The 576,716-nt window shown below is 38.7% G+C and overlaps 2 protein-coding genes across 7 annotated transcripts; one reads left to right on the top strand and one right to left on the bottom strand.

The window, feature by feature from the left end:
* Positions 1 to 265,687: 265,687 nt before the first annotated feature.
* LOC101276773 (AN1-type zinc finger protein 6-like) lies at positions 265,688 to 268,663 on the top strand. The gene is given in 3 exon segments (XM_033437384.1): positions 265,688 to 265,769; positions 267,019 to 267,450; positions 267,453 to 268,663. Coding segments are annotated over 3 exon segments (963 nt in total). The 3' UTR covers positions 267,902 to 268,663.
* A 4,983-nt stretch (positions 268,664 to 273,646) lies between these two features.
* On the bottom strand, positions 273,647 to 513,249 carry CNTN3 (contactin 3). 6 transcript variants are annotated; one of them, XM_004274764.4, is made up of 22 exons: positions 513,094 to 513,248; positions 481,504 to 481,630; positions 468,295 to 468,470; positions 423,194 to 423,289; positions 376,529 to 376,732; positions 374,961 to 375,063; positions 374,249 to 374,433; positions 370,208 to 370,344; positions 368,949 to 369,078; positions 366,289 to 366,439; positions 339,056 to 339,183; positions 337,067 to 337,242; positions 314,033 to 314,150; positions 313,042 to 313,200; positions 312,793 to 312,942; positions 310,593 to 310,663; positions 309,409 to 309,643; positions 306,352 to 306,467; positions 293,690 to 293,873; positions 276,633 to 276,745; positions 275,839 to 276,007; positions 273,647 to 274,104 (listed from the first exon to the last, which is right to left on the bottom strand). In XM_004274764.4, exons 1-22 carry the CDS (start codon positions 513,146 to 513,148, stop codon positions 274,004 to 274,006), a joined length of 3,084 nt encoding a protein of 1,027 aa, XP_004274812.2. In that variant the 5' UTR covers positions 513,149 to 513,248; the 3' UTR covers positions 273,647 to 274,003. The 6 variants fall into 6 exon arrangements, 5 of the variants coding, with proteins under 5 accessions (XP_004274812.2, XP_033293064.1, XP_049571517.1 ...); XR_007479545.1 differs by lacking the exon at positions 273,647 to 274,104 and adding an exon at positions 282,306 to 282,447 and having other exon boundaries at positions 275,867 to 276,007; positions 513,094 to 513,249; XM_033437173.2 differs by lacking the exon at positions 376,529 to 376,732.
* Between the last annotated feature and the right edge of the window lie 63,467 nt (positions 513,250 to 576,716).

Raw genomic sequence — 576,716 nt, 5'->3', positions numbered from 1 at the left:
GATTTTTCTTTCTAGATGTTTGACTTTGAAGGGAGAAGGGTAGCACAACTGGATGGAGCCCCTATATCCCAGCTGAATTTATGGTTCAAAGAAAACAAAATCCATGCTTCTGAAATTCTATTATTTTAAAGAACCATTTCACTATGATTATACGCTATTTTAACACTTGCAATTATAGAACCAAAATAAATGCCTTAAAATAAGAATCAAGAGAAACTGGATTATATATCTATCAGTTTTCAAATCATATTGGTATATCTCCCACTTGGGAAGATATTTCTCCTCTTTTTTCTCTTTGTGGAATGGCAGCTTGTTACATTTCTACTGCTGCTACAAGAGAACACAAGGATATAAATTAAATGGTTTATTTTGGAATGACTGTCCTTGTAAATCTTTGTCCTTTGAAATTAAAAGGTCAATGATATGTTCTGTATGCAAATTTAGTTGTTAAGTGTATTGCACATTACTAGCCCTGGCAGACAGGGAAAACTACAAATTTATCATGGCCATGGCTTCAGGAACATGCCAGGTCATTATGCACACAGTGTGACAACTAATGACAGTCTTTTTAATTCTCTCTTTTCAGTGGCCTCTTCCACACACACACAAAGCTAAAATATACTTTGCCCATATGTCAAAACCAAATTCAATATCTTTTTAGACACCGTAATTGATTGCAATCCTTCATTCTGCTAAAGATTAAGCTGAACTTCTGCCCTTTAATAAAAACTTTAATAAAAACTCTCCAGGAAAATTTCATGTGGTCAAGTCTTATTTTTAGTTTTGATTTGGATGCTTTATATTGAAACTAAAAATTAGAAATGATGGGAACCACTGTTATTATAATATCTTGAATTTTATACGACTCTTTTCTTTAAGGAGCTTAAAATGCTTTCACATACAGTGTTTCATTCTTCAAAACGTCAGTCAAAAAAGGAGATGTTGATTTTCATTTTACATTCTTTCATGCTCAAAAAACGTTTGAATTGCTCACACACGTGTTAATTTGTAAAAATTTAAAGAGAGGGGCAGGGGAGGGAGATGGAGAGATGGTCGTATCATGGACCACTGGAATTTAGGCATAAAAGAGACAGAATCCATTATCCTGGGTTACATAATGAAGTGGATGTGGAACTTTGTTTTAAGTCACTTGGGTTTGGGGGCTCTTTGTTACTGCACCATCACCTCACCTATCTTGACCATATAGTATGAATAGTTACCTACATTAAAAAAATTCTTTGTATCATCTATGAAAATTACAACATTGAACAAAAATTCTAGGCTCCAATCCTATATCTAATACCTACCCACTGTGTAGCTAGAGCAAAGGATAGAAACTTTCTGAATCCCAATTTCCAGTTCTATATAATGAAATCCAAACTGCATCTCTCACATGGTTGTTATAAGAATTAATAAAAAACTTTGCCCAGTGACTGACATCTATTAAAAATGTATTAAATGGAATATCCATAAACACAGAATCCACAATTCCAGTGTAATAAGCTAGTGACCATCATTAAAAGAGGTCAGATTGGCAAGTCATAATTCCCGCTACCTTCCCCAATTTTGCTTCTTTAGAAATTCTAAGCCATCAACTGTAGCAGCTTCTCCTAAGCTGCTGTTTCTTTAGTCATGTTGGTATTCATAATTTGTTAACTATAGTGAGTAGTAACTAGGAACTGTACTATTCCTTTATCTTGATCTGGGCCTTCCCAGTCTTAAATATCTGGTTCTCTTTCTGGAGACAGCAGGCAAAGCTCCCTCCTTAACACATCTCTAGGTGAGTACCTAATTTCAAGTCTGCAAAACTCTCATTCTATCCCACCGACGGTTTAGTCCTTCTCATCCCCTTAGGAAAGATGTCTGTGGTTATCTCTCTACAGACCTGTGCATCTTACTCTAGCTTTCCTTTCCATGTTGATCTGTCATCTTCTACTACAGAAAACTAAGAGGTCAATGGAAGCTTTGTATTTTAAGAACTTCTAAAATAGATTTTTCTCTACATTTTTATTAGTTGCCTAAAATAATCATGTGCTTTTCTATGTTTAAAAATAATACGTTGTTTCAATAGTGAAACACTGAAAGCTTTTACCCTAACATCAAGGACCAGAAAGGGAAGCCCACTTCACCACTGGTATTCAACTCTCCACTAGAAGTTCTAGTCAGAGCAATTAGGCAGTAAAATAAGACAAAAGGCATCCACACTGGAAAGGAAAAAGTAAGACCATCTTTTTTCACAAGTGACATGATTCTATATAGGGAAAATCCTAAAAACTTCACACATACACACAAAACCTATTAGAGATAATAAATTCAGCAAAGTTGATGGGTACAAGATCAGTATGTAAAAATCAGTTATATCTCTACACGCTAGCAATGAACAATCTGAAAAGGAAATTAAGAAAATTCCATTACAACAGCATCAGAAAGAATAAAATGCTTGAGAATAAATTTAACCAAGGGGGTGTAAGACTTGTACACTGAAAACTAAAAAAAATTGCTGAAAGAAATTGAAGAGGACACAAATAAATAGAAATTTCCCTGAAATTCTACTCAACACATAGTTTCACTGTTAAAAGTTTGGTATATATTATTTTAGACCTTTTTCTATTTAGTGTCAATTATGGTTCTTGGTTGGAAGCAATAGAAAATGTCATACTGTGTGATATATGGCTTTTTTACTTTACGTCTCTGAGTTTTACCTTACATATCCGGTAAATGAAAATAATATCATGACATACTGCACTGGTTACTGTGAGAAGTAAAGGAGCTACAGCATACAAAATATATAAAACAGTATCTATTACAAAGAAAGAGGTTAATACCTATTTGTTACTATTATTATTTTCATATTTTAATTATTGTTGTTATAAGTGGTTTTCAAAATCAAGTGTAGCTTATTATGCAAAACTCTCTATTATAGATGGCCTCACATTACATCCTAACTTACCACTCCCAAGTCAAAAAATTATTTTCCTCTCTTTTAAGAATACTTTCCTTACTTTTATTCAATCTGACTTGTTAATTTTCTTCATCTGTACTTTAACTTACAAAGAAAATATTTTTCTTCAATGCCATTTCCTTCTATCAGCAAATCCAACTCAAAAATTTATATAAAACCTATTTAAGTCTCAACACTTCTACCATACATGCTCTGATCACAATGGCCCCTGATAGCCATCTAGTGGTGATAATATGTGTGTTAGATTGCATTATTCTTCAAAGTGTTTACCTTTCAGTAAGAGACCCCACTCTACAGGAGGCTTTCTTACACAAGGCTATATGACTTGCTCGAGCCAATGGAAAGCAAGTGGAAGTGACATGTATTACTGATTCTGGTGATGGTTGCACAACTTTAAGAACATACTAAAAACTGTGAATTATATGTGTTAAATGAGTAAATTCTATGGTATGTGGATTATATCTCAACAAATCTGTTACAAAAATACAGTACAATAGATATACAATACTAAAACACAATAAAATTTAATATACTTAAAGTAGAATTAATGAGAAGAGATGATAAAATAAATATTTTAGATTGTAAAAAAGTATGTGAAATATTTCTATGAAGAAGAGCCACATGGAAGACATAATTAATGTTTGTGAAGTTTCTGAGGTACTCGTTCTAATTTCTGTAAGTTATATAGAAAACATTATCAACATAATAGTTGGTATTAAACATGTCATATCAATATAATAGCATTGGTTTGGATTAAGTTCATCTATGAGTGACAGAAACCCCTAAATAATGGTGGCATAAACATTACTGAAATATACACTTCTCTGATATAAATGCAGGTAATCTATGACAGGTAAGTTGGCACAAAGAGCACCAGGAATCCAGGTGCCCTTTAATTTGTTGTTTCATCATCCTCAACTCTTGCCTTCTACCTCATACTACAAGATGGCTGCTCCAACTCCATCATACCCACAGTTTGGCCCCAAGAAGACAAGAAAGGGCAGGAGAGGGGCACGCCTCTTTCTTTAGTGATGTTACCCAAAAGCTACACAAACGTCTTCCATTTATTCAAATTACCATACCAAACTGAAAGAGATACTTGGAGTTTTTATTTTGTTCAGCAAAGAGCCCAGATCACATTAGGGGTTTTATGCTAGAGAAACAAGGCAGAATTCCTGTTTGATGACAACCTGTGGTCTCTTCTCAAACAACCAAAAGGCAGAATGCCCAGAAATGCTCCACGAATAATTTCACTATGCTCCAGGGCAAAAGCCATTTACAGAAATCCTGTTCTTTACATCAGCCTCTATTCTAAATACTTTGTGAACATTAGTGCATCTCATTTAGGGAGAACAAGCAGTCTCATGCAGGTCACAAATAAAACAAGGAACAAGAAGAAAAATGAGGAGTCCCTGTGCTGGGTGACACTCAACTCGGTATGGGGAAGGTAAGTGGGAAGGAGGGGTCCTGGCACATTGACACGCATTGCCCTGCTGAATGTGACAACTGGCTCACAGTTACCACTTATTAAAACATGTGGAATCATGAGTCTACGATTAAAAGATATTCCAACTATTTAAGAGAGGCCAGATATCTGAATTTTTATTGAAATCTGAATTTTACAGGAAATCACCTTTTTCTTAATTTTGTTTAAAAACAACATGCAGCTTGCCTGTCGACCACCAATTTGAGATATCTGGCTGAGAACAGTGAGATAATGTATCAGCTGCTGAAAAAAGGATGGCCCATCAGACTCTGAAAGTAACCCTTGTGCTGAGAATTATTATAAAGGGTGGTGACAATGAGGCGGGACTTATCATCATTACCAACTTATTGAGTATGAGAATGTTTATTGAGCATTTCCATTGGCAGGTATTGTACTCAACCCTTTTCACGTTCATTATCTTGCTTACACAAAAGTCTTGTGTTGGGCTTCCCTGGTGGCACAGTGGTTGAGAGTCTACCTGCCGATGCAGGGGACACAGGTTCGTGCCCCGGTACAGGAAGATCCCACATGCCACGGAGCGGCTGGGCCCGTGAGCCATGGCTGCTGAGCCTGCGCGTCAGAGCCTGTGCTTTGCAATGGGAGAGGCCACAACAGTGAGAGGCCCGCGTACTGCCAAAAAAAAAAAAAAAAAAAGTCTTGTGTTATTTCTTTCTTTTTAAAGGGGAGTGGATGGAAATTGTGGGCTATATATCTTTAGTAACAGACCCAGGGTCACACAGCTGGTAAGGGAAATAGTTGGGACTTCAATCTGGCCCTGTCAGATATCCAAACCCATGTCCTTAATCCTCATTTAATATCACATGAAGGGACTTCCCTGGTGGCACAGTGGTTAGGAATCCACCTGCCAATGCAGGGGACACGGGTTCAATCCCTGGTCTGGGAAGATCCCATGTTCCATGTAGCAACTAAGCCTGTGCACAGCAACTACGGACCCTGTGCTCTAGAGCCCGCGAGCCACAACTACTGAGCCCACGTGCCACAACTACTGAAGTCCGCATGCCTAGACCCTGGCTCCGCAACAAAGGAAGCCACCACAAGGAGAAGCCCATACACTGCAACAAAGAGTAGCCCCCGCTCGCCACAACTAGACAAAGCCCACACGCAGCAACGAAGACCCAACACAGCCCAAAAAAAAGATATAAAAATATCAAAAAATATATATATCATATGCAATTTCTCTGCCTTTCCTGGAACAACATAGGGCAGGTTTGCCACAATATAAAAATAGAAATTTAAGTAGTGATGCAGAATCTCAGCATTTAAGCACAGAGCCATCCTGTCAGAGAAACAGCACAGAAGATATAAGAGGAGGATAAGCCAAAGTCTGAAAAGCCTCCAGAGGACCTCCCTGCTCAAAATATCATACATTATCTTTAAACAACACCTGGAGGGCCCTCACACCATTTATCCCATTAAATGAAAGAAATTTTGACAGTTACCATTTCGTGGCTTGAAACCCACAGTGGAGATATGCAACTTATTTAGCACAGGTGTTTAACTGTGATAAATTGGAGGAAGTCCCAGGATTCAGTGTCCTCAAACTAACACTACCTTCTAGGTAGAGCAGGGTACTGGCTTTCTGTCAACAAACTTGCTCGTAAAATTTCAAGGGTGGTGGCCTATAGGAGATCCACAGGGGTAGATCAGAAGGTTGGGCATGTGTGGAGGGGACAGAATACTTAAACCTTCCCCACGATGACAAAATACTATGGAGGATAAACAGGAAGACTTTGTGCTTATTATGTTTCTGAAAATCTACTTTTTTTTAATGCAACATTAAATACTAAAAACACGTGGGTATCTTAGTGAGAGACAGATTACATTGCCATTTTGCATGTTAAGGGAAATTTATGTTGACTGCTTTGGGCAAATCTATCTGCTCATGAAGAGTGCACAAATGTTTCTATGATCTGCCACAAGAAATCAGTGCATGTTTTAGTTAATCAAACATGGAGTAACAGAGGGACTTCTGTTTCCAACTGATGTGAAGTAACTGGGACTAGAATTATCTTCCCACCTGAAACAATGGAAAAACCAAATAAAATATATGAACCAATGCTTTTCAAAGACACTGAACATCAGGCGATGAAGGAAAGTGATTCTGGAAAGATAGAAAAAAATGAGGCTAGCCCTACAATTGAACTAGCTAACTGACTTGAGAGTTTCCAAGCCACAATACAAGGAAGAACTGAGGCAGAACCTGGTGGACTCCACAGGTGAAGAGACAGAGCTGAGAGTCTGGGGGGACCAAAGCTGCTAGAGTTGGTAGAGTACCAGGGAGGAGGGGTCTACACAGAGAGAGTATTCAGAGAACTGCAGTGAATCACTCTCAAGTATCCAGTAGCGGACTTATTTATGCGATGTGTGAGGAAACTATCAGAAACCCAGCAAAGATCACTTGAAAGGTGCATAGCACCTTTATAGTGCATAGAACCCAGGCAGAGCCAAAAATAGTCTATTCTCTCGAGCCAGATTGGGAAAACTCAAAATTCACAGGGCATTGGGTAGAGCAAATCAGAAGAGTCTTGCCCCAGTAGTGGGTAATAATTAACCCTGTTAAAAAAGGAAACTGAAAAAAAAATTAAATGCTTTCCAAACAAGTGAATTGCATATCAAAAAATGCTTAAGGGAGGAGCCTCAAGATGGCGGAAGAGTAACACGCGATCACCTTCCTCCCCACAAATACATCAGAAATACATCTACATGTGGAACAACTCCTACAGAACACCTACTGAACGCTGGCAGAAGACCTCAGACCTCCCAAAAGGCAAGAAACCCCCCAAGTACCTGGGTAGGGCAAAAGAAAAAAGAATAAACAGAGACAAAAGGATAGGGACGGGACCTGCACCAGTGGGAGGGAGCGGTGAAGGAGGAAAGGTTTCCACACACTAGGAGCCCCTTCGCGGGCAGAGACTGTGGGTGGCGGAGGGGGAAGCTTCGGAGCCGCGGAGGAGAGCACAGCAACAGGGGTGCGGAGGGCAAAGCAGGGAGATTCCCGCACAGAGGATCGGTGCCGACCAGCACTCACCAGCGCGAGAGGCTCGTCAGCTCACCTGCCAGGGTGGGCGGGGGCTGTGAGCTGAGGCTCAGGCTTCGGAGGTCGGATTGCAGGGAGAGGACTGGGGTTGGCAGCGTGAACACAGCCTGAAGGGGGCTAGTGAGCCACAGCTGGCTGGGAGGAAGTCCAGGAAAAAGTCTGGACCTGCCAAAGAAACAAGAGACTTTTTCTTGCCTCTTTGTTTCCTGGTGCGCGAGGAGAAAGGATTCAGAGCGCCGCTTAAAGGAGCTCCAGAGACGGGCGTGAGCCGCGGCTATCAGCGCAGACACCAGAGATGGGCATGAGATGCTAAGGCTGCTGCTGCAGCCACCAGGAAGCCTGTGAGGAAGGCCAGGTCACTCTCCACACCTCCCTTACGGGGAGCCTGTGCAGCCCGCCACTGCCAGGGTACCGTGATCCAGGGACAACTTCCCAGGGAGAACGCACAGCGCTCCCCAGGCTGGTGCAACGTCATGCCGGCCTCTGCCGCCGCAGGCTTGGCCCGCACTCCGTACCCCTCCCTCCCCCAGCCTGAGTGAGCCAGAGCCCCTGAATCAGTGGCTCCTTTAACCCTGTCCTGTCTGAGCGAAGAACAGATGCCCTCCGGCGACCTACACGCAGAGGCGGGGCCAAATCCAAAGCTGAAGGCCGGGAGCTGTGCGAACAAAGAAGAGAAAGGGAAATCTCTCCCAGCAGCTTCAGGAGCAGCGGATTAAATCTCCACAATCAACTTGATGTACCCTGCATCTGTGGAATACCTGAATAGACAACGAATCATCCCAAATTGAGGAGGTGGACTTTGGGAGCAACGATATATATATTCTGTTCCCTTTTTCTCTTTTTGTGAGTGTGTATGTGTATGCTTCTGTGTGTGATTTTGTCTGTATAGCTTTGCTTTTACCATTTGTCCTAGGGTTCTGTCTGTCCATTTGTTTTGTTTATTTTCCTTAAAAATATTTTTTTGTTAATAATTATTTTTTGTTTTAATAACTTTATTTTACTTTATTTTATTTAATCTTCTTCTTTCTTTCTTTCTTTTTTTTCCTCCCTTTTATTCTGAGCCATGTGGATGAAAGGCTCTTGGTGCTGAAGCCAGGAGTCAGTGCTGTGCCTCTGAGGTGGGAGAGCCAAGTTCAAGACACTGGTCCACAAGAGACATCCCAGATCCACAAAATATCAAACGGTGAAAATCTCCCAGAGATCTCCATCTCAACACCAAGACCCAGCTTCACTCAACAACCAGCAAGCTACAGTGCTGGGCACCGTATGCCAAACAACTAGCAAGACAGGAACACAACCCCACCCATTAGCAGAGAGGCTGCCTAAAATCATAATAAGGCCAAAGACACCCCAAAACACACCACCAGACGTGGACCTGCCCACCAGAAAGACAAGATCCAGCCTCATCCACCAGAACACAGGCACTACTCCCCTCCACCAGGAAGGCTACACAACCCACTGAACCGACCTTAGCCACTGGGGACAGATGCTAAAAACAATGGAAACTACAAACCTGCAGCCTGCGTAAAGGAGACCTCAAACACAGTAAGTTAAGCAAAATGAGAGGACAGAAAAACACAGCAGATGAAGGAGCAAGATAAAAACCCACCAGACCTAACAAATGAAGAGGAAATAGGCAGTCTACCTGAAAAAGAATTCAGAATAATGATAGTAAAGATGATCCAAAATCTTGGAAATATAATGGAGAAAATACAAGAAACTTTTAACAAGGACCTAGAAGAACTAAAGAGCAAACAGTGATGAACAACACAATAAATGAAATTAAAAATTCTCCAGAAGGGATCAATAACAGAAGAACGGATAAGTGACCTGGAAGATAAAATAGTGGAAATAACTACTGCAGAGGAGAATAAAGACAAAACAATGAAAAGAATTGAAGACAGTCTCAGAGACTTCTTGGACAACATTGAACACGCCAACATTCGAATTATAGGGGTCACAGAAAAAGAGAAAAAGAAAGGGACTGAGAAAATATTTGAAGAGATTATAGTTGAAAACTTCCCTAAATTGGGAAGGAAATAGTTAATCAAGTCCAGGAAGCACAGAGAGCCCCGTACAGGATAAATCCAAGGAGAAACATGCCAAGACACATATTAATCAAACTGTCAAAAATTAAATAAAAAGAACAAATATTAAAAGCAGCAAGGGAAAAAGAACAAATAACACATAAAGGAATCCCCATAAAGTTAAGAGCTGATCTTTCAGCAGAAACTCTTCAAGCCAGAAGGGAGTGGCAAGACATATTTAAGGTGATAAAGGAGAAAAACCTACAACCAAGATTACCCAGCAAGGATCTCCTTCAGATTTGACGGAGAAATTAAAAGCTTTACAGACAAGCAAAAGCTAAGAGAATTCACCAACACCAAACCAGCTTTACAACAAATGCTAAAGGAACTTCTCTAGGCAGGAAACACAAGAGAAGGAAAAGACATACAATAATAAACCGAAAACAATTAAGAAAATGGTAATAGGAACATACATATCGATAATCACCTTAAATGTAAATGGATTAAATGCTCCAACCAGAAGACATAGACTGGCTGAATGGATACAACAACAAGACCCATATATATGCTGTCTACAAGAGACCCACTTCAGACCTAGGGACACATATAGACTGAAAGTGAGGGGATGGAAAAAGATATTCCATGCAAATGGAAATCAAAAGAAAGTTGGAGTAGCAATTCTCATATCAGACAAAATAGACTTTAAAATAAAGTCTATTACAAGAGACAAAGAAGGACACTACATAATGATCAAGGGATCAATCCAGGAAAAAGATATAACAATTGTAAATATTTATGCACCCAACATAGGAGCACCTCAATACATAAGACAAATACTAACAGCCATAAAAGGGGAAATCGACAGTAACACAATCATAGTAGGTGACTTTAACACCCCAATTTCACCAATGGACAGATCATCCAAAATGAAAATAAATAAGGAAACACAAGCTTTAAATGAAACATTAAACAAGATGGACTTAATTGATATTTATAGGACATTCCATCCAAAAACAACAGAATACACATTCTTCTCAAGTGCTCATGGAACGTTCTCCAGGATAGATCATATCTTGGGTCACAAATCAAGCCTTGGTAAATTTAAGAAAACTGAAACTGTATCAAGTATCTTTTCTGACCACAATGCTATGAGACTAGATATCAATTACAGGAAAAAATCTGAAAGAAATACAAATACATGGAGGCTAAACAATACACTACTTAATAACCAAGAGATCACTGAAGAAATCAAAGAGGAAATCACAAAATACCTAGGAACAAATGACAATGGAGACACGACGACCCAAAACCTATGGGATGCAGCAAAAGCAGTTCTAAGAGACAGTTTTATAGCTATGCAAGCCTACCCTAAGAAACAAGAAACATCTCAAATAAACAACCTAACCTTACACCTAAAGCAATTAGAGAAAGAAGAGCAAAAAACCCCCAAAATTAGCAGAAGGAAAGACATCATAAAGGTCAGATCAAAAATAAATGAAAAAGAAATGAAGGAAACGATAGCAAAGATCAATAAAACTAAAAGCTGGGTCTTTGAGAAGATAAACAAAATTGATAAACCCTTAGCCAGACACATCAAGAAAAAAAGGGAGAGGACTCAAATCAAAAGAATTAGAAATGAAAACGGAGAAGTAACAACTGACACTGCAGAAATACAAAGGATCATGAGAGATTACTACAAGCAACTATATGCCAATAAAATGGACAACCTGGAAGAAATGGACAAATTCTTGGAAAAGCACAACCTTCCGAAAATGAACCAGGAAGAAATAGAAGATATAAACAGACCAGTCACAAGCACTGAAATTGAAACTGTGATTAAAAATCTTCCAACAAACAAAAGCCCAGGACCAGATGGCTTCACAGGCGAATTCTATCAAACATTTAGAGAAGAGCTAACACCTATCCTTCTCAAACTCTTCCAAAATATAACAGAGGAAGGAACACTCCCAAACTCACTCTATGAGGCCACCATCACCCTGATACCAAAACCAGACAAAGATGTCACAACGAAAGAAAACTACAGGCCAATATTACTGATGAACATAGATGCAAAAATCCTCAACAAAATACTAGCAAACAGAATCCAACAGCACACTAAAAGGACGGTACACTAAGGTCAGGTGGGGTTTATCCCAGGAAAGCAAGGATTCTTCAATATACACAAATCAATCAACGTGATACACCATGTTAACAAATTGAAGGAGAAAAACCATATGATCATCTCAAGAGATGCAGAGAAAGCTTTTGACAAAATTCAACACCCATTTATGAAAAAAAACCCTCCAGAAAGTAGGCATAGAGGGAACTTTCCTCAACATAATAAAGGCCATATAGGACAAACCCACAGCCAACATCATACTCAATGGTGAAAAACTGAAACCATTTCCACTAAGATCAGGAACAAGACAAGGTTGCCCACTCTCACCACTATTATTCAACATAGTTTTGGAAGTTTTAGCCACAGAAATCAGAGAAGAAAAAGAAATAAAAGGAATCCAAATCAGAAGAGAAGAAGTAAAACTGTCACTGTTTGCAGATGACATGATACTATAAATAGAGAATCCTAAAGATGCTACCAGATAACTACTAGAGCTAATCAATGAATTTGGTAAAGTAGCAGGATACAAAATTAATGCACAGAAATCTCTTGCATTCCTATACACTAATGATGAATAATCTGAAAGTGAAATTAAGGAAACACTCCCATTTACCATTGCAACAAAAAGAATAAAATATCTAGGAATATACCTACCTAAGGAGACAAAAGATCTCTATGCATAAAATTATAAGACACTGATGAAAGGAATTAAAGATGATACAAATAGATGGAGAGATATACCATGTTCTTGGATTGGAAGAATCAACATTGTGAAAATGACTCTACTACACAAAGTAACCTACAGATTTAATGCAATCCCTATCAAACTACCAATGGCATTTTTCACAGAACTAGAAAAAAAAATTCACAATTTGTATGGAAACACAAAAGATCCTGAATAGCCAAAGCAATCTTGAGAATGAAAAACGGAGCTGGAGGAATCAGATTCCCTGACTTCAGACTCTATTAAAAAGCTACAGTAATCAAGACAGTATGGTACTGGCACAAAAACAGAAATATAAATCAATGGAACAGGATAGAAAGCCCAGAGATAAACCCACTCCCATATGGTCACCCTATCTTTGATAAAGGAGGCAAAAATATACAGTGGAGAAAAGACAGCCTCTTCAATAAGTGGTGCTGGGAAAACTGGACAGCTACATGTAAAAGAATGAAATTAGAACACTCCCTAACACCACACATGAAAATAAAGTCAAAATGGATTAAAGACCTAAATATAAGGCCAGACAGTATAAAACTCTTAGAGGAAAACATAGGCAGAACACTCTATGACATGAATCATAGCAAGATCCTTTTTGACCCACCTCCTAGAGAAATGGAAATAAAAACAAAAATAAACAAATGGGACCTAATGAAACTTAAAAGCTTTTGCACAGCAAAGGAAACCATAAACAAGATGAATAGACAACCCTCAGAATGGGAGAAAATATTTGCAAATTAAACAACTGACAAAGGATTAGTCTCCAAAATTTACAAGCAGCTCATGAAGCTCAATATTAAAAACACAAAAAACCCAATCCAAAAATGGGCATAAGACCTAAATAGACATTTCTCCAAAGAAGATATACAGATTGCCAACAAACACATGAAAGAATGCTCAACATCATTAATCATTAGATAAATGCAAATCAAGACTACAATGAGATATCATGTCACACCGGTCAGAATGGCCATCATCAAAAAATCTACAAACAATAAATGCTGGAGAGGGTGTGGAGAAAAGGGAACCCTCTTGCACTGTTGATGGGAATGTAAATTGATACAGCCACTATGGAGAACAGTATTGAGGTTCCTTAAAAAAGTAAAAATAGAACTACCATATGACCCAGCAATCCCACTACTGGGCATATACCATGAGAAAACCATAATTCAAAAAGAGTCATGTACCAAAATGATCATTGCAGCTCTATTTACAATTGCCAGGACATAGAAGCTACCTAAGTGTCCATCAACAGATGAATGGATAAAGAAGATGTGGCTCACATATACAATGGAATATTACTCAGCCATAAAAAGGAACAAAACTGAGTTATTTGTAGTGAGGTGGATGGGCCTAGAGACTGTCATACAGAGTGAAGTAAGTCAGAAGGAGAAAAACAAATACTGTATGCTAACACATGTATACGGAATCTAAAAGAAGAAAAAAAATTGGTCAGAAGAACGTAGGGGCAAGATGGGAATAAAGATGCAGACCTACTAGAGAATGGAGTTGAAGATATGGGGATGGGGATGGGGAAGGGTAAGCTGGGACAAAGTGACAGAGTGGCATGGACATATATACACTACGAAACGTAAAATAGATAGCTAGTGGGAAGCAGCCGCATAGCACAGGGAGATCACCTGTGTGCTTTGTGACCACCTGGAGGGGTGGGATAGGGAGGGTGGGAGGGAGGAAGACGCAAGAGGGAATAGATATGGGGACATATGTATATGTATAACTGATTCACTTTGTTATAAAGCAGAAACTAACACACCATTGTAAAGCAATTATACTCTAATAAAAGTGTTTAAAAAAAAAGCTTAAGAATATTTATAGGAATATAAAATATCCGACAGCCCACAAGATAAAATTAACAATGCCTATCTTTCAAAAATTATCAGGAATGCAAAGATGTAGAAAAATGACACAATCATGAGGAGAAAAATCAAAGGACCAAAATTGTATCAGAACTGACACTGTTGTTGGGATTAGCAGATAAAAATATTAAAACAGTTAGTATAACTGTATTTCCTATATTTGAAAAGTTGGGTAATACATGGAAGACTTAAAAACTCAAATCTAACTTCTCGAAGTGAAAACTATAATCCTGAGATGACAAATACACTGAATGGTATTAGTGGATGGTTCATCATTGCTGGGGGAAAAAGGTAAGTGTACTTGAAGATACAGCAATATAAAGTATCTGAAATGGAATACACAAAGAAAGATGATTTTTAAAAATGAACAGAGCATTATTGAGCTGTGGGACAAATTTAAGCAGCCTAATATACGTGTAGTTGGAGTCTGTAAAAAGAGAAGGGTGACAGAGAAAAAATATTTGAATAAATAATGGCTAGAAGTTTCCAAATTTGTTGAAAATGATAAAACCATGGATCCAAGAACCTCAACAAACCCCCAAAGCAAGGAACATGGAGAAAATCACACCAAGGCACATCATAATCAAGTTGCTTAAAAGTAGGAGTTAAAAAGAAATATTTGAAAAGCAGCCAGAGAAAAGAGATGTACTACATCTACAAATAAAATGAGGAAATGGCATATTTCGCATTGAAAATAATACAAAACAGTAGAGTAACATTTGCAAAGTACTGAAAGAAAAGAAAAAAACTATCAACCCAGAAAGTAGAACTATATCCAGTAAAAATATCTTTTAAAAGTGAAAGTGCAATAGAGACGTTTCAGGCATACAGAGCTGAAACAATTCCCTGTTGTCAGAGTTGCGGTACAAGTAATGTTAAAGGAAGTCCATTAGGCCAGAGGAAAATGATACCCAATGGATATCTGAATGTACAAAAAGGAATAAAGAGTGCTGGAAATGCTAACTATATGGGTCAATATACAGATTTTTCTTCTTATTTAAACCTCTTTAAATGATAATTAAGTGTTTAAACAAAAGTAATCACAATGAGTGTGAGGTTTATAACATTTGTAAAAGAAAAGTACATGACAGCAGTAACACAAAGGCAAAGAGGAGAGAAACTGAAGTATTTAATTATAAGGTTTTTAATATGTGAAATGCAGCACCGTTACTTGAAGTTAAACAGTGGCAAGTTAAAAGTACATACTATCAATCCTAAAGCAACCAGTAAAATATCCACCCCAAACTTTAAGCTAATAAGCTGATAAAAGAGGCAGAGTACAATGTAAAAAATAAACATGTGATCCAAAAGAAGGAAAAAAATGTGGGAGAGGAAACAAAAACCTGACGTTTCAAATAGAAAATTAACGGCAAGATGCAAAATGAAAATTTAATCACATCAAGTGTTAAAATGCCTTTAATCTCCACTTAAAATGCAGAGACTGTCAAATTGGTGAGAAAAGCAAGAGCCAACTATAAGATGCTCAGAAGAAATGCACCTTCAATATATAAACACACATAAATTAAAATTAAAAGATGGTCAAATACGTACTATGCTAACATTAATCAATGGGAAGCAAAGGGGGCTGTTACTAATCTCAGACAAATTAGATTTCAGAGCAAAGAATCTTTCCAGGGATAAAGGTCATTTCATAATGATTAAGGGATCAATTTATCAAGCAAGCAAAATAATCCAAAGTGTTTATGCACCTAATAACAGAGCTTCAAAGCAACTGAAGCAAAAACGATAGAACTGCGAGGAAAAACAAATCCACAAATATAATGGGAGATTTTAATACCACTCTCGATAATTGAAAATCCTAATCAAAATCCCAGGAGGCTTTTTTTTTGGAAATTGACAAAATTATTCTAAAATGTGTATGGAAATGCAAAGGACCTAGAATAGCCAAAACAACTTGGAAAAAGAAGAACAGATTTGGGGAACTAACATTACCTGATTTAAACACTTATTAAAAACTACAGTAATTGAGACACTGTAGTATCAGCATCACGTTAGACAAATAGATCAATGGCATAGAGTAGAGATTTCAGAAATACACCCATGCATATAAGGACAATTTATTTCCGACAAAGAGGCATGGCAAATTCAGGGGAGGAAGAAGAGTTTTTCAACAAATAATACTGAAACATTTGGATATCTGGATGGAAAATGCCTTATCTTCAACCATATACAAATATTAAGTCAAAAAATAAATGCTCAACCTAAAACTATAAAGTTTCTAGAAGAAAACATGGAGGAAAATCTTTGTGTCCTTAGGTTAGGCAAACATTTCTTAGATATTACACCGAAAGCATGATTCACAAAGAACAAATTGATCAAATGGCCACCTTCAGAATTAAAAAGTGTTTTCAAAAAACACTGTTTAGGGAATGAAAAGACAAAGCCGCAGACTGGGAGAAAATATTTGCAAAGCACATATTTAATAAAGGATGTATATCCCAAATATATAAACAATTCTCAGAAAAAGAAAACCTGATTTAAAATACGGGCAAAAATTATGAACAGACGCTTCACGGAAGAAAATATACGAATGGTAAATAAGAACATGAAATGATATGACACATCATCAGTCACTAGTGAAATGCAAATTAAAGGCACAATGATATATATACCTTTCAGAATGACTAAAATTAAAAGGTCTTACCATCGCACATGGCTGTAAGGCAACTGGAATTCTCATCCACTGCTGGTGAGAATGTAAACTTAACAACAAAAAGTTAAACATACAGCTACCACGTGATCTAGCCATTCTACTCCTAGGTCTTTACCCAGGAGATTTCAAAGCGTATATTCATACATCTATGTTCACAGCAGCTTTCTTTGTAATAGCCCCAAACTGGAAACATTCCAAACCCCCATCAATAGGTGAATGAATAAACAAATTGCTACGTATCCATACAATGGAATAATAAGAAATGAACTATTGATAAATGCAATAAATTTATCATGGATGGATACCAAATAGTTATGCTGAGTGAAAAAAAAGTACATACTCTTTTCAATAAATGATGTGTGGCAAACAACATCCCCATGTGAAAGAATGAAACTGTTATCTTACACCATATACAAAAATTAACTCAACCTGCATCAGAGACCTAAACGTAAGAGTGAAAATTATAAAAGTCACAAGAACATGTGGGGGACAGTTTCACAATACTGAATTTGGAAATAATTTCTTGGATATGACACCAAATGCACAGCCAATAAAAGAAAAATAATAAATGGGACTTCATCAACATTAGAAACTTTTGTGCATTGAAAGATACTCTCAACAGAGTGAAAAACAACCCATGAATGGGAGAAAAATATTGGCAAATCATATATCTGACAAAGGATTAACAGCCCAAATACATAAAAAATTTTAACTAAAAACAACCTGATTTAAAAATGAGCAAAGGACTTGAATAGACATTTATCCGAGAAGATATACAAATGGACAATTAGCACATGAAAAGATCCTCAACGTCTCTAATCATTATGAAAATGAGCATCAAAAATGCAATGAGATACCACTTCACACCGATTAGGATGGCTATTATAAAAACAAACAGAAATAGAAAACAACTGTTGGTGAGGATGTGAAGAAATTGGAACTTTTGTGTATTGCTGATGGGAAGGTAAAATGATGCAGCCACTATGGAAAACAATATAAAGCTTCCTCAAAAAATTAAACATAGAATTATTGTATGATCCAGCAATTCCACTTCTGAGTATATCATCAAAAGAACTGAAAGCAGAGACATGAACAGATATCAGTACACTTAAGTTCATAATAGCATTATTCACAACAGCCAAAAGTTGGGATCAACCCAAGTGTCCATTAACAGATGAATAAATGAACAAAATGTGATATATGCATGCAATGGAATATTATTTAGTCTTAAAAAGAAATGTAATTGGAAACATGCTGCAACATAGATGAACCTAGAAGACATATGAAAAAAGCCAGTCACAAAAGGACACATGCTATACAATTCCACTTATATGAAATATCTAGTGTGGTCAAATTCATAAAAAACAAAGTAGAATGGTGGCTAGGGACTGAGGGGAAAGAGAAATCAGGAGTTATTGTTCAATGGGTACAGAGCTTCAGTTAGGAAAGAGGTAAATAACTCCAGAGATGGATGGTGGTGATGGCTACACACTAATTTGAATGTACTTAATGCCACAAAACTGTACACTTCAAATTGGTTAAAATGGTAATTTAATGTTATCTATATTTTATCCCAATTTTTAAAAGAAAAAAAGTACATATTGTGTGATTCTTTTGCATAGGAAAAATTTTTTGCATAAAAATTTAAACCAATCTGTATTGAGAGAAAGCAGAGCAGTGGTGGCTTGGGGATGTAGGATGGGGAAATATGGAAGAGAAGGATTACGAAAGGGTATGAGGAGTCTTTTGGGTGTGATGGATATATTCCTTATCGTGAAGTGGTAATGGTTTCATGGATGTATACATATGTATGCATATGTCCAAATTTATACAATTGTACACATTAAATACATAAAGCTTACTATGTATCAATTATATCCTACAAGACCTTTTAAAACTTGATTAAGCATAAACAAATAGACCTTGAATCAATGACCTAAATGTAAGAGCTAAAACTGTAAAACTGTTAAAAGAAAACAGAGCGGTAATTCTTCATGGCTTTGCCTTTGGTGAAGCATTCTTAGATATGACACCAAAACATGAACAATAAAAGAAAAAATGTAGATAATTGAACATCATCAAAATTAAAAACTTTTTTTGCTTCAAAGGAGACCATCAAGAAAATGAAAAGATTAAATGTGAGAATATATTTGCAAATCGTATAATCAATAGGGAGTCATATCCAGTATCTATACAGAATCCTCACAACTCAATAATAAAAACATAAATAACCCAGTTAAAAATGGGCAAAGGATCTGAGTTGATATTTCTCCAAGATATACAAATGGCTTATGAGCAAATGAAATGCCACCCCATACCCTGTAGGAAGGCTGGAATCAAAAAGTCAGATAGCAACAAACGTTGGAAAAAATGTGAAGTGGTGGTGGGAGTGTAAAATGGTGCAGCCACTTTGGAAAATAGTCTGGGAGCTCCTCAAATGATGAGACACAGAATTATCTTTTGACCCAGCAATTCCTCTCCTAGGTATAGACTCAAGAGATACGGAAACATACATCCACACAAAAACTTGTACACAAAGGTTCATATTAGCATTATTCCTAATAGCCAAAATGTTGAAACAACACAAATGCCCATCAATGGACCAAAAGATAAATAAAATGTGGTACATCTATATGGTATAATATTATTCCACCATAAAAAGTAATGAAGCGTTGATACATGCTGCAAGGAATGAATCTTGAAAACATCATACCAAATGAAAGAAGCTAGCAACAAAAGACTGCATACTACATGATTCCATCCATATAAAATGTCCAGAATATGGAAATCTATAGAAAGTTGATTAGTGGTTTCTCACGGCAACCTACGTTGGGGTGGGGGGAATTAGATGGTGATAGCTAAAGGGTACAGGGTTTCATGGTGATGTGATGAAAATGTTCTAAATTTGACTGTGGTAGTGATTGCACACAACTGTGAATATACTAAAAGCCATTGAAATGTACACTTTAAATGGGTGAATTGTATAGTATGTGAATTACATCTCAATAAAGTCATTTTTTCAAAAAGTAATAAGTAGATTTGTACGTTAACACAATTATGATAAAATTTGGTTCTCTCCCTTTCTATCTCATTAATAAGAAGATGATCAGAGTTATAGTTTCATCAGTCAGGATGTGCTCATTTATGCTGTGGTAACAAACAACCCTCAAATCTCAGCGGCATAAAATAGTAAAGGTCTGTTTTTCACTCACGTGTCCACCACTAGCTGGCTGGGAGCTCAGCTCTTGCGTCCTCATTCCAGGATCCAGGCTGCTGAAGCTGCCACAAAACAGAACATCACCTGGAAGAAAGAAAAAGAGAACACTGGAGGGTCTCACTCTAGTAAACAAATGCTTTGCCAGAAAGTTAGTTCTATTACTTCTCATTGGCTCACACTCATTGGCTGAAAATAGTTACATGGCATCTTCCAACCACAGGGGACCGTGGTATTCAACTGGACTTCTTCCGAAAGGCAGAGAGTAGGAACTATTTGACAAAGAGCCCTAATATCGACCACACAGCTAATATTCATTCAGGGTTTATTATGTATCAGGAGCTGTTCTAAACCCTTGCATGTATCATCTCACTTAATACTCGCCAAAAAAACTAAATAACACTTTTGAGGCTGGTGCTCTTATTATCATCAACACCAATATTTTATGCAGGAGAGAATTAAAACATAGAGGATGTTCCTAAGGTTAGTAAAGTATTAAATGACGACAGGTTAGAAATTCAGGTCTCCTAGCTCCCATCTGGTACCCTTCTAGCCACCATTGTCTTCCCCACTTTCCTGGGCAGCACTGTTATTTCTCAGGCTCATCTCAGGCCTGCTGAGGCTTCTGGAAGCTTCAGACAGAGCAGCTTTGCTTTACCCCCTGTGCTTTCACTTATTCCATTTGTTTCTTGGCTGATGAAAAGAAAGTTGGGACAACTGTATTGTTCTATTCACTAATCTCCATCCCCATTGAGACAAACCGTAAGGAAGAACAAATTCAAGCAAATGGATAAATCAGGCTCCTTTTCTATCTCTACGGTTAAAAATGCTTACTTCTATGTGAGTTAGGGCAAATGTTTTGATAAACACTGTCATTTATGTGAAGCATTGACTACAGCAGATTCTAGCTTGGAAAAAATAAAAATACATAATTCATACAAAGGCATCACTAAGTAGAGGAGTTAGCAGTGAATGATACTAACAAGGACCTAGTTCAAGAATACCAGGGCTTAGGGTTAAGAAATAGTGTCTTTGATCTTTCAATAGAGCCTGTTATTCAGATTCAGCGTTCGTTGCATTAGTGCTGACTGATCGCCTGTGAGGCCTAGCATGGTACCAGTCTCATGGAAGATGTTTAATGATACCAGTTGAATTATTTGAGGGAATTGGTAAAAACTGAGGGGTAATTGGAAGGAAGGATTCCGGGGCCACCAGGAATAGGAATACACTGGGTGGATAGGACACCAATCAAGTATAATGCTAAAGACATTACACAATCCTTCTGTTCTTCTGTTGTTTCTAACAATACAGATGCTGTTAAGTTTTATGACTAAAGCAGACATTTGAACAGGTTAATATCAAACAAAACATCTGGACTGCATCATTGGCATCAACGGGTAGAGTGACAGCCCAGTGGGAGAAAAAAATGGGGAGTCTTCCCAAAATGACATGCAAGAAAGAAGCATCTTTTTCAAGTTGATGCTCTAAGTGTTCCGTTAGCAGTAGGAACTAGTCTAATGTGATAATAACCTCTCTCTGGGATGGCATCTTAAAAGGAAACAACTTCCCAGTTCTGTGACCCTTTGGAAGAAGAATCGCAGCAGGGAAAGGGAGTCTTGGCAAACACCCTCCAGCACTATGAAATCTTTGAAGTGACCCAACTTTGAAGACTGCCTACCATATTGCGAGCATGCATGCACAGTCAGGGAGAAAACCACCCAACTCTGATTTTCCAAAAACCCATTTGAACTTTCCCCTAGATCTCCTTTTCGATAGAAGGCGACCAAACCCCCTCGGAGATTGCTCAGAGGCAGTGAGGAACCACAGAGAAAGCACATTTTCATCAGGCTGTTATTATGGGAATGCTGCCAACAGGAAAAATAATGGGCGAAGAAAGAAAATTCTGATTATCCCACTAAGAGGCCTGAAGCATCAGCATCTGTGGCTTAAGGCCAAGAGATGGAAGGGAAATTAAATGACAAAATAAATCAAAGTTGTCTTCTCCCTGCAATGTGTTTGAAAGGGCAGAATGCTGTCTGTTTGTGCTGCCCAGGGTTTTCCCCAAGTAACATATTTAGTGTTGATTTTTAGCTCATTATTGCAATTTTCTTTCAAGAGTTTTAACAGTCACAATTCAACTTCTGTCTCCTTTTTTTTTTTCGGCCAGTAGTAAATCAAACATTCTGTATGGGTCCTATCTGTGGTTTTCAGTTATCCTGGAGACTTTTCCCTTGACAGAGATAAAAAAGGAAGGCTTCAAAAGATTTCAGAATCAAGGGGATGTCACTTTTCATATAGGGAAGGAGGAGGGTTCAAAGATGGACTAGTACAGGGCTGTCCATGGGAATGACTAATAACAAAGTCACCAGTGCTGAGCACACGGGAAAATCATAATAATTTCATTAATAACTACAAATATTTCTCAAATATTACTCTGTCCCAGGCACTCTGCAATGACTTTTATACTCATAGTCTCTCTTAATTTGGATGAGAAACATGGTGGTGCTTTCTAAAGGATTTTGTTCAATTCAAAGGCTCGGTGCTTTGTGACCACCTAGAGGGGTGGGATAGGGAGGGTGGGAGGGAGATGCAAGAGGGAAGAGATATGGGGATATATGTATATGTATAGCTGTTTCACCTTGTTATAAAGCAGAAACTAACACACCATTGTAAAGCCATTTTACTCCAATAAAGACGTTAACAAAAAAATGGCTTTTAAATAGGAAGTAATTTGGAAATTATCTTATGGTTTACAGATGTTAGTTATTAATGTGATGTGCACACCATGGGGTCATATTTTAATATATCAACCAATGTGTTTTTCATTTCTAATAACTCCTTTTCATCCTCTGGCCATTCTCCATGGAAGCAAGATTAGAGAGTACTCATTGTCTGAAAGAATCGTTAGTGTAACACAAAGGGAGAGAAATGAATTTTTGAGCTTCAAAAGCCCTGCAGAGCTGATCCCATAAACAATAGTTCTGGGAGAATAATGATGGTAAGAGGCACCTTTTCTATGTCCAGGCCAGAAGCTGGACAGCTTTCTTCCCAGTGACCCTGAGAAGTGGGCCTGGATTTTAACCCCCTGGTAGGGTGCAGGAGAAACCTCAGGTCAATTTGGAAGAATCTGAGAATTTAGAAGACCTATGCTTCCTTCCTCTGATCCGCCCTGGGGAAGTGACATGTCACCCACCACCCCCTCACCCTCAGAACCACTGGGGAGTTTTAAGGAGAGGTGGCCACAGAGGGTCTCCAAGAAGATGAGACTGAGGCCTCATCAGAGATTTTCTCTGGGTTTCGTTTGGCTCCAAGAGAAGCCAAATGTTTCTCTCATCTCTGGGTGGTCATGAAAATAGCTGGAAGGCAGCCAACCTGGAAGGCACCAGGGTTAGGCTGGGAGAGGAAGAACAGCAATGAACTGACATCTATAAGGCTTCACAGTCATGCAGACCCTTTAGCACATACCAACGTGGATGGCGGACAACACCTTGACTTCATTCCCTGGCACATCATACCCCTCCTCTCCCGGAATAGAGGCACAACTCAGGGAGATCAATTGATTGAAATGACCCTCAACAGACTGGAAAGAATTCTATGCTTCTTGGAAGAGTGAGCGCTTGAAACAACAATGAAGCTGAGATGTACAAAAATAAGGAAAGCTGTACTTCCGCACACTGTTACCCACACCTGCACATATTCCTGGTTCCCACACCATCTCAGTGGATGATGTGTGAGAAGGGAATTAGATACCACATCCATTAGCTCCTGGGGAGATCTGGGCAAATCACGCTACCTTTCTGAATTTCAGTACCCTCATCTGTTGAGCAGAACTGGGCTGAAAACAAAAATGTTCTGTAGAAATACCTCAAGGGCTGCCCAGAAGAGTAAGGGAGGTCATTTCATGCGACCTGGTTCAAGATTCCCCTGCACCAGCTCTCAACTGGGGCAGCGCGATTCTAGTCTTATTTTTTTCCTTATGTATTGGAACCAAAGTACTGAGAGCAGAGTTTATGATGCTCCTTCTTCGATGGTATATTTTCATCGTGTTATCGTTCCTGACCTTTCCTTATTTCACTTTTTCTCTTTCTCCCCAGTCTCCATTCCTGTTTTTGACAGTAATTCTGGCAACCTCACATATTTCCCAAAGCTCCCATCTTACTTTGTTTACATTTAGGATACATGTAAGATTTATTTTTGAAAAAAAAAAAAGATTAACTCCAGTTCTATATAGAGAAGTTTAAAAACCATTTCGTTAGTTAATAACTTCTAAGGTCCTCTCTAATTTCTATATTCTAGGAAGATATTTCGGGGTGAATTGTGATCTTCCTCTCAAAAGACACATTGAAGCCCTAACCCCCAGAACCAAATCCCAAACTTATTTGGAATTAGGGTCATTTCAGGGTCATTAATTAGTCAAGTGGTGGTAGGGTGTTCTCCTACCCTACGGGAACTGGTGCCCTTGTAAGAAGATGGCCATGTGAAGCCAGGGACACACAAGGAGAAAGCCATGTGGTGACAAGGGCAGAGATTGGAGTGATGCACCAGTAAGCCAGTGAATACCAGCAAACTCCTAGAAGATGGGAAGAGTCATGGAGGGATTTCATTACAGGTTTCAGAGGGAGTCTGGGCCTGCTGACACCGCGATACCTTGATTTCAGACTTCTAGCCTCCAGAACTATGAAACAATAAATTTCTACTGTTTTAAACCACCCAGGATGTGGCACTATGTATGGCAGCCCTAGGAAGCTCAGACAGAAGAGAAACGGGAAATAGTCATTTACACACATAATAATTCTGCTTCTCTGTTCCCAGTTGAATAGGAAGTATTCCCATATGTTCCTCACTCCTTTCTTCCATTTGTTACATATACTTTGTCATTCTCCCCTCTCTTCCTTTTGTTTTTTTTTTTTTTTTTTACAGCCCACACTGTAAGATGGATTGCCAGAAAACAGAAGAAGCCATTTCAGGGTTTTTTTTTTTTTTTTTTTGAACTTTTCTCCTAGCACAAGACAACCCCACTAGGGAATGGCATCTATAAATGTGTACACTCCCACCCACAACAAGAGGTTGTCTCATTCTCAAGGCGTGTTTTGCAGTCAGCCCCCAGAGCAGGTTTCCAGGATTTGATCAACTCCTGCTATCTTAGCAACTGTTTCTTGATAGTTTCTGCTTTGGTGACATCACATGTTTGATTGCTGCCGTGTAGAGATACAACAAGTATAATTCTGTGTTGGAAGCCTTCAGTTTGGAAAGCCCAAGTCCTACGTGGCACTGGAACAAAAGCATCATGGTGCTGGGATGTTGCCATGGCCTGTTCTCTTGCATTGATTATTTATGTGGCAGGGCAGATGGAGGACCTGTATTCAGAATGTGCGTCACTCCCCGCTGGGTTTGCTCAATGAAAGTTTGTCTAGTCCCAGCATGCAAGTGGCTTAAGATTTTTTATTTAGATGATTCACTTATGCATGTATACATCCATCCATACAGTCAAAAATATTTATTGAACACCTGAGATGTGTGGGACTCTATGTGCCAGAGATACAGTAGTAAATAAGACAGGAAAATCCCTGTTCTCATGGATTACATACTGATGGATAGGGTGGGACAAGACACAGAATTAATATATATGATTTTAGAAAATGACAGCTATGAGCAAAAAATGAGAGTAAAAGGAATGACTAGTGTCTCAAGGAAGTGGGGCGGGGTTGTAATTTTAAACAAGGTACTCAGGGAAGACCTCGCTGAGAAGGTAACATGTTTAGGGCAATAAGCCTTGCTGTTTTCTGCAGGGAAATAGTAATGAACTTGGAATTGGAAAACCTGCATTCAACTCTTGTTATGAACTGAATTATGCAACACCCACCCCCCTTCATATGTTGAGGTCGTAACCTTCAGGAACTCAGAATATGACTGTATTTGGAGATAAGGCCTTTAAGGAGGTAATTAAGTTAAAATGAGGTCGTTCGGGTGGACGCGAACCCAACATAAATGATGTCAGAGGAAGGAGACAAGAGTCCAGGGACATGTCTATACAGGGGAGAAACCTCGTGATTTCACAGCGAGAAGGCGGCATCTGCAAGCCAAGAAGAGGCCTTAGAGGAAACCACACCAGCTGACACTTTGAAACTCCAGCCTCCAGAACTATGAGAAATAAAGTTCTGTTGTTTATGCCACCCAGTCTATGGAGTTTTGTTACGTCAGTTCCAGCTGACTAATTCAACTCTGAACTCTGACACTTGCCAAACTGCCCTCTTGACCTCTACATTTGACCTCTACACTTGGACCTCTTCAAACCTAACGTGTCCAAAAATGAGCTCTTCGTCTCCACCCTCATCCATCTGGCTCCACTCACGGGCCTTCCCAATCCTCTGTTGATTTCAGCTCCAACCTTCTAGTTTCTCAGATCAAAAACAGTCATGCATGGTCCCACTCTTTCTGTCAAAGCCTAAATCCAGCATGCCAGCAAATCCTGTTGGCCCTACCTTGAAAGAATATCCAGATCTAGTTGCAACTCACCACCTCTGCTGCTCCCACTCTGTTCAAGCCACCGACATTGCTGACCTGAATTTCCGCAGGAGAATGGGTCTCCAAGCTCCCGTCCTTGCCGTCTTATGGTCTACTTTCACAGCAGCCAGAACGCTTTAGCTCACGCTCACCTTCCCCGTGCTGACAGCCTCCAATCAGGACACACCTGAAGCCTTCCCTTTTTTCCACTGTAGAGCTTTCCCACTCCTCTTCCTGCCTCTGAGTTTTTTGTCAAATGCAAGTGACCGGGACTAACTCCCTTGCTATAGCAAACTCTGAATATAAAAAGAGCCTTTGGGGCTTCCTTGGTAGCGCAGTGGTTGAGAGTCCGCCTGCCGATGCAAGGGACACGGGTTCGTGCCCCGGTCCGGGAAGATCCCACATGCCGCGGAGCGGCTGGGCCCATGAGCCATGGCCGCTGAGCCTGCGCGTCCGGAGCCTATTGCTCCGCAAAAAAAAAAAAAAAAAGAGCCTTTGCTTTATCCCATATGGGTGGCCTTCATTTATTTCCACAAACATCATGTTTAAAATATTTGATAATGATGCAGACTGGTTTTATGGACCACACTGATTTTTTTTTAACTTTGTGCTCAATAAAGTGCTTATTTTGAAGATTGCATCTGGATCGAAATAGGAAGAACATTAAGTACAGATAACTAAGCAATTATCGGACTAGATGGACTTGTATGAGCCTCTCTGGTGTAGTGCCCCAGCAGAGGATCATATTTAAGCCTTCTCTGGCATTCTCTAAAAATCTGAGTTGTACCAAAGTGCTTTAACCATCTCAATGTTTCATTCTGCCGACCTTCTTTTCTTTCTTTTCTATGCATAACAATTGCCATTTTGTTGCAGTTTGAGTTTATGTATACTTGCTCTCTCCTCAGTAGGGATGGAAATCAGCAGATTCTACGTTATCAGCCCTTTGGACACCTGATACACTCTGTTAACTTGGACTCTGTGTTATTTTCTCAAAATTGGAAAAGATTTGTCTCCTTCATTTTTTCCATATAATTATTGTTTCCTGATACACGTTCCCAAGAAACCCGTTTTGGGACCATTGCTGCATATGATTTTCTCTAATTACCCACAGGAAGCATCCTATGGTTAAACAAGTATAAGCATAATTACAGGACATCTTAGAGCCTAATATGCTCACATGCAGAGTGAATTTTTGAGAAGTGGAGATTTTCACATGGTACTGAAGAATTCTTTTTCTTGTAGAGCATTTTCATGTTTGTGTTTCATGTGTTCTAATTCTCATGTATTTTCATGACTCTGGTAACCTTTTCCAGGTTCTTCCCACTCAACGAGCCTTATCCTAGGATGGTATTTGGCTTGTTTGTTAGAATACTTGGAGTGAGAAGCTGCCCATTCTCTCGTAAAAGAGCAGATGTTCAGATGTTTTAGGTAGTGTCGGGGATGAGGTCTTAACCACCATGACATAAGAAGCACAAATGTAACCTCTAATTTGAAAGTAGGAGCATTGATGCCCAGGTGGGTTAAGTGAGTTACTCAAGGCCATAGAGCTAATTAATGTAAGAGTCAGGCCTGGTAATTGACGTCAGTAAGTCTAGTTTAATGTTTCTTAAACCTCAACAGAGTAGTGGAATATTTATAAAATACATACAAATATATTTTTGATACCTCATATCATACCCTCTCACATTATCGTCCTCAACCCATGTTCCAAGGACTTTGATCAACATTTGGAAAAATTAGTTGCTTATAAGATAGATGATAGAAAGATTTGAAAGGTGTTCCTTCACCAAAATATCTGGGGCCGCTGCAGCTGCTACCTGTGTGTGCTCATCAACTACGTCCTCTTCTGAAAGTAGTGCCATGTCTTCTATTTAGGATCTAGAGCTCCCCTGCATATTACTATTACATCGTCCTGCCCTCCAGGGGAGCGGAAGAGTGTCTGTGTGACTGTATCTGGCCACACTCTGTCTCTCTGAATCTTGAAAATGATCCAAATAATGACATTAGCTGGCTCGTATTCATCCTGAATTTGGTGCTTTATAGAGACGCATATAGAAACTTTATAGATTCACCGAGAGCCCTGTAGCTGCTCTTTTTTTTTGGTGTGGGGGGGGGGGGCGGACCTGGTTCTTTATCCTTGATTCTCAGGCTATGACTTATTCCTCTTTTACACTTAAAAAAAAAAAAAAATTTTAACCAGAGTCAGTTTCTTGTAGGAAGAACTTCAACTCATAGTAGTAAGATATAATAAGAAAAGTTAGATGAAATGAAACATTTCCTTGAAGAGGACCAACTATCAAATTTATCCAATATGAAAACAGATACTCTGAATAGTTCCATACTTATCAAATAAAACAATATGTAACAAAAAGTATCCAGAAAATCTCCAGGCTCAAATGGTTCACTGGAGGATGTTATGAAATATTAAAACAACAATTAAAAACAATTACACAGTCTTCCTAAAAAACAGAACTTGGGAAGCCACTATCACCTTGACACCAAAACCAGACAATGACAGTAGTTAAAAACAAGCAAACAAAGAATGACAATGACATATTATCAATCAAGAGATTATAGGAAAACCTGCTCTAATAAATATAATCAAATGGAATGCTTTAATATATATTAAAAAATTTATACTCCACAACCATGTGGGGTTTATTCCAAGGATGCAAGGCTGGTTCAATATTCAAAACTCAATGTAATACACTGTATCAATAGGCTAAAGAAGAAAAACCAGATGATCACATTAACTGATGGAGCTAAAAATGTTGCAAAACAACTCCAAAACTCAGTGCCACACAACACGATTTGTTTCTTATTCACACAACTGTAGGTCACCTGGGGCTTGACCGATGTAGGCTGGAATCTGCCTCAAGCTGTAGGTTGGTCCCAGGTCAGCTCCATACGGCTCTTATCCTCCTTGGACCAATGGCCTGTTCTCCTGGCAAAAGGCAGGAGCTCAAGAGGGCAAGCCCAATCATGTTGCCACATTTCAAGCCTCTGCTCCCACCTTGTCTGCTCATGTTCCATTGGCTAGGGCAGGTGAAATGAAGAAGTTCAAATTCAAAGGGTGAAAAGATCACTCTAAACAGAGATAGTGAGCACAGCTGTGGATAGTTGCTGAGTAATGATCTTATCTACTGCAGATAGACTGATTTGCATTAGAAACTCTTCCCTTTCTGCCAAGGAATTACCTTTTAACATGCAAATGCTGTTGGAAAAGAAAAAACATAAAGTCTCTCCTTTAACACAACCTGCCTTAACTTTGTTCAGTTGGCTGATATGCAGTGTCCAGCGATAGCTAAGAAGAATCTCTAGAGGGAACACAGATGCATCCACGTTACCACGAGGCCTTGGGATTCAGAAGAAATAGAAGACTACGTTCATATCACAGTATGAAGGGCACGTGTAAATCCAGGTGAGTGGGATGCTCAGGGACTAAGGGAAAAGGTAAATTTCACTGGACATGTAGGTGCCCCTCGTATATAAGAGGTGAGAGGGTAATAAAAGGAGTCTACAGGTCCCTAAGGTTTATAGCCTGTATCTATTTTGGGCTTACACAGAATGTCTCAAATACCATTTTTATTGCCCTGTGCTCTGCAACAGCTACACTGTCAGTTTGGAGTTAATTGTTATAAAAAAGTTAGCATAATGTCTTTTTCCATGGGAGAGCTGAGTAAATAGGTTTTTGATTCTGATTCTGGGAAAGCATTTTCCTTTCAGTCACTTCTGGCTTTTCATTTATCAATTGTATTTGAGATGAGGTCATCAGAGCCGCCAGGCAGTGTCATGTCATGAAATACATATACATTATAAGGCTCTGAGGCCTACGGAAGCTTCCAAGGAGTGTTAATTATTGTACCAGTTGGGCTTCAAAGGAATGGGAGAAGTAGAGAGGCAATGCCCAGATCTGAAGTTTCAACTTGTCTCCAAGTGTTAAAACATCAACGTGTGTGAGAGTTTGCTTAGTGTGAGTGTGACAGCAGGGGAGTGGTTCCTGTATAATCCTGTTTGGATGTTTAGAAGGTTATAACTGGAATATAAAATAGCCACATTTGGACAGAGCACAATTCCACTCCCAAATGTATCAGCCTCCTCTAACTACACTGTCATGCAAATTAGGTCAAAATATGGCTTAAAAACCAACTGCTCTTGGAATGAAGGGTATTTTCCCCAAGCCCATTTTAAACAAAATGAATGCCATATACTCCCATAAAGAGAGATGATTGACATTACATATGCCATGAAATTTTCCTTTTCAAAATCATGACATTTTATAACATAAAGAGATAGCAATTATAGTATACATTCCTCAAAGTTAAAAATTTAAAAAAAAATGCTACTGGGAAAACAGAAATAATATGTCCTACAACTAATGTAATTAGGTAGAGCTAGATTAGAGAATGCACAGAGAAAAGCCACAGGGATGATTATCTGGAATTTAATTTGCTGCTTTTAATATTTTCCCCCTGCATTTTAGTGATTCCAGAGAGATCAGCCTGTAACAGCTTCATTTTTCAATTTGGTTTTCGGTTTTTTTGCATCAGGCATAGTAAAATATAACCGCCCAGACCTATGATCAGTCTTCCAGCTGCCTTGTCATTTCCAGCAGGAAAGTGACAATAAGACACTTGACATCTAAATCTTCTCCCATGATGTAGGTTCAGTCCAAATTTCTTTTAAATGGGGGTACTTGAAGTTAACTTTTATAAATACTGGGATGTGTTGAGAATGGACCCAAAGCTCGTTGGTGGAAGAAAACATCTCTGGCTGCCTTTTCTGTCTCCTGAAATACCAGAGTTTCAGATAAACTGCCAAGAAGCTATAAATAATCAACAGATGTCATTTTTTCACAAAATGGCCAGGAATTTTTATAATTATAAAAATTTTTATAATTATTTATAAAGTAAATTTGTAACTTTTTGATTCTATGTATGTAACTCATAAACCCCACTGCCCCTGCATCTCGGTGTATTGACTGTCTGCACCATGCCCAATGGCATGCAGATTTTAACTTCTTTTATATTTTCTTCAAGAAATTTTATCACATTAAACGCATCATGGATATTTTGCTGCCTTTACTACAAATTTAGCAAGAAGATGGAGGAATTCTTTCTATATATAGACGCCACTCTTGCAGGCAACTTCCTATATTCTCAAGAGTTTGAGTTTCTCCCAAGTTCAAGTGGTTTTCCCCTCCCCTTTTTTTTTTTTTTTTTTTTTTTTTTTTTTTTTTTTTTTTTGCGGTACGCGGGCCCCTCACCGTTGTGGCCTCTCCCGTTGCGGAGCACAGGCTCCGGACGCGCAGGCTCAGCGGCCATGGCTCACGGGCCCAGCCGCTCCGCGGCATGTGGAATCTTCCCGGACCGGGGCACGAACCCGCGTTCCCTGCATCGGCAGGTGGACTCCCAACCACTGCACCACCATGGAAGCCCCCCTCCCCTCTTTTTCTGCATCATTCAGACTTGCTTCTCTTTGTTTAAACAACTGAGCTCTGAACGCTACAAGTTGCAGTGTTCGGTATAACAGAAATGCACCATATTGAGCTTGCCAACTGACTCTTGTCACTTGAGAAAGCCCCTTTAGGTTTGTCCACCCTACCACATCCAATTTCACAAGTTTTTCCTCTAATTCCACATAGTTATGCCCCAAGAAGTGAATTGGTAATACAGTACCAACTAACTTTTATGAAGCACTTTTTTCTTCTGAATTTTTGGCTTGGAAAAGAGATTGTAACAATGATATTATTTGGGGGGCGGGGGTGGCTTGGAGTTTCATGAGTGGAATTCGAATTAAGATGCTAGTAGACAGTGTATTTTCTCTTCCTTTAGATATCAAACAATGTAGAACTTTAAGGAAGTAGTTCGTAAAATAGTCAAGAAAATCTGGTTTTAATCATCCTACTGGAAAGCTTTTTCTTACAATATTGTATCCTGTGTGTAAAGTGACTTAAGACTCCTACTGGAAAGTCTTAAGGCTAATGCAACACCATCAATTCTTGAATCTGAAGGAAATAAACTATATATATTTTGATTACGGTCACTTCTTCTAGCCCAAAGGTAAACTAGAAGGGTAATCTAGAAAACAATTCGACTCTGTTATAGCTAGATACTACATGTAAGGCCATTCTCAGCATAAAGTGAATTTGCTTTTTCCAATAAGTTTATTTTTAAAAATTTTGAGCTATTTGTCGACTTATGATTTTTAAATTACTACCTTATGCATACTTAACTTGCTTCTATAATATATATGTTAATTTTAAACTATTGCTTTCATACTCTCACATTTTATAAAACACATTTTTTCAAGCTCTTCCTAATGATCTTTAGCACTAGTGTCTTTGTCATGACTGGAGCTACTGTTTGAGTCATCTAAGGCAGTTTCATGACGTTATTTCTCTGAGTTGTTCAATACTTTTCAAATCTATGTATGAGGCTGTCTCTAGAGATTTGTACCCTAAGCCGTAAGTATTCATTCGTATAACCTGAGAAGAGTTGGTTCCTCGTTCGTCCTGTAGGTGTAAAGTCATGCTTTCCAATTTCTGGGTGGCCTTGTAAGTGATCTGAAAAAGCTTGTTTACAATAGGCATCCAATGCTTGCAAATTCTGAGGTCACACGTGCCAGGATAATTACCAAACCTATGTTAAATGTCCACGTCTTGACTCACTTGTTAACAATTCCACCTTCTGACCCCTGTGACCTTTTCCAACCAGCATTGATTGAGGTCATCTCTGGCTAATGTGTATCTTCAAACAGTTCTTTATTTGATCAAAAAAAAAAGGTAATTGAGAGATATGGTAAACAGAGTACCACACCCTCCCTCAGAGAGGTCCATGTCCTCAGCCCCAGAATCTGTGAATATGTTAGTTTATACAGCAAGCGAGAATTAAGTTTGCAGATGAATTAAAATTGCTAATCAACCTTAAAATAGAGAGATGATCCTGGATGATGCCAGCCAGCCCAAAATAATCACAAGGGTCCTTCAAAGTGAGGGAGTGAGGATGAAGAATTAGTCAAAGAAAGGAAATAACGAAAGAGGCTGAAAAGATTTGAAACACGAGAAGTGCTCTCAACTGCCCTCGTTGTCTTTGAAGACGGAGGAAGGTGGCATGAGGGCAGCTTCTAGAAGCTGGGGACAGTGCTCAGCTGACAGCTAGCAAGGAAACAGGGACCTCAGTCTCATAACCACAGGGAACTGATACTTCCAACAGCCTGAATGAGCCAAGGAATTGATTCTCCCCAGAAAGGAAATTCTAGAGAGGAATACAGCCTCCTGACACTGTGATTTTAGCCCCATGAGATCCATACGGGATTTTTGACCCTACAGGACTGTGAGATTATAAATTTGCTTTGTGTTAGGCCACTGAATTTGCGATAGGAGACGAATATTAGACAATACCTATGTTAGGGAACCGTAGACCGAAACTGCCCGCCTTGACAAGGCACGATAATAACCACTTGCCTGAGTTGTCTCACAACAGGAGGTCGCAATAAAGAACGTGGTCCTGCTGCCGATAAATAAGCGGGAGAATTCGGGAGGGGCCAAAAGGAGGGAGGAGACACCAGCCTATAATATATCCTGCCAACCTCCCAGAGTCCTTCACGCTGGAATCCATCTTGGCTGAGAGATGCGCACGCCACCAGGAAGGACCCTGAGTCAGACCAAACATGGGCCAAGCAAGATGATTGGCCAGAGACAATCTAGAAACCCTCCCCATTACCATAAAACCCGAGACTGCGAGCCCCGTGGCAGAGCAGTTCTGGCTTCCCTTACCCGTCTGCTTCCCACCCGGGAGCCCCTTCCCAATAGTCTTTTGCTTTGTTAGCACATGTGTCTCCTCGGACAGTTCATTTCCAAGTGTTAGACAAGAGTCCACTCTCGGACACTGGAAGGGGTCCTCCTTCCTGCAACACCTTTAATTTGAGAGACTTTGTGAGGACTTGAGTACCAGGTAACACTTGCTCTTTAAAGGAACAATTTAGGCAGAGACATTATGCCTTATTTTTAGCATATATAGTATATCATGGTAGTGAGTTATTCCATCACACAATTATCACATCGCCAATATATAGACCAAATGATTAGAAAGCAGAGCCCATTTCCTTCCTCTTAAAACGAATAACAGTCGGATCCTTAAATGCCAAAAAAGAGGAATTTTTTTTTAAGTTACAAGTAGATATTCCTAGAGTTAACCAAAGGTGATTATTTGCAACAACAAAAAAGTTTTGAGAGAAAGGGGGATATATTCATTTTTCTAGTTTCTCATTGTTCAAAGTTTTTGTCAAAATGCTGCTTTTACATAAGAATAGCATAATTTCATATCAGTTTAAAACATGAAAGTGAAGAAAATGCCAGGTATGTGGAGGAGAGGCCCATGGTTGTGCAGCCCGAGTGTGGGATGCAGTGTGGGGAGCTGTGTGGGGAGCAGTGTGGGACACAGTGTGGGATGCTGTATGGGATGCAGTATGGGACGCAGTGTGGGATGCTGTGTGGGATGCTGTGTGGGACGCAGTGTGGGGAGCTGTGTGGGATGCAGTGTGGGATGCTGTGTGGGACGCAGTGTGGGATGCTGTGTGGGATGCTTTGTGAAGAGCAGTGCAGGACGCAGTGTGGGGAGCTATGTGGGACGCAGTAGGAGGGGAGGGATGGAGGATCGGGTGGGGGGGTCTGGGTCATGGCGAACCCTGGCCGTCATTCTGGGGGTGCAGAACTTTCTCTGAAGGGATCCATTCAGGGGTTTATGCAAGGGAAGGGCATGATCAGATCTGAGTTTAGAAAGATCATTCTGGAGGACATAACAAGGTTAAAGCTACTGCTATAGTCTAGCTCCCACTCTTCCCAGGAAATCATAGATCTGGTGGGAGTTGAGATAGAGGCACAATAACAACAGCATTTGTAAACGTAAACATCTTTTCTTATCACATTCAACCCTCACAGTGATGCCCAGCTTATCGCTGAGTTAGCTGAGACTCTGAGTGGTAATCTGACCTCCCCCAGGTTCATGAAGTCAAGGGTCAAAATGCTGTGGCACCAGCCCTTTTGAAATAAATTAATGCTCTTTCTGCATTCATGGGAGCGACCTTTGTGCTTCCATCAGCAACCTATCTATAAAAGAGTCAATGATTATGTCTAGCTCCACAGGTCACAAGAGATCAGAACCGTGTATGAGCTCTGAGTTCCATTTATTAATACAAGCAAGGTGCTTTAGAATTCAGAGTAGAAAAAACTGCTCACTACAAGTGCTCTGATCATGTTAATTAAAATTCACGAAAACAAAAATGATTTGATTTTATAAGTAACAGTAAAAAGTAATCAAATCCTTTTTATGTTTTGGAAATTATGAAATGAGCTCCTCTCTATTGAGCGCTAAGGCTGTGCTAGGATAAACACATCTTAACATTGACAGAACGAGATGACATTGTGATCCCATTTTACTGGAGGAAAACAGAGGCCTAGAGAGGTTAAGTAATGTGCCCAAGGTCACTCAGGAAGTGAGGACAGGGTCAGGGCTTGAGTCTAGGAAGTTCTAACTCAAAGCTCTTAACCTCCATGTCAAATTGCCTAAAATCTGAGAAGGACGTAGGTAAAGGGAACATGAAAGAAAGTCAATATAAAATTAACTTTTTGGTGATTTACAGGATCACATATGACAGCTTCTATACTTCTAGCATAAACTCAAGTTCATTGATTTCTTTGAATATACTCAAGGGAGTACATGAATCTAAAATATTGTGCATTTGTCTGGAGAAACTTTTTAAAATTTTTATCAGATTCTGAAAGAAGTGTGTGACCCTAAACATATAAAAGCCATCGCGTCAAAAGAAGGGATTCATTCCTGAGCCTGCTTCCCCTGTCATCCTCAGGGTCTCGGTGCCGGGAACCTCACCCCGTAGTAATAATTGCTTGTGGACCAGCATCAAGATGGCTGTACCCTACCTCCAGGCAGACATCCTCCAAGCAATGCTCCTGTGGCATATGCCTTGGATCTTCCTTCCCCCAGAAATTTCTCGCCTGTTCATTTCTTCCTGATCGGAGGGATTCCCTGGTAAAACAGGAAAAAAATAGAATAACGCTGTTTGCATACAAACGAAAGTTATATAATACAATTAATATCTGTAGAAGTGTCATTACAGTTGTAGCTGCTTCACTATAAAATAGCTGAAAGACTTAACTCTGCTGGGTGATAGACAATAAAAAACACCAGGAAACCTGAAGGGGTAGAAAGGAGATGGAAGACAGAAGAGGAAAGGAGGGCAACTTCATAAAGGACTCCCATGGGTGTCCTTTATGATGAGTGTTGAGGGAAACAAATGGTGCCTTGAAGAGAAAGTGCAAAATATCTGCCTTATTCTCCTGCGGACCCTTGTTTGTGACCTAGGAAGTAAGACAGCTTCTTTTCTGGCATGGATTGCACCTGACAATATTGCACAAGAAGAATGAGTATTTAAGATTACAGAAATCAATGAATTCATTCTAGAGCTCAGCTTCATTGGTTCAAAGACACACGAAGTTCAAAAACACAAAAAGTTTCTCTCTGCCACTGGAAACTCCTAATAAAGCCAATTTAAGACCTTGTTAAGGTACAACCGTTTTTTTTTCCTTTCCCCTTGTTTTGATTACTTCCAAAGGCCACCAACTTTACAGACAGCCCTTAAACTTGATCTATTAACTTTCCCTGAGAGCATAACGGCCGAGTAAACAGTGCCTCAGACAGCCTGCTGTCCTCTGTGAGAACTGTATGGCTGGTCAAAAGGGACCCTCGGGGCTGGGGATCTATACAGGAAGAAAGAAGTATAGGCTGCCATCAGGCCACTTTGAAAAGACAACAGGGAAGATGTCAGGTGCTGAATTTTATTTGTGTATCAATCATTTCATAAACAGATTCCACTATTCCTGTTCACTCGCCAACTCTTGCTTGAATGGTTGCTCCTTTTTTTTTTACACCGTATACACAATTTCTTTTGCCTCCAGTGGAGAGGCATTTTAATTTTTTAACTTCATTTCGCTCCCAATTTACCAAGTATGGCTTCAAGATCTGACAAATAAAATTATAGTAGTTTTATGACGTTAACTTCAGAGCTAGCATGCCTAGGTCAGGAAGGTTGACAAAGAAAGGAAAGCTCTCCTGGAATGCATTTGTAAGATTTCCTTTACACATCTGGAATAAAGAATTATTCACCAGTTGCTTATTGCCTATTTTCAAGAGTCCAACTGAGATATTTAGTTTTAGAAAGAGAATGAGTCTTAGGGATTATCTTGTCCATAAGGGTCAAATATGTTTCCATATCTCCAGGGTCAACCCTCACTGATTGGGCGTTGTCACTGGAAATATTGTGTTAAGTAGGATTCTGATGCTCAGTCTGGTTTCGTAGAAAATGAGCCATGATTAACTTCTACTATGTCCACCATGACTGCAGAAATGGGGTAGAGCTGATGGAGACAGTTGTCATTGTGGCTCTAGCCTAACCCATTAATTTACAGAAGACAAAACTAAGTCCCAGGCTTCCCTGGTGGCACAGTGGTTGAGAGTCCGCCTGCCGATGCAGGAGACACGGGTTCGTGCCCCAGTCCGGGAAGATCCCACATGCCGTGGAATGGCTGGGCCCATGAGCCATGGCCGCTGAGCCTGTGCATCCGGAGCCTGTGCTCCGCAACGGGAGAGACCACAACAGTGAGAGGCCTGCGTACCGCAAAAAAAAAACAAAAAAAACACACTAAGTCCCAGTAAGGTAAAAAGATTTAAACCTCAGTCACTCCAGGACATAATACAGAACCAGAGAGAGAATTTAAATTTAGACCTGAGTTCCTCACACCAGCTACAATGAGCACTTAGGATAAGACAAACCTGTGAATATTTTTTGATTAACCTATTGTAGTTTCCTGCCTTTGCTAATGTCAGCTTTCCATGATTAGATACTTCTTCTTTTGGTGTATAACTCTTGTTAAAATATTCTGAGAGTGGAAACACTTCACACTTTCTTTATATTTTTATATGAGTTACTCCCTCAGATAATTTGCTATAACAACATAAAAGAGAATGAGAGCAAAGTGTTCTCTATCTGGGTGAAGGAGGTGAAGAGGATGTACACTGGTGACTTAACAATTTTACCTCCAGTAGAATATAGAAGGGAGATAGAGAAAGGTATGGCTTGGGAAGTAGCGGGATGTGGTGTTATATTATTTGCTGTCTTCATCCCCCTTGAACACCCCCAGAGTTCTTCAGTGTCCTGGCTTAGCACTTCTTCTGCCTAGAGAACTGTGTCCCTAAATATTGCCAGGCTGCACGCCTTTACTTCCTTCACATCTATGTTTAAATTTCACCTTATAAGAATGATTCTCTCCCTCTCTTTTTTAAAAGTAGCACATCCCATCCTGTCCCTCCGTCCCTTTACTCTAACATGTTTATTCAGAGCATGTTATCACCTGACCATTGTAAATTGTTTACGGCTATATTTGTACAACATACCATCTGACGCAGAATGTCTTTTACCTTTGTAATAAATGATGTGCTTGCTTTTCTCCCCTGCTAGAGTGTAAGCTTCACGATAAGCACAGTCTGTTTTGTTCCTGGCTTGTTTGTCAGCCCATGTAACAGTCTCTGGCACACTGTAGGTCTGCAAAGGAAACTGTACAGTATGTGAAGCCTAAACTAGTTCCTATCCGACCCTTTATAAAAAGGTTTGCTGATTCCTACTACAAAGCATGACCAGGGATGAAACTAGTCAGTGGTGGCCGTAACTATCTTTCTGTAATTGACCAAGATGATCTGCCAAAGAGACTGAAAGAAGGAGGGGAAGTAAGTTATTGCTCAGGGTCAACGCCCCACACCTTGAGCAGGCCTCAAGCTCCGAACTGCTGAGCAAATTCTGGATCCGTTCCACAAAAATTTCTTGTGTACCTACTATGGGTCAGTCTCATTCCAAGACCCTGTGGACCAAAACAAAAGTCCTTGTCCATTGAAAATGTACATCCTAGCGGCACGGACAGACACTAACCAATGAAAACGAAATAAGTGAAGTACAGAGTACATCGCTATGGAAGATGAAAGGGGGGCAGGATAAGGGGTGCTGAGAATGTTTGGGGGAGGAAGGGGAAGATCATTTTATATAATATGTGGGATGCACTGAGAGGATACCATTTAAGCCAACACGTGAAAAGGATGATGAAATAGCCACGGAGATCACTTGAGGGGAAAAGATGAAGGCAGATATTGAATAGAATAGCCAATGCAAAAAGCAGAAGTGGGCCTGCTGGTCTCGAGGAACAGCCAGGAAGCCCCTGGGAATGAAGGGAAGGAAATGCATGGCCTGGGGGGTGTCCACAGTGAGAGTATTCTGCTGCAATCAGAAACTCAAATGGGGAGGGAAATCCATTTCAACATGTTATGGAGAAACTTCCCTGCGATATTCAAATTGGTCAAGTAACATACAGTAGAATTTTGTGAAATGGAGGACATTTTATTGGCTCCAATGAATTGGCTCTCCCCACATTTCCAAATGCCAGACTTTGCCCCACTTATCTGGAGTCTCTAAGTTGAGGAATCCTTTGACCTTTGACTTCTATGCCCCTGATTCTTGAATTCCCTCAAGAAGGTTTCTGCTCAAAAAAGAAACATTCATCCTGAGGATAAAACAATCAGCAGTCAGACTGCCAAAATCCCCCACCAGTTCCCCCAAGTCACTGAACCTTTTCTTCTGAGCCTCGGTTTCCTCCTCAATGATATGGACAGAATAACAGTGCCTGTCCCACAAGGTGAACACTGAATGACACAATGTAAGCCAGCACTTAGCACAGTCTTGTAAGCATTTTTATACATGCTAGCGATTATGATTACATACCCTGTCCTCTGTTCAAACCCTTCTGCTCATGAGCTGATGACCACAGAGAACTTCTGTCCTCCTGAGGCAGCTCATTGCTTCTTTGGGTGATTCTGGCTGTTAGGATATACAGCCCAAATCCACGTGCCTGCAGTTTGCATCTACTGGCCCTAGTTCTATCCCTTAAGGTCAAACAGAATTCATCCACCTCCCACCTGAAAGCCCTTCAGTGACTAAAGGTAATCACTACATCCCTCTCAGGTCTGTTCTTTCAGCCAAGTCTCACTTCACTCCATTTTCTCTTCCCTCGCTGTAGCTTTGTCCTTTGACCTTACTCCCTTGCCTTTCACCCATCTTCAATTACATTTAAGCTTCTTCCCAACTTCTCTCTCCTTGCTCACCTTCCAATTTAATTGAGTAAACTGTTATTTCTACCTGTCCAGGTTTATAACACGGGCATTCTATCCTATAACCCTAATTCCTACAGTTGGTTAGCTTTACTGCATATTTTTTTAAACTATAAATACCTGAGCTCTGGTTTGACCAACATGTGGGTTGGGGGTGGGAATCAGGCTTCCCCTCTCTTGATCCTAACACATCAATAGCTCAGTTTTTTTGTTGTACTCATAACTCATCTTGAACTGAAGGTCCACATATTTCCCAAAGTTCACTTTACACAATACTGCTTCTGAACTGCATGTGCCTGATTTTTCGATTGGACAGTAAGATGGTCTTTTTTTTTGCGGTACGCGGGCCTCTCACTGTTGTGGCCTCTCCCGTTGCAGAGCACAGGCTCCGCACGCGCAGCCTCAGCGGCCATGGCTCACGGGCCCAGCCGCTCCGCGGCATGTGGGATCTTCCCGGACTGGGGCACAAACCCGTGTCCCCTGCATTGGCAGGCGGACTCTCAACCACTGCACCCCCAGGGAAGCCCAGTAAGATGGTCTTTTGACCCCCAAACCAGATCTTATTATTATCTTCCCTGCTAAAAGAGACTACATCAGCTTTTGTTTGTCTTTCCTCAATTTATCATGATCTTTTGGTATCACTGCTACCTTAGATCAATATGAAACTTTCAATGGCATGGTTTCTAAACCCTTATTCAAGTTATTGATTAAAATGGTGAGCATCACAGGACTAAAGACAGAGCCTTTTGATACACCCCTAGAAAGCTCCCCAAGCTTTAATAAGATCCCATATGTAAGAGAATTCCACCGATTGTAACTCACACAGATTGCATGATACAGTCTTGACTTGCCCTTCTGACTATGAAGTTATTATGAGGATTTTTTTTCAAATTCTTTGCTCTACTCTAGATGCACATCGGTAGCATCCTGTGATTTCTTAGTCATATATTAACTAACATATATATAACGTATATACTGTATAAAAGGAAAATGTCATCGTTCTAATTAGCTTGTGGTTTTCATGCACCCATTTACAAAACCAGACGATGACTGTCCTTTGCTTAAAACCATCCAATGCCTTCTCTGACATATATACTAATGACCATCAAATATTCCATGTGCTCCTTTACATTTTGGAGACCTCTTACCATTAGGCAAGGGCTGGTAACTAGATCTTGCAAGGAAATATGAAGAGAACTGACAGGTGTCACTCTCTGGCTGAAAGACTGACAATCCCATATGTGATTCTGCAGTATCTTTTTTGCCTCCCTTGGTGTCTAGGGATGACTGGTGCTCTAGATGATGTAGCTACCAGATGGCAGAGCCTCCATTGCCTGGGTCCCTGAATTACTGTGTGGAGCAGAGCTGCCTGCTTACCCACACACATGGTGTGCCACCTCCGTCTCGCTTCTTCTGTAGCTACACTGACCTTGTCGTCAGTCCTGGAAGATGCCACACCCTTTTTAGACTCGAAGACTTCATGCATGTTTAGCCCTGGGAATCCAAGTTTCCTCTGCCTCAACTGCTATTCTCTCCTCTCTGGACTTCCTGTGACTACTTTTCCTTCATATCCTAACTGAAATACCACTTCCTCAGGAAACATTTCTTGACTCACCCAAGCTATGTGGAAACCCCCATTACTATATGCTTACGTGGCATCTTGTATCTCTCCTTCAAATCACTCTGCAAACTTGTAATTATAAAATGTGCAGCATTTTAATTTAATTCTATTTTCTTTCGTTGAATACAGGCTCCTCAAAGTAGGGGCTTTGTTGAATTCACCACTGTAACCCCAAAGTCTCGCATAACGCTTGTGCAAAACCCTCCAAATATCAACAACTACTGGATATTCCCATGAAGTTGGAAAAAAGACAAACCCAACAGAGTTTACACTTGTCCTTGAATTCCTCTAGTCCAGTTATCTGATTTCTTTTGAGCTCTGAAGGTCAAGGCCCTTAATATTATGCTTGAAATAGAATTACCTTCTCCTTTAAATTTAGCTTATCAGCTCTCCACATGATGTGTCAAACAGAGGCAGAAAATGGGTGAAAAGAGCAAAGATGATGAATTTGGCGCCCAGCTGTGCCACACAGTCACGAGAAGAGTGAAAACTGGAGTAGCGGATGCACTATGAAGTTTATGGATACTGGGGATGGGCGGTTCCATCTGACCCAGGGAGCTGGAAGGAAAGGCGATATTTAAAGGCAGTTGCAGGTGCCTAGAGCAGTTACTGCCTTTCCTGGGGCTGGGCACAAACTACAGATTAACCTCTTATCTGCAGCCATGAACAGACTACTCCCAGTTCAACTATATCACCTACGAAAACCAACAGCTGCTCCTACGGCGCCTAGGTTGGTGCTGGGGGCATGAGGGCTTGTAGCAAATTATGGCTGAATCACCGATTCTGCTCTTTAGAGTCAATGATCCAGTTTTTTAAGTCATTTTGTACAGTTATTACCCTAATTTGAAATCTCTCAGTCAAATCTAACTTAAGCATCTCCAGGGAGGGAAAGTTTCAAGGCTAATAGTGGATTTTGAGTACAATATTAAACTCAGCTGGTGTCTGAACATGTGTTTCTGCCTCTGTCAGGAGTGGGGATATCTGCATGTGTTCTAGTGCCACATACTGAAAGACACATGACATTGTACTTAATGCAGTTTTACATATATTTTGAGTATCTGGGTACATATATGTACATATGTATAAGTATGTATGTATGTATATATGTGTACTTTTTAATAAATGTATACATATATATATATGTATGTGTATATATATATATATTTTAAGCACTTTTAGAGCCAGGAAATATTCTAAGCACTAACTTTCAAAATGAAAACAACAAAAGCTAATTTGTATCCATACTGCACTATGAATGGAATGTTCTGGCATAAAATCTATCAGTTGCTGCTCTTCTGTCTCAACCTGAGGGAGCACACTTTAGTCAAGACCATCAGTGTTTCAAAGACTTGGAGACAGGACAGCAGTTGAGGATTTTGTAAGCAGGATGAAGCCAGAAGTCAATGGGGATTAGGTGTGCCCATCTTTTCTCCAACCACGGGCCCTTCATCTAATTTTATAGGGGGCAAGGGCCTCTATTGTTTTTCATTTCACTTATTTATTCCTCAGCATTTCTCAAGTGCCTATTATATACATAACACTTGTTTGGTACAAAGGAAGTTGTGGTAAGTAAAATTCTAAAAATACCCCCTATGACCCTCATCACTCTATAACCCCTCTCATTAAGTGTGGTGGACCTGTGGCTGTGATGAGATATCACTCCAGGAACTAATTTTCTGTATTTTAAATTCAATTCCATATTCCTCTTTCTTGTGAATTGCATATTGCCCTTCAATTTTATGATACTTTTAGAATAATACAGCAAGGTCAAGAATATGAAAAGGGGGACTTCCCTGGTGGTGCAATGGTTAAGAATCTGCCTGCCAATGCAGGGGACACATGTTCGAGCCCCGGTCTGGGAAGATCCCACATGCCACAAAGCAACTAAGCCCACGTGCCATGACTACTGAGCCTGTGCTCTAGAGCCTGCGAGCCACAACTACTGAGCCCACGCACCTAGAGCCCGTCTTCCGCAACAAGAGAAGCCACCGCAATGAGAAGCCCGTACACCACAATGAAGAGTAGCTCCCTCTCACCGCAACTAGAAAAAGCCCACATGCAGCAACGAAGACCCAATGCAGCCAAAAACAAATAAATAAATTTATTTTTTTTAAAAAAAGAATATGAAAGGGAATGTTCATACAAAGATCATTTCTGTGCAAAATGTATGTATATACACATGCACATGCATGTCTTCTCATTTATAGTGACTGACTTATGTCAATGATAATTTAGAATTGAACAAACTGGAATCTTGACAGATGATGTCTTTCCAGATTTCTTATGTCTAAGACCCAAGAATAATGACTGTTGATCTTTGGTCCACATTGTAAAAAGAAATGCACTTTATTCATTGCTTCATGATTAATAGCTCTCAAGTAACAATAGGCAGTATAATTCAAAGTGCAAATTGTATTGAACGGGCAGGAATAAAACACCATAAAATGTAATTACAACAATAGAAATGAAAGAAAGCACACCTACTGGGTGAGAGGCAGAGAGAAAGAAGGGAGAAGGAAAGTGCGTGTTAGGTGTGAGGCTTTATGATAAATGCAGCAAGAAAAGCTTTATTGAAGACCTGGGGGACTTCAGTAGAGCTAGGAAGGAAGGGGGAAATTCAAAGGTCGAGCTACTTGCAGTTACTTAGCTACTCTTCATAAGACAGTTCAGCTAGTTGGGGACCACAGACTGATAGTAGTCAAATGACCACACACACACACCATACACACACACGACCCTGCTCTGCGTCCCTATTTGAAATTCTCGCCACTAGCACTGCTCTTCAGGTAGTCTTCTTGATGTCAATTACTGTGAAAACCCGCTTAAGGATTAAGGTATAACGTTTCTTGAGGAGCACACAATTTAACTAGGTAACACATTAACAAAGGTAAATTTATTTAAATCACTTTAGCACTTTGAAGCATCTAGCAGACAAAACAGCTCCGAGGAAATGCGACATGAAACAGGTTAGTTTCGTTGGGGGTCAAAAGATCCGATAGGGTTAGACTAACCGTGTGATATCCAATAGTGGTGGATTGGATGCCAGGCGGAGGAACCTGAAGCCCCTGAGCTGCTGAGAGCAGAGCGGAGAACAGGGGTGATGCAAAGCAGCAGGAGCAAGAGAACTATTTGCCACGTATTCTTCTAAGCACCTCACATCTATCAGCTCATTTAGTCCTCAAACAAACCTGTGCGGAAGGAACACTTATCTCCACTTTAACTACAAAGAAGATGTGGCACATGTATACAATGGAATATTACTCAACCATAAAAAGAAACGAAATTGAGCTATTTGTAGTGAGGTGGATGGACCCAGAGACTGTCATACAGAGTGAAGTAAGTCAGAAAGAGAAAAACACATACCATATGCTCACACATATATATGGAATCTAAAAAAAAAAAAAAAAGGTCATGAAGAACCTAGGGGTAAGACGGGAATAAAGACACAGACCTACTAGAGAATGGACTTGAGGATATGGGGAGGGGGAAGTGTAAGCTGTGACAAAGTGAGAGAGTGCCATGGACATATATACACTACCAAACGTAAAATAGATAGCTAGTGGGAAGCAGCCGCATAGCACAGGGAGATCAGCTCGGTGCTTTGTGACCACCTAGAGGGGTGGGATAGGGAGGGTGGGAGGGAGGGAGATGCAAGAGGGAAGAGATATGGAAACATATGTATATGTATAACTGATTCACTTTGTTATACAGCAGAAACTAACACGCCATTGTAAAGCAATTATACTCCAATAAAGATGTTTAAAGAAAAAAGACACCAAAAGTCACCTCCAAGAAGTGGCGCCACTGGTGCCTAAAAGTGCCAACAACGTGTCTCTGGTGCCACTGGGACTGACCCCAAGAGTCTGGCTCGTGCTCTTGTCCTCAGGATCTCTGGGTTGAGGTGCTGTAGGCAGTGGCTGAGAATAGACACTCCTGGATTCAATCCCAGACTTGCTACTACTTAACTCTATGACCTTGGTCACTTACTGACCTTTTTCAACCTCAATTTTCTTATCAGTAAATTGGGAATAACAAGAGTGCCTACTTCCTCATGGTTTACTTAAGAAGATTAAATGAGATGTTACATGTAAGGTGCTACCTGGCATGGGGACTTCTACATAGGACATGCTCAGTAATCCTCTACTAATATGAACAACACAAAGAGCAGAGAGGTTGGGTATCAGTGATGGTCTGATCAAAGAACTGCAGCTTCTGTAAATGCTGTCAAACAAGGGATTCATTATGGAATTGGTCCTTGCACGATTGTGCAAGCTGATGGGGACATTTACACGGGCTATGGTCTCCAAGCCTAGTGTTGAGATTAGCATCACTGGAGGTGAAGCAGATGGGCAGTCAGGAAGGAAAGCTGGACATGGTTGAGCAAAAGGATGACATGGAACCTATGTGGACAAGTAGAACCTGTGTTCGTCTCAGTGCTTCCCTCCTTGATCTGGTGTTGAGTTGTGTAAGATGCTGGCTCCCTCTATACTTGGCCCAGAGCTCGGGGAAACTGGCAGAGGACCTGTGGTCCACGTGCTGCCCCAGGCCAACAGCACGCACCAGCAACAATGTATGCAAACTTCACGGCATCTTGTACCCTACAACCTTCAGAGTATAAAGATATGGCCGTTGCATCACATCTGCCTTCCAAATAATGTGCAAAATTTCTCTTGTAGCTAACACTAAGGTTCACAACACAGAGAAGGGAATTCTGGGAAAAGTAGGTCCATTTTAGCCAAAATGACACAGTACAAAGCCAACACATTCAGAGACACAGGTTAAAGTGTCAATATTGGCTAATTCCTTTATATTTTAAAATATAAATAGAGATTCTATCTCTAAACAACAGTCTGACTCTCACTGGGAACCACGTTCTGATGGGCAACAATAAATTTGGACCTATACCTGTCCTCATCTGGATTTCTCTGAATCCAAGGCCACGGTTCTCACCAGCTTTGGAGCAGTAGCTGCTGCCCGTGTGCCATATTTGCAGTGCCAGGCACATTATACTTCTAACATAGCAGGTTTGCTGAGCTTCCCTGGTGGCGCAGTGGTTGAGAGTCCACCTGCCTATGCAGGGGACACGGGTTCGTGCCCCGGTCTGGGAAGATCCCACATGCGGTGGAGCGGCTGGGCCCGTGAGCCATGGCCGCTGAGCCTGTGCGTCCGGAGCCTGTGCTCCGCAACGGGAGAGGCCACAACAGTGAGAGGCTCGCGTACCACAAAAAAAAAAAAAAGCTCCGTGGACTCCTATTACAAGATGATCAAAACCAAACTCCCTAAGTTGTCCTCCCTATCTGGTCTCCTGCAGCTTTTCATTTTACTAGCTTTGTGCCCCTACATGATTCTGATCTACTTTTAATGCAGCCCCTCCAGACCATAGTATAATTGGCAGTGGGGATGTCATCCACTAGACGGTAAGCTACTCATGGGCAGAGGCTGGCTCAGTAAACGGCCGAATGTATGAATACATAAAAGAACAAAAATTGTCTATGTCTCCTTTTCATTCATATTCATTCAGATATTTTACAAGTTTATACGGATGGGCTTCTATAAGCCAGGTACTCTAACCAACATATATAAAAGGGACCAAAACAGCCATGATCCTAGCCCTTGTGGAGCTAACATTCTACACAGGAGTCAGATATTAAATAAAAGGACGTGGGAAATCACGTGTCATAAGGGCTGGGAGTGAAAATAAAATGATTGCAATTTTTGTTAAATACATTTATTTTCAGAATGACTGATTGAGTCAAGTAACTTGATTTGTGGACATCAAAGGGCAACATAAATTAGCTCAACAGAGAACGGACAAGTAAATTTGTCTTGTCAGTGCAATGCTCCAAATAATTGGAAGAGCCCATTCAATTCATCATTTATTAGTTGCAAAGCATTCTGCTAGGCACAGAGTGAGTAGGAACTCGAACACTGCCCAAAGAACTTTGAGAAAATATAACCACAGGCTCTGAATGGCTGTGTTATCTGCCTGAAGTAGGTTAGCCTCAGAGAGTGTTAATCTTTGATGAGAAAATCAGCTCTCGGAGATCAGAGCCATGTTATAAGATTTTGAACACTTCTTATCAGACTAAAGACTCTCGATAAGTACATAAGATATCAACCTCCTCAGACAACAATTTGGCAAAATCACAGTTGAGTTTAGGGCATTGAATTTTAATAATGGAACATTAATCATTTATTTTGTATCCAGCACATAAAATTCCCAGCTGCCAACTCCAGTGCCAAAAATGGACATGTGGAGAACAGCAGGTCTGAAATGATAAATCTTGTGATTTATATGCCTTGCTTGCTGAAGGTCTCTAATGATTCATTTCATCACCGTGGAGCAATTTCCCCAACAAAATGTGTCCTTCCCATCCCTGAATCCAAGCTACTCATTTACTGTTCACTTTGTTTGTCTTTTGGTTCGGTCTTTGTCAAAACACTTCCCTCTTAAGAATTTCCTCTTTATAAACACTGCCTTTGATCACCTCCAAAACATGTAAAGGATTATGCGAGGTAAGAACAAAGAGAAGCTATTTAAAACCTTCCCAACCATCTGATTTCTTTGTTGATTACACTGTTTGGGAATTTTTTTCATGTTGTATTTTTGTTTCATCTTGTCACAGGTGAGACGAGATATTAAAAATGCATGTAAACATTCACTAAACAGAAGTTTTGATATACTGTGCCATGTTTAGTAACATAAATAGGTTTCAATTAATTTAATGGAAAATACCGTTTGAGTTCGAAGGAGTCTTTGTTTATTCATCTATTCCTTCATTCTTTCATCCATACATTTATTCTATAAAGATATATCCAATATATTTCAGGTACCAAATATTAGCGAGCTAGTGGTAAGAGAGACATGCTACCTGCTATCAGAGTGATACAAAGGTTACAAAGAAATTAATACAATTTAATACAACACACTCTATGCCTCTGTGTATGTGTGTGTACATCTTAATACAATACACTATGTGCCTCTGTGTATGTGTGTGTGCATGCACGTGTGTGCACACATGCATATGTGTGTTGGGTGGTACAATAGCATCACAATACATGCTTAATGTCCTGCCTCTGAGAGTGTGACGTAACATCAGAACTATAATTTAAGTGAAGAGAAGAACCCAGCCTGCAAAAACTGGGGGGAAAGATTGTTCCAGTTTGGAGAAGGAACAAGTTAAAAGGCCACGGACAAGACTGAATTTGGCATGCTTGAGGAACCGAAAGAAATCCAAAGTGGATGAGGTAGAGAGAGGGTTGCAAAATGTGGTACAAGATGAAAGTGGAAACACAGGAAGGGGCTAGGTTACGGAGGGTTTATTTCTATCAGGACCTCTTCGTTTCAGGTATTACAGGTCTAAGGATTCCAAAAACTCACAAAACCCTTAACTCTGGAGTGAATTTTTTCTTGTTATACATTTTTACTGTGCATTTTTACAGTAGTTGACTCAAGGAAGGCTAAAGATCAAGATACGATCTATTGTACTTTTAATCAAGTCTAAGAACTGGTGCCACGTGGTTTTCATTAAAATGTTGGGTAGGTACATCATAAATTCAGGATTAGCTTCTTTCAAAGTCTCATGACCCCTTCTATCACATGACCCCTTCTATCAGTGATTGTAAAATCTTGGTACTTACACATTCTAATCCTAAATGGTTCAACTAGCTGCTGTTTGAGGTTTTGCTCTTTTCAGGTAGGAAAATGGAAGTGTTTCATTAAATCCTGCCAAGGGTCATAGGGTTAAACTTGTTGGAGAAGAAGGATAAAATTGGATTAGGGGATGTTTTATTCTTTTTGAACTCTACACCAACACTTCCTAAAATTGATACGATAGGTAATTTTTAGCCCTTGATGATAACTAAAAAATGTAAACCTCTTCCATCATCATTTTTCACCAGTGTTTGATAACTATTGTGTGAGAACAATGGAAGCAGATATATGATACTATATTCAATATCCCAAAGAGATGATGAATGATAACACTTACAGTTTAAAAGAAAAATGGCTCAATTTCAAGTGTCCTTTCCGGAAGTTCTGTGACTGTTTTGGGAAAACTTGCTAAAAATACTAAGGCAGTAGAGACAAGAATGAAAAGAGTGAAATATAGTCTCCATTCTTTACGTTCCTAAGGATACTGTTTAACATACATCATTTTGACAAAGCCGACTTATTTATTAGATAAAACTTATGATCATTAAATAGCTTTCCAGATGCTGTGTCCATGAATAGTGAATTCTGAGAAGGTTCATTATATGAATCAAAACATTGAAAAATACCATTTTTAACGTGATAAGTGTCCTTGTCTACTTTACCTCATAACTTCGACGGAAACGACCTGACACATGAATAAATCTTTATATCAGCTTTTACCCTAAAAAAGAAAAGGCTGCTTGAAAGTGTTATGTTGCAACTACTCATGCGTATTTGCCTGATGATGATCTATCTGTCTCTAGTTTAGGGAATGTTCTACAATCAGCAGAATCTGGCACAGAACCATCAAAAAATACATTGACACAGTATCCAATTCACAACTGATTGTAAGTGGACAAGTCAGACAAGCCTCTGTTAGTCAGCACAGCTCTGAATACTTGGTGTGGTTTTCCCACCGAAGTGACTAGCTTTAATTTTGTAAACTGTCATGGCTGTGGGGTTACAGTGAAAGGTATCTTTCTCTATGTGGTACGTTGGAAAGTTATCCTAAATCTTTTCTCTAGTTTGTAGACTCAGGGACAAGTCGGGAGTATTTAGGGAGATAGAGGACGACCACCTGGAAAGAAGAAGAAAGACTGTAAAGTAGTAGTGATAAGGTCAGGACGTATCATAAAAGACTAAATATCGGGCTTCCCCGGTGGCGCAGTGGTTGAGAGTCCGCCTGCCGATACAAGGGACGCGGGTTCGTGCCCCGGTCCGGGAAGATCCCACATGCCGTGGAGCGGCTGGGCCCGTGAGCCATGGCCGCCGAGCCTGCGCGTCCGGAGCCTGTGCTCCGCAACAGGAGAGGCCACAACAGTGAGAGGCCCGCGTACCACAAAAAAAAAAAAAAAAAAGACTAAATATCAGAGGATGGAGTTAGAACTTCATCTGTGTGCATGGAGGAGCCACTGAGAATTTTTAATCAGAAGGATAACTAGTGACATTGACTTTTCAAAATGATTTATTTGAGCAGAGACTGCAAGACAGGCCTGAAGGAAGTGCTTTTCCGTTTACAGTGCAAATATGACCTCCAGCCATTCCTTCTAGCAAGAGGTAGGGTCTGTTTCCTCTCCCCTTAACTCTGGGTTGGCTGTGACTCGCTTTGACCAAAAGGCCATTGCAGAAGCGCTGCTACATGAGAAGCCTAGCAGTTTCCTCTTATGTTGTTTGGAGCTCAGCTGCCATGCTGTAAGGTAATAAATGAAATCCTCCAGCATATGTAGAGGCTCTGGAGAAAGAGGTACCAGTGCAAAGGGAGTCTAAGTAGTAGACTGAGATATGAAGTAGAGCTAAGGTACCCCAGGTAACAAGCAACCCTGAGGCCCAAAACATGTGAGAGAAACTTTTGGGCCCCCAGCGCAGCCCACTTGCCAACTAAATGCAGCTGATCAAGAAGAGACAAGCAGATGGATCGTTCAGTCTACTGACAAAATCTTGAGAAATAGCAAATCACTGCTGTTTTGAGCCATTAAGTTTAGAGGGGGGTTTAACTGCATAGCAATAGAAAACCAAAATAGCATCTCGCAAAGTGTTTTTCTCATAATCAAACTCAGGAAAGATTCATTGAGTCAGAAGCATGGAAGCTGGTTTCGGATATTTTAGTAAGGTTAGCCTGGGCTCGTGAGAACATGACCTGGGTGGAAAGACTGGGGTTTAATTAGGCTCACATTATCTCCTCTCACTGGGAAAGAAGCTGTATAACAGGTTAAAATGTTGAGTTTAGAAGTCACACAAAACTGGGCTTCTAGCCTGGTGTCAGCACTTAAACGTTTCTTTCCCCAACACTAGCTCGCCTAAAACACAGAGCTAATAATAGTCCCCCCGTAAGGAACTCATTATAAAGATTAACTGAGGGAATATGTGAAATTACTTAGCACAGGGATTTGCTTAGACTAAGTTCACGATGAGGAGATAAGATAGTATTTGGAAATATGACCAGTGGCTCCCCCATTTCCAAAGTTTCCTCTTTACCTCCCTGAGTGTCTTAAGTATCTCCAAAAGGGGGTCAAAGAAGAAATGCATAGAGAATAGAAAACAATTCTTTTTTTTAAGCAGATTCGATTTGCAATATTATATTAGTTTCAGGTGTACAACATAGTGATTCAATATTTTTATAGCTTATACTTCATTTAAAGTTATTATAAAATATTGGCTGTATTCCCTGTGCTGTACATTATGTCCCTGTATCTTATTTATTTTATATGTAATAATTTGTACCTCTTAATCCCTTACCCTTGTCTTGCCCCTAACCTCACCCGTCTCCCCACTGGTAACCACTGGTTTGTTCTTTATATCTGTGAGTCTGTTTCTGTTCTGTTCTATTCATTCCTTTGTTTTATTCTTCAGATTCCATATATAACTGAAAACATACAGCATAGAAAAAAACAGTTCTGGACGGTTGAGTTTCAGAGGGTTAGAGAGCTTGTGTTTCAAATGGCTCTGCCCTGAGGTCAGTCTCTGGATGTTGAGAGAGTGTCTGCAGCCTTCCCCTTGCTTCCTCCACTCCATCAGCCAGACTGGGGAGAAGGAAGAGAGCTTCAACATGAGATTCTGGTGTACAGCCCCTAAGACGGGTCTGTTCTCTTTCTTTAGCACCTCCTTCACCAGCCTGGCAATTCAAATCCCAAGATAGGAAGAAGTATGGAAGATGCTGGATGAATCTGAGATATCAGAGACTTGTGTCCCCTTTATATTTTAAGGGGAAACAGACCTTAAGTTTCCTCTGTGCCCAGAAGCCCTGATTCCATGAGGAGATGTTGGGAGATTTGAGTGGGTAAAAAAAAGATTTCTAGATATCTTGTCTAGCATATCCTTCTGGGTTACCTCTGCCTTGTACTGTCTTTGAGCTATTTTACGGTCTACAAGTTACAGAATATTGATAGTAATACAAATACATCTTATCCATAGAAATGCAAGTGGTATCCAGTTAAATGAGTTGACTATTACCCTGTGTATATTGCCCAGTTTACTATACATTTGTAAATTCATTTCATCAATCCTGATGTCCCATAAGTGGGTCTCTCCTTTTGGATTTTCAGTGGAACCAGCCATGACTTTTGTTCTTTTTAAATTTCAATGAGATTATACCTCTGTATTAGTTGGCCAGGGCTGCCATAATAAAGTACCACAGACTGGATGACTCAAACAGCAGAAATGTATTTTCTCATGATTCCAGAAGCCGGAAGTCCTAGACCAAGGTGTCTGCAGGATTGGTTTCTCCTAAGACCTCTCTCCTTGGCTTCCACATCTTTTCCTCTTGTCAGCACATTGCCTTCTGTTTGTGCCTGTTTGTGTCCTAATCTCTTCTTATAAGAACACCACTTATATTGGATTATTGCCCACTCATATAACCTCATTTTACCTTAATTCCCTCTTTTAAAGACCTATTTTCAAATACAGTCACATTCTGAGGTATTGAGGATTAGGACTTGAACCTATGAATTTGGGGAGAATACAGTTCAGCTCATAACAATATCTTAAAAAAAATAGTTCTTTAATACTTCTCAAGTGATGAGTTCCCCCAAATGGACATGTAAAGGAATATTTAAAATGTCCTAAGTGGGCTGACGTTATGACTAGAGATTATGGGCTCCCTTTCCACCACATGCACCAGAACACATACTCTCTATTATTCCTGGGTCCTTTAGGATGAAAGTCTTCTTTTTATTAATAGTACACTTTTATTGGGCTTCCCTGGTGGTGCAGTGGTTGAGAGTCCGCCTGCTGATGCAGGCGACACGGGTTCGAGCCCCGGTCCGGGAGGATCCCACATGCCGCGGAGCGGCTGGGCCCGTGAGCCATGGCCGCTGAGCCTGCGCGTCCGGAGCCTGTGCTCCGCAATGGGAGAGGCCACAACAGTGAGAGCCCCGCGTACCGCAGGAAGAAAAAAAAAAAAAGTACACTTTTATTGTTCTATTGTCCAATTTAATCAAATCACTAACATTCTACCAAGCGAGAGGTATGACTCTCTTCACTGCCCCTCATCCTTGAGCTGTTATGTATATATACATTTTCAAGGCTGTGCAGAATTAAGAAAATGGTGCTGAATAAAATTTGAGATAAGGTAAACTGAGGATTTCAAAGAATGTTAATGAAGTAACAAAAGTTTAAACTTCCAGAAACACAATATCTAACTTTACCCAGAGTAAGTCACACCTTGACTTCCACTGTCTAGTTCACCCATCGTTGTGCTATGGATAAAATGAAGTTGAAAGCAACGTCAAGGGCAATGTCAAAGGATGTGAAAAGTGAAAACCCAAGGCACCAACAAATTCTTCTAAATTCCTTCGGTAAACTCTTCTGGCATACTGGAATGAGTCTGGCTTTGGAGTCTAAGAAATTTCTGGCAGTGTGGCAAACAGATATGGGAAATCTGGGGGTGAAATTACAGCTTTCGTTCACATGAACACAAACGACTCTCATTTATTGACATTTTTTTTAGTCATATGTACTGCCTGATGCCCCAAGTGACCTAAGAATGTGAGCTCTTAGGAGTCAGAGACCTGATCCCTCTCGCTCATGGCTACATCCCTAGACCAAAGAAAAAGGCTGCAACATGGTGGGTGTTCAGTACATATTGTTGAACGTAATGAGGGAAAATCATTGAAGCTTTTTGGATTTCACTTTTTGTGTAACTGAAACAAGCTGGTGGGTGTTAGTATTCACTGAACAGTGTTAGTGTAAGGAATAAATGTGAGAGTGTGCACGAAGTTCTTAGATACAGCAGGACTTTGGCAGGAGTTTTCTGCCAGGATACTCTCCAGTTCCTCTGCAAATGGACTTTGGACACTAGTCCGTAAAACATGCCTGTATGTTTGGTTCCCAGTTTAGAGTCTAGCTCAGGCCCCAATACAGCTACTTATAATGTACAATGAGTTTACATTCCCTTCCCAATGAAGAGCACAACAAAGTGACTTCAAAGTGTCCCTTATTCAAAGACAGCTTTTCTCGTGCTTCTCATGGTATCTACCTTTAATTTCTACTCAATAAATATTTATTGAATGAACCAATGGCTTTCACTCACAAAGCCTTTACGCTCTTCCCCTCTCCCCTCTCCTCTTTCCATTTCAGAAATGTCCCTTTCATGGATTTCTGCCATGATCACAGGTATTTATTCTATTTTGAACCTGGCTAAGGGATGATGCTAGATTTTGAAAAAGGCTTAGTGGCCACATAGGACTTTTAGATGTATGAGAATTTACCAAAAGTCTAACAGCTCCAGGAAAATTCTCCTAAATCAGACTTCAGGGTGACCTCTAGAAAGTGACGGCATTAGTCCTGATAGCAGCTGGCAGGTTCATTTTGGTGTCGGTGTCTAGAGGGAAAGGTGAGGACCTACCTATCACTCATCTGAAGTGTTTAGCAAGTTTTCACCTGAAAATTTTAGCTGCAGAAGAATTCGGCAGATGGGTACAACAAAGAACACAAAATGGAAAACCACTAAAAACAGTTAATAACGCTTTGAGGGGTATAAACCTCTTTCTCTCTCTTTTAAGTGTCTGGGTGGTAGAAGGACTCAGAGTCCAGCAGCGTTGATGCTGAGTATCCGTAATGCTTTATATTTTTATCATTTTTGTAACATTTATTGCTGGTCCTCTGCCTCCTTCCATCACATTCACAAAAATAAGGAATTGGGATACAGGCATGCTAGCACCCAAACTGGAAACTGAGAGAGAGAAAGAGACAGAGACAGAGAGAGCATTTGAAAATCTCCACACAACTCCCATCAGAAACACCTTCACAAAATTCAAGGTCCTTTTTGTTTTAATTAACTATTTCTTCTGCTTCAGAATCACCCTCAGGAGGAACTTAAAAACCTCAAACTTCAGAACGTACAGATTCCCCTCAAGGCCCTTATGCCATTTTCCATAGGGCACCAAACATGATCACACTCTAAAACGTTTAGCAGGAACGTTTTAAAGTAAAAACATCCCTAAAAGACAGCCGTTGCACACACATACACAGCTTTTGTCTCTTTAAAAAGGATTAGAAATTGCACTGATTGACAGAAGGGACTATTATTGTCTTCACCTCTCCCTGGGAACAGGCTGAAGACCTTTGGAAACTGCATTAACTCTTTCAGCTGAGGCCTGGACACGGACCCTCACACTGCTGTGTTAGCTACATCAGATGTCAGTATTCATAGTTAGCACTGAGATTTCAAAAGGTCACAAGGACATTTAACGTTTCTGTTTGTGTTACTCTCAGTGACATTTAAGATGCAGCTCATTATTTTTCTTCTAAAATTATTTCTTTAGTTTGTAAGGAAGTCCTTTTCCTCAAAACACTGACAGGAAAGGTTTTTGCTTTTGGATTGGAGGCAGTTCCAGATAATAAAGTGAAAAAAGGTAAGAAGCGTATTTTGAAATCATGTGAGGTATACAGGTCCTATCCTATGACAGGGGCAAGTCATCAAGTCAGCAGGTGAAACCCAGATAGGGTCCAGTCAAAATTACACTTGAAGAATCCTCGGAAAGGTGCCGTAATAGAGACCCACCTACCATCTCTCAGACTGTTCAGGTTAGCTGTTGAGCAAACATATATATTTTTTAAGGGTACCCTGGATTTGTTTTAATCAGATATGGGAAGACATGCAGACACAGAAATGACTGTGATGAAAGAAAGGATTTCCCCACAGTTCCCTAGAAACAGGAGGCACGACCCACCACACGTGGCCACGTGGAGAAGCACCAGGGTCAGAGAGGAGGCAGACAGAGCGAGGAGGAAACGTGGGCCAAATCCCTTATTGTGGTTTCTGTAGAAAACAAGGGGTGAGGCGGGGTGAGTGTGCTTAGGATTGTCTACTCTGAATAATTTCAGTGGGCCCTGGGGCGCAGGAGCCTTTCCTTGTTGTCTGGCATCTGGTCCTGGGATGAGTAAGGCAGTTGGACAATGGCCCAGAATAAGAGCGCAGTAAGGGAAGTAGTTGGAACTGTGAGCTCTGGATCGCTTTGTTTGCTTAGGAAGGATGCATCTCAGGCAAGTCCCTCACTATCTCTAGGAATTAGCTAACCCTGGGAGGCTCAATGCCTGCAGGATTAGCGAGACCCCAAGATGTCAAAGCAGCAAAACCTCAAAATAAAAGGTCAAAAATACAAAATAAAAGGACATGAGATATCTCTATCCCTATCTGTCTACCTATCTATCTCTCTATCTATCTCGGGATATAGCATCTACCTGTCTATCCTCTTATTTTGATTCCATGCCCATCAGGCATCGTTTGGATTTTCCTCTCAGTGCATTTGCCTTTTCAGTCTATCCAGAATCGAATACCCACCTATAACGCATGCTGTTTGGGGTGGGGCAGGTAGGGATCAAGGTTCTTCACCCTGACCAAGGGGTGGGAAGCTATGGCACAAGCTATGGCAAACTTTCTCGGTCAGGAAGTTGAATCTTGCATATATGCTTTCCTCAAACTCATTTTTGTGATAAGCTAGTCAGTGTTGGTTTCTGTTGCTTACAGCCAAAGAAACTGCAGTGAAGCCTATAAATATAGAAAGTGCTGGATTTAGACTTTTTCCCATTGCTTATCTCTTTCCAGTGATTGGACTAAGTTTTATTCTGATTCTGATTTGCTCCCTCTATCGTAGAAAAAGAGTGAAATAATCATTTAAATACATGGACTTCCGTTTCATGGGACAGTTATCTATTCCATTGTGTGCTAATAAGTCAGCATCATGTTTCCTACCTCAGTCTTCTGCATTATAGTTAGCAGGATGACTCACGGTCACTGACAAGGGCTAGACTCTGAAACCTCAAAGTGGAAGGTCAGGACAAGTCACCTTCTTCGAGACCCCATCACTCACTGAGGACCAATACCAGGTATAAGCTCTTATCATCCTCTACTGATTTTCAGAGGTCTCAGTGACACCTCAGGGACTGAGGTGGAAAGGTTAACACAAAATTACTTTCTGGAGCCTGTGGTCATAGCAACTAGAAAAAACCTGCATCAGCGCCTGCTCTGGCAGCTTCCAGGACAATCTGCTTACTGTTGCCTGGCACTAGAGCAGTTCAGGCCTCCTTAATTAGCCCCATCTTGCCTGCAAGCCCTTGTGAATTTCTGCTCATTGATCTGTGACTAGCTGTGTTCACTCTGTACGTTCACACGAGGACCATATCATTTGGTCAGACAATGGCTCAGTTGGGTCTCAAGGAAGAGGGCCTTTGACAGCTTGAAATACCCTAAGTAATGTCAGGGCAGCTAAGGGCACTGGAAGCTACATTCAGTTGTGTTGTCCTCTGCTCTTTTATCACTTCTAGGAAAATAGAGTATTTTCTCACACAGAGGGTAATTCAAGGAGGAGTGGGTGGAATCATGCCTCCTGAAGACATAACAGGTAACTGTAAAGTCAAGTTTAGAGATGGTCTTTTTTAAAACACAGTATCGTTGAAAGATGAATGGCAATCAATGTGTTGGAAACAGATATTGTTAGAAGGCCTCTGGTCTCGGGAAAGGAGAGAAGGATTTGATATATATTTTCCTTAATCCCCAAGGTAGCAAATACCATTTCCAAAGAAAACGTTTATCAAAGGACATATCACAGAAGCAAGAACATGAATCTTGAAATCTCATATTTCAGGGAAGTTAAGCAAGGAATCTCGGGCCATGGCAACACAGCAGTAGCATTAGTCAGTGCTGACTGTGCGCCGCTGGCTGGCTGCCTGGAAGGCAGACTTCGGGGTATTTTTTAAAGCAATCAAGAAAGTTTCACTGAAGGATAATTAGTATCAGGCAACAGTGGGAAAGCGTTTCATCTGATTCATCAAGCTCATGAACAAGATAGTCCCAGCATGTCGTGGTTCCATGAAATGAAAAGACATTTGTTATCCTGAATTACAGTCAACAGCTATCCAGCTTAAGCCTCTGTGGGCTAAAGAGTCCGGAATTCTTGGTTGTTCTTTGCCAAGGTCCGCTTGGTTTAATTTTTTGTTCTGTTTTCCTTCACATAGCAGACAGAGGGATGGCTCCTGCCTAAACAATAGAGGCCAAACCTTTCTTATCTACTAGATATTGATTAGCTTTGAATATACTAGTTAATATATTCCAGAGACCACTGAACATTTTACATGCATTACCTCTTTTAACCTTCCACCACCACCAATCCCATCCCATTCTGTAGGTGGGGAAACTGAGGTCATGTGGTCTGCCTTCTGAAAACGGCAATAGCCCCCCAGTACGTTTACAATGAAAACCTCAGCTTCTCGCAGTGGTTGGTAAAGTCCTGCAGAATCTAGCCCCTTCCCACTCTTCTGACGTTATCTCATGATATGCTCTTCCAAACAGACTTCCCTTATTCTATTCCTTGAACTCACCGGATATATCCTTGCTTCACAGCCTTTTCTCTGGTTGTTCCCTTTACCTGCAATGCTCTTTGGCCAGCTGTTCATATTTCTCTTCTTATTATTTAGGTCTCAGCTGTGATGTCACCCACATGGAGAGTCCTTTCCTGACCACCTTTCTAAAAGACTTCTCCCTATCTATTCCTTTCTTTTACCTTTTACTTAATAGCATGTATCACCATGGGAAACTATATTATTAAGTCATTTATTTTTATATCATACTTGCCTGATTAGAATGTAATCTCCATGTCAGATACCCAAGTGTTGTTCATCACCCTCCATTCACTTACTTGTGACATTTAGTTTACGTGTACAATACTTATCTGTTGATTAAACGCACGTATAAGTGAACAAATGAATGAGCTTTGGGAAGTATAGGTGATTCACCAAACGTCATATTAACTATTGAGTAACAGAGGTCGGACTCAGATCCAGGTCACGCTAATTCCAGAACTCAAATTCTTAATCCCTATCCTACATTGTTTCTCTCTGGAGCCTTAAGTATACCAAGTTTCATCATTTGAATCTGTGCTGAGATAAATGGGGTTCCAGTGAACTGGGGGACTGAGACCATAACCAACCATGTGAAAACATGGAGGGCTGACATTCAACTGGTACGTCGGAGCACGGCCAAATTGATGTGAAAGTATTAAAATGCTTCTGTATTGATTCCTATGTAGCCATTACTACAAACTCTCCAAGTGAGAAGATTCTCTCCAGTGCCCTCCCATGAGACCTCCTCAAGACTTGGAATCTTCTCCAGAGTCTCTACCTGATCCATCAACTAAAACATTTACAGTGGGTAAATGTATAGCAGTGGGTTCCAGGATCATTTTCATCCACTCTGATTGGTCAAACCCACTGATCGTGGCTTCCATCACTTCTGGAAAAACACGAAGACAGCCATTGGGCAAAAGTCCAATTCTTTTTTTTGTTTGTTTTTTTTTTTTGCGGTACGTGGGCCTCTCACTGTTGTGGCCTCTCCCGTTGCGGAGCACAGGCCCCGGATGCGCAGCACAGGCTCCGGATGCGCAGGTTCAGCGGCCATGGCTCACGGGCCCAGCCGCTCCGCGGCATGTGAGAACTTCCCGGACCGGGTCACGAGCCCGTGCAGGCGGACTCTCAACCACTGCGCCACCAGGGAAGCCCAAAAGCCCAATTCTTAACTCGGTCTACCCTTTCTCAAGATATAAAACCTAAGTCATATCTTTTCAGCTGCTGCATGATAAGGGAGAAAGTCCTTTTCCCTTTTATCTCATCAAATGCTTATTATAAATTTCAACTTAATAAAAAAAAAAGGACAGGCAATAGTGGAGGGTAATTGCGAACTGCTAATTGAACTGGCAAACCTAAAATGTCCTGAAAAAGATGTAGGGGCCTATAAGGGACCATAATAATCTTTTTCCCTCCAACTTTAGCCTTTAATTCTCTTTTTGTCCCAGGCCTCCCATATGTATTGAGCGCTTAAGAGTAACCTGATGAATAAGAAACAGTGTGAAAACTATCTTCTGGAAACAGGAATGGCCAACATTTACTGGATATTTACCCTATGTTGGGAATTATGCTAGATATATTATATATGCATCACGCATTTATTCAAATTCCAAGCTATCAGATATCACCCTCACAACACAATTTTGTAAGGTAGACAATATCATTCTTCTTTTACAGATGAGAGAACTGAGCACTACAGACATCTGTAACTTGGCCTGGGTTGTTTACTAAGTGTTGGCGTCCATATTTGAACCATGGTCTCCCTGGTGCAGAATAAGATCCTTAAACCACTTAGTAGAACTGTCTCCCCAAAAAAGTCAAGCTTGACTGGTTTTCCAAGTTTCTAGCTAACATCTCAGCCAAGAGAACCAAAAGAATGTAGTCAGTTTGTCTGGAAGTTCCTGTTAAAATGAAATGATTAACTCTTTTGAACTTAAGCAGGCTATGCAGCAATGGTTAACTGGTTTTGCTTTAAAACTTTTCCATATGTTTCCCTTCCACTGGCATACGGTAATGGTGAATTTAAGAATACCCTCCAATTTGCAGTGAAAAGAAAGTAAGCCTCTGGATGAATCTAAACCCTAACACAGGCCTGCAAGTCCATTTCACTAAGATGCTGTTCCTGGCACATTTGTCCGTCTAACAGCTAAAAGGCTATATTAATTGCCTCTGGGGTTGTGAGTTAATCCCTTTGCTTTCTCATTAAGTATGAACATACTTAATGCGGTAGTGGCACAGGCAGAAGAATTCCTACCTAATAAAAAACACCAAATGAAGTCATAGGAGGGGCTCTGGTGGGGAAAGTAAGCCCCTTAAGTATTACTGATTGACTAATTAGTCAATGTTTATAAAGAGTCTTAACAATTAGTCTCTATGTATATTTTAAGGATCATTATATTGATAGGTGGGCAGTATGGAAAGTACTGCTTCTCTTTTTCATAAGAGAGGGGAGTGTGGGTAGAATGGAAATAGGCATTAGATAGCAAAAGCCTGGTGTTAAAAGTACAGTATGACCTGGTTATCCATCCATCTAACTATGTTTAAAACACTTAAAGTACTCAATCCGAATATCAAGAAAAACAATCAGACTACATCCATTTTCAATTATTCAGAGACTAATCATCCGGGCTGAGGATGACCCAGCTCTTCAATCATCTTGCCTAGGTTTAATTGGCTATTACTTTTTTTTAACCATTCATTGGCACTTGATGAGAATGTAGATAGAATAATTGGGGATGGGATGAAACTCTACCTCTTTCCCTTCAAAGCCAATCCCTTTGCCTTTCCACTTGATCACACAATTTTTGTTTGTCCTCTCTGTGCTAGGTTCTTGGCTTGGTAACGTTTCAGAAGTCAGCTAGGAAGCCAAGGTAAACTGTGGGTCTTGCCTCAGATACACACACACACATAATGATAACGCAAAGCAAACGGATAAGGACTATAACATAGTGGCACTCACACAAAAACAGCAACTGTAGGAAAAGAAAGGAGATGGGCGTGGCATGGGGAAGCAGGAAACTAACGATTTCTGAACGCTGTTTTAGACGTTTAATTCATGAAATTTTATCTAATCTTTGGCATAATCGTATGTGATGGATATTACCGGGTACTAGTTTACGGCCGAGGGATGAACTGGCTTGCTCAAAACCCCATGGTTTGTAAGTGAAAACACTACAGTAAGAGCCCACATCATTGACCTGCAAGTCTATCACCTTTCCACTCCAGAAGATCTGCTCCTTTTCTGGTCCTGAGGAGACCTCAGGGACAAGGCGAAAATTGTGCAAGTCCTTGAAAGGTAGGTTGAACTTCAATAGGTAGAGGAAGAGTGTGTTTCAAGATAAATAATTTGTTCAGAAGATAAGGGTATAAGGGGGTCGTGGCATAGAGCTGAAAGGGTAGACTGGGGTCAGACCTTGAAAGGCCTCAAATATTTGTTTCTGAAATATCTATGTGATACGTTTTATATGGCCTTAAAGAGGATAAAGTTTATATACTAGTGGCAATGTTGAAAATGAATTTCAAGGGGGAGAAGACTTGCTATCTAGGGGTTTGATATGAGAGCTGTTACAGACTGAAATGCTGCCTCCAAAAATTCATATGTTAAAGTCCCAACCTTAGAATGTGACTGTATTTGCAGATAGAAACTTTAAAGAAGTAACTAAGTCAAAATAAGATGATATCCATCAACAGAGGAGTGGATAAAGAAGATGTGGTACATACATACAATGGAATATTACTCAGCCATAAAAAAGAGCAAACTAATGCCAGTTGCAGCAACATGGATGGACCTAGAGATTGTCATACTGAGTGAAGTAAGTCAGACACAGAAAGACAAATACCATGTGATACTGCTTATATGTGGAATCTTAAAAAAAAAGGCTACAGATGAACTTATCTAGAAAACAGAAGTAGAGTCACAGATATAGAAAACAAATTTATGGTTGCCAGGGGATAAGGGGAGAGGAGAGGGATAAACTGGAAGAATGGGATTGACATATACACACTACAATATATAAAATAAATAACTAATAAGAACCTGCTGTATAGCACAGGGAACTCTACTCAATACCCTGTAATAGCCTATATGGGAAAAGAATCTAAACAGAAAAAAAGAGTGGATATATGTATATGTATTACTGATTCACTGTGCTGTACCCCTGAAACTAACGCACCATTGTAAATCAATTATACTCCAATTCAAGAAATATATAAAAGAAATTTTTATAAAAAGGTGATGCGGGTGAGACCAATCCAATAAGACTGGCATCCTTATAAGAAGAGGAAATTTGGACACTGACATGGACAGGGGGAAGATGACGTGAAGACACAGGGAGAAGATGACCTTCTACAAGCCAAGGAGAAAGACATAGAACAGATCCTTCCCTCACAGCCCTCGGAAGAAAACAATTCTGCTAACGACTTGATCTTAGACTTCTAGCCTCCAGAACTGTGAGAAGAAAAATTTCTGTAGTTTAAGCCATGTACTCTGAGATACCTTGTTAGGGCAGTCCTGGCAAACTAACACAAAGGACAATATGGGTCTCAATATTAGCAAAGCAGTACCTTTCCACTTGAGCTGAATTAGTTCCTGCGGTATGCTAGCTACCTAGTCTCACCATGCATACTTAGTACTTTAAAACTCTTTCCTACAGCCCTCATATCAAAACCCTCATTCTATCAAAAATGGAATGAATCAAGACACCTTACTGGATCCCTTCAATGTTTTATGTAAAATCAATCACTTTCCTTTTTTCACTTTCTTTCTTCCTTATTTTCTCCTTCCTTTCCTTTCAAACTCCAGCACTCTGCTTTAACCTGCCCTTCTCCAAATTAGGATATTTGTAGGACAATTAACTCCATGATTCAAATACACAAATATGACTCACACATAGCCTATGAGCTTATGAGGAAGAGTTCAAAAATATTTTTGGCAAGTGCAGAGTCAAAGTGATTTCTCTCTGTCCTTAATATCACTGAGATGACAATACTACTATGTGAAATAACTGTAGGTCTGCAGAACTGTGCAATTTTTAAAAAAATCAATTTGTGTCTTCTTAAAGGTTCTGAGCTCAATGAAACTCCCAGGACTACAAATTGGCGTCAGCTCTACATAGTTCGAGAATTAAGAGTAATTTTTCGGTAATGCGTGTCAAGAAATTAAGCTCACCTTGTTTTATTTTTATATTGCTCTATTGAAAATGAAATGTTTAGTGCCTGTCTTCCTCCACGACACTGGAAGCTGCAAAAGTGTTGGGATCTTGTCACTGTTGTTCACTGTGGTATTTCCTGAACTTTAAGTCGTTCTCTGCGTATAGAAAATATCCCATAAATTTCTGTTGAATGAAAAAAAAATTTCCTATCACTTCAAATAATGGAAATCTAATGATACTGCTTCATAGACACAGATTAATTGGATGGAATTTGGGGTTACATTTAGGGATGTATCTATAAGTGCTTGTAATTTGTCTAGATTAAAACCACTTGAATCATTGGACTTGGGAGTAAATACTAGCACCTCAGATCATCAAAATATGTAGAAATATTGGCCGAAGCCTCAAGGGACAACAATTTTGACTCCATAAAAAAAATGAATTTTACTGATTTAAATCTTATTAAAAACAAAACAACTGGCCCGAAATGGAGTCATTTATGCTAGGCTCCACGATACCAAGCTGAGACATAATTACAGTCTTAGCTCTCCCAAAGCAGAATCTCAAACCAGTCCATCAGGAACTACCTCATCAGCACTATTGAGGTAATCTGCCTGAAAGCCCACCTAAAAGAAAGTAACTTTGCAATAACTAACTTGCTTTTTTGCCTAGTATAACTTCCTTGTTGTTGCTCCCTTCTGCCTATAAAGGTCTTTCATTTTGTACAGTTTCTCAGAGCTCCTTTCTAGCTGCTAGATGTAAATAAAAATGCAGTAGCTTGTCCTCCTAGAAAGCCAGTGTAAGTCAATATAGTGAGTATCTACACATTAATAATTTGGTCCCTATTACACTGGGACATTAAAACAAATGGTTGTCACTGAATCACTGAACGATACACATTTAACATGTTTCTTACAAAAGCAATGGGTATAGTCAAAATGCATGTCCGGGGAACACTCGTGAGGTTCTTATATGTATCCAAAGAGATGGGTGGGTTGTGTACTGAAGCTATCAAAGACGTGACCAGCTGGATACACACTTAAAGGGACACTGACAAGCCTATATCCCCAGCTGCTGAAATGGCCATAGTTTGAAGCATGTTCACAACTTGCCATGGTTCATGGGGCCAAGGGCAAAAACAGAGCCAAAGGTAACCTCCTTTTAGTTTTGCTCATGACACGGCATGAGAGAGACATGAACCAATGTGTTCCCCTCTTCTGAGCAGCTAATCTAGGAAATATCAAGCCAATGAGGCAGATAACAGTGAGATCAAGGCCAACGGTTCTCGCCTGAGATATTGCCATAAAAGACCAGGTATGAACTGAAAGTACTCAGGAGCAGATAAGATCAGACAGCAAAAATGCTCAGATGGAATAAAGATATTTGCAGACTTTCAGGTCAAAACTGGCCTTTCTTGAGACTTCAACCTATGGTGTCTACATATTTTGATTTTCTAAATTTTTGGCACTTACCCCCACCTCTAATAAGCATAAACTGGGCTGCTAGGAGAGAACACTGAGTTCTCTGGGTTGCTGACACCTTACAGCTCCAGGTTCTACCTAAGTCTAAGCGCACAATAAACCCCATCATCTCTGGAGGAACACAAAGGAGTCTTTCCCAGCAATCAAATGAGCCTAAGCAGAGCAGACTGTGAGGTCCTAGTGGCTGCCTGCTCTAACGCACTCATACATATATCTGAACAGTTACTATAAGATAACAAAATCTATTGTGAGCTGAGTGTCTCAGATCTTTTCCTTAGACCTACTTTGGAAGGGTTGTTTGTTTTGGACACACTGTGCAGCATGCAGGACCTTAGTTCCCTGACCAGGTATCAAACCCATGCCCCCTGCAGTGGAAGCACAGAGTCCTAACCACTGGACCACTAGGGAAGTCCCCTCCTTAGACCTACTTCGATAAACACCCCCACTGTGTCCTCTTGTAACTATTCTCTTTTCCTATGTACAGCCTAACTTTTATTCAATCTCTTGACTGGTAAGCTGTTACTTTCTTTCCTGTCTGAAGCAGGTAGGACACAGACCCCAGACACAAAAAGCCCTAACCTAAGAATTTATAGCCAGGCAAAAAAATGCTACAGGGTTGCCAAAATAAATAACAGCAAGAGAACTCACTTGACTGTTTTGGAAATTCAACGCTTTATTTATTCTCAATAGTTTCTTTGTTTGAGTAGATAAGGCGCTTTCTGTCTTTTCCAGAGTCTCCTCAATAAACAGCCCTATGAACACAGTGTACGGGCTGGGGATGGAATAAACAGATGAGAGAAAGAGAAAGTAAAAGTCTCCTCTGCTCTTATATCTGTTCCTGTTTGTTGTCTATCATTGCTGAATTGCTGGTGAATTACTCCGTGGATATTTGCCTCATGGCAAAAGGAAAGGAAATATAATAGATCCTTTTAAAAGGGGGAACTAATAGACTTTTCCTATTAATTCAGATATAGTGTTAATGGTTGCATTCTAATTTTATATTAGACAGGAAGTGGGGAGGGAGTGCTGCCGTTTCATGGCAAACAGTATTGATCTTGTTGCTTATTTAGGCTTTATTATTATTTGTAAAGTTAGCAATTTGAAATAACAAAATCCTTTATATGTGTAATTCCTGGAGAAAGAAAACCAGACAACTTAAATTACATTCCTATTTGAGAGAGGAAATCTACATGAGTATTTGGATATTCTCTGCAGTTATATCAGTGATTTTCTGTGCTTGGAGGCAAAGTTAAATTAGAGCATCTTAAAATTATTACTCCGGCTGTGAAAAACTGAAGAGAAGAGACTTCACGGACAATGCCACGGTCACGTTTGTCACACGGCTCATCCTGACTTGGCCAGACCCTGATTCAACACATGCCTGGATTTTGGATTTAATCAATGCCTCACACCCAACACCACCTGCCCCCAAGTACTTACTGTATTTCAGGGAGGGGCTAGGGGAAGGTAAGGCTAGCTTTGTTGTTTTTGTCAGGTATTTTAGTGTAAGCAGGAGAAAAAATATTTTTGATATTTGTCTTGTTGGTTTGGATTATGTTTAAGTTTCTCTGTGCAGGGGCTCCTGGGGAAGATGGAAATGGCGATAAGAATAATGTGACAAACTGGTTGTCTCTTGTCCCCTGGCCCCTCCAGATGGACATATTTTGAGCCCTGGTGAGAAAAGAGATTATGGGCAGAGACTCCAAGGGGCAAGCTCATGAAAGTCTGTAAGATTCTAGGCACCAGCAGGGTTACTTCAGGATCCAGGTCATCAAGGTCCATGAAGAGTGGGAAGAAGGGCATTTCACCCATTTCCCTGTGCGTGCCCAGCAGCAGCCCCAGTGGCACCATGGAGCAGCAGGAGAGCGGCCTCAGTGCCCACGGAGCCAGGCAGAGTGGCCCGGTAGTAGTGTGTGTTCAGCTCACCAGTACCAGTGGTCTCCAAACATGGAGAGTCAGCCAGCTTGTGCTGGATGGAAGCGCATGCGTGGATTTCCTGAGTATAACAGACAACCCCAAGGACCTTCCTGAGTAAGGTTTATGGAGACACGGCCCAGAGGGGAATTGCACAGGAAGCCTGAGGTCATCCGACCAAAAGGGAAGAAGCTCAAATCTGGTGACATTCAGGATGGATGTTGATGTGACCACAGTTGTACTTAACAGGCTGTTCTTGCCTTGTGCCTACATAAAAATCCCAACCTGGGAATTCTCTGGCAGTCCAGTGGTTAGAACTCCGCAATTATACTGCAGGGGGCATGGGCTCGATCCCTGGTCAGGGAACCAAGATCTCACATGCCATGTGGCATGACCGAAAAAAAAAAAGAAAAAAGAAAAAAAAACCCAACCTGAGAAAACCCTACAACTTGCAACTCACCTTGGGGAAAACTGTGTGGTAGACAAGATTGTTTGCAGACCATCCCGTCCCCTGACCCCCAGTTGCCATTTTGGTGTCTTTTTCTCTTTTTTCAGTAGTTCACCACCCTTTGGGTATCAGTAATCTCATTGAATAATACCCAGACCCTTGACTCTGGTAATCCACTGAGCTCCGCTGCAAGTTTTCATTGACTTTTCCAGCTCCTTCTCACTCCTTCCCTCAAAACATGCTGTCCTAAGTCAGTGGAACAAAAGCCAGAGTCTAGAATTAGACCCAAATGTATACGGTAAATTGGTTGCAGTGTTTAATAAAGTATGTGCAGCACGTCAGTGAGGGGAGATGGAGAGGTTTGGAAATAATAGTTGCATCTCTCACTTACTGGCTTTAACTAGATAACTTCCAGAAGTATCAGCATTTAGACAGAAAAAGACAGAATCATTTTCTAGAATAAAGCATGGAGGAATATTTAATACAAAAAAAATGGTTATATCTGGTTTCAAAATGATAATATTTTATGTAGGAAAAACTGTGAATGAAGCCCAATGGCAACTTTTGGTAAATGATATTTGCAATAGAAATCACTGAACAAGGGTTCAATTTTTCTTCACATAAACATAAATACTGCAAATCAAAAATTAAAAGGTTAACAACCCCATAGAAAAAAAGTTGCCTGAGACATGAAGTGAAAACTCACAGATGAGGAAAAAGTGGCATTTAAACATATTTTTTAAAAAAGCTCATACTACCCAAGGCAATCTACAGATTCAATATAATCCCTATCAAATTAGCAATATTTTTCACAGAATTAGAACAAAAAAATTTTTTAATTTTGATGGAAACACAAAAGACGCTGAATAGCCAAAGTAATCCTGAGAAAGAAAAATGGAGTTGCAGGAATCAGGTTCCCTGACTTCAGACTATACTACAAAGCTATAGTCATCAAAACAGTATGGTACTGGTGCAGAAACAAATATAGATGGATGGAACAAGATAAAAAGCCCAGAAATAAACCCATGCACCTATGGTCAATTAATCTATGACAAAGGAGGCAAGAATATACAATGGAGAAAAGACAGTCTCTTCATTAAGTGGTGCTGGGAAAACTGGACAGCTACATGTAAAAGAATAAAATTAGAACATTCTCTAACACTATATAAAAAATAAACTTAAAATGGATTAAAGACCTAAATGTAAGGCCAGACACTTTAAAACTCTTAGGAAAAAACAGAGGCAGAACACTCTATGACATAAATCGCAGAAATATCTTTTTGGATCCACCTCCTAGAGTAATGAAAATAAAACCAAAAATAAACAAAACGGGACCTAACTAAACTTAAAAGTTTGCACAGCAAAGGGAACCATAAACAAAATGAAAAGACAACCCACAGAATGGGACAAAATATGTGCAAACAACGTGACCAACAAGGGTTTAATCTCCAAAATGTGTAAATAGCTCATGAAGATCTATGTCAAAAAAACAGAAAACCCAGTCAAAAAATGCACAGAAGATCTAAATAGACATTTCTCCAAAGACATACAGATGGCCAAAAAACACATGAAAAGACACTCAACATCACTAATTATCAGAGAAATGCAAATCAAAACTACAGTGAGGTATCACCTCACACTGGCCAGAAGGGCCATCATCAGAAAGTCTACAAACAACAAATGCTGGAGAGGGTGTGGAGAAAAGGGAACCCTCTTGCACTGTTGGTGGGAATGTAAATTGGTGCAGCCACTATGGAGAACAGTATGGAGGTTCCTTAAAAAACTAAAAATAGAGCTACCATATGATCCAGCAATCCCACTCCTGGGCTTATATCCAGAGAAAACTTGAATTCCAAAAGATACATGCACCCCAATGTTCACTGCAGCACTATTTACAATAGCCAAGACATGGAAGCAAACTAAATGTCCACCACCAGAGGAATGGATAAAGAAGATGTGGTACATATGTACAAGGGAATATTACTCAGCCATAAAAAAGAACAAAATAATGCCATTTTCAGCAACATGGATGGACCTAGAGATGATCATACTAAGTGAAGTAAGTCAGACAGAGAAAGACAAATATCACATGATATCACTCATATGTGGAATCTAATTTTTTTTTAAAAAAAAACAATACAAATGAACTTACTTACAAAACAGAAACAGATTTCGAAAATAAACTTACGGTTACCAAAGGGGAAATGTGGTGGGGAGGGATAAATTAGGAGCTTGGGATTAACATACACACACTACTATATGTAAAATAGATAACCAACAAGGACCTGCTGTGTACAACAGGGAACTCTACTCAATATTCCGTAGTAACCTATGTGAGTAAGGAATCTGAAAAAGAATGATTATATGTATATGTATACCCGAATCACTTTCCTGTACACCTGAAACTAACACAATATTGTAAATCAACTATACTCCAATAAAATTTTAAAAAATATATAAAATCTCAACCACACTCATAAGAAAAATAAAAATCAAATAATTGTCACATTCACCTACTAGGTCGACAAAGAGACAGTAGCCAAATAACTCTGCTGGTGAGTTGTGTCAACAAAGATAATCTCATGAAGGTTTGGTGGGAACATAAATTGGCACAATCTGCACTGAGGACAATTTAGGAATATCGTTTAAGAACAAAAATGTTTATATCCTTTGACCCAACAATTCCACTTCAAAGAAGCTATTTTCCAGATAGTCTCAGATGTGTTAAAAGATGAGTAGATAAGAAAATTCTCTGTAAAAGTTATCATAGCAAAAGATTGGAAACAACCTATCCATGGGCCTCATGAAATAAGTTACAGTACAACCATATAAAATATTATTATGCATATATGATGTGGGAAAATGTCCAATACATATTACTAAGCTAAAAGAAAGCCAGCTTTAATACAGCATGTACAGGATGTCACTATTTGTGTAAATACCTCCTCCCTCCCCCCAAAACACACATTCACCTGGATATGCCTTTAGTATCTCCTGAAGAAGCCTCAAGAAACAGATAATTCGTTAGTTTTACAAGAGGGAATTGGCTTGCTGGGGGACAGGGGAAAGAGATTTTTCTTTTCACTATTGATCTGTTGTACCTTTTGAATATTGTACCTTGTGCCCTTTTAACCTATTTAAAGGGAATAAGTTATTTTAAACACTATCATATTAGTTCTATTTCTATACTCAGAAGGCCCTGTGTCTTGTACAAGGGAGCTGACTTCACCATGTCCCATCCAGCACTCTGGTAGGTCATCACTATTTGCTGAATGGATGAGTGAACAGTTAGCCTTTTCCCAACAGTTTTTTGGATGGCTAGCTCACCCAAAGGAAGCATGCACTCTCAGGGCCGAGCAGTGCATAGGACTTCACTCACCTTAATCCAGGCACTGTCAGTGACACCACCTCCATGACCATATTTACGTCCATCATGCCACTTAATGCTCTGCAACTACCTAATCATACGTTTACTTATCATTGTCTTCCTCTGCCATTACACTACAAATTCCATAAGGGTAGGGACCTCTTCTGTCTTTGTCCTCTGCCTTCTGTATTCAGAAAGTATCTGTTTCCATTTTTCTGGCAAATGGTAGACATCAAAAAATAATTATAGGAAGAATGACTGAATAGAGGCATACATAAGTTGTTAGCTGTTTTTCCTCATACTATGGTTAACTTAACATAGAATCCACAAGACTCATTTTTTCCAGTGAATTATTTCCTCTCTATATGCTCTGGGTCTATTAAAACTATCAGTGAAATTCATGTACAAAAACAGGGGCTCTGAGGCTTCCCTGGTGGCGCAGTGGTTGAGAGTCCACCTGCCGATGCAGGGGACACGGGTTCGTGCCCCGGTCTGGGAAGATCCCACATGCCACAGAGCGGCTGGGCCCGTGAGCCATGGCCGCTGAGCCTGTGTGTCCAGAGCCTGTGCTCCACGACGGGAGAGGCCACAACAGTGAGAGGCCCGCGTACCGCAACAAAAAAAACAGGGGCTCTAAATCGTGATGGTACATCAGACTTGCATACGATCCAGAATTTTGATGCCCAAGCCCCACCTCGGACCTACTGAAGAATCCTTAGCAGTAAGGACTCCATATCTCTGTATCTTTCTAAAGCATCTAGATGCCTTGGCCTATATCACCAGATTTGAGTACAATCTGTGAGCACACAATCACATAACACATCCTTACCCATCATTCAAGAGGGAAATAAGGTGCCCACAAAACCAAGGGCTAATGAGGAAAAGGCAAATAGCTGGGAAATACAGAAGGGACTTAAATTTGAACTGCATCAAGAGTCCTCCCTTAGTGGCAGTAATGTTTGTGTGATACCTAGAGTCATTTAGAAAGAAAACTGTGAAAAGCAGAATGGACAGATGCCTCATTGACAAATCTTTGGGTTGCAAGTAACAGTGAGTCCTATTAAACTGGCTCAAACAGTGAAGGATGTTTATTTACTTAAAATTAAAAGGCAGTCCTGCTTTCAGGCAAGATTTGATCCAGTCACTCAGATAATGTTACTAAGGGTGAACTTTTCTGTTCCTCTTCCTTCCTCCCTGGTAGCAATTCAACCCTCAGGCTTTACACAGTGAATGTCCCTGCAGAAGCATCCAGGCTCTCCCCTCATGGTAGCAAACGGCTGCCACTGTTCCAGATATCACATTCATACTCCTATATTACCTAATGGAACCAAAAGAAGATGCTTTCTTTTGGTTGCTTTTGTGGAATAAATCTTTTTTCCATGGGCTCCACTAAACATAAACATCTCCATGAATCTCTTCACCTGCATTGGGTCACTTTCCTATGTCCCAAACCAATAAAAATCTTCCAGGTTTCTGAATATACTGCTGAAGCCTATTAGCCTCAGTCATTAAGAGACCACACCTCAAGCAGGGGTCGATTCAGCAGTGAGCTGGAACCGGTTTGTACTGGTTCACAAGGGCAACTTGTGAAATTAGGAGGAATTTTGCAAACTGGTGGTCCAACACAGACATTATTCGATATTAAAATGTATAAACTTACAATTAAACAAATAATATGAAAAACAAAGGTAATAAATACTCAAAACCCATCACTTAATTGTTTTACTGCATTTGACCATTATCTATGCCAGAGATCAGCAAATTACAGCCCTCAGGTCAAATCCAGCCTGTTGCTGATTTTTGTAAACAGTTTTCTTGGAACACATTCATTTACATATTATCTATGGCAGCTTTCACACTACACTGACACAGTAGAATAGTTGTGACTGAGACCTTATGGCTGGCAAACCTAAAGTATTGGCCGTCCGGCTTTTTACAGAAAAAGTTTGTTTACTCCTGATGGATACTCTTGAGTTTATTTATGTTGAGTGTGTCTTTATGACAAAAATATTATGAAACGGTGTGCTACTGCACGTTTCTCCCCAACACTACATTCAGTGGCTTCTAGCTTGAGAGATTGGCCATGGGAACATTTACACCATGGCCATCAGCAAGCATTACACATTGGGGCTTTTCTTCTTTCCCTACACCCAAAAGCATTGGTTCAGGGTTTACCGGTACATGACTGCATGTAGTTCACCTCATCTAAAACGTATGTCTGTGAATGGGGCAAGAATGGCTTCCTGGAGGCGGAATGGATGTGGGGTGATGGAGGATAAAGAAATGCCCTCTGCAGTTAGTATCTCCAGCCTTACGGTTTATTGCATTTAGTCAAATGATCCGACAAGGTACCAAGGGCAGATACGCTAGTTTTACTCAGGCTGAAGGAAGTTAAAGGAGCGTGGGTATAGAAAATAGAAATTATAAGCAGGAAACGTCAATTCTAAAAATGGGTTCTGTGGCCAGGTGACAAAATCTGTAAGAGTCTAAAATGAGAAGAAGGAAAAGGAATACAACAAAACAGAAAACAAAGGGATGTGCTGTATGCGGCGAACAGTCTCATAACAAAATCTATTTAGAAGGTGAACATGAGTAAAAATTGAAAGAGCTTAAGACAAGATTGTGTCAGGAAACAGAGGAACAGACAGCATCCTAAATGAAGAAGCTCAAATGTGTGCATGGTCAGACTGTGGGTGGCAGTCAGTCAGCTGCTGAGTAGGGTTTCTATTACCCAGAGTCGAAATACATTTGGGGGATTGTTTCATTTCCTGGTCCGTCAACATCTGATTGGATTTTCTGCTTTCAAAGTTGAAGGGCAGAGTGGTGCCTGGGGAAAAACTCCTACTTACCGAGCACAGGTAATACACAAAGTTCTTCTCAAGAGCACTGGGCTGAAGGCCTAGTTACCCCAGGATGACTCTAACGCAGACAGGAGTCCAGCGCAGCCAGAGAGAGGGCATGGAGGCAGTATCTGCACCTGCCGGCCACTGCAATAAAAAAAAGCGAACAAAAACATATGTCACATGGATTTTCTCATGTGGCCAGCAAGCAGCTCTTGTCAAAATCACAGGAGGCTTTGTACCTGGAGAAAAAAAACCAAACCTGTTGGCAGTAGAGTATCCACAGTGGGGAACCTAGGGGAGACAGACACCAACACATCAAAGGACTGGTCTTAAGGATCTTTTCAAATAGAACAGAGCTGCACTTAATGGCTTCCTGGGATACTTACGTTCTTTAGAACAAAGACATGGAAATAATGTTTTCCGCAAGTGAACTGGGATATAATTTAGTAGAGTGAAATGAAAGAAATAATTCTAACATACATATGGGAGGATCCATATTATCTCTATAACCTACAGAATATTGATATTACTGATAAGCAATTAAAAAGATAAGAAAATTATCCTTTTAAAGTTCTCTTTTGTATCACAGAGTTTGTTATAAGGCAAAATCAGCAATTATCCTGAGCGAGGGTTACTACTTCCACTTTGGGCCAAGGTTCTTTGTTTGACCGAACTTTAATCAAACTCCCGAACATTCCCTTAGGCCCATCCATGTACTTCCTTATGAAATCCAGTTTCATCAAGAACCCAGCCAAGTCGGTTTAACCAGACCTCCCACCCTTGATATCCCTTCTCTCTCCCTATCTGATCAGGTTCCTCACCCCCCACCAACTGCCGGGTGATGTCTGATCACTCTGGCCTGTCTTCAGCAAGAATCCTGTTAGGTTGGCTTAGCCAGAATTCCCCCTCATCCCCAATGCGCCCACACAGTAATTTTTCATCCACTGACCTCCACCGTGCTCTGTGGCTATAAATTCGCATTTGTCCATGCCATATATGGAATTGAGCCCAGTTTTACACTGAGGTATTTTGCCCCCTACTGCAAGAGTCCCGAAGAAAATATGTTTTTACCACTTCAATTGCTGTTCTACTCTGGCATTTCTTTGATACTTTTCACACTCTGCTTTATCCCCTTACATCTAAATGACCATGAATTTTGAAGTATGCATCGTTTTTGTGGATCTAGGGAGTCTCCTCTGGTTTACAGCAGCATCCTTTACAGTTAGTAGCCCAACGTTCTGATATCACGATCAAACTCAGGAACCCACAGACTGAATTTGTTTCATCCTCCAGCTACTTAGTCAGTTTGTCAGGGAATGGATGAATGCATTACAAAAAATATATACCAGATTGGAAGTTGGTACACAGATTTCTTTCTATCAGATGAATTCAATCAACCAATATTTCCTGAGATTTCGCTTTGTGACTTGCTGGGCTTGGAGATAAAATTGAGAATTTACTGTCTAGTGTGGGAGAGAGGCAAGAAGAAAATTTAACTAATAATTAAAATTTGTGATACAAGTTATCATAAAATAAACAGGGTGCTAGAGAATAATAAAAAGAGAACTTGTAAATTCATTTAGTTGATAAATGACTGGCAATGGGAATAATAATTGTTCTCACTGATGTTTCCTTTGCAATTGGGCTAAAAGACTTAATGTGAAGAAATGATATTTTTATAGTTTAGTGGTTCCTAAAGTTGTTCATGTGTTAGACCACCTGGAAGATGTAGTGTTCCCTTCAGAGCTTAATGAAATATCACTACATGTAATGATATCATTAGCACAAACGTATGTCATTTGGTTAAGTTCATGGTACTTAGGGATGTTCAATTTAATTAAATATCCACGCTATAAAACAATGTCTAAAAAAATCACAATGATAAACACTGCCCTAAAAACAACCCCTGCTGTGCATTATGCCTACAAATTTCAAATTCTTCCGCCAACGTTCATTTGCTACAGTTAACTCATAGACAGATGCACAAGATTTAAGAAAATTTATGGGAGGAAAAAAAACACCTTTAGAGTCTACCCATTTGTCTTAATCTTACTGCTCTCTTCTGTATGCCCACAGGTTGAGCATACTTCCTGCTCAACACTAATTTTTAGAACAATGACTTTTGGGAGAATTTCAGTTATGAAACATGGATTTTTCTATGCCTGAAATCATAGAAAAAACCCAGTTATATCAATAGCTAAATTCTGCTGGTGAGGAATAAAATATTTGCCTGCCATATAAGTAAACAAAGGATGCTGCAACCATCAAGCCATCACATTACATCTACCCAGACAGTGAGCCCTGAGGGAACTCAGGATGGAGACAAAGGGGCTGCCCACTGGCAAGCCCATCTAGCAATCAGCCACTGCAGCCACCTCTGCAGTGCACCCTGCAGAAACTCAGGATGAAAAAACACAGGAGACTGGCCCCAGATAGCTGAGGTACCTATCAAAGGAATGATTTCAGCGAGCCCAGATTATTGCATCTTCCCCTACATAGAAAAGCGCTGAAATCCTTAACTTGAGATATCTGGTTTTCTTCTATTAACAGTAATCTTTTGACGTTCTGACTACCTGATCTTTTGTTGCAAAAACTCCTGTATATCCTGGCTACCCCCCTTGCCTCTTCAGAAGAGTTTTCTCAGTGTTATCTGTGATGCTGTGTCCTGGGTTTCAAGTCCTCAGAAAGTTCACCAAATAAAACATAACTCTCAATTTTTCGGTTGTGCATTTTTTTCTTCAGTTGACACTGGTGTGTAAGCAGTTCTGTAGCATTGCTTTTCCTATGTGTATACATTTTAAGTGTAGAGAGTTAAGAAGGGCAATCATCAGAATGTGAATTCAGACATGTTTTAAGAAAGATAGCAATTTTTGAGTTTGAAATCTAAAATAGCAAAAACATTTTGACATGTATGTAAACGTCTCAGAGGTTGATTATTATAGAATATCATGCAGAACAAAGCTAGGTTCTTTGAACCTACATTGCTTGTTTACTTCCTTTGACACTCATCGAGATGCTTTTAATAAGCTGCTTCTTTTAATGAGTACCCTTATTCAGCCTAGAAATGCTGCCTAAATGTAGTAGCATCTTTTAGCCATACGTGGACAGCCAACCTCCACTAACTTGCTATCATTATAAATATATATAAGGAATTCACATTGGTTCTTTTCTTTGGGCACGTGTTATATGCTAATAAAGCTTTACAAAGACCTTTCCAACTTTTCTGGAGTGTCAGGTCTCAAGAATTCTAATGAAAAGAAAAATCAATTATCATGAGGCTACACAGAAAGCTTTCAGTTTGCAAATGGTAATCTCCCTCTTAACATCTAACAGTAACAGATAGGAGCTGATAATGAAATTCTCATAGGTCAGAACTGCTTGGAAACAGAAGCACGTTTTCCAGCTCATTCTGCCAATTTTCCTCATGTATCTGCCCTGGAATCTGATGGCTTTTGCAGTCTCTGGTTTCTTGGTGATTAGGTCCAGATAACAGAAAGCCCTGCATACAAATTTCTGAAGCAGCTCATTTTTACGTCAGTGTTCAGTAAATCAGCTCTTCATATGCTCACACCTAATTATCTTGGCTAGAGGTTCTTCACCATCTTTAGAAAACCACCTTCATTCTTTATAGAAATGTTTATGATTTCTGTCAAACGAACAAGGAGGACCTTTGCACACTAAAACACAATATTTTGGTTATTATCAATCATAATACTATGTAAGCAGGCTAATCAAATCTATTTATAAACATCTACATTGCCAGGTAATTAGTAAGAATGATTAATTCTTTATATTTGTTCATTCACGGTTAGCCCTTCAAAGTTAGATACTTCAGGATTATGAGTTTCCAAAGAGTGAAACACTCTAATTCTGGAAAATAATAAGTTCATCAGAATCCTAGAGCCATATATGTAAATTATACTCTATGCAGTACCATGAATTTCAAGATTAGACATAATCTATTACTTGTCAAACATGTATTCGTAAAGTCTATGCCTATATAAAATAAATACCAAGAGGAGATATATTTCATAAAGTTTATAATACTGCTTTCTTGGTTATGTTTTTAATTTCCCATCATTTTATGAAAAGAAAAATCTTTTGCTGCATTTTATTTATTTAAGTACTCCATACTATGTATTAAAAACAAAGTGTTTCTGTTTCCAAACTTAGAGCCCTGGCCTTATTTCACAAGTAAATATAAAAATATTTTTAAATTGAATATTAATTAATTCATTTATTCAGGAATTTTTTGGACAACATAATCTAAGCCAAGTAACTTCCTAGGCGCTATCAGTATAACACTGGTAAAAAAGGGAAAAAGAAAGAAAACCAAAGATACAAAATAAGGAAAATAATGAAGAATATTGTGCCTACTATTCTTGTAAATACACAAACAAATTAAAAAAATATAAAAAGTAAAATGAAGAATGCCATTAGATTGAACAAATGAAAATTAGTGGGGGGAAAAAACCTTCTGAAAGCAAATCCAAGTAGCACTTACTGAGAACCTACTAAGCAACATGGTCTGAACTCATTATTTCCCAAAAGCCTTGAAAGTAGGTATTAACTCCACTTACAGAATGTATTTTGTTGCAATCTTCTTTTCCAGTTTTTCCATGTTTATGTATTTATTTTTTATTAAAACAGTTTTCTAAAGTTTTAGTAGTTTTTCAGGAGGATGTAAAATGATTGCCTATTTTCATATACACCTTCTCACTCTAGTAGGTAATAATAGCTTCTTTTTAATACATGTTCTACGTGCAAAGAACTTTGCAAGGTGAGGCAATCAGTACTGAAATGTGTAAGGCGTTGTCTTAGTCTGCTTGGGCTGGTATAACAAAATACCATTGACCTGGTGGCTTTAAATGACAGAAATTTATTTTTCACAGTTATGGAGGCCGGGAAGTCCAAATCAAGGTGTCAGCCAGTTCAGTTTCTGGTGAGAGTTCTCTTCCTGGCTTGCAGATGGCCATCTTCCTGTTACGTCCTCACATAGTGGTGAGATAGAGCATGTGTCTCTTCCTCTTCTTATAAGAGCACCAGTCCTATTGTATTACACCCCCTCACCACCTCTTATGACCTCATTAAAACCTCTACACAGGCCCTGTCTCCAAATACAGTCACACTGGGGGGTTAGGGCTTCAAAATATGAATTTCGGGGAGACACAATTCAATTCATAGCGTCGGCACAGTCTGTATTCTGAAGGGATTTATCACAGAGTTAACGAAGGAAAGCCTTAGCACACACAATGAATCCACGGCATGGTATTTCGTGAAGGTGTTGTGTAAGGAAGATCCTAATTCATGATTTATTTAGTTTGGAATACGCCATGAGGTCAAGAGAGTCAAGGAAGTGTGGCCTATGTTGATATGGAGCAAATGTACAGCCAAGTTGGGTCAGATGCAAATCTCAGCTCTGCCAAAGTGACTTGGGTAAGTTACCTAAATCCTGAGCCTGCTCCATGATTTACAGATGGAGATGATATAACACCCCTTGGATTTGTCACAGGCCAATAATGAAGAAAATGTTTTTAAAGGGCCTGGGTATAGTACTTGGCTCAACAAGTGTTAGCCACCAACTGGATTACTATTGATGCCCAGGAAAGGAAGGTAGACAGGAGGAGTGTGGAAAGGAGAGAAGAAAAAGATGGGGAGAAAGAAAGAGGAGTTTATATCAGCCTACATATGATTTTCTGTAATAAAACTTCCATTTAAAAGCCATCCCTTATCATTGTCTGATAGAAGCAAAGGACCAATATAGCATGTTAATGGCCCATTACTGAAAAAAGGAAATCAAGTCCTAAGTATGACCTTCTTTTGGCCCAAGATCCTGGGATTGCAAAGAGATGTAAGTGAACATTTAAGAGCTGGGATAAAATTGGAAACATTCTGACCCTTGGGGCAAGGCGGTCATGTGCTAATACTAATTAATCCTTGTTTACCCTGGTAGAGCAACAGAGATTCACATGCAAAGGAGAAAAGAGAGGTTTTAAAAACACCACTTTCTTTCACTTGAACTTCAGCACTTTATCCATTAACCTGGTCTCTTGTAATATTATTTTGAAAAGTAATTCGCTCTGAAAGAACTCTTCCTATGAATGAGAGTGAACACCAGTGAATCTAAATCATGAGCATTCTCGCCTTGAAATACTTCTACAGGAAATGACTTCCTAGGTAATTTTTTTTCACAGTAATTATTGTTTCAGGCAGCAGCGGTGTGGAAGTTTTCCCTGTGGACAGTGGGTAAGATTGCTTCTAAATAATTCTTAGTGCTTGAAATGGCTGGTTGTTCCCTTTTGGGCAGGGGAGGGATGGGGAGAAATACATATTGGTTGAGGGTTGGACCTGAACGGTAGTTTTAACATCATACACATACACAAAAACACAGGCTACCCTGCTCTTCCTTGAAGTGGAAGCTTTGCCCAAGCAAAGGAAAACTAAATTAGTCTCACAATCTCTACCAACTGGCTGAAGGAAATTAACGAATGACTCTTTGACATGGTTCCAAGTCTCATATATGAATGTGTGAATTTCTCATTAAGGTTCCTTGCTTTGTATTACATGGTTCTTCCTGAATAAATAGGAAATGGCTATTTTCAGCTAACAGGTTGGCTTGACATTTTGTGGCTTGAGCTGACTTCATTGCACTTCCTCTTCCTTTTTCCCATAGGATGTGTCTCTTTCTCTGTTATATCTCATCTTTAAACGTTTAAACGTGAAAGAAGATCTCCTTTTCCAATTATGGGTTTCCTGAATTTCTCAATGAAGAGAAGTGGGTGAACGAATCAAACTGCAGAGGTCCCACATCACAGCCACCAGCAAGTGACGCGCCAGGCCACAGGGACCCACGGAGAAGCCTGGTCTAAGCCATGATGTGGGGGGAGCAAAAGAGGGAAATGAACCTAGGGGTCTGCCAGGGGAGTATCTCATTTCTCTGGAAATATCTATACAGAACAAATTCAGGGGATAAGGTTAGAGGAACAGTCCTGTGACCTATAAAACGGCTTTTGAAAACCTTGAAATTTCACTCTAAAGAGGACAGGAAGATTGAGCAATTTGATTTGCAAATGTTTTCTCCCATTCTGTGAGTTATTTTTCACTTTCTTGATGGTATACTTTAAAATCCTACAAAGCAGTAAAAGAAATCAAAATATACACTGAAGGAAATGGAAGGGAAAAAAAGAAACACATCCTATTAGAAAATATTAACTCAAGTCTCAGACCCCATGACAGATAAAACATACTAAACCTACCATAGGTTTCAGAGGATTTGAGTAACATCATTAATAAATTTGAACTAATTAACATATACTTAATATGTTAATATTTTCATATGAACTAACTGGCACATATTTAATATATATTTAAACCCTCTTGACAGAGCACACATCTTCACTTAATGCCTATATCATATGACCACCAAAAAAAAATCTCAAATTCTGGAAGCGGAAAAAACATAAATAATAAAATAATAATAACAATAAAATAGTAGAAGAAAAGTAAGCCAAAAAAAAATTAGTCCTTGTATTTCAAAAGAACTCTCCTTTAAGCAATTCTTTTTTTTTTTTTTTTTTTTTTTTTTCCGGTACGCGGGGCTCTCACTGTTGTGGCCTCTCCCGTTGCGGGGCACAGGCTCCGGACACGCAGGCTCAGCGGCCATGGCTCACGGGCCCAGCCGCTCCGCGGCATGTGGGATCCTCCCGGACCGGGGCACGAACCCATATCACCTGCATCGGCAGGTGGACTCCCAACCACTGCCACCAGGGAAGCCCAGGGAAGCCCTTTAAGCAATTCTTAAACTAAAGCAGCAATTCTTAAACTAAAGAAGAATACAAATTTGAAAATACCAAGTCTCTAAAAAGATTATAATAAAAATACATCATATCAAACTTAGGACATATGGCTAATGCTGTATTCAGAAGAAAATGTATAGCATCAAACATGTAAATATGCAAGGAAATATAAAAATAAGTGAATTAAATATTTAACTTAAGAGAAAAAGAGGATGTATAAGTCTTTTTAAAAGATGGCAAGAAAAATAGATGAAAGCAGAAAATATTGAAATAAAAAGCAATAAAATAAACTGATTAAAAACATCAGTAGCTTGTTATTTCCATACACAAATAAAATAGTCAAATCAATCTCTAGTTATACTAATCAGGAATAAAAAAGGACAATTCCAAAAAATGTGGAAATGATCACAGATAAAGATGAATTATAGCAGTAATTTTTCAAAACTCTAAGAAAGTACGCTTGAAAACCTGAATGAAGTTAGTCGTTTTTTTGCTCCGGACGCACAGGCTCAGCGGCCATGGCTCACGGGCCTAGCCGCTCCGCGGCACATGGGATCTTCCCAGACCGGGGCACGAACCCGTGTTCCCTGCCTCGGCAGGCGGACTCTCAACCACTGCGCCACCAGGGAAGTCCAGTTAGTCGCTTTTGTAAACATGAGCTAACAATATGGATCCTCATATAGAAAAGAGAAAAATAAATCTGAAAACACTAGGAGCTCATTTCAGAGAGTCCTACACAAAGTGCTAGCACCTTTTGAGACATTTTCACATAACCTACATCTGACGCTTTTTAAACTGTTGCAAAAAATGATAAAAGAAGATAAACTTCCAAATTCTTTTTATAACACCCGATGTGTTTCAAAATCTAACAAAGATCGTTTCCTGTGTTAGTATATGTTAGTTCGTTAGTTCTAATTTATTAATGACATTACTCAAATCCTCTGCTAGATTTAGTATGTTCTTCCTGTCATGGGCTCTCAGAATTGAGTTGCTACCATATCAAATCACCACCATTTAGTGGCTTAAAACAATACACATTTACTATCTCACAGTTCTACAGCTCAGAAGTCTGACATGGGTCTCATGAGACCAAGATCAAGATGTCGGTAGGGCTTTGTTCCTTTCTGGAGGCTTTAGGAAGCGATTTGTTCCCTTGTTCCCTGGGGTGTTGGCAGAATCACTGCTTTGTCCTTATGGTCCCTGTTTCCTTGCTGGCTGTCAGCAGAGGGCTTTCCTAGCTTCTAGAAACTGCTTGCAACCTTTGGCTTGTCGCTCTGTCCCTCCATATGCAAAGCTGGTAACTAGGTCAAGTTTCTCTCACTTCACTTCAAATCTCTCCCCCCTTTTAGTCCATCACTTCTCTCAATTAAGTTTCTCTGCTTTTAAGGACGTGTGCAATTAGATCAGACTCACACAGACAATCCAGCATAATTCTGGATTCTTCTCCATCTCAAGCCAAATAACCTTAACTACATATGCAAAGTCCCTTCTGCCATGAAAAGTAGCATATTCACAGGTTCTGAAATTTGGGCATCTCTGTGGGAAGTCATTCTTTGGCCCACCTCACCACCAAAAAAACACAAAACAAAAACAAAGAAAAAAGTTACAGGTTGATCTCATTTTTGTATATTGATACAATATAGGTAACAAAACAGTAGCAAATAAACTATAACAGCATGTTAAAAATAAAAGAATTACACCTTTGGCTAAGTGTGATTCATCCCGAAAATTCGAGTGTGATTTAAAAATGCAACTTATACTAATACATCACTTTATTCAATTCATGACAAATAAACCAACACATGTTTTTGCTCAACGTTTAAAAAAATTTCTTTTCCACCCCATGAAAATATTAAGGAAAAGGAGAAGAAAGTGGGATGGAAGAGGTAGCTCTCTAAAGCCTGGAAACTTGATCTTGGGACCTTTTCACTTCAGTGGCTCATGATACCAAATAACTCAGAGCACTAACACTTGACCTAACACATCAGTGAGGTAGGTAGTAGTACTGCACCATTTTATACAAGAACCCAGGCTTCATCCATGAGGTAACTTGCCCAAGAACCCTTAGCCAGAGGCTTTCCCTCCATCATTTTTTCTGCCCCACTCCTTTCAGGGTCCAAGCAGCCACTACAACCACCATCACAGTTGGACCTGCAAACTGGCACTCTACTTCCAAAAGCCTTTCAGATCCTTGATGGAGATGGAAGAATAAATAAATAATTCAATTTCCTAGAGCTAAAAAGAGCCTTTAATAGTCTCTCCTCCAACCCCATGTTTCTGTAAAGTAGAAAAAGAGTTAAGACACAGAAAGGACTTAAATCTTGCATTTATTTTGAAACCGTATCTAGATTAGCATCCAGCTATCCAGGTTTCTTCTTCCCTTATGCTGCTTTTACTCTCCTGGCTGAGGCAAAAGAAAGAGACACAGAAAACTTGCTTATCTCCAAAATTAACTATGTCCTAAGCAAAGTGACATTCTGACATCTTTTGTGGTGGCTTTGGCGTTTGGGGGGCTTGGGATGTTTGAATGGGCCTTCTTCCTTTCCTTCAGTCACTGGCTAACCCAATCTTGCTTGATGCCTCTCTACTTTCTGTTCTGCTCCTTGTCTTTCGGTCATTGTGCTGTGAGTAAGACAATGGTTAGAACTTGGGAAAGAAGATAAAACTAAATTTGTGACTCTGGCAATCGTTTTAATCATTGAGAGGTTTAATCTCCACAGAAGAGCCGTCTTCTGCCTGGGTCTTCACATTGTCTTCCCACAGTACCTAAACATATAATCCAAGATTCACCCTCAAATTTGAGTTTACATCTTGACTTTCCAGCATACAGTGACATATTCTGCCTCTAAATCCTGTTTGCTGAACATCTATTATGTGCCACATATCGAGTCAAAGGCTTCCAAATATCCTCATTTGTTTAATCTCAGAACAACCTGCCAAAGAAGACTTATTAGTTTTAAGATGAGGAGACAAGAAAATAAGGAAGGATCATAATATTAAGAGGATCACAATCATAGTCATTACCATTTATTGAGAATATAACATGGACCAAAGGCTGTGCTACAGGCTTTTTATGTATTAACTTGTGAAATTCTCAGATAATTCCATAACGTACTACTGCCATTGCCCCCATTTCACAGATAAGAAAACTGAGGCATAGGGGGCTCAAGAAACATCCCCAGGAATGGACACTTAGTAAGTAGCAGCATCAAATTTTGAAGCCAGGCAGTTGAATACAGAGCCTGGTTCTTAATCACTACGATGATTTATACACCTTCACAGATCAGATAGAAATAGTCTTAGAGAAACAACCCAAATGTCCATCAACTGAGAATGGATAAACAAAATATGATATATCTATACAAGAATATTATTTGCAATAAAAAGAAATGACATCTAATTGATAGCAACCAGTCACAAAAGAATACATCTTAACTGAATCCACTCATATGAAATGTCCAGAATAGGCAAATATATAAATATAGAAACTAAAATAGTGGTTACCTTAGGCTGAGAAGGGAGGCTGCAGAGTTGAAGGAAAATGGGGAGTGACTGCTGATGAGTATGGGGTGTTTTTTGGGGGAGGGGTGAAAATGCTCAGAATTGATTGGGGCTATAGTTGCACACCTCTGTGAATATACTAAAAACCATTTTAAATGGGCAAATTTTATGGTGTGTGAATTACATCTCAATAAATTTATTTTTTTAATAGGGTTAGAATGTCAACCCGAGAATTTTGGATTTGAATCCTGTGCTTTTTCGGGCTGTACCTCGCTGGCCATCACTTCTTCAGCCTCTCCTTATATCACTAGTTAGCTTTCCTTATTGGTTCATCTTCTCCTCCTAATTAGTCTAATAGACCACTGCAAGGCATGAACTGTGTAGTAATTATCTTTGTTGCATCAGATCCCCAAAGGCCAATTGTGGTATTGCTTTTCCCAAAGTCAGCTCAATACATCTTCTCTTTGTTAAACGATTAAAATAAAATACTTGCAGCTGAGGTGATACTAGGCTTACAGAATAGGACTGTTCCTGAAAAGCTGAATAAGACTTTAATTTTACCTTGAATGTCTAAATATTCTTGTGTGCTCAATATTTAGAATTCATCACCATGTCACTAGCTCTGTCTTAGTGTGAATGGCCATCTGTCTCATTGTTATTTTTGGAAATCTGATTTTTGGGGGGCATATACTCATTGAGAGTTCCTTAAAGCAGGTACGTTTTAAATCTTCTTGTCTATTCCAAGTTGATTTGGTTCACTGGTGCAACACTGGAGACTCTACGCAGGAAAATTCAAACATGTTAAAAGTGTTTTTGACATTCAGTGGCATAATATTCTAAGTGGGTTTCATTTCAACATTTCCATTAGCTGGTGGTAATAACTTGTAATAAAAAGTAACAAATGATTGGAACAAGGTGGGTAAACAGCTGTAAAGATGCTGTGTGTGTGATTCTGCAGCAGTTTCCATGGATTTGTGCTATCAAAGAATCGCATATATTCGAAGGTAGTAAAATACTAATTTTAAGTATTCGTATTTGGTCGTACCCCACTTCCCCACTCACTGCTAAATCTCTCAATCATACAATAAGGGCTTTCCTTGCCTTTCTCTTTCTCTCTCCTCCCTAACCTCCTCCAACTACACACAAATTCTCCCAAGAGGATGATGGGAATCACTTAACTGTGACACAAAACATTCTTAGGTATACTTGGAAGCAACAGATAAAAGAAAGATGGCTGAAGAAGAGGGAATGGAGAGAGGAAGAGACCATTCTGACTGTAGAAGGATAAAAGAACTTCCACTGAGAGCACAAGGATGCCATCCCTCCTGTTCCCGTCCAGATGACACCTCCCATCAGCTCACTAGTGTGAGCTGGTGTGAATACTGAGTTTGACAAAATGGGTCAAGTCCCTGTCCCCAGAGATTCTTCTCCATGCATCTATCCCCCACCCCTCCAGGGCAGGTGGACCTACAGAAAATGGTAATAAATATCAGAACCCTTTCTTTGTTTGTAGGCAGCATTTTCTAGAGTACAAACCACTCTCACACAGCCTTACATTTTATGGAGAATTTAACTTCTGTAAATTTGAATATCTGCGTTCAATGATAAGGAGAGAGAGAGTTAGTGAATGGAGTATTTCAGAGGTAGATCACGGGAACCTCATGGTCTTTCTAAAAGTCCCAATTCCCTTGCTTTTTTGGCACAAATATCATACCACATAAGTTATAAATTTTGGTACAAAATGGCCTTCAAACGGAATTCAACTTCATCTGGTACTCAATCAAGGAAAGAAAGATGGCTCCAATGCTGCTGGGAAAATCTGGCTGGATTGAATTTACTGGGAGACAATATATATTATTTGTTAAAGGTTTGTTCAAGAATATTATTTATTAGTGATGGTTGCATTCTACACTGGCTATAGAATGAATACTTAAATACTTTCATCATAGTCTACTTCATTTTATTGAGTTAGCCAAAATGTGTTTTCTGTTTGCTTTTTTAGTGGGTTTATGGTATTTATATTAATTATATAACTAAAATATACTTTTAAAACATTAGCAAATAGTATATCTGATAAAGAACTTGCATGCAAATACATAAATAATACTGATAACTCATTAAGGATTTTTTTTAAAAAACAGCTTAAAAGTAATACTTCATTTCTGTGACATTCTTTCCCAAAACTCATAACTCTAGTCTAATCATGGGAAAAAACATCAGACAAACCCAGACTGGGAGACATTCTGCAGGATATCTGGTCAGTATTCTGTAAGACTGTCAAAGTCATGAAAAAAAACAAAAGACTGTGAAGCTGTCATAGACCACAAGAGAGGCATGACAATTAATGCAGTGTAGTATCCTAGGCTGAATGCTGAATAGAAAGGAGAAATTATGGGGAAGTTGGTGAAGCACACATAAAATCTAGAGTTCAGTTAATAGTAATGTATCAATGTCAGTTTCTAAATTGTAACCAAATACCATGTTAACATAAGGTGTTAAGAGGTATACAAGAAATCTCTGTACTGTCTTTGTAACTTTTTTGTAAATCTAAATTATTCCAAAATGAAAAGCTTATTTTTAAACAATGGGGAAAATATGTGAATAAACACTTCACCAGAGAAGATATACCTGCAGAAAACTGTTTAAAGGCTTCCTGTAATATTAAGCACAAATTTACAATATGACTTAGCAATTCCACTCCTAATTATCCATCCTAGAGAAATGAAAATATATGTTCATGGCAGCATTATTTGTCACAACCAAAAAATGGAAACAAGACAAATGTCCATCAACTGATGAAATGATACACACACACACACATACACACACACAAAATATATATATATATATATATATATATATATATATATATATATACACACCTTAAAAACATTGTGATGAATGAAAGACAGACACAGAGATGGACCACGTATTGTGTGATTCCATTCCTATGAATTGCCCCCAAAAGGCAAATATACAGAGACAGAAAGTAAATCATTGGTTCCCAGGGCTTAGGGGTAGAAGTGGGAGTAACTACAAATATGAACAAGGTTTTTTTTTGCGGGGGGTTGGTGACAGAAGCTCTAAATAGGATTGAGGAGAGGATGGTATAAAATTTGTGGATTTATTTTAAAACATTGAATTGTCTTCTTAAAATAAGTGGATTTTGTTTTATACAATTTATACATCAATAAAACTGAAAAACATGTTTTCTGTATAAAAGTTAGATTATGAAAGTATAAAAGCAAAGTACTCATTACGGATAATTCCATCACTTAAAATATACATTTTGGTATGTATCCTTGCCGTTTCGTTGTTTCCTATTGATTTTAATTTTAAAATCAGGGCAAGTCTTAAAGAAATTTACTTTTTTCAGTTGATGTATATTAACTTAGAGCGTTAACTAATTAGGGTTTATATCTTGGGAATTTTATTGACAGAACATGATCATCCCTTTCTATCATCTGGTTTCGTCCTCAGTGATGTAACTGCCAGGTAGCCCTCACTGCTGGTCAAACCAGCCTGGAAAATCTCACTGTATCTTTGCTCTCAAGGAAAGCAGAGTCCATAGCTTATGGCTTCACTTCTAATCCAATAGAAATACAAAAGCTCTGCCTCTAAGAAAACAACTCAGGAGATCAGGAAGGTTATACACTTAATTTTGGTTTTTCAGACCAGAATGTAGAGGGCACTTTTCTTGTCATTTGAACAGATGAGGATGGCAGACCCTGTCTGTGACCTTTGGTGGCCATGCTGTGCAGTGAGCTGCCTGCAGTTCTAAGAAGAAGAATGCTCAAAAGGAAAAGTATAAGGTGGTTTGGAAGGGTTTTTTTTCTCCGTTTCATTTTCTTATTTTATTGCTGTTGGTTTTGGTTTTCCAAGCGGAAAGCAGCTCAGACATTTCTGAAATGAATAACAACATCCCTTACCCCAGACTAAATAACCACCCAGAACATTTTTTACCTGATCCTGAATGAGATTTTTAGCATATGCCGGAGATGCAACTCGCCTTAGCCTGCGTCTAGAAAATATAGGCAAGGACAAGTTTCCAGAACAAATGACCTTGCAGGACACACACACACGCATGCACGCACACTCACACTCACACACACACACACACACACACACACGTGGCTTAAATTATTTCATTCAAATCACCTGCTGTCCTACACGTAATTTCTTCTCAGACAGCTGAAAACTATAGACAAATCTTTCCTGCCATAATGGATAAAGTGACTGAAAGTAGAATATCTCAACAAATCTATATATTTTGGGCTTCCCTGGTGGCACAGTGGTTGAGAATCTGCCTGCCAATGCAGGGGACACGGGTTCGAGCCCTGGTCTGGGAATATCCCACATGCCGCGGAGCAACTAGGCCTGTGAGCCACAACTACTGAGCCTGCGCGTCTGGAGCCTGTGCTCCACAACAGGAGAGGCAGCAATAGTGAGAGGCCCGCGCACCGCGATGAAGAGTGGACCCCGCTCGCCGCAACTAGAGAAAGCCTTCGCACAGAAATGAAGACCCAACACAGCCATAAATAAATAAATAAAATTTAAAAAAAAATTAAAAATTAAAAAATTAAATCTATATATTTTTACACTTTGTCAAGTCAGAAGCACTCATAAAATTTCTCATGTTGTCTGGGTGTTGATTTTTTTCTCTGCCAGCTGTGAAACAATGGGGAGGCATCTTTCTCTAAGGAACTTAATTCCGAACACCCTAATTAGAAGATGCAAAGCACCTTAGAGAGATACACGCACAAGCGCTAGAGGACAATGCTGGACAAATGCTACTGAGATCCAAGGGTACCCTAGTGAATATGACTGGATCCTCAACTGTTTTCACATGAACCATACTTCGGATGCGACTTTGAATATTCTACCTCTGTGAGCAGGCTGCAGTTTCCAGCTCTTTCCTTCCAACCTGATTACAGGAACGGACAAAGCGGACAAGGTTTTCCTGGTAGCAATCAAATCTGCTTCCTGGCTTCATCAGGACAGGGCATTTTGCCCAGACTGAAGCTGGGCCAATTAAAGAGGAGGTTGGCAGAGTGAGGAGATAATGGCCAATGTCAAGCCCAGAAAGTTTCTGGAACCAGAAATCGAATCAAAGCCTGGAATCTGCAGTAGAAATGAAAAAAGGCTGTTCACTCAACTGTCTCTCATGATCTCATAGGACACAGTTGTGCCCAAGGAGTTACACGAGGGTGAGAACTATTTATACAGGCTTAAAAAATTAATCTGATTAAAGTCTAGATCACAATTCACAAGACTGTAAGATGATATTTTGTGACAAGTGTCATGTGGTGATTGCAATAACAATACAGGATTAAACTCTCCGTTTAATTTTTCTCCTTCTCTCTTCTGCAGTCTCCTTGGGCTGTGGAATCACGGGAATGCTGAATACTTGGATAAAATCCCCTAGTACATATTCGGCGGCATTCAGGAACTTGCTATAAATTAAGATACTTAGACATGACCCCAGTCCTCCCAAGTCAGAATCTCTGGCAGTGAGGCCCAGAAATCTGTATTTTAATAAGACACATATGAAAGTTTGACAACCACTGGACCGGAGTGAGGGCAGAACAGGTTGTATTTAGGAAATAATGACTATTATATAATATCATATACATTACAATCATGCAGTATGTCAACTATCTCTTATACACTTGCTTTTTATCATATACACACAAAAAAATCTCTACCTGGTAAAGCCTACTTTCCAGAATACATCAATTACTGTTATGCAACTGAAGTTGTATTTTATACATAGAACTGATTTAAATATTGATGGCTAGATTCTAAAACTAGACCAGGGGTTCTCATTAAATTTCTGATAATAGTACTGATGGTAAAGCATACAAATGTGTAAAACTTTAGTTTACAAAATAGCCTTCAGATAGAAGATAAAATAAAATCAAGTAACTTCCTGAAGGGCATACAATTAGCATTGAGTAGGGAGCCATGATTCGAATCCAGAACTTGCAACACGAAGACCAATGCTCTTCCCATGACATCAGAGATACTTATACTATAAATGAAGCACTTTAAATATTCACCAAAAACACAAGTAACATTGTCACCATAATATGATTAGGCAAAATGGTATTTTCTTAAAATATGCTGGTGTTTGATGAAAACCAGGTTTAATTAGAGAAAGAAAGAAGCAGATGGAGTTTTCGGGAAGTGGCAGGAAATTTGGGGACATTTTGCAAGAATTAAAGAGGGTAGCCAGGTATGGAACAGAGATTATGTAGGTGAATCTCACTGACCTCTAAACTGTGAAAAATTGAACCCTGGGGACATGTAGTGAGTGTCCAATGCCCCTGCAGGGGAAGAAAGGAAAGAGAAAGACATGTTTGGGTCATAGAGCTAGTTGCTATGAAAGCAGAAGGGTTTGGCATCTCTTAGACTGAGCAACACAGGGGAAAGTGTGACTTGCTTATAACAAATCAGTCAACATTTATTGAGGTGCCACTATGTGCCAGGCGGAGTCCCAGGGCCAGGACGAAGGTGAGGGGAGTGAGGCAACTGCCTCCTGTGCAAAATCAAAGGGGACAACAAAACCACTCAGCACTCAAGACAAATAGTGCTTTAATGTAATATCTTAAAAATTACAAATGCGTAGAGAACAGACTTATGGGTGCCAAGGGGGAGGAGGGGTGGCGGAGGGATGGAGTGGGAATTTGGGACTAGAAAACGCAAACTATTATGTAACGAATGGAAAAAAAACAACGTCCTACTGTATAGCACAGGGAACTATATTCAATATCCTGTAATAAATCATAATGGAAAAGAATATGAAAAAGTATATATATATGTATAACTGAATCACTTTGCTGTACACCAAAAACTAATACAACATTGTAAATCAACTATACTTCAATAAAAAATTATACTATTTGCAAGAAATCCATGATGAAGAAAAATAGGAAAATCCCAAATAAAGATGGGATCCATTTTATTTTTTCTTTTGTTTCAGGCTCCAATATACCACTATTACTGATATTGTCTTTATTTACAATTTTGATATATTACTCACCTTGGGCTTTTCTTTGCATTGATTTTGAAAAATATAGCAGGAAAATAATATCAATATTTACATTGATTATTGACTACCTTGATTATGATTGAGTTAAAAACTCAATAATCACTTAACTTTTACACCAGGTGCCTCACACACTGCACTCTAGCCTTGGCCCTACACTGTGCGAAAAGCTTTACGTTAATTATCTGAAGGCATCATCACAGCCCATCAAGTACACAAATTGTTAGGTATGCATATTCCATGGTTATTTGATGAAGGAAACAACTTTGTGTTTGAAAATATACACAAGCACATAAAAATACACAGACATGTAAATATCCCATCATATTTGAGAGATACCATATATCAGTTACATCTCACATGCCAGTTTCTTTTTATAGAAGCAATAGTACACAAGGCACGATTCCATGTGTTTGACTCCCTTGTTACGCTTTTTGTACTGCTTTCCTAATTTCGTATGTGAAACATGCTAAGATTTTTATTAGTCCTGTAAATTGTGGGAATCATTGGACCACCACTGAAAGAAATGCTTCTCAAAATCAATACCTCAGAATTCTAGTGGAGAATTTATTCTGGCTGCATCCTGATATGGAGAGATCATAACAGTGAAGGGACAGGGGTAGTAGGACCCGGTGAAAGGAACAAGAGAAAGAAGATGGGGCAGAAGCACTAAAAAGAAACACAGTCCCCACTAAGGTAGTTCTTGACTTCCTTCCCTTTGTCTCAGAATTAGCGGAAGCTTGGGACCTTCTCCCCTGAAGTTTAGATTTGGCTTGTCTGGGTTGGAGCCCCAGTATCCCAGACGGTGCGACTACACTTGAGAACCACTATGCTAGGGGACCCAGGAAGTCAGCCTGGATTAAGTCAGGGTAAATGGAACTCTCCAAGGTCCTGATCAAGCAACGGTGGATACTCAGTATTGGGCTGTGAGTGGGTTCATAAACAGAGGGAAATAGGAACTATTCCAGGGAATACAGGGACTTTTTAAAGGAGGTTTGTGGTTGTAGAAGGAGAAGGAAAGCTGAGAGAGCTGAGGATGGGGTTTCTACTATTGCTAGCATGCGTAGTGCGGTATATCAGTCCTTTTCTCTATGTACCCGTGTCATCTTCAGTAAAACACTCATGTCTCATGGTGGCCTTTGGCAAAGGCTATCCGTGGGAGCTGATGTCAAATTGTAGAGGGCTTTGCAAGAACAGAGAGACAGAAGAATAGGAACTGCCCACAGGAGATCCTTTACTCTTCAGTTGGACGTTTTAATAAGAAAGGGACCCTGGCAAATATAGGACAGAGGATCCCAGCTTCTGAATGGAGAGGGGGCCCTGTGCTGCTGCCATTCTCTATGAATGAATTGGATTTTCACAGGAATGGTGACTGGAAAGCATTTCATTTTTCTAGAATCACAGTCTGGATGGGACCTGTACTCAGTGTTATTGGGTATTGGGCTATTACTACTTATTACACCCTTTTTATAACCTCTTGTTGAGGTGTTTCACCAGTGTGAGAGTGGTGATGTGTCAGTGTGTTATATTTTTCAAGTTGAGCTAAATGGTATGAGTCATCATGACCCTGAACAGTTCACGTAAAGTACCTGTGAGGGTTACAAAAATTCACTCTTGATCATTTTCTCTCATAAGCAGAGTTAAATAGAATACATTATAAAAGAATTTCATGAAATGCCAGCATCATGAAAGTGTTAAGGGTAACAGCAGTAATTACTACTTGAAGACGGTATAGCCCAGACATTTGGAGGCAGAGCTGACACCTCGTAGCTGTATCAGCTTCACTTCTGACCTTGGATAAGAGATCTAGACTTCTGGGCTCAATTAACACCATCTTCCCAATTTCCCATATTAAATTAAAAAAGAGATTTCATGGCATTCTTTTTTTTAAAAAAAAGGCCACAGCAATATCTCTGTTTCGTATGCTTTTTGCCAGAACCTTCATACATTGTTTATTCTCCCCTCGAACATGGACACACTTGTGACTGTGTAGACAAAAGAGTTCAGTAGAGCTGATGCTTTGAGACTTGCCATTCTAGGTCACAACATCTCCCCGGCTGACACGTGAGATATTCCGTTGCACTCAAGATATCGTGATAAAGAGATCATATCATACAAAGAGACCCCATAAAGACAGAGAGAGATGCCTTAGGAGCCCCAGGTGTTCCAGAGTCTGCCCAGCTCAGGCAACAGGAACATGAATGAATGAGTGAGCTTTGGAGGATCCCAGCCTGAACCTACCAGCTGCCCCAGATGACACGAAATGGAGCAAAGAGGAGCCGTCCTGCAGGACACTCTGCACAAATTGCAGATTCAGGAGCAAAATAAATACTGTCATCGTTTTAAGACATCTAGGTTTAGGACGGTTTGTTACACAGCATTAGATAACCAGCACACAGGCAGAAAATCTATCAGTGACAATAAATACCACCAAGGAAAGGAACATTTCCTGACCATCTAAAATAAAACAGCAACCCTCACCTGCCACTCTCTCTACTCTTACATAGTTTATTTTCTCTGTAGTAATTACCACCACCTAGTGTTATATATTTACCTGATAGCTTATTTATTTCTCTTTCTCTGCGCTAATAAAGTTCTACCAGAAATCAACATTGGTTGTTCACTTTTAGCATCTAGAATGTACTGTAGTTAGAGTGAGTGAAAGACACTTTATGCGGGGCCCATTACTATCAGAAAGTTCAGAAAATAAGTTTTTAGTCTATATTTATTTCATACTACTTATGAGATTCGGGTCAAACATTTGACTTGAATAAAAATATATTCTTCAACAAACTTACTTTCATTTTAGCAGAAATGGCTGAATTAAGTTTTTGTTTCATAAGTATTTTCCCAGAACTTCAACACTGGGAGAGAGAAACCCAACATTTCAAAAGATTTTTTTCCCCTTAAAGAAGCTTGATGAGTTATGAAATGTAGGTGTGCCCAACCTTCCCAAGAACTTAATCAATGAAATCTACATGAAATGATTAAAGAAATTAAACTTAAGATCAGATTTATAAAATCCTTGTAAGGTTTCTATGACATGACAGTTGATACTTCCAGAATATTAATCACAACAAATGGTTCAGGACATTATTTAAGTCTCAAACGCGTGGAAACAAATCAGCATAATGTATCATTGTCGAAAGACTGAAAAGAGTCTCGAAATAGCATACGATCTTAAATGTGGCCGCAAAGCCAATCCTGCTTAATTTTTTTGGTTCTAATTTCAAATTTCTCAATTTTAAACTCCACATCTGAAAAGAATCTTCTAAGCAAGGCCATTAAACACGAATGGAAAGGTTATTTTGTGTGTTTGTGTGATCCAAATGAATTGTTTTTTAAGCTCCACCCAGAGAGAATCAATGAAGGGGTCAGAGCTTGACATAGAGGGTCAGATTTTATAAACCAATGACTCTAAAAAACATGAAAAGTTTGGGGACATTTCAATAGGAACAGTTCAGACATTAGACTAGTCTCTGAAAGTCCACTTGTGCATTTGTGTGTTACTGTAAAACTTTCCTTTCTTAATTTTTATCTAGTATTACTAAGTAAAACAGTTATAGGAACTGTGTTAAAGAATACTGACCATCTCTAACCCCATCCATGTAAACCTTGAGGAAACCAGAATCTTTTAGACGCCATAATTTTGATAGCAGAAAACAAACGGAATCAACTCTATTTTCCGACCCTATGACCAAGACCCATTCCTGCTTCCCATTAGGAGGTTTGAGCAGCACAAAATATCCATTTCCTTAAATGCTGATACAGTACACCCAGCTACTTCGTGTGGGACATTAACAATGACACAATAAATAACAACAAAAGTTTCAGTGAACAATTAATACATAAATAGCTGTCTTTACTCACATTATTTCTTAATGGAAATGACATTTTTGAATCAATAATTAACACTCTTAAATTCTTATGACGTGTGTTGCCATATTTCTTTCCAGAAAGGCAATGTGCATTTACATTCCATTAGCAGTGTGTGGACTGTCTAACCGACTCTGCTTTCATCAGTACTGAGCATTATAATTTATAAATCTCTGTCTGCTTACTAATTAAATAATTTCAATTTCTTTACTTAATAGTAAGGTTCAGCGTTTTTAATCTACTGACCCATAATTATTTTTTATTGTGGTAAAATATATATAACATAAAATTTACCACTTTACTCATTGGTCAGTGGTATTAAGTAGGTTCACAAGGTAGGGAAGAAAAAATAATTTCCCTCTACCCTTCTGAGCTCTTGGCTGAGATTCCTGTCATAAAAGACAAACTAATAAGAGAAAAACATATAGCATTTATGACCATGTATACCTCATGTATACATGAGAGATACCCAGGGAAAAATGAGTAACTCGCCAAAGTGGCTTAGAATGCAGGCTTAAACACCATCCTAATAGGGAAAGGGGAGGGTGGAGAAGGGGGACATGTAGACCTTTTAGAGGAGGACAAATGATTTTTAAGAAAGATGAATGTGCGCTTAGAAGAACAGGTGGGAGATACGATAGTTTGTGACAAAATTCGTCTGGGTATAATGTCAACCTCTTGTCTCCTCTCCTGTGATAAAAGGCAAAGTTCCCTGGTTGATGAAACTGCCAGGAAGGGGATTAATAACTGAAGTCCTTTTGAAGGATCTGTCTTTAGAGAAGATAAGGGAAATTCAAAGATAGCCTCTCCTTGCATTTGCTGTGTGCCTGCAGCTCAACAAAAAAGTCAATATGCTAAATTGGCCTATTCTAGGGTGACGTATTCTGCTGCTACCCTCCAACAATGCTGTGCAACCATCACTACTATCCAACCAGAGAACTTTTTCACCATCTCCAACAGAAACTCTGTACCTGTTAAATAATAACTCTCTATTCCTCCCTCCTCACTCTACTCCCAGCAGGTTTATTACAGGGCCATGTCCCACAGTATGCTCATCAGTTGCTCCTTTGGAATCACTGATTCAGGCTGACGTCAGTCCTGCCCACTCAGGCATATCTCTGAATTATGAGAAAGATAAACAGACCTGATAAAGTAACCAAATTCTTTGTCCAGTGCAATTACTTGAACTCATTTTATAGGTATCCTTGTTCGTATAACCCTGTTTAATTCCCAGTACACAACTTGACGTTCACCCTTTCATGACATGCACACTGAAGAATTCCAGCACAGTGACCAGGGACTCATGCACTCTGCGTGACACTGTGCCTTCTCACTTTCTGCTCTGCCTTCTGATACCGTGTGGATAAATCTGAGACAAAAGAAGGCAAGTTTAGGAAGCCTCTGATCTAGATGCTGTACACAAAAGTCAAAAAGTGAAATTAATAAACAACTGTCAATGGGATGGTGTAATTCTTCTTTCCCTTGTTCAACCAACAAATCAGCCATTCTAAAAAAATACCCAACACATTCCCTGCCCTTGAATACACTTTCCAGGAAAGACTGACGTTTAAATGAAGCCTACGATACAATATGTTTGGATAAACGCTATGACCAAAGGCCTACATGAAATGCTTCCAGGGCTAGGAGTTCAAGCTGAGCCAAAAGGAAAAATTCTCAAGTATGTAAGGTCATCTTGGGTACCTCTCTATGTGTCATTCCTATTCACCTTTTTCTTGTGTAGTTCTTTATATGTAATGTAGTCATGACGATGAATATGATTTGAACAAGAAGGACATGGTTTCTCCCTTCATGGAATTTATGATCCAAAGATTACAGTACTTTGTCTTAGAAGCACTTTGTATTTATTAGTAATTTCACCACCAAATTAGCAACCCTACATAATGTTGATAGCTAATATTTCTTAGGCAATGGGTATGGGCCCTGGCACTGTTCCAAGTGTCATGAAACATATTTAATTCTCACAGCAATTCTGTTGTGAGTATTCTTATTATCCCTCCTTTTTACACATGAGAGCACCGAGGAGCAACGACATTAAATAATGTGCCCATGGTCACATAAGTAGTCAAAGGGAGAGTCACCCTGTGAATTGAGATGTCTTACATCAGACAGTGTTCTGTACTAACTCTCTTGTGAATGTTGGGCGCTAGCGTTCCCCTTGAACCTGACTTTTCTCCAAGTTCTCTTCTGATGGAAGGAGAAGAGAAGGGCAAGTGAAGCCAGTAATAAATCTATACGTTGAGAGAACAGAGGGGCCCAGGAAGACCAGGAATGCTCAGTAGATAAAACAATGGAAGAGGGAGAGGGTGAAGAAGTGCTAATTAGGAGAGATTTGAATTAAGATGAAAATTTGAAGATATTCTGTTGTATCTTTAAGTAGTTAATGAAGAACATACACATCCTAAGTGTTTCTCAATAAATCAATTTAATAATCTTAGTTAAGTAATGGTTGGAAGCCCTTCACTTCCTATAACAGACAAGTTGAGGTCTCGAATCCATTCAAAGCACTTTCTATCACTTCCTTGGACATGAGGCTCCCTGTTATGTTTGTGCGCCTTGTAGGAGAACTTCCTTTAGCATTTCCCAACATCTAAACTTTGGTAAACTGGTAACCAAATTTTTAGAATTATATCTAAAATTCAGTGCTTGGATAGAATTAGAGGCTTTTCTCTAATGAGAACATTCTACTTTGGTCATCACTGACAACTGTATGGCCAGAGGGTGCAACTGATGATCAAGATGAATGAATGGCTATCATTGGAAGAAGCAATGAACAAACCCTAAAATATTTAGAAAAATTAATGATTTAATTTTGCCTATGAATGTTTTAAAGTAGAAAGTTGACACTTTTTAAAATATGGGCCATTCTCTTCTACTTCTAGTGTGGCAAATTGGTTTCTTTTTACTTGCCAACTTTGAGGCAAAGTTCAAAGCTTTGTGGAGAGTGGGCTGAAAAGAAATATAACTCAAGAATGCATAGAGACCGATTTGTAATGTCTGCAATAGCTTCTGGAATGGGCAGTGATTATGTGTATATACTATATTATATATACACACACATACAGTATTTGCTAAGCCTATCCTAGATCACCATTTTAAAAGATATGCCCAGCCAAAAGATGCTTCTTTATAGAAATGGGAAATAATATATATTCTGTACTGCTTCTGTGCTGTAGATGTGAGGGCAGATGAAAACAATCATTTCTCAGGATGTTTGAGGAGCTAGAAAATTTCAAAATGGCTTCTTTGTGCCCTAATTTCTTACCACTGAGGCTGAGTAAGCCTGTGGTTTCTTGGTTCCTTACGCAGTCTCCACGGAAGTGAAATGTAACCTCTGTCTGCAAGGGTCAGCCTCATCGAGAACTGGTATCCATGAGTATTATGATTATTTTGTTTCTAGAGCCTTAAAATCAAATGCACATAACAAGTTATTTCAGGTCCCTAAGGAGGCACGGAAAACACAATTAAAGCATTGAAACAACTAAAATTTTCATAAGGAAGCCCGTATAATAAGCCCTTTAAAAAGCCAGATGGCAATACCGAAGCAATGAGGAAATAGATCTGAATTCTGTTTTGGCCTGTTGGAGCATTAATACAGAGAAATAAAGACCAACTTGATTTGAACTGTGTGATTTGAACTGTTTCCCTTTTATATCACTTCTTTTTACCCACCGAAGACTTTTCTCTTGAAAACCCAAAAGGCTTAAAATATGCTGACTTAATGCCGAAGCAAAGACGGACTGTGGGTGTAATTGTAACATTTCTCCACATCTTTGGCATTTTGTTCACTTATATATCATCACCATGGCTAGCGATAACGTTTAAAAGAACGTCGATGTAAATCTGACAGCACCTCATTAGATTTTCTTAGAATCATGTAATTAGGTAAGAAAAGACCACTGATGAGAAGGTTACAGCTGCCTGGGACCGGATTACATTTCCCGATTAACAATCACAACATTCCTCTTAAAAGTGCTCCCCAATTTAGCGGACGCTCCTTTCAACTGGGAATCAGGACACAGGAGTTTTAAAACTTAAAGGTTTAACAGGGAAAGAAAAGAACAACCTTGGAAGACCATTTCTTGTCTTGGAGGTGTGGCTAGCCAGAAAGAGAGGTTGCTGCGTTTCTGCTTCCTTTTCAAAGGACTCAGACATGCTTTGATGCTGGCTTCAGAAACGCTTAGCACCTTATGAAGGTTAAGTCCCTGGATCTTAATATTTGTAATTTACCATCTTTATTTTTCTTAATAAATTGAATATAATTAAGGAATATAAATGTGCCATGAAATCAAGGATGAAAAGCCACCTACCAACAGAAAAGGCACACATCTGATTCATTTCCTTAATAATCTTTAAATCTATGGCTTATTCCTGGGCCCAGAGGTGAAGTTGAAGTTAATCATAATTTTTAAACAAACACACTGTATTCTGTAGAGGGAGTGGCACGAAAGCTATTTAAGCTTCCACCATAGCTGCCGTGTTTGCAAAAAGGCATCATAAATGCTCAGTTTGACATTCTTTGGGGTTTTAACTGGGGGAGAATGTTTACACTCTTGAAATCTTCTACAGTGAGGAAGAATTTAGACTACTTGGCAAATCTAACAGGAGAGCTGATTAGTTCGTACAAAGAGCTCAGCTCCATTATTAGACACAGATTGCACAACTGTGGCCTTTCTTAAGAGAGCTCTCTTCAGTTTTATAACAGAGTGGGGGGGAAAATGCAGACAAAGTCAATTTGTTATTGTTTTCAAAAGTGTTGCTGTCCACCATGGAACTGACTTATAAAATTTGTGCTTAGAATCAAATGATCCAATCTAAGAGAGGAATCTATGTAGTCGCACCTATCATACCAGGTAAGCAAATAGAGACAGTGGTCCCAAAGGGAACTGCAGAGCAGAGCTCCTGCACAATATTTGTTGTCATGGGGTGCTGGTATAAAATTGACATTAAAACAGAATGGAGTTCTCACTGATGATATTATGTTTTACTCTCTGCTTTTCCTCAAAATGGTGCGTTCTCAACTATTCACCAATCATATTTAGAGAAGTAAAGGTTGACAAGTTGAGCTCTTTACCACTCCACCTGACTTTAAATCACTGATGATCAACTGGGAGGGAGGACATTTGAATTACTGAAGACACATTTGGTTGTCACAACGTAGGTGGTCACAGCTGAGGGTTATGCTACCGGCACCTAGTGGGTAGAGGCCAGGGATGCTGCTAAACATCTTACAATGCACCAGATGGACCAAAGCATAAACAGTGCAAAATGTCAATTATGCTAAGGTGGAGAAAACTCATTACATAGAGGCATTGATTTTTTTCTTAATCTAGTAAATAACTAAATGTTTCTTTAAAAATCATTCAATGCCTAGCCTTCCAAATTTGTTCCTTCTGTCTCTTTATGAAAGAGAAGATACTGATGGGGCCGCAATATGTAAAGAGCTCTAAGTCTTTCAAAGTGGTTATAACTCCTTTAACTTTCCCTCGGAAACAGAGGAGCTGATATTTTCCACTGAAATCACCGGATAGAATCCCTCCACTTTGCTCTTTAGAACACATGCCCCAAGGTGGCCTTCCAACCTGAAATCCTGGGAGGAAACAGCCATCTTCCAGGCAAGGATGCTCCTTAAAGCAATTTGTACCATGGTCAACTGTACTGCTGTCTCAAAAGAGGGCATGAGCAAAGGCCAATTCTGGGCTAAAAGCCAGATCAGGTGAAAATTCCTTAGAGTGACAAACAATGGGCCTTTGGGTAAGCTCTAATATGCCCCCAATGATGAGTGGAATGGCAAAACAAATCAGAAAAAGTCCTTGTTTTTAGACCAAACGAAAACATTGCTGCAAAAAGCACATAAGCTGTCTGCACATCATTCCTTCACTAAGACAGAGAGGACTCTGATTTAAACAAAAACACTGAGGGAAACTGATGGTATACATTTCACAACAAACATTAAGTCAGAACAAATTTATTCTTTACATAGCCACTTCTGTACTGGTGATTGAATATGACTGTTGCCACAGGTCTCATCATTTGAATTAACACAAATATGCAAGTATTACGTTATTTCAAACAACAAGGCAAAAGCTGTTCTAAAAATGGGTTCCTAGATCATATATCTACCTATTCCACCTAACTCCGTGAAAAAATGGTTTGGAGTCCGTAGGAATTATTGCGCCATAAAGAGAAAGCTTATGAAGTAGGTATTTTAAATTCAAGACTGCAATTAAATTAGCTCAAGTTAATGTTTCAGGATTTATACCAACACAGAATTCTGCAAAAAGCTGAGATCAGACTGCAAGCTGCATGTATTATTCCGCTATTTGGGGACCGCAATCCTGAAAAGACAAAGCATTCCTCTTCCAGCTGTAATCCAAGGGGGATGAATGACATGAATCTAGTTGAATTTTGGCAAGATGATGAGATGACATGTTGCTGTAAGTTCTGCAAAGATCAAGTGACTGTTACACTAAAAATGAAACCAGCAGTTTCTGCTTACTATTTTAAAATTAATGGAAAGCCAAAGCTTAGAGATTAGCAAAAGTTTCAAAGCTATGCTTCCCACAAGTAGTACTCTACCTTCTCAGCTTCTCTACTTGCTTCTCTTGCCACGGCGTCTACAAGCTATGACCTTTTCCTCTGAGGAAAAGAAAAGGCTTGAATCTTACTGGAAAGATTTTGTTTGGTGAAGAGAATTAGCTTCCTTAAGATACATGCAGTCTTGGATTTTTATGCATTCCAGATCACTACTCTTTTTAACACAGTGTGATTAACAACTGTATTTTCTTTACTCATTTATCTGACAATTTCTGGAAATATAAGGCAGGTACCAGTCTGTAGATGTAGATGACAAAGGAGGAAAAAGAAAGGGCTTAAAAAAGGATGGAAAAGGAGGTTTAAATAGCTCTTATAGGGCTTCCCTGGTGGCGCAGTGGTTGAGAGTCCGCCTGCCGATGCAGGGGACATGGGTTCGTGCCCCGGTCCGGGAGGATCCCACATGCCGCGGAGCGGCTGGGCCCGTGAGCCATGGCCGTTGAGCCTGCGCGTCCGGAGCCTGTGCTCCGCGATGGGAGAGGCCACAGCAGTGAGAGGCCCGCGTACCGAAAAAAAAACAAAAAACAAAAAAAAACCACAGCTCTTATACACCGTACAACCATCACCAGGTTAAAGGTTTACTCGCTCTTTCTCACCTTATGCCAGAGATACAGAGGAGATTGGATGTCCAAACCCATTTCAGATAGCTTATATTTGTGCTGTACAGTGGTTATTATTCTATTTTTCGACTGATTTCATCACTTTAGGGGAAAAAGGGAAAATACTTAGAAATTGACCAAAAACATTACAGCTTCCCCCCACCCCAACAGAATACTAGGTATTGCCTTACCTTACCTAGTAGGTAGCTTACAGAGCTGTAAGATACTGATGACAACACAAATGATTCTTGTCCAGAGAAATGCAAAGTGTTCCCAGGAGAGATACAGTCCTTGATTATTATTGCCCTATGATATTTATCAAATTTACACGAAGTAAGCAAGTTCATTTCAGCAATCCTGATTGCCTATATATATGTGCCTGGATGCCCCTTTGAACTAGCTGTAACATCTTATTGTTTCCCTTATAAATTAATTAGTTAAGTAAAATATTTGATATGTATTCATTTTATATTTGAATGAAAGTCATTTATACTCTTTTTAAAATTGTACTTCAAGATAACCAATGTTTTAAAATTGGAAGATAATACACAAAAGTCAAGCTCGACATCTTCTCTTCAAATAAAAAATGCTGCCAATCAAAGTTGTGTCTTACTGCAATCAGTTAGTTCTAACAGAGCAGTGGGTGCTCATTTAGAGGAAGACTGCACACACCTGTTTTCCATAGCTCCCATTAGCAATTACGTTTGCAAACCCACGTTTTACAAATAGTCAGGACATTCCATTCTGCTTTTTAAATACTATTTAGTTTTTAAAAGAAATCCTTTGACCTGAAGCTGCACAGAATTAACTTGCTTATATTTATCAAATCTATCAAATCATGGCATAACAATGACCATTACTCTGTCTTCTCTTTTGTTTTATCTAACGTGTGTATGTGTTTCCATTCCCAGTTCCCTCCCCTTACCATTGGTGGCCAATCTAATGTATTTTTAAAATGTTCTCCCAATCCATATTTTATAGATTTATTTAGATATATGGCTCCTCAGAAACATTTATTTAAATCTGTGTATTCTTGAAAATATACCCTGTTGTTCTGTATGTTAAGTTACACGAATGGTAGTATAACACGTATCTCATTCTATGTCTTCTTTTTTTACACAATATTGTTTTTGAGATTTATACAGCCATGGGTAAGTAAAGTTCATTACTTTGGCTGGTTACAGAGCATTCTATTATATGTATGTAAGACCAGGCTTCATCCTTTCTCCTGATAATGGAACCCAAGTGATCTCCAAGTATCTGCTATCAACAGCACAGCAATGACCATCCTAGCATGTTTCTCCTGTGGATCTGGGAGCTACACGTGAACTTCTGGGTCTGACAACATTCATATGCTAGGTTGGACTCAGCACTGCCACATGGAACACTGTTAAATAGGGACTCCACTCCCACCAGCACTGTGTGAGCGTCCCAGGTCCCACAGTATTCTCAATATTAACACAACGTTTACATTTTTGCCAAATGTATAGACTGTGCAATGGTGTCTTTTATCTGTCTTAATTTGCGTTTTCTTCCTTATGACATATTTTCTTCTTGAAGGTGTCCTTAATGTTAAGAGAATAGCAGCTACAGAAGAAGAGAGCTAATGAATGAAGAGATATAAAAGGATTGTATTCAATAAATTCCTTTTCATCCAGTCCACAAGGAAAGAAAGAATCACTGGTTTAATCTTTTTAAAATCACATCCTGAAAGACATGGGCTGATGCACACATTAAAACAAACGAAAAACACATGCAAAATCTAAAAAAGAGAAACAAATTGGTCAAATATTTAACTAAATTTTCTACAACTAGCAATTACAATTTAGATATTGTTTCATTTTATTTATTTATTTGAATTTTATTTTATTTATTTTTTATACAGCAGGTTTCTATGAGTTATCTATTTCATACATGTTAGTATACATATGTCAACCCCAATCTCCCAGTTCATCCTACCACCACCCCGCCAGCCAGTTCCCCCCTAGCTGTCCTTACGTTTGTTCTCTACATCTGTGTCTCTATTTCTGCCCTGCAAACCAGTTCAGCTGTACCATTTTTCTAGGTTCCACATATATGCGTTAATATACGATATTTGTTTTTCTCTTTCTGACTTACTTCACTCTGTATGACAGCCTCTAGATCCATCCACGTCTCTACAAATGACCCAATTTCATTCCTTTTTATGGCGGAGTAATATTCCATTGTATATATGTACCACATCTTCTTTATCCATTCGTCTGTTGATGGGCATTTAGGTTGATTTCATGTCCTGGCTATTGTAAATAGAGCTGCAATGAACATTGTGGTACATGACTCTTTGTGAATTATGGTTCTCTCTGGGTATATGCCCAGGAGTGGGATTGCTGGGTCATATGGTAATTCTATTTTTACTTTTCTAAGGAACCTCCATACTGTTCTCCATAGTGGCTATATCAATTTACATTCCCACCAAGAGTGCAAGAGGGTTCCCTTTTCTCCACACCCTCTCCAGCATTTGTTGTTTGTAGATTTTCTGATGATGTTCATTCTAACTAGTGTGAGGTGATACCTCATTGTAGTTTTGATTTGCATTTCTCTAATAATTAGTGATGTTGAGCAGCTTTTCATGTGCTTCTTGGCCATCTGTATGTCTTCTTTGGAGAAATGTCTATTTAGGTCTTCTGCCCATTTTTGGATTGGGTTGTTTGTGTTTTTCATATTGAGCTGCATGACCTGTTTACATATTTTGGAGATTAATCCTTTGCCCGTTGATTCGTTTGCAAATATTTTCTCCCATTTTGAGGGTTGTCTTTTCATCTCATAAGCTTTTAAGTTTCATTAGGTCCCATTTGTTAATTTTTGTTTTAATTTCCATTACTCTAGGAGGTGGATCAAAAAAGATCCTGCTGTGATTTACGTCAAAGAGTGTTCTTCCTATGTTTTCCTCTAAGAGTTTTATAGTGGCCGGTCTTACATTTAGGTCTCTAATCCATTTTGAGTTTATTTTTGTGTATGGTGTTAGGGAGGGTCCTAATTTCATTCTTTTACATTTAACTGTCCAGTTTTCCCAGCACCACTTATTGAAGAGACTGTCTTTTCTCTATTGTATGTTCTTGCCTCCTTTGTCATAGATTAGTTGACCATAGGTGCATGGGTTTATCTCTAGGCATTCTATCCTGTTCCAGCGATCTATATTTGTTTTTGTGCCAGTACCATATTGTCATGATTACTGTAGCTTTGTAGTATAGTCTGAAGTCAGGGAGTCTGATTCCTCCAGCTCTGTTTTTTCCATCAAGACCGCTTTGGCTATTTGGGGTCTTTTGTGTCTCAATGCAAATTTTAAGATTTTTTTGTTCTTGACCTGTAAAAAATGCCACTGGTAGTTTGACAGGGATTGCATTGAATCTGTGGATTGCTTTGGGTAGTATAGTCATTTTCACAGTATTGATTCTTCCAATCCAAGAACATGGTATATCTCTCCATCTGTTTTTTCCTAGGTATTTTATTCTTTTTGTTGCAATCGTGAATTGGATTGTTTCCTTAATTTCTCTTTCTGATCTTTTGTTGTTAATGTATAGGAATGCAAGAGATTTCTGTGCATTAACTTTGCATCCTGCAACTTTACCAAATTCATTGATTAGCTCTAGTAGTTTTCTGGTGGCATCTTTACAATTCTCTATGTATAGTATCATGTCATCTCCAAACAGTGACAGTTTTACTTGTTCTTTTCCAATTTGAATTCCTTTTATTTCTTTTTCTTCTCTGATTGCCGTGGCTAGGACTTCCAAAACTGTGTCGAATAATAGTGGCGAGAGTAGACATCCTTTTCTTGTTCCTGATCTTAGAGGAAATGCTTTCAGTTTTTCACCACTGAAAATGATGTTTGCTGTGGGTTTGTCATATATGGCCTTTATTATGTTGAGGTAGGTTCCCTCTATGCCCGCTCTCTGGACAGTTTTTATCATAAATGGGTGTTGAATTTTGTCATAAGTTTTACTGCATGTACTGAGATGATCATATGGTTTTTATTCTTAAGTTTGTTAATATGATGTATCACATTGATTTATTTGCATATTTGAAGAAACCTTGCATTCCTGGGATAAATCCCACTTGATCATGGTGTATGATCCTTTTAATGTGTTGTTGAATTCTGTTTGCTAGTATTTTGGTGAGGATTTTTGCATCTATATTCATCAGTGATATTCATCTACATATTTTTTTTTTGTAGTATCTTTTTCTGGTTGTGGTATCAGGGTGATGGTGGCCTCATAGAATGAGTTTGGAAGTGTTCCTTCCTCTGCAATTTTTTGGAAGAGTTTGAGAAGAATGGGTGTTAGCTCGTCTCTAAATGTTAGATAGAATTCACCTATGAAGCCATCTGGTCCTGGGCTTTCATTTGTTGGAAGATTTTTAATCACAGTTTCAATTTCATTACTTTTGATATAGTCTGTTCATATTTTCTCTTTCTTCCTGGTTCAGTCTTGGAATGTTCTACCTTTCTAAGAATTTGTCCATTTCTTCCAGGTTGTCCATTTTATTGGCATAGAGTTGCTTGCAGTAGTCTCTTATGATGTTTTGTATTTCTGCAGTGTCCGTTGTAACGTCACCTTTTTCATTTCTAATTTTGTTGATTTGAGTCCTTTCCCTCTTTTTCTTGATGAGGCTGGCTAAAGGTTTATCAACTTTGTTTATCTTCTCAAAGAACCAACTTTTAGTTTTATTGATCTTTGCTATTGTTTTCTTTGTTTCTATTTCATTTATTTCTGCTGTGATCTTTATGATTTCTTTCCTTCTACTAATTTTGAGTTTTGTTTGTTCTTCTTTCTCTAGTTCTTTTAGGTGTAAGGTTAGATTGTTTATTTGAGATTTTTCTTGTTTCTTGAGGTAGGCTTGTATTGCTATAAACTTCCCTCTTAGAACTGCTTTTGCTGCATTCCATAGGCTTTGGATCGTCGTGTTTTTTGTTGTAATTTATCTCTAGGTATTTTTTCACTTCCTCTTTGATTTCTTCAGTGATCTCTTGGTTATTTAGTAATGTGTTGTTTAGCCTCTGTGTGCTTGACTTTTTTTACATTTTTTCCCCTGTAATTGATTTCTAATCTCATAGTGTTGTGGTTGGAAAAGATGCTTGATATGATTTCAATTTTCTTAAATTTACCAAGGGTTCATTTGTGACCCAAGATGTGATATATCCAGGAGAGTGTTCCGTGTGCACTTGAGAAGAAAGAGTAATCTGCTGTTTTGGGATGGAATGTCCTATAAATATTAATTAAATCTATCTGGTCTATTGTGTCATTTAAAGCTTGTGTTTCTTTTCTAATTTTCTGTCTGGATGATATGTCCATTGGTGTGAGGTGTTAAAGTCCCCCACTGTTATTGTGTTACTTTCAATTTCCTCTTTTATAACTGTTAGCTGTTGCCCTATGTAGCAAGGTACTCCTACGTTGGGTGCATAAATATTTACAATTGCTATATCTTCTTCTTGGACTGATCCCTTGATCATTATGTAGTGTTCTTCCTTGTCTCTTGTAACATTCTTTATTTTGAAGTCTATTTTATCTGATATGAGTATAGCTACTCCAGCTTTCATTTGATTTCCATTTGCATAGAATATCTTTTTCCATCCCCTCACTTTCAGTCTGTATGTGTCCCTAGGTCTGAAGTGGGTCTCTTATAGACAGCATATAGACGGGTCTTGTTTTTGTATCCATTCAGCGAGCTTGTGTCTTTTGGTTGGAGCATTTAATCCATTCACGTTTAAGGTAATTATCAACATGTATGTTCCTATTCCCACTTTCTTAATTGTTTTGGATTTGTTTTTGTAGGTCCTTTTCTTCTCTTGTTTTTCCCACTTAGAGAAGTTCCTTTAGCATTTGTTGTAGAGCTGGTTTGGTGATGCTGAATTCTCTTAGCTTTTCCTTGTCTGTAAAGCTTTTGATTTCTCCATCAAATCTGAATGAGATCCTTACTGAGTAGAGTAATCTTGGTTAGGTTCTTCCCTTTCATCACTTTAAATATATCATGCCACTCCCTTCTGGCTTGTAGAGTTTCTGCTGAGAAATCATCTGTTCACCTTATGGGAGTTCCCTTGTATGTTATTTGTCATTTTTCCCTTGCTGCTTTCAATAATTTTTCTTTGTCTTTAATTATTGTCAATTTGATTACTATGTGTCTCAGTGTGTTTCTCCTCGGGTTTATCCTGCCTGGGACTCTCTGTGCTTCCTGGACTTGGGTGGCTATTTCCTTTCCCATGTTAGGGAAGGTTTTGACTATAATCTCTTCAAATATTTTCTCGGGTCTTTTCTTTCTCTCTTCTCCTTCTGAGACCCCTATAAAGGGAATGTTGTTTCATTTTATATGCTGTGTATACTTACATAGGACATGGATTACTTATGCTCATTTCACACAGGACTAACTTCATCAGTCACAGTGGGCATGGTACTGAGTACCCACAGTGGTTTAAGGGACCCAGAGAACTTTTATTATTATTATCATTATTATTATTATATATTATTCTGACATCATGTGACACGATTGTGTTACATGATTGTGCTCTGTAGTCATGAATGTGCTAAAAATAACAGGTTTACACCTTGAAACCTTAAAGAAAGAACACAGATAATCTCTTCTTTTTCGTTTCCTTTTTTGGGCTATTGTTGCAAAAATAAATGATATAGGAGCTCTGTGCAGTCCAATGACAGAATAAGGACATTTATAAAGCATAGCTGGTGAATGAACACTGTCATGATGGAGCATAAGGGGCCCCTTGGTATAATACTAAATCTAGTCTAAGTGTCATCTTGGGGTGCAGGTGAGGTGGGGGAGAATGCTTCAGCATGTTCTTTATCTTTTACTTCCTTGTTTCCCTTCCTCAGTCTATACAATGATCAAACCTCTTCCATCTCAAATAAGATCCTATGTCCTCATCTCATTACTGCTCTTTCCCTAGCCTTTCTGCTTATATCTCTGGAAAGAATTGTCTGCACATGCTGTCTCCACTACCCCACTCTCTTCTCCCCTTCTTAGGCCACTTCTATCTGGATTTCCCCCCATTACCACTAATACTCTGCAAAAGAAGTACAACAAATAGTTTAAGAATTCCTTTACTTTCAGACATTTAGATTATTTTCCATTTGGGGCCATAAAAAAAAACAAAAGATGCTGCTACAAAGATGTTTATCAATTGTCTGTGACCTTGCAGGGGGTTATTTTCTAAGATGAATTCCTGGAAAAGGAATTGATGGGTCCAAAGAACAAAAGGTTTAACAGATACTGCCAAAGTTTCTTCCAAAAGGACTGAACAAGTTGATATCCCTCTAATGGATTTCTCTGTAGCAAATGGCATTAGATTCTTCTTTTTTTTTTTTTTTTTTTTTTGCATGAAACTCCCAACCCTACAGATTTTCAACTTCTACTGGAGATGAGCAGAATTTGAGGAGTTAGTTAAAATGTGGAGTCCTGGACCTCACCCTTGATTGGAACTTTCAGCAAGCTTCCCGGATAATTCTGATGCACTAGATAAGAGGTTAAAGAAGCTCTTCCTGCCCCTTGGCCTTCCTCCTGTCTCCCTGTCTTTCCCATGGAGGTTTTCTTCTTATGCTCAGCCCTTCAACAGTGGTGATCCCAAGTTTACCTCCTCTCACTCCACACAAGGTCCTGGAGTGATGTTACTCACTCACATGGTTTCAGTTTCAGTTACCACTGATACGCTGACGAATCCCAAAAATATATCTCCAACTCTGACCTCTCCTGAGAACATCACACCATTGTCTATGGGCTACAGCCACATGGATATTTCCACAAATTAAAGTGACCAAATTCAGAGTGTATCACCTTTCCCCACCAATCTACTCTTTCTGTATTCTGTTGGTGATGACCACGTTAGAAACATCTTTCTCTGCTGCTTCTCATTCATTTCTCATTTCTCATCTATTATCAAATCCTGTTGATTACACCACCTAGATAATTCTTCAGTTCTTTTGCTACCTTCTACACTTATAACTACTTATAACTACTGCCCTCATTCTTGTCATCATATCTCTCATCTACACTCTTACTGCAGCTTTCTAAATGGTCTCCAGATCTCTCTCCTTCCATCTTTTTCTTTCTGATCTCCTCCTCTCTGAGCCAGAATGAGCTGCCACAAAGGCAATGGGACCAAGTAACTCCCTTCCCTAAAACCTCTCCATGGTGCCACCATAAAGCAAGGTATGCCAGGGCATCTCTAGCCCCTCCACTCTCACCAGCTTTCCCCTCCCCACTCTTTTCATCCTGCACATCATTCCACCATAATATGAAACTGGGTCTATTTTCCCAACACAGTATGCTGCTCATGACTCCATGCTTATGCCTCTGCCTAGAAAGCCTGTCCCCCTGTTGTTTTATTTTGTCCAGTGAATTTTTATTCATAGTTTACAACTTAATTTAGGTATGATCTCTTCTAGGGGCAGTCTTGGAATTCAGCTCAAATAAAAGGCGCACACTTTGTGATCCATAATCACACGTTCATATTTTCATCCACCCTTTCTGCAACAAATACTAACAGAGTAATTCTTATACATGGGGGTCATAATAAGCATTGGGAACACAGTAGGGAATAAAATGGAAGGGCCCACTGAAACACCATAGGACTTCGCTATATTACAGTAAGGAGTGGTTTTGCATCAGTCTCCCCTAATAGACTGTCACCTCCTTAAAGTTAATGACAGTTTCTTACTAATCATCTTTGTATCCTGTTTCTTTGTAATAGGTCCTCAATTAATACTTTGGACAAAAATAGACAGCTTTCACCCAAATGAGATAATCATGACTTACAAATTATGTGAAACTTTTAATTAGTATTTGAGATGAGTCTTAAGGTCAGTTTTCTAGAATATCATTTTAATCTGAGATTGGAAAAAGTTACTTTCCACAAAATAATCTCAGATAAAAACATTCTAATGTGTTCTAGGGAATCCAGAAACACCCAAATATGAATGTCTTCAGGGTCTGGGGAGAACTTCCACAACTATAAAAATCTACTTTCAAAAGGGATGTTTCACCTCATGCTTTACCATGTGGTTCAACAGACACTTGGACTAAAAAATTTCCTTGTAGAAAAGAAAGCAGTTAATTAAGATTGACCGAAGGATATCTGTAGTCTCTATCTGCTTTACTCGTTTGTAAAATACGGTGGCTTATCAGAGATATCCACAAACATCTCGGATGAAACTGAAAGGCCACAAACTAACAATATTTGAGTGTCAGCAACTCCCTGGGCAATGGAAAGGCCTGGTACTTTCAGAGGATTCCATTTACAGGCTTGAGAAGGGTTTGTAAAGCCAGCACACTTGTTTATCAGAAATACCAGATGCTCCCTGACTGTGACAGTGTTCAGCACCTGTAAAAGAATGTTTTGCTGAATTAGGCTTCTATACCATGAGATTTCAGGACTATGACTTTGGGTTCAGGAAAGCAGTATTCGGCTCTCTTTAGGTTTAATTTTTTTTAAGCATAGGTGTCCCCTAAAGGGTAAGGCCTACACGATGTTTTAAAAGTGCCTTCATTCCATTTCAGAGTGATGGCAGAATATATATCATGTCCGTGAATCACAACACTGCCTCACGCCTTTTCAGAGAGGCAGTTTTCCAGAGTCCTCTAGATAGTGAGAGTGATGTAGCAGATGTTAGCACAAAGGAAAGAGCAAATAAGGTGTGAATTACAGGGTGGCGAGGCTTGTATGAATCTCATTTGTTTAACCATCTGAACGGTACACTCCAGGTACTAAATGACCTAGACAGTATGGAATGCAATTGTCTGAATAGCCAGGAAGGTGGCTTAATGAACTCTGCCCACTTGAATGTTCTCATATCATCTTGCCTTTTCAACCAGCCATAGCTTACTTAGCCTTTCTCTCTAAATCTTTTGAAGAAATGCTTTGGATGATTATGACCTTGTCATTCCATTTTCTAGGTAATGTAACATCAGGGATTATTACATGATTAGTAATTTAATTAGCAGGTGTATTAGCAGAGATTCATTTACAGATTAAGAACTTACTCTTAATAACCACTCAACTTCAAAGGAGTTGGCAGTTTGAGGTGTGCACATTTAATCGCTTTACTTCCTCATTCCCACCCTGGCTGCTGAGAGCTGCGATATCCACAACTTTCCAAGGTGTTACTTGTCTAAAAACAACCTTGCAGTTTTCCTGATGATTTCAGGCTAAAGGATGTGATCGGATTAGTAATGCAAAGGTGTTGGCCCAGGATAACTTCTCTCTTCTGTCACTTCTGAAACCTGGTGAAACCACTTATTCTTGAGTAAAGAGCAGAGACTATAATTTAATTTGCCAACAAAAATGGATAGTTCTGTCATTCATTTCTCATTTTCTGGATGTGTTTCACTGTTCACAGATGAGAATTTCAATGACCTGGGAGGATAAGTTAATTTTAAAGCTCACCTACATGGACAACCTGGAAGAAATGGACAAATTCTTAGAAAGGTATAACCTTCCAAGACTGAACCAAGAAGAAAGAGAAAATATGAACAGAATAATCACAAGTAATGAAATTGAAACTGTGATTTAAAATCTTCCAACAAATGAAAGCCCAGGACCAGATGGCTTCACAGGTGAATTCTATAAAACATTTAGAGAAGAGCTAACACCCACCCTTCTCAAACTCTTCCAAAAAATTGCAGAGGAAGGAACACTCCCAAACTCAAATATACTACAAGAAAAGAAAATTACAGACCAATATCACTGGTGAATACAGATGCAAAAATCCTCAACAAAATACTAGCAAACAGAAATAAACAACACATTAAAAGGATCATACACCATGATCAAGTGGGATTTATCCCAGGTGTATCAATGTGATAAACCATTTTAACAAATTGAAGAATAAAAACCATATGATCATCTCAATACATGCAGAAAAGGCTTTTGACAAAATTCAACACCAATTTATGATAAAAACTCTCCAGAAAGTGGGCATAGAGGGAACCTACCTCAACATAATAAAGGCCATATACGACAAACCCATAGCAAACATCATTTTCAGTGGTGAAAAACTGAAAGCATTTCCTCTAAGATCAGAAGGAAGACAAGGATGTCTACTCTCGTCACTATTATTCAACACAGTTTTGGAAGTCCTAGCCACGCAATCAGAGAAGAAAAAGAAATAAAAGGAATCCAAATTGGAAAAGAAGAAGTAAAACTGTCACTGTTTACAGATGACATGATACTATACATAGAGAATTGTAAAGATGCCACCAGAAAACTACTAGAGCTAATCAATGAATTTGGTAAAGTTGCAGGATACAAAATTAATGCACAGAAATCTCTTGTATTCCTATACATTAACAACGAAAGATCAGAAAGAGAAATTAAAGAAACAATCCCATTCACCACTGCAACAAAAAGAATAAAATACCTAGGAATAAACCTACCTAAGGAGGTAAAAGATCTGTACTCAGAAAACTATAAGACACTGATGAACAGAGTCAAAGATGACACAAACAGATGGAGAGATATACCATGTTCTTGGATTGGAAGAATCAATATTGTGAAAATGACTATACTACCCAAAGCAATCCACAGATTCAATGCAATCCCTGTCAAACTACCAGTGGCAATTTTTACAGAACTAGGACAAAAAAATCTTAAAATTTATATGGAGACACAAAAGGCCTTGAATAGCCAAAGCAGTCTTGAGGGGAAAAAATGGAGCTGGAGGAATCAGACTCCCTGACTTCAGACTATACTACAAAGCTACAGTAATCAAGACAATATGGTACTGGCACAAAAACAGAAATATAGATCAATGGAACAGGATAGAAAGCCCAGAGATAAACCCATGCACCTATGGTCAACTAATCTATGACAAAGGAGGCAAGAACATACACTGGAGAAAAGACAGTCTCTTCAATAAATGGTGCTGGGAAAACTGTACAGTTACATGTAAAAAATGAAATTAGGACGCTCCCTAACACCACACAAAAAAATAAATTCATAATGGATTAGAGACCTAAATGTAAGACTGGACACTATAAAACTCTCAGAGGAAAACATAGGAAGAACACTCTTTGACATAAATCACAGCAAGATCTTTTTTGATCCACCTCCTAGAGTAATAGAAATAAAAACAAAAAATAAACAAATGGGACCAATGAAACTTAAAATCTTTTGCGAAGCAAAGGAAACTACAATCAAGACGAAAAGACAACCCTCAGAATGGGAGAAAATATTTGCTAAGAAGTCAACAGACAAAGGATTACTCTCCAAAATATATAAACAGCTCATGCAGCTCAATATTAAAAACACAAAAAACCCAATCCAAAAATGGGCAGAAGATCTAAAGAGACATTTCTCCAAAGAAGACATACAGATGGCCAAGAAGCACATAAAAAGCTGCTCAACATCACTAATTATTAGAGAAATGCAAATCAAAACTACAATGAGGTATCACCTCACACCAGTCAGAATGGCCATCATCAAAAAATCTAGAAACAATAATTGTCTGAGAGGTTGTGGAGAAAAGGGAACTCTCTTTCACTGTTGGTGGGATGCAGCCCACCAACAGGCTGTAAATTGATGCAGCCACTATGGAAAACAGTATGGAGGCTCCTTAGAAAACTAAAAGTAGAACTACCATATGACCCAGCAATCCCACTCCTGGGCATATACCCAGAGAGAACCATAATTCACAAAGAGTCATGTACCACAATGTTCATTGCAGCTCTATTTACAATAGCCAGGACATGAAATCAACCTAAATGCCCATCAACAGACGAATGGATAAAGAAGATGTGGTACATATATACAATGGAATATTACTCCGCCATAAAAAGGAATGAAATTGGGTCATTTGTAGAGACGTGGATGGATCTAGAGGCTGTCATACAGAGTGAAGTAAGTCAGAAAGAGAAAAACAAATATCGTATATTAACGCATATATGTGGAACCTAGAAAAATGGTACAGCTGAACTGGTTTGCAGGGCAGAAATAGAGACACAGATGTAGAGAACGTATGGATACCAAGGGGGTAAAGCGGTGGGGGGCGTGGGGGGGCTGGTGGGATGAACTGGAAGATTGGGGTTGACATGTATATACTGATGTGTATAAAATAGCTAACTAATAGGAACCTGCTATTTAAAAAAATACATAAAATTCAAAAATTCAAAGAAAAAAGAGAAGAGGGTCTAAGTCTTCCCTGAGGACACACCCTGAGCTCTATTGGGTTCCAGCCTGCTTCTAACCATTCTTTCCTTACTGCCTGTCACGAAAACCTTTGGCCCTTGCCTGTGGGTGCCAGCCTGCTTGTGATGTTCCCTTCCTGACTTTCTGACCTATGGGATATCAGATTTGCTTAAGCAGTCCTCACAATTTGCAAACCAAATCCTTGGAAGAAAACAATAAACAAATAAATAACTAAATAATTTTAAAAAATAAACTCACCCACAGATGTGCTATCCTCTACCCACTTCTGGGAAATAATTAGATAGGGAATACTATTTAAAACAGATAACAGTTTTGTGGCTGGAAAGTCAATATTTCCAGGAAACTTTTCTGACTTGTAGACAATGTAGGTAGGTTTTTTTTTAAACGTTCTAATTAAAAGCAATTTGACTTGCACCATATGTGTCAGTGTAGTAAACAGAATTTCATTTTTCCATTTTGTTAACAACTAGATCAGTTTAGGAATACATAAGCCTAGTAGAACTGATGTGACAAATATAAAACTGATGATTTTTTTTTTTAAAGATTAACACTAAAATATGGGTAAATCCACATGCTATACTTTAAGTGTTATATCCTGGGATTTAAGGATATCCTCTGTAGGTGTCTTATATTTCTGATAACTCAGAAGCAGGGAAAGGCCAGAAAGATAGAGGAAATTCTTTAAAGGGAACTTGAAGGGTCATAAGAGGTGAAACGGGAATTTGATTATCCAGCATCCGAGGTTAAAATAGACACCCACTCAAAGAAGCTAATAACGTAGTGAATTCACTGGAAGCATTCATGCTTATCTCGTGCACCTGTGGTGTGCTGGAGCCAGCTCACGAGAGACCGCAGCAAGGGGGAAGTTATGCCCGTCACTTTCCAACTCTGATTCAGTGGCATCTGTTGGTAGCTTGAAATTGGCCAAGATGGAATTATTTACACCATGGAAATCAGCAAAGACTATGGATCTACTTTTTGTTTTTCTGGGCACACCACTATACTCTGACCAACGGCATCTCATGAGGGATGCAAGCTGGAACAGAAAGGAGTAAACCGAGGTGATTCTTTCTGTAACTCTAGGGCTTCAGAGCCTCTCCCGCCTACTCCTGCTGCTTCTGTTCTCCTTCTGTTGAACTATTTTGTGGATTGGCATGGTTTCCAAGTTAATATCGTCTAGGGAGAAACAGAGTAAAACCAGAGTCCCTTGTATCATCAGAGTACTTAGTGTCAGAAAAGAGACAAAGACCGGTCTGTAATGAGAATCTTGAGTCTGTCCTGGGGATGTGGGTTCCACCCTTGCCCGCATATAGTCTAGTCTATACACACTCAAAAAATCAATTTTTTTTACGTGATAGTCAGTACACATCATTATCTGCTCAAATCTTCGAATGGATTCCATCACATTTAAAACAAACTCAGTGTTCTCCCCATGACCTAAAGGACCCATTGTCTGAGTCTCACCCCCTCCAGGATCCAAATGACCACTAATCTCTCCACTTGGTTCCCCTTCTTCTGGCCACACCTTCCCTTGCTGTTTCTCAGACATGCCAGGTATCCTACCAACTGAGGCTTTTATAAATATGGCCAAAGTAATATTGACTACAGGGGAATGAGTGCACGAGGACAGGTGTCAACCAAGTTTAGTAGTATTATGAAACATATACCCTGAACAGGAGGCACAAGCAATATCTAGACAGTAAATGAGATTCATAAAGAGATGAGATTAAAGGAAACTAAGGAAATGGAGAAATGCTAAGGAGCAAGACAACAATACCGGGGTAGCAAGCCTACAACAAGGCTTTCAAGTGACCATGGGAAACATAATAACACACTATCAACGACACTTCTTTTCTTTTAAACAATGCATGGTACTTTGGAGAGAATCCAATGGTTGTGAGATAAATCAAGCACAGTATTTAACATAGACAAGGTTGGCAAGTGTTAAAAAATGCTAAAGTCAATGGAAGAATATACTGTAGTTTTCCCCTGATAAATAAGGATTCCCACTTTTTCATACCTCACTACAAATCATTATGTAAATCAAGAAAAATACTTTTCAAAAGCTGGCAGTAGGAATGATTGTCAGTGAGATACTATATTAATCTCTGTAGTAAGCAAACAATAACCATTAGCTATGTGCCAACTCTAGAGTACTAAACTATGTAGAGAGAATTTAGATAGATATAATTATATACATAATTTACGTAGGTATAATTATACATATATAATTTAGATAGAGGTACATATAGATCAATCTATCTATCTACAGTCTTTCTTATATCCCAACAACTCAGTGAGAGGGGATGGTATCAGGAGTTCCATATTATTGATGAAAAAAACCAAGGTAGGGAGTGGTTAAATAACTAGGCTGTGGTTTGATTAGTTAGTAACTAGAGTTGCTTACCCATAGGCAATTTGCAGCCAAACTCCACTCTCTTAGTCACCTACATTCTGATTTTTTATAATTATTTCTTAAACATTTACAATTTCTTGAGCTTTTAAGGCAAGACTGCCTTCAGTGAGAAACGTCAACACGAATTGTTTTCTCAGTCTTTACATCTAAGCCACACGCTCTCCTGCTCTCTGCCTGTCCTCACCACCTGCCTCTTGTATCACCTAGCTCCAGCCTTTCCCATTTCAATCTGCTGTTCTCACCCTCACCTTTCCTTCTCAGACTGTACAATCAGCCCCTCATTCCTGTGTGGTGTGTGTTCCAGGGCCCATCTCCCAATGGTTTCTAACTGGTCCACAGCAACGTAAGTGCAGACATTGAGAGTACGCATTCAGTCACTTTCACAGCTACGTGTCAGAGTCATTTATATCTTTTGAACTTAATAACAAAAGTTTGAGTTTGGATTTTGTCTGTCCCTTTTAATTTCATTTTTCCAGTAATTTATATTATCACATTTTATACAAGGATGGATATGTGATAGATTAGAAACAAAAAAAGGGTTTTCACCACAGATAACTGTAGCAACACTTCTCTACTGTAAGGTGGCCAACCATCCACTTTCCCAAGACTGAGGGAGTTCCCAGGACCTAGGCCTTTATCTTTCACAACTGAGAGAGTCCCAGCTACACCTGGATGTGTTGGCCAACCTAGTCTCCGGTTCCTCATCCACATTCCAAATGCCTCTGCGTGTCTAACAGTCAGTTTCTGACCTGCTCTCACCTTATCAGCCACCCTTGCTTTTTCCTTTTCCCCAACATACACCATTTTATTTTCTGACATTGAGAATTATCAGTGAAAAGGCCCTGGGCTAGAGGACATGATTCATCCTGAATGCCAACTCTGGTCACATACAGTTACTACCCAAAGCACTGTGCCGAGGCCTTGTCTGAGAAGGAAGATGATGCAGTGCACAGGGGAGAACAGGGCTTTCAGAGTAAGATGGCAGCATGCAGGGCCTGTTCTTCCATTCTCCCATGCCTGTCCCACGACAATTACCTTCCTCTTTTATCCAGTTTACTCAACATGATGGTTAGTTTTACATGTCAACTTGACTGGGCCACAGCGTGCCCAGATAATTTGTTAAACATTATTCTGGGTGTGCCTGTGTGATGGTATTTCTGGATGAGATTAACGTTTGAATCAGTAGACTGAGTGAAGTAGACTGCCCTCCCCTTTGTGTATAGGCCTCCTCCTGTCTACTGGATGCCCGAATAGAACAAAAAGAAGTTAGGGAGAATTAGCTCTCTCTGTTAAATCTGTTTTTGAGCTGAGACATTGGTCTTCTGAACTCAGACTAGAATTTACCATTGGCTGGACCATCAGCTGTCCTGGTTCTCAGGCCTTTAGAGTGGGACAGGAATCAAACCACTGGCTCACCTGGACCTCCAGTTTGCTGATGGCAGACTGTGGGACTTCGCAGCCTCCATAATCATGTATCATGTGAGTCAATTCCTTATAATAAATAGAGAGATGATATAGATGTAGATATAGACATAAAGACAGACACAGATAGAGGTAGAGATATATCCTATTGGTTCTGTTTCTCGGAAGAATTGTGGTTAACACACTCATCTATAAACTAGTGTGGGCGTCACGAGACTCTTGGGCAGATTATAGGACACAACATATATAAAGCAGGTTAGCAAGGCACTGAGCATGTTACTTGGTACAATTAAGTTATTACTACTATTTCAAGTGAGTAATGATATCGGCCATGGATTGGAGGATACCTGGAGGTAAGTGAGAAGGGAATGTGTATTTGGCATGTGTTTGTCTTCCTTTATTCAATTTGACATAAACACATGTTGATCATTGTTTGAAAGTTCTTCAATTTACTATTCTGAACCAGATCCATATTAATTTGGAGTCTCAAAAATCCATACTGTTGGAAAGTTGTAGATGATGTCTGACCATATCTGTACTGTATGTATTGTACTGTAATACATCATATGGAACATGCAAAAATGATAAACATATTTTAAAATAAATAACTGAGGCCTCTCATATCATTGTTGTCCTAAAACAATATTGCTTACTTTCTGCACACCAGATGTCACATTATTTTTTCATGACTTTGTCTTTTGTTGATTTAGTTCATCTTGGTTTCAGGTTTGTTGTTCTTAAACCTATACACCCTAATTTACAATAGAGTATTTGCTAACACTGTGTAAATATTTTCGGAAGGGCAAAAATTATTTTAACCAAACTGTGAAACTTTGCACTGTATATAAATCTCACTTTCAAAACCGAACTTTTGAATAAGGTTTTAAAGCCACAATTTTCCTCTTCTTGTTCTGTATTCGCATATCCTGTTGGTTGTTAGGATGGTAGCCGCAACTGTCACCAATCTAGTCAAGTGTGAATCTTACATGTGGCACTTTGTACTGTTGGATGTAAAAATGCCGTAAGAAGGTGAAGGTCATTCTTACCATCTGTTCATTTCTAACTGCAGGAAAATCCTAGCATTCATTTGAAAACAGTGCTTGTGTTATTTGGAAATTAAGTACTGACAGGCTGGCAATCAACTAGCTTAGAAGAGATGTATCTGAATTCTAACAAGTTCAATGCTTAATATTATCAATTACAATATTCATTTTAGAAATAATCAAACTTGTATAGGATTTTGACCAATTTGCTTAGACTTCATATTTTTGTTCAAATCAACACTGAACCTGGTCATTTTCACTGAGTTCTGCCAGCTTTCTGTGGCACAAGTAAGATCTTTGGTCACAGGTAGACTTGAATTTAAATCTTAATTTGTGCCACTATGTGATTATTTACCTTTTTTTTTTAACATCTTTATTGGAGTATAATTGCTTTACACTGTTGTGTTAGTTGCTGCTGTATAACAAAGTGAATCAGCTATACGTATACATACATCCCCATATCCCCTCCTACCCTCCCTGTCCCACCCCTCTAGGTAGTCACAAAGCACCAAGCTGATCTCCCTGTGCTATGCAGCGGCTTCCCGCTAGCTATCTATTTTACATTTGGTAGTGTATATACGTCTATGCCACTCTCTCACTTCATCCCAGCTTACCCTTACCCTTCCCGGTGTCCTCAAGTCCATTCTCTACATATCCGTCTTTATTCCTGTCCTGCCCCTAGGTAGAACAATTTTTTTGTTGTTGTTTTAGATTCCATGTATATGTGTTAGCATACAGTATTTGTTTTTCCCTTTCTTATTTACTTCACTCTGTATGACAGACTCTAGCTCCATCCATCTCACTACAAATAACTCAGTTTTGTTTCTTTTTATGGCTGAGTAATATTCCATTGTATATATGTGTCACATCGTCTTTATCCATTCATCTGCTGATGGATACTTAGGTTGCTTCCATGTCCTAGCTATTGTAAATAGTGCTGCAATGAACATTGGGGTACATGACTCTTTTTGAATTATGGTTTTCTCAGGGTATATGCCCAGTAGTGGGATTGCTGGGTTGTATGGTAGTTCTATTTTTAGTTTTTTAAGGAACCTCCATACTGTTCTCCATAGTGGCTGTATCAATTTATATTCCCACCAACAGTGCAAGAGGGTTCCGTTTTCTCCACACCCACTCCAGCATTTATTGTTTGTAGATTTTTTGATAATGGCCATTCTGACCATTTCAAGTTCTCAGTTTTAACATCTGTAAAATGGGAAACTAATATTTCCTGCAAAGGGACTGTGTAAGGCTTGAATGAGAGAATTATTCCTTCTTTTACTCAACAAATATTTAAGTATCCACTAATCTAAGGCACTCTTCTAGACGCTGAGGGTACAGCGGTAAAGAACAGTCCCTTTTCAAGTAAGAAACACGGTACATGGTGCTTTGCATAAAGTGGATCATCAGTGTTGGCTTCCTTCCCTTGTAAAGTCCAAATTATTTGATTTTATATGCCCTTATGCACACTAAATTATATATAATGCCTTATTTTATTAGCTTTCCTTTTCAAGTGTTTATGTCCCATGTAACCACCTAGGCTATTTAGGACAGGGAGAATATCTTACAATTCTTTCTGTTTTATATAATACCTGGCAGTACTATGCACCTAGGTGGTAATCAGGAAATTGTTTTTATGCAATCATTAATGAATGACTACCATTTCGTCTGGAGAAGATGGAGGGGAGAGAAGGTTTGAAGACCAAGAGCATCAATCTAGCTCTTAACTTCAAGGGCACACTCTTTGATGACCAGACTCAACTCCCACATTCTACTGGATACCCTAAAGGGTGATTGCTGAAAGAGTATTATTATTTTTCAGGCAGGACTGGTAGAAAAATATCTCCTTGTCATTGTCATTTCTTTGCACACTCTAGAATCAAATACTAATGTTTGATTTCAGAAAAAAATTAAAAACCTTGAGCAACACAATTATTTTTAAATGTCAGTTTTGTGCATCTCAACATATTTCATTGCCACAGAACTAATTTTTTATAAATATTTAATTATAAAATTAATTTCCCTTAGATAAGAACAGGAGTTTTACAATATTCCTCCCACGCTTTCATATGTACACATGCATGCACATGCACGTACACACACACACACACACAAATACACACACACACACACACATGTATGAGCGCTTTCCCTGGACCTGAAAATTGACTTATCCTTAATTTATTTTATTTTATTTTACTCCAAGAGAAATAGAAATGACCTTTGCTCAGTGTTGTGTGAAGTTTTGTTTCTAGGATTTTTTTGAGTAGGCAGATGGGTTTTTAATATATTATGACTGAATCAGCCTTTTGGTATATCTGTAAGAATGTCCTCAAGAATGTACTTAACTATTCCCATAAATGCAAAATAAGTAATACTCTATTTCTAAATGTCCTAAAAGTAAGTCCAGGACAGAATAAAAATGGTTTGAAGGAGAGAATATAGGGTCTTCAAAAGAATGTACTTTCACTTAAACAAAAATGTGACATGCATTTAATGTAAACTCTGTCTATTGTGATTACAGAAATCTAATTCCCTGTAATGAAAATATTACAGGACACAGGGATTTTACTCATTTCTACAGGTTGAGATGAACATGTTTTTTCCTGAATGATTTAAATTTTGAGGGAGGAAAGCACTGTTCAATTATAGGACCAGCAAGAAGAACTATAAAATACCTATATAATCATATCCAAAATTACTCATTTTGAATTGCCACAGTTTGGATTTTCTTTTGTGTGATAATCACAAGACACTAAATTGTATGTAGTTACAACTTGGGTCTTGTAAAGCCACACTTGTTCCTGGATGATGTCCTCTATTGTTGATTGACAGCTGCCAAAGAGACCCTGACACTTGGAACTTGATTTATCATCAATTGTTAACCATTGCACCCCTGTCAGTTTTTTTCTTCAAGTCACTCTTATTGCATAAACTACAGAAGTCATTTCTGAATCTTTACTCTTTTTCCCTATTGCATCTCACTACCCAACTATTGATTTTTCCTTCATGGAATCCTGTCTTTTCCTTGCCATTGTCTGATTCAGAACCATGGTACCCTATGCCGGAGTGATGGCCAAAATCTTGTAATTGGTCTCACTGTCTATATCCTTTTGTTTAAATTCTTCACTGATTTACACCCTCTGTTTATACCCTTACTGGTTTATACCCTTCATTCCAATCCATTCTACACACTGTCACGAAGACCAAACTTCCTAAACAACACTGTGAAAATATCTTCATCTTTCTTGTCCTTCCTTGACCTCACAAGGCATAGAGACCCTCTACAACTGCTGCAATGTTCTGCTAAAACCTTACTCTAGTATCTCACTGCCTTGAGTACATTGAAACAATTAACATTAAATGAATGCTTACTACCTATGCCAGCACTGTTACAAACATTAGCTGCTTTTACCAAAAAAAAAAAAAAATCATTTTACTGACATTTAATATATGCAGAGAAAAGAGTGCATAACTGTATAGCTTGATGAATTTTCACGCACAAAATACCTCTCTAAAACCTGCTCCCAAACAGCATTGCTTTTTTAATCATCACATTTATTCTATGTGATGTTGTGATCTGTCTAAAAGAGGTCAGTTATAAAAGGATGAGCTTGAATTTAAACCGATCTGTCAAACTCCAGAGCCTATGCTCTTAATGACATTTGTAAGCATCATCTACATTTGATCCAGACATATCCATATAAGCATTAGCCACCGAACACATTTTATACTTTTGTTGCCTCCATTCTCATGTTATTTTTATAACCCCTAAATATTCACTTTTCTTCTTTCTCCCTTCTTAACTCTCTCTCTCTCCTTCTATCTCCTACTTGTGTTTTAATAATCAAATCAAGTCTTACTTCTCATCGCCTAGCATATTTTGGCAGCGTGGGGTAGCAAGCAGAATCCAAGTTTCAGAGCCAGATCATTCTGGGTTCAAATTTCACCTGGTCCCCTTGTTAGCATTTATCAAAAGTCTCTGTGCATTGTCTTCCTGTAAAAAGTAGATTTAAAAATAACCAGATTTTAGAGTTTTTCTAAAATGTAAAACATCCAACATAGACTGCCTAGCACAATGCCTGGTAGGTAATAGACAGTCTTTAAAAGATAATCTTTATCCTTAATAAGCCTTCAGCATCTCTCTCCCTCCAATAACCCTTTTAGTCTCCACCCATTATGTGATTCTTATTCACGCACAGCTGGTGATATTCTTTATCTTTGTCCTAGATTATTACTGATTCCTTTTCTTCTAATTCAACTTCCATTTGTATACATTCCTTGTGTTTCCCAATAGTTCATAAGCTTCTTGCAGGTAGAGAAAGCATTTCGTACTTAAGGGTACCGTTCATTAAAGGCATGTTCTGAAGCCACCCTATATGATTTGTTGATTCATAAACAACCCTGTTCATGGTGACCAATGGATGAGAAATTCCTACATGACAGATAAAAATAGTATCTACAAGCAACCTGCACCAAATCTAATATTTTCAATAAAATTATTTCCCCAGTTGCACAGATATATTTATAGGGAGGAAAACAGCTGACATGAATTGTGCTCCTTAGTTTAATTTAATTACCTATGTAATCGTAGTTCTGGGAAGAACAAAAAGTGTAATGTAATTCTAGCTCACTAACTCCATTAAAGGAAAGAAGAATTCAACTCTCTGTGAAAGGAAACTTCTGCTTTGAAAAATCCACAGGATTTGGTACCGTTGTCTTTAAATTAATGATCTAACCCCTGGCTATAAGAAGTCATTTTTGTACAGGTGTAAAAGGAACAAAATCAGCCATGTAGAGAAGAAATAACTGCACTCTGGGAATGGAAAGTAATCGGGCTGTAAATGTAAGAAATCGAGTGGGAAATGAATGAGAATCTTAACAAACCATCAATATACCAATTCTTGCCAATGGTTCAGCCCCTTGAGGCAGGTAGTGGTTGTTATAATTTGGAAAATAATTTCCTTTGAGATTTTTAAAGGAGGAGTAGTTTGAAAGTTGTTTATGTCACAAAGTCAGGGTTTCTACAAGCTGTCCCACTATTTATTGCTAATATTTTATGTGTCAGTGATTGAATGAAAAGATACTAAATTATAAGTATTTGAAATATCACTCACTGTTTCTGAGAAGGAATCATTCTTACTCACTTGGTCAGATCCTGAACACTTCTGAATGGATACAGTCCAATTAGGGGGGAATGAAAATGAGAAGGGAATTAGCAAGGATACGTGGGTCTACATAATAAAGAGTTTATCTAGAGAGAACAGGCTGCAAGGGAAACTAAGAAGGAGAGGCTGGGGGCTGTGGAATGAAGGAAACATTTCAGAGCAGCTTATTCAAGTTTGAGAGATCATGAAAACAAGAGGGATGGGAAAAATACTAATGGCTAAAAGATATGAACATATGTCCCCTCTTTGTCATCTTTGTGAGAGGCAGATATTACACCAGGGCAACGGTCAGTGCAAATTTCATAAGCTGAGAGCCACACGCTACTTCAAGAAAGTTAAGAAACAAAATGCCTTCCCTCTCTCAATATTCCCCTAATGCTTCTAAGGAGATGCAGCTTCGGTATCTGTTTGGAGGTAACTTAGTATAATAGCAGCAGCAGCCACACCAGCTGTTAATACTTATTAAACACTTACTACGTGACAATGGGAATCAAATGAGAATGAGTCTCTGGGTCACTGTATTTTATTATCACACAAATACTTTATAGTGTCTTTATTATCCCCAAATGACAAATAAGGAAACTGAGGATCATAGTAACCCAGTAATTTTCCATAGCACATACACTAATTTAGTGGTAGGACCACCCCAGACTTCAAATCCAGAGTCTTTACTACAATGTCTTATAAAACAAACAAACAAACAAAAACTGTGACAAACATTTACTGAGCGCTTACTCAGTGCATCAGAAAGTACATTTGGCACTTTACATGTTTTTTCTCTTTTAATTTTTCCCAGGAAAAAATTTTTAAATAATATTCCATAAATTATCTACAAGCCCCAATCATTAATGCAATTTGACACCTAAAATCCACAGTATTGATTAAACGTTCATCAAAGTCTAAACTGTTTAGTAACAAAAATGCTACTAATTTAAAGTAAATAGATTAGAAGTTTGGAATTGACATATACACACTGCTATATTTAAAACAGAAAACCAACAAGGACCTACTGTATAGCACAGGGAATTCTGCTCAATATTCTGTACTAACCTAAATGGGAAAAGAACTTGAAAAAGAATAGATACATGTATATGTATAAGTGAATCACTTTGCTCTACACCTGAAACTAACACAACATTGTTAGTCAACTATACTCTCCAATATAAAATTAAAGTTAAAAAAATAAAGTAAATAGAGGTCTAATTACAACAAAAACAGAGCAGAGTACTCCCACTTTTAGGAAGATGGAGTAGAGGTGCTTTCACCACAAAGTACATCTCAAAACCCTAGAAATTATATATAAAGTGAATATAACAAGACTGAAAGTTTGTTGGGAAACTCAGGGCCCAACGAATTACAGGGTGATTGGTTCCCTGGGTTTTCCATGTATCCCAGATAGAGTACTACTATGCCAAAGGGCACAGGCAAAATGTCCCAACAAAAGCCTGATGTCTCCAACCAAAGGACCAGGAAAGGACATCCTACCAAGACAAAAAAACTTTTAGACAATAACACTCTACCCTAGCCAACCATCACAGAAAAAACTGTGTCACCTCCTCCACCCATGCCAACACGTGTTAAACAGGAGTCTCAACTCCTACCGTTTCCAGGCTGTGATAGGGTACTCCAACCCCCCCTCACCAGCCTGGTGTCAGAGAAGGCTGAGTAGGGAGTTAGGACTTTTATTCCTAGGGACAGTAATGAACCCACCACATTTCCCCTTCCTGTGATGTCAATGAAGACCATGTAAGAGGCTTGGACTTCCACCTCCACCTGGCAGTAATGAGGATACACTCCTACTCTCCATTGGGGTGATGTCAGAAGAGACCTGGCGGAGAGTCAGGAATTTCACCACCACCCCACGGTGGTAATGAGACCCCTGACCCCACTCATGATGTCAGTAGAAGACACATGGGAGTAGTAAGGAAACATTCTTACCCCTTTCAACCAGGTAACTATCTTATCAGTGAAGCCTACTTGAGATCTAGAATCCCCACCCCTACCTAGCAATATGGAGTTCACCCACTAAAATGCGTGTTAATGGAGAAAGAGTGGAGAATCTAGACTTCTCCCTCTACCTGGCAATAACATAAGAGCAAACATTCTTACTGCCATAGCAGTGTGAAAAAACGCCATCTAAAAATATAAAGATCCAGAGTCTGAAAACACAATACGTAAAATGTCCAAGTTTTAATCAAAAACCCACTTATTGTACAATGAACCAGGAAGATCTCAAACTTAATGAAAAAAGACAATACCTGCCAACCCCATGATGACACAGGTATCAGAATTATCTGAGATTGTTTTAAAGCAACCATCATGAAAAAAAAAAAAAAAACGCTTCAATGAGCAATAAAGTACATATTTGAAACAAACGAGAAATAGAAAGTCTCAGGAAAGAAATAGACTGTTTCAGCAAAGAAATGGAACATATAAAGAAAACCAACTGGAAATTTCAGAACTAAAAAATACACTAATGGGGAAAATTTTTCAACTCAATGCATGAGCTTATGAACAGAAAGGAGCGGACAGAGCAAAAAATTAGTAAACTAGAAGCTAGAATAGAAATTACCCAAGCTCTACAACAAAGAAAGTATAATTACACAGAAAAATGAACAAAGTTTCTAGATCCTGTGGGACTATAACAAAAGAGCTAACAATATTGTCAAGGGAGTCCCTGAAGGAGAGAAAAAAGAAAGCAGAAATGAAAAAAGAGTAGACGAAGTAATGGCTGAAAAGTTCCCAAATTTGGCAAAAACACAAACCTAAAAATTCTAGAAGCTGAGCAAATTCCAAACAGGATAAAATGAAAGAAGTTTACACAAGCACATATAATTATACTTCTGAAAACTAAAAACAAAGAAAAAATAAATGAAAGGAGCTAGAGAGAAATAAATGCATTATCTATAGAAAAAACAATTTGAATGACAGAAGATTTCTCACCTGAACCCACAGAGATCAGAAGGAAGTGGCACATTTTTAAGTGCAGAGACAAAAGAACGATCAACCCAGCATGCTATATACCTTCAGGAATGGAGAAGAAATCAAGATGTTCTCAGATGAAGGAAAATTCAGAGAATTTGTTGCCTTCAGATCTACTCTAAAAGAACGGCTATAAGAAATTCTCTAAACAGAAACTAAAAGGAAACTAAGAGAGAAGGAAGCTTAGAACCTAAGGTAGAAATAACATGATAATCAAAAAGATGGATAAATACAATAGACTTCCGTTCTTTCTTGAGTTTTCTAAATTATGCTTTATGTTACAACAACAAAAAATTATAACACCATCTGATGTTGTCTGAAACACATTTACAAGGAATATTCAAAACTATTATGTTATCAATGTGGGAGATTAAAGAGCATAAAGGGAAATAAAATGTCTTTGATTTATTCTAAATAATAAATTGAGGGCACAAGTAGACTGCCATGGTATGTAATGTACTACCTAGAGTAATCACTATAAACTATGCAAATAAATACACTGAAAAATACTACAGATAAATTAAAATATAATTATAAAAATATTCATATAACTAACAGGAAGACATGAAAAAGAAATCTGGACAAAAAAGTGACATGTTTAAGCTCCAATATATCAATAATTACGTTAAATGTAAATATAACTAGTTTAAATTCACCAATTAAAAGGCAGAGATTGCCAGACTGAATTTATAATCATGACCCAATAATCTATAAGAAACTCACTTCAAAAATAGTAACACAGGTAGTTAAAAGTAAGAAGATGCAAAAGATTAATCAAATGAATGGTGGAGTGTCTATATTAATATCAGATAAGGTACACTTCAGAACAATGAATATTACCAGAGTCAGAGAAGAACATCGTATAATGTTAGTAGGGTCCCCAAAGACATACCAACCCTAAATATGTATGCAGCAAACAACAGAGATGCAAAATATGTGAAGCAAACACTAGTAGAACTGAAAGGAGAAACAGGAAAATCTGTAATTATAGTGGGAGACTTCAGTGACCATCCTCAGTGACTGATAAAATAGCAAGTCAAAATATGAGCAAGAATATAGAAGAACTCAACATCACCAACCAGTAGGACCTAACTGACCAATACAGACCATTCTGCAGAAGAACCGCAGAATGCATGTGTTTGTCATGTGCCCATGGACATATATGACGACACACTATATCCTGGGCTATAAAACAAATCTCAAAAAATTTAAAGAACTGAAAACTTACAGAGTATGTTCTTGACTATGATGGAATCACAAAATAAGAGAAAGATAAGAGAAAAAAAACCTCCAGATATTTGGAAACTAAACAACACACTTCTAATAATAGATCAGCCAAAGAGAAAGTCTCAAATGAGAAAAAAAAATTGAACTGAATGAAACTGAAAATATAATATTTCAACATATGTGGGATACAGACAAACAAGTGTTGAGAAGAACATTTACAGCAGTAACTGCATATGCTGGAAAAGAAGAAAGTCTCTAATAGTTTAAGATCCTATCATAGGAACCTTGAAAAAAATAGCAAAATAAATCCAAGTCAAGAATAAGGAGGAAAATAATAAAAAGAAATGCAAAAATCAATGTAATTGAGAACAGGAAAATAATAGAGGAAAAAAATCAATGAAACAAACAACTGGTTCATTTCAAAGATCAATAAAACTGGCAAAACTAACAAGCTTGACAATGAAAAAATTAAGAAGAGACAAAGATCCAATATCATAAAAAAACAAGAGTTATCACTACAGATACTTCAAAAATCAAAAGAATAAAAAGTAAATAGTACAAAAACTCTGCACACATAAATTTGATAATTTACATGAGACAGACCAATTCCTCCAAAAACATCAATGTAGCACATCACACCAAATATGAAACAGATAATTTTAATAACCCTACACCTATTAAGTAAATTGAATTCTTTCACAATTAAAAACTTCCAAAGAAAACTCCATGGCTAGGTGCTTTAAGTGGATAATTCTACAAAATGTTTAAGGAAGAATTAACACCAGTTCTAAACAATCTCTCCCAGAAAATGCAAAAGAAAACACTTCCAGTTCATTTTATAAAACTAGAATTACCCTGATACCAAAATCAGACAGACAGTACAATAAAGGAAAAGGACATATCAATAGTCTTCATAAATATAGACAAAAATTATTCTTTAAAAAGTTAGCAAATAGATTTCAGCAATGTATAAAGAGGATTATATACCGTGACTAAGTAGCATTGATTCCCCAAATGCGAGGCTGTTCCCAAAACTAGGAAAATAATCAGTATAATCCACCATATTACTAAGCTAAAGAAGAATAATGAACAGATCATACGAATCTACAGAGAGAAAGGATTTCACGTAATGCAGTACACATTCATGATACAAACTCTCAGAAAAATAGGAACAGAAGGGAACTACAACAACTTGAAAAAATTACCTGCAAAAACCTTCAACTAACATATTTAATGGTCAAAGAATAAATTCTTTCCCTCTAAGATTGGGAACAAGGCAATTCTGCCTGCTCTCACCACTCTGATTCAACATAGTGTTGCAAGTTCTAGCCAACATGACAGGGCAAGAAAAGGAAATAAAAGTATACAAATTAGAAAGGAGAAGTGAAACTCTTCTTTTACATTTATTTACAGTTGATATAATTGTCTATGTAGAAAATCACAAAAAAAAAAATCTCCAAAAAAGGTAGAACTAATAAGGGAATTAATCAAGGTCACAAGATATAGAATAAACATACAAAAGCCAATTACAGGGCTTCCCCGGTGGTGCAGTGGTTAATTCCCCGGTGGTGCAGTGGTTAAGAATCCACCTGCCAATGCAGGGTACACGGGTTCAAGCCCTGGTCCGGGAAGATCCAACATGCCGCAGAGCAACTAAGCCCGTGTGCCACAACTACTGAGCCCATGTGTAACAACTACTGAAGCCTGCGCGTCACAACTACTGAAGCCCGCGTGCCTAGAGCCCGTGCTCCGCAACAAGAGAAGCCACTGCAACGAGAAGCTTGCGTACCACAACGAAGAGCAGCCCCCGCTCGCCACAACTAGAGAAAGCCCGCACGCAGCAACGAAGACCCAACGCAGCCAAAATTAAAATAAATAAATAAATTTATTAAGAAAAGAAAAAAATCCAATTACATTTTGATGTATTAACAATGAACACCCAGGAACCAAAATTTTTTTAATATAATACCCTTTACAACGGCTCAAAGAAATGAAATACTTAGGTGTAAATCTAACAAAACTTGTATGCTGAAAACTAACACTAATGAAGGAAATCAAAGAAGATTTAAATAAATTGAGAGATATAACATTTCTTGGATCAGAAAATTCAACGTTCAATGTAGCAAAGATGCTAATTCTCCCCAAGTTTACATACATTGATGCAATTCCTATAAAAAAAGTAGCACTTTTTTTGTAGATAAATATTGCCTTATTCTAAAATTTATACTTAAAGACGAGGGCACTAAAGTAGTTAAAAATATATAGAGAAAAAGAATAAAGTGGAAGGAAATATTCTTTCCAATTTCAGGATTTATTATACATGTACAGTAACCAAGACCAAGTGATATTGGTGGCAGGATAAACATAAATCAATGGAACAAAACAGAGAATTCAGGAGCAGACTCATTCAAATATACAAACTGATTTTTGAGAAAGGTGCAAAGTAATTCAATGGAAAAAAAATAGCCTCTTCAGTAAAAGGTGCTTGAGCAGGTGGACAACCATAGGGGATGGAAAAAGAACCTCAATTTAAGTCTCACACACTATACAAAAATTAACTCAAGGTGGACAACAGACTTAAACATAAAATGTAAAACATAAAACTTTTAGAAAAACGTAATAGAAAATCTTCAGGGTATTAGGCTTATCAAAGAGTTTTTAGACTTGACACTAAATGTATGATCCATAAAAGGGAAAAAATAATAAAGTGGACTTCATCAAAATTAAAACTTTTGCTTTGTAAACAACCCTGCAAAGAGGATGAAATATAACACTGCCAGGAAGGGGAAAAGGCAAGAGAATTCTGAAGGTCAATGCTGCAATGCGATATTTTGGAAATTTTTCAATTTAAGAAAAGAAGAAAAGAGATACTTCATCTCAGTCTCTCAGTTGTCTCAAAACCTAGAAATTAGTATATTTGTCTTGAAAGAAAAACTGGTTTCACTCTGTTCAGCTTATCTGCTAAACTTAGAATCATAGAAAAGTAGAATAGTAGAGAATTTTACGTGCTTATTCCTTTCTTACAAATAATGAAACTGAGGCCCAGAGAAGCCAAGTGACTCCCATTAACTGACTGAGCCAGGACTAGAATCAAGGTCTTTAGCTTCTAATTTGGGATTAATTCCACAATAGCACATTCATGTGATTAGTATAGTACCTATAGTATTTCATTTCAACCCTGCTAGAGACTTTCAAATTGAAGGTAGCCCTTTTTAATCTAGACACAGAAAATTCCTACAACTGACTCCAGAGATTTAAAAAGGTGACTCAAAAAGTTATCTGACACACAGAATGGGAGAAAATATTAGCAAACCACATATCTTATCAGGGACTAAGAACTAGAATATATTAAAAAAAAAATCTCAAAAACCGAATACTAAAAGGACACAAAATTCAAAAATGGGCAAAAGGGGGCTTCCCTGGTGGCGCAGTGGTTGAGAGTCCGCCTGCCGATGCAGGGGACGCGGGTTCGTGCCCCGGTCCGGGAAGATCCCACATGCCGCAGAGTGGCTGGGCCCGTGGGCCATGGTCGCTGAGCCTGCGCGTCCGGAGCCTGTGCTCCGCAAGAGAGAGGCCACAACAGTGAGAGGCCCGCGTACCGAAAAAAAAAAAAAAAATGGGCGAAAGGTATGAAGAGATGTTTCACCAAAAAGGACTTAGGGATGGCAGACAAGCCCATGAAAAGATGTTTAGTATCATTAGGGAAATGAAAATTAAAACCACAATGAGATATAACCATACTCCCATCAGAAAGACTAAAATGGTAGTGACAGCCCCAAAGCCTGCTGAGGATGACGAAAAATGGAGTCACTAAAAAATTGGTGATGGCCACATAGAGTGGTGAGGCCACTATGGAAAACTGTGTGGAAGTTTCTTAAAAAACTAAATATGCAACTGCTCTATGACTCAGTAATTGTACCCTTGAGCATTTACCCCAGGGAAATTAAAACTTATGCTTACACAAATTCTGTACAAGAATGTTTACAGCAGCTTCATTCATGATAGCCAAAAGCTGGAAAATTCCAGATGTCCTTCAGTGGTGAATGGTTAAACCAACAGTGGTACATCTACACCTTGCAATTCTACTCAGCAGTAAAAAGTAATGAAGAACGGATACATGTAGCAACCCGGATAAATTTCCAGAGAATTATGCTGAGTGAAAAAAGCCAAGCCACCCAAATTATACATTGTATGATTCCATTTAACATTCTTGAGATGAAAAAAAAAAACAAAATCGTGGAAATGAAGAAAAGATTTGTGGCCACCAGGGATTAAGAAGGGAATGGGCATGGGAGGAAAGCGGTGTTGTTATAAAAGTCTCCATGAGGAATGCTGTTTTAATCACTTCCTCTTTGCTCCATTAGTGAAGGACAGATTCCTGCCCTAGGATTATGGGGATGGCCAAACACCTAACATCCAACCCTGGACAAATGACATCAAATGCAGCTTATTAGTCACATGTACTCACAGCCCAGGGAAGGAGGACACAGCACCACACTGGACCACATAGGGGTTGCACTGGAGAACAGAGTGAACAACCAAAGGCTGTTGGAAGGAGGCTTTGTAGTCTCAAGAAGACGAGGTGATCCTTGGTTCCAAAGGACAGATGTGGTTGGTTTATTTGAATAAATCCATGGGCTGCCAGGGAACGAAAGCCTACTGCTCGAGGATAAGTAGGACCTGTGCTCGTCCCCACGACAGGGAGGGCTGTTTCGCTAAGGGATCTTATTTGCTGGAGCAGAATAGGGAGGGACCTTATGATTAGGTTACTCAAGGACCTCTCTATTCTTCCTGATAGGAAAGCAACACAACACAGGGCCTTAAATTGAGGACTTATACCATAAATCCTCTGGCAAAGAAAATGTTCTGTATCTCAACTGCGTCAGTGCTAATAACCTTGTTGTATTGATATGCTATGGTTTTGCTAGTCATTTAGTGGAAGAAAGAGTGCAAACAGCAGAATGGTGGCCTAAGGAGCTGAGGAAGCATGTGCTACAACCTGGACTTACTCCAGAAAGAGAAGAGTTGCTTCTGACTGATAGGACTTGAATAGACACCCTCCAGAACAATGCAAGACTGCAAATCTCAAAAGATCATTACAGAATTCAACAATTATTCTCTCTATGCATTTGCATGCTGTCTATAGTCCATTGTTTTCTCGGCACAATTTAGGATGTGGGAATAAAGGTAGAAGACATGGCCTTCACTCCAGGGGAAGACCCTGCTTAGCAGTTTTTAAACATATGAATGGATCAGAGAAAATAAAAGGTAACACACTCCAGTGTGGTTCTGGTCAGTACAATACAAAAGTGCTCAGTGAATGTGAGAGTTTAGGTTTGGGTGTACTTATAAAGCAGGAAATGGAAAACGCACACGTCATAATAACGTAATTTGAAGATGCAGAGAGAAAGAGAAAACGATAGGCTTGGAGGAGTGAATAAACACAACAAAAGGTGCATAAATGTATATAGTATGTTCAGTGACAACAGTTAGTCAGCCCAGGCAAATGAGAAATTTCTTTGCAGAGTATTTCTCAGTGGCTAAGACATCGCATTCTGTTATGGAACTGTCTAGTTCCAGCCATTTAAAGGTGGGCAAGTTATCTAACCTCTCTCAGCCTCATTTCCTCATCCATAAAAAGACATGAACATGGCACTTTTTTATAAGAGGGTTGTGATGTCTAAATGTGAAAATGGGTACTAATTTGTCACAGTGCCTAACATATAATATGCATTTGATAATTGTTAATGATGATTTAAAAGTTGCAGTCGTACCTAGACTGGGCCAGATAATCAAGGGTTTAAAATTTCAGGATCCGGAATCTCAACTTGGTAGGTCCAGGAGGCAATGAGGAACCGTGGAAAGTTTTTTCAAAGGGTTTACAATCATTAAATAATATATATTGATTGGAATATTGATTGATACGCTAGAACTCTTCCACTTGCTGCTCTTCACAATCACTCCGTGATACTGGAGTTGTTATACCTGTTTCACAGATAAGGAAAGTGAGGCTGAAAGAAAGTGAGTTACTTAAGTACATACAGCAAAAAAAGATAAGGGCCAGGCTTTCTAACTCCTGGTCCAAAGCTCCTTCTGTCAGGCAGTGGTTTCCATGGGGAGTCATTGACCCTCCTGTAGAAGGGGTAAGTTCTACCTCAGCGGAGAGAATGAGGGGTGCACGTGTGAAGTAAGGAAGTACGGTATGTAAAAGTTCATTGTTGCGTAGAATGAAAGTAATCACTTAGAAGAATTGATCTTTTAGTAGGATAAAAGCTGGATGGGGAGAGGTTGGATTGAGTGACCACATTATCACAATAATCCAAGAATATGAGGAAAACCTCTCCCTTAGTCTTGGTAATTGGGATGGACACAACAGCTGGAACACCTAAAGGAGGAGTCTACTGGGAAATCAACGTATATTTTGAGACAGATGTTTTAAATCTTACAACAGTGACCTCTATCCTTTGATATCTTTTATACTCATTAATTAACATGTCTTTTTCCAAAATGTCCCCCCAAATCAAAAACCATCTTCAATATAGTTACAAGGGGCAAAGATCCTTAGGTCTTTTTAAAATTATAATTACGGTGAAATGCTACTATTATTTCCTCTTTGGACAGAGGTCCTTGACACATACAATTTTTTTTAAGAGTTTCTTTGTCTTATTTTCTTTCTCTCTAACCACAAATTTACTAGAAGAATGGTAATTATATGGTAAACATTTGGTTTTGCCATTGTTCTTAACCGTATTATAATTTTCTAACAATAAACCTGAAATTTTCCATGAATTATAAACACAGTCAGCTGTCAAAGCCCCTTTTTAATTCACAAAGAATTAGAGAAAAAGTATTCTTAGATTTTTCTCAAGAACAAGAATTAGCACTGTGATAGCTTTGTTCTTCTTTTCAGTCTTTTAATGAACACTGTCTTTAATTCCCAACTCTGAATATTATTGAGTGATAACATGTTTCTTGCGTTTTAATTTATAGGTGAATTCCTTTGTTTGACAATTAGAAACATAATTAACTGTAATTTCAAAGCTTAGCTTTGATTTCTAAGAAAAGGAGCTATGCTAAGATTTAGAATAGCATACGAAGTGAAAGTAAAAACAGTGTGATAAGATCTAAAGCAGACTAGAAAACAATTTAAGCCCAAAGACCTAATTTAGTTGTCTAACAATCATAGAACTAGTTTCTCATTTTGACAAAACTTATTTCATTTTAAAATTTCACTGACATATGTACAAAAAATGTGGTTGGTATCTTAGAAATGAAAAATCTGGTCCCACGGACAGGTATTAGAATTTCTCTATATGCAGTGGGACACAAATTAACTGGGGAATATTGACAGTCTTTCCACCCTCTCCCATCCTTCTCAGAGGGTCTCATAATTAGCACAACTGTCTTCTCCCTTCTTTTCCTTTCTAAAGAACAAATTGCTAGAGAGAAGCTGGGTCAATCTACAGGATGCAAAAACGGATTGAGAGGGAGCGTAGGAAAGTACTAGAAAGCACTAGATGTTATAGAAATGGGGGAAATTCTGAAAACTTGTGGAAAAAGACACTTTGCAGCTCATGTGACAGAAGTGGGTAGAAGAGAAAAGAAAATGTTAGATTCTCCATGGAAAATATTCCTAGATCCCCTTTTCGTATGGTTATCAAAAAATATACAGGGTGTTGTGAGGTAACAGAAAAAATATATATTGGTCTGTGCCCACATCCTGGCACAAAACTGAAATTCTTGTCAATTCCTAAGTGATTAGAGCACTAGGAACATCTCTTCTTCTAATATGTGGTCTCTGACCCCATCCCTAACACAAGGCCCCTGGAAACCTTGTGGCTTCCCAAGTGATAAGACCGCTAGGAGCATCTTTTGTTGTAATGAGGCAACTCTGGGTGTGCTTCCGGACGGCCCCTCAAAAGTTCACAAGATGTAATAATATAATCTGTTCCAATACATTTTTTATTTGTTTCCTAGGGATTTTTTACTCCATAATTAAAGCAATCATGGAAAGAACCAGATGTACACCACAAGGTCAGCTTTACTCTAATTATTCACTCTCATATTTTTGGCTGGAATTTTTAAACACTAAATTCATTCCCATAGCAGAAGAGAGAAGAGCTGTGCTATTGCAATTTCACTTGCTAATTTTAAAATTTAAATATGGGGAAGAAATTATGTACACAAAGCTGTTATTTGCCTGTCTCATTGAGTATGCAGAAGAGAGCTAGAACTCTTCATGCGATATGGGCATGACTGCATTCAAATAAGCACTATAATTAGTCACAATAACTTTTCTTCATGGTGCTGGAAAATATAGAATATCCATACTATTAGCTCTCAGGCTCAGCTGGCTGTATTTTATGATTCTAGAAGAGTAAACGGACATCTGATTAAAATAAAAGTTGAAGGGCTTTCTCTTTTTCTTTTTAAGTTTTGCTAACGAATTTCTGCCCTATCTCCCACCCTTAAAGTTTCTACTGTTCCAACGTTTTGCTTACAAGCTTTCAACAGTCCCTCACTAAACCTTGCACAACGTTCCATAGGCTTTTGACATCTGACAGTGCTCTTTGTCATGGGGCCCCAGGTACTCTCTTGCTCCAAATTCCATGATTTGACATTATGGGCAATTTTTCTGAGACAATCCCATGCTCCCTCTCAGGTAAGGAACTTTGCCCATGGTGGGCCTTTTGGTGGAAAACCCTCTTCTCTACACCCCCACTTACTTCTACCTGACTAACTCCTACTTATTTTCCTTTTATCAGTCAGCTTAGACACGACTTCCTCTGAGAAGTCCTCCTTAACCAAGATTGATTGGGTGACCCTGTAATCAACTCCCATACATCTTGACCTTTATATTAACCATAGCAATCATTACACTCAGTTTTAAACGTTCACTTATTTATATGTCATACTACACAGAAAGTCCCTTTAGAATTGAGTCTTATTTATAATTTTATCCCCAGTACCTACCACAGTCTTCTCATGAAATGGGTCCTCAATAATTGTCGTTGAATGAATGAACAAATAAATGTTTGTGCTGCTAGGAGTTTAATCTGCTATGGCAGATTTTCCAATGGCAAACTGGATGCATCAGCAATGCAAACAACAGCCATTCCAATGAGAAACCACTGCAAGTGGTTGCAAGTAGCAAAATCAGGTGGAACAGAGGCATCTGCCTTTAATATAATCCGTTCCCTTTGAAAAATACTCACAGAAAAGCAGTTCACTTTAGATGCAGCCCACTGCGTTCCAATCCTGTGTCACACATCACACATCACAACTTTGAAACTGTACTAGTCTCTAGCGTTAGTAAACATGAGTGATACTATTCTCTCTTAAATCCTCCCCTTCGGGAAGCCATGTGAATGGCTCGGATCTCCATGTAATCCATCAGTCAGTGAATGATCCAGTCCATTTTTAATTTCAAGTCCTGCTCTAACAAAGGCCATGGCTACACAGTCAATATCTGACCACTTGAAGCTTTCATTGTTTTCCAGGTTGATAACTGTTCAGTTGGTCGATTGTGCAGAAGATAATCCCACTGACTGGCTAAATAACCGAAATAGTTGAAGTTATATTCTAGAACTTTTTTAAGTCTTTTGAAGGGTAAATGAAATAAGCCCATTAAAATCTGCTCATTTTCTCAGCAATCAACCCACCAACATCTGCCTTAAGTAACCACACAGATTCAGGCCATGGTGGTGAGCTAAGATGAAAAATTTGATGATTTATGTGTATTTCTAAATAGGGGAAGACAGCAGAACAGGAAATGAGAAGTCCCCAGTGTTTGAATCTGATTTTGAGGAGAACAAAATAGGAAAATCCAAAACATAATTTCAAAATCGCTTTTTAAACTAAACAAGTATTATTCCCACCCTCACCCCCTATTATTAATAGCTTCGCCTACCAGGATAAGCTCAAGTATTATACATACGGGTTAAAGTACTCCAAAAGGCAAGCGTTAGCCTATAATGCTCTAGTTTAGTAACAGGCATTACAACCATAACCATGAGCTATAGTTCATGGACAGTTTAGACAATATTGAGCAATTTCAGCAGTTTTCATAATTTACTATAATTTGGGGGAGGGGTGGCAAGATGAAATAGCTTAGTGATTACATTGTATTATTGCTTCTTGAGTGATCTGGGATATAACGGCAGAGTGAGTTTAAATACCAGCTAGCTACCTTAAAAGTGTCTGGGGAGTTGAAGTAGCTGCATCTCCAAGCAAAGAGGATCAACCTACTAGATATGATACAAGTTTTCCAATTTATCCATTTTGTTCTGAGTGCTACCCATTTGAAAACTCTGCAGTATAATTTTAAAGCCAGTTATGAGAAATTTATTAGACACTGATGGAATATTTTGGGCCAGATATAATGGGAAAAAAATACCTAAGCTCCACCTGGGCTATTTTCTTGGGCTTTATAAAAGAAATATAGAATAGTTAATTTTGCCTTGGGATTTAGTGTCTCAGTCTGGGGAACCTTGGTCGTAATCAATCCTTACATCTTCATTTGATTTATACTGTCTGCTTATAGAGGGATGGGTCTGTTGAGAAAATACCAAGTACTAATTATAAATAATCTCAATGAATTTATAAATATGGCCTCTGAGACTTCACATTTTCAGCCATTTCACTTCCATGAAACAAAAAGCTTTCAACTTGCACTCAGTCACAGTGTCATGTTTTTAAACAGTTAAACTGTCTCAGAATCTGACTGATGTGTAACACAGAGCATTTAAAAGAGAATGTTTTACTTAAGTAAGTTACAAGGCTACAAAACACTGTCGAAACCCTGCAAAACACTTCACTTCAAATAATTGACTCAAGAAAATGCTAGGATACGTGACTTCCTAAAACATCAACCAAACTTTATTTGGGGTTTGTTGGTAATTGACTAGGACATGGTTTTCTTTGGGAGTGATAAAGTCCAAAAGAAAACGACCAAAAACTGGCTGGAGATGATCCACTAACATCCACTTTTATTGTTAGTGTTAGTGCAACACTGGACGGAGGTATCTGGATTGCGAATCTCTCTTGGATACGCCAGCTGGAGAACAGCCTTATCCTCAAGAACTCCGCTCCGGACATCTTACTTAACTCTGCTCACTTCCATGATCTTGATTTGAAACAAAGCGATCAAGTGTAAATAAATGTCTCCAAATGGTCAGGGGGCTTCCTTTCTCAACTGTGAGCGTTACTTGTGTTCAGAAACCTCGACAATTACCGTTTATAAACCTGAGGATTAGAGACCCAAAGTCTCCACTTCCTTTCAGCTCTAAAATGTAGAACTAACCCAAATGTATCCCCAACCACTGTCCTTAAGAATGTAACCCTCTAAACCCATCTCTCTCTTGCTACATTTAATTTTCTCCATAGCATGAAGGACCATCCTCTTTATTAATATTTCACTTATTTATCTGTCTCCCTAAACTAGAATGCAAGCTCTAACAGAAAAGGGACTACGTTTGTTTTGTTCACTGCTTTATCCCCAGGAATGTACACAGAGGACAGATCAAATAAATAGCTGTTGAATATAAATGAACGAATACATAAACAGACAATAATAAGCTACTAATTAATAAAGGTTGTCAAGTGGCAAACAAATCTGGACTTAGATAAGGAGAGAATTGATTCAAAAATACTAATGCCATGTGGGGAAGGAGAGTATTGCAAATGGGGAATAGGGACTATTTGTAGGGGAGTGGGATAAAGAGGGGGTGATCTTGGATAGCTCATCAGGAATGTGTTTCCCTGAGGGCAGCCTGTTCTCAGTAGGAACCATTAAGGAGGTGCTGTTCTGGGACTTCCCTGGTGGTCCAGTCGTTAGGACTTCACCTTCCAATTCAGGGGGTGAGGGTTTGATCCCTGGTCAGGGAACTAAGATCCCACATACCTCGCAACCAAAAAATCAAAACATAACACAGAAGCCATATTATAACAAATTCAATAAAGACTTTAAAAATGGTCCACATTAAAAAAAAAAAAAAAAAAGAAAGACGGATGTGTTGTTCTGCTTCCCAAGGCTTGCTGAAAGTTGAGTCAATGTCCTGGGGTCTGTAGAAGGGGAGGTCTGATTAGTTTCGCTAGGTCAAGTTAGTGCGTATTTTGTCCAGATTGGATAGTGGGGGCAAAAAGTCAGCTAATCATTAATAAGACAAAGAATGAGGATTTGGAGGATCTGGCCTTGTAAACAAGGAAGGGGGAGGGGGGAAAACATCTAAAAATCTTATCTAAGTCACATGAGGCTTGTAGTTCTTTGCGGTAAGCCATTTCCCAGAACACAAAAGTGTGGAGAGATTTCTTGACCACTGCTATTTTCCAGGAGTACAGGGCTCAGGGAGATTTCAACATTGTGAAGGGGTTTATGTCGAGGCACTACCTAATGAAAAACATTGTAATATAAAATGTAATCAAATAAGAAATGATAGTTAGAAATTGCAGTGGACACCCTATACATCAAGTACATCTTTTTATATTTTTTCCTACATCTAGCTCTGCCATTCTAGTAAGGTGTTACTTCGTTCACACATTTATCACACATAACAACTACAAAGAGAGCAAGGATGGAAACAGTGTGTGCAATTCTGCCTGCCATTCCTCTCTAGGAACGTGTACCCCAAGTGAGCGGGAGATAGAAAATGTGGTCGGATTCTTTCCTCCTTTGTTTCGCAGTACTAATTGTGTTGCTACTATTTAGAGATTCTTTTTTTCATTTTTTTAACGGTAATGAACCTCACGAACAAACCGACTACTTTTATGTGGTTTCTCTATCTCAGTAAACGACGGATTCACACCTTCAGTTGTTTAGGTCTCAAATCTGGAGTCATTCTTATTCCTCTCTGGCCTTCACAGCACATATTCAACTGACCCACAAATGTCATCAAAATACATGTATCATCTGACCCCTTCCCACAGCTCCACTACACCCCAGTCCAAGGGCATCAGCTGGAATTTTACAATCATCTCCATCAGGCCAGGCACACTCCCACTTCAGGGGTTCTGCTTCCCTGTTCCCTCTGCCCAGAATGCTCTTCTCCCATCATGGCTCTCTCTCTACATCTTTGGTTCTTGGCTCAAATGTCACCATATCAGAGAGGGCTTTCACATCCACCCTAAATAAAATTGCCACCTGGGCTTCCCTGGTGGCGCAGTGGTTGAGAGTCCACCTGCCGATGCAGGGGACACGGGTTCGTGCCCCGGTCCGGGAAGATCTCACATGCCGCGGAGCGGCTGGGCCCGTGAGCCATGGCCGCTGGGCCTGCGCGTCGCAACGGGAGAGGCCACAACAGTGAGAGGCCGCGTACCGAAAAAAAAGAAAAAAAAAATTTACAGAATATTCATGAACTAAATGGTCTGTTATTTTTAAAATACTGTGTAGGACAAACCTTGAGTGGGTCAATCAAAGAATAAACTGACCATGCCTGGGCTGGGAAGTGTCCATTTAAAATATTTTAAACTCGGTGTAAACAGAGAGGCCTCCCTGCTTTTGTCCCTTCTGTTTTTTCAGCCCAGAACTAATTGAATTGTCCTCTTTTTTCAAATCTATTCTCAATCTTTTTTGCTTTAAATATATTAATATTTTAAGTCATTTCCAAATCCAACACATTTGTAAAGTTTCATATACAAATCAAGATTTCCCATGCTTCTTCTAAATCAGAAGATCTAACAGTGTGAGGCCAGCATTGTCAGGTGGAGAGAATGGGTTGGAGCCAGGTGGAGACTCAGAATGTTGAACAAACAGGAGTGCTCAAGCAGCCACCAGGCAGGACTTACTCTAGCTGCAGTGCTGGAGCACAGCCCTGGTCTTTACCTTCTAGCGACTGAATCACTGAATTATCCCGAGGGTCCTGGGACAGGATCCAGGACAACATGGGAACACTTAGGGAATGGAGCGCTTGGGAGCTCAGGGCTGCCTATTTTGTCCTTATAATCTTTTTCAAAAAAAAAAAAAAAATCGGGCAGGTGTATGACATAATAAAAATATATATTGGACTCTGTCCCGAGTCCTGGCCCACAGCTCCTAAAAGCCTTGTAATTTCCCTGGTGATAGGAGTATCTTTTGTTCTAATGAGTTGACTCTGGGTGGCTCCTGGATGAGGGCTGCTCACCAGAAAGACAAGCCACGATGAGAAGCGTGGCATTTTCAGCCCTGCTGGCCATTCTCTTGAGTAGCGAAAAGGGCTGGAAATGGAGATAATGACCCATCATGCCGACATGAGGAAGCCCCCGTAAAATCCCAGAAGTACAGGGTCTGGTGAGTTTCCAGGTGGGTGAATACATGGGGGTGCTGGGAGACGGCATGGAAGCACCACACCCCGCTCCCCCGGCCTCATACCTGGTCCTATGTTTCTCTGCCATCTGGATGCCCATCTGTATCCTTTATCCTATCCTTTAACAAACTGGTAAACATTAAGTATTTCCCTGAGCTGTGTGAACCGTGCTTGCAAATTAATAAAACACTAGGAGGAGGTCATTGGAACCTCCAACCTAGAGCTCATTAGTCAGGAGTGCTTTTGACTGGTGTCTGAGGTGTGTGTTGGTGGGGCTGGGGGAGGCTTGAGGCGGGGAGGGAGTCTTGTGGGACCGAGCCATTAACCTGTGGGATCTGATGCTGTCTCCAGGTAGACAGTGTCAGAAGTGAGTTGCACCATAAGACACCCAGCTGGTGTCACAGAGGACTGCTTGGCGTGGAGAAAAACCTCCACACATCTGGTCACCAGAAGTGAAGTGAATATTTTGTGTGAGTAGAAAAGGAGACTCGCAAGGAAGAAACACACAGCTTGGGAAGAACTGGGGTTTCTCTACGCAAGTAGGAAAAAACTAGTTTTTCATGCCCTAAGTGTAATAAGAAACTTGCTAAAGTCCCCCAGAGGTGATTCTGGATCTAGTAAACTTTCCACTCCTTCATTCAATCCAGAGGAAGAAGGTCTGAACATTGCTAAGGCATTTGAATGCTAGAAAGATATTAAAGGATGACGTGTAGATAGGAAGCAAAACGACTGGGTGTCCAATCAATGAAGGAGCCTGGGGAAACCAACAATGGCCAAACGCTGCAAAAAAGGGGTGAGTGTCTCAGTTTCTGCTCATCGAAAGCTTCTAGAGATGAGGGGAGGCAACTACATGATTTTTTTCGTCGATGAGTCTCGAACTTCGAAAGGCAAACATCCTTTTGCAGATTAGCATTCAAGGAAATTCTGCTTCTTCCTTTTCCTGGTCTACTGACCTTAACAGGTTTTCATTTATTTTGTGCTCTCTTGATTTCATCTTTAAATACTGTTTGATCTCTCCACAATATAGTATCACAATGGTAGAAACTGAATTTCAAAAGAGCTTCTAAGCACAACATTTGAACAGTTACAATTTCTCCTCTAAACATAACATATCCTACTCTCCTATTAATTCCCATAACATTCAATTATTGTTTGAAATGCCAACACTTTATTCAAACTGCAGTCATCTTGGAAAGGGAAAAATGCTCAAAAGCCTTTCCAGAATCAGACTTTAACTAGACACTTTTAATCTATAATTCAGTTTAATTCTGGCACTCTGACTGCAGTGAGTGGTTCAGAAATGGATGCAGAACCTTCACTGGTTACTGGGATGTAGCTGGGAAACTTCTACTAGAACTGGATAGAAAGAGAAACTTTCCCCATGGCCTTTCTGAGATTTCTTTCCCATATAATACATAAGAAAGCCTGACAGACTCACCAGCCCTTTCTATCACCAATCTGTCTTTTCAGTCAAGAAAGAGAGACGGAGTCCTGATATGATTTGATCGTCTGGATGCAGCCATGCCTGAGGCTGTTGTACTCCCATTAACCTTACTTTTGGACTATGGCCAGCATGAACTTAAGGTTTTGGCAACTGACTAATACATTTGACATTTAAACTTCATGAAGATGTGTACTGTTATCAACTCCTCAGTATGGATACGGACACATGGCCCATCTACCTAACGTACAATTTCAAAATGCTGAAAAGAGTGAACAGAAATTGCCACACACACACACACACACACACACACACACACAAAAGGTGGGGTAGATTTTTACATTAGGAATTCTTATAAGAAAGGGCATCTATCCATAAACATCAAAAGAACTGATCTTCTCTGAAGACCTTCCCATTATGACAGGAAAATGAAGATATTTCATTCATATTTTCTTGCACCTAACATTTGCAGTAGTCACGTTTCTCTACTTGCCATTTCATTTTCTATGCCCATACTTAATATGAGCATTTCAAGTTTGCTGTTGATGTACAGAGGTCACTGAATTGTGTATTTTCTTTTATGAGCCTTCACAGACTTTCTTTTTTTTTTTCTTTTTCCCATTTTTTTTTTGCCTGCATCATAAGGGAGAGGAATTACTTCCTGCTTGCTCATTAACAGTCACACAATTTACATATATCATGTCACTTTGTACTTCATACACTTGCATAAAAAGCCTGAAAGGTAGATTTACCCTCTTTTTAAAGCTTGTATAAATGGAGCTTTTGTCAAATTTAAGTAATTTATTCAAGGTCAAAGCTCATAAATATCAAAATGACAATTGAAGCCCAGGTTTCCTGTGTTAGTGACTCGTATTCATTCAATAATAATAATAATAGAAATAACAATTATTAAAAACACTGAAATGTACTATGTTTTAAGCACTTTATATAACCTAACACACCTATGAAGTAGATACTTTTTTTTTTTTTTGCGGTACGCGGGCCTCTCACTGTTGTGGCCTCTCCCATTGCGGACCACAGGCTCTGGACGCGCAGGCCCAGCGGCCATGGCTCACGGGCCCAGCCGCTCCGCGGCATGTGGGATCCTCCCAGACCGGGGCACGAACCCGTGTCCCCTGCATCGGCAGGCGGACTCTCAACCACTGCGCCACCAGGGAAGCCTGAAGTAGATACTATTTTTATCTCCATTTTAAGGATGAAGAAACTGAAACACAGAGAAGCTAAGGCTCCTGTTCAAGATCACACAGTAAGTGATGAAGTATGGAGTCCATCCTGGTCAGATGTCAGGAATCTTTGTTTTAAAATACTATGTTCTACTGCATCTGATTCAATGATTTTCTCATTCTTTAGGCCAGGACAGTGTTTCTCAAGAATATTTTTAGTATTATCTCCCTAAGTTGCCCTTGGGGGTAAAATCCCTCCATTGAGAATGCAAGCCGTAGGATAGAGGTTCCTTAGGAGAATGAGCTGTGGCTCCTTCGTCTGTATCATTTCTGCTCACCAACATGAACCCCTATTTTTTGTGATCTTTGTCTTTGTTCTGTGGGTCACTTGGCTATATTCATTGCCTTGAATGAGCAGTATTCACCCCAAAGCAGAATAAATTTCACAATACATTGGTCAACAGTACATTTTCAGCAAAAACTGGAAAAAAACAACCCTGCCCAGCTTCCCTCAGCCACCCACCCAGCTTTCCTAAAGGTGTAAGAAGTTGGCATTTTTAATTTAAAGCTGTGATCTACAAAAAGATTTTCCAACGGAGAGCTCTAAAAATTCCTTTTTGGGAACACTTAATTCAAGCCTATTTTCTGAAGAAAAAAATATATTTCTCTTTGTAATGTTGGAGTACAATCTAAAGATTTTCCAAAGGACTTGATTTTGGGCTTTCCCAGATTTTGAGAGTGTTTTTCCCCCAGACTCTAGAAAATTGCCTCCCATTTCTCTAAGTAAAAGGAAACTGTTTAGAAGAAGAAGAGTAATTTTTTTCTATTCAAATTTTTCTCTGCGGTGATGTTACTTAGTACCCCTGTGAGAAAACCGCTGTTACTATTTTATTTCTACATTTGTCATGTTTCTAAATTCATTTATGACCAATGCAACCTCTGTTTTATTTGATGACTATCACTAAAAGATGAATTATGAATTAATAGGGAATTATTCATTTCGGTACAATCAATAACAACTTTAATAAGTGAGGACTGCCAATAAAGGACCAATAGATCATTATGGCAAGCATTCATAACCTACACTAAACTCAATGTGACCAATATATTAAAAAATATTGGAAATTTATTACACATATCTAGGAATAAAGTTCTGCTCACCTTAGATTTGAGTTATACTTGTGGACTCGAATCGATATGATAATGAGAGCTATTTTCAAGGCCTTGGGAACAGGTTTTTATGCCAGAGACCAGAGGGTAAATTTAATTGACACTTCCCTGGTCATCTGTGTAGCCTTCACATGAAATTTCGATTCAATTTTGACTTCAAATGGGAACTCCCACCAATCTAAACACCTTGTTGAAGCAGCAGAAAATGAATTATGTGGATAACAATATTTCATCAGGCTCGAAACTCAGCTGTGTTATGTCCAAAGCAGCAAAACTGTGTAAATAAATTGCTAAGTCACAGTGAAACTGAGACTTGTAGCTCATGCTTTAAAGCCAGGATGGCTAGTTAAAAAGAGAGAGAGAGAGAAGAAAAATCATTCCTTTGACTTGGCACATTTTATTGTGATTTTCAAGTTCAAGTGAATGTTGGAGCAAAAAGCTATCCTATTAGACCTAAATACCTTCAAATTAATATTAACTTCTGTGACTCTGTGTGTGTGTGTCTGTCTGTCTGTCTGTATGCGCGTGTGCGTGTGAGCATTTGGGCTTGTTTTTTTCACTAAGATTTTCCTACTCAAAGATTTTTAAGAAAAACATGGTGTGATTGCAGCATCACTGTGGAGGGGAGCAAAACGTGCCACCCCAAAATGTGTCTCTTCGGCATGAGGCTTAATTTAGGCTGATGACTTTTAAGAAACAGAAGACTCATGAAGTCCTCCATGCTAACCACCCCTTAACTGCCTAAAAGAATGTACATAGAGGGCCTGTTCCCAGAATAGAGCTACAACTAGAGAAATACGCCAAGAATATGGGCTACATGTGGTGAGGAAACTTCTCGGGGCCTGGAGATCGGAACCACTCTGTGTCCCAGTGTTTCTGCCTAGCCCAGGAAACATTTGTTTACCATGTGCTTTTGCATCTGCATGTGAGCTGCCTTCCTCTGTTTTGAAGTCTCCACCCCCTACCCCCAACACCCTCTTCTGTCTTTAGCTGAAGATGGTATTTAAGCTGTTTCAGCCATTTTGGCGAGTTACTAAGTTTTTTGGTTCACTCCTATGTATACATGTTACTAATTGTTTAATTTCCCCCTGTTACTCTTTCTCACGTCAGTTTGATTCTTAGACCAACCAGAGGAACCTAAAAGGATAGAGAAAAATTTCTTCCACCCTAACAATCGTACTGTAACAAGGATGTAATTTTCAGCTGTAGGGATGGAAAAGGTTTTCCTCACCCGTCTAAGGGTCCCTGACTGGGTCTGAAAATTAAAGTGACAAAGACAGATGAACAGGAGAAAAGCGTATAAATGTTATGAATTTTTACACGTACATGGGAACTTTCACAAGAGAATGAAAGCCTGAAGAAGTGACCAGGACAGAAAGTTTTTATACCATTTAGACAGAGAAGCAATAAACTTCTGAAGAGTTGATGACAAATTTCACATGGCAATTTTATGACTTGTCTCAGTGTAGAAGGGCTTAGGGTGGGTGATCAGAGTGACATTCCTGCTTCTGCCATTTTCTTATACTCCTACACTGTTGGTGGGAATGTCAATTGGTGCAGCCACTATGGAGAATAGTATGGAGGTTCCTTAAAAACTAAAAATAGGGGCTTCCCTGGTGGCACAGTGGTTGAGAGTCTGCCTGCCGATGCAGGGGACACGGGTTCGTGCCCCGGCCCGGGAGGATCCCACATGCCGCGGAGCGGCTGGGCCCATGAGCCATGGCCGCTGAGCCTGCGTGTCCGGAGCATATCACAAAAAAAAAAAAAAAATTAAAAATAGAATCCTGGGCATATATCCAGAGCAAACCATAATTCAGAAACACACATGCACCCTAATATTCATTGCAGCACTATTTACAATAGCCAAGACTTGGAAGCAACCTAAATGCCCATCAACAGACAATGGATAAAGAAGATTTGTTACATATATACAATGGAATATTACTCATCCATAAAAAAGAACAAAATAATGCCATTTGCAGCAACATGGATGGACCTAGAGATTGTCATACTGAGTGAAGTCAGACAAAGATAAATATCATATGATACAGCTTATATGTGGAATTTAAAAGCAAGGTTACAAATGAACTTAACTACAAAACAGAGTTACAGATGTAGAAAATAAACTTAAGGGGGGGATGATAAATTGGGAGATTGGATTGACATATCCACACTACTACATATAAAATAGATAACTAATAAGGACCTACTGTACAGCACAGGGAACTCTACACAATACTCTGTAATGAGTTATATGGGAAAAGAATCTGATAAAGGGTGGATATATGTATAACTGATTCACTTTTCTGTACACCTGAAACTAACACAACATTGTAAATCAACTGTACCCCAATAAAAAGCATTTTTTTAAGATATTTAATATGCCAAGGTCCCAAGTTGTGTGGCAGACTTCCCTGAACCCCGTCACAGCTAACTGTCAATAAAACTTTAAAAAATGTATATGGCTAGAATATCAATTCTGGTACAAAGGATAACCCAGGCAAGTCAAGCTCTCTACCACTTGTCACCCATTTTAAGCACCACCACCCCAGTCAAACTCAAAAACCATTATGAGGAATTTTTTAAAGGCCCCAAGCCAGAGACCCACCAATAGCTGCTGATGAAGAAACAACAATATTAAACAAGAGATAACAGCAGCACCATCTCCTTCTCACAGAATTATTTGAAAATATTTCTGAACCCTCATCTGAGTCAGAAGGAGCAATGGGGAGAGCCACCACTGAAGAAATCGTCTCAGAAAAAAACAACCATTCCTTATATAGATGGGAGTAGAAAAGAAGGAAAATGAACAGCTCGAAAAACAGCATAGAATTAAGGAGAAACATAGCAGTTGCTCATTTATTTAGAATCATCACTAAAAGTTCAGCTAGAGTGTTTGGGTCTGCACGAGTTCTCCTGCATCCAGAAACCAGGGCGGGTGTATTACATACTAGAAGTCTCATTCAGTTGGCTAAAGTACTGTATTTCAAAAGCTCCCCTACCAGATTTGAGCATTTCCAGAGAGAGAGTTGATCAGTTTATTGACCACTTTCCCTTGAGGGCTACAAGGAGAGTTGGCCTGAGTGGGGAAGAGCTCTCAGAAGGATGGAGAGATCTCAAAGGTGAGGGAGAGTACCTTCTACTGGAGATAAGAGAAGGAAAAGCAGGTCTAGTCAGAAATAGCACGGGAAATAGTTGCCATTTCCTAACAGGAGGCAAAGACAGCAACAGTGGCAAAGCTCCTTCTCTGGACTGGAGGGAGTGGTTTTCCATGTTGTTTTAGCAAATTCCATGGAGAGCAACATAGCTGTTGCTTAGCGCTGTGTTTGCACATACATCCTTATTTAGGGTGGATCAGCCCTTTCTTGGAAGCTTTAACTTTTAGACATGCCATAAAATTGGGGGGATGGGCTGAAACTCAACTTTCTATCATTCTTTGTCTATTCTTTTAGTTATTTCAATGAGAACTAGGGATGCTGCAGACAGAGAACGTGTGGGTAGGAAAGGGTTTAATCTGCTGTGTTCATTTTACCATCTTTACCCAGAAAAGTGGTTGCTTTTGATTGTTTGAAATTGATTCTATACTATTACAGAATTGATTCCTCTTTCAACTTTTAGAGAAAAATTAGAGGGCAAGATAGATGATGTTTTCAGAGACTGTGAGCTGCTTCTATTTTATTTGGGGATGTAGTAATAATAGGTCACATTTATTGAGTGTTGAATATGTGTCAGACATTGTTCTAAACTTTAAATATGTATGAACGTAACTTTACAATAGCCTTGTAAGGTAGGTATTATTATTATCCCAAGTTTATAGCTGGGCCACCCACCTAAGAAATTTGGTTCATTGGGACATGCTTTTTATCTCTAAAATGCACTGCCTCCTTTTATGCCAGGGGAAGCTGTGAGCAGATCCTTCATGCTTAAAAATAAATTTATACCTAATTCTTTGTTGTCAACATTCGGTCCATTTGAATATTGAGTTAAAATAAAGACAAAAGAAAACCCAAACCTCCATACCAGTCTTCTATCCTACATTGCAGTTACAGAGACTTCATGTTTTCTGGATCACGACCATTGAGTGCCTTTTGCCTTGCACATCAAAGAAAGAAACTTGCAATTTCCATGTACTGCGTATCAAGGGCAGAGAAGGCAAGACCCAAGACCTCTATCAGAGCGTATACAAAATTTCTACTCTAAAAATCAAATTTCTCATTTGCAATGATTTCCCTTTCTTTAACCTCTCACCGGGTTAGAATCCAATAGTTTTTCTCCTTCAGGAAATCACACCTTGACATCCTGATGGAGGGAAACTGTCCGTCCTCATGTCAAAGTTCTTTTAACAATTATGTGCACTTAGTTTATATTTTAATTATATCTTTGCCATGTGCATATGCCTGGATCCTTTTCCCTGCCATATGCTCACTGTCAAAGTACTGAGTTCAAATGGAAGAGAAAAGTACTTCCTGTGATTAGCTCAGTCAGTATTCAGATAACAGAGACAAATCTCCTTTTGTTATTCCTGATTGGTTCAATGCAAAGTGTCTCTCTACAGATTTATTTTCCCTGGTTTCTAGAATGCTTGCAAAATGCTATCACTCTCACAGGGATAACCGTTCTACGGCACGTTGGCAACTCCTGGCTGCCACGAGGTTGATATTATTGCTGTATTGCTTTGCCATCAATTGCTCACGATTGAACATCTTCATCTTATGTCAGCTTCTGATGTCTTACTGATACTTTGTGGGACATTTTGTTGCTGTCATAAATCCCACATGTTAGGGGCTCTTTAGGTGATGATAGGATTGATAATCACATATTGGGAGACTCACAACTTTTTTTGCAGAGGATATATTCTAAAGTCCTTGCACAATTCAAAACGTGCAAAATCCAGCTCTCACTCTGGCGAATGACGTGCCACTCCTACATGGCAGAGAGCTTGGCCTAATCAAGAGGTTTCTTAACATGGACATTCTGCAAGTCCGAGAAATTTAAAAATTTCAGGCTCACTTTCTTCAATTTTTAAAATACAGTCAGACTTTGTTCGTATTTTCATGCTGCATGCTTTTGAATTTCATGATTCAAATTAGAACAAATAAAACCATACTGTATTTTGGTTTTTTGTCTAAGTTTATGGAGAAGAATAAATCTAAAAATAACTGAATTTAGTTATTGGTTGGACTTACCACTACCAAAAATGCAATAGTGAGGGAAGTGAGGAAAGATACTCCTTCCTAGCACAGTGAATAGAATATAGCTGCGACTCAATAAATATTCACTGAAAAAGTGAACAAATGAATGAATGAACTCTTACTGTCTCACTACCGTATTTTCTTAACATGGGATCTCCCTAGTCGTAGAACAATTTTTTTATATGTGAAGTCGTTTAAATTTTGTAGAGGTTTCTCTATTTCTTGGCATTTGTAATGCTTCATTAGGAACATATTACTTATATCTTTAGCATTATTTATTCCAAATGGAATAAGTGTGAGCTGACTGATACAGGTGCCAACAAAACCCCGGTCTAATACCACACGGGTAAAAACTACAGTTTCCAGAACAAAGGGGGACAGCGCCGATCTAGCTTTGCCCCCCAGGCTGCACCTGACAGGCGAGGCTCCCCAGCTACCCACCCCCAACTCCAGAGCATGAGCCACGCACCAGGCACTGTGCTAAGTGTGTTGAATGCATCCTCGTCTTTATTCCCCCAACCACCTGCATGGAAGACCTTCCATTAATAATATACATTTTACACAGGAAGACACAGACCCCAGGTTCTCAGCTAATAAATGAGGGTCAGATTGAAACGTGAGCTCAGACTGAAAAGGCTCAAACCCCAGCTGTGTCTTTAACCACTTCGTTCTACTGCCTCACGAGACAGACTTTCTCAAAGAAATAATTGGGATGGGAGGGAAATCAAAAGACCATTTTCTGAGTGATCAATGTTACTCTGGGAAATTAGTCTGGATGATTAAAACATTGGAAAGACAAGATAACTACTCTCAAAAATCTGCAAGGCTACCGTGCAGTAAAAAATTAGTTTAGATTTGTCTATAGAACACACAATGTTAGATGTTAGGGTTAAGAATGGAAGTTTCAGGGTGAGCAATTCAATCTCAATATATGAGAGACATTAGCAATATCTACATCAAATAAATTACAGGCTGTTTTTGCAGGAAATAAAAGCTTCAATCAGGGGCATGATAATGACTTGCAAAGATGATAAAAGAATGGATTTATAGATAAATAGCTGCACCAAATGGCCTTAATGTCCCTTTCAAACTAAAGACTTTATGATCCAACGGAAGCTAATAAAAGGAAAGGGTAGAAAGGGGGAAGAAATATTTATTGGCCACCTGGTTAAGAACACTATTTATGCAGCATCTCAATACTCACCATGAGGCCAAGATTGTCCATAAGGTTAAAATCATCATTTCCATCTTACACACAAGGAAAAAAAAAACACTGATATAATATGCCCATCTCACAGACATGAAAACTGAGGCTTAGAGTATATAAATAATATGTGCAACACCACAGAGCTGTATAATAACAAACCCTGGATTGAACTTCCAATCTTTTTGACTCTAAGCAAAGGTCCTGAGCAGAAGATAAAACTGTGGATATAGAAGAGAGAAGAGAGACAGGGAGGCTGTCAAAGAAAAAATAATATTCAATGACACTTGTTACAGATGGTAGGGCAGACTTCATTCAGGACCATCACGGTAGGTATACGGACCACTACAAAGGGATTTAACAGTGAGGGAGAGAGATTGGGCTCAACGCTGAATACAGATGGGCCAGTGGGGATTGACAGCCAAGGAATAAGTGTGGAGGTCAGTGGATGGGAAGTTATTAAGCGGAAAGACCAAGGGTAGGAGGGATTCTGGCTAAACCAACCTAAAAGGAACCTTGCTGAAGACCAGGGTGATCAGACACCACTGGTAGAGGATGAGGAACCCAATCAGATATCAAGGGTGGGGGTGGTTCTGATTAAACTGACTCAGCACATTCTTGCTAAAGCTTGATTTTATAAGGAAACACACAGATGGACCTAAGAGAAGGTTCAGGAAACTGACTCAAGTTAGGTCAAGCAAAGAATCTTTGTCAAAGCCAAATATAAGATGAATTCAACGAGATAAACAGAAGTCAGAACCTAGTCCTTGGCCAAGGAGGCAAGAGCTGCAGAATCTGCCTTTGAGGGGAGAGAGGTGAACAGTGGGAGTCAGGGGGGCAGGAGGGAAAAGGTATGGGCACAGCATAGACCCTTGTCAGGGGAGCCTCACGTTTACTCTAAGGACTTAATGTTACTGCTCCAAGTACATCCAGTTTTAAACTGGTAGAGAAATTAGGTGTCTCAAGAGAGATTAGCGCTGCGGTGGGAGGGCTGTGGAGGAATAGTTCACGTATTTCCAACTAGTCAATTTACTAGCCGCTGGCCAGAAACCCCATGATGAGAAGTGGCCCAGTAAATCGGTTGAGACTGACTTGTTATGGTCATCTTGGAAGTCTTAATGGGCATTTCTCTACATTCCTTTCTTCAATGAGGATGTTCTACATACTGACTCTCCATCATCGGAAAAAAGACATGAACTCTTCTCCTCATGGAGCTTACATCTGGGAGCGGGGAGACAATAATGAATAAATAAATTTTCTAACACACCAAGAGAAGTGCTGTGAAAGAAAGAAACACAGCATGACAAATGGGTTAGGAGGGGGCTTTCCATTTTAAATCCAGCTGCTGAGAAAGAGGCATTTGAGGAAAGGCTGGCAGCAGGGGGAGAAATGAGCTGTGTAAATATTTCAGGACCCACCATTCTAGAGGGAGGCACAGCTAAGGCAAAGGCCCCAAGGAAGGAAACATGGCCACGTGTTCCAAGAACAGCACGGTGTGGAAGGGGGGAAAATGAGGCGAGATGAGGGAGGGGCAGATGAGCTCATGTCAGACCTTCTGCATCACTGCTAAGCCATCAGCTTGCATTCTGCATACAATGAGAGCTACTAGAAAGTTCTGAGTGCAGGCATGGCATGATCTAACTTATATTTTTAAGTTGTAAAATAGATACCAAAACCTCCCAGCGTGCTCATGAGTATAGCCCACGAGAGATGCCATAAGGAGACAGGAAGGGGATTCCTACTGCCTGTCATGTGGAAGAAATGTAGTAAAATTCCCTTCCATGAGCGGATCCCCAGTTGACCTAAAAAATCATTCTCTCTGCTAATAACACCATCTCCCTCCCTTCTTCCTGTCTAAGCTGCCAAAACTCTTGCCTACTGTTCTCAACTCTTGTTTTCAACCTCGATAACTCACTTGGCCAAACAAATGCTCTCTAACTCTAAAGAAGCGAACTTCTTTTTTTTTTTTTTTTTTCTCCAGCATGCTCCTGGAAAGACTCCACTCCTTATTCTACCTGAACTTATCAAAATGTCCACCCGAGAAAACCAGGTCCTTCCTTTGGAACAGTTTTACTGCTAAGAAAATAAAAATCTCTCTATATCGTTACTGTTAGGCTGACTATTTTTAAAATACACTGAATAGAATTTGAAATTAGGGGTTTTGAGATTGAGCGATTAGGGTCTTTCTTGAAATTAGTTCCTTAGCCTATGGACTGAGTTGTGTTTGCTCTCACACCTTATTTCAGAAGAGGAGGCCATTGTGGGGAGTGGTGAAATACCAGTAGAACACTGAACAGAAGGTTAGGAAAAGGAGGTGTCATTGCCTCTTGCAAACTGAAGACTATTCAGACTTTCTGAATTATCCACAAACAGGCCTGCCAACCAGGGACTAGTTAAGAGGCTCATGCTGTGTGACTGGAAGAAGCAGCTCTTGAGAGCCAATTTATTCAAAACTGTGTTCTCCGCTAGTTAAAGCCAAAACCCCAGAAGCAGAGACAGCCTGCGGGGGGAGGATGCCTGGGCCACGACACGGAGGAGAAAGGGAAGCGCTGACAGAGTGGGTGCAGGTGTTAACGTCAAGCTTCGCCGCTGCGCCCAAGGCTTCACCAAAACGGACACCAGAGGCTGTGAAAATCAGCAGACTCAAGTACACCCACTTCTTTCTCCCACTCTTTGCGAAGGTGGTACCCCCCTCAAGAATAACAACTCTCCACGAGTCTTCATTATAATAATAGAATGTCCTCCACAGATCAAATCGGATTAGCACAAACATTCACAGTACAAGAGACTTCCAAGCTTCATTCGCAATGGGTAGTGGGTGACACCAGAAAATTCCCTTCTTCACAGTCGCTCCGAAAATACAATCCATGCCTTAGAGCCCTGCTACTCAGTGGGAAATTCACACCAGCAACATCTGCGTTATCTGAAAAGTTCCAAGGGCAGAATCTTGAACTGCACCTCAGGCCTACTGAATCAGAAGCTGATGTTAACAACGTGTTCAAGTGACTTACATGACCATTAAGATTATAGCGGTAGTGTCTTACAGTAATTATTCTCAAACTTTGCACATTAGATTCACCTGGAGAGGTTTTTAAACATACTTATGTGAAAGTGGTACCTCAATACCATATACTTCCGTTATTAGTATTTGTTTTAATCCCCAAGTGATTCCAATTTTGCAGACAAATTTGAGGATCAGAGCCTTAAAGAATAATAACCACATGTGCATTCATATGGAAACACGCCCCCAAACTTTGCATTACTGATTACCACTTAGGTTTTCCCGGTAACTTAGATATTGAAAATGGCGATAAATCCCATCACATAAAATGCAGGTGTAAATTTCCAAATTCTGATGATATTAAACCATTTCTAAAATTTCAATGATATTCATTTTATTTGCAACAGATCTATAACCGACACATGGTCAGAGAAATCCAGAAAGACTGATGAGTCTTGCCACCCAGAAATGTCAACAATTCTTTGTTTTTAAATACTGTTTATAGTTCAAGGTTGCTTTTTAGATTTCCTCTTTCTTATTTCTCAAATCATCACTCAATAAAAGAGATAAAGAATCTTAACTATGCTCCATATTTCTAGGCATGATGATTACAAATGTTTTGCAAGTTAGCTTCAGGAGCTGAAAAGACTTCTTGGTGTCACGTGATACGTTGTTGAATCAACAAGATTGACTGGTCTCCTGGTTGGTGTTTAGTGAATCAATCATTCTCACTGCACGATGGATAAGATTGAAAGAAATTTTTCTTTTATTCATTGGAAGGCTATTTTGTGATATTAAGAACAAAGAAAATCAACTCTCCAGGGAACCAGAGTCAATCTTCCAAAATGTAACACATCCCTTAGCAGGAAAAAAAAAAGTGTCAGATGAGAAGCAAATTGGCTAAATTGGTTGAAACATCTCTTTAAAATTAAGTTTACATACTAAAGGGAAGATAAAAGGAATAAGTGCATCATTTTCTAACACACAAGTATCTTCTGATTTTCAACTAGTTCACATTTCATTATGTTCCCTTCTTACATTTTTAGCAATTTTGGTTATGAGCAGCAGAAAATGAAATCAAACTGACTTGAGAAGAAGATGAATTTATTGGTGTATATAACTAAAATATTCAGGGGTGTCTGGCTTCAGGCACTGTTGTATACAGATGCTCAGATTACGCCAGAGTTGGTCTTCCTCCATCACCAGGCCAAGTTTTTCTCTGTGCTGCCTTAAGTTTTAGTTAAATTTTCACTTCATAATGGGTCATTGTATTCAATAAATTCCCAGTATATACTTCACTGACTTGGCCTGTTTCAGTTGCCCATCCCTGAATCAGATTCCTTGGTGTAGGAGACGTTCATTGGAAATATCTGGGTTCTAGCTGAAGATGGGGCCAACTTTGTTTAAACCACATACAGTGAGAAGAGGGGAATGGAATTTCCCCAAAGAATAAACAAAGGTTTGAGGTCAGAAAAGGGAATATAAATTCTAGAGAGGCAAAACAATACTCCACAAAGGCCCCTATATTATTTGCCTTTAAAACAAATGCATGATACAACAATTATCTTTGAAAAGTCAGGAGAAATAGGCTTGGAGAATAATCAATTTCTGCATCTTTATTTGTCTCCTGTGGCATGCGCATTCAACACGTATATGTTGTATCAACCCCATTTGAGGAAAGAGAAAGTGTCTGATGTTCCCAACCACAAATCCCAGGAGTACCACAGTCCATAAAGAGGAAACCAGGGACAAGGGAGGATGAGACATTCAGGCACGCTGTGGTAAGCCTTACTCACTAAGTGTTTCTTTGTTTTGTAGGATGTGTTGTTGCATTGTGAAATCCATCTCTTTTGAGCATGGCCAAGTGCTAAATTTTATGTGTACTACCTCCTTTATACACCTATTGTTGATATGAAGATGCTTACACTTTTTTTTTTTTTTTTGCCATCTCCATGTGAATTCCCTTCCTCCCCTTGGAAGTCCCAAGCCCCTACCCGTCCCCTTCTTTCAGATGACGTATAAGCCTCAACTGTCTAACTTGTCCTTGGATCTCATTTTTCTTACGGGGGCCCTATAGGCATGTGATTAAACATGCTTCCTTCTGTTAATCTGTCTCATATCAATTTAATTCTTAGACCAGCCAGAAGTCACTAGAAAGGGTAGAGGAAAATGTTTTCCTTCCCCAACATCAGATTATAAATATCTTGTCTCGACTTATCCCTTAAATTCTGGTATTGTTACAATAACCTCTCTGGAATTAACCACACACCTATTTTTTAAAAGTTCTGAGAATAAAATCTCAAACTGCAAAATAGGGCTCCCCTGGCCACATTAACCTTCAAAGGTAAAGAGAACTGCTGCTTAAAGCGGCACCAGAGACATACTTGTTTAAATGAAGATTCCTCTTTCCCACTTCCCTTCTGCTTTCTGCTGGTCACTATAGCAACGAGAACAGGGGAGATTCAGAACCAGGACACATGCACTCCAGCATGACAAGTTCAATTTAAATCTAGATCAGCAACGTAACCAAAAAAAAAAAAACACCAAAAAACTCTGGGAAACAAAATGAGTGCACATACACCATCAGAAGATCACCGCACTTTGCTGTGGCATTCCAAGAGTGACACTGTTTCAAGAAAACCTTTGGGATTAAGAGTGGGAAGAGCTCAAACATTTTCATTAAGGCATCACTTTGTCAAATCCCTCCTGGGCATTCTGGATCCCTTGAATCTCAGGCAGGCTTAACACAGTGTCCTTTCTTAGCACTTGGAGATTTTTTTGCCCTTAAGGTAGAGTGATGATGTTGCCAATAACACTGAGTGAACAGAATTTTGAATATTTAGCTATAGGGTGGAATACTCATATATTCCAAGTAAGGAACCAGCACGACATCACCAAAGGAAAAAAGAATGGGATTTTTTTCTTTTTTTGTCCTATCAAAGTTTTAAAAATATAGTTAGAATAATATTTAGAGCCAGAGATATATTTCAAGATTGAAATCACAAAGCGCAAAAGAGAAACAATGAGCTGTTTCCTAGTGGGATTAAAAGTCATTATTTGGGATAGATTATTTCCTGATTTTTATCATTGCAAACTGTTAAAGAAAATGATGTTTAGAGCTTTCTTTTCTTAGACTTTGCTATAGCTATACCTCAGTTTAAGGAGCTTGGGAATTGAATTTCTTACTCTCATAAACTCAAAGTTCTAAAGGTGACTTCAATATAGCTAACCGTGGATTAGTTTTTGTGTAGGACCAAATTTAAGATATTTTAGGCAACTGATGCCATAATTTTTTAAATTCTTCTAGGAAAAATAAGACAAAATTTATAACTCCCCATTCCTTTCAAGAAGGCAGTTTATTCTTTTTTTTTTTTTTTTTTTTGCGGTACGCGGGCCTCTCATTGTTGTGGCCTCTCCCGCTGCGGAGCACAGGCTCTGGACGCGCAGGCTCAGCGGCCATGGCTCACGGGCCCAGCCGCTCCGCGGCATGTGGGATCTTCCCGGACTGGGGCACGAACCCGTGTCCCCTGCATCAGCAGGCGGACTCTCAACCACTGTGCCACCAGGGAAGCCCGCAGTTTATTCTTATACCCAATTTAATTTCTCATTTGCATATGAAGGCCATTCTTTCCCAGCAAATGACAAGACTTTATAACTGTGCCTGTCCTGCTATGTGCTTACATTTCAAACATTCCTGAGAGGTCCTGGAGTTATATTTCTGTTTATTTTTCTCCAGGAAAGCTTTTCTAATTCTAAAAGTGTTTCTTAAAATTGATTTTATGCTTTACTTTTTTAACCAATTTGGGGTCTCTCTTTTGGTTCAGTGTAACTTTGTAAATTAGGAGGTACCAAAAAGGAATACAGAGTTTAATAAAATGCAAAGCAAATAGAACCTTTTAAATCCCTATTCATGTAAGCTTGGTATTATATTACTTAAAGGCATATGTATATACATATATATATACACACACATACATAACATATCATACATATATTAAAATATATGTATATTAAAATATATTAAAGAAGTAGCCAGGGTTTAAGTAATAAAAGACTCTGGCTAGCTTTTTAATGAGCTTAGATTCTTTGGAATTTAACCCATAGTTTTTCCTTAAATTGTCTTCATCTACACTCATATAAATGGCAAGTTACTTATCCTTTATATGTGACAAAAATGACAAAGCCCTCTAGGCCCAAGACCAACAACGATGTAGGGAATTCTCTAGAGTTCAGATTCTTAAGGTGTAAGTGTGATGATGGATAATCATAATGAACCATAAGATATTAAAGAAAGGTCTTTGACTAAGAATAACATAAGCATGTGGTGTTTACCACAGGACATCCATCTGACGTGGATTTGAAAAGTTTTTACCATGAGGGCTTTGTAAAGATAAATTTATAGAAATTTCAAGTTAATGTCTCCCTTCATGTACAGAATGAAAAAAAAATGAGAAAAATAGAAGAGTACCTGAGCTTTCTAATGTCTCCCCTTTTATATACAATTCAGGCATGTATACAATAAAACTTCTGAACATTAAGTTACATGGAAAATGATACTTCCGTGTCCAATTCCAAGACATATATTTAGATGAATTTTTTTAAAGCCGAATATATATTTTACGTATATTTGGCTCCCCTATTAACTTCAGGTTAATTTTGGAAACTGCTATAAATCTAAAAGGTAACCATTGGCTTAGATACATATGTTTTGAAGATTTAAGCTGTTTCAACAGCTTAAAATGAAAATATCAATAAATAATGAAACAAACAAACAAAGCTCCAGGGTCCTACAAAGCACACAACGTCAAAACAACTTATTTTGAAAACAACTGAAATTAGTGTTATAGAATATGCAGGCCCACACTTATTTCATAGAGAAAACAACAAGCCAGCCCAAATAACCTGTCTGTAAAATCCCTAAGAGAACACCCCTGCATCATTTGTGGAAAAGATAACTTTTAACCAGAGATCAGTTGATTTATTTTATCTGATAAAATAAAGAACCAATTTGATATTGATGTACAGGGTCAGGCATGAGGCCCAGGTTGAAACTATTAGGTGAAATGACATTTGGTGTTTATCGGTGGTTAAATGACTGTCCTTCACAGGTAAGTCAGGAATAGGCATCTCTTCTACCACCCAGAGTGAGGCAAGTGAGGTACCTGCCTTGAGCAGAAAGTTTAAGGAGATGTCAAAATTATCAGTGATCAAAACAAACATTGCTTTAATGCATTGTTTTTAAAAATCAAATTAATAACAAAAAGCCATGGAACCACAAATATCACATTTTTAAATAAAGAGAGAATCTGTATTGATTCCAACTTACTATTGACAACAGTTAACCATTTGGTCTGTGAAAACTTTTTTTTTAAAGATTTTTAAGGTCCACTCTTTTTCCACTCTACATTTTGAGAAAAGGGAAATGAGTACTACACTTTTTCATGTAGACTTTATTTTATTATTACATGGTTAACTAAGAAATGTTTCCATTTCAGGCTCATTGTATAGCAACATGTAATTGAGTATGTTGCCTTATAAATATACTCCTCTCTGGTAGTTCATTTTAGATGCCAGGAATGGGAGTCACCCTGAGCATCCACTCTTCCCTGAACATTAACTCAAGACTTACAATGGACCAGGTACTGTGAATGTGCCTTACACACACTAAACTGCTCAATTGAATTGAAAGTCAGGGTAACAGCTCTGGTGGTGCCCATTTTCAATCTTTCTTTGATAATCCCAGTTATGCACTCAAAGCTTATCATCTTTCGAATTTGTTGAAGTCAGCTACAGAATAGTGTTTATAGCATTTTTTTTTTTTGTATAAACCTATATGTTAACAATGGTTGCCTGCAATTCATGGGATGACGAGTGTTGTCTTTTTCTATTCCTTCTCCCTTTGTTTTAATTGCTATATAATACATGTGAATTACAAGGATGCATTTTTAAAAATTCAAAAGGAAGATACTTTGAAAGAAATTGCAGAATATATGCAAACCCAGTGTTTAATATTAAACACCACTATATTTACCTGAGCCAAAATGTAATCTCTCCATCATATTTCTAAATGACTTAGCTTATGTTCTTTGAGATTCTCAAAAGTAAGAAGAATCATCTTGCTAAAGTAGATGATGTCTCTCTGGTTTTTTTTCTTTAAAACATTTTTTCCTTTATATATAGAAACTAAGAAGACAAAAATTATACACCTAATTCATGGAAAAATCTACTCTACCTTAGCAATTTATGCTTTTCCAAAGACACTGCCTCTGCTTGCTACTTGGGAAAAAAGAATATTATTAAGTAGAGGTGCAAGAAAAATTTATACCTCATTCACCCATTTCTCCCACTCCCAGCCCCTACCTGGGGCACCTACCAATATGTACTATCCATGAGCAAGCTCTTTCTTTCCCCCAGATTCTACATATAAGAGAAATCCTATAGTATTTGTCTTTCTCTGACTTATTTCATTTAGCACAATACCCTCAAGGTCCATCCACACTATCATAAATGGCAAGATTTCATTCTTTTTTTATGGTGAATTTTAGACAGATAGGTAGGTAGATAGATAAACAGATAGATAGCTAGATATCACATATTTTAGTCATTCATCCATCAATGGATCTTAGGTTGTTTCCATATCTTGGCTATCGCAAATAATGCTGCAATGAACATGGGGGTGCTTATTACCTTCTGGGGTTAGTGTTTTCATTTTCTTTGGGTAAAAACCCAAATGTGAAATTGCTGGGTCATATGGTAGTTCTATTTTTATTTTTTGAGGACACTTCAAGCTATTTTTCATAGTGGCAGTACCACTATGTTTACATTCTTGCCAGCCGTGTACAAGGGTTTGCTTTTCCCCACAGCCTCACCAACTTTTGTTATTTCTTGTCTTTTGGAGAATGGCGATTCTGATAGGTGTGAGGTAACATCTCATTACGGTTTTCATTTGCAGTTCTCTGATAATTATGTTAATCAACTTTTCATATATCTGTTGGCCATCCATATGTCTTCTCTCGAAAAATGTTTATTCAGTTCTTCTGTCCATTTTTTAATTGGATACCTTGTTTCTTTACTACTGAGTTTTATGAGTTTTTTATGTATTTTGCATATTAGCCCTTTATCAGATGTATGATTTGCAAATACTTTTTTCCATTCTGTAGGTTGCCTTTGCATTTTTTGATGAATTCATTTGCTGTACAGAAGCTTTTCAGTTTGATGTAGTTCCACTTATTTATTTTTGCTTTTGTTTCCTTTGCTTTTGGTGTCAAATTTTAAAAAATCATAGCCAAGACCTATATCAAGGAGTTACCACCTATGTTTCCTTCGAGGAATTCTAAGATTGCGATTCTTACATTCAGGTCTTTAATCCATTTTAATTTTTGTGTATGCCATAAGATCACTTATGATGTAAATGATCGAGTTACATTCTTTTGCATGTGGTTGTCCAGTTTTCCTCACACCATTTATTGAAGAGACTGTCTTTTCCCCACTGTATAGTCTTGTATCCTTGGTTGTAAATTAACTGACCATATATGTGGGGGGGTTATTTCTGGGCTCTTTATTCATTTCCATTGGTCTATGTGTCTGCTTTTATGCCAATACCATATGGTTTGATTACTATAGCTTTGTATTATACTTTAAAATAATTTTATAGTTTTTGATTACTATAGCTTTGTATTATAGGGAGCATGATGCCTTTGGCTTTGTTCCTCTTAAGATTGCTTTGGTTATGCAGGATCTTTTGTGGTTCCATGCAATTTTAGGATTATTTGTTCAATTTCTTTAAAAAATGCCATTGGGGCTTCCCTGGTGGCGCAGTGGTTGAGAGTCCGCCTGCCGATGCAGGGGACACGGGTTTGTGCCCCGGTCCGGGAAGATCCCACATGCCATGGAGCGGCTGGGCCCGTGAGCCATGGCCGCTGAGCCTGCACGACTGGAGCCTGTGCTCCGCAACGGGAGAGGCCACAGCAGTGAGAGGCCCGCATACCGCAAAAAAAAAAAAAAAAAAAAAAAAAAATGCCATTGGAAATTTGATTGGGATTGTATTGAATCTGTAAACTACTTTGGGTAGTATAGACATTTTAACAATATTAATTCTTCCAATCTATGAGCACAAAATATCTTTCCATTTATTTGTATAATCTTTGATTTCTTTTCATTAATGTCTTATAGTTTTCAATATACAGGTCCTTCACCTCCTTCATTAAATTTATTCCTAGGTATTTTTTGGTGCAGCTGTAAATGGGATTGTTTTCTTTATTTCTCTTTCGGATAGTTGCTATTAGTGTATAGAAACACAAAAGACTTTTGTGTACTGATTTTGTATCCTGCAACTTTACTAAATTTATTAGTTCTAACAGTGTTTTTGATAGGATTTTCTATGTATAATATCATGTCACTTGCAAATAGTGACAGTTTTACTTCTTCCTTTCCATTTTAGATGCTTTGTATTTCTTCTTCTTGCCTAATTGCTTGGGACTTACACTGATATGTTGAACAGAAGTGAAGAGTGGACATCCTTGTCTTGTTCTGACCTTAGAGGAAAGGCTCTTAGCTTTTCACCATTAAGTATGGCAGTGCTGGATTTATCATGAACCTGTCTTCTGCTGCAGTGACAGGCTGATGTTCCAGATAGTAGGTGTGCTGTTAGCATCTTTAGATCTCTGAGGAAATTTAAGCCCTGGCAAAACCAAGACTAACCTGTATCATTATCAAGAAACAAATCTTTCTAGTTTTAAACCACTAAAGTTTTGCAGTTGTTTGTTAGTACAGTGTAAACTTGCCCAACCTGACAAACTCTGTGGCTCTCTCTACATGGAATTCCTTTCCTCTGTGTCTGTTGGGTGAAAGCCTATTTACCCTTTAAAGTCTTGCTGAAATGCTATCACCCTTCTCTGATGTCTTTTCTACTCTACAACTAGAATCCTTGTTCCTCTTATCTGTATCTCTTAGAAGTGTGTATGTGTGTGTGTGTCTGTGTTGTGTGTATACTGACACATGCATCATACTATGCTACAGATATTTGTTTATTTAACTATAACCCTGGCTAAACTGTGAGTTACTCAAGGACAAATCTACACTGCAGTAGCAAAGAATAGTTTTCTCTCCTGCTTCCTTTTCATGACTGAACTATCTCCCCTCATATTTTAGAAAGACCCAACCTGCCCAACTAGAAGGTACATTTTGAAAACTTCCTTTAAGCCAAGTGCAAATAGGTTCTTACCAAGGGACTGTAAGTCTAACTGGTACTTGCAATGTCTCTGTCATCTCCTGTAAAGAAAATTGTCTGCCTTCCATTTCCTCCTTCCCACTTTCAGTGGGCTAGATTGTGGATGTGGTGGGAAGCCAGCATCAACTATGTGAAATAGGACAATATTTTGGAGCATGGGCTGGTAAAGTATGGCTCGTAAACCGAATCTAGCCTGCAACCTGTTTTTGTAAATAAAACTTTATTAGAACATAGCCACACCATCTATTTACATTTTGCCTACGGATGCTTTTGTACTACAGTTGCAGAGTTGAAGAGTTGCATCATAGACTATAAGTACCTCAATGTCTAAGATTTAATCTCTGGTCCTTTATAGAAAAAATGGTGCCAGCCCCTACCCTAGAGGATGGTGGTGTAAAAAGAAAGAAAGTACCTAGATCCTGAATGGCCTGGTGGAGGAAAACTGCTTCCTCCTGATGGACGACCTGCCTACTTCTACACAGTTATCAGGGAGAGAAATAATTGCCCCCTTGTCTGAGCCACTGTATTATCGGGCTTAGGGTACCCTGTACTAAACCTCAGGGCACATGTGAAGTATTTATAACAAACTAATACATGCACCTAACTCATTTTTGTGCCACATAGGTGTTATATAAGTGTATGCTGAGTTTTCTTGAAAGAAAATTTTTCCATAAAGTTTGATGATGAGAATACTATAGCCTTACAACAGTAACATAGTAGGGCTGGGCATTACATGAATGAACATGGATGCGTTTTCTTATTCATATGTAAATGAAATTTTAGAAAGAATTCTAACCACATACTCCTTGGAATGTGCAATTATCAAATGTAAACTGGAGACAGGAAAGGATAGGTTCAAGTCCAAGCTCCATTTCTACTAGCTATGTATTGTTTTTTTTTTTTTTTTTCTTTTTTTTTGCGGTACGCGGGCCTCTCAATGCTGTGGCCTCTCCCGTTCCGGAGCACAGGCTCCGGACGCGCAGGCTCAGCGGCCATGGCTCACGGGCCCAGCCGCTCCTCGGCACGTGGGATCTTCCCGGACCGGGGCACGAACCCGCGTCCCCGGCATCGGCAGGCGGACTCTCAACCACTGCGCCACCAGGGAAGCCCTAGCTATGTGTTTCGAATTATCACGTGGATCATCACTATCAACCTTCCTGGATTATTGTGGAGATAAATGAGATATCAGAAAGTACCTAAGAAAAAGCAGGAGCTCTTCAGAAATCATTGGAAACAACATCACGTTTGGATTCAAGTTCGGCTGATTAATCAAATATCAAACCAGAAGTATTCTGGGGCTGCAGGGGTGGCACTCCCATATTGAGGGGCCAATTGGCTTCTTTGTGTGCTGTCAGCTTCAATGGATGGCTTCTGTTTTGTGGTCTGAAATGGCTGTCTGGATCCTACTGCCATGTTCACTTTTCCAGTAAGTAAAGAGGTGGCCATGTTCCTGTGCTCTGAAGGCCATGACTCAAAAGTTGCACACATGACTTTCTTTCTTAGCCCATTTGGGCTGCTATAACAACATACCACAGACTGGGAGCTTATCAACCACAAAAATTTATTTCTCACAGTTCTGGAGGCTGGGAAGTGTAAGATCAAAGTGATCAAGTCCTGGTGAGGTAAAGTTCTGGTGAGGGTCTTCTTCCTGGTTCACGGGTGGCATCTTCTCGCTGTGTCCTCACATCACGGAAGGGGCCAGGGACTTCTGTGGGGTCTCTTTTATAAAATACTAATCCCACTCATGAAGTCTCCACCCTCATGATCTAAGCACCTCCCAAAGGCCCCACCTCCTATAATACCATCATCTTCGGGTGTTAGGATTTCAACATATATGTTTTAGGAGGACACAAACATACAGACCACTTTCCTTTGCAGTCCAGAGCAAGCATTTCTTTGTACGACCATGTCTCTGTTTGAAAGAGCACAGCTAGTAAATACAATTTTTAGCTGGGTGGCCATGTGCCCAATAACAATTTGGGAGCCCTATTAGAAGGATAGAATGGATCTGTGAGGAAACCAGCAGTTTCTGCCACAAACATTAACATAGGTGGAAATGTGAATTTTGTATCAATTGACTGTTTGATATTTCTCCATTATCTTTCTTTCTAGATCACTGAGCCATAAAATTACATGCATATGCTGAGAACTGTGTCACACTCGAGATAGTTAAGATGTAAAATCCCCATGAGGACAGCCAAAGGCAGATGCATTCACCTTTCAGGGCACACGGCAAGGTTGCAATATGAAAATTAACCACTTCATGGCTCCGACAGAAATTGGTGAATAGGAAACAACTAAGCAGACAATTGTTGATTCAAGGAGTATGGGTAGAGTGAAAGAAACCGGGCATGAGGAGAAGGATAGAGAATGTACACTCTTACGATCAGGCCAGGGCGTGAGGCTCCAAGAAGAAACAGGGGATGGGGGCAGGGGAGGGCCCAAGAAGAAGGCCTTGAGCTGTGGGAACACAGTGTGACCCAGGAAAACAGAAAACACTATTAGGGATTAGGATAGACATCCTGGAAGCTGCAAAGGACGATAAGTTTTCTCTTCTTCAAAAATAATACAGGCTCACTGTCATTCACAGGATTAACACAGGTGAAAGAATTAAACAACAATGTTTGGGGGGCATGATTAAGCACTAAAATCAGCAGAACTTAAAATATTAGATATTTTTAAAGAGTATCTCTGGCTGATCGATTTGTAAAGAGTGAGGCAGAGAGAACACCGATCAAAGATATACTGATCCTTGTACTATGCACTGGTTTTAATGCTGCTGTATTTACTTTTTATTTTTTCCAGCATCACTGTATCATTTTATTTATTTTTTTAACATCTTTATTAGAGTATAATTGCTTTACAACGGTGTGTTAGTTGCTGCTGAATAACAAAGTGAATCAGCTACACATATACATATAGCTACACATATACATATAGCCCCATATCTCCTCCCTCTTGTGTCTGTCTCCCTCCCTCCCACCCTCCCTATCCCACCCCTCTAGGTGGTCACAAAGCACCCAGCTGATCTCCCTGTGCTATGCGGCTGCTTCCCACTAGCTATCTATTTTACATTTGGTAGTGTATATATGGCCATGCCACTCTCTCACTTCGTCCCAGCTTACCCTTCCCCCTCCCCATGTCCTCAAGTCCATTCTCTACCTCTGCGTCTTTATCCCTGTCCTGCCCCTAAGTCTTCAGAACCTTTTTTTTTAGATTCCATATATATGTTAGCATAAGGTATTTGTTTTTCTCTTTCTGACTTACTTCACTCTGTAGGACAGACTCTAGGTCCATCCACCTCACTACAAATAACTCATTTTCATTTCTTTTTATGGCTGAGTAATATTCCATTGTATATCTGTGCCACAGCTTCTTTATCCATTCACCCCTCGATGGACACTTAGGTTGCTTCCATGTCCTGGCTATTGTAAATAGTTCTAATGCTGCTATTTTCAAAATTCTTCCTCCAAAATATAGAGTCTGGACTTCTGTCACAAAAATTCTTATTCTAACCTTTCAACAAAAATCAAATGATGAAACATTTGTTGAATACTAAGTAATACGATCTGCTGTGTAGTGTGACCAATATATAGCTGTGGCATCTCAGATGCTTAGGAAATAGGGCAGAAGGAGGAGGTCGGCTCCTACACAGGTGGCAATGCCACACTGTAACTCGATGCTAATCTTGATCTGCAGCAAGAAGCAGAGCCCACTGGACTGAGTTCCTTCTAACTGAGAGATTTCATGGGAAACGTAGCAGTTTAAAAAATCTCTTCAAGGAAGCAAAGATTTAAGAATCACTATCGGTGGAATAGGAAGGCAAGAGCACGTGATGGCAACTCTGTGTATCAAAGAAAGAAGGGAAGGGAATACAGAGAGTATGTGGGAAAGAGACACACTCGTTACATTCTGTGCAATGGTCTGTCATACGTTTATTCCACCAACAGTAACATGCTTCCAACCGGGTCTCTATTCTGCATCTCCAGTGCCAGCACCTCAAGCTGAGCATCCAAGACTCTGTCATCTTCTATCCAGCAACTGTCGTGGCCTCCTGTGGGATTCCACTGTGATCCCTGCAATTCATTCTCCACACGACAGCCAGACTTCATTTTAAAAGGCAAGCCCTATCCAATCTCTTTCCAGCTTAAAACCTTGCAACAGCTTCCTAATGTGAATAGGGGGGAAAGCTTATGTTCTTAACTGAACCTTTGAGGCCTTCAAGACTTGGCCTTCTCTAAACTCCCAACAAATGCATCCCAAGCTCACCTCTGCTCGTAACGCTCCTTTCACACCGCTCCACATTGATTTCTTGCCTTACAACTCCTGAGCATTCCGATCTCGCCTCTAGAAACAATTTTATTGGGCAAATTCTCACTCATCCTTTAGGTGACATCTTAGGTGTCACTTCCTCAGAAAAGTGTCCCCTCCAATCTCAGTTGTGTTTTTTTTTGTTAAATCTCTCACTAGTTTCTTATGCTTTTGTAGGATGTGTCCCAATTTGCGACATGTGTGATAACTGTCTAATATTTGTCTCCATGATGGCAATTAAACTCCATGAGGGGAGAAACCATGCTGATCTTATTAAATACCTTGTCCTCGATGAATGCCACTCAAAAGGTCTTCACTAAGTAAATGAATTAATGCATGCATGAACGAGCAAATACTTAAGGACTTTCACCAAAGATGCAAACTAACATGATTTTAAAATCCTCCTGACGTTGTGTCTTTACAATGTACCAAGACACACTGAAACAACTATGTTTCTGTTTCAGGGTTTCTAAGGAGAAAAGTAAATAAAAATTCAGACAGGTAAATGAAAATATGGATTTTGAAGATTGCTCTGCTGATAAAAAGGTAATTATAGATAACAATCAAAGCACATACTTGAAGCGCTGTCTAAACAAATCATGCATTATCTAATTTATGCTCCATACAATGGCCACTATTACCATCCCCATCTGGTAACAGGGAAAGTGAGGCACACGGCTCTGAGGTGATTTCCTCTAGATTGCCCAGCTGTTAGGACAGCAAGGCCTGGAAACCACAGAGGGTAGCTCTTGGTCATAATGCCTCTTTGTTAGTTTGTCCTTTAAAGGAAATATATTAAGTTGACAATGGTTTCTTCGAAATTTTAGATTTTTGCTGCCTGAAGTAATGTTTCCTCTACTATAGTTAAAATATGATCTTATCAATAGTGAAAAAACAATATTATAGATTTTGAATACAATAAGACACATAGTTAAGTACAGTTTATATGTGAAAAGATAACCTCTATCATGTTAATTCTTTGAGACCATGAATAATCCCATTGTTTGGGGTTTTTTAAAAACTCTGTTAGTGAATTTCTAATGTTGGAAAGCATTAAGGATTCTTGTGAAATTATATCACATGTTACCCAAAATAATGGCACAAATTTAGAGAGAAAAATATCTGTCGGTAGTTCAGTAATTACACCAGATGGGTCTTGTTAAACAGAACTACTTGAAGAAGATTTAACTTTTTAGTAAAGAATATTATGGTAGTACACAATTTTATTTTTAATACAGTACTTTGGAATAACTTTTATATTCTAAACCATGCTTTTTTTGCCCAATATATATGAACCTAGAATATTATAGATAGAATTATCCTCTACTAAATCTTAATCTTGCTTTTACTTGGGACAACGCTTTCCGTATTACTAAAGAATGAAGGCAAACATCTTTAAATTCAATCTGTGTTAAACCAATCCTAATCAATATCTTTTAGGTCTGTAACTTTTAATAAATGCATCAACTTGTCTCTTGAATGACATAATTTATACACTGATTTAAGTGACCTACATGGCAATAAATTACTATTTTAAACTTTTCTCTGTTAATTAATTTTGCTTCTTAATAGATGCTAAGAAGAGTTAGCATCCTATGTTTGGTATACAGACACACACGTACAAACCCCTACATGTGTAGATATACATATGTATATTTCAACTAACGTAATATGTATTCCAATGAATACATATAACCTAATGGTTAAAATCATGAGTTTTAAATAAAGATTATCTGCATTCCAATCCTGGATCCAAACCGTCTATTAACTTTGTGGTTCTGTGGCTTAGTAAATTCATTTATAAAATGGAGATAATACAATTGCATATCTTATAGAGTTTTTGTAAAGATGAAATGTGATAAGACAAACTTTTAACAGAGGACTTACTCTTAGTGCATGTTCAATAAATATTAGCCATTGTAATATAAATATAAAGTATTTGAGCCTGTTATAACAGAACTTTAGAAATAATTTAATAAAAAGTGAAAAGATTTTCAATGCTATTATACTATAGGATTAGAAAAAATTTCAATATATTTATAAAGAGATTTTCTGATTTGTACTGAGACATTCATTTAAAGTAGCACTATTTCTCATTTTATACTGTATCTCTCATTTTGATTCATTTGTATCTTGTGATATAAAAGGAAAACAGTTGTAAACAACATTTCAACACTCACTGAAACTGTCTATCTAATCTCAATCCATCACTCACCGCTCTTAGTTAGAAATCAAAACCATTCTAAGAAAGCAATACTTACAATGAAGAGTGATACTTTAAGCCTTCCAGTAGGAAAGATTTATGCAAAAACACAAATCAGTATGCAGTGCAGGGTCTGAGGTTGGGTTTTACCAACTGGCACTCTGGAGCTGAGATTTTGGCATATAGAGTTTTCATTTGAGCAACAAAATGCATCTAATTGTGTCATTTGCATTCCTTAATCAATGCATGTAGAAAGCAAGAGTAAATAAAGAACGTTTTAATTTTTGAAGTGAAAAATGACTGGCTCTTGGAAAACACTGCCTTCCAAGAATCTTCTTGGTTAGAGTACATTAATGAAATTGCAGGAGAAATGAGAAATTGGGGTAAGTTGTCGATAGATGATGTAAATCAAAGAACTCTAAGCTACATACACCTTCGATGAATATTTGTATATTTGTGTATTCTTAAATATACCTCCCCTAATTTATCTTTTACTATTAAGTATACTTGTTTAATGTTGAATGAAATAATAATGGGATCATAGCTGGGCGTTTGATTAAATTTTTCCACTCACTCAAATCAGACAAATGCAACATTTACATTTGAATAATGTAAAGAATGTAAGAATTCTGTTATTGTTACCATCACTCTCAAAGCAAAATGGAACATATGTCTGAAAGTAAGTTTCTGGTATTTTCACTTCAAGAATTTCATACAGATAAATGCAGTTATTCATGTTTTGCACAAATATTTATTGTATATCAGTCATATGCACACATGAATTTAAGCTACTAATATTTCTTCCCTTATTTTTTTATGATGAACCAAAATGATGTTTAATAGAACATATTGTTAGCTTCACACTAACCATTTTATCCTTCTTCCTTGATTTGAGGAGCTATCCACCTTAAAAACTGCACTACCTTACATTCACTGCCCATATAGGTGTCCCTGCCAATAGATTCCAGCCTATGAGATGTAAACAGAAGTAATTGGAGGGAGTTTCCAACAAAGCTCTTTGTTAAAAAAAGAAAGAATTTATTATGAAAGAGCCTTAACCCCTTGGCCCAAACAGTCTTGCTACCTACGTTCCATAATTACAATCCTATCTTAAAGATACAGAGAAGCAAGAATCAGGAGCCTTGTCTCCTAAAGGTTTTGTGAAGCTACTTTATGAGACTTCAGCCACTGGACTTGTGCTATGAGAGAAAAATAAACCCAAATCTTCCTTAAGCCATTCTTACTTGGGTTTTCTGTTATGAATATAAAGCCATTCCAAAAATAATGTTCGGGGACCTACATTCCCAGATTCATTTTGTTAATGAACTGTATAAGTTATTTAAGTTTTATAAATTCATTATGGAATATGAGATCTTAAAAACATACTGCATGTGTGAGAAAACCTACAGCCAACATTGCACTGAATGGTTAAACACGAAAAACTTTTCCCTTAAGATTAGGAACAAGCCAAGGATACTCACTTTCACCACTTCTATCAACATAATACTGGAAGTTTTAGTCAGAGCATTTAGGCAAGAGAAAGTAATTAAAAGCCAAAAGCAAAATTTTCTCTGTTCACAGATGACATTATCTTGTATGCAGAAGGCTTAAAGTTTACACATGTCTGGGCACTTACGCACAGGCACAGATTGTTAGAGCTCACAGACAAATTCAGCAAAGTAGCAAGATAAAAACTGAACACACAAAAATCAGTTGCATTTTTATGCATTAACAATAACCAATGCAAAAAGGAAACCAAGAAAATTCCATTTACAGTAGCATCAAAAGAAGAAGATAATTAGGAACAAACTTAACTACAGAGGCAAAAGATTTGTACAGTGAAAACTACAAAGCACTGCTGAAAGAAATTAAAGATCTAAATACATGCAAAGACATCTAGTATTAATGCATTGGAAGACTTAATATTGCTAAGATGGAAATACAACCAAAAGCAATGTATAGACTCAACGCAATCTCTATCAAAATTCCAGTGATGTTTTCTGCAAAAACAGAAAAACACCTGAAAATTCATATGGAATCTCAAGGGACTCCAAATAGCCAAACAATTGTGGAAAGGAATCACAAAGTTAGAGGATTCACGATTCCTAATTTCAAAACTTCCCACAAAGTGACAGTAATCAAAAGAGTGTGGTTCTGGCATAAGGACAGACACAAAGACCAAGGGAATAGAAAAGATCCCAGAAATAAACGTTCACATATATTGTCAATTGATGTACAAAAACAGTGTCAAGAACCATAAGTGGGAAAGTGTACTCTTTTAATAGTTCTGGAAAAACTGGATATCCACATGCAAAAAAAAAGAAAGAAAGAAAGAAAGAAAAAGTAGTCAGACCCTTACCTAACACCATGTACAAAAATTAATTCAAAATGGATCAAGACTTCAACTTAAGTGCTAAAACTAAAGTACCTGTAGCAGAACACATAGGGAAAATCTTCATAAGATTGAACTGGGCAATAATTGCTTTAATATAACACTAGACACACAGGGGAACCACAGAAAAACTGATAAACTGGATTTCATCAAAAGTTTAAAAACTTTCGTGCATTAAAAAAAAAAAAACTATCAAGAGAATGAAAGGCAACCCATCTACCAAATGGGAGAAATATTTGAAAATAATATACCTGATAAGACATTAATATCCAGAATATATAAAGAATTCCTACAACTCATCCATAACAAAATAAACCAACCTAATTAAAAAATGAGCAAAGGACTTGAACAGACATTTATCCAAACAAGGCACACAATGACAAACAAGCACATGAAACAATGCTTAATGTTGCTAGTCATTAAAGACGTGCAAATCAAGGCTACAAAGATATACCACTTCACATCAATTAGGATAGCTAGTACCAAAAAAGGCCAGAAAATAACAAATGTTGTGAGGATGTGGAAAAACTGTAATCCTTGTAAGTTGCTGGTGGGAATATAAAATGGTGCAGCCACTATGGAAAACAGTTTGGCAGTTCTTTGAACAATCAAACAGAATTATCATATGGTCCAGCAATTCTACTTCTATGTATACACCCAAAAAAACCTGAAAGCAAGGATTCAGCGAGATGCTTGTATACCAATGGCCATTGCAGTATTGTTCATAGCCAAAAGATGGAAGTAACCCAAATGTCTATCAACAGATGAGTGGATAAACAAAATGCAATATATCATTACAATGAAATATTATTCAGCCTTAAATAGGAAAGACATTCTTACATGTATTAAAACGTGGATCAACCTTGAACATACGCTATATGAAATAAGTCAGAAAAGGACAAATACTGTATGATTCCCATTATATGAGGTATCTTGAATAGGTAAATTAACAGAGACAGAAAGGGGAATAGGGCCGAGGGGAGAGAGACAATGGGGAAATTGTTGTTTAAAAAATAAAGTTTCTGTGTGGTATGATGAAAAGTTCTGAAAATGGATAGTAGTGATGATTGTACAACATGGTGAATATACTTAAAGCCAGTAAGTCATACCTTAAAGTATTTAAAATGGTAATGTTTATGTTACTTATATTTTACCACAGTTGTTAACAAGGTACTGCAAGGATATTACTTTTCATTGTATAATTATTTAAAAATATGTTTAAAATAATTTTTAAATGTAAATATATAATATTTAGTTTACTTATCTAGGGAAACAATCCAAACGTTATTATAATAATATAGTAATTTATTACCCAGAATCTTTAAAAAGATTGTAATGAAAAAAATATCAATTTAAGCTTATTATCATGGCATCCATCCTTATGCATTTTTCACATTAAAGAATCCAGGGCTTCCCTGGTGGCGCAGTGGTTGAGAGTCCGCCTGCCGATGCAGAGGACACGGGTTTGTGCCCCGGTCCGGGAGGGTCCCACATGCCGCGGAGCGGCTGGGCCCGTGAGCCATGGCCGCTGAGCCTGTGCGCCCGGAACCTGTGCTCCGCAATGGGAGAGGCCACAACAGTGAGAGGCCCACGTACCGCAAAAAAAAAAAAAAAAAAAAAAAAAGAATCCAAAAGCCATAGAGATTATATAGTTAAAACTAACTTACGCAAATCTAACAATAGTAGAGCAGGGATTTCAATCTAAAACAAATAAGTTTCTCCAACAACCCTTGAGTATACAGGGACAGGATGAAATCTTAGGTAAGAATCCACTCACCAATTATGATGTCTAGCCTTGGAATTGTGAGCTAACATACAAGTTATTTTGAAACTAAACTAAACTAACCCATATTGAATTTTATAAGATTTTCCTGTTTTTGCTTTATGTGTTTTACCTTAGTTGAGAGAAAAAGCACAGCAGTTAATGCTTAAAACTCAAGCTTTAGCCATATTATAAGGAACTCTAACGAGCATTCTACTTAATTTACTTTTTCTAATATGCACAGGCGAAATATCACAGCATCTGCAGAGGAAAGGAACGAAGAATGCAGAGTGTGGCCAATTCTATGATGTGCATTCAAAATCATTCTTTAAAGATCAGGAATACAATCACTGTGTTCTGGCGCCTCTGAACGTTAAGCTTCTTTTCTTCGATGGAAATCACCCAGTTTATCTCTGAATATTAAAGCAAACCTTGCTTTGGGAGAAAATGGATGCAAACTGTTTTTTCACAGTTAGGATGGGACAGAAAGTAAAACAACGGATGTTCAATCACCAAATTCAGGAAGGAAATGAATATCCTCAAAATATTACTTCTCCAGTACTCCAAATCCTCTTCATAATCAACATCAATTCTGCCAGTCTGAACACAAAGTTTTCAAATGTTAAAAGCAATTCCTAGAAGATGTATACGACGCTCATTTCCCACACTGCCTCATGAGAACGGCAGTACTCGACAGCCAACTGTTCTTTTTCCTTTTTCTTTTTTTTCTGTAATTGAAGGATAGTTGATTTACAATGTTGTGTTAGTTTCAGGTGTACAGCACAGTGATTCAATTACAGCACAGTGATTCAATCAGTGATTCAGCCAACTGTTCTTAAGCAGCTTCACTTTCAGCTCTTAGAAGACAAGTTAAAATTGAAAGCGAAAAATTTTTAACATTTTGTGAACAATGAAACATGTCTGCTTTTGGGATTAGGGAAAAATAGGAATCATTTACTTTTTGAAAATTGTTAGACCGCTGGCTTTGGGTACGGTCAATATGTATCAGGAATTGTTTAGAATGTTCTAATAAAAACACATGTCATTCATTCTAGCTCTTGACTTTCAAAGACAAGGCAATTACAAAAAAGAAAGATTGGCAAATAAATATTAGAACATTTCAGCATGGCTTATATTCCTTCAGTGAATGGGTAGTTTTAGAGTACATAATAACAAATTTTAAACTCCCAAACTACGATTGTACCACGTACATGCGGTAAAAAGTTACAAAATAATTCCCAGCACTAAGGCAATTGTATTAGTCCCATATATTTGCTCACAGATATGATAGTTCGGACCAAATTTACCAACAAAGCAATTTCTTGGATGACAACTAAGGGTCTGAAACTGAAAACTTGTCCTACCAGCTCATCCGTAAATGGTACCCTCAGAATCCCACCACTTGTTTAAAGTTGAACCATAGCCCCATGCTTAGAGCATTAGCATATTAGATACAACTTAACCTGTTGATTGACAACAAATGTTTCAATATTTTGGCCTCAAATATTTAGCTTATTTATATGAAAAATCATTACCAATTAGAAATCCTAGGCTGACAGTTCACTCATTTACTATTTCAAAGTCCTCTTAGGGTTCCACTTGAGAAAGCTAGCTACCAAATCACCTAGAGTTAATGAAGCCCTAACTGTTATGGCATAAGCTGGTCTGCTTAACTTCGCCAACTTTAGGACAATTAGGCATCATTAGTATTACCCACTGACTCACTGAACTATAAAATAAGATTTAGCATTTTATTCTCAACAACCTTTAAGCATCCAAGGAGAAAATGTTACAACTTATGACAACAACGTCTTCTAGAAAAATTAATGAGTCAATAAAAAATAAGGATTCAGGTGGCTTTTCAACTAAGTAGAGCAACGCTCTGAATGTGAATTCTAAATCACATTCATTGATATTAAGATTCAATATTCAAGCATCAATTTGCATAGGAAGACGATTTTTGTGACAATTAAGACTTATTTTTCATGAATATTAAGTAGCAGAATTAAGATAAACTACAGATTAGTGACATCCACTCAAAAGTAGGATGGAATCATTGTCAGGATACCAGAGCGCCCACCCAAAACCACTAGAATCAGTAACAGAGATGATCTGAACAACAGTCTTAACCTAATTTGACATTTACGGAAAACTCTGCCCAACAATAAAAGAATAGACACTCTTTGAGTCCACAGAGAACATTTGTCAAAACAAAGCATGTGACAAGTCATCAAATAAACCTCAACAAACTGCACAGAATTTAATTCATTCAAATCATGTTTTGGGAACATACGACAATTAATTAACTAATTAGTCCAATAAAAAAATAACTAGAATATCCCCCAGATTCTTAGAAATTAAGCCATACATTTAAAAATAAAATGTAGGTCAAGAAATAAATCACAAAGAAAATCAATAACCCTTTGGAACTAAATGGTAATGAAGGCGTAATATATTAAATCTTCGGAGATACACATCTGACACAGTACTTAGAGGCACGTCTAAAAAAACGCATAGATCAGAAAATAAGAAAGATTGAGAATAAACTAAGTATCCTTCTAAAGAAACTAGAAAATTCTAGTGCAAGTTAATCCTAAGAAAGTAAAGGAAGGAAATAATAAAGAACAAAGGATAAATTTGGCAATTTAGTGAAAAGTTCATATTTCTTGAAAACTACTGATTATGAAACCCAACACGAGAAATCCTAAGTGCAGATGATTCCAGCAGTGAGCATTTCCAAACATTTAAGGAAGAAAATGTGGATTTAAAAAAGAAGGGGTGCTTGCTTCTCCCTTGTTTAATGAGACCAGCATGTCTTTGATACACAACCTGATAAGGGCACTACAAGAAAGAAAAATTATGGGCAAATCTTTTTCATCAAACAGATGTAAAATCCTCATAAAATATCATATCAAACTCACTTATATACAGAAAGGATAATACACCACAATTAAGTGAGGTTTATTCTGTGAATGCAAAGTTGGTTAACATTTGGGGAAAAATGTAATTTAACACATTAACCACAAAAAGAGAGGCAAATCCTATGAGTGCAAATAAAGTTTGTGATAAAATTCCACACTCTTTACTAAAAACAAAACAAAAATACAAATACTCTTAGCCAAAGCGGGATAGACAAGAATTTTCTGAATATGATAAGATCATTTTTTAAATGCAGCAGAAATTATATACAGTGATGAATTACTAAATGCTTTCTGCTTGAGACCGAGAATAAGAGAAAGATGACTGTTAATAACCATTTCTGGTCCACACTGTGTTGGAACTCCTATCCAATGCAATGAGGGAGGGGAGCAGAAAAGTTAGCCAAGAAAAATACATCTTTATTCACAGACAACATGACAGCACCTGGAGAAAATCTGAAAGAATCAATAGGTGAAGTTTAAAACTAAGCAGAAGTCATCTATGATGAAAAAAGTTAGGTTAACAGTAACTCCTGGGTAATGGTGAAAAGTAGTTTCTGCAAGGAACATGTAATAATATCCCATTTCTTGATCTTAGGGCTATGGAGACTGATGTGTTCCCTTTTTGAAAATTTATTGAGATATACAGTTAGGTTTTTATGCATTTTTTTATGTATGTTAAACTACCAAAAATTTACATTATATGTCATAGGAAATATTTATTGAGGCCCTGAGATAATCACATTTCAAGCATTATGCCATTTAATATTCAAAACAATTTCAGAAGGCAGATCCTGTTTTTAACTTCATTTTACAAATAAAGAAATAAGTTCTTGAAGGCTGATGAAACAACCCAAGTACATACAATACAAAGAGTCCAGAAATTTCAACCCAGATCTTTCTGTTGACAAAAGCATTTCTCTTATCACTAAGTGTAATGTTTTCATTGCTTCTTAGTTCAGTGTTTTTTGTTTTGTTTTGTGTTATTTTTTTCAAACTCTCGCAACAGTTCTGTTCAAGATTTTGGGCAACCAACACCGGTTAAACTATAATTTTAAATGATTGTGAATTCACAACAGCCATGACCTCAATTGATTACATGCCTGAAAAACCAGTGCTTAGGGAGATAATGTTGAGGGCATACTGCATTTTACTTACATTCTCGCAAGATTGACTCAACCTGCCAAATGTGTAAAATTCAAAGCCAGACTTGTGGTCCAAGCATATATTAAATTATGTGCACAGATGATTCATAACCAAAAGCCAATCCACCTGCCATGTGCTGGCAGCCATGAACGAATCACGGTTACACCTGAATCTGAAGAACTACTCCTCTCATATATGGTTAATGATGAGATTACAAAAGCAGCAAAGCACAGGAGATAAATGGGTGTCCATAAAATATGACATATTCTCCAGTAAGACCCAAGGTAATTGAAAGAAATTAGATCATGATGGTGCTTCTTCCTATTCCATCTACTTTTTTCAATCTCCCAGCAGAGGTTGATACAAGAAGAGAAAATATTTGCTGGTCGATACACAAGGCAGTGAAACCTTCCCACTTTCGTGCAGATGGAAGCTAGCTTAATCTGGTTCATATGTTCTAAGCACATCTTAAAATAAAAACTGGAGGCTGATTTGCACCAAGAAAAACTGCATAAAGCTGCAGAAGTAGGCAAGCAATTTAAATTTCCAATATGTCATTGCAATTTTTTTTTCAATTTTCAAAGGGGTAATAATGCTACCGTTTTCACTTCATCATCTGATTCTTTTTGAAACCCACTCTTACATTTCAAATATTACGTCTGACCTAATTATTTCAAGGATGTTGAAGTTGTTTTAAAAAATCATTTACAATACCCATCATGTTTTGTTTCCACCTACAAATTCATTATTTGAACTTGCTGTCAGAATTCATAGCAATAGAGTTTCCAGTTATAATACATGTATGACATCTGTTATTTTCTCTTGCAAGTGAAGTCCTTGAAGTACTTTGGTAAACTTTGTTAAGAAAATATACAGTAACCATTTTAGCATCATCCTACATAACTGGAAAGTGCTTATCTAACAATTGCCTTTACATCTTTATTGAGTTTTAAAATCATACGCTACTCTTAACAACATAATCAATTTTTTTCCAAGGAAAACAGAAAAGCCAAGCACTATATTTTATTGAAGTGTGTTCTGTTAAAGGGTCGGGTCCTTTACTTACTATTTTACACTTAGTTGGCATGTTTTCCATTTTAGAAAACATAAAAAAGAAAGGACATGCTGAAAATAATTTTGTCTTTGTCTTAGTCTATCATTTCAATCCCTGTTGAATGCAAGCTCCACGAGAGCAGGTGCCATGTAGGTCTTATTCACAAATTTAATCCCAGATTCTATTTGGCACAGTACCTATCGCATAGTAAGTGCTCAGTAAATTTCCATGGAAAGGAGGAGTGAGTTTGCCATACATGGTCACCTCTGAGATCTAGGAACAAAGAAACAAAAGACTGTACTTTGATCAAGGGACCCCAAGACCCCAAAGAGGTTGGATGATTTTCCAGGAGAACTCCCAGGGCTCAGCAAACAATCGTACTCACAGCTATGACTTATTACAGCAAAAGGATTCAGAGCACAGCCACTCATGGGGTGAGGTACTTAGGGAAATGGGCAGAAGCTTCCAAGAGCCCTCTCCAAATGGAGTCACGCAAACCTGCTTAATTCCCCAGCAGTTAGGACAACATATGTGAAATGTTGTCTCCCAAGGAAGCTCATCAGACTCACAGCCTAGAGTTTTACTAAGGGTTTGTCACATACACACCCACTGCCTACCACACACCAAAATTCCAGACTCCTTGAAGGAAAGTAGATGTTCAGCATAAATTATATTGTTTGCATAAACTATATTGTTTGCATAAACAGTTTAGACAGAGTGAGACATTGTTATCTCTAGGCATGGTGGGAACCCTTTCAAAATCCTGGTTTCCCAGATGCCAGCCAAGGGTTAACATTACAAGCAGCCCTTTTGATGAAGAATGGTCTCAGGACTGCTATGTTACTGTTTTCTACACACGCAGGACTCATTTCAACACATCATGCAAATATAGCGCTGCTCAACTTTTCTATTTTATTCTCTTTTTCCATTTTAACAGAGCCCTGGGGGCAATCTTATTTATCCAATATCACTGATTGTTAGCAAACATATTTTAACGCTAAGTAATGTAAGTAATAATATGCACCTTTTTTAGTGGAAGTTGTGATGAGAACCTTACTAGACAGTACAAAACAAATATAAAACGTCAACTGCCTAATTGGACTTCTGTACTGAGATATTTTGATGGGTCCAGGGAAGGGTCATTTTTTCCAACCGTGACTCATTTTAAAAGGCAGAGTCGTAATCTTATTAGTATTTTGCTCCTTGAAGCACTTAGGCTTTCTGTAAATTATCAGTGCCACAAATATTTGTTGAATGAATGAATAAATTTGTGAACACATATTTACATATGTTCTTTGAAAGATAAATTTTGCTATTGGCTGAAATTTTAATACTCAAAATTCCTTTAAAAATATTGCTGTGCTGCCTCCTAGGTAATTTGTTCTTGTTAAGGACATAGGTTTTTTTCCTTAATGAATTAATAAAAATAAGTCTTAGCTTCAAATGGAAATGCCTGTGTTTAAGAAGGGAGCGTGAATTGGAAAGTTACTGTCTTCTGATGGGAATATAGGACGATTATGGTAAACTGCCTTAATGACACCAACAATTCATTTTGCAAGGACATGCCTCCACCATGTAACTGTGCAGGTCTTCCCAACAAGACGAGGAGTACATTGTTCAGCCCCTTGAATCTGGATTTGATCATATGGCTTGCTTTGATGAACAGTTTGTTATGATGTCGTGATGTAAGCAGAAGCCTGAAAATTATCTGTGAGATTGGACTTGTGTTCTTGTGCTCCTATCATGGCCAAGAGAAGGATGTGCCTGGGCTGGCCCACTACTCCCAAGGGAAGGATGGGAGATGTGGAGCAGAGATGAGTGCCCCATCCAAGCCCCGTCTGGAGCAGCTGACCTCCTGCTAACTCCCACACGTCTGAGTGAACCAAGCCAAGATCAGCTCTGACACACGAGAAATCAATGTTTATTTTTGTATGCCACCTGACTGTTAATAAAAGTCATGTAAAAAGTCACAGAAGCAAATTATAGGATACATTTTGCCAAGTCACTGTAAGGAGAGTTTGTAACAACACAAAGCACTTACAGCTGACTGGAGGGACATGCCAGCCATTTTCTGGAAATGGCCTTTACAGTCTCAAAGGATATTTTTGGATCAGTTAAAACCAAAACATAAGACATATTTTGCAAGGGCCATTTTAAGATAAGAGCTTGAGTCATTCTAAGTCAATCATAAAAAGTTCATTTGATGTCATTTTATATTTATAGTCTACAGAAATCTTGACTCCCTAGTTATACTTTATTCTTTAATTAAATTTGTATTTAAACCTAGAACCAGTTTCAGTGTACAGCAAAATCGTACGGCAGAGTGACCGGAAACAGCAAGAGTGGTAAACAGTATTCAAACTATTCTCAAATTGGCCTTGAGTTTCACCAGTGGAAGGGTGAAGAGTAGGAAAAGAAACACAAGTCAAACACAAGAATCCGTACCTTCATCTCATCTCATATCTCTCTAATCAAGGGGGAAATAAAGGCAAGACACGGGGAAAAGGAAGTAAGAGCCGTCCTGTTATGACCATGAAATCTTGAATTTCCAAAGGGCTTGACCGGCTCAGACCCACCCACCAGCTCACAAGAATAAGGCAACCTGACGCAACAGGTATTTTCTTTTAGACCCTAAATTCAGTTAGAGCCAAGTCCTATCTTATTGTATTAGTTAGGATTAGTACTATCTACTATAAGAAATTAATCCCCAAATGTCAATGGCTTAAAACAGCTAACGTTGATTTATTGTTTATTTAATAGTCCCATGTGGGAAAGTTTTGTCCTTGTTAATCTTCAAGGACCCAAGTTTTGTCCATGTTGTGGTTCCACCCTTTCAGGGCCTCGGAGTCCTCCGCACCAGCCATTGTACAGGAAATAAACAAAGAAGAAAACATACTTGCTTCTTTAAAGGACCAGAAGTCATACTCCCTCTCTTATTTTCCATTGGCAAAGACTAGTCACATGGACACACAGAGGTGAAAAGGAGGAGAGGACGTGCAGTTCCAGGCTATACGGCAGCCTAGCAAAAACTTTACATAGTGAAAGAGGGAGCACGAATTTTTAAGTGGATAAGTAGCCATCCCTGCCATGCTGATACAACTGTGCTTTGCCCAAGGAGACCAGCACAAGTCTTCAATGTAGCAAATGTTCCATACATATTGGTAGAATAATAGAACTAATGAATTATCTGGACTCATGTACCCATCTTTGTCCTGTAATGTTAATACAGCTATTATTAGTGCCTTTATTGGCTTTCATTGGGTAATTGCTGCAGGCCAGTGGCTAAGCTCATTAACTCACTCTTTGAAATAAATATACCAATATCCCTGTTTTGCTAGGTGTTAAAATCAGAATTCAAGCTTAAATCTGACTCCACAACTGAAACTTTCAAAGGCATTTAATGAATCCTTCACAGTTTTAGCTCAATCACATGCTGATTTGTAATGTAACATTTTCCATGTATAGACATCTCTTTGCTAGTTATTGCAAGTTCTTAGAGGAGATAATCTCAGTCTTTAATGATTTTTTTCCCTGTACCCCTACCTCTCTCACAGCTTGCATAAATTTAATCTTACAACAATCTCTGTTGAAACAGAAAAATAAAAAGCTGAATCATTTGTTTCATGTTGCAAAGTGAGTCTATTTTCGTACCTCTGAGGTATGTGTAACGGTGTGTATATTATATAAAATAGTATATATACATATATAGAATATGTATATAAAACAGTATGTATATATATATGTGTGATATATATACATGTGTATATATATACATGTATATATGTATATATACACATAAACCAGTAAGTAAATACTGTTAAACCAAATCAGATTCTCACCCATTTTCCTGCTCTATAGACTGCTTTCAAATTAAGGTTTGAAAAAGTAAATGGAAAATATAAATTCAGATAAGATTATGGTTCTGAAACAGATCCAAATGTTCCAGGGCTACAGGCTGAAAATAAACCATTAATTTAGAGCAGGCTTAATTATGATTTGAAGATATACCTTAAACCTCAAAACCACAGGTTCTGATAGAATCCATCACCAATAAATTGTGTGCTTAATTCTGAGCTCTAGCAGTGAGGAGAGCAAACTGTGAGAGGTTTGAGAAACATAATATCCCTATATAATTATTTTGATAGAAATAAAAGTGGTGCTAAATTTTTATTGAATTCGAAGTATTTATTTCAAGCATCTAAAGCTTTTTTTATGTTGAGGTGAGTGAATGGATTTTCCCACCTTTTAGCAAAAACAGGATAAATTATGAAGGCCTTAAATTGTAACTGGAGAAATCCAGAGTGAATCACAAAATGGTGAAAATGCAGTATTAAATTCTTTGTGAGATCACATTTGAGCAGATATATTCCTTTACCTGTGACAGTTTAACTTGTTCCAAAGTTTTGGGGCTAGTGATTTACTAGCATGAAGTTTTACCAAATATTTTTACTGGAATGATTTTATTTATTTATTTATTTTTGAAATAAACAAGTAGTTTATCTTCATATAAAAACTGAATAAAAATAGAATCCATGATTTATGTTCTCTGTTCCAGTGGATAATTAACATTAGCTACCACATCAGGCAAACTTACAGAACCATAGTGGCTTCTAGATCCCTTTGTCTCTGACATAAAGCCTAATGAGGGTTGGGTGGCCTTCTTCCATCTTATAGCTATGCTGTCTGTGGCTTCTAAGGCTGCAGAGACAGGCAAGAAGAGCGAGAAACAGGAGGCATGTCCTCTTAACTGTCTTGGCCCCTAATTGACACATGTGTCTTCTGACCATAGTCCATTGGCCAGAACTAGTCATGTGACCACAACCTAATTACAAGGAAGACTGGGAAATATAGGGGGACAGGGGACTATATGATGAGCACCGTGTCTGCTACATTCCCAGCAAAAACAAGCACCCAACTGTACTGAGAGCTAGTCCAGACATTTTCCTATGGATCTTAATACCTGGCAAACTGTACTTATTGAGATCTTTTTTCAGCTATGTCCATCACAGCCACCATTTACATAAAAATATATTCCTGATAGAACTGTGGTGGCAGACATTATCATAACATTCTCAATCTTGTGACTCTGAGTCTGAATTTCTTGAGGTTGACCTAGGAAATTTATTTTACAAGCTTCAAATGATTCACAGCTGAAACCGGGTTACCTGAAACTTGATGATTTAGTAGGCATGCATAGTAGGAGGAGCATGTATGATTTAATAGGGTCTTTCTCATAAAGAAAGATATATTTTTTTTCTCATTGGATATGAATTCTGCTTCTCTTGAACAAAACCTAAGTAGCTTGCACCAAAAGCTTTCTGCCTGTATGCACTGCAGGGTTTGTTTTTATTTTTTAAACACTAACTGAAAACTCAACACAGAATAAAAATAACATAGCCGTTATTTTTCTTTTCTTTTCTTTGATAATATGGATCATACGGAAAGCATTATAATAAAATAACGAAAAGAATTTTTGACAGCTTTAAAAGTTTTAGAATTAATGCCATGCCAGTTAGAATGGTACGTTCTAGTCATGTTCCTAAGAAAACGTGGTGGCACCGTATTTCACAATAATTTGAATTTACTATTCATCACTGATATCTCAAGTATTTTGTAAGCAAATTCTTATTTTAGCAAAGCAAACAGATTTCCTCCAACTCTGCTCGTATTGATTAGTAAAGATGTGCCGAAGGGACTTTTGAAACTCTTTCAAATGTTCTTGTATGTTAACTCCTTTTCATTATGATGAAATACAGCCTATTATTCACATGGACTAGCGGACAAGAGAGGTTAGTTTAACCTAGCCCTCAGTCATGAGCGCTGGAGAAAATATTGTAATCATTCACCTACACCAGACTATTGCAGGCATTCCTTATTGTGAAGTAGTTTAATCAGTAATTTCATTAGAAAGATATTACACTGTGCCTTAACTAATGCTTGCTTTTCCTGACTTTGAAATACCAGGTAATGTTATTAAGAGTCACAGAAAAAATATTTTTGAGGAAGTCACCTCAAAAATAATTCCATTTGTATACTATTTGAAGTCTGTATTCCCTAGACTCTAAGAAGAGGTTTCAGGAACTTTGATGTCTTGTGTTTTATTTATGCCTGAAAGGGGTTTCTGTCTGGTTTGAGCAAGCTAGGAAATGAGCAGAATTTCCACTAAAAAAAAAAAAAAAGGCCATTTGAAACAGTCCATGGCAAGCAGCATTCAGCATGGGGAACCCTCCCTTCTTTGAAGTCCTAAATATTAGCAGGTGAACTTTTAGCATTTATTGGTTGCAAAACGGTATAACGACAAGTTTTTCAAATATGAAAAATTATAAAAGAAAGTTGTTGGTAAAGTTGAATCATACACACAGTTTACTTGGACAAAATGAAGAATTAAAAGCATGAAAAAGTAAAAGAGAAAAAAATTTTAGTTAGAGTCGGCAATCATTCTCCCTCTTCCCACTCAGTAAATCATGTGCTGAAGTGGTCATAGGATTGAAGAAAGGAAGATGCTTGTTCCTTGGTCTTAGCTTTCAATGACTTCTGAGAATGTGAGCATCTTCTACCTTAACAATGATTCTAGTGAAGAAGGTTGAGTATTTGCACACAACACTTCTCCTAAACACCAATCAACATCTTCATCTATTCCTGAACCAACAAAACAGCACTGAAGGAAGAACTTACCATGTTGGACTTACTGAGAAATGATATGCCTGGACACTATCCTTTATGGGAAATCTAATGGATTTTCAAACGTAATTTTAGCAATGCGTACTTTTCACTTTACCATCTAATTTAAGATTTGGAGCACCTGAGAAGTTTTGAAAGAGCATGTAATTATCGTAATCAGATCCATAGTCACATCATTATTCCCTCCCGGCGGGCAAAAGTATTTGTAGACACCCTTCAGACCTTCTGAGGGTTTCTCCAGAGGATAATGACCAACACCGTGAGAGCAGTAAGCTAGAGATGAATACCGACACGGTCAAAATCAACTGACCCAGCACGTTAAAAAGCCACAGCGCTCGAGACCCAGGCACTTTCTTAGCAAAACAGGTCAATAACCTGCTTACAAGACACATTCACCTCTACATGGACAGGGGTACGTAAATCAAAATGAGCATGATTCTCTGATTCAGTCAACGTTCAACAAATAGTATACAAATTACCCACTACCAGGAGGCAGGCCTTGGAGTAAGAGAGGCGTGGGGTTTGAAACTCCCTATCTTACACTTACTACTTGAAAGTTGAAATCGGCAAGCTTTTTTTTGTAAAGCGATAGATAAATATTTGGGGCTTTGTGGGACAGATGGTTTCTGTTGTAACTACTCAGCTCTGCTGTGGCACAAGAGCATCGTAGACAGTGCATACGTGGATGGGAATGGTTGTGTCCCAGTGACGCTTTATTACAAAAATAGGCAGCAGGCCAGGCCTAAGGGCGGTAGCTTTCCAACCTCGGGTAAAGGCAGGCTGGAAGGCATCCTCCACAGCTCTGGAAGGCTACACAAGACCCAGCAGCAATTGCTGTCTCTGGGGAAAATAAATTGGATCTGTGAAGTTCAGGGAACAGAGATTTACTTTCCATCATGTAAATTTTCATTATCTTGAATTCTGTACAATGTATCACATTTAAACAATAAAGGAATTTACCTTTGGAAATAATCATTATTCCCATGTAGCAATCAACTTCCCAAGGCATCCACTTTATCTTCTATGGAAAGAGGGTATTATATCTGCTCTCCTTCTTCCATAGGGCCATGGTAAAAAATAAATCAAACACTGGATGCAAATGTGCTTAATATAAACCTAAAGTACCACCTAAATGTACAGTGCTATTTTCATTATTTCATGACTTTGGTGAAGGTAGAACAGCTTAACAGCTAAGATCTCAGGTATCAGAGCCAGGCTATTAAAGACCAAGCAGAATATTTTCTGTTCCACCTCTGCGGAACCACCTCTGTGTTCAAACAGAAGCCAATTCCAAATCAATACTAGCCTCCAAGTAATTTAGAAAGCAAATATGGCATATTGAAAATGAGTACATAGAAAAAAAGTCCTAACTGGGATGCACACTTTTAATAATTCATAGTTCTTGTGTTCTTAAATCTATTCAGTTTACTAGAAAAAATTGAGATAAGCAATATGATTTCTTTTTATCTTTTTTTTTTTTGACTTTCCAACTCAATTCTGGAGTCAATCAACTCTGGACCCTGTCCTGTTGACATTTACAATCTCTGTAAATGTTGTACAAATTGGAATTGATCAGGATCAGAATAATGACCTTAGGCGCAATGATATCTTCAAATACTAAGATTTAATTAGATCATGTAAACATGATAAAGCAAGAAAATAGAAACATGTATTTTAAAATCACCAACAATAAATCTTAAAACTAAAAGAAACTTCAGGTTAAGCAAGTTAGACTAAACAATCCGTTTTCATTAAATATGGATCTATTGAGATTTATTTCAGAGGCAAATATAAAAGATTTTTGGATTATATCCTCTCTAGCAATTGTTTATAACTGCTGGAATGGGTAAGCAAGATGGAAACATTTTAAGAGATAAGAAGAAAGAGAAGTGAATCAATGTAATGAAATAAAGCACTCACTATTTATAAAAAATAATAGTACAGCACTTTGGCAATGCAAACGATCATTGATTAGTAATTGGTAAAACGTACCCTTAACAAGGCACTTGAACCATCTAGAAATGGTTCTTCTAAAGATAGTTTAGCTACAAAATCCACAAAGTAATGAAAGCTGGAGATGAAATGTGGAGTCTTTTGGGTATTTTTCCCAACAACGAATCCAGTATTGAACTGGAAGATGCCATATATGTCATTGAGTCTTTGAGTCCCTGAGGTAAGGTAGCTACGAGCAAACATATAGGTATGGATACTTCTGAACTCAAAAAGTAATAAACTGGATAGGAAGTGGATTGTGAGTAGCAAATTCTCTAGGCAGCCAAAGATGAAAGACTTTCCTGTTTACAAACAGAGGCACCAGAGCAAAGAGCTGCTTCACCGAGGCGAGAGCTAATTAAATCTTTGGGAAATTGTTCCAAGGCATGGAAGATAGAGAGTGAATATCAAAGAGACTAGTTTAAGAGGCGTGCCCTAAGGATGAAGGAAATAAACCAAAGTGAAAACTTCTTGGGGAATAAATGGAAAACGAAGAGCCATCTCTGTGGGCCACATTCTCGCTGAAGAAGGTGGTGGTGAAAGTTGTGAATAATACTGGACATCTCTACTAATAATTAGTAACATCATAATGGAGCCATTGATATTCCGGAAACCAAACACAGTGACAAAACATCCCATGATGGGCAGAGTCTGCTGAAGTGGTCTCACTAGTCCCAACTGGAGGAAGACCTATAGCTGGTACCCAAAGGTAGAACTGTAGTGCTTGAAGCATGTACAATTTGGGGCTTCTCATTAAGTGATTAAAAAATTACTAATAAAAACTGGTCTAACAGGGGATGCTTATTTGGAGTGACCAAAGAAACTGCAACTGATTAAGAATAATAAAAACCTAACAAATGCCACAAATATCACAAAATGCAGGAAAAAACCCTCATAATATTTAATTAATATTTTGACATAAATCTGACCCTGCACCTCTGTGTCAAGATGTCAGGGAAATTGGCAGGAGAAATACCATGGAGGCATTCCTAAGTCAGGACGGCTGGCCTGTATCGCACAGATACATGGAAGTGACTTTGAGCCACATGTTGAGTGTATCCCCCGCCCAAGTGAAGCTAAGTGTACCCCCCAACTCCATCTCCTTTAGCAGATCCCATACACAATCATGGCCAAAGTCACTAACAGGAGAAGAAATGTGATGGAAAGCAATTCAGAGGTGGGCGACCGTGGTCCTAAACGATTGAAGTCACAGTGTCTTATTTTTGCAAATTTTACAGGAACACATCACAGGCAACACATGGTGTATACTTTGCTGGACTCTTCCAGAACCTGGAGAGGGGCCGTGCACACAAGGAGCCCTGCATATTCACTCAGCTTCACTAGCTTCACAGCAAGTTTGCCTCCACACATCCACTGGTGCTTCTGAACTATACACTGGTGGCCATTGGTCAAGGCAAAAATAGCCTGGGGCAGGGGTGTGTAAGTGCCTGGCAGTAAGCGTTTGATTATCGAGGCATCCATTTCAAAGATAATCCATCTCAAATAAACGTACCGCCAACTGTACGACACAGCTACCGGCAAAACGTCCAGATAAGGAACCAGGCTGCCCGCACTCACAAAGTTCCCCTTCTAGAAAGGCCTGGGTGACCTAGATAACTACCACTCGAGTGACCAGCTTTTCCCATCCTGTGCCCCAATTCTCTCTCTTACATTTTAAATTCACTAATAGTGAACCCACAAAATCCTAGACACTCCATCATTAGACCCCAGTAAAGAGGCGGAACACCAGGTTCTCTCTCTCTCTCTCTTCCCTCCTTCCCCCTTCCCCAACCTACAACCGTGCTGTGTGGCCCTCAGGCATGTCCTGTACCCTCCAGGACTTAGGCATAGACTGGGAGTTGGGGACTGACAAGTACACACTGCTATATTTAAAACAAATAACCAACAAGGACTTACAGTACAGCACAAGGAACTCTTCTCAATACTCTGTAGTAACCTAAAAGGGAAAAAAAATAGATACGTGTATATGTTTAACTGAATCACTTTGCCGTACACCTGAAACTAACACAACATTGTTAATCAAGTATACCCCAATACAAAATAAACATTTTTTCAATAAAAGAGAGTAATAACTCTTGCTCCTTCAAAGTTCCCTGATGGTTGCTCCTGACATGAGTCTTGCAATCATAGTAAGAATCATAAGGGCTGGTCCAGCCACAGCCTTGGCTCGCGTTGGGAAATGTGCGTAGGGCTCGCCCCAAGTAGTAGGGGCCCAGGTGAGTGCCTCAGGCTCTCCTATCGTAGGCTGTGACTGACACAAACCAGCCAGGCTCTAGATTTTCATACAAATGATGAGCAAGTTGCAATATAATTTACTGCCAGCTCCTCTGCTTCTACTTTATACTTGTAAAACTTATTGAAAATGAGAACACTAACAGATACTTTAAAATATTTAAAGAAAAATTTTGCTTGTTTATTTCTTTGACAATCCCAGACTCTTTCACCGAAAGATTAATGGGACTTCAGTTCCCAAAGATTTAGAATTTCTAGGCTATACAGTATGATCTGCAGGATGATGTTGTCAAGTTCTCTGCTGAAGAAAAATCTACCCAGGAAGCGGATTAAACTCTCTCAGACACTCATCATTTTAGAATAAAAGAGAATGATTCAAGGCTACTGCCCCATTAAAATTCAAATCCCTCAAGAGCACAGACTAAGAAATTTGGCTGCATTATTATCAATTAGAAATCTCATCAAGAATCAGTATATTAGATCAGAGAGTTACCAACCATGTATCTGAGAGAACATTACCCAGGAAAGCTGTGTTCTGAAGTTTTGAGGCAGAACAGAGGACATGAATATAGATGGAAGAAAATGCTTTCTTCCAGGAAGGGTTTCTGCTTCTAGAGGACAAACTGTAAATGGGCTTTCAGTAAGGGGTAGACACAGGAAGCATCTGGGCAGCTAGAATTCTTGAAGAGGTAAGAAAAATGGAAAAGGAAGAGATAGAGTGATGTTGAAGTTAAATAATTTTTTGGTTGTGCAGTTTTGCCAATAGCCTGCTTTGCCCTTAGCTCCTAACCATGGTCAAAGCTGCACATTTAATGCCACGAGGTCAAAGCTGTGTGTATAATTGGAGAGGTCAACAGTAAATGCCAGTGAGTGAGCAGATGACCCCTTTTCATGCTAGAAACTTTAATTAGGCGAGGTTTGCTAGAGGGCTCGTTCAGGTGACAGTCTTCTGCCAGCATTTCCAAAACCAAGTACAAATACCACCATTCGTACGCCAGATGCTGTAAGATGAGGGGCCATTTCTACTGATGCTTTCATTTTGCATTCTGCTTATCTTAACATAGTAAAGAAAAAATTATATCTACCCAGTAAGTTTATAGAAATGATGTTTACTTTCTAAATTAATCACTTAATAAGAAAAAGTGGATCAGCTTAGAATAAATAATATTATTTTTGATTAGATGATACTTAGATGTGACAAGAATTATAAAGGTGGGAAAAAATAATGACACCTGGAAAATTGTCATGTATAAACCTTTCCTTTCTTAGGAGTCTATAGAAGAGGCCGTTTTTCAAAAGACTAAAAGAGACGCAACGCATTTTGCGTTAAGGTGCCTGTACCTCAAATTCCTAAAATTTTATCAAATAAGAATGGATATAGTTAGAAAACCCCAAATACAGCTAAGCTCATTAAGTAAATCTGAGCAGGCATCCCGCACCACATTTTTTCCAATGAGGACCCTGAGGTCTGGGGTAAGTCAGTAGCTTAATTCCAAAGGTGCAAAGAGCTGAGTCAGGGTTGAACACAGGTCTGCTACCTCCAAATTCTGTTACCTAAGCACTAGTTCAAGATGACATTTTAGAGAAAAATTGATAAGTCAGAGAATCAGTATGGGCAGGAAAATGGTAATGGTCTCAGGTGCAACAAGAATACTTACTTCATTAGCTATTTCTAACTACAATTTTACCAACTTCTAGAAGAGAAATGTTAACACCAAATCCTCAGGATGTTCAACCAGAAAAACATTATAAGAATGATGCATGCAAAAAACTTATTTATGTGTGGGTATGTACACGTACGCATAAATGCCTATACTTCCATTATATGCATACGTGACATGGTAGTTTATTGATAAAAATAAACATTATGCCATAAGATGAAGAGATCTGAAGCCTTAGCTTCTAGACTCAAATCTCTTACCAGCTATGTGGCTTTGGGCAAGTGGTTCAACTTCTCTAAGCTTCAATTTCCTGAAAACAGGGCTAATAACAGTAGTTGTGCAGTTGTTATGAAGATTAAATGAGGTAATATACAAACTGCTGAAAACTGTCCTGGAACATCATCAATGCTAAATAACTATAAGACACTATTATTATCCAGTTGATGGTACAATTTAAAATACACACAAACACATAGAGGTTTCGCTCTTATTTGACTCCATCATTCATCTTTTTCAATCACAGATTTATATATTAGATACTAGAATACTAAGATTATCTTCACACTAACATTTGACATAAATGTGGGAAAAAGTATTGAAATAATTTTAATAATATGGGCACTTACTATTTAGCGAAGACCCTGGCCTGAAAACTTGCAACAGCTATGGGTGAGTAAGGGGGTAAGTGTTCTAAGTACCTCGATCTTTCCAGCTATTTGCACATCCTGATTCTCTGGCTTACTGCCTTGTTAGGAGAATGTAACAGGGTGAGTGGGGTCAGTGGAAGCCCATGGAAGGGGCAGAGCTGGCTCAGTCTGGGACGGAGATGAGTCTGAATCCCAAAGGATGATGAAGAGTCTGCCAGGCAGAATGGCAGAGAGAGAGGCAGAGCTTGCCCTGGCAGGGGCCCACTGCGTGAAAATGCCCAGAGGTGAGACGACACTGCTCGTTCAGGGAACTGTTTGCTGTCCAGTATCGTCTGAGCTTCAAGTACAAGGCGGGGAAGCATGAGAAACTGAGCCTGCTTGGGTTATAATAGGGCCTGTGTGTCATGCTCAGGATTTCAGACTTCACCCTGAAGTTGGGAGCAAGTGGAGGGCTTCAAATGGAGGAACTACACATGGTCATCTTTGCTAATAGGCTACCAGCATCTATGTGATAGCATTCCTTAATCTGGAGTCTATGGACATCTCTTGAAATTCAGTGTGTCTGTGAACTGGGATAGCAAAAGTTAAAAAAAAAAAAAAGACAGATTTTTACTGAACAATGTGTTACTAAAGAAGCACATAATTCTATATCACAGATTTATTTATAACATATTGAAACTTTTAATAAAATGGATTTGTTCTGCAGTTGTATGTACGTTCCTTTATGCTTTTAGAAACTATTCTGAGAAGGGATTCTTAGGCCTCCTCAGACTGCCAAAGGGGTCTATGGTACAAAAAAAGATTAAGAACCCCCAAGGAAGGGTTACACACACATGTACAGAGATTCTGAAAGGTAATTCCTGCCATATGCAGGGGAGTAGCTGAGAGTTCAAGTACAAACCACAGATTCCCAACAAGGTAACAAATAAACTGGCTTAATTAGAAACCACAAACATTGACAGCTCTAGTACTTTTCTTTACTGTGTTTTCTAGCAAGGAAGCTCAAAATACTAAATTGTCTCTTTCAATACCAGTCATCTGGCAACCTTCCAGGTGCTAACCCTGCTTGTTATTTCTGGTTGCTTCTATACATACACAGTGTCATAGTGGACGTTTACTGGAGATTTCTCCCCAGATCTATCTCCCTCCTTCTGGCAATAGCAGCAATTAGTGGGTATCCCCGTTATGTTCTCTCAGCAAGTATGTTCTTGGGGGTTTTCGCCCCCATCGACACGTATACCAAGGCTAAACCAATCACATTCCACCAACCATATGACCTACGTCTGTCCAGTCACAGTAACTCTCAAGATTTTGCAGAACCAGCTGACAAGATTCTAGCTGCTCCCACTGGCTTTGAACCCGAGGGGTTTTGAGGATGGAGCTCCTGCAAACAATTGTCCACCAAAGTAGAGAGGCTTGCAGCAGAGGAAGAAGTTAGCATGTGAACAGCAGAGGAAAGAACTAGGGAGAAACGGTTCTGGCGACACCATCTGATGCCTGAAGACAAAGCTAACACTGGGCTTTTTAAATGCATAACCCAAGAGGTTTTCTGTCTTATTAATAAAAATAAACTCACAGAGGGATATAAAATTGTCATCACTAGATAGAAAAGATCAGAACAGAAATACCCAAGGTTCACGTACTTGGTGAGAAAATTCTAGGTAGTTCACAGAGGAACGTAGATTCATTTCTTCTCAATTACTTTGTGACTATGTGAAGTTACAGCTGTTATCATCACGTCCTTGGTGCCCATGTTGTGTTGACCTCATTCCTTAAGCAGAATTTTGTCAAGTGTACTCTGCAAAAGCACGTGTGGCAGGGCCACACGGCGTGAAGGCTAACAGTAGACATTCCTGGGTACGAGGCCAAATGTATTAAATGTCTGGGGAAAATGGAGAGGCCAGAGAATCGATATTTTGCTCAGACAGCTGGTAGTGGTCACACACAGAAGGATCTGAGAACCTTCTTCCTTCACAGTTACTTAGGCTGCAGAGCGCATGGAGTGTTGGGCCATGAGGGTTTTGGGTGCAGTACTGTACTAATTCTTCACCAGATGTTTTCTGTATTTCTTACTTTATAGTTTCCTATTACTGACTGGATGTTTTGCACTGTGATTCGTGGTGCTCAAACGGTACCATGTGCCATAATTTCTGAAGACCTTGGTATCTAAGTAGATTCCCAGGACTGATTCTGGATTCAGTTAACAATGAATGGAGGGAGCCCGGAAAGATCTATATGTTTTTAAATCATGTTTCCCAGGAAACTCCTGATGGTTAAAAGCCATTGAACTGGAAAGATCAAGAAAAAACTGAATTCTAAGCAAAGAGAAAGAATATTAAATCTGAAATCTCTGAATTCCCTTTTTACCTGGTCAATCCAGGAGACACAATCCCTTTTCTCTATTTGCTATAGGTTTTCCCTTTTTTGGCACACCACACCTTCACCTCTGTAGAGGTTGGAATTCATGGTGATCTCTATACAGAACAATGCAAGCCACCTGCAGGCACAAGCCAGTTTTTAATTAGGAATATCCCTAAGGAAAAGACTCGGGCTCACGGGCACTGCTGTGCCCCCCTCTTGTAACTCTCCAGCAGGGCTTAATGCTTGATGAATTTTAGGATATTTTTAAAGTAGGAAATTGAGCATACAATTGAAAATGCAAAAACGCTGCTGCATTCATCAAATAAACTCACTGTGAACTCTGAATTCTGTTTTTGTCCCTCAGGCAAAATTGAGTTCGGGTATGCGTGCATTTCAGGAATAGGGAAACCATTATTTACCTCTTTTCAGATGTGAGTTTTGGTATCTCCTTCAAACTAGCTGTAGAAATTGAGCTGCCTATAGGTGAGCAGAAATGTTGCAGTTTCTTATGAAATTTTTTTTACAGTGGTTTTAGGTAGAAATTAGAACGTCCCTACATTGTGAAATCCACTCTCAGTAAAAGGAGGAGGAACTGCATTTTTTAAAGTTTTTCATTCTACCAAACGGACAGAGTTGCCTTAATTTGTTGATTCAAGGGCTTTCCCCTATTTTTTTTCTGTGTAGAAAATACAGATTAGACCCTGAAAGAGAGAGACCACAGAGAGAGGTTTTCTTAATCAGTTGCCTGTTTCTATTAGGAAGCCATAAGGAGAACACACATTATTTATTATAAGTGTATCTAGTATTTCTTTAACTAATAAATCTGAAGAGGAAAAATCCTTTAATATAAAATTTCCATTTCTTTTCATGGAAGTTTTAAAAAGTTAATGCTTGCACATTTTAATAAACGTTTCTCACATGTCACAACAATAAGGCAAAGAGATCTGATCACTTTTTCCCAAAAATAAAGGCATTTTTTAAACAAAGGCATTCTTAACACTGTACAGGGCACACACAGTATCCTTAAAATGCACTTCCAAATCAACCCTTGGAAATAAAGCTGCAAAAGCATTCATTTCCACTTAATCCGAGAAACAAGCAACCTGGAACACATGAAGTACAGTGTTGGTATTTCCTATTCCTAGTCACACAGTGGTCATCCACAGTAAGATCTGACTCAGCATTTGACTGAAGCAGGAACCTGCAGAGGACTTTGTGTTGCGTCAGCGGCTTATGTGATATATGGAACCATTAAGTGTTTGTTCTTATTAGGGACTATTAGCCAACAGAAAATACTGTACACTTGGTTCAGCCTTTCACATCTGATCCCATCTCGTGCATGATTTTTTTTTTTTTTTTTTGCGGTACGCGGGTCTCTCACTGTTGTGGCCTCTCCCGTTGCAGAGCACAGGCTCTGGACACGCAGGCTCAGCGGCCATGGCTCACGGGCCCAGCTGCTCCGCAGCATGTGGGATCTTCCCGGACCGGGGCACGAACCCGCGTCCCCTGCATCAGCATCAGCAGGCGGACTCCCAACCACTGCGCCACCACGGAAGCCCTCGTGCATGATTTTAATCAAGCGTATCAGGGAGGGTTTGATCAGAGTGGGACTACCATGAGAAACAAACGAGGATAGGACCTTATGCAAATGTGGGAGCAGGGGGTGAGGTCCATGCAAGGCTACGGCTTCTGCATCTGGTTTTGGGCTTCACTTGTTACAGATCAGACAGGCTGGCCTCCAGAAGGGGAAGGTGGATATGAAGCGGGGTGTCAAGGACAAATGGAAACCCGAAAGGATGAACTCTAACCCACCAAGACCAATGACTTGCTTCATTTCATGCTATGTGACATGTTGTGTTTAACAAGGTATGGGTCCTCTGCAAATGACAGAGGATACTTATCACGGCACTTTTTCCCTAGTGATGAAAGATTGTGCTTCAGAATCCTTCTAAACACAGCTCTCTAGGCAGGCATTTCCAATTAAGTGGAGCTGATTGAAGAGAAGAAAGCTATTTGCCCCCTCTACTGTTAGCACAGCATTCAGGAAAGGGTTGCCTTTTTATAAGCTTCCCTTAATCTCTTGATCTCAATCTTCATCGATTTTATGATTTAAAGAGGCTGTGGGGTAATTAATCAAGATTTAAGACATTACTTTTTAAGGGAAAAATGAATTTCAAGGTTCACCAAACAACTTATAAATGCTATGCTTGGTAGAGTCCCAAGAGAAAGTATTTTATTAGCAGTAGTAATAATAAAACCTGCTCTTGTGAAGATTATCTACATTTATTTCTATCTGTTCTAAACTTAAAATTCTTTGAGTCTATGTGAAGTTGCTCAAAAGATTAGCCATTAGATTTTAACAATGGGACTAAAGTCAAAAGGGGCCATGCTTTCAAAAAAGCAGACTGGGATGCAGCTGGCCACTGTGTTCATTCAGCCTCTCGGGGAACTCTTCTATAGGTACTGCATTCATAAATTTCACGAGGGTGTGAACTTTATTTTCTTTCTGCCCTTAATCACATTTAGTTTAAAGCTGCCTTTCTTTAGATTCACTCATTTGATCTGCATCCTCTCTATCAATAAATTCATTTCCTCTGTGTGATCTTTCAGCTCTTATTTTCCCCTCAAATCTTCTCTGCATGTCAGATCTGGTGTTTCCTTAAGATTTCCTCTTTTACCATATATCATTATTCTTCACCCATTCATATACTGATTGTTCTTCACTAGAAGCATTCTGGTTTATTCATACTTCTTTCAGAGTTGTAAGAGTCATACTATATTTAGCACAGAATTGAGCCAGAGCATTACAGCACTTGTTCTGAATTATACATTCCTGTGATAGCCATAGAATTAAAAAGAAATTACTTTTTTTTCTATCCATATCATACTACTGCCTCATATTCATCTTGTGGTCAGTTAAACTCCTGAACACTTCCCACACAAGGCGTTTTAAACCCCAGTGCCATTCCTGTAACTGCACAGCTGGAATACTGAGACTCGAGAGCAGGTCATTATATTTGTCATTTTTATAGTTTACTGGCCTCAAAAATAGAATGGGAATGAGTTGAGTCCCCAGTGAATATTTTTATTGAATCTACACTTTTTAAGCAATCACTACTACTTTTTCTACATGCTCAGAAGTCAACCTTACCCAACATTACTTTGGATTTTTCTGGCTTGGTAGCAAGTTCACTTGTGTACTCAGAACTGTATATTCATATTGTTAAGAGACTGTAAGCCACACAAGTGGGAATTCGTTAGCTGCTGTGTTCCCTGATGTATCTCTAGCAGTAGGCCCTCACTCGGATCTGTACAATGGATGAATGAATATAACAGGCACTTTCCATATACTGAATTGTTTAATCTGCTTAATAGCCCCAAGAGGTACACACTTTTTATTCCATTTTACTGATGAGGAAGTAATGCATTTACTTACAAATTCAGAGAGGATTTTGACTGATTACTGGAAATTAGTTCTAACATGTTTATGGAAAACAAGAAACTACAGCCCAGGAAAGAAATAGCCAAATTTCCAAAACTAATGCGATTTTCTTTATATAAAAAACACAGCTGGGCTTCCCTGGTGGCGCAGTGGTTGAGAGTCCGCCTGCCGATGCAGGGGACACGGGTTCGTGCCCTAGTCCAGGAAGATCCCACATGCCGCGGAGCGGCTGGGCCCGTGAGCCATGGCCGCTGAGCCTGCACATCCGGAGCCTGTGCTCCGCAACGGGAGAGGCCGCGGCAGTGAGAGGCCCACGTACCGCAAAAAAACAAAACAAAAAACCAAACAGCTATTCACTTAAGCAAAATTTGAGCACTTTTTCACCAAAAACTGTGTTACATGCTAGGAAGAATTAGGAGATGAAGGACAGCCCCTGGCCTCAGAGAGTTGTCAATCATGGTGAAAATAATAGAAATCATGTACTGAGAAGAAACAGGATGGAGATGAAAAACCACTCATGTGCTCACTCAATGTCTGAGTGGACATAATCCAAACTCACAAACAGGCAATCATTTAAAATAACAAGTGACCAAAGGCCCAAATGGTAATCACAATACTGGAATCAGATTTCAAAATGAAATATGAGAGGAAGCCCTTCTGGACTGCATAAAAGCTGACAGGATGGGCACCATTATGAGATCCAGACCAGGATTTATGAAAAGACTTCATATTGATAAGAAAACCATTGATGCTGTATTGCCTCATAAATAAGAGTGTGGCTGACCATATATGTACAAAATGAAGTTTATTCCTCATTGATGTGGATGGAATTAATTAACTGAAGTCAGCCAGGTTTTCAACGGGTCTAGCTTGACTAGTTACGATTTGTATCTATTCTCCATTCTTGATCTTAGAACAGTTCTTTAGTCACAGGACTTTCTAAGTTATAAAGACCTTTCTTGGATTTTTTTCTTTTGTCACACATACCAACAATATACTCAAACAAATTATCAATTTAAAGTTTGCAGCCTGACAGTTCTAAGCATAAAACTCTGAAGTTTTAATAACCTATAAAGCTTGTGTCAAATGCTTAATACACACCTGTTCCAACACAGCTGGCATCTGTCATATACTTGTAAACTATTTGCCTTAATTTGCTTGTCCTAGTAAGAGTAAGCATGTGATATGAGAGATTAGACTGAATTTCAGTCCAAAGAGACATTGGGGAGATGATTTATGAAATAATAAAAGCCAGAAATGAAATATTTTGTTAGATGATTCCTTTCTTTAGATGGCATATTAATCTCACTCTCACCACTACTTGTAATTCCAATCAGGAAGGTCATGGTCAAAGCCAATGCTTCTCTTAATTTCAGCCAGAAACCTGACTTTTACCCCATTTTTTATTTCTATACTTTCTAATGATATAAGAAGCAATGTTGGCTTACTTGGTTTCTGATGAGAAGCCCTTGTACTACAAGAGTCACTCTGACTTACTGCTTTGATTTCTTTCATTTTGTATCTTTTTTTAAGGCTTCGGTTTCTTAGAGCAGTTTTAGGTTCACAGGAAAATGAAGAGGAAAGCACAGAGATTTCCCAAGTATCTCTATACATGCAGAGGCTCGCCCATTATCACCTTCCAGATGGTACACTTCTTACAACGGATGAACCTACACTGACACATCGTAATGACTCAATGCACATCGTTTACCTTTGCATTCACTCATTGGTGTCGTACACTCTTGGGTGCGGAGAAAGGTTATAATGACATGTGCCCATTGCTAAAATATCATACAGACTATTTTCACTGCCCTGTGCTTTGTCCATTCAATCCTGCTCCCATGTCCACCTCTGGCAAGCAGTGACCTTTTTACTACTTTTGCCTATTCCAGAAAGCCTTAGAGCTGGAATCATACAGTAAGTAGCCTTTACAGATTGGCTTCCTTCACTTAGTGATGTGCACTTAAGTTTCCTCCACGTTTTTTAAATTGCTTGATAGCTCATTTCTTTTTAGTGCTGAATAATAGTCCATTGTCTTTTTTTTTTTTTCAGTACGCGGGCCTCTCACTGTCGTGGCCTCTCCCGTTGAGGAGCAACAGGCTCCGGACGCGCAGGCTCAGCGGCCATGGCCCACGGGCCCAGCCGCTCCGCAGCATGCGGGATCCTCCCGGACCGGGGCACGAACCCGCGTCCCCTGCCTCGGCAGGCGGACTCCCAACCACTGCGCCACCAGGGAAGCCCAGTCCATTGTCTTGATGCACCACTCTTCATTTACCCAGTCATCTACTGAAGGGCAGTTTGATTGCTTCCAAGTTTGGGCAATTATGAATAAAGCTGCTATATACAACTATGTGCAAGTTTTTTTTTTGGTGGACTTTGTTTTTGGCTTTTGACAGTTTGACTATGATGTGTCTGAGTGTGGATCTATTTGTGTTTATTCTACTTGGAATTTGTTGAGCTTCCTGTATGAGTAAATATTCATAAATGCTTTTCATCAAATTGGGGATGTTTGGGGCCATTATTTCTTCATATATTTTTTTCTGCCTCTTTCTCTCTCTCATCTACTTCTGGAACCCCAACTATGCAGATGGTACCCCAAATGTCTCTGAGACTCTGTCTATTTCTTTTTTTCATTTTTGTTTTATTTGACCTCAGACTAGATAATCTCAACCTATCTTCAAGTTTGCTGATTCAGAGGCTTCCCTGGTGGCGCAGTGGTTGGGAGTCCACCTGCCGATGTAGGGGACGTGGGTTGGTGCCCCGGTCCAGTAGGATCCCACATGCCGTGGAGCGGCTGGGCCTATGGGCCATGGCCGCTGAGCCTGCACATCCGGAGCCTGTGCCCTGCAATGGGAGAGGCCACGACAGTGAGAGGCCTGTGTACTGCAAAAAAAAAAAGTTTGCTGATTCAGAACCTGCCAACTCAGATCTGCTGTTGATCCTCTGTTGTAAATTTTTCACTTCAGTTATTGTAATTTTCAACTCCAGATTTCCTATTGGTTTCTTTTTAAAATAATATTAATTTCTTATTTGCTGAGATATCATACTTTCCTGTAACTCTTTATATGTAGACTCCTTTAGTTCTTTAAACTTATTTATTATAGCTGCTTCCAATGTCTGAACTTCCTCTGGGATATTGTCTAGTGATTGTTTTCTTCCTGTTTATGGAGCATATTTTCCTGTTTCTTTGTGTGTTTTGTAATCTTTTGTTAAACAGTTGATTTAAATAATTTACTGGGACAACTGTGGAAATTATAACCAACTCTCCCCACCAGAGTTTGCTGTTGTTGTTATTGTTGCAGCAGCAAACTTATGTAAAGTTTGTATTTTTATCATATGCCACTCAAGTCTCAACTCAATTAACTCTGTGGTCAGTGAATCACTGGACAGAGATTTTCTTAATTGCTTTAGATGACTCAGTCTCTCATCCTTTGCCAAATGACTCTGTGTGTGCTGGAACAAACCTTTAAAATTTTGGCAGTTTACAGCTCTGCCTTAGTACTCACTTCCCCCTTGTGCAGAGCTCCAGTGTCAGACAGAGGTGAGAAATCAGGGCTTTCTCGGGTCTTTCCTGGGCATGTGAACAGCCCTGCATATATGCATGGCCTTCTAGGTTATCCATAACATGTCAGAGATTTTCAAAGCCTCCTATGACATCTCATTCCTCAATTTTTCTTTTTAAGTTTTCTTGGCCATCTTCTTATTTACCCTAACTGGTATCACTGCCTCAGGAAGCTTTAAAGTTAAACAGTTGCTCCTAATTATTTTCAAGTACCCTGAGGATAAGGCTTTTTCTGTAGTATAAGCTGTGAGTAAGTCAAATAAAGACAAATACTAAAAATGGAGCTTTTCCAGTGAGCTGTCAGATAGTGAAGATTCTCTGGGTGTGTGATTACGGGGGGAGCTGCAAACCCATTCTGCCTCTCTAGTTACTGCTGGACCACTACTTCCCACATATATTGTGTTTGCAAAGTTGCTGATTTTCAAGGCTACCAAAGACTTGGGGAATAGTGGGTATAAATAGAGTAAATTTAAAAGTTTGCTGTTCTTACCAAGATCCAGCTATTTTTCTTGGATAAGCTTTTATTCTATTGTTGGAAGCCTTTGATTAATTTCCCTGAGCTCTGAAAAAGTTGGTTTTCACTATTTTTTCAAGTATATTTATTACCCTTGGGTAGGAGCAAATTTTCAGAGGGCCTCACTGTGCCATTCCAGAGTACTTTTTTTCTGGTTTGCTTTTTCATTTTTGTATCAGATTAATTTATTTCATTGTTCTCCATATATGGCTTTCTTAAGCACCCTATTCAACGAATACTTTCAGCATCATTTGTTGTAGAACTTTATGATTTCAAACTGTTTAAAAAACTGCCATGTATATCAATATCATGAGACTTTATATGACTCTGGTAGAGTTTATAATAAACAGTTTGTATTTTTTTTTTTTTTTTTTTGCAGTATGTGGGCCTCTCACTGTTGTGGCCTCTCCTGTTGTGGAGCACAGGCTCTGGACGCACAGGCTCAGCGGCCATGGCTCACGGGCCCAGCCGCTCTGCGGCATGTGGGATCTTCCCGGACTGGGGCACAAACCCGTGTCCCCTGCATTGGCAGGCAGACTCTCAACCACTGTGCCACCAGGGAAGCCCTATAATAAACAGTTTTTTACAGTGATCATGGTAAATATCCAAAACAGAACTTTGCAATAGGATAATGATAGATAGCAGGGTTAAGAATTTTGAAATGTGCAAAATAAAGGTTAGAACATTTTGATCTATCTAAAATAGTAATGTTCACTTAAATAGAATCACAGGAAAAATCACAAAAAGGTAAAATAATTACAAGGATTCATCATTTTTTCTTGGGGAAATACACATCAGATGTCATTTTAGTTAAATGGAATTAACCATGCACAGAAGAGAGTGAGAGAAAAAAACTGTGTGGGCAATTCTGCTCACCATGCATAAGTTGCGGTTGTTAATACAAGTTGGTTCTTACAGCTACGAATAATTTAAGTGTCTCATTATGCTGCATCTCATTCTAGTGTTTAAAGATACAGTGCTGGAGAACTCCATTTGCAAGATCGTTTTTTTCTAGGTGCACATCGTACATGTAAGTATCACTATTCTCATACAGCATTATATATATATATCAGACACAGTGGATTGAATAGGGTCCCCCAAAACTCATGTCCATCAGAAACCTTAGAAGGTAAACCTAGTTGGAAATAGTCTTTACTGGTGTAATTGGTTAAGATGAGGTCATACAGTACAAGGGTGGGCCCTAAACCCAATGACTGGTGTCCTCATAAAAAAGAGGAGAGGGGGTCCCGTGTCTAAGGCTCCACGCTCCCAATGCAGGGGGCCTGGGTTAGATCCCTGGTCAGGTAACTAGATCCCACATGCCACAACTAAGTGTTCACATGCCACAACTAAAGATCTCGCATGCCGCAACGAAGATCCTGTGCGCCACCACTAAGACCCGGCACAGCCAAATAAATTTTTAAAAAAGAAAAAGAAAAAAGTTTAAAACGGCAAGTTGAAAAAAAAAGGAGAGGACTCACAGAGATACACACAGAGAAGAAGTCCATAGGAAGACACAGGCAGAGACTGGAGTGATGCAGCTATTCAATACAAGCTAATAAACACCGCAGATTGCTAGAAGGCACTAGAAGCAAGGAAAAGGCAAGGGAAGGCTATTTTCTAGAAACCTTGTAGGGAACATGGGCTGGTAATGCCTTGATTTTGGACTTCTACCCTCCATAACTGTGAAAGAATACATTTCTGTTGGTTTAAGCCACCCAGTTTGTGACACTTAGCCTTAGGAAACTATTACACCAAGTATCCCATATTTGGCGGGAAACATAAGGCATTTTCAAGGGTAAATTTAACTAGACACAGTTCAGCATTACTTTCATGTTAGGCACTGACCTAAAACTATCCCCTCACATCACTTACATGACTCTGCAACACAAAGAATTTCATAACTGTAAATGCACAATTTCTTTTGAAACTATTTAAAACATAATGTATATAAGTACTAAAATGTGATCTGTATTATTGGTGATATCATTCAAATGCTCTGGCCTTCAATTTTTTCACTGGGAAAATGAGACTTCAGAGCCTAATTGGTTACAGCCATTTTTCTATATGTGCACAGAAATCTGTGTAAATTCCTCTGATGAAATTTAGACTGTTATTGAGTATATAAAATCTTTGAGTCCAGGAACATTATTTTACTGTCTTTTATTTCACATAGAATAATATCTTTCCTGTGTTTTCCAAGCACCCACACATTGCCTATATCATACTAGACAATCAAAAATGTGTTGAAAGGATACTATCTGGTTAATACCAGAATAATACAATTTTAAAGCTGAATAAGAACTTTAAAAGGACAGGACAACTGGCAAAATCTAAATCTTTCCTTTTGGGAACTGAAGCTCAGAGAGATTATAGCCACAGTGAAACTACAGTCCACATTCTCAACCTCATCCTTTGATAAAAATTGCTATTCTTATTAGGAGAGGTCCCGACATGCTTTGCAGAAGTGGCATAATGGGTTAAGATGGTAGGCTTTTGAGGCTGACTTCCTAGGTTCAAATCCTGGCTCTACCACAAACTAATTTTCTGACTTGAGCAATTAATGCAATCTCCCTGGAACTCAGTTTCCTCATCTGTGGAATGAATTAAAAAATCATACCTCCACATCATAGAGTTATAAAGAGGGTTAAATGACTGTTAAGACATACAGGCAGATAATAAGGGCACCAAGAATGTTAGTGGCTACTATGATTACAACCAAATGTCTGTACCTTTGTAAAGAGCTGCTGTGTAATGCACTTTGTGGCCTAATTCTGCCTGTGTTTGTTTTGCTGGTTCATATAGCCCAGGGTTTCTGACCCTAGGCACTACTGACGTTTGAGGATGGATAATTTTTGGTTGTCGGTGGCTGTCCTTTGCACTGCAGAATGTTTACTGTCATTCCAGGTCACTATATGCCAGTAGCATACATTCCCTTCCTTAGCGTGACAACCAAAATGGTCACCCTGGGGGAACATTACTTCTGATATAGAACTACAGCTCTCCTCTTAAGTTCTCTGAGGGCTGGGAGTAGCTCTTATGTCACTTTTTTAACTCCCAATTATCTGGCCTCATGCCCTCCTATAAACACTGTATTTCATAATTTGTTATATTATTCAATAAGTGATGTATATAGCCTGTTGAGAATTTAAATATTAGAGGCTATAATAAAGGGGTTTTTCCACCCTCACTCTCCCACCAAGACTTATAACTGGTAGCTACCTCAGGGCTTGGAATATGAGAGGTATTTCAAGAATGATGGCTAAATGAATGAATGTTGGTGGGAGAAATTGTTCCCTTCATTGAGAAGGGTGAAATGTCTCCCCTATGCATTGAATCTTTATCATGTAGGAGGCACTCTACTAGATGCCTTACATACATTGTAGCAATTTGGCAAAATCCCATTTTGTAGATAAGCAAACCAAGGTTTAGTTCAAAGTCACACAACTAGTAAGAGACAGAAGCAAGTTTTCGGTGCATATCTTTCTAAATCCTTATCTATACCTTTTGTCCTTTTGATATCACGAAGTTCAAATTAACACTCCTACTGCCCTGGTGACACAGTGGTTAAGAATCCGCCTCTCAATGCAGGGGACACAGCTTTGAGCCCTGGTCCGAGAAGATCCCACTTGCCGTGAGCAACTAAGCCCATGCACCACAACTACTGAAGCCCGTGCACCTAGAGCCTCTGCTCTGCAACAAGAGAAGCCACCGCAATGAGAAGCCCGCGCACCACAACGAAGAGTAGCCCCCGCTCGCCGCAACTAGAGAAAAGCTGCGTGTAGCAACGAAGATCCAACGCAGCCGAAAATAAATCTTATTTTTAAAAAAAATCAACAGTCCTAGAATGAACAGAATCATCTATTTATAGTACCAGCCTTTTGAATTTGTTCCCTAAGATTATACAGACACAGTAGAAAGTTTTATATCCAACTAAATGCAATAGAAACTAATGAAAGCATCTGAGGATGGCTCTGAAAGACACTTTTACAATGTAAGGTTGAGGAAAAGCGAGCAGCTAACTGTCCCAAAGCATTTATTCATCAGTCACGGGCCCAGACCAGCTTATCTTGTTTGCCATACATCTCATCACCACTACTCATGCTTGTAGCTCTCATTTCAACATGATATGTCCACGGCGGAAAGTTAGTCTCAAAGATTTGTTATGTCATTAATCAATATTCAGTGCCACAGAGCAAATAAACCACAAGCACGCCGAATCTGCCTGTTCAGTTGTCTTCAATACTGTCAACCCAAAGGGACTGAGATGTGAGCGTGCTCACCCTAGCGCTGAGTGTGTGTGCGTGCAAGTGCACACGTGCCAGAACAGTCTCACCTCAAAAAACTAAAAACCACTTAATCATGACTTACCACTTTCCTCAGATCACATTATAGTTTCATAAATTATAACCAGTCCTGTTATTTTTTAAATAGGGTTAAAAACGTCACATGTAACCCCATCTTGTTTTAGGAATATAAAGACTGATCAATGCCTCTTAGTGGATAGCGTTCCCTTCAAACATGTAAGCTCTTCAACAAAAATCAAACAACCCAGGTGACTAGGATTTCTCTTTAATGGCTGCTGGCCAGTATATAGGTTTTGTTGCTTGGGAACAGTTTTTGCTCCCTTTGGACATAATACCATAGGCGATACACTAACAATTATGTACATTCAAACTAGATTATTTTAAATTCAATCTTCAGCTGTACTGTAAATAAGAAACCGCATGTGCGTTTGCTGCTTTTCAGTAATACTGAAGAATTGCTTAATTAGCACAACCTTGTAAATCCACTATACTTCACTAGAAAGATAAATAAAATTTTAAAAGAGGTGCTTAGAAGTATACAAAATGTACAGTCACTAAAACAGCTAATTTTTTCCTTCTCTCCCCCTTTGAAAGGAATGGGATTTGGTTGTTCCTACACTAGCTAGAACCATGATAAAAACGTACCATTAATTCGTAACGTAAGTATTGCAATAAGTTAGTAACAATCTTGCGGGCTTGTTTTTCAAATTTCCTTTTATTTTGATCAGTTTAGTATATTGCATGAATTGCTTCAGGTATTTTCTTTTTTTTTTTTTTACAACAAAAATTTTTTTATTCCTTTAAGTAACAATGGAAAATAAGCCTTTTTTCCTTCTTTTCTCTAATATTCGCCCATGAATTAGAATATACCAAACACAAATTTAAAATAATCATGAGTGTCATTTATTACTTATCACTTTAGTTCAAGAATAGTGAAGTTAACCACTGACACTGCTAACCAAGTCCTACTTGCTAAATAATAACATGGGATAGTGAAAGCTGAATGGGACCTGTTTAGGCCGTGGCCTGGGCTTTAACCATCTCTTCCAACACCGGTTGTCTACTATTATTATGTGACAAGCCCTGGTCGTTACTTTACATTTATTCCAGCAAATCCAGCCACTGCCATTGTCAATCGTCTACAGTAGTGACTGCCTTTATGGCTCCTGCTGTGTGCCACGTCCAGTGTCCACTGGGTTCTGGGAGAGACGCCAAAGAAGAGGCCATTTACGGCTCTGCTGAGGGTGAATCAAGCTCTCAGAGGGAAGGCTCAAGGAGGAGGGCTGATTCCTACAGCACAGAAAGGCCTTAAACATTCTCATTTTTGATGGGACTAAGAAAAAAAGCCCACAATTTCAAGGCTTTTCTACAAAGAGATGCGCTCTGAAAGATAATACACAGCTCTGAAGGGTGAATACGGAGGTTACAGGGACCCCTCCACCAACTTCCCACACTCCTTTCTCTAAGTGACAAAGTTGTGGGGCATGGCTGGCTGTTAGAGATTGAGGTAGGGGAGGTACTGATTTACTTTACTTCCTTGCACTGCAATTTTATTTATTTTTTAATAGATCTTTATTGGAGTATAATTGCTTCACAATACTGTGTTAGTTTCTGTTGCACAACAAAGAGAATCAGCCCTATGCATACACATGTCCCCATATCCCCTCCCTCTTGAGCCTCTCCCACCCTCCCTATCCCACCCCTCTAGGTGGTCACAAAGCACTAAGCTGATCTCCCTGTGCTGTGCGGCTTCTTCCCACCAGCCAACTATTTTACGTTCGGTAGTGTATATATGTCGATGCTACTCTCACTTCGCCCCAGCTTCGCCCTCCCACCACATGTCCTCAAGTCAATTCTTTACGTCTACCTCTTTATTCCTGCCCTGCAACTAGGTTCATCAGTCCTTTTTTTTTTTTTAAGATTCCATATATATGCGTTAGCATACGGTATTTGTTCTCCTGACTTACTTGACTCTGTATGACAGACTATAGGTCCATCCACCTCACTACAAATAACTCAATTTCATTTCTTTATACGGCTGAGTAATATTCCATTGTATATATGTGCCACATCTTCTTTATGCATTCATCTGTCGATGGACATTTAGGTTGCTTCCATGTCCTGGCTGTTGTAAATAGTGCTGCAGTGAATATTGTGGTACATGACTCTTTTTGAATTATGGTTTGCTCAGGGTATATGCCCAGTAGTGGGATTCCTGGGTCATAGGGTAGTTCTATTTTTAGTTTTTTAAGGAATCTCCATAGTGTTCTCCATAGTGGTTATATCAATTTACATTCCCACCAACAGTGCAGGAGGGCTGCCTTTTCACCACACCCTTTCCGGCATTTAGTGTTCCTAGATTTTTTGATAATGGCCATTCTGACCAGCGAGAGGTGATACCTCATTGTAGTTTTGATTTGCATTTCTCTAATAATTAGTGATGCTGAGCATCTTTTCATGTGCCTCTTGGCCATCTGTATGTCTTCCTTGGTGAAATACCTATTTAGGTCTTCTGCCCATGTTTTAACTGGATTGTTTGTTTTTTTGATATTGAGCTCCATGAGCCTTTTGTATATTTTGTAGATTAATCCTTTGTCTGCTGTTTCATTTGCAAATATTTTTTCCCATTCTTAGGGTTGTTTTTTTGTCTTGTTTATGGTTTCCTTTGCTGTGCAAAAACTTTTAAGTTTAATTAAGTCCCATTTGTTTATATTTGTTTTTATTTCCATTACGCTAGGAGGTGGGTCAAAAAAGATCTTGGGGTGGTTTATGTCAAAGAGTGTTTTTCCTATGTTTTCCTCTAAGAGTTTTATAGTGTCCAGCCTTACATTTAAGTCTTTAATCGATGTGGAGTTTATCTTTGCGTATGGTGTTAGGGAGTGTTCTAATTTCATTCTTTTGCATGTAGCAGACCGCTTTTCCCGGCACCACTTATTGGAGAGGCTGTCTTTTCTACATTGTATGTTCTTGCCTCCTTTGTCGTAAATTAGGTGCCCATATGTGTGTGGGTTTATCTTTCGGCATTCTATGCTGTACCATTGATCTGTCTTTCTGTTTGTGTACCAGTACCATACTGTCTTGATTACTGTAGCTTTGTGGTATAGACTGAATTCAGGGAGCCTGATTCCTCCAACTCCGTTGTTCTATCTCAAGATTACTTTGGCTATTCAGGGTCTTTTGTGTTTCCATAGGAACTGTAAAATTTTTTGTTCTAATTCTGTGAAGAATGCCATTGGTAGTTTGATAGGCATTGCACTGAATCTGTAAATTGCTTTGGGTAGTATAGTCATTGTCACAGTATTGATTTTTCCAATCCAAGAACATAGTATATTTCTCCATCTGTTTATGTCATTTTTGATCTCTTTCATCAGTGTTTTATAGTTTTCTGAGTACAAGTCTTTTGCCTCCTTAAGTAGGTTTATTCCTTGGTATTTTATTTTATTCGTTTTGTTGCAGTGGTAAATGGGAGTATTTCCTTAATTTCTCTTTCTGATTTTTTGTTGTTGGTGTATAGGAATGGTAGAGATTTCTGTGCATTAATTTTGTGTCCTGCAACCTTACCAAATTCATTGATTAGCTCTAGTTTTCTAGTGGCATCTTTAGGATTTTCTATGTATAGTAACATGTCACCTGCAAACAGTGACAGTTTTACTTCTTTTCCAATTTGTATTCCTTTTATTTCTTTTTCTTCTCTGATTGCCATGGCTAGGACTTCCAAAACTATGTTGAATAAGAGTGGCCAGAGTGGACATCCTTGTCTTGTTCCTACTCATAGTGAAAATGCTTTCAGTTTTTCGCCACTGAGTATGATGCTTGCTGTGGGTTTGTAAAATATGGCCTTTATTATGTTGAGGTAGTTTCCCTCTATGCCCATTTTCTGGAGAGTTTTTGTCATAAATCCGTGTTGAATTTTGTCAAAAGCTTTTTCTGCCTCTTTTGAGATGATCATATGATTTTCATTCCTTCATTTGTTAATGTGGTGTATCACACTGATTGATTTGCATATATTGAAGTATCCTTCCATCCCTGGGATAAATCCCACTTGATCATGGTATATGATCCTTTTAATGTGCTGTTGGATTCTGTTTGCTAGTATTTTGTTCAGGATTTTTGCATCTATGTTCACCAGTGATATTGGTCTATAATTTTCCTTTTCTGTGATATCTTTGTCTGGTTTTGGTATTAGGGTGATGGTGGCTTCGTAGAATGAATTTGGGAGTGTTTCTCCCTCTGCAACTTTTTGGAAGAGTTTGAGAAGGATCGGTGTTAGCTCTTCTCTAAATGTTTGATAGAATTCACCTGTGAAAGCATCTGGTCCTGGACTTTTATTTGTAGGAAGATTTTTAATTACAGTTTCACTTTCATTACTTGTGATATGTCTGTTTATATTTTCTAATTCTTCCTGGTTCAGTCTTGGAAAATTGTACCTTTCCAAGAATTTGCCCATTTCTTCATGGTTGTCCATTTTGTCGGCATATAGTTGTTTGTAGTAGTCTCCTATAATCCTTTGTATTTCTGCAGTGTCAGTTGTGATTTCTCCTTTTTCATTTCTAATTTTATTGATGTGCATCCTCTCCCTTCTTTTCTTGATGAGTCTGGCTAATGGTTTATCAATTTTGTTTATCTTCTCAAGAAATAGCTTTTAGTTTTATTGATCTTTGCTATTGTTTTCTTCGTTTCTATTTATTTCTGCTCTGATCTTTATGATTTCTTTCCTTCTACTGACTTTGGGTTTTCTTTGCTCTTCTTTCTCTAGTTGTTTTAAGTGTAGGGTTAGATTGTTTATTTGAGATTTTTCTTGTTTCTTGAGGTGGGATTGAATTGCTATCAACTTCCCTCTCAGAACTGCTTTTGCTGCGTCCCATAGGTTTTGGGTTATTGTGTTTTCACTGTCATTTTTTTCTATGTATTTTTTTAATTTATTCTTTGATTTCTTCAGTGATCTCTTGGTTATTTAGTAGTGCACTGTTTACCCTTCATGTATTTGTGGTTTTTACAGTTTTTTTCCTTTATTTCCAATCTCATAGCGTTGTGGTCAGAAAAGATTCTTGATATGATTTCAATTTTCTTAAATTTTCCCAGGCTTGATTTGTGACCCAAGATATGATCTATCCTGGAAAATGTTCCATGTGCATTTGAGACGAAAGTGTTTTCTGCCACTTTTGGGTGGAATGTTCTATAACTATCAATTAAAGCTATCTGATCTATTGTGTCATTGAAAGCTTGTGTTTCCTTATTTATTTTTTGTTTGGATGACTTGTCCATGGTGTAACTGGGGTGTTAAAGTCCCCTACTATTATTGTGTTACTGTCGATTTCTCCTTTCATGGTTGTTAGCATTTGCCTTACGTACTGAGGTGCTCCTATTACGGGTGCATAAACATTTATGATTGTTATATCTTCTTGGATTGATCCTTTGATCATTATGTAGTGTCCCTCCTTATCTCTTGTTAACAGTCTTTATTTTAAAGTCTATTTTATCTGATATGAGTATTGCTACTCTAGTTTTCTTGTGATTTCCATTTGCATGGAATATCTTCTTCCATCCCTTCACTTTCAGTCCATATGTGTCCCTAGGTCTGAAGTGGGTCTCTTGTAGACAGCATATATATAGGTCTTCTTTCTGTATCCATTCAGCCAGTCTGTGTCTTTTGGTTGGGGCATTTAATCCATTTACATTCAAGGTTCTTATCGATATGTATGTTCCTATTACCATTTTCTTAACTGTTTTGGGTTTGTTTTGTGGGTCTTCTTCTTCTCTTGTGTTTTCTACTTATAGAAGTTTCTTTAGCATTTGTTGTGAAGCTGGTTTGGTGGTGCTGAATTCTCTTAGCTTTTGCTTGTCTGAAAAGTTTTTGACTTCTCCATCGAATCTGAATGAGAACTTTCTTGGGTTGAGTAATCTTGGTTTTAGAGTTTTCTCTTTCATCACTTTAAGTGTATCCTGCCACTCCCTACTGGCCTGCAGAGTTTCCACTGAAAAATCAGCTGATAACTTTATGGGGATTCCTTTGTGTGTTATTTTTTTTCCCTTGATTTTAATATTTTTTCTTTGAATTTAATTTTTGTTAGTTTGATTAATATGTCTTGGTGTGCTTTTCCTAGGGTTTATCCTGTATGGGAGTCTCAGTGCTTCCTGGATTTTGGTGACAACTTCCTTTCCCATGTTAGGTAAGTTTTTGACTATAATCTCTTCAAATATTTTCTCAGACCCTTTCTTTTCCTCTTCTTCTGGGTCCCCTATAATTCGAATGTTGGTGCATTTAGTATTGTCCCAGAGGTCTCTGGGATTGTCTTCAATTCTTTTCATTCTTTTTTTATTATTATGCTCCTCAGCAGTTAATTCCACATTTTGTCTTCCAGCTCACTTTGCTCTTCTGTCTCAGTTTTTCTGTTATTGATTCCTTCTGGTGTATTTTTCATTTCAGTTATTGTGTCGTTCATCTCTGTTTGTTTGTTCTTTAGTTCTTCTAGATCTTTGTTAAACATTTCTTGTATTTTCTTAATCTGTGCTTCCATTCTATTCCCAAGATTCTGGATCATGTTTACTATCATTACTCTGAATTCTTTTTCAGGTAGATAGCCTATTTCCTCTTCAGGTATTTGGTCTTGTAGGTTTTTACCTTGCTCCTTCATCTGTGACATATTTTTTGCTGTCTCTCTTTTTTTTTTTTTTATGAGTGGGATTGTGTTCCTGTCTTACTGTTTATTTGGCCTGTGGCTTCCAACACTGGAGTTTGTAGGCTATTGGGTAGAGTTGGGTCTTGGTGCTGAGATGAGGTCTCCAGGAGACCTCACTCCGATGAATATGCCCTGGGGTCTGAGGTTCTCTGTTAGTCCAGTGGTTCAGACTCAGAGCTCCCACTGCAGGAGCTTCGGCCCCACCCTGGGCTTGTGAACCAAGATCCCACAAGCCACGTGGGGTGGCAAAAAAAAAAAAAAAAAAAAAGAGAACAATAACAAAGTAAAAGATAAAACGAGACTAGAAAATAACAGATATGTTAAACAGAATATAAAAATAAAAATATAGATGAATCAACAACTGGAAGGTCCATCAGTATCACAGTAGTAAAAAAGAGGAGGCGGGAAAAGAAAAAAAACAAAGTGGGGGGAAGGCCTTGGCTGTGGAGGGTGGGGCCTAAGCAAGGGTGAGGTTGGGTTGGTGGGTGGGGCCAATGCTCAGGACCCACAGGGCTGGAAAAGGCCCTGGAGGCTGTGCGGGGCGGGGCTGAGGCTCAAGGAACAGAAGGGGCCAGGCGTGTCCCCCACCCCTGGTCTCAGAGGGCGGGGGACCCACCTGGGAGCCCCGCAGGCTTCCTGGGCTTGAGTGGGCGGGGCATACACCCTCTGCTCCTCTCCAGCTCCTCCCACCTGCCTCTCCTGCTCTCCCCGGCCTCCCCTTCTATGTCCCCAAGGACCCACATGGCCTGGATGGGGATCTGGAGGGCAGGGGACTGGCCTGGGAGCTCAGCAGCCTCCCCAGCCCGAGTAGGCCAGGTGATGCCCTCCACTCCTCTCCCACTCTTCCTAGAGAATCCCTCCCGCCTGCCTCTCCTGATCTCCCAGGCCTCAGGGGCGCTGATCCTGTCTGGCCTTCACTTCTCCTCCCCCCTCAGTCCCCCTATGTCCTACTGGTTCACTTTGGGGTTCCTCCTGTCTTCTTGGGCGTCAGAGTCCCCCACCAGTGGCCCACAGGCTCTCTAGTTGTGTGGAGACTCTAACTCTGCGTCTTCCCACACCGCCATCTTGAGTCCACCCTGTTTTAGGTATTTTCATTATATGAAATTTACCATGTGTCAGAGAAGATTTAATCAATTTAAGTGTTGAACTGGTAGCAGAACTTTTACATTTGTAGTAATTCAGAATTAGTAAGGCAAACAGTTCACCAGTGTCTAGTTTTATATTAAGGTGCTCAGGTTGAAATAAAGTGGTATAAAAAGCAAAACCAACCAACAAACAAAAGTGCTAAAGCATGTAAGTTTAGTCTCCAAATTCCATTCAATTTAAGATTATTTTCTGTCACATACAGTCAATCAGAACTTGGTTATAAATAAATTACATATTAGATATTCAACTTTAAGACAATTGTTTCCATGTTGGAACACATATTTCACTATGTAATTACAAGTTATTTCTACAATCAGTCTATACAACTCTATTTAAGTCATATATATAGCTGAAATAGCTGAAATACATACCATTATTTCAACTATAATCAACCACTAAATATATAATTTTTATTCAAAAATATATTTAAAATTTTTGGAAAACAAACTTAAGTTCCTTAATGATGATGACTTAATGGCACTATTAGAGTCAAGAATTCCATCAGTAACATAATGTAGAGAAAGATCATGCTACTGGATATTGAAAACTTCTGTTATCTTTTTAATTCAGTTCAAACTTATTAAATATTGATTCTATTTTGAACACATGGATTCTGCACTCTGCATGATCATAGCTGAAAACAGGAAGCAAATACAACTATAAATAAAAAGAATAAAGTGAGTTAAGAATAACAATGGACTGAATACAAGTTAGAGATTACATAGGGAGGAGAAGAGGAAGTGGAGTTGGGGGCTTGGGGTTTAACAGACACTTCACTGAGGAGGGGATTTCTGCAATGCTTAGATGAGGTCACATACATAGGGCATATTTAGGAGATTTAATCTAGAGACAAAAGACATACGAAATCTGATTAACTCACTTATAATTCTAGCGTTTCTCAAAGAATCTGGTAATTAGATTATATCACACCATAAGTATGAGTTATACTGTTATAAATAAATTCCTTTTTGTTTGTTTTGTTTGAGTCTGCAATTCTGGGAAATAATTTCTTGAAATTTGCATTTATAATAAGAATAATGGCCAACATTTGAGCACTTACTCCAACCTGAGAATTCTTCTAAGCACTTTACATGCATTATCTTGTTTAATCCTACAGTATGCTTATGAGGTAAACTCTAACTGCCTCCATTTTGTAAATAAGGAAAATGAAGCACAGATCAGTCACTAACTTTCTGAAGCCCACAGGGCCAAAATTTGAACCCAGTCAGTGTTAGTCTACACCTAGTTTTCACCAGAATCTCATACTGTTTCCCCCAAATTAAAATAATAATGGAACTAACATCTACTTTGATATTTTCCCAATTGCCATCTTATTTGAGTCCACGTATCACATTGCCATTAAGGGGGCTTAGCCCAGATGATCCTTTGAAAATTATCTCTGCTTTTGTATCTACTACATATCCCACGACCCGGTAATCCCACTTTTAGGATTACATCCATTATAGCCACGTCTTAATACGCTTAACCAAGGCCCATGGCAGCATCATTCACGATACTGCCATACTCGAAAATAGCAAAACACCTTTCAGTACTGAAATGGATTTATAATCTGTGGTGGACTCACATAACGGAAGGTGATACAGCAAGGAGAATAAATAGTTACAACCACACACCATGTGGATAAATCTCCCATACAATGTTTGTAAAATAAATCAGACACAAAAGAGTATGTACCATATGAATCCAAGCGTATAAAGTGGAAAAAGAGGCAAACGAATCTGAGCTGTTCAAAGCCAGGGCTTTTAAGTCCCCTGATAATGTCCTCTTTAAAAAACTATAGGTGTTGATTACATGGATGTTTTTACTCTGAAAAAACTCACTGTGTTCTTCATTTATGATATGTATACTTTTCTCTATATTATACTGGTTTTTTTTTTTTTGGTTTTTTGTTTTTGTTTTTTTTGCATTACGCGGGCCTCTCACTACTGTGGCCTCTCCCGTTGCGGGGCACAGGCTCCGGACGCGCAGGCTCAGCAGCCATGGTTCACGGGCCCAGCCGCTCCGCGGTATGTGGGATCTTCCCGGATGGGGGAATGAACCCGTGTCCCCTGCATCGGCAGGCGGACTCTCAACCACTGCACTACCAGGGGAGCCCTCTATATTATACTTTGAAAACAAGTTTTTAAATCAAATGATAGAATTCATTGACCACTGAACAGAGTAGCTATTCAACAAACATGGAAGAAATACCAAAAATTAAACATTGTCTTATTTCATCAAAGACACAGGTTTGGATATCCAACTTCATATATTTAGCCCTCTAACCGTAAGATTATTTAAGTAGACATTTTATATAATCTTTAAAATAAGCTAAGAATTTCACCTTTCTGGTTTGGATCTGGGAAGAGGGTAGTAAGTACACATGAGCCTAACAGTCTTATCAGTAAAACAGGGCAAATGTTTTTGGGATGGGAGCAGGGGGGTGGGCAGGAAACAGGAGAAGCAAATCAAAGTCTTCAAAACAATTTTGGAGTCCACTTACTAATGGGGTGTAGCACCAAAGTCTCTCCAGAAATAGTAAAGATAGCCTAGCCAGGCATGAGTCTATAAAGGAGTGAAGGAGGCTTTCTCTGGATATGACTGCAGGGTCAAAGTCAAGTGTGAAGGGTTGCAATAAAAAGTGACAGTTGCAGTAAACGGTGGTTCCAGGCACAAATCCACCGTAACAATCTTAAACTGTGTTCTGTTCCCCTGTTGGTCTTTTCAACAACAAACTATAATTTCCTTTAAAGCCACTGAAAAATCTCCACATAATAAAAGTTAGATATATGACTATATCTAGAGCCAAGCAGTTATAGGGGCATTGACTTTGCTATTCTTCCCCCACTAAAGCCTGGTAACAAAGCGCAAAAGTCTATCAGTCCTTCCATAGACTGTTCACAGTGAACTATTTAGAGGGGTCAAATGTTTGCAGCTGTTTAGTATGAAAATGTGAATCGCTGTGCTGAAGCACATAAACTACCATTACAAGTTAGAAAAATCTTAATAAATTATTGGACACAAATTGTGTAGCCTGGGGCTCCTCTAGATGATGAAATAGCTCTTATGTCGGGCTTGGCCAGTCATCTACTCACTAGTAGAAGATAAATAAGCAGACTAATCTTATCTCCTCCTTAATCTGTAATTAAGTTAGGGAGCAGCATATATGATTTGGGACTAGAATCCATTTTATCTCCCAACATCAGAATAGTAAATTCCTTCATTAACAGAAACAGGCCATGGTACAGTTATTAAAGTTATTATGTTATATTGGATGTTTGTTTCAGATTGCAGTTACGCGTGAAGGGGCAGCATAGCATGCTTTGACGACCTTTAGAAATTCTTCTGATTAAGTGCTGTTGTACTTCATTATGACATTTCCCTCCTTGTACTACCAGATTTGATGTGTATGGCTTAATAATGCAAGTAGACACGAATGTTAATAACTTCACAGTTCATTGGCTTTGCTATTTTTTAACGCACATGAAATTTAGTACAAGTTGCGCTGGCTGGAGGCTTACGTGAATCATATAAATTAGTGGGTAACAAAAGAACATATTAGCATGTGTTAGCCTAGATGCACGAATTTTGTACTAACCATTTTAGTATGTACTACAATTTTTCCACCCTCAAGGTAAAAAGCCTTTCAGTTTTCAACCAACACCATAATTGAATTGGTTCTCTTTCTGCCTAAGGATGACAACTGTACACTGATGGAATCTTTATTAGCTTCCAAGGATTATACCGATGGTACTGGTTTTTCAAGTCAAACAACTCCACTCAGGGAAAGGGGTATTACAACAAAATCATGAGGAAAAAAAAAAAAGTTAAATTTGTCGTTTAGGGTTGAAAATGCCTGATTAATTACTATTTTCAAAATAAGCTGAATAGGTAGCTGATAATTAATTCTCAGGAGAAATAGCCACACACTGAGAAGGATGTGAAACCTAAAACTTCATAGAGCGTAACTGGCCCCAAACCATAGCTATGTTTCACACTAGGTGGTGTTTTGTTATTTTCTGATGAATGCATTTTTAAGTTAGTGTTTGAAATCAGAATTTTAGGAATCATAAGATAGAACCTTTCTTTTTATAGCTGAGAATTTTGTGTCACCTTAATTGTTATTTTTTTTAAATAGGATTTAAATCAACAGTTTCATACCAAGTTTTAAATATGCTGCACTTGATCTGAATAGTATCCTGACAGTGACCTGAAAGAAAAGCTTCAGATGCTCTAAAATTAAAAACTCTTAATTTACACACAGGACATTAGCGATAAGCTAGATAGGCCCTTGTGTTTTGAACAATGAATCTGAAATTTTGAAAAAAAAAAATCAGAATCCTATGTAGTACAACCAGGTCATTTTGATGGGTTCTTGTGTATATTATCAGATCTTTCTGTCACCTTGGGTTTCTGGCTGAAATTTGGGAGAAGAGTTGCTGATCATAAGCAAGAATTGAAGAATAAAGAGAATCGCCGGAAACGAAGCAAATTCATGTGATTTTCTTGACTACAAGCCACACAAAGAGACTCTAGCTCATAACCACATGCGCGTGTGTATACACACACACACTCATATAAGCACACACGTCAACTGGAAGAAAAAAGGATAATTCTCATAATCAAAAGAAGAATAACGTCCTTTCTTAAAAAAAAGAAGATGGGCTTCCCTGGTGGCGCAGTGGTTGAGAGTCCGCCTGCCGATGCAGGGGACACGGATTCGTCCCCCGGTCCGGGAAGATCCCACATGCCGCGGAGCGGCTGGGCCCGTGAGCCGTGGCCAGTGAGCCTGCGCGCCCGGAGCCTGGGCTCCGCAACGGGAGAGGCCACAGCACTGAGAGGCCCACGTACTGCAAAAAGAAGATGAATCAGGGCCATTCTGGGTTTCCAGGTAGCACTAACTAATGCGCATAGAATTTTCCTTCCCAGCATTCATGCAATTTTCTTCTGGTAAGAATACCTAGATTTTTCTCTCAGTAACGAACTCCTTTCTCACTTAGCTCAAGAGTGGATCACGTGAGCTTAGCCTAAGCCAATCATAGTGTCACATTTTCTTAACCTTGGTAATTGTCTAAGTATGCACATGCAACCCAACAACATCTTTGTGAGACTTCTACAGAATACTTTTAGTCTTGCCCCCCCAAATTTACATCCTAGAGGTTGTATTTTCAAGTTTACTGTAATAAGTTATTACCATTGAAAACAAATCACTGAAAGTGAGCAAAAATTTGGAGGAAAATATACACATATGGACAAAAAAATTATGTGGTAAAGTAACTAATGTAGCAAAACCAAGCCAGATACTTGCTCATAAGCTTCATAACTAATACAATTTTAATAGAGTGAATGCTCAGTAAATGATGCCTGACCCTGTTCAGAGATTAAATGTACAAAATGTCTTCACTTAAGACCAAACCCTCTGGCCCCGGTCAGCTTGAGTTTCCCGTAAGATCAAGGAAGAAATGATCGCTCTAGGCAGGGACGTGAGGAGAGCCGATTGCCTTATCATGGTGTGCTGTCCACCTAAGACTCTCAGGATGTGCCCAGCTCTACAGAAACCCCACTGGACCGAGACTGGGAGGTGGGCAGACGGCAGGAGGACAGCTCAGCTCCCGTCATCAAATAAGTACGAATGGAGCGGATCCCTCAGGAATTCTGAAACGTAAGTGTCTGGTATGTCTGTGGAACAGACAGATTTGAGTATTTGCTATATTGGCCTGACGGAAGTATTCATTCAATTAAAGCTGTAAAAATCCACGTGATTAAAAAGGAGAAAGAGAGCCACACCATTCTCAATAATTTATAATCAGAGCAAAATCACTGGAAATTGGTTGTATTTCATCTTAGCTCTTCTACTTCTCAAGCACAGGGACCTCATCCTCCTGCTGTGGCTTTGACGTGGTGAACAGCCACAGCATCCTCTGTTGAACTTGGAAAGTGATACTTACTACTGACTTTTAACTTTCATTTAGTTAATTATATGATATTGCTCACTCAAGGCTTTGTATGCATTGTAAACCACTGCAAAAGAGGAAAACATCAAAAAAGAGGCAACACCTGGTAATAAAATGTTTCGTTTAAGAAAGAAAAAAAAAGAGGCCAAACACTAACCAGCTAACTGAAGGCCTCCACTTCCATTAAGATCTTGGTGATTCTCTGGAAATAGTCCCTATTAAGCCACTTAACTCTTTATCCTTAGCAAAACTTTTTTTTTTTTTTTTTTTTTTTTTGCGGTACGCGGGCCTCTCACTGCTGCGGCCTCTCCCATTGCGGAGCACAGGCTCCGGACGCGCAGGCTCAGCGGCCATGGCTCACGGGCCCAGCCGCTCCGCGGCATGTGGGATCTTCCCAGACCGGGGCACGAACCCGTGTCTCCTGCATCGGCAGGCGGACTCTCAACCACTGCACCACCAGGGAAGCCCTTAGCAAAATTTTTGTTTAATTAAAAGTAGGAATGATGAAATTAAACTAGAATTTAAATAATCAGTTGAGTTCTAAAGCACAGAGTTATTTTTTTTTTAATCACAGGAATTATTAAAGAAGATTTAAATACCTAAATAAAATATCTATCGATAATATATGCAAAAGTAGATTCTTCTAAAATTGAACTTTGACAATGGGCCAGTCTCTATACTGGGTAGACTGCAAAATTTTCTCATTAAATCGCCATAATGACTTTTTCAGGTGGGCACAATTATCCCTACTTTCAAGTCAAGAGGCAGGGGTATAGCATTAACTTGCCGAGCTGGGATTCAAATCTGAATCTGAGTTAAACCAACGTCTTTTTTTCTACTGCCAGCCCTTGTCCTACCTATAGATATCTTTTGATTATATTCATATTATTACAATTTTCATACTGAGTGTATTTTTTTAATCTGTAAGCTCATACTGAATCTTCTTCCCACATTTAGAGCTCAATTTATTACTGACCTCTCTCATGTCAGCTCCCCTCCCCAACAAAAAACAACAGTGCCGCTGGGAGTGTACGTTTATAAAACACGTGACAGCATGTTGTAAAGGTTTAAAAGTTCGTGTGCTGTTTGAAACGGCAAGGTTAATTCTAAAAATATTTCCTAAACGGTAGAATGGGATCAACTTGTTACACTTCAATGTAGTTTCGAAAAGTAAAAACTTAGAATGCAAATAAATGTCCAAAAGAGAACTGGGTAAATCAATTATTGCTTAGTTACACAATGGAATGCTTTGAAGCCATTAAAACGGTTCTCATAGAACAACATGAAAAAGGTCTACAGTGCATAAAGTGAAGCATGACACTAAACGTTATGTAAAATATGACTACAGAGTTCTATTTTAATATACACACAGAGACATTTTTGGTTATCACGGAATGAAAAGGATTCTGGGAATTTCTTTGCAAAGGCTGTCGTGTTTGCAAGGAGGAGAAACCTACTAGATCTAGCTTAAGCATAAAAGGTGTATTTATCGAAAGGATCCAGGGGTATCTAAATGCAGGCAAGGTTAGAAGTACAATTGGGCTCCAGGAGAGATGGGAAGTGGGGACCTGAGAGCTCTTGGGAAACAAGGCGGTAACATGCTTGGAATCTCTTTTTCCTCAAGACTTTCTGTCTGAACACCTGTTTCCTTCTCCTCTCTAGACTGGCTTTGCTTCTGTGTACACACGGCAGAAGCTGAACACCCCACTGTAACCAAGTTCACATATTCTCACTTCAAGCAACTGGGGAAGGCTGACTAGTACCTCTGAATTCAACCATAATAGGACTATCTCATTCATCTACCATGGGACACATTATCAATCCTGGGTCCATAAATGGTGACCGAGGGGACCAGGTCCCAGATTAGTCACCTGAGTTTTAGTGCCAATTCTAGGGATTGGGATTTGGGAAGTCAAGGTCTGGGACGTTACTTTAATTTTTTTCTGTAAGAGGAAAATTACATTCTTGTTTTTATGCTTTTCTGGATTTTGCAATGTGAAAGCATGCCTCTTTTGTACTAATGAGAAAAAAAAAAAGATGTCTACTAGGCTGAAAGAGGCAATGAACACAGCAGGTGAGTTTTCCCGTGTGGGCAGCAGAGTCACAGGTTATTCATACCCCAGTAAAATCCTCATAAAAGTTAGGGGACACTCTGTCTAGGAGCTTGATACAAACTTTCTTTCAACACTACACGCTCTGCACCTTCATGTTTCATCAAAGATCCTAAAGGTAGAATATATAATGGTAGAGGGAAAGCGCGGTGTGCAGCCCAAGGGGCTAAGAGTCCTGAAGTCCCCAGCTTCATTTGATGCCTAAGACAAGATAAGTAAGGAAAACAGATGCAGAACGATATCATGTACCATTCACTCCCACCTCTAAGTCTGCCCCACCTTTTGGAAGTTCATCACACTCAACTGATTTTTCAGTTTGTAAAATGAATGGGCTTGAATCACATAATCTACAGCTCTGAAAACGTGCAGTTCTAAATATCTGTTAAGAGTAAGTCATAAAATAATGAGCTTCAGATATTCACTTGGTTGTTTACGAGAGCTAAAGTATATCTTCAATCTATTTTGGCCTGCGTACTCTAAAGGAATTTGCTATATTTGGGGTCTCAGTCATTTATTACAGAATAGGCCTTGTCATTCAGGAACAATCAGGTATGCAATGTGCTGCTATCTTAATGGGTTTTTAAACCCTCCTTCATGGTTCATTAACATGGATGGACATAACTTCAGAGGTCATAAAGCACGATAGCTTTCCTACACTTAGTTGATAAATAGGTCAATCAGCTTACTTTACATAGTCAAGAACATTCCAGATAAGCACAAATTGAAACTCATGCACAACTAATTGCATATGGGATGACCAAAATGTCAATTCAAAAGTAATGTCCACGCATTAAACTATTATCAACTACGTGAGACTGCCTTTCCTTTTTAGTTTACTCTGTCTATATGCCACAATATTCCCATTAAGAATGTTGTGACACTCCTGTCATTTTGAGAGAGAGGGAGGGTAAGAAGGCGTAGTTTTGCATATCCAACAAGCTAAACCTTCCTCGCGAATATGTTTATTATGGGAACTAATTCTCCATCTGCCACACTCATTATTCTGCACTGTTTTCCCACTGCCCACCGCACAAGATTATTGTAGTTTCAAGTCACCGTGGCTCTTTTCTTAAAAGATGTGCTACACACCGTCAATGTACTTGAATTCCTTCCCTGATAATCAAAAATCTGTCAAGAGGTTTGCTAGCATTCAACTCTGATATTACAGTGTTTGACATCATTCAATAATGTGTTGCACACTGAACAAACAAGTGTTACTCTTTAGCATCCAACTCAGGTCAAAATAAATGGCTATTTCAGTTCTAGTATTCTCTGAGTGACATTTCTATGTGGTGTCATGCTTTTACTTATCAACATTGGCTTCCTGGAGTGGCAAGCCTCAAGAACAAAGATTAGCTCTATTGTTCCCCAGCCTATTTTTAACAAGTTGTCAAACCCAGAGGTCCATTCCAAACAATTTCATAAAACAGACTGTCATGCCTCATCTGCTAAATTGCTTTACTATCTTCTGCACCATTGGTACTCAGACTAGACCCTGTCTTCAAGTTTCTGATTTCATGAACCTTGGTTGGTTTCTATTTCTATGTAACTTTTGTTTCCACCATAGCTACAGGTTTCTGAATTGTTAACACACATTGACAAGATTAGGTCTGGGGAATACAATCTTAAATAATTGGGTTTATTTAAAATCTATCTTTGTAAATTGCTTTATAGACACTGTGGAGACTTACAAAGGAAGAGATTCAAAAACTGAATTAGCTGGATCTATGCCAGGCACTCAACTTCAATGCCAAAGTCTTACAGTAGATAATTCAAAACCGCTTTACCAATTTAGTCTGAATTTCTGTGGTCATTTATTCTCTCTTCCAGTGTATGTGTAAACATGACAAATACTCAGTTACATTGAAATTTCCCTTTTTTCCTTTAAGGATTTTATTGTCTCCCTTTGTAATACGGAATCTTTTAGATATTTCAAGTAATGTCTTTGCCTTCCCCTTTTCCTTATATACTATGTTTGCAAGTGGGTCACGCCGATAGGAAGAGAAAAGGTACATCTATGAACCCTGGAGAACATTCTTAAACTAAAAAACCATGTCAAAACAACTCACATATTAAGAAATCAAAGCATTACAAACGAAGCAGCTGTGTCCAGCTCTACTGCATTCCCCACCCTCTCCCCCAACTTCACAGAATCAACTACTTTTAAACATTTGATATTAAGTCTTTTAATGATTGCTTCCAAATCCCAAATAGGACACTTACATTGACCTTCCTAGATTTATTGATGTGAGACACTGTTAAATCTCTAGTTAAAATATGAGGATTTTGCTCATTTATTCTGCCTTTCATCTCCTCACCAACCTGTAATCAACATTGTGATGAGCATCTGTAATCTCATCGTCACCATCAGGACCCAATAAATTCACTGATTCATTCACCTGATAAATATGTATTGAACAACTACTATGCGACCAGACCTTTTACAAGTGCTAGAAACACAACAATGTACACAATACAACAAAGCTCTGCCCTCACTGAGCCTCTATGTTAATGGGAAGAAGGAGAAAATAAACAGTGGACAGAATATACCAGGCACTCGCTTATAACAGCTAAGAATGAAAATTGAATGCAGAGTAAGGAGTGGATGGGACCTAAGACCTATTTAATATAGGATCATCTGAGGCCTTTTTCTCGAGGTGACATTTCAGCAGATACCGGAAAATAATGAAGAAGTGAGCCATGTCAGTATCAGAGGGGATGTGAATAACAATCGCAAAAGTATAACTGGTTTGAAAAAGACTCCCAAGAACCCCATTGTCGATGGAGACAGCAGGAGGAGAGCAGTAGAAGATGAGAAGGTTTGGGACAGTGGGCAGGCAGGGGGTGTGTTGCAGTGCCTGGAAAACCCTGTCAGCCAATAATAAGGAACTGTGTGATATACTGAGTGAAATGAGGTCCCAGCAGCTTCAGGCATCATGATGAACAAAAACATACAATGTCATCATCCACTATGTCTCCGGCCTGGGCCTCTCCAACATAGCCTGTGTACCACATAAGCACCCTGAGATTCTTCTAATAATGTAATATTACTCTTAACAGTATTATGGAAAATGCACTGAAGTAGGGACAAAGCCACGGTAAGAATAAAAGACAATAAACTTATGTAAATCTGTGTAAGGTGGAAAAAAGCCTTGAACGAAGGCAGTGATACTAGGTACAGAGAACAGTGGGCAGACTTGAAAGAAATTTCCTGAAAGAAACTGGTGGCTATTTAAGTGTAAAGTTTAAAGGAGTGATAGGACAATAAACTGATACCAAAGTATCTATCTCAGGAAGTAAAGAGGTAGAGTTGAAAAATTCAAGACAGAAGGCAGGTTTGCTGAGGTTAAAAAAAAAGTTTATTATTGGACAATTTAGGTTTTAGGTATGTGTTGGGTACATGTCTTCACAACTACGTGAAAATCATTTCAGGGAGAGGTTTTAACAGTTCTTCTTCAGAATTTACTGTGCACTATTTTTTGTTCGATTAATTATTCTCATTTAGTTTTACTGAATTAAAACTGAGTCGTGCATTTTGAAAAGGTGATAAAGGCGAAGGTTACACATCAGCAAGTTGATGAAAACTGGTGAAACTATTCTGGTAGCAAGGTCACTAGGAGCTGATGAGATTCTAGGTGCTTAGTATATGGGTGGGCTCATTTTGTGCCAAATGAATTGAACTGATTGAACGGTAGGTGATCATCTGTGTACTTTATGTGTGTTATAACACATTAAAGACTATTTTAAAGAAACAAACTTTTGGCCATCCTCAAAATCCCAACAATTTTGGAATTTCTACTATTTCCAATTTGAAAATCCACTAATTTGTGGAATTTTTCCCTCACAGGAACATCTATTGTACCATTATGAGACATGGCTAAAATCAGTTGCAAGGAAGTTTAAAAATAAAATGTCAGCTCCTGAAAAATAACCCCAGGTTTCCAGTAAAATTAATTTCCTTTTTTCTCTAAATGGGCACTGTTCATACTTTTGTTTCACTTGATTTTACCTTTATGTCAAAATATTATTGTAAATTAAAAAAAATTAGCTAAGTAAAATTTTGGAATAAAATACTTAAAAAAATAATATATCAAATTCTTAACACTATGAGTTTGAGCATTTATTCGAGTACTTCCTTTAATGAATTGGGAAAACTAAAAAAATATATATATATATATGGGATTCAGGTGCTTTTTATTCTTATTACTTATATAATCTGTTTCTTTTCATACATCTTCCCTATGAGTCATCTAAGACATTTGCTGTTTTTATTGATCATTATTTTTTTGGATGATAAATATAAACCATGTATTACAGAATTTATCTGGCCAATTCTCAAATATGTTACTTATGTAATTTTTTTTATATGTAAACCTGTCAATTCAACTCACTAGGTTTATAACCACAAAATTAAAAGCTATTAAAAAGAGAGAATATACCTGAGATGATTAGTTTAATTCAATTTTGGAAACTTCATTCTCTTTGCTAATGACTGATGTAGAGGAAGATTTGTGATCCCATTCCTGATTGAGGTAACACGAGCGGAGGGCCGTTGGGGCTTGGGGAAAGGTTTTTTTGCTGCTAAGAAAGAGACACTAGGCGGGGCTTCCCTGGTGGCGCAGTGGTTAAGAATCCGCCTGCCAATTCAGGGGACATGGGTTTGAGCCCTGATCCGGGAATATCCCACATGCATCAGAGCAACTAAGCCTGTGCGCCACAACTACTGTGCTCTAGAGCCCACTAAGCCACAACTACTGAGCCCACGTGCCACAACTACTGAAGCCTGCACACCTAGAGCCCGTGCTCCTCAACTAGAGCAGCCACCGCAATGAGAAGCCCGCGCACTGCAATGAAGAGCGGCCCTGGCTCACCACAACCGGAGAAAGCCTGCGTGCAGCAACGAAGACCCAACACAGCCAAAATAAATAAATAGATTTTTTAAAATATTAAGAAAAAGAAAGAGACACTAGGAAAGGTCCAGGTTTCCTGCCTCTGCTACAATACCTGGGCAGCAGCAGCAATATGCAATCAATCAACGAAAGCCGAAACTCACAAACTTTATTTGACTATGATAAGTAAACTGGTGACTATTCGTGTTTTTACAACTGATCTAATCTGTATTACAGAACAGAATTTACAGAATTAGAATAATGAGCCATCATGAAAGAAAAGAGAGACGGAACAACCTAGGTCCTTGATGATGCCATGCATCCATTGAAATTGCCTCACCTGGAGCTGCCCTATCACTGGGCTTCTACAAGTAGATGTGATAATAAACGTGCTTATTTTTAACCAATTTTTTATTGAAGTTATATAAGGAAAATCAAAACATCCTAAGTAATCTAAAGGGACAAGTCTATTCTCTTTAAGACTTCCCCACATACTCAATACAGTGCCCCAAACTTGACGGATACCTAAGAAATCTTTCCTGAATTTTTAATTTGAAATTTGAATTTGCAAATTAAGTTCTTTAAACCTATATATGCTACAGCAGTGTTTCTAAAATTTTTTTCACTATGAACACCTCCCTTCACCACAGGAGAAAAATAATATTACATTTAAATTTATTGAAAATTGACTAATTTAATTGATTTAAACTAAAATTGAATTTCCCCTTAAGGAGAAATTGTCTTTCTGAGTGCAATATATCCTGCATATCCATTAAAAATACATGTGTTTGCTAGCCCCCATGTTCACTACAGCATTATGCACAATAGGCAACCTATTGGTGGCTAAGACATGGAAGCTACAGACAATGGAATATTATTGAGCCATAAATAATGAAATCTTCTTATTTGTGGCAACACATAGGGGCCTTGAAGGCATTATGCTAAGTGAAGTAAGTCAAAGAAAGACAAATATTCTATGATCTCACTTATATGTGGGAATCTAAACAAAACAAACTCATAGAAACAGTAGAATGGAAGTTGCCAGGGACTGGGTGGGGAGGAGGGGGGATGAAATGGGGAGATGTCTGTCAGAGTACAAACTTCGAGTCATAAGAGGAGCAAGTTCTAGGGATCTAAGAAACAGCATGGTGACAAGAGTCAACAGTACTGTACTAAACACTTGAAAATTGCTAAAAGAGTAAACCTTGAATGTTCTCACCACACACACAAAAGATATACATATGTGCTAATCACTTGAGGTGATGGAGGTGTTAACTAAGCTTACTGTGGTAACCATTTTGCAATATATGTGTATCAAATCATTACATTGTATACCTTAAATTTACCCAATGTTATGTATAAATGATATCTCGATTAAAAAAAGGAATTCATGTGCTAGAGGATATCTTATTATGGCTGAATTTTTACCCAGCACTGTGTGTGTGGTAGGACTGGGGAGGGGAGAGAGGATAACACCACATTTGATGGCTAAGGAGTTTTCGACAAAAAAGACAATGGCAATGGCTCATTTTTCTAACTATATAAAGTACTGTTCTGCAATACAGAGTCAATAGAACTGCACAAATATAAATATTTACAAGTTTATTTTATCCTATACAACTAAATGTTAAGCCTAGATTACAAGCTGTTTTTTTTTAAAAAAATATTTGTGTATTTAAAGAAACACATCTGTAGCACCTCTTCCTTGGGTGTACTCATATTTTCTGAAACTTGTTCAAAAAACTTCTGCAAGATGCATTATACAATATATCAGCAACTAATGAAGAAGAAATATGATGACTGTGCACTGTAAAATGTATTAGAATACTAATTAGACTATTGCCCAGAAATGCTTACTGATGTCTTTTAAACACCTGCTGGGTAATTTTGAAGCCTGGGTGTTACTTCATTTAACAATACACGCTTAATTAGGAGACCGAGTTCAGATTAAATAATAAACCCAGGACAGCCCAGCATGCTCTATGCTTTTAACTTTCTACCTCATCCACAAAATGTAAGGAATGATCATTCCATTTACAGAGGAAGCAATAAAATAGATTTATCAGTTCCCTCAAGGCAGACTCTAATGGCTATTCTGAACTTCATTTCAAAGAATGGCAGGGCAGATTTAGGGATGAAGGGGTGTAATCCCCAGGTGGGATTTCTCCGGAGATCTGGTAGCCCATTTCCCTGTGCTCAACAGAAACAAAATGTCTTCAGGGCTTCCATCTTGGTGTCCTGCAGTGGGTACCTGCTCTTTTACGCACTTGCCAACTCACTTGCATATATGCTTTATTTCCCTCTACTTTGACACATGAATACAGTGGAATTTTCCACAGTACATGACAATACCCCACTGGACACAGTTGGTGAGTGGTCTCTTGCTACGGGAGTGTTCCATGGACTAGCAGTATTGACCTCACCTAAGAGGTCATTAAAAGTACATTATCTCTCACTCCACCGTAAATCAAAAATCTGAATTTCCGGGCTTCCCCGGTGGCGCAGTGGTTGAGAGTCCGCCTGCCGATGCAGGGGACACGGGTTCGTGCCCCGGTCCGGGAGGATCCCACATGCCGTGGAGCGGCTGGGCCCGTGAGCCATGGCCACTGGGCCTGTGCGTCCGGAGCCTGTTCTCCACAACGGGACAGGCCACAACAGTGAGAGGCCCGCGTACCGCAAAAACAAACAAACAAAAAATCTGAATTTTCAGAAAATCGTCAGATGATTTGCATGCACATGAATTTTTGACGCCCTGTTCCAGAGCACTCTATTTCCCACAGTCTATCAGTTCAAGCTTTTGATTCCCTGCAATACGTTTGGGTCATTGTCACCTATATTCTTTGTCCTTTAGCTAATCTCAGTGGGCTTTGCCTACCTGAGACTAGCAAACCCAAGAAAGCCTCACTTTACCTATTCAATCAATTTTATTTCTTAAAACAAAACAAAGTTTAAATTTAACTTCTAGACAATTTCCCTCCCCGAAGTAGCATGAAAATAAACACTGAGAAATATTCACATTGGAAGATCTGGAAGAATCATTTGTTGAGGTTTAAAGGGTTGTTCAACATCTTTGAACACAAAATAACTACTCATGTTCGGTGGCTGAATTTATTTGCAGGAAAAGCGTGTCACCACCTGTGAAGAATGGTTTTATAAATAATGTTGCACTGACAAATTGTAGGGAAAAAAAGATGGGGAGAGAACCCATAGATTAAGAAAAACTTAAAGGACTAAAATAAAGAGGCAAGACTAAACTGAAGTGTCTTGTCTGCACATTTGGGTGATAAAAAACCACTAAAAATGTTTACTACAGAGTCAAGGTAATGGCTACTTACAGGAGAAGGGAGGGGCTGTGACTGAGGACGAGTCCATGAAAGGCACTGGGGTAGGCAGCAAAGTTCTACTTCTTAACCTGATGGTAGTTGCCATGAAAGAATGTATTAGGGCATACATTTCCTTTGTGTGGAATTTCCTTTGTAAGTGTATTTTATTTTATTATAAAAATATATAAACAACAACAAGGAAAAGTCTGGTAGGAGAGTGTGGTTCTACCCAAGAGCTAATATATCACCTTGGGCTTCCCTGGTGGCGCAATGGTTGAGAACCCGCCTGCCAATGCAGGGGACACGGGTTCGAGCCCTGGTCTGGGAAGATCCCACATGCTGCAGAGCAACAAAGCCCATGTGCCATAACTGCTGAGCCTGCGCTCTAGAGTCCGCAAGCCACAACTACTGAGTTCCCGTGCCACAACTACTGAAGCCCGCACACCTAGAGCCCATGCTCCGCAACAAGAGAAGCCACCGCAATGAGAAGCCCGCGCACCGCAAAGAAGAGTAGCCCCCGCCCGCCACAACTGGAGAAAGCCTGCACGCAGCAACGAAGACCCAACGCAGCCATAAATAAATAAACAAACAAATTAAAAGCATAAAATATCACCTTTTCTACACATCAGGTTCTTTGCAAATATGTCCAAGGCATTTGCTTTACTAGAACAATACTAAAGTCAAATTAAAAAGAAAAATGAATACCTTTATTAAAAAAAAAGCCAAAAAAACACCAGGCATGCTTTCAGGACTCGTCATTCTGGATTCATCTGTTACTAACTCATTTTTTTAAAGCGGCTCCGTTTTCTTGTTTTAGCATTGCAGTAACTGTCTAGTGTTTAACAAGGAAGCGCTGGATCCTGGATGCCCAGATGCTAACATGACCTTGGTGTGTTAACACTAGGCCATTTACACATCCTCATCTGGGAAAGAGGAGTAACCATAGTATCAACCTCAGAGCTTTCAGAAGGGTGCAAGTGTTCATACTGAGTCACTGAGCACTGTGCATGACCTGTCTATGAGGTTTAGACCCATTCGTTTCTGGGAGTTGTGAAAAGAGGAGGGCTTACGGAGTCTAATGATTTGGACTAAGTCCAAATCGTTTAAGCCTGATTTCATAAATAGTATAAAGGTTCATTTAGGAAAAGTAAATTTGTAAGCGATTTTCTATCATTCTTAACATCTAAAAAATGAGTCATATTCAAATCCTAGATAATTGTTTTAGAATAACACCTTAGAGGTTGAAGTTCAAGGTCAAATTTCTGCACGTTATGAGTCTCTTGATAAGTACCATATGCTGGAGTCATATCCAAGATTAGGTCACAAAACAACAAAAAAATGTTTTTGATCAAAATTACTTTTGAATCTTGATAAATGTTGAATCTAGTTAATGGGTATATTCTTCTGTATATTTTTTATGCTTGGAAATTTTTATTAAAAATATCTCCAAACTCAAGTTATATACATGAAATATGTACAACTTTCTGTTTACCAATAATACCTCAATGGACTTTAAAAATATACAGGTTCAAAAAAGGAATAAAATTGTAAAAATATATATATTTTAAATATACATACACATGGCTGCTGTTACAAATCTCTTGTGCAATGAAGTATGTTGAAGAAAGTCTAACATGTAATCTTTCTAGAAGTCCAAACCCAGCTAGTTTTTTCCAACTGGGTGAAAATGGATCAATTTTTTCTTTGGTTAAACACCAGGTGATAGAAAGGGCTTGCCAGTTTGAAAGGCAAAACATTGCCTTTTTCTCTTTTAGTTCGTATTTCTTAGAACACTAGTGAAGTTGGCCTTGTTACTTTTTACAGTTATTAGTCTTCTGAAAATCTTCTGTTCATATCTTTGGCTCATTTTTCAATAGAGTCATTTATCTTGTAATTATTACTAAGAATTCTTTATATATTACAGATATTAACTTTATAATACATGTGCCACAGTTTTTCTGTTTCTGTCTAATATTTATCATACATAGAAGATGTTAACCTTTATTCAGATACATCTATATTTTATCTATTTATATATATAATTTTTCCTTTATGTTTTCTTTCTTTGCCTTTCTACTTAGGAAAAACTCTCCCTTTCTCTGTATTTCTTACCTGTTTACATACATTTTTCTCCTTTTTCATTTATTATTAATACTATATATATTTAGTAGAGTATATATTTTAGGATTTACATTTTTCCATTTGGCACTTATTTAGATGCATTTTGTGAAATAGAAATCTCAACTTATTTTTCCCTCAAGTAGCCAAGTATTATTTATTCTAAAAACAAATCCATCTGTACTAATATACTTGAATTGTCTGCATGTTACAATAATTACAAAAAACAGGATGCTTTGTGCACATGGAATCTTTGTTATAGCTGACCATTCAAAACTTGGCAACAGGCAGTCTAAGTCTCCATAGCTGGAAATATTATTCATTTCTCAGAAAGAGATGTGCCTTGAGAAAATCAAAGAAAGAACTTTTAATGTCCCACCTCCCTTCTTTTTTTTTTTTTTTTTTTTTTTTTACAAGATGAGTAGGAAGGAGAGAGAGTTTCAACTGTTATACAGGCAGTTTTGTGGCCCTTCTCTGGTGCCCAAAACATAACTTTATGATACTACCACGAAGTCAAAATTACGGTGCACATGATCTTGAAATAATCTTGAAATTCCCATGGGAGGGGCAAAACTCTTCATTTTTACTTTGAAGAGTTTATATCTTGACTTCAATGAACTTTAGGTATGATGCTGATAGAGGGGCCAACCCTGAGAACAGACATTAATGAGCAACTGGAAATCTTGTGCCTGATAGGACGCGCTGGAGAAGAAGTTAAATAGAGAATATGAAAAACGGAGCTTTCTATCACTAGTCTTGCTACATCCTCCATTGCTAGGAAAGCGATCATATCCTAAGTACAATCTAGCCAACCTTCTCTGGAAGACAGGCAAGTGAGTCCATCAAGAGAAAGCAAGGAAATTCTCTAGGTTGTACATTTCACTTGACCTTTCTGAGGAAAACTCTAAATCATAGGTTGATGAGAAAGAAAAGATAAATAAGGAGAGTTATAAACTCAAGACACCACAATGTAACACAAACACAAATAAATCACACCTGCACTATATGGGGAGCAACCCAAATTCCAAAGAGGGAAATATAATTGTTCCTACAATCAGAGTGGACAAAGCTTACAATTTCAGGGAGGGCAGGGATAACATTTAGTTGACATAGGTGATAAGTTCTCCTGACCTCAAGGGATGTAGTGATTCAGTAGTTAGACAACATCATAATTTTGGTGTGTACCTAGAGATAACCCTTCCCAGGGACACAATGACCTGGATTGATAGAAGCTGAATCTATCAGTTTAACACAGAGCTGAGAGGTTAAAACACCTTCAATGCAACAAACTTTGCATTTATTTATTGAAAGAAATACATAATAATGTATTATGTATTGAAAGAAATACATAAGAATGTGTTTATCCTTAAGCAACAGAATGGTCAAGGGAAGATACTTTCTTTTACGAAGAGACAGAGTACTTTTCTTTTCAATTCTATTTTTGCCCTCTTAAATCAACGAACTCCAAGCATTCACCAATGCAAAATATTCTTTTTACAAGAAAGTGAAACACTGCAAATTATGTCTGTGTCTCCTTAGAGCCAGCAACATAAGGTGTTTCACTGCTCTCAATGTCCTGAAGACATTCTTGTTTCTCCTCTGGATTCCTAACTTACAGCTTCGTATTTCAGAGAGCTTTCCTTTACTCCACTCTGAAATGGGAGCTTCTTCTTCTTCTTCTTTTTTTTTTTATAAAAGGAGTCATCTTATTTAAGTCAACACATATTTTTGGAGCATATAATACATGCCGAATTTGATAATAGAGAAGTCTACCTCCAGCTAAGGAGACGAGAGAGAGCCTATGTCTCAGAAAGAAAGAGAAAGGGCAAGTTGCTGTGTCGGACACCGCAACCCAAGAGGTGCATGCTGAGTTTATTCTTACAAAACATACAAAATATGAGTGGCAGAGATCAGGAGCGTAACTAACCAACAAGATCAAAAAAAAGACGTGACGTTTTGGTGGTAAAGGTCAAAAAGGCCATTTTCCCCAAGTGAATGATAGGATTCCCCAAGGAGCACATAAAATGAGGTTAAAATGAACTAACACGAAAATTCAACATGTTTTACATTAGATTGTAGCTTTCAGGACACAAGCCTGAACACGAAAGCGGCAAGAAGAGGACAGGGTTAGTGAGGAGTCTGGCTCCCAGTTAAAACGCTGACTGTGATTTTTCAGACCTGAGGATGGGAGATTCCAAAGGCTCTAACTGGCAGGCAGAGCCACTGCCGTGCAGTCCCTGAAAGGGGATGCAGTCAAGGACTCAGGTCCCTGGCCGGTCGTGCTCTTCACACGTTTACATTTCCAGCCCCAGAGCCCTCATTCCTCAGTCTCTTTACCTGAAGTCTCCGGCAGACATCTCCTTCAGGTATCTCAGCCGAGGCCCCCTTTTAGGGAGGGGTCAGATCCCTGTGACTCCGTACCAAGCACTTTTCTACTCCTAGATCTTCCCTTTCCCACTCCCCTCAACTTCAGGGTCCATAAAACAGCCAGAGCCTTTGGGTCCCAGCTCCTTTAAAAGGGGAGGACCCATCCCTCCTCAGGGCTGACACCTCCACCCAACCCTACACGGATGTGCAGCTCCATGGGAAGAAATGGGACAGGGCAGTGGGCTACTTCTCTGTTTTAGATTCCTACTGCTACCATCACAGAAAGTGATTAAAGGCTTAACGTTTTCACTTTTGTCTTGTTGCTTTAATAAGGAGCAAGGCCTTGCCAGATCCTTCGTAGAAATAATAAGACAGGCCCCTTCTACGGGACAGATAATTACAAGGGAGCAAAGGATCAAAAGGCTGCTCCCCCTCTAGGCCCATGGGGCCAAGGCTTGGAGCCAGGAGCTCAGGCCATATCTCAGCCTTGTCCAATCTACACAACCACAGGGGTGGGCCAGGCCCTAGAGTGATGGCACTAGCAAAACACATGGAAGGAGGAAGGGGTGATTTTCTACAGATAGTGAGGCTCCGGGCAGACAAGAGACAGAGCCAATGCCCTAGGCTGAATGCAGCAATGGCTACAGTCAGGACTGGAATCGAGACTCTAGTTACAAGCAAAGATGGAATCTGTGCACAAGTGGAGAAGGCAGTGCCCTCTGTTCCCCTTCAGAAGGCATTGTGTGGACAGAACCATGGAAAGAGAAATTCACCTCACCGTAAAGCAATGGAGGTGAACATATTTATAAGTGAAAAGAAAATCACGTAAAGGAACAAAGGCTCTTTAAATAAATACTCAAGAGTTCTCACACCCACTGTGTACTTGGAACTGCGATTAATACCTTGACATGAGAATATTTATCCAGTACTTTGTCAATGTTCGTTTTTTGTGAACCATTAAAGGTTTGGATATCTAACCTTGAACTTTCTATCTCTATTGCTAAACTATAACTTCTATGCACAAACTAAAGAGTGGATGAAATATAATTAGAATATACCTTTCAAGAAGAGAAATGAATATGTAATAAGAATATGTCAAAACAAAGTTTGAGCTTGAGCAAGGATCACCACCAAATACTCTGAACATTTCTCTGCTGCATGTGGTGATGTTTGACTCGTGGACCCCTTACTGAACAGGGAGATGAGTGAACTCTCAATGAATTCAAAAGTGACCTGAAAAACTATATTTTTTTCTTTGAAAAGGATTTGGAATCTAATCTTTACCCTCTAAGTATACTTTTTCAAGTAAGCACTTTTTCAGGGCAATATAATGCCCCCGAGGTTATTTTTTGTTTTTTTGTTTTTTCCTTTAATAGATATGTCCTTCCCAGGTAGAATAATCATCTGATTTCTAAAGTGCCTTTAAATATAGCAGTACCATTTTACCTACTTTAAAAAATTCAATATGAATGTAATCCCAGATCCCATTAATTATTACACCTTTAAAAATCCATTTTCACCATTCTAAATTTAACACTTTTACAGTCAATACAGTAGACCACAGACATTCACAGGTTTAAATTTTATGATTTTGACAACTGGCAGTAACTATGAATGTCTATGACATATAGTAATTTGTAATTTTCTGGGGACCTGCATTTGAATTACCTGCCGAGAGATAGGTGCTCAAGAATAAGTCTCTTAGCTAGTGACTGAGCACTCACATTGCCCAGAAGCTGGGCATCTCACAAACACCTCTCTGCATTAACATAGGTCCTCAACCAAGCTGCTTAAAATGGCCAGGGACGACCATATTCTGACAGTGTGGACAGTGTTAACGAACTAACACACTGATTCTCAAACCCTGAGGGTGTTTTAACTCATCCAGAGGAAGGGGGGGAGGGAGGGAGACACAGGAGGGAAGAGATATGGGAACATATGTATATGTATAACTGATTCACTTTGTTATAAAGCAGAAACTAACACACCATTGTAAAGCAATTATACCCCAATAAAGATGTTAAAAAAAAAACACACACACACAAATTGCTGGGCCCCGCCCAAGTTTGTCAGAGTTGGAAAAGGAAAATTTGCATTTCTAACACATTCCAAGAGTTCCAAGGTGATGCTTTGAGAACCCTTGAGCTAAAGGATACTATCCATTTATCGCTAGGAAAAAAAAATTATTTTAGCTAAAATTTCCCAAACATATATCAGTAGTTTTACCAATACAATTTTTTATATCAAATAATTACTAGGGATAGCCTGGGTCAGAAGGGGTACTTTGCTGGTAATACTATCTATACTGGTTGTCAAAATATAAAAACACTTTTGTACAGGTAGTCACTTCATTGAAACAAGTAAATCCTCCCCTTCGCTACCCACACTATTCCTTTCAACCCACCCATGAACTTAGCAATGAGACGTTAATAACTGGCCTAGTAGGGGACCTCCCAAACCTTTCCAATTGATCATCGCCTTTGGTTGCAGAAAGCAAAACACATTAGGAACCAGAACTTCTTTGTCCAGTCACACCCCACCTTATCAGGAGAGAGGAGGGGAAATGGGAGACATACTAAGGATTCTTTTTGATTAAAGAAAAGAGTTGACAAGTTTGTTTAGGCTCATTCCAGTAATGATGGCTTTTTACCATTGAAAAATTATTCCAAGTTTCTATGAATTCTTGAGGCTTTCAAATCATCCAGACTTGTCCAACTGTGTCAAAGATCAGAAAGGAATCTAAGAGGGAAACTCCACCATTAATAGGAGTGCACCTAATTCCAGGGCATTCTCTGTACCTTTAGAGAGCTGCAGTGTCGACAGCAGATGAGGATTCTTGATTTGGGACACGGCTATCTCAACGATTCAACGAGATGAAAATGTCAACAATAATTTGAAAGTTGTCTCATACATAACTATAAGACATAATAATGAATGCATAAGAATTTATCATCACCATATGTTTTTACATAATCATTGGGTTTCAAGATGTTCTAAAGCAGCACTAATACAGATATCCAGGGGAATGTCTTAGTCAAATCTTCGACAGATTTTCCTCCTGTCTCTGTTGGCTAAATTCTTCATGTGTAAATTACTCCAGTTTAAATTTACTCGCTTTTCTCCATTTGGTCTTTTGAGAAACAAATCGTGTCCCTCATAAAAAGCTCCCTAAATTTGAAGCGAATGGTCTAAAAATATCTATCATCTTCTCTTTTCTTTCTCTCTCCTTCACTCAAATCATTAAGCACCTGTACCAGGTACTAGGCTGGGTACCAGGGCTACAGATGAACAAAATGTAACTCCTGCCCTCATGACACGTGTAATATGAGGGAAATTACAGGCTTCCAGGAGAGGAGATATGAGTGAGTCAGATTTGAACTGGGGAATAATATGGCAAGAAGAAGAGCATGAGAAGGCCTTAACTTGGGAAACTACTTTGTGTAGCAGAGAAAGAAGGTGCTACGTGGCCAGGGTGGGCGAGGTGGGGGAAGGACGAAGAGGTTACAGTATTCGTGACCTTGTTGAAAATTTAAGAACAACAGAAAAGGTCTGAAGACTTACACATTAGATGTGTCATGAGCAGATTCCATTTTTAAAGAGATCTCTTGGGCCACAGTGTGGAGATCAGATTGGAGAAGAAAAACAGGGGGAAACAACCAACCCTTGTAGTTATTAATACTTCATGCCAGACATGATGGTGGCTTGACATAAAATAATGGTAGTGAACGTGGAAAAACACAGACAGATTTGATATACATTCGGAAAGTAAAATAATCAAGATTATTTGGTGGTGAAGTGAATACGTGGGATGGAAGTAGAAGGTGTTATAAGGATAGGAGTGGTGGTGGCTCTTCCTCCACATTCAGAGACTGGGGAGATCAAGAGTTCAGCTTTTCTCGGTGCCTACCAGCATGCACAAGGAGAGAGCACAGGTATGTGGATCTCACTATTGAAGCCTGGCGTTCAGAAAAATTAAACTTGATCACGTTGGTCATTAACATCTGTAGAAGCAGTACGGCATAGGGGAGAGTTTAGGCTTTGGTTTCAGAGGCCTGGGAGGCAGAACCAAAGAGATCATGAATCCCCAGAGGAGGACTTTGAGCTAGCCTAGGAACTGCTTTCTTTATTTTTTTTAATGGTTTTCTGGTTCCAATCCATGAGTGTCCGCATAATAGCAAACTTGACTGTATGGTTGACTTGGTTTACATCTTGAAACCAAAAGAAATAAACATAAAGGATTTCCATTTGGCTCTGCTCAGATGACTAACTGACTGGAGGCTGGATGAGGAGGTTAAGCTCAAAGGGATCAATAATCAAAGCAAACAGTAGCTCTGTCTTTCTCTGGAGACTTCTTTATATATTTTACTTTTTCACTCTAGTTGCTTGGCACCCTAGTTAATGATTTCTATGGGATTAAACCCTATGATAAATAGTATTGATTCTAGCAACAATCAGCTCTGTAACAATTCCTGCACCAATGTGCTCAGATGTCATCAGCAGAGCCAGGGAGTTCTATCTATGAAATCTACCTTTCCTTTTAGCGTGAAGCAATAAGCAAAATTCTCAGAATATTACCTCGGCACCAAAAGGTATCCATACTATACAAAGAAAATCATTACATCTTTTCAACTTGTATATACACCTTGCTTTTCCCTGTGCCAGCCTGGGAGATATTCTCTCCCTCCACTGAAGGACAGTACAGCTTCATACCAAAGTCACATTTGAAAAAGAGTATCTTAATATAAATTGCTAAATTGGCCATCATTAGTAAAACATGTTTCTTTAACACAGAGGATCATTTTCCTTCTATTTTAACCCCTGATTGGGCAAACTCACGCTGCCTTCTGCCTCATCACTTATAAGACCTACACTTTGAGAAATTGCTTTATATTTTCTACCCATTATGGTAAATTCTTTACAGTGCATTACAACTTAACCACTTTTAAGAGGCAAGATATATCTATATTTATGTATCTATATCTATGTTTATGTCCAGGCTATATTTATCTACCTGTGTCTATAAGTAGATATATATATTACTTTTATAGTATAAACATATAAATATACTGTTTGTTTGTTAATTACAGTCAAACAAGTTGAAGGTTAGTTTATGCTCAAGTCAAAAGCCCAAGTGTCATCCAGCTGGTAAGTAGCATTTCTAAGACTTGAATCTTAGGGTACGTGATCTCCCACCTGAGCTCTTGACAACAATAAGTGATATTTTCTGAATTACTCTTATCTGTGTAAGATTTCGCAATATTCATGGCATCATATGTCTCAATGAAATTAAAGAATTGAATTAAATACCAATATCTGAAAGACCACCCTCAAAAAAGCTTTCATGCATGATCTTTGGCGTTTCGAGACATATGTAGCTGAGTCTCCAAAGATAGAATCATCTTCTCAGACTAAATGCAACTACTGAGAATTATAGCCACTTGTCTACTTGCAGTGAAATGTCTTTAAAAATGATCAGTTCTCCCAGATATTCAGTTCATGTTTCAACTGTAAATTATTTAGAAAAGGTATCACCTATGCAGTTCTAATAAATCCTATGGACTGTTTCTTAAGATATCATATTTATATGAGAATGTGAAAAATCTCCACCTTCTTCTTTTGAGCCAAAATAAAATATAGCAAAGCTGCTGAAAACTTACATTAAAGCACTGGAATTATGTTTCCAAAAAAAGTCAGGAAATATTCAAATAGAGTTTTTGGGGGGTTTTTTTGTACGTGAGGGAAACTGATGAAGAGCCTAACTTATATTTGTGAGCCAATGGGGATGCCAAACCAATGGTATAAAAGGTTTCAAGTAGGTGTCTACTTATTTTAAGGTGAAAACCATACCACTCACTGTATGCGTATTGTTTTAATGCACCTGTCTTCCTTAATGAGCTCTGAGTAATAAAAAGAGAATTATTCTAGGTATTTCATGTGGAATTATGTAATGTAATGAACAGGGTTTGCAAATGGTTTCTCTTCTACCCAGGAGATGAAGTGTGTAATTCACTAAAATCCTGGATATTGACAGTTCCTATATCTGGACTGAACAGCCTTAGCTACAAATGAAAATTTCACAGAAATATAGCCGAGTTTAAAATGTTGTTCTCAGAAGAAGTTGGGAGAGGGAGAAGACAGTATTTTTACTTATATTTGCTTCTTACCTTAGGAGGACATGTTAAGAATGGTTTGCCTTTTTCTGTATTATGTAAAACACCAGAAATATGCCTAAAGGGCATTGTTCATTTTACCTGACACACAGTGATTTCACCTTCTTCTTGGGAGTCACCCTCCTTCACTCAGTCATGATCTTTATGTCCCAAAACAAGCATATTGAAATGTCTTAAAAGTCCTTCCTTATAGCACCCAGGAGAATACTGTCCAGTTAAGTTCTAAAGAGCTTCATCTTCAAAAGCTTATTCTAGGGACATGGTGAGCAAGGTGTTTATTATTCACATAATCTTTAGATCTTAGGGTGTTTGACAAAGTGAAAAGTGTTATGAGATAAACCATTTCTCAGATAAATCCGCTAGCAAATCTCAAATATCAGTTCCTGTTAAGTCAACCTTGTAATTCTATCCTGCAGTTCTTTCTAATAAGAAATTGTATACATCATGGAAATGTAAATTAATTTTCAAAAATCTGCGATTCTTTGAGAGCGGTATATACATGTATTTGTGGAAATGAACTCTGTGTATTATCTTGTATTCATTTTTGTAAATTCTGTCTTATACTAACATCCTCAGAGACAAAGGAGACTTCAACACTTGGACAATACTTGGCAGACTTAAGCAAGTAGAAGATGGTATATTCTAGAATTCAAGATACCAAGGCCCTTTTATTTTGTTCCCAAGAGGAGCTGATAAGCCTAACTTTCCTTATGACTAAATTTAGCATGGTATTCCCTCCTCAGACAATTCGGGCCTAAAGTCCTTAGACGGAAGTGAGCAAGGTTAAGTGTCCAGGAGGGGTTCAGGGGACGGGAGGTACAAGGGTGACCAGAGATCAGATATCAGAGATAAGGTGGGGTCTTCATGAGCAAGTCTGGGATGGGCTGGAGGAGGAAGCCTGGCCTAGTGTGTCAGAGACCTAGCAGGGTAGGGAGGGCTACCTAGTGTGGGGAGTTACAGCCCAGGAGGGGTTCAGAGGGCATCCATGTGGAAGATGGTCTATCACAGGGGTGTCTGAACCCGAGCAGAGAGAAGTTGTCATCCACATGGGAAAGCGGCTTGGCTGGGCCTATTCTGGGGGACGAAGGCATCTGCGCAGGGGGCGAATGCAGTGAGGTGGTGTTTGGGGGCACAGTGCTCGGTACAAGGCACAGGGACGTGGACAGGGAAAGGAGAGGTGGTGGGGTTTTAGCAGGTGATGGTGGCAATTCTACCTCGGTTACACACACAGTGAGCAAATACGTAAATACTTCAAAGGCCATGAAAGCGGGGTTCTCATTGTCAGAGAATGCAGAAACCAAACTGCCACAGACACTAAGCAGGTGCCACTGAGTCCCTTTTATGAGAGAGTCATGAGGAAGCACTTGAAAAGCTCTAAGATCTGATTACGCGAGTCAGTGAAACTATACTGCTAGCTGACACGTGAGTCTCAGATGAGGCCTCAGATTGTCCTGAGACCTAGTGAGTAATCATGTAACACAGACCCAAAGGCATGGATTAAAGGCCCAATTCACCCACCTGGAAACTGAGGAGGCTTAAACCTGATAAAGGTGGGAACAGGCGATCCTTCTCCTCTGTAGGGTACAGGAGAGCAAGTTACTCTGTCTCATGGCAGTGGCCCAGGAAAAGGAGGAACAGGTAATACAGCTAACAAGAACCAATGAATTGATATGCTGAACCGGGATACAACGTTTACACGTTTTGTCTCAATTCTCACGGCAACTCATTATGGGTATCGGGAATATGGATACTGTAAGACTATTTTGCAACTGAACAGCGTAAAGGTTCAAATTTAAATACACTGCTAGTCGGGACCTTGAGCAAACGTATTACAGGGTAAAAGATCTTAGTCTGATTTTGAGCCCATGTTTTTAGCCTTTTTACTTCTTCCCTAACAAGAAAGAATAGTAGTCTCCCAGGAATGGTAGCCTCTCTGATGTGGCACCATTCCCAACCTTCCATAAGTATGTTACAATAAATACTACCTTATCTGTATACAGTAGCATTGCATATTCTAAGGAAAAAATAGTGAAGAAATGTTTATGGCTATAAGATAATCAAGCGTTTTCTAAGGTAATGAGTTATGACTTTTATCCCAAAATGAAAACTGACACACTTTATAAGAAAGGTGAGTTTAATTGTTGTTTCTCTTACTTCTACCGGCTTTCACTCATGGTGCCTTATTTCCTTATGTGTTTATCGATTTTTAACTGCTTTCTGCTCATTTTGTTTGTAAACTTACGTATGAAACTTCTTTGAGCCATGAGATGCAGGTGGGTACCTCCTGGGAGGATTCTGTCATCTGGTCCTGCCACAGGTCTTAAATGTAGTCCTACATGAGAAACACATATCCACATTTCTGGCTTGAAGTGTTTTGGGACTGACCACATAGTATGACCTTATGTCGCACACTTGTTCAAATATCAGCTTCTGGTTATAGGCAATTTCCCTATTTTCATGTGAATTCACAGTTCCTTCTAATTCACCTTTAGATGGAGAGTATAGCACTTTTGAGTTCCCGCTATAAGAAAAGAGGATCCCTGCTTTGGTTTTCTCACTTTGGCGCAGCCTTAGGATTTTTTTTCTTTCATAGTAGCACCTTCCGCAGTCCTGTGAAATACCAAGAAATGGTACTCGGTAAAACTGCGATTCCCACGTGCCCTCAAGGTGAAAGCGGGCTGCAGTGTTCCAATTATTTTCAGGCTCTTGCCTTCATTTAGCTATTGCTCTAAATTCTTTACTTTCTTTTTTTTTTTGCGGCACGCGGGCCTCTCACTGTTGTGGCCTCTCCCGTTGCGGAGCACAGGCTCCGGACGTGCAGGCTCAGCGGCCATGGCTCACGGGCCCAGCCGCTCCGCAGCATGTGGGATCTTCCCGGACCGGGGCACAAACCTGTGTCCCCTGCATCGGCAGGCGGACTCTCAACCACTGTGCCACCAGGGAAGCCCCAATTTCTTTACTTTCTTGTTAGACTACATATGCATCTCTTTTCTTTTCCATTTTGTTTAGTGTTTTCAGAAGAAAGATTGGTGCTAGATCCTTATCTGCTAATACATTACTAGAAATGGAACCATAGGGTAAGTTTTTCATTATCCATTCAGTTAGTTAAACTTTAGAGTTCAATGATATGCCTTGCTAAAATTCATCTGGGGAAAAACTATTATAGATGACATGGATTATCTCATAACTAAATTTAAAGAAGAAATTTAACATATCTTAATCTTCCCCTTGTTAATGGATCTTCTTTTTATTGAAGCTCAATAATTTTCTTTCTATATTTTAAGCGATAATGGTTTATTGACAGGCTCACACGGAGACTTGCATTCTATGCTAGTTTCTATACTAAAAAACTGTATCACTTGGTAAGTGACAATCTCTCTGGACTACAGTTGCAAGAAGTTAGTAACCTCAAAAGGAAAGTTTTGTATTTCCTATAGTACTTAATCATGGATAAGAATAATACATGTACGTAAAGATTAAGTCACAAAGAGGCTGTTCTGGGACTAAAATCTCATTTGTAACCATAAAATCCTTGAGTGTGTTGATTTTAAATCAATGCATAATTTCATAGCAGACAACTCTCTACTTATAATTCTGGTGTCACCTGCTCTCACAAGACCTGATCTAAAGTTGGTAATGCTTATTACATTAAAACTTACCAATGCCACTTGGAAAAATTAAACTATGTTAATTAAAATATGCAATATTTAATACGGTGTTTCAAATTATTACAGATACTTGACAGACATACAAGGGGTTCAACGACTTGTCTTTTGGAATTCAGTGAATGAAGCTGCTTCTTTTCATTTTATGTATAATCTTGCACTCCACAAAGGAAACACATTGGAATGCAACAAAAGTAACCCCACAGTTTATTTTTATTTCTACTTATTTTGTATGAAATATAGGTTTCTAACAATTACATAGCCAAATCCTCTTGTTTCAGTCCTGATAAATATAAGAAACAAATTTCCTCTTGTTTAGTTAAGTCCTGATAGAAACTAGAAGGGGTGATGCTTAGTAAATGCACAAATGTTTGCTTGTAAACTTTATATAAAATTTGGCTCAGGGACTTCCCTGGTGGCGCAGTGGTTAAGAATCCACCTGCCAATGCAGGGGACACAGGTTCGAGCCCTGGTCCAGGAAGATCCCACATGCCACAGAGCACCTAAGCCCGTGAGCCACAGCTACTGAGCCTGCGCTCTAGAGCTCGCGAGCCACAACTACTGAAGCCCGCATGCCTAGAGCCTGTGCTCCACAACAAGAGAAGCCACCGCAATGAGAAGCCCACACACCACAAGGAACAGGAGTAGCCCCTGCTCGCCACAACTAGAGAAAGCCTGAGTGCAGCAACAAAGACCAAACGCAGCCAAAAAAAAAAAAAAAAAAGTTGGTTCAGTCACGATGCTCCATTGATTACTTAACATACAGGTTGTGTCATAAAACCAATCATATAAAAAAAATGTTTTGAGAATAATAGTGTTGCCTGGCACAGTGTCTGGCACCTAAGAGCATTAGTATTTAGTAAAACATGTGTGGAGTTAATCAATCACTGAATGAATAAAATGTATAATAGATTTATATATTTAAAATAGTTCTATAAATATCTAATAGCACATTATCCTTAATCCTATTAACTTATCTAATAGCTGGTCTAGGTTAATAGCTTTTAGCTCTGTGGATGGACTAGAGACGGTCCTTGTGCTTTTGGAAATTATGTGTAAAATTATGATTTAAAGGACTAAATGGATTGTTCCCTCCTGGGGAAAGGACCACTGCTCTCAAAAGATCCTTAAACTGTCTGAGATGAATAAAGGTTAAATATCAATATCTTAAACAAAGGTGGAGCCATTATTTGGGATCAAGGTATTTCTCTAATCAACACAATGCTCTTTTACTAGAACACCAAGAAAAAAATACTCTGATGTAGCCAAGTCTCGGGATTTTAAAAGAACAAAAGCAGTATTAGGCTTAATCATTGTACTTCCTGTCATAAAATCTCGCGAGAGTGTAAACTCCACAAAGGCAGGATTTTTTTTTTTTTTTTGCTTTGTTCACTGGATGTGTTTCCCAGCACCTAGAGTGGCACCTAGCTTACAAAAGGTGGTCAAATTCTGTTGAGCAAATGAGTTAAAATTCAAATAAACGTTGCTTTCTTTTTTTAAAAAAAGAGATAGACACTAGTTATATTTCAACAATTAAGTGATCTATGATTGTAAATATTAATAAACTCGAAGTACAGGATGTATCCTCAAAAACACCAAGTTATATACATTTTAAATATTATATAAGATTTATTTTATGTGCTCAGATTTTGGAAAGCCCTTAGTTATTAACTTCAGAAACACCTGAAGCTACTGTTTAAATGACCTACCATAATTTCTGAAAACCTTCCTAGTGTATGGTAAAAATAAAAAAGGAAGAATTTGGCCAAGTGAATCCGTATTTGTAATACGTGTGATGTTATCTTCAGGTTTTAAATCAAAACTTAACCTTCTGGTTTGTGTAGCTTCCAAAAGAAACAGGCTTAATTTTATTTACATCAGGAATCAGCAATCTTTTTTTTCTGTAAAGGGCCAGATGATATTTTCAACTTTGAGGGCCACGTGGTCTTTGCTGCAACTTCTCAACTCTGCCATTGTAGTATGAAAGCCTCCAGAGGCAATAAGTAAACGCACAGGAATGGATGTGTTCCAGTAAAACTTTATTTACAAAAACAAGCTGTGGGCCAGATTTCACCTAATGGTCCTGTTCGCTGAGGCTTGTTTTAGATCACTTTTTAGGATCCAACGCTAGTTCCTAGTCCCCTAAGCCAGACAGCATTTACGTGAATTCTATAACCTCGTGCAAACGCATACAAATTGGAGATCTCACACAGACTTTTAATTTTTAAAGGCACACAACTGTCAAATGATGACTTAAACACTGTCCTAGGTCAAATGAAAGGCATCTTGGTTACAACTGGTCCCCCCGGATAGAATCCCATCAGAGAGAGTGTTATTTTATAAAGAGAAAATGGCACATTGTTACTCTTCATTAAATGAAAAAACAAAAGCTACTCAGGAACTATTAAAAGCATGTGGAGATTGAGTGAAAAGAGAAATAATGAGGTATGGCAGCAAAAAGAACCATGTCAGTGCATTTTATTGATCATTAACCTTATGATATAGGAGGCATTTGAAAACAACACAGAAGTGTGTTATTGGTTTGGCATGAAACCTCTAATGATGCATGAGAATATATGCTCAAAAATGTCAAAGGTCACCAGAATCACATATTGGCAGATAAAATGTTTTTGATATTGTGTTATACAGAAGTAAAAGGGCAACAAGCTGACTTCTATTTTAATGCTGGCTGGGGAAATTTTTGTGGTATTCAGTAAAGTTAAAACTGAATGTAGTACAATATAATCTTGGCTTCCTTTCTATACACCATCAGATAAAACTATTGCTAAAATATCAATGTTATGGATATATTTCTTATCAAGTATGCATTAAAGATGTCAAGGATTGACCAAATTTTTTATATTAATGGTGGTTCGACAAGTTGCCAGTGTAGACTTTTTGCTAAAAATTGGAGAACCAACTCCCCTATAGACAGAGACAGTCTTAGGCATATAAAGCTCTTCCTCCCATTTTACTCATTCTGTGATTTCAAATGTCTAAAATATTTCTGAGTGGTATCTTAGTTATTGAAATATTAGGATAAATTTGATCAAACCTATTGTTTTTTAGAAAAAAAGGGTCTAAAAAAACTTAGCAGGGATCTGAAAAATCTTTAAAGTTTTGTAGGACTGCATATTTTTTATACATCTCCAAATAAACATTAGTATGCTAAAAAAAAAAAATCCTACCATACTCAGAGCACTGTGCCTACAGGACCACATGTGAATTTTTTTAAGCTGCTTTATTTGGAAAATAATTCAACACTACCTTTCAAAATAAACTCGATTTACAAAGTTAAGCTTTGCAGGTGTGTTAATTTGATAAAAATAAACTTCAGACCAAAAGTAGGAACTTGGCATAAGGGTAGGACGGATTTCTTGATTTTTGTTGACAATGATCTACAATCTACCTAAAGAGAAAACAACATTTATAACATGTGGTATAAATGCGAGGACCTAGTACACATTAAAAGAAAAATATCCTCACGTATTCTCCTGCAGAGACTTTTTTAAAGATCTAAAATGAGACGGCCTATGAGTTTTACTTCGGGCGATCAAGCAAAAGCAAAACAAAAACAAAGTAAGAAGTCGTCCTTTATTTCTAGTTTCCCATATCCTCCCCTATTGAATCCACTACTACTAATATTGATCTTGCCCCCAGAATCTCACAAGTGTTCCCATTCTTCTCAATCACCGTTCCTTTTGCTACTCCAGCCCACGCACCAGACGTTCTCATTGTCACAATCACACTAACCTCCAAACTGGCCTCCCCACTGTAATCCATTTAATGCACAGTGGCCAGTTTGATTTTTTAAAAAAACTATTTAGATCATGCCACTCTTCTGCTTACACATTAAATTGCTTCCCATTTTACTGCCTATGAAATCCAACTTTCTTATCATGACCTAGAAGTCAACAAGATGTTTTCCACTTCATCTGATACCATTTTCTCTTCTCCAGACTCTGTTCTTGCCTCAAAGCCTTTGACTTAATGATTTCTGTTTGGAAAGATAATATTTGTGAAACCAAGTCCCCCTAAAACCAAGTGCCTCTGCCCAGTTTATGATAAACCTGTCTATCCAAAACATTATTCCCTTTCTTGTCCAACACCTTTTCCCCTCCAGATTGAGAGGTATAAAAGAAAATGGGGGATTGAAACCAAGCAGGGTACTGTGGGGTCCTCCTGGGTACAAAAGTGTCTCCACGTCCCCTGTTTCTTATCTGTAGGAAAAAGACTTCAGCCTCCTAAACCACCCCTGAGTGCCAAAGGGCAGATTCAGACACAAATTCGGGAAAGGAGGGAATACGGAAGCAAAGGAGAAGCAGTCAAGAAATAATAATGCAGTGATAAAGCAGGGTCCTCGCTCCTCCTCAAGGGATACACATAATCTGGTACAGATCTATGAGCTCCTCTATGGGAATTAAGGCCCCCGCCCCACCCAGGTGGAGGTTGGTAACTTCAGGCTGAGCAAAATCACTGGACCCTAGACTGCGTGGAACCAGAAGGCCGATGACTAGATTCCTGGAACACCACCCTGTTACCTCCCCACCACCGAGTCAGGAAGGTCACATGCCTTGCAGTCCTCTCCCTAAATTTTGCCTATAAAAACTTTTCCCCCAAAACCATAGGGAAGTTTGGCCTTTTTGAGCATGAGCTGCCCTTTCTTCTTGCTTGGCCTTTGCAACAAACCGTTTCCCTTCAAACTCCGACATTTTGCTTTCTTTGGCCGCACTGTAACCGGGCACATAAACTTGGGTTCGACAACAGTCTGAACTCCTTTTACGGAGAGAAAACTCTCATCCTTTAGCTCTTGGCTGAAATCTCCTCCTTCCCCTAACTTCTCATTCTGTAAGGCCCCCTTTCCTACCAGCGCCATTATAAGTTCTCTCACTTTATTTTCTTCACAGTCTGTAGCTATTCAGTTCATTTTTGGATCACTTGTCTAATGCCTATTACTGCTTACGAAATGGAGGCTCAATGAGAACACAGGTATTGCTTTTCTTGCTAACTGCTATATCCCAGTGCCTAGGATGAAGGCCCACTCAGAATAGTGTGAAATAACATTTCTATTTTATGGACCCTATTGCTTTCCTTGCTAACTGCTATATCCCAGTGCCTAGGATGAAGGCCCACTCAGAATAGTGTGAAATAAAATTTCTATTTTATGGCAAGACAAGAAAAATTTAAACATAAATTCTTCTCTGCCCTTTGGTCTCCTCTCTCCCCCTTACTGTGCACTGTGTATCTGCCTTATGCGTCAACCAAACCTCCCCCATCAGCAGGAATACCTTGTCACCCATAAAGAACAATGTTCTTCCAGCATCAAGACAACTCCTTAAAGAGATAACATTCCTTCTTGATCTTGTAAGGGGTCATGTGACCCACCAGGTTGACACTTAGATCTGCATTACGTAAACTGTCAATAATACATCATTTGACGTACAGCCCTCTACCTCAAAAAGTCTTACATAACTGTGCCTTGATTTCTAACTGGTGGAACAGTTCTCAGAGCTTTCTGAGATGCTCTTCCGGGGTTATAATCCTCAAATTTTGCTCAAATAAAATTTTCCATTTCTTAGACTGATTGATTTTTTGTTTACAATAATCAGACATTAATTACTGAATGAGACACACATTACAGATGAAAGTTCTGCAGATCCAAGGATAAAATAATGACAATAGATGTAAAGCACATGCACACAACACTAGATGTTTTATAATTAAAGCCTCAAGTCCTTATTAGGGATTTCTTAAAAATGTCATAATTATAAATGGAGATTAAATGTAGAGACAAGGGAGGGAAAATATTATAGTAATAAAATTTCAAAAACCCTTTGTTTATGCTGAAAAAGCACAACACAGCTTAAGAACAGAATGATTTTGTTTACGTTACTGACTTTCTGTCCCCACATTCAACAGGAGCCTGATCTGAAGCACTCCTCTATCAAAATGTCAGGTCTCAGTAAATGACAGCTATCGATATTTAGTGCACTCCTAACAATACCAGACTATGCACCATGTTTTATGTGTATTCTATGTTAATCATTTCAACAACTTTATTGAGATGCTATGACCATTATTCTCATTTTGCAGATTAGGAAATCTTGAATCTCTTATCTCAACAGGCCATAGAAATAAGAATATTTCAGCAAGTCGTCTGCTAGGCTTACAGAAAAAAAAAACACTGCAGATTTTACTGCTGTGCTTAATCATTTATGAATCTTGGTTTCACTTCTGTCTCTTGCTGGAGAGTGGAGAGACTGTGGAATGTTCACTTAATTAAGAGAAAAGACATTTCGTGTCTTTTCCCATGATTCATGCAGAAGTGTCAGTTATTAGAGACTGGCATAGGAAGCAACAGGAATGAGAGGATTACATCTGACTGCGAGATGGGCGAGAAGGCACCAGAACTCTCATTTATTAATTTATTTCATTAATTATTTGATTTACTGATTGTCTACCAATTACCAAGCAGAATGCCTTTATGCCAGAGATACAAAGACAGATAAAACACATTCCCTGCCCTAGACTCAGTTACTGTCTTTTGAGTGGAGAGACCAGCAAACCAATGATAAAAATATGCTGTGATAACTTCTTTAATAGATGGTATTTATAGAACACTTTTCAAGAGTTAACTATATACCTAACTCCTGAGTAAATGAAACAGTGCAAAACCAATCAGTGTCAGATGCTTTTATGAGACAGTAGGGAAACACTGAAAGCACAATTCATCAAATAAATAATTAATTATACACATCTTAGTATATAGATACATAACTGAAAAAAGTTTTCAGAAGGAAACAGAAAAACCCATATGACCGTAAAACAAGAAAATTTAGTTTCTTAATGTTTGACTATTTACAAACCTATCCCACTCCACCAAATCATATCATATTGTTATTTATTTTAGACATAAAGCTGTCAGATTAATGCATGCTCTCATGCAAAACTTCATCTTTGATTGTCTGAAGTTAATTCCTAAGTGCCACTGCCTGACAGATGGTTTCAACTTTTCTATTCTCACAATAAATAGACAAGTTTACCCTTTTCAGGAAAACTATCTAAATTTGATTTCCAATAATTCTTAAGGATAAAATTAGTGTCTAGACGACAAAGCTATAAAACATCCAGCATATCTATGCAATGTATTTGACAGTCGATTGTCTCGTAAACCAAGTGATATTTTTACACTGACAACTCAAAGTTAAAGCATCTTTTCAAATTAACATTGCTAGGAGTATAAACACATTATTGTAAACACAGATACCTGACAAAGGCATTTCCATTCCTGGAATATTTATTTTTATTTAAGACTTTTACAGTTTATTTCCTTTCTTACCCTATAGTCAAATACATTTCTCTGCTTTGACATTCATATAACACTAACTATTATACACTCCCATAGTTAAAAACTTTGTTTAAATTTCATTATAATTTCTATGTTCAGTTTTCAATATTCTCTTTTCTTTTTCAAGTATGCTTGTTTTACATTATTCCAGATTTTTAGAGATTAAAGTTTAAAAAGTTAAGGAATATAGGGGCTTCCCCGGTGGCTCAGTGGATGGGACATTGAGCTCCCAATGCAGGGGGCCCAGGTTTGATCCCTGGTCAGTGAACTAGATCCCACATGCATGCCGCAACTAAGGAGCCCATGTGCTGCAGCTAAGGAGGTGGCAAGCTGAAACTAAGAACCCCTGGAGCCACAACTAAGGAGCCTGCCTGTCACAACTAAAACCCAGAACAACCAAATTAAATAAATTTTTTTTAAAAAGGAATATAAAGAATATGCCTATTTTATAATGTATACATGATCTATATATACCATACATATTACACAATTATATTATATTTTATATATATTCTTTAGAAAAAAGAAAAATGAAACAGAAAGATATATATACAACACCAAGATTTTACGAAATACAGCTTTCCCTCAGGCTCTAGCTAGTAACCTTAATTTGACTTCAGGGCCTCCTCCCAAGCAAGCATTTCAGAAACTCCTTTGACCACTTCTGATTAATCACCCAATCTCTCCCTAAGTAACTCCTCCATTCGTAGCCCCCGTCCTTCACCTACATATGCAAATTAGTCCTGTGCTTTATTGTATTATTCAAATTCTGAGCCCATCCTTGTCCTGTTTTATTTGGCTCCAAGAATGATTGAAGATTAGAAAAGGTAAACTTTCCACTTATATCCTCAAACATTTGTCTATGTGAATCAATGAAGAAAACCTACATTTGAAGTCCAACTTGCTGGCTCTAAGGACTGGGGAGAACGAAGTACTGATATTTTGTCCCTTAAGATTCTTGCATGGATTAGCGTTATTTCACCCACTGTCATGCCTATGGGCCCATAAAAGAAAACACGCTCAGGCCACCCCTGAGAAGACAACGCTATGGTAACTGAATCTGAAACAGAAATCTGAGATGAGGCCTGAGGACACCAGAGTCCACATTTTTGAGTGTGGAGCTCAACCCCCAAGTGAGACTTGCAAACTGTACTTCAAAAAAAAAAAATTAGGGGGCTTCCCTGGTGGCGCAGTGGTTGAGAGTCCGCCTGTCGATGCAGGGGACAAAGGATCGTGCCCCAGTCCGGGAAGATACATGCCGCGGAGCGGCTAGGCCCGTGAGCCATGGCCACTGAGCCTGCGCGTCCAGAGCCTGTGCTCCGCAACGGGAGAGGCCACAACAGTGAGAGGCCCATGTACCGCAAAAAAAAAAAAAAAATTAAATTAATAATTTAAAAAGCCCAGCATGGGGCAAAACAGGTTTTATGAGTCAAACCCCTGACTCATGCTAAAAAAGCATAAGAAATTTATGGGTGAGGAAATAGAGAAAGATTTTTTAAAATTAATTACTTAATTTTACTGAAGTATAGAAGACTTACAATATAAGTTTCAGGTATACATAATAACGCAATATTTATATAGAATACACTCCATACAAAGTTATTAAAAGATTTTTGATGAGGCTTTTGGGTCTTTTTATCACAAACACTCATTTCCCTGAATTGGGAAGAGAATGATTTCTTCCTCTTTATTTCAGTTTGAGAGGCTTCAAGGAGATCACTTTGTGTGTCATCTGTATTTTGAGGACACACTGGATTGATATGTGTGTGACTGAGTAGGACCCTATGGTGCCTTCCCAGGACAGAGCCCTCCCACTATGTCCTCTGCTTGCCTCTTATTTGTAGAAAAGCTGTAGTCTCCCAGGCCCCCTGAGTCACAAAAGCATGGCTTAAGAATTAATGACTAAAAAGCAATCTTGAGAAAGAAAAATGGAGCTAGAGGAATCAGGCTCCCAGACTTCAAACTATACTACAAATCTACAGTAATCAAGACAGTATGGTACTGGCACAAAAACAGAAATATAGATCAATGGAACAGGATAGAAAGCCCAGAGATAAACCCACGCACATACGGTCACCTTATTTTTGATAAAGGAAGCAAGAATATACAATGGAGAAAAGACAGCCTCTTCAATAATTGGTGCTGGGAAAACTGGACAACTACATGTAAAAGAATGAAACTAGAATGCTCCCTAACACCATACACAAAAATAAACTCAAAATGGATTAAAGACCTAAATGTAAGGCCAGACACTATAAAACTCTTAGAGGAAAACATAGGCAGAACACTCTATGACATAAATCACAGCAAGATCCTTTTTGACCCACCTCCCAGAGAAATGGAAATGAAAACAAAAATAAACAAATGGGACTTAATGAAACTTAAAAGCTTTTACACAGCAAAGGAAACCATAAACAAGACCAAAAGACAACCCTCAGAATGGGAGAAAATATTTGCAAATGAAGCAACTGACAAAGGATTAATTTCCAAAATTTACAAGCAGCTCAATATCAAAAAAACAAAAAACCCAGTCCAAAAATGGGCAAAAGGCCTAAACAGACATTTCTCCAAAGAAGATATACAGATCGCCAACAAACACATGAAAGGATGGTCAACATCACTAATCATTAGAGAAATGCAAATCAAAACTACAATGAGGTATCACTTCACACCAGTCAGAACGGCCATCATCAAAAAATCTACAAACAATAAATGCTGGAGAGTGTGGAGAAAAGGGAATACTCTTGCACTGTTGGTGGGAATGTAAATTGATACAGCCACTATGGAGAACAGTATGGAGGTTCCTTAAAAAACTAAAAATAGAACTACCATACAACCCAGCAATCCCACTACCGGGCATATACCCTGAGAAAACCATAATTCAAAAAGAAGCATGTACCACAATGTTCACTGCAGCTCTATTTACAATAGCTAGGACATGGAAGCAACCTAAGTGTCCATCAACAGATGAATGGATAAAGAAGATGTGGCAATATATACAATGGAATATTACTCAGCCATAAAAAGAAATATTATTTGTAGTGAGGTGGATGGACCTAGAGTCTGTCATACAGAGTCAAGTAAGTCAGAAAGAGAAAAACAAATACCGTATGCTAACACATATATATGGAATCTAAAAAAAAAAAAAGGGTTCTGAAGAACCTAGGGTCAGGACAGGAATAAAGACGCAGAGGTACAGAATGGACTTGAGGACACGGGGAGTAGGAAGGGTAAGCTGGGACGAAGAGAGTGGCATGGACATATATACACTACCAAATGTAAGATAGTAGCTAGTGGGAAGCAGCCGCATAGCACAGGGAGGTCAGCTCGGTGCTTTGTGACCACCTAAAGGGGTGGGATAGGGAGTGTGGGAGGGAGATGCAAGAGGGAGGAGATATGGGGATATATGTATATGTATAGCTGATTCACTTTGTTATAAAGCAGAAACTAACACATCATTGTAAAGCAATTATACTCCAATAAAGATGCTAAAATTATAAAAATAAAAGAATTAATGATTGAAAGGGTGTGAACATGTAGTGACAAAAACAGCAGTTGGGCCAGGAGAACTGGTAAGAATTTAAATAGTAAATCAGCCATATGTCAACCACAGAATCTTTAGCTCCTCCCTGAAGTACACAGATAACTGTATCTGATGCACAGTCCCTGAGTTGTTTTTCAGATGCCAATGCCCCCACCAAATGGAAGAAGTTAACTGCTTGATGACCATGAGCACACAGCCCCCAGAGTGGAGCCTGAGGATTGATAATGTTAACCCCTGTGACACCACCCTTGTTACCTCACCATCAACCAATCAGAGACTTGTGCAGAGCGGACCACATAACCTGTGACTTCCCTCCCTCATTTTGCCTTTAAAAATGCTTCCCTGAAATCTGCTGCGGCTTCTGGGTTTTTAGAGCATGAGCTGCCTGGACTCCTTGTATGGCGCCTGTAATAAACGCTGCACTTTCCTCCACCACAGCCCTGTGTTAGTAGATTAGCTTTACCACATGAGGGCAGATGGACCCAAGTTTAGTTCGGTAACATGTTTCCCATACAGAACTATATGAAGGACAAGCTGTCCAGCCTGCCTTCCTGAGTTGGAATATACAACATGATGGCAACAGTTAACAACGCCATTTGACGTATATGAATGTTGTTAAGAGAGAAAATCCTGAGTTCTCACTGTAAGAAAAAAATATTTTTTATTTGTTTTTTATCTATATGAGATAATGAATGTTAATAAAACGTGCAGGCATCATTTCATGATATATGTACGTCAAACCGTTATGCTGTACACCTTAAACTTACACAGTACTATACATCAATTATATCTCAATAAAAGTGGGAAAAAACATAAAACAAGGTGATAAGACAAAAATAAGATGCTTTATAGTTATACCCCATGAGGCTTGCTTGTTTGCCGTAACTTTACAACAGAGTTACGCCACTTTGTCTTTTATATATACCTAAGCAAATTATAAAGTATGCAATATATTATTTTATTTAAGGTGAATATTTTAACAGAAATAGCATGGATAAGGCTAAATAAATCTTTGAGCACAACTCCTAATCTCAATACTGCCACTTCATTCCGTAAGTAACCACTATTACTGATGTAGTGCCTTCTCTTCCAGACCTATGGTTTTATACATGAACGTATAACAATGAAAAATATCATTTAAATTTTCACATAATTAGAACCATTCATTTTTTCATCTTATATTTGCCTGTAACACCCAAAAACCTGTGTGGGAGGAGGTCATCAAGAAGACTCAACCGCCAGTTGAACTACAGGCTGGACCCAGTCCATTGGAGGCTTCCCATCCCACCTCCACTGTCTTGGGATGTGTGTTCAGCTTGCGTTCTTTGCTCCTAGAAACTGCACCAAGGAAACAGCCTTGAAATAGGACTGGGTATGTTACTAAACCCAGTTAGGGGCTCTATATAAACATTTCACCTTTGGCTGGTGAGTATGGAGATCTACTCGACTTGCAACCACACAAGACAAAGCTTCTTCTAAGTAAGCTCTCTTGCTTATTAAACCTGCCACCTAGCAATCTGGAAGGGTCTGCCTTTTTCTTTGGTCTCTCTTGCCCTCTGCTTACTGGGGGTCGGGAGCGGGCAGGCTGTTTCCTTTTACACCCAGGAAGCTCCTGAGGAGGTTATGAAGCAACAACCTGTCTTGCATATTTTTTACTTGCAGATTTCTTTTTAAGTACTGCATGCTAATCCACAGCATCTATCTATCATATCGTATTTGTCTCCTTCTGTGGACATTTAAATTGTTGTTAACATTTGTTTTCCTTTCACAGACAACAGTGAATATCCTTCTTATACTACTAAGAAAGCATTTGGATGTAAATCTCAGTTTATAAATTCTTAAGGCCAAAAGGCTGTGCTTTAATCAGATTCATTCTTTCATAGATCTTAATCATGATGTCTGATCTTACTTTACACATCGTCTTATTAAGAAATGTTTTAGTCTTGCCTCAGATATTTTTTACTCATTTGTACTTTAGAACATTGGATACCACATCTGAGGGTTCATTTTAATCAGCTCATTAGACAAAAATCTGTGGATTCCTTGACTTAGCCTCAAAGACTCTGATTCAAGACAGCTGGGCAGGAACCCAATTCTGATACTTTGGTTTAAAAACCTCTAATACAGAAAGAAGACCTGAAAACAAACTCCTCCACCTTCTATGAAGCTTTACTTAAAGATAATTCTCAGGATAAATTATTTCCATGTATACTCCATGCTCTGCATTGGCAGCAGTATCTAGAGAGTAACCTCTGATGTCCTAATACAGAAAATTGTGGGACTTGCTGGTAGTTCTCAACACCAAGATCATCTATAAATCACAAACAGCTGTGCACAGGGTCTATTTCAGCCTAGGAAACACAGGATTTTCAAGGAAGAGTCAAGAAAAGAATCTGTAGTAGATGCTGATAGAAAAGCACTCAAAGGTTTTCTATCTCAGGTTGAGTGGCTAAAAAGCTTCCTGGGATTTTTCTGCTGTTGGAAAAGTGACCCCTCTTTTATTAAGTGACAAGTGATCTCACATTTGTCCAAGAAAAAAAAAAATCCAGATCAATGTTTAATTAAGGTACTTTTCGCCTTAAAAATCACAACGTCATGATTAAACTCTGTTTTCATGTTAGAGTCTTACTCAAATTCTCAAAAACATGTCATAAATAAGAATGAGCCCAAAGGTATTCCAGGATGTCATGCATGTTTTACTCATAAAAATGTGAAGGTATCTAAGAGTCAAGTTTTTCCATTATCTGTATAGAAAGGCTTTAAAACAACGGAAACACTCAGATGGGAATATGCTATCTGAGAAGAGGAGAAAACAATATTTTTGATGCAATTTTTTTTCTCTTGAAAATACCATTTAGTTTTAAGGAAAATAATTGAAATCGAACACTTAAGGATGCAGAAACCTAAAATTCTTTACACATGACCATGTGGGGAAATTGTTCTGAACCAGTAAAGGAAAGAAGGCTTTTTCTTTTTATTTCTTTATTTTTTTGCGGTGCTTGGGCCTCTCACTCTTGTGGCCTCTCCCGTTGCGGAGCACAGGCTCCGGACGCTCAGGCTCAGCGGCCATGGCTCACGGGCCCAGCCGCTCCGCGGCATGTGGGATCCTCCCAGACCGGGGGCACAAACCCGTGTCCCCTGCATCGGCAGGCGGGCTCTCAACCACTGCGCCACCAGGGAAGCCCGGCTTTCTCTTTTTGACCTCCCTTTTAAGCCCAAGAAAAAACAGTGGGCGTCTCCTTTCAATATGGCGTTTTCTGTGTCAGTTTTCACCTTGAGCAATAAGCAAGTCTACACATGCGGTCAAAGAAAATGATAAACAGAATGAAATTTCAAGTGTTAAGAAAAATTAGCGCTAGCCTTCTCATTCCTGCAATATTGGAGATGGGAGAAAAGCTGAAACTGATTCTAAGTTCGGAGCCGTGAGGGCTTCCTTCCTCACGTAGAGCAATAACCCCATTCTGTGTATTATTTCATTTATTTATCACGCACTAGAGGCAGGCATATCCCACCTCCGTTTTATGGGTGAGGAAAGGGATTTAGAGCGCTCAGGCACTTTGCTCAAAAGCCCCAAGCAAGTGAGAGGCAGATTCAGGCATTACAGGCTATCTGATTCCAAAGCACACCATCGTCATCTTTCCCCAAATCCTCCTCTACCATCCCTTCTAAAATACAATTTAAGTGTACCTGCCAAGCCTGGATGCTCAGCTCACAGCTTGCATCATCTCCTTCCACTGGCTTGTTGCTTAGATCTGGAAGCTCTTCCACCAGGCAAACCACCGTCTGCTGCCACGTCCCTTCCGGTTGCCTAGGAGCATTCCGCGTCCCCACTTCTCTCCTGAGCAGCTGGGGCTCATCTACCTTCACAACACCTGTAGCCACTAGCTGCCTTTTGAACAACACAGGCTGTCAGCTGAAAGCTATCCAAAGAACTTAAGTCTCTGGCTAGAAGTATGGGTACGTGCCGTTTTAAAGAAAACTCTCTTTGAAGGTATTGAACGACCTTTCAGTGAGAGGTGAATGTCCCTGAACACAAGTGAAATGTTTTCAATTAGCATTACATTGGAAAATATACCTAGCGCTTACTCTACCCCTTGCCTTTTCTTTAAACTGAAATCTTGGCCTAGATTTATCGTTTTCTCTCTCTTTGAGATCATTTCATTACTACATAATGAACCTCCCGAGCTACGGCAGGAGGCAATTAGAATTTTTTGCCCCCCATTCTGCGTTCCTTAGCATCTCCTCTTATAGAAGAGGAAAAACCCAAGGAGAGAATGGCTTTCTTTCCTACAGAAAGGGCCTAGTCAGGTGTTGCAAATTTAGACAAATGTGCTTAATTTCGCAAGTAAGAAAGCTTTTTTTTTTCCACATGGTAGCAGAGAAATCTCCTTTGGTACTTCCAGGGCCAGCAGGACTTTGTCACTCACGGGCAGTGGTCCTGGCAGATGAAGGTAACCCGCTCTAGGTAAGAACACTAAACTAAGTACCGTTCTCAAAATGCGGCTTCTGGACACTCTTCCCATGATTTCTGTTTTTGTTTTCTTCTTTATTGGAGTATAATTGCTTTACAGTGTTGTGTTAGTTTCTGCTTTACAACAATCAGCTATACATATACATATATCCCCATATCCCCTTCCTCTTGCATCTCCCTCCCTCCCACCCCTCTAGGTGGTCACAAAGCACCAAGCTGATCTCCCTGTGCTATGCGGCTGTTTCCCACTAGCTATCTATTTTACATTTGGTAGTGTATATATGTCCATGCCACTCTCTCACTTCATCCCAGCTTACCCTTCCCCCTCCCCATGTCCTCAAGTCCATTCTCTACATCTGCATCTTTATTCCTGTCCTGCCCCTAGGTTCTTCAGCACCTTTTTTTTTTTTTTTTGATTCCATATATACGTGTTAGCATACGGTATTTGTTTTTCTCTTTCTGACTTACTTCACTCTGTATGACAGTCCCATGATTTCCTTTTGCTCAACACATTCCCCTCTCCCAAGCCTCTCTAAAAACTCTCAGCCCCTCATGTTCTTCAGTCTAACATCTAGAACCTTCTCTGTAGCCAAATGAGCTCTACCAGGCCAAGGGACCCAGTTTTCAACTTAATTACCATAATTCGTGAGGAACAAGTATGAGGTCATGAATAGGCCTTATTGATTAAGGCAGAAGCAGTGAAGCTTTTAGTCTGAGATTTAACATCTTTCTGAATAACATTCTCTGAATAGTATTACTGGCTTTGACTGTGGCAACATTTTGAGCTATCTGCCATTTGGATCTTGTTTTGAGAGAATAAGGATTGCAACCAGCAGAGGCTGAGTGCCTGACATGTGCCCAGTATTTTGCTAAAAGCTCTATAAACATTACCTTAGTTCTCACAACTACTTGAGCATATATTCTACAATATCGTTCTCATCCTCAAATTACTCTGTAGTCCTTTCCTTTGCTTTATAACTTGCATGTAACCTCCTGGAGACGAGACATCTTGTCCCAAGACCAGTATCTGAAACTCTGGAAGAATTAATGAACTTCCCTTTGAGGTTTAATACTGTCATCCTGTGTATTTTCAAGTAACCCTTGAAGAATAATTGAGCATTTAAAACCCAATAATCAGGTCAGCGCCGGGTGCCGGCCATTCCTGGAGCTCTCCCCCGCGGTCGCGGCACAGGCCGAACAACCAAACAGAAAAGTTTCATAAACAGCAGGCGGAGGGGCTGGAGGTGGCGGCCGGGCCCGAGCAATCAGGAGTTCGGTGGCCTCACCTGTCCTCATTCACCAGCGGCGACCGGCGGCAGCGGGCAGCGCGTCAGGCGGAGAGAGCCGCCGCCAGCCCAAGCAACAGCAGGAAAGACAACCTGACATAGGGAAGTGGGGACTGCTATACAGAGAAAGAACTACAAAGCATCCTCAGTGCAGCGGGAACCCTAATCCAAAGTCCCTATACTTTCATCAGAGTGCGCAACAGAGGAACATAGCTCAAGAAACTAACCACAGCCAAGTGCCTATACTTTGTTCCACTGGCTGCGGATTTTATGGAAACCCTCGTACAAATGGCATGTGTTCAATATGTTATAAAGAACATCTTCAGAGACAGAATAGTAGTAATGGTAGAATAAGCCCACCTGCACCTTCCGTCAGTAGTCTGAGTCTTTACCAGTTCAGGGCACAGATGGCAGTGTCCCAGAAGCTCAGCTGGCATTAGACCCTACATCTTCGTCTATGCGGCCAAGCCCTGTATCAGATCAGTCACTCTTATCAGAATCTGTAGCATCTTCCCAAGTGGACAGCACATCTGTGAACAAAGCAATACCTGCAAAAGAAGACCTGCAAGCTTCAGGATCAGAAACCGCACAGCAGTCATCTGAAGAGCAAAGTAAGTCTCTTGAAAAACCAGAACAAAAAAAGAATCGCCGTTTCATGTGCAGGAAGAAAGTGGGACTTACGGGGTTTGAATGCCGGTGTGGAAATGTTTACTGTGGTGTACACCGTTACTCAGATGTACACAATTGCTCTTACAATTACAAAGCTGATGCTGAGAAAATCAGAAAAGAAAATCCAGTAGTTGTTGGTGAAAAGATCCAGATTTGAACTCCTGCTGGAATACAAAATCCTTTGACCATCTGCAAACTAAAAATTGACTTGAGGTTTTTTTTCCTAGTCATTGGGAATGTAGAGCAATGTTTCTTGCATAGACCTTTTAATCATGCATGTTATCAGGAGAATAGATGTTTGTTCGTTTTGAAAATGACTCTGAACATTTATTTACATTGCAGTCTCTGTGGCTGAAAAGACTTAAGTAAACTTTACAAGTATTATCCTTTTAAGATCATTTTAATTTTAGTTGAGTGCAGAGGGCTTTTATAACAAATGTGGAGAAATTTTTGGAGGGCTGTGATTTTTCCAGTATTAAACATGCATGCGTTACTCTTGCAGTTTATTTTCTCATTGTGTATGTATATATAGGTTTTCTCTGCAGCACGATTTCTCTTCTGATAATGCCCTTTAGGGCACAATGAGTTATCAGTAACCAAATGTATCTTAATCATTATGGCCGCTTCTGCTTTTCATTAACAAAAGTTATACATATGTTAGCATAGAGTTTCTTTGCACCCACTATTCATGTCTGAATCATTAGTCACAGGAGAGTGTGTGCTGATGAGATTCTAAGTTTGTGTGTTTTTAAACTTTTTTGAGCGAGGGAAGGAAAAGCTCTATGCAGCATTTCATTGCTGACTGCAGCTTTCTTTCAGATTACGTTCATTGGTCTGTTTGTATACAATATGAAAAGTGATCTGGAGTAACTGTGCTGTATTTATGTTTATCTGCCATTCTTTAATTAAATAAAAAGGAAAACCATAATGTTCCCTTGTAAAAACAAAACAAACCCCAATAATAATATTATTATTAACTTATTAGACTTTCTGATTGAGTACCCATTAGCCAAACTATGATAAAAAGCTTTCTATGGTTAGATCATGTCCTCTTACCATGACAATCCTCCAAGGCAGGTCCTTCCTTCCATTGGTGTCTTTTTAGAGGTAAGCATTGTGTCTTAGAAAGATTAACCTGCTTGTCCAAGATCACACAGTTATTTAGGGACATGGCTAGGGTTCCAACCCAGATCTATGACTGGGAACAAATGCTCTTAACCACTATGCTATACTGTTTCATCCCAATTTGGTCAACTTTCCCAACATAGATGATCTACTGCTTATCATTATTTCAAACACATTTTAAAATACCTCTTAGTCTCCTAATCATCATATCTTAATATCTTCAGGGGTCGCACAGGAGGAAAAATTAAGCAAGCAAAATCGGTGAGGGTTAAGACAAAATGGTAATTCCCTGATTTCACTCAACAATTAGGTACTGAACAGATAAATATGAGCTACACACAATGCGTGTACTTACTGTGCCACAGTTTACGATCCCAATGAGCATTTCCATATGTGATCTTGAAATTTAGTATTGGAAGGGCAGCCATTCTTGCCTGGATGCTTTGGAAAGGCCAATACGCCAATCACACTGGATGGACCCTTCACTTCCTCATTAAGCCAGTCTCGACAGACATTTTACATTAGCATTGTCATTTATATTAGTCTGTCCCATTTTACTGTCCGATGGTAAAATAATTCAATTTGCTGTTCTTATCATTTGTGTCTGTTTTTTTCTGAGTTTTCCCAGGTAACATCCAATTACGCAGGATATAATTCTTTCTCTTCCCCACAGTATTAATGACCAAGGTAGAATCATCAGGCTATAAGATAATTTCAGCAGGCAGAATAAGAGTAAAGAATAAGAATGAATGCTGACAAATAACAGAAGCACCCTCGCTTACAACTTAAATTCTGTATCAGGGCATTTATTCCGCATGCACGTTCAAGAGGTAATTATCACCTACATGCAAAGCAAGACATGTTAAATTAGGGCACAGGGTTCAAATAAAAATCACAGCAGAAACACCTAACCATTTCAATGAACCATAGTCCTCTCTGTTTACATATTTTCTTTCAAAAGAATGTTACAACTTACTAATTGCTAAATTTGTAATAGCCGCTGTGGTGATTTTTACCTCCAATATTTACTGAAGTGATTCCAAATGATAATGAGTATCGGCACAATTTTCATTTTTAAAAAGGGTAAAATACTTCAGAAAAAAATGAACCCAATGAAGATTAATTTTAAATTTAAAAAAAGATGGAGTTATAAGAACATGAAACGACAGGGGTGATTTTAATTGAAAAATAAGAACTTGTAACATTCTAATCATTTTTCTTCTTGTAATTGAATTATACTGTTAGGTTTTCATTGTAAATGGTAATATTAATGAAAATTAAAAAAACAAAAAAAATTAAAAAAGAAAATCAACAAACCATCTTCAATTTAAAAAAAATGTGTGGAGAAAATTAAACATAAAACCTACAAAATTATTTTTAAAAAACAGACAGATATTTTTATAATTTTTACTTAAAGAATACTTACGCTTGATCAATTTTAGCTTGGATAGCCTTCCATGTAAGAATTAGAGAATATCAAAATTTATGATAGACAAAAGAAGTCTTTCCAGGTGTTCAGTTCTCCAATTTGAATTATGATCAATAATAGAGGGCAGAACAAATTATACTACAAATTGACATTAGAGATGCTTATTCAGAATCTCTAAATCTAATGGATCTGATTTTGAAAGGGATTAAAAACCTCTTCATGCCTCAGACTCAGGGGTTACAGCCAGATTACCTGGGTTAGACTCCCGTTTTACTATGTCCTTGCTAGAATGACCTAGTACAATGTCCTTAATCTTCCTGACCCTTAGTTTCCTCATCTGTAGAATGGGTTTGATAAATAGTACCTAACTAAGAAGACTGTTGTAAAGATGAATTTAGCAAAGGTACAGTGCTTAACTCAGAGCCTGGCACATGGAGGGTGAAGATATGTTGTTTAACAGGATCAGTATTACATTACTATGAAAAATTAATCTGATACTAGCATTACTTTACCCTCTCTTCTAGGAACTCTTGGAATCATATACCTTTCTTCTCAGTAGAATGAGATCAAAGGAGAGCTCTAAATGTATACAACAAAGCCACCTTCGAACGACGTCTTCTGTCTTCCAGTGTCATATAGTTACCTACTGATGGGAAGAAGAATGCTGAGAGCATGGTTCTAAGCACTCACACATCATCTTGTTTCCTAACTCCCAGCCCTCTAAGTGGGTAGCACCAATAACCTCCATTTTCATAAAAGAGGAAATTTCAGTGCAGAGGAGTTTAGTAGTCACTGAAGATCTGACAACTCTATGAGGATAATACCACCATAGTCCTATTCTGCCGACAGGGAAATGGAGGCTTAGCGAAGTTACAGAACTAGTACAAGATCACAGGGCCACTAACTGGTGAGGATGCAATTCAGATCAAGGCAGTATGACTCACTGCTGACCTGATTGTGCCACATCAAACAGCCCTGGCTTCGGGGGAGAGGACATCAGGGCTGGTTCTGGTGTTATAATCTGTTTCTCCATATTCCCCAGCTCTTTGCCCTTTATTAGGGTACACTAATACACCTAGTACAACTAGACTTAAATTTACAGCCACCCACACACACATGAACACACACACTAACTCACACACACACACACACGAACACACACACACACACACATACACCTTCATACCGTGGTACCACCCCTACATACACTTTTCTCACTTAATTCTCCTAATTCTGAATATATCTTTGAATTTTCATTTAAGAAAATGATTATTATTTTAGCTTTAACTTTCCTTACATCAACAATAACTTTTAACACTCTTTACTAATTGAAAACTAATCTTTTTCTAGTATACATTTTCAAACATTTAGAATATATTATACCGCAAGGATTGTTTAGAAGCAAGTCTCTAACACTGATACCAAGGAGAAAGTCAATGAAAGAGCTGATAAGTTGATATTAATCTTAAGAGGATATTTGTCAGAAAAGTGGGAGTAGCCACATTAACTTCAGAAGAAGTCAGAAGAAACTAGATACCGTAATTCTATGAAGTGAATTTTCTGCTTCTTTTTTCTCTCGTCTCCCCAGAGCTGAAATCCCTTTAATAGAGAGGGCGTTGTCTCAAACTGCTGATTTTACTCAGTCATTAGGGTATAAAAAAAAAAAAAGATTAAAAGATGGAAAGACTAAAAGTAGGCTGAAGAATATAAGAAATGATAGCATCAGCATAACTATTACGGTGCCCACTTATTTCCCCCTTAAAATGTTCTTTTTGACCATACCACAATTCAACATGCATGGGAATTTGATTTTTATAAATTTTATTAGAATAATAAAAAATAATACATACAGATAACCATAGGATACACACACAGGAATTTAAAGGTAAATTTTATACTTTTCAATATGAAACAAAGTACATATCTCATGGAGATATATTTCTAGAAACACCATGAAACAATAGAGTAATTGCCTTGAAAATGAAAAGTATAGGAACATATTATAGGAATTACCAAATAATAAAAAGGTACAACTCCATTACATGTAGCATAAAATACAGGTATTGGAGAAAGTGTTTCTCCACTTTTTGACCCGAAATAACAATGGTCATATGAAATCTACTCGTCATTCAGAATTTTTCTAGATATATACAGTATATACAGACCTTGAAGAGAAAAGTTAGAAATATTTTTCTTCTTTGTGTATAATGACTTTATCTTAAATGTGATCTCTAAATGTAAAGTAACACTCTATGGTAATATCAGAATTTTGCTAATATGTATTCTCCTTTGATATCTGTTGGTTTCAAATTCAGATATCTTTGCAAAGAACAAGTTCCTGCAAAATGTGAAATGGACAGGAAAGAGGTAAAAAATTGATTTTGCAATGTGTAACACTCAATCTGCTGATTTTCATATATTTTTTACATACTGCTATGAAGTCATGTCTTCGACAATCCTTTGAACACCATGTATTGAGAGACTGAGTCATACATATCTAAGTCAGCAGCATGGCCATGGTTCTATTACAAATTTAGCTCAGGAACTAAAAAGCCTGCCAGACTCACTCTCATAAACGGTTGGATTTCATTAAAAACCATCTCCACCATCCAAAAAAGAGAGGGTCCCTTGATGGAATCAGAGGTTGGAAATGAAGGATCACGTACATTTTGTTTAATATCTGGATTAAGATTCAGGTTGTTCCTAATTTTCTCCACCATGTTTTAATAAAACCTGAAAGCTTTTTCTTAGGTGTGAAGGAAACAATCCCTTTTTACTTTATTTCACTTTTTAAACCTTTTGAGAGAGGATAAAATGTGATCATTTCAGTTTTATAATATCATGGAATGAAAAGGAAAGCATTACCTAGAATGGAGTGCAAACTTTAAAAATGTGGCTGGTCCTCAAAACTTCAATATGATTAAATAAATTCATACTAATATATTGCACAGGCCTAGTGCATTAGGGCTAACAAAGCAATTTCACATTTCCTTCTTTATCTTTTAGCAAGTAATTCACGGGGGAGAGGCAGATAAGATGGGTATTATTATCTCCACATTTTAAGGGTGAGTGCTTGAGAAGTAGAGAGAGCAGTGATCTGTAAAGAATCTCACAACCACGCAGCAGTATACCCGGACGAAACAGCACTCTTCCAAAGTCTACCGTAGCATCTCCAACAACATGCTTTTGAATTACATGCACCCTCTGCCCAACAGGGTAATTTTTAAAATGTATCTTTCACCCTTGAGTATTTCAAATGAGTATTTCCAAATAACACTAATTATGTCTTCCAAACAGTGCTGTTACAATGGGAGCAAAGCATCTGGAGTAAATGAGTTTTTCTACGGTAAAAAAAAACAAAACCAAACCCACAAAAGTATGTGTCTGCATGTGGGTGTGTATACATGGAAGCATGTGAGCCTTTATCCACAGGCAGTGCTTAAAATCATAAGAATGTCTCTATCAAAAATCGGATGTATGTAATATGTAAATTCCTTTGGTGTATCAAGTAAATATTAAGGCATTTCAGATTCCCCTAAAAGGATTTACTGGGTTTGTTTTTTTTATTATATTCATATTTTACCTATGTAGAAAGTTAAAAATACAGAGTTGGAAAAAAACATGCATAATCACTGCATTTCATGAAAGCACTTTTTTTGTAACCAATGAACTTTCCGATAAATAATAATAATAAAAAAGTGACTATCAACACAGGGTGTTTACAATAAAGAACAGTACTGTAGAGATATAACTTGACACAGGGTGGGCATTGGAGATGGCTGATGTACAACCTCTTGCATCCGTATCTGTCAAAGATGATAAAGAGCTCATTAATAAGGACTGTATCAATTTAAGTAACTAACTTAACTACCACAAGTTAACATTAGCCTTCATGTTATGTAACAATGTAGTATAGATTATTTGCCAAGAGTATCTGTAAACACTCTTATATAAAGTCTTCTTAAGGGATTCTGGGCTTTGTTCATCTAGTATTATTTAACGTCAATTGAAAGTGGAAAAACAACGTCATCATTTTGAAAACAATTATACTCCATTACAGACATTTTTGAGATAATTCAATGGTTTAATTATAGAAAGCTTCATTGGAGAAGGGTTAGGAAATATGTTTGTTTCTCTTCTGTACATTTTTAGATAAGTTATTATGTATAATATAAAATATCATCTTAAAAAAGCAATCAATAAAAGCTCCATTTTCCTATAGTTGGCCTTTGTCTGCACCAATCTATGCAAACTCAACAAGAAGGCAGATGTCAGAGGGAAAGGCTACTCTTGACTCAGCAACCCTCAAATGCTAACATCTGTCTGTTCCTGCGAAAGCACAGAACCTACTCCTTTGAACAGTTCCACTTTGGCCATATTGTAATTTTACCTCTGAACCTTGAGCTATCTTAGGAACAAGATAGCAGGTCTTAATTAAAAACCTAAATAATAATAATAAGCTTAAATTAATTCCTGGTTTTGCTCTATTGAAGCACATACAGTTTTAAAAATATCTGCAGTCCTAAATGGTTTTTACATATTTTTATGTTGCAGAACTCAGTTCTGAGATAAATATTTCCCATTTTCTCCATTTAGTTACTTGTTTGTTTTGGTCTAAGTATTGCAGTCTTTATGATTTCATGAAGAGATAAAATTCCTCCAAGTTTCCACATCTCCCTTTCTCTTTACTTGCTAATGATGTCCCTCATTTTGTTTTCCAAGATTACAAATAAGGGTTTTAATCCTGAATGCCCAAGATTATAGATTAGGCCAACCTCAATGAAAAGAAACAGGGAGTAAAGTAATTTAGGTTACTAAGAACCGTAGAATAGCATGGCTTCTGCAGTACTTAAATTGAGGCCACAAAACTCCACCCTTGAGATTTAAAAGATAAAATTTCTTCTAACACGGTCACTGGTAAAATACCTATGAAAAGTCTGTTTCCCTGAACTCTAAAAGTACAATTTCTATAATACAATAGGCTTCATTTGGATTTTGAAAAGAAAAGCAAGTATGAAACTCCACTGAAATCAGAAACTGAGAATTTTTTTAAAAAAGTGTCTTTTGGTTTGGCCAAATGGGTTCTGACCTTAATTTAACAATGCTAAATTTTCTACTTGGTAAAGAACTGATAAGATTCATCTATAATTTCTCAGAGGCAAACAACTGGAATATTAAAGATCTTAAAAACACTTTGTGGGTTCAATGTCGCCCTTGAGACATGCTTAAGGAATTCTGTTTTATGACAATCCAAAGGCAAATTTATGCATAGCTCAGAATGAGAAAAAAATTAAATTAATAAAATTTGCTAAATATTTCTCAATGTTTTTTCTGTTATTCTGTTCTTATCGTTCTTATTTTGCACCACTCGTGAGGAATTCCTCCTGCCGTCATCTCTCATATTCCAAGACCTTCTCAGCATTCAGATGAAAGAAGCGGTAGGAAAACAAAGAGTGGAGAGGGAGGCACCGACTGACTCTCTCTTGGGGGCTCATAACTGATGCCGGGAATTAAGGAGATGTTGACGTCGACCAACTTACTGGTTATTCTTGGAATCCTGATCTGTTCGCTACTGGTCCCATCCCCGCCATCCGTTGTGGCCTTAACTTCAATAATGTAGTCCTCCTTAATGGGCAGCAGAAGTTCGGCTGAAGTTTTGTTTGTGTTTAGCACTTGCACATTATTTTGGCTGCTAGTCCTATAGAAAACCTAAAATGCATGAACAAACACATTGATTTTTTTATAGTGCCCTCTTTTATTTTTTTTCATAAACGTATTACTCTGATGTTACTTCATTTATATTGCTTGTTTTCCACACCCACTAAAATACAGGCTGCATTCATAGCTCTGTCACCTTAGACTAGGGATCAGCACGTGGTAGAATCATCAGTGCTCAAAATGAAGGAGGTGGGGAAGAAAAAAGTTCTTCTATGGAAAGTTCAGCTGCTTGGGTATTTGTGAGGATGGAGAGATGGGGGCAAGGTCCTACTGTATAGATCTTGAACAGGAGACCAAAGAATCAGAGCCAATGCTATTAGTTGTTTTTTAAGTAGTATATGGGTGAGCGTCAGAAATAGGAAACTAACATAATGAACAACTTACCAACATTTGGCCTAAAATTCCCCCGTGAGCAGAATTACGTCACTTAAATTTATATTTAAGAAATCAGATGTTTTGGAAAAATACCCTTTTCATAAACAGCTTGACATCTGTATGTCAGAAGTAGTTTATAAAGATCACACATCAACATTTAGAAAAACTGTTCAAATCTAGCTTCCTTTGAAAAGTACTGCCAGAAGTAGGATAAGAAAGCATTGCAAATGATACAACTTACTTTGTACCCGGTTACTTCTGATTCATTCTCCATGGCTTTCACTTGCTCCCAATTAAGTAACACTTTCGTGTCTGTAGCATTCCAAACAACATTTCCTGGTGGCTGACTGGGAGCTTGAAATGCAAAATGAGAAATTAAAATAGATTTGAGCATGGAGTGATATTTTACATAGAACAGATAAATGACAGCCAAAGGAGAGCAGAATCTCTTTGGTAACACATAGTGTATAAGAAGAATCAGAGAAAATAACAAAGTAGCTAAATTTCCTTTTACAAAGGCATTTCCATAACATTGTAAGACAATTTGCTTTATCATATTCATCATATACTTTAGGGCATTTCTCACTTGTTGACATGGTCTCCTGGAAAACTTGTTGATAGTGGAGATAAAGAAATTCTTTTATCCACCACTAGAGGGATGCTTGTGATGGGCTAGGAAAGGCAGGCAGTGTGTCCTGTTTGACACATCCAGAGGCTGAGAGAAATTGCCAACTGAGCAGATTAAAGTTGCAGGAAATGAAGTGTGGATGATTTTAAAACCATCCATGTATGATGAGATGAGCAAAATAGGAGGCAATCAAAGATAAGGATTACTTAGATTTATTCCCAAGAAGTAACAGCTATACACATGAAAAACTGCAGCACAGAGTCTCTATTTTACCTTCGTTTTCCAAGTTTAAATCAATTTTTGAGAAAAATAAGGCAAAACAATGAAACGTTAATGAGAGCCCCATTAGATAATTCATGAAACTCTCTGAGGTTTAAAAACTTGGATTCATAATTTAGCTCCCTCTCACGAACACTAGATGCCGGCCGGGGGAAGGCGGTTTGATAGCATTTGTCAAGAGCAACATAGGACACTGAAAATTCAGTTTCTTGTCAATCACAAAACAGCAAACATAATATTATCCATTTGGCAACATCACAACTGCCCAAAACAGTGTTGAAATATGTTGTACTTGTGGATTTAGCCACAGAATGTGATTTGGTTAACTGAATTTGTCATGGGAAAATGAAATAAAAGATTGGCTAGGCTGAGAAATTTCTCAACATCACTGACTCATGCCATGAGGGAGAGACGGCTGGACTTACAGATGGGAAGGGGGCTCAGATACATTCATGTGACTAATGACGCCAAACAAGATTGTATTCCCTGCAGGTATTTTGGCTTACTGTCTGCTCTTTAACACAATTCTACATTGCCTTTAAAATTTGTGATCTGGTATTAACAGTGAGCTTAGGTCAGCTCAGAGCACTCTTAAGCTGCAATGCTTAGATAACAAAACATAGATATGGCAGTGACTTAGGGCTGAAATACTAATGACTGTGTTTTGCGGGGCTCCATCCAAATGCTATGAACGCACGATTGTTAGAACAGTTTCCCAAAGTCTGTGATTTCCTGTGGCCTGGCGGCACCATAAAAGGACAGGTTCCATTTGAGGCAGCTCAGATAACGTGCTTCAGCATGGTGTGTCCTGCCGAGAGGTGTGTGCTTGTAGATTATAGAAAACTTGAGTTGATTTTGGTTGAATCACTTATTCCAACACTAGCCTTGCAAAAAAATTAACTGCAAGGTTAAAACTTGGGCTTATTTTGTATGAGTCCGAAGACAGATGAGAGTTCAGCCTGAATTGAATATTTTTTGAATGGACAAAAAGGTAAAAAAAAACAGGAAATGGGAAAGGGGAAAAAAATAAAAGTTTTGTTCTGGGTCTGATCACTCTTATTTTCCATATCGGTGTTTCCAAGCCTCAGATAGTCACGTCCCGTTTTCATCATTTTTGCTATTTTTTAAAAAATGAACTTGACTTAAACATCAACTTTAGCCTTGTCCTAAACACTAATATGCACACAGTCATGAGCCTTGGTATGCTTGTTACATTCCTATGGTACTCTATATAATAAATGAAGCATTATTAAATTTTCAAAAATATTTGTGGACTATTCTAAAATCATTTTTTATTGCTACTGGTAAGAATAACATCTTCTGGAAAATCCTAGATCAGATAAACTTTCCTTCCAAATTTAAAATCCTATTATTGTTAGCAACTAATGCCTATTAAAACCTATAATATGTTAGGCAAGGTAGAATGTGGTTTTATATAATATAATTTACTTAATCCTCATTACACTGCATTATAATAAAGCCCATTTTGCTACATGGGTAATCTGGACCCAGAAAGTTTAAAAAGAAGATTGTACATGCATGCTCATAGCAGCATCATTCACAGCAGACAAAAGGCTGAATCAACCCAAGTGTCCATCAACAGGTGAATAATCAAAATGTGGTATATCCGTACTAAGGAATACTATTCAGCCTTAAATAGGAAGGAAATTCTGACACATGCAACAACCTGGATGAACCTTGGGGAAATTATGCAAAGTGAAATAAGCCAGTCACAAAAAAGACAAATTTTCTGTAGGATTCCACATATACAAGGTAGCCAGAGTAGTCAATCCATGGAGACAGAACGTAGAATGGTGGTTGCCAGGGGTGGGGGAGGGGACAATGGGAGATGCTGTTTCATGGGTACAGAGTTTCAGTTTTGTAAGGTGAAAAGAGTTCTGGAGATCGGCTGCACAATAACCAAGCCCAACACTAAGGAACTGTACATTTAAAAATAGGTAAGATGGACATTTTATGTCATGTGTATTTTTATCACAATTAAAAATTAAAAGATTAAAGACCTAAATGTAAGGCCAGAAACTATCAAACTCTTAGAGGAAAACATAGGCAGAACACTCTATGACATAAATCACAGCAGGATCCTTTTTGACCCACCTCCTAGAGAAATGGAAATAAAAACAAAAATAAACAAATGGGACCTAATGAAACTTCAAAGCTTTTGCACAGCAAAGGAAACCATAAACAAGACCAAAAGACAACCCTCAGAATGGGAGAAAATATTTGCAAATTAAACAACTGACAAAGGATTAATTTCCAAAATTTACAAGCAGCTCATGCAGCTCAATAACAAAAAACAACCCAATCCAAAAATGGGCAGAAGGCCTAAATAGACATTTCTCCAAAGAAGATATACAGACTGCCAACAAACACATGAAAGAATGCTCAATATCATTAATCATTAGAGAAATGCAAATCAAAACTACAATGAGATATCATCTCACACCAGTCAGAATGGCCATCATCAAAAAATCTAGAAACAATAAATGACGGAGAGGGTGTGGAGAAAAGGGAATACTCCTGCACTGCTGGTGGGAATGTGAATTGGTACAGCCACTGTGGAGAACAGTATGGAGGTTCCTTAAAAAACTACAAATAGAACTACCATATGACCCAGCAATCCCACTACTGGGCATATACCCTGAGAAAACCATAATTCAAAAAGAGTCATGTACCAAAATGGTCATTGAAGCTCTATTTACGATAGCCCGGAGATGGAGACAACCTAAGTGCCCATCATCGGATGAATGGATAAAGAAGATGTGGCACATATATACAATGGAGTATTACTCAGCCATAAAAAGAAACGAAATTGAGCTATTTGTAATGAGGTGGATAGACCTAGAGTCTGTCATACAGAGTGAAGTAAGTCAGAAAGAGAAAGACAAATACCGTATGCTAACACATATATATGGAATTTAAGAAAAAAAAAATGTCATGAAGAACGTAGGGGTAAGACAGGAATAAAGACACAGACCTACTAGAGAATGGACTTGAGGATATGGGGAGGGGGAAGGGTAACCTGTGACAAAGTGAGAGAGTGGCATGGACATATATACACTACCAAACATAAGGTAGATAGCTAGTGGGAAGCAGCCGCATAGCACAGGGAGATCAGCTCGGTGCTTTGTGACCGCCTGGAGGGGTGGGATAGGGAGGGTGGGAGGGAGGGAGACGCAAGAGGGAAGAGATATGGGGACATATGTATATGTATAACTGATTCACTTTGTTATAAAGCAGAAACTAACACATCATTGCAAAGCGATTATACCCCAATAAAGATGTTAAAAAAAAAATAAAAGCAAAGAACTTGCTAAGATGCACAGCTGGTAAGAGGTATCATGTGGATTCAAATCAGTTCCGGTTAATTCCAAAGTCTATGCCTCCCCTATTATGTTGTGGTAACTATCTGTGACTTTAGTTAACTCTTGAACCATTGACAAATGATTTGTCAATGATGTAAAAATGAATATTAAACATGTTCATCTCAAAATATACTCAATTTTCACTTTCCTAGGACTGCTTTTCCTGACTTCTCAGACTAAACGTAAAATGGGGCCTCTTTTCATATACCAGGTTCCCTTTCTTCATCATTTTCAGCAAAGGAACATTTTACATTTAATTGTGGTTTTATGTTTATTATCCAATTTTCCTACTAATTCATAAGTTCCTTGCAGACAAAATGTCCTATATGGTCTCTGACATCGATAGGCCCATATGCTAGTTTTTATTCACTAGCCTAATGTCTTGTTAAAGGTAGATATCAAATTAGATTTTGTATGTAATTGACTGCTATTTTAATGCAAGAAACAAAACCCAAGGATTAAGAAAACGCTTCTCTAGTGTTATCAAAAAATAAGTTTGATCTACTCCCTACGTGTCCCTAAGGGATGAGTCATGCAATGACAAAGTAATGCTGAATGGGGAAAGATTCAGAACAAGTATCAGTAGCAATTCACCATGGTGTCAGCGGGGTAACATTTGGCTGGTCACAGTTCTCAAATGTGGCACCTCAGAATTTAGAATGAATTTTCTAGCTCCATGGTTTTGAAAGTCCTCCAAGACACATCCCAATAAATGCATAAATTTCACAAAGACAAAACTGGGACATTAACACTGACCATCAGCCTTGAGAGCTTGAATACGGCTGATTATATTGAGGCTAAGACAATAAGGAACAAAACACAAAGAAAGAACAGAATAGGGCTTCCCTGGTGGCGCAGTCGTTGAGAGTCCGCCTGCTGATGCAGGGGACATGGGTTCGTGCCCCGGTCTGGGAAGATCCCATATGCCGTGGAGCGGCTGGGCCCGTGAGCCGTGGCCGCTGAACCTGCCCGTCTGGAGCCTGTGCTCCGCAACGGGAGAGGCCACAACAGTGAGAGGCCCGCATACCGCAAAAAAAAAAAAAAAAAAAAAAAGAAAGAACAGAATAAGAAAGACAGCAAAACAACTATTCATTCAATACTTAAATGATTTATTTACTAAATATTTATGTTTTAAGTGTTAAGGGAAACATGCATAAAGAGGTGACAACATCTCGAGTAGATTTTGAAAGATGAATGTGAGTTTCACATGTAGAGGTTGGGGGGTGGTAACCCAGGCAGAGGGATGACACACGCCAAGGCACAGAGGCAGGAACTAGCATAGTGCCGTAGGGAGCTCAGTTCTGACGGGTTACAGGTAGGGATGATGGGAAGGAACTGCAAAGGCAGTTGGAGAGACAGGTAGTAGCCATATGCTAAAGAGTCTAGAAGGCCAAAGGAACGAGAAAAGGAATTTTGGGGGGCAGGCAATGGGCAGGGCACTGAAGAAGGATCAGATCTGTGATGCCATCGGGTCTGTGCTTTCACAGATCTTTGTGGGGACAGAGGGAGAAGATGGAGAATCTTGGTGGGAGCTCTGTAGGGAGGGCACTGCAGCACTTTGTCTAAAAGATAATAAAGCTTCATGTGCAAGTGATGGCAGTAGAGTTGGAGGGATGGAACAGACCTGGAATTTGCGAATAGGTCCTGATGATGGAGGTCATATGGGTGGTGGTAACAAGAAGGCAGGCTAATTCTAGCTCGGCAGCCCGGGTGAATGACACGCATCTTGGGGAACAACGTTTCTATCCAGAATTCCCTTTCAGTCACTACGGAATTAATAAGCATTTCGCATGTGTCAGGGATTCTCCCGAGTACAGTAAGCACAGAGATAAAGATATTCTCTGACTTCTAATCATGGACCACATTAGTGGTTCCCAGAGACCAGTACTTGAACAAATACGATGGTTTTAGGTGGATGACATTTTTAATTGTTTTAATTGTTAATTGATTCATAGATATAATTCTTTTGGATGAGGCCAATATTGGTACATCAGTGGTAATATACTTTACACACATAGATTAAAATTAGGTTCTAAATAACGACACAAAAAATAGGGTGTTACACAAACATAAATAACTCAGATGCTTTCAGTAGCACACAGATGTCTGGTAAACACCCCAAAAAACACAGTCATAATTCAAACTGACTCTGACCTAAGGATATATTTACAGTAAATAACTCATCTTAAACTAAGTGATCAAGAACAGAATATCACTCTATTAATAACAGTCATCAACACTCTGGTTAGCTCACTGCAAAACTTATTTCTAGGTACACATTTTTGGCAAATCAAGTATGTTTATTTTTGCTATTCATTGTAGTTTTAAGTTGTAAACTTTTCTCTAAGTAACTGCTTTGCTTTCATTTTTATGGGAAGAAAATTAAAACTACTATCTTGTAAGGAGAGAGTATTAGTTGTGTTCTGTTTATAGCAATGATACAAAGCCTTTTAAAATAAATATATTTAAGTATTAAATACATTAGGGAAATAATAATCCAGGTTGTTGAGTATGTGGCTAAAATCTTGCAAGGATCATTCAGTGACTGGAGATTGCAAAACACTGGGCAAATTATGAGTAAAGTAAAGTTTGATTATTGTATGATCCAAACTTCCCTTTAGTATCTTTTTTTTTTTTTTTAGACTTTGCCATAGGCGCACTTTAATTTTCACCTTAAAGTTTGAAATGCCAGCATCTCCATTTGTTATTTGCTGAATAAGCAGTTTACATTTTCAGGGTATGTCCTCTCTTTTCTTTTTTTTTTTTTTTTAACATCTTTATTGGAGTATAATTGCTTTACAATGGTATGTTAGTTTCAGCTTCACAACAAAATGAATCAGTTATATATACACATATATTCCCATATCTCTTCCCGCTTGCGTCTCCCTCCCTCCCACCCTCCCTATCCCACCCCTCCAGGCGGTCACAAAGCACCGAGCTGATCTCCCTGTGCTATGCGGCTGCTTCCCACTAGCTAACTGCCCTACGTTTGGTAGTGTATATATGTCCATGCCTCTTTATCGCTTTGTCACAGTTTACCCTTCCCCCTCCCCATAGCCTCAAGTCCATTCTCTAGTAAGTCTGTGTCTTTATTCCTGTTTCACCCCTAGGTTTTTCATGACATTTTTTTTTTTTTAAATTCCATATATATGTGTTAGCATACGGTATTTGTCTCTCTCTTTCTGACTTACTTCACTCTGTATGACAGACTCTAGGTCCATCCACCTCATTACAAATAGCTCAATTTCGTCTCTTTTTATGGCTGAGTAATATTCCATTGTATATATGTGCCACATCTTCTTTATCCATTCATCCGATGATGGACACTTAGGTTGTTTCCATCTCTGGGCTATTGTAAATAGAGCTGCAATGAACATTTTGGTACATGACTCTTTTTGAATTATGGTTTTCTCAGGGTATATGCCCAGTAGTGGGATTAGATCACTCCCTAACACCATACACAAAAATAAGCTCAAAATGGATTAAAGACCTAAATGTAAGGCCAGAAACTATCAAACTCTTAGAGGAAAACATAGGCAGAACACTCTATGACATAAATCACAGCAAGGTCCTTTTTGACCCACCTCCTAGAGAAATGGAAATAAAAACAAAAGTAAACAAATGGGACCTAATGAAACTTAAAAGCTTTTGCGCAGCAAAGGAAACCATAAAGAAGACCAAAAGACAACCCTCAGAATGGGAGAAAATATTTGCAAATGAAGCAACTGACAAAGGATTAATCTCCAAAATTTATAAGCAGCTCATGCAGCTTAATAACAAAAGAACAAACAACCCAATCCAAAAATGGGCAGAAGACCTAAATAGACATTTCTCCAAAGAAGATATACAGAGTGCCAACAAACACATGAAAGAATGCTCAACATCACTAATCATTAGAGAAATGCAAATCAAAACTACAATGAGATATCATCTCACACCAGTCAGAATGGCCATCATCAAAAAATCTAGAAACAATAAATGCTGGAGAGGGTGTGGAGAAAAGGGAACCCTCTTACACTGTTGGTGGGAATGTAAATTGATACAGCCACTGTGGAGAACAGTATGGAGGTTCCTTAAAAAGCTACAAATAGAACTACCCTTTAGTATCTTTATCCCTACTTTTGGTTTCCATCCTTACCAACCTTCAGTTACCTCGTATTAAGCCTTAAATGCCCTTCTTTTCTATCTTACTAATGTCAAACTTCAAATATTAATTCTTTCCTTCCACAAACTCTCTATAAAAACGATTTACCCTTGTGCACCAACAAACAGCAAGCTTGCACCACCACAGACAAGGTCTACCTAATATACTTAAGGCTTAATGTACTAGAAGCAATGTGGCCACTTACAACTCACCTGTATTGATTTTAGTCCCTTAACCTAGCAGAAGCCACAGAGTCTCAACTGCAAAAGAAGGAAAACAGCTGGTAGAGCTGTTGCTGGATTAAAAAACACAAGATAGTGAAATGTCTATAACTGTAAAGCTTCACATCAGAGGTTGCAACCTGAAACTTCAGCTAGATCCACCTTGCACACATTTTCTGCCTAACCCAAATACTGTATTTTAATTTTGTTTAGTTACCAACATTTAGAACTTGGGAGCTTTCATTTATGTTCCAGATTTCTGGTTTCTTGTGCAAAACTAGACGATCAGGAACACTGGTCCTACGATGATGGATAGAAAGCATGGGATGGAGCAACAAGAGACTGCCCCACATACCCACCAATGCTCATTTAAACCTGCCTGGCCATTGAAGGCACTTGACTTTATTATTCCTCTTTTTTTTTTTTCTTTTTTTTTTTTTTGCGGTACGCGGGCCTCTCACTGTTGTGGCCTCTCCCGTTGCAGAGCACAGGCTCCGGACGCACAGGCTCAGCGGCCATGGCTCACGGGCCCAGCCGTTCCGCGGCATGTGGGATCTTCCCAGACCGGGGCACGAACCCATGTCCCCTGCATCGGCAGGCGGACTCTCAACCACTGCGCCACCAGGGAAGCCCTTACTCCTCTTTTTAAATAAAGAGTCATTTGGGGTAGTTTTTACATATTTTGAGGATATTTTATTGACATATTTATATAAGTAATCTATCTGGATGGAATAAATTACCTTGTTATTTCTGTAAAGGCTTGAGGCTGTAGATGCTGAGGGAAGGGATATGAAGGAGGAAGGTGCAGACAGTAAAGGCAGATGAAAGAACAACTCGTGGACCCCTAGGGATCTCTCAGGACCTGTGATTTATTCTTAGATCCTCTGGAAACATTTTTAAATGGTCCTTATTATTGGCTGGTAGGATTGACTGTATTATTGTTTAAAAATACTTTGGGGTAGATTATTTGGGTGTATTATTATTTAGTCTTTGCATGTCTTCTGTCCTTCATCCTCCATGGAAAGATTATGCTTCCCTGCCTCACTCTCACTGACATTCAGCCTGGCCATGGGACTTGTGGTCCCATGCCTTTAGGAAGACATACTTCCCCTTCTCACTGGCATCTCACAGACATCAGGTTTTGTTATATGGCTTGTTTCAGCCAGTGGAATGTAAGCGAAAGTGAAATGACAGCTTTAAAAGCAACTGAAGAGCATGGTTCACCATTTTCCCTTTCCCATGAGACCAGCATGGCCCAGAGAGTGGCTGCTTCTTCAGTCAGCATTCTGAAGTGAAGATGCAATTGATCAGATCTGAATCGCACCTATGATGGACATGTAGTATGAATGAGAAAGAAACACTTGTAGCTTAAAGCCTCTAGGTTTGGGAGTTTTGGATACTCTACCCATACGAGCCCATCTGACTAATACAGCTATTAAACAGTAGCCTAAGCTTCAATGTAACACAATGAAATTTTGTAAAGGCATTGAGTCACATACTGAAGTGGAAATGGGCAGGAGAGAGTTGACAGCATATCTTTTAGGACTTCCAGTTTCACTTTTCATGTTCTATGACGTTGGAAGCCCAACCCAGAAGGCTGGCTGAGTTCCACACCTTATGAGAATTAACTTGATATATGGTCTACATTTTGAAATTTTTTGTAAATCATATCTCAACTTTCATATCCTGTAGGTTTTTCCTCTGTCAACTCAACTTCTAGTGTGTTGACAGTACACTAAAATAGAAAAAAATGATAAAAACTAATTTAATTCTAGTAGAAAAGTGGCATATCACTAGATTTATAGCACAACACTAATTGACAGGCTGCACCATTATTTCAATAATTTCAAATGGTATGTGACAAGAATAATAGTATGTCGAAGGCTTTTATTATTGTTGTCATTCTTTTAGCACCTATCCTGACATCCTCCGTGTATGTGATTAGCAGATTCCTCAACAACAGCCCCATAGATTTTACTAAATCTACAGCCACTTGACTGCTAATAGGTGATTACTGCAAGGGTGTTGAATGGATGAAGCTGGGAATATAAGACGTGTCTACCAATAGGAAAATGGCTAAATTGTGGTGCATAATCACAATGGAATGTTACACACACACTAACATGTTTATGAAAATTATTAATGACCTAGGGAAAATTCTGATACCAGGTAACTAAATATATGGCATAACCTCCACTTTCTAAGAGCAACATTTTATAGAACGTAAGTCTGGAAAGAAAGATCAACAATACTAACAATGGTCTTTCTGAGGGATGGGATTATGGGTGATGATTTTCCCCTAATTTCAGCAGTGAATCCATTTTCCTTTACATATGAAAAGTAGAGGTTGTTAAAATAAAGAATATTACTGTCCAGAATTTTCAGTAGTGATATCTTCACAGTGCTGAGAGTGAAGTTGGCATTGACTTTCAAAACATGGAATTTTAAGAAAATACATTTGCCGTGACTTAATTATGTAAAACTCAACAGATTTCTTGACTACCTGATGGTAATGAGCTGACTTACATGATAAGTGGTAGCTCGAAGGTACACTTTCCACTTGGACTTCACTTGAGTTGAACATCAACATTTGTCATGAAACAGCTTAAATATTTGACACTGTGTAGAAAACAAGTTACCAAAAGCCACTTTTTCCCAAATAATGAGATATACTTGTCTTGACATCATTGAAGTTATTATAAATTAATTTATCATAAGAGATTGACTCAATTTTAAAAAACAAGACAAAAACACGTGCTTCTTAATGCATCTAAAACTCAGAAAAGACCTTACTTGGGGTCTAATCTGGAATGTCAGGGAAGAAAGCCTTTCTTCATTTTAAATGAATGGGAATTCCCGTGACCAAAATCTCTCCTTCTTCGGATAATAACAACATGAAAATTTGTAACCTATAATCAGAACATTTACAAGCTTCTAGAGAATTCATGGGCAAGGTGGACAAAAGTACCAAAGCTCCTACAAACTAAAGTTCATAAGATTTATACATTTGGCCAAAGTAAGTATTTGTTTCTATACTAGCTGAAACTTCCTAATTGGATTCTGATTAAATTCAATATTATATTGCTATCTTGCTTCAGAGCTTACAAGATCAGACATCACTTTCTTGAAGTCCACAGACAGGAAAAGAAAACCCTTCTAAATCTGAAGAATGTGCATTATTAGTAAACAGTGTATTCTAATGTTGTATGTGTGATTTGTGGCGTATCATACACAAACACGAGTGGGTGACATATATCTGTGGTATGTGACACACAGAAAAGCCAACAAATAACATTTAGTCACCTAGGGAGGAATTAATTCCCTTTTAGTCTTCCCATTAGTTTCAAGAGAAAGCTGGATTTGGGGGCTACTAGCTCTTTCATATGCCTTCAGTGCTAACATCACAAACAAAGAGGAAGCAGGTTCAGTTGTCTGAATAGGCAAGACCACGTTGCTAATATTTAAAATGGAGAACAGCTTATTTTTTCATTATATTTACTATTATTGGCATTGTTCATTGTTTAATTATTACTTTGTTAACATCTACTTATGGCAATGATACTGGTTTTCATACTCAGGAAATTAGTTTCCATTTTCTTTAGGTTTATATAAGTAAAAATGGTAAGTTAGTTTTTAAGAAAAAATACTAGGTACACATTAGCAGAGAAGGCCCACAGAAATGGCAAAAATTGAGAAGGCAGATCACCATCTAAAATTTGGAAAACCTTGTACTGATATGTACCTGACTCTTAACTTAGAGTGGATGATTATATAATGAAATCGTACCTTTGAAAACTTGAAAACTTCTACATTAGGTGTTTGAGGCAGAAATATTCATTTAATCAAAAACCTCTGAGATATTGACTCACATTGTTTCCGGGCTTGTGTTATTCACATTTCCTTTCATTTCCTGAGGACACACTTAATTGGTTTCCTTAAATTCAGACAATTAATTTTGGCTCAACCTACATGGATGAACATTCCACTTGGAAATGCAAACACTCAAGTGAAAAACTGATTTCACCATTTAATATCACTATTTTCTCAAGTAGATACTCATGTATAATCATTGGTGAAGGCACTAAAAAACAGGATTCTCTTGTTCTAGGGGAGAATCTGGGCAAGTGATGCAGGCCAGGCCAATCTAGGGTTTCCACTTACTTGCCACAAAACCTGGCTCTAGAAGAGCCAAGACCCCTCCTTGGCTCTGAGTGGAGGGATGAGGAAGGAGCTGGCCCTCTTCCCAGCATGCTTAGTTGACAGGAATAGGCTTTGAGGTGCTTAATGGCAATACTGTTACTCTGAAGAGGGGACCTGGTGAGAATGACGCCATCATGGAACAGAGCCAAGAGATGAAGACATTCTTGATTGTTTAATAAATACTTACAGGGCACCAACTGTGATTACTGAGACCCTGAAGATAGAGCTCTGGGGATAGAGTAATGAGGAAAACAGGCAAAATCTCTGCCCTGAAGGAGTCTGGCCTTCAGTCAAAGCAGGCTGGTGAGACAACAATAAAATAATTACGAACATGCATGGGTGGTGGCTCTAAGTGCGATGCCCAAGAATAAAGCAGCAAAGGAGACAGGGAGTGTCGGGAAATGAGGGGCTGTACTTTTACATATGGCGGTCAGGTGGCACTGAGGTTACATGTGAGCATGGGGGAGAGTCCCACTTGGGCATCTGGAGGAACAGCCTTCGGGGGAGAGGGAACAGCAAATGCAGAGCCCCTGAAAGGAAGGTGGAAGGAGCGGGTAGAAAATAGTACGAAATGAGTCTAAGTAGGATTTCAGGATGGACTGTAAAGGCCTTGTTGGGCATTTTAAGGATTTAGCATTTATCTGCAGTGGGATGGGAAGTGATTGGAAGGTTCTGAGCAGAGAAGCAACATCATCACTACCACTCTGGCCTAAGGGAGACAAAGGCAGATGGGCTGAATGATAAAGGGTCGCTGCCCTGATCCATGTGAGGGTTGTACCAACTTGTACCAGGGCGACTGCTGTGAATGCCTTAAGAAGAGGCAGATTCTTGCAGCAGGCAGATTCTGGACCAGGTGCAGGGTATAAGAGAAACAGAAGAGTTGAGGATGACACCCAAATTTTTGTGGCTGAGCGACTGCAATAACGGGATTGAATTTACCAAGATGGGGAATATTGATAGGGTAGAAGGGCCAGGTTTTAAATGGGGTGGATGATGTAAAGAACTTAGTTTTAGAAATAATCAATTTGAGATGTTAGGTGATCGTTGAGGATGTTGAGTGCTAAATTTATCCATACTGAAAGCCACGATTACCACTTGACTTTTCAGTCATTCAAAGCAGAATATTTGCCCTCCACATTCTTTCTTGCAATCTCCGAACATAAACTTCTCAGTATGTTTCCTTTTAGAAGCCGTTCCATTTCGTCATTTATATGCTATCTGCAATTTTTCCTCATCAGTGCCTTTAGATAAAAGATGTTCTTAAGAGTTAGCTCTCTTTGGGTTGCAAGTAACAAAAATCCATCTTTGATTACTTAAAGAGGCTAATTAGTGTTTAACTTAGAAGTGCTTTAAAAAAACACAAGTATTTGGATATCAAGAATTAAGTGTTTAATGGAAGCTACAGTCCTTAACCTGAGAATCCTTGTATTATTTACATTAATCAAAAATATCACCCAAGATCTGTATGGATGTAAAGCCTCGCATACAGAATTCCATGATTACAAGTACATGAAACTTGCACATTTTAAGTAAGATGGTGAAGGACTCCAGTAAGTGTTCTGAACTCACCATGTTCAGTCAAGAGGAAGTATATGGGATTAATAATAGTACTTCAGGCTGCCCTGCTTCTTTAGATTTCATTCATCCATCTAGCTACCCACTAAACATTTAATGAGTGGCTCCCAGTGCCAGGCTGGGCACTGGGGCTGGGTGAACAGACACAGAGGGACTCTTTCCCCATAAAGTTTACAATCCAGAGGGGAAGACAGATAGCAAGCAAAGACTCAAAGATGTTATCTTCGTTCTTTATGCCTGAGGCATGACAATAATTCTCTTCATAGTGATAATCACAAAAGCCTTATTAAAATTTGTAACTAGGATTTGAAGCTAACACCGTGTCAAACGTTAGTATGACTGTTAAGAGCTGCCAGTAAAATAATATTAGAAATAGTTTTCAAAGATTGTCTTACTTGTATTTTGGTACATTAGAAAAATTATGAATGTAAAATTTAAAACTTAACGATGGTCTTTATACACAATCTTAGAATAGTTAGGGATTTTAATTATCTCTATGAATTTCCCACTCAAAGTAGGAAACCTTTCTTTAATAACACCTACAGCCCCACATGCAGACTCCAGTTAAATTGGGGCGATAGGAATGTATCATTTGCAGGGGGGATTTTGTTCAATTACTGGAATTCCCATGAGACTCCAGGTCCATGAGCACAGAAGTCCTGTCTATCTTTGATCACCTTACCTGCTTCCTAAACACAGAGTAAAAACCCAATAAATACCGGTGTTATAGACGACATGAACATTCGAATTATATGGTTGAAAGAGAGGCTAGCACAGCGGTTAAGACTATGTCTGGGTTTGTATGGCTCTCTTGCTACTTACTCTGTGATCTCAGTAAAGTTATATAACCTCTATGTGCTTCCACATCGTCTCTAAAGTGAGACTACTAATAGTTTCCAAGTCACGGTGTTGCTGTGAGAATTAAGAATCAATACATGAAACATACTTAGAACAGAGACTGGAAATTGCTCTGTAAGTGTTAGTCATTAAAATCATAATCACCATCATTACTGTAACCTGCAAATTCCTACTTTAGATTGGGTATTTATAGGCTATCTTTAAATTTTAAAGGGTTGTGCTTTTTTATAATTCTATTTCACTCACTGTACATTACCATGAAATTCCTATTGATTTATAATCAATCTCTTCCTTCTGTCTAACCAATTCACTAAGCTCTTCACTGATTTCATGATGATGTCACACAGTCTTTTACAATCATAATTTCTTAGCAAGTAATCACATCAATTATTAAGTCGGAGGAAAGAGCCAGATAACCTTGTATGCATGCATCAGAATTTTTGATTGATGCTGTGCTTTGAACATATAATAATTATGTATATTTAAATCGTACTAATTCAGAAGCGCTACTGGGAATACCAAATATATTTAGCGAAAAGTTCTAAACGCAGAATATATTCAGTTTATTGGCAAACCGACACGCTCCTTGGTCTAGCCCCAACCATGTGTTCTAAGAGATGGAGTCAGGCTTCGCCTAATAATTAGTGAAGGATAATTAATTACCACATTAGTTGGTTGCTTGTAAATATATGCTACTTAAAGGGATTAAAATGTTTGGTTGCTAAACTTTCTCTCCAAATTCTCTTTTCAATAGATAATACAAAGGTAAAAATATGAACTTTCCTGATCAAATGAACACTGGTTAATGAAAATCCATAGTAGAATTGTGTTTTATATATATTTTAACTTACCCATAAATAACACTAGTAATAAAATTAGATTTTATACTATTGTTGTTCTTAGCAATTTTAGCCAGCCAACGTACGTTCTCACGAAAGTTTGGGAATTATATACGGAAACAGAAATGCATTAATGAAATTGGCAGTCAAACACAATAACTGTCTCATTCCCATATAGGGCCAGTTAACAAAACATTTTTACTGGGTTAATTAATTTTGAAAATAAATTAAGAAGAAAAATAAATTAAGAAGAAAAAATTACTGCACCATTGTTTTAAAATTAAAGTTAATCCTGTCATGCCCACATTCCTCATCTTTCAAAAAGAAGTAAAAACGACACCTACCTCATGTGGTAGGTATGAAGTTTAGGTGTGGGAATACATGTAAAGCATGTGAACATAAAATGTTCTAATTGCTATTAGCTACGATGATGATGACAAGAGTAATTCAAATGGTTGCATTGTGAGAAAGTAACAATACAATAACTAAATATATACTGGTGTTATCAGTTTCATGGAAATAAATGTGAAAGACTACAAAATTGCAAATCACTGATTTTTCTGTAGCCTAATTTAAAGCCAGGTTAATATATAGCTCATAATTGGTGCCTGTGAATGTATCTGTGAATACACAGCTAACAAAGATTCAGCTTTGAAGGCAACACTGACTGACATCTCTGGTCAGATTTTTTAAAATATCCATGTATTCATGTGAAGCAACATCTTTGGCTGGTAACCTTTTATTGTACATTGCCCTCTTTTGAATAAGTAGGAAAGAAAAGAAGAAAAACATCACTCTTGATTCTTTGGCCTGAACTTTAAGTTATTCATGCTTATCAAAAATCCTCAAGCTTTGGAGAACTAAAAATACATGAAATAAACCAATTAGCTTGATCACATTTTAAAAGAAAAGTGGATGGACGTGACTAAACAGGCCACTCTAAAATTTTTCAAAAGATGCACATTCATTTTCACATGGGGTTTCTAACTGAAGATTTAGGGGTATCAGGAAGACATGTATGTGTGCCTCTGAGTTTACAAGGGATTGGAGTTGGGTTTACATCATTCATTGGGCTTACTGACTTGTGTTGTCCATCTAAAATGATAAAGAAGGCTACCATTTTAAATGCAAAGTATTTTTTTGACGTTAAAAAAAATCACAAGATACATACGAGTTTTCTTGGTGGTTGCATTAACTGTGGCACTGAAGGGACCGGTACCAGCGCTGTTGAAAGCCCGGACAGCCGTGTAATATTCCAAGTTGCTCTTCAAGCCATGGAGTCTGGCCGATGTCACATTTCCTGCCACTTTCAGTTTGCTCGATGATCCCTCTTCTCCATTATTCCAATACCGCACCTGGTGGACAGAAAACATAAAAGATGAGAAGGACTGACAAAACAGCATCCTTTAAATTAAGTGATTTTTATTAAAATGGGCACTGTAATTTATTTACTTTACCATTTGTTCCACAAGTAGTTTTTAAGGACCTACTATGTGCTAGGTGCTGCATTAGGCTCTGTGCCACAGACATGAAAGAAAAGGGACTCCTGGGGGAGACAGGTAATAAGTACACAAATAAACCAGATAAATTCAAAGACAGTAAGTGCTACATGCTACTAGCCCATAGCCTTATAAATGGGAAAATGAAGGGAAAAAATCTGCATTTCTAAGAGCGTGAGCTGCTTCTCCTTCAACCTGGCTCAGGCTCAACGCTGGAAGGCTGACAGCTATGCTTAAACTCTGACGGATGGTGAAGATGCTTTCTGTGAAGAAAGGGACCTGTCAGAGCAAAGACCACTGAAAAGCCAGCTGGCCACTGGCTCGTCCTACAGTGATGGCCAAGTGTCACCAAGACCCCCGAGTAGGCAGAGCTGCTGCAGAGAACAGGAAGGCAGGTAACATAGGTTAATATATGGATATATTGAAATGTTTTACTTGTATTTCATTGTTGTGAATTGTACAAAATGATCTGAGACTGCTTATGAAGATATATACATTTACAGTATAAAAATATAAAAATGTTTTGAGAATATTTGACAAAATAAAGAAATAAAAGTAGAAAAATACAATAATAAGACATGTTCCCCAGTGAACTCCGATTTATGCTATAAAGCCCTACTATGCTTTGCTAGACAGTTTGGATCCTTCATAAAATAAAAACAGCAACAAAACCACCAAACAAATGGCTCATGAAAAGTGCAACTATTCCTTGTGCTGAGACCAGATATCACCATCTGACCATCTAAAATAAAGCAGGGGTTGGACATGTAACACAAATACATAAAGCAGACTGAGTACATATTTTTTACTTTCCTAAAGAAACAGGCACTTGGGGCTCCCCTGATGGCGCAGTGGTTAAGAATCCGCCTGCCAACGCAGGGGACGCAGGTTCGAGCCCTGGTCCAGGAAGATCCCACATGCCGCAGAGCAACTAAGCCCGTGTGCCACAACTACTGAGCCCGCGTGCCACAACTACTGAAGCCTGGGAGCCTAGAGCCCGTGCTCCACAGCAAGAGAAGCCACTGCAATGAGAAGCCTGCTTACCGCAGGTAGAGAAAGCCTGCGCACAGCAACGAAGACCCAACACAGCCAAAAGTAAATAAATTAAATGAATAAATTTATTAAAAATAACAAAGAAAGAAATAGGCACTTTCCTGTTTTTCTTGCAGTCTTTGCCCTTTTGGTTTGACTTTCATTTATCTACTTCGATAGCAAAATATGAAAACAGGAAACCATTTCTATAATTTCTGTAAGTAAACGGCTGCTTGAGCACAATGAAAACGGCAATCGATGCTCAGCCATCAGAGTCATGAAGGCAGTAGAGACGTGTGGGAACTGCGGCAAAGGAGACAGGCACATTCCATCTTCGTAATGGAGCCTCTACGCAGCTCTGGTCGATGGGGGGAAGATGGACCCAGTGTTTACAGGTCTTTTTTTAAAAGAAAGCAAAAATCCTGATTTTAATGTGAAATGTCCCAAATTTAGAGTTGGCCCCATTTGTCTGTGGGCTAAACAAAACGTGTTTATGGGTTGCATAGGGTAAACCCATTTCAGGCCTCTGAGAAAAATACACCTAAAGTTACTTTAAAAAAATGAGCAACTATAAAATTATTTCTTTAAAAAAGATTAACAGCAAAATATAAAATCTCAGGTTTTTCCATAATAATCCCAAATTAGCATATTAATATCATGCAAGATCAATATTTTCCCTATATATGTGCATGTATATATGTGTGTATATTATGCATGTATATTTATATTGATATCAAGGCCCCCTTAAATTCATGCAAAATGCTGGGCTCACGTATGTGTATATGTGCGTTTTCCCTGGAAAGAAGTTATTACTTTTCAGAAAAACCTTGAAAGGAGGACGTAAACCCAAATAATTAGGACTGAATTGAATATGCACCTCCTACAGCTTTAAAGCATCAAATATAAATTAGCAAAACACATCCACAGATATGACAGATACCATTTACCATTATCAAAGAAAACCACATAGATTTTATTCACTAATTAAGGATCACATGCCAAACTGTCTTTTATAAAGCCACACCCCGCCAATTGTTAATGGATACCGAAAACTCACAAACATTCTAAATCCACCAACTGTAAACAGCGGAGGTACTGCTTAGGTTTAGATGGCCACCATGATAAGACGCTCCCTGCTCTTTAAAACACTGTCTAGTTATGAAACTAAGAATGACACACAATCGATAATTATAATAAAACACTGTAGTCAGCCTGAAAACTTGTGGCCTAGGATAGAGCATAGATTGGGAAAAAGATCACATAATTATGAGCTTTAATAATTGTCACTCAACACATGGAATGGCAAAGGCAGGGAGAACTCAAGTAACTCAATCAAGATCATCCTGTGATATACTCTGGCCTCTTGTTAGGTTTCCATCCATGTGCCATTCTTTCTGTATTCAAATTACTTCAATATAAGTTGCCTAAGAAATCATTCCTTAGGAGACTGATTTAAAGAAGAAATAAAAATAATTTTCAATTAGCATATGGATTATCTTTTATAAATCAGTTCATAGAAGGTGTCTGAAAGCTCTTGAAAGCAGTTTGTTTCTGAAGTACTTTAACCAATCTCCATGTGTCAGAATGAGAGATTTATTTTTAGATATTAGTTTCTGACAGGTATTGGAAATATTTAATCATAGAGAAAATTAGTGCCAAAATTGAGCATGATATTAGTTCAAACTTATTATATAATCTTCTTGAATAGCTTTACTTTAAAAGTTGAATAAATATGCATATAACTAAAGCATAAAGAAATAAAGCAGTGACATATATATTTCCAAGTAATAATCAGTTATGTTCTATAAAAATTTTGTTCAAAAATATTTATACAAGGATAGATTTTTTTTTTTTTTTTTTTTGCGGTACGCGGGCCTCTCACTGCTGTGGCCTCTCCCGTTGCGGAGCACAGGCTCTGGACGCGCAGGCTCAGCGGCCATGGCTCACGGGCCCAGCTGCTCCGCGGCACGTGGGATCTTCCCAGACCGGGGCACGAACCCGTGTCCCCTGCATCAGCAGGCAGACTCTCAACCACTGCACCACCAGGGAAGCCCAAGGATAGATATTTTTTATTATGTAAGTAATAAATCAGTTATGTTCTATAAAATTTTGTTCAAAAATATTTATATGAGGATAGTCTTTTTTTTTTTTTTTAAAATAGAGGAAAAAGCCAAGAAGAAAAGACACCATTTTTCCTCTCAGTTGTGTTCTGGGTTTAAATGGTAAAAGTTCGACACTTGAGAGGACAGAATATAACTCCACACTAATATGGATTTTATAGGCAAAACCACAATACAGGGATGAAGAAAGGAAACGTGTCCAGGCTGAAGGAACAAACTCTGAAAATATAATTGTGCAGAAAAGAGTTAATATAACATTGTCAGAACATGAAGGCAGCATCTACAAAAGATGAGCAGAGAGAGAACTATTACAAAGCACATGAGGAACCCTGCTAACAAGAAAGAAAGTCAGCAGACTGGACCACAGGGGACTGCCTATTATACGTTTAGGTGACATGGATCTTAAAATAAGTATATTTAAAATGTTCAAATTTACCAGAGAAGGGACTAAATTTATAATTCAAGAATAGGAGACGAAGAAAAAAGATGGGGTGAATCTAAAAAATATCAAGTAGAATTCTGACACCTGAAAAATACAATAGTAAAAAAGAAATCAGTGCTAGGATTGAGCTGAAGACTGCAAGGTAGAAGACAGAATGAATAAATCCAGAACACGGAGAAGGAAAGAAAAATTATGAAAGCCAAGTTAAGAAACACTGAGGATGAATGACATTTTCCAACCAGAGTTCCAGAAGGAGAGGTTAAGGAAAAGGCAACAATAAAAGAGAAAATGTCTCAGAATTTTCCAGAACTGAAGAAATGCAGGTATTTTCATGTTGTAGATTCACTCTGAGTTCAGAGGGAGGAAAAATAAAAGGTAAATCAACTCCAAAGAAGAAGGTGGTTAAGACTGAATTGTGGCTCTCAACATTTTTTTTCATCACCCAGCCTGAGAGACACAGGCCACTCTCTCCATCAGTAGCGGGTCACCCTGCCTTGGTTCGCTAGTGCGAGTGTGCGCCAGTGCCAGCAACTGCATCCCCTGGCACAGAAAACAGCAGGAGGGGCGAATGCTAAGGTGGAATCATGTTCTGGAGGCAGGTTTGTCTTGGTCATCACCATAGCTCTGCAGCTTGGGTCGAAGCTTGTACACACTAAGTACCCCATATTGGTGAATTCTTGAATGACTTAAACACAGGCAGTTTAAAAATGCCTCCCTTCTTCCCACCACAGAGACACATAAGAAATATGTATTTGGTCTCTGCACCAGCTCCCCCCAAACCCGTGGAATCTCAGAAGTGGTAAGTGTGGTTTTTGTTTTGTTTTTTTTTTTTGCAGTACGTGGGCCTCTCACTGCTGTGGCCTCTCACGTTGCGGAGCACAGGCTCCGGACGTGCAGGCCCAGCGGCCATGGCTCACGGGCCCAGCCGCTCCGCGGCATGTGGGATCTTTCCGGACCGGGGCACGAACCCGTGTCCCCTGCATCGGCAGGCGGACTCTCAACCACTGAGCCACCAGGGAAGCCCCGGTAAGTGTCTTTTGTATGCTAATGAGACATCTGGTGGCTGCGGTTTCCTGGGTACCTTCAGGATGGAGACTGGTTGCCAGGGTAACCAACCTTGTGATTAGAGGGTTGGAACTTTCAGGTCCACCTCCTGACACAAGGCTGGAGGTTGATTTGATTTGGTTAACTAACGGTCAATGATTTAATCAATCGTTCCTATGCAGTGAAGCCTCCATTAAAAAAACCTAACTGAAGAGGTTTGAAGGGTTTCCAAGTAAGTGAACACATTGAAGTGCTGGGAGAGTGGAGGGCATGGAGAGGGCATGGAAGCTCTGTGCCCCTTCCCACACACCTTGCCCTACACACCTCTTCCGTTTAGCTGTTGCTGAGTTGTATCCTTTACAATAAATGGATAATGGTAAGTAAAGTGCGTTCCTGAGTTTTGTGAGCCATTCTAGCACGTTATCAAACCCAAGGAGGGGGTTGTGGGAACCCCTCAGTTGGTCAGTGGAGGGCTGGACTTGTGCCTGGCATCTGACGTTTGTGTGTGTGTGGTGGGGGGGGCAGGGCAGTCTTGTGGGACTGAACCCTCAACTTCTAGGATCTGAAGCTAACTCTAGGTACAGAGGATCAAAATTGAATTGAATTTTAGGACCCCCAGCTGGTGTCAGAGAACTGCTTGGTGTAGAGGAAAAACCCCACATTTTTGGTGTCAGAACTGTTTTGTGGATAGAGCAGAGAGGAAGATTTTTTTTTTCCCTTAATTCACCAAGCTAGTTACTCAAGTCCTAATATTCTATGTGCCTATGAAACACTGGGACTCCAATTTCTTGATAATAATTTTTTCTTCAGAACCGTAATACCCTTTCACAAGCTAATATATTTTTTATCTCAGTAAGTAAACAGAAATAAACTTGAGGAATGTCAGGATTTAAAATGCTATCTCTATTTCTGCAAGTAATTTGGTTATTCCAAAAACGAATGTCCCTGCTGTGAGGAGTCCTTCATATCACAGTATCAGAGATTTCACTTAAGCTTAAAATGAAATGCAGTTTATAAAAATAATATATTGAAAAATGGCATCTTTTTTAGCCATTAAAGTACAGGTATTTAGTCAGAATAGACTGAAATAATTTTGTGTATACTTACAGATTTTCAGGAAGACAAATATTTCATCTTAGCTGCTAGATGGAACACATTTCAATAAATATCGGGCAGGCAAATGCATTCGACAGGTTTTAGAAGACACATCCAGATCTATCTCCTACTCTTTACTTAGCTCTCAGTCCCTGGAGGGCTGACCGATGTGAATTACATACCAAACTTGCTGACCCTCTGGCTTCTCACCGGATGGAGAGGAAATGGAGCAGGACCCTGTACGGCCCTCCCAGTACAAATCCTTTCTGTATACCCAGTTTCTTGTTTGCAGGAAATAGGCTTCATTTAGCCTCCGTGACCTACCCTGAGTTCCAAAGGGAGGATTCAAATAACTGCTTATCAGGGAAGGGAGGGAATACAGAAACAAAGGAGAAGCAGGCAAGAAATAATAGTGCATGGGGTGGGAGTGGAGGCGCAGGGTCCTGCTTCCACCTCAAGGAATATACATAACAATACCTTTGAGTTCTTCTGCAGGAACTAAGGGCCCTGCCCAGGTGGAGGATGGTAACTTCAGCCTGAGCACAAGTTTCCTGGAGCACAGCCCTGTTTACCTCACCACCAACCCATCAGAAGGAAGTCTGCACACAGTGGAAGATAAATGAAGACCCTGAAGGCCTCCCCAAATCATTCTCCCTTTAAAAACTTTCATGGTCGAGCAGAATCTTCAGAGTTGGTTTTTGGACACCAGTTCGCCATCTTCCCAGTTTGCTGGCCTCCTGAATAAAGCCACTTTTCCATTCCTACCAGCACTTGTCTCTTGAGTACTGGCTTTTGAGAGGAGAGCAGCGAACCTGAATTCAGAAACAGAGAAGCCAGGAGACGGGCTGGTGCGAGGAGAGAGAGGCTGGGATATTTACTCCCCTGGATCCCTCAATGCTGAGCCAGTCTGATAGGGACTATATTTGCCTAATAACAAACCCAGCTTTGTTTGGGTGGCTCTCACTCACACACATACTTCCTGCTCTCTCCAGCATAACAAATCCTTCCACCACCTCCAGAAAGTCTGCATTTTATTTACTCAATTCATTTTTGCTGCCTTCCTGTTTATTTATATGGACCTGAATTGTCTCTATCCAATTTTCCTACGTACATGTGACTCGTTCTAGAGTGAAGTTAAAATTCTCTGTCTGATAGTAAGGAATTAGACTCTCTCCATATGTTTTTGTTTCTTCCAATAGAATTTTCGTATTCTCAAAAAAGTACTCAAATATTTGACGTCTTTTTGCATTCTAATTAAAACGTTAGGAGCTAAACACATTCTGTACAGCTGTTTAGAACAGGAGGTAGGATAGAGGTATCAGTGAAGTTTTAGTTTGGCCTTTTGTACACATTTTTAGTTATGTTCCCCTGCTACACATGAAAAAAAATAAATCTACTATGTTCCCCTCCCTCCCTACCCAAGTTCTATTTCGCTGCCAAACATTTAAAAAAAAATCTACAACTCCCCCTGGCGCCCCCTCCCGGGGAAACACTGACCGAAACGGCCCGCCCTGGCCAGGCACCGCAGTGACCACTTGCATGAGTTATCTTCAACAGGAGGTCCTGGTAAGGAATGCGAAACTAACAAGCTACCACCAACCGGAAGAATTCGGGAAAGGTCACAAGGAAAGAGGAGATGCCAGCCCAGATGTCCTGCCAACTTCCCAGAATCCTTCTCGCTGGAATCCATCTTGGCCAAGCGATGCACGCGCCACCAGGAAGGACCCTGAGTCAAAGTGACTGTCCAGAGATAACCCCAAAACTAACCCCATTCCCATAAAACCCGAGACTGAGCCACGTGGGCAGAGCAGTTCTCCTGGCTTCCCTTACCCTGCTGCTCTCCACCCAGGAGCCGCTTCCCAATAAAGTCTTCTGCTTTGTCAGCACGTGTGTCTCTCCAGACACTTCACTTCTGAGTGTTAGACAAGAGCCCACTCTCGGGCCCTGGAAGGGGTCCCCCTCCTGCAACAGTCCCACAAATAAGCTTACCTGTAGTATTTCACAAGTACAGATTTTTGTTTCCATCACTTATCAAGGTCATTCTCCCAAGTTTTATCTTCTCAAGACACAAAATGACTTTAAAGAAATGGACTGTATATACCAAGCTAGAACTTTGGAGCTTTTGTTCCTCAGGCAGCCACTACCCATGAACTTAAATCATCTGCATCCTCTTTACCTTGTCTGTACGTATCTCTTGTTCCTATGCAAAGGGCACAAGAAAAGATCTGAGCCTGAGTGTTGTGGCTTAGAAGATGAAATAAATTGGAGCCCAGGGAAATGAGCTGCTCGACGACTACTTGGTCAAATCAGAAAGAAAATGAGTCTAGATACTAATGATGATGTGTGCTCAGCACGCCATGTGGCACATGATGAGACGAGAGGGAAGCAGGTGCTATTAACGATTGTAAAGCCACACTGGGGAAACTGCAACCCAGAAAGTTAGCCACATGCCTGAGAGTTAAATACTCTGCAGGTTACTGTTTAAATCATTACTGAGACTATGAAAATACATATTTTTATCTTGGCATAATTATATAAATTATTTCTTAAGTTGCCCCAATTAGTATACCTTTTCCTGGGCTTGTTTCTTTCTTTTCATACATACCAAGCACTTGGGGAACAAACTTTCACTAGTTGTTTCCTTTCAATACTGTATTCAGCCTCCATTTGGATGTTAAATTTGGTACTCTTTACACAGATAGGCAAGACGTCATCATTAATTTCGAGCAAAGTCCCATATGCTCATCGCTCTGCATCTTTTTGCCCCCCACCTAAGAGCAACACCAGTAGCAACACAAACAACAGCATTGAGTCCCATACTCAGATTGTGCTAAGCGTTTCTGTATTACTTCACTGGTTTTCAAATTTCCCCTTTCAATGAAATCTTATCCCAATGCCCAATATTCAAAACAGAAAAGGAGAAGCTCCCAAAGTCTCTTTGGGCCATTTTCACAATGGCTGCTTTATCTCACTTAAAGTTTCTCCAGTGATGCTGAGAGTTATTTACTGTTTTAACTGGGCCTTGGAGAGCATTCGTAATGTGCTCAAAGCCGACAGCAGTAAGATAATGGAGCCAAAATTGCATTTATTCAATCAACATGAACGTTTTGCCTGCCTCCGGTGTGCCAGATACAACTCTTGGCACTTGGAATACATCAGTGAACAAACGGGCAGAATCCCCTGTCGCTGGTGGAGCTTATATCCTGTCCCAGTGGATTTGAAGGCAGGTTTGTCTGATTCCAAAATGGTGTGGACTTCATGCGATACTACAGTGGCACTACTGGGATTCTTTGGTTTTCTCTCTTGTTCAATCAACCTCTCTCTCCTGACCTGAGCCACAGTGGTGTAATTCTACGTTCTTAGGGAGTATGCATATCTGGACGACTCACGATCAGCTTAAACTGATATATTCTAAAATCTACCTGCTGCCAAGCTGTCAGAACCATCGCCAGTGACTGGTAACATTCCTGTGGTGCCTGGAAGCCCACAAAGCCCATTTATATAGAGTCTCTTGCTTATTACTCTTAACTACTTCACAAGCTACAACCAAGTCAGAAATTATGATCCTATCATACAGTTTGTAAAGGACAAAGTTATGAATGGGGGATGTGTACTTCAGTCTGCTGTTGGAGGGATGCAACATGTGCTCATTTATTTTCTTTAAGTAAATTTTATTTAACACTGAATTTCACATCCTGCTCAGCTCATGGAAAATTCCACTTCAGTCACTCCTGGGGCTCCCTTCCGAAAGCCTGGCCAAGATAACTTACTGTTACATTGGTCTTATCCCTTTAGGCCCAGCAGTTCTGCCATGCTTGGGGAATAAGAAGTCCTTGCTGAGTGTGGGAAGCACAGCTGTTCCCTTCTGTGGTCTGGCCACCAACCCGGGCACTGCCAGGTCGAAAGCTGTGGGATCCACGAGATTTTGTAAGCCTCAGATCTTCGTTTCCTCCAAGGTCACCTGAAATTTCTCTTGTAGTTTTTCCTCTGTGGCATGTTCTCTCTCTTCACCCTCTAGGATACATGAAATAATCTCCTTAAAGGCTTGAGCTTTGGAAACAAAGCGAGGAAGGAAGGGATCTCACAGGCAACCCCATCTTGATAGCTGTCACAAACTCTCATGAGGCAAAAGAGCTTGGAGTCGAAGAACTGCTTGAGAATAGTTACTGGGGAGAAATCTATAAATTAATATCTGAAAAATTCTTCTGGAACATGGCTCACACGTATTCATTACTTCTTATTATGAGCCAGAAACTGTGAGAAGCACAGGTGCCTAATCTCATTCAATCCTCTCAAAATCCTAATTAGGTTACGCCCATTGTTCCCATTCTGCAAGCGAGGACAATGAGGCTCACAGAATTGCTGTAACTCTTCCAGCACAGTGGGTGGCAGAGTTGGGGTCTGACACAGGTTCGACCTCAGGATCATGCTCCTTTACGTCTGTGTTCCTTCCATCCCACTTACCATTCCTGTCAATGCCATTTCTCTAATCATTGGGGAGCTACTATTGGTTGCCCACTATCTTTCACTGCTTCTACTCACTGTCAGGGAATTAAAGGAATTTTCCATCCAAGTGTTCTTGGCTTCCTTTAAGATGCTGATCAAGTTGCTCTGCTGTATTTATGTGGTGTTTTGCTTCTTCAGTATCACTTCGGTTTCCTTAAGTCTGGACAGCTCTGTCTCTGATCAGGTTCTCTGTCAAGACCAGGGCTTCCTATACATACGTGTGCAGGAAGATGTTTCCCTATGGGTATTTACTAAAAATGCACATCCACAACACCCACCCCTAGATGTTTGGGTTCAGTGGGCCCAGGGAGGATTCTGGGGGCTCATCTTCAGCAAAAATTTAGGTAATTGTGGTGAAGGTGGCCCATGGTGCATCCTTTGAACACCACTGCTCTAGCCAATCCTTTCTCTACTTTATCTTTAATTTATTCAAGTCACTGCTTGTTTGGTTACAAGGACCAGGAACTCTCTCAAGTTCAAATGTAAAGGGAGCTGATGGCTGAAAAGGAGGACAAGGTGACATTATGAGAAAGAGAAGGGCCAACTCAGGAACTGGACAATTGTCAAAGAGCTCTTCTACTTTGCTCTTTAAGCTCCATGGGTCCTTGTCGCCTCCATCCTTTAGGGCTGCATGAAAGTATGTCTGCTCCATCTCATCTCTGTAAATCAGCTTTGTCCTATCTGCCCATGGTCTTCACTTGGGAAGTCTGAACTGGGCCCTAAATTTGACATATCACTGCATTATACTCACTAAACACAATCTCTATGCTGCTTGCTTCAGTACTTCAAACAAGGATCTGACTAGGGCTTCCCTGGTGGCACAGTGGTTGAGGGTCCGCCTGCCGATGCAGGGGACACGGGTTTGTGCCCCGGTCCTGGAGGATCCCACATGCCGCGGGGCGGCTGGGCCCGTGAGCCATGGCCGCTGAGCCTGCGTGTCTGGAGCCTGTGCTCTGCAACGGGAGAGGCCACAGCAGTGAGAGGCCCGCGTACCACAAAAAAAAAAAGAATCTGACTAGCTCAGCTTAACTGTCCATGGGTCAGCTGCCTTTGAGCAAGTGGCCACCCTCATGCAGTCACTGAGGTTATGTTGGCAAGTGGCAGGGTACACGGTACTGTATTGCAAACACGTGCATGTAAATATGCCACTGAATCAGGAATTAGAAGCAGGAGGGAAGCTTGCTAAGAAGATAGCTGTGGGTCGGGGTGAAATCACAGCTGTGGCTACCACAGTTTCATCGTCACAGAAACCTTTAAGACTTCGCTTTTTATCTTGTCAGCTCTCAGCTCAACTGCTCCCACTTTTCTCTAACTGCTCCGTCCTAAACATGGAGCCCAGTCCAGAATGGTTCTTCTTAACATTCAGATCCGTCTGTGACCTGGCCCCGCTGTACCCTTCTACCATCACCTGCCCTACAGGAACCACCTGCTGCAGGTGGAACTCCTTCCACTCTTTCAATGTGCCATGCTCAGTCTGGAATGTTTCCACTTTCTCTACATTTACTTATTTTTTTCCTTGAAGTCCTGTTAAACCTTACTACCCTTATGAAACCTTTCAAGGTCACTCATCCCTCAACCACTTTCTGTGTGGCCTATTCCGAACTTCATTACATTTGGTCTCGAGTTATGCCGTTTCAGACCTTTCATCTTATTTCACCAAAGGCAATGATTTGAAGGCAAGAATTACATTCTACAAGGCTGACTTCTCTAGAGCCTAGAAGCAGCAAGGCCACCAAGAAAATAAGACAAAGCACTGGAAGAGCTATTAGCAGATATACCCAGTGAACTTAAATACTATGTTTCGATCTCACTCTTATTTTTTAGCCAAACTAGCTACAGATTAGGCCCACAGTATACACGATTTCCTTTCCTTTTATTTTTTTTTTCTTTTATACCTCAACTAAAGTCACTTTCATTCAACTGGTTGAGTTAAAGTCAATATCCTTTGATAGTCACACAGAACAATACGATGATAAAATTGAACAAAAGTCAGACTTTAGCTAAGATGTCATTGTTAAGAAGACTTTTAAATGAAAGCAGACAAGGTAGCATGGCAACATACTTACACGAGCTAATTAATTTTAAAAGACATTACCTCATAGCCGAGTAAGTGTCCATTGCTCAACTTCCAAGGAACAGCGTTCCAAGAAACTTCAATTTCTGAGGAAGACAAGCTATTTGCACAAACTTGAGATGGAGCTACTGTAGGCTCTATTTGGGAACAGAAAAATATATTGAAGTTCTTATTTTTCTAAAAAAAGCATTTTAACATATTTGAACATGTAAAATATTCTGTAAAAATATTTGAAAACATGAACCATGTCTTGGTCACTTTCCATTTCCTAGGAAGAGACAGCATCACAGCCACAGGCTTTTCCTTGCTGAACAGCCAGGGCAACTTGCTCCCTCTCTAGCACTCCCTGCTTGGCATCCTACCTTCCCCCCATCATTATTTCTCTCCTCTCCGTCCCACAGTGCCTATGGGAAATCCTATGCCCACAAGTGCTACTTATTTTAGGTTATTTTTTGCTTTTCCAAATAAAGGTCAAGGTCTACAGAGTTCGTTTATTCAATAAGCATTTAGTGAGTGCCTTGTCTAGCCAGGCCCACAAGAGGGGCAAAGTTAAATGAGATCCTGTACTCTTCTGGAGGAGATAAGCACACACGGAGCTTAGTACACAGGAGGAAATCCCCTTTGTAATGGAGAACTCTCGGGGGCTTCATGGATCTCACAGCGATTCTTTCCTCTTAGGAGCTCTGAGCAGAGATGCGTCCTCCCCCAACATCCATTTCTACGTTAAAGGATCCTGCCCCCTGGCCATGGCTGATGCATACTGAGATAGACCCCTGGTCCAAGGATGGGCCTATTAGATTTTTTTCTCTTGAGAATTTGAAATGTACTTTGGAGAAACGAGGAAGACTTGAGGCCAATCAATCCAGCCCTGGTGCCCTAGAGAAGCCCTAGGTTTCTGAGGGCCCAGAGCTTCTCTGATTAAGGCTCTTCATGAGGTTTGCTATTTACCTCTCTCTTTGATTCAATGAAAGGTGCGAGTATATTTCCAATAAATCCCTGCTTTTTTTTTTTTTTTTTTTTTTTTTTTGCGGCACGTGGGCCTCTCACTGTTGTGGCCTCTCCCGCTGCGGAGCACAGGCTCCGGACACGCAGGCTCAGCGGCCATGGCTCACGGGCCCAGCCGCTCCGCGGCATGTGGGATCTTCCCGGACCGGGGCACGAACCCGTGTCCCCTGCATCGGCAGGCAGACTCTCAACCACTGCGCCACCAGGGAAGCCCCAATCCCTGCTTTTTTAAAAGACAAGTCAAATCAGTTTCTGACATTTGGAACAGAAAGACCTTTATGGTTAAAGGTCTTTCATCAGTGGTGGCAAGAATGGAAACAGGAGAAGGAAAGTGCAGGAGGCAAGAAGATATTAAAAGGCTCTGGCCATCCCTCCTTCCCAGCTGCCGCCCGCCCCCAACCCCGTCTACCCAAACTCCCTGGTTAATTGAATTGTCATCACCCCTCAGACTCCTGACCTGCTCTTGTAATGATAATCCTTCTCAGCAACTCTTGGAGATGGGGTCTGGCTATGAATATAAAAGCTCTTGGTGTTGCAAAAAATTTAAAAATCCTGCTCCCTTTTTCTCTCAGAACTCAGTGGGAAAAGAGAGAACAAACATAGGAGGTGACAGCATGATGAAAAATTGAGCCTCCTAACTGTTTTTAGGAATGACAACTGTGGACCCACTTTCTCAATTTACTGTAAGGCTTGGAGGATAGAGGAGGTACTGTGAAATCATATTTCGTGAGCTCAAACTACTCAAGAGCAAAGGCCCGGGGTTAAAATACTAGCTCAATAGGTCTGTATGGATTTTGGCAAGTTCATTAATTGCTTTCATCAAGCTTCCATTTTCTCCTGTGTAAGTGGGAAATAACAAATGACAAGTACCTACTTGTCATTCCTCCTTGGAAAATTCAAATTAGGTAATGTCTGGCTGATGGTAAGCATCTAATACATGCTAGCTCCTGCCATTCTAACTAGCTAGAACCGCATGAGATAGCCAATATTCAGCTGCTTTTGACCTATAAAATGGCAATTTCATAGGATTCTCCTAACATTACTATTATTTTTACTATTACTTTCTGGGACAGAAAGGCAGAGAAAGGGAGTGAGTCCAGAGTGGAGTATGTATGAATCTATACCGACTAGAACTGGTGAAACCCATCCACAAACCTCCATATTCCATACCTCCCCAACGTCAGGCTTCTGGTCGTCCCTCTCCGACCTGCTAAACCTCTTTCTCAGGTCTAGGAACCACTATAAAACTTCAGACTACAGCACTTCAAAAAGAATATCTTAATCTTACCTCCCAAAAAAGAAAGCTGTAGAAGGCTGTGCTGCTTCCTGCTTCACAGACTGGAACTCAATATATTCCTCAGAAGCATATTTTTAACTAATTATTACCCCCTCTAACTACCCATTGAGTCTCACACTTCAAGTAAGCATGGTTGATCTTTATTACCTGGACTAGTAACTATGACTTCAGTCATTCCCCTTTTCAAGAAATATATCTGAAGTCACAAAGGACTTCCAAATGGGTTTTTGGAGCACAATTGGCTGATTAAGTGTGGAACTGACATACAGATCTTCCTTGACTTATGACGGGGTTACATCTCGATAAACACATCTTAATTTGAAAATATCATAAGTCAAAAATGCATTTAATATACCTAATATGGCAAACAGCAAAGCTTAGCCTAGCCTACCTTAAACAGGCTCTGAACACTTACATTAGCCTACAGTTGGGCAAAATCATCTAATATAAGGCCTATTTTACAATAAAGTGTTGAGTATCTCCTGTAATTTATTGACTACTGTACTGAAAGTGAAAAATAGAACGGTTGCATGGTTCAGAATAATTTTAAGTATATCCATTGTTTACCCCTGTGGTTGTCTGGCTGACTAGGCGCTGTAGCTACTGCTGCCCAGCATCCTGAGAGATCATTTTACTCCGTATCACTAGCCCAGGAAAAGATTAAAATTAGAAACTCGAAGTGCAATTTCTACTGAAATGTGTCTCGCTTCACACCACTGTAAAGTCAAAAAATCATTAAGTTGAAGACCATCTGTCTAATCATAGCCTTTCCATACCTTCTTCTGCAGAGAACACTGTTGTCACTGGGCTAAATGGTCCTTCACCTTTGTTATTATAAACACCCACTTTAACTTCATACAGTGAAAATGGCAGGATGCTTTCATTTCTAAAGACATATCTTGGGGTATCAGGAGATGTGACCACTGTCTGGATCCAGTTGCTTACTCCGACAGGGCGGAAAGCAACAACATATCCAAAACCTTCACCATTCTGTAGTTCTTCAGGGACTGGCTGTAAAGGAAAGGCATATTAACTCACGCTTTCACACGAGAGCAAGGCAAAAATAAATGCAGCTCTAATGCGGAGTCTTTTGTAAAAGCCATCAAATAATAATCCACATTGTATTAAGTGGTTGGATTAAAAAAGGAGAAAAAGGTCAGGGGGACAGTCAGCTGCTTTTAAATAAACATATGCCACTCTTTCATAGCCATCAGGTAACTAACTGGAATTTTCCTAAATTATTCAGGTTTTTGAGCATCTTGCAGCCCTAATTTGAGTTCTGAATAATAAAGATATACTTTCAGTTGAAATACTGCATCTCTAAATCAAATAAAAATCAACTCATCCATAATGTTGATTTTATAGAAAAAAACTACACATTGACATAATTCAGAGCAAGAGTAAAACTTTAAAAAAGGAAATAAAAACAATATATTAAACTCAAAGCTGTATTTGCATCATGCCAAAAATTCCTACTGACACTCCATAATCTCTCGACTTCTTATATTTCCATCCACATCTTCAAATAATGTAGACAATTCTAGTGCCTTCTGACTTTGTTAATTAATATTTTTCCTAATTGTGACTTAAAGCAAGGGCTGAGAGAATGGCTAGGACGCAGCCCTGGCTGGAGAAGTGGCGTGTGCATCACCAGCGGGGGAGCAGCTCCAGAGGTGCTGCTCCAGAGTAAACAGCCAGGACTAGACTCTCACCCTATGTTTACCAGCCAGATGACCTCGGGCAAATTATTTAACATCTCTATGCCTTAGTGCTTTCACCTAAAACATGTTGCGAGGATAAAATGAAAAAGATTTCAAAATGCTAGGAACAATGATTAACACAGAGTGAACACTCAAAAATATTGGCTACTAGTTCCAGCCACCACCACTAGCACCACCCAGGATGCCATGAGTGTGGGAAGGGCGTCACCCTGAGGGGCAGGCGCTGTGCAGACACTTACATCCCAGGTGATCACCAGTTCAGACCGGCTCCCACCTCCTCCACTGGCATCTGAAGGAGGCACTTCCGGCACTGAAAGGTTAGAAAGAAAGACTGAAACCCTGCTAGCATCTAGTAATATTTATCTGAAAGAAGACGCAATGTTGTTTACTTTTTTTGTGTGTGTGGTACGCGGGCCTCTCACTGTTGTGGCCTCTCCCGCTGCGGAGCACAGGCTCCGGACGCGCAGGCTCAACGGCCGTGGCTCACGAGCCCAGCCACTCCGCGGCATGTGGGATCTTCCCGGACCGGGGCACGAACCCGTGTCCCCTGCATCGGCAGGCGGACTCTCAACCACTGTGCCACCAGGGAAGCCCTGTTGTTTACTTTTAATACTTAAACTAATTTGATCATTGGCACATTACACGTGTGTGTGTGTGTGTGTGCACGTGCACACGTGGGTGTATATATGCAATTATATGTGTGTATATATGTGTGTGCATATATATATATATCTTTGAGGGAGATCATCACATGCTTTATATTTGCATAAAATTATTAAATATTCAAAATATCTCAAACAGTAAGAAAACAATGACTCAGTGTGAAGGTTAATAAAACAAGAAAAAGTGATTCATCAGGGATGATGATAAATCAATCCCATATGGACATTTTTTTCCCCCCAGTTTCAAAGCGATTTTTTAAATTGAGGTATAGTTGATTTACAATTGTTCAGGTATACAGCAAAGTGATTCAGTGTTTATATATATATATATACACATATATACACACACATATATATTCTTTTTCCGATTCTTCTCCCTTACAGGTTATTACAAGATATTGAATATAGTTCCCTGTGCTATATCCTGGTTGTTTACCTACTTTATATACAGTAGTGTGTACCTGTTAATCCCAAATTCCTAATTTATCCCGCCCTTCTCCTTCCCCCTTTGGTAGCCATTAAGTTTGTTTTCTATGTCTGTGGGTCTATTTCTGTTTTGTAAGTAAGCTCATTTGTATCATTATTTTTTTAGAGTCCACATATAAGTGATATTTGTCTTTCTCTGTCTGACTTGACTTCACCTGGTATGATAATCTTTAGGTCCATCCACATCAGCATGAACATTTAACTTGTGACTATTTCAAGTACAGATTTAGTTCTCAGAACAACATTGCCTCTATATAAAGATGACCCATACTTAAATCCTCAAATCCTGTTATGAGATAATCTTTATGAACCTCACACAGGCTTTTATGCTGAGAAATTTATGCTTAATAAATCCCATGACACACCTAGAACATAAGTTCCCTGAAGATGGGTCTTTGCTGCGTTCAGAGCTGTACCCACTGTACCTAGAAAGTGCTCAGTGCACAGCAGGTACTTCCTGAATATGTGTTGTGTGAATAAATGAACTGAGCACCAAGACAGACATGGCTCCCCGATTTCTCACAATACCTGGCATAAACATTATATGCATTGTCCCGTGTAAAAGAGCATCATTAAAACTATTGACATGTATTCCATGACTTCTATCTTGGCTTTGTTCCAAAGTGATATATTGGCTGTATTTCAAACATAATTTTAGTTAGTCTTAATTAATACTGTGGACTCTGAAAAGGAAAGTCTTAAGTCCTCTCTGATGCCTCAATAACGTGATACCATGTACACTTTCTACTTTGCAGTTTCAATGTTAGGCTATTTTTAGCATTATAAAAAGAGTCTTATGGTTAATATTAATAGTTGCCCCATATGCAAAATTTTAACAATAATTCTCTCTTAATTTAATACTCAAGGGGCCAAAATATACCTATTCATCAATCGCTTAAGCTTGGTGGCAGAATGAGATTTCCTAGCAGCTGAACTCCCAGAAGTCATTATCCTACCAATTTGTCAATGCTTGTTATAAATGAAAACAGCACTTCCCCTGTTAACAGGGTGACTATATCAGATAGTAATTATAACCTTAAGTGACAAAAACATATTCACTCTACATGCACTAATGAATGCTGACGATGGACTGAACTCTTGCAAATGTCACACTACATCAGAATCACTTACACGTGTCTTTTGACAAATGCCATATGGCCAGTCTGCCGTTAGACAGTTCAGATAATTGCGACAATGCATTATCGACGCTGGAGATCAAGCGCAAGGGAAGTGGAAATACACACCCAGAAAAACCTATGAAGCCATGACTCAGGAAACAAAAACCACTAACCTGCCTCCTCAGTTCTTACTTTTTCTGAGGGTAAACTGGGTTCTCCACCTCCGATTTTGTTATTGGCTACAACCCGAAATTCGTATTCCACCCATGGATTTAACTCGACTACCGTAGCTGTGTGTGTTTTCCCATCAATGACCTCAGGCACTACAAAGGAATATTTCAGAGAGGTAAACGTCTGCACGTCTTAGGGTTGACCTGAAATCCATACATAGGTACCGGTGGCATTTGCCTCTCCCCCTTTACCTGTTGTGGCCGTCTGCCAACCCACGGAGAAAGGGGTCCGTGCCTGGACAGAATAGGATATAACTGGGCTGTGGTTGTCTGTGCCTTCTTTCCAAGAGAGTTGGGCTGTTGTATCTGTAATTTCATCTACCTTTACGTCTTCTGGTGGTCCAGGTGAACCTAAGGCAAAAATGCAAACAATATTTAGCAGTTCCATAAACGTCATTCTCTTCCACCAGTGTGAAGAACATGCCCCATAGCACTTGGACCCCTTCAACGGATCCCAATTTCAAAAGCACTTAGGGAAGGAGAACATCTACCTGGCAACAAAACTTCCACTGTTTTCCTTTCACATTCCTGTTGCTAGATATTAAATCTGCATTTTGAACCATGAGTTCCAAAGGCATAATACTCCACAACTGCAAATGAAACCTGCTCTTTGAGCCCTCTATTCAGCAGGGTTCCTGCCCTGTTCCAAATTCAATATCCTTTACTTCGGGCGCGAAACCTTTTTCTTTAATCTTCTGGGACATCTCTGTAGTTCCCAGTTTGTAATTCAGAGCTGTTTTATTCTACCATGCACGCTGGGTGATTTTTCAGCTCAGTAGCAAATCAGTACTTTGGCCGGTAGCTCAGACTGGCAAATTTTCTCAGGCATCCTAGATGATCCTGTGTTTTATTTTGGAAGTAGACACACACACCCACTATCGCTACTCTCTTTCATATTGAACACTACTGCTGTATTAATGACATACTCAAAAACACATCAGCTTGACAGCAGCTGTGAAATGCTTATTACAGTGAGAGCTATTGGAATGACAGAGTTGAGATTTTTATTTCTTTGAATTAGCACCCATCCTTATTCTCACATCTTCTGGTCTATTTGGGCAGGGGGATCAAATCAATATTATATAACTCACATGTTCATATGCTATCTCATCATGGTTTTTCAGTTAGAAAGGCTCAGTTAAGAGGCGAAATTAAAGAAGCACACAGAGCCATTAATGTTTACCTCTTACTATGAGGTCAGCGGCAGATGAAACACTGTCCACCCCTGTCTGCACCATACAAACATATTTCCCACTGTGTTTCAACTGAATGTTTCTGATCATTAAATCGCCTGACGAACTCTGTTGGAAAAAACAGGTAATGAACATATTATTAGTTTGAAAACACAGAGACTCTCGAAGGCTATGGCCAACAACGCCACTGGAATAAAACCCATATTTAGAGAGAAAACCTAGGTGGTTCCAAGATTGCTACGATGGAAAGTATGGAAATACAAACAGGTTAAAACCATACATGATTGCAGACATAGGTTTCTGTAGCTAAATGAACAACAAGCTTTCCCCTGGGCATTTATGGTTTCAAAGATAAATAAGGGCAGAGATTACAGTCTCAGAGTCTATTTACTTTCACTAGGGTGACACTTCTTTTTATATCCATTGCTCGGCACCAGCTCAACTCTTTTCTCTAGTTCCATCCTCTTTGCAATTATCTGCCCGAGAAGAAGACGGAAGCATTTAGGTATCTGGCGGGAGATAAAGGCAGCACGACAAGGGGATTACCATGGTTGAAACACTTTTCTGAACACTTTGAAGCTTAAAAAGCCTAATGCTATTTAATTCCTTTGCTACAGAATTTAGGGACAGTCAGTATGAACCCTTCAATAAGAAGAAATTAAAACATTTTTAACCAAAAAATAATAACTGCCCATAAAGACACAGGCTGGCATTCCCCAGTGCCAATTAATGAAGCAAATGTATTTCTAAAAGCTCAACTTCAAATCGTCCTTGTTTTAAAAGAATGTAAAATCATGTTCATAAAATGAGTAACTGCAGGCCAGTTTCATGCATTAGTAAAAGTATGGATTGAAATAAAACGATTTAGAAAGCAAAGCCCTTTGAAAAGGATCACTTAATGGAAAATCTCTAAACTGGTACGGAAGAGGAAGCAATAAGTAGTTTGTCTTATTAATTAAAGGATAATTTTACTCTTGGGTTTTCCCAATATTTGTTGAAAGATGGATTCCACTATCCTGCTTTTAGGTAACTTCCTAAGATCTCCTATCAGGTAGTTTCTTAAATATCGCTTCCTATCCTTAGGACTCTTAATGCGCTATGTATTCTCCGTTGGTTGGATTGTATGGCTTTAGCCTGAATTTCTTGAGTATCGGGAAAAGGCAGATGTGAGCTGACTGATGGCTGTAATTAAATGATAATCCAGAAACTGTTGAGTTTGCACATTTTACTTTCATCAAGTTAAACCTCTTCCTTTCCCCCCCTCTCTCTTTCTCCTCAGGGTTACTTAGAAATTTATCCCCAGGACAAAGCCTTCAATGCTTGCTGACCTTTAGAAACTCTTTAAATTTTATGAGCTCCATATACTCACAGGAGATTATCATTTCTATAGGAATCTTTTATTTTCAGTGAAGTAAGAACTGTTACGATGAAATTCCATCAAGGCACTGGGGTAAGTTGTTATTCTTCCCTGTGTTTATTTGCTTATTTTGAAAGCAGTTGGGTAAAAAAAGAGAATTGGAAGTAGTACTGTCTTTCGGTCCTCAGACACACGAATACAGCTTTTAGGCACATAAGCTCGTTTTCTTTCTTGAAGGAGTAAAAAAAGAGATTGATGTTGGGTTTGTCATTTCTCTTCACTTTGGTATTGATGGGTAAAGAGAGATATAACTTAGCTAGCTTGTGTAATAACCAAACCATCTTCCTGAAGAAATATAGTTAGGCTCACCATGTAGGGAAATATAATTTTTAATTATATTTTACACTGTAGAGTGAAAACGGAAGCAATAAACATGCAGACGGTAGGAACCACTGATTTTGTTTTTCAGCACCAACATGAAACTGAGTGGATGAATACATAAATGAAAAATAAAATATAGCAAAAACGAAGGATCCTGTACTTACTTTTTGTCTTTCTCAGTAGACTATATTTATATTGTTCCTCTTCTAGTGCTTTTTCTCTCTCACCCTATCTATTGTCTTTTAACGGAGCAATATGAAGAGTCAAGATTCATCTTAACAAAAGTTCATCGAATGTTTGCCATACTAGATTCACTCGAGGTTAGAGAAGTGTGTTATATATGACCTCTGCTCTCTAGGATGTAAACCCAAGTCAGGGATATATATATATGAAACAAGTTATGTTTACAAATTTAGAGGGGCTTCCCTGGTGGCGCAGTGGTTGAGAGTCCGCCTGTCGATGCAGGGGACACGGGTTCGTGCCCCGGTCTGGGAAGATCCCACATGCCGCGGAGCGGCTGGGCCCGTGAGCCATGGCCGCTGAGCCTGCGCGTCCGGAGCCTGTGCTCCGCAATGGGAGAGGCCACAGCAGTGAGAGGCCCGTGTACCGCCAAAAAAATAAAAAAATTAAAAAAATTAGAGAAGTTATTTAATAAAGGTTAAATAAAATCACATGGCACATACCATGTGTACACAACCTTAGAACGCAGGAGGCAGGAAATTTTTCAGTCCGGCCGAGGATGTGGAGTGACCGGTACTCTTGCTATTGCTAATGGGAATGGAGACTGATGCAATCACTCTGGAACCTTGTTTAGAAATATCTACTAAGGCAGGATATACCCATAATCTACAACCTGGCAATTCCATTCCTAAGTAATACATACTTTACAGACATGTGTGTGTGTGTTCATCAAGACATTTAAAAGAACGTTTGTGGCAGTACTAACCATAATAGCTAAAGAACGGAAACAAACTAGTGTCCATCACAAAAAGTAACTTAGTAAGTAGTGGAACACTCATTTAAGGAAATACTATTAGACCATGAAAATCAGTGAACTATAACTATATAGACTGACATAGCTAAGTCTCAACATAAAAAGTATAAATCAGATAGAAAGGAGTACAATGACACTATCATATCATAAATCTAGACTGTGACTATCTTTGGAGGGATATTTACTACTGCAATGAGGCATCACAGGGACTTCTGGAATAGGGGTCATATTGCTTCCTGATTTCATCGTTGGTTACCTGAATGTGTTCATTTTGTGAAAATTCACTGGGCTACACACTTATAATTTGTGTATTTTTTGGCAGAACATAATGACTCTCAAGATGCAGTTGTTATAATGTACAACTATAGCTCTAAACGCTCCACTATAAATAGGACCATCACTGAAAAGGTCAAATAACATGGCTGTTATTCTAAACTCCAGTTTCTTTCACAAGAATTAAACGTTTAATAATAAAAGAGCAATTAATTAGAATATTCTATAACTTCTTATTAAAATGCAATTGATTATTCCCAGACATTAAAAAAATGTAAAAAAGGAAAAGGAAATTCCAAAGGGAAGTTTCACTTACATCAAACCAATTCTTGTCCCCATCAATTTTCACTTCTAATGGTTAGAATATAGTTTGTTACTGATTAACTATGATAAAGGGGACAGGAGAGGAACATCCGAAAAAATCCAAGTAGCATTTAGTCTAACTGTGGTAAAATAGCACTTGACAGATTATTTTTCAGTATATTTATCAGTAAAATTGCATCTATTATTTAGATAAATTTAGAAACATGCTTCTAATTCCTCAGAGTGTAAGTATAAAACAACTTACAAACATTACAAACATTAATAATCTTTGAATAAATTCTTAGGAACACTAATAACCCTTTCAATAAAAATAGCTTCTACTTTATTATCTGCTAAATCAGTTTGTTAGTCTTTCTTTGTATTGTTTTCCTAAACTCTCCTTTGGCCCCCTTCCCTCAAATAGAACGGACTAGAATTGGGACAAAGCAGAGTCAAAGCTTCATTTTCTTCACTTCGCTTATCCCTATTGCCCTTAAAACGTCCCCCTCAAAGTGCAGCAGTATAATTCCCAGTCTTTCCAGAAAACAAGTCCTTTTTCTATGCCGCTGGTCACAGCATTATTTGAAAATGGAGCTTTTAACAGTGCAAGAGGCCTATTCCTACAGCTTAAACGGGGGTTTAAGAAGAGGGAGACATTTCCCTAAGTCATATGAATTTTAGCTCTTTCTCAGAAGCTCTACCTTTTTAAATAGGATCATTCATTCCAAAACTATTCATTAAGCAATGGCTATACTTTAGTCGCTGAGGATACAATAGTGAGGGAAAAAAACAGTCCTTATGTTCATGGAGCTTACAGTTGAAAGACAGCCATTAATCAAATGACTACCACAAATCAATGTAAAATTACAGTGTAATGCAAGATCAAAATACACAGACGAATCTATGATTCTCGAGTCTCAATGTATTGATAGTTGAGCTAAGATTTGCAATATGAATACAAGCTATCTAGCAAAAGAGGGTAAGAAAAAAATAGTCTACATTAGAGCACTTACACACATGCAGAGACTCTAAGGCAGGTAACAACATAGTCTCTTTTGGGAGTGGGAGGGATAGGCAATGTCAGGGGGGATAGTTAATCCACAAATCCATAGGAATAGGCTTCTCCCACTACCAAAAGCTCCATTTCTGTCCCCAGAAAACTAAAATTTCACTGTAGCTAATTTCAGGTTCATATTCATGTCTTAATGATAGTAATTTTTTTTATTATATTTGAAAAAACTTGTAAGCTTTTCTAGAATTACTTAATTATCTAATTAGCTGTTCACCTAATTATATAGGTTTCCCCTAGAAAAGATCATATTTCCAGAACATGTTACAGGTATAAACAGTATATGGATTTATAAGTAAAGTCACCTTTGAAATAAATGCTAAGAGAAAATCCAGTGAGCGCATGAGACGAAAAAGAAGATAAGCTTGTTAATTTTTTCCCTATATTTTCTTAGGTGATGATGCTAGTGGAATTTTTGATGTAGTTGAAAAACCACTCTGCACTGAAAGAAAAACACTGCATGATGTGATAACCCACGCCAGCTGAAGGTAAGAAAGCAGACAACTCATTATTAATTACACGTAAGCTGAGAGTACATTGTGAGATCTACCAGATGCTACAAATCAAGGTATAAAAGAAACCTTGGAACTTGGAAAACCTCTTGACCCCTGCAAATGTAGCATGCACTTTGAATACAACAAATTTTCAGCAAAAACTAGTTTCCTAGTAAGCACTCGTGATGTAAATGCTGCTGCTGGACTGCCAAGAAGCATAATTTTCCAATTTAAGGGGGAAAAAAGCATTTTGACAACTATTTGGAAGGCAAGGTAGAATAGAAGCTCCTCCTTTTTAAAAATCACTTTACACAGCCTGTTTTTGTATAGATTCCAATGTTAATCGTTCAGCCCGTCACTGGGTTGCCTTCCAAGTCCTGACACTGCATGTAAGTCATACACAGGTGACTAGCGAACAGTCAAGCCTACAGGTTACTTCTGAAACCTGAGCGGTGTTTTTCTCTGTGACGGTCCCTAAGGGAATTGGTGGCAGATGGGTCACCTCTGTATTTCTGACCAACCAAGTTAAATCTTGCCCCATCCCTACCCCAAATGGCTGCAACAAGGCCACCTTTGTTACAAATGGACACTGTTCATCCAAGGAACAGAAATAACTGGTAACCACTGAAGCATGAAAATGGGCCCTAACACTGTAAACCATTTTAGTTTTTCTGACTGATTAATAATTTCATCTGAAACTGTCTGATGCCCGGTTGTCCAAACAGGTGATATCTAGTGCAGGTAATATGCAATCTATTCACATCAAAATTCTTCGACTTTCTTTGGTATCAATAAACTGAAATAATTGATCCATTACAGGCTTTAGAGCCCCAGCTTGTCCCGTCATAAGTGTTTTGAAAGAATAACACAGGAAAGATAAAAAGTTGGTCAAAGACCTTCATGCATATTTTAAACTGTATCAAATGCCCAAGTTACCTTAAAGGTATCAGCTTTTCTATTTCAACATCAAGTTCACATTAACAACTTGGGGATTTTTTTTTTTTTCTGGCCAGTGTAGTGTTTATGGAGTATCTTACTGGAAGTTGGTGATCTCAGGATCCAGTGTCTATTCCCACAGTGATTGTACCTCAGTGTTTTCTAAACTTCACCCACTAGAGTTACACCTTCACATTTTTTTTTTTTGCCATATTCCAGTACTAAATGCTCTACTATTTACTTGTTTCTTAAACTGTTTAACTTTCTTAAATAATATGTAAGTCAATACAGAAAATGTGTACTTTTATCTAACATGGAAAACTGCTGATCACAGTAATAGTTAACTGATAAAATGAAAACAGTGAGTGGAAAATAATGTAAATGGACACTAGCTGGGCACTCTCAAAGTCTCTGAGACCTGGACCTTTACTCTTTTAATTAAAAAGGGAGATTAGCAAAAATTAGAAAATCATTCGTGACAAACCTAACACCATACTGAATTATTCTCCTTGATTTAACCTAAATGATTGAAATGAAATTGAAAATAGAATAGATCTCATTCTGCATTATTTAATATTGCCTATTGCCTAGTCTGTGCTTTGCAAAACACTGGGCTACCCAGATCACTTAACCCAGTTGTTTTCAACATTGGCTGTACAGTAAATTCACCTGGAGAGTCTTTAAAAACATACCAGAGGGCTTCCCTGGTGGCGCAGTGGTTGAGAGTCCGCCTGCCAATGCAGGGGACACGGGTTCATGTCCCGGTTCGCGAAGATCCCACATGCTGCAGAGCGGCTGGGCCCGTGAGCCATGGCCGCTGGGCCTGCGCGTCCGGAGACTGTGTTCCACAACGGGAGAGGCCACAACAGTGAGAGGCCCACATACCGCAAAAAAACCCAAAAAAAAACAAAAAAAAAAAACCATACCAGAAATCCCTAGGCCACATCCCAGAACAGTTAAATCAAAATGGACTAGAAAGAGGAGATGCTTTAGCTGATTCTAATGATCAGTTAGTATCTAAAAGCATTAAATGCCCGAGATTTTATATTCTTCACATCATCACTTCTCCTGGAAATAAAGGCTTCAAGATAGTCACTCTTTTCCCTAGCTCTAAAACTCTGCAATTACTAAATGCATAAAATAATCCTTAAGTTAGGTTGTTTAGTGCTGGGTTTATAAGCTGAGAACAGTACACCTGTACATATTTTCATTCTGGAAGATGGGTGAGAAAACTAGTGTCTCTGAAACAGGTACTAGATGTCAAGTACAAGGTGCATTTCCTTGACATTAGATTGCCTTGGTGTACTTGTTGTCATTTTAAAAACAAGTAGTCATTGAAATAATTCAACATGGTGATAGATTTCTATAGAGTCATATAGAAACTTACTGTTAGTCAATGTGAATCACCCTAGGATTACTCTGAATTGATGTGACGACAGTTCAGAATGCAAGTATTTCAAGTCACAAAAGCCTACCCTGAGTAACAATTTATCTCATAGATCACAGGTCTTTTTTTTGTCTTTGTTGCTTTTACCCTCATATTAGAGGTTTAAAATATACTGGGAGCAGATCTGCCCCTTGCAGAATTATAATGTTAGTGTATGAAAAAGGAAATCCATTGATACAAAGGCACAAAAAGCCACTGTTTCATGGAAACTTGACCAAGTTGTGCAAATGTCTTGTGCTCAGTTCTAGTTCCAATACTCTTGCTGTGTAATAAATTACCCCCCAAATTTAGTGGCTTAAAAAATTGATGATCATTTACTCTGCTCAGCAATATATAATCTGAGCAGAGATCAGTAGGGGGACAGCTCATCTCTGTTGTAAACCTCATCAGCTGGGGCAGCTAGAATGGGGACAGGCAAGCCAGCTTACATCACTGGAGAGTGGTGTTGGCTGTTGGCTGGGAGTTCAGCCATTCCCTTAAGGTAGACCTCTCCACCATCTGCTTGAGCTTCCAAGCAGGAATTCCAAGAGAAACTGCACCAATGGAACAAGGTGGAAGTGCATGCATTTTTATGAGCTAGCCTCAGCAATCACAGAGCATCACTCCTGCTTTTCTTTATTAATCAAAGCAGTCACAAAGGTCTACCTGGGTTCAAGACAAGAGGCATACGTTTCACCACTTGATGGGGAAGACTGTCAAAGTCACATTGAAAGACGAGCAAGTTGGGCACAAAGTGTGCCTTTGCAGTCATCTTTGGCAAACACCATTGGACACGTCCCTCCAGATCCATTCTGTACCTGCCGTACTGCTTCTTTTGGAGGCAGCTGACCTACATGGACTATATAAAATGGTGCCCTTACTTTCTGTCTTTTCCTTGGGTTCCTCCCATCAGGAAATCTGAGGGAGGGAGAATAGTGAGTTCGTGGTATTTGTTTATCAAGATTCATCCCTGCAGGGTTGTTTTACTCTGACTGTGCCAAGAACCCAAGACAGACTTTAAAACAACCCCACCAACTCTGATCTAGACGCCCTTTCATGTCAGGAGCCTATGTGTGAGCCAGAGAAAGGATACCCGCAGTCAGAGAGAATAAAATTACACTCTCTCCCAGGAGAGCTGCTCCCAAGAGATCACACCAACTTTACTACAACTTCAGACCAATGTATTCCCACAGTTTTCCTGATACTCTGGAAATAAATAAATAAATAAATAAATATATATCAAAGTCATATTTAAAAAGATGACAAAAACGACTAGGTTGGATGCCAAATCCAATCTATCATTAGACTATTTTTTTTGTAAACAGTTACGATCTAAAATTTTAAAGTCAATATTAAAAAATGGTTTACAAAATCAGAGTGTTTACTGTTATAAAAAACAGCTGAAATTCCTGAGTTTTGTGTCTAAAATTTTAAATTGCTCCAAATGAGCCATTTATTCTTCACTTCCTTATTCATGTCCAGATCAATTAAATGGTATAATTAAATACTGTCTTGCAAAGTAGAATACTTTTCTTTCTGAAATCGGAGCATAAAAATCCAAGCCACTATGGACAATTACAACTCAATAATAAAAAGGCAAATAACCCGATTAAAAAACAGGCCAGTCACCCTGACTTGTGATTTCCAGTTGGCATATAAGCAGTTTAGCAGTCATCACCCTGTTCTAACAACAAGTAAGAGCTGAAGTAATTCCGCTTCGATCTGACAGAGAAGTGAGGCCATGGAAAAAAACCACTGCCTTCAAAAGTGGAGAGACAGACTGACAAATACAGAGAAGCACAGCTTACTGGAGCAGAAATCCGCCAGCAGAAATTTCCCTGGGAGCCAAGACTGGGGTAGAGAAACCCAAACTGTGATGGATGAATTGCTGGAGGGTCAGCGTGGACAGGTCTGAGAGCTAACACTCCAGGGAACCCAGACACAGGTGGTTCCCCGTACTTTTCTGAGTTTTACCTCCAGGAGCTCTACTGGGTCCTCACGCTGAACGGTGAAGAAAGATCCCCTCATGTTTCTGGCAGGGGAAGGGAAAATGAACCATTATGACATAAGCCAGAGCACTCTGTTCTTCTGAACCAAGGTTGCCTTTAGGAGAAACTAATTTACCAGAGCCTAACCTGCTGGGGTTTTGTAAGAGCCTAATACCTCTTCCTAAGAAAAATACCCAAATCCTGATCCCTCTAGCTTCCCACACGGGGGAAGGGAAATACACAGCTCCAGTACCTCCAGCCATCTTATCTCACCAGATGGGAAAGGAGGAGATGAAGAAGCACTGTGGAAGTTCATAGTCCAGGGGCACAGGCTCACCAAAAGAGCAGACCAAGTCACAGGACTGGAGAACACTTCCTCTCACCACCCCACAGACTCACCACGATATTTGTAAAGGCCTGCTCACTGCAGTTCCTTTCAGCTACTACACATCACGCATGCCTTTCAACAGAACAATTACCGGGCATGTGAAAATGCAAAAAACACAGTGTTAAGAGGCTGAATACACATCAGAACAGGCATGAGATATGGCGTGAAGTATCAGAAGAGAAATTTTAAAGAGCTATGATTAATATGCTAAGGGATTTAATGGAAAAAATAGATAGATTGCAAAAAGAAATGGATAATGTAAGCAGAGGGATGGAAATTCTAAAAAACAAAAAAAGAAATGCTAGCGATCAAAACCACTGTAAAGAAATAAATAATGGCTTTCATGAGCTCATTAGTAGACTAAACATGGCTGAGAAGACAATCTCTAAGCTTGAGGATCTGATGATCAAATCTTCCAAAACTTAAAATGAAAGGTGAAACAACTGAAAATAAAGAACAAAATACTTAAGAACTGTGTAATGGAGATATAAGAAGGAGAAGAAAGAGAAAAAGGAAGAAAGTAATATTTGAAGCAGTGTTGACTGAGAATTTCCCAAATTTATATCTGAAATCAAACAACAGGCCTCTCTCCAGAAAGAATGAAAATGATAGGTCAGAAACACGGCCCTCCATAAAGAAGGAAAGAGCATCAGAAAATAAATAAGTGAAATATTCCTAATTTATCCAATAGCTAACAGTTTTTTCAAAATAATAATTCACTGCTAGGAGGAAAGCAAAACTAAACATACTCGTACCATATGACCCAGAAATCTTACTCCTTGATATGTACCCAAATAGAAAACATGTCCACACAAAACCTGCACACAGATGTTTAAAGCAGCTTTACTCATAATTTCAAAAACTTGGAAGTAACCAAGGTGGCCTTCAGTAGGTGAGTGGATAAACTACTATATCCAGTCAAAAGAAAAAAGAGCTATTATGCCATTGAAAGATACGGAGAAAATATAAATGTACAGTACTAAGTGAAAGTAGCTAATCTGAAAAGGCTACATACTACGTGATTCCAACTATAGAACATTCTAGAAAAAGCAAAACTATGGCGATAGTAAAGATTATTGGTTGCCAAGGGTTGGGGGAGGGAGAGATGAATAGATGGAGCACAGAGGAATTTTAGGGCAGCGAAACTACTCTGTACGATGCTCTAATGGTGGATACATGTCCTTATACATTTGTCCAACCCAATGAATGTACAGCACCAAGAATGAACGCTAATGTAAACCACGGACCCTGGGTGATAATGATGTGTCAATGTAGGTTCATGGATTGTAACAAATGGACCACTGTGATGCAGGATATTGAGAGTGGAGTAGGTTGTGCACGTGTGAGGGACAGGGGTTGTATGGGAACAACTCTTTGTACTTGCCGTTCACTTTTGCTGTGAGCTTAAAACTGCTCTAAAAATAAAATTTATTAATAAAAATAAGTTACTAAAATAGTTATTAATAACAAGTAAAAAATAAATAAAAAATTTACAAGTCACAAAGGACCACATCCTTCATGATTCCATTATATGAAATGTCCAGAACAGGCAAATACCAGAGCAGAAAGTAGCTTTGTGGTTGCCTGGGGCTGGGACTGTTTGAAGGTGGAGGAGTGGGGGAATTATGGGTAATGGGTGTGAGGTCTCTTTCTGAAGTAATTAAAATATTCTGAAATTGATGATGGTGATGGAGGCACATCTCTTTGAATATAGTAAAAGCTATTTAATTGTACACGTTAGTTCAATTATATGAATTATTTCTCAATAAAGGTGTTAAATAAATAAGCCATCATGAATAAAAGATAATGCTATGATTAGAAGACACCATTTACCTCCTCATTCAGTTTGACTGATCTGTTCATTTATTGGATTTATTAGATTTAAGCCTTTTTTTTTTTTTTTTTTTTTTTCCCGGTACGTGGGCCTCTCACTGCTGTGGCCTCTCCCGTTGCGGAGCACAGGCTCCGGACGCGCAGGCTCAGCGGCCATGGCTCACGGGCCCAGCCATGTGGGAATCTTCGCGGACCGGGGCACGAACCCGCGTCCCCTGCATCGGCAGGCGGACTCTCAACCACTGCGCCGCCAGGCAAGCCCAATTTACGCCTATTTTTGACAAGTCCTCTTTTTCAGAATGTATTCATGAACCTTAGCCCCACCCCCTTTGCCAAACAAAACCAAACCAAAATTATAAACTGCTAGTTCTTTCCTCTGCCTCCAGAGATGAGATATTTTAACTCTGCAAATCACAGATGCAGGTAAATATCTGTTAATCACAATTTGGAGGATCTTAAGTAATCATAATCAATATCCAATGAATTGTTACTGACTCTCTTAGAACTTTCTTTAGAGATTTTTTTTTTAAGTATCTGTACATAATGGTGTTTGGATTTTCATGTGCTGGTATATACACAAACATATTTACAGGTACACATTACTGTCTCTTTGATGGTAGCTTATAGTTTTCAACTGGCTAACAGTAGGGTGGGTCCAGTGGTGGAATCCCAGTATGTCCTAAGCTCAACAGTGAACAACTGACAACCCCACCCCTGAGAAAAAAAGTCAATTCCTAAGAATTGGAGTGATGTCATTTTATGGAAGATTTGTAGGGAAAAATATGAAATTCACAACAAAATCTCCCTGAAATATTCTTTAAACATCTGCATCTCTCCCAAAGTTTCTCTCCTAGTATCACTAGCCTATCTAACTTCCCCAAAGTTTCTTATGTAACCCTCCTGGAGCACTAGTTCTAAAATCTTCATATTCTCCTTCAAATTCCTACAGCTTGAATATCCCATTCAACCCAAGAAAAGTTATGAAAGCTATTAGGAAAAGAAGAATACAGATTTTTTGACTACATGAAAATGAAAACTTTTACTCTATGAGTGATAAAATAATAGACAAAGTTAACATAAAAGTGACAAACCAAAGGAAGATATTTCCAGTGAATCACACTAAGATATAATTAATAGCTTGACTACATAAGGACCTACTGTAAATCTGTAAAGCAAAAGGCTTGACTTCTAATGGAAGAAGTGAGCAGAGGATACAAATCTGCAAGGTATGGAAGAGGGACAGGAAATGGCCAGTACACACTGTGAATTTGTGTGTAAGTGAAGGATTTCCTGCTGTGACCTAAGGAGAACACTGTCCAATGGACACAAAATATACATGAGATGAAAATCTATTATATGCAAATGTCAATATCATTACTGTGTTTCTAGCAAAAATAAAATAGGTCTTATCTGGTTGATGGTTGTCTTGAAGCAGTGCGTGTTTTGTTTTTGTAACTTTCGGAAGTCATTCTCTATTGCTAGATTCAAAATAATTTTTTGAACACTCTTCTACACAATAATCCAGGCAGCTGGGCTATTGCGAATTTCTCTAACTAGAAATTAGGTAATTTTTTGCTTTCTGCAGAAGTAACGATGCATTTCATGAGTCAGTATTAAGCCCCCAATTTTCTGGATTTGGAGGAGCCAGTCATCATTCTGAATCTTTCTTAAGTATCCAAATTACTAATAAGCAAAATGGAGAGATTCTCCATCTTACTATTAATCTGAGAAATGAGAAACTGTTGATAATGAGATATCACTTCTCAACCATCTGTTTGGGAAAATTTTTATTTAAAAAATCAAGGGAAAAAATCATGTGTGGAAAAGAATGTGGGGCAACAGGCACCTCCTGCTCTGCTGATGGGAATGTAAATTGCCGCAGCTTTCCCAGAGAACACTTTAGAAGCAATCCTACCGGCAGTGCTAGTAGCAGTAACAGTAACAGCAAGAACAACCGCAGCAACAGCTAATATGGGTTGTTCTGAAGTATTTTATACACATACCTCAGAATAAATGACTATTATCATGCCAGTTTTACAGATGAAGAAACTGAGGCAAAGACAGATTAACAACAGTTCATAGGAGATGAAATAGGTTACAAGAGATGGAATTTTGAGTTCCGATGTTTTAATGATGCAACTATATTTATAATTCCAGTCCTATCTTGTATCCCCCAGAAAACTTCCTGGGAATTACTGACAAGGTGTCATTACTCTTCTTTCAAAATACTGTTAACTATTCTTTTCCTTGCCTAAATACTCTCAGAATTGTCTAAAGTGGTGTCTGATTGCTAGTCATTTTAGAAGCATGGGAAAAAATCGAAGACAAATGAAAAGCCTTACAATATAATAGCTGCTTTATTTCATCTAGGAGTACTGATTTTTTTTTTCATGATTCTTTCCCTGTCTCGCTCCACATCCAATCCATTCATCCATCCATCCATCCATCCATCCATCCTAAGAGAGAACCAAAGTTGTCTTTATTTAGGCCTTGTGTACTTGTGCAAATTATTAACATGCATTTTATACATCTTTTGAGGGACCTTTTTGTCCCGTTATACTGCTTATTGGTTACTGTTGATACATAAGTAAGCTATTACTTTTTGTGAATTTATCTTGTATCCCAGTAGTTGACTGAACTCTGATTATTTTTTAAAAATTTTAGAGTTGATACTATTGGGTTTTGAGTAGCCCTGATATCGTTTTGTCCAAATAATGGTAATTTTATTTCCTTATTTGTAAAGTTAGACCTTTTATTTTTGTTCATCCCTTACTGAATTGGCCCAAACACCTCCAAATGGTTTTAAAGTAATTGTACCTGTGTGCATTCTGTCTTATTGTTGATTTAAATAAAAGTATTCCTGATATTCCCTTTAAAGACATTTTTGAGATGTGGAAGAAGTATTTTTCTGTTCCTACAACTGGTCATTAATTTTATTGAATGTCTTATAAATGCCCATTGAGAATACAGTGGTCTATTTTATTATATCGATATGAAGCATGCACATTTCCTAGATCATCATCTAGTGCTTATGAAAGTTGACTCTTTCAGTATGATGTTCAGTTGTTTTTTGCTAAAATTTTATTTAGGTTTTCATACTATATTTATGAAATCGATTCATATTTACTAATTATTTGTTATCTTGCCAGGTTTTGTTCTCAGGAATATGCTAACCTTACAAAATAAACTGAAAAGATTTAAAATTTTTATATTGTCAAATAGTCTATATAACAATTTATCTATTTCTTAAAATCTTAAAAGAAATTACCAGTAAAATTCTAGCCTTAAAATCTTTTTCTGTGGGGGAAATGGGGGGGGTGTTACTAATTTACAGTTTTTCATGATTATGAATCTACTTAGCTTTTTAAATTCTTATTAATTTTGATGACTTACATTCTCCCCCAAGTTTTCTACTTAATTGGGTTTTCATATATATGACTTGAACATGGAATATTCTGTTTATTTTTAATTCTTTCTCACCCACTACATTCTCTTTCTCATTTCTAATTTTAGTTGCTTTAACCTTTATTCTTCATTAATATTTTCCAGAGCTCGTCTATTGCTTTTGGACATTGCTCCATCCATCCATTTATTCTTCCATCTCCTTAATATATAGTTGTTTTGTTACTTTCTTTCCTAAAATTTACAAGGGTGTGAAAAAGATGAAAAGGAATATGTATTTTCTATTTTTAGGATCAATTTTTTATGTGTATCTGGTACTTCCATTACAAAATAGTATTAAATTGTGTTTCTGATTTTTGGCAAATTGATCTGTTGATGGTTGAAAGAGGAGCTCTCAGCAGACTACATGACAATTTAGTTTCTCATTTTCTCTGTTTTTGACTTGATATATTTTAATGGTACATTAACTGGAATATTATGATTTATGATTATTACCCCTACATGGCAGAGCAAACTTTTTCCAAAATAAACTTACCTTTTTTACTCTTAAGGCTTGCCTTGAATTCTTATTAGTTTTTAAATTGTTACCGTGTTTCTTTTTGTTGAATTTGACTGATAAATATTTGCACATCTTTTCATGTACAGCCTTGGTTTTTGTTGTAACTCCGCTGTCTTTATGGGTTTTAATTCAAGTTACATGTTACTTGGTTTGACTTCTGCTCGTCTTCTTATAAATTTAAATCTTACAGGGCTTCCACTACGGGTGGATTGGACCATTCATCTTAACAAACATTGTACGTAATAAACGCAGCCCTGGGATACTAATCATACCCTAGGTAGGAACTGAGACTCTAGGATGCCTGGCTGAGCAAACAATGAGTTAGTGAAATAAACTCAACTTCAACTCTTTTGTGCATTTCCCCGTTTCCAATAGGCATTGGAGAATCTTTGTTTTTTCATCCCCAAATAGCTTTGTGGGAGGGGCTGGGCTTCAGGGATGTATGCTCAAGATGAATAATATTAATTCCCCTGGTCTAATCCCCAACTTTTATGGACTCATTACTGGATGTATTCTCTAAAGGATCCTTCCAAGTCAGTTTATATTTTGAATTTGGACAAGATATAAAATTTATAAGACACTCTAAGTGGGAGATGTTTACAAACGCAGTGTGTCACCACAGGTAATGTTTGAATGAGTGCTTTACCTCAGTTCTGTATTTACAATGCACACAAAACCTCTTACAGAATTTTGTGTTGTAAAATAACTGCTATTGTCAAACTTTTAGTTCTCACACCCAAGTAATTCTATGAAATACATCAAGTCAAGGTGACCATATTGTATTATTATACACAAAAGATTTCTTTCAAAGATACTCTTTTCTGCCACTGAGAGCTGGGAAATACATCAGGTCTCAAGCTCTCAAGCACTAGACTGAGATTGTGGCCTGTGGGAGACAAAGCACACCGAAGGCAGCCAGTTCAGTGAGTCGCAGATGGGCTGTCACTGCTAAACCTCTTACTGCTTCCAGTGACTTTTATCCACACACATTCTAATTCATCATAGATCCAATCCCATAAAATGTGTGAAGCTCTATAGCTTGGCTCTATACATTCCTCATTTCTAAAGTATCTGCCACACATCAAGTTTATCAAAGCATATCTATTTAAACATCCTTACAATATACAGGGAACTTCTGGGGTGTTTAGGTTCAACAGTTTCTAGCTACAGTCAGTCTCCATAATGTAATACGTCTAAGTCCAAAGGTTAGCTTATCAAGGCAAGCCAAATTATTCTTGAACGCTCTTAAAAGCATACTTAAATTTCCAGGCCCCTAAATCCTCAGGTACAAGGCAAAAATGTTCTTTCATTTCTCTTGAATTTGGGGGCTATTATCTCCTTTTTCCTGTCAGTGGAAGCTTCGATATATTTAAAAGCTGAGAAAGAAAGATGTTATACTGGGAACTGGGTGAATGATGCAATCTCTTTTTTCTCTCTCTCACTCTTTTTTTTTTTTTTTTTTTTTTGGAATGGAGTGGAATTCTGTTGGTTAAACATGGCTATGATAGAATGCTACCGCAGACATATTGCCGGGACTGTGTCTCTTCCTATTACTGTGCATATATGAAATTTATATACACATAACTACATACATTCTTACCTACATATGCACAACTACATATGGAGATATCTAGATATAGCCCAAAAGGAGAGAGCACAATGTTCCTGGAAGAGGGACCACTGTGTGCAAAATCTTGTGGTGGGAGGGAACATGGCAAATACTAAAAACTGATGTGAAAAGAAACCAGAAAATGGGGAACAGAAAGTTAAGTGACTCATGCAAGGACATCATCTAGTAAGCAACAGAAGCTAGACCTCACCTGTATCTGAACCCAAATCCCCTGCTTCTCTAATTACACCACACTCTGCCTATAACCAAGATTTGCTTGGCAAACAATGGACTTAAGTGGCTGCCTTTTACTGCTGACTTATTTATACAACGCTGATTTGTCCCACGGAACAAAGCCTGTGTATGACCCATATTCCTCCTTTGTGATGTGTCAGTTTCCTTTGGACACTTGGCTTGATAAGCTCTTCTGAATGCTATACATTCTGACAGTGCAGAAACCTATAACTGCTGTTGAGACAGGAGGGAAAGGGGCAAGATACAACCACTAGATAAATGAAGAAGGGGTGCAGCCCTTAGGATGTGATAAAAACTGGCTGGAACCGGCTGAAACCAAGGTGGCATGGAGAACAGTCTGGTCCTTGACCGTTAGCTCATTATACCTTCATTTTAATACTAAAAGTGGCCCAGTTCCTGGAGATCCTCACCCTTTCCTGGAATAGCAAGAATATTCCTCCTACTTTTTAGCATGTGATAAAAACTGGCTGGAACCGGCTGAAACCAAGGTGGCATGGAGAACAGTCTGGTCCTTGACCGTTAGCTCATTATACCTTCATTTTAATACTAAAAGTGGCCCAGTTCCTGGAGATCCTCACCCTTTCCTGGAATAGCAAGAATATTCCTCCTACTCTTTAGCATGTGCTATTACTCAGCCCACAAAAAAAGACCAACCCCAGGCCCTGGGGCCACTCTCACTTTCTGAGCAGGACCACATTCTGCCTATGGAATGTGTCCCTCTAAATAAATTTGCTTTCACTTTACTTTGGCTCGCTCTTGAATTCTTTCCTGCTTGAAGCCAAGGACCCTCACTTGGAGGTCTGTCCCAAGGACTTGAGCGGGTCCCTGGACGTGACAATTTCCTCTCCTCCAACACTGTCATCACACTCCTTTGGCATGACATGCAAGTCTACACAACAGATCTGATCTAAATTGGAGCTTTTGGGTTTTCCCCAAAAGGTGTGGGTTTGTTTTTTGTTTACAATGAATGAATGAATATTGAATACCCAGAGTCGTCTCAATGACAAGTGGCTGAAACAGTTGAAAGCTGTCAGTTAGATTTTCCATTTTCTAAACTACCCACCCTCTTTTTAAAACATGGCTCCTACACTATCCAGCTTTCTAAGCAACCTTCCCAGTTACCGGCTTCTCCCTCACATTTTGTTGCTTTTGAAAACAGGGGATATATCTATGAACACACTGGGATAAAAGACAAGCAGACTTCCTAGGTATTAACGTGAACGCTGCAATGAATACAAAGAGGACAAGAGCCGTTATATGATTCCCTCCTCATGCAATAGGAGAGCAATTTACTTAATTGCTTGTGCTTAAGGGTAATGTCCTCTTGTATGGCTTACATTTTATACTGATGGGAGAATACTAAGTTACTAATGGCACAAGTCAATAAAAAAATTCATAGGCCATGAACAAACAGGTTAGAAAAACATGTTAGAAAAATTCATGTTAGAAAACATGTTAGAAAAATTCATAGGCCATGAACAAACATGTTAGAAAAAGACCAGAACTGGCAAGCGATAGGGTTAATTCATGCAGTTTCATGTTTCAGATACTTGATTCCTGTAGAGAGATGACTGACCCAATACCTTACGTAGAACCTATCAGTAGCACAGGAGCAGCTAAGTTAAAGTATTATCTTGAATATTTTTAATCCCAAGACCCTCTTAGAGAAAGCAGCCATCTAGCTCAGTGTCAGTGAAATGTTTGTTTGAGGATGTTTGATGCATATTAAAATCAAACTGCTGGGACTTCCCTGGTGGTCCAGTGGTAAAGAATCCACCCTACAATTCAGGGGACTCGGGTTCCATCCCTGGTCAGGAAACTAAGATCCCACATGCCGCGGGGCAACTAAGCCCGTGCACCGCAACTACCGAGCTCGCGAGCCTCAACTAGAGAGCCTGCGTGCTGCAAACTACAGAGCCCAGAAGCTCTGGAACCCACGCGCCACAACTAGAGAAGAGAAAACCGGCACGCCACAACTAGAGAGAAGGCCGGGCACATCAACGAAAGATCCTGCGTGCCACAACTAAGACCTGACACAGCCCAAAATAAATAAAAATAAATAAATTAATTAAAAAAAATCAAATCAAAGTACTTTGGGTTTTTAGTCTTTAAATGTGTATTTCTTTAGCATTAGTGCAGACGAAGGACATTGTATTGGATACAATATTATCAACAGTTCACGATCGAGGAGATAAATCACGGTGTTATCTACATTATACAGCAAAGGCAATTAATGTTTCAAATCAAATTCTTTATGAATTAAAGTTAGGGCAAGAGCTGGGTTACAGCAGTGAAGGTAACATTCTAGCCTTTTCTTTTTTCCCTTGACTCGTCTCCAAGGAAAGGCAAATGATAAACCCTAAGTATGGAGTAAAGAGTTGGCTGAGGATACTGGCATATGCCTTTTCCTGTTGTGACAGAAGAAATCAGTGACTTAAAAAAAAAAGCATTTAAAGCAGCAATCCCACTAGTGGGCATATACTCTGAGAAAACCATAATTCAAAAAGACTCATGTACCAAAATGTTCACTGCAGCTCTATTTACAATAGCCCAGAGATGGAGACAACCTAAGTGTCCATCATCGGATGAATGGATAAAGAAGATGTGGCACATATATACAATGGAATATTACTCAGCCATAAAAAGAAACGAAATTGAGCTATTTGTAATGAGGTGGATAGACCTAGAGTCTGTCATACAGAGTGAAGTAAGTCAGAAAGAGAAAAACAAATACCGTATGCTAACACATATATATGGAATTTAAGAAATAAAAAAAAATGTCATGAAGAACCTAGGGGTAAGACAGGAATAAACACACAGACTTAGAGAATGGACTTGAGGACACGGGGAGGGGGAAGGGTAAGCTGTGACAAAGCGAGAGAGTGGCATGGACATATATACACTACCAAACGTAAAATAGATAGCTAGTGGGAAGCAGCCGCATAGCACAGGGAGATCAGCTCGGTGCTTTGTGACCACCTAGAGGGGTGGGATAGGGAGGGTGGGAGGGAGGGAGACGCAAGAGGGAAGAGATATGGGGACATATGTATATGTATAACTGATTCACTTTGTTATAAAGCAGAAACTAACACACCATTGTAAAGCAATTATACTCCAATAAAGATGTGAAATAAATAAATTAAAAAAAATAAAAAATAAAGCATTTAAAGCAATAGTAAAAGAAATGTCAATGGTTTGCAGCAATTGGTGAAGTTCTTGAAAGCTTGAATCAGTCAGAACAATTTGGAAAACTAGAATTTCGAAAATGGAGTAAGCCAGATGATAGAACATAGAAACAGCATCGAAATTGTACTTAATTGTGGCTAGGTATCTAAATATCGCCTTTTTTTAATTTAATTTAATTTTTTTAAAGACCAGCTGTAGTGGGTCACTAGGGCTGCTGTAACAAAGTAACACAAACTGGGTGGCTTCAAACCACAGAACTTTATCGTCTTAGAGTTCTGGAGTCCACAAATCTGAAATCAAGATCTCTCTCCCAGATTTCTAGGGTAAGACCCTTCTTCCCTGCCTCTTCTAGGTTCTGGCAGCCCCAGGCATTCTGTGACTTGTGCCTCCACCTTCACAGGGCCATCTTCCTTGTGTCTACATTCTCCCCTCTGTGTGTTGGTCTGTGCCTACATTTCCCTCCTATTACAAGGACAACAGTCATATTGGATTAGGGCCCATCCTATTCCAGTATGACATCATCATAACTTCACTACATATATCTGCAACAACCCTTTCCAAATAAGGTCACATTCTGAGGTGCTAGTGTAAAGGACACTCTTCTGTATCTCCTTTACAGTCAATACTATACGCACACTCGGAACACGTCACATTTCTGACACCAGATGTGTGTGTTTTCCACACCAAGCAATTCTCCAACACCAGGTGGGGGGGGTCCCAAAAGTCAATTCAATTCTGACACTATCGGCCTGGAGTTAGCATCAGATCCATAAGTTAAGGGCTCAGCCCCCTGAGACTGGCCCCTCTTCAGACACCAACTGCAAGTCTCAGATTGTCACTTGTACTTCCGACCAACCACTTATAAACTGAAGCTCCCATGGCACTCTCCTTGGGTTCAGTAATTTGCTAGAATGGCTCACAGAACTCAGGGTAACATTTATTTACTTTATGATACTTTATGTATCATAAAGGATACATATAAACAGAGCTTCTATCCCAGTGGAGGCGGAGTGTGTCACCCACCTCGCAGGTAGATATGCTCACCAACCCAGAAGCGCTCTGTGATGAAAAGTACTTTACTTTTGGGATTTTTATGGAAGCTTCAGCACATAGGCCTGATCGATCATAATTCAGTGCTCAGCCCCTCCCTCCTTCCTGAAGCATGGAGGGCTGGGCACTGAATTTATGATCCACGGGGAGTGCTGAAGGTTCCAAGTTTCTAATCATGGCTCGGTCTTTCTGGTGACCATCCTGAAACTATCCAGGAGCCCACAGCGTCACTTCATTAGGACAAAAAGACATTTCATCACGCAGAACATTCCAAGGGTTTTAGGAGGTCTGTGCCAGGATCCAGGGGCAGAGGCTAATAATCCTATTATTATTGGCCTCTACCACAATCCTATCACAACTAGGCCTTAGGATTTGAACTTTTCTTTTGAGGAAACATAATTCAAGTCCTAACACCATCCTTTCAAGTTGCACACAATCCTAACACATTAATAGACCCCATGTGTATACATATATACATTGAAGAAGAAATATTGGTGGTGGTTTTGTTTTTAATTTTTTTTGACCTGGCCATGTGGCTTGCAGGATCTTAGTTCCCCGACCAGGGATTGAACCCGGGCCATGGCAGTGAAAGTGCCAAGTCTCAACCACTGGACCACCAGACAATTCCCAAGAAATATTTTAAAATAAATATAGCTGAATTGACCATCATATCGTTTTGTCCATAAGGAGAAAACCCAGACTCTACTATGATGTACCACTGACGTCTTAGCCAAAATGAACGAAGCTAAACCCTGTGTCAAAGAAAACAGGCCTGCAAGGGAAACTGGCCTTGTGACGATGGATTCACAGACATGTGGCCAGGTGCGAGGCCTGCTGTTAGTCTGTGTGGTTCACAACACTGCATTCCTTCTTAACAGTTCTCCTCAAGGTGTCCATTTTCCCTTGAAATCTGTAATTCTTCCTCACATAGAACCATCGCAAACGAGGAGACAGAATGAAACAAGAGAAAGTATTTGTGTTTTGGGGACTCACAGATCTAGGCTTGGATGTAAGTTCGACCACTAGCTAGCTCAGTGGCCCTGGACAAGTTAATATCTTTACAAATCCTTAGTTTATGCACCTGTAAAAGGGCAATGCTTACCACTGACATCCAGTGTCACTGCAAGGATTAACTGGGACGAAGCACCTGGCCTGATACATGGAAGGCATTTAGCAAATGTGACTTCGTTCAACTTCATAATATATCATGTTGAAAATAAACAGTTGTATAAGAACACTTTCCCTTCTGTGGAATACTAATGACAAAAGTATCGTGCAAAATAACAATTAATATAAACACAGCAAACATCGATTTTAATTAAAATTATAGTTTACGGGTTGAAGTAAATATGCTCACTTTCTGGTAATTACTATAATACAATTAGACCATTACAGAATTGCAAGCCCCGATTCACTCACAGAACAGACATTACTGGAGTAACAGATATGTGCCCGATGTTTCTTTAGGGACAATATGTCAGAGACAGATGTAAAAAGCATGAGGAAAGGGTCACAACTTACCCCACCGACTTTCTCAAAGTGAGATCCATCTTTCTTAAAATCTGTGAGGGCCCCATTGAAATACCAGGTAAACATGATGTCTAATAGGGGGTCGTGTTGCACCTGGCAGGGCAAAATGACACTTTCGCCCACTGAGACATCCATGTTGGATGGTGCCAAAGTTATTCTTGTTGGTTCTATTGGGGAAATAATAAAGTTTTAAGTAAGACTTCAGCATTTTTATTTTGATGAAAGCAATTTTCAACAGGCAGACTGCTAATCTAACATAGTATATATGTGTGTGCAGACATACATATGTGTCTATATACATACATATACCTCTGTATCATGAAAAGTCTTCAAGATGAAAAGAGACATTTTGATGCAGACCCATAACATATTTCATTGGATACACAAATTCTTGTTAAATGAATTAGGGTATCTACATTTACGGGATATTGAAGTTTAAAAATTGAAGTCACCTGTAAACAAGGGTTATAATACTACTACAAAATCAATTTCATTTTAGCTTTATTGCTTCATGAAATATACCAGTAGAAATAGAAACCACTGTATTTTCAATGACTGGAAAATGTATTACTACCAAAATTTAAATAGACTCAAACTTTTGAAAGACTACAAAAATGTTTAGAATAGGTAGGATACTAAGTTAAAATGTTAACTAATTTGTTTTTTCCCAAATGCAAATGTCCTTTCTATCATCACCATAGTCCTTCCATAGTTGGGAATTAAGCTTCCCTTGACTCCACTTTTCCAGCACTGCTCCCCATTTCTTTGCTCCATGTTGTAGCAAAAGTCTTCAAAAGAGGCATTGATTACGTTTTCTACAACAACAGTCTTCCTCCTACCCAAACCTGTGCAACCTCAAGCCTTTCCCATCTCAGTTGTTTTGACTGTTATTCTTCCTGTGGTTCACCAAACGCTCTGCAGGCATCCTTCTCTTTCTTTCTCTCAGACCTCACAGTCAGTTTGCCAGCAACGCCTACCGACTACATGCAGAATACATGCAGAATCAAATCCCTTCCCATCAACTGCTCTGCTGGCACCCTCATCTGGGTCATTATCACTCCCGCCTGGATTACTGCAATGTCTCCTGACGTTCCTCCCACTTCTACCCTTGACTCCCCACAGTCTGTTCTCAACAGAGCAGCTAGAGTAACCGTTAAAAATACATTTCCCATCATTTCATTCCTCTGCTCAAAACTGTGCACTAACCTCGACTTTTCATGCCAACTAAAAGCTGACGTCCTAACAAAGTCTACAAAACCTCCACACGATTGTCCCCAAGAAATCTACTGAACTCCATCTCCATGAAATCTTTGTTCACATCTCTCCTTCATCACTTGGGTTCATGCTCCAGCTTACTTCTCCCAAACACTCCTCTGTATTTTACAATCGTTTGCGATTTCTTTCCTTCTAAGAATTTCTTTGCCTTATATTCCTACCACTTATTTTCTTTCCACCTTTGGTAGAAGGTAAGCTTCATGTGGGCAGCATTCTTTGTCAGTTTGTTACTGAATAACACAAGCACCTGGCACATGGTAGATACTCAATGCTTTTCTTCAATGAATAAATGAACAAACACATCCACAATCCTAAGTGACTCTTTTTGATAGCAAGGGTTATTCCACGAACTCAAACATCTCCAGAAAATATCAAAGATAATGGAAAAGGAAAAAGTGTACCCAAAAGATTTGACATACTAGAATAGCACGAAATAAAAGCAAACCAGCCACATATGCTACTTATAATTCTACTGCCAATTTTGACAGCATGGTAACTCATGTGTCCCTGGTACACACCGTGGTGTATAAAGAAATATCAAGGATTGTTCCCTTGACTTTCACTTGTTAGAGAAAACACAAGTGCAAACGTAAGGTCGACCTTCGTAGTGCACTGCATATTGTGAAAACCATTTTTTTCTTTGATCTTAATAACATACCACACAGTGTATGTCCATGTAAAGCAATCTTTCAGAAATGCACCTACCTGTAACGACCAAGCGTGTTGTGCCATTTGCTTTCCCAAACTGGTTTTCTGCTGTGCACGTATAAATTCCAGCATCAGCTTTAGTCACATTGGCAATTTTGAGTCCTCCATCTTTTAAAAAAGAAATTCTAAATATACAAATGAGACAAATAAATGTATACTAGTCACTTTTTTTCAAAATAAATAGAGTTTTTGTTAACAGAAGGATTGTCTTAAGCTACTATATTTAAGGCAACATAAACCAGCCCTTAGCCTCCTTGGGTCTAAAGAAAATTAAAAGAAAATTTATACACACATGCACACAGCAGACTAAAAAAGAAGCTCTACCAATTTGAACACTTCTTGATATTTTTACACAGTTTTACTTAACGGCATTACTTAACATTACATATGGTTTTAGGGATGGCTTTATCAATTAAGTGTGAAACGTTTTCCAAAGATATGTGGTGAGGTAGATTACTCATGGGTTAGCCTTATCAATTTGGAGAAAATAAGAAGTAGACATGACACTATTTTCCATAAATCTGAAACAGTTTGTGAGAAATGAGAAACTCCCTGGTGTTTCATTATGAACTTCAGAGAGTCAGATCTAACCTAGTATAAATCCATATTTTGGAAAAGAACATCTACATGGTCACCCATGAACTACTGCAAAAATGTGGGCAACGTAAATGAACACATCTGAGTTTCTGAGCATACGCTTAAAGTACTTAAAGCTTTTGGTCTAACTAATTAACTAAGGAAACAGAAATGAACTTTACATGCGCTAGACGCTATGAGAGTCTCTGAGATCACACTGTGAGCAATACAGGAAGTCCCCACCTAAGAAGAACTACAATCCTGCAGCCTGTGGAACAAAAACCAAATTCACAGAAACACAGACAAGATGAAAAGGCAGAGGGCTATGTACCAGATGAAGGAACAAGATAAAACACCAGAAAAACAACTAAATGAAGTGGAGATAGGCAACCTTCCAGAAAAAGAATTCAGAAAAATGATAGTGAAGATGATCCAGGACCTCAGAAAACGAATGGAGGCAAAGATCGAGAAAATGCAAGAAATGTTAAACAAAGATCTAGAAGAATTAAAGAACAAACAGAGATGAACAATACAATAACTGAAATGAAAACTACACTAGAAGGAATCAATAGCAGAATAACTGAGGCAGAAGAACAGATAAGTGACCTGGAAGACAGAATGGTGGAATTCACTGCTGCAGAACAGACTAAAGAAAAAAGAATGAAAAGAAATGAAGACAGCCTAAGAGACCTGTGGGACAACATTAAATGCAACAACATTCGCATTATAGGGGTCCCAGAAGGAGAAGAGAGAGAGAAAGGACCCAAGAAAATATCTGAAGAGATTATAGTCGAAAACTTCCCTAACATGGGAAAAGAAATAGCCACCCAAGTCCAGGAAGCACAGAGAGTCCCATACAGGATAAACACAAGGAGAAACAAGCCAAGACACACAGTAACCAAACTGGCAAAAATTAAGAACAAAGAAAAATTATTGAAAGCAGCAAGGGAAAAACGACAAATAACATACAAGGGAACTCCCGTAAGGTTAACAGCTGATTTCTCAGCAGAAACTCTACAAGCCAGAAGGGAGTGGCATGATATACTTACAGTGATGAAAGGGAAGAACCTACAACCAAGATTACTCTACCCGGCAAGAATCTCATTCAGACTTGATGGAGAAATCAAAAGCTTTACACACAAGCAAAAGCTAAGAGAATTTAGCACCACCAAACCAGCTCTACAATAAAGGCTAAAGGAACTTCTCTAAGTGGGAAACACAAGAGAAGAAAAGGATTTACAAAAACAAACCCAAAACAATTAAGAAAATAGTCATAGGAACATACATATCGATAATTACCTTAAACGTGAATGAATTAAATGCTCCAACCAAAAGACACAAGCTTGCTGAATGGATACAAAAACAAGACCCATATATATGCTGTCTACAACAGACCCACTTCAGACCTAGGGACACATACAGACTGAAAGTGAGGGGATGGAAAAAGATATTCCATGCAAATGGAAATCAAAAGACAGCTGGAGTAGCAATACTCATGTCAGATAAAATAGACTTTAAAATAAAGAATGTTACAAGAGACAAGGAAGGATACTACATAATGATCAAAGGATCAATTCAAGAAGAAGATATAACAATTATAAATATATATGCACCCAACAAAGGAGCACCTCAATACATAAGGCAACTGCTAACAGCTATAAAAGAGGAAATCGAAGGTAACACAATAATAGTGGGGGACTTTAACACCTCACTTACACCAATGGACAGATCATCCAAACAGAAAATTAATAAGGAAACACAAGCTTTAAATGATACAATAAACCAGAGAGATACAATTGATATTTATAGGACATTCCATCCAAAAACAGCAGACTACATGGTCTTCTCAAGTGCGCACGGAACATTCTCCAGGATAGTTCACATCTTGGGTCACAAATCAAGCCTCAGTAAATTTAAGAAAACTGAAATCATATCAGATATCTTTTCTGACCACAACGCTATGAGATTAGAAGTCAATTACAGGGGAAAAAACCGTAAAAAACACAAACACATGGAGGCTAAACAATACATTACTAAATAACCAAGAGATCACTGAAAAAATCAAAGACGAAGTCAAAAAATACCTAGATACAAATGACAATGAAAACACAATGATCCAAAACCTATGGGATGCAGCAAAAGCAGTTCTAAGAGGGAAGTTTATAGCTATACATCCTACCTCAAGAAATAAGAAAAATCTCAAATAGACAATCTACCCTTACACCTAAAGGAACTAGAGAAAGAAGAACAAACAAAACCCAAAGTTAGCAGAAGGAAAGAAATCATAAAGATCAGAGCTGAAATAAATGAAATGGAAACAAAGAAAACAATAGTAAAGATCAATAAAACTAAAAGCTGGTTCTTTGAGAAGATAAACAAAATTGATAAACCAGTAGCCAGACTCACAAAGAAAAGAGAGTGAGGACTCAAATCAATAAAATTAGACATGAAAAAGGAGAAGTTACAACAGACACCACAGAAATACAAAGCATCCTAAGGGACTACTACAAGCAACTCTATGCTAATAAAATGGACAACCTGGAAGAAATGGACAAATTCTTAGAAAGGTATAACCTTCCAAGACTGAACCAGGAAGAAGAAGAAAATATGAACAGACCAATCACAAGTAATGAAATTGAAACTGTGATTAAAGATCTTCCAACAAACAAAAGTCCAGGACAAGATGGCTTCACAGGTGAATTCTATCAAACATTTAGAGAAGAGCTAACACCCATCCTCCTCAAACTCTTCCAAAAAATTGCAGAGGAAGGAACACTCCCAAACTCATTCTATGAGGCCACCATCACCCTGATACCAAAACCAGACAAAGATACTAAAAAAAAAGAAAATTACAGACCAGTATCACTGATGAACATAGATGCAAAAATCCTCACCAAATACTAGCAAACAGAATCCAACAACACATTAAAAGGATCATACACCATGATCAAGTGGGATTTATCCCAGGGATGCAAGGATTCTTCAATATATGCACATCAATCAATGTGATACACCATATGAACAAACTGAAGAATAAAAACCATATGATCATCTGAATAGGTGCAGAAAAAGCTTTTGACAAAATTCAACACCCATTTATGATAAAAACTCTCCAGAAAGTGGGCATAGAGGGAACCTACCTCAACATAATAAAGGCCATATATGACAAACCCACAGCAAACATCATTCTCAGTGGTGAAAAACTGAAAGCATTTCCTCTAAGATCAGGAAAGAGACAAGGATGTCCACTCTCACCACTATTATTCAACATAGTTTTGGAAGTCCTAGTCACAGCAATCAGAGAAAAAAAGGAAATAAAAGGAATACAAATTGGAAAAGAAGAAGTAAAACTGTCAGTGTTTGCAGGTGACATGATACTATACACAGAGAATCCTGAAGTTGCCACGAAAACTACTAGAGCTAATCAATGAATTTGGTAAAGTTGCAGGATACAAAATTAATGCACAGAAATCTCCTGTATTCCTATACACTAATGATGAAAAATCTAAAAGAGAAATTAAGCGAACACTCCCATTTACCACTGCAACAAAAAGAATAAAATACCTAGGAATAAACCTACCTAAGGAGACAAAAGACCTGTATGCAGAAGACTGTAAGACACTGATGAAAGAAATTAAAGATGATACCAACAGGGCTTCCCTGGTGGCGCAGTGGTTGAGAGTCCACCTGCCGATGCAGGGAACGCGTGTTCATGCTCCGGTCTGGGAAAATCCCACATGGCGCAGAGCGGCTGGGCCCGTGAGCCACGGCCGCAGAGCCTGTGTGTCCGGAGCCAGCCTGTGCTCCACAATGGGAGAGGCCACAGCAGTGAGAGGCCCGTGTACCGCAAAAAAAAAGATGATAGCAACAGATGGAGTGATATACCATGTTCTTGGATTGGAAGAATCAACATTGTGAAAATGACTATACTACCCAAAGCAATCTACAGATTCAGTGCAATCCCTATCAAATTACCAATGGCATTTTTTACAGAACTAGAACAAAAAATCTTAAAATTTGTATGGAGACACAGAAGACCCCGAATACCCAAAGCAGTCTTGAGGGAAAAAAACGGAGGTGATGGAATCAGTCTCCCTGACTTCAGACCATACCACAAAGCTACAGTGATCAAGACAATATGGTACTGGCACAAAAAAAGAAATAGAGATCAATGGAACAAGATAGAAAGCCCAGAGATAAACCCACGCACCTATGGCCAACTAATCTATGACAAAGGAGACAAGGATATACAGTGGAGAAAAGACAGTCTCTTCAATAAGTGGTACTGAGAAAACTGGACAGCTACATGTAAAAGAATGAAATTAGAACACTCCCTGACACCATACACAAAAATAAACTCAAAATGGAGTAGAGACCTAAATTTAAGACTGGACACTTAAAACTCTTAGAGGAAAACATAGGAAGAACACTCTTTGACATAAATCACAGCAAGATCTTTTTTGATCCACCTCCTAGAGTAATGGAAATAAAAACAAAAATAAAAAAGTGGGACCTAATGAAACTTCAAAGCTTTTGCACAGCAAACGACACCATAAACAAGACGAAAAGACAGCCCTCAGAATGGGAGAAAATATTTGCAAACAAATCAACAGACAAAGGATTAATCTCCAAAATATATAAACAGCTCATGCAGCTCAATATTAAAAAAACAAACAACCCAATCCAAAAACGGGCAGAAGACATTTGTAAATGTAAACAGACATTTCTCCAAAGAAGACAGACAGATGGCCAGGAAGCACATGAAAAGCTGCTCAACTAATTATTAGAGAAATGCAAATCAAAACTACAGCGAGGTGCCACCTCACACCAGCTCAACTAATTATTAGAGAAATACAAATCAAAACTACAGCCAGGTGTCACCTCACACCAGTTAGAATGGGCGTCACCAGAAAATCTACAAACAACAAATGCTGGAGAGGGTGTGGGGGAAAGGGAACCCTCTTGCACTGTTGGTGGGAATGTAAATTGATACAGCCACTATGGAGAACAGTATGGAGTTTCCTTAAAAAACGAAAAACAGAATTACCATATGACCCAGCAATCCCACTACTGGGCATATACCCAGGGAAAACTATAATTCAAAAAGACACATGCACCCCAATGTTCACTGCAGCACTATTTACAATAGCCAGGTCATGGAAGCAACCTACATGCCCATCGACAGACGAATGGATAAAGGAGATGTGGTCCATATATACAATGGAATATTACTCAGCCACAAAAAGGAACGAAATTGGGTCATTTGTGGAGACGTGGATGGATCTAGAGAGTGTCATACGGAGTGAAGTAAGTCAGAAAGAGAAAAACAAATATCGTATATTAACGGACATATGTGGAACTTAGAAAAGCGGTACTGACGAACCAGTTTGCAGGGCAGAAATTGAGGCACAGATGTAGAGAACAAACATATGGACACCAAGGGGGGATGGGGGGGGCAGGGTGGTGGTGGGATGAATTGGGAAATTGGGGTTGACATGTATGTACTAATATGTATAAAATAGATAACTAATAGGAACCTGCTGTATAAAAAAATAAATAAAATTCAAAAAAAAAGTCCCTCCTTCATGGAAAGAACAGTCTAGTGAGTGGCACAGAGAGTAGATGATGAAATAGATAAATGTGATAAGTTCAGATTTTTGAGAAGTATTCAGAAGTGGTGATACCATAAAAGCAATGGCTCTAGGGAGTGCTCCCATGAGAGAGTGCTTCAGAAAAGCCTCTTAGAAAAGGTGCCATTTGAACTGAGAAAGAAGAATGAGAAAGAGTTGACCTGTCATTAGTCTGATTCATGAATCTTTACTGCCCATCTGGTCTACCCAGAATTATTCTTCTTTTCTCTGAATCCCTATATTCTTTACTATCCATACCATGCATTTAATACTTAGAATGCCTTTTATCTTTTATGGTTCACAGCTTTGATACTTGAGTTTAGTATCTAGCCAAATGGATGGTAAACTTCTTAGAAGGTTTGCAACTCCAGCGTCACCATGGCAATGGTATATGTAAACCGTCAATAAATGCCTCCCAATTCTGGGTGATACAGTAGAGCGGACAGGAAAGATGCTGAGGACATGAGACTAGAGTTGGAGGATCTTAACTCAATCTCTAAATATTACCCCATTGGTTGTAAGATTTTTAGGTGTGTGCCAAAAATGTGATTATTAGGACAAGTTTATGTATTAAAAATACACAAGATACGGATTTTATGTTTTATGTATATATGTGTGTGTGTATTTTTCATAGCTTGTGATTCACTTTTGCTTGCATCCTGGTTATATTTTCTTGGGTGAGAAAGTTGTAGGGGAATTGGAGGTGGTGCATAGGGACCTGTTTATGATCCTGGGTAGAGCTTTCCATGAATGTTAGTTGCTCATGTGATTTTTTTAATATATCAAGATACATTTCAAATACAAGGGTTTGAGAGCAATGGCCTGGACAGCTAATTAGGGAACACATAGCACTATATTTCAATTTGAGGAACTACACTGAAGGGTTAAAAATTCCAAGAACTTTCCTAAGAAGCTTTAAAAAAGGTGCTATGTCTGATTTCCTTCATGAAATCCTGGCCACTTTGTTGGGTGTGAAGTGTAATCTGATCACTTTTTGCAAAGAGACGATCAAAAAAAATTTCTTTATATCTTGTCATAGAGCAGAGATTTTCTTAAACAGTGTGCAATAACTGAAAGAGGAAAGCCTGCAGGGAGGTACACATGAATGAAAGCTTTGGAAATGAAGACTCTTTTGAGAAACATGGGGAGTAAGCTAGGGAAATAGAAATCTGATCACTAACCCTGCCTTACTCCCTCCTGCCCAACCCAGGCTTAGACCCCTTTCCCTAGCATCCCACTGCCTTAAGGACGAAGACCACATGCCAAGCCTTAGCCATACCCTCCCATGAGGACCCCGCCCCTCTAACTACATAAGGCCTCGTGAATTCTACCCTTTGCTCTTCTCCAGTGTCACAAGCCTTCTTTTAATTGCTTTTATGCTCTTCTTGTCTTGGGGCCTTTATAAAACCTGTTCCTTATGTCTGATAAATGTATACTCAACCTTCAGATTTTGGTCACTTCCCTGAACCCATGCACTGGATTACATCTTCCTGTACTGATTATTAATCATCTGTGCTTTTGTCATAGCATTTGGCAACTGGCCAAGTATATACCTGTGTGCTTATTTGACTAATATTTTTCTCCTCCTGTAAGCTCAGAGACAGTAAGGTCTCTTGAAGCAGGGAGAGTGAATAGTGTCTGGATTACTCACCACTGCATTCCTAGAGCCTTGAACTATTCCTGGCACAGAGGAGATGCCCAAAAATAATGCCTGTTGAAAGAATAAGTGACTGTATGCCTTTAAAGAGTCACTGTAGAAGAGATGGGATTAGTGATGGCAGGTGGCAAGGCACTGAGAACTTTACAAATTACAAGGAAGTAAATTCAGAAAGCGTGCAGACTTTTACTCACACATATATTTATATACATATGCACATACGTATATATGTTCTCTATATAAATGTCTGTGTGTGTATATATATACACACACATCTATACATATGTGCATAAACATATATGTGGAACAAAGAAAGATGAAGCAGTAGAGGGCTGGATGAAGAGAATTGAACAACTCCTAGGATAAGAGGACTGAAAATGCACTTGTACTATTAAGGAAGATATCAAAAAAGGGCAAGGGACTGAAAATAAGGGAAGCACAGGGGAAACGAGGGAGGGAGGAAAGAGAATGAGAGAGAAAACTTGTTGAGAAAAGTCTCAGAGGTGGAAGGAATGAGTATAAACAAAGGCAATGCTCCTGACCCATTCTGACTGCTAATCCTACTTGTCAAATTTTTGGCCAAGATCCCCAAAGAACATAGTCCTTGATCCACAGCACTGCTCAGTAAGTTTTACCTACCGTTGCTTTAAAAAGAAAGTGCAGATTTGCTAGAGATTTTCCCATGTAAAGAAAGCAAGCTGATATCAGAAAGATGGTTATCAGAAGGTCTTGAAGACATTCAAACGGTGAGGCAACCTTATCTGTTCTGAGATAGAGGGTGGAAATAGAATTGAAAGCTCCAGGAGGCTGGGCAATCAACCACTTCTGAGATTAGTAAGCAATAAAACAAAGTAATGATGTCTCTTGTTGACTGAACAAATATTCAACTTAAGCTTAGAGCTTCTGATTTGGGTACCACAGAGCAGAGACGGGCAATTTCAGGTATCTTCCCAAGCTATGAACTTGTGTTAACAGTCAACCTTTCACTACAAATATAGAACTATTAGCAATGATGGAAGAACTAGAAATCCTTTAGTGTAGGAGGTTTAATAACTCTAAATGAGCAGGCCTAGCCTCATGACTACAATGAGATAAGAAACAGTTTCAAAAGCAAGGCTAACACCTCGGGAGTCACACACACAGTCCAAAACAAACATACTGACTCTCAAAGAAGGAAAACTCTGTACATTGTAAAATTTTGAGCTAATTGGATATTTTCCTCCTCAATTGGTTCTTCCAGGAAGTTCTAAGAGGCCCACAGGGCATTTCACACAACATAAAAATAAACAATATTGAGTAAATGGATGGAGTAATTGCTTCTCAACAGAAAACCTTCAATAACCCATGCTTCCCTACAGAGATCCGAAGTGAAAATTTTATACCACTTCACTATAAATGAAATTGCTTTCTGAGCTTTCTGGGAACACGTTTTTCTGCAAATGGGTAGAGCTGAAAATGTAGATAACCATGAGTAACTCTAGTCTTGGCACAAAAAGTTAAATGAAGATTTATGAGATTAATATTCAGAAATGTGGTACTCCACGTTGCTTTGAGACATGTGCAATTTTAATCACTGTGGCATTTTAACTCCTCGATCAGTTTTATAATATACCTTTTTATGTACCCTTTTATTGGTTTTCTCCTTTTGTAGGAAAAGAGGTTATTTCACTTAACTTCACGCAGCCTGTGGTTAGTTTGGGATAAGTAAACTTAATTGCTCTAAGATGGTCTAATGGTCCATGCTGTAGTTCACTGATGGAATTGAATGTATGACTGTTAAGAAACACTGTTTGCTCTGAAAGTAGACTGTTGTCTAGGCAACGTTGACCTATACTGTATGATGACATTTAAGCACCCATAATAAGACACTGTGTTTTAGAATGAGAAAGGTATGCAGTATTATGCACGCAAGGCAGGATTTCTGAAAACATTCTTTTCCTCTTGCCTATTTTCTGAATATTACAGTACTTTATTCAACTTGAATTTTAACAAACACACTGCAACTCTACATTTTCTCAGGAAGCTCATCTCAGTGGAGATGAGATCACATGAGATTGTAATGATTAAACTGTTCTATAGAAAATAACAAGGCTATTTTGGACTTCACTTTGTTAGTACATATTGTAAGAGACGGATGTTTAAAATTAGCTGCAAGAGAAAAGTACTCACAATGCATATATGACAGGATAAATAATGACAGTTAAGAAAATCAAATATAAATTGATGAAAACGCATGAGAAAATAAACGCCAGAGACAAAGAGCATATAGTGTGTATTTTCCTTTACAACCGATCTCATTTCCATATGCTTGGTAAATAACGTCTCCCCCTTGAGTCCGAAGATAACCTACAAATAGTATTTAGGAAAATAATATTAGCATTTTCATTCTTTTAGTTATACCATGTTGAGCTTTCATCTTATGAATTAAACAGTGTCAGTTTAGTGATTTATTGGTCAGAAAGCCTCCAAGGAAAAGACAAGCAGAGTAGAGAAGATTCAGCAGTTAATTATCCTTTCTTTGAGTAAGCACCAGGCTAATAATATGCAGCTGTGTTACTTTGTTGCTACACATGTTACACAGAACAGGCACCTGAAGTCCTAGAGAAACAGGGTGTGGCTCCACGCTGTAGCCAAGATAAACATACATTTTTCACATTAATTAATACTTCCTCATATTTCTAAGAAGAGAACCAACAATAAAGGAACATTTTCATTACACGTATAAAACCTTTCCAAATGTACATCTATCGTAGCAAATATATTTGGAGCTAAATTTATTATGACAGAGACTCAACAGTTTTTTTCCTCCTAAAATGGACTCACAACTATAGAACAAAATGCCTCTAAAATAAGATTTCCAGCTTGAATGATTAAATAAAACTATTCATCTAAGTAATTCGTGAGGCCCAGGCAACAGTCCATTTGAAACATTTAAATCCTCATACAACAGAGGATCTGCAAAAATTATAAATGCTCAGATGAGTTAGTAAAACAAACAAACATGACAAATCAACAGTTCTCTGATGGCTCATGTATTCAAAGATAAACTCGTAAAGAATACTTAATAAGATTCAAAGGGGCCTCATACTCGACACTATTCTTCTTTGCCTGAGAGATTCATGAGTCAAAGCAATGCAAATCAAGACGTCAGCTGTAATACAGAGAAAGCTGACGCAAAACTGCTTAAGTGAGCAGCTATGGTTTCCTGACACTTCATTCCAGAATTAGGCAGGCCTAAGCTTCCTGGCACATGCAGACGAGCACAGGCCCTCCCTGTAAGGGCAAGCTCCCTTCCTGTATGGTAAACAGAACAGCAGAATACATTCATTCTCTACAGGCAGGCAGACACCAAAGAGAAAGAAGGAAGACGTCTGAGCTACAATGTCAAGGTCTTCCACCCAATTTCAGGAGTCAGACACTTTCTCTGGGGAAGGGTTGAAGAGAGACACAAGTGTTACCCAAATGGGTGTCCTACCCCCTAGAGACTAGCAGTCCTGGAATGGAGCTCACCTCCAACAATAATGCTAGAAGCAAGATACCTTGTACGCAAAAGGGAAATTTCATTGATTCAAGGGATGTAGAAGGTGCTGGATACTTTTTGGCTGCCCAGAATCTATTCCCCTTTCTTTGGGAACCAACACAGATCTTCCTTTGGAGAATTCTCTTCCACTATTGTATGCAGTCTTAGTAGGAACCAGTCATGGGCCCCATCCTATCCTAGCCAAGGGGGAAATACCGGACACAGGGCAACATTTCTCAAACTTTACTATGCACCATTCGCCTGAAGGACTCAGTCCTTCAAATACCCACTGCTGGGCCCACCACCAGATAAGGTGTGGGACAGGGCCCCGGAACTTACATTTCTAATAAGTTCCCAGGTGATTCTGGTGCTGCCGATATGAGGACCACACTTTGAAAAACAGTCATCTAGGCTACGTCCTTTGGGCTCTCCCTCTGCAGACTTTGATTTGAGACACAAGGATGAAAATAATGATTAGTTTATTCATTCCAGCACTTGCCCTGACAAGATGGGGCAATCCAGGATTCCTGGAGCCAACTAGTTCCTGTCCATTCCTAAGTCAGTTTCTACAGCTAATCTAACAATTTTGTTCAATATTCTTGTATTAATTCTTAGCTAGAGTGCCCAAATCCCTAAAAAATACAAGTTACTAATAGTTGGCGACACACACATAGTATTTGTTCAATAAATATTTGTTGTCTTAATGAATATGAAGGGTTCTGAGACAATTTTCTATACAATTTTCTAATTTTCTACAAGGTTCTATCACAAATCAAGAATGGCCCCCCAAACACATACCCTGATGTTGGGCTCTTGCAAGATGAAATGGTTTTAGCCCCACCATTTCAATTCCAAGGTCATCCTCTTTTATAGATGTCTATCAATACTTAAGTGACTCATTTACAACCTTATGCAGTGTTTCTAACCTTTCTGGGACACAAAGTTCTTTGAATATTTGAAAAATCTGAGGACTCTCTCGGCGGAACAGATAAACACATATACAACCATAACAATAACAAAAGATCTGATACGATTCAGGATGAATTGTCTAAGCTTCTGTGGACATCAGGTTAGCGACTCCTGCTAGCAATTCAACTCATCCAATGACACAGGAGTGCATTGGAATCTCTTTGTCTTGGATGCTTTAGTGTGAATCTTTTAAGATGTGCTTTATTGAGATTTTCTATTTATATGACTGTACATTTGATGACTGGCTCCTTAAAAATTATCTTGCACAGAAAGAGAGAGGGAATATTGCATAGCTCAAGAAGGCAGAGTCTTAGCTCAGACGTGTATCCACACACTGGAGTGGGTCCCAAGGTTTTCTGAGAAAAATCTCAGCCCCAATAATCTGAACTTTGTTGTCCCTCTTCCATGCAGAGTTTAATCGCCATCATCTATTCAGACACAGGGTCTGGTGATCCATCACACCTCTAATAAGATGATATAAGCTTTAACACTAGTTCAGTTGACTCTTTAAGCATTTGACTCTGTATTTTCACAGCAGCACCTTCTCTTTACCTCAGATTCTTGACGCTGAAAATAACCTTGAAATAATTTCTATTTACATGCTTATTAAACCATACATGTGAGAAATAATATTCATGTAAGATTAGCTGAAAAACAGTGTCTATCTATTCCTCAAGCGTCTTAAGTCTTAAAACTCAAAGTTACCCTTGGATTATGAGAAAGAAAAAAAATTAAAATTCATATTTCATTTTAAGGACATTAACTTATATATTACTCAAGGTTCTCTCCATCACAATCCATGGCATTTGGACATATCCATTTGCATACTTTTGCCTAGGAAGAGTTGCATATCTCCTTATCAAATGGCTTCATTCAATCTTACAGACAGTGTGGATTGTGTTATTAGCAATATTTTTCTCCGCTCATTTGTTAAAAGCGTTGAGCCAAAATTGTGGATCTCAACTAAGCGAATGGATCTGTTGGCATAGGTTTGGTACACTAACCTCGGATAGTCACTCTACAAGTATTTACTGAACATGTACTATGGACCATGCTCTGCAATAAGGAAAAAGGATTTACTGGTAAGAATTTATTCTGTCCTAATGAAACTTACATTCTAGGAAATTTGAACTCTGGCATATTTTTTGTCTTCAATGTTCATTTTGTGTGTACTCTAATAAACTGTCCTCAAGTTCTTTTTGGAATGAGGCATGATGTTAGTAAATGAAATAAACCAGAAGACATAAAGGTATTAAAATGAGTAGTCATAAGAAAATAATATATAATAAAGTAAGGTATAAGGTGTTTCAAGAGCCTAAACTAGAAAAACATATAATTTATATCAAGCTTTAAAAACTACGATTTTCCCATTTATGTAAATCAATAAATACTGCCGAAAATTAAGTGCCTAATACAATCTTTAAGTTAAAGGTATTTCCTTCTTTAGCATTTGATTGTAACAGGTTAGAAAATAATTTTTTCCCAAAACAAGACAGATTTTGTATATTCAGTCCCAATTACAGAGGTTTTTTCAGAATTGCAAGACTCTCAAAGGGTCAAACGCTCTCGTGCGCCAACAAAAACTGCTCTAGCAATGACATCTACATTAAGACAGGATTATAAAATACCACAGATAATATCAGGAAGTGGAAAACACGTGCAAGTACAAAATGTTTTTTTTTAAATTTGTTAGGTAGTAAGAAATGTAACTCAGTGTACCAATTCATTAGAACTTACAGAACAGATCATAAATTATGAATAACTCCTTTCCAGTATAACTATGTGGGAGGCATCAACCATCACCAACAACAACCCGCGTGTTTATTCCTTTTTCACAGAAGTGCAATTGCACCTCACCTAATCATTCATTCAACCATTCTTCCATCCATTCCCCCCTATTTCTATTAAGAGCTTCAGGGAGGGGGAAGAATAAACTAAAATATAGCACTTTTCATATTTTAATAGGAAGCCTCAAGTAGAAATCTATAAAAAAATCAATTTTATACATTTCTAAGAAATTGCTGTAATAAATTAGATAAGAAAATTATAGGTACTTTTAAGACATGGGAAGCGATCCAAAAAAGAATAAAATTCACTTCAACAAATATTTGTTGAGTACTTATGACACTCTAAGTGTTTTGAAAAACACATGTATGAGTAAGAACTAGCCCCTATCCTTTAGAGACTTTCAATCTAATGGCGCGGGGGTTGCACCACAACTATCAGTAAAATTTGATGCTCTGGTATGAAATTTTGTATCTGAGGTACAAATTCATCCAGCTCTACCTCAAAACACACAATATCCTTTTCTCCATTTCCTCCACCGTTACCCTAAATCAAGCCTCCAGTACATCTTACCCTGACAACTCCAAGTTGCCTCCTAACCAGATTCATTGCTTTCCCCCTTTCTCTCCTCAACCCACTCTCCACACTACAACCAGAGTTACCTTTTTTAACCAGAGCATGTCACACCCTGTGTTAAAATCACCAATGACTTCTTATTCCATTTAAAATAAAATCCAGCAGTTTTATCACTGTCTTCAAAGGCCCCATTTCTGGATTCTGCCTGTGTCTGGGACCTCATATTTCATTATTCTCCCTTTCTATGCATGATTCTTCAGTCACACTGGCTTTGCTCCTGATTCTCAAATGAGACAATTTCATTCCCATCTCCAGACCTTTGATCTGTTGGGACCTCTTCCTGCGAGGCACAGCTTCCAATTCTTGGCATGACCCATTGCTTCTTACTATTTAGTTCTCTGTCCAGAAGTTACTTCCTTAAGGAGGGCTTTCTTGAAATACCCTATATGATTATACACTTTTTGCCCTTAATGGCTAAAGAAATTATCTTCTTAACTTATTCATATGCTGTCTCTCCCTTCTGCAAGTTCCACAAGGAAGGGACCATATCTGTCCTGTTCACTGTGGTTTTCTCCGAGCCTGGAACAAGGCATGCCGGGTGGGTGTGCCAGATTGTATTTCCCAAAGGTGGCCACAGTAAGATTTCCCATCCCAAATGCTCTCCTAGAATCTTGCTACAGTACTCTCCCATCAAGAGGTGGAGTCAAATCCCCCTCCTCCTGAACCTGGTCAGCTCAGTGATTCACTGGTAACCAATGGAATGCAAGGAAAGTAAGGTTTTGTGTCTTCTGAGCCTAGCCTATTCAACTTCCACCTTGCTTGCTTGAATATTCGCTCCTGCAGACTTTAGCTGCCATATAAGCATTTCAACTCCCCGTGAGGCCACCATGTTTTGAGGGAGCCCAAACTAGCCCACGTGGAGAGACCACGTGGTCATGGAGAGGCTATGGGCCTGCCAGAGAGAAAGCGGTGCACGGCCAGCCCCCAGCAGCTCCAGCTCCAGCCCAAGCCTGACTGCAACCACGTGAGACACTCCGAACAAACACTGCCGAGCCAAGCCTTTCCCCAATTCCTGACCCATGGAAACGGCAAGCGATAATAAAGCAATTGCTGTTTTACACCGTTAAATTTTAGGGTGATTTATTATGCAGCAATAGTTAGTGGGAACAGTAGGTGCTGAACAAATATTTGATGAGTAAATGAATGTTGAAATGAATAAACATGTATGGAACAGTGACCAAGTCTACAAAGATAGAGAAGGTGAGAATCCAGGTGAGATGGCCTTCTGCACAAACAGCCACAATACACTGTGTTAAATGACACACTTGGGCCTAAAGAAACCACAAGGGTAAAGCAGAAGAAAGTGCAATTAACCTCACCTATTGGGCTTGGGAAAGGCTTCTCATGGTGAGTAACATTAAGCTGGGCCTTGAGTGATAAGCAGGGGTTTGCAAGAAAGACAAGAAAAGACATTCCAGCCAGAGTAAATCACAGGAGGATAAATGCAGACTGCAATGAGAATTCTGTTTTGTCCTCCTTTCTTTTTAAGAATTACTCAGAAGGCAATGGTAGGCACTCTTGATAATGTTAAAGGAGTCAATATTCTTATTTTGAGAGAAGTCTCCTGCTTTTTCCTGTCTTAAACATTATTACGAGAAAAAGTGCAATGGTAGTAGGTTATGATATGACAGGGGTCCTCAATAAAATATTTTTTCTTTGAATTTTCAGTGAAAGCAGAGATATAGAACATTGACTGAGCCGTAGGAAAATGCATGTGGGATTTGGGGGCTTGAGTGAGAAATTCTATATGACCAAATGGATGCGGTACAGAGGGACACACCCAGTAAATAAAACATCTATGCTGAGCACGGTTATGAATTCATGTACCCGGTTCTAACACAGAACTGGCTGGAAGCAGATTCCAATGCCTAGCATTAGAATTCACTAACCTGCTTTCCCCTACCAAAATCATAAAACTGACGAAATATTTTTAAAGGGGCCCTAACTTTTATAATCCATAAAAATCAAATTTAAAATATGGATTTAAGAACCACATGGTCATCTGCAAAATTTAGTTGATATAATTTTAGAAACCATTTCACAGCTGCAAATTCTTTAATAACATTTGCGTAGAATTTATTCATGGTTAAATAATGTAAAACTAATCTGGTTGTTGTAAAAAAGAAAGGTCTTTACTCACCTTTCTTTTAACCCAGTCTTGTTACTCTTAACGTATCTGAGAAACACGATGAAAAAAAAAAAATTAAAAACTGTAGATTTGGGGATTCGTAGCTGCAAACTATTATATAGAGAATGCATAAAGAACAAGGTGCTACTGTATAGCACAGGGAACTATATTCAATATCCTGGGATAAATCATAATGGAAAAGAATATGAAAAAGATTGCATATTTTTTCTATAACAATCACTTTGCTGTACAGTAGAAATTATTACATCGTAAATCAACTACACTTCAATAAAATAAATTAAAAAAAACTGTATCGGGCTTCCCTGGTGGCACAGTGGTTGAGAGTCCGCCTGCCGATGCAGGGGACACGGGTTCGTGCCCTGGTCAGGGAAGATCCCACATGCCACGGAGCGGCTGGCCCCGTGAGCCATGGCCGCTGAGCCTGCGCGTCCGGAGCCTGTGCTCCGCAACAGGAGAGGCCACAACAGTGAGAGGCCCGCGTACCGCAAAAAAAAAAAAAGAAACTGTATCAACAGTAGCAGGTCCCTTTTTTGAGAGCCTATGTAGAAGCCACCAGAGTAGATGCTTCACATACTTTATTATTTTTATCATTGCAACTTGAGTCTCCTGAGAAAAAGAAGGAATGAATGTGAGAGAAATGGGGCAGGGCAGAGTTGGAAGTAATTTGTCCTTTCTCTGCCTGTCAGGGGAGATCAGGGTTTTTTTAGCCAACCTCTTGCTCAGAGTTGGCTATGCCACCAAGCAAATGCCACCTAACAGACCAACTGACCCTCCAAAGTAAGAATTTCTGGCCCTGTTGCACAAAGTAAGGAAACCAAGGCTCGGGGGTTAAGTAACCTGCCTAATATCACACAGGTGGTATGATTTGACCCATGTCTTTTCGACTTCGACGCTCTGCTCTTACCAAGTACTAAAATTAAATCAAGCAGCAAATAAAACTTACACTTAACTTCATCTGACACGGTGAATAATGTGCAGAGTGATTAGTATACTGCATGTCAATCATGCATAAATAATGCATGTAAGTAATGATACAAATATGCAGAAAATTAAGCTGCCTGCGTATAAGAGGAGAAGACCTGTAGGTCTCTGTTGGTGGCTGGAGAATGGGGAATGGAGGAGAGAAAGTGACTATGATCCCTTCCCACGAGTCCCATTTCAAACCCTTCCCATGAGTTGCATTCCAAACCCAAAGTCTTGGGTTGCATTAACTCCTCTCTTGATTATCTTCACTCTCAAATACTAGCTGAATCTTCTCATAGGGTGTGGGGTTTATGGGGCAAATGCACCGTTTCCTCTTCTCTTTCCAGCTGGAAGCATGAGAGAAATGGAAATATGGGTTGGGAAACAGAGAGACAGAAGGAGACTGTTCTCTATTCTCTGAGACTCTTGCATATTTACCCAGGCATATCAATCTCGCCTTCAAAAAAAATTATCTTCCTTCGATGTTCACCTCCTCTGAAGGAGAGAGATGGTTCTCGATCTGGGAAGGAACTCAGCTTAGCCTTTCTTATTTACCTGATCACATGTGAACTTTACCTTGGACACAATCGCAATACATAACCGGTTTCACCTCCTGTCTATGCAATCATTTTGTTCAAATGGTGTTTTCCCTACTTTTTTGCTTTCCTTGGTTTCACAGATCCTTCAAAATAGAGCTACATCACTTCCTTCGAGACACCTCTCTGTATGGAACTGCCTGTCCACTGCCCCAAGATGCTGGCTGAGACAGCATCTCTTCTCTGTGCTTCTTACTGGCTTATAGACACCCCATGAGAGACAGGGTGGCAATGTCCTGTTTCCTCGGGCCAACCTTGGTTTCTACGTGTTGTCTTGGCGGGAATTACTAACAGGGTCCCCTTTCTCTTTCAAAATGTCCCAGATTGTAGAATAAATTATATACGGTCACTTTAATTATACAGTCTCTCCCAGAATAACTGATGGGTAAATTTTCCACATCCTAAAAGAATGTGTGGGCTCCTTGAGGGCTGTATTCCCAGTGCTGGGCACTGTCCCCAGTGCTGAATAAAGATAAGACAAACTGGTGGACAGCCCGAGTACCTTCCCTGCAGACAGGAAGCAAGGACATCAACCTCGATACAACTAACATCCAGGTTCTGACAGGAGGCAACATCACATGTGTGAAATAAAATTCTCCTTTGTTCTTGTAAATTTACCAGTGAGAGATCAATCTGGAGTTAAGGGTACAGAAGTAGAGGACTGGCTGAGACCTTGGCTGTGTACCCAAGGGTAGATGAACTGATACTCTCTGGGCTTCATTACCTCTCTGATGGTTGTGAGGGGACAGCTGTTGAGATGGGGAGACAAAGGGTGATGGGGAAGATAACCCAGATGGCTGTCTGGTGAAAGGAGCAATGGCAGGCAGAGAGAGAGCAGTATTCTGAACAGCATGAAGAAAAATCCACTCCACTGTGATAAGAGACAGAGAAGCCAAGAAATGTGAGGAAATGCGGAGGGAATGGAGATAGAAACGACCTGGCAAATGAGCTCTTTTTCGTCATCTAAGAGCTCAAGCCAAGGGAAATACTATCTAACAGATTCGCTGGATAGTAACAGAGTCCCCAGACACATCTTTACGAAGCAAGACTGTGGCGACTAGTAGTAGCGATGGCAGAAATGCCAAGTGGTTCTCGCTCTGATGGAATTATCCTGTTTACCGGCAAAAGTTTAGATTCTACTTTGAAGTAACGTCATCCAACTACTCAGTGTTTCACAAAAGGGCCAAGATGACCAGTTGGGGGCGTTTCTTGAGCTTTGAAACTCCTATACGAAGCCACTCATGAAATCAGGATGAGATGACTGTAAAATCGCTTGCAAAATTTTGTGTAAAAAATTAAGGTATAATTTATAGAGAAAATAATCCACCTTTTTTGCTGTACAGTTCTGTGAGTTTTAACAAATGAATGCAGACATGTAACCACTGTCATAATCAAGATCTAAAACAATTCCCGCACCCCCCAAAATTCTTCCATGCCCCAAAATAGTCAATCTCTCCACCCACTCCCAGCCCCTGACAAGCAGTGATCACTGTTTTTTGTCTGTAAAGCGTGCCTTTTTCCGGTCTGTCGTATAAACGGAATCATACAGCATACCAAGCTCACTGTCTTTTAAAGTCAGCTTCTAACTACATGCAAAAAATACATTAAAATTGGTTAATACATTTTAAAAAACACTGTCTGGATTACGGCTATTAATATTTGGGGAAAATCTTTATTTCTTTCTTTAAAAAGCATTTAAATTTCTATAGTATTAAATGCTGCCTAGAACCTTTGAAACAATTTTAATGTGTTTAATTAGAAATAATGGGCCATTTTTTTACTCTCTTCTGAATTGAGGCCATTGTAATAAAATATTTACTATTATAAGCAATAGCATTCAAGTGAAAGCCCCGTTTTTAAAGATAATTGGCTAATGTGTTTTAAGTACCACTAAGTGAAACAGAAAAGCTAAACATTCTTTAAAATATGCCAGCTGTGGCTATTTCTTCTTGCATACCAAGCCTATTCACATTCTCCAGGGTCTTTTAGAACTTTCCGTGGCTTAAAGGAGACAAAACTTCCTGTTTTATTTCAAGTCTTTTGAAAACATGTGGATTTAAGTGAATGAATCCAACAGCACTAAAATGTTGAAATTTAGTGAAAAACCATTGGATGCTCAAAGGGTAGAGCATTTCTGTTTATAAAAGAAAACCTCCTTTCTGAAGGGTGAAAAGCAGAATAGTTTTTCTCAGTACTGGATGATACAAATATCAAACCAAAAGAAGGAAAAAAAACTCTACTCAGAATTAATATTAGTAATTTAAAAGTTTAGAATATCTGCATTCCAGGTGACCTAACTGGACCCTGACTTAATATATCAATTGCTTTATACATTGTGACTGTTAGTCATTTAAATGATATCGTAAAAACAGGCATCCTCGAATTACATTTAAATTTCCATAAGCTTCAGAATTAAGATACAGACCTTCCTTTAATTTAATGATTTACTGTCTAATGATATGTACCTTCCTAGAAACTTTTATCCACTGTCATGGTTTCAGCTACCATCTGTATACACGTAACACCTAAATTTCTATCTGTAGCTCAGGCCGCTCTCCTTAGCTCCAGATTTAGAGAGTCAACCTTTAAAAGCACACAGATATAGCCAGTTGGTTTGTCAACAAGCATTTCAAACTGAAACAATTTCAAATTGAATTTATAATATTTGCCCTCACCTCTGCTCCTTCTGTATTGTTCCCTGTCTCACTAAATAGGTCGACCACGATCCTGATGCCTGAACTGGAAATTTAGGATTCAGTCTTGACTAGCCTCTTCTCTCCAAATCTTTAATGGAGTCCTCTGTCCTGCTGATTTAACTTTTTCACAACCCCTCAATACTTCTCTCCATTCTCATTGCCATTTCTTTATTTTAGGCTCTAATCCTCTCCTGTTCAAACTGCTCAATTGCTACTAACTGGGAATCTTGCCTCAAGTTCCAACTGCTCCGATTCATGCTCTCTACTGCCACTGTTGTGACTTTTTTTAAACATAAACTTGATCTTTCTCCAGGACACATATCTGGAGAAAACTATAATTCGAAAAGATACATGCATCCCAATGTTCACTGCGGCACTATTCACAATAGGCAAGACATGGAAGCAACCTAAGTGTCTGTCGACAGATGAATTCATAAAGAAGATGTGATACATATACACACACACACACACACACACACACACACACACACACACACACACACTTACATACATACAATGGAATACTACTCAGCTATAAAAAAGAGTGAAATAATGCCATTTGCAGCAACATGGATGGACCTAGAGATTATCATACTAAGCAAAGTAAGTCGAAAGAAAAAGACAAATACCATATGATATCACTTATATGTGGAATCTAAAATATGACACAAATGAACTTGTCTACGAAACAGAAGCTGACTCGCAGACATAGAGAACAGACTTGTGGTTGCCAAGGGGAAGAGTGGGTAGGGTAGGGAAGGATTGGGAGTTTGGGATTAGCAAATGCAAACTATTATGTATAGAATGGATAAACAAGGTCCTACTGTATAGCACAGGGAACTATACTCAGTATCCTGTGATGAATCATAATGGAAAAGAATATGAAAAAGAAAGTATACATATGTATAACTGAATCACTTTGCTGTACAGCATAAATTAACACATTGTAAATCAACTATATTTCAATAAAATAAATTTTTAAAAAATAAATTTGATCTTTTAACTGCTACCTTATTATGTTGCTTTCACAGGAAATAAAGCCCAAACTCTATTTCATTTGGCTTCCTGTGTCATTCACAATAAGATCCTCGCTTACCTCCATGGCCTCGCTCCCTCTGCAGCCCTCCCGCCTAAGTGACTTTTCACTCGAGTTGCACTGAACATCAAATGCCTATTCTTGTCCTTGCCTCTGTGCCTTTGACAGGCTGTTCCTCCTACCTTGAGCACTCTTCTCCAGTGAATCCTAGTCATCGTTCAAGCCTTGGTATAGACACTACATCCTCCAGAAAGCCTGCTCTGCACCCTAAATTGGAGATGGGGCCTCCTCAGGTAATCACCGAACATTCTGTATCTTGTCAATTGAGTTTTATTATAAAGGTCCTGTGTTACCTGCCTGATACCCTGAAAATCTACAAATAATGGGATTAACTTCTCTGGTGAAAATTAAATACCTAGTGCCTAGCACATAGTAGGTATTCAAAATATTTTCAAATGAATGAATGAGCACTTAATTTTAAGAGCTCAGGAATCACTATGTGCATTATAAGCCCTTGTTATCTATTCACAGAAGCTTTACTAAGACCTCTGTTGGGAAGTAATCCCTTTATTACCTTAGCTTGAAATGCTCTCTCTACTTGAAAGCACTAACTGATTTCTTCAAAACCTTTCTGTAATTCAGGCGTCTCGCTCACTTAGATCTACATTACTATGGCTCATGCAAGATTCAAAACTGTAACTGTGCTGATATAAAAACTTTCAAACTAGATAGATTATAATTATTCAAACATATTGTGTGGTTAACATAGTAGACATATTTATCAATTTATATAATTTTTAAAAGACATATTTAATCCTTGAATTTTTGTTCTGATGCAGGCTTTGAATGATACTATATATCTATATAAATACATAGATATCTATGTTTATATCATACTCTCTCTCTCTATATATATATGTATGTATATATAGGCTTAATCAAAAGTGCATTTGTCAACAGCCCATATGCTAGGCTAGAGAAAGCTTTCCTATTTATCGTGTCTTATTCACTGACAAACCCATGCTGATCCACCAAAAATACCCCAAATAAACAAAACAAAAACCGAAACACAAGAAAAAAAACTAAGTAAAAATTTTATAGATTTAAAATCTTGCCATAAATATCCCATCAAAAACTTTTGCCTTCTCTTATATTTTCAAATGCATCAATGAATTCATTTGTCCCCAAGATGAGATTTGAGTCTGCATGTTTTATGTTGGAACAGCCCACGACTGAACAACCACAATAAATCTATCATTTAAAGTGCTTCCCCAGTTTGGCTTAAGCCTGCAGACCGAGAGGGATGGACATGGCGCTTTTGTTGCCAAGTGATGGCTGAGACCCACTCTGATTTCACATGAACTTGGAGTAGCTTCAACTCTGCAACTTGTTCCATAATTGCTTCTAGCAGCTTTTCCCCTAAGCATCAAGGCCCTGGCACATCAGTGCTTTTGCTGTCCAAAGAGATAAAAGCAAAATCCAAACCACCAGACCTAGTGCCATGTACTGAATATTAGGGTTTCCCCAAAATTTATATGTTAAATCCTAATATCCAATGTGATGGTATCTGAAGGCAGGGCCTTTAGGAGGTGATTAGACCGTGACGGTAGAGCCTTCATGAATGGGATTACTGTCCGTATAGACAAGACCTCAGAGAGCTCTCTGGCTCCCTTTCCGCTTTGCTGAGGATATAAGGAGAAGGCAGCTGTCCTTACCAGAATTCAACCATGCTGGCACCCTGATTCTGGCTTCCATCCTTCAGAACCGTGAGAAGTAAATTTCCACTGTTCAAGCCAGCCAGTTTATGGTATTATGTTATAAAAGCTCGAACTAAGATACCTAGGAAAGACTGCAGCACTATGGAGCCTTCTCTTAAACATGTTTCCTCTTTTAACCTTATTTTTATACCTGACAGTTTCCTTATTCATTGGGGAGATGTTAGAAATACTTAATACAAAGTACAGGGTCAGTAAGCGTGAAAGGGTCAGAGAAATAACTTTTATGAACATGAGACATGGTTGGAGTAACCACCACTTTCCCCCCTTTCTTCTTAAAACATAATCCCAATTTCTCATTGGGCACACTCCCACCCAGGAAAGAAATCTGTATTTCCCAGCCTCTTCTGCAGCTAAGTTTGGCCAGGGAACTAATTTCTGACCAGTAAGGCATAAGGAAAATTATTGGATGGGGCTTCTGGGAAGATTCTTAAAAGGGAGTAAATGTATCTTGATTTCTACCTTCCTCCTTCCTGTCATTGGGGGATGACACTGGGATGACATTGGGAAGGATGTCTTGGGAGGCTGAAGTCCCAGCAGCCGTCCTGGTTCCTGATGTGAGGATGGTAGAGCAGCAAGATAAAAGGGGCGTGCATCTCTGATGACTGTGGATTCCAGGTAGTCTTAACTGCCTACCTTCTAAGAGACCAGCCAGCCAATGAACTGCCCAACCAACCAACCAATAAATTCTATCTCTTTCAGCCACTGTTACTTCCAACTTTTTATCTGTAACATAACCTCGTTTTCCTGATCAGCGGATCTACAGATATCAGACATCATGGTAAATGCTTACTTTATAGCAACTGTATAAGGTGGCAATTATTCTTTCTGTTTTATAGATGAGGAAATTAATGTTCAGAGGCGTTACATAACTGACCTAATGATACCAAGGTAGCAAGTGGCCAAGTCAAAATACCAGGTGAGATTCTAGAATTTAAACTCTTTCCCTGCATTGTCCCATCACTCTCTAAAGTGGGAGTAAATCTCTCCTGTGTGCCTCTAGCTAAATCTCTTCATCTTTTATCCCCTTTTAAAATTAAAATTAAGATTAAAAACCTCTAGGCACTACTGTGAGGACAAGTGGGTTTATTATTTTGCAAAGCATTTAAGTCCTTGGAACATAATCACTGTTTAATTTATGCATACAATTAAAACTCTAAAATGTTTTTGACAACAAAAAGTCACCAGTTATACACGAACGCTTAACTTCCATCACAGCCAAAATTAACTAGTTTGTGCCTATAATTGTTTAAACTGGCTTCAACAACTAAACTCCAAATCACTAATTAATTTCCTGTTCCAGAAATCTATTCTGTGCCGCCTAGCACTTAGTTGGATTGTGTTTTGTAACCACTCAGCTGACAACTTGGCCTTGTCCTCCTGCTGTGGCTGCCTTTTAACGGAGGTGTCTCCCATAAAATATCTGAGGGAGAGCAGATTGTGTTGTCATCTCACAAAAAAAATCTTTGGGACTAAAAGCAGCGCAACCTGGTTGTCTGTCTGCAATAAGACTTTGCAATTTTGGAAAAGTAAATCTACATTTCTTAGTCTAAGAAATTGTTTGTTTGTTTTTCCCCATCTCCAAAGAGGATAATTTGGACCCCATGACTTCAAAGGATGAGACCACCTCTCAGATTCGGGGCTCCCTGTACACAATGTGGCATTGAAAAAGCTTCATGGTTATGCCCTAGCTATGGGACTCATCCTGGCTATGTGACTTCAGGCAAATTACATAGTTTCTCTAAGCTTTCGTTTTCTCATTAGTAAAAATGGAGATGAGAATAAGATCTAACAGCACAGAGTTGCAGAGATATTGAAAGGAGATAATACGTGTAGAGTTCTGTATTAGTTTCCTTTTTCTCCAATTACAAGTTACTGTAAACTTGTTTAGTGGCCTAAAACAACACAGATGTATTATCTTACAGTTTGGGAGGTCAGAAGTCCAGTATGGGTCTCAATGGGTTAAAATCAAGGTGCTGTCACGGTTGTGTTACTTTGGAAGGTCCTAGAATCATTTTCTGCTCCTTCAGGTTGCTGGAAGAATTCAGTTCATTGAGGTTATGGGACTGAGATCTCTATTTCCTTGCTGTCAGCTGAGGATTTTCCCATGTTATAGAGGAGTCTGAAATTCCTTTGTTCATTGGCCCCCTTCTACCATCTTCAAAGCCAGCAATCCCAATCAGGGTCCCCCTCATGCTGGAAATCTCTCCTGCTCTTCTCTCATTACCACACATTTCTTTCAAACACTTCCTCTGTCTTCTTCCCCTTTCAAGTGCCCAGGTGAATACTTAAGGCAACCCAGATAATCCAATATAATCTCCCCATTTTAAGGGCAAACGGTTAGCAACCTTAATTCCATCTTTAACTTTCATTATCTTTTGCCATGTGATGTAATAATGTAAATCATATGTCTTCAGGATAAGGACATGGACATGTTTGGGGCCATGATTCTGCTTACCAGAAGCTTTCAGCATAATAGTCCAGCAGGTAGTAAGTACTCAGTCAATAATAATGATAGCCAATACTTATGTTTACTCTATGCCAGGTACTGACCTACGTGCTACATGGATATTTATGTCTTTTATCCACATAGCAACCCTCATAATGTGAAGTATGTGCTAATATCATCATAACCATTAACAAATGAAACACACAAAGTGTAAGTCACTTCGTGTAGCTGGCAGAAGAAAACAGATTTGAACCCCAGCAGTCTGGGTCCAGAAGCTGTGCTTTTAAGTAGGCCCCATTCTGCCTCTCCATTTTAAATATTATTACAGTAAACAGGAAATCAAGAAAGCTTCTGCTTAAACTAATACCTGTAAAGCTAAGTTATTTCAATATAGGGCAACGGCAAGATGGGTATTCATCTGGCATATGCTGCCGTCATATATTCTCTTTGCCCTGTGATGCTGGGCCACCAGGAGCTGAGAGGGGGCCTGGGTCCAGGGCTCGCATTCCTTTGTCATCCCAGTTTGAGTCTTACCAGGCAAATGGGGAGGAAACTCCTTTCTAAAATATTCTATGTTGGAAGAGGTGAGATAAATCTCTGTTTCTAGATTTCAAAACCTGGTGAGTATCATCTCGAGAGTATTACAAACAAAAATACTGCTATTGCGGTTCTTGGAACACCTCACATTTTATTGAAATGCTACTGCATTTCGCTTCGTACTGAACACCTACTTTGGCATCCTGATGGAAAGCGAGAAGCACATAAATCACCACCTTTCTGGACAACAGAATACCTTTCAGTCTCCTGTACAGGCACATCTCCTTTCTTCCAGGAAGAGAGCGCCCTGGGGGAAGCTCTGGGTTTACAGTCCAAGCTGACCTCGCTGCCCACCTGCACCTGAATCAACTTTTTCATCGGAGTCTTTGAAAAATCTGGAGCAGAAGCTAAAAAGGATGAAAGAAGAAAGAATGACAATTCGATGTCTGATTTCATTTCTTTAAATTCCCGTAAATTTCAAAGGTTGACTTTATGATTTTTTAAAGTTTCTTGACACATAAGATATCGGTACTTGATTTATTTGATTGGGTAGCACCTATAGGATGCTTTCAATGCTTAAAAAGTAAGTCCTACCATTGTGTTTTCTGGCAAGTTCCAATTCCTGAGACAATTACTTTATATGAGAATTTTTAAAGTTTACTATGAAGTTTTAAAATAGCTCAATCATGAGCTTATTAAAACTAAAAGCATTTAATAGAATGTTCTTGAAAGTTAGTTCCATGAGGACAACAGTAGGGTTGGTCTCTCTTGTGACTTCAAGGACACAGATGTGGCACAGGGCCTGGCACTCATTAGATGCTCAGTAATGTTTTTAGAATGAAGGCTGAGTACTGAATTCTTATTCTCTTGTATAAACAGTAACAAGATCTATTACAAAATTTTCACGTGGTTAGCTTTAACTTCCAAGTTGGAGAAATATATTATAACATGCATTATTATATTAAGTTACAATATTCCATTAAATACTATAATATGTAGAAAACATTATGTTGGCTAATAATGGATGGAATGCTGATCCTGAAACAATACCTGAACATTCAAGAGACATAAAAATGTATCATTTGAATTAAGTATGTTAACTCAGAAAATCATCCTTCCTTTTACCGCAAATGCAGAAAAAAGTTAAGAACCGAGTGCATTTCCCCAAATATCTAATCCCCTGTCTTATGTCATATCCCAGTTAATATAACTTATTTTTTATAAGTGGAAATCATAGAAGGAATTATACTATATATATATATATATATATATATATATATATATATAACTGCAGATAAAGAAGACATGTTATCCAAAGGTTGCTGGCCTTAAAATTAGGATCCTGAGAGAGTAACTTTCACTAACACAAATGAAAAATACTTTTATATTTCAATGAAATCTTTTTTTTAAGCATAGATCATATATTTTCCCATATGAAAACCCCATGCAACACTGGGTAGGGACCCATCCGTTTGAAAGATGAATAAACTATGGCTCATAAGGTTAATTTAACATAAGAGCACAGCCATGCTTCGACTTAAGATATGGGCAAATCTCACTTCCTTTCCGTCATGACACCCTACTTCTCTGTCATGGATAACACTAGCCAGATTTTGAGTTGATGATCTGCCCCTCCCAAGCTTCAGTCTTCCTGGTGCATATAATTTGTTTCTTAACTTCCAGGCACCAAGAAAGACCTGTTTTCCTCAAACCAGTGTTTTTCAGTGAGACACTTCACATTTCGGGCTAGACAGGACTTTGTTGTGAGAGGCTATCTTGGGCATCGTAGGATATTTAGAAGCTTCTCTGGCAGCTGCCCACCAGATGCCAGTAGCACACGCTAGCTCCCTTCTCTCCCACCTTCCCCTTACACTGTGACAGCCAAAAAGGTCTCCAGAATTTCCCACTATCCCCTAGGGGCAAAATCATCCCCAGTTGGGAAATACTGAGTTAGATCAGGGCCTTTCAACCTTATGGCCATTTGGGTTGGACCAACCATGGGTACGTGACTCAAATCAGGTACATGGGGCCAATGACATGTAGGACTGTGACTTCCATCTGAACAATTAAGAAAGCCATCCTTCTGCCACTAGATTGACGGTGGTAATGAAAACAACATGCTGGGTAACATCATATGGGGCCAGAGAGTGGTGATGATGTTTGAGCCCTGGGTCAAGTCCAGCAGAAATCCAAATTCTCCATTTTAATAACACTGAGCAATAAACTTCCTCCCCTTCTCCTCCTCTTTCTCTCCCTCCCTCCCCCCTTCCCCCCACCCCCTCTTTCTTTCTTATTTATACATACTATGTTATGCTCTGACAATTTTGGTTGGACTTTAAGTCATTTGCATCTTAAACTGTTTTTCTGGACAACTGCCCTAAACATGATATAACATCTCCTTTCTTCTCCTATACCTAAAGTACAAGAAAAAAATAATTCATAATTTCAAGTACTTGAGCCTTGGTCAATTAAAGCTTTGGTCTGCCGAATGCTTGATGTTTTCAGCAGAGTTATTAAAGACAAAGACAACTCCTTTTGGATCAAAAAACTACTGATTTGAATTTTGATATTTACTTTTATGGACCAGCAACAGAGAACACCAGAGTCACTTATTCTCTTAAAAGGTACTACTTAGTTGGTACTGCTGGAGTTGGATAATAAGGATGTCTTAGGTCAACACTCTCTCCCTGTTGCTTCTCTTCTTCAATCTTTGGGCCTTAATTCTGGTCATAATTGCTGCTTTCCCTTAGAAATCATTAAAATGTGTGCCTTGATTAGAAACCCTGCATGATTCTGCTGTGATACTGAAAATGCTATTAGATGTAGGAATCTAATATGAAAAGTAAGTATTTCTGCTTCTGGCAAGTATGGAGGATTTAAGGAAAAAAAAAAAAAAGACAAGAAAATTAGTCTTACCCACAACCTTGAGCTCAGCACTGGAATAGACGAGACCATGTTTGTTCTCTGCTATGCACTGGAACATGCCAGAATCGGTCACATTTAGGTTGGATATTGTAAGGGCACCATTTTCTATCTGTGTTCTCCCCTAGATGATAATAAAAATGTCTTGTATATACCATTTTAGAAGAAAAAAGATAACCACTGAATCTTGTATCAATCATACACAAACCTCCTTAATTTTTCTCATGGGATTAGGCAAACTGACCTGAAGTTTAAACGTTTCCCTTATTTGAAACAGTGAGAATGACTTAACATAACAGCTAGCATTGGAAATACTAATAAACGTCCTTCAATCAAAAAGTATATCAGTAAAATAAATAACAAAGCACAATGTAAAATATTGCAACTATTTCATTTTTCCCCGTGGATAAAGTTGCAGACTTTAAGAAATCTACCATGCTTCCCACCCCATCAACTGGAAAGGTTCTCACCAGTTTTTAAAATCATGCAAATTGAAGATATTATACATTATGTATTAAAAAGGGTTCTGGGAAACACATTTATTAAAGGTTCGCAGGTATTATGAATGGTCATGTGTAGAAATTTGAAGGAACATAACTTAGTACACAGTTTTTAAAAAGAGCAAAAATTACCTGGCTTGAGAAGAGAAGTGATTGAGAAAATAAGTACTCATGTAACAAGGTAATGAAGTAATCGATACATTTATTCTCCAGAGGCCATGCAAGTTATCAAATACGAAAAAGGAAATTACATTCTACATTTTATTAACGTAAAGCCTTCTCTAATTTCAAAATGAAAAAAAATAGTGCAGTGGACCCTTGAACAACAAGGTTGGAACTACGGGGGTCCACTCATTTGCAGATACTTTTTCAACAGTAAATACTACAGGACTACACGGTCCCTGGTTGGCTACATCTGTGGCAGAGGAATTGAGGACACAGAGGACAGGCTATAAATTATACGAGGATTAACGCCTGCATTGTTCATGGGTTGACTGTATATCATTTTATGTACTAAATTCATAAAATCACCTTTTCCCAGTGAAATTCAATATTGAAAATATTTCCTCCTTGGCACACTGAGTACTTGACTTTATCCTTTTTACCTCTGTACCACTTCTTAGATGAACGTGGTATGAACTGTTCAGATGAATGTATGCAAACTCACCAGTTGACTCTGGCACTGGTCACTAGGGAAGGCATTTATTTACACAAAGTGCGGACAGGGTGGATTAAGCAGGCATGTTACCTTACCTCGAGCACAAGGGCTTCTCCATTTTTCAACCATCGGTAGGAGGGTTTGGGCTTACCACTCGCTCGACATTCCCAGTAAAGACTGTCCTCCACAGCTATTTCCACATCTTTTATGAGTTGAACCCAATGAGGCTTTGCTGCAATGAAAAAGGAAAGAAATTCAAACCATTCCACTATAAAAAACAAATACTTTATCCACATAAATGGATATGACTATGGGCAATAATAGATTAACGTAAGCATAGTGGCTAAAATGATATTTAATTCCCTATTTACTAAGTGGGTATATGAAACATTTCTATATTTGAGGATGGATGTTACAATCTGCCTTTCCCTAAGTCAAACTCATTATGCTTTCTCTGTTTTTGAAATTCTGGGCACTGTATTACATTCTTCAGATGTCTATTAGTAGAAAAAAAATGCAGGTACACAAAATAGATTTTCTTGTCCAAGTGCATTTTTGAATTATGAGATCACAATTGATAACAACTTAATATGTGAATGACAGCAGATACTAGTTTAAATTTGCACTAAAAATCAGCATCAATAGAAGAGAAACTTCTACAGTGGAGGAAAAAAATATTTCCTTCAACTTAGAAATAACTCTTATTTAAATACAAACTAGTGAACATCTTACGAACCTCTGTGCAAATGAAAGTGTAGGCAGGGAAAGATGGATAAATTGCTTCAATTTGAATCAAATGATGTTTTATGAAAAAGAAGTAACTCGTGCCACCTTAAATGATGTATGCAAATCAGCTGCATCAGGTTCATTTGTCATTTTTACTTACGTTTTAGAAGACACTTGGGAAACCCTTTTACAGATGAAAGCAATGTACCACTCATGATGAAAGTCATTCAATACTCACAGTATATTCAGCCAAGTCTCAGCTTGTGTTTTAGGCCCGAGACTAGGAGGTGAGATGTCTTCCTGGTTTCACATTGCATTATGCATGGGATGTGTACTTCGGGATTTACATTTGCATCCTCCGTTTGGAGAAACAGTTTATCTATTTCTATTTAATTTCAACCATGGGAAGGTTTGTCTTTCCCTTTCTATCTCATAAAATTGCTTTTTTTAATAACTGAAATTGAAATGAAAATATAGCTGTTTCCCTTTTAGAGAAAATGTACCCATCTGAGTTTTACCTTATTTTGTTTTTTAAAAAATATAAACGACTTGCCCAGTCTGAAGTGTAGTTCAGTCCCAAATCACTCCTCTCTACTCTATATTAAAACACATTTTCTTCTTTCAGGAATTATCAGCCTCGGTGGATGGAGACTACAAATAAACTCACACATGATCCCTTGACTGAGACTCAAGTTTCTAGCAAAAATTTCCACTGGCTCCTCATATTACTATTCTCCAAATGGGAAGATAATTTGCCAGACTAAGCCAATCCTGAGATTACAACTGGTACATTTATTGTGATGTTTCCCCTTATTCCATCATATGAGATTCAAATATTCTACTGGACCATTTTTTACATGAAATATTAGAGCAGATAAGCAGAGAACTGCGCAGCATTTATTGAATATACTAGTCTTTTTTAAAAAATAAATTTATTTTATTTATTTATTTTTGGCCATGTTGGGTCTTTGTTGCCATGCATGGCTTTCTCTAGTTGCAGTAAGCGGGGGCTACTCTTCGTTGCAGTGGGTAGGCTTTTCATTGAGGTGGCTTGTTGCGGAGCACAGGCTCTAGGCAAGTGGGCTTCAGTAGTTGCGGCAGGTGGGCTCAATAGTTGTGGCTCAAGGGCTCTAGAGCGCAGGCTCAGTAGTTGTGGCGCACCGGCTCAGGTGCTCCACAGCATGTGGGATCTTCCCAAACTAGGGCTTGAACCCGTGTCCCCTGCATTGTCAGGCAGATTCTTAACCACTGCGCCACCAGGGAAGCCCTGAATATACTAGTCTTAAGCCAGAACTGTAAAGTAGCTTTCATGAAACTTTCTATCTCATTGATTTCTTTTCTTTTTATCTTTTTCTTTTTTTTTTTTTGTGGCTGGCCCATGCGGCATGTGGGATCTTAGTTCCCCGACCGGGGATCGAACACGCGTCCCCCACAGTGGAAGTGCAAAGTCTTAACCACTGGACTGCCAGGGAAGTCCTTCTATCTCATTATTTCTAATTTGTTTCTTAGGTACGTATCATATTACCTACATAATGGACTAAAGCAACAGTCTACCTCATTTACTAAGAATAGTGCATGATGTTGGTTGTCTATTGTGCATCCATTTCCTCTCTTCTTTATTTCTAAGATGACCCAACTTTTCGTTGAATTATCCTCTCTTCCATCACCTCGCATTGCCCACAAAATCCAGGGAAACCTGACCATATTCCATGTTCCAAAAAGAGGCTCTTACGTTGTTTATGCCAATTCTCCTAGCTGGTGATTGGTTTAGGAATGAACACGCAGCCAATGAGACTTGAGAAGTGAATTGCAAGATGTTTTAGAGAAAGGAAGGATGAACAAAAACTAATGTGCTAGCCACTGCTGGTAGCCATTCTGTGACTGCAAGGGCAACCAACATGCAGAGAAAGGGAAAAAGTAGATAAGGGCAGAAAACACACCACAGAGAAAATGTGCCAGGACCTGAATATAAGGCACATAAATGTCAACTTAGCTTTGGATGTCTTGTCATACAAGTGTTTTATTATTTGTGCAGGGTCACTGTTCCATACAGATAAAAACATTCCTATTGAAACATTAAGACAGTTGGAATATCCTGTGTTTTCCTGTCATGGTCACTTCTTACCCTGGGTCAGGTAGTGGCTGCTTAGAAAGGAGAAAATAAACTAGGACTTGTTTGCGGTCGACTTAGAGCTATACAGCCACATGGGTTAAGTGTCCCCAACTTATCTCCGTATCATCCCACCAACATGTAGAACTTGACACCTGGGAAATTCCAACTTGGTGCTACGTATTCTAACCTAATCCTGTTACAAGATGGGAGAGTTAGAACACGGAATGACTCATACTATTAAACCATGCCTCCATTTTGTTCCTGACGGATCCTATAACCTTACCATAAAATAAGTTTCAATCTAATCACACATAATGTACGCACAAACTTCACATTCTTTTGAAGGGGTTCGTAATAAGCTCTATAATTTTAGTATTTGTCTTTGCAAAGTTTTTCCTCTCTGAAACATTTTATATACTGTACAAGTTTGCACTGAAAATTATTTCAAATTCCAGTTTTTGAAATAAACAGAATATATTGCCATTTGCTTTTCACAAGTGTTCAATTCCTATTAGTTTTACAATGTTTCTAATGATTAAACTGCAAAAATATATTCACTGAGCTTACATGTTCCCATATTTAATAGTACATTTTGTAAAATCATTTATTTCTGCTTTCTAAAACCTGCTTTCATCAAAATACCTAGTATATTTTTTAATAAAAGGGATTTGAAAGCAAGTTTGGGGAAAAAGGATAATCTAATTTTCCTACAAATGGACTTTAAATAAAGGTAACGTTACTAACCTTTCTTTACCCAAATTGAGCAGTACATCAAATAACTGTGCTTACAAATTAAAGGCAGCAAACATGGTACACCTACGCTATTGGAAAGGATAGAATAACACTGAGGAAGTCAAGTAAGCCTGGGTTTATGTGGTTTGTCTAACGCAGTAATTGCAAGTTTTCCCAGTAGACAGTTTCTTTCTGCTTAGTGAAGACCATAAAGAAAGATACAAAATCCCATTTTCTAGAGGTAAGGGCAGATAGAAAGATCTCTCCTTGTCACGGTTAAGTGAGTAAATGGTTACTCTTAGGAAAAAAAGTGAAATATTTCATTATCATATCAATCAGTTTAAAATGCAGTACGAGTATATCATGCCTCCAACTTCATTGCAAAAATTAATTTTTTAAAATTCCTTCCATGATAAATATCCTCATTTAACAAAATGTAGAACAGAAAATGCTGGACACTGGGATTCTGCTAAAACCTCCTACTCACCCCCACCCAGTCCCAATAACAATAACTTTTAGAGAGATCGAAAGTTAAAAATCCAATATGCCCAAAGTGAAGGCTCACCATAGTAAGTGAGACGCCCCCTGGCGACATTTCTTCCTCGTGAATTCTCAGCAATGCATTCATAGGAACCTGCATCTTCCTGTTGGAAGTTGGGGATTTCAAGCACACCATTGGACTTCCTCAATTTAATTTTAGTGGAAAAAGGCAGTCCGTCACTTCTTCTCCAATTAATCTGAGGTACAGGACTAAGAAGAAATTTTTCAAGTTATTTGCTATTTTAAACAGATGTCTGGAAGCATTTTAGGCTTGACAAAATAAAACTTTCTTAGGATAGAACAAAAAAGGCACAGATTTTCAAATGCAGAACACAGCCAGTTGTCAGTGATACAAACCTGCAAATGCAAAGATTTATCTCTTTAAGTTGATAATTTAATAAAATAAACTGTGCATTTTCTCTAGTTAATTCATGATTTAGAGAAAAAAGTCTAATGTATACTCACTGTATTATAATACAACAAATGAACAAGCAAAAGAAAAATAACACCGATTTAGTTTATGAAATTAGGCAGACACAGTCATTCTCCGTAAATCTCCTTTAAAGTTTCAAACTAAATTATACATGTACATTTCCCCTGTATTTTAATTTTTTCTTTGCTTCTAAATGAAAGAAAATTTTAGAAAAGAAGGAAAAGAAGAGGCTGTTAAAAGCTATCTTGATCTCTTACAGCAACCTAATATTTTAGCGTATCGGTATAAATGTTACAAAACTTACTTTCCAAGGGCAAAACATTCCAACTTCACAGTTGAACCCTTAGCTGCTGGAAGAGTTTCTGGAAACTGAACTTCTATTTTCGGTTCATATTCACCCATCACTCCTGTGAATCCACAATACAAAATTAGTGGTTTCAACGTTTCCTTTGGAATTGTCCCATTTTTCTTAAAACTTTTCTTTTTTTTTGCTCTGTTTTGAACTAACTCTTCCTTATGATTTGAATTACTCACTAGCCGTCTGGTAGGTACTTTTAGAAGCAGTGCTACCTTGGGCCAAACTTGCGACATTAATAAATATGTGGGAACTTTGGATTCCGTGATTCCTAAGTTACAGCTTAAAGAGCAGTTCTGAGAAAACCACTAGGCCTTTTACATTATATAAAACGAGAGGCTTTTTTATTCTGTATTCAATTTGGACATTTCTAGTCAAACCGAAATATACAATGTATTATGAGTTCTTAAAATATCCTAAAGAGCAAAAATTATGGGAGGAAATTTACTTAATGGTACCCTGGTAGCACAGACACCAATCTTAAACTAATTGACTACCAGGAGACAAGAAATGGTAACTTAATAAATGGGAAAGGTCAAATTCAATTATAACTGACTGGAAAGTATTTTGTGGCCATGGCATTGTGCTGTATCAGATACGGTTTTGCATAAGTGGGACAGTTACCCAAGCTTCCAAATCTGCTTACTCTGCAGTTCATGGGCTCCCTTGAAACAGTCATTGAGGGGCTGAAGAAACACCTGTTTTCCTTTTTTCCCCTCTAGTTTTATTGAGGTATGACTGACAAATAAACACTGCATGTATTTAGGTTGTACAATGTGATTTTTTTAGGGCATACAATGTGATGATTTCATATATGTACACACTGTGAAATGATTACATCAGTCAAGTTAACACATTTAACACCTCACAATTACTATTTTCAATTTTTAAAATTAACTTTTTTTTCTGTAGTGAGAACACTTAAGATCTACTCTCTAAGCCAATTTCAAGTACACAACACAACGTTACTATATAATCACTACGCTGGTGAGGGTAGGGGAATGGGGGAGATGTTGGTCAAAGTGTACAAACTTTCAATAATAAGATGAATAAGTTCTGGGGATCTAATGTACACACCTTTTCTTTTAATTTTCTTTAGAGATGCTTTTTAGCCTATAACAAAATATCCAAAGCTTTAATAACCTCAAACTGGCAAAAATAAGGACCGCTGACGTCACGGGAACGCAAGGTGAGCCCCAGGCTCAGAGGGCCTTGCGTTTGGCTTAATGACCTATTGCCACCATCTTGAAATTCTTCATAATTTTTGAACAAGTGACTCCTCATTTTCATTCTGCACTGGTCCCTGCAAATCAGGAAGCCAGTCCTGAGTAAGAATTATGTACAGGGACCTATGGTTGACGGAATCATTTTAGCCATTGTACTCATAAATATTTTTTCTTCTGAAAAAAACCAAAATGATAATTCTTCAGGATATACTTTTCACTTCTCTCAATTTGTTTTTTCTTGTATTCGTAACAGCATTTCCACTCAGAATTGCCCCTTGAAACATTTCCTACCATCGGAACGTAGCACCAAAGGAGTTGGAGAACCCAGCACTCTGGCGTTTGTCACCATACTAGTCACCACACACGTGTAATTTCCCACATCCAGTGGTTCCACCTTGGCTATGTAGAGGTGGCCTGTCTCTTGAGAGACAAATCTCCGACTATCTTCTTCGACAAAGGATGGATATTCATTGAAGATCCAAGCATATGATAGTCCTAATAAAATTTTTAGAGAAAAGAAATTCCATCATGAAGGAAAATTTTCCACAGTATATTAAAAATATCTGAAATCACCTTTACTGCAAAGCAATGCTGAGTGCTTTTATTGCCGGTCATGAAGAGAAACGGTTATGAGACATGATGCTGTGTTCATTCTAAACTATTATGGAGGTCACTGCTGATTAGCATTCTTCTGGGAGCGATATTATCACTGTCATCATTATCGCCACTCCAGATACCTCCTAACAAGTATCTTTGGCTTCAGTCTTGCTCCCTTTTAATTTGTATCTCCATACTACATGTCCCATGATCTTTTAAAATTACCAATCTCATCACGTCAGCTCCTGACATAACACTTGCAGCAATTACGCGGTAGTCTCTGGAATAATGCAAAATTGCTTAACATGAAAATGAGACCCTGCATGGTTAGGCCCCTGCTTATGGCTTTAGCAACTGAGAAGCCCAATACTCTTTCTTGCATCTGGGTTTTTATATATGCTGCTCTCGGAGGCTGCAGTGTCCTTTTTCTCTCTCCAAGGCTTCTTTCCTTTTCAACACCAAACCCCATTCTGTCATAACTTCCAAATGTTTTTCAAAGCTTGGTTCCAACATCATGAATCACCTTCTCAGAGAAGTCTTCCTCAACCCTCATCCTCTGAGTAAGTGCTTCTGTACAGAGCAACTCTACGCTTATACTACTTACAGTACTTACCACTTTTTATGCAATGATCTATTTACTTATCTGTCCTCCCACCACTTGGTAAACAAATAATGTCAGATTTTATCCTGCCTGCTTTCTCCTCCTAAAATTAGCAAACTGAAACATTCAAGAACATTTAACAGTCCTCAATAAATATTTATTGAGTTAATTACGTTAAAATTATGCTACTATCTCCTACGTCAGGTCCACTATTAGAGTTTTCCTGAACTTTGGGATCAAGGAAAACTAACTTTCCCCAAAGGAACTGTTGTTTTCCTCCTCTGAGATAATGAGGACTAAATAATACTCTGCTGCTTTGTTCTAGATGCCTATATTTTTTAGAAGCAAGTTGTTATTTAAGTATAGTTATTGTGGTTGGTTTATTTGATTCCTTCTTTCTGTGGCCCTATTTTCTTTTACAATTCCACTAACCTTATGGCACTGGTTCATACTGTCATGCTTTTCCAAGAGAATCTTTAGAAAATATATGTAATCAAAATCAATTTTAATGAATAACAAGTTCAAAAATGTATTTAAAGCATAATTCCAATGGTGAAGGGTCTTTCTGCTTGGTAGAGGGGGACAGTACGTCAGTACAAAAATACAGTGAGATAATGTGTCAGGACTGGGTGAGAGTTCCTGTGGGGTTCAAAGGAAGGAGCGGTGACATTCTCAGGACTGAAGAACAGGTCTTAAAGAACAGGTGAATATGAAGGGATTAAAGTGCTCCAGGTGGAGGGAAGAGCATGTGCAAGGGGAACAGGGTAAAGGGCAGTTAAGTACCTGATGGAAATGAAACATGACTGTGCCTCTCTTCCATGTTCAAAGCAAATTCTGATGATTTCCAAAGGTTAGCAGGTCAATGGCATGCTGTGCAGATGTTCAGAAACAATGGTTTGTAATCTCGAACTGATCTTTATGTCATGCTATCATATCAGTAGAGTTTCGTGAAATTCCACTCAGTCATGTGATAGATCGTGAAATCTAAATTTGTTTGTTGGATTGTATGAAAAGAAATGTATCTCAAACATCCACTCCACAATTGGCTTCCTGTCTACCCTGATGGTGCTTTCTCTTGCACTAGTGCTAAACAAACAACAGAGTTGAAGAATGCTGGTAAGGTAGGCTTAATGTGTTCTGGGATGGTTAAAACTGACAGCTGTAAAAGCAAATAAACCTTTAGGCTCTTCCCTTGGCTCTAAGTATCCAGTCCCATCCCAACATTCCCCATGGCCCCATGACCTCCCCTCGCTTTAAAGGAAGCAAAGCAATCTTATTCTGCTTTCCAAAGTGTTCTATTTATGACGTGAATATGACTGTACCTCTCCCTTTAATCCAGGGAGAGTAAAACATCTACTGCTCCCTGACATAATAGACCTTAGCTGGGTAGTAGAAAAAGTCAATCTTATTAAACTAGTTTATACTAAAGTGAGAATGGCTGCTGGAAAGAAACTGATTCAGAAATCCTAAAATCTAATAAATTCATGAAAGAAAATATTATACAGCAAGAAGAATGTATGAACAACAGCTACATGCAACAACTTGGAATAAATACTACCTATGTAATTTTGACTGAAAATGTTCGATACCAAATAAAACAAGACTGCATTTGTAGTATTTCTTTTAATCCCAAATTAAAATGGATACTACTTAAATATTGTACTATTATTATATTGTTAAAGAAATATTGTGGCAGCTTTGCCTATATGACCTAGTAATGACTGTTAAGAGAAGTAAGGGAAGGATATCAAAATTAAAATCATTTTAAGGCTGCTCCCAAAATGAGCGTGAAGTAGCACGTATGTAAGAATCACAGAGTGGACTGTGGTAGACACGGAAGGGTCCCAAGTAGGTCTCGCTTGAGAAGAACCTACTGCATGGCACACAGTTAACTGATGGCCTCCAGCCACTAGTGCAGGCGTGCTGTGGCTGCACTTCCCCAGCTTGCTACCTGCTAATGGGGCTCCATGGGGGTGTTAATGCTGGCATTCCTGCAGGATTCCTCATAAGGGCAACTATGGCTTGAGGACTCCCCAACAGAAGGGCCACAATATTTTCAGAACTGTGCTGTGCCCTGGCATTCTTCCTGCGCAAGTTTTCCTCCCCTCTCTGTTCAAAGCTATCAGACCTGAATCTCGGTCTGAGTCTCCCTCTACCCATTTCTGCTCGCTCCCCCCTTATCCTTCACAGGCACTTCCTCAGGTCTTTCTTTTTTTTAATGTATGATTCTCTGATGCCATCTTGTAGTCTCCTTCTTAGGGGACCTAAACTGACATGGTGTTGCTGAAATTGAGTAACACACTCGCCTGGGTATTAAAAATTGCCCCTCCCCTTGGAGGAAATGTCTGTTTTCACTGACTACCTTTCGGATAACTGTCCCCTCCCCAACTTGCATCAAGATAGTCCCCTCACCTCATCCCCCAAGCTCTTCAAATATACAAACCAATCCCTGGTTGATTCTTAGTACCTGCCCTCCAGACAAGCCCAGATAAGTCAGCATCCCAGAGTCAGTGTAAGCCTATCCTGAGACCACCACCCAATCCCCCCTCCCCAACAAGCAAAGAAGGAACAATTCCACCATTGACAGAAAGTTCATCTTTCTGGGCTAAGTTACTGAGCAGAAGCCTTAAACCACTGGCTTACAATGCCTATCTACTGGAATATGATGTAACTAGAATAATACAATGGTCTTCCTCCACTATTTCTTCCAAACACATCCTCAGAAAAGTAAGAGAAAAAAAAAAGATCTTTAACAACACAAAAAACTACCTCTAAGGTTTTGAGCTGGAATAAGCAGAAGAAACAGGAAAATTAGGAAGAAAAACCACTCTGGGGATGGAAAAGGTTGTACTGAAGACAGATTTTGAGACTCAGGCAGGTAACCTAGAAGTAAATGCCCAATACGTGGGTAGAGACATAAATACAACTTTAAGAGAGAGCCTGGGCCTAATAAACATAGGCAGAACAGTGGCCCCCAGAAGAAGTCTATCTCCTAATCCCTAAAGTCTGAACATGTTACCTGGTGGGGCAGGAGGGACTCTGAAGATCTGATTAAACTAAGGATGTTGAGATGGGAAGATTATTCTGGATTATTTGGGTGGGCCCAATGTCACCATAAGGGTCCTTATAAGAGGGAAGTCATTGAAAGGACATGTAATGTCAGAAGCAGAAGTTGTAGTCAGAGGAAGATATTTCAAGATGCTAAACTCTCGGTTTGAAAATGAAGGAAGGGGCCGTAAGTCCAGGAATGTAGTTGGCTTATAGAAGCTGGAAAAGGCAAGAAAACAGATTTTCCCCTTGAGCCTCCAGAAGGACCGCAGACCCGCCAACATCTTGATTTTCCGTCAGGTGAAACTGGTTTTGGACTTTGGACCTTCAGAACTATGAAAGAATAAATTTGTGTGTTTTAAGCTACTAAATTCATGGTAATGCATTACAGCAGCAATAGGGAAATAATATACATGGCAGAGGCAGTCTGCAGATGTGATCAAGTTGAGAATCTTGAAATGGATCTGGGAGGGCAAACATGTAATCACAAAGGTCCTTATGAGGAAAAAAGAGAGACGGGAGGGTCAGAACTTTGACTAAGAAAACAGAGAACAGGGTGACGGGATTGCTGGCTGGGGGCCAAGATTGCCAAGGGATGCGGGCAGCCTCTAGAAGGAGTAAGAGTAAGGGAGCAAAGCCCTTGATTTTCGCCCACTGAGACTTGTGTTGGACTTGAAGGGGAGCAGAATATACCACCACAAAATATGTGTCTTTGGCAAAAAGATCATTTTAAGTTGATGATTTTTAAGAAGGAGCCGACAGAAAAACCTCTGAAAGCTCGAGTAGAAATTACACTTTTTAAAGAGATGTTTACATTTTTAAGGGGAATCTCTGTTTGTAAGGATGCCTGTCTCCCTGTACCAGGAAGAAAAGGATGACTAAACTCTTCTCCATGGAGAAGACAAGAACTTAAATCTGCATAACCACCTTACCCTTGTTTACTGTAGTTTTCCTGACCACCTCCCATAACAGGCCTCTTCCTCCCACACCCCAACATTTTCTTTTCTTTTATATTTAAGGTGGTGGCTTGCGCCATTTCAGTTATCCTGGGTAACACCTATGTATATATGAAATACACACACACTACATATATAAATATATATTTATATATAAAATAAATAAATATATATATATATATATATATATATATATGGAGAGAGAGAGAGCTTGGAAGGGTAGAGGGAAAATTATTTTTCCTCCTCCACAGGTTTCTGACCTGCAGGACTATAAGATAATAAACCTGTGGCATTTTGAGCCTTGAAATTCGTGGTAATTTGCTGCAGTGGCAACAGGAAACTAATACAAACGACGATGACAGCTAACAATGAAGTGTTCACTATGTATCAGGTACTAAGTGCTGTAGACACAATTTTCAAAGAAAAGCAAACAACCAAGGACAAAAAAGTGGAGAAAGCCTCCGCTCCTGATGCCTAAGGAAGAATTAGATTTTACATAATCCGTTTATAAAATCAGTACAATTAGGGAGGGGTAATTCCAAAAGTGGTATCCAACTACGATAACCTCAAAGCAAATCAATTAGTGACTGATCGTTCTGTACAAAGATTCAGACCCTTAAAGACGTATGGAAAGAGGGCTTCCCGGGTGGCGCAGTGGTTGAGAGTCCGCCTGCCGATGCAGGGGACACGGGTTCGTGCCCCGGTCTGGGAAGATCCCATCGTGCCGCGGAGCGGCTGGGCCCGTGAGCCATGGCCGCTGAGCCTGCGCGTCCGGAGCCTGTGCTCCGCAACGGCAGAGGCTACAACAGTGAGAGGCCTGCGTACCGCAAAAAAAAAAAAAAAAAGACTTATGGAAAGAAATAAAACCTGTAATGAAAGGTACACAGAATTCTGTAGCACTGACCTACGTTTCTTTATAGATTTTCTCATTGAGATGGAACGAAATATAAGTTTTATGTCTTAGAGTGAAGAGAGAAGATCTGCACTATTTCATGTATTGCTTGCATGTCTTTGTTGAAATATATATGGCATCACTCTGATTGAAAACATTAGAAAATCATGTGATTTACTGTGTTCTGAATAAGGTAAAAAATACCTGCCGTAATACTCTCAGAGTTTATTCATCATAAAAATCTGCATTTGCAATAAATGTTAATTGTATACTGCAAAGTAACATATGTATCAAATCAGCATTCTTTGGAGACTTTTCAACATCATTTTATGCATGATGATAAATAAAAAGCTATAATAAAAATGATGATTTTATATACTCAAACAAGCTAGGCCTTACAGAACCCTTCCCAGCCTCCTGTGTATAATGTGCATAAGCACATTGTCCCAAAACTTCTGGGCTGCTGGACGTTCTATTAACAATGCTACATGAATATTGGGAATGTGAAATATTTTTTATTAGAGGACAAAGAGGTTTTACCAATCAAAGCCATAAATTAACAAAATGGAGCACTGAAACTCTGCTTTCTAAAAAGTAATATTTGATGGAGGACATCACTCCTCCAATCACATTCCTTCCTGCGTCACTTAAGTGTAAGGCCAGTCAGATTTAACATGAAACATGTCACCTTAGTGTTTACCTGGAGATACATTAACACACATACTACTGACATTTAAGGGTTTACTTCTAGTTCCATTATAAAATTCTATTGTGAGGGGTATCTAATCCTTTGTATAGGCATTTTCTAGAAGAAATTCTGTCAAATAAAATTGCAGTTGGGCAAATTTGTGCAAGTAACATTGGCGGTTTTCTGTGGTGCCAAGTGGGAAGTCTGACCTGCTTTTTAAATATTTAAACATATTTAAGTATGTTTAAATAAAACATATTTAAAAGGGTCTGAGAGCTTGCTTGATGTCATCAAGATTTTTATCTTGATTTTAACTGATTCATACAAGTTGGGAAGGAAATTTTGCTACAGAGTTTACACATGACACCACACTGATGGAAGGTCTGGGACACACTCAAAAATCTAAAATGTAGAAAACTGAAGACAATTTAAGTTTCAAAGAAGAACAGACAGATCAATGGTTAGGAATGAAAAGTCTGTACCTCGAAGCAGAAGGGGTCTATCACCACTTCTGTCATTTCAGTGTCTTGTCTTTCAAAAGCTTTTTTGTAAGTTGTTGCTTTGGTGACAATATTATTTATATAGGTTTCCTTGCTTAGCCCATAAAGGTCTGCCTAATCCATTCTGATTCAGAGTACTAACAAGCCTGTCTTGTAAAGGTTCTAAGATTAGGAGAACAATGATCAGGGAGGGAAAACACTAAAGGTGACATTTCTTTCCTCCTTTCATACTTGGGGGACCATGGGTCAGCAAGGAATGACTAGGAGGTCAAGCCCAGACGGCTGCCTGCTTTGTAAACTACATCTTTTGGAACAAACTCACGCACATTCAATTGCTGTTGTCTAGGGCTGCTTTCAGGCTTTCAGAGTAGAGTGAGTAGCTTCGACAAAGACTATATGGCCCATGAAGCTTAAAAGATTTATCTGATCTTTTAAGAAAAAGTTTGTTGACTCCTGTTCTAGGTTAATATTATCTCCAGACCAAATTATGAGTTTGGCAATCTTTTAAGATCCCTTGTCTTATTTATTTTTCCTCCTCTTTTCCTTATAGGGCTGTCATGTTGTCCTACCTTTGTGAAAAAATATTTCACAAAGGTCATGCGAGACCGTTAGCCTCTTGTACTCCACATTTCTTTGTTCCTCTCTCTTGCTTTGGTCGCTACCATTAGGGACTACATACCAACCATTCCACTGTGTAATAGAAGCTTCCAAGAAATAATGCAGCCCTGTGACCACCACTTTTGGTTCTACTATTTTCTTTTAGGAATGGGGAGTATTTTCAGTGGGTACCCACATCTTCCATCACATTCTGACTGGAGGAGGCACTGACATCCTTGTCTCATTTTTAGGCTTCTGCCAGGGAAGCTCCTCTCCTAACAAGGGCCTTCATCTCTCTCCTGGTACCGTGGCTGCTAAAACTGATACGGTGCCAAAGTGAAGCTCTTTCTTCCATATTTGTTGGGGCAAAAATGTGTGGTGCCCTCTAGAGGCTATTTGTATTTTTGCTTGTATATACACATTCTTCCTTTCATGAAGAACATTTATTTATTTATTTTTCCAGTGACCCTCCTCTCTCTCATTCTTAGTTCAAGTTGTTTTGGTGGGATTGTCTCCTTGCTGCAAGGAAATTTCAAGATGAGGAAATACAAGTGGGAGCTTGACACTCAATACCTGATGCCTAGCAATGATTTGGGGTTAATGAGGAGACGGACTAGCAAAAACATCGGCAAGCCACTTAATGACATATTTCCTTCCCAAGGGTGCTGAAGAAGCAAGGCATTGCTACAGAAAGTGGTTCAGACATTCATTAGAGAAGATGAGATCTAACAAGGACAGGATGGAGTTACCGTGATGCTTTATAAAAGACAGGACAAGACCTTCATGCCACAGACCCAAACTGCAGTTACTTATTCCCCAGCTCGTATGAGGACTTGCTGGTATCGTGCTGACACTCAACTCAGGAGGAGCGCCCCAAAATGGCAGATTCAGAACTTAAGGTAGAAGAGACTTTGGGAATATAATGCATTTCTTCTGGGCTTCCTCATTTTTATTATTAAAACGTACCTTTCCAGAGGAGTTCAGAGACCCTGATAATGTTAGAAAGCGATTTTAAGATCAGCTCTAAACCCAAATGTTGCCAACACTAGAAGCTTCGCTGCCACCACCTGTTTGTGCAGCTAAAAGAAAATGCTTTGTAATAAACACATTTTTGCACACTGTTACGCTTGATACAATGTGCACTTGGGTGCACACATCTTAAATATATGCCAAATCCTTCTGGCCAGGTTTGCACTTGCTTCATCACTTATACTGAATAATGGACATTTTTTTTTTATGACTTCAGTGACAGTAAATAACATTTTCTTTTTAAGTGCAGTCCAGGAGAAGTGAAAGAGTCCTACAGCTCATGCGAGTGCTAATTGGAGCCAATTATAATTTGATTGACCTGCCTTGCTTATTAAAATGATATGCAAAATTTACACTGCCCTTGCAAAATGGAAATTTTCTTCACTACAAGCTAACTGTGAGAAGCCCACCCTTTAATGAATCCAAAGGTGGTGCTTCTGGGTTATAACTCGCACATCAACTCTCAGAAGCTAATTCCAGAGAGGGATTTCACTGGGTTGCAAATAATACAAAAGAAGTCTACGGAGGGGGAAAATGTGCAATAGAATAAATGAAATAATTAAGGGCTAGCGAATAAAGAAGCAGCATCACAATAACTCTGTCCATTCCTCATGAGGTCTCATTTTCTTTTATGAAAATTAAAATGATTTCCTTAAGGAATGTCATGGGGACTTGCTATTTCCCTTCTTGCCATGTGGGTGATTTTTTAAAGCAGAATAAATGTTCATTATCACTGGTAAATAGAAATGAAGTTATTAGCAGAAGATAAAGTCATTCTGCCAAGTCACAGGGGTCTTCCAAATGGGGACAACAAATGAGTCCTCAGGAAGCTGGAGAAATTAATGTTTCTCCTTCCCTCCCTGTCCAGCCTCCAGAGACACACACAAACGCACACTCAAACCCACACTCTGTCATACACACACACAAAGCGGTACTACTACTTACCTATTAGTAACATATCAAACTGTTCATCAAAATAGGGTTAAATACCATCTAAAAATGTATTTTAAAATGGATCTTCCCGATCTAGCTCTTCTGAATAACACATTTTAGAAAGTGGTGGTTCCATTATAAATTATACTACTAAAATAGTCCTAAGTCACCTGATTAAAAAAACAAATCAAATAAACCAAAATCAAATGAGTCCACATCACATAAATATTTGATTATGGAAGGATGTGCAATTATGCCTGAATAACTGAAATAAACATGGTGACAAAAAACAAGGCCCAGAGAAATCCATCACCAGAAGTAATTCCCTTCCTTCAAATCTGCAGGGCTCTATCCGTGCCAGCTTCTTTAGGCGCTAAAGGATATGCTCTGGAGATTTCACAGCCACCTCAGGTTCAAGTCAAATACAGACAGTAGTTTGCAGGCTTTCAGAAAAGTGATAGATGACAGAGTCAGACAAATACCTTTTAGACCACTTCACGTTTCCCTGCCTGCTATGCTAAATAACACATGTATAAAGGCATACATCGCTTTATTGAGTTTCACTTTATTTTGCTTCGCAGATATCCTATTTTTTCCACATTGAAAGCTTGTGGCAACCCTGTGTTACCTGTGTCTGTTGGGGCCATTCTTCTAATAGCATTTCCTCACTTCCTGTCTCTGGGTCACATTTTGGTAATTCTTGCAGTATTTCAAACTTTTCATTATTATTGTATTTATGATGGGGAACTGTGATCACTGATCTTTTATGTTACTACTCTAAGCGTTTAGGGCATCCACATAAGACAGCAAGCTACTGGGGCCCAGGGCAGGCCACCCCAAAATATGCCTCGATGGCATACTGATTATTTTGAATTAAATTAAATGGCCAATGCAAGAGGTACACTCTGAGCCTCTTTTCTATCTCCCTGAAAGCAGGAAATACATTTCTCAGGTGAAAGGTACATTCCCCGTATCTGGAGGTAGAAGGAACCCCTTATCACCAGAGACAGGAATCCTGGGCCAAGAGGCCTGTATAAACAAGCCTTGTTCCTTTGTTATTTTACTACCCCAAGCCCACCCTTTAAGTTCTTCACTAATGAAGGACCCAAAGCCTTAGTTTCTTTGCCCCGTCATTTCTTCTCAGATTTACTGTTTCTCTTTCCAACACTTACAACAGCTGCTTGTTGTGGCTACTTCTTAGGCCCCATTTCTATGAGACCTTTGTGCACATGAATCAAAATGTGTTTCTTTCCCTCTTGTTATTCTATCTTGTGTCAATTTTATGATTAGTGCAGCCACAAGAACTTAAGAAGAGTAGAGGAGGGATATTTCCCCTACCAATCTGTGTTCTGACTGCACCACCACCCACCCACCCCGCCATTTGCCCGTCTCTCTCCCTCTTCTCAGGCCTCCTTCTTTCCTGAGACACAACAGTATTGAAATTAGGCTAATAACCCTACAACGGACTCTTAGATACTCAAGGGAAAGGAAGAGTCACACGTCTTTCACTCTAAATCAAAAGGTAGAAATGATTAAGCTTAGAGCAAGGCACGTGGCAAGCTGAGACAGGCACAACTTCTTGCACCAGTTAGGAAGTTGTGAAGGCAAAGAAATGGTTCTTGAAGGAAATTATCAGTGCCAGTCCATTGAATACACGGATGATAAAAACCCAAACAGCCTTACTGCTGATATGGAGAACGTTTTTGTGGTCTGGATATAAGATCAAAACAGCCAAAATATTCCCTTACGCCAAAGTCTAACCCAGAGCAAGGCTCTAATTTCTCATATGCTATGAAGGCTGAGTGAGGTGAGGAAGCTGCAAAAGAAAAGTTTGAAGCTAAAAGAGCTTATTTCAGGAGGTTTAAGGAAAGAAGTCGTCTCCGAAACATAAAAGTGCAAGGGGAAGCAGCAAGGGCTGATGCAGAAGCTGCAGCAAGTTATCCAGGGGATTTAGCGAAGATAATAACTTAAAGTGGCTACACTGAACAACAGCTTTTCAATGTAGATGAAACAGCCTTATGTTAGAAGAAGATGCCACCTAGGACTTTTATAGTCAGAGAAGAGAAGTCAATGCCTGGCTTCAAATCTTCAAGGGACAGGCTGACTCTCTGGTTAGGGGCTAATGCAGCTGGTGACTTTAGGTTGAAGCCAATGATCATTTACCATTCTGAAGATCCTAGGGCTTAACAATTATGCTCAGTCGACTCTGCCTGTGCTCTATAAAGGGAACAACAAAGCCTAGATGACGGCACATCTGTTTATAACAGGGTTGACTGAATACCTTAAGCCCACTGTTGAGACTTACTGCTCAGAAACAAAGACTCCTTTCAAAATATGACTGCTCCTTGACAATGCACCCAAGAGCTCTGATGGAGATGTACAATGAGATTCATGTTGTTTTCATGCCTGCTAACCCAATGTCCATTCTGCAGCCCACGGATCGAGGAGTAATTTCAACTTTCAAGTAGCATTATTTCAGAAATACATTTTGTAAGGCCACAGATACCATAATAGTGATTCCTCTGATGGATCTGGGCAAAGTCAATTGAAAACCTTCTGGAAAGAATTTACCATTTTAGATGCCATTAAGATTCATGACTCATGAGAAGAGGTCAACATATCAACATAAACGGGAGTTTGGAAGAAGTGGATTCCTACCCTCATGAGTGACTTGGAGGGATTCAAGACTTCAGTGAGGGAAGTAACTGCAGTTGTGGTGGGAACAGTGCGAGAACTAGAATTAGAAGCCGAGCCTGAAGATGTGACTGAATTGCTGCAATCTCATGATAAAACTTTAACAGATGAAGCGTTGCTTCTTATGGATAAGCAAAGAAAGTCGTTTCTTAAGAAGAAATCTACTCCTGGTGAAGATACTGTAAAGACTGTTGAAACAACAACAAAAGATTCAGAATATTACATAAGCTTGGTTGATGCAGGCTTTGAGAAGCCTGACTCCAATTTTGATAAGAAGTTCTACTGTGGGTAAAATGCCATCAAACAGTACTGCATGCTACAAAGAAACCATCCTTGAAAAGAAGAGCCAATTGATGAGGCAAACTTCATTAAGAAGGAACTGCTGCAGCCAACCCAACCTTCACCAACCACCACCCTGGTCGATGAGCAGCCATCAGCATCGAGGCAAGACCCTCCACCAGCAAAGAGATGATGACTCACTGAAGACTCAGACGACGGCTGGCATTTCTTAGCTATAAAATGTTTTTAAATTAAGGTTAAAACTTTTTTTTTTTTTTTTTTTTTTTTAGAAATAAAGCTAGGACTCCCCTAGAGGTCCAGTGGTTAAGACTCCATACTTCCACTGCAGGGGGCGTGGGTCCAACCCCTGATCGGGGAACTAAGATCCCGCATGCCGCGTGGTGCGGCCAAAAAAAAAAAAAAAAAAGTTAGTAGAAATAAAGCTATTGCACACTTAATAAACTATAGCTTAATAGAAACGTATCTTTTGTATGTACTGGGAAACCAAAATACTTGTGTGATTCACTTTATTGCACTATTTGCTTATTGTGGTGATCTGGACCAAACCCGCAGTATCTCTGAGGTCTGCCTCTAGGCAGTTCTACTGACAATTGTCCCTAAAATGCAGTAAATTTTATGTTACTAACTTTAATTAATTTCTTTCCTTTCGCCTTTTTCAAACAAGAAACAATGATAACAGAAGTGTTAAAGAGCACTGGCTCTTTCGTTTTGGCTCTAAATATATTTACCGGAAACAACACGAAGAAATACAAAACCACCATCTGCTCACTCTTTCAGACATTCCTCTATAAAGCGCTTCTAATAAAGGAGACAGGTTTCCTCTTGAAAAGGAACGGCAGCAATCACGTGAGTATTCTTCAGCCAACATGATGAAAAGCTTTTCTTTCCAAGAATCAAATATGTAGATCCTCAGTACAAAAGCATTAGATCTGGCCTTGATCAAAGTCAAGAATAAACTTATCTAGAAATTTTAATGTGCTTGACATAAATGTTCATTGATCCTCTTTCAATGAGAGGGATACTGAACTTCATTCCTTTAACTTCTAATTCAATATTACATCTTCTTTTTATTCTCCCTAACAATATTGCTTTTTTTTTTTTTTGCAGTACACGGGCCTCTCACTGTTGTGGCCTCTCCCATTGCGGAGCACAGGCTCCGGACGCGCAGGCTCAGCGGCCATGGCTCACGGGCCCAGCCGCTCCGCGGCATGTGGGATCTTCCCGGACCGGGGCACGAACCCGTGTCCCCTGCATCGGCAGGCGGACTCTTAACCACTCTTAACCACTGCACCACCAGGGAAGCTCATCTTTGAAAGAAAGAAGTACTTCTGCATTGAGTCTTAGGATTTGAAGTTTAAACTTGACTTTCTCTCATCCTAGGTATGTGCCTTTGGTAAATTCACTTAAAATCTCTGGTCTCAGTTTCTTCTCTTATATGAAAAATGACAGGGTCACATAAGATTGCCCTGGATGCCAACCTGTGGGTTGTATGAGATTGCCCTGGTTGCTAACCTATAGGATATGGGTTCTTTGGGAATTGGGGAATTGCCGTAAGATTAGAGAATCCACATGCACCTACTTGATGGGAGAGACCAAACAAATTTTACACTACAAAATATATAAACAGATCCTGCTGTTTAAAATGTGAGAGCCATACTGTGATTAACAAAAACATATATTCAATTAAAAAGTGTTACTGAAGTCATCGTGACTTTTGGGTATCATGTACTTTCTCTCTCAAAAATACAAAAAGCAAAAGAAATAGCTGAGTACTTACTGCGAGCCAGATACTGCTCTTAGCCAACTTAAACATATTACCTTATTTAATCTTCACAAAAGTCTATGAGGCAAGTACTATTAACATACATTTTACACAGACGAGGCAACTAAGACAATTAAGGAAGTCCCAGGTAATAAGTAACGTTAGAAGGATTTGAATCCAGGCAATGTGGAACAAAAGCTAACCCACTACACAGGGCTGTCTTCTCTGTGTAGTGTCTAAATAATGTGACAATAGTAAAATTTTGACAGTTAAGAGGAATCCATAAATTCAAAAGGGTTGAAGGCTATTGGTATTTCAGATTCCTTTTATCCCTTAAATATTCTCCTTTACAAGTTTTATTTCTTAAGAAAAGACAGTCTAGGGTAGAGGTTAAAAACAAAAGTTATTGGAAAACACAAACAACAGCAATAAACCATGACTGAGATCCATCCCTGGTTCTGGTACCTAAAGCTACGTAACCAAGGGGCAAGGCTCTTTTCTTCTCTACGCCTCAGTTTCCTTGTTTGTAATATAAAGATCATAGTAGTACCTACCCCATAGTTTTGGTTGTGGATTAGTTAAGAGATACATACAAAGTATTTACAGGCATGCATGACAATTAGTGAGGGTTCAATAAATGTTTGTGGCTATTGTTTTGCTCTTGTTTGACTGTCCTCTGTGGGGATCCTACAAAGAAGTTAAACACGCAAAACGCAGATTTTGTGGAGGAAGCAGAGAGGCAGGACCGCATAACACAGACACTGCAGCCCATCCAGATGCAAGCAGGAAAGATGTCATTTTCACTGGCAGATCTAGGGAGCAGATCAAACCAACTGGAAGTGCTTAAGATGCTGGTAGCAGAGGGCAAGGCAAACAAGGCTCAAACAAGTGTCTATGCTTTATGGACAGTGAGAAGCTCTAAAATGAGGCCATGCACGAAGATATTTGACTCCTATCACCAGCTAGGTTGAGCGGTGGGAGTTGCTTGTTGACAGTGTTTTGATGTACTTTTAGGAGACACTGAGATATGCACTGCTGGATATATAATTACTAACACGTATGAAAAACAGAACGGGAACTTGGCAAGAAGAAAGTTTCCTCACACAAAAGAATGGACAGAACTGGACAGAGCAGATGAAAATCATTATATAGCACCACCAAGATTAAAGTTTACTCTGAAGAGAAAATATAAGCCAAGGTAAGTGTGCTGAAAATCTCACTTGAAAAGAAAGGTAACAGGAGCAAATACTGATGCGGAGAAATATTCAAAATGCAAGCATGACAAAATGCAGCATCCTTTCTGCTCAATTAATCAGATGAGCTAAGTGTGCCACGAAAGCGAGGCTTCACAGTACAGGTGGCGTCAAGTGAGCTGGGGAGTGGGCACGCTGCTCTGCAGAGTGCTGAAAGCTAGCAATGAATTGGAGTTCCATTTCTAACTTGCTCTTGGGATATTTCCATATGGGAATAATCATTTCTAAATATCAACTGACTGTCTGTAATCTTAAGTCAAAGAAGTACCTCCTGACATCTCTATGAGGATATTGAGAGAAGGTTTTGCCTTTAAAATTGCAAGGGCTGTTAATTAAATGCTCATCGGTGTGCCATTGTTTTGAGATGTATACAGATATTAAATGAAAATGAGAACAGAGGGAATTCCCTAGCGCTCCAGTGGTTAGGACTCGGCGCTCTCACCGCGAGGGCCTGGGTTTGACCCCTGGTGGGGGATCCCACAGGCTGCACGGTGCGGCCCAAAAAATAATAATAATGAATCAGTGGTTAAAGGGACTTCCCTGGTGGCGCAGTGGTTAAGAATCCGCCTGCCAATGCAGGGGACACAGGTTCGAGCCCTGGTCCGGGAAGATCCCACATGCCACGGAGCAACTAGGCCCGTGCGCCACAACTACTGAGCCCGCGTGCCACAACTACTGAAGCCCGCACGCCTAGAGCCCGTGCTCCGCAACAAGAGAAGCCACCGCAATGAGAAGCCCGTGCGCCACAACAAAGAGAAGCCCCCGCTCGCCGCAACTAGAGAAAACCCGCACGCAGCAACAAAGACCCAAGGCAGCCAAAAAGAAATTAAATAAATAAATAAATAAAAGTAAAATGAGAACAGGTCCCCATCCCACTCAACTTGTGAACCTTGATGATGACATAATGACACAGGTAGGAAAAGAAACAATTTATAGTTAATATTCTAATATCATACACATAAAATGGGACCCCAGTAATTAAGAATGTTCTCTACTTTTCTTTAGCTGATGAATTGTCATCCTGGGGTTAAAGGGAGAATGTTTAAAGGCAGATGATCAGGCCAAATTAGTTCTCCTGGCTGACGGGTGAGTCAGGATGGTTTATTCTAGGCTCTCTGAATAGCCCATCCCAGTGCCAGGATGGTTTCTGATAAAAACCATATCGCTGAATTAAAATTAGCCTAGTGTTCCTCAAAAGGTAGGCACCTAACAGATAGTAAAAAACAAATAAATTAATATGGACAAATTTTAAAAGGAACATGAATTTAAATAAAAGTCTACATTGCAAATGTTTATGAGAACTTAACACATTAGAAGTTTACTGAGTATATTAAACATCTTGGAAATATTAATTATATAATTTTTATGATCAGATACATTCAAACTGAGTGGCTGTCAAATCACGGATTTTAGCATTTCAAGTATTTTAAATATGGCTCAAAAAATCAGTGTCAGAAAAAGTATAGCATATGAATACTCAGAGATGTTTCATAATTGTTTTAAAAAGGAAAAGAAAGAAACATACACAGAAAATAGCTTTTACAACCCAGTAATATATTTATCTTTATTAAAAACTTTCCTACCCCACAAAAAAGTTTTAAAATAAATCCTAATTTTTATATTTAACAAGTGTTTCCTGAAAAGTTACACTCTAAGGGGCAGCTAAAATAGTCTTTGGATACACAATATAGGTTACCCATTTTCCTTCACAGGACATCTCACAAAATTGCCTACAGGCGCACAGGCAAGAGAAAACTGACTGGCCTTTATAATCTCAACAAAGAAAGCACTCTTGTAGGCCACGTGGCAGAAAGTCCTGGATAAAATCAGGGAAATCAGATTTTATAAGGATTTATCCTTTACTTACACTTACTTCAGAGAAAAGCATGGCTAGTCCATCAGACGCTCCTTTTTTCATCTCTTAGGTTAGTTACCGAGTTTTAATTTGATTACTGAAGCTAATGCCCTCTGTTTTCTATATTAGAGATCAACAGACATACTCTTGGCAGTTATTCCAAACAACTGATTAATTTTTCAGTTTGGATTCAGTCTGTTACTGTGAAGCTTCAACTGACTTTGTACGCAAGTTATTGGCAGAAGAAATTAAGGCATCTAAAATGTAATTTTAACTATTAAAACTATTGACCCTTATCTCTCAACTATTGTATGTTAAAGTAGATAACTTACAGATAAACTTATGGAATTACATTAGCTTTAACATTTGCAGAAAGACTAAATTAAATTAAATGACCCTGATATTGTCACTGAATTAACAGGCTGGATTAATTTGGGAAGTTAACACGGTGCTCAATAAAGGAAGAGTTTACTAGTTACATGAGAGGAAACAGGTATCCCCCTTTCTCATGGGACGAGTATTTCTGACTCTTATAGTCTATCTAAAAACCACTTCTTACAAACATGGTAAAAAAAAAAAAACTCACATGAGGGCCATGACTTTATTTTTGTGCTTTATGCTATGCTCTGAGAAGTAGTACGTGCACGAGAAGAGTATCTCTTGGTAATTTTAATCCCATTTTACTGATGAGAGTATTGAGGCCCATAAAGGTTAAGTGAGATCTCATACATAGTAAGGGAGGAAAGCAAAGTTGAACGGAGCCTGGTCCCCAAGTCCCTGCTCTTAAAATCTAAGCAGCTTCGCACCCACTAACTCAGACTTGCCACCATTATCGCTTTTCCCTCTTTAATCCAAGCTCTGTTCTAAATGCCAAAGATAAAAGAGAGAAATTGAAGCCCTAAAATTTAGATTCCGAGCCTAATGACTTGGAAGGAAGCCTTATTATTCTCTCTGAAATAAATAAGGCACTCCTGGAAGAAGTAATTAAGATTCCGGGGAACAAGCATGATAATAACTTGTAGGAGTCAACATACACCCCTACCTTTCTTCAGATCTCTTCTTTTAAACTGATCCCCTATTAACATGTCTCCCCTCTCACTGTAGCTAAATGGTACCAGGAATTATATGCAATGATCTTCAAAAAGTACTTTGTGAAGCACTAGGAACAAAATTGTCATTTATTAGCCAAGTTGATCTCATTAAGGAGCACCACTCTGACCGTCGACGTAGAGCTATAACAGAGCTGGATTCCCAGATCCCTCAGTACTTGACCTGGGTGGGACAGAGGCCCAGAATGCCAGCTTTTGTTAAAGGGTTTGACTAAATAGAAGAAAAATGTTAAACAGCCCTAACAGCGCGCCATTTTATACTTTCTCTCTCTGCTGAGACTCTGCTTTTTTCGGAGAAAAGGCTATTTCATGACAGAATAATTGGTTCTGATTCCACAGTTTTCTATGTCAATGTTCTTTCTTCCATGAGGCCCCAAGAATGCTTTGAGCTGCATTGTGAAAAAAAAAAAAATTCAAGAAATAGACTCAACCCATTTGGGAGCTCCACAGCCCAGTCTAAAAATGAGGCACCAGAAACAAAGCAGAAGTCACAGAAGGAAAGGAGTCCTTCCTCCGAGAATTGCACAAGGTCACTGTCATCACTGTCATGAACAGACCAACCTCAGCGGGCCAGGCAACCTGGGCCAGGCTGACGCTTCCCCTAGTGCACCGTATCCACCCACTCACCTGTTCTTCAGATCCCTACTTAACACCTACAGACGCTTTCCCGACACAGATTACACCATTATAAAGGTGGTAATGGGAAAACAATAAAAGTCAGGTTTAGCAGTGTTCAAACAAATGGGTAAACATAACTGAGCCATCAGAGTTAAGTTACAAACGTTAATTTAAGTAAAAAGGTAGGATTATTAAGGCATCGTGCGCTCTGAAAGTATTCCCTTTCACATTTATTAGTTTCTCTGCCACGACTCTATATATCAAAGTATAATAAGAGCCCATTCGTGGTCATGAATTACGGGAGATGGGTCTTAACCAGAGGAATTAAACACGTAACAGCCTGTGATATGAACGAAGGTGTTTTAATAACTTTGGGTTTGGCAGCCCAATAAAACATTATGATCATCTTGGGATTCACGCTGACGTTAGCAGCCCTGCTTAATGCAAACAGCCTCCACATGAATAATCTATCCTTGCCTAACTACGTTTCTTCCTTAAAATGATATGGGTTCAGATTAAAGAACATATGAAGGCATATCATTATCATAGACATAAAATTGCTAAGAATGTGGACGTTCTGTAAACAGTAAGTATCTGTTTCCTGGGTTGGGAGGCAGTGTTTAGTGCTCAAGAGGATCGACTCTGACTCTGCTGCCCATCAACTACATGACCTTGAGCAAGGTCACCTTATTTACTATCTCTGAGCTTCCATGTCCTTATCTGTGAAATGGAGAAAATAATACCCTGACCTTTATGAGGCTGTTGTGAAGATTAAATAACTTAATATACCTCAGTGGCTCAAATTAAATGCTCAATAAATGTTAGCTACTAGTATAGTTTATTCCTTGTATTATTATTTTGCACTCTCCGACTAGATTTGTGAGAAAGACAGTGCCCTCTAATTTCGATGAGAATTGTTATGTGACTGTATTCATGTAAGCAGAGATCAGCTGTGGAATGACAAAGAGGGGATGAGAAGGAATGGAAAAAGGGACGAAGAGGAAGTAAGAGGGAGGGGGAAGTGAGGAAGGAGAGAGGGCAGAAAAAAAGGACAGAGTCTAAACCAGGGTCTAGGAATGCAGAGTATTTAATTCAGGGGGATTAATTCAAAAGCATTACTCTAATGGAGAGGGCCGTGCTTGGGCCAAGGAGGGTTACCAGTGGAGAGAATTAGAGGTGACAAGGCAAGGGGAGAAGGCCCATGGCTCTCCTTGTTCTACTGACACCTCCTCCCTCCTCATCCTTTCTTTCCTTCCTTCCTTATTTATTTTCCTCCTTTTTTCCCCTTTCTGCTTCCCTCCTACCCTCCATCCCTCCCACGCTCCCTCTCTCCTTCCTTCTTTCCTTCATTCACCTAAGAAACGTTTATTCAGGAGTCATTAAACCCTTAGAACATCATAAAAGTGCATTCTACATAAACCTAAACAAAAAAAACCAAAAGACTAGGTATCAGGTAGAGAGGATATTGCATAGCCGATCAAGACAGAGAGAATCCAGTGCCAGTATATGTGTGAGTGTACAGTAACTAACAAGTTAGAGGAATTCTCTGTTCTCGGGGAGCCTATATTTTAGTAGTGGAAGATACTCTATTAATTAACAAACACAAAAATTTATCAGAATCATATCATTTGATGAGAGCTGCTATGAGCAAAGTGTCAGAAGGTGCGAGAGAGAGAACTCCTTTGGACAGGGTGCTCAGCAACAGGGTTTAATTCCCTAAATTTTGAAGTGAGATTTAGTATTCATCCACAGAGTGCACCATTTTAAGTGCACAACAGGGTGAGTTTTTACATTTGTATATACCTGTGCAACTATCACCAAGATCAAAGTCCAGAACATGCTCAGAGATTTGGTTTATGTACTTTAGTTTTTCATAAATGATACTGTGCTATATATCTAACTCTCTTAATTTTTTTTTCACCAGGCACTATTTTAACACCTATCTCTACTGCACCTTTTACCTGTGCCTTCTAACCTCTGTACATACTCTGTGATGGGCATCAACCACATGTCTACTTATCCTCTAACCCAGTAATGGGTCCGAGGTTGCTTCCAACATTCCAGACGTCTGAAGAATACTGAAAGGAACATCCTCAAACACGAATGCTTACTGAACTATATGATCTTTTTCAGTTCCTGAGTAGAAGCAGAAAGTTGCTCTCTGAATCTACAAGAAGAATAATTTGACCAATGCCTGACTTCTTTACAGAACGCACACCACTCTGTGCTCCCACCAGCAGTTCTCATCTGACTGTTCTTTAAATTTACATGCTCTGACATCTCAGAATTTAGAAAATCTTTTCACACAACTCTAAAACTTCTGAATTTCCTCCTGTAAAATTCATCCTTCCTTCCCTGGGGCGTGTTTTTCAAAGTGTGTGGCTGTCCCTTTCTTGATGATTTGCAAGAATAGTATTATTAAGAAGGTAACACTTAAGCTGAGATGTGATTGACAGGGAGGAGAAGGCAGAGGGTACATCCTAGACAATGGCCCTCAGGCAGGACTGAGGCTGCTGCGTAGAAGGAACAGGGAAGACCACCAGTGTGGCTGGAACACGGTGGGAAAGGGGGCAAGGGAGGCAGATGAGGTCTGAGAGGGAGAAAGGGCCAGAAGTAGCCTGTGATTCAAAATCTGCCAGACAGCACAGAGTTTTCCTGTTCCATGTGCAGAATTTTTAATGCTGAACCTGACCTTTTACCTGCCATCAATAAATGAAGAATGCCAAGCACAACTGTAGTTGATGTGCCTCTGAGAGTTTAGTAATACAAGTAGATCAACAATTGTGATTCGAAGCACTTAGAACACCATAAAAGTACATTCTATAAAAATCTCAGTAGCAAAGAGGTAAAAGATTACATATCAGGTAGAGGAGAATTTGTGTAGCAGAATAAGACACATCACTGAGAGAGCTCAGAAAATAGCTTACTCCCCACAGGAAAAGCTAAAAAGAATAATAATAATACACTTATTTCATTAGACCAGTCTGTGGAGATGTTCATCTCAAATTACTATTGAAATGAGTCTACACAAGGTAAGGGATTTTGAGATTTAAATTTAAGGACAAACTGTTCTCATTTTTTAAGTAAAAACTCAAAGGGTAGTAAGTTAATAACTATAAAATACAAAGAAAAAAAAAACAAGCTGGCAACTGATTAGTGGGAACATTATAGTCTTAAAAAAATACATCAACTTTTCAGATGTTGACTAAGCATACTGCAATAGAAAAATAATGTGATTCAGAAGCAATATACACTAAGGCTCTTGGAAAACAGAAACAGAAGACTTATTAATCTGGTATAGAGCAAAATGACAAAGGATCTGTTAATTGAGTGACACGTGACCTTGGGACACATGACACCTAACCTCAATTTGTCTGTTTGGCCAACAGTAAAAGGTCATTCTGAAGATGATGATGAGCATGGTAAAACAAAAAGAAACAAAGAACAGTAGACATGGAGGAAAGTATATTTATGTTTACCTTGACATAAATAAAATTTTTCAAATGTTAATAGGGAAGTTAGTCTCTCTTTTTAGTCATTTGATTTGAAAAGACGGTGTGGAATAACACAGCTAGGGTGAAACTAATTTTTAAGCTTTTGCAATAAATGTTAAAATAACCATCACAATTAAGAAAACCTTTGATTCCTCTCTAATCTTTATTGGTGGCTTCTAATTTTAAAAGAAGATATGAATTTAATCACTCCTTGTTACTCTGCTGTGATGATCAGTAATTTGATATGCATGGAAGTGCTTTGAACTCACAGAAAGAGTCTGTAAACATAGAACTCTCGTTCTTTCAAATAAATAAATACATGGAAAATGTTTAACATGCAATGAAAATGATATATATGTTAACAAAGTTATAAGATAAAAATGCAAATAATATAAATTGGTATAATGATCAAAACAACTGAAATTAACTGAATAGCCTGGGAAGTCTAGATTAGATAACACTTGCTTACACAGGCCTATAATGTTTATTCTGTTTCCCTGCAAACTGTTTATGTCCTTTCCTGTTTCTCCTACTGGACTCTAAGCATCTCACAGCAGGAACATCGTCCTCACCTCCGTGGCCCCAGAGTGTGGGATGGTGTAAGAGGTCAGCAGATGTACGAACTCATGCATTTGAACTGCTGTACCCAATCAGCAACTGAGGGAAAGGCACGTGTTTTGGAGAACAAAACCAAGATTGACTTGATTCAGCTCTTCTGTAATCATCAGTATGTTAAGCATTCATCACTGCCTGCTATAACTTTACACACGCACGCGCGCGCGCTCGCACGTACACACGGAAATTAGGAAGACCCTGAAATTAGAGCAAGACATACTTGAGTCTGACTCCCAATAAGTACAGATTTATTAAACATTTATGATAGTGTCTCGTATTTAGTAAAGGTTATATAAGTGCTTGATTTATTAAAACAAAAACCAATCGAGGCCATCCCATGCTGGCCATTACCATGTCAATCCTGGGCAACTTATTTTACTGCTTTGAGCCTGGGTTTCCTTACCTGAAAAATGGAATACTTCTTACTTCACAGGGCTTTTGTCAGGAGTAAAATATGAAAATGAATAGAAAAGTATTTAGCATGCAGGTGTTCAAAAACCATTACTTCTTCTCCCTACTGCTCTGTCTACACTTTAAAAACTGATATAGTTCAACTGCTGTGATGTGTGTCTCTAATTTTACTCTTAAATAGGTTACTATTGGTATAGTGTGTTTCGATGATGAAAAGTCATACAGTAAGAGAGGTGTTATAGTGTTAGGTAAAGGTGAAACATCAGTCCCTTGCTAACCTGTGGGTTCCACCTGTCTACCCCCAGAACAATTTGTAAAAGCCTCCATTCACTGCTTATCGTGTGGCTTATAAGTCTCTTTACTACCTGCTTCTCCATTTCTAGGCTACAGGAGCAGCATCAACGCAACAGTGACGTCTCCTTTACTTTTATATCCTTTGAGCCCAGCGTAGAGTAAGATAAATGCTTGCTGAATTAAATGAACAAGTGATAGTGGAGGAGCATCAAAAACTCATGAGCAGTCTGCTTATGCCTGGCTGTATAACACAAATGAAAAAGTTAAACTGCTCTGGACAGAGACTTATAACTGGGTCTTAAAAGGTTAAAAATACATTTCTGAATGAAGTGTCTAATTAAAATTTGTCAGTAAATTTTACACAAAGAGTCTCCAAATTAATATAAGGCTCTTCTTTTCTCCTTCAAAGATCCCATAACTTCTTTCTTTTAACTTTCCCATTTGTTTATCTTCAAACATGAGGTGTTCATAATCATCTCCATTTAACAGATGGGAACACTGAAGTTCAGAGATGCTGTGAAATTGCTTTCTGCAACAGGGGCACCATCCCAGGTGGGGTCACGATAGAAGTCCTAGATCTTTCAATTAGAATCCGCTTCCGAGTAATTAACACATTTTCTTTAGCCTGCAAAATCATCACCCTTTGTAGAACTCCAGTGTGGAAAATTTTTATCTGAGAAAGACTTATTTCGGAAAGCTTTATATGAACTTGCAATTGCAGGCCATTGTGAAAATCACCATGCCATTTCAGGTTTAAAAGTGTTGTTGTGATCAACAATTCTCTGCAACCATGGCAACGCAATGTGCCCCTTTCTAGCTGTTTACTCTTAAAGAATTAGAGGACTATTTAAGGATTAAGATTACCATGCATGCTATACTAGGTGACCTTACAAAGGAAAAGATAAAAGCCCTGGGTACTCACCTTTGTAAATGAGTGCTAGTGATTACTTTGGGTTACATAGGTATATATGAAAATTTAATTTCTTGGGAACCATTTATAGGTTATAGGAATCCAGCAATAACTATGACATATTACGAACTGATTTGCATACCAAGGGGAACTTTACTATATTTGTTTCCATAAATTTGTGGACCAGTGTTTAGTACCAGTTATGAGATCAGAGCAAAGAAGGAGTCCTTCTATTGTGAATTTCCAAATAAGAAGACATTCAGAATTTTGACTACTTCTATTAAATATATATTAATGCTCATGTAAGACGAGGAGAGAAGAAAAACTCAAGAGGGATAAACTTGTGACCTTGTAATAGAAAAATGCACCTTAACTGACAGGTTATATGTGCCTGTCTACTAAGAGACCAACTCAGTTATTAATGAAAATATCAAAAAAGGCTCATGCATTTTGGTTCCACTGCTTACAAAGATCCAATTTAATTAACTCTTGAAGCTCAATCACTACACTAGATGAGGTCTTCTTTAACCACAACTTTTTAACTGTTTATACTAAAAGAGATTCTAACTGTCCTTACTGTAACCAAATTAGTTTTCATAAATCTTGTGCTCAAGATCAAAAAGAGAATATAGGAAACCAGTATTTACAGAAACATTTTTTTACCAACTCACCTATAGGCCACAGATCTTTAATCCATCTAGTTGAATTTGAATGTTTTATTCATATTCTCATTCATTCTCCTCTCCCCACCCGCCCCCGGCCCCAGTTATCTGACACAGGCTGATTTAGGGGCCTAATTAAACATTAAAAAATTTGTAAGAACCATTTGTAAGTATTTGTAAGAACCATTCTAAAATGTATGACACACTTCTTTCTCTTAGTATACTGAGTCTGAGGAACTTAATTTAACTCTTATGGCATAAGCATTCATTAACATAACATAATAAACTGCTGCTAAGAGATGCTCCAGGGAGCCATAGGGATGGAGGTGAAGACACTGTGACGAATGCTCCCCAAGCCTCTCCTCTCCCTCATCTTGTCACCTCCACACACACTACATCTCTGCTACTCAGTGAGTCATTTTTCCAGAATAGCCCATTCTTCTAACCACCCTCATCTTTCTTCAAGAGTTAAGCTTTTATAGCAGCATTTTATATCTACTTTTAAGCAACAGGCTTTGGTTGGGAAAACTCTTATGAATGAAGCCCATCTTCTCCTAAGAATAAACTTTCCAAAAGATACAAGGTCTGTTATGTTTCTTAGACTGAAGGGTATGGTCCCCAGGAGCAGAAGCTTGGCTTCTGGGGATATGTGAGGCCCTGGGGCACACACCGCACCTCTTCCACGGGCATCCATTGTACCACGTGGGTATATTATAGGGTAGGAGGCAAAAACTGCAAGCATCTTCAAAGTAAGACCTGAGACTTCAAAGGATTCTTGGGTTTATGGTTGTTTTCCCATGGCTATGTCCCCGAACCCCTAAGGTCTGTGCTTTTTCTCTCCTCTTTTTAGGGAAAAAAAAAAATACAGAAGCACTGCTTAAGGCATGGATATGGAATTATGTCAAGAATACATGAGGTTTCTAATAGTCTAGCTGGGTGGGTCATTAATGATGGTCTTTTTTTAATGACAGCCCCACCAAATGAAGCCTCATCTAAGATCGTAAAATTTTAAATCTTTGGAACTCACCACTTTCTACCTTGTCTTATTTAGCGTCATGCCTTTTTTTCCTTCTTCTCTCTCACAAGAATACCTGATTAATCTTTGTCATGGAAACTTCCTAGAGCACATTACTTTGAATAAGTAAGCAGTAAAGAACATTTTACGTGCTCCAGCAGGTACTGGGCACCTGTTTATTGAGTGTATGCTATACACTAAGCATTATTCTTGGCTCTGAGGATACAGGGCTAAAACATTTAGCCAAGTCCTAACTCACTTGGAGGTAGATTCTAACAGCATTGGCAAAGGGGCAACATTTTTTATAATATACAAAATAAAAGAGCAATAAAATGGGAGAAAATGATACATGCTACGAAGAAAATGAATCTGGGTGATAGGACAGTGATTGGAGTAGTTGCTTTTGATGGTTGGGAAACAGGCCATATCAACTGAGCCCTCAACACAAAGGAAGTCAGCCAAGGAAGGATTTCGGGGATGAATATTCGAGGCAAAAGAACAACAGTGGAACTGCCCTAAATGCTGGCGTTTCTGAGGAGTAAGGGGATAGCAGGTCTGGGCAGAAGGAGAAGTTGGAGAGTGTAATGAGAGAGTGTCTTGCCCTGGGCTGATAGCAGATGTTCCAGGCTGTGTGAGCAGGGCAATGAATCTGAATTTGACTTTTCACCTGTGATAAGCAGGTGCCGAAGTGCTTTAAGCAAGGGAGCTAGGTGACTGAATTTACATTTTAAAGCCATAACTGGCTATTGTGTGGACCAGGACTGTACGGAGAGGTTATAGTGGAATTGGGAAATCAGAGAGGAGACTCCTCAGTGCGGACATCAGCACTTTCCACCAGAATCGGGGAATTGCAAAAACGTGCCAAATTTTGTTGAGTGTTAATTGCTGAGAGAAGATGAAGGGAAGAGAAGAACACGGCTCACCTCACATGCAGTCTCCCAGCCTGAGGAGTCAGGAGGTCTCATGATCCCTCATGCAAGGTCACAAGGTGCTAGGTGGCTGAATCAGGGCTGAAACCAAAAATGTGACACCACCCACAAACTTTGTGATGTCAACTGATCAGTTCAGAAATTCTAGTTCTTCAGTAGAAAGGAAGGCAATACAGCCAGAAAGAGCGTAATGGTCTAATCCAAGCTGCCTAACCTGGTGGTCGAGTGCCCTCTGCCACATCCCTCCCAGCCCCCATAGCGCAAAGCAGTGGGTGTTCAATACTTTATAATTTCAGTTTTTTGTTTGCAAGAATATGCACTCAGAGAAATGCTACAGGAAATAGGAGCCTGTTCAAGGTGACCATGAAACCACACGGAAGTTCCTGGGCTTTCAGGAATATTCCGACCTCCTTCTTCTCGTTTGCCATTAAACTCATTAACGCAGGGAGTTCAATTAATTCTCCTCTGGTTCTCTTTTCTCTCCTTTGTCTAGATTTATTGATACTCCATGCTCTGATTCCGCGAGGCTACTTTGACCAGGAAACTCCGCCTCTTTATCAGGTAAAACAATCTTTCACAAGCTGCTTCCTCCTTGAAGTCTTCCCTGTTCTAAGCTCCTAATACTTTCATTCATTTGGATCTTAACCGGTTCACCATTCTCTCTTTCCTTATTTAGAGCAATGTCTAAGCCTCCCTCTTACACGTCACAAACTATTTCTGATTTATCTTTTTGATGGGACCCCTTCCCCCAGCACAACAGGCACAAAATAAATATATACAAAATAAACAATTACCTAAACTTTTAGGCTAAATTCATCTCTATAAGGAGTCCATTCTATTTTAGAAAAGACAGCAAGGGATCAGGAATTTTCTTTCTTAATTGAACGTGGTAAAAGTGAACTCACAAACATTTGTCAATTCAACAATTATTTACTAAGCCTTTCCAATAAGCTAGGGATGATGTACACATTGGAAAAAAAAAGAAAAGGAGGATGGCTAAGTCTTCTCAAGGTCCATTATTCTGGTTTCTCTAACTGGGGGGCCTTGAACATGATAAATCATTTCCATGCCTGTCTCTCTTTGACTACAACTTCACTTTTTCCCCCCAACTGAAACTGAAGTCTGTTTCCTTTTAAGAAAAGCTTAAAAAAGAATTTTCCTTGTAGAACTCATCATGTTCTTAAAAGAACCCAAGAGAAAGCATGCTGGAGTTAAAAGGATTAGAGTTATCAGGTAACCTGAGTTTGAGTATGACCCTGACATACACCATGTGATTTTGCTCAAATCTATTAATCTACAGAGGTCTCAGTTTCCTCATCTGTAAAATAAATAAATTAAACTACCTTTTTCTACAGTGTGTTTAACGCTCAGCACACTACTGCAAAATACTGACATAATTATAGAACAATGTAGTTTGCTTATCTGCAGGGACATTTTTAAAGTAGTGGAAAAGAAGTGAAAGAAAGATGGATTAGACAAAAATGTTTCACATTCCAACTACAGAAATTGTATTATCAGGCCTCACTACTTGTGCTCTTGAAAGAGACTTCAAACGTAGAAAAATCTTTCACAAAAACCTCAAATATGAACTGAATTTTACACTTAAAGATATTAATCATAGCATTATAACAGCAAACGTCCAAATAATCTAAATGACCAAACAAAAGAATAATGAGAAATGAAGGGCTACTTCCTTCAACATGATAATGATTATCTATCAGAACAAAAGAAAGCAGTACCCTTAGTTACACAAGAGCAATGGTGTATTTCAAAAATGGCTCCTGTCACTGTATCTTCTGGGAACACAAGAGGGTCATCCAAGAGCTCACTGACACTAATACAGTGGCCAGAAAATTTGCAAATAAATATAAAAAACTAGGTAGTCTTCTCATACTGGTCACAATGTTTTAAAAAATATGTAAATTAAAAAATCTTTTAAATGTAATGATTCTGATGTGCATTTAGAAGAATGAATGTATTTGAAAGACAATATTTCTTTTCTCTTTTGGCAACATAAGCTGTACAACAGGAGGACTTGTCCTATAAATTATTAAAACATTATGGAATTAAAATAGGCGTAGCATTTAAAATATCATAGTGATGCTGTAGGAACAGAACAATAACAGAGAATAAAGAGTGCAAAAATTGATCCATGCGTGTGTGCGTGTGTGTGTGTGTGTGTGTGTAGGTATGTATCAATCTATATGTATTTTTATATGATTGTGGTGGCATTTCAAAGAAGTAGGGGAAAGACTGGATTATCCATTGAAGTGTGTGGGGATCGCTAGCTACCCAAATATGATGCCAAATCCTTACCTCACACATTACATCAAATTCTAGATGGATTAATATTAAAATTAAAAACATCATAAAGGTCCTAAATATATATATATTTGAAAATATTTATAATGTGGAGACGTTATCAAAAATGACACCCAAGGCAGAAAAACATATGTAAATCAGAGATTTTACTATATAAAATTTTAATACTTTAATAAGGCAAAATAAGGAAACAAAAATGAAATCACTAACTAAAATAAGAAAACGTGAAAAATTATGGAAAAAAACAGAAAAAAAATGTGCCATATATGACAAACAAAATGATAATCATCTTAAAATATAAGGAATGATTTAAAGGCATTATTTTTATATTAAAATTGTTTTTAATTAAGAAAGATTGTTTTTAAGGTGTTCACGCTAACAGGGAAATGCTTAAGGTATAACATTAATAGAAAAAAATACAGATATGTCACCACAGTTGCTCTCAGTTATGGAAAAAAATATGTTCAAGAAAAAAATAAGAGAGTAAACAGACCAAAATGATGGCTACTTTGGCACTGTGGTAATATGGATGGTTTTACCTTTGTGATTTAAACCTGCTAAGTTTTCTAAATGCTGTGTATAATAGGTATCATTTATTTTATCACCTGATAAAAATTAAAAACAGCATAAACTTTTTTTTTTGAAGTATCTTCAAGGGAAAAGCTTGGGTTCATTTTGGAATCTTACTTTTTTATGTTCCTTACTTTAACTATATTCAGTGGAGAGTATGTGCCAATAAAACCCTCCTTCTCCATGTGTGCCATTCTCCTTCATCCAGACAATTCTCTTACTTAGCGAATCTATGATTTTTCCAAAAGGAAAAGAAGTTACATGTGCACACGCACACACAAAGGAAATAGCTAAAATACAACAGATACGTTATTTCTCATTGCTAGTATTTATTTGTTTCTGCCAGAGGAAGAAAGCAATAAAGAAAAGACATATAGGAGAATTTCAGCAGTGAACACGTACTTATTAATTCTTTTCCAGGCTAAAATGACAACTCCACTTCGTTTGTTACATTGTATCTTGAAAACTGTACAAAGGGATATAAGAAAAATGAAAGTTCTTGTGTTCAGCATCCTGTTCTCAGACCTCAGGTTTACAGAACAATGTGGTAGAGTGGAAGGGGTCCTGCATTCTCCCTTACAACTGAAGACGGAAGTCTTTCAGTTTTAGTCATCAACTGAAATTTGTTGTATTTCTTTATGTAATGCCCAAGACAGAGCAATATCGAACTTCAGAGAAACAATGAACTGAAGAATAACACATAACCTCTGTGGGCAGTAGGAGAATCGTAACTGAGAAAATAACGAAGGTGTGAGTAAAATATAGCCAGGCCAAATGTTCTTCGCAGAAGACCCATACCAAGTTTGGAATACTGGTAAACAAATACTTGATGGTAAAATGTAACACCACGTTGCATCCATTCAAAGATGTCTCAGCTTGATAAAGTATAAGGAACCATATTTTCCCTCCTATTTGGGTAGGGTACATATCATAGACACCATGTATATACAGGATACCATCTCCAGTGGGGGTTGGTGTTTGTGAGCAACGCGATGAGTCTCTAGTTGACCTTCCTTTGACCTGATACTTTCCAGCTTAGCCAGAATGGCCCAGGCAATCACTGGCTTCCTTCAGTCAGTTTATAACTCGGGGTAGGAAGGATCTTAAGAGGTCATCAACAGTGCTTGAATAAATTCTGTGCCATGGTGGCAGGCTGCAGACTTCAAACTCACGCGCTTCAAAGGAAATTAATTTCCCACTGGTCTTGCAACTTTGTGTTATATAAATCCCTGGATTTAAGACTAGGAATATTTCTGATGTGCTTTTGAAAATCTGATCTAACTAGAGTTTAAAAAAAGGAAAACAAAATTCCTCAGAACAAAGCGTGGTAGGCCTTTAATAAAAGGTTTGCATTGAGCAAGTCTTATCCCTGGATTATCTCCCTAGTACAGTAACTGGCTGGTTTTTAAAGGGTATCACAGAAATCAGACAGACAAGAATAGGGCATGATCAAGAGGCAGTGCATGTTTTCATTCTTTCAACTGCACTTGGAAGTTGTCCCTTTTCTTGGAGGGGACATGACTGAAGCCTGAAACTAACTTACAATTTGAATGTCTCTCGATGCATTTCCAAACTGGGCCAGACTGCTGGAGACATTCCCAAATATATGCATTCACACCCGACCCCCCAATCCTGACAGAGATCACGCTGAACTTTTGTAAACTAACTTGGAATTCTCTAGAAAATGTCCTTCATTTTCCATGGGGAATTTTGTATGCAGCTTTGTTAAAGAATTCCTTTCCCTTCTTCAGGGCAATTTCCCTGCAAAGAAGGCTCTTGCATCCTCTGGTTCCAGAAGAATTTTCATAGAATTCATCTGTCCTTTTGTCTTCTAGTGAAGCCTCCCGTTGTTCCGGAGACCATTTGTAGGTTGTTTCCCTAAGTAACACTAGTATTCTACTAGCACTAAGATAGAGTACGATTGTCTACACATTTATGAACTTGATTATATTTTTTTCAATTTCAGGTGTAAAGGTTCTCAAGTCCTTTTGCCAACACACTACACACGGCTTAGATGAATCAGTTTTTCATGACACAAACTGTTCAAGAACTTTGCATATATGTAAGTGTTGTAAGTTATGTCCCCTATAAGGATGTCTTATCATAGTCCTAATATCCCAACTGCTAGTTGTCTCAATTCTTATTAAAATGGATTCAAGGGGGCTTCCCTGGTGGCACAGTGGTTAAGAATCCGCCTGCCAATGCAGGGGACAGGGGTTTGATCCCTGGTCCAGGAAGATCCCACATGCCGTGGAGCACCTAAGCCCGTGTGCCACAACTACTGAGCCTGTGCTCTAGAGCCCATTGAACCACAACTACTGAAGCCAGCGAGCCACAACTACTGAAGCCTGCGTGCCTAGAGCCCGTGCTCCGCAACAAGAGAAGCCACCACAACGAGAAGCCTGCGTGCCGCAACAAAGACCCAATGCAGCCCCAAAAAAACCAAAAACTGGATTCAAGGAATCTGTCTCTATTCATGTGCATAAGACCTGGAGGTTCACAAATGTAACAAGAGATATGCATAGGTGCTATTCTTTCAGCAGAACACTCTCTCATTTTCAGTTCTAAATTTTCTCTACACAATACTTCCAACTGAAATTCCCAGGCTGTTCCGAAGGTTTGTTTCCTTTGACTTGGAAGCCAATTCTTGCATTGTTTTCTAGTTCTCCCAGCTTGGAGATATCTGGAAATCCAGTGAGTTTTGTATTTCACCTATTCCTTTTACTTCCTGGAGATTTCCTTCATTGTATTATTATGCTCTGATCATGACTTGGTTTTAGCGAACAGCATTTCTTCCAATTTAGGTGAGGATTCTTAACAATGCTTTGTAGCTTGGAATACATACCCCCAATATACTTCGTTAAGAATCAGAAATAAGTCATGGTCACTTTAATACCTTCCAATGCCTGTTGGAGATATGGAATTTTGTCTCTGTTCTACTTCAAAAATAGAAAGATTAACAAAGCCTTAATTTCACCCTCATTTTACATCTGTATCTTGTTCTAATAGTCCTTTAAGCTTTCTTATTCTCTACTCTGGTACTGGAGCAGACAAAATTCTCTCATTGCCTGGCTAAGGACTCTTGAATCTCTGCCTCCCCCCTAATCTACGGTGTGGAATCCAAGACTCAGAACTAAGAAATAACTTTTACTCCTTACAGCACTGGATTAAAAAAACTCATACAGATTCTGTGTTATAGCCATGGGAAAAACAAAATATATCATGAGCATCTGAAAGCAGCTGGCAATATTAAGTATGAGTCAAGAATTAACATTTCATGTTTATACCAGATGTCAGGTACACCACTTCTCTCTCTGAGCTGTCAAAAAGCCTAATACAGAGAGAAAAGGTCAAAGAATCCTGAGGGAGGTTAGTGGTGCTTAAAGGTTATAATGATTGAAAAAGATTTTGCTTTAAGTCTACATATGTCACCACTTCAGATGTCATTTCACATCACAAGTGGAAAACAGAATAGGCCTTCTTCAGAACTTTGCGGAATACAGTATGTTTTGGCAGTAGTGTTGAAAACACGCTATGGTTTCTGTAAGCCAGCCAGCACAGGTCCCCTTATCTGAAGATCAGTGATTACAGATGATTGATGGACTCGTTTCCTCACCAGAAAACACGAGCCTGTTGTTATTACTATAACAGGTGTAATGTGATCCACACATAATTAATTGAATTTATAAAATGCCAGAAGTATACTTAGTCAAAAACATCCCTTAATTTTCTCCCCCAGTTTTCATAATGATATAATGAAGAATCCACCCCCTAATATATCAAGAGTTACAGTGAAGATGAATCAGAACAAATAACGGGAATTGACTCCAACTGCTCACTGATAAAATAAGATACACTTGTCCTCTACCCCTTCCCTTCCCTCCCTCCCTCCCTCCCTCCCTCCCTCCCTCCCTCCCTTTCCCTTTATAACTTATCAGTACAGAATTCTATCTTTAAAGAATATTTATGTGGAACTACAATATTTAAAATTGGTAAAAAAAGAATTGTTCTATTTGAAGAGGGAGCTGGGGGAATTTGAGGTCTGTACACTAAGCTGTACCCTTTCACAAACCCTTAGAGCATTTAGCAGAGAATAGTCTGAAAATTACTGGTATGCATGAACTTCAAGCTATGTAAGCATTTCCTGAAGTGGACTTCTCAGAATATCTGGTCCCGCAAGATGCTACATAAACAAAGGGTTCTCTCGTCAAGTAAGTTTGGGAGAAGCTGTCCGCTAGACTCCTCCTCTAGGATATGTAAAATTAGTACTGTACTATTAAAAGCTCTGACAGGGACTTCCCTGATGGTCCAGTGGGTAGGACTCCACACTTCCAAGGCAGGGGGCCTGGGTTTGATCCCTGATCAGGAAACTAGATCCCGCATGCCGCAACTGAGACCCCCTCGCAGCCTAAATAAATAATAAAATAAATAAGTAAATGTTAAAAAAATAAAATAAAAGCTCTGACAAATAAAAGAAAGATGCTTTCTTTTGCTTTCCCCAGCATTTTTGCAAAAGTGTTTTTTTTTAAAAAAACTGCCTCACTCTTTTGCATGATGCCTGTTGCATAAGAATACATAGTGAAAAAATGTTGCTCAGTGTCACACAAATGGTCTGTGAGCAAAAGTATAAAACCACAAGAGAAAATAAGGAGTCTATGGAAGAAACACAGAATGTACCTTTACCTATTGTATTTAATATATCAACCCATGAATCAGATGATCTTGTCAGGGACACAGTGCACAGGAAGGTTCCTTATCTGTGGAGGGTGATCAATACTACTCAGTGCAGAGAGTATGTTATGTGTCATGTTGTATAAAAATCAAAGGGGGGGCTTCCCTGGTGGTGCGGTGGTTGAGAGTCCACCTGCCGATGCAGTGGATGCGGGTTCGTGCCCTGGTCTGGGAGGATCCCACATGCTGCGGAGTGGCTGGGCCCGTGAGCCATGGCCGCTGAGCCTGCGCGTCCGGAGCCTGTGCTCCGCAACGGGAGAGGCCACAGCAGTCAGAGGCCCGCGTACCACAAAAAAAAAAAAAAAAAAAAAAAGTCAAAGGGAAAATTAAAAGAAATGATAGGAGTGGGTTTCAAAATGCATAATATTTCCAAATATATTAATGTCACTGAAAACATTAAGATTATTTTAGAAAAATGAGAAAAAAAAGAAAAAAAAAATGTTTTTGGTTGCATCACACAGCTTGCGGGATCTTAGTTCCCCGACCAGGGATCAAACTTGGGCCCTTGGCAATGAAAGCGCCAAGTCCTAACCACTGGTCCACCAGGGAATTCCCCTCAAATTCTTAAACTTCTAGATTTACGTAAAAATTTATCTTAGGAACAACAAATGATTTACTCATAGCTACAATGGAAGAATTAGTTACAATTCTGCTTAATTATTGTGTTTACTCTTGGGAATACAATGCTTCTTCATGGGAACTGGGCTTTAGCTGACATCACTGACCTTCCAAGTTCATCTCTTTCTAGATAAAATCAAATGTGGTCTCAAAAATTACAGAGTTTGTACTTACATATAATAAAACCTCACATGTTAGACCCCCATGGCTTTGCTGTGTTTAGTTGATTGGTTTATCCCCACTTTGGGGGCATAAAACATTTGCTAAGAAAAGTAATGATGTAAACTAGACGAGATGGGGAGAATGTAAAATGAATCTGGAAAACTGTTTCCAGAAGGACTGAGATGCTACTTCCAAGTACTGCAGGCCTCCAAGAGCCCATAATTAGCTGTTTTAATTAGCCTTGTTTGGAATTGTTTTCTGTACTCTTGAATCTAACCAAAGTGAATTTTTAAAGGCTATAAAAAATACTCTTAACTCTTAGACACGTATACACTTAGGCTACTGAGTGAATGAGGCATTTTTAAAGATTAGCATTAATTGAATGTCCTTGAGGAAGAGACTTCTAACTGTGGCCCACAGGCTAAAGGCACCCTCAAACCAAGTACTGTCTGACCCATATTGTTAGCGTTTTGGAAAATTTTGCCAACATAGAGTTTCTACCTGTTCTTGCTTTCTCCATGGCACTAATCAGCTAGAACTGAGCAGCATCTGAACGCTTTGGGTGGTTTGAACATTTTGGGTGTCATTTTTCATCATGATATATTGTTGTTCTTACATCTTCTTGTTGGAAGAGTTAGGATAACTTAAACTAGTTATTGGATCTAGATCTCATCACATCTGGGGAAACTGAAAGAAAGACTACAAAGGCCAAATAGCTAAAGAAGAAAATAAGAGAGAACTTATGGTCGATTACATTATTAAAATTTTTTGTTGCTCCTCTCTGTGACAGAATGGTTTCTGGCCCATTTGATCAGTATTGGCCATAATATGTGTTTCGCAAAATAGAATAGGAGGGACTTCCCTCGTGGCGGAGTGGTTAAGAATCCTCCTGCCAATGCAGGGGACACGGGTTTGATCCCTGGCCCGGGAAGATCCCACATGCCACGGAGCAACTAAGCCCGTGCACCACAACTACTGGGCCTGTGCTCTAGAGCCCGCGAGCCACAACTACTGAAGCCCGTGTGCCCTAGAGCCTATGTTCTGCAACAAGAGAAGCCACCGCAATGAGAAGCCCGCACACCACAGCGAAGAGTAGCCCCCATTTGCTGCAACTAGAGAAAGCCTGCGCACAGCAATGAAGGTCCAACACAGCCAAAAATAAATAATAAACTAATTAATTAAAAAAACAGAATGGGAGCAGAAATGATGTATATATACCACCTGTGAACAGACTGAATGAGTCTGACAAGTTTCTTTTCTTCCTGCCATGAGAATGGCATATCCCAGACAAGGGCTACTTTTTCCCAAAATAAACAGGTCGCATGGCATATAGCTGCAGCCAACCCATAGCATAGAGCCTACAAAACTGGAAATAACTCTTCATTATTATAAGCCCTTGAGACTTTGGAGTCATTTGTTACTGAGACTTTGGAGTCATTTGTTACTGCAACAGAACCTAGTAAAAGCTGACTGATACGCAGCAAATTTTATATAAATAGTGAAAGTAACATCTCTATGTGTTTAATATGCCAAGCGTGTCTGTGTCTAATGAATTTAACTTAAGAGGACATTAGGAAAAAAGCCATAGTAATAACTTAACCAGCAAATGGAAGATATGTGTGACAAAACGCTTAATAAACTCAGAAAAGAACTGTATTTTCTACGTTGTGAAAATTGCATATGAAGTAAATGATGCTGTTAAGTGATTTCAATATGTTACTGAGAAAAGAACAAAAAATTGCCCAAGTCTCAAAACCTGGCCCTGCTCATTAATCTGAAGCACTTGGTTGGCCCCTGCAGACCTCTGAGAATACAGAAAGGTGGTCACTGTGATGTTTCTTTGGATGCATTGACTGACCCTTGTAATCTTATTGAAAACATTGCACATGATTCATTTTAAAATTTTAGTTTTCAATACTGGTATCCTTTCAAAGTCAAACTTCCTAAAGTTAATAGGGAAAAATAGGTTTTAAATAAGAGCCAGGTCTAAAAGGGAAGAAGGAAAGTAACTGATTTTGAAAATCCTCCCCTACAATATCAGTCTGATTTTTACTCCAGATGGGCATACCCCCTTGAGATGAACACTCTCACAGAAACACACAGACACAATAACAACAATAAACAGATCCAAACTACTCAGGGGTAAGATGCCAAGCAGTGCCTGGAGGATTAAAAGCTACGCACACTTAACCAATGCCCAGTTTCTGTGATTATCAACAAGCACAGGTGACTGCCCGGCACCTACCAGCTACTCCACACGGGGGAAAGTGGATGAATGCCGTGGAATATTCAGCTACACGCCTAGGCACACCGTCAACCGTGCTCTCTAAGGCAGCTAATGTTAATGAAGGAAAAATTCAGCTGGGATAGGAATTGCCTAGCTTATAAATAAATGAACATCAATGTCCTATATAAGCCAAGAATTCCACTTCCCTTTTAAAGTCCAAAATGTCCTACTTAATAAAATGCAACTCCTGAAATACTTCAATGCTTACACTTGCTCCATCATAAATGACATTTCTCTACTCCTTAAAACATTTCTTTAAGGCATTTAAATTTGTACGACGTGATGATAGTGGGTCTCAAAGTGTGGCTCAATGTCCCGCTGAGTCAAAAATCCCCTGGGTCATTCACAAAGAATGCAGATTCCCAGAAAAGACTCCACACTAAGGAATCAGAATCTCTGAGAGTGGGATCGTGGAATACACATTTTTAACAAGTCCTCCAAATGAGCTTCTTATACAGCCACTAGAAATCATGAAATACAGCCTCTTAAGACACACTGTATCTTATACGTCTCTGGTCCTAACCTGCTTGTGCTTATTTTCAAAAGCACAGGTCTATCTAAAGGTGGCAGAGAGAAGCCAGTTATACTACCAACCCATTCCCACTTCCCCCATGACACACAATGGACCTCCTCTGCTCTCAGTGTGACCATGTGACTGGGAACCAGTCAGCAGAATGTGCACATAAGTGACACGTGCCATCCCCTCCAGGCACATGTCCACAAGGACCATCCATGGGTCATCTCTCCCCTTTTTTCCCTGCCAGCTGGACCAAGACAGAGGCAGAGACCACAGATTTTAGATGCTGAAACGGAGAGGCATAAATGGATGAGGCCAGAGATCTATGATCAAAAGCACTTGACGTGGATTTTATCTGAGCAAGAAATACAGTTCATTTTAAGCTAATACATTTTCAGGTTTCTTTGTTAACAGTAGCTCATGTAAGCTTAATTAAAACACCAGTACATATAAATGCATTCCTACAGCAAAGCAACGAACATTTAACTCTCCCTCTTGCTAGCGTACAGATTAAGTCTTAGGTTTCACCTAGCGCTACTATGTTATTTGTTTTTTCTGACAAAAAGCACTGACTAACAATCACCCTTAATTTCTGCTTAAGATGTCAGGAATCAAAGCCTTTACCATCCTTGATTTGTACTAAATTAACAACGCAATGTTTACGTAAAGCAGAAAACATCAGAGTTCTCCTATCTTAAAGTAAGTTCTTGTAGAAGCACTATCATTCTAACAGTGGATTTAAACTTGCAGCTCACACACGTGATTTTTTTTTTGATGAGCTTAACACTCCTTCTGACTTCTGTTTGTGGGTGGATGGAATCACAGCAAGGAAAACTCGGCGGTCTTTCGAGTGGGAGAAAATGATTTGCTCACTGTACTATAGCAGACTATTTATGGGATCTGAGAATGAAATGGGCGGGGGGAGCGGGCTTGAACCCATGCTGCTCTGATGAAATGTATGTGGAGTAGTCACTGGCAACCCTGAAATCTGGGGGAAACTCACTCGTAGACTGAACACGTAAATAATAATGAATGCACAGTTTCTTTAAATTGTCTTCTGTGACCCTGCCTCCTTCCAGGGCCATCTGTGGTATGTTCAGTTCTGACTTCAGTCATAAAAGGATGCTGGAACAGCCCAGGGACGGGTGTAGCCCTAACAATAATGCCCTCTACATTAGTGATGAGACTTCGGTTGTAAAAAACAGAAACCCACTAGACTCAGTTGAAAATAACAAAGGGAACAGAATATATATCCATATACTGCGGCTGCTGCATAGCGCCCAAGGGCAAGAAAGCAGCTTCCAAGGGAGAAAGGTCGGAGGGCCCGCGGCCAGGCAGTCCTTAGTCTTTACGCTGTTCCTGGTCTGTTTTTAGCCTCTGCAGGGCTGCATCTCTACGCCATGTGCGTCAGCTTTCTTGGCATGACAGAAAGGATCTGCCTCACACTTCCAAATTCAAAACTTAGAGCCTGTCAGGTCAATTTTCAAACTGGCAGGAGAGAGCGGCTGATTGGCCCAGCTTGTGTCAGGTGTCCTCCTCTGGGCCAATCGGCAGTGGCCTGCTGGAACATGCTAGGCGTGGTTCCAAGCCCATGGAGGCAATGGAGGCAATACCCAGGAGGAGAGGCAGTCACTGCTTGTGTCGTTAAACAAAACACAAGCGAATCTAAAACCTCCACCACATAATCCAACCCTTACGGCTGGAGGAAGGAAACCCAAGCGCTGTCTAGAAACAGGTTTTCTAAAACGGGGTAAAAAATGTACAAATGTACCCTGGGGTACACGAAGAAAATATAGTAAGCCCTCTTTAAAAATTTACTTACATATTTTAATTTTATATTTTTCTACCTATTAAACATATTAGGATTATAGTATATTTTTATCTATATATATAAATCAGACATTTCAAGCCACTCACATATATGCCCCTGGGGACAGGGGGATTCCTATTTATCTTTCTATTGCCTTGCACCCTGAGAAAAGTACATTTAACTCGGAAAGTGGTTTGGGTAGGGTTCAAAAATACTGACTTGAATACATTCCTATCAAGTTTATCAGCAGTGCTTTCAGTTTCTTCTGTATTCAATACTAAGATTATTCAAGTAAAGGGCCATATATATTACAGTAAAATAGCATTATAAGACATAAACATCTTCCACACGTCAACAGATATTTGATGGATGCATGAGTAAATCAAAATATGAATAAAATAGATGGATGGATAGATGGACAGATGGAAGAAGGAAGGAAGGGAGGAGGGCAGACTCAATGAATATTTTTAGTTCACAGTTTCCACATTCAAGCACTTCGGAGAAACCCAGGATTTTTCATCTCCATTTCCAACTACAAAATGGATGTTCAGCAATTAAGACTATATGAGACAACAGATACTCCCTTTAGAGATCAATTTTACTGTTATCCACATAGTAGCACCTGAGGTTTATGTGTCAACCGATTCAGAACATACCTGTCTGAATACTACTGCGAATTTATTAATATTCTGGGCACCCATAAATGTCAACGGTCACATCAGCATTGGCATATATTCAAAAAACACTTTTACAATTGTGATATATTATTCATTCAGTCTACAGATGGACTCTCTCTTTCTTGTGACATGTTAACATATCTGACTCCCAGGCTTAGAAGCAATAAATTAGGAGCAATATTCTATAGTGCAGAGAGATGCTTATTCCTCAATAACCCACCAACCATCAGCTTTCTCTAGATTTCATAATTTGTGATGGCAGAAAGACCTGCTACGATGCAACTTTCAGATACATTGCTTCAGGGAAAGGGAAACCCTTGGGTTCTCAAAGCAACGTTTTATATAGTGACCAGTGATGCAATTGCCATGGGAGCCAGAAAGCACATTCTGCCCATGAACGTATTATGTATTCCCTACTTCAAAGTTTTGTAAAAAGCTGTTGTTTTAAATTTGACTAAACTACAAACATGAATAGTAGAGTGTAGTTCAAGGAAACATGAATGCCTAAGCCAACGTGGTGCTAAGGTTACACATTAAGGTATTTGGGGAAACTACTGTTTTGGGTCAAAATCACATCCCAAAACACTAGGTAATGTCTCATCGCCTTGAAGCAAGGTCTAGCAACTGCACAAGTTGTTTCCAGAACATTCCTACTTGGAAATTTTTCTTCAAGTTGCCCCATCTAAACTACCTGAGGTGACTTTTGTTTTTTGGTCCTAGGGAAAGAAAAAAAAAGATGTTGGCACAGAGGGTGTAAATCCCATGCCATCTGGTTATGTTGCTAACAGCTGTCACCTCTGTCACACCAGGATTTACAAAGCAATTTTTAGCATGAAGTTGCTTCATCCTCCACTACCTGCTGTTTAGCATCTCACACTCTTCCTTTTCACATCCCAAAGGATGGCAGTGTCCAGGGCTGTCATTGTAAGAAGAATATGCACAGAGCACAGACGTTGGAAGCTGGATCAGAGACCAAAGCTGTTTGCTTATGAAACACTGGGAAATACTCAGGTCTATTTTTAACTCAGAATAAATCTCATCAGGCATCCTTGGACAAAAACCAAGCCTTTATTAACATGTATGGAGGCAATAACTTGATTAACCTATGAATTCCTGTCTAATTAGTATTTATCATGAAAAGCCCATGAACTAGTCTTGTATCCTTATTTATATTAGGATAATATTTTTGTGCGTTTGAATTTCAATGATCTTGTAGTGATATCAGCAACTGACTGGTAATGACACTAATTCCCAGCCTTTCACACTATTGGTCATTAGATTGATAACTAACCCACGGATAATCCATGGCTGGTACCTTATTTTTGGCATGTCGCTTCCTGATTTTCCAACGAATTCTCAAGAGGATACTAATTCCTTTCACCTTAGACAGATGTTGGATTATTCTGCAGAGAAGACGATGAATAGGAAGTGGCAGAAAGTGTCACAGAATGAGTGGGAGATGAGACCCCTCTCAGATGACAGTAACCTGCATTGCTTAGGAGTTACGGGGACTCCCAGGAAACATTTCTGTCACCCATCAGGAAACAATTTTTCCTTCTCTGGCGTCATATAAATGGCGACTGCTCTTAAGCAAAGCAACCCCAGGCTGCTGCTACTTGCTTATAAATTATCTGCATAGACAAATGATTTAAGGGAGTTTGAATAATATATTCAGTTTCCATACTTTGGGACTCCTATTTGGGTTCTTTTTTTGCATATCTCCCTTGTCACTTATCCAGTTCCTCTCCATACTTTTCATCAAAAGAATCTCCTAGCAGATGATTTATTTCCACCAAGAGCCAGCACCCTGCTTAGCAACTAAGCAGCACTCAATAAATAGAGACTACTATTATTATTTGTTATTATTATTATTTCACCCCTGTGTCTACTCTGTCAGGCTGTGATTCTGTTAGAGCATATGATAGATAATAAAATACGATGATGTCTTCAGTAATCAGAAAACAACAACAAAATTAAAAATTTCCGACCACTGAGAAGGGACCAAGTAGAAGTGAGTAAAAGTGATACAGCAGTTAAGACAGAGAAGGGAAGGTCGTGTCCTGCAGAGACCACGGGACTTTGTGGAAAGAGGACACAATGGATCACAGCGGGGCCATGTGTGCCCCATATCACATGTACTGATAAATCCTGGAGTCACGGCTTCAGCTGCTCTGTGCTGCCTCACATCCTCCACTGAATGAAAAGTCCCTCAGTCCACAAGGGGATGAAGCAGAGCTGACACCAGCTGCTGTGGGCAGAGTTCACCGTCATCTGTCAGTGTCTGCACCTGTCTGCTTGGCACCCAGCGCATATTAGTTGTTAAACGCTTCCACCTCTAGAAACAGAGTTTGCAGTGCATTCTCAGAAAGCATCTGTAACTGGCCCAATCTAAAGAGGATTCCTTTATTCATTTCATGAATGTGTTCATTTGTTCAACCGTTATTTACTGACTGCTTGTCATAAACCAGCCTTGTGTCAGGCACTTGGGCGCAGAGCAAACCTGGACATAGGCTCTGTCTTCAAGAAGCTCCCAAACCAAGAAGTCAGGGCAGGGGATGTAAACTGTGACTTGGCAGACTCAACATTAGGTAGACTTGGATCAATGACAATCCTGTTCTCAGCATCTAAATCTGACACTCTGGTCCCTATCATTTTCCTGCACAATCTAGCATGCAGGAAGATATGCTTTTGTTCAGTGGTTTGCTCCCCCATGCATGCCGCGGGGTCTTAAGAGCTAATGCACCGCATCTGGGAAGATCTCCTTCCTTCTTTGCCAACAATTCTACTGGCTTTCACAGTCACCCCAGACTGTGAGCTTTAAAAATGAAAAGACCACTATATGAAGTCGCCAAGGCAGAGAGGAATCATTACTTAGAGGTTGTCGTTACTTAGGAGAGTTGTGACTGGCCAGCAGTTCTCCAATTTCATGACAATGGAAAAGATTCACCTTTTGAAACATGTTTTATCCAACAGCTTATTAAGACTTCCTCACTGTGTGCATGCCCAGTCAACTAAAAGATCCCCTCCTTTGTTATCAGCAAGTACATCTAATCATAAAAATGTTTAAAGAAGATCACTTAAGACTTTTAATTTGGGTCAACAGTTCCAACACACATCATACACAAGACCGCCCAGCTACTATTTTATGTTGCTTTTAAAAAATAAACTTTAGTTATTTTGATACTTTCTTACTAGGTGTACTTCTAACCATTATTAGTGTCTACCTAAAACATCACTCCCTTTTTTTTCTCATAATAAAACCCTTCTTGGGCTTCCCTGGTGGCGCTAGTGGTTGAGAGTCCGCCTGCCGATGCAGGGGATGCGGGTTCATGCCCCGGTCCGGTAAGATCCCACATGCCGCGGAGCGGCTGGGCCTGTGAGCCATGGCCACTGAGCCTGTGCGTCCGGAGCCTATGCTCCGCAACAGAAAAGGCCACAACAGTGAGAGGCCCACGTACCGCAAAAAAAAAAAAAAAAAAAAAGAAAAAACAAAACAACAACAAAAAACCCTTCTTTTCTTTTGGAAACTACGCCTTTCTCATCTCAGTGCTTGCCAGTAGATGGAGCTGACTCTGGTTCTCTGCTGGAGGGGAAAATCTCATGAGCAAGGCTGATCCAATGAAAATCAGGAGCCACTGAGCAACAGGCTGTCTGGTCCCTTAGGATCCTTAGCACTAAGGACCAGAAGGCCTGGAGGTGCCAGGAGCCACCTGTGCTACCACAGGGAGTCTACATGACAATGGAATCAACATGGAGGGAAGCAGAGCCAGGAAACAGCAAGAAAGACCAGCCGCTTATGAAATTGGTTAAACCACTGGGTCCAGTAGATCGGGTTCTCAGGGAGCAAATATTAGAGTCTGGGATAAAGATTTTGACCAAAGCTCAAAACCCGTGAAAGCAAGGAGGCAGAAGCAGGATTTGAGATAAGAAAGAAGTCAAACTGTCGTGGCCCAAAAAGCCTTGGTCATGCTGGAAGGAAGCTCTGGATTGAGCCCTCCCCAGTAGAACTGTCCAGTGTTGGGCAGAAGGGGCTGACCCCTTATATCCTCTCCTTGTTCGGTCACCAGATGCAGGCAGTCCCTGGAAGGGCGAGACCCTGGGCAAGTGGCTCCTGCAGCCAAGGAGATCAGGAAGAAGCTGAGAGCTGGAGGCCACTGGCTGACCCCGCTGCCCACGGTGAGGCAGCGAGTCATTCTGGGTGGTACATCGCTGTGTCAACCACACAGCTCTAGTAGAAAGCAGATGCTCAACCCAGTTATATGAGCCAGTATAAACCCCCTATTTTCTTCAAGCCAGTTTGAGCTCAGTTACTTTTACTGCTCATCAAGAGAGTCCACGCTTCCCTTCAAAGTCACAGGTCCTCTGAAACTTCATGATTTCAGCAAAATAGACACTCCCGAAGTAGACTGGGGAGCCCAATTTAAACCCATACTCACCAACGCGAGGGCAAGCACGGCAGCTAATCAAGGCCCAAATCTGCAGTCTGCAGCTGGCTCAGACATTTCAAATGATCAAACACTGAAGACGGGAAATGTCTGTTTCATTGGGCTGAGGATTTTGTGATTAAAACTGCCGAGCCACTGGGCAAAAAGGACTTTGGTTTGGATGTCACAGAACAAAGAAAGTCCAGCATACTGACATCTGAATAAGCGTTATTATAATGGGAAGAAGACTTCTCAGTTTCATCTCTGGTCAGAAAGCTTCTCTCTAACCTATTTATCTCTCAGGAATTCTCATCCTCTCATAACAGAATGTGTTTGCTTCTCTGACAACAATGATTCATACATTAATAATGCCTTCTTTGTTCCTGCAAGTGACCAAGTTTGTAATAGTGAGCGTGAGAGGAAAATCCAACCAGTATTTCAGGCTCTTCCTGGGGAGCGGTACTGATTAAATTATTTTCATATGTGCAGAAGTTCATTGTCACTCATGGTAGCTATTTTGTTAACCTTGTGAATTTCCAGCAATATTTCAATTTATAGCAATATAGCATAAAATGTGCAATTCCAACACCCCAATAAAATGATGTGAATACACACACATATTTCATTTCCAATATATGTATTACACATATATCAAGAGGTGCAACAGCATATATCAATAAGCATGTGTAAGCGTGTATGCATAAGGCAGGAGAGAGAGACAGAGAAAGAGAGAAACCACAAAGACACCAATGTACGTCACGGTCTACAACTAAATAATGAATGATAATAGTGTAAGGATGAAGCATTGTTCAGCATCATTAGGTAATTGAAATTAACTTGATCTTGCTTGCCTTTAGAACCTTCCTTGTTGAAATGAGTAAATTATGTTTATAATCTCCTCTGGATAGACTGTTTTTTATAGAGTTTCTTATATTGCAACTCAACTGACAGAATCCAACGCTTGGATTATCAAGTCTCTCAGGGTAATTTATGGAAGCAATAACAGTACATATGCTGTGGGCCTCGCCCCAAAACTTGTTTAATAAACATAAAAGCAAAAACAGAGCACTTGTTACCTCCAGAGTGTGGCGGGAGGCCACAGAGCAGGACAACTCCCTGTCCTTCACGCACTGACACTGTACTTCTCATTTTGGTTTTAAAATTTTCCAGATCTGATTTGAAAACAAAACAAAACAGAATTTCAGAAAGGACCATAAATTTAAAATGTTCACACAGAGACATTCCTCTTTTTTAGGATAATAAAAAATCCCGTCTCAGGAACCTCAGGAGGAAAACATTTAACATTTACTTTGAGAAGGAAAAGTAGGATTTTGATTTCTTTATTAAGGCTTCTAGAAATGCAGCAATAGAAACAAAAATACGTACCCACTAATCCTGTAAATTAAACCCACATATTCCTTTTTATCTGTAGCTGTAAAAAAATACAAACTGTTTTTATTATTGGTCAAATAATTTTTTTCAAGTATTTAATAAAGCAATTAAGGCAAATATTATTTTGATCACCAGTGGTTATTTTTAAAAACCATTTAATTTCTTTCAATAATAATCCAGGACAGCAAATTCCAATTCATATTCTCCAGCTTAAATTATAGCATGGAGAAAATTCTATGGGCTTCATTTTGAACAAAGCTTAAGCCTACGGGGAAAAAAAGAAGAAACATTTGTTTCTCTAAACTATGATTTAAAAAAAAAAGTACTGGGCTTCCCTGGTGGCGCAGTGGTTGAGAGTCCGCCTGCCGATGCAGGGGATACGGGTTCGTGCCCTGGTCCGGGAAGATCCCACATGCCGCGGAGCAGCTGGGCCCGTGAGCCATGGCCGCTGAGCCTGCACGTCTGGAGCCTGTGCTCCGCAACAGGAGAGGCCACAACAGTGAGAGGCCCGCGTACCGTAAAAAAAAAAGTACTGTGCATTCCATAGTTAATATATGCTGTGGTGTCACCTTCTGTATGAGAACAATTACACTGTCAATTTGTGAAAGAATATACTCATTTCATAGCTTTTAAGGGTTGATATAAATTGCCTATGTGGTGACTATGAAAAGTAAGGCAGTGTATGTATTTTAAAACACAACTTGAAAAATTTCAACTTTGAAAAATGCAAAAACCAAAATAATCTTCTTCAACTTGATAAAACTACCAACTGTAGACATGTATGAATTTTCTGAGCACCATAAATCAATACATCAATGGGAAATTAGAAGGCCTATGTGTTTCATTTTATTGTTACTGAAAAACAGTATTAAATTGCTAGCTTTTAAGCATGGAATAAAGCAATTCAGCAAAACTCACATATGTGTGACTATAAAAGGAGAAAAAATAGTGTTTATGGACTTATTTTATTCAGAAGTTACCCTACAAAAGTGATATAACATAGCATTATATCATCTTAAATCTATAACCAAATGCGGCATTATCAAAACATTAAGGCTTTTGAAGTGTAACTGAGCTGGAACTGCAAAATTGTACCATCCAAATGTTTCCCAAAGACTAAGTGGAGGAGTACATCATATCAGAATGTAGCCCATACATGGAAAAATAATTTCAAATCATTATATTTTGACAACCAAGTATGCATCATAATTACTGATTTTCTGTCCAATTCCTTGTTTTCTTCTGTTATATAACTTCACATCATAAAACATATTCATCACTGATTTTACCTAGAATACACCAAAAAGGATAAAAAAAAGGTTCTACGGAAACTAACAATGTCTCTTCTCCTCCATAGGTGAAAACCTCTTTTGCCTAAACACTAACACTGTCACAGGTTTGTCCATTGCTCTGGACATTTGCAGTGATACTATCTCTACAGTATATAAGGGCAAAGAACATTATTTTTGGATACCTGATGTGGCCAGTTCATGGAGAACATGCATTAGGAAGAGCAAACAAAAATAACTGTAGTGGCCTGAAGTGTTTTCCTGGCTTTTTTTTTTTTTTTTTTAACCCTAGGGACTATAGAGATCAAAGTAGTAAAAATATCCAAAAAGTCTCAGATTACTGAAATATCCTGGCAGATTATATATGCAACCTAAACCCAAGTCAAGGCTGCATATGGTCCAATCTTGACAAGAACTGTATCAGAACAAGCCCTGTTTAGGAGTCAAAATAAATAAGAAGTCATTCCAGAAATTATGTGGTAGAAACCTCTCAGATTTTTCTTCCTGTCTCCTAATTCTTGCAAAATGTGACACATTATTCACATTTTGTGAGCTAATTAGCCAGATTTTAAGAAGAGACCAACTTCATAAAGAGCATCTGCAAAGAACTACAACTAGCATCATATTTGATGGTGAAAGACAATGTTTTCTGCCAACATCAGGAATACGACAAGGATGTTCATTCTAGCCACTTGCAGCCAACATCATACTAGAAGTTCTGACCGCTGCAATAATAAAAGAATAAAAAATAAGAAGCATACAGTTTCTAAAGGAAGAAATAAAATGACTCCTATTTGCAGATGATACGATTGTCTAAATAGAAAATAGGAAGGCATCTACAAAAACAAAAAGCAAACCAAAAAATTGCCACTACAAAGTGAGTTAAATAGGTCACAGGATACAATTTCTAGAGAGTAACAATAAACCTGCAGAAACCAAAATTAAAGACACAAAATTGCTTACAATCATTTCAAAGAAAATACAGTACTTAGGTATACAGATAATAAAACATACAAAGGATCTATATGCTGCAAGTTACAAGATACTGATAAAAAGGAATCAGTCTAAATAAAGTGAAGACACCTACTGTGTTCATGGATTGGAAGATTCAGCATAGTTTCAACTGTCCCCAAATTGATAGATAGATTTAATGTAATTCCTGTCAAAATTCCAGCAAGGTTTTTGGTTGTTTTACTTTTATATTTTTTGTAGATGTAGGCAGGCTTGTGCTAAAACTTACATAGAAAAAGCACAGGCCCTAGAATAACTAAGACAATCTTGACTAAGAAGAATAAAGTGGAAAGAACCACTCTACCTAGTATTAAGACTTACTATGTAGCTACAATGAGCGAGACAGTGTGGGAACGGCAGAGGGACAGACACATAGAACAATGTAATGAAACAGAGAATCCAGAAAGAGATGCACACAAATATGCTGAGCTGATTTTTGACATATGTGCAAAAGCAATTCAATGGAAGAAGGACAGCCTTTCAATAAACGGTGCAGGAGCAACTGGACAACCATAGGGAAAAGAATGAACCTTGCCCTCAACCTCACTCATATATGAAAATTCAAAATGGATTTGAATGTAAATGTAAGACATAAAAATATAGAAATATAGACCTTTTAGAGAAAAATATAGGCGCACATCTTTGGGATCTAGGGTTAAGCAAAAAGGTTTTAGGCTTGACAGTAATAAACTGGACCTTACAAAATTTAAAACTTTTGCCTTGTGAAAGTGCATGGGAAAAGGATGAAAAGACAGGCAACAGGAGAAAATATTTTCAAATCGCTTATCCAGTAGAGGAATAGTATCCAGAATAAGTCCTCTTAAAACTCAATAGTAAAACACGAAACTATCCATTTAGAAAATGGGCAAAACAATGAACAGGCATTTCACTGAAGAAGATATAGAGATGGCAAATAAGGACAAGAAAAATGTTCAACATCATTAGCCATCAGGGAAATAGAAATTAAAACTGCAATGAGGTATCACGGCACGCCTATCAGAATGGTTAGTAACACCGATCAGACCTACAGCGACAACACTAAACCCCATAAAGGAGGTGGAGAAACAGAATCGCTCATACATTGTTGGTGGCTGTATGACTGTACAGCATTTCACAGCCACTCTGGAAGCAGTTTGATAGTTTCTTCAAAAACTGAACACACAATTGCCATACAATCCAGCCATCGCACTCTTGGGCATTTATCCCAGGGAAACAAAAACATATTTTCACAAGAAAACCTATACAGAAAAGCTTGTACAGCTTTATTCGTAACAGCCCTGAACTGGGGACAACCCAGATGTCCTTCAATGGATGAACGGTTAAACAGTAGTGCACACATTTCCTGGAATACTACTCAGCAATAAAAAGCAATGGACTATTGACACACCCCACACTTGGATGAATCTTCAGAGAATAATGCTAAGTGAAAAAAGCAATCCTGAAAGGTTACATGCTGTACGACTCCATTTATATAATATGTTTAAAATTACAGAATTTCAGAAGCAGAGGATGCATTAGTGGTTGTCAGTGTTTAGGGAAGTTGGGGCAGGGATATGGGTGTGGTTATAAAAGGGCACTGTGAGGGATCTCGACCACAGTGTGGATACACAAACTATACATGATACCATTATAGAGAACTAAATACACACACACACACACACACACACACACACACACACACACACAAATAAGTACATATACAACTGGGGAAATCCGAATTAAAAAACAAAGATAAAATCCAGCTCTCCATATTTTTTTACTTTCTTTCCTCTTCCTCCACCCCACCTACAGGCCACAAGTGGCTCACCTTGATTGCCTTTCTGGCCACCACCTATGCTGTGCTGCTCTAAGATATCCCAAGTTCCGGTCACACCCTGGAGACAGTATCTCCCAAGATATCAAACGGAGGTATGCAGAGCCAGGAGAGAAATACACTCCTTACTTTGACTGCTTTTCTTATGAATATTCACATGGACCATTCCTGGTATATAAAATACTCTACCTTGACACCTGTCTGTTAATTTTATTTATTGGGCTAGGTTTTCTATGGGCTGCTCAAACACTTCACACTTTCAGGTTGATCTCCCCTAGAGGGGTGGGATAGGGAGGGTGGGAGGGAGACGCAAGAGGGAGGAGATATGGCGATGCATGTATATGTATAGCTGATTCACTTTGTTTTACAGCAGAAACTAACACACCATTGTAAAGCAATTATACTCCAATAAGGTGTTAAAAAAAAAAGAGAAGAATCTGCTTGCTAATGCAGGGGACATGGGTTCAAGTCCTGGTCTGGGAAGACCCCATGTGCCATGGAACAACTAAGCCCATGCGCCTAGAGCCCGTGCTCTTCAACTAGAGAAGCCACCGCAATGAGAAGCCCGCGCACCGCAACGAAGAGTAGCCCCCGCTGGCCGCAACTACAGAAAGCCCGTGCACAGCAACGAAGACCCAACGCAGCCAAAAAAAAAACAGTAAAGTTTCTAAGGGAAAATTCTACCATGGCAGGCTATAGGTGTGTCCTAGGAAAACAAAAATAGTTCCTTATGTAAAAACAATGGCTTGCTCAACAAGTTCAATAGTATCTTAGTTTTCCTTCCCCAAAAGCAGAGCCAAGAAAGGATTTGAGTGATCTGCGGTATATGGAAGATGACCTCGGAAAGTAGGAGGGAAGGAGTGGGGTGAATGAAAGAGGGATGGAAGAAAAGCCACCAGCTGGTTACATTACTGAAGCTGCTACTGTAGTCAATAAGGGATTGATTCTGCATGAACCTCTGATAAGTGTACAGAATGCCTTCTAGAACCATCACCTTGAAAGACGGGAGTCATGGGTATTTGAATACAGGCTCCCAACCTTACCAGTGAAGGGTTTTCCCTGGGGGCAATCATTTTCCCCTACCCATCAGAGCTCTCACTGTGAACTTTCATGGAACTGTCCACCCCAAATGCACATGAATCAGAGGTGGGCAGAGGGGATTTAATACATTTGGGGAGTACCAAAAATGTCTACTGCAAATAGATTTCATACTTAAAAGCCCAGCCTTTTTACAGGTTTTACAACAGGTTTGTGTTGTAAGTTTCCAAGCAGACTTACATATTCAGTATTTTCTAAGCCTCCTCAGGGAACAGGGAAGCACTTAATAAGATCTTAACATCTTCAGGAACTGTCTTTGCTTTTTATACACAGTTGAAATACTGGTACAATGGGTGAACTCTAAGCACCTAGGAATACTTTACAAGACCTTTCCCCACAAATGTATCATAATTCAGCTCCTTCCCTGCTTCTCATCACCCCACTGCTCCAGCAACCCCAACTCTCAGCCACATACACTGAAACAATAACAAACTATTTGGATTTCCCCAAGCACAAAACGCTTGTCAAAAATCACGCAACTGTGCTCTCCCACTCCTTCACTGACGTTGCACTTTTATTCATCTTCAAAACCAGCTTCATCCACATCCCTTTCTTGAAACTCTTGAAATTACCTCCATCCTTTCAATTCTGTTTATTTATTTATTTATTTAGGCTGTGTTGGGTCTTCGTTGCTGCGCGCAGGCTTTCTCTAGTTGCAGCAAGCAGAGGCTACTCTTCGCCACAGTGCGCGGGCTTCTCACTGCGGTGGCTTCTCTTGTTGCAGAGCATGGGCTCTAGGCGCGCGGGCTTCAGTAGTTGTGGTGTGCCAGCTCAGTAGTTGTGGCTCGCAGGCTCTAGAGCGCAGGCTCAGTAGTTGTGGCGCAGGGGCTTAGTTGCTCCGCGGCATATGGGATCTTCCCAGACCAGGGATCGAACCCGTGTCCCCTTCATTGGCAGGCAGATTCTTAACCACTGTGCCACCAGGGAAGCTCCCAATTCTGTATTTTCTATATTTTTCTATTTTTCCATTTTGTTCTCCTATCCTGGGGGTCCACCAAGATTAGAACACTGTCATTTTCATCTTTATATCTCTAGGCTATTACATATTTGTTGGCATTGTGTGGGTCATCAACATGCATTTGCATCCATCATATCATTTTCCTTGGAATCTCCATGGTGGGTCCCCCACCGAAGTTGAATCCTCTGTGACTGGGTTGCAGATTTCTTAACTTTCTCCCAGTGAGATTTAGGAAAAGAAAACAGGAGTGGGCCCACCAGGGATCCTGTCTTTGCTCCACCATAATCCAGACCTGCAAGACTGGGGAGTTACCCCTTGATCATCTGTGCTTCCCAGATTTTTATTTGTAAACTGGGGACAACACCTGCCCTCTGAACCTCACAGAGTTTTTTGAGAGAGGCTCTCTAGCATCGTAGATCTGCAAGCCCTTTGAAAAATAAATAGAATTATAGAAGTGCAAGGTTCCCTTATTCCTTCTGAGACTCTGGTTTTACAACTCTCCTTACTTCAGTCTCTCTCATCTCATCTATGATTTCAAACATGCAAAGATCACTTCATCTAAAAAGCAAAATATATCTTCCAATAACTCCCATGCTCCACTTTTCTTAAACAAATCCTCCTTCCCCCCACGACCATCTCTCTGTTTCCTTCCACTTTTTAACTTGGATTGAATTTAAGTCTCGGTCCTCTGGAGTCAGATAAACTCATCTACAAATCCCTTTCCTGAAACTTAAGTGTTTGACCTGTGGTAGATTTCTTCACTTGTTGATCCACAGTTTCATCATCTGTAAACTGAGGATAATAATAGCAATTATCTCTGCTATTGTTGTGAGAAAGAAATTAAGACAGTCTACATCATTTACTTAAAACGGTGTGTTCAAAAAATAATAGCTATCATTTTTCTTTACATCCTCTCATAGATCTCACCATGTCTGAAGCTTTTACCATTGTGTCTATACCAAAGATGTGCTCATCAAAATTTTGATTCAAAACATGCATTTTCTGCATGCCTTCCAGACACATTTTGGCTATTCATCTCATATTCAACATTTCATTTTCCTACGCTTAGAGTAGTCCCTACAAAACCCTACAACTTCCATCATTGTGTTGTTACTTTCTAAGACTCCCACCTCCAATTTGTCACTCCTCATTCCTACTTTTGTTTAATCCATTCAATTTTATCATGTTAATTGTTTTGCAAAGTTCAGCCTCTTTCGTCCCATTTCTAATTTCTCACTACCACCGTTTTAATTTTACTGGAAAAATTTTATGATGCAAATTCACCTGGCATGTATTAAGCATATGGCTCCAGTATGCTTGTCTATCAAAACTCTGCATCCCCAACGTCATAAGAATATGCTCTACCAAAACTGACTAATTCCATATATGAAGGAATTAATGGATGAAAGAATTTGCTAGGCTGTGTGATAGAATTTCCTGGAATTTATCTCATTTAATTTTCACAAAAGCTCTATTTAAAGGTATTATTTTTCCATTTTCCAAAAAAGCTGTGGCTCAAAGCAATTACAGACTTTGACAAAGGTGATGCAGTGAGAGGCGGAGCCAGTTCAACGGATTTCAAGTCCAGCTCTTTTCATCTTTATACTATGTGATAAGTCCATCCAACCTTTGGGCTGGTCTCCCCACCTGCGATCTCTCCCTCCCCATCCAATCCATCTGTCTTGTGCCCAGAGAGTTGAGTTCAGTTTTCTTCATAAAACACATATCCAGTTTTCAATACCTGCTCAAAATTTTACATGAATTTCTCATTGCCTAGATGATGAAGTCCATTTTCTTGTCTTAACATTCAGTCATTCACTTGACATGTATGTATTAGTATATGTACATATATATGTATATATGTGTGAAATATGTACCTATGTTCCAGGTATTGCCACAAAAGAGCTCGGTTTGTCATCTGGAGTATTTCGGCTTCTAAAACTTTACTTATGCCCCATCATTCTCCTTTCAACTTACGTTAAGTATCTATATTTCAAGGTCTAGTTAAAAACGTTCACGCTTTGTGAAGGAAGAATTCTCCGATAATTCTGGACTACGTGATAACTGAGTTTTAGATTAGTCTGTCTCACAAGACTAAGGCTGAGGGCTCAGTTCACCTCCATCTCCTTTTTGCCTTCCACAGACCTCAAAAAGCACCTATCCAGTACAAATGGCTTCAACTCAAGCAGTATGATTTGTCCCCTCTAGAAAAGATACCGTCCACTGTTAAGAGCACACAGAATGCTTGTGCCTAGTAGCTGCTCTCTAGCAAGCCCTTCTGCTTCCATCAGTTGAACTGCCTGTATTTATGAACAGAACTGAATCACCCTTTTTACATGAAATTAAATTACTAGTGAAATACTTAAAAAGTTGAGGGAATAAGTGTGTGAAAAAAAAGGGAACTGTTGTTTATAAAAAAAGTTTTAAACTTCTGAAAAACTCAACGAAAGCAATTCACCCTTTCCCCAAGACTGATGCTAAAATAGATAGAATACATGATGCAAACCATAAAAGCTTATAAATAAAAAAATAAAAATCTTTAGACTATTTCTGTACCCAGATGACTTAAGAAATATTTTTTAAATTATCACTCAAATTCAAAGAAAAACAATAGCTGGAAATCACAGGAGATTCATAATAGGTGTGTTTTATACAAATAACACAACGAATTCCTACCTTCCATCAACGAAGAGTGCTTGGCACTGCATTAAAAAACAAAAACAAAAAGCAGAAGACATATATAGTTTCATGTTTTAAGCAAAAATAAAAATGTTATAATAAAAGGTAACTTTTCTTTAAATGATTACCTATTTTAATTTATTAAGGAGCTTTTCAATTAAGAGTCCAACTACTGGTCCTGACTATATCAAATAAAAAAGCCCCTTATGTATTTGGGAAAAAGTTAATGCTGGATTATTAAATCAAACAACAAAAATTAAGAATAATGTTTCTGATATTGACAGTTTTGCTCTTCCAGTATATTAAATCTAAGAAAAAGAAAAAAAAAACTCTTCCCAGTTGATTATGGATATTAATTTCACCTGTAATACTAAATTTTAAAACATGAACAGTTTAATGTAAGCTGAACAGTACTATAAATCTTACTTTCTGAAAATTTTTTCTTCTTATACTTCATGTATCTTAAAAAAGCTAGCTTTATCATTAAAACCACATGTAAAAAATTTATGTGGCAATACTACAAATCATTTTCCTTCTCTTTGAAACTAAGATCTCCAAGTATACCAGAGGTTTGAGATAATTCAGAAAATCTGCATGAAAACCGTATTTTAAAAGTCAGTTTGATTTTAACAGGGCCATAGAAAAAGCCAGCATTCATACATAAAACGTTACCGAATATAGAGAACTATTTTCAAGACTATCTAAGAATGTTATATTTCAGAAACTAACCATCATTGGGTGTGTCACAGAGGAATTCTAATGATTAGTTATACAAGGATGTGCTTGGTCTTTTCACTTAGAAACGTCTACTTGCCAATTTGGAAATAAAAAGATCACATAAAATGACAATATTCTGAATATCTGAACAAATCACGCCACTTCAATGCAGTTATCAATGCAGTTATAATATTCTCAAACGTTTTAAAAAAGCTTTTTAACAGCCTAGATTAAAATGTCTTAGTGGCTTCTTCAGCAAAGAATTTGAAGTTAGATTTCCGTTAGAGTCTCTGCTACTAAAACAAGCTCTGTGGTTTTATACAATTTTCTCAGACTCTTTGATATGCAGATTCTTCTGAAAAATGCAGATAATATGACCTGCGTTAGAAACATGCTGAGAGGTTATGTGAGAAAATAAACGCAAAATTCTTGGAATATATTAGGTGCTCAGTAAGTATTAGCAAGCTGCTTCCCCTCCCCGGGCAAGGATAAGCTCTAGATATCCTTCTATCCTCATCAATCCAGACCTATGTCATTCAAACCCAGATGAAAGTATCCTTTCTCATTTGAAGCCTTCAACAGTTACTCCAGTTTGTCTATGTTTAGCCTCTTGCTTTCAACAGGCATGTCTGTCTTCCCAGGAACATCATAATTTCTATTGTTTTCCCCCTGCAATTAGTAGAATAGATGCTAAGTAATACTTGTTGAAATTCAACACTTGAGGTGAGTTTTTTTAAAAAAAGCTCCTGTTATTTGCTAAACTGGCTGAGTCACTGAGACTGTTTATACATTTCATGGAACAGTTGCCATTAAGACACATGTGATTTTAGCAACGAATATATGGTGTTACATTATATGCTTACTTCTATCCATTATTAGAATAATGGAAAATAAATTAGCATAATGCAATAACCCTCCAACACTACAAGAAAAAATATCAGATACTGAATCGTTACCCTTATTTATAAATAGTTTTTTTTGAATCATTTTTGAATGATTCCCTCAGCAGCACATTACCAGACTAACAGCAGGGATCACAGATGATAAGAACACCTATGGTCTGGCATTCAAAGATCACCTTTGTTACAGAGAAAGAAGCTAATTAGATTTATTTTAATTATATGATCACTTCATACTGACAATTTTCATCAAAAAGAGAAAGAGAGAGACACACATCAAAGATTAGTTATGGACCGCCTGAAAAAAATACTTACCTAACTCAAGTTAAATGAAGATTACTTTCTAAAGAATCAAAATGACTTACATGTGTACAGACCTCTTGAAATTGACATAGTTTATCTCATATGATTCTCAGCAATAATCTGTGAGACAGGCAATGCATATATAATTATTCCCAATTTTTATAAGAGCAAACCAAGTCCAGGAGAGGTTAGATTTTGCCCAAAGCCATGCTGCTAATTGTCAGAGCCAGGCAGGTGACACATCCTCTGATTTCTAACTTGGAGAAAAAGGAGGACCGTCATATCTGAATTACAGTTTAAGCTTTTGACTCCTTTTCAGTCTTTAGAAGTTCTACCTTAGAAAACTGAAATGGATAATTCGCAAGTCATATTTAAGGTATGTTCATTCTTTCAATCATTCATTCAAATTATTCAACAAGTGCCAAACAAGGCTGAAAGAAGATGTCTTTACTCTTCTGAAACTTGGCAACTCGTTTCTTAACCATGCAGTGCCTTGGTTTCCTCTTTGTCAACAAGGAGGGATAACACCCACCCAGGAATCCCCTTGGGGTTTGATATAACAATCAAAGGTAATGATCAAGGAAATAGAGCTTTCAAAGTGTAAACGACAGCAAAATATTTAGGTGTAAATGCTCCTATTTCTCATCACTCTATAACCTTATGTAGCTTCATGTTTCTTCAAAGTCATTATACAATATTGTAGAATGTATTTACTGTTTATTTATTTAGTACCCCCCCGCATCCTGGCTAGAAAGTAAGCTTCACAAAAGTATAGTCTTTCTTCTGCTTCATTTTTACATCCTGGGCACATATTACGTGTTAAGCATATAAACAGATGTTATCATATGATTTCAATAAAGCCTCTCACTCTCTTATGCCCCTATATTAACAACACATAAAAACTAATTTGTCTATGGGTGAAAGATTTATACTATCTTAGATCATTACCTCGGGCACAGCTGATGTCTGTTGTTCTGTTGCAGAGCTCCTGAATTATTAACTTAAAGCTTAAGTTACAAAGTTACAAAGCAAAATAGCTAAAAAAAAATCTCCCCCAAAATATAACTGTGAAATTTAAAGAAATGTGTGTATTTCTCCCTAACTTTAACGCTGGCCACTTACTGTGTCATGTACATCTATTTCAAAACTTTTCTAAACAAATGTACAAAATTTAAAACTAATAGGGAATAACAAAAATCTACATGTGTAACAATGATTTCTTGTTAATTGCTATGAGGTCTTTAAAAATATTTAACCCAGAAAAAAAAATCAACCTAATATATATTTAAGAAAATAAAGGCATATGTTATTTTGTCATTTTAACACCAAACCCTAAAATAAACTAAAGCATAATAGACGGATATAAATATTATGATAGCACAGCCTGCTTGTTGCCATGGAAAACATCACTATCAGCAGACCTCTGAATGTGCATTTGCCTATGTTTCTCGGAAGAAAGCAAGCACAAATTCATACTACTTGTTTTCTTTGTAAGTTATATCTGAGTTCCGGAATAAGCAAAGTACAAGAGTGCAATTCTGTGCTACAGAAATGCATTACACATGATACTAGGTGACACATGGCTCCATTAGTCTACTAGATCCCCTACACTTCAGTACTTAAGGAGCTCCTGAAAAAGGTTTCTTGGTTTAAATTTTTAAAGTACAAACATGTAAACAAATTAGAAAGCAATTAGGGCAAATGTGCTGATGCAGAGGGTAAAATAAAGTGAAAATGGGACAAATGTAAATATAGTGTTGTCAGAATAAATGGGCCAACTTATTAAATGGGTTATATTACCCTTTGGACCTGTTCATTGAAAGTGCCAGCAATCATGAAGCTGGTGGCAGAAATGCACTCCATCAGTTCTGTAGATGATGCTTCTTTCCATAAATGAATCTTCTGCATTTAATCAACACGAAAACTTAGGTTACCATTCTAACCATTCTAAATATTCTAAAATATTTCTCCCTAAGTATATATTCTGTAAGCTTCACTTTCTGAACACTGAGATTGCTACATTCCTGTTCTATTCAATTTCGTTTCTTGTTTAATGATTACATAATCAGGTGGGAGGCTGTTACAGTAAAACAGATTAGATGGGAAATGTGTCCAAAGGAAGACTGTAGAAATCAGAGAGGAAGAGAGGGATTTCAGCAATACCTCTACAAGATAAAATTAGACAGTCAATATTGTGTGGAAATACTGGTAAAAAAGAAAGGGCTGGGCTTCCCTGGTGGCGCAGTGGTTGAGAGTCCGCCTGCCGATGCAGGGGAGGCGGGTCCGTGCCCTGCTCGGGGAAGATCCCACATGCCGCGGAGCGGCTGGGCCCGTGAGCCATGGCCGCTGAGCCTGCGCGTCCGGAGCCTGTGCTCCGCAACGGGAGAGGCCACAACAGTGAGAGGCCCGCGTACCGCAAAAAAAAACAAACAACAAAAAACAAAACTACTCGTGTTTTATGAATGCTTTCTACTAGAATCAGTGAAATTAAAGAGAAATGCTTTAATAAGATATGTATTTAACTAAGACAGTAGGCAAAAGTAGTGCTACTAAGGCATTAATTTGGAAAGCAATACATTTTATGCAGTACCTTAATGTGTATCACCAAAGCAACGGTAACAAAAATGAGGAATGTGACAATCATGCTAGTGGAGAAAGATGTGCTCCCCGTCATTAGGAATCACAGGACAAGAGAGGGCCTCTGTGATGGCATCAGCATATACTCTTCATTAACGTTTGAAAAAAACAGGGGAAACTCTAGTAATTTGCCTATGATTATTGGTCTGGAGACCTGATGTCAGGCCTGCCACCCATGGCTGCACGGGAATCCTAGGTAACATACAGTAATCTAGCAGCCAAAGAGCTGGGTTATTAAATACCCTGACCATTCCTCTTCCCACTCTCCAACTGCCTACCACTGCCTCCCATTAGCCAAAACCACCCAAAAGCCACAGGACAAGGGAACCCTCTGATGTAGTCCATATGGGTCTCCTTGGGCAGACAACAGGGTGGAAAGTGGATGTGGAAGGACAGATGGAAGACAACTAGCACAGCTTGTTTTTTTCATTGTTTTCTTGTCAACCAAGTGAATAAAGGGATCAGTAATTACATGGAAAATAAGACATACTAAGATGCTCCCCCAAACATTTTTAATTGAATTTAGTTGAAGGATCTGGCATTTTTGTCTCCAGTGAGGTCACAATAGTCCTCTCACCACCTGTCCTATTTTCAAGTTCAAGATTTACCATCAACTTTCTCTCTTAGAATGAATGACCTGGTTTTCAGACGTTATTATCCCTTAGGTGAGGAGTGCATAATGAGCTCCACTGCTCCAAGTTTTTAATGGTAGGAAAAGGGATCGTTTAGACCTCAAATTAAATCGCTCTACTTGAAAAACATGATGCATTTTATAATGAAGAGATGAAAACAACCTCAATACGTTGTTTTTTTCAGCTACTTGGAGAATAACTCATTCTGGCAGATCCATCGGGATGCAGCCCAGCTTCCAACTGCACGATCCACCGCAGCCCACAGCCTGATGTCATTTCATGGATGAGGCACTCAGCTGGGAACATCTGCTTTAAGATTTTCCAGGTTAAAGCTTTGTCTTCTACGCTACATGGGGCAGAACTCTAGGGTTTTTAACCAACTGCTTACACACATACTCAACCTGATTCAAAGATCTTCTATGGACAGTGAATCTTTCCAGGCTACCTTCAGGAAATCCATGGTACACACCCACAATGAAGTCGGTGAGCCCAGGGTCTAGGTGAGAATAAGAAGGCAACTTCACCTTCCTTCCTTGTTTACATCCGTTACAAACAAATATTTTTGCAGGGTGGAAAGACGCATAAGTAGGTGGGCCTCTTTTAACCAACAACCTAGAATAACAACAGAACCACTAGATACCAGCTTCACCTCAGGACACTAGATAAAAAGGGATTGAGACATTTGTCTTGGTCTAGAAAATGAAAGACTGTGATAATGTAAATACAAACTCTCTAGTCATCCTTATTCTCCAATATGTGCAATTTATTATTTTAACTTAGGGCAGGAGAAGGCAAACCACTTGGATGACTCTGACAAGTGCATAACGTATAGAGTGTAATAGGCTCTCAAGTCAGGGTGCCACCTGGTAACCCAAGCAACTCAAATTACTTAGCCTCCCTACACACACCTAAGGTTCTAAGAGGTAAAACAAGGAGAACAGTATTATATACATTTCTGGGGTTTTTGGTTTGTTTTTTTTTGCTGTACGCAGGCCTCTCACTGTTGTGGCCTCTCCCGTTGCGGAGCACAGGCTCCGGATGCGCAGGCTCAGTGGTCATGGCTCACGGGCCCAGCCATTCCGCGGCATGTGGGATCTTCCCGGACCAGGGCACGAACCCGTGTCCCTGCATTGGCAGGCGGACTCTCAACCACTGTGCCACCAGGGAAGCCCCTCTGGGGTTTTTTTGACTATTAAATGAGAGACCATATACAGGGACAGTATAAACCCTAAATATTAGCTATTATTATAAGGCATCAGCCCAACCAGAAGTGTCTTTCATGGCTGTATTTAAGTGTCTATTCATGGCCTTTCATGGCAAGGCCCTCAGTCTACCAGAATAATACATTTCACAAATATTTTTCTCTCTTTTGCAAAACATTCCTTGTTTTCTCTGTTATACAATATCCATCACTATACATCCCACATTCATCCATGCTTATTTAGTTCAAGGAACACAGTCTCTTCTGACAGCCATATATGCTTTCTATAACCTAGATGAAAAATGTATAAGCCAACATGTTTCATTTGGTTATAGCTATCAGGATACTTCCCAGCTGTTAGAATCAATATCTCCCAGGTGCCTTTAATTCTTTTAAATGGTCTCCTTCCATTTTTATCTGTGATTGTCCTATTTTGTACTAATTTCCTTCTGTAAGCCAACTCAAGTCTTTTCAGAAGCCACTGAGTATAAATCATGAAGAAATATCTATGTATTTATAATAAAATTAATGGAGATTCATTGTGGCTTCTTATTGCATCTGCTCTGGGGCCATTTCATTGGCAACTGACATCCTACCACAAGAAATACGAAGTAGGAGAAAAAGACTGAAAATTAAATTGATCATTTTTTAGATGAGATTCTGAGTCTTAAATCATACCATTACAGTAAAGAGTTTAAATCTGAATTATTTATATACTCTTTTAGAACACTAATCTCTTTAGTCATCTTTGCTCAATTAAAAAGAAAACCAGCCATCATTTTTAATAGAGAAAAGAATGAAATTCACTTTGGTTTATAATTGTCAGCAGGGAAGCATGTTTAAAGTGTAGATTCCCAGGCTCCAACTCTACAGATTCTGATTCTGCAGGTGGGGGAAGCCCTTTGGATTTATTAAATAGAAAATATATATAAATATAAATATAAAATAGATATGTCCGGCTAGTGATTTGAGGGCCACACATTTTAATATTTTGCATAAGGGGTAGTCTACTTGATAGGCAGAAAAACCCGCTGACAGAATTTATGTTTCTTCAAAAGGTAAGCCTGGGTTGACTGAAGTCATTTCGATTCTGACATTTACCAAAAGCCATTTGGCATTACTTGCTCTTTTTCCAAATATTCAGGAGAATAACTGACTACTCCATTATGGAGTAAGTAAAAAATATGTACGCGGGACCCTAAGATCCAGAGGAATATCCTTGGAAACTTGTCATTAAACAAGAGAAGTGTTTGAAACTTCTGGACACTTAAGGCAATTTAATTCCATGTTTCTCAAAAGAGCACGTTAAAGTATATTTCTTACTTTAATGATAACTTTTGGGATCATAAGTAGTTACATAATCATTTAGTAGCAAGAGAATGAAATACACTGAGTGTATTCCCCTCACCCCTTACCTAAAAGATGAAAACAGTCTTTCACTTTCAGGCTTGTGAAAATTAAGTTACCCAATTTCTAAAACATAGTAGGGTTTGAGTAAATGGTAGCTGTAAGCATCTTCTACTTTGGTAGGCAAGGTTTTATATTCTGCTTTGTAACTATCTGAAATATACTTGACATACATACAGTTTTTGGATACACAGTTTTAAAAAAAGGCCTTTGAATCTTCTAGTTATAAAAATATAGACATATACCAAGTATTCAATTTCCTGCGCACATCACGGACTCAATGCTTTAGACTAATTACACATATGTGCAGTCCATACACTATTCTGAATTTAAGGACTTGATCACTCCAAAAGCTCAGTTCCAAGTTGGTTTGACTGGAGAACTCAGAACACGAAGTACTTAACTTTAACCCTATTATTCTTAAGCATCTGCCTCGACCTTCATGGCTCTGAGAGTGCTAGAAGCCTATGAGATCTTGATCAGCCCTTGCACCAGTTATCAACTTCTGTGTAACAACCACCCCCAATAAATTAGTGGCTTAAAATAACAATAATAATTTTTTTCTTCCCAAATATGCAGTGTGGCCAGGGCTCAGCAGGGAACTCTCGTCTCTGCTCCATGTGACATCAGGTAGGGCAGCTACTTGGGACTGGAACGTTTTCTTCCAAGACAGCGAGTTGACAATGACTGTCAGCAGGGAGTTCAGCCAAAGTTTGTATTTATACTTTATTATCAACTATGTGCCTAAGGCAGTAAAATGGGGATAAGAGAATAATATCATTTACCTCAACCAAATGAAGTAAGACACCCCTCCCAGAAACTACCCCAACAACAACAAAAAAACACTATTCACATTTAAAATAGCATTTGTAGCAGTGGGGTAGGAGAAGCTAAGGAGCCATTCCTACTGCCCTTTTAAAATAATTAGGCCAGGGCTTCCCTGGTGGCACAGTGGTTGAGAGTCCGCCTGCCGATGCAGGGGACACGGGTTCGTGCCCCGGTCCGGGAAGATCCCACGTGCCGCAGAGCAGCTGGGCCCGTGAGCCGTGGCCGCTGAGCCTGCGCGTCTGGAGCCTGTGCTCTGCAACGGGAGAGGCCACAACAGTGAGAGGCCCGCGTACCACAAAAAAATAAATAGATAGATAAATAAATAAGTAGGCCAATGAAATTAGGCTAAATGAAAAAATGTTTACTTTGACTCCTTATGTTTACTTTGCCTCATACTCACTGTTAAAACTAAAAAATCTTTTACATTTAGTGTTCATAAAGTCTGATAGAACATAAAACTCATTAAATTTTTAATGCCTTGCCTTGTTTAAGAAAACATTCTGCATGACTCAGAAGGACAGATAATACAAGACAGCAAACAAACAAGAAAGATCTAAGGAATGTAAAAAGTAAAAGCAGTCGTATAAACTATATAAAACAGAGTCAGGAACTGCTATAAAGTCCTACCTACTTACATTCAGGTCATAAATTTCATTCTGAGCTTTCTAACAATTATTAAGAAAACAAATATTTGTTTGGTTCAGCAATTCGTTATGTCCAGAAAGTTTTTTTTTTTTTTTTTTTCATTCCACAAGCGAAACACAACCATACCTGATACTACACATTCCCATAAAGAGGATTCTGTTGGTATAACAGCAGCACCCTCAACTACATCTTCTCTGGGGTAGACGATGGTGAGTACTTCAGGGCTGTTGCTCACAGCACCTTCCACGTTGGCTGATGAGCTCTGGGCTGACCATATAACATGATCTACACCAAGACAATTTTGAACGTGACAACAGCTACTAACGAGGCCTGAAGAAGGGCAAACAGATGTAAACTGAAAATGTCCCAGGCAAACTGAGATCAGTGGTCATCCTTGCTGAAATCTATCAGTACAAGTAATTCTAGAGATTGAGGGATGGAGTGGCTGAAAATTTGATGAGGTCCAGGTACACAGCTCTCTGCTGGAGTTAACACATACTTTATCCATTTCTAATCAGCAACGGAAATTCCTAAGACTTATATAGTTATCAATAATAAAAGTAGTTTACATTTTCCAGGATTTACTAGGTACCTGGGGCTAATGGTTTCAGGAGCTGGCAAGCTACTGCCTGAGGACCAAATCCAGCCTGCCATCTATTTTTGTTATTTATTGTTTCTTATATTTAGTTGAAAATAACGAAAAGAAAAATCACATGTCTCTCTTTGGAGACATGTGAAATTGTAAGAAAAGAACATTTCAGTGCCCACAAATAGTTTTACTGGAACACAGTCAAGCCCATTTTATCTATACATGTCCTATGGCTGTCCATCGACTGCAAAGGGAGAACTGAGTACGTATGACAGACACGAATATGTCCTTCAGAGAAGCCAGACTCAGAAGGTTATATATTGTATGAGCCCATTTATATGACTTTCTGGAAGAGGCACAGCCAAGGACCCAGAGAAGGGATCAGAAGTTGCCAAAGGTAAGGGATATGGGAAATTGGACTACAAGGGGCAGCTGGAAAGAAGGTTCTTGATTGTGCCATTGGAGCAATTGTTCACACCTGTAGATCTATAGACACCAAATGGCGTGAACTATATAATTAAGGGAAAAAAAAAAATCTGTTTGGTTCCAAACCCGGTAGCCATGCAGACTCAATAAAACACAGCTTTGTGTCTTTCCAGTTCTGTTTTCTTCCAACTGGGAGCTACAGACGAGCTGTAAATCTCCATTCTCAATTTATGTATCTTTCAATACAAGAGCTGTATTTTATTCAGTAAAAGGCTGCTAAACTCATCTGCCTCGTGTGAAGGTCAGCCAGAGCCCTCCTCCACTTGACTGACCTAGCACTCCACAGCCAACTCGCACTGACTGGAGCCCTCGGGGCTCCCTGAATCTTGAGCTCTCTGCCTTGTAACAGGGTGTTTGTCCCAAGCTTCCTCCACAGACCTCACCCTCTTTACTCCGTGTTGCCTCTTCACACCCTCTTGTCTTCCCAGACCCAGAGGGATCTTGCTACCACTCTTCACTCATTCTTCTGCTTAACAATCTGTCACCAAGTGCTGACACTTATTTCTGAATACCTCCTGAGCCTTTCCTCTTCATTTCCAGGGCTAAGATCCTTATCCAGGCCACCATCATCAATCCGTTCTACCAAACATCCCCCCAAACCGTCCAAGTGCAAACCTCACTCCCCTACTGCCCTGCTTATACCACCCCAAAGTCTTCCCACTGACCTGACTTCTTAACAAGGCCTGTAAGATCTCTGCACGTCTATTTCCTCAGCCTCATCTCTTTCCACTAATCTCTATAAATTCCAGGGTACAACCATCAAACTCCCCTCAGGCCCCTGAATGTCCTATGCCTGCTGCTTTTCCAACCGCTAAACCTTTACACATGCCATTCCCTCTATTGAAACTCTTCTTCAACCTTTTGACTTTTTTGTCTTCACTACCTATTCATCCAATTAGTCCTCAGTTAAAAGCTGCCTTTAACCTTGAAGGTAGCCTGCCTAAATGCTCCCGAACAGGATGACACCCATCTTTCATTACCTCCAATCACACTTTTAGTTAGGTTTTTTAACTTCTACTTTTCTATTTTTCCCAGAGTACTTTAAAGCCAATCCAAACAGCTCATTATTTTACTTTAAATACAGTCAGCCCTCTGTATCCATGGGTTCTGCATCCTGGGATCCAACCAACCACAGATGGAAAATATTCAAAACAAAGTTCTAAAAAGTTTCAAAAAGCAAAACTCGAATTTGCCTGAAGCTGGCAACTAGTTACATAGCATTCACATTATATTTACAGCTATTTGCATAGCATTTACACTGTATTAGGTATTATAAGCAAACTCGAGATGATTTAAGGCATACAGAAGGATGTGCATAGGTTATATGCAAATATAACACCATTTTATATAAGGGACTTGAGCATGGGGGTGCGGATTTTGGTATGTGGGATGGTGTCCTGGAACCAATCCCCCTTAGATACAAAGAGACAACTGTACTGCAGTATTATTTCTAAAAGCTATGACCTTGTTTTTTAATTCAACTAGCATTTAACAGCTTTACCATTAGCACACAGTGTTTGCAATATTTTCTTAATTGGTGAGGTCTAATTCATAAATTTTTCCTTTTATGAATAATGCTTTTGGGGCCAAGCCTAAGAACTCTTTAGTGAGCCCTAGGTCTCAAGAATTTTTTTCCTATTTTTTAGAAGGTTTATAGTTTCGCGTCTTACACTTAAGTTCATGGTTAATTTTGAGTCAATTTTTGTATGAAGTATGAGGTTTAGGTCGAGTCATTGTTTTGCCTATGCATATCCAATTACTCCAACACCATGCGATGAAAAGGCTATCTTATCTTGAATTGCTTCTGCATCTTTGTCAAAAATCAATTTAGGGGCTTCCCTGGTGGCGCAGTGGTTGAGGGTCCGCCTGCCGATGCAGGGGACACGGGTTCGTGCCCCGGTCCGGGAAGATCCCACGTGCCGCGGAGCGGCTGGGGCCGTGAGCCATGGCCGCTGAGCCTGCGCGTCCGGATATATGTCAGTCTATGTCTGGCTCCTCTATCTGGATACCCTCTTCTATTCTTTGGTCTATGTGTCCACCTATCTGCCAATACAACAGTCTTCATTACTCTAGCTAAATATTAATCCTTAATATCAGGAATCAGAGTGATTCCTCACACTTTATTCTTCTTTTACAGCATTGCTTTAAGAGTCTGTGCCTAGTATAAATTTTAGAATACGTTTTTCTGTATCTTAAAACAAAACAAAAATCAAAATCAACCTCTCTGGGATTTTGTTTGGAATTGCATTAAACCTACAGATCAATTTGGGGAGAATTGACCTCTTTATTATGTTGGTATTCTAGTTTATGAACATGGTATTTTATTCCATTTATTAAGGTATTCTTTGATTTCCTTCATTAGCATTATACAATTTTCAGCATAAAGATACTGAATGTATTTTGCAAAGCATATATCTTAGGATTTCATTTTCTTTGGAGCACCTGCAGTTGAGATTGTGTTTATAATTTTGGTTTCACTGAGTTCACTTGTCATCATATAAAAACATGATTGTTTTTTGTGTGAACTTGTTTTCTTTGACCTTGCTGAACTTAGGTCTAAGAGATTTTTGTAAATTCCTTTGGATTTTAGATATATCTGCAAATACACTTCTTAATTTTTTCTTTTTACTTTGCAATATGTATGCCTTTTATTTCTTTTCCATGACTCAGCGCAGCGGCTACAATTTCCAGGACTATGCTGAAGAAGAAAGGTGAGAATGGACATCACAGACTTATTTCTGATCTTATGTGGAAACCATTCAGTGTTTCACCATTAAATAAATGTTTAACTACAGTGGAGGTAATTCCCTTGTATTCTTAATTTGGTGAGAGATTTCATCATGTATGCGTGCCAGAACTGTTAAATGCTTCTTCTGTGTCAACTGACGTGACCATGTGATTTTTCTTCTGTGGCATGTTGATAAGATGTATATACTGATTGATTTTTGCTCCTTCCACAATGTAAGGATACAAGGAGAAGTCTGGGTGAAGAAAATCAGTTATCTGTGCCGTTCAAATGATTATAATGTGGACTAACTGCATTTCTGTGATTTCTTTCAACTTGAACTTCTATCCCCTAAACTGGTAGTTTGACTTAGAAACTTGATTAGAGTCAAGTTATTATTTATTTATTTAAGTTAACCATCATTCATAGGTGTTGCTGTATACTTTCTATGGCATCAAATCAAGAGGCACCTAATTCTGGATGACACTTTTTTTGTGATGTTAAAATTGATCAGTAGGTTCAGGTATTATCTGTTTCCCCACCTAGATGAATTAATCTCCATTACTCTGGAATTTTGGTAAAACTGCACTTTCACTTTTCAATCTATTTGCATCTAACTTGCATCATATTATTGGATACTTAAATTATCAGATAATTGCTGAGATGGCTTGAGAAAAAAATTAAGGAATAGGCATGGCTGTTACTAGGGATATTACTAAGGAGGAATATTTCAATGTGTAAACCTTTTATAAGTGGTCAATTCCCTAACGAATATTTTCTTGTTAAAATCATTTTTCTACTCAACTGTACTTCATAGCTGTAAGGAATCAGATAATGACTACTTGTATATTAAGAAGGCATCCTACCTCTCAAATAACCTGTCTCCCCTTCCCTGCCATTATAATTTATCCTTCTAAATTAGAATATACTAGGCAGAGCAACAACAATGTGGCCTTTCCTTACATTACCTGTAAATTTTTCTCCCCCTAATGCATAACAACTAAAATATTGGCTGTTGAATACTACAGCAAACTTCTCAAAGAACAAAACCGTATTTTTGCCCAATCTTCTCCATCTATCACAGCACTCTCAGTCTTCCTTTTATATGAATCCAAAAGCTAAGAATCATCCTCAAAGTCATCCTGCTTCTTTATTCATTACCCAAGTCTAGTCAACACTAGCTTGGACAGGTTTATCAGCTCTTTTCCTACTGCATCTATATACACACTCTAATTAGCCCTCCTTTTTCTAACCTCTTCACCTCCAAACCATCACATCATCCTGCCGGGTGAAACATCCGAAAGCACAAATCTGGTCACCTTGCCAACTCTGACATTTAATATCTCTCCGCTGCCTAGAAATTAAGTCCCAAATTCCATACAATGTCATATAAGACCTATGTCATCTAATCTTATTTCTCACCAGTCTCCTTTGTGCACAATTTACTAAAAAAAAAAGAAAAAAACCAAAAAAACCTATTCCTTTGTATCCGTATGTCTATTCTTTGTTTAAAAAGATGGACTTCCTGGAAGTCCAGGAAGCCTATGGACTTCCCTGGCGGTCCAGTGGTTAAGGCTCCGCACTCCCAACCCAGGGGGTATGGGTTCGATCCCTGGCTGGGGAAGATCCCACATGCCACGTGGCGCGGGCAAAAAAAGTTTTAAAAATAAAAAGAATACTACCTAGAATGTTATCTCTAAACATTGAAAGCAGTGTCAGTATTGAAAGTTTTTGATGAGCTGTGTGACATGGGCACCAACAAACAGATGGACTATCAGCCAGTAAATCCCATTGGTTGGTAAAGTTTTAGAGCAGTCTGGTTCCAAAGCCTCAGCATTCTTTTATTTATTTATTTTTTTGGCAGTACGCGGGCCTCTCAGTGCTGTGGCCTCTGCCGTTGCGGAGCACAGGCTCCGCGGCATGTGGGATCTTCCCAGACCGGGGCATGAACCCGTGTCCCCTGCATTGGCAGGCGGACTCTCAACCACTGCGCCACCAGGGAAGCCCCAAGCCTCAGCATTCTTCAGGAAACTATGTATTGGGCTACTTCCTCTACAATATTTCTATTGATTCCCCCAGATTTCCTTAGTCCTGTATAGATATTGAAGTAAGGATCGCATCATTTTGTTTTCAACAGTTACAGCATATGTCATTTTCCCTTTTAGTCTGTAAATGTCCTAAGGTTAAGAGCTCTCAGATTCATCTTTAATGCCCTTACTATCCCTAAAACAAAACCTGTCCTCTATTTATCTAAGAAAGACCTATACGTTTTTGAAGTCCAAGAACAACTGGAATCTCCAAAGTGCAACCTTGCATAACCTTCTTGAACTTGTTAATCTCTCCCTACTTTGTATTAAAGTAATTTCTTCCAGCTGTTACCTGTAGATTAGTCTGTCTTTCCTGGTAAGCTATGAGTCAATTAAGGTCACGGAAGTATGTCTTTATAACCCCCATATTTAGCGTAAAGACTGGCACAAAGAACCTGCTCATAAAGGAGTATTAATTTATATAAAGCATCAAATGTGCTCAGGATCATTGGTTCAATGAAGATCTGTAACAGCTCTGATCCATTAAGCGTTTGATTATACAACGTCTAGACTTAGAACTAATTTGTATATTCTGTGTATCTCTTTTCTGCAAAAGACTAGAAACCCCATGAGTCTGTGCCATGTCCTTTTGTCTCTCCCATAATGCTTAATATTTATGAATATCTGCAAATGAGTTATAGCTAGCATCAATACGATTAGACATGAATTTCAGTTAGTAAGTAAAAGTAGGTGATTAAAAGCTCTCTACGTAGGATTCTGGGCAGCTTGGAGAGGGAGTGGGGCATACCTATCGCAGTCTCCTGCTGTTACAATGCATGGTTCTTTCTCTCATTATGAAGCCAACTCCCTTCGCGAATGCCTCTATAAGGAACTAATTGGTTTTCTGAATTCCAGATTTCCTACATAAGATGTCAAATGAGTTTGCACCTCACGCAGACAGCTCACAGCAGGGACCAGACTCTTAGAAACGTTACATGTTACCAGTTTAATACTGTTCTGGCTGGTTTCCTGGTCATTTAGGGAAACCTGGGAAAACATGTCTTATGTTGTCGTTCTGTTCTCAGGTCAATATCTCCTGGAGAGCTAGTGTGTCTTATTCACACCTTTCACTTTCTCTCTAATGAAATGATGCTGTTGTCTAAATAATCTTCTGTCTTGTCCACCAGCATATTTAAATCAATCTATATTACACAAGTGTTGAATGTGAAAACAAAAATCCACAGGGACATGAAGTAGTGGTTTCCAGCCAAGGGTGTGTGTGTCTGGTTTTACTGTTTTTATTACATTTGATCCAGTTGAAATATGTAACTAAACTTTCCCTAAGCATCCCTTGACAATGTCAGTTTCCCAATAAATCTAGCTGGTCCTTAAATGTCTTCCATAGTTCTTTTCCCCTAGGGTCAAAATCTAAGTAGTGGTTAAAGCATGGACTTTGGATGAGAAATATTAGGCTTCAAAATATGGCTCTCCTCTGGCTGGCTGTGTGACCTCAGAGTTGTTATAAGGATTAAATGACATGAATATGCAAATGACTCTATTAGCACTGTACAAACCTATAGCAATTGCTTTACAGATAATATTTACTGTTACAATATCTCAAATATGCATATGCAAAAACTCATAAACTGTATGCTTTTATTAAGTAGCACTTAAAATTCTCAAGTGAATGTATTATCTGTTGGCCCCCAAATAAACTTGGTTATGGTACCCAAGCTAATATATTGTGATTTCCTCTTTGCTGAAATACTTGATGGTATATGCAGATATAAGGGCAGGAGTGTAGAATAACAATGCTAAGACATGACGTAAGAGGGGATTTAAAGGAGAGAATGACAGTAGGAGAACATGCCGACAGCTTAAAAATCAGGGGCTAAAGCCCATAGTACTTATACCCCAGTCCAGAGGAGGCCTATCAAAACCATTTACTGAAGAACCACTGAACCCAGAGGACAGTATGTGAAAAGTGCCAACTCAGGAAAGAAGTCTGTCTTATATGGTAAACCCATATTACACAACTGTTGAATTTGAAAACAAAATCCACAGAGAAAAGAAATGGTGGTTTCCAGCCAAGACAATATATGTACCATGTTCTACTGTTTCTATTAAATATGATTCTGTTGAAATTAGTAAATAGATATTCTCTAAGAATCCTCTGACACTCTCGGTTTCCTATTAAACTCAGCTGCTCCTTAAATGCTTCCCAAAATACTTAAGAAAGCAGCTGGTATACGGAAGGCCCTCAGTAACTATCAGTGAGCTACCAAAATTATTTTCCCTCAAGCACTGTGTACCATTCTGGGGACACAAAGTCTATAAAACGATCCCACACAGAGTAGCTAAGTGTTGCACGTATAGACCAAAGGCACAAAAAATAAAGGTCCTTAACACTGTTGTTAGGCTCACGAATCAGTTAAGGAGGGTGGTGACTGGTACATTATTTCAGAAAGAAAAAAATAACTAGATAGTAAAAAGTTACAATAGGAAAAAAAAAAAGGCAAGCAATTGGACTACAGCCTCAATTAACCAACTACCTCTGAAATGGTTTTCCCCTGCTGCTTCTCTAAAAGAAAGAATGTAGAAAGCACTGTAAAGTGGTGACTGTTTCCAAGGCATTAAATACTTTATTATCCTTGTCCAGGAGCCACCTATGCACAAACAAAATATATTTCTCTGTTCAAGAAAATGGTTACAGTACAACACTCATTTTTACCTGTGCAGCCTCTATTCCTCCTTTGGTAAAAGAACGTTTAATTTCCTTTCCAGTCACCATCCCCCCACCCCACAACTCCTCAGTGTATCAATAAAAATACTGAATGAGGCTTACCAACTGGTATATTCCAACCACCTGGTCAGAGTTAGTCCAGAAAAGGCAGACCTCCTATTTCAGGTGGATAAGGCTTACACCTGGGATCCATGTCTGAACCCTGAGGGAGAAGCACGTTCCTTTCTCCGGAGATTGCTAAGCTTGGGATTCTGGTAGCAATCCTGACATGGACTAGACATAGGATGACCCAGAGTGAGGCCAACAGAGAGGAAAGTAGAGATCAGAGAAACCAAGGCCTGGGGGCATCATTTGAACCCTTGTAGTCAGTCTTGACTACAGTCAATTTGCCTAGGACTTTTCAGCTGCAGGAGCCAAAAATCCCTTTTGGAGCTTAAGCCAGTTTTGATTTTTGAATTTCTATCACTTGTCACTAAAAGAGTCCAAGCTAAAAGAAGTGGGACCTGAACAGACATAGAAAGATGCTGCCAGCAGGAGAGAAAGATGGAGAATACAAGTGAGCTTGGCGGGTGGGCAAGTGACTCCCAGCAGGAAGAGAGGCTAGTTAGGAAGCAGTAACAGACAACGGGAGAAGATAAACATGTTATGTGGCATAATATTAGTCTTACTGGACACTGAATTCCTTGCAGAGGAACTCAGGGTCTAGTCAAGACGAAGGGATTTTGAATTGCTGACACCAACGAGACACAATGATAGAAAAAATCCATAATTAAAACATGAATAACAAAGATTCATAGTCAAGAAAAATATAATGAAATTGAGATCAATTCCTAAAATTTATGCTCTGTAACTATTATTATGCATTAGGAGACATAACTTTTTTTTTTTTTTTTTTGCTGTACGTGGGCCTCTCACTGTTGTGGCCTCTCCCATTGCGGAGCACAGGCTCCGGACGCGCAGGCTCAGCGGCCATGGCTCACGGGCCCAGCCGCTCCACAGCATGTGGGATCTTCCCGGACCGGGGCACGAACCCGTATCCCCTGCATCGGCAGGCGGACTCTCAACCACTGCGCCACCAGGGAAGCCCCTGGTGACATAACTATTTTGATACATAAATTATAATATGTATAATTATACACCTTATCATTAATATCTATTCTGAAAGGAGATTCAAGCCTAGATGAGTTGGAGGAAAATTTATCTAAAAATCCTGGGTTGAGGGAGACGTTTTATTAATAAGTTGTCTACTGAACAACCTGGAGCTAAATATAGATTTTTAGGAAACATTCTTAGTGTATGCATTAAAACAAACTTAATAATTTGAGAAGGCAGTTATTAAAAAATGTGAACTTGGTAATCAAGGTCATAATCAAGATATTAGGAATAAAAAACAAATGTTAAAGAAATGAATATTATCTACGGACTTAATATCATTACATATTAGTGTTTTTGAGAAGAGAGGAATACAAATTTAGTGGGAAAGTGACAGAAAGCACGGTTAATCATAATCTGCACATATAAAGAAGAAAAATTGATCAGTGTTCACAGCGGGAAATTTTTATCAATAACTTTACCAAATCAAATAACTGAAGTGATGAAATATTCTATTTTATAAAGTACTGTCCTTTGAGATTTTGAAATTGAAGTTCTGAAGTATAATTTTAAGCAAACAATTTTAAAGAACAATATAATGTACTCTTGAGTAGCATATTCTTTGCTTTATCACAGAAGAATTAGGGGAGACAATTCACAAAAGGAAAAAAAGTAATATTTGTGTGTCTTTTGCAAATCAAATCATTTTAAAACTGACAAACAAGAGATTCCTTACCAAACACAGAATAATGAAAAGATGTAAAGTGAAGTAATATATGTTTATAAAAGCTAGTTTGATTTTTAAAGCCATAACTCCAAATTGAACAAAAATAAGGGAAAGGGGGAAGAAGAGAGAGAAAAATCCTCTAAAAGAGATCATTACTCTGAAAATTACAGGATTTCAGGTATGACTTTAAAGATATTTTCCAACATCTGCAAAATAGAATCACAGCAGTATAATGGATGAGCATTAAACCAGGACTCGATTAAACAGATGCTCCTGTAGAAGAAGAAATTACAGGATATTTTTAGCATGCTACAGCAGGAGAACACAACAGCCTAAAAATTATGGTACAAGACACACTAGAAAACACCATACACATATAATAGTGCCTTATCCTAAATTAAAGGGTTGAGTTCAATTCTAGCCTTTTCACAAGCTATTTGATTTTAACTTTAAATATACCACTCAAGCAGCTGCTTCCTTCACCAGGCAACAGTTTTTTTCACAGACAAGCCATAACACTTCTGTTATAGACAAGAAATTGCTTTTAGAGTTCTTAAGAAGTGATTAAAAAAAAGAAAATTCCCAACAGAGCAGCAATAAAGGCACAGTTCTACAGTGACCGAAGGACAGTAAAACAAAACAACAGGCAGATGACTTCTAAGCAAGAACTTTTCTGAGGTTCAAGGAAATAAAACTGATCTAGCCTGAGAAGCATCCAATCTACTTCTACTGTAATGGCATTGTAATTGGAACAGAAGAAAATCCATATGAAAGAATGCCAGTTAATCAAAGGGCCAAATGGGCTGATGATGTTGCCAGCTTAGGGAAACTTCCAAGTCTCTGGGATACTGGACTCTGATAAGACGAATTTAATATATATGTGTGTTTACATATATATATATGTGTATATATATAACTGCATACATATATATATATAATTGTTTTCAATTTGAAAGCAATCTGAATCAGCTTCATAAAAAGCTAGTCAACATTCTTTCTTTGATCCCTACAATGATATATGCAACATGTTTTGTATACATGTTTTGTATTTTTAAATATTTGTAGGAAGTTAAAATAAAATGTTATTGCTACTCAAGCAAAATCTTGAGTCTAGAAGTTTTCCATGACGGATAATGGACAGAAAAGGGAAGAGGGCTAAAATCCAGCCAAGGCTTAATATCAAAGGCGATCTAAATTCTTTTTTAAAGAAATGTAATGAAAACTAAAATGTACATGTAATTAAGAGATCAGAAATCTTTTAGACGCTCACATATGAGATATATTTTCGTCATTACCAGAGTCTAACTTAATGAATTTCATATAATATCCAGCAATTGGCCCATATTGATGGAGATGGCTCCATTCTAATACCAACATGTCTGAGGGAAATGACCTATTTGAATTCACAGAATTAACTGATCAAATTTTTAATGATGCCATTAGCCAAAACCATCTGGATAACACAAAAATCACAGCTGGGGAAAAAGCAAAAAAAAAGAAAAACACATTAACAATCAACTGGATTTCCATGAATGCTACTATATTTCAACACAGAAAGGGAGGTATCAGAATAACAACCCTGTGGTTATAGCAAAGAAGGGCCACTCCCAATAATCAACATCCACACGACAGATGAGGCTCTTTCAGACCACAGATTCTGGAGGAGTTTAACAATACTCTCTAAATTGTGAATTATATCATTTTATAGAAAACAGAGTTTATAAGCCTGTCATTTAGTTGTTAGTTTCAACAAGGACTCCCTGGAAGGGGGAAAGGCAAGGGGATTCTAAGGACCATTGGCGAACTTTGATATTTGGAGAATTCTCAATAAAATAGGAGGAAAAAAGATATTCCATCCAAAGCTCTCAGTTGGTTCAAAGGCTTAAAGTTAGAATCTTTGCCTTGAAAGGAAACCTAGGTTCATTCTGTTCAGCTTAACTTGGAAACTTAGAATCATGCAATGGTAGAAAGGACAGGCTTTTTAGGTGCTAAATTCCTCCTTACAGATAAAGCAATTGAAGCCCAGGGAGGTCAAATGACTCGCATTTAGTGGCTGAGCCAGAACTAGAACCAAGATCTTCAACATTTAATCTTGGATTAATTCTACCCTATCGCATTGGTGTGACTAGTATAGTATCTATAGTATTTCATTTTAACCCTGTTGGATGACCCTCAGACTTTTCAGCGTGTTAATCACACATTTCTACCACTGACCCCAGAGGTTTAAAAAGGTGACTCAAAAACTCATCTGACCAACAGAATGTTAGGAAACATTTGCATGAATCTGACAAAGTACTTGCATCTAGAATGTATAAAGAACTTTTACAACTTACTAATAAAAGAAAAATAACCCAATTAGAATATGAGCAAAGGATATTAACAGACCATTTTCCAAAACAGAGAAATGGCCAATAAATACATGAAAGCATGTTCAAATCATGAGTCAACAGGGAGATGCCAATCAAAGCCAGTGAGATACCATTTCATACCCACTAAGACAGTTTTAATCCAAAGGACAAATATAACAAGTGTTGGCTAGCACGGGAAAAACTGGAACCTTAAAAACTTGGAACCTGGTGGGACTGTTAAGTTCTGCAGTAACTTTGTGAAACAGTATATTGTCATATAATGAATATCCTAAGACAGCTGCAGTTATTTTACAAACTAAAATATTTTTGATTCAAAAGGCAAACAGCAAACATATTCCATTTATATGGAAAAGCATAAAACACAGACTGAGCAGTTACTGAAAAGAATGTTGGCTTCTATAGAATCTTAGTTTTAAAATCACAACCTTCCTATGTGACTAGGTTGAAAAGTATTGTGTTTGACAAAAAGTTTTGTTTTGTTTTCCAACTTCATATAGATGAATAGTGTACTGATAAAGTTACAGGCTTTTGTTTGAGATTTAACTGTTGTTGGACCATCAGAGCAAAGCAGCCTTGGACTTCATCAAAGTCATTATGTTCAAAGATGAAATTTATGTTTTTAGCTGCACTATTTAGTTATGAGAAATAGCATTGCCTAGAACTCACAGCAAACTAAGCTCCTACTAATTATAACAGAACAATTTTAGCTAATTAGTCTTTAGTAACTTTTCTTTTCAGATACAGCCAGCCACTCTGGGATTCTTCCTAAAATTTCTGCATTTCTTTAACCTTTCTTCATACTTATTTGACTAAGTCTCCACATGCTTTTAAAGATTAAGGTCTAAGAAAAGTGAATAATGTTACAACCCCTCTGCTAGTAGAAGAAAGAGTAACCCTTTATAGGGGCAATATGGTCAACTTCTGTTTTATACAAAGTGCAAAACAGACAGCAGCTAAAAGGGAATTAAAAAGAGGAAAAAGAAACTTTGGGCTTAATATATGTGCTCTTACATATCTTCTGAGAAGGAGGTAGGATCATTCATAATCCAGTGTAGTCCTTTTAATTTCATAGTGTATCTGTTCTCAACATCTAGGTCGGAGGTCAATAATGGTGACCCCTGGGCTATATCTTGCCTTCAGACTCGATTGCTGCAGATAGGGTTGACCCATGCAGTGTTTACATAAAAATTAAATTTAGTCTCTAATATGTAAAACGTCAAGCATTGTATGTAAATAATGGATTCTGCGTTATCCTGAAAAGTGATTAGCTTTGGTAACTGTATGATCAGGCCACCCAAGACAGCTGTTCTCTTGCTCTCTGTACATCCCCTGCTTGACCAGTGTCTGCTTCACCTATACCCTACTCACCTGACTGATCTCCCAACATACTTGCTCCAGGCCCCACCTAGTGTTTGTTCTTACCAAAAGGCTGGTGAGGGGCTTGCCCCTCTCCTAGTTTCCCTGGTAACCAATGAGCCAACTGGACCTCAATTCCCCCTATGACTGGCAATCTCCTCTTCCCCCCAAGAGCGAAGACTACTGCCATGTCCTGCCCCCTGTGCACAGCACACAGTGGAGTGTCTCTCCAGGACCTTGCTGCAGACATGGAAGATCCCCCATCCATTAAACCACTGATGTCTCTGTCACTGACTCCCAGCTCTTTCTTCGGTCTTGAAGCTGGGCAAGCACAGGGCTTGTAGACCTGAAGGGTGCAACCCAACAGTAACACAGTTCCTGCATTTCTCATTCATTATTTCACTCATTAATACTAAACGAGTGTCTACAAAACCTGGGCAGCTGCACAGTGAGCGCCCCCTATAGGAAAAGCACGCCATCATCTCTGGTCCGTCCCAGACCTCACTACTCCTTATTGTTTATACAAAGCTGGCTTCAGTGATGAACGTTATCTTCCTAGGTAATCAAACTTAACAGAAATATAAAGAAGCACAAAAAATGGTAGGAGACTTCGAGTTCCACAAATTGCTTTGCAATGCTGGTTAAAATATAACAAAAATTTAGTTGAAAGCATAGCATAGCTGAGCAAACAAAGCCGCAAAGCACAACAGTTCCTTCTAGAGCCTATGCTGTGGCAGCTGGGCCAGTGGAATGAGGGCGTGGAGAACAGCAGATCAGACTCGGCCATTTGATAGCTTAGGTTGAATTGCCCTTGTGGAAACAGGAGGTGTGGAGGTCCTAGGCTTAGGAAACAGACATTTGAAAATGAGCCCCTTTGCACACAGCTGCATGCCTAAAGGGCTGCACTCTTGCTTAAACCCACCCATGGACCTAGGGAGAAGGCTAGGGTGTTAGTCTGTCCATCTTCTTTTCTCCTTGGAGTGGGTTGTGGTGAGGTGGGAGATTTGGAGGGAGCAGATATTTCAATGAAGAATTCATGATTGGGGGCCTATATCTCACATGATTTGGGGTCTCATATGTATTTAACATATAATCGATGCTCATTATTTGTGGATTTCATATTTGTGAATTCACCTACTCCCTAAAATGTATTTGTAAAGACCTGAATCAATATTTGTGAGACTTTTGTGGTCATTCTCAGATATGCTCAAAATGGTGAAAAATTTGAGTCATTCCCACATGCACGTTTCCAGCTGAGGTTGAATAAAGCAATGCTCTGCCTTCTTGTTTCAGCTCTCGGACTGTAAACAAGATCTTTTTTGCTGTATATTAGTGCCTTTTTTTTTTTTTTTTTGCATCTTAGTGCTATTTAAATTGGACTCCAAGCACAGTGCTGAAATGCTATCTAATGTTCTCAAGCACAAAGAGGCTGTGCTGGGCCTTATGGAGAAAACACATGTTAGATAAGCTTCCTTCAGGCATGAGTTGCAGAGTTCCTGACCATGTGGTTAATGTTAGCAAATCAACAATGTATATTACATAAGATGCCTTTAAACAGAAACATCCATAAAACAAGGTTATGCATCCAATGGTGGACAAAAACCTCATGACCAGAAGTTTGCAGGAACCTGCTAACCCTGTATTTCCTAAAAGCGATAGTGCAGTATTTGCTAATTCAGTTTTATTGGTGACTGATAAGAAAAATTGACTCTACATGGGGGCTACACTGAGCCAATATATTAACGTAATACACTTCCCAGATTGGTTATATCCCTGGTTCCTGGAGAAAGCCATAAAAGCTGTTGGGTATGGACTTCGTCAACCAAGGCTAAGAAGAATCTCACATTGGCATGGGAGGGGGAAATTCTCTTAAAGAACAGATTCACATCAAACATTACAAAAAATGCTAATATGTACTACAAATGAGAGTCAACAGACTAACATCAATGATATCCTGAGCTTACAGAACAACATTATGAAAGAATACCTAAGTAAACTTTAAACAATTAAACAAAGTAATAAAAAATGGGGTTGGGTGTCAAACCATCAGCAAAAACAGGATGCTCTGAAGAGAGAACAGGAACATATGAAAAAGAACCAGACAGAATGTCTAGATGAGAAAAATGTAATCACTGGAATTAACAACTCAAAGGATAGTTTAATAGTAAATTGGGAGGAGATGAAAGATTAGTGAACCACATGCTAGAACTAAGCAAGTGGAAATAGAAAACATGAAAGACAGGTTAACAGACATGGTGAAATGAGCAATTTCAAAATATATTAAAAAAGGAAAACCAGAAGGAGTAAAGAACAGGCATGGGGATAAACAAAACTGGAAGAGATAACAGCTGTGAAATTTTCAGAGTTCCCATAAGACGTGTATTTCGAGATTTGAGAATCATAGCTTAGAATTGTTTAAATATGATAACAGCTTATCCTTGTACGGCAGGCACTGTGGGCCAGGCACTGCTCCAGATACTTGACATACTGTAGCTCATTTAATGCTCACAGCTGATGAAGCAAATTCTACTGTTACCTTTGATTTACAGATGAAGAGTCAGAAACACAGAGAGGTTCAATATTTGTCCAAAGTCACATGGCTGCTAAGTGGTGGGATTCAAACCCAGGCAGTCTGGCTCCAGTCTCTACATCTTTAACACTACGTTTTAGAGCAGAATTATATTTGGAAGAATAAGGGCAAATAACACACTCTCTCAGACCAAAGGGGAGAAGAGAAAAAAAACCAAAACAGTACTGACATATCAATGGAAACTCACTAAATGAATTTCTAAAAGATGCAAAAAAAAAAAAGATCACAGATGCATGAACGAGGGTGCACAAAGGAAACAGGAAACATGTGGATAAATCTAAAAGAAACACGGATTATGTAAAATAACAATAAGTGTTCTAGGGCAAACACACACATCTATACTTTCTTTCTTCCTCTGAGATATTCCCCAAAGTAAGATGTACTGGCAGTAAAGAGATATTTTTTGAAGGCACACACTCACAAAGACAGGAAAATAGAAGAGCAAACTGCAATAAAATTTTGAAAACTAGAAAACAGAAATGATGGTGTTGACAGGCTTGGCATCATGGAGGAAGATGTCTTTTAAACTCACAGTGAGGAAATGAAGAGGTGGAGGTGGTAGAAGTCGGAATTTGAAGCAATGGTTGGTACCCAGATCCCCTGTCCCACCTACATACCCAGGGAGTGCCACTCCACACCAGGAGAGAGGAGGCTTATTCTCCAAAGAAGGTAAGACACAGGATGTCTTGACAACAGGTCACTAGGCAGATTTTATGAAGGATAGTGTGAGGAAACAGGTGGATTAACTAAATATATACACATTGGTTGCAGCAATCTCTTAGGCCTCTTCTCCCGCCAGGCTCCCAGAATGCTAGTGGTGGCTTTTGCCACCCACAGGGAAGTCTGGACTCTTTTCTCCTCTGGGGAATATGACCTGTCCCAAAGGGAAGAACTAAAACTACTGATACTAAGGGATCCCCAGTGAGATGAGCCACAGTATAGTTAACCTCATCGTGACAAGTTCCACCAAGTAACTGGAGATTTCTGTTAGGTTATTAGTTTCCCACTCTTTAAGTCTGTGCAAACAACCAAGGATTACCAGATATCTACGAAAAATTTCTTATATGAAATACAGAAACCATCCAGCATAAAACAGAAATGAAGCTACTTGGAAAAAAGTTTGTCCTAGGGAAGAAAATGTAAAGGAAGAAAAGCATCCTTCATATCTTCATATAGATCTGAAAGGATAAAACTACTAAACTAGAATAAGATACAAGGAGGCAATTTAGAGAACAGAAGGTCTCTTAAGTTGTAAACATGACAGCTGGTATCAAAAACTCAACAGAAGAGTTCAAAACATGGTTGAAGTAATTCACCAAGAGTCAGAGATATGAGTCAAAAGAAGAAAATTTGGATAGAAGGTGTGTGGGGGAGTGGTGAGGTGGGAAAAATGAGGAGAGAAGCAATCCAATCTAGGTGGTCCAAAATGCAAATAATGATGTATGTCAAAAAGAAAATAGAGAAAACCAGGGAGAGGTAATCATAAAAGCTCTCAAAACTAAAGGCCTCATGTTCTCAAACTATAAGGACTCAGAGAGTATCAAGGATGTTAGATAAAATTTGACACATACCAAATCAAATCACTGTGAAATTTAAGAACACTAGAGACAAAGAAAAAATCCCACAAGCTTCCTCTAGAGAAAAACAGGGCCTTCTACATAAGGAATCAAAATGGCAACAGATCTCTCAACAGCAACACTGGATGCCAAGAAACAAGGAGAAATATCTTCAGGTTTCTGAAGGAAGATGACTTCTAACATCGTATTTTTACAAGGCTGAGTCTCTCAATCAAGTGTGCCAGTATAGTTTTTAGAACACATGGTCCAGAACAATCACAGCTAGTCTTCCTCCTTTCTTGGGACACTTGAGGACATGGTGCTCTAAGACAATGAACACCAAGAACAAGGAAGAGGTGGACATGGAATATAGCTGAAGGGAGATCCTGGAAAGAGGGTTTTGCCCCTAATGTGCAGGAAAACCAATCTAAACTGGAGCATCCCAAAACCTGCAAGACAGATTTCTCCAGGAAGGTAAAACTGATAGAATATCGGATGCCTCTCAAAATCTGAGAGGACCTCCAGAAAACTGGCCAAAATTTTGGTTGACACAAGTATAAGACTACAGAAAATTAAGAAATTAAAAATTAAGGTTCCTAATTTGAAGGACAAGAAAATTATGCACGGAAGGAAAAACAATCGTAATTACAGTCTGCTACAAAAGTCAGCTCTGAATATCATTTACAAAATCAGAGTAATGTAAACACTGAATATTGACCTAATTCAAATTTTGACCCAATAAAATCCTGTAATAACATGCTCTGAATTAATGTATATTCAAATGTTAATCATGTGGCAACTGGATTCTTTGCAGCTCCCTCAGTTGCAAACAGAGACAGGTGAAATGTTTATTCTTTGTGGAGGTTTGGATGGGGATTGGGTTGGGGAAAGGGCTTGTGATCACTTGGGTCTCTATCCAGTCCAAGTACAGTAAGTGGAATATAGTGTGGATTTCCCTATTTTTAACTTTGTGTTTTTGTAAGAGCCATGACTTTAAAAATGCTGTTTTCTTCATAAACCTCATAAAAAAGCAACCTCACATTTCTGCGGTGGCAAGGTGGTGGTATGATAGTGTTACAGCATCGGTTGCCAGATTTGACGGCCAATATTAATGCTTAAAACTGAAAAATCAAGAAGCAGCAAATAAGCAAGTTATTTAAAAAACTGAAGTAAGTATCCAGAGCCAGTCAAAAAGTTAAAAGTAATTTCCTTTAGGAAAGGAGAAATAAAAACAATACGGGCAGAAGTCTGACATTTTTCTTAAAAACAAACAAACAAAAAACCGCCAACTATGTGGAAGTTTGCACATGCTTACATTATTTCAGATATAAGAGAAAAACTAGAAGATGAAAGGAACAATACCAATAATATCTCATTCATGATGTTACAAAAATTCAACAACTTACTGGACAACAATACTACAGTATGCTGGAAGAGGGAATTACAGTGTAAAATGCTACAGAGTCCTTTTTGTTGGAGATATTAATTAAATTTGGACTTTGTTAAATGCGTGTACTAAAATTTCTAGGGCAATCACTATAAGAAAACAAATAGAGTGTATAACTTGTGATGTTACTCAGGGGGAAATAAATTCTCAATCAGTCCAAAGAGAAGAACACAAATATTAACATTTTCATATTAATATATTAATATTTAAACTATAAGGCAAAGTGCTTTATTAGAGATAGCGAGTCACCCCATTTGGACCAAAAATATACCCATTCTAAACTTCTATACATCAATAACTTACTAATTACAAAAAGCAAAATAGAAATACTAGATAAACTGAGAAATCCACCATCACTGTGAGAAAAACTGATAGATTAATTAGATAAAGCATCATTAATAATATATATATGATTTGAGCAACACAATTGCCAACTTTAACCCAAAGAGCATAAGGAGGACACTTCTCTGGTCAATGGGTCACTAGGTTAGAAATCAGTAACCAAAGATGACTAGAAAAACTCCGTATGTTTGGAAATTTAAAAACACATGTCTGATAACTCATGGATTCAAGAGAAAATCATAATGACATCATAACATGTGTAGAACTGAACCATAATAAACATGCTATATGTCAGAACGTAAATTTAAAGCTATACATATTTAAAATAGACAAAAGAAAGGTAGGAAGGTAATGAGTTACCTATATAACTTAAGGGACTAAAAAAAGAACAATAAAATAATCCAAGAAGCTGGGAAGAACAATAAACATAAGAGTAAAATGAATGAAATATAATAAAAAGATTCAAAGGTAAGGAATAACAACATCAAGTTCTGACAAGTTTGATACTAAAATAATAGTTAGAATGAAATAGGGAATGTATGTATAGATAAGGCACAGACAAGAAGGACAGTAAGAGAAAATGCTTTGAAACAACTTTTTGACAATACATTAGAAAACATAAACAAAATGGATATAATTCCTAGGGAAAAAACACAATTTTTCACAAAGGAGACAATATGGTTAGTCCTATTAACTATTCAAATGATTCAATCAATAGTTAAACTATTTCCTGAATGAAAACTCCAGAGACCCAGATAGATTTATTTGTAAGTTCTATGTTTTATTCAAGGAGTAGATAATTCCAATATTTCTCAAAATTTTATAGGGAGTATAAAATAAGGAGTACTCCCCAGCTCATTTATAGAGACGAATATAACTTTGATACTAAAGCCAAAAAAGGATAATATGAGAAGAGAAAACAAAAAGAAAAGCTCCTATATTGATATATATGCAAAATGCTAAATGAAATACTGAAAAACAGATAACATCCAACTATTAAAAAAAAAAAAACTTACACAAAAGCCAAGTTGAAACTAAACCAGGACTAGAAGTTTGGTTAATACTAAAAACTGTTCACTGCATTAAAAGGTTAAAGGAGAAAAACAGCATGAATATCCCAGTAAAAGTAGGAAAAGTATTTACAAGAATAAAGCATTCCTGATTTAAAAAAAAAAAAATAACTTAGAGAAGAACTGCCTTAACTTGATAAAGAGTATCTTTAAAATCTATAGTAAACATCATACCAAATGGTGAAATGTTAATCTTATTCACTCTTGAAAATCAAGAGCAAAACAGGGATAGGGCTATTCACACTCAAAATATCTATTCAACACTGTACTGGACTAAAGAAAGTACACTCCTATAAAATATATAAAAGGAGCAAGGGTTGATAAGAACAGAAAAACTCTCACTGCTTGCAGATAATATGATTCTCCAAACACAAAAGCCCCAAGAAGCCAGACGTGATGACCACACACTGCTTTTCAGTTGGTTAAGAATGGTCTCATCGGGGCTTCCCTGGTGGCGCAGTGGTTAAGAATCCACCTGCCAATGCAGGGGACATGGGTTCGAGCCCTGGTCTGGGAAGATCCCACATGCCGCAGAGCAACTAAGCCTGTGCACCACAACTACTGAGCCTGCGCTCTAGAGCCTGCGAGCCACAACTACTGAAGCCCACCCACCTAGAGCCTGTGCTCCGCAACAAAAGAAGCCCATGCTTCTCACATGGGCCAAACCCAACACAGCCAAAAATAAAATTAAAAAATTTATAAAACCGCAAAAAAAAAAAAGAATGGCCTCATCCATCAATTACACTGGTACAGCTGACTTCCCATCCTGGAATAAAATAAATCGGTACCTCTACCTCACACGACATACAACATCAATTCCAGATAATTAAAGACTTAAATGTAAAGAGGAGAATATTAAACTTTTATAAGTACATTTAGGAGAATGTTTTTACCATTTCAGGAAAAGGAAGAAAAAATCTTAAACAACTCATGAGAGAACATGAGCTATAAAAAAATCAATACTTTAATGTAAAATTAAGAACATCTGTTTATCATTTGACACCATCAAGGGAAAAAAAAGCCACTAAAAGGAAGATATGTATATAACTGACAAAGGATTAATCCAGAGTATACAAACAACTCTTAAGTTAAAAAAAAAAAAGACTACCATACAGTGAAAAGGTATCTGGATAACAGAAACATAAATGGTCAGCAAATCTATGAAAATGAGCTTAACTTCACTGTAATTATAGAAATGCAAATTAAAACCAAAATTACATTTTAATTTAAAAATAAAAATGCAAATTAAAAAGTAAACTACAATTTTATATTCACCAGATTTGCACAAATTAAAATGCTGAACAATAACAAATGTTGGCAAAGACGTAGATCAACAGATACAAATATATTGTTGGGGGGAAGTTGTTGATGTAGGAATGCTGTCTGATGTCATTACATAAAAGTTTAAGAAATGAAAAAGGTAAAACAATTTTACATGTTGCTTAGAAGCACATACATATTTATTCAAAGGATTTAAAAAGCACATATAATTCAGAACACGGGCCACCTATTCAGAGGGAGCTTAAGAGAGAGAAGATAATGTCATCAGGGTGAGTTATCAGGTAGCTTTAATTGTACTTTGAATCTTTAAATGTTAAGATAAGTGGTGGCTACACAGATTCTTTACACTTTTCTCCATACCATTTATACGTCTAATATAATTCATGATTAAAAATGTATTGCACCTCAAAAATGGTTAAAAGAAAAACATTTTAATAAAGAATGACAGGAAATTCAAGAGTAAGAGAAGTAAAACTAATTATCAATAAAGCAAAGCTATTTGGGGTTTTGGAGGTACTACCCTCACTTTTCGTGGTTGGAATTAAGAATCTGACAAAAACATTTGCAAATATATTAAACAAGCTTCAAAAATTATACACAGGCAATGTAACAGTAAATCATTGAGAAAATGTCTACAATTCAAACATTGCATCATGTTACGTATCTTCCCCCTCCCTAAATTTTGTGATTGCTCCACAAAGAATCTGTTAAAAGGAATAAAAAAGCCTACAGAAAGTACGCTTCTTAAACTATAAATGAGCTTTTCACTTTCATTTAATTACAAATACTATTTTTAAGCATCTTGAAAATTAAGATAAAATTTCACTGGATTTTCACCAGTGTTAAAAGTGGTGCATTGAGGATAATGTCATTTACTCATTTCTCCATGAAGCACATTTTAAGTACTTTGTCCATGGCTGACAGAAACAAAGAAGTATTACTAAGCATGCAAACATAGCTATAGTGAATAATTAGAACATTTTTTCCATGACAACACTTTATTATCTACTTACCTGTGGCAAAAACAGTCACAGTTCCCCTGAACTGGAGTCATGAGCATCTAGAAGGATGTATATGTAGCAGTGCAAGACTCTTCTTATTAACCCCTTCTTTCAGTTAATGTATTACATCCCTTCAAGGTTGTCAAGTTAAAGGAATGCTCTCTTATACCTGGTAATTTGGAATCTCTGATGTATTACATATCCTCCACGTTTTTTGCCACCTTCTTTGGTTTCTTTACCAGAAACCTATATCTCAAACATATGAATTCAAACATTCATTTTTTTATATTTCCAGCTTAATGTGGCATCAGGCTAAGAATAACCAATATTGCTCTTTGTAACTTCCCAAAACCACTTGTAAAAACGCCAAAAAAAATTGCAAAACAAAAGAATCTCACTGTACATCAAAAACTGCAAAAGCAATCAAATGCCAAGCATATGAGTAAATAAAACTTATGAGGCCGATGAGGCAGACTGTGGGGAAATACAAGGGACTAAATGGTAGGTACATCCTCCGTTTTCTGTATAAAGAGAGAATTCACAACAAAGGTAGGAAGATATTTTGTGCCTTATTCATCACACGTATCCTGATAGGATGCACCCCAAAGAGAAACTCAAGGACAGCACCAAATGAAAAAAAAAAAGGAAAACTTTTGTTGGAAGAGGGAATCCACTCACTATGTGCTCTTAGCTTCCTGTTAAGTGTTCCTGGATGTGCCAAGAATGAAAGGCCCAGTTGCTCCATTTCTCAGGGATGTGTTTTCAGAGACCAACCAGGAGGGATAAGACAAGCTCTCCCTCTAGGACAAAGAGCAGGCTTGCTTACTCCCTGCTATAAAAGAGATGGATTTTCTAATCTCAGTGTTCCTCAGCTGCGGGTGTAGCATCTCTCCTGGCTAAATCGTATCACTTCTGTGGGACTTGGGGGCGAGCCGAGGAATATCATGTCCTCTGCTAGCATCCATGGAAGAGTAGCAGCCTAGCTTATTAGCTCGTAAGTAGGGTAAAATAAAATCCCAGACACTACAACTTTATCCCACTTGGCCTATAATGTTCTGGCCAGGAAGTAGGGGCAGACTGCAAAAGACATGATATAACTTTAGAAGTATTTACAAACAAGCCACTCTCTCCAGGAAGAAAAGACTGAGGAAAAACCTACAAGTTAATGATACTTCTCCCGGTATTAGAGGGCATCAAGGATCTGTAGTAGAAAAATAGCACTGCTTAAGAGGAATAACGTATTTTGTGAAAGACTCTGGGGAATAGGGAATTAGACTGGAAACTTCACATTCCCCTATAGATCAGAGAAGTGAATCTGACCTCTGCATGTGGCAAAGAAAGCAAAATCAGGGTAATCGATTGACATGTGTTGACAAAGGCTGAGTTTAGACAAAATTTGCTTTAGAACCTAATAAGGGTATTAAGCATAAAAATGGAAACCTCAAATGGAAGTAGGAGGAAAGACTGCCTCTAAGATCCAAAATAGCATTTCAGAACAACCTGAAATAAATAGTATTTCAAAATATGGGACAAAAATAATCCCTTTCAATCCTTTTAAAAATATAAATAAATCAAACATACAACTAAAAGATGCAGGAAAAGTTCCTGAATTGTGTATGAGATGTCTAAGTTTCGATATAATAAAATAATTTTTTAAGTTGTAAGCAAAGCAAATAAAAAAAGAGATCTAAACCCATCTGTATGCTGGAAATATATATATTTATCTTTATATATATATATATATATATATATATATATATATATGTTTTTAGCTAAAAGAATGAAGAAAAAAATTATCCCATAGTCAACCAAGAGAAACAAAAATAATTACAACAATAAAAGGAGGTGGGGGGCTTCCCTAGTGGCACAGTGGTTGAAAGTCCGCCTGCCGATGCAGGGGACACGGGTTCGTGCCCCGGTCCAGGAGGATCCCACATGCCGCAGAGCGGCTGGGCCCGTGAGCCATGGCCACTGGGCCTGCGCGTCCGGAGACTGCTCCGCAGCAGGAGAGGCCCCAACAGTGAGAGGCCCGCGTACCGCAAAAAATAAATAAATACATAAATAAAATGGGGGGGACTCCAAAAATTTTAAATTCTGGCTACTAGAGAAGTAAACTTTTATAAATTAAAAAGTAATTTGATAAACTAAAAGATAAACTTGTGTAACATAAATATGACATATAGCTATCAAAATGCCCAGAGAAGATACAGGTGAAGAAAAAAAAAAAAAAAAAAAAACCTTTTCATAGACGGAAAAGAAACAGAGGAAGCAGAAGAAAGAGCAAGGAAGTTTGAAAAACGGAACACAGAATATAATGGCAGGAACAAAACCAACCATTGCCATTATAAAAACAGAAGCAATAGAATAAGCCATGCATTAAATGACACATCATCAATTTATTAACGGTCTGTGGCAGTTGGGGGAGACTACTACCACATTATAAGAACATTTGCATTCTAATTTCAGAATAATTGAGGTGTAAAGAACTAAAAGAAATCTTAGAACCAAGGTAATGCTGATATGCATTATATATGAAACATACAACAAAAACAAAGGAAGAGAGACTAGTAAGAAGAAACAAAAATTAGAAAATAGTCAAAAGATAGATCAGGAAGATAAACACTAAATTAGGTCTCTGGTCCCAATTCTAAATTCCGTGCTAAAAAGCATGTGGTTTTCTCAGGATGGGACATGGGTTCACCCTGGTCCAATTAACAAGGTACAAACTTGGCTTCCAGAGCCAGGCCTCAGTGGGGGCCTGTGTTGAAGGTCATCATGAGCTGGGCAAAACTGCAGTGGAGATCAAAGATATGTCACGTTCTTTTCTTTCTCACTGTCTTTGTTCCTTTATATTTTCAGATTTGTTAGATGTAATTCTCTAATTTCAGTGTTCTGCCAGAACGAAGGTCATGCCTGACAATTCGTTCATATGCGTTTCAGTTCTAACATAGTACAAAGCACAGAGTAACTAATGAATAAATACATCCTTAACGAGATTCTTTTTCCTCCCCTAAACAGAATCCTTACAAAATAGTAAAACAGATAACACACACACATACACCTACATTCACATACACCCACATTCACATACACACACATTTTAAACTCTGATTTGTACAGTATATAATTCAATCGTATTGAATTACTTTCTCAACCTATTTCCTTAATTAATAAATTCCACATATTGTTGCTGAAATCCGAAACGACCACACAAATTCAGTTATATATTTTTAAATGTTGGACTTATATGTGTGAACATATACTTACAGGCAAACTGGAGTTTAGCTTCTCTGCTGACAATTGTTCCAACTGAATTTGTTGCAAAACATTGATAACTTCCTGTATCCCAATTTCTGTTGGGGTTAATAACCACAAGATTTCCTCCGTTCAACTTATAACGATACTCCATACTCAGATTAATGTCGCTTCCATTCAGCTGCCATCTGTAAAACAAATGTCCAGGATTTTCCCCTTAGTATATTTAAACTTTTTTAAAAATCTGCATTATATAATCTACTTTAAACATCAGCTCTCTTATAAATGAAAGGCAACAAATACATCATTCAATTATTACATAACTGAAAAATCAAACATACCTAAGTTTTGTTATCAGAAACAAAAGGTTAAATTATAGTAGAAAGCACAAGAGAGTAGCATCTAAAAGCTAACGATTTTTCAAGATTTTCTGAAGAGGTGAGAATAATTTAGTTTGTTCACTAGGGGGAAAATTAGGCTTGGTCTGTATAGACAAAGATGAAGTAGAAAGTTGAGGTAATTATATCATATACTTCAGGCCAGTCTCATGCTGCCAAAGAAGGGGGAAAAGAGCACATTTCTTTCATTTATCCAGACTGACTGAGCACATTTAATAAATTAATTGGGTAAGTGCTCAACTATCCATTTCAATTTGTCTGAGTAAATACCTGTCCCCGAGGCCCTCCGCTCTTCTAAGCCATCACAGTGATATTTACTAAATGGTACACTGTGGTAAAAGGTCCTAAATGCCACCTAGGGGGTCGGAAACAGTAAAGGCACTAACCCCAGAGCCATATTTATCAATGGGAAGCCAAAATAAAAAAAGAAAGAAGCTGGTTTTTAAACAAGAGTTTTCAAATAGAAAAACCAGAATTTTTTCAACAGCAAGCACACCTGACACATCCAAGTAGATTATTACCTTTAAAAACTCATTGCACAATCTCAAGAACACATCCATTGTATAAATTAAGCCATCTGTCTCCTGGAGGACTTGATTTTTATAATAAAATTACACTGGTATCCGTTCTATAAATTTTAGAGTATTATGGCAACAATCTCAATGCTTTTCATAATAACTTTGAGGAAGTGGTTAATAAAATGACCATTTCACAGATGAGGATTTCAATAAAACAGCTGAGTGAGTTTGCAACTCTCCCAAACTATTAATTACTGGATCAGAACTAGTACCCATTTGAATTCTAGCCCAGAGGTCTTTAACCATGTCATGGGTCATATAAAAATTGTATTACTATATTAAATATTTAACCTGGAAATAGTAATATTGTGAAAGCATAAAAAGAGGTGAAATGTGAACATTATCACAAACCAAAGCACCTAAAGGTAAATGAAATATTATACAGCTGAGAAAATGCATGAGCTTTTGCAAACATAGAAAAGTCTTACAAAGGTGAAAACATTTTTTACGGTGCAATGTGATACTATGTATATAAAGTTTTAAAACATATAAAGTAATATTAAGAATGTATTAAACATTTTAAGATGTACGAAGATGAATCACTTCAAGTTTAAGGTACTTTAGAGCTCTCATAGAGAGAAAAGTAAGAAAGGGTTATGGGGCAAACACTGGGAAATTTAGCTTTTTTGGTTTAATTTCCTAAACTGAATAGTGGTTATATGGATGTTCATCATTACACTTAATTATATGTTTATATCATTTTCTATATCTGAAATAGTGCATAATAAAATTTTAATAATGGAGGCTACAGAAAATGAATAAATTTAGAAGTTTAGTTTCTACAGCTCAAAGCAATATTATATCATTTGCTCATTTTAAAAATCAAGACTTTCCTGATTTTTCTTTCCTTATGCACATACAAGTCTCCCAGGTCTAAAGCAATATTTCTTCTGAGAAATCAAAATGAAATTAAGAGGAAAAACTGGAGGCCCCATGTCTATTCTTTTGAACTTAAAAGAGCAAAATTACAAAGAAATATGAAAAAGCCATAACTGCTTTCTCGTTTGTGGCAGACTTCCGCTATGGGTTTGATTCTGCTTTGTTTGTAGAGTATCTCTCTTATGCTCCTTCCCAAGGCAAGTCCATATTTGCATGTCCATTTTAGGTCACTTTCTTCTCTCCTGACTTTAATCCTGCCCTTAGAAATCTGAAGTCGAACCACGAACACTTATTAACCCTTCTTCATCTTATTCCTGCCCAAATCCTAGAACCACAGAAACTCAGAAAAGGAAATGAAATCAAGGGAAATTGTCCATCTGCATTCTGTCTGAATACTTTGCACTCAATACACAACGTGGTCGGCAGACCAATATCATCAGCATCCTCAACACCATCTGAGAGTTTGCTGGAAATGCAGAATCTTGGGCTCTATCTTAAATCTACTAAACCAGAATTGGCATCCTAGTGAGATCTGCCAGTGTTTAATATGCCCATTCAAGTTTGGAAGAACTGGTCTATAATATCCCCAAGAAGCAACCATGCCTATAAGGGACATAGATAAGAATTCCCTGCTCTTGATTTAGCCTATTTCATATTCAACAACTATGATTAGAAAAAGCAATCTTCCCTTCCTGGTGAAAAAACATTTATTGAGTGCCTATATGTCAGGCAACTTTCCAGGTTCTAAGAATGGGGTGAAAAAGGTCCCTGCCTTCATGGAACTTACATTTTGGGGGAGACTTTTTTATGATTCATAGTTCCTACCCTTTCCCTCTTGTCCAGTCCCAGGCTCTATCCAATCCTACCATGTAACAGCAGAAAGAACAGAAATGAAATTCAGAAACAAGTGCTCCATGTTTTATGGGCTGGACTCATCCCTCACCAGCTGTGTGACCATGGGCAATTAAGCTAACTCCTTTAAACCTAAGTTTTTAACATGTAAAATAAAGAGAATGTCATCTTTCCCATAGGGTTGTTCTATCAATTTATTTAGACAATGTATGTAAAGCCGGTGGCTCAGGGCAGCCAGCCAACAAATGGGCCGGCACCACTGTTAACAAGGGAGGAGGTTCCATCTGTCTGCTTTGTTTTTCTCTTCTGCCACCCTCATAGAGTAGACGTGGGTTATTCGTAACCTGCTTGATTCAATGCTTTTGGTCATCTCCTCTCGTGTGGAACGGGCTGTGTCTTCCACATAGGGTTTGTCTGCATTTGTACCTGCCTGAGAAGTCAGGGAAACATGGGACGAAACACATCCTGGGCTTGACCTTCAAAGAATAAATCTGATAGTAAATCACAAGTGGGTGGGTTGAATTTTTAAGCTGCAAATGGCTTGCCAGTTCCTAAATGGTTTAATACTTGCAGGGGAGGAGGGAGGGGAGAACTCCTCTAAATGCAAAGCAGGAAAAATATAGTTAATTTCACATACTTTTTGAATGGAAAACTCTCATGACAAAGGGTACTTGTGGCTTTGTTACCTACAAAGAACAGTTTGTACCAAGGAAAAAGGATTTCAGCTCCAGAGTCTAGAATGTTTACGGCCTGATGAAGCATGTCTGATGGCTTCATTTGAAAATTCTGTTTTCTTGTTTAGCTGATGAATAATAAAGGTACAATGGCTATGTGGAAAATTGTAAAGCTAAATAAAAATATAGAGAAGCACTTCTTCTTGCCCATTTAATAGCTGGAAAGATTTAGAGATCATAAAGTATGTGGGAAAATACCATATTTCAGTAAGTGTCTAAGATCTAAAAGCTATCATCTCAAAGTTTTGACTGAAGATCCAAAATGGAAAACATTTCTTCTATTATGCATAAGTGTTTCTTACTTCTTTTAGCTCGGTCTTTGTCATATAGACAAAATCTCTATATTATTTCACTATGTGAAGAGGTAAAAGCTACTCTCTTTTACGTATGTTTCTGCTAGACCGAAAGTATAAGTGCATTTGTTTTAGCAAACTCTTCGAGCAAAGATATACTTGAGATACTCTGAAGAAGGTTAATTTTCTTTTAACAAAGCAATATCATTATTTCTCTCCTCCTTAACACTATTCATCATTAAATGGAACTCATCCCCAGGTGATATAAAATTTCTTAATATCTTATTAAACAATGGTTGTTTTTCCTCTTGCTGAAAATATATGAATTCAAAAGGGTTGTCTTGGTTTAAACTCTGCAATGTGTAAGCAATCTCTGGGCCTGGGCATCGAAATATTATTTTCTCCTGAGGAAAGAATGTACTTAAGTTCCTAATACAAAATATTCATATTTGGGCCCGATTTCTCAATATTTCTAATATGATCTTCTGTATAAGAAATATTCATGAAAACTGAAGGCACACACATATACTCCTTAGACAAAGAACGTGTCCAATAAATCTACAAATTAGACTTAATTCCTTTGCAGTAAATTGTAATCCAGCTGTTCAGAGTTCATGAACATCATGCATGGTGGTAAGACCGTGACAGGTAAGTGGCACATTCGGGTCATAAATTTGGGAAGCTTTCAGAGGTAGACACTTTTAGTTTTGCACATTCACAATCCTTTGTAAAAGTTACAGACGTCTACCTTACGAAGGAATTTTGAAGTTCCTGAGGACTCTAAAATCTCAGAGTGAAATCTTTTTGAAATATGGAAATTGTTTAAAACTTCATAAAAGTAACATTTGCATACCCCAATTCCATTCCAAAAGGCTTAATGCAGTGATCTGGAGTAAAAGAAGACAGCTCTGGGGCTCTTGGGGCTACGTACACCAGCATTTCAATCATGTAACATTTACACTGTGCTCTAGAATCACACTAACATTGTAGCTTTAGCTCAGTGGCAAATGTCACAAGATTAAGCACCTCTGCATAATCATCATCTTGTAACACTCTTGAATGATCTTGTAAGTTCACTGTCTGCCTTCAGTGATCAAACGCTCATTCTACATGAATTAGGATTTGCTTTTAGAATCCACAAGTAAGAAATGGTTTATTATTCATATTTCACAGCTCTGATTCTCAGGCAATGAGCTCTCATCCCCCTTAACTGCTTGGTGCGGAGCTTATATGTGAATTTGTTTCTAGGCCAGTAACTTGAGGTTGGGGGTCTGGAAGAAGTCCTGGGCCACTTACTCTGATCGCTGACCTGAGGCAGCATGGATTGGATCAGTCCACTTCTAAGTCTCAGTTACATCCTCTACACAACAGGAAGCTGGTATCGACCTCATTGGAGAGAGGCTAGGGAGGTAAAGTGAGCATGAAAAACCGGGCCAAGCCTGCCACGATAGAACTGTCAAGGCTATGGCAGCTTTTCCCCTAAAAATCTCAAATACAATTTCTTTAAAACATCGTACAGGCCCTCAGGTTAACAGTTTTTGAATCTTGAATATAAAACATAAGGTATGTGACATGAGAGATATTTCAACTGGTAGTTATTACTTTTAAGTGATGAAAACTACAGTGGTGACTTCCAGGAAATAACTAAAACATCAGTAACTGAGAGCACGTGAATCTCTGCCTTCCAACACAAAGAACAAACTATGTGTAAGACTGTGTGTGTGTATGTTTGTGTGCAAACACAAATTTACATAACAGTGAGTTAAATCAGTATAAAAAGCCTAGATTCTCAGTGTTGAGAGGTGCTTTTCAAACCATATAAGCCCCATTGGAGGATGACTGTCAATCACTGCTGAATTCCCACCATCGGGCATAATAGGTTATGCATGGTAGGTGCTCACAGACGCTTCCTGAATTGGAGCAATCTTATTTTACCCTCTAACCTAGCCATCACTAGCCTCCATACAGTCGTCCCTAACTGTGGCCATCCATATTACCAACAAACATCTCAAAGACAGGGAATGAATGCATAATTATTTTCATTTACCATACGAGTTGTTATTTAATTTACCATACTAGCTATTACTGTATATGGCAACCTCTTACAAAAAACCACACTAGTATGGAATGAAAATAATGAAGATAAACATAGCTGTATCTTGTTGTCAGTATAATTTAAGGCACCGAGTCCTAAACTGGGTCTTCCACTAGAACTTTGTAACAAGTCACCCTTTGAAATTGAAACTAACAAAACTGAGTGACAATAAACTGGGTGACATCAGGTAGTTTCAAAATAATCCCAGGATGTCATTCAGCTCATGGTTGATTGTATTAATACTGTCCTTCAAGATATCTACACCCATCTTATAAAGTCTGGTCAGGAAAATGGAAACAAAAACAATATTCCAAAGAAAAACAAATATCACGTGTTAGACTTTGATCTAAAACCAAACAAAAAGGACAAAATAATTTACTAACATCTTTAGGGGGCTGGGGCTGGGTTTGGAAAATATGCCCACATTAAATACTTGTTAAGTCAACAGGCAATAGTTTATTTGGGGTTTGAGAGGGAAATTAGGAATTTAGTCACAGAAGCAATTTGTGGTTTTAGATGCAGCTTTCAAGTTAATAAGCAAATGAATTTGTGTTCAAATGCAATGTTTGTTAATATGTTTACTGAAGTGATGAGAATAATTGCAGTCCTTGAAAGAATGAATGTCTGAATTTGCATATTCAATACTTTATCCAAAAATAACTAGTTAGGCTTCAGCAATTATTGCTGAAGATACAAACGAGTTAAATTGTGATGCTGTGTTTTTAAAAATCAAGTTTTTTAAATGTGTTTTATGACACAGATTCCCATTTGTCACTCATTGATAAATTTTAAACATATATAATAAAAAAAGGAGGCAAACAGAGATTAAAGCTACACTGCGATTAAAAACAACTGTTCAGTTTACATAGGTAAAGCCTCGTTTAAATTCATCACTGATTGTCTTTCAATTACTCTGAGAATTATAGAAGACGGCTGCTATTTCTGCCTTCCCTGCATCCATTTCAGCTTTTTCTGGTAGCATCTTTCTCCTCCTCCTTTGAAGAGGCCACTCTTCCCAGGGCCCAGGAGTGGCCAATGAGCACAGTCCGTATCTCAGGCCTTAGTGATTAGTCAAGAATACAACTGTGACCCAACTGATTTAACTTGTGTTTGATCAGTATGTGTTTTCCTTCCCCCTTGCCTCACTACCAAAACATAAGACCAGCAGCAAAAAGATGTTAATTTTTTAACTGTCATCTTTAATATCTAAAATCTAACCTCCACATTTCTCCTGGGTTCTGACTGCTGACAGTATTAGCTATGTTTTTATTTCATGTTTTTCTGACGCCATTCAGAGCTTTTGATGACTCTAACAGGAAAGATGTCCTCTTTTTCCAGTTAATATTCTGTGGAGGATATAAGTAGACCTAAGCAGTCATCTTTGTCACCTCAAGGGCAATCTGTCTTAAAATAGAGCCAAAAAGAAGGACTCAATCCAAATTTAAGAATATCCTACAGAATAAACAATGGACCACTTCTGATCCTGTGATCCTTCGAGACACTCTTGACTCCCGAAATACGATCTAACCCCAAACTGCCTCTCTTTGTTTCCTCCCTGTTAACTTCATTCCATTTCTTTTTTCACGCCACCAATTTAGCTTTCACTGTTTGCTAAGCATTCTGAATGTAAGGATGAAGAACACACTGTCTTCACCTTGAAGGAAGTTACATCCGACCAGGCAAACCCACTTCATTTTGGTAAGTTTTATAATCCAGGAAGGCCTAGGTGCAATGGGCAGTACATGGCTGAAGCACGGAACCCAGCTCTGAGGATATCGAGAAGGCTTCATGGGAGAGACAGTAGCACAGCCAAGTTTCAAATGCCCTGTAAGAGACACTGTCCACCTCTGCTTGCCTCAGGCACCAAAGAAATTCTTTCTTCTTTATGGTGTGCGATCATTCCAACCTTGTAAACATTTCATTGCTCTTAGTAGCTGACTCTGTGCGGGGCCCAGAGCTCATCAGCTAGAGAAGTCAGGATGCTAAAAGGAGTTGAGCTTGAGGACAGGCTCAGAGAATTGGGCCTCGTAATCTAGCAGAACAAATTACATTTCCTTAGGGCCAAGGGAATTTAGAGGAACAATAATTCTTACTTGCCTTGGAGCACAAAAGTAAAATAACAATGACATCAGATCTTATGTGGCAACAAGATATACATAAGGGACAAATTGCATATAATCAAAAATATACTTTAAATATATTTCACATTTTATTAAATAGAATGTATCATATATTATACACAATACATATGCTATATATGCTCTATCCTATACACTGTATGTGGTACCATGTATAGTATTATGGGGTGGGTCTCCACACGGATGTGTGTTTAGATAACGAGTAAACACCTTACATTTACTCCTTGAATAAATGGTGAGCAGAAATTAGTCCATTATTTTTTCTTCGTTCTTAGACTGAATGCATTTCAGTAAATTAAACATGTGCAGGATGTAACTCCATTATAGGGAACTTAAAAGGGAGAAACTGTGGCTGAGAGATCTGCATTTTGCAATGTTATATAGTCCTTACAACATGTATATCCAAGATTCCTCACACTGTACTTTATTAAAATTATTTGTTATATAAAGCTGGAAGAGAATGATGCTCTGGCTGCTTCCCTGCGATGAGAGAAAAACAGAAGAGCATTTATAGAAAAGGGCTGTGGATCCAAGGGTCAGAGTAGAGCAGTGCTGTCTGATAGAACCTTCTGCAAGCACCACAAGTTTCATCTGTGTTGTCCATTACAGTAGCTATTAGCTACATGTGACTGCTGAGCACTTGAAATGAGGCTGCTGTGACTGAGGAACTGAATTCCTAGTTTAACGGATTTAAACGTACATGGCCACCCTTGGCTACCGGCTACCATATTGGACAGCACAGCCTGTAAGTCTCCAGCTAGACTAAACTTTGTGAACACAAAGGCCACATGGGACACATTCACTTTTAAGGCTTATCTTCTTTGGCCTACATTATATTTAAAAAGAAAAACAGTCAACATTAGAAGTAGTTCAAAAAAGACAGTTTCTCAATTTTAAACATGTCTTGAAAAGGTTTTGTAATATTGGACCATGATTCCTGGATGGTAACAACTGGCTAGTGTTAAGGGGCAGTCGTGACCAGTGGACGGACTTGTGGCTGAATGTGGGACGGTCTCCAGTCATTATTCAATATGTCCATATGTTCCTAAGGCAGGGCCACCTCTTTTAGTTTTGTTACTCACCTGGTCCCCATTGGCATTTGAATACTATACTCCAGTGTAACCCAAATATGTGGTCCCTTTTAATCCTGAATGGAATCAGTAGAGGTGACCAGGGAGCCTCCTGTTTGGGATCTTTCATCTTAGCAAATGATGGGCATTTTTAACCCTTTAAAAATTGGAGAAAATCCTTCCCATTTAAAAAAGTTATTAATACTTCCTCAGGGTAACCTCTTTCAGCATCGTCAGCAATTAAAATGAGACTGAATACTAATTAACCTTTAAATACAGGCTTTGGGGCTCAGGCGGGAAGATGCAAAAGAAGGAATAAAATTCTCAATTAAACCCTAAAACAAGTAATTTCTCTTGAGAATTTCTGAACTTTTGGATTTCTAATATGGCCAATTAAGAGTTCTTTTTACCCAGTGGGATAATAACAAAGACAAGATTTCTCATCAGAGAAGTTTGCCTCAGTCTATAAGACAAGCTCTGGGCTTTCAAAGGACATTCTTTTATAAGACTCATACACTTTATTCTGAAACTTGGGAAATGTGTTTGGACTGCTTTTAATTTACAGCTTCACACGAACCACTAATTTTCCTCCTTGATATCTTTCTTTTCCCTCCCTCCCTCCCTCTCTCTATGTGCTTAGATTTGTAAATACTTACAAAAAGGTATCCTTTCTCTGACTTCATGTAAAAAAAAAAAAAAAAAAAAAAAAAAAAAAACCATGCTATTTATTTATGTCCTCAAAGTCATTACCTATTTACACTATTTATCTGTAATTTTTAAAGGATAGCAAAAAATAAGAACAAGCAAGCATATTTTCTTCTGGAACAATTAAAGAAAAATGCAGAATATTACCTGGTTGACTACTAAAGTCAAAAGCTAGGGAAAAAATCAGGCCATAAATGAAGGTGTTATCTAGGTAGACACGGTCATGATTACAACCCACATCAGTCTATATTCCCATTTATTCCATTAGCACAATCTATTACTTATACAGATACCATAGATAACAGGGAGTTGTTGCTTATTATAGGAAAGTCTAATATTTTCACAATGAAAGGAGGTTCCCTAGTGCTTTTTCAATGTCTCAATTTCTTTTTTTTTTTTTAATTAATTAATTAATTAATTTTTGGCTGCGTTGGGTCTTCGTTGCTGCGTGCCGGCTTTCTCTAGTTGCGGTGAGCTGGGGCCATTCTTCGTTGTAGTGCGCGGGCTTCTCATTGCGGTGGCTTCTCTTGCTGAGGAGCACTGGCTCTAGGCATGCAGGCTTCAGTAGTTGTGGCACGCAGGCTCAGTAGTTGTGGCTCGCAAGGTCTAGAGCGCAGGCTCAGTAGTTGTGGCGCACGGGCTTAGTTGCTCCGTGGCATGTGGGATCTTCCTGGACCAGGGCTCGAACCCATGTCCCCTGCATTGGCAGGCAGATTCGTAACCACTGTGCCACCAGGGAAGCCCCCAAGGTCTCAATTTCTAATGACTATAAAGTGAAATTTTATACTGGTTAGAATTCTTTTTTTCTTTGTTCTTGAATTTTATTTATTTTTTTATACAGCAGGTTCTTATTAGTTATCCATTTTATATATATTAGTGTATATATGTCAATCCCAATCTCGCAATTCATCCCACCACCACCACCCCACCCCCCTGACGCTTTCCCCCCTTGGTGACCATACATTTGTTCTCTACATCTGTGTCTCAGTTTCTGCCGTGCAAACTGGTTCATCTGTACCATTTTTCTAAATTCCACCTATATGCGTTAATATACGATATTTGTTTTTGTCTTTCTGACTTACTTCACTTTGTATGACAGTCTCTAGATTGAATGGATAAAGAAGATGTGGTACATATATACAATGGAATATTACTCAGCCATAAAAAGGAACGAAATTGGGTCATTTGTAGAGACGTGGATGAATACTGGTTAGAATTCTTAGCTTTAGAAAATCGTTCGAGCTATAATGAAAGCGTCTGCTCTATTTTCCTATAAACCAAATATTTTAAAACAATAACTAGCATGTAAAATTTCTTCATTTATCAGACTTAAACCCGATAAGTCAATTTCAGTCACACATCTCCTAATCTCAGATACAGATTTTTTTTAAATTTCAACATATAATATCTCAGGACATACAACAAATCATAAAAAGTATGGTGAAAAAGGCAGAATTTTATCAACATTTTATACATGTTATCAGTATGTTTAAACAAATACATTATGTTTACACAATGGCATCGTGTAAATACCTGGTATCACTTTAAATGTATTAATCTGGAATTAAAATAAATACCTGATATATAAAGAAATAATTACAACAAAAGGCTGTTTCTGGATTTCTAAGCTCAGGTCTTCTTGCTGTTTGATTAAACTTTACAAACATAATTCATCTATTCATTTAGAAATAAACTGCTGTATGACTATATCTTGTATCTTGACAATTTTGCAGCTGAACACATTTATCACCAAATTATTCACAAGATAAATGCCAGGAAATAACTTTACTGACAACAACAACAAACAAACCCAGCCCACACATGAGTCATTTACATGGATTCTTTATAATATTCACAGTCGTATCTAAAAGGATAATCTTCCATTTCAGGGACAAACAAACAGATATATTTAGGAAGTGTTAGAATGTCCTACAAAAATGCCAGGAATAAATGTTTCCAGGATCATGTCTTGTTAAGTGGATCAGTTTATCTTCCCCCAAAAGAAGAAAATATTTTCAGCTTTTGTATGTGCTATGTCTGGTTAATTGAACTCGCTCATAAAACACAGTTTCTTGTTTTTTTAGTCATGTTAGGGACTTCCCTGGTGGTCCAGTGGTTAAGACTCCACGCTTCCAATGCAGGGGGCGCGGGTTCAATCCCTGGTCGGGGAAATAAGATCCCACAGGCCGCACAGTGCAGCCAAAAAAAAATAAAATCATGTTATACTTTTCTTATTTCTATAGGTTAAGGAAGAGGCAGACAGAAAACTTTCTATCACCTCTGTCAATTCTAACCAGTAACCTGGAATCTTTGCATTTATTTTGTTGAAAACACACAACAGGTGCTCAATAAATATGTTGTTGAATACTGTTGAAAGAAACTGACCTTGATTACTTCCAGATGCAAAAATACCAAGGTCTACCTTCTAGCCTAATGCTGACCCAGTTTAACAATGACTGTTCGTTTCTATTATCTACACGGGTTAAGCAAACAATAGAAGATCTACTCGAAACATTTAGAATTTCACTAATAAAGGCTGAAGTCTGCTTGTTCTGCAGGTTATAGAAAAGGTTTTGCCAAGCGAACTAATACTGTAAACAGAGTGTTTCAGACCAATGCTCACAGTACTCAAAAGAGCATGTTGTTTTCAAGGTACCTCAAGCATTTTCTCATAACCATTTATACAAAAGCAGCATATGCTATTGATAAATAATTCATCTCTTCATTAAAGTGGGCCCCCTGAGCATCCCTAAAAGTGAAAATCGTTAATCTTGTATTATTTAACAAAGTAAATATCCATCCCATCCAAATAATCCACCGTCATCTCCCAAAAGTTAATATTTTTATCTTAAGGTGATGGGAGTTCACTTTTTTTTTCTTTTTTCCTTGTACCTTTCTGTGTTGTTTGAAAGTTTTCAGTGAACAAGTTATTGTTTATATAATCTGAGATATACACTTTCACATGAAAAAATATAATAAATTTATTTTCCCTTCAAGAATAATTAAAATGACTTCAGTAGGAATGCATTTTATTCTTCTATACTTAATGAACCTTCTAACATATACTCAGTAAAATAGCAAAGGAAGGATAGATGCTGTTACCTTTCTCACAAACTATGATTGCTACATACCTTTGCAACACACTGAATTTCACCCCCACAATGGATGTGTTCCCAAGGACTACATGTAAATCCAAATCTATACATTGTTTTACCACAAATCAAAGAAAATACATTGTTTATTTAAGAGACGCTACCACGTTTCTCTTTAATCAAGAAATCTTACTGTAAAATGAATAATCAATCAAATATATACAATATGGAGCCAAATGTTTATGTATGAGCTCTGCTGAATACAGCAGACAACTATAGCTTCATGTATTATTTCTTACCGATAGCATAAATATACTGAAGCAAAAAAAAGTTCACAATCGCCACATCGTTTTTTCTTAATTTGGATTTTCAAACATTCCACTGTACCTGTAATGAGGTGAAGGGTTGCCTCGTGCTTCACAATTTAAAGTTATTTTTTTATCCTCTGAACCAACCGGAAAAATGCTGTTGCTGGGTTCTTTGATAAACACTGGGCCTTGTAAGAGCAGCTCACCTATATGGGTGGGAAAAATAATCGTAATAAGTAAAAGCTACTGTACAAGCTGCACTCTACAATCAAAGAAGAAAAGCAAGCAACTAGTGTCTGCTCTTTAAAAAAAAAAAAAGGAAAGAAAAAGCAGGCTTTGCTTCTTCCCTCATCCACGAAGATGCCCTGTAGGCACTGCTTTGTTTATAAGCATCACTTAAGCCATCTTTAACAGCCTAGTAACACTTCTAAGAGAATGAAAATTACTATCAAAACCACTGCCATATTAATAAGATTACTTAAAAGAATAAATAAGGCTGTACTAATTACTTTTTGTAACATAAACTCTACCTAAATTATCGTTGGTAAATTACCTAGTCTAGGAAGCCTTTCTGTCATAAGCCTCTTTACAAAACTAAAGCTGTTCTGGAAATCAGTTGAATCCCTGAGTATTGTCTTTCTCCTAAAGCCCTACCATGCCTGCAAACCTGAATGCGGACAATGTTATTTTGCATTCTGACCTCAAAACACTCAATATTTGGTGGGATTTCCATTTTACTACTAGCAAATTGAAAAGAAGGATACAGCACTGAACAAGTGTCCTTTAAAAAGTGTTTCTACGTTGGTTAAGAGAACTTGAACATTCCGAGAATTCCCACATACACACACACAAAAAAAATTAAAAACCTGTGTCTTTGTACTATGAATTTCAAAAGGAATGAGATAATGCCATCACCAAATGCTTGTGCTACTGCAATTGTATAATCATTACCAGAACATTTCTGAATACAAACATTCACGGGGGGGGGGGGGGGGGGGTGCTCTTTTTCTCTCCTATCTTGAAATGCTCAGTAAGGTTGCAGAGAATGAATAATCAGACTAAGAGACAAAGACAACCCATGAACAGATGACAAAGAAAAGGAGACGGAAAATAACCCCCGAAAGCCCAGAAACCATTTTGGCTACTTAACTAAGTAATAACATTACAACATTAATAAAAATGTTTCCCATAATAACTGGAATAATAAAATAACATAATACTGAAAATAATCACTGAATTATGAAAAAGCAGCAAAGCCACCACATGAACCCCACGTGCCCACATCTTTTCTTTAATCTCCACCACGCTCTGTGAGGTAAGTACCGTAATTATTCCCAACGCACAGAGGAGAAGTGTTGAATATAAGAGTGGTTAGGTGAAGTGAGCAAGTACACACAGCTTTTCAGAACGTACACACTGGAGATTATCTGTTTCCAGTCCATGTAGTGATACCCTCTGGACTTCTGCCCAGTGAATTTGGCCTTGCCGTTAATCTGGCCTTTGGGAGGTAATCTATATCTTACCTGAGAGGAATGCCTTTGTTTAGTGTGAGGACGGGTCACCTGGGTCTGAGGGTGGGAGTGGCCACACCTGATAGTCCTTGATGGGGGCTGACCAAACTAGAAAGACCAACCGCATGACTGACAGTAGGAGATTTGGTCACATGGGATGAGGTGACTTGGAAACTGCTCTCAACCCCATATGCAATCAATCAACCATGACTGCAGAATGAAGCCCCAGTAAAAACTTTGCATACTGAGGTCTGACGAGCTTTCTGGTTGCCAATTCTCCTCGTGTGCTGTCACACATCAACACCAGGATGGTAACACATCCTGGGGACAACAAAAGCTTAGCATTCAGGACTCTTCTAGAGTCTGCCTTATGCTTCTCTTCCTTTGGCTGATTTTCATATGTGTCTTTTCCCGGTAATAAGCCATAATCATGAGTATAATAGCTTTCAGTGACTCCTGTCAGTCCTTCTTGTGAATAACCAAACTCAGAATTCACATTTGATGATATAAATGAGGGCAGTCTGGGAACTGTGCGCTCAAACTTCAAAGTCTGGCTAACTCTGGGAAGCCTTCCACTGCAACATCACCATGCAGTTAACCCTTACTACTGCTCACCATGATTTAAGAAAGCAGTGGGCTATCCTTGGAAGTCCCTGGTTTTTGTTTTCGTTTTTGTTTTTTGCTTTACAATGTTGTGTTACTTTCTGCTGTTTAACAAAATGAAATCAGCTAAATGTATACATATATCTCCATATCCCCTCCCTCTTGCGTCTCCCTCCCACCCTCCCTATCCCACCCCTCTAGGTGGACACAAAGCACCGAGCTGATCTCCCTGTGCTATGTGGTTGCTTCTCACTAGCTATCTATTTAACATTTGGTAGTGTATATATGTCAATGCCACAAGTCCCTGGTTTTTATTTACACATAAGGGGAAAACGTCACAAAGAAAAAGAAAATCTCACTTTTCCTTTGTGGAAAAGGACAACCTCCAGAAGAAAGGAATTTTGAAACAGCTACTAATCAAATAGTCCCTAATCAAAAAAGAACCAATGCTGTCATTTTCTTGAATTTTTTCCCTTCAAACAGTTTACTGCATAAAAATAAATACAAAAATGACAGTGTTTTATTAATTTGAATATCCTTCTGTCTGTTACAATGTCTGTAAATATTTGCAGAGAGGGTGGATTCTTCATAGCATGTTTTCTAGTGTAATGGTTTCTGATTTATTTGCAGTGACATATATTTTATTCATTTAGGAGATGGTATAGCACCACTGTCCTGACAAACTGATGTACACAGGGCTTGAAAGCAATAATATTTTAACATAATGGCATACATTTGAAACTAGCAGGTAAACTGGGGAAGAAAACCAACAGAAGGAAAATTGGGTCTAGATAAGAAGGGGGTGATTTCAATGCAAAAGACAAAGAGAGGTGTTTTAACAAATTTCCTACAAGTGACCACTATGAAAACCCAAACATTCATCATCATCCAATAAAAGTCAAATTCCCAAATGATGTACTAATTCTTCTCTAGAGACTGCTATAAATTTTAGATGATGGTATTAAATACTTAGAAACATTTTTTTCTGAGACCCTTCTGAAAGAGGGATAATAGCTAATTTGCTAACATTTATGTGTCAGGCACTGTGTCAGCCTCATCTCCCTATTCCCAGGATGCCTTTGACGCATCCCCTACTTTCTGAGGTCCAACTGCACTGCCAACCTTGTCTTTGCCTCTCAGACATGCTGAGCTTTGGGTTGACCTTCCTTCTTCTTCTTGTGCTCTGGTTTCCTTTTGTCATTCAGAACTCAGCATAACTGTCATCTTCTCAGCTTAAATGAGACTGCCCCTCCCCCCCCAAGTCATTACTCACCCCTCACTTCCACCACATATCAGCTGTCTCTCACTACGTGTAAACAGTATACATGTTTATATGAGTGTTTGTTATTTATCTGTATCTAATTCATTGCTGCCTCCCCAACTCCTAGAACATAGCAAATACTCAACGCTCAATATCTGTCTGCTGAATGCACAATTAAGATGAATGAAGAAACTCTAGCAATAACTCAATATAAGGCAGATATTAATTTACAGCTGGTGACTGATAAAGCTAAGATTTTAATTCCAGAGCTTATTTTCTCACCTGGTAGCTGTTTGGCCTCCCCAGAAGAAATGAGACCCAGAAGAAATGAGACCCAGAGAGGTTATATAACCAACCAAGGTAACACAATGTTTTAGTGAGACCCCTGGGATCACACCCCAGTGGTCACAGTCTTGGTTTGTTTCCGTTTCCATTAAACCACACTGTTCTCAATATGCTCAAAGGTGAAAATTAACCATCAGTTCGCTTCTTCAACTTCAGTATTTCCTGATGATACTGGAGTTAACAGCCTATGAGGCACATACCCGCCATTTCTGAAATTTAAGGCTCCTAAAGGCTTTTCAGACCATCAGCAGCCATTCAGGAGTCTCCAAGGACTCCTAAAATTTAAGTACAAATTAATAATCAGGAACTTCCCTGGTGGCACAGTGGTTAAGAATCCGCCTGCCAATTCAGGGGATGTGGGTTCGAGCCCACGTGTCGCGGAGCAACTAAGCCCGTGTGCCACAACTACTGAGCCTGTGCTCTAGAGCCCATGCGCCACAACTACTGAGCCCGTGTGCCACAACTACTACTAAAGCCTGCGTGCCTAGAGCCCATGCTTCGCAACAAGAGACGCCATCGCGATGAGAAGTCCGCGCACCGCAACGAAGAGTAGCCCCCCGCTCGCCGCAACTAGAGAAAGACTGTGTGCAGCAATGAGGACCCAACGCAGCAAAAATAAAAAATAAAATAAATAAATTTATAAAGAAAAAAATCAAACATGACAGGTTGGTCCATGCTTCATACTCAGAAAAGACACAAAGGCCACTCAATCTTGTTTCCCCAGAATAATATCGGTGATGAGAGATGCTGGGTTATAATGTTCTAGTCTCCTGCTGGCAATATAAGCTTAAAAGGAAAAGATTCTGAAGTCTTTGCTAACCTAAAGGAAATTATCCAACAGTTTCTTCAAAGCTAATTTTGATCCTCCAAAGGACAAAACCTTGACTATTCATACAGATATTCATAACCAGCAAAAAGCAGCCTGGCTGAAAACAGAAGGGGGCCTCATGCCTAACCAAATGGATTCCGTGTAACATTTAGATTGATGCTAAACTTTACTTTTTGTGACGGGGGCATTTTTTTGATATGCTGGCCTGGCTCCTAAGCTCCATTTTAAGTTTATAACCTAAAATAAAGGGCATATAACACTTCTGAACAGGACTAATAATTCCAAAAATCCAATCCTGAGGTGGTTTTTTTCCCCTCCAAACACCCAGAGGCTACGAGTAATAACTCCCTTTGAATGTAAGTAGAAGCTTTATGAGCTCCTAAGGTAATGTCACTAAAAGATCAAGCTGTGGCCAATCAATTCTAATGGTCATACTGCATACAATTTCTATGAAGAATGACCGAGAGGAACAAAGGATTGCAGGCAGTTGCATTACTTTTACTAAAAGAAATAAAAGTCCTAAAATAGGGCTTCCCTAGTGGCGTAGTGGTTGAGAGTCCGCCTGCCAATGCAGGGGACATGGGTTCGTTCCCCGGTCTGGGAAGATCCCACATGCCGTGGAGCGGCTGGGCCCGTGAGCCATGGCCACTGAGCCTTTGTGTCCGGAGCCGGTGCTCCGCAACGGGAGAGGCCACAACAGTGAGAGGCCTGTGTACCGCAAAAAAAAAAAAAAAAAAAAAAAAAAAAAAAGTCCTAAAATACTACAGTGTTATCTCTGAAATTCCTACAGAAGAGGAAAGCATACCCCATTTTCTCTTGCTGACTTACATCATAGCTACATGACAAAAAAAAGGAGGAAATGAAGAGGGTAAATCCAAAAAGAGAGCTAGGGTTGGTAGTGCTGTTTAAGGCAGAATGTAAATAAAAGGGTGGATCTAGAAAGGAATATTCAATGTACTTAAAAGAGATACCTGACCCAAACAGAAGGATCTCTAGCCCACATCAGAGAAAGTAAAATAATATGCTGCCAGTGAGATGAGATCTAAATTCCAGGCCTTGCTATTCCACAGGAAAGAAAATTCAAGATGGAAACACTCTGTAGCAGTGGGACATCACCTTTGATTTTGGTATCAGCAGTCTACAGCTAGAAAATGCTTTAAAAAAAAAAAAAAGCAAGGGATGACTAGAATAAAATTCCATTTATATTCTTCCAATGTCAGGGGAGGCCAAAGAATTCAATCTTAAGATAATTCATTTCTTTAACAAATATTTGAAGGCCAGACACGCACACCATGTGCAAAACTAGCTGTGGCAGATACTGTCGGTTGTCTATACAGCAGTTCTTCCCTAAGTGCTTTCCTTGCCTTCAGAACTTGCCTCTTCATCAGAGATGCTGAAAGCACCAGATATGTTACCTTTCTAGGACTCTTTGTAGTTTTTGACTGGAAAGCAGGGTAGACAGGGGAGATCGGGTTATGAGACCAGTAACAGCCAAAAAAGGGGTGTATTATTAGTTTGCTAGGTCTGCCATAACAGAGTACCACAAACTGGGTTGCTTAAGCAACAGAACTTAATTTGTCTCACAGTTTGGAGGCTAGAATTCTCAAATCAAGGTGTGGGCATGGTTGATTTCTTCCGAGGGCTCTGAGGTGAGGATCTGTTCCAGGCTTGTCTCCCTGGCTTATAGGTGTCCTCTTCTCCCTGGGTCTCTTCACCTCATCTTCCCTCTCTGTGTGTCTCTATATCCAAATTTCTCCCCTTAATAAGGATACATCCATAATGGATTTGGGTCCACCCTGATTATCTAATCTTCACTAATTACATCTGCAATGACCCTGTGTCCAAATAAGGTCACATTCCGAGGTCCTGAGGATTAGGGCTTCAACACACAAATATTGAGGGGATACATTTCAACCCATAACAAGAGGTAAAGGAAAATCTGCTAGAGGCTTCTAGGAAAGGGTCCTCACATCTTTGAGCTCTTGAACCAACATGAATCACGTTAACTCTAAACATCATGTGTTGGAAAAATAAACCTCTGACTCATTGTTGTCATCTGCAGCTCAATCTACTCTAACTCACATGCTAAAAGAAAACAGGGAAAAGACAATATAGCATACTTTAGATGAGAAAGAATAAAACACGAGGAATAACTAATTCATCCATTTCCCACGCCTGGAAATGTTATCAAGCAATTAGGTTAAAAGGAAAAATGCTGGAGTATGACATATATCTGGAGTATGACAGCATGACAGAGAGCATTAGAAAGTGATAAAATTCTTTAAATTGCTAAGTTAATAGTTCACTACTTGATTTGCTCAATCGTTACTTCATGCTTTGTCCATAAACAGAAATGGAGAAACTGCGTGAGAAGCAGTATTCAATAGTTATGGAATTAGAACTAAAAGTGGCTGTTTAAGCTTTACAAGTACTAGAAATAAATGTTCACATAAATGAATGCTCCTCCCTAAAGTGGCAGATCCCTTCAACGCATGACAATTTTTTTAAACCAAGAATTGTATTTTTCCTCTCACTGCAACCTGCCTACAAAAAACACAATAAGGCTCATACCCATACATGTTTACTTGCCTAACAGTCATGTTTAAGGTTAAATATCTGGACTTTAGCACTTCAGTAAATCAATCACAGATTTTGATGAAAGCTGTCATCTGTTTCACTGGATGGATGAATATTCAGTATGTAATATAGTTGAGTAAAATAAGAGAATTTGGGAATACTTCTGAGGGTAGCTAATATTTTATCTTGATGCTTTTAATCCAATGGCCATATTTCTGATTTGTGAAATATCTTTACATTTCAATGATACGTTTAACCAATTTACAGTCATATTGCAGGAAATAATGTACTGGGGAGAAAACAAACTTAGAGGAGATGGGTTGAAGTCTTAGTAGATTAAAATGTTTTCATAATACTCTGTCTTTCTTTATTTAAATACATGTTATTGTCTTTTTATGAATGTGAGTTTTAGTGCTTTTAAATCTCCCTGACATCTTTCCGTAATACCCAGTCCATAATTATACCTTTCTTGCTACATGGCTTAATAGCAACTCCACATGATAAAAAAATGTTACAGTACTATTGTTAGATGCAGTGCGCCATGTGTACAATACACCCAGGAATACACAATCCATGACTCATTTATTTGAAAAGAAAAAAAACACTTATAACTCCACTTTCTATTATACCAACTTATACTGAGTATCTCTGAAGTGTGCCAATTCATAAGGTTCTCCCCAATCATACTGAAAACACTTCATTAATCAACTCTTTTAAAAACATTTCTTTAGTATACTTCTGTCAAAGAATTTAATAGAGCTGGTTATATTTGTGGTTTCTCTTCTTTACCGAAGAGATTGGGTCAAGGCTTTCTGGGGCCCAAGCATGACTTTCTTTGTGTATTTTAGAAAGAATGTTTCATATCAAACTCTAGTTGAAGGCTATTGTTTTCTATGAAAAAATAATTATACAATAAAGGATTCCTATGGTTGTAATGGAGAAGCCATTAAGAAGTAACGGGAACTGGTGATTGCATTTTGTAGTATTTTTGCAGCTGTAATCTCATGAAGTAGAAAAGAGCGTACTCTTTTCCTAGCTCCACCTCCATAAGCAGAAGCCAGCACTGTGTTTGTAAATGTCTAAGTATATGAAACACCATCTAGATCTCTCTTCCCACTTCTTTCCCCAAACAAGGATCCTGCTTTTATATTTCGAGACCACTGAGGGGAATTAAGCTGGGTTGTAGGGTAGGTACGGAGACCAAAGAAAGCAGGACAAAGGACAACCACTCCCAAAACTGTATTTGGAACTACGGGTGTTGGTGGGGGAAAGTTTCTCAGAGTTGCAGAAACTTCAATAGTTAAATAATTTTTCAAATTATTTTTCATTTGATCCACAATTAAGATTTATTTTTCATCGTGATTTATTGTAGACACAGTGTGCATGTGTATACACACACATACAACTGATTAAAAAGTTTCTGGAAATAATACTAATTCTCACTGCATGCTGAATCATAACATTTTTTCTATTCTCTTCTATTCTATTCCATTTTCTACCCCCAATTTGATAATCCATGGTCTAGAAGCATCCTCTCTTGTCCCCAGTGTCCTAGATTATTATTTGGGGGGGGGGGAGTGGAATTGTAATGATTACAAGGTATTTCTTTCATTTCCTTCACTTAAGAATGATACCAACCTTGGCAATGAAGGAAAAGAACCAACCACATTCAAAATGGTGGTTGCAAGATGCAGTGATGACAAGAGAGCCTTCTCCAAATCTGTTTACCAGCTACATCCTCCATAGGCTTGGGGAGAACAAACAATATTGCGCACTACTCCTAGCCTTGGCAATGAAGGAAACATATTTTATTCTGAAAAACAGTGCTCCTCAGTTCTGTATAATATGGAGCAAAATCCCTCATCATAAATACTTCACAAACACATGCACAGTCTCCAATGTCAACAAAGAAAAAATAAACACTGACCATCGGGCCCTACTCTAGACACTTTGCATCTACCAAGTCACCTAATTCTAACTGAATATTAAACACTGAATAAAAAATGGTACTCATTTGAATGTTATTGCTTTCGTTAATACTGACATGGATTATAAATAAGAATCCTGAGGGCTGGTGAGGATGAGTTACATCTCACTATATTTTTGGTACCACCATTCTGGAGAACCTTTTGGTGGTAGGTATGAGAAGCCACAGTCATGTAGGAAGTCTAAAGAAACTCCACTAAATTATTTCATTAATCCTTCCTCCATATAACCATTTAGTAGCAATCTTTCCCCATTCTGAATTCTCAGAACAATTTTTGTGTATTTCATTCATCACAATTTCCCTAGCCTACTATATATTACCGTTACTTGTTTTTCACTCACAACTCCTCCATCCCCAGTCTTTAAAACTTTTATAAGATAGTGACTATATTTAACAGACATTTCAACCCCCCTAAGCATCCCCATTATATTGTATATATTGCATAACTTGGTAAATTAACATTTGAAAGGCAATGTGTGTGTTTATGCTTCATTGCAAATGGTTTTAACTTACAAAATGTTATTGCTGATCAAAGAAAGAATCTGGCCGCTCTCAGGACAATTCTATAAGCAGCTATCCTATCTCCAACTGGAATATGTATGTCCAACTACAAAATAATCCATTACATGAAAATATGAACTTACAGAAGCTAACTGAGTAACTGCATCTCTGACTCTTAGAAATACCCGCCCTGTGTTCTTACAGTCAAGGCATTCACTGTTATTAGGTGGCTATTTCTGTTTGGGCAATTTGCAGGATCTTGGTCACCGACAATTCAGCCACTCCCTCAGAGCACTGAAAACACAGGTATTACGCAGGAGCTGCTTCCCTAAAGCCACATATGAATGGCACTTTTATAAGCAGCAGCACTTTATTAGTAATCTCCTGTATAACTTCTGAGTGCTGAAGCAAAGCCCCATTTCTGGATTTTAATGACTTGTTTGAACAGCCACCAGAGTCATTAAAAAAAAAAAGAAGTTGAGCTTTTGGTAGGCTGTTTATTGCCCAGATCTCCAAGGAAGTTTTCTGTGCTTCAAGTTACTTTCAAGAGGGGTTTCAAGAGGGTTTCAAAACATCAGCATCTGCACAAGTTTTACCATTCCATGGAGTGGATCTCTTTGCAAAACAACCCCACATCGGTGATACATCATTTATGTGAACCACAAATTTACTTAACGTGTAACCAGCATGGAATTCTTACTTTAGTCTAATTCTTCTAAGGTTAGGATAGAATGTTAGGATTTCAATCAGTCACCTGTTGGCTGCCTGAACACGCTCCACAGTTCTGTCTCTTTATCTCAGAATTTGAGCTTTACTTAGGAAGTCACGTTTGTTTTTCAGATAGAACCTGAGCTAGATTGTCTTTTCAGGGTTTTGTAAATCTGAGATTCTTTAATTACGTGAAACGTGTATGACGTGACCCATCATATATATTTGGAAACTTTGGTTTGGATTCATTTAAAAATCCAAATGTATTTGGCACAAAGTCAAATTTCACCCTTAAAAAAACTCATAGGTCTAGCAATACTGGGCCTTCTTTCTCTCCTGGCACGCCTCATCTGGGCACTGTCATACAGAGAGAGCACATTCTCAGCTTTCCCTGCAGGCAGCCCTATAGGGAGCAACACATTCCGGGTTGTCAGTAAGAACTGCACCTATAATTACGTGCAAAATAACTGTGTTTACCAAATAAGTTGTCTTGAACTGACTGATACCATCCTTCTGCCTGGAATGCTTCCCCAATCTATCATTCAAGACACAGCGTCTCTTCTGATAGTCCAGCCAAAATTAATCCCACTTTATCAGAAATTCAATTGGATTATACCGCTCTCAAGCCTCTGTATTTTAGTAATTTGTATGCAGGTTTCCTCCTTTTTCCCCAACCTATGGCTTTCTATTGCCTTACAGCAAAATACTTTGCCCACGATAGTACAGTAAGTGCTTGACAAAAAATGATCTTAAAAAACATGTATTTATGCTTTAGGACAGGGGTCAGAAAACTATGGGCCATGGGCCAAACGCAACTGCCTTCTGTTTTTTTATGACACATTATTCAAAAATATAATATTCTATGACACATGAAAATTATATGAAATTCAAATTTCAGTGTCCATAAATATAGTTTCATTGGAACACAGCCATGCCCACTCGTTTATGTATTGTCTATGGCTGTTTTCACATTACAGTAGCAGAGATGGGTAGTTATGACAGAGACCATATGGGCCATAAAGCCAAAAATATTTACTATCTGAATATTGTACAAAAATGTGTGCCGACCACTGCTTTAGGAAGGACCATGTCTATTAGCAGAACAGCGACTTTGCCTTGGGATAAACAAGATTTTTTTCCCTAATACTTCCATCTAGCTTTAGGCAAGTCATTTAAGCTCTCAGAGCCCCTGAGTTCTCTACTGTTATGCAGGAATGATACCAATATTATAGGGCTTTTGTTGCAAGGATAAGCAAAAAAATTTAATACAGCAGCAGTGCCATAAATGGTATTGCTATTGCCTATTTTTGCTTAGCCCTCAAATAAAACTTAATTACCTCTGACTGAGGACTAGTAACTTATGACACTGTGGTCTGATAAATGACTTAATTCATTAGAGTCTCATACCTACATGGCATGAAAAGTAGGATGGAATTGTCCTTATCTTCATGGTGGTTGTGAACACTGGCACCTGTGTTCTCTAAATCTGGTTTGAGCAAATAATTGCAACTATTATGCCTAAGACAAAAGGTGCCTATTAATCTGTGGAGGGTGATAACGTCAAAATATTTTTTAAAAAAGGAATCTTAATAACACCCATGGCACCATTTCTCACTGAGAGACGATCCTCCAACAAGTATTTACTCTCCACTCTGTTTCCAAATAATTACTCACCAAAGCAGTATCAATGGAAAACTCAACAAAACCACAGCAAACAGCTTTCAAAAACCCCATGAAGCAGAAAAAAAACATGAGATTCTCTTATACTGTTGTAAGCTGAATGTTTATTTTCTCTCTTCTCCCGTAATAGGAATAATTGCGCCACAGCACTAAGCATTCTCATTTTACTCTGCTGTGTAATCAAGCACATAAAAAAGGCATGTGGGGCACTGCATATGCTGCACTAAATATTACATCTTAACTAAAAGATGGATGCTCACTCAGAAACCCATGCAGCACATTGTTCAACAGCCAACACTTCATAACTACCTACATAATTACGCTCTGCATATGACCACTTTTATATATTTCTTGTACATACGTTTGAGTTTAAATATCATGTGCAAGCGTGTGCGCACACACACACACATACTCATGGGATCAGAATGAAAAGCTCTGTTTTCCTATACAGTCAAAAAGTCAAAGTATTTAAAAATCCTATGAAAGAACCCCCAGTAATGAAAATCTCATCTGGAGGCTAAAATTCCAGGAGCCCTGCTACAGAAACTTAAGGCTAATACAACAACACACAAAAAACACACATGTTGCCATCTGTCTGTAAACCTCCCTGGGTGGTACATCAGATTGCCCTTTATGTTGTACAGAACAAGAAAGTGTATGATGCCGCAATGAACAAGGTAGAACAGGGAAATGCTATTCCCAGTATTCAGGTGTTCTCTGTCCGGGGCAAAACCAATCAACATCACAAGGGCAGCAACTGATCCCAGTGCTGCCTGGATGCATTAAGTCCAGTCAATAGCAGCCTTCACCACCCCTCCTTGCTTGTAGGATTAGAGGAGCAAAGGATGTTCACCTGCTTGGAATTAACAATGAATTAGTCACCAGAGCCACTCAAAACAGCAGCCTACAAATTCCACTCTCTCTCGCAGGTCAACAGACACCATAAAGGTGTCCACACACAAAAAAGTGAATGGAGTCACAGGTTCAGAGGATGTGAATTCATGAGTCACTACACCATCTCACACCATCACACACCATGCCTTAAGTTTTCTTTCTTGACTACCTTCCACAGATGATGGGTCTTCAGTGACTATGCAATAGACGAAGAAAAGAGCCACTTCTTCCTTGAAGAAAAGAGCCACTTCTTCCTTGAAATAGTCTCCCAAGGTCACTCATCACAAGCTGGGGCTCAGGTCTACCTGAGACAGTCCTCTTTTTTTTTTTTTTTAACTGTCCTTTTAGTTAAAAGGAACAAATTGCTTCCTGTTTAAGTGACAGGTGGGAATATTACCTTTGTCTCCAGCAGTGTCATAAATAAGAAAAGTAAACCCAGGTGGTATAAAGAGAAAGCAGTAAGTCAAATACCAAGGTAAGAGCTTAATTCCTCAGCTTCCAGGCAGAAGCTGGAAGAGGAAGCACATTAGCAAATCTAGGGTCAGGGAGGGGTGCAGGAGTTTTTTGTCTTTTCTTTCTTTTTCTGCCAAGATCAAGTTTATTGTTTTTCCTTCTTTTTAAGCAATAAATACCCAAAATGTAGTGTGACCAAAAAGCAGTGTTTCACACTCAGCAGATGCTTTTCAAAATGAATAGAATGCTGAGCAAACATTTTATTATCAGCAATATTTTAATCTTAACCATCTAACATGGGATTTTATAAGTAGTAGTATTGCACTGACCCAAAACTGCACGATTGCATTTGTAATCCAAGGTCAGTTATTTCAGGCTCCAATGATTGTGTCACTGACTTGAAAGATAAAAGAAATAATAAATAAAAAAGGATGTTGAATAATTTTCATTTATATATTTATCTACTGAGGGACAAATAAATTCTAACATTTCAGCCATTTATAGACGTCATTTACCTTCTCACTTTCACTGACACCCTTCAAAGAAATAAATGTGGTGCTCCTTGTGGGCATTGTTAGCTAGCCTTCTGTAAAAACAAAAGAAAACTGGCAGTCACTGGACAATTACCCACCACAGAAAAATGGCTAAGCCTCTCCTTGCCACAGTTGGCAAATAAAAAGTTGTTCAATAATGTGATACTGCTTTAAGCTTATGGAAAGCCGTATCAGAACAGATAAAATGACTATCTTCTCCTATAGTTTCTTCAAATTATACACAGAGAAACTTATATATGTAAAGATGCATCCGTAATTTGATTGTTCCCTACCACATAAAATAATTTTAAATTTAAAAATATCTTTATCTAAAATAGCATCCAGTGTTGCATATCTAATCACAAAGTTCTGTCACTTGACATTGTCTCAAGCTTAAAGTGTGGACTAATGATCAAAGAAAGCAACATGGAGAAGTGAACATAATTGTATCTGCATGTCTCATGGATGGGGAGGAAAAAGCGACAGGGCACCTTAGGGTTCACCAACAAAACGGGATTAAGGAGCCCTGCCACTTCCCCAATTAAAATATGCAGCAGTTTTTGAGTAAGAATCCATATTACTTTTCAAAGGTTTTCCTTTGAAAGTAATATGGATGCAAAACGGTGCCTGTTTATGGATATTCTGTTACATCCAAGCTACGAATTTATGGAAATGGAAAGGGGGTCTAGGTGCAGGTGAGGCTTGGAAAAGATGAATGGCCAACGGCAGGTGATCCTAAAAAGTGGGGAAAGGGATCCCCATGGAATACCCCTCAGGCTTTTTCACTGTCACAGGATCCGAATGATATATTAAGAAAAAAAAAAAAGTTTTAAAACTGAGAGAAAACAAAAGATAAGAAGTATGTAAGAGTTGGACACCACACAGCTGATGTGAGAATTACAGAAAAACATAGTAAAACACCTTGCACAGTGCCTACCACTGAGGACAGCCAAGCAATGATGGGCATTATTTTTATGCAAGCTCAGAGGCACTGACTGACAGCTAGTGAGGAAACGGCTGATTTCCACACTGGTGATCATTTCCAAACACTCAGCAGTGAGCTGGATGAATCAGCAGAGTGACCTGAAGCGATACACATTAGTGGGTGTCCACAATCCATTCCAGAAAAGCACCTGACAGTCCTCAAGAGGGAAAGACAAAGGAGATAAACACAGAGGCCCGGGCTGGAATTGTATCATGAATGGCAATGTGTCCCTCAGCCACCTGGCCCACCAAGGCAATCCTGAGCCAGTTAACACCAACTAAGCCTCCCACTTTTTGACTTCGGAGCAGCTCTATCTACCTCATAGGCACCATTTTCCTTTCGGCACCCCAGTCTCCCCGGGGCAACACTTTCTGTCAATTCACTTGAGCCTATTCACCTGGAGAGCAAGTAGAAGATGCTGAAAATACATTAAAATGCTTTCAATACACAACTCCTTCCAGTGCACACCTAGTCTGTTGTGCACACACACACGCACGCGCACACACGCACACACACACCTACCTCCCAAACACTGCAAAGTATCAACACTCTCCCTTACCCAGCACCACAGAGGAACCATTTGGTTCTTTGCTGTAGGAGGATCTACAACACACCACACTCAGAAAAGGCTTAGTGCAGCTGAAAGCCCCAGACAGAAACTCAGGCAATCTAGAACAAGACAGCACTGGACCAGTAACTCAGTAACAGGCTGTGTGTGAGACAGGGCCTGAAACACTCTGAACTGTACTGTTCTCACTGACAATGTGAGCAGAGTCGGCATCACAGAAGCATGTGTACAAAAGCATATTGTATGTGTATGAGCATAAATGCAATCCAGTTTCACCAAAGGTTACTGTTATCAATGTGTTTCCTTGCTTTCTTACCAACTATTTCTTCTTAGTATCACTATGAAGACACCTCCCTTTGATCTTGATCTCCTGCTCTGATACCCCAGCCACGCACACACACACACACACGTATACATGCGCACATAAACTGGGTTTTAATCTTTTGGTTTCAACAGACTTCCAGCTCATATCACCCAGACACTCTTCAAGCACCTCAAAACTCAACATGCCCAAGATACATCCAAATCCCTTCCTCCTTCTGTGTTTCTTATTTCTGTTAATTTTCTCATTATCTCCCCACTCAACTTCAAAACCTCAAAGTCCCCTTCAACAATCTCTTCTCCCTCAACAGGCACAACCATCCAATTGTCCGTCACATCCTTTCAGTTGTGACTCTGTAATTTCTCTCATCTCCCATCTTATCTTTTTGACTCCACCTGCCCTAGTCTGGGCATAAGTTATCCCTCACTTGACAGTAACTTCCAAGCAAGTCTTTTTTAGTTTTTCTTCCTTCCAATGTATCCTACAAACATCCTATTGGGGCAAAAGTCTGTATATAGCAAAGCTAAGATGCCAGCATTCCTGACTTAGCAATCTCTAGGCCCAACCTTTTTATCTAGCCTTCCTCTACCTCTTCTCTCCAAGTGTGCAATGGGCAGAATTTAGATTTATAATTTCCAATGGAAGTATAACTATGGTTTATAACACTGTATTCTATAAGGGAAATTTGCTGAGAGAGTAGAACTTAAATTTTATCACCAAAAAAGAAAGATACATAACACATATATAAGTTTACATTTTCTAGTAATAAGAAAGGAAAATGAAACAGGTGAAATTAATTTATTTGTATACTGTATATATCCCAATATATCAAAATATTATCAATCTAATATGCAATCAATATAACTGCTAATGGAATGTTTTCTATCCTTTTTTCTTAATATGTCTTTGAAATCCAGTGTGTATTTTACACTTATGACAACTCTCAATTTGGATTAGCCATGCTTCAGGAGATCAACAGGCCCATGTGGCTAGTACCAAACACACTGGGCAGCACATATCTAGAGAAACATAGTCTGCGTTTGAAACCTGGCTCCACTTAACTGCATGTGACTTTAAGCAAAGTAATAATCTCTCTGTACCTCAGTTTCCTCATGTAAAGTAACAAAAATAAAGTTATCAGGAGAATTAAATGAAATTAATTAACACAAACAGATTGATTAAGCTGGGGTTGACATGCAATACATTCCAATATACATTGATCGTCATTATTAACAAAGCTACTGCATGCTTGCCACAAATACATATACCTAGGAGCCAACTCTATTTTACACTTTGCTCTAACCGTGAATGGATTTTTTCTGCCTGACTGAATGTTTGTGTCCTCCCCAAAGTTCATATGTTAAAGCCCCAACCCCAGAGTGGTGACATTAGGAGGAAAGGCCCTTGAGAGGAAATTAGGATTAAATGAAGTCATGAGGGTGGGGTCCTCATAATAGGATTAGTGCCCTTATAAGAAGAGACCATAGAGCTTGCTCTTTGTCTCTCCCTGCCTTGTGAGGATACAGCAAGAAGAGAGCCAAATGTAAACCATTAAGAGTGTCCTGTGAGGAAGTGATCAGCCGGCACCATGATCTTGGACTTCTCACCCTCAACAGTTATGAGAAATAAATTTCTGTTTAAGCCACTCAGGCTATGGTATTTTGTTACAGAAATCTGAGCAGACTAAGACACTGCCTTGTTCTCTTAGATTATGTCCAGTTTTAACATAATGGTTATATCCATGGGCTATGGAATGAAGCTGTCTTATAGATTACTCTTTGACTTCCCTTATTAGCTGTGTGAATTTTAGGAAATATCTTAACTTCTCAGAACCTCAGGCCCTCATTTACAAAATAGGGATCACAATAGCACAAGGTTCAGAGGATATAACTCAGGCAAGGCCCTTTGCTCAGTGCTTGGTACAAAGCAAGCACTCACTACATGTTCACTCTAATTATTATTATATTAAGACCCATATCAAATGCTGTTCTCTCCATAAATATTTTTTCTTCCTTCCTTTCTATAAGATCTGTCTTCTTAGAGCTTCCATGCCAGTTTTTTAGTATTTTTCTTAAATAGGATCCTAAATCTTAGCATTTTTTTCTCCTCTCATTGTTTGCATGTGCCTTCTTTCCTTCCTAGACAGACAGCAACCCGAATAATTCATCTTGGACTCCTCCACAGCACTTACCACAATGCCTCACACAAAGCAGACACTCAGTAACTGCCTGACAAATGGCAACTCCGGTCGCAATGTAAGAGATGCACTGTAGAAAGGAAGGAAAAGCAGGCAGAAAGATGAGGAGCAAGGCCAGGGCAATAGTTGAGATGAGAGATAATAAAGACAGGACCTGCCTACGAAAGGTGTACCGGAAGTGGGAATAGGGATGGGGTGAGAATAGGGGACAAGGAAGAGGAAGAGTAATTTAGTGTAACAGCATAACCACTGCCTTCCCTTTGCAAAACATGTGTCAATTGACTAGAATCAAGATTCCTTTTGTTGTGGCTTGTATAAATGCATAGATATGTGTGAGTATGTTATACTCAAAGTTCACCATTATTCATGAGTTAACACTTAAGAATGTACCCTTACATACCAGGAACCCAAATCCATTTAGCTCTGCTAATACAATTCATGGAAAGACGTAATTTGCACAGGGGTACTTAAAAACACTTTCATACGATGAGTACTTTAAGACTGCTTAACACTTAAGCAATAGTCAATGAAATTGGTTTGAATGAGCACTTTATTTGCAGGAGTCAGTGAACCAACCGACAGATACTTTCGAAACAACAGCTACCTTAAGAGCTAAATAAAATTATGGGTTTTATTTAAGCTTATGTGTTTGTTGAACTCTAATAGCATTTCAAATACACATTATTCCAAAGCCTTCTTAGGCACCATGAAGCTTACAAAAATGCAATAGGTGGAGATCAAGGTTATAGGAACAAAACACACCAACAATGTTGCTTTTTTCCCCCCTGATTTTCACATGCATACTCTGATAAGCCATCAAGATTTAAACAGGATAAATGAAAAGCAATTCAAGATTTAGGCAATTGAGGGAATTATCTGAAGTAAGTTTACTGGTGAAAACACGGAGGATGTCAAGATTTATAAGCAGAGATCAGCGACACCTCCATTTCGCCAGTATCAATGCTATCAAATCATATTACACTACACACAAATAAATACTATAGAAAAAACGACAGTCATTCGAGCTTATGACAACAGTTTACTTGAAGTACCACATCCAATGCCACAAACTCATTTTCTCAGTGATTACAGGGTGGCGGTATTAGAACCAATTGAAAAATATTCCCCAATTATCTCAGAGAGAACTTGGAAAGTTTATTTTGCTTCCAAAGCTTTCCTTAATCACTATTTGTATGACAGACTAGCACAGAAAGACTTTCACATTAAGATGACAAAGAACAGGATGGAATATATGATTAAGGGCACTCAAAGATGTGTACCAGTAGGCTTGGTTTGTATTTGCACACAAACTACGGCTTTAAAACAAGCAGAGTTTATGATTTGCAAATGCAGCCCAAACATGTCTCTTTTGTTTGTATATATTGTCCATTACACACTACACTGTTAAAGGAAGCCAAGGCTCATCTCATGCTTGACGATCACGCATTTTATCCTTATTTATAATATCAACAATTTTTAAAAAAATAATTTAATCTAGGTGATCTAAATCATCTCGTAAAGGTATGGTCTCATAGTCTCAGTTATAATATATTTAGGGATACCTATGAGTGGACACAAGCCTTTACTGCCTTGGTAACTCCTGAAAGAGGCCAACATAAATTTCATAGGTTAATGCAGCTCTGTGGAATAGGGTTATGCCAGGTCATAGGGGCTAGAGGTGGGGCATTTACCACTTTTGATGATGTTTAAGCCAGAAAGGGGGAGGGGTGGGAGACATGTCAAGATGATTTCATCAAGGACCTGGTGTCTTCTGATTTCTCTGACCTCAATGCAAGAATCAGCTTTTCCCTCAGGCTGGCTTCCCAGGTGATTATAGGTTAGCCACCTTCAGCAAACAGGATGTCGGGATTCCTCATTCAGATACACTGGGAGAAAGGGCACTTCCCACAAAGGTTGAACAAAAAGTCCTTGAATCAATCAAATCTTATGGCCAAAAAAAAAAAAAAAATCCCATAAGCTCAATGGCTTAAGCCAATCACTGGGGCAAATCAGATGGGTCCATATATGGAGCTCTGCATGGAGTCAATCTCTTCCAGGCCTCGGGGCTGCTTCATCATTGCAGAAAACAGTAGATATCAGAGATACCAACACAATATCCACTACAAGAAAGTTAAACACAACTAAAAATCATCTTCCCTTTTGGATTAATGGCTACTTATTTTCACAAGTAATTTCTAGCTACTACCAAAATAATAATAGATTGCAATGCGTTGATTGTTCACTACAATTTTAAGAGAATAATTTGATGAAATAACAACACTAGAACTTTTACAGATATATGATATTTTCCACGATGGTGTTTTAAACTAGGCATCGACAATGATTTCAGGTATCCAAGGAAGCTTCCCTTTCCAAAAGACTTTCATTTGCCTTGTTAGCAGTCCCACTAAAAGATTAAAAGTAAAAACAGAAGAGTCTCTGCAAAGTTTAGAATTTCCACATGCATTGATTAAGGATTTACCTACATTCACCAAGTACTGACACCTGAAATCAGAACTCATCTGACAAGGGATTCAGTATTTGCTGCTAATACACACTCAGGAGACACTTACAACTTTTCATGGGAAATCAGAAAGTCCCCATTAGCGGGTGTCTCTGTCTCACTGCGAGGATACAGACACTGGCAGTAGAAGTTCTGGGAAGTACTCCTTGGTGTGAGCCCTCCCAGAGTCTGTCATTAGCCCCACCAAAGAGCCCAGGTAGGCTCCAGTGTGGGGTTGTCTCAGGCCAAACAACCAACAGGGAGGGAACCCAGCCTCACCCATCAACAGTCAAGCAGATTAAAGTTTTACTGAGCTCTGCCCACCAGAGCAACAGTCAGCTCTACCCACCACCAGTCCCTCCCATCAGGAAACTTACACAAGCCCCTTAGATAGCCTCATCCACCAGAGGGCAGACAGCAGAAGCAAGAAGAACTACAGTCCTACAGCCTGTGGAACAAAAACCACATTCACAGAACAGACAAGATGAAAAGGCAGAGGGCTATGTACCAGATGAAGGAACAAGATAAAACCGCAGAAAAACAACTAAATGAAGTGGAGATAGGCAACCTTCCAGAAAAAGAATTCAGAATAATGAGAGTAAAGATGATCCAGGACCTCGAAAAAGAATGGAGGCAAAGATTGAGAAGATGCAAGAAATATTTAACAAAGACCTAGAAGAATTAAAGAACAAACAGAGATGAACAATACAATAACTGAAATGAAAACTACACTAGAAGGAATCAATAGCAGAATAACTGAGGCAGAAGAACAGATAAGTGACCTGGAAGACAGAATGGTGGAATTCACTGCTGCAGAACAGACTAGAGAAAACAGAATGAAAAGAAATGAGGACACCCTAAGAGACCTCTGGGACAACGTTAAATGCAAAAACATTCGCATTATAGGGGTCCCAGAAGGAGAAGAGAGAGAGAAAGGACCCGAGAAAATATTTGAAGAGATTATAGTCGAAAACTTCCCTAACATGGGAAAGGAAATAGGCACCCAAGTCCAGGAAGCACAGAGAGTCCCATACAGGATAAACCCAAGGAGAAACACATCGAGAAACATAGTAATCAAATTGGCAAAAATTAAAGACAAAGAAAACTTATTGAAAGCAGCAAGGGAAAAACGACAAATAACATACAAGGGAACTCCCATAAGGTTAACAGCTGATTTCTCAGCAGAAACTTTACAAGCCGGAAGGGAGTGGCGTGATATACTTAAAGTGATGAACGGGAAAGAACCTACAACCAAGATTACTCTACCCAGCAAGGATCTCATTCAGATTCAATGGAGAAATCTAAAGCTTTAAAGACAAGCAAAAGCTAAGAGAATTCAGCACCACCAAACCAGCTCTAAAACAAATTTGAAAGGAACTTCTCTAAGTGGGAAACACAAGAAAAGGACCTACAAGAACAAACCCAAAACAATTAAGAAATGGTCAAAGGAACATAAATATCGATAATTACCTTAAACGTGAATGGATTAAATGCTCCAACCAAAAGACACAGGCTTGCTTTGCATAGATACAAAAACAAGACCCATATATATGCTGTCTACAAGAGACCCACTTCAGACCTAGGGACACATACAGACTGAAAGTGAGGGGGATGGAAAAAGATATTCCATGCAAATGGAAATCAAAAGAAAGCTGGAGAAGCAATACTCATATCAGATAAAATAGACTTTGAAATAAAGAATGTTGCAAGAGATAAGGAAGGACACTACATAATGATCAAGGGATCAATCTAAGAAGAAGATATAACAATTATAAATATATGCACCCATAAATATATATGCACCCAACACAGGAGCACCTCAATACATAAGGCAACTGCTAACAGCTATAAAAGAGGAAATCAACAGTAACACAATAATAGTGGGAGACTTTAACACCTCACTTACACCAATGGACAGATCATCCAAACAGAAAATTAATAAGGAAACACAAACGTTAAATGACACAACAGACTAGATATATTTAATTGATATTTATAGGACATTCCATCCAAAAAGAGCAGATTACACTTTCTTCCCAAGTGCACATGGAACATTCTCCAGGATAGATCACACATTGGGTCACAAATCAAGCCTTGGTAAATTTAAGAAAATTGAAATCATATCAAGCACCTTTTCTGACCACAACGCTATGAGATTACAAATAAATTACAGGGAAAAAAAGTAAAAAACACAAACACAAGGAGGCTAAACAATACGTTACTAAATAACCAAGAGATCACTGAAGAAATCAAAGAGGAAATCAAAAAATACCTAGAGACAAATGACAATGAAAACACGACGACCCAAAACCTATGGGATGCAGCAAAAGCAGTTCTAAGTGGGAAGTTTATAGCAATACAATTTTACCTCAAGAAACAAGAAAAATCTCAAATAAACGACCTAACATTACACCTAAAGCAACTAGAGAAAGAAGAACAAACAAAACCCAAAGTTAGCAGAAGGAAAGAAATCATAAAGATTAGAGCAGAAGTAAATGAAATAGAAACAAAGAAAACAGTAGCAAAGATCAATAAAACTAAAAGTTGGATCTTTGAGAAGATAAACAAAATTGATAAACCATTAGCCAGACTAATCCAGAAAACAAGGGAGAGTACTCAAATCAATAAAATTAGAAATGAAGAAGTGTAAGTTACACCACAGCAATACAAAGCATTCCAAGGGACTACTACAAGCAACTCTATGCCAATAAAATGGACAACCTGGGAGAAATGGACAAATTCTTAGAAAGGCATAACCTTCTAAGATTGAACCAGGAAGAAATAGAAAATATGAACAGACCAATCACAAGTAATGAAATTGAAACTGTGATTAAAAATCTTCCAACAAACAAAAGTCCAGGACAAGATGGCTTCACAGGTGAATTCTATCAAACATTTAGAGAAGAGCTAACACCCATCCTTCTCAAACTCTTCCAAAAAATTGCAGAGGAAGGAACACTGCCAAACTCATTCCATGAGGCCACCATCACCCTGATACCAAAACCAGACAAAGATACTACAAAAAAAAATAAAATTACAGACCAATATCACTGATGAATACAGAAGCAAAAATCCTCAACAAAATACTAGCAAACAGAATCCAACAACACATTAAAAGGATCATACACCATGATCAAGTGGGATTTATCCCAGAGATGCAAGGATTCTTCAATATATGCACATGAATCAATGTGATACACCATATTAACAAATTGAAGAATAAAAACCATATGATCATCTCAATAGATGCACAAAAAGCTTTTGACAAAATTCAATACACACTTATGATAAAAACTCTCCAGAAAGTGGGCATAGAGGGAACCTACCTCAACATAATAAAGGCCATATACCACACACCCACAGCAAACATCATTCTCAATGGTGAAAAACTGAAAGCATTTACTCTCAGATCAGGAACAAGACAAGGATGTCCACTCTCACCACTATTATTCAACATAGTCTTGGAAGTCCTAACCACAGCAATCAGAGAAGAAAAGGAAATAAAAGGAAAACAAATTGGAAAAGAAGAAGTAAAACTGTCACTGTCTGCAGATGACATTGATACTATACAGAGAGAATCCTAAAGATGCCACCAGAAAACCACTAGAGCTAATTAATGAATTTGGTAAGGTTGCAGGACACAAAATTAATGCACAGAAATGTCTTGAATTCCTATACACTAATGATGAAAAATATGAAACAGGAATTAAGGAAACACTCCCATTTACCACTGCAACAAAAAGAATAAAATATCTAGGAATAAACCTACCTAGGGAGACAAAAGACCTGTATGCAGAAAACTATAAGACGCTGATGAAAGAAATTAAAGATGATACCAACAGATAGAGAGATATACCATGTCCTGGGATTGGAAGAATCAATATTGTGAAAATGACTATACTACCCAAAGCAATCTACAGATTCAATGCAATCCCTATCAAATTACCAATGGCATTTTTTACAGACTAGAACAAAAAATCTTAAAATCTGTATGGAGTCAGAAAAGACCCTGAATAGCCAAAGCAGTCTTGAGGGAAAAAAACAGAGCTGGAGGAATCAGACTCCCTGACTTCAGACTATACTACAAAGCTACAGTAATCAAGACAATATGGTACTGGCACAAAAACAGAAATATAGATCAATGGAACAAGATAGAAAGCCCAGAGATAAACCCACACACCTACAGTCAACTAATCTATGACAAAAGAGGCAAGGATATACAATGGAGAAAAGACAGTGTCTTCAATAAGTGGTGCTGGGAAAACTGGACAGCTACATGTAAAAGAATGAAATTAGAACACTCCCTAACACCATTCACAAAAATAAACTCAAAATGTATTAAAGACCTAAATGTAAGGCCAGACACTATCAAACTCTTAGAGGAAGACATAGGAAGAACACTCTTTGACATAAATCACAGCAAGATCTTTTTTGATCCACCTCCGAGAGTAATGGAAATAAAAACAAAAATAAACAAATGGGACCTAATGAAACAAAAGCTTTTGCACAGCAAAGGAAACCATAGACAAGACCAAAAGACAACCCTCAAAATGGGAGAAAATATTTGCAAACACATCAACGGACAAAGGATTAATCTCCAAAATATATAAACAGCTCATGCAGCTCAATATTAAAGAAACAAACAACCCAATCCAAAAATGGGCAGAAGACCTAAACTGACATTTCTCCAAAGAAGACATACAAATGGTCAAGAGCCACATGAAAAGATGCTCAACATCACTAATTATTAGGGAAATGCAAATCAAAACTACAATGAGGTATCACCTCACACCAGTCAGAATGGGCAGCATCAGAAAATCTACAAACAACAAATGCTGGAGAGGGTGTGGAGAAAAGGGAACCCTCCTGCACTCTCGGTGGGAATGTAAATTGATACAGCCATTACGGAGAACAGTATGGAGGTTCCTTAAAAAACGAAAAACAGAATTACCATATGACCCAGCAATCCCACTATTGGGCATATATTCAGAGAAAACCATAATTGAAAAAGACACTTGCACCCCAATATTCACTGCAGCACTATTTACAATAGCCAGGTCATGGAATCAACCTAAATGACCATCGACAGATGAATGGATAAAGAAGATGTGGTATATATATACAATGGAATACTACTCAGCCATAAAAAGGAACAAAATTGGGTCATTTGTAGAGATGTGGATGGATCTAGAGACTGTCATACAGAGTGAAGTAAGTCAAAAAGAGAAAAACAAATATCGTATATTAAAACATATATTGGAACCTAGCAAAATGGTACAGATGAACTGGTTTGCAGGGCAGAAACTGAGACACAGATGTACAGAACAAACATAAAGACACTAAGCGGGGAAAGCAGTGGGGGGTGGGGTGTGGTGTTGTGATGAATTGGGAGATTGGGAGTGACATTATACACTAATGTGTATAAAATGGATGACTAATAAGAACCTGCTGTATAAAATGTAAATTAAATAAAATTCAAAAATTAAAAACAAAAACAAAAAGTCCCCATTATCTTCTATGATTTGGGCTCCCTTTGGGGTATTAGATATTAGAAAACCTTTGCAAAATGGTCGGGTTTCTATTTTATAAATGATAGAAATATAACACAAGTCACACACATATTTTAAAATTTTAGTAACCACATTAAAAAAGGTTAAAAGAAACAGGTGAAATTAATTTTAATAATATTTTTGCTTGACCAAATATAATTACATTATTATCAGTGCAAAATTTAATCAATAAAAATTATTGAGATATTTAAATAATTTTTTTAAACTCTGAATATTTTTGGTTACAAGTCTTTTACATTCTGTAAAAGACTTTTACTGCATTTTAGAGTCTCCATCGGGCCACATCTCAGTTGGGACTAGGTACAATTCCAATCTTCACCTGCCACACGTGGCTAGCGGCTCCCATATAGGACAGTGAACATGTGAAGTATCTAATACTGTTAAGCAACGAACTAATAGGTAATTAAGGAGCAAGATAACAATCTCCTTGGGTCCTTGATGATTTTTAGCCCATGGCCTATACCTCTGACTTTATTACAGAAGAGAAACTACTGAAGTGGTAAATTCTAGTGATAGGGAACTATACTCTGATTTCAGAAATAGACAGAAATCTTGAGACAACCATGTAGACTGGGCAAGTTACTTAAACTCTTAGAGACTGTTCCCTAATCTCCAAAATAGAAATAATATCTATCTCATTTTATTTTTGTTAACTAGATGACCTAAGTAAAGCATTTTCCACAGTGCCTGGTACACAATGAATGAGCATCCATTAATTACTATTGTTAGTATTATTAATTTTCCTGTCATTACTATTGTTTTCCTCATCTGCGTGTTCCTTCCTCTTCTTGTCTCTGTCTCTCTGTTCTCTAACTAGGACTCTGGCTCTTAAACTTTTTTCATAGCAACTCAGTAAGAAATATACGTAAGATCAAGACCCAATACACAATATTCAAAGGACAGCTCCATGAGGACTGGGACACTGTCTGCTTTATTCACTGCCATGTCCCAAATGCGCAGAAGTGCTCAACAGACAACATGTACTAAGTGGGCAGTGTATGCTGATATATTACACTCTATTCTTACTTTAATTTTAATTTATTTATTCTAATGAAAAATGCTAAATGTGACCCACAGAATTGATTTTTTTAACCCACTATTTGGTAGTGACCTTTAGTTTGGAAAACTCTCATCCCTATTTTGTGCAGGGTCTTCATTTCATTCATAAGGTACACCCCTTGATGTGGGTACAAGGTGACATAGAGCCTTGAGGGTATCATAAAGGGTTTCTTTTCTCTCATATCCTACATATTTTCCATCCACAAATCCTCATGAATATACCTTCAAAATATATCCAAAATTTGACCACCGCCCCTGTTAACTACCCTGGAGTTAGACATAAACAACCCTTGCCTGATTAACTTCCCACTGATACCTCTGCTTGTTCCTGCACCTCTACAATCAATCCACAACACAACAGCCAGCCAGATCCTTAAAAAAAAAAAAAGAAAAGAAAAAGCCAGATTACATCACTTCTCTGATCAAACCACACTGTGGCTCCTGAGGGCATTCAGAGCAAAAGCTCTAAATATTTTCAGTGACATACAAGGCCTTCATTTTTGCTGCATCCATCTCCACGTTAACTCTTGGCTCTCACCTGCTACTTCTTTCCCATAACTCTTCCTTGTCCAACCAGGCGAACTTTCCTGCTGTTTCTAGAAATACTCAGCATGTCATATATTAAACACTTGGATGGACTGCTGACTCTGCCTGGAGCTCCCTTCCCTAAATACCCACGAGGTCAACTCGTTCGCCACAAAGTCTTAGCCCAAATGTCACCTTCTCTATGAGGATGGACCTGATGACCTCTGGTAACTCACTTCTCAGCCCCCCACACTCTCATCTTATTCTGCTTCTTTTCCTTCACAGCACGAGCATCTCCTAAATCAATATCATTTTCTACCCTGACATGATGGAATATAAACCCCACAGGGACACAGATCTCTGTCCATTTTCTTCACTGGAAACAATGTATGGCACATAACAGATGCTTAATAAATATTTTTAAAAGAATGAATGCAGCCTGGTGTTTTGGAGGAAAAACACGATTAAATTCACCTTCGGAAAAATTCCCAGCCAAAAATTACTATTTGCCCCTTTGCTACAGAGAGAAACATGCAGAGACAAAACAACAGAAGGAAACAGTTTTAAAAATGCAGAAAATAATGGATAACAAAAAGCTTAAATCTGAGAAAACAGAAAACACAAATTATCAAGCATTTGCTATACTTATTGAGTTTTCGTCTTTGGATAAACTCTACTCTACACAACTGAATTCACATAACATGTTTTTACTTGGCATTTATCTAGAGATCTTCCCTACCTCATGAACAGATTTTTACTTTAATACTTAAAAAATGACCCAATATTGGTTAAGAGAATATCACACTCACAAGCTGGCTTTTTAATCTAAATTTTATGTAAATCCAAAACGAGTACCAATATTCAGTACATAAAGAACTGTACGCAATCAATACTCTTTAGAAAATTAGTCAGAGACAAATTCTTCTCCATACTACAATTATAAAGATTACCAATTCTCTAAGTAATACCCTACATATAATTTATCATATATCAATTAGTCCAGTTCTCCTTTACCAACTTTTATAGCTTTCTTACCAACATACCCAGAAAATCAAGCTGACCTTTAAATTTTTTAATGTCTTAATATTTTAATAAAATGGATACTGCTTTCTCCATAAATTCTTTCATAAGTCTGTAAAACATTTCTAAAAAATATTGAAAACAAGCAATACAATTGGCACACAGTGTAAAATTACAACTCAAAATTTTAAACCTTTAAAATACTGATCTCATTTTCTTTAGCTATACTTCTACTTTCTGAGTATATCTACCTGTTTCCAACTAATTGTAAAAGTTCAAGGTTATTTCTATGAAAGTTGATATTGTGAATAATAATACTAATTGTAAAAGTTTCCAACTAATTGTAAAAGTTCAAGGTTATTTCTATGAAAGTTGATACTGCGAATAATAATACTGCTGTAGTGTATTCCCTTTCATTTTCTCCTTGTACAAAAGAACTCAAATTTAAAGTTTTGTAAATGAAAATAATCCAAAAAAAGATTTATTTTGATATCTGTATTGATCTTTCTCCAAAAACTATTTAAAACAGTAGAAATTTATAAATAATTACTCCTTTCTTCCTCACTGCTAGATTAGTAGGAAAGAAAATGTTTTAGGAAACAAAATTGAGGCATCACAGCAGAAAACCTGTTTAAAAAAACTTTATTTTAAAAGTTGGAGGTTTGAATATCATTTAAATACTTAAAGAATGTTTAAGTTTGAGATAAGGGCTTGGAAGTTTACTCTAATATAAACATGTTTTCAAATAACATATGTTCTACCTGACAATGCATTTGGCCTCGTTCCATACCAATTTCCTCCTCTTAGAAAAGAAAAATGACAAGCTACTTTTTTTTTGCTACTTTCCTTAGGTATCATAAAGCACTTGTGTTTATCTAGAAGGTAGGTCTTCTTCTCAGATGGATGCTGAAATTTTTAGAGGTAAGAGGTGATAACTTCTGTAACTTACTTTCAAATGGTGTAGTCAATCAAACAATGAATGGAAAATACACACACATATGTATATATATATAGAACAGGTACAGTAAATGGTACAATATTTAAATCTAAATTGTGCATATATAGGTACTTATTGTACTATTCTTTCAACCCTTTAGGTGCTGGAGAGTTTTTATAATAAAAAGAAAGAAAACTTTGCAAACAAATCAACGGACAAAGGATTAATCTCCAAAATATAAAAACAACTCATGCAGCTCAATATCAAAAAAACAACCCAATCAAAAAACGGATGGGAGACCTAAATAGACATTTCTCCAAAGAAGACATACAGATGGTCAAGAGCCACATGAAAAGATGCTCATCATCACTAATCATTAGAGAAATGCAAATCAAAACTACAATGAGATATCACCTCACACCGGTCAGAATGGCCATCATCAAAAAATCTAGAAACAATAAATGCTGGAGAGGGTATGGAGAAAAGGGAATCCTCCTGCACTGTTGGTGGGAATGTAAAATGATACAGCCACTATGGAGAATAGTATGGAGGTTCCTTAAAAACTAAAAATAGAATTATCATATGACCCAGCAATCCCACTACTGGGCATATACTCAGAGAAAACCATAATTCAAAAAGACACATGCACCCCAAAGTTCACTGCAGCACTATTTACAATAGCCAGGTCATGGAAGCAACCTAAATGGCCACTGACAGACAAATGGATAAAGATTATGTGGTCCATATATACAATGAAATATTACTCAGCCATAAAATGGAACGAAATTGGGTCATGTGTAGACATGTGGATGGACCTAGAGATGGTCATACAGAGTGAAGTAAGTCAAAAAGAGAAAAACATCGTATATTAACGCCTGTATGTGGAATCTAGAAAAATGGTACAGATGAACCTGTTTGCAGGGCAGAAATAGAGACACAGACGCAGAGAACAAATGTATGGACCCCAAGGGGGGAAAGGGTGGGTGGGATGAATTGGGAGCCTGGGACTGACATATATACACTAATATGTATAAAAAAGATAACTAATGAGAAACTGCTGTACAGCACAGGGAACTCCACTTTGCTGTACAGTAGAAACTAACACAACATTGTAAAACAACTATACCCCAATAAAAAATTAAATACAATAAAATAAAGCAAAAAACTAATCGTTGTACACGTTACTTCATTTTAAAAAATCCTTGTCTTACTCTTCCCCTGTTCAAGAAAATGAAACAAAATGAACAAAAAGGAAATGAATCAAACGATTTTTTTTTTTTTTTTTGCGGTACGCGGGCCTCTCACTGTTGTGGCCTCTCCCGTTGCAGAGCACAGGCTCCGGACGTGCAGGCTCAGCGGCCATGGCTCACGAGCCCAGCCGCTCCGCGGCATGTGGGATCTTCCCGGACCGGGGCACGAACGCGTGTCCCCTGCATCGGCAGGCGGACTCTCAACCACTGTGCCACCAGGGAAGCCCATCAAATGATTTTTAAGAGTTGCTTTTGTATGGTGAATATATGAGAATTATTCCTTTTTCTTTCTGTTTTGTTCTAAACTTCAAATTTTCAATATTAACAAATAAAAATTCTATCCTTATTTTTGGTCCCTTAAATAAGTTATTTGCTGAAAGAAAAATAGTATTGTTTTTAAGATTAGATATGAAAATACTGATATTCTTTAAAATCTGTATTTTCCCTTTACACTACAGATTACAAGATTTAGCCATTTTGGTAACAAAGTCATGAATTAACATTCTCAAATTCTGATTAATTGTTATATTCATAACACTACAGTAGATCCATAATATTTTTTGTACCCATGTATCTATTCTTTTTTTTATTTGAATTTTATTTTATTTTTTATACAGCAGGTTCTTATTAGATCCATGATATTAAATGCCATTATATTTGTAATGAAAATATAATGGTCTGCAAACATTAGGGAGCACAATGAGAACCCAGTTATCAGAAGAGAAAATTAGAATTTCCTTTCTGGGACAAAAAAAAGACTTGTGGAGGATTAGTTCAACTTTAAAAAATTATTTAACAAATGACTCAAGTATAGTTCTAACTTCAGTTTAGAAGATATAGCTTATTGTTACCTCCTAGGCAGCCAATGAATGAAAGCAGGATCAACTGTTTCCATGACAACATCATCTTTAATTGCCAAAAGCAAGAGTAACTCTTGTCCAGTCTCTGATGAATAGAATGCTGTGTCTTCAGGTGAATCCTTTAATCTGTAAAATAAATATACAAAGAAGTCAGACTTGAAACAATGAATTGCTTTAAAACATATATTTTCTTCTTTTCATAAAACTGTACCACTCTCAACCACTCAAAATCCCCAAATGAAATGAATCTTTTTTGGTGCAAAAAAGATGTATGATATGTAGATACTTACAAAACTCTTTATGTAACCGATAGGCAGACAGAGAGGCTTCACGAAATTAGAAATGTTTGACAATACTAAAATATTAAATATTAGTATATTAAGTATTGAAACTTTTGCTAGATAGTAATTATAACATGTAAAATATCACCCTGAAATTGTAATTTTTCTCATTTTCTCTCATGATAATATTTTTGGTTAAACTAAGAGTCAAATCAGCAGATTTGATATCTTGAAACACTGCTTTTCATAGTCTCTGAATCCCTCATAGGCATATAAGTTATAAATAACATTATCAGTGCTCATTTTAAGCCTGTTTTTTCAGAAACAATTGCAGAAAGCCCTCAATTACATATGTTGAATTTAAAAAATGCTAATGATGTTAATCATTAGAGAAATGAAAATCAAAACTACAATGAGATATCATCTCACACCGGTCAGAATGGCCATCATCAAAAAATCCAGAAACAATAAATGCTGGAGAGGGTGTGGAAAAAAGGGAACACTCTTGCACTGTTGGTGGGAATGTAAATTGATACAGCCACTATGGAGAACAGTATGGAGGTTCCTTAATAAACTACAAATAGAACTACCATATGACCCAGCAATCCCACTACTGGGCATATACCCTGAGAAAACCATAATTCAAAAAGAGTCATGTACCAAAATGGTCATTGAAGCTCTATTTACAATAGCCAGGACATGGAAGCAACCTAAGTGTCCATCGACAGATGAATGGATAAAGAAGATGTGGCACATATATACAATGGGATATTACTCAGCCATAAAAAGAAATGTTATTGAGTTATTTGTAGTGAGGTGGATGGACCTAGAGTCTGTCATACAGAGTTAAGTAAGTCAGAAAGAGAAAGACAAATACCGTATGCTAACACATACATATGGAATCTAAGAAAAAAAAAATGTCATGAAGAACCTAGGGGTAAGACGGGAATAAAGACACAGACCTACTAGAGCATGGACTTGAGGATATGCGGAGGGGGAAGGGTAAGCTGTGACAAAGTGAGAGAGTGGCGTGGACATATATACACTACCAAACGTAAAATAGCTAGCTAGTGGGAAGTAGCCGCATAGCACAGGGAGATCAGCTAGGTGGTTTGTGACCATCTAGAGGGGTGGGATAGGAAGGGTGGGAGGGAGGGAGACGCAAGAGGGAAGAGATATGGGGACATATGTATATGTATAACTGATTCACTTTGTTATAAAGCAGAAACTAACACACCATTGTAAAGCAATTATACTCCAATAAAGATGTTAAAACAATGTTAGTGATGAAAATTGTTCAGTATGAGAGTCTTGCAAATGAAACTACTTTATTTTTTGCTTTCCTGAACTTTCATCAACTTGAATGTGCTGGCTGAGAGTAAATAATTGTGTGAATACCCTGTGTCATTTTCAATGGCCATTTGAAACTACCTAAACTGCATGGTTAATGATCAAGTAGGCTGGATGCACACACTTAAAATCAGAGAAACTTTTTTCGATTGCTAAAACTCAGCTGGTTCCACACAGGGAAATGAATGACTTTAATGTCAGCCATTTTAGCAGAGGTGTACAACTCTCAGTCAGTAGCCGCTATGGATTGGGCTGTCTTAGCTGTTGTTAAGCAAACGGGAGAAATCTCAGTAGTTCTTAACTATGGGATCCTGCCATGTGATGTGATATATTCAATTAGAATTAAGTGTGTTCCAAATAATAATAATTTCAAGTGTGAAAATATGACATCTTGCAAGTTACATACTTAAAATAATATATTAAATCAGTTATTCCTATAGTAATGCTGCTCTTGTTCACTTGCAATATAATATACATTCTTGGGGAAGGCGAGGGGAGTAAGTGGTGGAATGGCTAGAATTCCGGGATTTCGGCATAACTCTGACTTGGCCCATGGGACTCTGAAACAGGTAGAAATACAATTGAGAACTACTCCTCTAAGAACTGCAGGTTGGCAACTTACACCATCATGGGATCTGTGACCATTTCTAACTGTCCCCATTACTACAAATTGCAAGTGTCTTAGTTTAGTTTCCCCTTAATGCAACCACTGCAAAATGAATTCAAGTACAAGCAGTTTACTTGAGAGGTGAATGACAAAAACAGTCAGGACCTGGCAAAGTAAGAGAGGGAAAGGAAGGCAGCTGATAAAGGGTAAGATACGAACCCATCAACCCCTGTGTCTAAGTACAGCTTATTCCTTTTGGGGAAACTCTGGAAGTCCAGCCTGTGTAGAACGTATGCCTCAGAGTAATCCCAGAGTTATGCTTCAGTTGTCCAGTTATCCTTGCCAAGGGGCAAGGGATCTGGGGTATTTATACACCAACTCCCATGAGTCATCGTTTGGAGGCTATTTTCAGGGAGTATTAATGATCCAGGACTTCTAGCCTCTCATAGGGACAACAAAATGGCTTCAGAGGCAAAAAAAAGAAAAAAACATTATGTCCACTCAAAAAATGCATTTGGTGGCAAGTGGAAGTGATGTGTGCACTGAAGTGATAATGGCAAGAGTCACATGTGGTGTCTGTCACACTGTGCATATGAAACTGAGACATTTTGAAGCTATTTTCAATAGCATTCAGTCCCAGGAGACTTATGGCCAAAATCATGAAATTATTTAAGTATACAAGGAAGGACACACATTCTACTTCATTCAATAATGACTTCTCAAGCCTTTCCAGTGGTTGATTTCCCCCACTTGGACCAAAGGCTTTCAGATACCTAGCCTGCCTTCCTTTTTCCTGATTAATCAGTAAGACATTTTGTATCCATAATTATTTTCAATTACTAAGTTGAATAATAACTTAAATCATTCTAGATTACACTTAAATATGACAGCCATAACCACCATAACTTCCTTCTAATCATGCACGTGAGGAAACCGTAGTCCAGAAATCATGAGAAGAATGACATACACACACATGTACACAGTAGAAAAGCAAAAAACTTTTTTAAACTTTTCAAATAAAATACAATGACAATTATTCATAAAAGGCGTTGGAAACATTAAATGCAGTAATATGATACATGAAATGTCAAATATTCATAAAAAGTTAGGGAGCAGTTGCAAGGTATATTAAAGGCTGGGGACAACGGTTAAGTCTCAAACACAGGAAAGCCTTGAGGAGTAAAACATTATCAAACTAGTATTTCATTCTTTGAGGAGTTAAAGCTATCCATTAAATGGACTTATAAAGAATTTGGTAATAACAAAATAATAGACTTAAAAAGAACAGGTTGTTGGAATTTTCAAGAAGAAAGGACAAACTTTAGCAGAAGATCCTGTAGTAACATCATCACAATCATTAAAACGCATCCATATAAATGTGTGAGGCTTTGCTCTATGTCATACAGAGAACAAAACATATGGTCTATGTTCTAATACTGCAACGGGAAAAGAAAATATTATAAACACTTGTAAGTAGGAAAAGGAGAAAATTACCAGACTGATACATCTTTGAAAGTAGGGCCACAGCTTTTCCACCACTGGTTGCTGCAATGTTTCTAACACCCTGTACATCATTTTAGGCTTTTAAGTAATTTTTCTTGCTGAGCTTTAAGAAAAATGAATAAATCAATTTGGGAGATTAAACCATTTCACTGGTCATCAAGTGAGTGAGAAGCATTTCTACGGAAAGAAAAGATAAGCCACAGCATGGGATCTAGCCACCACTTGAAAATTATTTCAGAAAAATGTATAAGAAGGCATTAAGTAGATGGTAAATTAAAAAAAAAAAGTTATCTTCCCAACAATGCATCCCACAACTAACACGCATATCAGCTACATTTGCAAAGTATAAGTATGTTCAAAGAAGTCCTAAAGTCTTTTTGAAAATTCATTCATTCAATAAATATTTATTAAGCTCCTATTAGGTGGTAGAATTTTAATTCTGGAGGAAGATGAAGATGGGGTTCTCAGATAATTGATGATCCCTGCCCTCATGGAATATACAAACTAATGGGATTGATATATGATTCAATTACTTACAAAGTATATGTAAACTGACCACTATGAAAGGTACAATGAAGGGATAGGAGTTTCTAGTGAAAATCTCAATGAGAACAACCCTCATCAGGAAGGTCAGGAGAAGCTCCTCTGAAGAACTGCAGTGAAATGGAAGAAAAGAGGAGATGACATAACCAGATGTGTGTATGTTTTGCAGGGTGAGAAAAGGAAGAAATTTTCCAGGTATAGACAAAGACTTGGTATGGCCTTGAGTTGGTAAACAGGCTGGTGAGTAGCCACTGTCTGGACCCTCTCCTATCAATTAAACACCCTGTCTCCCAGGCTGGCCGAGAACCCCACCCCACCAACTAGACGTACCACCTAAAAATTAGTGACTGGCTCTACAGGGGGTTTCCAGAATTCTGCTCTAGCCCATGTCACTTCTGATTGGTCAGTGCCCATGTCCCTACTGCTGGTTAAATATTTTGGCAATCACCCCTGGGCGTAAAGAATAGAATATGCAAAAGGCCCTGTGGCTTCAGTGTTCATGGCTTATTGTACGAACAGAAAGAAGATTGATGAGATAGAATGCAGATGGCCAAGTTCACTGTGAGACTGCAGATGTATAATAGGGGTCAAGCTTCTATGCCTGGCTAAGAATATTAGTATCAGGATAAAGCCCTTTGAAAACGCAGTACAATTTTAACCAGGAGTTGACATGATCAGATTAACAATGAACATTCAAATCAGACAATATTATAATCTGTATCAGGCTTAAAAGGATAAAAAGACAACACATTTTGCAACACACCAATTTTGTTCTTGCCTTCAAATTCATAGAAGTCAGACGCTAGACAATATTAACCAAACTATCTAATTTAAGAGAAGAAATATGTATATTCCAATAGTCTTATATTGGTTCACACACATAAACATACACACAGGCACACACTGTATAAAGTTCAAAGATAAAAAGAAACTTCACTTAGGAATACTATTTTTAAAAATTATGTTGCTCATTTTTAATCAATGCTAAAGTAGGGCACTGACTTTATAAATAATGAAGGTAATTAATACAGTTGTGACCTGACTTCTCAGTGTTGCCAAGTATTGTCACAGAGAGAAAGGTCATATAAAAGCTCGTACCACTTCTGAAATCACCAAGTTAAAATAAATACAAATGAAGCTACTGAAGCAAGACAGATATGAATCAAAATGTCATCTGCTACAATAAAAATATTCTACTATCCACAGGAATGTTTTAAATCAAAGAAAAAAATAGATACCCTTTAGAATTTTCTCTGCTAACAGACATTTGCTTCTAGGGGTTAAAGCTTAATAAATTCACAACACATTTCTCATGGTGGTCTTTAAAAAGCCCCCAAATTTAGTATATATTAACAACTGTACTATCTATTCTTAATGTCAACTCAGCTAAAAATGCTAGACCTTGGACTTAAAACAAAAAATGCTCTAAATAGTTGTTCCCAGTTGCTTTAAAAGAAGAGATCATTTGTGGCTTTTGTCATACACTTTACAAACGTGCTACTAAGCTTGTGGATCATGAAATACTGATATATATTTATACTGAATATACTACACAGCTCTGAATGCAGTCTTGGCAAATGCTCAGAGTTAAGCTTCTTTATGCGGTGGAAAGTTGAGGTGTGAGAATGATTTGACTTCATTTATATCAGAGTAACAGGTACCTAAGGCGCATTCTCCTTTTCAAAGAGACAAACCCTACAGCAATTTGTTGAGAGGATTGCTGAACACATCTCTCACATCCAAAAAAAACTCACCTCCAACTCTGATATTTGAGACACAAAATCTATTCATGAATATACATTATTCCCAACCTGTACCAAAAAAACCCACAAAAAACCTTGAGCAGATTAGAGCCTTTTAGTAGAGAAAAATATTTAATCATTAATGCATAAAAGTTTGATGCCTATGGTGTTGTATTTTCAGTCTTGTAGAGAAATTAGCTCACTATCGTGGTATACAACATAACACCATGGTAGTCAATGAATAAATGAGTTTAACACTTGATAAGACTGCACATCCTGCCAGTTCAGAAATCAGGCTTCACACACCCACTTTGTTTTCATTCATAATCATTCATTCAGGATCTGCACGTCTTCCAGAAATGTAGTTGATCTACTCTGCATACTATACCTCTTTCCTGCTTAAACTGAACAGACGGGATGAAATTCACATGAATACTGGGCTCAAAGTCCAACATTCTTGACAACTCCACACACATCCTCCCTACAGTTCATAAGTGTTCCGCAGCTAAGAAGAGGGGAGAATATAATGTGCCCAGGTTGATGTGACCTTCACACTAACAGTTCTGTATTTACAGTAGCACAATCAACAAATAAGGCGAATGCCAGCTAGAAGCCATTTATCTCATGCTCTTGAGGACACATACAGCCCTTTATAGTCCTTCCTCCAACCCTCAGCACTTTCAACACCTCCCATTATAGTTACAGAGACTATGGCTTTTCTCTCCAACTAGACTACAATCTGCAAAACAACAGTGATTCATAACCTTTTGTAGGTTAAGGTCGTTTTTGAGAAATCAGCCAAATCTATGGACCCTCTTACCTCTCTACTCCAAATACAGATAGACTGACATAAGCTAACTTTTGTTTTGTACACAATTTGTTTTATTACACTGGAAAATAATTTCTTTTACATAGCTATTACATGTGTGTGTACCTCTATATGGGTGTATATATTATATACATATGTGTGTGGGTGTATATATATATGTGTGTATTTGGAGATTTATTTCTTCTTTCTTTGTTCATGCAGAAATTAATGACGACTTCATCAAAATGGAATTAAGTATAAATTATGCAGATTGAAAAGAAAAAAATTATGTTGAAAAATAATTGTTCCTGAGAAGGTCACTGTTGAAAAGCTTGATAAATAGGTTGAAATCATGAACCTGTTTTCGGTATGGAGTAGCATCTCATCTCTGACATCCAGTTAATTTTTTTCTTTTGATCTTTTAGCAATCAGAGTACAAAGGCAGTAGCAAAGCGAATCAGACCTCTTTTGGGGCATACATTGCTGTCGATGAACCAGCTATATAAAAATACTGCCAGAACACCCTGAGGCACCTTATGTTGATTTCAGAGCCTCTTTTTACTTTGTCCTCAACTCAACGAGGTCTTCTCTGGCAACTCAAGAGGTCCTCAACTCAAAGAGAGTTTCACTGATACCACTTCAGAAAAAATTGCAATTCCATTTTTCAGTTGGTTCCACTAATTTCATGCAACTGCAAGGTGAAGAGAAAAGACACAGCTACAAAATCATGCCAACCGGTTTCTTGCTTCAAAATATTAGACAAAATGTCCTTATTTCTAAGTATACTTGACAGAGGGTTTACTTCAATTCTCTTGCTTTCCTTTAAGCCTCAAACTAAACGTGGCCATTTCCAGGGCACAATGTTTTTACAAACATCTCTCCAATCATAGGTGACTACTACTTGGCATGCAAGAACAACCCTTGAAGCATGTTGTGTTTTGGAGCAGGTCCAAGTTTTGAAAAGTTGCAGCATCTTCTAATGGAATCTTCATCCTTAAAAAAAATGACTGACACTGTCCAATGCTTTTCCAAGGTAGTCAGAACGAAGGTGCTCTTGTGGGGATTTTTTTTTTTAATTTAATTCTTCCAGTGAAAAGAACCCTGCCCTGGGACTTGGACTTTTGGGTCCTACCACATTTAATGATAACTAGAAAACTAAACGATAAGCAAATTCTGCTATATACTTATCCTTGACATTTTCTAACTTAAACAAGGAACAAAATGAACAAAGACAAATTTCCATAATTATAAATGATGCATGGGTTTTCTTCCTTTCTTACTGAATGGGAAATTACTATAGACCTCATGATATGGTAATGAGGAGCAATGTAACTTTCTTAAGCCTACATCACAACATTCCTTGCCACTATATATTTATTTAGAATTTAAAAATACCTTAAAAACCATACGATGCAGGGACTTCCCTGGTGGTGCAGTGGTTAGGAATCCGCCTGCCAATGCAGGGGACACGGGATTGAGCCCTGGTCCGGGGAGATCCCACGTGCCGTGGAGCAACTAAGCCCGTGCGCCACAACTACTGAGCCCTCATGCCATAACTACTGAAGCCCGCACGCCTAGAGCCCATGCTCTGCAAGAAGAAGCCACCGCAGTGAGAAGCCTGCGTACCCCAACAAAGAGTAGCCCCCGCTCGCCACATCTAGAGAAAGCCTGCGCACAGCAATGAAGACCCAATGCAGCCAAAAATAAATTAATTAAATAAATAAATTTATTTTTAAAAAAAAACACCATATGATGCAAATGCTTTTCTACAAAGACAATATTCCAAATATTAGAAAGGAAAATGAACTGTGATATCATTACCTTTTATTGTTTGTTATTTCCCAGATATTGTTTCATACATTAACCCACTTCATTCTATTATCACCCCCATTTTTCAGATAAAGAAACAAAGACACACATGGGTTAAGACATTTACCCAAGATAAATAAAGACAGAACCTCTGTATTTTCAATTATTTTTCACACGATATGTAGCAAATGGAATGTTTATGCAGTCAGATTGTGAGGGAACCATAAAGTATAACCTGATCTTTTATACATTTTTATTTATTTATTTTTTAACTTTTTATTGGAGTATAGTTGCTTTACAATGTTGTGTTAGTCTCTACTGTACAGCAAAGTGAATCAGTTATACGTATAAATATATCCCCCCTTTTTTGGATTTCCTTCCCATTTAGGTCACCACAGAGCACTGAGTAGAGTTCCCTCTGCTATACAGTAGGTTCTCATTAGTGATCTATTTTATACACAGCATCAATAGTGTATATATGTCAATCCCAATCCCCCAATTCATCCCACGCCCCCCTTCCCCCTTGGTATCCATACGTTTGTTCTCTACCTTTGTGTCTCTATTTATGCTTTGTAAATAAGATCATCTATACCAATTTTTTCAGATTCCACATATATGCGTTAATATACAATATTTGTTTTTCTTCTGCTCATTTATATACTTTTAAAGGTTTGTATTAATACAGTTGACAACTGTAACTAGTTCTGTAACTGATACTGCATTAAATTTCAGTTAAATTCATTACATTTTTAACAAATTAAATTTCTTTTATAAAGGGAAAGTACTGGACTATTTAAATAAATAACCCTTCTGCTTTGATTTCCAGCATATACACTGTGATAACGTACCATCCCTATTGCAGGCAAGAATTAAGAAGAAGGCAGCAACTCTGGGATTAAATCAAGAAACCTCAAAGATACACTGAGCCACGAACATAAGATACAGCACAATGTGTGAAAAGTATGATGCCTTTCGTACGGAGTCAAAAAATATACACTTATATACATTTATGACGCAAAGAATTTGAAAGAATATTCGAGAACTGGAGAAAGCAGTTGTCTCTGCGAAGGGGAACTGTGTATTTCGAAACAGAAACCAGGTAAACTACTTTTCTCTCTACATTCAATTATATATTTAAAATTTTCTACGATGGCCACATATTGATTTCTCAAAACATTACCAAACATTTTGAAAAAGGGGAAAAAAAATCTCCATTTGTAACATGACAACAGGTTCAAAAATATGTAAATAATTTTGTTGTGAGGGTCAAGTAGAAAGGGGTCAAGCGGTTGAAAAGGGCTAAAAAGTGCTTTGTGGCCAGGAAAGCAGTACTCAGCAGGTAGTCTGGTTGTGCACACTAAGCAAGGCCATACTTTGTTTTTTTTTTTTACTTGTAATTTTGGATAAAGGAGAATGATCTTGGTGAGAAAACTCACATTTCCTGAGTGCCTACTGCATGTCAGGTACAAGCACAGAGACAATATTTTAAAATAAATCATCATCTTTGACCTCCAGGTACTTAAACTCTCAAGAAGCAAACTGACCCAGAAACATTTTAAACCAAGCTTCTGGACCAGAGGAGAGAAGTCTGTAATAGGATGTTAATAGGAAGTTCCTTCTTCAGCCTCCAAGACATAGCAGTGTTATACCCTAAAGGTGAGGGAGGTGTCAGAACAGGATGAGGAACAAATTTTCAAAGGAGATACTGCAAAGCCATTTGTCTGGCTCTGAAACCCTTGCTCACATCAGAGATGTCTGGAGCCTCAGTAGAGGATTTGAGAAAAGCTTCTTCCGAGAGAATTCTGATGAGTTCTACCCACGCAGGGGGAGGGAGGAGGGTTTCGTTTAAACCCACTGAGGGGGACATGCTATAAGGACACCACAGAGAGCCGCATTTTGAGGGATGCAGGGGTCTAGGATCACACTAAGGAAAAAGAGTAGGCTAAGCAGAATAGAAGATTGCAATTTATGAAGGAGATGGATCCTCAGAGACATTACGGGTACAGAATGCATGGTGTGTTCTGTGAGCCAGACACCCACCCGGGAGTGCCTGGGGGGATGCAGCTGTCAATCACCCAGAGCAAGAGAATCAGCAGGGTGGGGCAGGGGAAGACCTTCCACAGGAAAGGTAGGGCATCTAAGGACAGAACCACTGAAAGAAAACACCAGTTCTACACTCCCGGTAAGTCCAAAGTGCCATGATCCTAAATCACAACAACGGAATTAATCAGGTGAAACGTGCTGCCCCCTCTTCTCTTCCTTTGCAACACAGTAATCAGAACTAGAAACAGCAAGTTAGGGGGAGGAGATGTAGACATACTAGGTGAGAAAAGAAGCCAAAACATTCTTTCTCTGATCGCAGACTTCCCCTCTGCAGCAGCGAAGCAGTAGGGAGGGAGATTAGTTTTATCTTTAAATCAAGTTCTAAGTTGTAGCTATTAAACAGGACAGAATATCCTAATTTTTGGAATGAAATTATGTCAGATACTTAAGCATCACCAAATATGGATTGGACAGGGCTACTGGGGTTTTCTTCCAGGGGCAGAAGAGGAACTAAGAAAAGAAATTCACAGAAAGAACATAAGGGGACAAAGAGAGACAACAAAGTTGCTTGAGGGTCATAGCTCATGAGCTACATTTCTTTAAGGTATAGTTATAGAGAAGGAATAGGAATGGTGGTTAGAAAATGGGAAGACTCTATAGTATAGGTGGCATCTGAGGGCATTCTTAAAAGGGAGGGCTAACCTAGGAGAAAGGTAAGGAGAAAGGTATGGGGAAATGTAACCCCAACGGCAAAACCTAGCACCAGAGGTAATTCATGGGAGCGAGTGAAATGACTCACAGAAAATCCAGAGACAGTGGGCTGAGACAAAAAGATGGAGAAGCCCAGTGTGCAGGGTGTGAGCAGAGGAAGATCAAATCCTTGAGGATGACAGAAAAGGAACATGCCTAGAGGTCCAAAGCAACTCATGCGTGACTGGGTTATGAAACTAAGGGTGCATGCAGAGTGTTTAGTTTTGCAAGGGCGTGCTGGAGATCACGGAAAGAAACAGATTGCTTGGGGCTGGGAGTGGGAACAGGGAGTGACTGAAAACAGGCAGGAGGGTTCTTTCTAGGGTGATGGAAGTATTCTAAAATTGAGTCGTGGGAATGGTCACACAACTCTGTGAATTTACTAAAATCGTTGAGTTGTACACTAATGTGAGTGCATTTTATGGTATGTAAATTTTACCTCAATAAGGCTACTTTAAAAAAAAAGGGTAGAAATAAAGAGAGAAAGAGGGCAACGAAGAACAAGAAGGAAAGCTAGAGGGGGAAAAAAGAGAAAGAGAAGCGGTAAATCAAGGCCTGCAAATGCCTTTCGCGATGTCATCATGGCCAGTGCTTGGGAAGCATCAGCCTCATTGTGGTGGGTAGAAGTGTGAATAGAGGGCGAGGAATGGAAACGGCTAAAATCAGCTACTCTTTCAATAATTCAGAACGAAAGAGATGGGACTGTGGTTAGAGATGGGTGGCAGGTCGATAGAGAGTCAATGAGGGATATTTCTAAGTTGGAAAATTCTTGAGCATATTTATAGACTGAGGGGAAGAATTTAAAACATAGGAAACAAAAGGTACATTTTACGAGTGGAGACAATCTTCCCAGAGTGAACTTGCATGGTAATGACTGCCTCAGCCATTACCACATGAGCAAGATTCAAAGTATCAATATATCTTAAAAAGGAAAGAGCAATGATGATTCCCCACTATTCAATGACTAAAAGAGAAAAGGTGAACTCTGGGGTGGAGACAGTTTCTGGAACATCTCAGGCTGGTCTCTGTGGCTCTTTATTAGTGTCTCCAGAGGGTCACAGAGCATGAGATGCTCAGCATGTCCTGTCTTCCCATTTTATTTTTATTTTTGTGAGGTAAATTAACTTAGAAACCATAGTTTCACCATTTTCAGGCGCTCTAGAACCTACCCCATTTCCTACTCCGACAGCAGACTCAGATTAAACATTCTAAGCACTGAGATATGCTGAGGAACACTAACAACGAAACATGATGTTACTACAGTGCTCCAGAGAATCCCCCTATCCCCCAACTAGTTAAACCACAATTCCAGCACAACAAGTTCTCGGTAGGTAATAACAGCAAACCCTAAGTACTTACTGTGTACCAGGCAAGATTCTAGGTGCTTTAAAAACACATGTAATGTCACAAAGAAGAAACTGTCACCATCCCCATTTTACAGATGAGGTAGCTAACGTAGAGAAGAGTTAACCATGCCCAGTTTCACACAGGTGGCCTTGCCTGAGTCTGGTATTACTAAATCAATCCCTAGTTGTGATGATTCTGCCTAATCTATTCTTCATTTACCCTAAGACACAGGTAGAATGTGGTTCTCTGAAGCTTTGTATCTCTGTTCAAAGCTCAGCTAGACATATACACAAGGTGAGGCGATAGGTTCAGACTCTAGGGCAGTGGTTCTCAACCAGGGGACATTTGTCCATGTCTGAGGAGGTTTTCTGTTGTCACAGCTACGGAGTGGAGGGGTGTGGATGTTCCACAGGCATCTAGAGAATGGAGGCCGGGGGCGGAGGCCACTATAATTCAACAGTGCAAAGGACAATTCCCCACAACAGACAATTATCCAACCCGGAATGTCAATTATGTTGGAATAAGAAGCCTCACTTTAGAGCAATTTGGTATCAGAAGACCCTAAAACCAGATTCTGTCCAGCCTGGCTACTTACTGTTCACAACTTTACAGAATAAAGGTCACACTTCAACCTATAGGGTCCTGCTCTCATTCAACCATGAGCCTTGTGGGAAAACAAAATAAAAGACCATGGTGACCCACCTACTTTTTTTTTTTTTTTTTGCGGTTCGCGGGCCTCTCACTGCCGTGGCCTCTCCCGTTGCGGAGCACAGGCTCCAGAGGCGCAGGCTCAGCGGCCACGGCTCACGGGCCCAGCTGCTCCGCGGCACGTGGGATCTTCCCGGACCGGGGCACGAACCCGTGTTCCCTGCATCGGCAGGCGGACTCTCAACCACTGCGCCACCAGGGAAGTCCCCACCTACTTTTTCAAAATAAGTTTTTGTTACGAAAAACCCCAATCACATACAAAGTAAACATTATAGGGTAATGAACACTCATATACCCACCAGCAACTACAACAAATACCAAAAATCTGCCATTCTTGTTTTTTTATAGCTCCACTCACCCCATTTCCCACCTGATTATTATTTTTTAGTTATTTAAGGTATAATTTGCATACATGAACATCTCCGTGTAATTTTTAATATGGAGTTTTGAAGAATTATTTTTATTGTAAAATAAAACAAAGATCTTTCTGATGTAAGTAAAACATGAAAAGAGAGACAAATATATGTCTCCATGAATTACTGGATGGCAAATTCCCCTGTATTGTGGCCTCTTCATTCTCTCTCACATACGCCACCAGAAAGAGCTTCCTTGACATGTAACTTCTAAGTCAGTGTTTTTCAAACTTTAGGTTATGTCCCATTTAGAGGGCTATGAATAGGGTTTTTTAAAAAATTTGTTTGTGTGTTTGTTACAGGAGCAAATGAGAGAACAGACTAGACTAGACTAAAATTGAATAGAACATAAATGATCAAAATGTACTCAATTTAAACAAGGGTTAGGACTGGTTTCTACAATGATACTATGGAAGGACAACATATTAAGCATTAAGACCTGAAATAACTGGTATTTCTTACTATGAATGGCGGTCAAAAATAGTTTAAAAACATGAGAGACGGAATGAACACAGTATGTGTGTGTATGTGTGTGTATACATATATATGGCATAAATATATGTGTATGTGTATATGTGTATGTATATACACACGCAGCTGTATAACCTTGGGCAAGTTACTTGTTACTTAAATCTCTTTTGCCTTTGAATTTTGCATCTGTAAAATGGGGGTGGTAAGTACGTACGTAATTGGTTTATTGTAAGAATTAAATATGATTGTGAGTATATGATGAGCCAGCTCCTTGGTGTCCAAGATCTGAAAGTTACTGCTCTTATTTCAAAGAAATTAAATATAACTGGTACCTTCACTGGAGACAAATCAAAGACTTAAATAAAGTACTAATTCAAACATAGGTCTCTAACTCATTTTAAAGAGACACTAACACCTTATGGACTGCTTACATCTTTTTTTTTTTAAACACTTGTGCTGCTTGACTGTGTTTTTTCAAGTTGCTTTATCACAAAGAATGGAGTGATTTTGACACCTTTAGGAAATGCTAATCGTGGCTGTGAATAGTTATCTGCTTAGCATTCACACCTATTAGGGGCTGTATCTAGGTATATAAAACATCCACTCTATCAACACAGAAGTGTAAATATAAATTGAAGCAAACTGTGATAGCAGCTTGAATTTATATCCACAGTATCAATTTCAGCTGAGGAGACAGAAAGGAAAAGTACCCCGGACCCCCTCCCCCACTGCAACAAACCTCTATTTGTTATCAAACGAATAAATAATGGTTCGGATGAAGCCCATAAACCACAAGTTGACTGTCTGTATGGAATAATCTGGAATGTAATGACATAACACCATAAGGAAGGGTGGAGCCTGAGAACAGGAGTGCATGTGCCCATCTTAGCCTCAGGGGCTGTCTAATGGTGCAATGAGAGGCCCAGACCTACGGAGCTTTAGATAAGATTTCCTAGTTTTCAAATGTTAGCAAGCAACTATTTAAAACCACAACGCCAAAACATTTGTGTTGACCAAACAAAACATGTCTGCAATTTAGATACAATCCATCTTGAAACCTCTGACCAAAATGCCTGCGACCGCTTAAAATTAGGAAAAGCATAACTGATCACTCTGTTGCTCCTTGAGAAATATGCAACACTTCATTATTAAAAACATTTCAATATTTTTTCTGATCAGGAATACATTTTTTTAAATTTTGTTTTATCTTTCCATCGGGGGAAGTGTGACAACAAAGGAAAGGATGCATCCCCCTCAGTTTTCAGAGTAGGAGATCTCTGTTATGTGGAAAGTATTCCATTTTATTCAATGAGATGGTTCTCATTCATCCAGTAATGACCTCTGGTCTAAGAACCAAAACTTTGCAAGCAAAGTTTAGAAGGTCCCAAAGACTGTGCCCCTAATGGAGATTTCCTCAGCTCTGGGTACACAGGCTGCCTCTGGCCACAAGAAGCCTCCCTTGTCTACCTAGATGTGCCACACAGATATTAACATTTCTATGCATGCCACATAGGAAATACTAGGGAAGCATTTGTAAGTACTGGCAGGAAAAGCTTGAAGAACTTAGTGAAGATTTGGAGCTTCCGCTAAGAGTTGATATAGTTCAGTTCACACAACAGTCATCACTGTGGTTTCATTTCCCCACATAGTTTGATTTAGGAGATGGAAGTGAATTTAACCAAAAAGCTACATGCGGATTTGTAGGTGAAGGTACAACCCTGAATACCAGGTGCTGTTTCTTCAGCACCTAGAATTCTACCTGGAGGAATACATTTATAATACATATGCTTCTGGAAATGGACTTGTAAGATTTCTGGTTTGTTCAGAACACAGATTCTGCTTATTTCCTGCTTCTCTAGACCCTCCAAATGAAGTCCCACTGTGTGGACATATGAAGACACATTTCACTTTGTAGATCCACAACAAGTTCTGTTCATTGCACCCTCACATTTCAAAATAACAAAAACAAGTCACAGTTTTCATAAACACATACACAATTTTCTTAATATCCTCATAACACGAGAACCAGAACATTTAAGTTAGTGATAGTGCCAGGTGGGGATGGCACGGAGCTGCTGAGAAGCAGCTGTAAAAAGGGACGGCTGCTTTTCAGTTTTAGGAAATAGCTGCTCATGTCTTTTTATTTTTCACGTTGGCAATTCCTTTTTTAACAGGGGGCTGGCCTAACAAAACTTGCCTGTAGACATGATGTGGCCTATAGGCCAGGAATTTGAGGTCTCTGGATATACAGTCACAGGAGAGAAAAAAATAGAATAACAATAGCAAAAATCCTCTTAAGAGAGACGCTCTTCTTCACATGGAGATAAGTTCTGCTGCACGCACTGCCTGCCTAGCCATTTCCATGCACCCCACTATATGCCCAAAGCCTACTGCAGTGCTTGGCCCACAGCTGACACTCAAAGCAATATGTGTGGAATTAATGAACATCAGATTTAGGGCACTAGTTGCCACACTTGGCTACATATCTGACCATCTGGGGGAGCTAGGCAGAAACGCTGATCCCCTGGTCCCGCTGCACCATAAATTCCAGGCACCAGGCCCAGAACTGCTTGCTTTTTTTTTTTTTTCTTTTTAACTTCCCAAAGTAATTCTGCTGCAGGGTCATTGATGCATACAGGAAGCACTGGCTAGGCCTCAGTGAGCCTCCAAATTCTTGTCCTAGCTGCCAGTGACAAGACTGAAAGGCATCTTCACCTCTGTGGCTACTGTTAACATTTTAAACTTGGTTTGTTTCCCCTGAATATCCTCCTTTCACTAGCTCTGTGATTCCCTGATACAGGGAAGGAGGAGGCAGAAGGGAAAGTTAAAGTTGTTCTCCCAACTAATTGCTTCCAAAAGCACAAGTTGTTTCCAAGAAAACACTGAGAAGATTCAACGAAGGCCTCAGCTGGAAACACTCGAACAGAGAAGGAAGATACTTCCCATTTATGGAGGTCTGGAAGTCTACAGGGGGTGACTAGACTCAAGAGGGAGGAACCCAGAGCTCTCAGGGAGATGAACTTGGGAAAGATGCCAAGAAACAGGAACTGGGATAGGCAGCCTGACGGGAAGAGACAACCTCAACGGATGAACGACCTATGATCCATCCTTCCAAGTCTTGGTCGTTACCACTCAATTTCCAAGGCACAGGCTCTGTGAAGCCTCTGAGAAATATAACAGGACACCTGGGGAGGCAGGATGAGGGTTTGCCATTAAAATACACACACACACACACACACACTGAAGTTGAATTACAGAAAAATGGGAAGTGGAATTCTTCGTGCCATCTGAACCTGGGTTGGGGGGGGGGGTCACGATTCCAACCCTTAACACCTCTTACATAAACTTGGGGGTGATACTTAGTTGAAAGGATTTTGTGCAGATTAATTAGTAACCCTTTGTGAAACACTTTGGTGCAATAAGAATGTTCCTTATTTTGGTTACATAATCTACTAATTTTGCAGCTGGAAAGCAGAGTGATTAAGGTTTTATCACAAGCTATGAAAGCTGAGAATGCTGAACTTCTGTGAAAATTCTCTCCCCGTCTATTCCTCCTGAGCCCAATTATCTGACATCTATAGATGTCAGACATGTATTATTTTATTTAGCAAAACTGATGCTTTGAAACACATCTTGAAGGAACAACAAGAAAGGTATATTCTGGTGTACTGCAATAAAGACCTTCGTGTTTAATGTTCATTTTGGAGATGCTCTAATTTTTTTTGTTTTTTTGTTTGTTTTTTTTTGCGGTACGCGGGCCTCTCACTGCCGTGGCCTCTCCCGTTGCGGAGCACAGGCTCCGGACGCACAGGCTCAGCAGCCATGGCTCACGGGCCCAGCCGCTCCGTGGCATGTGGGATCCTCCCGGACCGGGGCACGAACCCGCATCCCCCGCATCAGCAGGTGGACTCTCAACCACTGCGCCACCAGGGACCCCGCTCTATTTTATTGGAGCACGTATATTTGAATAGATAATGTTTACTGGCATTTGGGCATGTTGAAAACTTACATATTTTATGATATAAGGACCCAAAGGATGTGTGGATATTCAGGTCCTTGAGAGGTGGTGTGGTTTTTGGGAGATGTGCTTCCCTGAAACAGGAATGGAGGAAAAAAAAAAAAAATCAAAAACAAAGCTGCTGGTTAAACAGGGACTAGCTACTAAAAGACAGGAAATGGCTGAAGATTTGCAGCCGCAACCCAAACTCTCTCAGCCAGGTTCAAGGTTGTTACTTAGTTCAGCTGTGAATAGTACAGCCAGGGCAATTATGCTGAGTTGCCACCCATTCTGACACGGCAATACCACGCCCTTCCTAATATTTTGATTATCACCCTCAGTACATTAAAAAAATAGTTTAGTGGATGTTTTCACATTATACGGATTTTTTCACTATATAAATGATCTTTTTCTAATGTTTTAAAATGAAAGCTGCCCATTAATTTCAATGTGCACTAAGATATTTTCCTCTCAACAGAGGGTCTCCCATGGACATGGGCCTGAGGTAAAAGAACACACACCTAGCACAGGATGGATGATGACAATGAGATCCTACTACTTAATGTGCCCTTTACGGCAGGATTGTCACTTTGAAATTTCAGGATTCGATTTATTGCAAGTATTCAGTACCGAATAGCGGTGCTGAGAAATGTTTCTAAGTATTAACAAATACTGATAGTGATTCCTGTCATTTATTGACTATCTTGTGCCTGGCACTGAGCTTATTTAATCCTCCCAACAGCCCTCTGAGGGAAAGGCTTTGACTATTCCCACTTAGAGCGAAGGAAACTAAGGCTTAAGGGAGTAATATGTCTATCATCACCCAGCTACTGAAAAGTAATTTGGAGTCCACTCCAGTGGAATCTTAAGACTTTGCTGCTATATTTCTGCTTCCTAAAATATCCATGTGTGTCTTTCATCAGTTTAAAACATCCATTCCTTCTGGGATAGAACAACAACAAAATAATAATTTAATATACTGTCCTCCAGGCAGTCCCTACATAGATATTTCCACCTTGAAATTCTGGTGCTGCTTTTTTGTTACGTACCGGTTATCACTTCTCATTTTTACATTTGAATGCACTGACATGCTTGTACTTTCCTTGCTCCTTTGAGAGTGTGAGGAGGGGACGGAGAGGGTGGGTGAAGAACTAAGACAGGAAAGGAGTAGGAAAAAAGGAACATGTAGATACAATGCAATCTAAATATCAAGGCTTAACTCCCCACTTCCACATGGTATTTGTTCAGAAAGTAGGCTCCGTTTGCTCTAAGAAGTGACAGAATGACCTGGCAGAGAGCCTTCTAGAACCGCACACATAAAATCCAGCCCAGCATGACCTGTCATGCAAGCATGTTCTGTTAGGGAAGCTCGTCTTCTACAAGGTTACCACTCCAGGGGATGAAGTTTCTAAGAACTAGGGAAGTGCATGGCTAGCAAAACACTTCTCTCTCTGAGGGCTGGCAGCCATCCGTGCTCGATGAAGTAGATACTTGAAATAGAAAGCCAGCTCTCTGAACATCGTAATTCCTCTCTGGTTTCTATTTCTGCTTATACTTTTTTTCTGAGATTTTTTGCAGCGATTCCCCTCATCGGTTCTTCAGTAAAAGGGGTAGGGTAATGTGGAAAAGTGTGGATAGACAAATAATAAGGAACAGTTTTAGATCCTCAGGTCTGGGGGATTTCCCTTCATGTAGTGCTTAACAGTTAAAATATCTATCCTTAAAGCAATGGGTTTATATGAACACTGATTAATTATAAATGATATATCATCCTGGCTTTGGCAGTTAGTATATGTTTCCTGTACTGTTATTTGCTTTACACACATCCTGTTTCTCCAAGCAGATGCTCACGGAAGTTTGCTGAGCATTTACTACATGCCATGTTCTACAGACAGTGTTTTACATGGATTACCTCATTTAAACTTCAAACAAAAAGATAAGGTAGGCATTAGTCTTACACTAAGGAATTTGAGTTTGAGCGATTAAGCAATTTGCACTTGGCTAATTAGTGACATAGCTGGTAGACAATCCCCAGAGTTCTCTCTCTCTATTCTCACTCCTCTACACCACCTCCTACCTGTCCAAGACTTTCTTCTGGTTTTCTCTATCCAAACTACATAATTAATCCCTAAGCCAACAAGTATACAAAGAATACATGACACTGCCAAGTGGCCTCACTGAATCAAGCAATATTAATTAAGCATTTGTCTATTTTATATGTATATAGACATATACACACATACATACAGATGGGTAGTATATTTTATTTACATGTTTGCAATCATAACAGATCGTTCTGTAGCCTACTTTTTTCCACTTAAAATATTCTAAACTTTTGGTTTTAATTTAATAAGTAATACAAATTCATTGTATAAAATATAAAAAGTGAAAAAGAAGAATGTCAAACATTACCAAAAATCTCATAATCTAGATAAAACCATCAGCAGAAGTTCCAAAGTTAGAGAATATCAAGCGTTGGTGAGTCAGTGAAACAAAAAGAACTCTTCTACCCTGATTGCTGGAGCGTATTTTCATACTAACTACCATGGATGACAACGGGCCATCATTTGGTAAAAGTGAAGGCACAGAAGTTCCTCTTCTGGATATACACACACTAGAGACACTCTTGCACATGTACGTACGCCTTTCAAGATGTACAAAAACGATCCTAGCAGCACTATGGGTAGTAGCAAAAACATAAAACAACCCAACATCCTTCAACAAGTACTGGATAAATGAACTGTGGTAGATTCAGTCCGTGGAATACTACAGAGCAGAGAGAATTAATGAAGTATACTTTTACACATCCACATAATGAAATCTCAACAACATACTGAATGAAAAAGCACACTGCAGAAGAACAGAGTAGAATCCCATTTATGTGAACTTCAAAAAAATACAAAACTTAACAGCTGTACAGAGGTACATGAATACATAATAAAAACTAAAACAAAAAGCAAGAAAATGATAAATGTAAAATTCAAACAGTGCCAACATCTAGGGTAAGGAGAGAGACTGGGATAGAAAGGAACATAAAATAGCCTTCAAAGCCACTGATAATGTTCTCTTTCTTAGGTGTGCAGAGAGCTCATGAGAGTTTATTGTTCTTTATAAATTATGTACATGCAGCATATATGCTTTTCTATGAATGAAATGTTTCACTATAAAAGCAAATAATACAGTTTTTTCCCTAAACACTATAAAGATGGAGACTAGAACAAAAAGTTCAGCTAGAATATGATGGCAAATGGTTTTACTTTGCATGTCAACTCACTGTTGGGTTACAGCTTTCTCTAAAACTATGTTAAGAAGGGTGCTCAGACCAAAAGTGAGTTCACCTGGAAGGAATGCCATGACTGACTGCCAGCGTCTACCGTGGGTTCAAGAGGAAGCCACCCAGAGTTTAGTGCAATGGCCATGGGTCTGTAGTGCATGATATAAGTTAGAATTAAGGCTGTATTTGTAGCACGTTCCAGCCTTCTCTAGGGTGAGGAGGGGCTGATGAAACACTACAATGTATGAATTTCCTTCTATAAATAGGAGGAACCACCAAGGCCTTGGAATAAAGATATATTTAAGGAAGTGATTTTGGAATTCCCTGGCAGTCCAGCGGTTAGGACTTGGCACCTTCACTGCCGGGGCCCAGGTTCAATCCCTCCCTGGTCGGTGAATTAAGATCCTACAAGCTGCGAGGTGCAGCCAAAAATGAATGAATGAATGAATGAATTAGTGATACAGGGAAATTAACCTGGTAGCAACTTGCAAAATTATAATAAGATAAATCAGACCATTGAAATAGTGGATTACTACGAGGGAGAGTTTTTGAAATCCACACATCTTTGATCTACCCAAGACAAATCTGAGGCTTGAGAATGTATATATTTGAAAAAGTTCTTAATGTAATTCTGATCAACTCAGCTATGTGAGAATCACTAAGTAAGTTATCAGTAATTATTCTACTAAAATGCACTAAGTAGTATTAGATAATATGATGAATCTGAAACAATGACTGTTCCAGTCCGACATGACTCAACAGTAACCACACAGGCTTGATTTACTGTAGCTAGCAGTGTAAATGTGTCAGTTCATACATACTGTGTAAATAGTGTGCAAAAAAATCATTAATTCTGATTCTATTTCTTTCTTTCTACTTCTACAACCATAAAAGTTATCTTATAGCTTTATATTTCCTTTATAAAATAAAAAGTACTCATTAAAAGAACACAGTTTCAATGCTACCCAAGATGACTTGACAGTAAAAAACAGTGTGTTAAGTTTCATAGTATTCAACAGGCAGAAAACACGTAGGAAACTGGGATACAGTCTTCAAGATAAAAGAGAACACGTAGGCATTTAAAAAGACAATGTTACCAGAGAAAAGGTTTAAAACTAGCACAAAATTTATTGCTTGGGAACAATAAACTCTGGTGGTAACAGATCTTCTGAGAACAGTTCAAAAATGATGTAGTCAAGCTAAGACTTTGGGGATTTAATGCTCCTGGCAAAGAGTTGGTTATGACACTTACTGTTTTTCTACAAAAAGTAGTTAAAGTGAAAACACTCTGAAATCCAAAATGGAGAAAGATAAAAAATTCATTCACAGGAAATGTGAATTAATACGAATAAGCTAAAATAGTTCCAGGTCTAATGATATAAATTAATTTAGTAGACGGTCACGAGTACTACACATTAGATCTTCAATACTGTTATCTAATTTTACCTGGAAGATATTCGTAACATTGATATGTTATGCACAGGTATTAATTTTTATTTCTATCCCCCCAAAAAAACCAGAGGGACACTTCATTACAGCAACTGCACAAGCAGAGGCGATATATAGTCAAACCTGTGTGTGGACCATGGTTAGCAAAGACCTGACAGCCCCACTTTTCCAAACAGAAGACCACAGAAATGCCAAGGTTGGGCAGAACAACTGAGACAGTATGGGAAATGTGACTGGACAGAGCAGCGATGTGGCTATCATCCAACCAAGCCCTCAAATTAAGAGTCTTTCCAGTGGAAAGGAAGGTCAAGTACAAAGACAGCTCAAAGACCACGAACGAACATTATTACTTCTTTGCAAATGGTTTTTCATCATACTTGACTGGCAAGTTCAAGTTAAACTTTCAATTTGCAATGGTGGAGTTTGTAGAGTCATTGAGGATAAATTAATCAGAAACTCCAGGAATGCAAGAGTCAGAAAGAACACAAACTGTTTTTTCTGTATTGATCACAGACCACAAGGTAGGAAACAAATTGGAGGAAGTGACATGGTAGGTCAGGCTGGCATTGAAAGGGAAAAGACGTTATTAGAACTCCTTCTCAATAAATTATGATATGAACTCACAACCTTAAGATCTAACAATGTACATTGACCAGTTCAAGAGTATAACTTCGCTGACGTTGAGAAACTTTGAAATTTAAAGGAGGCTTTATCCAGTTTCAGATCATCTTGCTGAACACTGAACCATGTTTTGCTTTTAATATAGTATTTGCAATATAGTTTTTTAGCATTTGCACTAAAAGTTATTTAATGATGGATAGACATTGTCATTTATAAGTCCATAATAAATCTTCTAAAGTTGAGAGGCTGAAGATAGACAATCTTCTACTCTAAAATAAAGAATGTATGAGGGCTTTTAGAAAGATAAGGCTTAAACCATCCCCTTCGGAATCCCTTGGGATGCTTATTTTAAAAAGCAATTATACAGCCAGCTTCCCACTCTTGGATTAACTAAGGAGGACACCAATGTAAGATCAAGGAATGTACGCTTTATACATATAGCCTAGGTGATTCTCTGGTATAATGAGGTTGAGAAATAACGGAGAAGTCTTTAAAAACAATTATAAGGTAAAGAACAAGCAATCTTAAAAAAAAAACCTGACATAATTCTAAAACACCATATACAATATGACAATATGATAAGTTCCAGGAGACACTGTGGAGGTGTTTGCCCTGCAGAGCTATTGTTTTAATAACCCACTAGTTAACTCACAGCAATTAGTGGCTATTACCCCAAACTAAAATTAGAATGTCTATTATTTGCTTTAAAATTTTCTAAACAGAAATCTATCCTAAACATTTCTCTAATCTCTGATGGGCTGTCAATTTAGTCTTTTCAGTTTTGTCAAAATAATTTTCTGAAGGTACATATGCTATTTGACCAGCCCCATCCTCAATTAGGGCTTTGTGGAAACCATCCTCTTAGAATCCACTCAACCCTCCATAATATTTTAATAACTCAAAATCCATTTGGTGTCAGTTTTACCAGATTCAAATGCCACCACCACGCCTGAAGTGGCCATAAAACTCCACCTGTCTATTCACAGGCATCAGTGTAATTATTTTATTTATAATTCACAGACATGGTAGCTTCATTAATTTACGCTATAAATTCATTATGATCAAGGGGAAGATCTTTTATTTAAATTGCATTTCAAGGTTAAGTTCTTGAGTTTTCTTTTGTTCTGACAAAACATAGACTCTTTAAATATGAAACTCATTGTTTAGGGATACCCAGATATTCAGTGATAAAAAGCAAATAATATAAATTGGTTGTGTGATTTGCTACCAGAAAAAAACCCTGATAATCAAAAACAAACAAAACATGAACCATTTAAATCATAACATCAATAAAGCTGTCTTGATTATGATAGCCTGCACCATATGCACCATACTCAGGAGATGAAGGACCGAGTTGAGAACTGGGTGCACTCTTTGCTGTTAACCACTCAACTGCACCATCTCTTAGTAACTTTTTAAAGTTCATCTTCATTTGCTTTCATTTCTTGATAATTTAAGCCATCAGTCAACAACTATCTACATTCACAGGCATCCAAAATAATTTTTAAATTTCCATTTATTGTTTTATTTCATTTTGTTTAAATTTTCTTGATTTAGTAAAATTATTTTCTTTTATTACTTCTTCTCTCCACTTTACTCTTTTCCCGATCCACACTCGTAACTGTCATTCCCATCTCACTTCTTCCAGGTTAATAAGTCAATAGCACAGCTATTCTTCCATAGTTTTCCTTATATTTATTAATTTATTTAATTTAAACATACATGTATACATTCATACATACATATTCATTCACACATGTATATTTACATGAAGTGTCATTGATTTGGAAAATTTATAGTTTTTTCTGCAACTTGCTATTCTTAGTAGCACCCGATGAAAATTTCTCCAAGTCAACGGCATAACTCTCACACATCATTTTTAATAGTTATATAATATACGAGTAGATGTATATGTGTTCAACCCTTTCCAAAGCTTTGATAGATCTCATGTAACACACACACATGCACTTTGATGTATATTAAATAGATTACCAGAAATGAAAATATATGTAAAATGTAATTTAAAAAATTTTAAGACAACACCAGATTGCTTTTCTAAAGGTGTGAAAAAATTTGTATTTCTACCAGGAAAGCAAATGTCATCACTTTTTCACTGTTGCTCTGTCATGAATATGAGCATCTGTTTATATATTTGCTAGCTCCTTGGTTTTACTTTTCCATGAACTGCTAGTTTGTTTCTTTGTTCATTTTTCTATCGAACTATCCATATAGACATATAATTTACAAATGTCAAATTGTAAGAACTCTTTGTATATTATCAATATTAACCCTTTGCACCTGTCATCTACTTTGCAAATTTTCCTCAACATATATTTCCTACTGATTTTCTTTATGCTAATATTTTCTATCTAATTAATTTACATTAAGTTTTACATAGAAAATATGTATTTTTTTTCTGGGTTGCTATATTTGATTAAGAATTGTTTTCTCATCACTAAATTAAATATGTAGCCTCTTAAATGTCCTTCTACAATTTTATTTTGTTCATATTTAACTCTTTAATCCATATATAATTCATATTTATCTAGTTATCTATCACACACACACACACACACACAGTAAGGCAAGGGGTCCTCCTTAATTTTACTCCAGATGGATAGTCATTTGTGCCAGTACTACTTCTTAAATGAAGCAACCATTTCCCATTACACTGAAATGCTAACTTTGGTATATATTAAATTCCTACAAATACTAGTATCTATTTCTGATTCTATATGCTAATCCACCAATTGATTTGTCTGTTTCTTATGTCAAATCATGTTGATTTGCTAATAACGTGTTTTTGGAAATAATGGTGATCTACAGCATTTTTGTCAATTTCTTAATTTAATATTAGTGGTCGGCAACTTAGATGAATACATGTGGCTTTGACAATTTTTGGTACACAGCCTTTCTCATATCTAAATATTTTCTGTTTTTATTCTGTCTATGTATTAAGTGAGGAGTGGCAACTGGACCTTATCGGATTACTATGGTCATATGATTTTTCCAAAATAACCTGTTGTCTCTGATGACACAGTAAAATATTCTTACTTTCCTGGAATAAACCTTTCTTGGTCAGAATTATTATCCTCTTCATACACTGCTGAATACCAATTATTGGTATTTTAGTTAGAATTTTTACATTTTAGTTAGAATTAGTTTTCCTAAAATCACATGTATCTTGGTCACTTCCTTTTAATATACCATAACAGCTTTTGACACTGAAATTATGTAGGACTCATAATATGAATTGCTGAGTTTTCCATATTTTTCTCAGGCAGTTGCTTGGGACAGACAACAGTATACATTTTCAGTCTTGCCCCAAGGATATGGTAACTCTTCCACTCATTGACATAATATAGTTTCAAGGGACCTAGACAACACGGACCCTCTGCAGAACATGGTATTATGCCAATAACATCATGTTAATCAGACCAAATAAGCAAGTTACGTCAAGGATGTTAAAAACCCTGCACAGGGAGATTAGCTCGGTGCTTGGTGACCACCTAGAGGGGTGGGATAGGGAGGGTGGGAGGGAGACGCAAGAGGAAGGAGATATGGGGATATATGTATATGTATAGCTGATTCACTTTGTTAGAAAGCAGAAACTAACACACCACTGTAAAGCAATTATACTCCAATAAAGATGTTAAAAAAAAACCCTAAAAACCTGATAAAATACATGTGTTCCAGAAGGTGGGAGGAAAACCCTACCAACATCCAGGGGTCTTACTCATAGCCAAACTTTTTAATTTTTTAAATTTTTTTATTTTTATGGTCCCATGATCTGGGGCACGTGGGGACATTTTCATCAAAGCGAAGGACAAATTACTGTATGTCAAACCTCCCACCACCAGTTTGGCCTCTTTGCTTATGAATACTTCTCTGACCTGTTCACCATGTGATGCAAAGGTTGAGCAGGCCCAGAGCAGGAAAAGATTCCACAGCAGACCAAGGCAGTAACACAAATGGCCCTTCTCCTAGGGCCATATGACCCAGCAGATGCTATGGGTTTAGAGGTATCAATGGTGGGTAAACACACTGTAAAATTTCTGGCAAGTCCCAATAAGAGAATCACAGCATATCCCCTCAGGGTCCTGGAGCAAGTACATGCCATCTGCAGTGAAGAATTACACATCACTTGAAAAAGTCCCAGGAATGCCACTAAGCCCTGGTAAAGAGAGATGCCTGACATTATATGGGACATTATATAACCACTGCAACGCAACTGACCATCACAACCTGGGTTCAGTCAAACCCACCAAATCATATGGTCACGCAGGCATATCAGAAATCCATCATAACATGAAAATGGCATTCCTGCGATCAGGCATGAGCAGGGACAAACCAGCCCGTTGTGTATGTGGGTGCAAATCAAACATAAACCACTGTACCACATCTTCAATCAGAGATGACCCTGAAAGACAGCAGTGAAGGAAAACCTTCACAATGGGCAGAACACCCATTTTCTGTTAAAAGAGAAAGAAGTACCCCAAGGTAAGAATACAGGGACTGACAGGCAGTGGTAAATAGTTTGGCTATGTTGGTCAGGAGCCTAAAATAATGAAGAATTATAGACCATGGACAGGGTAACCTGGGGAACAGTCACGTGAGCAGAAATAGGAATGGGAACAAAATGTGAAGACCTTACAAGTTAACAGACAGCAGAGAGTCACCAAATACCCAAGTCAGGCAGAAGAGCTCACCAGATGGTATCAGCCACTTTTGTCACCATCTACCATAGAGCTGGTGTATGAATGGAATGGCAGCACAGATAGAGGCTGTGGATGGGCCCAAAAGCATGGTCTCCCCACTCACCAGAGCTAGGCCAACCTGCCATCAAGAGACCAGTGCTGAGGCCCCAGAATGGTACTATCCCGCAAGCAATCAACAAGCAACTTGGCAATGGGTTGATTATATCAAACTCCTTCCATACTGGAAGGTACAGTAATTCATCTTGACGGAAATTGATCTATATTTTAGATATAGGTTTGCCTTTTCTGCCCATGTGTCCACGCTAGCACCACTATACAAGGGCTTACCGGGTGTCTAAATCATCCAACATGAGTTCACATGTAATACCGCCTCAGGTCAAAAAAACTACTCTGCAGCCATGGAGATGCCAGAGGGCGCAATGGTACAAAGGCCACTTGTCTTAACATTCCACAATACCAAGAAGCTGTCAGCCTGATAAATATAAAGGCCACTTTTTAAAACAGACTTTATATTTTAGAGCAGTTTTAAGTTCACAGCAAAACTGAGTGGAAAATACATGCATTTCCCGTAGACTCCCCACCTCCACACACACACACAGCCTCCTCCACTATCAACCTCCCACGCCGGAGGGATACATTTGTTACAACTGATCAACTTACACTGACACATTATTATCACCCAAAGTCCATGGGTGTCTTAGGGTTCACTCTTTGTGATGTACCTTCTGTGAGTTTTGGCAAGTGTTTAATATCACGTATCTACCATTAAAGTATCATAAAGAGTAGTTTCACTGCCCTAAAAAGTCATCCGTGCGCCACCTACTCATCCCTCTCTTCCCCTTAAACCCTGGCAAACGCTGATCTTTTTATTGTTTCCATAGTTTTGACTTTTCCAGAATGTCATACAGTTGGAATCACACAGCATATAACATTTTCAGATTGGCACATTTGACTTAGTAATATGCACTTAAAGTTCCTCCATATCTTTTCATAACTTGATAGCTCATTTCCTTTTAGATGCTGAATAATATTCCACTACCTGTATGTTTCATACTTAATTTATTCATTCATCTACTGAAGGATATCTTAGTTGCCTCAGTGTTTTGGCAAATATTTTGGGTTATTTGGTTTGTTTTGTTTTGTTTTGTTTTTTCCGTACGCGGGCCTCTCACTGTTGTGGCCTCTCCCGTTGCGGAGCATAGGCTCCGGACGCACAGGCTCAGCGGCCATGGCTCACGGGCCCAGCCGCTCCACGGCATGTGGGATCTTCCCAGACCAGGGCATGAACCCGTGTCCCCTGCATCGGCAGGTGGACTCTCAACCACTGCGCCACCAGGGAAGCCCTGTTTTGGCAATTATTAATAAGCTGCCCTAAACATCCATATACAGGGCTTTGCATGGACATAAGTTTTCAGATCCTTTGGGTAAAGACCAAGGAACATGTTGCTAGATCGTATGCTAAGAGAATGTTTCATTTGTAATAAACTGTCAATCTATCTTACAAGTGACTACTACAGTTTGCATTCCCACCAGGAACAAATGAGACTTACTGTCATTCCACATCCTCACCAGCATTTGGTATTGTCAGTGTTCTGGATTTTGGACATTCTAATAGGTATGTAGTGGTATCTCATTGTTGTTTTCTTTTGCATTTCCCTGATGACATATCATGTGGAACGTCTTTTCATATATTTATTTGCCATCTGTATATCTCCCTTGGTGAGGTCTCTGTTAAGATCTTTGATTCATTTTTTAATCAGGTTGTTTGTTTTCTTATTGCTGAATTTTAAGAGTTCTTTGTATATTTTGGATAACGGTTCTTTATCAGAAATATCTTTCATAAATATTTTTCCAAGTCAGTGGCTAATCTTCTAACTGTCTTGAGTATGTTTTTATGTGCTTACTGGACATCTGTATATCTTCTTTAGAGAAATGTCTATTCAAATCCTTTGCCCATTTTAAAACTGGGTTCTTTATCTCTTTACTGTTGCCTTGTTAAAGTTATTTATTCATTCTGGATACAAGTCTCTTACCAGGTATATGACTTAAAATATTTTACCCCATTCTATTGGTTGTCTTTTCCCTTTTTTAATGGTATCCTTTTAAAGCACAAATGTTGTGCTTTTGACAAAGTCCAACTTGTCTTTTTTTTTTTTTGACACTTAGATAAGAAACCACTGCCTAACCCAAAGTCATGGGGATTTACACTTTTCTTCTAAGATGTTTATAGTTTTAGCTCTTATAGTTAGGCCTATCCCTATTTTGAAATAAGATGGCCTATATTATGAGGTAGTGGTCTAACCTCTTTTGCATATGGATACCCAGTTGTCTCACCACTGTAATGGCATTTCGAAGGTACAGTGAGGCATCAGCTTGTAGAGGATTCCCTGCAAGAATGAAGTATCCTTCTCCAGTACACAGAATATGCCCTAAATCAATGACCATTTTATGGTGCTATGTCCTTAATAAGTACAACACATACATTTAGGAACCAAGGAATAGAAGTAGAAGTGGCCTCACTTGTGACTCTCACCAACCCACATCAAAAATTTCTTCTTTACATTTTCTGAAACTGATAATTTAAGAATCTTTGTTTGCAGAAAGGGAACATTTCCACTAGAGGACATATCCAGAGTCCCACTAAACTTTAAGTTATAGTTTGAACCTTGTCACTTCAGGGTCCTCATGCTAGAAGATAAACAATAAACAAACAAAGAGGAAAAAGGAAATACCAGCCAAAGAGAATCTAGAATGGACAGTAAAGTAGAAAAACAATAACTGTCTCCACAAACACTTATTTATACAGTATTTTTAACATATTATCTGTATAATGATATACAGATTTTGCACTTGGAGACCAAATGCAGAGGTAAATCATGTATTTTGTCCTATTGGCTGTCCCCTAATAGGACAAAACATTTTGGTAAGTTTCTCCAAAAAATAAGACGAACAAAAATCTTGGAGAAGCTGTTTCCAAAACCTATTACCCAAAGCAAGTGGATGTGTTCAACATAGGGGTAGACTGTAGTGGTCCCCTCAGAATGAGGCATTCATGACCTCAGCTACTGGAAATACAGGTGACTGAGTCGTACAGGAGCTAAAGAGATTCAGCTAAAGACAATCACCTCACTCAAAGTTGTTCCTCCCTCCTTAATGACAGCCTGCATGCAATTACTGCCTTTTGTAAGGTGGTATAAAGGCACAATCTTAGAACTCAGGGCAAAGCAACCCTCTAGAGCCATCACAGCCCAGATCTCCCCATAGGAGGGGCTTAGACTTTAATGTAGCTGCATCACAGTTCACCTCCTTCCTTGGTTCAATCCTCTTTCCTTTATTCTCTCACAGGGCCTGATCCTGAGAGCACTCCCAACTAAACTTCCGGTATGCAGATCTCTGTCTCACAGTTGGTCTTCCAAAGAACACAATCTAAGGTACCTTCCAATTTTAGGAGTAAATCTTTGCAACATTCCTCAACAACTGTGACTGACACATCCATGTATTTCTATGCCATATATTAAAAATGGTGATCTGAGTCCTCCTGTTCTTTTTTTTTTTTAATCAGATATATATCATTTCAAGAGTCAAATGGAAAAAAGAACAGCATAAAGATGATTTTCATAGTCTTGAGTTTGAGTCCTTAACCTGCTATTTAGTGTCTCTGACTTTGGGTAAATTACTTAATATCTTATATATACACACTATTTTCTTTACCTGTAACATGGTGTTAAATAAAAGGACCTGTGCTCAGGGAGTCATGTTAAGAACTAAATAATCAAAGGCACAAAAGGTAATAAGCATAGAGCTAAATAAAAATTAGCTATTATTTTCATAATTAAAATTACTAGGAAAAAACTCACACAAGTGGGTTTAAGCCCCAGCTCTGACACTGTGAAAGCTTTACCAAGTTTCCTTGTCTAGCCTATACCTTGGTTTCCTTAACTGCAAAATGAAGAAAGCAGAGGAAGAATTGCTAAGCTATTTTCTCCAAAAAAAAAAAAACCCTGTGATTCTTCAGATACAAAGACCCAAATGATCTGCATCAGTGGGGTTTTTGGTATTAACAACCCCGGGGATGCTGCTGATTCCTCGGCAGTAAAAAAGAGGCACTGGCCGCCCCTGCTCCTCTGGGGCCTTGTTAGAGCCTTGCTCCCCAGCAGCTCAGAGGAACCCATGTTCTCAGGGACTTCGGTGTTTGGCAGTGGCTGTGGGCACCTTGTGACTTACCCAGCCTACCCCAGCGAGCAGGGAGCTCTGTCGCTGGCAGCCAGTCTTGACAGAACCAAAGGGTAAACATAGAAGATTCAAATAAACAAAGACAAACACAACCAACCTGGACCAAAAAAAAAAAAAAAGAAAAGAAAGAAAAGCAACACTGAGCAATATTTTAGCACTTGTGCAGAGCACAAAGGAGAAAAAGAGTAAAGGAAGAAAGTCTGCCTCCTTAGAGGAAATGGAGATGCAGCCATTCTAATTTTACTTCGATTTTTTCCCGTCTCTTTTAGATGGCTTCCTGATCACACTATGCAATTGCTTAATATAATAATATAGATTGTGTGGCTCACCAAAGTGTATTTTAGGCACCCATTACCAGAATCATGGAGACAACTGTGTCGGTTATGATGGAATTTAGCATCCAAGACCCTGGGGCACTCAAATTATCCAGAAGTCCAATCGCTGAGTCCAGAACATGCATCTCCAAGGACAGTAAGATCTTGTATCATTTACTCAGAGGGAAACTCAATAGGCACGTTATTTTTCCTGTCACTATAAATCATGGCAGTACACAGTGTCAGCACCACCCACGCTCTGAAGCCAGACAACCCTGGGTACAGATCCCAGCAGTGACCTCACTGGCTGGCTACCATCAGTTCCTCCTCTAGAACAGGAATAACAATGGCACCTACCTCTTGAGGACTAGATGAGTTAATACCTATAGAGCACCAAACGCAGTGCCTGGTAAAGGGTGATTGCCTGATAAGGGTTATTTTTTTTAATTTATTTTTTATTTTATATTGGACTACAGTTGATTTAAAACGTTGTGTTAGTTTCAGGTGTACAGCAAAGTGATTCAGTTATACATATATATGTATCCATTCTTTTTCAGATTCTTTTCCCATATAGGTTATTACAGAATACTGAGTAGAGGTCCTGTGTTATACAGTAGGTCCTTGTTGATTATCTATTTTATATACAGTAGTATGTATATGTTAATCCCAAACTCCTAATTTATCCCCCCGACCTTTCCCCTTTGGTAACCATAAATTCATTCCTTAAGTCTGTGAGTCTGTTTCTGTTTTGTAAATAAGTTCATTTGTATCATTTTTTAAATTAGATTCCACATATAAGTGGTATCATATGGTATTTTATTTGTCTTTCTCTGTCTGATTTACTTCACTTAGTATGATAATCTCTAGGTCCATCCATGTTGCTGTAAATGGCATTACTCAGTTCTTTTTTTTTTTTTTTTTGACAAGTGGTTATTGATTTTTTTAATTTATTTATTTGGCTGTGTTGGGTCTTAGTTGCGGCATGGGGGATCTTTCACTGTGGCACACAGGCTCTTTGTTGCTGTGCACGGGCTCCTCTAGTTGTGATGTGCCGATTTCTCTCTCTAGTTGTGGCGCGCAGGCTCTCTACCTGCGGCACACAGGCTTAGTTGCCCTGCGGCATGTGGGACCTTAGTTCTCCGACCAGGGATTGAACCTGCATCCCCTGCATTGGAAGGCAGATTCTTAACCACTGGACCACCAGGGATGTCCCGTTAATTCTTTTTTATGGCTGAGTGATATTCCATTGTATATATGTACCACATTTTCTTTATCCATTCCTCTGTCGATGGACATTTAGGTTGCTTCCATGTCCTAGCTATTGTAAATAGTGCTGCAATGAACATTGGGGTGCATGTATCTTTTCAAATTATGGTTTTCTTCAGATATATGCCCAGGAGTGGGATTGCTGGATCATAGGTTAGCTCTATTTTTAGTTTTTTAAGGAACCTCCATACTGTTCTCCATAGTGGCTGTACCAATTTACATTCCTACCAACAGTGTAGGAGGGTTCCCTTTTCTCCACACCCTCTCCAGCATTTATTGTTTGTAGATTTTTTGATGATGGCCATTCTGACCAGTACGAGGTGATAACTCATTGTAGTTCTGATTTGCATTTCCCTAATAATTAGCGATGTTGAGCATCTTTCCATGTGCTTTCTGGATATCTGTATGTCTTCTTTGGAGAAATGTCTATTTAGATCTTCTGCCCGTTTTTTTTTTTTTTTTTAATATTTAGCTGCTTGAGCTGGTTATATATTTTGGAGATTAATCCCTTGTCGGTCACTTCATTTGCAAATATTTTCTCCCATTCTGTGGATTGTCTTTCCACTTTGTTTATGGTTTCCTTTGCTGTGCAAAAACTTTTAAGTTTAATTAGGTTCCATTTGCTTATTCTTATTTTCATTACTCTAGCAGGTAGATCCAAAAAGATAACTTCAGACTATACTACAGAGCTACAGTAATCAAACAGTATGGTAGTGGTACAAAAACAGAAATATAGATCAAGGGGAACAGGACAGAAAGCCCAGAAATAAACCCGCACACCTATGGTTAGTTAATGTACAACAAAGGAGGCAAAAATATACAATAGAGAAAAGACAGTCTCTTCAGTAAGTGGTGCTGGGAAAACTAGACTGCTTCACATACAAGAATGAAATTAGAGCATTCCATAACACCATACACAAAAATAAACTCAAAATAGATTAAAGACCTAAATGTAAGACTGATTACTATAAAACTCTCTGAGGAAAACATAGGCGGAACACTCTCTGACGTAAATCACAGCATTATCTTTTTTGGATCTACCCCCTTATTATGGATGATGTTATTATTGATGATAACCTCAAGAGAAGTCAAGATATTTTTTATACATGCCTCCGATGTCTTTTGTATAAATGCCTTATAATTTTTAATTTTACATATGAAATAAATTATATAATGAAATTTATGTCTATTTACACATGTACACATTTATGCGTATACATGAATGCAAACACAAATTTATAGAAATTTAGAAATAATCAGTGCCTCCCATCTCCAGGCTATCACCCCAGGAAGAACTACCCTAGTCTCTTAACAGGATTATTGAAATTGACATTTAACTAGTCTGCTTCTACTCTTGCCCTCCTCCTTTTCATTCCCCTTTCAGTAGCCAAAGTTTAAAAACCAAATCAGCACTTAGCCCCTGGCTTCAAACTCTCCAATGGCTTCCCACTGTCAATGGAATAAAATCCAGACTCCTGACCATGGGCCACAAGGACCTCCACCTCTGGTCCTTGTCTCTCCCTGTAACCTCCTCTTCTTTCACGCTCAGGCTCCTGCACTACACTCCAGCCACTGTGGCCTTCTTCCTGTTCTTCAAATAAGTCAGATTTATTCCCTCCTCAGGGTACCTGCACTTGCTAAAGTCGGTCTGCGAATCTTCCTTCTGCCCCAGACTGGCTTTTCTTCTCATGTTTCTGGTCTCCACTCAGGAGAAGCCTCCTTCCAGAAGGGTCCTCCATCCCTCGCCTCCTCCATTACAAAACCTTGTTGCATCATCCTCATAACCATTATCACTCTCTGGTTTATGCCGTTCATTTATTTTTACATTTATTGTTCATCTCCTTTCCTTTCATATGGAAGCTCCATGAGAAAGGGACTGGGTATAGCCATCACATCCTCAGCACCTTCTACAATACTTCAGACATAGTTAAAACTCACCAGGTACTTTATAAATGAATGATTTCCTGAAATCATTTTTTTATAGAGCAAATGCCTTCTCATACACCAAGAGAACATACAATCATGTTTTTTATAGAAATGCATTTTATTTTTATTTCTACTGACCATATATTTCACAAGTAAGAAAGACTGAATTGGATTTAGCATTCAAAATGCAGCTCTGCATGAGTCTTAGAAAACGTTTCCAGAAGATATGAGTAAGCTATTCTCACAAATCTGACTCAGCCAGGACAGTAATTCACCTAAACCCTTGGGACTGAGATCCTATAAGCCTCTTGGCATATTCCCCGTATTTCCACCAGTCACATCATTTTATATTCTCATTCCCAGCAGAAACGACTGACAACACAAAACAGAAAAAAATTGCTAACATATTTGCAGGTAATGGATTCTAGTATATATGACTAGCTGTGAAAATAAACACAATCCAAGTTTTACACAGTCAGATCTGAGTAAAAGTAAATTTAGACCTGCTTTGGTTGCATCTGGTGTTACTTTCATAATTTCCCAAAATAATATTGTTTTTCTCCCTTTTAAAATTTCTCATTTGTGTGTGTTTTCTTCCCCCTTTAAATCTTTCTTTTGGTGTCTAAAGGCAAAGCACACACATCATTTTTATTTCTTCTCTGTTTGCCAAAGAATTAGATGCTATGGCAACAGCACCCAGAAAATGATTACTGAAAATAATTAGGACCTAGGCATTGACACAAATTATATCCAGGTAATAAATTTAAAAGAAAAAAATGAGGGGCTAATGATGGGGCCAGAAAGGTAAATCCTTTTGCTCAAAAATAAGCTGGTGAAAGCTTCTATACTCTTGAAAACACTGGCTGCACAAGGTTTTTCCTCTCTGCCTGTCCCTTTGCAACCCTGGCTCAGCACTGAACTCTGCCTGGATGCTTTATGTTAACACAATTACAGAGCACTTTCACTCAAGTCACCAGGAGTGCCTCTCCCTCCAGGACACTTTAACTTCTCCAACCCTTTCCTTCAAAGCAGTTCAGACAAAAGAAAGAAAAAATTACTGTATTTGACCTTAAATCTAATCACCTGAATTTCAGTGCAATTAAAAGCAGTCAAAATGTAAACCCCCCAGTGAGCTTCTATTAGACAGGCTAGGAGACACTGAGGCATCCCCAGCATGCAAAGAGAGAACACCCATTTGAGAATAATGATAAAGCAGCTGCAGATGTTCAGTCAATTAGATCGCCTGATTAGCTCAACGTTCCAATGCATCATGCAACTCAATAATGGGTTGCCCCCCTACCCCGTTCCTTTTCTGGGGGAATGGCTTTAAACAGCATACCCAGCACAGATGCTAGGTTCCATCTATTTGTTTCTACACATTCTGCTACTCAACCCACCTCTTCTTTCATGCTTCTTTTGGTTGCCAAGTTGCAGATGTTTCTGCCTTCTCATTTCCCCTCTTCAGAGTACCTTTTTCATTTGAAACCCAGTAAGCCAAAAAAAAAAAAAAAAAAAAAATCACATTAATTCTTCAAATTGTGGGAGTTAAAAACAGACACATCACTGTCTATTGAAAAGGTTACATCTGCAAGTGCCAAGTTCCAGGATGTTACTGCTAAGTAAGAATGGAATCCACTTTCCAGTCACCCTCACATTCCCATTGCAGGTGAAGTGGACTTCTGCCATTCTGTCTGGGTAGCCACCATCCTCATTTCCTACACATGAGAGCTCTCCCCAAATTCTGAAGCAGTATCCCCCAGAACAGAATGAGAAACCTATTTTTTTCAGTCACCAGAAACCTATTTTCCCAGGCTCCCTTGCAGTTATCATGGAGCCCATGACCTAGGCTCTGACCAGTAAATCTACCCTCCCCAGACTCTGAATGGGAAGCTTATGGCACAGAGTCACAGGGACTGACAGCATCCATCTCAGTAGAGAGGTATGGCCATGGTGGTACATTTCCTGGAGAACACACAGCAGCGATTCTAGCACCTGGATCTTATACGGGTCAAGATATTCATGACAAAAGGTGTGAGGTCCACGGTTTTTGGCTGTGTAAATTCTCGGCTTAGCTCTCTGGCCCTCAGAGATATTTTCTCCTTCACTTATTAAACATCCTTTAAATAAATTCCCTTTCTGCTTAGACAGAGTCAGCCTATACTGCTTACAAATTAAGGATCCTGACAAATATGGCCAGAGGAGAACAATGATATGTGATGGTTAGCATATAAGCTGGTACAAAGAAACACATCATGCAGTGACCCAAATAAGACAGACACTTTTTTTTTCTCTTAACTGTCCACATGTCAGATGTCAATAGCTCTGTGCCATAACGTCACCCAGGGATCTAGCTTCCTTACAGCTTTTTCCGTCCTCCTCCTCTGCAAGGTCCAGTTTAGCTTCCACCATTTTCACAGTTCAACACAGAGGAAAAGGAAAATAGTTGAGTGGAGTACAAGTAGTTTTCTTTTTTGATTTTTTTCCTACTACTGCTGTAAAAAAAATTCCACAAACTTTGTGGCTTAAAAGATCCTAAACTTATTACCTTGCAGTTCTGGAGGTCTGAACTATAAAATGGATCTTATGAACTAAAATCAAGGTGTCAAAAGCATTCCTTCTAGAGGTCTTCCAGTTTCTAGAGGCTGCCTGCATTCGTTGGCTTCGGTCTCCTTACTCCATCTCAAAGCCAACACTCTAATCTCTGCTTTCATTACACCTCTATGACCCTGATCCTCTGCAGCCCTCTTTATAGGGACTTTTGTCATTACACTGGGCCCACCCACCTGGATAATCCAGGATGCCATCTAAAGATTCTTTAATTAATTGCATACAGAAAGTTCCTTTTGCCACAGAAGTTAACACACGTATTCACAGGTTCCAGTGATTAGGACATGGGCACACTTGAAGGACCATCATTCGATGAACCACAGAATGGAACCCAGAAGTAGAACTTATCATTTTCACTCATATCCCACCAATCTGAAATTAGCCACATGTCCACCCCTAGCTGCAAGGGAGCCTGGACATTTCAAAAAACCTTGTGAACCTGTGCCCTGCCAAAACTTAGTAATAATGGTAATGGGCAAGGTTTTCTGTAACTGAAAGGAAGATGAGAAGAATGGAAACTAAGTGTGCCAGTCAAGGTTGTCCCAGCAAGAGAGAGATGGCAGATTCAAAAGGTGTAACTGAGAAGAGTTCAATCAAGGAACTATTCACAAATGTATGAACAAGGTTAAAGAAAATTATCGTGGGATATTATGTTAAAATTAGCAACAGCTGAGAGCTCTTACCACTCGTAGGCCTAAAGGGGCAAAGGGAGGAATGTATGTCTCCTAGGGCTGCCATAACAAAGTACCACAAAGCAGCTGACTTAAAATAACAAATTTATTCTGTCAATGTTTTGGAGGAGAGAAGGCTAAAATGATGGTGTTGGCAGGGCCAGGCTCCCTCCAAAGGCTCCAGGGAAGAACCCTTTCCCTACCTCTTCAAGCTTCTGGTTGTTGCTGGCAATCCTTGACCTCCTTCAGTCTGTACCAGCATAACCCTGACTCCATCTTCACATGGTTCCACTGGTCTTTCAATCTCTTTCTCTATCCTTATAAGGACACTGGACACCAGTCCTTGGGTTTATTTAGGGGCCCACCCTAATCTAGTATGACCTCATCTTAATTTGATTACCTCTGCAAAGATACTATTTCCAAATAACGTCATATTCACAGGTATAGGGGGTGAGGACTTCAACACAGCTTTTTGGGGGGTACATAATCCAACCCACAATAGAGGTTTTACCAGGCACTGAAGAGGGGCTCTAGCTTAACAGAGCGCTGTGTATGAGAAGCTGTGGCCTCCAGTTCACGAACAAAACCAGTTTATGACAACCCAACATGGATACAGATGATGGAGTGACCACTGTGATTGCACTCTCCTCACCCTCTGATGTCTTGTCATCCACTGGCTGATCTCAACTAGAAGGTGGGGCTGGGCAGCAAGAAAGTCCGTTAGAGTAATCCATACGAGTCAGCCTCTCAGGGCACAGAGCTCACTGGAGAGGGGTATAGAATGGATGTGGAAATGCAGAGTCTGCGATAGCAGGCACTTAAAGCTTCTGCCACAGGGACCGTCATGAACACAACACTTCAAGAGGCCTCCTAACCCTTGATAGATGTGTATCAGGCAGCAATCAACTCACCATGTTTGAGTTCCTGCTGTGCGACACATACCAGGATAAGCACTAGAGCAACTACAAAATCTGAAATATGGCACCTACGGTGACTTAGTTGGTGGAGAACAGAAGGCACCTGCCTATCTTCCAAGAGGGAGGCCCCTTTGAATCTTGAGGAGATAAAGGGTGAAGACTTTTATCACAAGATCATTTCCTCTGCTGACAACCTGATGACGGCTTCTGGGTATCTGTTTTCAAGATGCTCAGAGTTTCATGGAGGAGACACACAGCTCAACAAAAACAATTTGATGGGAGATTTAAGACTATGTAAAAGAGCTAAGAGAATACAAAGAGGGAACAATTTGCTGGGTTCAATACACTGTTGGTTATAATTTACTGGATTCCCTCTCCTTGAAAAATTGGTAATCTATGAAAAATAACTACAGGAATATCTGCATTAGCAAGATTGGAACAGTTCTTGGTCTTTCTCTGTAAACTGGGAGTTAGTAACTGAGGTCCACTTGGTGACTGCTCTCAAGAACATAGTTCCTAATGGCAGTCCCAAAACTTTCTAAACCAAAAGAGAAGGAGATTGTTAAGCATTTTGGCAGCCATCAATTTTCTATGACTGCAAGACAATATTCTATCAGTGCTGTCCAACAAAGAAATTGTTGTGTTTAATAATTTTTAAAAAAAGTATGTGACATTTAAGTAGGGATTCCTAAGTGATTTAACAACAGCAAATGGAAATATTCTCATTTGTATTTAAAGAAAGGCTAATGCAGACTCTAAATACGTGTGTTTGCACTTCAATGTGAGCATATGTATATGTGTTTGGGAAGAACAATTTCCTTCACTCCTTCCATGTGGACTAAATCTCATTAACTTACTAGTGCACTTCTTATTCCCCTCCTCCAGGCGATGTGGAGTGACAAGTGCCTGGTCCTGTCGGAAACAATAAACTGAACACGCTCAGCTCACTACACGCTGCTCTCCTTTGATTCCAAGCTCGTTCTACTGATCTTCTGGAACAGGGTCTGTGCAGTGAGGCCTACCCTGTACATCTTTGCTTACTAGAGGACAGACACATGTGCTAGTTCTAGGGTTCAGCCTTAACAAGCCCACTTAGCCAACAGCACTAAAACTCTGCTCTCCCACTTGGCCTCTACCAGTAACAAAGGTAACAATTTGGCTTCCATAGCCTCTTCTTTGCTTTATTTTCCATTGTTTCAGAATGTAAGTAGGTAAACGGGTTCTATTTATTGGGGGCCCTCTCAAAGCCTTCAGCCTTCAGTGAGCCATCTCAGGGTGATATGAAGTACACATCAAAGTGCCAAAGTTGCTGTAGCAAATGGTGCTCTCAAACACTAAGACCTGTGGTTTCTAGTCTTAGATTTTAGAATGGGAGTAAGGAAAATGAATGTTGATGGCTGAGTCTTGGACTTTAGTGTATGGGGAAAAAAAAATTATTTTTTAAAAAAATATTTATTTATTTGGTTGTGTTGGGTCTTAGTTGCAGCAGGCAGGCTTCTTAGTTGCGGCTCCAGGGCTCCTTAGTTGCGGCTCTCCGGCTCCTCAGTGGTGATGTGCGGGATCCTTAGTTGTGGTATGCGAACTCTTAGTTGCAGCCTTCATGTGGGATCTAGTTCCCTGACCAGAGATCAAACCCAGGCCCCCTGCATTGGGAGCATGGAGTCTTATCCACTGCGCCACCAGAGAAGTCCCAAAAATAAATGTTAATGGTTGGATAAACATTATATGAGGCCAAGAGGGTTCAACAGCCATGACCTGAGAAAAAGAATTCAAGCCTGGGGCCTATGGTAACTTGAACTTGGAGGATTTAGGGAATACGGTTGGTATTCTACTAAGATTCACTGGGATCCATTTGACAGGTCCTGTGTGTCTCACTCCCAGTTTCTGTATGCTTTGTGTCTAGACATTCATACCTGTCACCTGTAACCTCCATTAAAGGCCTTTCCTCGTGTTACTAGAGATGGATCACCTTTACAAGCACAGAACAGAAAATTCCTGGGAATTACATCCCTTGGTGTGACCCAAAGCCAATAGCTGAATGTGTGGAAAGCCCAGCCCCCTTCCCTTAAAATGGGACAGACTTTGGGGGGTAATTTACACTGCAAGTTCCTCGCAGGATCAGGATCAGCCAGGATTTGCCCTGAATCTGCCCACTGCTTGGCTTATTCCCCTTTCCTGTCCTGTTCCTTACTTACCTACTAGTCTCTTCAGGACACATTTCCTCAAAAACTCACTAACACAAACGTCCTCACCTCAGGGTCAGTGTGCAGGTATCCAACCTAAGAAAGAGACACCAGAGCTTTGCCCCAAGTGAGTAACTATTTCTACAGAGGCAGGAACTAAAGCACAACCCGGGCCTTAAGCACAAGTGCAGAGGCAGGTAAGCCAAGCCAGACAGCAGTGGCAGGGGAGGCAGGACTGTTTCCAAACAGGTGAGGTGGGCGGCCTCAAGCCTCAAGGGCCGGCTGCTGCAGTTGACTAAGGAGACACCGTATTCCTGGACAAGACTGCGGCCAAGATTTTATCGCAGAAAAAAAAACCTTGGTAGGCTTTGGGAGGCAAAACAATTTTTGCAATTTTTAACAGAATTTCTCCACTTGCCACACAGAACTGGAGCGCCAGGCCGAGGTCAGCAGCACTAAGTCCAGAGCCCTAGAAGCCATTCTGTATTCTGGGCCACAGGCAGGAAGTTGTGGTAAGACTCACACTGAAGTCCTTTTGCTTGTCCACGGGTTCAAGGACAGAAAGCCCGCAAATTACTCAGTGACTTTAAAGTATGATCATAGAGGTGGGTGAACTAGTAAGGTCTGGGTCTTGAGGAAACATGGAAGAGGAATAAATAGAATTCGAACCAGTTTTCAAACACAAGTACTGGTCTTCAATAGCCCCTGAGGCACAAGCTTCAGCAGAACTGACAGTAGCCTCCAGTCCAAGGATCAGCTAAGGAGACACTTAGGTAGCAGAAGGGTTACAGAGGCGAGGAAGTGAAAATGCCCAGCATCAGGAGAACTGCTGCATCGAGAGATAAGGCCCACGCTCCACTCAGTGCTCGACGGAGTGAAAATGAACACACGGCTACTGGATAAGATAAATAAGACCTACTAATTAGAGCTACCATCGCTGCAATTTTTTTTCACTTTGCGTATTAATTTTCTGTTGCTGCGTAACAAATTACCACACATTTACTGGTTAAAACAATACAAATTTATGCTCTCACAGTTTCTGTGGGTCAGGAGTCTGGGCACGTTTTGGCTGCATCCTTGGCTCAGGGTGTCACCACGATGACCTCAAGGTGTCAGCTGAGGATGTGACCTCACCCAAGACTCGGGGTCTTCTTCCACGATGACTCGGGGTGTTGGCAGAATTCAGTTTCTTGAAGTTGTAGGACTAGGTTCACGTTAACTTGTTAGCTGTCGACCAAGGTCCACTCTTAGCTCCTGGAGTTCGCACCCGAGTCTTTGCCACATAGGAACCCAAGACAGTCCACAACATGGATGTCTGCTTCCTTCTAAGCCAAAGGAAACTCATCTCTCTGCAACCAGTTGGAGAAAATGCTCTGCTTTTAGAGGCTTACCTGATTAGATCAGGCCCACCTGAATAATCTCCCTTGTGTCATATATAAGGTAACAGAACCAAAAAAGTGAGATCTCATTATACTCAGAGTTCCACCCATATTCAATTAGATTATACAAGTACACCAGAGGCTCAGGAGTCTTGAGGCCACCTTACAATCCTGCCTACTACACTTTGCAAAACAGAGTAATGTCCAAAATACCATTCTCTGAGTTAGAAAAGCCGTATGCAAAGGTGGATTCTTCTACTAGGTACGGCACATGGATAGCATCAACTTGAAGCTCTTATGAAGAGACAGAGTTTCTGTTCATGGGGAAGATTCTGCAAGTGAAGCTGAAATCAAGATACTCTATCAGCTTCTCTTGGTCTTGGAGCATTGGGTCTCTGGCAACATTAAATGCTGGGTTCCACAAACATATGCTGCCTAGGATAACTGCCCTGGAGACTTGAGACAGGCTTTTTTTTTTTCCAAATCAGATTATGTCGCAGTGGAGCCAATGTTGTGTGATAATCTTGTGTGTCACATTAACTCTCTGGCTCTTTTAAACGAAAAGGCATCAGAGTCTTGGCCTCAATTTCTGAGGTCTTCCTTCCTCAAACTGCAGGGATCACCAATTTTCCGAGGCATCACTTAGAATAAATTGGAGGGAATGGATTTTGGAATCTACTGTTACTAACGGTTTTGAAATTGTAACTGAAAGACAAGGAATTTGATTGCAGATTTTAATGCATTTGAACTTGAACGTGTTTGCTATTTAACTTCTGAGAAGGATCTGACTTTTAGACTGAACATTTTCCTTGGGTATATGATAATAGAGCATTTATTCATGTTTGAATTTAAGGCATTTCTAAGATAACAAAATATAGAACTCAAAAGAACAAAAACATCATAGTGTGTCACATCTGCATGGATAAGTGCTTTTACATGAAACTATAATTTCTGAATTACATATATCTGTATATGTGTGCTCGGTAACAATATAAAATACACTTCATACTGTAAATTGCAGTAAATGTAATTTGAAAGCCGTTTAATACATCTAAAGTGTTTAATGTGGTCTCTGGCACATAACAAGCATCACTGTATTTCAGACAGTGTTCCTATGATCAGCAGAATCAGTGGCTCTCACCCTGGCTTGACCACTGGATCATCTGGGAGCTTTAAATCTCCTGGGAATGCTTGCTTCCTCACCCCTACCCCACGCACCCAGATTCTAATGTGATTGGCCTGGGATGTGGCCTGGGTTTTTATGAAGATGGTGATTAGCTTGGTGGTTCAGACCTATAACTGGGCCTTTCATTGTTGTGTCACCCTGGACAAGCCACTTAACTTCTCAGGATTCAGCTCCTCCATCTGTAACATGGGAACTATTTTATTGCCTGCTTTATAGAACCCTTTCATAACAGAGTTATTATGAGGCTTTAATGGCTTAATATACGTAAAGCACTTAGCATAATGCCTGTCCTCTATGTTCACAAAGTGGTAGCTATTATTCAGACACATTAAAAACCTATCACAACAGGAAACATGAACTCATATTTATTGATGACTTTTGTCAAAAAATAATCTAGTCATTTCTTTAGATAATACACATTAGGAACCATCATTTTACACTCTGAAACTAGGAAACAAAACTTACAGAACTTGAGGTCTCTCTTTGATTAACACCAATTATAAATCCCATGTTAACATACTTTGTCACTTTCTTCCTGTTCAACTATTAGTTGCCCAAGTTCATCTTTTCTCTTCCTGGCTTTGCAGGCTTTCACAGCTGTCAACTAAGGCATAATATTATTAAACGTCTCACTGGTGGCTTTAGGTCATATACTGACCTCTGCCTTAACTGCCCCACCATCTGCGCTCCACCTGCCGTGGGCCCCAAGCCTTTGCAAATCTTCTCATCAACTTCTTTAGGGTCTCTGAGTTACTTCTAAATGAGTAAAGGAGCCTGCCTTGCTTAGTTCTTTCTTCACTAAGAACTAGTATACGCAAAGGTCACCAACTTACATACATAATGCATTTCAGTTTCCTGGGTCTCCACGGATGGCTAAGTTAAAAGCAAATGCCACTTTTCACCCATCAGGTTAACAAACATTTTAAAATCTGGTAATATCAAATACTGATAAAAAGTAGGCCAATGAGAACTCTCCTGTACTGCTTGAGGGAATGAAATGAGTGCTATCGCTTTGAACGGCAACTGGAAATTATTCAAAATTTAAAATGGACTTATCTTTGCATGATACACTTACTGATGAATCAACAATTAATTCTGAATATCACATGAAAAAGAAATCTTCCCACATTTGAAGAAAGAGGCATAGCCCGTGACATTCACTGCAGCCCTGGGACCAATAACAAAAAGCTGGGACCAATATAAATGTTCATCAGAAAGGGAATGGCTAATTAAACTATGATATATTCCACTACGGGATAAAAGGAAGAGTTTGATCTACTTACAACATAACATAATGTTAAGTGATAAAAGGATGATGCAGAATGACACATTATGACATTATTTTTTTAAGAGAACATCCAACACTACTGTGTGTGTATGTGCAAGTGTGTGTGTGTTCGCAAAAAAGGCCCACAACACACAAATGCAACTCTTAAATTTGATTATCTCTGGAATGGTGGGGAATTTTACCTGCTATTTGGATTTTATTAAAGGATATATTTATTAATTGTATAATTAAATACTTGTTTACCAAATTCCAATTTTTAAAATAAGAATAACTGACCTCTATTCTTCTCCTCCCCTTGCAGCAGATAAACTGGTGATAAGTGAAACCTTTTATGAGAAGCCAGGAGAAGCCAGGGGACGAGGTGCCTGCCTGCATGCATGGGAGGATACCCGTAATCTAGAGAATGAGTAAAGTCTGAATTCATCTAACTTTTAAGTAGTTCTCTGTGAGTGCCTGGGGGGACTGCAAGAGCCATATTTAAATCGCCATATTGGAATACATTTAGTGCTTAGACAGACTGAAGAGAATGGAAGTTCCTCTCTTATCTCCACAGAGCAAGTGGGGATAGCAGTTTCCATAAGGCACATGATTCCCTGCCTGAATGCCTAAAGCCCAGAGCTGCGTGCCTCCTACCCAAACCAATGGAGGGGATCAACTGGACACCACTAAATTGGGAAGGACCTATTTAACCTGAAGGACAGCCCAAGCCTCAGGGAAAGGACATAAAGAGATTGGCACAGCAGACTGTCTGAAGGTGGCATGAGATGGGGGTGGGCGACAGGGCAGGATAAAGAAAGGAAAGACTCTTTAATTGTGTAAGCTTTCATAAGTACCAGCTCCAAAACACTGGGCTACCACAGTGTAAGCTCAATGCATTCCCTCTGCATTTATATTTCAGAATCTATATAATAAGTCACAATCACCATTGGTATTCTGATTACGGAAGATAAATTCTGTAGGAATGAAAGCTTAGAGTAGTCAATGCCCAAGCCAAGCTATATAATAGTCTAGGAGTCATGGTCTACCTATACATGAAAATGTTTTCAAAGGTTCAAGACATGTAAAAGTTATACTCGACTCAAATATCCAACAGTCAGAGACTGATTAATAAATTATGGTATACCCACTACTGGAATATTATGTTCCTATTAAAGGAGGTAGTGGAGAAAGAGCTTGTTCAACATAGAAAACTGCTCAACAGAAACAAGAAGTGATGAATTTCAACAGAGGTGCCCTGAAGCAGACAGCCTAGGACTGAATCTAGGATATGTCATTTGTGATCTGTGGAAACTTTAGCAAATCTCCTAGCAAGTCTCTTAGCTAAGACTTCAGCAAGACTCTTAAGCTGTGTCTTAGTATTATAAAGCATCTGACCCATAGAGGCTGTTGTGAGAATTAAATTTATTTACACACACACACACACACCCCTCAGAAGGGTGCCTTGGACTGAGTAAATGCTCAGTAAATAACAGCTATTATTATTAACATTATCATTACTCAAGAACTGCCATTAAATGGCACAAAAAGCTCATAAGTCAATGAAACATTTTCCCGTTTTGAAAAAGCATATAGATTTATACATCATCTATACTGATACAGAAATAGCTCAAATACACAAAAACATATATGTATATATCAAAACTCAATGATATAGGAACTATTGAAAAGAAAAACCAGCTATTGTTATTGAGTACTCTTTATTTCTTCTCTTATTTGAATAGGACAGCTATTCAAGCCAGATCATCAATGTTTAATTTCTGGCGTGGCTACTTGTTAGCTTGTAACCTTGGGAAATTTACTTAACTTCTCTGGGCCTCAGTTCTCCTCATATGTCAAACGGTAATAACATTTATATCTACATTAAATGAGAATGAAATACTTATTTAAAAATCGTGCTATTTACCATGCCACATGGATCACTGAAGATCAAATGATTTAAATATACATGCCAGACATAAAAGCAGCATGTCAATTTTTGCTTTCTATCATAAGTCTAAAAAATGGTTAGAGGCTTCCCTGGTGGAGTAGTGGTTAAGAATCCGCCTGCCAATGCAGGGGACACGGGTTTGAGCCCTGGTCCAGGAAGATCCCACATGCCACGAAGCAACTAAGCCCATGAGCCCCAACTACTGAGCCTGCGGTCTAGAACCCGTGAGCCACAACGACTGAGCCCGCATACCACAACTACTGAAGCCTGCGAGTCTAGAGCCTGTGCTCCACAACAAGAGAAGACACCGCAATGAGATATGCCTGTGCACCACAATGGAGAGTAGCCCCTGCTTGCCGCCAAGTAGAGAAGGCCCTTGCACAGCAATGAAGACCCAACGGAGCCAAAAATCAATATATCAATAAATGAATTAAAAAGAAACTGGTTAGAATTTTCAGATGACATGACCTTATAAACAGAAAATCCAAAAGAATCAACAAAATAACTACTAGAACTATATGTGCACAATGGAACATTATTTAGCAATAAAAAATAAAACACTGGGCTTCCCTGGTGGCGCAGTGGTTGAGAGTCTGCCTGCTGATGCAGGGGACACGGGTTTGTGCCCCAGTCCGGGAAGATCCCACATGCCGCGGAGCGGCTGGGCCCGTGAGCCATGGCCGCTGAGCCTGCGCGTCCGGAGCCTGTGCTCCGCAACGGGAGAGGCCACAACAGTGAGAGGCCCGCGTACCGCAAAAAGATAAAATAAAATAAAAAAAATAAAACACTGATACATTCTACAACAAGGATGGACCTGGAAAACATAATGCTAAGTACAGGAAGCCAGATACAAAAGGCCACTTATTGTATGATTCCATTTATCTGGACTTTCCAGTGTCAGGAAATCCATAAAGACAGAAAGTAGATTAGTCATTGGTAGGAACTGGAGGGGGAGGAGGATAGGAAGTGATTCCAATGGGTACAGAGTTCTTTTAGGGTGATTAAAATTTCTGGAATTAGACAGTAGTGACGGTCGCACAACCTTTTGAATACGCTAAAACCCACTGAACTGTACACTTGAAAATCGTGAATTAAATGGTAGGTGATTTACACTGTATTTCAAGAAAAAACTACTGCTTAGAACGCTTTTAAAGAACTAAACTGAACTTCTTTAATTCCTGGCCATATTTCATCGTGACGAAACCAAAGCCACTTAGGTTTGCCTTTGAACTTAAAGATTTTCCCATAGAATTCATGTCTTTTTTCTCTAACAAGGTTTTTCTTTTTCCCAGTGTCGTACCTATGTTTTCAGTCATTCCAGTAGCCCCAATCACCTTTGCAATCAGATGTTACCAAACTGAATTAACCTATTTCTGTAAGATTCTTGGAAAAATCAGCTTTTACCAGACATTTCTTGAAGGATCCACATTACCTCCCTATACTTAGTCCTACCACTGAAAAAAAATTAAAACTGTTGGTGAGAAAGTGAATATGAGATATTAAAGAGCATATTGATAATTGTGATGAAAATATATGCTTTTCTCCAAAGAATTTTCTACCTATTAAAAATAAAGTGATTAATTTTTAAGATATGTAATTGTGAATCACCGCCCCTTCAGTCTCTCGCACAAGTGCACACACACACACCCCTACACACATGATGTTTCAAACTGCAGAGCCAAATCTTTTGTGGCTCCTTGATTTAGGGGGGGTATCTCAATGCCTGGCTTTGTTCCCCAAAGTTTCCTTCATTTTTGGGTGTCCCTGTCTTAAACCATGTGAAATCTTTCTGAGAGGCTTCTCAGCCCACAGAGTTACTATGGAAATACCCACTATCCCAGCCCACGGGGTTCCAGGGAACCCAGCACCTTTACTTTTTCAGAGCCGAGCCTGGGTGGGTAAACTGTCACTAGCATGGCCATTGTGGTACCCAGAGCTCAGCTTTCCTAGGTACCCTATACATTCTGCAGCCCCAACCAAACCTCCCCCACAGCCCAGGAAGATTCTACCACCTGTGGAGGGGTGGCCACAGGCACTACTGCTTCCAACACCCAAGACCTCCACCTTCTTCTGTTAGGTTCCCTTCTCCTGCCTCTTATGAGCACATTCCCCTCCCTCCTCATCCCTCTCCTCTTCCTTTTTCCTTCCCTCATATCCAGAATCTGAAATTTTTCCTGAGAGGCAGTGCAAAGGAATATAGAAGGAAAATCACACAAATTTATATCTTCAGAAATTATCCTGCCAGGCAGATATGTGAAAACAAATACAGGTCTCTGACCTAAGCATATCAAATAAACTTCCAATATTTTCATCAGTAAAATGAAAGAAGTTGGAGAGCTAATCTTCCTAGCCTCTTCCTTCCCATTTAAAAGAGAAAAAAAAATTCAATATTACATATAATATGTCTAGTTAAAATGGAACAAGAGAAATTCACCCCCAAAACCTAACCAGACTAAACACAATTTTTTGAGTGTAGGAAAAAAATAATCCTTAATCTAGCCACAAGCAAGAAAGAAACAATTTCACAAATCAATAGAAATTGAAATTACATTAATCATTTATATGTAAACCAGAAAAGAAGTTCTTTTAATGGCTGAGATAAAAATTAAGAGTGATCGTACATTTTTTTCTATTAAAAAAGCCCTTAAACTGTATCTACTCTTTTAAAAAGTCTGTATTTCTGATATCATAATTTTAAATTTATACTAAGTAAAAAAAGGCGGGGGGGGGCACATACCGTGATGCTTAATGATTTTTTTTTTTCTATTTAGAAAAGACAAAAAGTATTCCTATGCACTGTTTTTAAACAAGTGCATGTTTTTCTTTTTTTGTGGTTTTGTTTGGTTTGGTTTTGGCCATGCTGCACGGCTTGTAGGATCCTCCTAGTTCCAGACCAGGGATGGAACCCAGGCCCCCAGGGTGAAAGCCTCAAGTCCTAACCACTGGACTGCCAAGGAATTCCTTTTTTTTTTTTTTTAACAAGTACGTGTTTTCAAAGAAACAAATTCAAAGAAGGCCTTAAATCCTACTTCCCTACTTTCCAGTATAGTGTTTATTTTCTGGGCTCAGACTCCCACTTTTAAGCTGATTTTACTTCTCAGATTAACCGCCAATTCCTGAAGAATCTTAGTGACCATCTTTGACTTTCTAAGGAGAAGCAGCAGAGAATTCATAAGCAGAGTCTTCCTACTATAGCTGAGAGTAATGTAAATAAACACCTCCTGGGAGTTTACGGTATCCCTACTTCATTCAGGAAGGAAAACAAAACACACACCTCTCCACAGAGAACGATCCACTTGCTGTACCCAGAATACAAAGTCAAGTCCTCATGACCTAAAATCAGGAGAAATGCCATTCAGGGAACCATGCCACAGATGTTTTACATGAATGGATAAACTAATATCAAATGAGTATCAAATGCTTCCATGCACTATAAAAATGAAGACTTCACTAAAACAGATTGTTAATCCAAGGGATATCAGCAGTTTCTTTCTTGGAAGTTGTGATTTCTAACTGCTCAGACTTCCCAAGTGATTGCATTAAAATGCATCTGGCTTCATTCCTCGATTGGCTTCACAGCATTACTTATTCTATTATACATTTTCAACAGTGAAGGAAAGAGAAAGAATTATAGTACGTGTATGTTACTGAAATGACCTCAAACCCAAATAGCATAGTTCTCTCTCATTTAACCAATGCATATTTCATTTTTACTACCACACAAAAGCTCAAGTTATTCTAAATTATTCATGATCACTCCTTCCCAGTAACATCCATATGTTCTCACTCACCCAAAAAAGAAAAGCCATTTCCATTCTTGATGAGTAGCATTTCTAACCTATCACCTTTCTTTACAATGAAAGAAGGTTTTGTATTTCAAAAAATAATCATTATAACATTGGCAAAAGCTAAAGACTTGTGTCACATACTAGCATTAGTTTTTGGCAAAAGTTTTCTCCTGAACCAACGATGGATGTTACTGACAGAAACCTATGATTAGATATTTTAATATTAATTATGTCCGATACATATGCAGTTTGCAGAATCTTGAAACGTGCTTGGCACAAGGCAAGCATTTTATACATATTTGTTGAATTTACTAATGAATATCTAACTGATGTAAGTTTCATTTTAGATTTTTTAAAAAGGATGTATTTATTTTAAATTTTCTATATTCCATTACAATAAATTTCTGATAAATCCATATCAGTCTGCAAAGTAAACATTAAAAATAGCAACTTCCTTATAAGGTAAAGCTAATGCTCTTTTTTAACTCCCTATTTTAAAAGCCTAAATGATTGTATACTGAAATTTCTCATTTTTGTTAAGCAAGTTATCAATAGAGATAGACTATTAAACAGCCCTGTAACCAGACTCTGGTTATAAAATATAAAAGAAAAAGTTGAAGCTATAAATACACTATAGGAAAGAGTGCATAAATAAAATAAAGTCCAGTATCATACTACCAGATGCCACAGTCAAAGGTTTCTCCATTGTTGGAAATTCATGTAAAAAATTACAAGTAACACACAACTTAAAGAGATTCTCATGCAATGCAACACTTCCAGTAGTGAATTAATGAAATCCTGTTCTGTGAAATACTGACAGGTCATCTAGAGTTAAATGACAGGAGTGTTCCTCCATACAGTAGAATATGGACATCTGTTCTCTACAAGCCCATGCTACAAATTCATTTACAATCACATTCATTAACCTGAGAGTATTACATCAAGAAATCAGGAATCATTAACAATTCACAGCTGGCTACAGTGGCATGTTCCAGAAAGGTTAAAGTGACATAAAGGACTCCATGACTTATTATATTTTCTATGTGTTCTGGAAAGGACTTAGGGAAGGGGACAAAAATTACAAGGTTTTAATCACTAGCTGCAAAAGTTTACCTAGTTTTAAAAGATTTACCTAGCTTTAATTTAAAAATCCCATGTTTGTGGATTATACCTCAACAAAGTTAAAGAATTAAATAAGTAAATAAATTTTTAAAAATTAAAATGGTGAATTCATCCCCTTCCTCAACAGGAGTCGTGTGAATTCATGTATGCCAATATGTGACACTCTTACCTAAACAACAACTGAGTTAAATGTAAACAGACTACTTTCTGCAATTAAAAGGCATAGACTATCAGACTGAATAAAAAAATAAAGGCAACTATATGCTTTTTAAAGAAATATACTTTAAATAGAGGTAACAGATTAAAAGTAAATAGGTAAAAAAAAAATTACCATGCAAACTTTAAATATCAGAAAGCTAGTGTTATAAATCTAGATTTAGGTTTATTTTATACAGCAGACAAAGTAGACTTTAAGCCAAAGAATATTACTCAAACTAAAAAGGGCATTCCATAATGATAAAAGGATCATATCATTAGGAAGAGATAACAATCCTAAATGTGTAAGCACCTAACAACAGAGCTTCAAAATACAAAAAAGCACAAACTGACAAATCAGAAAGAGAAAAATCTACAATAATAGTTGAAGATTTTAAATGCACTTTCTCAGTTATAAATATTAATAGAACAAGTAGATCCTGCCCACCCCCCACAGAAAAATTCAGTAGAGACAGAGAAAATCTGAAAAATAGAATCAGCCCATTGTACCTAACCAGAATGTATATATCACTAACGTAACAACATAAAATGCATTCTTTTCAAGAGCACCTGGAACATTTACAGAGATAGACCACATGTTGCTCTATAAAATAAGTTTTGAAAACATCAAAGAACTGAAATAATAAATAGTATCTTCTCTGACAATAAAAGTATTAAATTAGAAGTTAACTAAAAAGAACACATTGACAAATCCACAAATATTAGGAAAAAAACAATATACTTTTAAATAAACCATAAATCAAAGAAGAAATGAAATAAAAACAGAAAATATTTTGAAATGAAAACCAACCTATCAAAATTGTGCGTTGCAGAAAATGCAGCTCTTATAAGTTTATAGTTTTAAGCCTTAATAGTGAAGAAGAAAGGTTTAAATTAATCATCTGAGATCCTACTTGAAGAAGCAAAAACAGAGGAGCAACTGAAGTTCAGAATAAATGTAACAAAGAAAATATTTTAAAAAGAGCATAAATAAATGAAATTTTAAAGAACAAACAACAGGGAAAATCAACAAAGTAAAATATTGTTTCTTTGAATACATTAATAAAATTGATAAATCACTAGCAATTCTACACAGGAAAGAAAAGAGAAAATAAAAAATTACAGCATCACAACAGATCCTGCAAATATTACAATGATAAAGGAAGATACTGCAAACGACTTTATGCCATAAATTCATGGAATTTGATAAAAAGGACACATTGCTTCAGAAACAAAAAATACCACAGCTGATGCAAGGTGAAGTAGAAAATCAAAGTTACCCCGTATCTATTAAAGAAACTGAACCTGAAATCAAAACCTTCTCATAAGGTAAGCTTCAGGCCAGATAACTACATTGGTGAATTCTAACATCAAGAAAATAATAATTATCTTACACAAACTGTTTCAGAATATAGAGGAAGGAGGAATACTCCCTAACTCTTTATGAGGCAGCATTATCATAATACTAAAAATATCTAACATATTACAAGAAGTTATAGACCAATATTTTCTCATGAAAAAAAATCCCTTAAAATCCTAAAAAATGCAAAAATCCTTAAAAGTATTAGCAAGTTAAACACACAAATATATAAAACAAGTAATAAATACATCATGAAAAAAATGTGGTTTACCCCAAAATATAAGATTGGTTTAACATTCAAAATACCAATCAGTGTAATATTGCCATGTTAATAAAAGAGAAAGAAACATAATCATTTTCAACAGATGAAGAAAATGCCTATGACCAAAGTCATGACCTTCATGATAAAACTTTCAACAAAGCAGGAATACAAAGGAACCTCAATACACTAAGGAGTATCCACAAAAACCCTATACCTAACATTTTTCTTAATGGTAAAAATTAAACCTGTTCCCAGTACCATCAGGGAGAAGGTAAGTATGTTGTCTGTTACCAATTGTATTCACCATTGTACTGGAGATCCTAGACAGTGTAATAAAGCAAGCAAAGAAAATAGAAAATAAATGGCATTCAGATGGAAAAATATATGTATAAAGTTCATTATTAACAGCCAATATAACTGTGTTTTAGAAAACACCATAAAATCTACAAAAAACGCACACACACACACACACAAACACACAACTACTTGGATTAAAATGTTGCAGAATACAAGGTCGATACACTAAAATCAATCATATTTCTAAATACAACAATGACAAATTGGAAAATGAAATCTTAAAATTATACTTCTAATAGCATGTAAAACCATCAAATACCCAGGAAGAAATCAAACAAGTATGTGCAATGTTTCTACACTGGAAACCACAAATATTGGTGAGTTAATGATGACCTAAATAAAAAGCTACGCAATGCTCATTGATTTAAAGATTAAATATTGTTATGAGGTCCATTCATTCTAAACTACCTTATAGATTCAATGCAATTCCTTCCCAAATCCCAACAGGCCCTTTTGAAGAAACAGATAAGATTAATCTAAAATTTACATGCAACTGCAAAGGATCTAGAAGAGTCAAACAAATCTGAAAGAAGAGCAAATTTAAAAGACACTAATTGATTTCAACCTACAACAATTAAGACAGTGTTGAGTTTGCATAGATAGACAAAGAGATCACTGGAAGAGAAGACAGAGTTCAGAAATAGACCCCAAATACTACGTCAATGTTTTGGGGTTTTTTGTTTTTACAAGGCACCAAGGCAGTTCATGGGGGGAAAGTGTTTTTAATAAATGTTATTGCAAAAATGGATAACTATATATTAAAAATCCTCAATACCTTTGTCACTCCACCAACAAACACTTACTTGACATGACTCATAGATCTAAATGTCAAACAGCAAACCAGAAAGCTTCAAGATCATATGTGAGAATACTTTTGTGACCATGGGCAGGACACACAAAAACACTGGTAACTTCAAAAAATGATAAGTTGGATTCTTTCAAAATTAAAAATATCTCATCATAAACAATAATATCATTTAAAAACACACAAGCCAGTTTACGAAAAATATTAACAGTACACTTATATGCTGAATATGTAAGTAAGAAATGAAAATATAGGGCTTCCCTGGTGGTGCAGTGGTTGAGAGTCCACCTGCCGATGCAGGGGACACGGGTTCATGCCCCAGTCCGGGAAGATCCCACATGCCGCAGAGCGGCTGGGCCCGTGAGCCATGGCCGCTGAGCCTGCGCATCCGGAGCCTGTGCTCCGCAATGGGAGAGGCCACAACAGTGAGAGGCCCGCGTACAAAAAAAAAAAAAAAATGAAAATATAAAAAGCCCTATAAAATTGGGCAATACACTTGAATAAACACTTCCCAGAAGAAGATGTATAAATGATAAATTAGCATATGAAAAGATGCTTAACAAACATTAGTCATGCAAATTAAAACCAGAGTACTATACACTTTCCCATTTACTAGAATGGCTAAAATAAAAAAGACTGACAAATGTTGGCAGAGATATCCCCAGACAAGAAATGTAATAGGAACCTCCAAACACTGCTGATAGGAATGTAAAATGGTACAACCACTTTAGATAACTGCTAAGTGTGTGTGTGTGTGTGTGTGTGTGCGCGCACACACGCATGTATGACCCTATGACAAAGAAGCTCTACACTTAGGTATTTAACCCAGAGAAATGAAAGCATGCCCACAAAATGAACAGTACACACGTTTCTATAATCCATATTTATAACTGTGTCATTTCTACCTGTGGGATTTTAAATTATGGAGGTGACTGAGAGAAGACACAGAGAGGAAAATGCCACTGAAAGAAGATTCACTGCTTACATTTCCCAAGAGAAGGGGGCATGCCAGACCACAAAGGACCACATGGGAAAACACCAGTTTTGGAGAAGCAGCAGAAGCAGGAGGGAGTGGAAGGCATAAGCCTTAGCCTTTACTGGGGGAAGGACAAGGCAGGGCTGCATAAACAGCTTAGGATTGGCTGGTGTGAAAAATTACCGAGGGCTCTGGGGCATAGGGACTGTCCCCAGTTGTCTGGCACCTGGTTCTGGATTCATCTAGTGCAGTGGAAATCCTGGCTTGGTGTGTGAGAGTAGATAAAGGAGGTGGTTCAGAGTATGGACTCTGAATCACAGGGGAGTTATAAACAACTTTGGCCAGTAGTTTGGCCCTGTAATTAACAGATACCAAATAGACCAATACAGAATCTAAGAAACACAGTTAGAATAATGACAGCCCAAGAGTGGAAAGCAAACCAAATGTCCATGAGGAGACCAGTGAATAAATAGTTTGTGGTATACCCCTGTAGTAAAAGAATACTTCTTAGTAATTAAAAAAAAAAATGATAAGACTCAACACCACCTAAATACATCTGAAAAACATGATGTTGAGCAAAATAGCCAGACTATACCGCAGGGGTCCCCAACCCCTGGGCCACGGACCACTACCAGCCTGTGGCCTGTTAGAAACGGGGCCGCACAGCAGCAGGTGAGTGGCAGGCAAGTGAGTGAAGCTTTATCTGTATTTTTTTTTTCATTTTTAATTATTATGTTAAAATACACACACATGAAATTTACCATCTTAACCATTTTCAGGTGTATAGTTCAGTGGTATTAAATAGTCACACTGTTGTGCAACCATCACTATCATCCATCCCCTAGATTCTTTTCATCTTGTAAATCTGAAACTCTTACCCATTAAACACTAACTCCCCATTCTGTATTTACAGCCGCTCCCCATCGCTCGCATTACCTCCGCCTCCTGTCAGATCAGCATAGGCATTAGATTCTCATAGGAGAGCGAACCCTACTGCAAACTGCGCGTGTGAGGGGTCTAGGTTGCGCGCCCCTTATGAGAACCTAATGCCTGATGATCTGAGGTGGAGCTGAGGCAGTGATGCTAGCACTGGGGAGCGGCTGCAAATGCAGATTACCATTAGCAGAGAGGTTTGACTGCACTGAGACCGTAAGAAATCAATTGCTTGCAGACTCATATCAAAACCCTATCAGTGGGCTTCTCTGGTGGCGCAGTGGTTGAGAATCCGCCTGCCGGTGCAGGGGACGTGGGTTCGTGCCCCGGTCCGGGAAGATCCCACATGCCGCAGAGCGGCTGGGCCCGTGAGCCATGGCTGCTGAGCCTGCGCTTCCGGAGCCTGTGCTCCGCAACGGGAGAGGCCGCAACAGTGAGAGGCCCGCGTACCCCCCACCAAAAAAAAAACCTATCAGTGAGTGGTGAGTGAAAACAAGGTCAGGGCTCCCACTGATTCTGTATTATGGTGAGCTGTATCATTATTATATATTACAATGTAATAATAATAAAGTGCATATTAAATGTAATGCGCTTGAGTCATCCCGAAACCACCCCCCACCCACCCACCCACCCACCACAGTCTGTGGAAAAATTGTCTTCCACGAAACTGGTCCCTGGTGCCGAAAAGGCTGGGGACCACTGCTATGAAGAATATATACATTATGTTTCCAGTTATATGAAGCCTGAAAACAAGTAAAATTCTATCGTGGTAGGGATTAGCAGTGGCTGCCTGGGGGGCCAGGGGGCTGGGATTGACTGGAAAGGGCCGCGAGGGAAATTTCTGGGGGAATGAAAAGTGTTCTATATCTTGCTGTGGTTGTCAATTTGTGACTACTTGGGTAGTCAAAAGCAACTGTCAAAATGCATCAAACTGAACATATAAGATCTGTGCATTTAGTCGGATACTAATTATACTTCAACATTTTAAAATGAAAAAAAAATCTGTTAAGGAAGATTATACATTTGAAGCACAGAATTGCTATGTATACTTTTACTGCTTGCTTTTCGCGTTTATCCTTTATTTCGAGTCCAAAAAGAGACAACTACTGTGGTTCTAAGCGCAGGTTTTGCAGACAGACAGTCCTAACTTCCAGTCCTGGCTCCTGCCCCTGGTTCTTATCCCAAAATCTCTATGACATTTTACCAAGGCACTTATCCTTTCAAAGCCTCAGCTTTTTCACCTGAAAAAAATTAGGCTAACAGTCCTTACTTCTTACCTGCATAACCACTCTGACAACATGACAATATAGGTGAGCCACATACTGACGGTAATCTAATCATAATCATCGTAATCACAGCAAAGCTAATATCAATGATTATATTGTTAAAACCTTCATCAAACGTGTCTCCAGGATGGACAATTATATGTAATATAATGGTAATATATGATTACTCTATGTAATACATAAATTTTGTATTTTTTTTTACAGTAGAATGTGACACCTTATATAGTCGTTGACGTCCAAATGAGACAATATATAGGAAAATAACATGTCATTATATAATCTTGTTTCTCAGAAGGTATAAACTGCAGCATTGCACGTATAAGGTGCTCTACGTGTATTATTGCATATGATCCTTACAGCATGCCTATTAAATAAACACTGTTATCACTCCTATTTGACAGTTGAGGAAACTGAGACTTAGATAAGCACCAAGCTGAAAGATGACAAACGGATAACGGGTGGAGCCGGGATTTCAACCTTATCATTAAGAACTCTGGTTCCTTCCATCTTTCCATCCTGACAGCCTCAGTAAATCGGCTAATACCCTCTTGACTGTAAGATGGCTGTTCTTGATTGGGCATCACATCTTTATACAGAATCCAAAGTCCAGAGGGAAGAAAAAGGGTCCTTCTGCTTTGCGCTTTTTTAATCCAACCAGTTGAATAACTCATATGAGGAGTGTTTCCCCATTTTAAAATTCCTTTGAAAGGGTAGTAAGTGGCATATCTTGCGTTAATAAAATATTGAAGCTGAGATTTTTACATGTATGGAGAGTCATTACACTAAAGGATTCTGATGGGTCAGTATTCACAAGTCACAGTGAGGACCTGTGCAAATGAATCCAAGCTAGAGAGAGATGGGGAGAATCAAATTAAAAGTTGTAAATCCTGGACTGCTTTTATATATGATTGAAACAGAAGTTGGAGTATCTAATTCACATTACCTTCAATGTTAAAGAAAAATGGTATATAAGTCTAAACTCTATGGATTTTCTGCAAAAGAACTGTGGGAATCGAGTCCTTGCAAACTACAGAATTAATCATTTACTGACATCTGTGGGCTTAAATTGCATTAGACTTCTTATTTTGAAATCAGATTTTAGACAAGCAGAACACTACAAATAACTGACCATCCTTTATAAAGGATGAATTTATAAACTGAATTAAATGTTGTATTTGCAATGGAACTGAAAGCTCTTATGGAAAAATATTGGCTTTTTGTAGGACATAAGAAAACATTACATGCTGATTTGATCATTAAATATTAAGTATATGCACATTTTAAAGCACAGTGTAAAATTAAAACTCTTAACTTTCAAAAACTTTTATATCTATCATCCTGAAATACTAAATGGCTGTCTTAACAAAATCTAATGATTGTACTGTTTGAAATAAACAAAACTAAAAATGTTATTTTAACATCGGATAAATACAGATTAAAAGGGGATCTATTTGTGCCCATTTAAGAGTTTTCTAAGCTGTCAAAATGAGCTACAGGAGAACAAATGGGAATTGCATTCTATTTTATTTCACCTTTCTACAGAGGCACAGCATGAAATTCTTTTCTTGTAACTTCCTTGTTAAAATTACAGTGTATCAAGTAGAATACCAAACCACTGGGATAATGGTAAAATTACTGTCTTGGTATTCAGACTTCGTTTCCTCAAAGATTTTGGAAGTTGTGACAAGCTGCTAGATGTCTTCAAACTACAAAGAAAAGCAAAATATCCTTATCTTGGCTGGCACAGGACAAGACAGCAAACAAAGTAGGGCATGTAGCCTCGGGCAATGATTTCTCTATAGAGATTCCAGATCTGAGAAACCCACTTATCAAAATATTTGTTCCTCTATAGTGGTACAGGTTTTCAACCAAACATGTAATGGATATTTCATAAAGAAAACATATAAAGATCATTAATAAAGTGGGAGACTGGAGGAAGAATGCTAAAAAACATATATACCCCATTAACTTTCTTACTTGCATGGACTGTCAGAAACACTCCCGTTGATCTTGTGGAATTAACAGCCCTTCTCTGTCTTTCAACCTGCATTAATGATGAGGGATATACTGTGTAGTCTGAGGCAAAATGTATTAATAAACAAAACAAGTGACTGCTCGGTAAATAACTATAGTGGTGGAGCACAGAGCTGGACTTGCTGGGTTCAAATCCCCAGTACAGAACTGTGTAGTCCTGAGAAGTTGGTTGAGCTACTTCACCTCTCTGAGCCTCTTCTTTCCCATCTGATATAATGGGTTAACAATAGTATCTAGTTCATGCGGTGTTTGTGGGATTCAATGAATTCATAGACATAAGTCACTTAAAAAGTATCTGAAACATACTGTAATGAATATTGTAATACAGGTTACCTAATAATAATAATTGTATTATGAATGAATGAATAAATAAAGCCAACAACTCAAGGAATGTACTATCTTAAACACTCTTTGCTCATGTAATGTTTAATCTAATAGGGAACATAGGAGTGTCCATGGAGTTTCCTTGCCTTTGCCTCCCATCTCTTCTGTGTTGAATTTACTGTTATGAGCTGCCCCCTCCCAGCTACTCTCCCCACTTATAATTCAGGTGGGGCATTTCCCACTTCTCTGGTTCTCTCACAGATTCTAGGATACACATATGGCCCAGACCTGGCCCCCAAAAATCAATTTCAGAACTTGGTCTCTATTAGTAAGAAAATGACCTATTTTTCCATGGAGGAATAAAAAAGCATTAAAAAAAATAATAGTGGAGTCAGGTAAAGCACGGGGGAGGGGGTGTGGATGCAGAGACAGCGCAGGCAGATAATGACAACACAAAGGAAACCCAAGTGTGTTCAACATCAGGGCTTATCTGTCCACAAATGTCATCTTTTTTCCTTTCAGTTCAGGCACAGGATAGGACTGCAACCCCCTTTGAATATGGACATGGCCATTTGACTGTTTTTGGTCACTGAGATGTGAGCAGAAGTGACTTGTACCCGCCGCGGGCAGAAGCTTGGAGACAATTACACATTTTGCCATGTTCCATTTTCTACATGGTTGCGAGAAGAGAGGCACATGTCAGAATTGTGTTTCTGTCAACCTGGGTCCCTGAGTAACTACAATGAGCATATTCCACCTGCCACTTAGGTTATCCATGTAGCACAAGCAAGAAATAAGCTGTAATTGCATGAAGCTATAGTGAATTTGAGGACTTAGCCTGCCCGACCGATACATGAGCAAAAAAGAAAAGAGGGAGATACAGACAGAACTAGCCACTAACCATGGACAAACTCCTGGTCTCATTCTGCCCAGTGAATCTGTCCTGGATTTTTCAGTAAGGAGAGCCAATGCACTTAGAGGGAGTGGAGGGTAGAGGCGTGAGCCAGTTTGAGTTGCACATCTGATATTTGCAACCAAAAGTACACCTTCTACTACACAAGAGGCAGTATTGATATACAAAAAATAAGCATACAATTATAATACAGATGCTAAATTACCACAGGGCACTTTTAAGCAGACGGGAGATCAGAGTGTAAGCCTTAGGCATAGACTGGATTTTGAGAAGCAGCCAGATGAGGGCAGACTTTCCCCAGGAGAAGAAGGGCACACACAGGTAAAGGTGAGTGTACAGCACAGACGGAGGGATGCCTATGCAGTGCTCAAGGCGCTGTCCCCTACCCTACTGTGTAGATACTTTGGAAAACATCTGGGGGCATTCTAGTTTGCTCACTGGGGGATACCAGGGTCTTAAGAAAGCAGAGGCCATGGAGGCTGGATGTCGTGCAATGCAATTCCCGTAGGGCTTTCAAATGGAAAGGTTATGTAAGAAAAAATCCTATCTATCATTACTTGAGCTTACAAAGAACTATTTGCATGGTCTTAATATATAAGGATGCAACTCCTGTGTGAATCAAAGGAAGACCGAATTTGCAATGAATGTTCAGATGATACCAAGAGTTGTCCATCATGTCAGAAAATCACATCACCAGTGGCAAAACTCATAATGGGAACCCGATCAACAACGTGACTCACAGGTAACTGGTCTGCAGCTGCAGCCACCACATTCACAGCAATTTTATGAATATATTCACATATACCTGCTTGGCTATCATGTTCAATGTCAAATATCAAGAAAACTGTCTCTGATGTTCAGCTGACTACTGTCTAATGTCTCTTCAATCCAAGCTTTATTGTAAGTATATGCAAGGACAGACAACCTC

Source organism: Orcinus orca, chromosome 10 (genome assembly GCF_937001465.1).
Source record: "Orcinus orca chromosome 10, mOrcOrc1.1, whole genome shotgun sequence".
In the NCBI taxonomy this organism is placed as follows: domain Eukaryota; kingdom Metazoa; phylum Chordata; class Mammalia; order Artiodactyla; family Delphinidae; genus Orcinus; species Orcinus orca.
This window is presented reverse-complemented; position numbering and strand designations above follow the sequence as displayed.

What these genes read in the sequence shown, in the direction of transcription:
- CNTN3 (XM_004274764.4), bottom strand. Translation starts at nt 513,148, where the DNA reads ATGATGTTGTCATGGAAACAGTTGATCCTGCTTTCATTCATTGGCTGC. An exon ending in CCTCCCGCCACACTCTGGAG is followed by an intron (nt 376,733 to 423,193) that starts GTAACAAGTGCT and finishes AAATTTTATTAG; the next exon opens with GACTATCATATGCTTGGATC. An exon ending in AACACGCTTGGTCGTTACAG is followed by an intron (nt 337,243 to 339,055) that starts GTAGGTGCATTT and finishes TTTCCCCAATAG; the next exon opens with AACCAACAAGAATAACTTTG.